Source organism: Aphelocoma coerulescens (genome assembly GCF_041296385.1).
Source record: "Aphelocoma coerulescens isolate FSJ_1873_10779 chromosome Z unlocalized genomic scaffold, UR_Acoe_1.0 ChrZ, whole genome shotgun sequence".
In the NCBI taxonomy this organism is placed as follows: domain Eukaryota; kingdom Metazoa; phylum Chordata; class Aves; order Passeriformes; family Corvidae; genus Aphelocoma; species Aphelocoma coerulescens.
The window spans coordinates 8,807,033-9,348,569 of NW_027184085.1; the positions used below are offsets into that span (position 1 = coordinate 8,807,033).

Genomic DNA, 541,537 nt, shown 5'->3' on the forward strand with positions numbered 1-541,537 from the left:
GGAGCCAGGCCAGCACTGGGAGGCTGCCAGGTCTGAGCACTTTGAGGCTGGCAGAGTGCCCTGAGCACATGTAATCCAACCTGCTCCCCCAAACCACGCCTGTCCTGGATCACCATCTCTTTGGGGCAGCAATAACTGTCCCTTTTTTACTCCCTCCCCTGGCCAGGTCTTGCCTTGGAACACTTTTATCCACTCCAGCTGTTTTTCTCAACTAAGTCTCACTCATCCCAAGAATGCACTTCAAAAACTAACCAGGCAGTTGATTTGGGTGGTTTGGGATCTGTTGTGATCGATCCAAAACGTGGTGACCTCTGGCATTTTTAATGGCTCCCTGGGTGGCTTATCATCTCTGTATATTTAGATCCCGATGTCATGGTGACATGGGTAAATACACCCAGCCATGTATTGCTGGGCACAGCTCACATGAGCAAGCTGGCTCCTTTTCCCCCTCTCCATATAGGCTGCTCCTGCACATTTTCCTGTCAGATCCCACAGACCTCTAAAGGGGCCAGGGGACCCACAAGCTTGGTTGCACAGAATACACTGCCTTGAGCCACCAGCCTCAGTTACTGCTGCCTGTGTTTTTGTTGGCAGTAGATGCTCAGCTGTGCTGCATTAGCTGGCTTGGTGATGCTTGATGCAGCTGGAACATGTCACCTTCTGTGCATTTCTCAGCAAAACAAGGTTTTGATGTAGTCCTGGTCTTGCAACAACTTCAATTTAATACACCTATCCTCATACTCTGTACCAAAACATCTTCCACCCTCACTGCAGTCTAGCATATTGGCTGGCATAAGCCCAGGACATACAGAGTTGTAATAAATTAGGAGAACTGAATGATAATAAGAAAACAGAGACAGAGATGTAGTGGAAGATTCTCTTTTTCCCCTGCCAGGGCCAGAGGGGCTTTCCTGCGGTGATGGCTTTGGAATAGGTAGCAGGGCAGGCAGTTGAAAGGAAAAGAGAAACACATCCCCACACCCCCACATCCCCATGCAGCTCAGGAAAGGAGCAAAGTGCAGTGAGATAAAACATCTCTCACCATCTGCATCCCTGGGTGGGTGATGGGGAGCAGCAGGTGGAGCCTGGAGACTTCAGCGCAGCATTTCTCTGCCTGTGTTTAATACAAAGAGGTTGTGGGCAGGAGAGGAAATCCAGAAGGACTCAATTAATGTAAACACAGATCAGCCTGTGATGTCCAGCTTGTGTGCTCAGGTACCAGCCCCCTCCCCGGGCCCCATTTTCCTCCAGGCTCTGGTCTAACTTTCATCCCTTCATCCTTGCTCTGTGGGATGGAGTGAGGCAGCAGCCAAGTGAGAGTCGTAGGAATCCTGGCACAGACATGCTCCAAAAAAGCTCAACCCAGCTGCCAGTAAGCAGGCTGCCACTGCAGAGCAAAGTGCGCCAGAGCCACAGGGCAGGGAGGCTGAGCTGCAGACGGAGCAGAGGAGCTGCAGCCCTCAGCAAGATTTAATTGGGTTTTCTTGGTGTTTATAACTCTCTGTTTTATGAAATAATATTGCAGGTGTGAGCAGCCAAGCTTTGGAAAGGACACTGTGAAAGAAACAGCTTCATACAGCATCTTGGATTTTCTGTTCACTGGCTGGAGTAAAATAATTCAGCAACAAAATTTCTAAGCAGGTGTTGAGGCTGCAAAGGAATAATGGACAGTCAAATTACCCACCGATCGGGAAAACATGGAAACGTTCCAAAGGGGGATGCCAAAGGAAGGCACTTGCCTGAAAATGTCACACCAGTGAAGCAGAAGCCCTCCAAGGAGCTGAGGCCCATGTTGGGCGCCATCTTGCTGGGCCTCATCCTGTTCATTGCTGCGGTGGTGGCCTGGTGCTACTACACGGTGTCCCTGTGGAAGGCGGAGCGGCTCAAGACGGAGCTGATGGACCTGCGGGCGGACGGCTTCATCATCCGCAACCAGCACGGGGAGGTGGTGTTCCGGCTGGCCTTCCGCTCGGGCAGCCTGGACCTGGAGTCGTGCTCCAAGGAGGGCGAGATCCTGAGCTGCTCGCGCTCGAGCCGGGGGCCGCTCAACTTCTTCATCCAGACAGTGAAGCCCAAGGACACGGTGATGTGCTACCGCGTGCGCTGGGAGGAGCTGGAGGCCGGCCCGGCCGTGGAGCACACCATGTTCTGGGAGGACGCCCACTGGTACGGGGGCTCGGAGATGAGCACCCAGCACTGGCCCATCCGCCTGGCCGGCTACCAGGAGCCCGTGCCCTACGTGACCAGCGATGTCTACTCCTTCCGCGACAGCTTTGGCGGCATCCTGGAGCGCTACTGGCTCTCCTCCAAGGCGGCGGCCATCAAGATCAACGACTCCGTGCCCTTCCACTTGGGCTTCAACGCCACCGAGCGCACTCTCTTCTTCCAGGCCCGCTACAAGGACTCGCCCTACAAGCCCCCACCAGGCCAGCAGCCCTTCCCTGAGCTCAGCTACCGCGTCTGCGTGGGCTCTGACGTCACCTCCATCCACAAGTACATGGTGCGCAGGTACTTCAACAAGCCCTCCAAGATCCCTGCTGAGAACGCCTTCCGATACCCCATATGGTCCACCTGGGCCCTCTACAAGAAAGATATTGACCAGGATAAAGTTCTGAATTTTGTAAGAGACATTAAGAAGTACCATTTTAACTGCAGCCACATTGAGATCGATGACATGTACACCCAAGCCTATGGGGACTTTGACTTTGACCCTGTCAAGTTCCCCAACGTAACAGAGATGTTTGCAAAGCTGAGGGAAGATGGGTTTAAGGTCACTCTGTGGACTCATCCTTTCACACACATAGATTCTTCCAATTTTGGTGTGGGGATTGAGCGTCAGCTGTTCATCAAGGAGCCGTCAGGGCAGCTGCCAGCCATGGTGGAGTGGTGGAACGGCATTGGGGCCATCCTGGACTTCACCAACCCAGCAGCCCGGGACTGGTTCCAGAGCCACCTGCGTCAACTCCGGCACAAGTACGGCATCTCCTCCTTCAAGTTTGACGCGGGTGAGACCAGCTACCTGCCCAAGCAGTTCAGCACCTTCCGCCCGCTATCGGACCCCAGCATCTGGTCCCGGCGCTACACAGAGATGGCCATCCCCTTCTACGAGCTGGCTGAGGTGCGGGTGGGCTACCAGTCACAGAACATCTCCTGCTTCTTCCGCATCATTGACCGTGACTCTGTCTGGGGCTACGAGTTGGGCCTCAAGTCCCTCATCCCCACTGTGCTCACCATCAGCATGCTGGGGTACCCATTTGTGCTGCCGGATATGATTGGAGGAAACTTTCTCCCCAACAAAACGGAGAGGGCAGTGGAGATCCCTGACCGGGAGCTGTACGTGCGCTGGCTGGAGCTGTCTGCCTTCATGCCCTCCATGCAGTTCTCCATCCCACCCTGGCTCTACGACAAGGAGGTGGTGGAGATTGCGCAGAAGTTCACGGAGCTCCACGAGTCGCTGGTGGCCCCGTTGCTGCTGGAGCTGGCGGGGGAGGTCACCGACACGGGCGACCCCATCATCCGTCCCATCTGGTGGATCTCCCCCCGTGACGAGGCCACTCACCGGATTGACTCCCAGTTCCTCATTGGGGACACCCTCATGGTGGCCCCGGTGCTGGAGATGGGCAAGCAGGAGCGGGATGTCTACCTGCCAGCGGGCAAGTGGCGCAGCTACAAGGGGGAGCTGTTTGAGAAGACCCCGGTGCTACTCACCGACTATCCCGTTGACCTGGACGAAGTTGCCTATTTCCTCTGGGTTTCCTAACAAGCTGTGCAATGGACTCAGTGATTAATTTACCAATGGCTTTAATGACCTGTGAATTTTAGTAGTTTTTAGAATAGCAATACTTCAGAATGAAATTTGAGGGAAACACTGAGACGTCTGTTCTGTGTGGCAAGTGTTCTACAATAACCATAAAATGTATTGGATAGGTGTCTTTGTTACTGCAGTGTGACAATGTGCAGTAATGTACAGAAACACAGTCTCTGCTCATAGTCTTTTCCCACCAAGAAATGCCATGCACGCTTCTTGTGTCTTAAAGGCAATTACATGTAATCCTTTGTTACCCAGTTTCACAGATGATCCTCTGGGACACTGAAAATTTCATGTACTTAGTGAAGGAGGCAGCTGCAGCAAGGTACTTTTTTTTGTACAAAGCAGCCTGTGATTATCCTGAAGAGAAAGGCACCCAGTTTGCAGCCTGCACATCAGATGGGAGCTGAAGCAAGAGTTAGGAGTTTGCATTTCCCATGGCCTGAGCTATCTGAGCAGGAAGAAAGCTACATCACTTGCTAGTGATGTGGCAACTGTTTCCCCCTTTTATGAATTACTGAGAACCATGTCCATGGTGTGCATTCAGGTAAGCCTGTAAAATGTGGCGAAATCGGAGGAGACACTCGTTCCAGAGTGTTTCCTCCTGAAGTTTTGTCTTCAAAACCAAGACATGCCCAACTTAAGGGGCATGTGAAGTGGAAGAAAACCCCAACATTTTGGGTTGAAGCATTTTGTCTTGAGGTACAGCAGTAAGACTGTGCTGTTTGATTTAATAATTTTTCTGTGGAACTTAGCCATAAGTACATGTCCACAGCTATGGGCAGTCAGATCCCTGGCTTACACTTTTTATAAGTCAGGAATAAGAATCAGGACTGCCATTTTGATATGCCTGATGTTAGTGATTTCTCAAAGTTTGGCTGACGTAATGAAACCATTGAGAATGTGTATGTCATGTTGTTTTTCCATTCTAGCCTTGGTAGTTTCCTTTTGAAATGTATTAGCAATTACACCCAGTTTGTTAGGGGTAAAGCAGGGGATGATAATTCCCAGCCCTTCATCTCCCTCTTCCCCTTCAGGTCTGGCATGTCACCTTTTGAAAGTGTCCAGTTTCCCCATGATATCAAAGATACCATTTTCTTATTATGTTGTCTAGCAGGGTTTCTCTATGTGGTCTCCAGCTTGTCTAAAATAAGGGCTGAGATTTCCAGAGGGGTTGCCCAGACACCTGCCCCAGTTGTGGAAAATCCTAAGTGGTGTGGGGTATGGGAGGACATAGGCCAGACCCTGAAGCAGTTTTCTGACCCAGTAGCCTGGAACTTCCCCCCTGAACAAATTCAGAATGCAGCTGAGGTGGGGAAGTATCTGAAGGAAAACTGCAATAACAACATGGATGAAAAGAAAAAGCTCATTGCCATGTGCTGGGTCCTGGCTAACGCTTACTGCACGCTGCTAGATACTACAGGGCAGAAGATACAGCCAGAGGAGCAGGAGAATAAGCCAGCAGACACCCCAGTCACTCCAGCTGCAGCTAAAGCAGATGGGGAGCTTAAACCAGTAACAATTGCCCCTGTCCAGAGAAAGAAACAGAAAGCTAAATCCATTAGCCCAGTGGATGATGATGGGCAGCCAGGACCTCCACAGCCAGCAGAGGAAGTGGAACCTGAAATCATTATTGAGTTCCTGTCCATAGAGAGCCTTCACACCCTGAGGAAGGATTACACCTGACGGCCTGATGAAACTATATTAAGTTGGATGATCCGAATCTGGGATGCTGCAGGCGATGGTACAATTCTGGATGGCACTGAAGGGAGGCATTTGGGATCCCTGTCATGTGATTTAAGTATTGACCAAGGGATGACAAGGGGTCCTGAAGCTCTCAGTCTCTGGACACAGCTCTTAAGAAGTGTGAAGGAAAGATACCTGTGCCGAGAAGATCTCCACCTGCAGCTAAACCCCTGGAAAACCATGGAACAAGGGATTCAACGCCTGAGAGAACTGGCAGTGATAGAGATCATATTCTCAGGTGACCAAGCAATTAGGAGCCCTGACATGGTAAAATGTGCACTGGTGATGTGGCTGAGACTTGCACAACACAAACCACCAGAATACACCCCTGCTTTGGCAATGATGACAGAACGACGGGGATGAGACGGTGAGTTCTATGGTGAGGAGGCTCCGGGCGTATGCAGACACTGTGCACGGCCCAACACAAGCAAGAATTGCAGCTGTGGAAAGGAGTCTGTCAGAGACCATACAGAAGATGGAAGATAGGATGGACAAGACTCATGAGAAACTCAGGAAGGAGCTGAAAGAGTGCCTTCTCCAAATCGCATCAGTGCAGACCAGAGGCCCTGTTACCAGAAGCAGACGTCCCATGGCTAGGGAGAGAGGGTACACCCCAAGAGCTGAACTGTGGTTCTTCCTGTGTGACAGTGGGGAAGACATGGAATGAGGGATGGAAAACCAACTTCTGTCCTGGCAGCACAGGTGCACAAATTGAAGGATGGTAATGCTGAGAGAGGGAGTTCCACCAGAAGGGAAGTAGCTAGAGTTTTAAATGATAACCAGGACTAGAGGGGCCCTGCCTCTAGCCAGGTAGAGGCCAGGGAAAATCACATCTTTTGGACAGTGTGGGCCCGATGGCCTGGCACAGCAGAACCACAGGAATATGAAGCCTTGGTTGACATGGGCACACAGTGCACCTTGATTCCATTGACACACGTTGGAGCAGAACTGATCTCTATTTCTGGACTAACAGGTGGATCACAGCAGTTGACACTGCTTGAAGCTGATGTGAGCCTAACTGGAAAACACTGGAAGAAACATCCTTTTGTGACTGGCCCAGGGGCCCCGTGTATTCTGAGCATAGACTTTCTCCAGAGTGGGTATTTCAAAGACCCAGAATGACTCAGGTAGGCCTTTGGAATAGCTGCTGTGGAGGCAGAGGGTATTTGGCAATTGAACACCTTGCCTGGGCTGACAGAGAATCCTTCTGCAGCTGGGCTCCTGAAGGTAGAAGAGCAGCGAGTGCCAACTGCCCCTTCGACAGTGCACCGCTGGCAGTATTGGACAAATCGAGATTCTGTGAACAAGGAACAGGTAGATTAGGCTGTGAAGATAGAGGTGTCAAAGACAGATGTAGATTGGAAACACAAGGGAGAGTTGTTCCTTGCTCGATGGGCCCATGACACCTCAGGCCATCAGGGCAGAGATGCACCTATAAGTGGGCACGAGACCAAGGGGTGGATCTAACCATGGACAGTATCTCCCAGGTCATCCATGACTGTGAGACATGCGCTGCGATCAAGCAGGCCAAGCGGGTGAAGCCCCTGTGGTACAGTGGGCGATGGTCCAAATACAAGTGTGGGGAGGCCTGGCAGATTGATTACATCACACTGCCTCAAACCCGCCAAGGCAAGCGCCGTGTGCTCACAATGGTAGAAGCCACCACAGGATGGCTGGAGACCTACCCTGTGCCTCACGCTACTGCCCGGAACACCATCCTGGGCCTCGAAAAGCAAGTCCTTTGGAGGCACGGTACCCCTGAGAGAATTGAATCTGACAATGGGACTCATTTCAAGAACGGCCTTATAAACACCTGGGCTAGAGAACATGGCATTGAGTGGGTGTACCACATCCCTTACCATGCACCAGCAGCTGGGAAGGTTGAGCGGTGTAATGGACTGCTTAAAACTACCTTGAAGGTACTGGGTGGGGGAACTTTTAAAAACTGGGAGATGCATTTAGCTAAGGCCACATGGTTGGTGAACACCCAAGGCTCCACTAACTGAGCAGGGCCTGCTCAATCTGAACCCCTGCATATAGTAGATGGAGACAAAGTCCCAGCAGTGCATAGCCGGGGACTCTTGGGAAAATCTGTTTGGATTACTTCTGCATTGAGTAAAGGCAAACCCATCCGTGGGGTTGTCTTTGCTCAGGGGCCAGGTTGCACATGGTGGATAATGCAGAAGGATGGAGAGACACATTGTGTACCTCAGGGAGATTTGATGTTGGGCGAGAACTGCTTGTAATGTTGGAATGTCTGTATGTGTTTGTCGAAAGTTGCCGCCACTGTTTGTATATAGCTATGTATATATGTATAAATGTGTGTTTAAAGTTGAAATGTATTAATTTGGGCATTGAGCAGACGGTATGGAACAAGGGGTGGAATGTCCTGGGGTGATGTTATGAAGCTGCTTTATTCCTTAACCGTCCATTTAATGCCCAAGGACGCAGTGCCTTTAGGATGGAGCCGGGGGGCAGGGCCACGGGACCTGAGTGCTGGGCGGTTGAACGGTTCAGCCCAACAGCTCGGGGCTCTGGGGGGTCTTGGCGGGGCTCGGGAGGGAGTGTGCCAGGAGTGCTGTGCTGCTTTTTGGGTTTCTTTTGTGTTCTGAGCTAGCGGGGAAAAAGGTTCTGTTGGTTTTTCTTGTTCTTTTTCCCTTCCCTCCCCTTGCCTCACTGCCTCCCTTCCCTCCTCGCTGATCCAGGGAGCCTGCGGGGGGTGGCCCCAGCAGGCCCGTGGGGTGGCCCCAGCTGGTCTGAGCCCACGTGTCTGTTCCCTCTCTGGGAATTTGTTGTGTTTTGAGGTTTTTTTTTCCCCTGTTCTACCCTGCTTTGTTTGGTGTTAATAAACAGTTTGTTTATTCCACTTTCGCTTGCTGTGACCCACTTGTCTTATTGGTGGAGGAAAAGGAGAGGCCCTTTTCCCTGCAGAGGAGACGCTCATTCCAGAGTGTTTCCTCCTGAAATTTTGTCTCCAAAACCGTGACAGCTATCTGAGCAGGAAGAAAGCTACAGCACTTGCTAGTGATGTGGCAACTGTTTCCCCCTTTTATAAGTTACTGAGAACCATGCCCGTGGTGTGCATTCAGGTAAGCCTGTAAAATGTGTCGAAATCTCATGGCAATCAAGATTAAATCCTAGTACCAAGTCATGCAGTTCATACTTAGTAAGACCCATGTGTGTTTTGGGACCATGTTTAGGCCAAAGGGTGCAATCCGTCAGGTGCCAGGAGAGAACTTGGGCTCCTTAGAGAGTGCAGATAATTAACAAACTGCCTCAATTTCCCCAGTGAGAATGTTTTCCCATCTTATGTTAATGGAGATCCCTGTCCATGACAAGTGGATCCTTCTGTATCCTTCTACCCATAGAGGTTACCTCTGCAGAATAAAGGTGTCTCAGCAGCTCCTGGAGGCTTGGGGTAACCAGGCTGGCTGTGAAATGCTCTCCACTCTTAGTCCAACATTCCCTGCTGGTTTTAAGCAAAAAAGAAATTTAAAGTGGACATAACTGAACAGTTTAAGGGAATCCAGGGGTCCCTGGGCTGGAATGTGCCTTCCCAAAGTGAGAGACAGATCACTTTGCTGACCCCAGCATATCAGTAGGCACCTGAGAGGTAAAGCTGTGTGTAGCCCCAGGGCAAGAGAAAGCTCCTTTGTTTAGGGATTTACCCTAGAGCTGCTCCATGCAAAAAAGTAAATAAAATGAGTCTAAAGAACATTGCACTCAGTTGAGAGCTCGTTTGGTGCCCAGGGGAAGCAGACCCAAAACTGGCTGAAACCTGTTATCCATCAGTGGGTCCATTGTGCCATGAGGACCCTTCATGGACACAACAGCAGTGCCAAGTGGGATGAGCCAGAACATCTTTTAGATGCCCCTGAAAGCAGCTGGAGTTGCAGTAATGCTATCACTGGTGTGGCAGCGGAGAGAGAAAACCTGCCTTAATCCAGGGATGTGAAAGGGAAAACAATGCTCAGTCTGGCAGTTGTGCTCAGGGTTAACAGGGCACCACTGAATCCTTACAATGGGCTTTCTCCCATGCCAGGATAGTAGTTTCCAAAGATGCATCTCCCTCAATGCTGAGAAAGTGTTTCTGAATGCTTTCTCAGTTGCTGCTTCAAAGCCCCAAGAGGTCCCTGACATCTGGTCTTGGGGGAACCAGAGGGTCCCAGGGTGGCCCAGAAAAATTGCTCTGGCTGTTGTTGATGCACTAAAAAAAATTTTCTGCAAAGTTCATGCCCACAGTGCTGAGGAGAGGTGGGAGAGCCAGACTCCATCACCGTCACACAGTACCTCTGCCCCTGTGATCAGTGTGTTCTGCATGCTCACACAGCTCTGCCATCCACCTGCACCACAGGCTGATGGGGAAAAAAACAGGCAACACTGAGACTTCCTGCAAACTCTGGGGATGACATGGGGTGCCTGGTGCCATGGCTGCAAAAATGCCTCTCCCATTCCTTTCCAATCTGTCCCTCAGTGCCTTTCCCTGCTGCCCAGCTGAGCCACAGGAAGCCACAGGAAGCCACAGGGCACAGGTGCTGGAGGTATCCTGAGAGCAGGTGGCACCACAGCCACCTCTCTACACCCTCCTGCCACACAGGGACTGTGTGCTGCTGGAGGGACATCTTGTTTGCCTTGCTAAGCTTCAGTCCTGGTTGATTTTTTGCACTCCCAGTGCTGCACACGAGCTGCTTCCTGGAGGTGCTGGTGACATGGGACTCTCCCCCAGAATTTGGCTTACCACAGCATGCCTGTTTTTTGGCATGGGGAGTTTACTGCGCTTAATCTTTGATGACTGCTGAGCTAGAAAACACCCAGCCCTACAGGGAAAATAAAAAACCCAAACAAATAAAAATCTGTTTTTCTTTACTTGGCCTCTGGGATTTTGTGTCAGCACAAACCATCTTTATGGCTCTCCCAGCACAAGGGATCTGCAGGCTGGCAGCTCCCGCCCAGATTGAGGAGGTTGTTTTTTTCCTAAGGCTACCATCCAGCCGTGTGCCCAAAGGGACTCTGCTGCTGTCAGTCTGTCCTTTCATCGGAGTCCCCCCCAGCCTTGGGCTCTGCCTGCCTGTTGGCTTCTTCCTTACTTTTAATCAAAGCTGTGATTTCAGGCAGGCATGGACACACTCACAGCGTGGGTCTCCTGGGCCAGCAGCCACTGCTCTGCTGTCACCCATAGGCACCTCCTTGAAATCCAATTTGCAACAAATTGGGCTTTTGCTGCAGCCCCTCTGGGGTTTGGATTTTGCCACTAACACTTCTCCCTGTGCAATACACAGCTGTGGATGTGTTTTTGAGCACTGCCATGTAGCTGGGACCCAGCACAGAGCTGACCCCATTCACTGTCCCCATGTCACGGTGAGCCTCAGACACCATCTCCACACACTGCAACAGGCTTTGGGAGGATGTAAACCAACTCAAACCCAAAACACTGATTTTCAGGAGGACCTCTGCATCACTGAGGACCTCCTGCAAGGCTGTGAGTGCTCTTAAGTTGCCAACCTGCCCACAGGTCTTCAGCAGTGCCAAGCTTCATCCCCCATATGATCATCAGCCAAGTGTATGGATGCCACTTGCACCCAAGGAAGAAGTCAAAGAAAAAGCACTGGGAAAATGTCTTTTATTGCAAAAGGAGTGAAATGAAGTCCCTCTCAACCCTCAAGCCACACTGCATGTGTTGGCCACTATTATTGATGCCAATGGCACAAGGTAGCTATGGTTTGTGCAGTAACAATGAGAAGGGAAGGAAAAACATTATTTGGGGCAAAGGGGGTGATGTGGGGCAAGGCAGGCTCCTAAATGAGTCTCACATGCTCCATTTCTGGCACTCCCATAGCTACAAACATCTACTCCACCCGTGTCCTTGCTGTCAGTACCATCTGGAAAGGGGGACCGTGGGGACAGTCAGAAGGACTTTCTGGAGTACCCAAGAGAAGCTGAGAACAGGCTCCTCTTGCTTATCCCCTACAGTCTTGAAGTATGTGTCCTCTGAGAGCAGCATGGACTAGCAAATCCCCCCAGAATCAGTGTTGATGAGCCTTTTTTGGGGCGAATGTCAGTAGAAATAGGGGCATGACCCTATTGGTGTGTATGGTCCCCACCCCCGGCAGCTGACTAAATATGGAGCTCACCTGGACATGGCCTTTTCCAGGCCAGCCCTAAGGCACAGCTAGTCTCTTTGCTGTCAGGACCCAAGGGAGTACAATCCTCAGTCCAATGGGATTGTCTGCCACCACTGCAAACACAAGAGTGGGGTTACTGCCAGCTTCTCCTTTTAAAATATACATCAAAGCTGCAGGCTGCAAGCTTTAAATAAAACAACAATCTCAACCCTGATTTCAGTGAAGACTAGGGTAAGAAAAGCCCCAAATCTCCCTGAACCACCAGCCCCACCAACTAGGTACAGATGGACATAGTTAAACTTCTTTTTGTTTTCCAAAATTTTATCTCAATCAAGGCGATTCATGTTACAGTTCATACCAATTAGAAATTAGAAAAGTGGTTAAAAACAGACCCACCAGCATTACAGTCGGACATAGGACAGCATGTACAAACACAAGCATCCGGAAAACCTGATACACAACAGTGCAAGCTTCAAAATTCAATCACATAAGCATCATGTGTGAAAAGGCTGAATCTACATCTCAAACCTGGTTTTGGGCTTTTTCTTGGCTAAGAGAAGCTAAACCCAGCTTTGGCCAGTGACCCATGGTGTAAATCAGAGAAATATCCCTAGCAGCAGTTCCCAAGGTATCTGTGCAGAATTTCTGGTCTGCAAGGTCTGAGAGATCCTCAAGTCCTGCAGTACTACAGCATAGTGTTAGAAATAGTGGTTTTGGTAAAAAGTTGGATGGAAAGGGCACCTAGAAGCCTGTGAGACAGCTTAAGGCAGCACTGCTGAGCCTATCCCCAACATCAGCTCTTAGTCCTCTCAGCAGCTTTACCTTTCTCCTTGCTGGACCACTGAACAGCTATGGACACTTATGCCCTAATTACAGCATTTAGAAAAATAAGAGTACTCTATAATCTTACCCATTCATTGGTATAGTTAAATAAAAGAAAATTATAACTTTGTTAATAAAATCCTTTCTTTTGAGGGAAGGGGAAAGAAGACAGTGTGTCTAATGGAGAATTTCCTCCATGACCTTCCTGACAGTGCCTGAAACCACTGCAAGGAGATTGAAGGCACTCATCTGGCTGCTCCCATCATTTTAATAGTAGAAGGATACTAACAGGGATGCTGTGTTTCTCTTCACGCAGCCTCATTCCTCATTAGTGATGCATACACTGAGTGGCACGGAACCAGGCGAAGAGAAGGCAACATCTCATGGTCATGCTGGGATCCTTCCCGTGAAGTCCTGTGCCAAGGATCCCAATTCTGCATTGGCAGCTGAGCTGTGCAGCAACGTCTCCTCCACCTAGTGCTCCCAAGCCAAAGGATGACAAGTATTTCATGAGCAAAGGTTGAAAGGGAAGAGCTGGAGCCTCTCAAAGCATGGCCTTCCTGCACTTCTGGGGCTGCAAAAGCCCCCTCCACACCCGGCCCTTCTTGAAGGCTTTGGCCAGCCTCATCTCCTCACCTTCACTGCCACCCTGCAAGCAAGGACCAAGTCCTGGCAGTGCCCTGATGAGTGACACTGAGGTTCCAGGATGAACTCCTTGCCAGAGGGTGTCTGTAACTTGTAACATAACTGTTATTTGCACTGGTGGCCGGGAAGAAACTCAAGTCCTTCAGAATTAAACGCCTGAGAAACAAACAGGCTTCAGGAAATGCTTGTGCTCTAGCTGGACTTATAAGGCTCCCCTACATCTCATTTGGAGATGAAATTATACAGGGCAGATACAGGTCTTAAAGTCATGCTCCAAAGAATCAATGAAACCAGACTTCCTCACTTCCTTCCTAACTACAAAGCTCTTCAGATTTTGCCCCTAACAACTGAATTTCTCCTCCTGCACCCCATCACAACCCTTAGATGCTTAGTGCATCTCCTTTTCTGCCTCCTGAAAAGCCCTGTGGTAGGAGATGGGCTTTAAGAAAGATCCTCACTGTACCCAACCCTACCCAAAACATGCACTATCACCCTGGGTGGCTGACTTGTGCCAGACCCATGCCCAGCCCACACATAATCCCAGGAGAAGCCCCAGAGATGCTGAGCTGTCCTTGGCTGGCTGTAGCCTGGGCAGGGTGCCCCAACCCTTCCCGGCCATTGCAGTTCAATTCTGCAGAAGCTCATTAAAAATTCAGGGGCTGACACATGTTCCCAACCGGAGCACAGCCAGGAATTCTTGCCTTAGGGAAGAAGTCTGCCAGACTTCAATCCTGTTTGCCCTGCCTTGGGTCTCTGTAAATTCATTTTCCCATACAAAACCAAATAGGAAATCTGCCAAAGAGGCAGCTGCTGGGGACTTGGGTGCAGGATCCCATCACCCCATGTGCCCTGTAGAAGCCTCTGACAGCAATCGCACCTCCAGCAACACCAACGCTGCCTGAGGAAGGTCCCTGGGACTCTCCCAGGGAGAGAGGAGGGCTGACTCAGGAAAACCCTCAACAAAATCATCATCTCTTAATGGCGACCTGAGATGGGTATTAGCTTAACTTCATGTTAGATGAGAACATTTCCGTGGGTGCAGTGAGAACACCCGCTGGCACAGACCCATCAGTTCGTAGAGCCGGTGTTTTCCACCCACAGGCAAGCCGGCTATCAGCAAACATCACTGTCAATCCAAGACATGTGCGGCTCATGGGAACCAGCTGTTCCCAGGGAAGCGCCGCACCGAGTGTCTGAGGACAGCTTTGCTCCAGGCAGACTTTCTGCCAGCAACAAACCTCATCTGTCCTTAAAACCCAAAAAGGATGTCATCAGCAGGATAATCATGCAACTAAGTGGGGTCATAAATGCTTAAAAAATGGGATGTGCTGGCACAGGCAGTGTTGCTCTAGGAAAGGCAATGTTGATGCCCTGGGCAAAACACAGAGAGGCAAGAGCCTTGCAGAGGGAGTCAAATGAGTGAGCAGGTGGGATGCAGCTGTCCCAGCAGGAAATAAGCAACCCATTCAGTTAAAACACATGGATATCACTTGAGTGACCTGACCTGCCTAGTACCCAGGAAAGCAGGAGCATGGGGCAACTGTTAGTTCAGTGCTGTGCCAGGCAAAAGGGGGAAAAAAAAGTGTGTATATATATATATATATATGTAATGCTGTTTTGCTTTATGGTCTTAAAAATATCCTTTTGAATATATTTGCCATATTATAAAACTTACGGCAGGCTGTGCTGTGGCAACCCTCCCACAGCACACGCCTCCATACCCAGTGCCAGGTGCTCCCACGAGACTAGAAACGCTCCCCACTGGCCCTAACCAACTTCCAACTCTTGAAATCCTTGAGAACTGAAAAGATATTGGGTTTACTACATGTCTGCAGACAGACCAACAACTCCTTTCTGACCTAAACAGATAAATTGTTGCCTACTGTAATCCAATCAGAGCCTACCACCAGACCCAAATTAAAAAAATCAAGACCAATCCCCAAATAAAAAAAAAATTATCCCCAAGAACAGTGAAGTCTATTTAGTTCCCTTCCTCCACCCCAGTCTCAAATGAAATGTGCAATTAGAGTTATTATTTGTTAGAAAGTCCTAGGTAAGGCATGGTTATTCCAAAGCTGATGAAGAAGCCTGTTAGGAAACCCAGAGGAAATAGGCAACTTCGTCCAGGTCAACGGGATAGTCGGTGAGTAGCACCGGGGTCTTCTCAAACAGCTCCCCCTTGTAGCTGCGCCACTTGCCCGCTGGCAGGTAGACATCCCGCTCCTGCTTGCCCATCTCCAGCACCGGGGCCACCATGAGGGTGTCCCCAATGAGGAACTGGGAGTCAATCCGGTGAGTGGCCTCGTCACGGGGGGAGATCCACCAGATGGGACGGATGATGGGGTCGCCCGTGTCGGTGACCTCCCCCGCCAGCTCCAGCAGCAACGGGGCCACCAGCGACTCATGGAGCTCCGTGAACTTCTGCGCAATCTCCACCACCTCCTTGTCGTAGAGCCAGGGTGGGATGGAGAACTGCATGGAGGGCATGAAGGCAGACAGCTCCAGCCAGCGCACGTACAGCTCCCGGTCAGGGATCTCCACTGCCCCATTGGTCTTATTGGGGAAAAAATTTCCCCCTATCATGTCCGCAGATATGAAGGGGTACCCCAGCATGCTGATGGTGAGCACAGTGGGGATGAGGGACTTGAGGCCCAACTCGTAGCCCCAGACAGAGTCACGGTCGATGATGCGGAAGAAGCAGGAGATGTTCTGTGACTGGTAGCCCACCCGCACCTCAGCCAGCTCGTAGAAGGGGATGGCCATCTCTGTGTAGCGCCGGGACCAGATGCTGGGGTCCGATAGTGGGCGGAAGGTGCTGAACTGCTTGGGCAGGTAGCTGGTCTCACCCGCGTCAAACTTGAAGGAGGAGATGCCGTACTTGTGCCGGAGTTGGCGCAGGTGGCTCTGGAACCAGTCCCGGGCTGCTGGGTTGGTGAAGTCCAGGATGGCCCCAATGCCGTTCCACCACTCCACCATGGCTGGCAGCCGCCCTGACGGCTCCTTGATGAACAGCTGACGCTCAATCCCCACACCAAAATTGGAGGAATTGTAGTTTATGAAAGGATGAGTCCACAGAGTGACCTTAAACCCATCTTCCCTCAGCTTTGCAAACATCTCTGTTACGTTGGGGAACTTGACAGGGTCAAAGTCAAAGTCCCCATAGGCTTGGGTGTACATGTCATCGATCTCAATGTGGCTGCAGTTAAAATGGTACTTCTTGATCTTTTCAGCAAATCGCAAGAGTTTATCCTGGTCAATATCATTCTTGTAGAGGGCCCAGGTGGACCATATGGGGTATCGGAAGGCGTTCTCAGCAGGGATCTTGGAGGGCTTGTTGAAGTACCTGCGCACCATGTACTTGTGGATGGAGGTGACGTCAGAGCCCACGCAGACGCGGTAGCTGAGCTCAGGGAAGGGCTGCTGGCCTGGCGGGGGCTTGTAGGGCGAGTCCTTGTAGCGGGCCTGGAAGAAGAGAGTGCGCTCGGTGGCGTTGAAGCCCAAGTGGAAGGGCACAGAGTCGTTGATCTTGATGGCTGCCGCCTTGGAGGAGAGCCAGTAGCGCTCCAGGATGCCGCCAAAGCTGTCGCGGAAGGAGTAGACATCGCTGGTCACGTAGGGCACGGGCTCCTGGTAGCCGGCCAGGCGGATGGGCCAGTGCTGGGTGCTCATCTCCGAGCCCCCGTACCAGTGGGCGTCCTCCCAGAACATGGTGTGCTCCACGGCCGGGCCGGCCTCCAGCTCCTCCCAGCGCACGCGGTAGCACATCACCGTGTCCTTGGGCTTCACCGTCTGGATGAAGAAGTTGAGCGGCCCCCGGCTCGAGCGCGAGCAGCTCAGGATCTCGCCCTCCTTGGAGCACGACTCCAGGTCCAGGCTGCCCGAGCGGAAGGCCAGCCGGAACACCACCTCCCCGTGCTGGTTGCGGATGATGAAGCCGTCCGCCCGCAGGTCCATCAGCTCCGTCTTGAGCCGCTCCGCCTTCCGCAGGGACACCGTGTAGTAGCACCAGGCCACCACCGCAGCAATGAACAGGATGAGGCCCAGCAAGATGGCGCCCAACATGGGCCTCAGCTCCTTGGAGGGCTTCTGCTTCACTGGTGTGAAACTCTCTGGCAGGAAAGTGTACATGGTGCTGGGTTTTCTCTAGAGCTTTCTGCAGAGGAGTAGGAAAGAAGCACGCCTGGGGTTCTCAGGAGAAGACAACGGATTGTTAGGAGAGCTCCCACCTCCACCAAATCCCAGAACATCCGTCTCTGAAAAAGGAGAGGATATAAATAGTCTGAGAAAACCTCTGCATCAAGGGACAGCGTGTCATCCATTTGCTCCCCCCGGCTCCCTCTGCCTGTCTGTGACATGCCAGGTGTTGTGTTCCAAGTACCAGACACCATCTCCAATTACTCCAGGCAAGACAACACATGCAGAGAACAGCCTGAGCCCTACACAGGGAACAGCCACGGGGCAACAAGGACCAAATAATTGCCATAATTAGTGGTTTTTTGTTTTGGGGAGACTTTAAGTGAGGCAGGAATGGAGACTGGGTGGCAGTAGAAGGAGGCTGAACAGGAACCAGATCAGCTCACTGACAGTGTCTTTAAGAGACAGAGATAACTAAGAGCTATAAAAGACACCACGTAATGAATTCCACACAGCCACTCCTAATTTTAATCATATTGCCTCCCTGGCAGATTTAATTCATCTGCAGCAACATCTCCTCCTTGTCCCAAGCATGTTCCAGCTGCTCCACCTGGGTGATGCTTTGCAGTCAAAGTGGGTAAATCCCTGCTTCTCCACAGCTCACGGTGAGCCAAATGGGGCTGGGGTACCAGTGGCTCATGTCTGGTTTTGGGGGGCGTGTAGGGGGTGCAGTGAGTGGCACAGAATGGCTGGCTCCTGCCATGTGCTCAGACCTTTACAGCATTTCTGGGTAGAAAAGAACTTCCAGCTTTTCTGAAAGAAAAGCTAACCTTGTAGTGAGCAGTGCAGGACCTCCAAAGGGCCCTTCCTCCATCCAGCAAGGCTCCAGGCTGTGTTTCAGCTCCAGCCCACTCCCCCCTGAGTGGCCCCGGGGAAGCGGGCTGTGCCAAGAGCCTAATGGCTTTTCCTTGGCCACAGCCTGGCTGGGCTCCGCCAAGCATAACGCCTGGGATCCAGGGGAGAAAAGTAAAGTAAGGACATGGGAGAGTGAGAAACAAACGCAGCTGCCGGAGGAATAGGGGAGGGAGAGGAGCTGCAAAGCTGCAGACCAGCTGCCTGATCTCTGCCTGGTGCCAGCAAACACAGCCGGCTCCTCCCCAAGCTCTGGGGCTGTAAACCTGCTGGCTGTGGGCAAACCAGAGGGAAAAAACCCTCTTTTTCCGCACAAATGAAACCAGTTGCAGAGATTCCCTCTGAAGAGATTGGTTTTTTTCTTAAGAAAAAGGAAGAAAAAGATCCAAAATGAGTTACAGAACCCCCTCCCTGCCATAGACACGTATTTCTCTGTGCCTCAAACAGATCCAAGAAAGGAAAAGTAAAGCAGAAGGGGGTCCTGAACACCACCTAAGCCTTGTTGCTCCACTGTAGGGATGGCCATGTGCAAACCCACTGCAGCATCTGCGCACAGGCTCAACAAAATATTCTGTGTTTATATTCTTCATCTTGAAGCAGGTATTGGAGCAGACCTTGCAGCAGGCGGGTCATTCTAACCTTCCCCTGGGAGTCAGTAACTTTCTAGACAGCCAGTTGCTTTAAATGGGATTACAGAGGCATTAGGCAGCGATTAGCCTGAACAGGCGATAGGTTTAGTTAAACAACTTGTCCCATGGCCAACTCCTGCAGAGCCCTCACTTGGCAGCGAGGAGCTCGGGAACGGGTTGGAGACAGCTCCAACCACTCCAACTGTGTCACCCAGTGCTGGATCCTACCCCCCAGGTGGGCAACAGGGCTCTCACCACCCAGCGCTTGTGATGCAAGGCCAGCTGAGCCAAGGCAAATTGGGCAATAAAGACAGGGAGGAGGTGGTGGTGGGATGAGGCTGTGTTTGGGATACACCTTTCATCCCTCTCTCAACTCTTCCTTGGCTTTAGGGTGAACCAGAAGCAGCACAGGGCCATCCCAGGGATGGTGGGAAGGAAGGTTTGCAGAAGGACTTTGGCCAAAACCAGCACAGCTGAGTGAAGCTGCAAGTGGCAGGATGCTTCTGGAAATACAGATGGGTACACTGAGCCTAAACAAATCCTCACCCTCTCAACACTGGGAGGTTTTGGGATGCCAGAGAGAGAGGGACATGCAAATACCTGTCACTCCAGAGCCATGCCTCTGTCTCACTTGTGCTTTATCTGGGTAGTGCAAAGGTCAAGGGGGAAAAAAATAAAATGCACCCTTCACCAAGCAGGACTTGCAAATAATTTGGGAAAAGTTTTCACATTTTATTTACAAAAAAAGGGGAAAAATGGTGTTTTCTTTGCCAATTCTCATTTAGGGTTTTAAGCCCAAGAAATATCTGATACTGCTACTGAGGCTCCATCTAAAATTGACAGCAGCTCCCACAGCTTCAGGGAATTTCTGGATTTTTATCTCCCTTTCATGAAGCTGGCTTATTATTTATGAACTACTTCGAAGCTGCTCTATTTTTAGGCTGTTTCCTTCTTTTCCCCCCCATGGACTGGAGCTCATGGCACACATGAGGGAGCCATCACTGCCACTGTCAGTAGAGAAATAATGTGGTTTTTAAGAAAGGTTTTGCAGCCTCTTGAGTCCTTTGGACACCAATCTGCCTCAGAGGGATGTGCAAGCTGGGTGATTGAGCTGGTGGATCTAATCCTGCTCTGACTGCTGTGGCTGGGTCAGAATCAAACCCTGTGGCTGCTGATGAACATTGCCTACTCAGACATCACTTTGACAAAGATGCTGAGAAGGGTGTTTGCAGACATCACCCAGCACAGTGATGGGCCAAGGAGGTCTCCAAAAACAATCTTGGTCTGTGCCCTCTATTTTTTTGCCTTGTTAACAGAATGTACATTCTCCAGTGGGAGATCTGGCACCGTCCCAGGTGAGAGCTAAGTCTCCCAGGCTCCCCAGAGATGCCTTCTGCCTCTCACTCGCAAGCTACAGCCCGCAGAGGTGCCTGCTCATGCACTGCCTGTTTCAACAATTTTTTTTTTGTGTAATGCTAGCTTGTTATTTTGCTCCAAGATGACATTGTGGCGACCTTTAACTCCTCAGGAAAAAAAAAAAAAAGAAAACTAGAAGGGAGAGTGTCAAAGTCAAACAGCATGTTTGCAGCTTGCTGCGCCGGAGCTTCCCAGCTGACCCAAAACAAAGCTTTTTCTCTGTGTTCTGTGGAAGCAGCAAGTCGCCTTGCCTCAACTCAAGATGAAAGCAAAACATCTGAGCAGGACACACTTTATAGGGTAAAAATAAAAATCCATTTTTTGACCGCTTCTATTTTTACCAACACCACTGCTAACCACGGGCTGCGAGACCCACAGCACCACTAACCCCAGCCACTCTGCAATTAGGACATTCATTTAAAGAGGGTCAATAACATACAACTGGTCTCTATTGGCCTGGCAGGGTCAGGTCTGAACTGCGCTAGGGGCCAAGCTCCTGCCGGAGACACACACCCACTTCCCCCACCGGGATGCCAGGAAACCCTCCCTCTTCCACTGCAAGGTGCTGCCGCCTCCTCCCCAAACATCTTGGCAGGAGTTGAGCTCAGGAAATAGTACAGAAACACTGCAGATTTTACCAGGAGGCATCTCCAACCCCACACAAGAGCAGGGAATTAGGACAGCAAATTAAGGGGAAAATTTCTTCTCTGCAAAAAAGCTGGGAGGCAATAAAACCTCCATGTGTCCAGCCTGAAAACCCCTGTAGGGAACCTGCCCTGACAAAGGGACTTTGCACACCTGAGACAGGGGACAAACAAACCCTTCCTGGGGGTTTAATTTCCCTTGGAGGGGTCTGCAGCAGAGCACTGGAGTTCCGTGGAGGGCTTTTTGGAGTCAAATAAGGTGAAATCACTGCTCCTCCCGCTTGACGCTGATGGGAGCAGGTGAGATGGGTGGAGGCACCTGGTGACAACGCAGGCACAGAGCGCAGGGCTGCTCCCCACACACCCTGATTCCACATGGATCAGAAGCACTCATTCCCTCCCTAATCCTGGGGATTTCCCCAAATACTACAATGGATCACCCTGAGGCTCTGGGTTTATCTCTGCAACACTCAAGCCACCTCCGGGGGCATGTGTGAGGCACAGACACCCGGCCCCTGAGCCCTGGGGGATCCTCCACCTTCACCGTCCTTGCCGTGGTCAGAACAGGGATCGACCCACTGACTGGCCTGCGGGGTTTCTGGAGATGCTGCGGTGGGGGGGCTCTCTGCCCCTCCTGCAAAGTGACAGACCCTTCTTGTCAGGGCTGCTGCAAATTCTCCACCGCACTCGGCTGCTGGACACAGAGGCCCATGCAGGAGGCAGCTCATCCCTGCGGGGCACGGTGCCCCAGTACTTACCTGGCCATGGCTTCCTGGGGATCCCTGCCTGCCGCCTGGCTCCACCACAGACGTCTTTTTAAGCACATAAAAAAGGAGCACCGCTCCATCTCCACGTCCCCGGCAGCTCCATCCTCTCCATCACGTGGGGCGTTCCGGGGCTCCGAGCTGGCCGCTCCGTGAGCAGCGGGTGTCCGCGGGCAGGAGGAGGGGACCAGCACGTCACCGCTGTCTTCTCAGGCACCGTGACGGATGTGTGAGCAGCCAACCCTCCGGCCGGGGTGTGCCAAGGCGAGCGGAGCCCAGCCAGGAGGGGCGGCCGCACACGGGAGCGCGCTTCCACCCTCCTCCGCTCCGGGACACCCGGGATCCGGGCTGGCATCTCACCTCCCTGCCAGGTGGGCGGGAAGGGCCGGCGAAGGCGCATCCCCTCCCTGCACTCACAGGAGCGCCAGAATCAGAAAGCACAAGGGAAAAAAGACTAAAATCCAACCCAAGGTTTGGGGTGATTTTTCTTTTCTTTCCCAAATCTTGTGATTTTAAGCAGAGTCATGACCCAGAAGAGTAATGAGGCTGCCTCGTGTGAAAAGAAACAAGCTGCCCCACTGGTGCTGGTAGGTTTGTAAGATAGGATTAAACAGCACTGGGCACCTGGAGGATAAACCCCAAATCCAAGGTGGCTGTGTGAATACAGAGCTCATCTGCAAAGCGCAGACAGGCTGCCAGCACCTCGCTCTGTCTGCGAGAGGAGGCAGGAGATTTGAAGCTGTGGCATTAGCTCTGCCCAGCCTTAAATGCTTTCACCTTTATTATAGGAGTCATGACTTTGCAGTCCAGTTTTGTCTTTTAAAGTTTCCAGTGTCAAGTGATGCTCCAAACCCATTTAGACACTTCATCCAGTGTTTGACCATGAATACAAAGCAGCCACAGGGAACCAATTCTGGCAGCAGATGACTTAATATTTAACATCCCTGACAATTCCCCTTTTACACTATCATCTTTCTTTGTTCTTCACCCCGTGCTAATTACCAAGATGAAGTTTAATAAACTGGGTTTTCACTGTAACCCTGCACACAGCTCGTGGTGCTTTCATCTCACGACTAAACCATGACCAGAGGATTTTTCTTTCCCCTGCCTCAAGGCACATCAGGGAGCCTGAATTTATCTGAGCTGCAAAGATCTGTGGAGACTTTAAAACAAAGAGAGTCCTCCTGGTCCACTTGTATCAAAGTACACCAGACATGTGTACACTGGACAAGCTCCAGGGCTCTCCCCTTAAGGACATGCCTCTGTCCTTAGAGGCAGAGAAGTCCTACAGGCTCTGTGGGAGCTGGAGAGAGCCGAGCTCCGAAGCTGTGGTCCACTGGGTAACCCTGAGCCCAGCAGTCAGCTCCTCTGCACCCACAGGGCCGTCAGATCTTGTGCCAAACAGTGGCAAAAGCAGAACACCAAACAGTGGTGCTATTAGCTTATTTCATGTGCCACTTTTGCCATGTAAGATACACGGCCACAAAGATTTTGGTGTCTTTGCCACTGTCTCTTGGTCCCCAGCCCAACTCCAGCTGGTACAAGACGTGTGTCATCTACCACCCCATCACTCCAACAGCCTCTCCCCAAAGTGGGTGTCAATCTCACTCGCTGCTCATCTCTGTCCTCCAAGACAACCCACCCTGTAAGTGGGACCCAGTGCCCCATTTTGTCCACGCAGATTCTTTCTTCGAAGAGCTGACTCAGCGCTTCGGGAGCTCTCAGCATTTCGGATGCTGATGCAGGCTGAAACCTGAGCCCACCCCAACATCCAAGTGCTACAACATGATATGGGGGAGAAATGGAAACCTAAGCACGCCCCTCTGGCACAGCCCTGCCAATTTTCCAGTCATCGAGTCACCATGAAACTCCAGGCACTGGCAGCTCCAGAGAGCTGTGGATGGCTCAAGATGCTGGGCTGTTGACACAAGTCCCAGAATTTGTATCCAACAGTCAGTGATTCTGGATAACCTTGGCCCAAACGCAGTCACCAATCCCTTTAAGTGCTCCTGAGCAGCTTTTCCATGTGCAGATCCAGCCACACAGCCTCACAAACGTCATTCTCCACTGGGCTGTGGGTGTCTGCTGTGCCAGGCACTTGCCTTTGGACATCATGGGTATCCCAAAGTGGTAAGGGGGGAAAAGGGGAAGAAGCATTTGTGCTTTCTAACACAGCTTTGGCCACTCCTTGCCATGGCCAGCGACGTCAGAGCTGTCCCAAAACGCACTCCAAACCCAACCGAGTACACAGCACAATGAGCTGCGTATACCCATCTGCAAAGTTTTCACTACCACGCATCTTATCAAGCGGCAAAAGTTGAAGCTGCTCTTTGCGAGTCGTGCCGGGGACGCGTCTCCCGGCTCCGTTCATCTCCGGGCAGGCAGACTCCCACCTACCGGAGAACTCGCGCGGCCCCTGCCCGGCGGGGTGCGGAGGGCTCGCACCCCAAGGTCCGGGCAAAGCTCCGTACCTTCACCCCGCTCCCCGCGGGCCTTCCCGAGCCCTCGCCGATGCCGCAGCCTGGGGTCTGCGGGAGGGGGAGCCCCTCGCCCGCCTCTTCCCGCACCCCCGAGCCGGGGCTGCGCCCCCGCCCCCGCCCCGAGCGCAGCCCCGGGAGCCGCTCACTCACCGGCACCGCGGGGCCATAGCCGGGTCTGCCGGCCCGGGGGGCTCCGGGCGCGGGGCTCAGCGCGGTTCCGGGGTTGGGCGCTGCCCGCCCCGCCCCGGCTCCCGCCCCGGACCGGCCCCCGGACCGGCGCTCCCCGATGGGAGATGTAGTTCGGCCCGGGCAGGGCAGCTCCGGGGGGCGCCGGGGGCTGGAGCCGCTGGGGATGTCCGGGGGTGCGTGGGGATGGGGTACCCCCGGGGCTGGGCTAGGGGGATCGGGGTTTGGCTCCGGCGGGGCTGTGCCGGGGTGCTTTTGGGTCGGGATGCGGTTTTCATGAGATGCTTTGGAGCTGGGACAAGTTTGTCAAGGGATGCCGTGGGGCAGGGACAGGGTTTCAGTGGATGCCTTTGGGCTGTGCTGGGCTCTTCATGTGATGCTTTGGGACTGGGATGGGCTTTACATGGAATGCTTTGGGGCCGGGCCAGGTTTTTCAATGGGGTGCTTTTGGGCTAGGACATGCTGTTCATGGGATGGTTTTAGTCCGGGATGGGGTTTAATGGGATTTTCCCGGCTCTCAGGAGGACTGCGGTACTGCTTGGTGTGGGCACAGCACGGCACGCTGCTGCCCCACTGGCATGTGGGTCCCCAGATGGCTCTGTGCTGGAGCATCACCCCGCTGTGAGGACCACAGTGCCGTGGATTTATGATCAGCAGCACACATGGAGGGGCCTGGGTGGTATTGCCCCCTGGCACTGTGCTCTCAGATCGTAGTCAGACAAGGGCATTTCATGCCTTCATTAATTATGTGCTGCTTTCAAAGTACCCCTCCTTATGTAGCATGTGTCAGTGCTCAGTACCCCAGATGGATGGCAGCTCTTCCTGGACAACTTGCCAAAAGTAAGCACGTCCTCAGCAGCCCAGCATGAAGCCGACAAACACGGGTGTCAATGACTGCTTCTATTTTTGGCTGTGTTACTATGCTCCCAGAGCTTTCCCTTGCATGCTTTCTTGGTCTCCAGCTTATGCATGGTGGGGGGGCACCAGCCTGCAAGGACTGTTAAAGTGCCCACCAAACCAGCAGTCAATGACGTTTCTCCCCCTTTCCCAGGAACTTCCCCAGACTGTGAGAAAGGGTCTGAGGGGAACAGTTGCCCAAGCCAGCTTTAATGAAAGACCACCTTTGCCCTTCACCAGTGCCATGGGGCAAAGTAAGCCTCTGAGATAAACTAATGTACCCTGGCATTGCCATCTCAGTGAACCATTTCCAGTGGCTCCCTGCCTGTGAACACCATTGTCTCTTGCACTCTCTCTCATTTTCCTAAAATTCTTGTTGCCAGATCCATGCCAGTTGAGGAAAATATTCCTGTTTCTTGGTGGAGAAGTCCTTGAGAAACTTCTTTCTGAAGCTCAGGCATAGGGACATATATGGGGAATCCAGTGCTCCCTGTTTATTCTTGTTGCTGCTTGGTTTTAGTTTCTGATCTCAGGAATTTAAAGCCAATCACATGTTTTCTGCTAAGTCTCACACCTAATTTTGGCCCACGGGGATTTGATGCAGCAGCAGAGCGATGACTGTGCTGGTTGAACAGTGTCTTTTCTGCCCTCTGCCCAGGGCTGAAAAAAGCTGCTTCAGCAACAGAGACATCCTAAAGGTAAACATGTGGGGATTAAAAGGTACTGCCAGACCTGCAGTGGGTGAAGGACAGGGCTGATTACGGCATAACAGTGTGGCCAGGGAACTTGTTCTTGGTAAGTAGAGCACACAATGACAATTGAAAATACAAGAGCAGCACAAGAAACACTGACATGGCCCCAGAATCTGGGAGATGCTAAGCTACATGCAGGTGGGCTCAGGGATGCCAGCAGGATTTCAGGTGTTGTACAGTCCCAAGCATGGCTGGATGAGACCATGCATACAAACACCTGTCCTGGGAGTAAATCTGGCTTTGTTAAGGATCTGTCATAGAGGTTACACACATCAGTTGCAGCTCATAGGCCACTTGTCCCTGCTCATGCAGCCTTGGTCCCTGGGGACTATGGGGCACCAGGAGAGTATTTCCCAAGCAGCACTTACCACCAGGAGGTATTTATGGGCCACTGGAAGTCAGAACCCTCAGGAGGTGCAGACATCCCTGCGACAGGGACAGTCTCAGTCCTGGGAAGGAGATGGGTGGCCGTGGCAAAGCCGCAAGCACATATACTGAGGGAGCATCTCCTTGGCACTGGAAGGAGGACACAAGATAGAAAGAGGGGATGAACAGAGCCACTGCCAGCACCATCAGCCCCCAGACCCCATGGAGATATGCCCTCTGTGACACAGAAGAACAGCTGGTACCTTGGCAGAACCTTTGGACCTGGACAAACAGTTCTTCTCAGGCTGATAGGCAGAGGGGTTGATGGTTGATGGTGTTCCTGTAGTGCTCCTGCACTGCCACCTCAGTCAGCTGCTTGGGCTGACCTTGGCTCAATGGATTTTTTAATGGGGGCATTGTTGATCCCTACAGACAGCAGGGAGTGGGAAGAGACACCCGTGCCATGTGGCAGCATCTGCCTTCACAGCCGCCAGGGCACACAGTGAAGCCCATTACTAGGCAGGATCTAATACTGGAAATGCAGCTGGAGATCTGAGCACCAAGCCTCCCTTGGGGGTTGTAGCGGCACTGTGATCCCCTCCCCAAGATCCCCACTCACCCAAAACCAGAGGACTGAGGATGGCATCACTGGCTCCTCTGCCCCTGCATCCAGGGTGTCCACAGACATTCGAGCACTTTGCCTAGTGGGAGATGGGGAGAGTGCACTGGGACTGCCAGGAATGGGGCAAGCAGAGGTTGGGAAGGGACTTATAGGACTGTACCAATGTCCTACAGCTGGCAAGGCCTGTGAGGGCTGGTTTTCATGGGACAGAGGGGTACTCTGGTCGGTAGCATGCACTACTTCTGTCCTGCACAGTGGTGACGTCCCTCTCCATGCCCTCTGCTCACTCCCTCATTATAATGCACATGATAATGAGGCTGCAGGAGATGAGCTGGTTTGCAGCAAGCTTTGCCTCAGTGCCGGTGACCTTCTTAGCCTGTGAGGGGAAAGCTGTGTCCCACAGACACCCTTTGAGTGGGGCCTCGGCTCAGGGATCCCTCCTCCTGCAGGGCCAGTGCGGGGCGGGATATTTTGGTGCTTAGAACTCTCCCCAGCCCTTCACATGATCTCCCTGGCTTGGAAGGCCCAGCAGCTGGAACTCTTCTGAGCCTGGGGACTGTGTTGCAGCAGCTCTTAGAGCCACCCCATCATCACCATGTCACACAGCAGCCCTGGCATGAGCTCTGTCACTGCCTCAGTTTTCCTTCTCAGCAGATCTTGTGCCTGGTGCATTCTGAGACCATGGACAGGGCCAACATGTCAGGGTCCCTCCCCTCCTGCCATGTAGCCCTGGGAGAGGGGCCCTGGGGGGGAGACACGGGGTTTCCCTGCCCCTGGTCAGCCTCGTTCCCCATGGGTTGTTTTGTGTTCCCCTGCACGGGCAAGGACCCTTGGGTCCCGTGATTGAGGAGTTCCTGAGCAGAGCCCCGGCCATGCGGCTGGAGAAATAAACATCTGTCTGAAACATCTATCAAGAATTGGTCCATATATATTTCTTTTCCATGGGCCTCATTGATTGATACACCTGTTACAGTATCCCCACTGTAACAAATGGTAGAGAATTGCTGGCAAGACACTGATCCCTAAGGACAGAAAATTCGTGAGTAAAAACCACTCTAGATCTCTCTTCTCACCTTGGTTTGGATATTCTCTCTGGACTATGGAAGAATCGTGGGAAATGTGGCTCTCTGAGCCACAGAAAGAAATGTATCTAGAAGTTAAAGGAATCCTTGAACAACAAAACAGGAAAGTATTTCTTTTATATTTCTCGAGACTTACTTTTTGATATTGATCCTCCTGGGACTATTCATGGGTGCTTTTGGTCTGAGCTCTTGTGTGAGATAAAGGATCAAACAGAACAGGCACTAGTGACAGAACCTCTTCATGCATCCCTTGTAATCAGTGAAGCTCTTGAGGAGCATTTGTATGGTCCCATTACCCCTAGAACAGAGGATGGCCCTAATCCCGTGGCCGAGACTACGCGATGGCCATCCCAGGAGCGCGTGACTGCAGCCGTGCCAGCAGAGGTGCCTGCGCTGGATGCGCCCGGCCCCCTCGGGAGCGCGCGCCTTATCACAGACCCCATCCCTGTCTCAGGGTCCCCGGCCACCTGGCCGCGAGTGAGGGAGCGATGCCGCAGGCGCCGCGGGTGTCATGGGTCACGAGCAACCAGGAACTGGGGGTTGGCGTGGAAGCCCGCTCTGTGCATACGGCTCAGAGAGCCCTGTGGAGGGAGAAGCGGCGGTTTCCACAGCGACACGAGAAGCCGCGCAGCACAGCACCAAGCTGGAACGGGGCCGCTCTCAAAGCAGCGTGGAGTTTGCGGAGCGGAACCACTCACAGGCCACGGAGCCAGCGGCGATGGCAGCGCGGGGCCGCGCAGAGCCCAGACACGCGCCAGAGCAGCGCCACTCGGAGAGCGCAGAGCAGCCACAACGCGGGGGCCTGACCGAGACGTCGGAGTCGGCGAGGCGGCGGCCACGCGGGACCGGCACCCACGACGAACACGCAAGCACGTGATGGGAGAAGTTCTAGCAAAGAAAATCACAGGAACTGTGAAATGGTACAATGCAAAAAACAACTATGGATTTATAACACGAGATGATACAGGGGAAGATTTATTCATCCATAGAACTGCCATTAAAAGGAATAAGCCTAAAAATTACCTGCAAAGTGTAGGAGATGGGGAAGTTGTTCAATTTGATATAGTGCAAGGAAAGAAGGGTTTACAAGCAGCGAATGTTACTGGGCCTGGGGGTATTCCAGTCAAAGGCAGCCATTATGCACAAAATTATAAACAATATCCATCCCAGCAATTTCCTTACCCACAGCCTATTTTCCCCTTTTACCCTATACCCAATATGAACCCTTTCCTAAGTTTACCCTATCCCCAGTTTATTCCTAACCCGGTTTTCACCCCATGGCTTCCCTATACAATTCCCTTTCCCTACAACTCCTCTCCGATGCCGAGGAGGGGGATGAAAAGGGGGAGGGAAGAAATTAAACCCTCTCCTGCCTCAGTTTCCCCACAAAGCATGCCTGGAGAGTCCTGTCTCCTTTCTGTCAGCCTTAAGATGTTCCAGGGAATCTGTTTGGACATTTAAAGACTCAGGAGGGTGGCTTGTTCTGTTTTGAAGCTGTTCTTGTTATGTTTATCCAGTTGTTTTCAATGTTAAGTTTTAAATCTCTTTTGTTAAAAATAAACAGGTGAAATGTCGGGGTCCCTCCCCTCCTGCCATGGGGTCCTGGGAGAGGGGCCCTGAGGACACAGACACACGGGGTTTCCCTGCCCCTGGTCAGCCTCGTTCCCCATTGGTTGGTTTGTGTTCCCCTGCGCGGGCAGGGACCCTCGGGTCCCGTGATTGTGAGAGTTCCTCAGCAGATCCTCAGCCATGCGGCTGGAGAAATAAACATCTCTGAAACATCTAACAGGAATTGGTCCATATATATTTCTTTTCCACTGGCCTCATTGTTTGATACGCGTGTTGCAGTTTCCCCACTGTAACACTGACATGTGAGAGTTTCTGCTGGTGATTGTCAGCTCTGAGAGCCCAAAGCCACTGCAGGATGCAGCTCCAGGGGACAAATCAGTGAGCACATACCATGGGCTGTCTAACACTTTCCTGATCAGGGAGCATGACAGCCCCTCACTACAGAGATACAGCAAGGCATCCTCTGAGTCCTTGTGCCACCCTCCTGCATCTGCAACTGGGTAGGTGTAGAAACCCCAAAGTTTCCTCCTCCTGCAGCATTTATCTGTTTCAAACTTGTTCTCTTTCCAGAGCTCCTGTGGAGCCTGCTCTTGGATGGACTGTTTGACAGAGCACCATGAGCAGTCAGAGTTGGTGCAAGTGCTGATGAGGGTTCTGTGTTTTTTAGAGAAGAGGAACATGCAGCCTGCTGGAACAGGTGTGAGTGTGGGCACTTGCATCCCAGGGTGATGCTTATGTGATCAGTGATGCCATAGAATGGCAGCAGTGAAATTTGGTGGCTTGCTGTCAATCCCATAACCATGCTTGACAGAATGCAATTCCTGCCTACATCTCTCCTGGGCTGTACCCTCCTGGCTTTGTCTTGGCTCCCAACTCCCTCCCCTCCTGCGGGCAGCTACCTTAACAATGGTAGGAAATAGTTTCAGCTGGTCCTAGTCAGGATGATTTTATTTTGGTAGGTGCAGGAGCAGTGATTGTGGCTTTTCTAACCCCTTTCTCCTGTATTTCCTTGGAAATCCTACAGCAATCCAGCTGCAGGCACAGAGCCCCACACCAGTGCAGCCAATGCCTGTTGCACAGCACCAGCACAGCTGCTCCAGCCTGATGAGGTATCCAGGGAAATTATTGCCTGCTCTGCCTCCCCATTTTAATTAAAAGCTGGATTTGGGTGATCCTGTGTGGCATGTTTGCTGTTCCATCCCGAGTTATGGGCTCTGCAGTCAGAGTGAGCAGTCGTCCATCTCAGTGCAGAGGCAGCTGGGTCGTGCCAGAGTGGGAGTTGCATGAACTGGGTTTGCTTTCTCCACAGCTGGGGAGTTGAGCAGAGATGCCCTTGCAGGGATGGGGACAAGCCCTGCCCTGCTCTGGTCTGGCCTGTAACACGGTGCCAACTCAGAGCCCTGCTGTGCTCCTGCTTCCAGCCCCACTGCTGCCTCATTTTGGCAGATCCATGGGTGCAGCCCCACACCCATCTTGACAGGGCAGGTGACAATCTGTGCCCCTGAAGGGCTGCAGAGCGCTGCTTGGTTTGCTGCTGTTCAGCCTGGGACGTGCGAGTCGCTCTCGGCAAAAGTGATTATTGTGCCCTTAGAAAAGAAGAAAACAAGCTGCCCTTGATTTTCACAACCCACTGGTCTCTTTTCAGCCAGGTTTAGGCTCTCCATCAGCCCCATTCCCTCCAGGGAGTCACTGGAAGGCTGGAAGGGGAGGGTGGATACTGCAGTTCCTACCCCTGCCCCAGCTCCCTGGCTTTGGAGAATCCCAGGGCACAGCTCTGGGGAGCACCACTCTACGGAGAGGTGGAGTCCAAGCCTCTCTTGTGAGGGTACTAATCCTGCACCAGATTTATTGCCAGCATGAGCCACTGGCCTCCATGGCTGTCCTCTGTCCCTGGTGGTCCACAGGTTTTCCAGCTGCTGGCATTGGACTTTAAAATCAGGGCTTGGCTCCTGTGCCAACAGTTTTGAGGGGCAGAACAGCTGCAAGGCAGAAGAAAAGGTTATTTCACCCATTGGTGTTGTACAGTTGGAGCAGCTCTTTCTGCTTCTCGCAGGCCAGATGCAGGGGCTGGGTCCAGCCTTGTGTGCCTTCCTGCTGCCTTGGGGACTCGTGTTTCCCAAACACTGGGGGCCAGTCTTGGAATATTTACCTCTGCCATTCACACAGCTCATAGCAGCCGCTGTTTCTGGCAGCCAGCAGGCCATGGTGTGAAGGCTGCACCCCTGGTTTCAGTACCTGTGACTGCTGGGGGCTCAGAGGAGCTGGTGAAGTCCACACCCCCTTGCCCTGGTTTGCTCCAGTGAAAAAAAAGGCGGTCAGGCTGGTTTTCATATGTATGCTTTTTAATATCATTAATTCCGTTACACTACACACAACCAGTAACAATGATAAATACTGCAATGGAAATGTTAAAAAAAAATATTATACACTTATTTCATGTTTTTGAAAAAAACCCCCACATTTTAAAATAAATTAATGCATAAAACTGATGGTAGAAAAGAGAAAACCCAAAACAAACCATAACACAACTGATCTGTTTAAGGCAATACTCTACACAGACGGGAACAAAAGTACAATAGTGTGCTACATGATCTGAATGGGAAAAAAAGAAAAGAAAAGAAAACCCATACAAGATGCAGACTGATGCTTTGGGAATGAAAAAGCTCCCAAAACCAGATAAAAAAAACAATGGCCAAGTTAAGTGCAGCATTAATACACTCTGCATGTCAAATGATTAGCAGGTTCCTAACAAGGACTAAGGTCAAGCTACAACAAATTTATCTTCCTAATTAAAGGTTATTCAGGTCAAACCCTACATTTAACTCTATTTGCGTTTGGCTGTTTCAGCTATATTTCACTATATGCAAGGACAGCCAGAAATTCATCTCCTGCTCTTGAGATTAACACAAAGGTTGGGAGGTCTCCCATCCTGAAATGTATTTCCATTAAATAAATCCAAAAAGGATCTTGCTTTTGGTGACCCTGAAATGCCTCTCACCACCCCTTCCCCTGGGGCACCAGGCACCACACAGGGAATGGAGATCTGGAAGGCATTTGCTTAGGTTGATTTTTTTCCATGCTGAGGACACAAAATGGAAGTGCAGATTTGATCCGGACCTGGAGGAGTGCTGTTTCTCTGTCTGCCAGAAGTGTCCATCTGGAGCCTGCTGAAAGTACTTTGCCAGCATGGAAGAAACCCATCCTGTACCCAGGTTCTGAGTACAGGCAGGACATTTGCTATTAAGGTTGGTGAGAAGCTCCACACCTGCCTGGGCAGCCAATGAACCCCAATTATTAATGCAGCCCAGAACTTGGCCACTGGAAGATGGACAATAATTGTAATGCCAAAAAATCCCCCTCTCCCTCAAAAAAGAAAAGAAAAGGGACAGTAGCAACTTTCTGCCAACTTCCTCGGGTGGATCCCCATCAGCTGCCACCCATTCAAGATCGGCAGTGCCAGATCTCACCATCATTGACCCAGTACATTCCCAGTAAGGTGCATGTCTGCAAGGTGCTGCTGGGGGCAAAGAAACTTCTTGGGACATGATTAGAGCCTCCTGTACTGCCCTGCTAGAGTGCGTGGGAAGGAAGCCATGGTACACAAGGAAAGAAACCCAACTGGAATTACTAGATTTGTGATGGCCAATAACTGTCTGGGTTGCCTTGGGTTTGGGTGGGAAAGGGGGATGCGGAACTGGGCTGAGAATCACTTTGGTGCAACTGCCTCTGATGCTCATCACTAGTGCATGGGGGCAGAGCGAGGAAAGGCGACGGCTGCTTTGAGAAAAGGGGAGTGGAAGGAGGACGTGTGTGCAATATAACAAGGCTTGCGATTCTAGGACTAACCACTGGACACGGATACCGAAGATTACCTGTGAAAACTAGCTATCCTTCTACTGCTGCTGCTCCTTCCCCAACTTCCTGGTCTGATTCTCCTTCAGTTTGGGAAGCCATGGCTGTTTGGCATGACGGCCAGCGCCGACCCTCCCACCCCAGTCCTCGCTCAGCTCATGGGGTGACTCTGCTACAGGTTGGACAATGAGGTCTGGAAATCACGTCAGGCATAGACTGGCTCTGCGTGCCAGCCAGCACCTGCTTTCAGACCCTTCAGAAACCTATTTAAATGGCAGCTCATCTCCCTTATTAAACTGAAGGTTCAACAACCTCTGTGGAAGGAGTAAAAATGGTTTAAAAAGTGCAAAAAGGGGAGGGGAAAAACCCAACTTTCTGAATTGTCTCCCCTGCAAAGACTTCATCCTACACCAGAGTCTTTTGGCAGAACTACAGTCCCACCAGTGTCTCAGTGCCCTGCCCCAGTGCAGCAAGAGCAGAACCAACAGGCTCCCCACCAGGGCCTCTGCTGCAGGACTCCAACCCACACCAGGAGCGTGTGGGCTGGCAGGTCTGGGACCCAGTCTGCAGACCTGGACCCACAGCACTGAGGCCAGGAGGGTGAAGGCATCCGGCTTGGTGGGCTGGATCTCACCAGGTTTTGCACGAACCTGGTGAATCCTCAGCCCCACAGCCTTCATGTGGGTGAAGAGAAATCCCAGCCTCCTATCTGACTCTCATCACATCACATTCACTGACCTACAGCTGGCCTGACTTTTGCTTGGGGTTTGTCTTAGGACAGAAGCAGCCACACACTGAACACAGCTGCTACTGCAGCTTCTCCATGCAAAGAAACTGAACAAACAAATCTGTGAACTGGGGATGGATACGAAGGTCTGTCATGAAGAGTGCTTGCCCAAGTTTTTCAGCTCTTTCTGTGTGTCTGTATTATATCGCTCAACAAACTGTGTCTCCCAAATCATGGAAGCTTGAGGAAGGTGGGTAACAAATGGAGTTGCAGCTTACTTGGGTTGCAGAAGCAAGAAGGCAGTGTATGTGAACAGGAGTGCTTCCCAGAGAGCCCACCTGGGACAGCTGCATGGGCAGCTAGAGGAGAAGTGCTGCTCTGGGAGGGTAAATATCTCAGCAGCTATGGGACTTAGCATGGACTTTTAGTGGCCTTTTCTTTTCCTGATGCCTGCTGCTCTGCTTTCCAGTGACAGTGTGAGTCACATTTTAATGAGGTTTATTTTGTACCTTCCACTCCCTGATCCAGTCCCACCACCTGTATCACCATTTGTTATTATGGAAATGCCTCCACAGGCCAAGCACCATCAGTGAGGTGGGCACTTTCCAGGAGCAAATCCTTCTTTTGCTGGAGCAGCTTTTTAGAGAAAGTAAAAGGCTCAAAGTCACCCCCAGTGGCAAATGGGTCTGTAAAGCAATGGGAGAAGCTGCTCTCCAGAAGCACCAGGGAAAGCTGCTACCTGTCCTGCTAGTGTCTGTGCTGCTCTGTGACATGGTTTGCTGTATGATTCTGTGGGCCATGGGGCTGTGCTCTGTGTCATCTCAGTCAGTCCCAGATTTTGACTCCCTAGCAAGCTGTCAAAGTAGTGCTCAGCCAGGCAGCACTCAGCTGCTGTCATCCTGGGTCTGCCAGCAATGTCAAGTGGGACAAAAGAAGGGATGGAGCTGTAATTTTTGGGAAGCAATGCGGCAGCTCAGCTGCATAATACAGGAAGTTAAAATATGGACCACAACCCCTGTGAGAAACCTCCATTGACTTTCTGTAGATAATCCCAGGCCACAACATCTCCCTCTATGCTAAATTCCTGGCCCCTCTGCTTCAGGTCGTGTGGTTCTGTAACAAAGGTGGGTTTGTCTGATGAGATGTGGTTTGGAGCAATCTCTCTCACAGCTGAGCCTTGAAAGGAAGTGACAAGTATGCCTAGAGGTGAAAAGCGGCTTAAAATGAAGACCTTCCCATGCCTTCCCAGTTAGCCCTGTGGCACTGCTCCTCTATGCAGATGTTGCTTTTGAACAGGCAGCCCAAGCTTGCTGAGCCAAGCAGCAGCCAGGTGCCAAAGCCTATGGCATTCTAGGTAAGTGGCAATACCCCAGGTGGGTTTGAAGTGAGAATGGAAAAGGAAAGGAGGAGCCCAGGCAGAACCACCAGTTTAAAGGCTAAGAGGATCATATGGTTGCTAAAAGCAAGAGCATGAAACTGCCATGGGAATATCCCAAAAAATGAGCCTTGCAATCCTCTGTTCCCCTTCATCACTACTCGCCATCCCAAGTTGCACTTCCAAATTCCTTAATTCTGCTATCAGTGAATGGTGCTGTTGGGCCACCAAATCTTTGTACATGCTCCCTGTAGGAGCAGGCAAACTCAGAAGCCAGTTGTGCAAGAGTCAGCTGCCAAGTAACTGAGTAACATATCCTTGACAAACATCTTTCTCCAAAGATGTTTAACCTCTGTACTAACCTCCACCCCGCTGCCTTCTGGAATGTGTGAGCAACATCAGAAGAGGGTAAACAGAGGGAAAGAAGAGTAGTACTTTGAAAATAGGAATTAAATTTCTAGAGCATGGTATTTACATCCTGCTTGTAGATCTGTCCTATCAATGGCGTCTCTCACATTTGGCAATATCCGTGCAGGGTGATGGTAGCACTTTAGGAAGGCAGGTTTCTCCCACGTGCTGCAGAAGGGAATGGACATCAAGAAGGGATGTGACTTGCCTGAGGTTAGAGCAAATACCAACAGCAGCAAGGACCCCTGATCTCATTTCTGTGCCCTAACAGTCCAGCAGACCCACCAGGGTTGTATCTGGCTGCAGCACCAGCTCAGGGACAGGGTGTTTCTGGTGTGTACATCTGAAAGCAAGATTTGCTCTCTGCTGGCATCAGCACTGCACTGAGACAGATCAACTCAGACAACTGGGATCTGCCCTAGGCCATGACAGCACTTGGCAATCTTTCTAGTTACTGCTTGTTTTCCTTTTCCTGTTTTCCATCTGTTGCCCAGCTGGTTCCTTCCTTTCTTCAAAAGCATCTTCATGTTTCTGTTGAGTCACACACAGAGCACTGCATTTTTCAAGCCTCCTGCACTCTCCTGCACAGCCTGCAGGCCAGCCCAGGGTCAGACTGTGCATGGAAAGGAAAGGATTCTGCTCAGGATTTCAGACCTGTGTGTCAGCCAGCAAACTGCTGAACACAGTGGGTGCCTCCTTTTGGGACAAGCACTGGTGAGACAAACCAGAAGGAGCTGAGTCCATCCTGTCCGTGGGGAAGCTGTCTTGAAGCCCCTTTCAAAGTCCACACAGTGATGGTCACCTGCTTTTGCAGTTGCAATCTGCAGGCAGGACAGCCAGAAGAGCATAGCAAACCCAATGGCCAACCACACGTGTTAGGGACAGACATGCAGCAATGTCAGATATCATCCAGTGGCTCTTCCAAGGATTGACTTCAAGATGTGTCTGATAAATGAGCCTTCAGGATGGGCATCAGCCTCCTTTCAGCCGAAGTTGATTTACAAACACCAGAAAAGGAGACATGACTATGCTATCTACAGACCCTCCTCAAGACTAGGACGATGTTCCTCCTCACAAAGACATCTGGAAATGTGGAGTTTGGAGACTGGAGAGATGGAACAGAGTGCTGAGACCCTGGAGTTCAAATCCAGCTCACATTAAAGTATACTATCTGATATTTTATCAGATTAACATCTGATAAAAGAAAAGGATTTGCTTACACTTAGGTAATTTGGTGACTGACATTACATAAAATCCTAACAAAAACCCAGTCTGGCTTTATGAGGCATCAAATGCAAATTCCTTTGTGGAGGCACCAGCATCAATATCCTTACATCCTGTTTGCACGGTAATTTAGATAGTGATGAAGCATTACATACTCCATGGTGTTCCTCTCCTTGGTTTTCTGTACAACTTTGGATTGAAAATGTGGCCTGAGAGGGCCATCTCGTTTGGTGCCAAGACTGGAGGAAGGAACAATTTTCTTTCTTGCATGCCACCTGCATTTAGGAGAGCACTCAGCAGCTCTGTAGATTTTGTAAAAATGCTGTGACAGAGAGTCAGAGTCTGTGCTCTTTCCTTCTGCCTTCTCCTGGCCATGGTGGCAGAGACTGGTCTAAGGAGAGCAGTGCCAGAATAGCCATCTATCTTCACACCTTCCCAGGAAATCACCACAGCATAACCTCCAACAAGGGCTGCTTGAGCAGAGAGGCTGGATCAGATGATCCCACTGTGGCCCCTTCCAGCCTTACCCATACTGTGATGCTGAGGGCATAAGGAAAACCTGCTGGCTTAAGCAAAGGTCTGAACATGAGACCAGACAGGGGTAACCAGCCTCATCTGTAGTTGATACATACCAATGGGCAGTCCTCAAAATTCCATAATGAGCCAACAAACATGCTTCATGGTAATAATCTGCTGAAGGGGCTGCAGTTCAGAATGGTTAGTGTTCAGTTTTCTATGACAGCCTCATGTGCATTGCCTTAAGCCACTCAGCCTTTCTGGTAACGACCCTACACAGGTAACTACTTTTCCCCACCCTTTCTACATTATTCCCCTAATAAAATATACGAACACAAAGCATAGAGAGGAGAAGCCAAAAAATTGCCATTTTATGGTCCTGTACTGTCATGCCAAACCAACTATTTGTGCAACCAACTCCTTCTATGCACGGGCAAAAACACTTGGGTTGTGCTTCAGTTTGTATTTGGAGAAAGCACCGGCTGTAACATTTGAATTCATCTCCCTCCTTCCCTAAAAGGTTGTGCTAGAAGCAGATGCATATCACAAAATGAAGAGGGAAGAAGGCAGCTGGAGGCTTGGGGAATGCCTCAGGGCACATGGCAGGCAGAAACCAGCAACAGGGGCAGTAAAAGGACTTGGTCATGGTGCCATGGGACAGTGGGTGTCATAGAATCACTCAGATTGGAAAAAGACCTTGAAGATCATAGAATCCAACTGTTAACCCAGCATTGCCAAGTCCACTAAGTGGAATTCTGTCCCTCAGAGAGGTGTTAACCCTGGAGGATAACAGTGCCAGCAAGCACATTCTTAGACTGAACAGGATGGTGCTTGGTTATGGCTGGACCAAGTGACCTTAAGGGTGTTTTCCAGCCTAGACGATGGCATGATTCTACGATAGCAGCATGATGGAGACCTTTGGGATGAGCAGTCCTCAGTGGCTGGCCCAGGTGAAGAGATGGCTTCTTGTTCTAGCAGGCACTCCAAAATGCTCCGATCTCCTGAGCAAGGGCTGTGGGAAAGGCTGAGCGTGTGCAGCCCGGCTGGAAGGCACAGAGACTGACCCAGGAGGATAAATGTGATGAAGACATTCCATGGTACCAGTGCTGAACTGCAAAGTCCCTCTCCAGAAGAGTGAAGATTTAGAGAGCCTTGGTCATGTCCTATAGGATTTGGTTTGACCATGGTATTTCTATGGTTATAACTACATTACTCATTTTAAAAAAAAGACTCCTCAAGGAATGTTTTTCCCCTTTATCTTTCTCTCTACTCTCTACTTCCCTCACCTCCAGACAACTTGATAACCTCAACCTGAGTTGTATTTTGGAAATATTCCCCCTCAGCACTACCAGGTGGTGAGAAAATGAGAATTCACTTGAGGAACACTATACCTACAGGAGCTGGCAAATTAACCATCACTTCTGCATGAAGAGGCAAAGATGCTCAGTAAACAACACATTCAAGTCCTCTTTCTGTGGCCTGGAACCAGGGTGGCAGCATGCTGTTCTAGGGAAAGGGGAGAAGCACAGCTTTAAAAGTTGTCAGTACTATCCAGTGAATAGTAAAGCCCAGGAATTTTGTGTGCCTGCTCTTTCACTCCCACTGTGGCTGGTATCAAGCTTTGCATTGCACAGAGTGAATCCCCAGGATGTTAAATAAATCTCCTGCTAATTATGAATAGGACTGCTTAAAGACTCAGCTCACTTCATGCAGATCTCAGATGGGGGATTTGTCTGTTGTGGTGCAGCTCAGGCTCTGCTTTGTGACTCCAGAATTCTGTTGGGAATTTCAGAACTGCCCTCATTTTTTTCCTTTCCCAGGCTACAAAGCAGGTGATGACCCAAGGCAGGTGGTCCTTCCTCCTGAAAGGCCAGGAAAACACAAGAATTGTGCCTGTGGCAAAAGATTTCAACACCGAGAAAAATGCCAGCCCATCCCTTGCATATGCTGAAGCCAGCAGTGTAAGACCCACCCCTGAGAGGACATGTTTCCTAATTCCAGAAGTGATTCTGCATTAAAAACAATCTGCTGGTGAACTGGCAGCTCCGCCCAGCAACCTAATGTAACAGGTTTCCTAACTTTTCCATCACCAAATAAAACACAACTACTCCTGACAAGGGACAGCTGTAACATAGACCACGTCTGGCTCACAAGTGGGCAGATAGGGGGTGAACAGTAGTTTCCTCTCATGGGCATCTTTCAGCTGAAGCTGTTCATAAGTCTGCTGTTGCTGAAAATTTCTCTCAAGTCTGACCCCACTGCACTGATGACTTCAGCATTAATGAGTCTCTTCCACAGGCAGCCAGAGACACAGTGCCAAGAGAATATCAAGAGTCAAGCATTGTTAAAATGTGCTTTCTCCAACTAGCTTTTCCAGCACTGTCATTCAGGCTGTACATCTCTAGTCCTGACTTACGCAGGATTCACTTCTCAGTTGGACAAAGTTTAAGTTTTTTGGAAAGAGATGGGTTGCACAGGGTTTAAATACAGGCTGAAGTCAGAATACGTGACTGAACTGAACTCACGAGTATGGTTGGTATTCCTGGGCAAGGAGCAAATCCCTGAAGTGCATGGATGGATTGCAGATTGAATCTGATGTGTTTGGTGGTAATTTAATGTGGCGCTAAGAGTAGATTGCATTGGCTATGTGACACAACAGCTCTAGCTAGTACTGACTCACAGTGAAATGTCACCTGTTTGTCCCTTTTGCAAGTGAATGAATTGTGTCATGCTAGTCCTGGCTAGCCTTGCCATAAGAAAGGATGCCCTGGTCCGTCCCCATTCCTGTGCCCCAGTTATAGTATCATTTTGGTTATGCAAATGAAACAGGTTTAGTGAATGAATTAAGAACTGACTTCCTCTCATTGGTAAAACACTTTGATACCTCCAACTTGCCCTTATCTTGCAGATGGATTGGTTTCAGTGGGCAGGATTACCTGAAGTCCCAACTGACCTTTCCCATTCTGAAAAAAAGACACTTTACAAAATATCCCCAGTGCCTAAACAAACCAAGGAGGTATCTCTGGACCCCTCTGCATTCGCTTTCCAGATCAGTCAGTTCTGCCAGGCACTGCCTGGCACTTTGAGCAACTTGTCTTTTGTTTTACCATAGCTTAAAATAAGTTATCAACCAATCATAAAATGAATTTTTTGGTTTCTCCTGGCTCCATGAACACAAAGAGGTGCACGTCCTACCATAGGAGGAAGCAATGGCTGTTAAGTTTTACAGTTATAGTGGAAAGCACTGATCACAGCCTGCCAGCCTCACTACTGGATGTGACAGGCGGTGGAGGAGGTGGCTTGGCAACACATGCAGGTGGGGTTGACCGATTTAGGGGGGATTAAGTCGAGGTCCTCGTCGTCTGGGATCTCATCTAACCGGTACCCATCCTTTAGCAGCTGGATGTTCAAGTCTTGGTTGATCTGCTACAGACAAAGAGACAAACAGTCAAACACTTGGGACTTCTTACTTCTGGTGGTCAGAAGACGAAGAAGGTCCCCTATTCTGGAATGTATTTCCCCATCATTAACAGCTGCCCCACTAATGAAACAGTCCTAGTTTTTGACCTCAGGTGAGGGGAAGGTACTAGCTTCTTCCAGAATAGGAATATCTAGAGTGAGGTACATTATTTTTGGTACATTATTTTTTTCTGGAATTATTTTTTCCTGATGACAAGCCCTCAGTTAAAGTAATGTAATAATAGTATTTACTGGCAGATGGGCAGTCTCCCCTCTCAGTCTGGGACACACTATAGCAGTTAAAAGATGGTAAAGTTTGGCTGTGTAATCTCAGATTCAAGTGCTGCCTAACCGGGTCTGTGTAAACAACCCTTCATCAGGGCACAGAAACAGCTCAGATCATCTGATACAGTCACTGCTCCTCGCTGTTTCCCAGGGTTTCAGAGGTATTTTATCCAAGGAAGAGATAAAAGTTCTGAGCAGTTTGTGGGCAGAATGGCTGCTCAGCACCCTGGATGCAAAACCCTGCAGAAGCAGTAGCCAGAGGCTGAGCAACAAATTCATGAGAGTTCGGGAATATACTCAGAAACAATGCAGAAGGACTAACAAGACTGAGCTTCCTGCCTTTTCTCTTTGAAAGGGCAAGAGTTCATATCTGCAAGTCCTCCCTGGAATTTCTGCTTGCTCCAAGTAAACACACACTGGGTGACCCTGACCACTCCAATAACTGGAAATCACAGCACACCCTCAGATCCTTTATTTGTGTCCTTGGCATGCATACAGTTGCTGAGCTGCCATGGCAGACAAGATGATGCTTTTGCACCTCATGGATCACTGCAAGACTAAGCAAAATGAGGGAAAGTTTGAGTGAAACCAAAGGTAGCTGTGAAAACTGCTGATGGGCAGATCTCTGTGCCATGGCAGTGAGAATATGGAGTCAACTGGATCACCAGGGAGGAAAGCAACATGAAACAGTTTCTGCCATGGCCCCTTTCAGACTCACAGAGTCTATACCACTACTAATTTTGTTGTGTAGCCATTTCTGCCTGAGCAAGACTACTCGGAGCCATTTCTGGCTGCTCTGTTATTTGCATTCATGGCAAGGATGGCAGGAGAGAGTATAACTCACCTCAGCGGATGAGTATCCCGAGGAGGAATATCTGGACATATCAAAGTCATCATCACTGCAGGGAAGTACAAGATACAGCAAAGAAGGAATTGGTTAGATGAGACCTGTATTCCCCACTTAGTCCTATCTTTCTTGTGCCATGAAACTGTTCTTGAGGCACAGAGAAGTTACATCAAGGCAGCCTGTAGAGAAGCTTTCATCTGTGACCCTCGGATCTTTCCATCACAGTGCCCTCTACTCACAGCTCCTCTCACTTGTTCTCAAACAGAGACCCATTACAGCACAGGTCAGAGGGAACAGTGGAGGGAAGAGTGTGAGTGCTGCCCTCTGGCATGAAAACTTGCTTAGGCTGTCATGTATATCATCTTTTTAACCTTTTGCATACCTGTCTGTATCCAGGGCTACCAGGGGCTTTTCATCGGGACTCTGGTCTAGCGACGAGTAGCCCTTATTGGGAACGACGAGCCTGAAATAATTAAATGTTGTCCATTAACCACACAGTAAAGCTCAGCACCACACACTGCCTAGGGTAAAGCTATATGACAGCTGGCTTTCCCCATTTCACTTCTTTGCATGCCCTCACTTATTGGTGAAGATGTTTAAATGGGTGCAATTCAGAGGGAGCGAGCTGTGCCTCTGGGTAGCCTACAGTAGTTTCACAGGGATAAACACTGGGCAGGCTTTGGGAACATACTCCCTCCTGGAAGAAAAAAAAAATTGGGACACTCTGCACTTCATTCTGGTGAACCTGTTTGGCTAGGACTGCTTGTCACATCAGATTGCTCGTTTTTGTGTTGCCTTTTTTTTCCTGGCAAGGGTACCTGACACTAGCAGTAAGTACACAGGAGAAGGAGTACATAGGGGAAGGCAGAGGCTCAGGGATCCCACAGTTCTGCTACTGGAGATCAGGGATATGATGTGGTCTCTCTTTCTGAGTACCCAGGACCCTGGCAACACAACACTTCTGAGATCTCAGTCCTAAATTTAGTTATACTAGAAATATGAGCTGGTGTGCCCAGTATAAGAGACCAGTCAGAAGAGCACGTTTTAAATTCCATTTTTTTTGTGATGACTTTCAGTTAATCAGAAATGTTACAAAGGCTGAGGATGACTCTGCACCTTTAATTGCCTGGGAGAGTTTGTGAAATGGAATGTAGGCTTCAGAACTTCTAGGATAAGGAAAATGTGTTAATACAATGGTTTCTTGTTCACATCAGAGTTCTTTCATCCAAAAAAACTGCAAAACTACTTTGGTTCACATTTAAATTAAGATTAACTAAACCAAGCAAATGGAGTAAGATTCTTTGTTCAGCAGGTAGGAACCATAAGAGTGACAAAAATCTTCTCATTTGATGAGATAACTCAGGTTTTCTTCCAAGTGGTCTTTAACAACACACCATGATGCACAATGATGCTTCACTAAGAGTGTAAGAAATGAAAATCCAAAGATGATAATCCATGTCATCCGTGCTCCCGACTCTCTAACTGCCTCAAATGTTTTTCTGCTTCTGTGCAGAAAATTGCAGCAAGCCATTAATAATTTTAGAAATAAGAACTCCTGGCAAGCACTGTCAGTGGGCAGGCTCAGGGAGAGTAAGATATATCAAATCCTGTAACAAAGCAGATATATAGGTTCACAATTAGTTATATTTTCTTACTGTGTTAATTGAAACATAAATAAATTAATTTAAAACCTAATGCAGAATTTCCAAAGTGCTGCACCAGGGGACTGGAGAAAATGGGATCTACCTGCAAAATTCAGCAGCCCTTCTCACAGAAAGGGGACAGTCCTTCTGCTCCTGAGGTATGTAGGCAGGAACTCAAGAAGCAAAGATGTCTGGAACTGAACCTGAGATGTGGCAGCACAAATTTGCCCATACAGATATCAGAAATACTGACTCCCATTTTCACTCTCCAGTTTCCAGTCCCTGCTCCATATATATTCACTGACAGTTGTGATTAAATCATCAGTGAACAAAGCACTCTCAGAGGATTTAGGAGAAGAATGCTGTGGTGATATTTACTTGATGAAAAAATCCCACTACACCTTCTTTTTGAGAAATGTCTTTTTTCTAAATAATAAAAAACTTTGATTTAACTGCAACAGGCAAAAATTGTTATAGTGTCTCTGCCCCTGATTTAAATCTTTCCCTCACATCCTGATTGTCCTTACTTTCACTTCCCACTGTTCTTGGAATAAAGTTGGGTAGCAGTGGTAGCTGCTTTCATCTGCAGCTGTCCCAGTATGAGCTTCTTGTCTTTGTGTTTTTGCTCACTTGAAGCAACACAAGTTGGAACACAAATTCCAAGTTTAGGTCATCCTGAGTGGACTGTAGCATCCAGCTATGTCCAAGTGGTGTGGATGGTGTGGCCTCCGTGCTCATAGGAAGAGTGCAGATTCAGCCCTACCTTGTTCACATTCAATTTGCTTTTAGGGAGACTGAGAGTGTTATGGATCCAATTACTCTCACCTGTAAGGCTGACTGCACCCTTGTCCCAGAAGAGGACTGAATGGTGAAGGCAACCTTGTACTAGAGACTGGATGTCAGAAATCCACAGGGATAATACAGAATAACGGAAGCCTTGGGGAAGAAGGATGAGGTGGAGTAGAGACTAGGAGAGGCAAAGCACAAAGGAAAATGTATTTGATGAGAAGAGCAGAACTGTCAAAAAGGGGAAAATGGCTTTAGCTTATTCTCCTGCAGAGACCTGAGGAAGCCAACAGTTCAGACTTAAATCATAACCTGCAAGTGTATCCTTCAATCATACCTTGCAGTGTATCCTCCTGGACTATATCCCATTATACTGCAACCATTACCCTGTGAAAAGCTGCTTGAAGGAGCTTGTGGCATTTCTGCCTTGCTGGTGTTGCCCCGCCTGTGGCAAGACAGACTGAACCATTCAGAGGTGCTCAGATGTCCTTAAGTGAAATGAAACTGAGCTGGCTGTTTGAAATCTTTTGTCAATAGGTGTCACTGCTCTGCTCTTTCCATCGGCAGCTTGGAAACAACAACCTCTCCATGGAAAATGCACTCATGTTATAGGTAGATACCCCTATTTATCCCATCTTCTCTCCTTTATTATCTTCCTCCACTAATTTCTGTGTTTCTAAACCTCTCAAGCAGCAAATCTGCTACCATTCCTCTCAGGATGCTAGCTTGCAGCCTACTGCCAAAAGAAAACAAGTTTTTCCAGCATGTACTTGGAAGATAAGGAGGAACAGTGGGCCTGGAAAACCAGCTGAGCACAGTTCCTGAGTTTCTTGCTGCCATGAAGGGTCTGGCTCTTTTATATGGCCTCAACACCCAAACACAGAGAGGAAGCAATGCAGCATATTCCAGCCACATTTCAGGGGCTTACAACTAAAAGTTGACAAGGTCCTGCCAGGATTTATTACTAATATTTTGGGTCTGGAGAATTAGTGTGAACACGAAATCTCATCTCTCAGATGCATTGCATAAAAAGAGAGGCACTGACCTGCAGCTCCTATTCAGTTTAATATATGGTAATCAAGGCAACTTTCCCATTCATCAGTAAATATCCAGGATTCTGCAGATTCTTCTGTCATTTTAAGTGAGGTCCTCCACTAAAAACTGCCACCTTTCTAGTGGCATGCAAAGCATGCAATTCTGTGGGTTCATGAGGTTTCCTCCCTTCTGAACATAGGTAACTAATACATTGGTGTACTGAAGTTTGCATGGAAAAAAATAAAAATACTCTAAAATAAAATATTCAGCTCGGAATGTCTTTGTTTACAGCAGGTTGTAGCACTGCCTGATACTGTCTTACAGAGCTCTTCCAAAGCATCTCCAGCAAAGTGTGACCATGCTGTTCCAAGGGTGGAGGAGGTGTATAGCAAGGCACACAGAGATGGATTATTTACAAGCCTCCACTAAATCCATCAGGAGGGGAAGGGGTCACCATCAAAAAGGAGCAGTGGAACTTACTGTGACAAAAGCAACCAAGGCTGAGCTAAGCTCTAAACCAATGTGTGTTTCATGAAGCAACACTGCTCCTCTCCCACTGGCAGGATTAGGTGTTACATGAGACTACCCAGAACCTGTAGGGTGGCCCTATCAGCCCCTTGATTTCAACCAGTCTGGGCTACCTCTGCGTTCTACAGGCTGCACTGCCACTGGTCCTGGGCTCAGCTGCCCCGCATCTTCCCAGGGGCTGGGATGCAACACAGCACAGAGCATTTGGGCCCGCCAGCTCTAGGAAGGGCCATCATTGCTCTTGCAGTGTGTCTGGCAGTAGGCAAAAGCAATGAACACTGTCCTTGACCACCCCAGGGCCATTAGGGATTGCAGCTCAGAGCACAGCTACCAGTACTTTTCCAGTCCTTTACCTTGTTCGTGCCATCACGTTGTTCTTCTTGGGCTGCTGATTAACTGGGCTTCCCATGTTGCCATTCTTCAGGGAGCCCTTCCGAGCCAGCTCCCTCTGCTTTTCTGCACAGAAGATAGGAAAGGGAAAAGCAAAATTAGAGCAACAGCCTGGATGGCCACCATAAAGCTGAAGAAACCCAGATCTGATAGTGGCAAAAGGCACAGCAGAATTAACAGCAAAGGACATGACCTCGCCGTCTCTTACAGAGGGACGCTGCAAAGGCCAGATGAGTTGTGTCCCACTTTCTCTAAGGTCACCAGACCTATCCACCTTCACTCATAGCAGCTTGTTGGCAGCAACACACTAAAATCTTGGTCTCCAAGACCCTAAGGTCTTGGGGCTTCTGGATGAAACCCAGCTGAGGCAGACAAAGGGCAGGGACCTTGTCCCTGTCCACAGCTGGTTGCTGCATGGACCCCAGTACTGTGCTGTACTAATATGGCTCTGCCTCCAGCAGGGATGGGAACCCAGGGATGGATAAAAATTGATATTAAATTTTCTGATTTGAAATTCTTCCTTGTTTCCTCTGGAAGATCACTTGTGTTGAGTTACCTGCTAGTCACAAAAGTTGAGCTAGCCACCCCAATCTCATCCTGCAATGGCAGGCAAGGCTTGTATGGAAATGCTGGGCATGGGGCCAGTAAGGCAGGAATGAAACCAGTTAAAAAAAAATTCTCCAGAGTGTGAGAAAATGCTGGAAACTACTTTTGTGGCATGCCTGAATAACAGGTATACCAGGCTGCTTGCTGAGGAACCTGAATAGTGAATTTGTTTTGCTTCTGCTTTCCCTAAAATGTGTGAATTCTGGTGGTTGGTATTTTTGTTGTTGTTGTTGTTTTGTTATTTTCTTTTGCAAATTTTATTTCCCCTTGGAGAGAAAAGCAGCTTTTCCCACTTATTGTAGAAAAGCAGCATGCTTCTGTGGTGTGCAAGTTCAAGGTGGCCCAACACTTTCCCTTCCTCACAAGTCAGAGCAGGGGGACACACGTCCAAGACTCCCCTTCTTGAGGGAGAAATAAGCAGCAGAGATGCCTAGAGATTGTGATGCTGAGGAACATGGAGAGAAGAGTATATACACCTACAAACCATATCCAGCCTGCTCCTGCTGACAGCAGAGGTGAATAAATGCTCATGGAACTTGGCAGGAAAAGGACTGGATTAATAACTCACTCTGGCATGAGCAACCATGAGACTGATTCAGTATTGAAATCAAAACCTTAAATCAGAGAAATTTCTCAGTATGGAACTTGCAAATGCATTGGTTACCTCTGACTCCAGAATAAAAGGCTGATATTTTGCAGGCTACATGAATTTTGCTGTTCAGAGAGAGATACAGTGAGACTATGGAGGCAAATACTTACAACACTAAATACAACCCACTTTCCACTCATCTCCATCAGAAGCTCCAGCACTGACCACAAATACACAGCACTGAGACAAGCTGCCAGTGCTTTAGGATGCTGATGAAATGGTTATAGGTGACTGAACACACTGTGAGTACAGGTGTGATGGCTTGCAGGTAATCATCAGCAACACCAGCAGGGCTGAAACAGCCAGGGGAGCCTTAACCATATCCAGGTTCCTTCTGGCTTTTCACTAAAGCTTCCTTCAAAAAGCAGGATAGAGCAGAGAAGGTTGGGAGGGTATGAAGTAGCCTGTGTGTGCCTTTGACATTACAAAACAACTGGGGGTCTGAAAATCCTGTCTGATCATTAGCAGGATCACTGTGTTGGGTGATGGATTTGGTTTGTGTGCGAATTTTTGGTAGTGGAGGGTTACACAGGTGGGTTCTGTGAGAAGCTTCTAGAAGTTTCCCTGTGTCTAACAGAGTCAAGGCCAGCTGGATCCAAGGAGGACCTGCCGCTGATCATGGCTGGGCCCATTAGCAGCGGTGGTAGAGACTCTGGGATAATGCAGTTAGGGAAGGGGAGAAAATCCTGCACAACTGCAGCCAGAGGAGTGAGGGTATGTCAGAAACACCCCTGCAGACACCCAAGTCAATACAGAAGGAGGAAGAGGAGCTGCTCCAGGTGCCAGAACAGATTCCCCCGCAGCCCATGGTGAGGTCCCCCTGCAGCCCATGGATCTCTCCATAGGGGAGCAGAGATCCATCTGCAGTGCAAGGAGGACCCCACAACAGAGCAAAGGGGCGCCTGAAAGAGGCTGTGACCCTGTGGGAAGCTCATGGTTGTTGTTTTCACTCCTCTGTCCAGCTGAGTGACAGAGAGGCTTTGACTGGCTCCTGCTGTCCAGCCAGGGTCATCCCACCACAGACAATCTACCTGTCTCCATGCTTGAGTTGAAGCAAAGCAGCAGTTTTCTGTTTCAGGGGAGAACTTGGAGAACACAGACAGCTGTGCTGTCAGTCTGACTCAGGGGGGAATTAGGCTGCACTGGTTCCACTTCAGCTAATCCTGGATGTTGTGTCAGAAGAAGAACACATGGAGCAGCACGTGACTGTGTGTGTGTATGTGAGGAGGGGTCCAGGATCCTTTTGATACCACTATCCTGCTCTGAACAGCATGGGGAACAGCCTTTCGTCTGGATCTGCCAACCACATCACATCTTCTCCCTCCATTATGCCCTCCTCAAGTGCTCACCTTGTCACTTCATCTTTGAGACACTCGGTCCCTTACGACCTTAAAATCATTTAAGGGAAGATGCATCTGCTCAAAGAATAAATCACTGCTTTCCTGCTAGCCCCACACAGGCCTGTGCTGCTCACTGACTCCATCTGAGCCATTCAGCATCTGCTCCAAGTGCTGCTTCAAGGTAAGCTCTGCTGGTGACAAGACAACAGCCAAGCAGACCATGGAGCATTCAGAAAGGCAGGGATAACACCTAAGTAGCAAAGGAAATGCATGCTGCAGGCACAATCAGCACTGTAAGTGGCCCAGCCTTGTGTCCTGCCTGGCAATGGTCTCCTATTACAGAAGCAAAGGTCCTTAATAAGAAGGTGCCCCAGCATGCCAAACACTCAGCAAACTGTCCCTGTCCCAGGATCCGTTCACCTGCCTGATCCAGGATGTGTTAGAGGATGGATGGACAGATAACTGCATGCTGACAAGTGATGCACACCCCCACAGGGAGCCTCCTTTAGAAAGAGTCATGTCTAAAATGAGAGGGGCTGAATTCTCCCCTGATCATGAGAACACCTACAGCCCTAATGAATTATTTCAACCTTGAGATGATTTAGTGCAATGTAAAATGGTTACCTGTTCAGCTGGCAGGATCTGTCTATCTGCTTTATGATGACAGAAAATAGTAATGGAACATGGGAAACAGAATGGACTTAACATGAATGTGTCTGAACTAAAAATCAGACTTGAATGAATCCTTAACATTACTTCCCTGGTTTCAGCATTTAAACAAAATCATAACCAGTTTTAATAACATTTCACATTATTTTAATAAGTGAAATGCTGAACAGTTTTTTGGTGCATGTTGCGGTGGCCTTGGTTTTGCCCACTATCTTCCCCAAACCAGAAATGCCAAAAGTACGCATATGCTTGAGTCTCCTGCAGAACTGCTCCTTTTGTGAAATGAGGCAAAGCAGACAACCCAGGAATCTGGTGAACATCACACTGTGCTATGCTGAAGAGCTATTTGGAAGATCAGACACCCAAAATCCACATTTTCCGTTTGTCCCAAGATAGCGGGTGAGTCTGGCTATGATCAGACAGTGGTGGGTGGAGAGTGGTTTAGGATGCCATTGTCACACTGTCACTGTGCTTGACTACCTGCAGCCCCCTCAGCTGAGGCAGCCTGACTGGCACAAACACCATTTTATGGCAGATGAGGCTGATTTGCTTCCTTTGCACTGTGGGATGGAACAAGCAGATGCTGACTGCTCCTGTCTCTTTGCTGAAAGCTGCTGGCTGGACCTCAGTAACTCAACTGCTTGTGAACCTGCCTGACCAGGAGAAGATGGAGCTTCCTGCTATGGGGACAGGGGAGTGTGGGCCCATGGGATTTACTGCAGTGGCAAGACAAAGAGAAATTAATCCAGTGTGCCAGAGTTGTATTTTTTCATTTTCAAAGTTGATGAGATTTTGGGATGTATTTCTCTCTCTGTCCCTCACAGTCAAATTGTTTCTGAGGCTGAGGACTGCAATTCCCAGATGAATTCTAATTTCTCAAGTAAGCTGAGAATTTAAATTACACACTAAATGAAATTAATATGTCTGCTTAAATTCTGCTGAGTGATGAACACATTCATGAGCAAATGAAAAGAGAAAGAATGAAGTGCTGTCTACAGCTTCTTCAAGCCCAAGTCCTGATTCCAGTTCACTTGCATCGCTTAGCTGGGGACATTAGCATGAATGCAGCTAACACTGAAACCTCTACCTTTCACCTCTGACAGAGAGTATTTGTCAGTAAGGACTGTGTCATTGCTTGGAGAGGATTTTAGGGTAGGTACATCAATATGTGCTTTGCCTGCAGGCTGCATGGAAAGGAAGGTATAAGAAAGCTGTGTGATAGAGCCATGCTGATCCCAGCGCTCCCTGGAGTGTAGGTGTGACCATGTGGGTGGCATTAGTGCAGCTGATGGCTGTGCCTACCTGCAAGGAAAAAAAAAGGCAAAAGAAAAGTGATTTTTACTAAACAAGTGTAGCAGAAACAAAAAGGACCTATCTGTGGCCGGTCCCCTGCTGTGAATACAGGGAATACGGTTTCAAGCTGATACACCCACCAGCACTGATTATTCAGGACAGGCTATCTGAATAAGGATTGTTTCACTCGGTTTCAGAAAAGACTGTTCAGATAGCAAGGGTCAGACAACTATGTCACCCAACCACCAACCTGGGTGAGATGCAGCATTCTTAGCTGAAGCCTATTATTTTTCTGATCCAGCAAAACTCGGGAAAAATAGTGAACTGTTTTCTAGTTTCTAACTCCAGTTGTGTGAACTGGCTAGCAAGAAAAGGTGTATGAATCTGTCTTCCAAGGTCCCTCCTGGACTAGGTTTTAAACATCCAAATAACAGCATTTCCATACATTTCTATCTGGCTGCTGCTCTGTGCCTTTAGCATGGCTGAGAGCTGGCACAAACACCAGTGGGCTGGGAGTGGTTTTAAGCTCCCTTCAGCTACAAAGAAGGCCTGATCAAGAACTGGTAAATGACCTAGGGACTACAAAGTTAATGTTTGTGTCTATTGTTCAAGGATGCAGGCCTTAACTTCTTGGCTGGGAGCTACTAACAGCAGCAGGCAGTGCATTGCACGCACAGCAGCACAGGGCTCATTCTGAGGTAATCCTCAGCTAGAACACTGCCTGTGCAAGTTATTGAAAGGTTTCTGAGGGCCTGGATGACATTATTTTGCACTTCTCTTCAGAAAACACACACCAAAACATCACACTATTCCTTAGCACAGAGGAGAATGTGTAAAGAACTGCTCCAGTCCCAACCAAAGTTACCACCTATTTACACCATGCATTTCCAGAAGTGCCTTTATGTTCCCAGCAGCACATCATCCTTCCCTAGCCACTCTATCCCAGCCCCAAAGCTCATTTTTCCGACCCTCATGTGATTACAGGAAGGAATGGCTTCTCTGCTCCTACCCACTATTGGGCTTTGTCCCAGAGGAGAGCAGGTCATTTCCTGCAGTGAAAACCTCATGGCTATACACTTCTGGGAAAAAAAAAACCCACTATTTTCAACACACAGAGCATTTTATCTCTTCATGGTGTGATACAATGGTGAATCATCTTTGTAAAACAGTAAGTTGTGTTTTACTGCTGGTATAAACTATTTAACTGGTTTATCTTAGAGCCATGTAGAGCATCTGTGGCAGCAGGGGAGCACAGAACCAGGATTCCTGCTCCCATTTCTCCTCTCTAGCTGTCTCTGCAGCCATTTTATTCAGACAGGTTGGGAATGCGTAGCAGCAGCCAGCAATTAATCTCTCTTCATCTTTGAACACCTTTCTGTACTGATTTCAAAGGCATCTACTGCTGCAGCTCCCACCCCACAAGGGCATTTATTTTGTTCTCATTCAGAATGTGCTTTTTCACTTAATTCTAAAGGATTGAGATTTTTATTCCTAATGGCTGCAAAATACTGCATATAAGGATTTCATTTATCACTGTCAAAACTGGAATATATGAACAGCACTGGTGATATTTAAATCTAATTTTTTTTTCATTTTTCACATTTACCTTGAGAAAGGGACTTACTTGGTATTTTCATTTACTTTTCAAAGAACATTTTTCCTGCCAGCCAGAAGAACAAAGTTAGCTATCTGGGGAAGCATTTGCATTCTGACAAGCCCAGCTAAAAAGTTTCTGTTTACAAAATCCCTAAAAAATCTAATCCATAAAACTGAGCTACTGTCTCCTTTAATGTATTTTAAAGGGACAAAGAGAATTAATTTACTTCACCTGGGGAGAACTTCTGCAAATGCCCCCTCATTATTTTTACTCAACTGAACACAGCTTTAAGTCAAAGCCATTTGCTTGACCCTGCTAAATGTGACAGACAAAAAACCCCCAAAAAACCCCCAAAACCAAAATAAAACAACAACAACAAAAAAACCAAACCAAAAAAAGGGAGTCTTTTAAGTGCAATTTAACTCTCTTCATTTAAATAGCTCAATTCATTCAAAACATCACTTATGCTAAAGGCACAATCTACCAGATACACAGAGGTAATATCAGTGTCTATTTCACATTTACTATGAGTTCTGATGTTCTGTGAAGAAGCATTAAGGTCACTGGTGTATGTACTAAATGTGATGTGTATTTAGGAGAGTAACAGTACAAACTTGCTTAGCTGAATGCTCACAGCCTTTGGTTATACAGGATGTCATCATATAATGTGCATTTGTATAAAAAACCACTTGAATGGAGTCTGACATAAGTAGGCTTGAAGTGCATCGACACTTAGTCAAATGCTTTCATGCTAAAGATTGGTCTATGGGAGAGAGCATGTGTTGTATCACCTACATAAACTACAAATTTAAAACAATAATAAATCACAACTAAAATATTTTTAATATGTTGTCACCGGGAAAGCCTTCACTGACTAGCAGATACCCCAGCTTGGAATGACTTGTTGAGTTCCCATCAGGAGGCAAACAAATAAAGTCCTAAGTGATAATGCCACAGGCAGCACATGAGCTTAGAACGGATTCATGGCCTGCTGACTCCAGCACTGTGCTTGGAAAGGACTCTTGGCCTTTTCTCTTGCCAGGACTGGACTGCATCTGACAGTCCAAACCATGTTTCTGGCTTTATTTAGCAGCAAAATACTGTATATTTGATCCATTCTGCTTTATCTGCTGTATTTGGTTTCTATGAACCTATGCATTTCAAACAAAGTTCTGTATTTTCTGTCTAGTAAGATGAAAGCAGATGGAGACAGGCAACTAGGCTGGTTAACAGTACTGTTTTCTTCCCTGGAAAAGGTAAAGAAAGAGTGTTACTAGTGAGCAGAGTACTTGGAGGGCAGGTCACCCTCCAAGTACTCTGCTCCCCAGAAGAGGACTTTCAGGCATTGTTTCACTAGATTAATTGCTTGTTTACTATGAAACTTTGCAGGAGAACAGGATATGTACAGCTCAGGGTGCCTCTTCCTGCTATTCAATTCATGAGCCCCAGTGCTGGGTACTTGGCTCAGCTGGAGCACCCAGAAAACCTGCTCCCCTAACAGGATTACTGACCTGATCCCTCCCTCAGCAGGGCTACCACAGTCTGGAAATTTGACACATGGCCTCAGAGCTCAATTAGTTATTTAATAAGTTTATGACCAAACAATCTGCTGATTAAGCTTTCATTAATTAGATTGGCAGGAATTCTGTTTCAGAGGGATAGTGGCCTCTAGTGTCTCCGAGCAGGGTTGGAGAGTCCTTGTGTTTGGCCTGACACTTCCCTTTCCTGCTCCAGAAGTACCCGTGAAAGCTGTTTGGGTGGCACCTGAGGATGCTGCCAGATCACTGGGGCATGGTGGCCCTTTGGGACAGCCCAGTACTGTGGTCTGGTTGTTACACCTGGGGCAACTCAAAGGCTCCTGCTGCTCTCTTCTCTCCTCTGAAGTTTTGCCAGATGGTGACGAACAAGACAGGCAGGGTTTATTTAGGGCAGCTGGAGATCTCACAAGTACAGTTCCAAAGGGCCTGGCCTGTCATTTTGGTATTTTGATTGGGGAGGGTGGCTCACAGGGAGGAGTGGGAACCCCTTTCCTCTTCCTCTTTTAGAGAGAATTTAGAGAAAGTTCATGGCTTCAACCACTGGCTTTGTTCTGTGGTTTATGCTCTGATGGATGGGTCTCAGTGGGTGCTGCAATCTGTTCCCTGCAGGGTGCCTTGGCTGAGAGGGCAGGGTGCTGCCACCTTCCTACTCCAGGTTGGCCCCTGCTTTGGTAGAGAAATCAGGACTGGGCTAAGGGATTAGTCCCAAACTATCATAAACGATTACATCTTTTCCCATTTGCAAGGGATCCTCTGTCTCCTTTCTCAGGCAGGGCTGGTATCTGTTGGTGTTAGACACTGGAGGATGGCACAGGGGATGGTAACCAACTGTTTCATGTTCCTTAATGTTACATGTCCTCATGTTACAGGTGCAGGGCTGAGGGTTTGGCAGCTGCCTTCTCCTTACACCTCTCAAAAGGGTTGGTGACAAAACACAGCCATGCTTCTAAGTGGCAGAGGGAAACAGGACTGGCCAGAGAAAGCTCATGTCCCTGCTAAAATGCCTGAGAAAGAGGCTTGAAAGACAAGATGAAAGACAAAGTTCTGGCTGTAGCTGCTTTACGAGCTGCAGGAGAGGAAACAGGGCTGGGGGATGACAGATGCCATCCCTACTGCAGAGCCTGCAGCTGGAAATCAGACACATGCACTGCTGAGCTGAAGCCTCAGTCAAAGGAGCGGCAGGTCCAGTGGCAGCAAGAGCTCAAAGGGGCTCTGGGAAAGCCTGACTCATGCTGAAGAGAGCAGTAATGTGCTGGGAAAGATGATGACATTCTTAACCTAGAACTCTGACGTCATGAGTTTGTGTCATGGTTTAGTATTTTAATGCTGATGTACTTCATGCTTTTGTTACCATTTGTTGGTGGAGCAGTGATGCTCAGAAGAGGTTTGTTACCACAAGCTGCTAGGTGCTGGCATGTCCCTTCAGGGCTGAGGTTATGGCACTGCCACCCCAGCCTCGCTTGCTGCCGGACCACAGGCAGCCTCCAAGGAGAAAGGATGAGTGCTAATGCACTTCTGGCCTGAGCAAGGTTTACCACTGCTTTTCGGGGGCAGTAAATGGGAGTTCAGGCAATGGGGAGGCAGGTGTTACCAAGACTGAATGTGAGAACCCTTTTTTCATGCCACACACTACTGATTTTGCAAAGACTCATGCCTTTTGATTGGCAAATGGGCCCACCTCCTTCAAACAGCTGGCAGGGGAGGTTCCTGATTCTGCCTCCCAGCTGCCTGTTCTTAACACTGTAGCACTAAAATGAGACTGCTGGCAATGCTGCAGCTGCCACGTCCCTGCTATCTGACTCTGTCTCCTAAATGAACCACTGAAGCAGAAATTCTGGCAGACCAACATTTTTACCTCCCTCCTGAATGGTCAGCTGTATGCACTGAAGGAAGGAGAAAATTCCAGCTTGGATTTGCTTATCAAAAGACCATTAGCTAAGGATTTTCTAAGGTGCTTCTGAAAGAAAAGGAAGGAGACATGCAAAAGCAATACAAGAATTATCATAATTTTTGTGCCCCTTGCATGCCTGGGTCAAGTATGTGTTGGGCCACAGCAAGTACACGTTCAGCTTCACTTGGCACATTTAAGAGCTAAAATTGCCAACTGCACACCAGCATAAGGTTTACTGTTGTACAGCTACCTGCTTGGCTGCCTGACTGGAGCTGTGGTAAGATGAAAGGAACAGGAGAGTAGAACAAAAGAGGAGAGAAACAGCCTGAGGGTCTCAGCAAGCAAGGCTTTATTGCAGTAGAGCTAAGGGACTAAGGAGCGTGCATAGAAGACACAGTTGGTTGCCTGAGGAAATTAAGACAAAAGAGAGACTATACATAAGGACTACAAGCGGCTAGAATGGTGGGTGTTTCAGTGATGCACAGCTCCTTTTAATTACAATTTCAGTTTGAATTATCTTTCAATAATTAAGATATACAACAGGCTTTAACTTTTGTACACAGAGACTTAAGCACAGTGAAAGTCATTTTAATTTAATGATGGAAAAGGGGAGTGAGAAGAGTCAAGATACAGATTTTTTAAGGGTCAGGGACCCTGTTAGGGATTTTATAAGAAATTACCTGCCTGCTCTTCAGTCAGGTTGTGCTGCTGGGTGGACAGACAGAGGTGAAGGGAAGAGCAGATGACAGCGGGAAGATCCTGTCTGGCTGCTGATGGAGCAGGCAGAATGTGCAAGGAACAAAATCCTGCAGACTCCAATGTAAAGCAAAAGATGTGACAGCAGGGGGGTATAAGCTCAAGGCATGCTGAGATTTCAAAGAGTCTTTGCAAAGATACAAGCTTGCTTTGTGTTTCTTTTTGCTATGCATTCTTGTAAAAGAATCTAATTTTCCGTTCATAATCTGATTTGAATCAAGAACAGGTTTCCATTGCCAATCAACTGCATGCAGGCTAACAGTATCCACTGTTGTCTTTTTTTACCTTTTTATTTCTCTCCACACAAGCCCCAGGAACTTTTAGGTCATACTGTATCTCAAATTACATCTGGGGACAGAAAACAAAGGTGACAGGTTGATCTGTCCTTAACACAACTTCACAGTGAAGTGACATCAGAAACTCACTCTGAATTGGGATGTCTGCAGGAGACAGTGGGAATGAGGCACTGGGTCCCCTGAGGAAAGAAATTCAAGCAAGCGCAAGGAGGATGGAGGAGCTGGGGTGTGTACACACAGACACGCACATTCAGTGACTCAAGCCTGGAATCTCTTTCTCTCACACACTGTGCTGGAAGGAGCCTGGTTTTTGCCAAGACCTAGACACAAACAGCATTAACACTCAGCTTTCCGGACAGCTTCTCCACCCCATTGATGCTGGCAGAGTCAGCACTGAAAAAGGGAGAGCTGCGAACAGAGCGAAAGCAGGGCAAAAATATTCTCTGCTTTCAACAGGTCTTTGAGGCTTCTAACAGCTGCATTTGTGAGGTGAATGCAAGGGCAATGCTAGGCTTCGGGGAATAAGAAACCTTTAACTTTTCTTCAGCAGAGATATGCAGGAAGCCCAGGGACTGACAGCCTTGTCCTTTCCAGAAATGGCACTTAAGTAAAAATTTGGGGACACTGGGATGAAGAGCTGTCTTTAACAGAGCTTCTCCTTGGACAGTGTGTGCACTGGGAGAATGAGAGTAAGGATCATCATTTTCTGATCATCCAATAAACAATCCAGCAAAGGCATCTGACTGAGGAGACATGTCCTGACTTGGAGCTCATAGGGATGAAAAATGAGGACAAACAGAGAAAGAACTCAAGCCAGCAATTTTTTATCTCCTGCATCTGTTCCCTGGGTGCCTGAAGTCATATCGACTCAGTCCGATGACAGAAACAAGGTTTCTTCCTACCAGGTCTCCAGGGTCCACTAAAATATAAAGGAAAGCAAGTTGCATCTCCTCCCCTGACCACACTACGACAAAGCTGTCAGAACAGCTCTGACAGTATCACGCCTGCAGCAATGTCTGGTGGAAAAGCCACAGAGAGCCATTGCTCTTCCACATCCCTTTGGAGAGAACTGTACTGGAAATCAGTGCCAGAAAGTATTTTCTCCTGTGAATTTCATTGATTTCATGCTTAAAAGCAGCGAATTGGAACAAAGAAGACCTCCAACAAAGTGTCCCTGCTGTGTCTGTTCTGGAGAAGGTGCTTTTCAATGGCAAATTACAGTAGCATGGAGACATAAATTTGGGGGTTAAGCCTACCACACTTTGTTCACTGGAAAGGCCTCAGTGGCTGGGAAAGTGACTGTGATTTTTGTACCTTACTTACAGTGTTAAATGTGCTCTGCTTACTTTGGCTGACCTTGTGAAAAACTGTACTTAGGATTTACTGCTGGCTCCATAACCTGATCATATGGAACAGACCTCATGAAGGTCAACCAACCTCTAACAAAAGTGCAAGGAAACGTGAAGGAAAAGAGCACAAGTCAGTGCTTGGGTAGATGGTGCCCAGGGGGCACTTTCTGGAAATCTCTGGGGACCACTTGAAAACAATTGGGTGACTTTTACACCGCTGGACCAGAAGAGGGATCTGTATGTAACAGATCCCAGAGGCTTTGAAGGACTCTCCTGAATAGTAGTTTTTTCAGTAATGTCTATTTACAAGTCATGTACTCCTGAGTTTTCAGTTTTAGGGCCTCAAATATTCTCTGCTTAATTTTTCACAGTTCTGTAATCCTGCCTCTGGATTGTAGAGATGGTCTGTGAGGTTTGACAAGTTGCCTTTTTGTTGCATCCCACCTTTGAAAAAGTGTTAGTATTGTTCTGTAACCTTGTTAGATGTTTTGTTTGGAACAATCAGCTTTGTTCTAAACTCTTGGACCATGAAAGAGAATTTGTTTTTTCTGGACATCAGTTTGCTGCAGACCAATATCCACTTTTTCCCAAGGCAATCTCCACACCGTTAGCAGTCTTGGACACCCCCCCACTGCCTCCACTCCTGTCCTAAAATCTTCATAAGAACATCAAAACAGTGTTTTTCACATTAAAATAGTCAATCTCACCCTTCAGGATGGATTTTAATCTTCTTTGATTCAAATCCATTCCCTCATTCTACAGGAAAAAAAGCAGGACATTCATAAAGGAAGAAACGTGGGATGGGGTGATTCATTTGCTTTTGTTTTCTTCTGTTTTCTTACACTACTTGTGGCATGCAGCAGGTAGGGATCTGTGTGTGACAACCAGCCTCTGGGTCACGATCTCTTTCTGCAAATCCCCTTAAAAATTCAAATCACAGATGAAAAAAATCCCTTTGCCAATCTAAGATAAAAGTGCCTTTTCCAAAGGCTACTTGAGACATGACCAACACCAAGAAGAGCTCAAATTGGTCTAAGAAATGGAGGTGTTGCACAGCCCCCATAGTAGCTGCTTGATTGTCACCTCTCACACACAAACACTTTAATTTGGTTCTTGTACACTCTGTTAATGACCTGTGCTAATGCCCTAATGTTTTGCTAGGACACAGTAGGTACAAAAATCCAGCTGCTTGTTCATGTTACAAAATCATTCAGCATTAAGGAATGCAAGTTAGGAACCAATTTCCCTGTCTGTGCACTGGAGTCAGTAAGAGATACAAGAGAGGAGAAAATTAGTTTTAATATGTTTTTGAATTCAATCAAGAAGGTTTGGTGAATTAAAGAGAAAGAAGAAAAAGCTGTAATTTAAACTTTAAAAGAAGAACATTTATAATGGAGTGAAAATCAAGTAGCAATTGGTTCTTTCTTGTTTACCAGGGGTCATACCAGAGGACTGCTTTATACCAGTGCATGCAACTCACTGAAGTCTATCCCTGCAAATCTGGCTGTGGTTATGAATCTGTGTTATCTGAACCCAAAAGTGTAACTAGACAGAACTTTTTTTTTTGGGGGGGGGGGGGTAATGAGCAGAAACTATATGACATCTTAAAAAAACAACCTGGAGTCCTAACCAGAAACAGGATCACTGGTTTACTTCAGCTGGAAGGGACCTCACGAGCTTTCTAGCCTTGCTCAAAGTAGCATCAGCTATGGGATCAGACTGGGCTGCTCAGAGATTCATTCAGTCAGATTTTCAAAACCTTCAGGGTTGGAGATGACATGACCTCCCCAGGAGAAGTTTTCCCATGCTTGACTGTCTTCATGGTGAAAAAGGATTTCCATAAGGTGAGAAAAGTAACAGGCTGGGAATGAAGTACCCACTAGATGCTCCAGGCAATTTACTGCCAACTCAGGCATGATGCTGTCATTCCTCAATAGCACAGAGGAAGTTCCACACGAAGCTTTTCCTTAGAACTCTCCAGATTATCCTGGTCATCTCCCATCTGATGGTCATAACTAGGTAAATGCAGACAACTGGACAACTGGCACTGTGTTTTGCTTCCTTTAGTCCTGCCCTTTTTCCGTTCTCTATCTGCCCTGCTTTGATGCAGAGGAGATTACAGCCTAGTTCTAGGTCAGATGAATGTGCTGTAGAGGGTTCCATTCACCTTATCAACAAGACCCAAAGCAGCCACAGCCTTCTCTAAAGTGGTCATGACTGATTTCCAGCGAGATGGAAACTCCCAGGTACCCAGGAATGTTTAATTGCAGATAGAAAGAAGAACATTGCGAACAATGGAGCTAAGATCACGTCCTTGCATTGATCATTCCCTTCCAGTGAAGGACAGGAAACCCAAAGGACCCAAATTCAAACTCAAGGACGGTTGTGTATTGTAGCTGTTCTGCACACAGGCAGATGTGAATCAGCTACGTGAGGTCTGAGGAACTAAAAACATGATATCTGCCTGCACAGAAATAACTATGCCAAGGTTTTGCTTTCACATTTTGCTTAAACCCCTGCCCCATGGATCAGAGGCTGCATAAAGCCACACTTCAACCTGACAGCTGAAGCATTCAGGCAGAAAAAGAAACTGAACTTGAGTCTTTCATGTTCTGGCTGAAAGTGAGTAGCTAAAAAAGGCATAGCTGCTTTGTGACTTGAGTGTCCCAAAGTTTTTACGGCCAAAACCACCTTGCGAATTAGACATGAATTTGTGAAGGATTTTTGAACCATCAGTTATATGTTCTTGCAGTGAACTTAAAAAAAAAAAAAAAAAAAGTAGTGCTAGAATTTACTAGGGAGTCTACACCTAGGATACCTGATTTTCTTTAAAAAAATGTAAGCAAAACCTGAAAATCCAGATTTAAAAGGCAGCTTCCATTACGGATTTAAACTACGCATGCTTGACAGAATCACTTTAAATATTAAGTATGCTAGCCCTGTTCAAGACACACTTTTTAGCAGTGTCATTTATTATGTCAAACACAGTTTCTCAGATGAACTTATACAAAGTAAATTGTCTCCCTTGTACTCTTCATGTGTTCTCTCAATTTTCTAGTCCTAGAACCAGTACTTAAAGTAATTAATAAAAAATCCTTCCTTTTTTTGAAAATGACCTCTTACTTTCAGGCTGGGTAGTGATGGGGGACAGAGAGGGGATGTTTTCTGGCATTGGTGTAACTTGGTAGCTGAGTTGCAGCAAAGGGACTGCCAGCAGCCCACATGCTCTGAAACACCTGGTGTGATTAAACCTTCTTCTCATAGCGAGCTCACAGTTTACTCATGGCAGAAGGCAGTTTAAAACTCATGAGCTTCAGACTAGTGAGCTAGACAGAACTCCACCATTCCTCCAGAACACATTAACACCTGCTGACTTGATTGTACCAATTTCACAGCAGTGATCAAAAAAAGAAGCTATGTGGGTTGTTTGGAAAAAGTGGGGATTGCCTTCCATTTAGAGGAGAAGGCAGAAAAAAAATCAAAGTTATAGCAAAAAAGGAGATGGTTTAGGGTTTACAGTAGAATTACCTTAAAGCCCCATAGAGGATTTATTTTACTGTGCTATAAACAGTGTTACTTTATGACACAAAGGGTTGGAACATTCACAAAGGCTTAGGCTGAATCAATTCAAGCTCTTAAGGTAAGCAGCAAGTGGGACAAAAAAGGCAGAGAATTAAGCAAAAAAAATATTTGGGCAGAGTTCAGGTGAAAGGGACATGAGCAAGAAGGAAGGCAGGAGTCACTGAGAGCAATGGCTCAGCTGTGCAGTCTCTAGAAGTGAGGATGGGTGATTTCACTGATACAGAAAGTGGGAGGAAGCCTGGGAGAGGAACAGTTTGCAAAGCAGCATGGAGAGAACAGGAGTCTACTACTAGTAGGAGGCAGACACAAACAGATCACAATGATTACAGAGGCTGGAGATGATTCTTTGATAAAGGCTTGGATCTTTCTCCCAAGAATGTACGTGTTACCCCTCCTTTCCCCTTGTAACTGGACGAGGGGAAAGGACATAAATATTGTCTATGGGGCATGTTTTCCTGTATGTCAGGTTAGAAAGGGTTTGGACAATGCTCAAACATTTTAAAATTTGATCAAGAGTTCCTCCTTTTCCTTCTGGAAGATGTTTCAAAAGGGACACCACAGCTATTTTGCACAGTACCAGGCTGCAAAGTCTCATTTCCATGAGTGATGCAGAAAAACATACCCTCAGCACAAGCTATTCAGCCATGATGCAGGCAGCACTTAATGCTTTTTGAATGTCCAGTTGTGTTTAACAACTGGACAAATGGGATCGGACTGTCCAATTACTGCTATGACTTTTTTCTTAAATAAAATTTTATCTTGGTAAATATATGGTATCTGTAAAAACAGCTTTACTTTCCTTCAGTGTGCCCAGCTTTACAGAGAATGACTGCCAAGAGGAACAAGGAAAGAACTGTGCCAGAAGTTTGAGGTTTGAAAGAAACAGAGAGGTGCCAGAAGACTTTCTACACATGGCAGAGCAGGGAGGCTGTGGTCTTTCCTGGAGAGGTCACTGCCTTGTTCCTGCCAGGAGTGAAGTGTCAGGGTACAGGCAAAACTCCCTCTTAGTCCCAGTCAGGACTCTGAAGGTTCAGAGGCCTTTTTGCACAACTAGTCCCACTATCCTCACTGCAGCTTAATTCCCATTCCTAAAGCGTCTCCATAAAGCAGTGGTGTTGGTTGGTGTAAGAGGCTGAGATGCTGACAACAGCTGAAACTGTTGAGTTGCTTCTACCAGTATGCTAACCTAGAAAACATGTGCCCAGCACAGGCCCATACTGCCTCATGTCCTGCTTCAACCACCCCTCCCTCCATGGAGAGAGTGGTTTCTCCTGTGCTGCCTCCTGCTTTTGGGAATTGATTCTCCCAAGGCCTCTGGACCGAAACTGATGGACATGATGAAATGTGACTGTTGCTGACTGGGCAAAAACTGTACTTAGTTTGTTGCTGCCACAATGAACATTCCTTGGGGCACATGTCCCTACCTGCCACATTAGAGCTAGGCCTTGCAGGAGGTGCTTTGGCTGCACCACTGGCTGGGTCTGGGGGTTCTGGTGTGCACAGCTGGATGGAACACTGACTGCTCTGCCTGGAACAAAGCCTTGGGTCACAGAAGAAGGGTTCCTTGAGTGTACCTCTGTTCATGCTCAGGTGAGGTCTGCATCCAGGACCATCATGGTACCCTCCCCTAAAAAGAAGTCTACTGGGTGACAGGACACAAAATATGGATGACATCCTTGTCTATTCTGCTCTCCTGCTGTGGAGGAAAATAAGAAAACAGGAAAGGGAAACAGAAACCAAGGTTTCTGTGTTTTTCTGAGTTCTGAGTCTCCAAAGGATTCTTTAGTATCTCATAGAAGCAACATGAAGTTTTCAGGTTGCTCTGTGCCTAAGGATAGCAGCTAAAAACCAAGAATTGCAGTGACTTTACTATACCAGGACATGCTCCTTCCCTTTGAGAAGTGTATGTTATTTCTATTTAATAGAGCTTGATCTGCTGATGGAGCATTTTAGTCCCCACATTCAATAAGCAGACAGTAATCTTTCCCTGTTAAGAGCTGAGTGTGCAGCACAGAGAAGACAAAGTGGCAGCCCACATCACTTGAAAATCAGAACAAATTCAATTAACCATCAAGTACAGTTTAAGGTTCATCATTAATAAATCAAACACATTAAATAAATGCATCACCCAACACTGTCTGTAGATGCTGTGGTCTGTTCTGGAGACAATTTATATTAATTATACTGGACTATACTTGCTTCCTTCAAATGCTAGGCAGAAACTCATCTACCTTTGGAGACATCAGAAGGCACTACAGAAATAGCAACACCTGGGTAATTCAGAACTGGGGAAATGTTACACTGGTGGAACCTACATTTAAGGACACAGGGCTTTGAGAAGCCAGAAAACAGTATTACTGCCCTTTTCTGTGCTGATTTTTTTAAAGATACCAACATCTGAGCAGGCAGCCTTATCATCTCAGTTGCTGTTAATCTTTTTAATGTCAGGAACAAGCTGAAAATCACCTTTGGGGACCTCTTTCTTTTAAACCAATTTTCTACATACTTCACAGAAAACAGTGATGAGAGTAACACATACTTGTGTAACAAGGCCTCTGGACAGACCACTGTGTGGTGCTGCCTGCTGGGGTTAGGCTTTGCTAGACCAGGTACTTTTTACTGTCATCACTACTTCAGTTACTGAATTTTTTCTTTTTTCTGTCAGAGAATCTCAACAATTTGCTCAATCTGTTTTTCCTCACAACCTTCTGAGCTGCTTTGCATATTTGAGGTGACTGACTATGGTGGGTAAGACAAAGAAGAGAACCTGTAATTTGCAGCTCTGGGCTTCTCCTTCAGGCATGAAACCCCCATTCAGACTCCAGGTGCTGTGGCCCATTCTCAATACAAAATAAAATAATTTGTGCAGAGTAGATCTTCAGGATTACCTCTCCTTCCTAGACTATTACATTGTAGATACCATAAAAATATGGAGTAGCTAAAGGATGGCCAGGTAATACCCCAAAATTATCCAGTTACCTTACAGTTTCCCTCTTCATGACTTTTTACCTGAAGGAGTATTAGCCAAGAGTGGTGTTTGCAGCACAAGATGTGAGTGGGTGTGAGTCTGTTGGCCTGTGAGGTTTGTTGGTACCCAGGAACGTGTCATGGGAAAGGGGCACATACCACCGTGGAGGGCTGGGACAGGCTAGTGAAGCCCTGGTGCAGTGGCATAACAAATCAAGCAAAATTGCAGTGACACAACCTCATGCCACATCATTCCCATATTCTTGTGCTCGTGCTCTGCTTCTTGGATTTTGGAACCTCCCTTCCCTCTGTCGCACTCCCTCACACATTCCTTCCTGCCTGGAGCTCTCTGCTGAACTTCAGTGATTGCTTTGTTCCAGTTTGTCTGAATGGCTTTACTCTTCACCCAAGCCTGTCTCAGGCACCTCTTTCTTTCTGCCCCTCTACTTCTTGTCTAACTAATCTGCAATAATATGCCTGTCAGCACTGGTTTTCTGCCCTCATCTTTGCAGCTCTGTCTGCAGACAGCCCTACTAGCCTTAATGTGATGCAGCTGTTCACTCTCTCATCCTCTCCAAAAAGAGCCTGGAAATATCCTACAGGAAGGATGCTACCATAAATCTGTGTACACCATTTCTCTTATGAATGGAAAGAGTAATAAGAGATTAAAAAAACGTTTAAATAAATGCCTCCCAAGCTCCATGAGACTTCCGAGTGGTGGGGTGCGCTTCTGTCTTCATGAAGAAAATCAATAGCAGTGCTGTATTGTTCCTGCTCTCTGGCTTCCATCCCGCCCTCCCCCCCCCCCCCCAGCCCCAATGCACAGACTGTGTTCAAGGAAATGGGTGCTCCCAGGGGAGCAAAATGGCTTTCTGCACTTAAGGTAATGATGTCACTTGAGGTCGCCATGCAAACAGTTATGGATATGAAAATCTGTAGTTTTGTCAACAGAGCTGGAACCTGGGGACCTAGCTTAAGAGTTAGAGCCTTTTTATAAAATGTTTCCCTAATTTACCTACAGAGCATCTTCCCAGAAACAACAGCTGCTGTACCTAATTAGCATTAATCACCTTGTTACAGAAGAGCAACTGGGAATAGTACAGTACTTGAAATACTGACAAAATGATACACTAATGGCATTGATCTGTCCGGTCTACTTCAACTTCCCCTTTATTATTCTGTTTTCTGTATGAACATCTTCAGAAGTCACAAGTTTTGGAGCAGACTGGGAAGCGATGATGCAGAAAAGGAGCCACAGATGGGGGCAGATACAGAGCCTTTCAGCCTACGCAAGATGCTTGCTGCCTGCTCTGTTCACTACTACACTTCCCGGTTCTGCATCTTGACCTGCGGCAAGAGCAGTCCTGGAAGGGGATCTCTGAGCATGGCATCCTTTTGAGCAGCACTGGGATAGGCTGCTCTGCTGTGTGCTTCGTGGCTTTTCAATGGAGAGCTTTAAGACAAGCTCCGAACACACACCTACCCCAGGAGAAGGGGTTAAATACCTACGCCAACTGAAAGATCAATCTCAGAAGCCACATGGGGCAGTCTGTCGTTTACGGGGATCAGAGACCTTCTGTAAAGTTTCAGCCAGAAATGCACCAATTTTGTTAAGCTGAACCCTGAGGGCTTTGTAGTTCTGACTGATACTCCTGGTACTGTTCCTCCCAGATCACACAGCAATTCAATATCTGCCATGAATACACAGCAGCAGGCTGAAGGGCTGGAGCTAACAACACAGACATGTCATCAGCCTCTGCCCCCAGATGGATTATCTCCTGTGTTCATTTCAATCCACCAAGATGGGGCTCAGTCACAAATTAGTTTTGTCCAAGTCAGACACACCAGGGAACACCATTCTCTATGTCCTTGTGACGGTGTTTTTGCTGCTGTTTAACCCTACCAATTCTGCTTGGTCTAAGTGAACAGCATTCCAGTAACTTCCTTGAGGTCGGACTCAGTTTCTCTAGCTTAGACACTCAGTTTTTACATACTTTTATGACCCCTTCGAGGAACCTTCCAAAAACAGTGGTTATTCCCTATCTAGTCCAAGGAGAGGACGTGCTTACATCTAAGGCCACAGGCACCTTAGAGGGCTGAAGGCTGCTGTGAGTGTCTCTGCCTCTCCCCCACATGCTCATCTGCAGACAGGCATGCAGGACATTTACTGCCAGGCTCTCAGTGTGGTGGATGTGCTGATGAAGATGCCTCTACCACAATCCCTCATCCCACCTGTTGCTTGTTTCGCAGCACTCCAACCAGCTTCCACATTGCCCATTCTGTTTTAACACAAACTAATCTCATCGACTGCTAGGTAAGAAAGATGCAGGCTGTGGGTAGGGATTTCAGAGCAGAGAAGGGAAATTAAAAATGCAAACTAGAAAAGCAGATGGCATAAGCTTCATTAAAATAATATCTCGTGTCTTGGGAATGCTAGGAGGATCTGTTGCCTTCCAGTGGATGTGGTGCCCTGAGATTTACACTTGGGGATTATTCTGTTCCTCTCTCTCTCCTTATCATAACTCTCCTCTGTTTTCAAAAGGCTTGTGGTATGTGCTCCATCTGGATATGGCTCCTAATAAGGATGTGCTGGAGACATCTCCTAAGCACTAATGTACACCCAGCCCCCAACCTGTGCTGTCAGGAGTCTCCTTATCAACGATCTGAAAGAAAGAAAGAAGCATGGCTGAGCCTTGCAGCTCCTGATAGAAAGACAAAGTGGAAGTGTTAGAAAAGGAACAAATTCAGAATTAATATGGATACAATACTAATAAGGCGTTAAAATTATGAACTGTGTGAACTGGGAGATCTTATTTCCCCTTGGTGTGAGGTTCTTTTTTTTTGACGTGGCCCTAGCATCAAGCACTGTTCCATTTATAAACCACGTGTAACCTTCACGAAGTCGCTAGAAATATAAGACAGCTGTGAAGTTTTTCCTGTATCTAACTGACCCCCCTCAAGCAAACATGTAGCCAAATGTATTTATTTAGGGGTGAAGAAACAGCCAACGAAAAGACCACTCAAGCAGCAGGATAAATCACGCTCTTTCTGCCACACTTCAATCACTGCAGCGTCTGGAAGCAAAAGTTGTATTCATGCTGGGTTGGTATTTAATTGAGCTCACTTTAACCAAACTTCCAGCAAGCACATATGACAGATTTATACATGAATCTTTGCAAACTGAAAAATGACATTTATCAACCTTCCATCAGAACATCTGACATTTGAACAATTGATTCTGATTTGACAGTGAAAAATGCCACCATCCATATGGAAAACCTGCAATAGGATTGAACCCCTAGATGCTACCATCCTCAACAATGGCTTGGCCGGTTAAGATACTAAACATTTGCGTACCACTTTAACTTTTTCTAGCCTTAAAGAGATTAAGAGAAAATCTGACAAGTTTAATGAAGAAGGGACAAAAATATCTAGTCAGGGGAATGGGGGCCAGAGCTGGGAGATACAATGATTAAGCTGCTAGAAAATTCTAGAGGCTGGGCAGATTTTAAGAATAAGAGCAGCAGGAGCTGGTGTGGATTAAAGGCATGTTACACTGGCGACAGGCAATACTGTTAGTCTCATTTTGCCTCAGGTAACCTAGAGCTCATCTGGATATGGCTAAGAGTAGAGAGCTGATGCAAGTGCCACTAGGTATGTGTTCACCTCATTAGAGGGACATTGTTTCCACAGAGAGGTGTTGGAGCAGACTTCTCTCTGGAGACAAGGCAGGAAGATGCCTGTCAGTCTTGCAGGACAATTCCCCTTCAGCAGGTAGGCTTCACCCACTATTATCTTCATAAGCATACTGTGGTCAGCACTGATTTCACTTGGCAGAAGCACCAGCTGGAAAGGAGGTCCTGGCAACAGTGTGCCTCTACCTACTACAAAAACTGTTCAAACACTTCAATGCCTCCCTTTGACTCTTTATGCCACTCAGCACTGGCTAAATGAAATAGAATTTTTCCTGTGTGGAAAAGCAGGAGTTCTGGCAGAAAAACTAATCATTCTCTTCTATCTGATCCCCAGAAAAAAGCTTGTAAATTCTGCAGAAGTGTGACTGTGGGCTATTTTCCTGTATTAGTCCATTTATATAATTACTAACCTTCCAACTAATGTAGTCATCTCCAGTTGACAAATTACAGCTTACAGAAGATTGAGTTTCTCTTGTCTTATTTTTCTCATTTCTATTATTCCAGTTTTCATTGTTTTATCCTCTATGCCATTTCTGAGTCTTTATGGGACTTGTTCCTCCCAAATATGCTCTACTGAATCTTCTTTGCTGACTCCTGCTTTTTACGTAAAAGTCATTAATGAACATATACATAAAATGACTATTGGAGAACTCCATTAGCAATGTCCTTTCTCCTGATACTTTCTCCTTTCAACACTACCTGATGTGTTTTGACTTCCCAAGTTTCTTGTTCTACTGGCTTTATTTATAATACTGAGGTTTGTTAAGGATCTTCCTCAAATTACTTCTCCATTTAATTTGTATGAACTGAACTTGTTTACCCTGAATCCAAACCCATTTTCAATGATTTGATCTCCTAGAATGCTCTCACGACTTACTAAAGCCAAGTCTAAAAAAGCACCATTTCCTGTCACTTTAGTGAATCTCAGGAGGATATTTTTATTGCCTAGAAAGGCAATAATATCACAGATTTACCAATAATAGCATCAATTGCTCTCTAACCTGTTTCCTAGTGTTAAATTATCCAAAACAACTACTAAGTAATTATCTGTCTAGTAACATTAAAGAACTCTCTTGGCAGTGAAAAAGGATCTTGGTGGCATATGGCATGCTGGCAGTAATTATTTTTTACCAAACTATGAATTGTGCTGTCATTAACACACACTGCTGCTCCCTGCCTTTTCCTGAAAAGCAGCCACTGGTTTTAGAGTATTCATGACTTGCATAACCACCTTCAATCAGCTTCAGCAGCATCCTTTCAATGTCACTTGTTCTGATGTGAAGGACAGCCAGGGGACTCCTTCCTGCTCCTACACTTTTTTTCTACACTTAGATTCCCATTTTTTATCAAAAAGCACACTGTTCCTTTGGCTTGTCTGTCATCAGGTTCTTGAAGCTGCGTGGCTAAATAGTTGCTCAGGTTCTGAAGGCAGGACAGGCATGTGTGGACTGCTCTTTTAAGCATTAGCCTTGAAAGGAAGCAGTGTCTTGTGCTAACAGGATGATTCTGCTTCCAGAACTTAATAAATATTGCTCAGAAATAGCAGGACTATTTGTATGAGAACCTTTACAGACCTAAAAGTCCTCCATTTCACATTAATGCAGCTCTGTCTTTTCCTGGTAATGTCTCAGCTCTCTGATCCTTTCCCTTTTGTTTGCAACTATTCTGTCTTCTCTTCTTTTTACAGTCCCTCCATATTATCTTCATTCTTTATCTGGCCAAGCCTTGATCTGAGCTTAATAAAAAACCTGTAGGTTTAAAAGAACTATGCCTTGCTTTTAAGGCATAGCTTCCTTTCTTTACCACATCCACGGATACAGGGGCTTTACATGTTTGTAGGTCAGTTCCCTGAGTTACAGCAGCAGAATTACAATGATAAAACTGCTCTGCGAGCAGCCTGGGCCTTGCTGGCATGCTCAGCCACAGGCACGGAGGTGTGCACATGATCTGGTATTTCACGCCTTGGATTCAGCCTTTTCACTCTCCATCAGCAAAGACTCACCTAATTTCACTTGAAGTGGGGATGGCTTATAGTTCATGGCTACAGTCTCTCCCTCTCTTGTATCACAATCTCTGTCCGAAATAGCTGCAGCTGTTGGATCCTGTTAAGAAAGAACAGAAATAAAACAGAATGGTTTAGCTGAAAGTCCTACACCCTCTTCTCTGAGTGGCTATTAGGCGACTCCACTCCCTTCACATTCAGAGGGAGCAGAGAACATGCTGGTGTTTTGAATGCTGAAACCCAGGGGCAAAACACAGAACTTTGGAAGCACATTTACTATCTTAAAAGTACCTCTGGAAATGCCAAATTTCAACATCAGGCTTATATGATGGATGATACTGGGAATATAATGTGGATGGTGGGTCACCAGTTCAAATTCAGCCTGGGCTGGCAGTAGTCCCAAATAATTTTCATGTGATGACTCCTTGGGGTGTTGTATGAAACACATTTACAGTTTCAGATGAATTCCAAGTGGACCACTCGACCTCAAACTTAAAACTAAAAAGTTTGAGACCAGGTCTATGTGAAAGTCCAGCTTGGAAGGAATGAGGGCTACACAGGTAGGAGAATTCAATTTCCGGTCCCTCTTGGGACCTATTTCATGGCTGACAGGAAAGATCTGTCAGCAGAGTACCTTTCACTGTCACTAAAATTCCCCGAAAAACAAATCTCCCCAAACACATTTTGTTCCTGCCTCCTGGCAGACATGTACTGAACTCTGTGGTACAACACATCAAAGAACTTAAGAGAGAAACTAACTACCAACTCAGACAGTTCTACCACTGATAAAAATATCTGTAGTCCTTCCACAGCAAACTGCAAACCTCTCCACTTAGCACCATAGTGAAAATTAAAACTGGTTTTCAAACACGTTCTTATTCCCACCTAGAAGCCAGAAGTTAAATTGAACATGCACATACACATATGTGTATGTAAATTTGGGTATATCATAGGTAGAGCTGCACAGGCAAAGCAAACATTCAACTTTAGGTCCAATATATGAATAAACCATCACTTGTAAGAAACGGAACCAGGCATCATAAACTAAATACTAGAATACTATTCCAAACTGGTGAATTGATATTGTCTCTCTCTCCATTTCTGGAGTTTTTATTTTGTACACAATGTCTTGTAAAATGCAACTCATCATGGCACTGACACCTGTATGCAAAGCAGAGTCACTGAGTTTCAAAGCAAGATAACATCACTCTTCCCTCTCAGTTAAAAAAAAAACAACAAAAAAACCACTTGTTGAGGCACTCTTCTGCCTGCCTTCTCCCTGCAGTGCACTTTAGCTCTTTTTAATACATTGTGCTTAAGAGAGAAAATGTAATTTTTGAATTAGGCTCTACCTTGGTGGAAATGGGTTAAATAACATATGTAGAGTTATAAGATTTTATCAAAATCCTGCTCCTTTGCACTACCCAGTAGACTTAGACAGTACTTAAAATGGATGGTGCTTACAAGACCTCGCATTCAAGGACAAGGGCAATTTCTTCTGCTTTCACTCCTGCACTTCTCCTCTAATGTAGCAGTTTAGTGACTATTTGAAAAGGTAAGAGCAATTTGTAAACCAAAAAAAAAAGTCTCCAGGAGAACATTTAGGCATAAATCATAGATCAGCTCATGTGGTATCCTTGGAACATGGATCTGGTCTCAAACATGCCCAGATGAAAGGAATAGATCAGAATCCAAGCTGCAGGAAAGAATCATCATGGTGTGGCCTCTCACCCTTCAGGGGAAGAGAGCACCCAAGATTTGTAGATGCTTGTGGACAAAAGGAATGTTTGACGTTAGAAGGTCCACAAAATCTTACGAAGTTCTGTTAGTAAATTACACGCTTGGCATGGAAATTGGTACGTTAGTTCTTGGCCTCCTATTAAGCACCCAGCAGTGGATTTAGGATAAAGGAGGGAGGTCACAGGAAAGAGAAAAAGAGACACATCCCAGAGAGAGATGAATTAAAGAGGGGTAGAAAAAAAGAATATAAGAAAGAGAGAAAGAGAGAGAGAGAGAGAGAGAGAGAGAGAGAGATCACCAATCCTGGCTCCATTGCTGATGCAGCTGATGGGGTGTGCAGGGTCTGGGGTGCACACACACCTGGGCTTTGTGGGGGTACCTTTTTATGGATGAGTTTCTGTGCACTGGAGGTAAATTTATCTCTTTCTATGTCATTTAGTTACTGTGCACAGTCTGCTCTCCCAGACTCTTCCAGAAATGGGCTGGAGGCTTCAGGGTATTTGGTGGTCTCCACATCCCCCTACAGTCCATGCCTGCTTCTTGAACTCATTCCTACACTTGGGCTGTGTTGCATTGTGCTTATCTCCAGGAGCCAGGACAAGGATGTTTGTCCCAGAACTGTGCTGTTCTACCTCCACGTGGGCCCTTCTCCAGCCACATTCTCTATTCTTTCCAGTGTGTTATTATTAACAATCCTTGGCTGCTATTACCAACAATACTTGGTTGGCACCACAGCCATCCAGCTATCAGTGTTTGAGACATACACATGAGCTCCCTTACCTTGGGGCTTCTACACATGGGAATAGCTAGATCACACAAAGGACATGTCTGTCTGTCAGACATGCTAGAATCCCTCCAAGAGGTATGTTTAAGATGCTAAGTGGCACCACTTAAGTCCAGGCTTCCTGGATGAGAACCTTTTCTCTGCCAGTCTGGGAAAAGGCAGGATATAGCCATTTCTAAGGAACATGACTCCAAGAGCTGGATGCGTCCTACCTGTTACTGAACACAATAAACAAGTCCTTGGAGCCCCAATATGCTGGCTGCAGGAAGGCATGGGAGTAGACATATTATGGGAAACGACATAGTGTGATGGCCACATACTGTCTTCTATGCTGGTGCAGTCCAATAGAGAGTCCACTGAGCTCAAAGTCAGAAGCCCACAGGGCAGAGAGAGGGTCTGGCCATGCCTGGACTAGTCCAGGTTCACATTGTTAAAATCATGCTAAAACTCTAAATCCAAACCAGCTCTTACTTTTCGTGGCAAACTGATGTGCTGACAGTAGCTCTTCCTTTGTAGGTAACCTGACCGTGACGTTAGACATCCATTTGCATCAACAGAGGGAGGGGAGAAATGTTCTGAGGTGCCTTTGAAGATCTGAACTCTGAGCCTGGACCAGTGGACTCAGCTGGAGAAATCTCCAAAATGGGCTCTAGACCACACACACAGAAAAGGCTTCCTTGGCCTCCAGAGAAAACTACGATGATTTTCAAGAAGTGATTACTTCCATTCTGTCTAAGACACTCATCTTAAAAGGAGATGAATCTGTCCTTGGAGATGCGTTTCTCTCTCCCCACTGTCTAGAGAGGAGGCCTGGTGGAGCTTCTGACACTGGAGGTGGGAATGATGCAGGACACGGTAGTGGAGTCAGCCCTAGGAATTCTTCCCCAAGGTTCGGCACAATGTTTTTCAGCCCCAGCAGCACATGTTACAGCTGTGTAGGAGATCCACAACTTGCACAGAGGGATCACAAGCACCATCAGTCTGGGTGACCACCACTGCATGCATGGGCCAGGCCCACTCCTTCCAGAGAATAAAATGGATTTGAGAGGAAACCGAGCCAGGGACGGTGTTCCCAGTGCCAGTGGGTCTCTATCCCTGGCCCAGGAGTGGCAAGACACTGTCATATTTCCCGTCCATCATTTCGCAGACATTCTGCAGCAATTCAGAGGCCTCCATAGTAACAATGCCCACTGTGAAAACAGCAGCATTCCCACGCCAGCTCGGCTGGAGCTGTCTCTGCACAAACATGCCCTGCTTCTGTGCATACTGAATGGATGCAGTTCTCTCTCCACAGCTCAACTGCCCAGAGAAACGTTTACTTGACTGATTAGCCTTTTGCTTGTGAATGCCTAAGAGCACACTGAGATTCAACACAGGCTTTTGCTATTGGAATTCACTTGGCAATTTTTTTTTTTTCACAAGCCCACCTAGACCAATACACTCAGCTCTGCCCCCAATATCAAAATCTCAGCTACATGGTATGACTCATCCCAGGACAGATGATGTGATTTCTTATTGCTCCCTGGGGACAACACAACACTCCCAAACAAAAGGCAAGTGCTGAGAAGTGCCTGCAGGGGCTTTAGACAGATAAAGGTATTTAATACATTTAAGGGATGTTTTTTTGTTCCTGAGGCCTCTGCATGTCTTCATTCCTAAGGAAAAAATACATTCAATCAGAGCACTGCATGAACATTTGGCTGGGGCCAGAGTTTAATCAAAATTTTCTCCCCACATGCCCACAGCTTAATTGAGCATGCACAGTCACAGCAATTCGAATGGTGGGAAGTTTTCTTACTAGATTGTTTGTTTCTATAGGCTTGACACAAAGGATCTTGAAAACTGCCGTCCTGCTAGGAGCAGCCATATCCCACAGTGTGTATACCATGTGCCCTTTCTGAACATCAGAAATTAGTTCCAGCAAACCTTTGAGGAGCAGGAGTGCTGTGCATCATCAGCATGCAGGAGCACAGAGAGAAGGTGAAAACACTTTAAACTGAAATCTGGGGTTTAAGGGAGATGGCATGCTTAGCAGGCTGTTTATATTTTCTCTTTTAAATCACTTTCCATTTTGCAGTACTTAATAAGAAAGCATCAGCTCAAGAGCCTTTTAGTCGTATTATCTACCTCTCCCAATAACCCACACTGACTATGGGAGGGAAATCGCCCCAAATGATGGAACTGGGTGCTTGGTACAAACTCTGCCTTCCTTCACAGCCAACACTTCTGACCCCATGTAAGCTTAACAAGGCCCCACTTTCCACTCTGCAAACCCTTGGTGACCCCAGAGCACGTGGAAGGGAATGGGCACACACAATTTCTGTGGTCTTCAGCTACACTTCAAAAACATACGTGTAACTTCAGAAGTCTCTATGTGCCCCTCAAAATCAGTCATATTTACAGCTCTTATGAAAATGTTCTCCACTTTTCTGTCTGTAGGAAATTCGATGATCACCAAAGCAGCTCTGCTGCTTTTTTTGAATAAAAGCAGAGGGGCGTGATTGCCCTCATCCTCCTCAAGGAAAGACCCAATATACAGGGCTTGACCATAATTTCTCTCCATAGTTCTGAGGCTTCTGTCTGACCACCATCAGTTGAATCAGGATGAGCCAACTCATCAGGAATATCATCCAGCTAACTTGTCTCTCTCCAGTACCCACCAATGATGTGCTTGCTGTCTTCTGTCCTACTTAAAAGATGCTGGAAGTCTCAGTACCAACACGTGTGTGACAGCTTACAGTGAGTGCTTGCAGCTCAGGAGACATCTGCTTTCTGGAGCTGCCCATGTGGATTGCATACTGCACACAAATGCTAACAGGAAAGGACAAGTCCAAGTGTTTTGTTTCTTTCCTACATCAAACACTGAGTTTGGAAAAAACAGATAGATGTTCTATGCATGAGGGACTGACTTAGTGAGCAGAAAAACAAGTGAGAAACCACACACACCCTGAATACAGAGGGTACATGTGGGTCAACGAGAAATTTCTATGATTCCAATGTTGTCATTCAGACTCTTGGGCTAGAATATTGTGCTGCTAATTAATATTTATACCTTCAGTCTCTGCCCTGGCAACAGAAAATCCTGTGCTGTTGGCAGATTCCCTCTGCCTCAAGCTGTACCATGCCAGGTGTTCCTGAGAAATCTGGCTGTCGGCAGAAAGCTTCTGGGGAGGGGACTCTGATGGGCACAGGCAGGTACTTAAAATCTCACAGTGTTTTGGACAGCAGACCTCTGCAGCCTCTACATATCACTACAATACAGACATAAAGTATCTGTGAACATGAAGTGCCCAAAAAATGCACCAGGAACAAAATTATTGGGAACCAAGATGTGCATAGTTTGATGTCTATGTAAGAAACAGCATAAAGGAAAGGCTCAGATTTATAGGGAATCAGACTTACAGGGGATCAATCCAAACCCAGAGTATAGATGAACAATGGTCAGTAATAATGGCATGTTTGGCAAGAGAAAGGAAAGTGTCACAGGATGATGTATAGCAGGAATGGAACCAGAAAGCCTCACAAAAGACTCTCTCATACTCTCAGGCTTCAGCTTAAGGAGTTTTGGAACCCATTCCTTCAAGGGAGATGTAATCCCCTCATCTGTCCTATGGATACAAGTTAGGAGCTACAACCACACCAGAGCACTAGAAGAATGGGGTTGCTCAGAGAAGAAAGGGGAAGACTAAGGAAGGATATAATAGATGCGTTCAGATACATAAAGGGCTGGCAGAGAGAAAAAGAGGAGTATTTTTTTTCATGTTCCTGATCACCAGAGTAAAAAATTATTATCTTAACTTGCACGAGGGTTATAAGGAGTTACACAAAACTGTAGAGGTAAGGCTAAGGAGCTGTACACTTGCCTGATGAAGTTGTGGCATTCTTGTAGCAAAACCAGATTAGAAACTGATGTCACACACAAAGTCAACAGAGCTGATCTGGTTTTCAGGCAGACTGATCCCGATTTGGTGCAAACTGTGAAGATCCCTGGTCTTTTTAGGTCTCTTTCCCCCATCTGTCTTAACAGGAGAAGAATTTGCTTCTAGGCCAGACTTATTTAGTCAGAACACCAGTCTATCCTGCAAGAGAGGTTCTCCAAATTCCCCTATGCACTGCCAAGGACCATGGCTGACCTCCACCTTCTCTCTGGGAGAGCTGAAAAAAACAATCTTTTTCCTAGATCTCACATGTTGAAGGAGCTCTAGAATCACACAGGATCCAGAGCAGAAGGCTCCTGGGAAGACATGATTGTCACTTTTCATCAACATGTGCACTCTGTCAGATCCAGAGCAGTAACTGTTCCTCCCAGCATCCCCACCTTCCCTTTACCAAAGTAAAAATAAATGGCATTTTGGCGACACAGTGACTGATGTACTGAAAAACATTCTGATAGCTACTGACTTGGTTTCAACAAAGCAATAAACAACAACTGTTTATTGACTTTCTACTAGCTCTGCCAATGCACCACTTACAACATTGCTGTTTTTTTTTTCCTGAGCAACTACTGAACAGATCTTGTTTAACAAATTAGGCCTGCAATATCCACTACAAGATCCAGATTTTGAACCTGATTAGTTTATAATTGTACGATAAATTGGTGCTTGAAACCATTTTATTTCAGCAATTGAGAAGCCAGCAATGTTAATACTGCTACATGACTAAAACCTCTAGTGTTATTAATTAAACTGAACCAGCATGTCACTAAAGTGAGTTTTTGCCATGTACACCTGCAGTTGGGGTAGTTCAACTTACTGACAGGTAACCAGGAGTTCAGACCATTGCTTTGCTTCAAATGGAGGCAGAAGAAAAGTGCCAGTCTCCCTGCAGATGCTGCAGTGCCTGTGCTGAAATGCTCCCTTGGAACCCTGGTCACAAAGGGCCTGCCCAACTGCCATATCCGGGCTGAACAAAATGCAGCAAACAGAAAGGCATAAGCTGTGGAAAGGGAACAAGATGTTTCAGTGGTCTGTTTTCCTAATCAAAAATGACATTTGCAGCACAGGGAAGAAAATATTTTTTTAAGCTGATGATGTATGACTAATCTTGGGAGTCTACAGTAGCAGAGGAAGCACCAATTCAGTAGCTAGACCAAATACTTTGGGAAAGCATTTGAGGGACAAAGAAGAAAAACGGGATTAATTACATGATTTCTGTTAGATTTCCCTCTGAGAAACCAGCAGCACAAGCAGCCCCATGTCCTTTCCTTTCAATCAAGATAGAGTGCATTTAACACCGTATATCCCTCCAGGCTTTTCTCACACACATAAGCCATCTCTATTATCACATGCATTTATAAGTTTAGTATCTTGTGCTAGCTTTACATGACTTAAATTGGATCATTAACATTGCAAATTAGAGAAATGCCACACTGCACTCCCCACTGCCTGCACTTGCCAAGTGGCTGGCATGTAATAGCTATTTAAAACCAGCTATTAACTGAGATACGTTTTCAGGATGATTAAATATCAAAATAATTCCTTCCTTGTAAAGGATATATACATGAAGATATTATACCTTTCCTCTTGTACCTCTGACTATACAGCTACAGCTCCAAGGTGCAACATGAGTATTCAAGGTGCTAAAGCATCGCAGATTCCTTAGTAGCTATTGTAAGAGTCAGTTTAGCAACTGGCATCTGGCCAATCCAGGATTGCAAAAAACCCCATACAACTTTACAACTGCTCTTTAAACCTCAACTCTTGAGGGGAGGATACCCCTAAAATGATTAAAAAATTGAGCAACATGTCAGAGCCACGGTCACAGTGTGTTTGGCGATCAGAGGCACAAACAGGAGCCCAGACCCTTCGCTGCACATTCCAGCTGAATCCTATGGAAAACTGCATGGCCCTAGTGCTGTCTGCAAGGGACCATGGCAGGTTCTTGTAGAGACTGAATTCATGCCCATTGGTTATTGTCGAGAGCTTATTTCAGGTCTGATCCCATCTTTACTTCTTCAAGGCTTTAACAGAGCCTCGTTGAGAGGAACAGTCTGTTTTGAAACAGCCGTTTTCCACCCCAAATGAAGACTTCCACAGACTCTCCTGCATGGTGGAGGGGAACTGTGCTTCCTTCCCGTGGACAGCTCTGGGGAACTATGCTTCTTTTCCATGGACAACCCTAACACCTAGCAACACTGGCTGAAGAAGTGCAAGTGGAGCCATCATTACTGACATGCTGTGGTTGTCAGCATATATAGAGTGGTTTATGGATCCTCTCCACATGCAGCTAGGCTGTTCCAGCTGTACATGGAAGACAAAATCAAAGTTTGCCTGAAGGAAACACTAGAAATTTTGGTTGGTTCTAACAGATACTGCAGAAGTGATGTATTCTGACAAAAAAAATACCTGGTGCAATACAAATGACAGTAGGAGAGCCCTGTTGCAGTGATGTTAGTTCCCACCAATGTCCTGGAGACTGGATAATTGCTTCCACGGGCCATTGATTGAATCCAGCATGGAAAATATGATGTTATTAAGCTTTCAGAGTCTCTGGCTGTAACAATAGTCGGAAAAGCTGGGATGGCTCCACATCCACACCTTTCAATAGACCAAGGGCCCTAATCAGTGGTTCAATGTCGAAGCTATTACTAGCATAAATCTGGGTTCTTTTCCAGATCGTTTGGGTTTTGTTTTTGTAAGGCAGCTGATTTTTACATGTTCAACTTCCATACAAGTGTGATGAATGAGGTCTTGTTTTTTGCTTCTGGAGTATCACTGGCATCTTTAATCCAATACCTCAGATCCTTTTCTGAGCTGTTGGATTGCTTCTTCTGTTCACTCCTTCTCCAATAATAATTTCTCATCTGGTCTCTCTCCTGCACCTAGTAAATCTCCCTTCTTCCAAAGAGCAAGTGCGTCTGGCTCTGCAAGCTCTCTGACTGTGGTCTCAAGCCAGGAAAAGAGACAGGCTGTAAGCAGGATACAAATGAAGCTCCAAAGAAGCACTGTGGGGCTTCACCACTCTGGAATGGAGGCTCTCCAGAGAAGCAATCAGCACCAAGCCTGTGAGATTTAAAGACGCATTTGGACAATTCTCCCCGGCACATGGTGCAACTTCTGGGGTTGTCTTGAGCAGATCCAGGAGTTGGACTCTATGAACCTTGTGGGTCCCTACCAACCCAGAATGTTCTGTGATTCAAGAGATTTATCAGGAACCATAATGGATGCGCAGTGGCATTCAAAGCTTTTCAACAAACATAAAAACCACGGACTTTTCCAACACATCCCCAAAGATGTGCAGCTGCCCAAGGCTCATGCACCAAGCACATCTACCACACCACAGATAGGTGGGGATCTCAGTGGTGGACACCGGCTTAGCCTGGACAGAGTAGGGACTGACACAACCCAGGCTGTTGCTGGGCTCAGAGCTTTCCCGGGAGGAAGGCCTGAGAGTTCACTAGTCCATCCAGCAAAGGTGGATCCCAGTGATAAAAAATTGCCAGTTTCTCTGCACTAGTACAGAAAACAAAGCCACCAAGCTCGGAGTTCAGCAGCCCTTTTCTCTTTAGCACCACGCTTTCAACTTGTCCCGAGAGACAGAGAGCTCAACCATCAGATTTCCATATTTATAAGGAGAGAGTTTCTGTTTAGCCAAGCTTGCGACAGAAATAACCCCGCAATCAGCAGCAGGAGCAGCAGCACGGCAAACGCATCTGAGGGGCAGGGATGTGAAAGCCAGGGGAGATCTCTCTACCTTGGCTTTCCAGCTCCACCTGAGAAATTCTGAGGGCACAAACCATTTCAGCTTCTAAAATAAGAGCTTGCCTTGCCCCCGCCCCACATACCTGTATCTCCGTGACTAATTGGCATCTGGAGGGATACAGATTCTCTTCTGATAAAGCAATGTTTGGCTCCCTTCTCCCCTGACACATTTGTATTAGAAATATCCTCATTATGTGACTAATCAGGAAAGCTGAGACAAAGGCACAGAAGCTGACTTAAAGGGAAATCACTGATTTTTATAAAAGTGGCTTATAAATTATTCTGTCTCCAAAGGGAAGGGATATTTCCTCCCCTCCCAGTGCTGAAAAAAACCCGCAAAATTTAGGTTCCTGAAGAAAAACCCATTTTTATTACAGAAGTGGTGGCTTTTATAATTTCCACTATTTACCGAGCTTGCTCCCAATTCCCTTGGTTACTGCAGGGTTGCAGTTTGTGCACTGCAAAGATCCTGGAGAGCCTGCCAGCCCCATGCTGCCCACAGGGGCTGGGCTCAGCAAGGTGCCCGACAGCTGCAGCGCTGCCCAATGCTGTGGATGGGAAGTGACAAGGCTGGTTAGCAGTTTACCACATTGAGTTTAAAAGTCAGCAGCACATCAGCCACATCCCTGGCTGTCCCTTGAGAGGGTCTGAAGATATTTTAGCTACAGCTTTCATGCAGCACAGTAGGCTGAGTGAAGACTAGAGTGTATTGAGGTAATCTGTGCTTGGCAGAAGGTCTCTGAAATAAAGGCAAGCAGACACCATTTAGCAGAAGAGCTTTTTAAAGGAATTTGTTTCCCTTCCATGCTCCCTGGAATGGAGCTGGTGTCCATCCAGCTCCAGCTTGTCTCCTTCACCTCCCGTTGACAGCACTAGAAAGAGATATCAGGCCAGACAGCTTCCGCTTCGTTTCTTTCAAGGCAGCCCCTTTATCAGCTGAAATCAAGCCATCTGTCCCCGGCACCCTTTGAGGAGCCACAGCAGATTGTGGAGCATGGGAGGATGCACTGCATGATGTGAAAACAGGAGGTTGAGGGAGCTCATTGCACGCACAAAAATCCAAACCAGATGCCTGTTTGAGCTGGGAATGGAGATGAAAAGGTGAGCGCATCATCAGTGCTCCCTGGGACAGGCTGAGGCACATGCACAGGCTCTTGGTCTTTGTTCAGCTCCCTCCAGGCTGCTGCTCCTTCTGATGCAGATACACGGACCAGCCCCAAGGCTTTGTGCTGGCCCTCCCAAAGGCTTTGCTGGAAGGTAGACTGCTGTGAGGCATGGCGGAGGGGTTGCCTGCTTTGCTTTCTAAGTGTGACTGCCCAAATCTTTGCATTTTGAGAGTTTTTTTCAGTTGCCAAATGTCTACTCTTTGGGGTGAAATTTGGACATATTTCTTAGCCTACTTTGAAATATGTTCCATATTCATATATAATTTGAAAAACCCCCTTTAATCTCTTTCTTTTGTTGAGGTGGGGTGCTGAGAACACGTTTGGTCACCCTGAGCCCTCCCCTCTAAGTGATATCCCTCTCTGCAAGTACAGCCCCAGGCTTAGGCTGATGAGGGCAGGGGGACTGGCAGGCGGCAAGCAAGGAGGAAAAGCAGGATCTGGCAGTAGGACTAGAGCTGGCTGGAGAAAGTGATGGAAGAAAGAGACTGGATGGATAACCAGATAACCAGGAAGAAAAAGAAAAACAGTTGAACGATGTTCCTAGAAGAACAAGTCCAAGAAGAGAAGGAAAAGACAGAACAGGGACAGGGAAAGGCACCCATGGTTAAAAGCACTGGAGGACACAGCTGTCAGATGTCAGTGATGTACCCTCCCAGGCAGTGCTCTGCCAGGGCTCAGAGAGGTGAAGGACAACATCTGACCACTGCTGTTACTTCTCTAAGTGATCTCAGACTACCTTTGAGCGAAGCTCCAGAAGCCTTCTGTCAATGAACAGATTTAGGAATCTGGCTGTCTCTGTGACCTGAACACAGCTATGGCTGGTGGCATGCAGCAATGTGCTCAGACAGAGCCCAGAGCCATGCTGGTGATACTGTGACAGGCCACGTTGGGGTTTTTTTGCAGTCCATTTTTCTCTTTTAAAACTGCAGGGAACTGACATTAGAAGAAAATAGCAGGGCTAGTTTCCCAAGCTTTCAAATACAGCTACTGCAGCCTAATTTGAGCCCCTGCAGCATATGTGCTACAACACAGTCTGTAATAACATAGTCATGTAAACCCTTTCCCTTGGTAGTTCAGCATGGACCTGTGCTGGAGATGAATCAGGGTTACACAACAAAAGAACAGAAGCCCAGGTTTGTGGTTTCTTGCAGAAGCTGCAAGTGATGTAGCGAAAAGGGGAGCACACTGCAGAGACAGAAAGATGACTGCAGAGACAGAAAGATGATTTTGTGATTATGCAATGTGGAACTGTCCTAGAGAACTGGGACCTTATGCTCTTACAAGAAATGTGCCAAGTCTCTAAAACCAGATGTCCCACAAAGGGTCACTCATAAGGTCTCCCTACTTCGCTGGAACAGTGGTTCAGAGCCCTGCAGTGTGATATGCTGAGTGCTTACAAATGCTACCAAAATTGAGTGGGAGTTGCACTTTGAGCAGGTGAAAAGATGTGAATCAGAAGAGGGGGAAAAGACTCACACAATAGGTACCTTACACTACATACCCCAAATGTGTTTCTGGCCTTAGCAGGTCTGTCTCAAGCTCTTATCGCTGGAGTAACAAGATCACGAGAGAGGGAAGGTATTTTGAAAAGACTAGGGGCATCTGGTAATTTCTGGCATTTCTAATCTATCCTTTCACCTAGCAGCAGGGCTGCAGAGATGAACAGGGACTTTGTGAAGTGCTCAGATGCTATCTGTCATGCCAAATGCCATAGAGCAGTCCATAAAGCATCTTTCTAGGCCATCAGGAGAGTTTTGTTCTTATGCCTTTCTTCATCTTGTGTGTGCATGGCTCTGACATGTCTTTTCATACCTGCTTTTCCAGAATTAGCTTGTGAATGTCTTCATGCTCTTTGTTCAGTTAATTTTCTCACGAACTTACTGCTTTCTCATTGTCATCCAAACTACTGCAATTCAGCGAGAGAGCCAATCTTTCAATTATGTCACATGTCCCTCATCAATGTAAAGAGTCACCTCTCTACCAATCTGTCCTTCCCTCTGTCTTGAAAGCCTATTTGCAAGCTTCCCTGCCAGCATCACCCTGCTGCCTGTGCAGCCATTCTCCTCCAAAAACTGGGAGAGTGGAAGGCCTCAGTGAAGTAAGAGCTACTGAAGTAAGGGACTACTATAATAAATGAGAGCAGCCCTAACTCTTACCTTGATATTTACCAAAGACTTGTGCTCACCCCAACCAGGAGTGCATGCCCTGGAATGACCTGGCACTTGGAGAAGTTCCCTTTCCAGACCTACTACTCAGAGGCCTGCCAGAGGTGCTGAAAAAAGAATGTCTATCCCTTCTGACACTGTTTATTTCTACTTTGGTATAGATCCCTGCATCCATTAACGTGAGTCCTGTACCCACAAGCTATAGCAATGGATTTACAACTCAGCCTCTTCCCCCTCACCACACTGACTCAGCTTTGGGATCAGTGTCATTCAGTCTCACTAAGTCCTTAAGAGTATTCCTTGTGTTTTGTAGCAGGAGTTCAAGTATCTACTAACCCTTTATCTCATTTTTCCCACCTCTTTGATTGCTTTCCTCCTCACAGCATGCCTCTGATGTGCTGCTTCAAGAAGAAACAATCTCAGTATTTTCATAATTTTCTTCTTTCTTATTACAGATGCTCAAGGTCTTCCTGATTCCAAAATACTGGTTTTAGGATGGCTGAGCAGAAACACACACCATGTTCGAGGCAACATACTACTGACGGCTTCACAGTTTTTTGCCTGCATTTTAATCTCCCTGAACTTTTGTTTGCCTTTATGTCACTATCACCACACTGCACAGCTGGCTTCATTCCTGTTCCCTGTAGTGATGCTAAGTTTTTTTTCCCTGTGTCTCAGCTTTTCTACCTTCCTTTTAATCTTCCATATTGATTTGCAGGAGAGGTCTGAATCATTTTCCCCTGTTTTGTATTTGGGGAAATTGAGATCCAGAGAGCTGAAGCTGCTAAACACAAGAGCAGGAGAATTAGGTCCTTCTCCAGCGTTCTGTCCCCTGCAACAAGAGCATCTTCGTACAGGCAGTTCTACAGAATACATTAGAGAGCATGCACCAGAAAGCAATGAGGACCAATATTACACCCCACACTACACTGCAAGGGAAAAAAAGTGGTCAGGAGCTGCAGCTCCAGCACTATATTACAGTCCTGAAATATGGCCCCTTCCTGCAAGCATTTTAAATGAAGAAGAGAATGACATAAATCACCAGTCTCACATGCCAGACCATTCATCAAACGTTTTAAATGTTGGTGTCAGTATATAGGCTTGCATCTTCATCCTATTATCCTTCTTTTCCAGCAAATTGTTTTTCCAGAATTAGCTTGTGAACGTCTTCGTGCTCTTTGCTCAGTTAATTTTGTCAGCAACTTACCTTCTCCTGTTATCATCCAAACCACTGTAATTCACAGACAGCCAAAGTTTAAATTACGTCACACATCCCTGATCAATGTGAACAGTCACCTCTCTACCAATCTGTCACTTCTGACAATTTCTTTTCCTGATGAGTCTCACTCATATAAGGAGCTTGGAACTAAAAAGGGGAACAGCAACAAGCGATCTTAAAAAGCAAATTTAAAATGTGCATCTTTTCTCTTAAGGTACCCTCTCAGTTTGAAGTTTGGAGCTGCGCACAGTGTGTACAGAAAAACGGAGACTAGAGAAAGAAACAACAAAATGTTAGAATGGGAACTTCCGGGGTTTCAATTTAGTTTCTAAGCTTTTCTGAGAACCATTTTCTAAGAATTAATACAAGGGGAAGCATAAAGAATACCTTTCACTATCACTGAAGCCTTTTAGCTTAATAAGGACGGCTTAGACAACATATTCAGATACAGGAGAGATGGTTCACATAAAATTTCTATAAGAAAGGTCCCCTGAGCCTGGTTCTATCTGTGTGTCTTCACAGCTTTCAATTAACACTGTGGGTAGGCACAGAAACACTTTAAGCTCATTATTCTCTTTTCAAATACTGGTGGACATAAGACATTTAGCTGAAACAGCCCTTTGTAGATCTTTTAAATTCCATTATCATTAAGAAGACAGGCATCCAAAAGAGATATTGTTTTCCATACCTAATAGTTTCATCTTCTGTGGGATAGAGGCAGCTTTGTGCATTAATTTAAGGTTTGCAACATCTGTGCTGCTGGAAAAATCTATCTGAAATGTAAATCTTCTGAGCAATGATGGATTGAAGCTGAACTCAGGCACTTGACTTAGAGAGGCATAAATAGGAACATTACTGGATCAAATATTCATCAGCCTCCCAATGAAATAAAAAATGGTAAATAAATCGAAGTATCTCTGGATGATCATTCTCATTATCTGGCTATACAACATAACCAGAGAATCACTGAAGAAAGCTTGTCATTAGCTGCTAATTGAAGGCACTTTCAGAAAGCGCTGCTTAAGCCTTGAAAGATTGACTGTCTTTCCAACCACTACCTAATGTGTATGTTAGAGCTGTATTAAAGCAGTCTCATTAGGTGCCTGCCTCCAGCACCACAGCTCCGAGAGAGCTTCTGATGCTTTAGACAAAATTCACGTTTGAAATAGCTCATCTACATACAGCCTAACCCCTGGGCACATCTTCAGCATACTTTACCGCATACAGATCTAAGCTGACACTCATGTTGTAGAAACACAAGATAACTAAGTGCATTGTAATGGCATTCAAAAGAGGCAGCAGAGTCCTGGCTCATGGTGATGTGCAATCACAGGATGTGCCAAGGACACACATCATAATGATGAGCCTGTAAGCTGAGAGCAGCTACCTCAGGACAGGATTTTAGGTTTGCTTGCTCTTTATTGCTCTTTCACATACCTTCTTTTGTTCTTACCATCTTCCTCTCCTTATTTCCAGACCTTTTATTTTCACTCACTAATGGGAGCCTGTTAGTGTTGAAGAGGGTTTCCTGTTGAGATAATAATTCCTAGATGAGACACCATACTTCCCATGAAGCAGCCAGCCTCTATCTACCTGTAACATGCTCTAACTTGACAAAACGTGAAGCCTTTCAATTTACTTTAAAGTGGATACACTTCCATTTAAACTTTTCTCTGCCTCTACAATTGTTGAAGTAAAAATCCATCTTGTAACTACTTTACCTTCAAAGCAATGTTTTCAATCTAAGTTATAGGGCCATCTATGATAACTCGAAATTGGGCATCACCACAAGGGCTGGTGCAAACTGCCTGCAGAACTGCTGCTTTTAATTGAGGGGTGTGATGTGGGTTGATCCTGAGAGAGCACACAGGGAGCCTGAGCCCAACAGAACAGGCTCACAGAAAATGAAACAGGGTCACGGCCAGAAAACACCCAAAACAACTCAAGTGGCTCACCCATACCAGAGAGATGAACAATTTAATTGTAATCTGTGCTCCATATAGAAAAGGCGTTAAGCTATCAGAGAGCATCCAAAGTAGGGCCACGAGGCTGGTGAAAGTCTGGAGGGGAAAGCATTATGAGGAGTGGCTGAGGTCACTTGGTCTGCTCAGCCTGGAGAAGAAGAGACTGAATGGGGAGGGCTCATCACAGTCTACAACTCCCTCATGAGGGGAAGCAGAAGGGAGGCACTGATCTCTTCTCTGTTGTGCTCAGTGACAGGACCTGAGGGAATGGCCTGAAGTTGTGTCATGGGAGGTTTACATTGAATATCAGGAAAAAAACTTTCACCCAGAGGGTGGCTGAGCACAGGAAAAGGCTCCCCAGGGAAGTCATCATGGGCCCAAGCCTGAGTTCAAGAAGTGTTGGGACAGTGCTCTCAGGCAGATGGTGTGACTCTTGGGATGTCCTGTGAATGGGCAGGAGCTGGATTTGATGATGCCTCTGGTTCTCTTCCAACTCAGCTTATTCTATGTTTCAGTTTGCACAGCCACTAGAATAAATATCAGATGTGAAGAATGGCACTAAGATTGTGTTATGTTTTGTCACAGGATAGCAGTGTGCATCTACCCTGTCTCTGTTTTTTATGCTTCCACTTCTGCAGTAGTTGCAAACATTTGAAGCAGAACAACAGGCCACACTGAGCGTACACCTGTGCTTACAGAGAGACATGTAATTCACTCAAATTTCCCACCTCAGTAATTTAAGAGTTGTTCTGCTCTTACACTATGTAAAATCCCAGCAGAATTGCTTTGATCAGAAATTAATATTAAATAGCACAAACAGTATAGTTTAGGGCCATTTACCTCAACTACTCCAAGGGTTTTTCAGATAGAACTACTCCTTCAACATTATTTAATGGGGCAGGGTTCAGGGAATTTGTGACTGACTGCTTTTGAACCTTCCAAAACCACTTGTATGGCTGAACTCCAGCTTGAGCTTCTAGTTCTCAGGTCCAGATTTTACAAAAGGCAAATTACAAAGGCAGCTGCCTCCTGCCATCATGCCCATGATAACCCTGAGCTGCTGATGGTAACCCCCGAACAAAGAAACAATGTGTGGCATCTTAATTACACATTAATAAATCCCAAATATCTTCATTTACAACCATGCCCAGCACCTCCTATTCTGACACATAAACATTTTGGTAATTGTTCTGTATTTCCATCACACAGGTTGGTATCCAATTGCATTAGCATACCATGTTTTAACTCCAGACACAGAAAGTACATCAAGTAGAACAGGCGCTTGTATTGTGGTTTGTGCAGAACCAAGATGTATCTCACAAATGTGTGGCTGTGTGGAGAGCACAGATGCTGAAGTAGCATTCTCCCCTCATTTCAGTTTAACTCCTCACTGTCTCTACTCCTGACATATCCAGCAACTGCTGCACTGAACAGCTTTTCCCGAGGCTGTACATTTCTTCTGAAATGAATATAATTTCCCAAAGGCTTCCAGAACTAGCCTAGCTCTTACACCAGCAATACAGTTTTCAGGAGGCAATTATCACAGTGAAGGTGTCTTAAGGGAGAAGAATGTGGCCCACTAACAACCAGCAAACAGGGCTTCTTACTGAGCCCTTGTCAGCAGGAACTCCTGCTCCTTCTCTCAGTGTGACCTCTTGAGACTTCTATCCGCGTATGATGGACAAAAAGAAGAGTTTGGAAAATCACTTTTCAGTCACATCCCCACAGAGAGCATGAACTAATAGAGGCAGGTGAACACAGTCTACGACAGTGGCTAGAGCCAAGACTTCAGCTATTCAGATGAGACTATTACTGCTAACACAAAGCATTTCCCCTTCTACCACAACCAACTGCCAGGCTGACAAGTCATTCACCCACAAATTGTGACATTTGCTCGCATAATTTTTTTGCATTTCCTCCACCAATGGCACAGCTCAGCTGGCAGCCAAGGCTGGCGTGCTGCTTTTTCCTTGAAAGAGGAAGGATATGGCTTTTCTGGCAGCATAGGCTGCCTTATCATCTGATTACCTCCTCAAAGCCGTGGTGCTCACCTGCCCAGAGAGCCTGAGTAGCAGCTGCCCTCCCTGGAGGGAAAGAATAAAGTTGGGATCACACCATTCCTTGCACACACAAGCATCCCAGTGCATACTGCTGGGACCACAACTGCATTGCCTGGCCCTCAAAACCAGGACCCAGCTCTGTGAAGCCACCACAGCTGGGCTGTGCTGATTCACAGAGCTGCTGGCACAGCAAAGAGAGGGGGGCTGGTGCACCTCATGTCATATTCAAGATGACTGTCACAAAAACACCATAGGTGAAAAAAATAGACTCTATAAGCATGAGACTCCTACATCTGTTTAAGTCTGTGAGGTAAGAGTCCACGTGGCTCTGCCATGTGCAGACTCATCCCTGCTTCAGAAGCAGGAGGTTAAATGTTACCTAAGCAAGCTTTGTATTTTATATGCAAACAATTACATGGTCCAAACATCTGCTCCTCTTTCTGATAAACCTTCCTCAGTTGGAGAAATGGAGGGAAAAGAATTTCAAGGTGTAGACCAAGTGGCTTTGACACAAATGCACTCAGTAGCTGCCTTGTACAGTCATTTCTAGTTGGAGGAACTTCCTATTTCCATTCAGATCTTTCTAGCTGAGTGTGTTGCACCAGCACTGAAAATTAGGAAATGGAAGTCATTACTATTGCTCCTTTTGTTTTCAAAAGAAAAAATTTAAAGGGGGGAGGGGCAACACCTCATTGCAGAATTACTGGAGTGACGTTATACTTACATTGTAATGAAAACTGCAAAGTATTACTTGAGCCCTGTCAAGATACCAGGATCTAAGAACAAAAAAGCCCCACCAGGATGGAGGAAGCTGCTTTCATCCCAGCCAGTGTGAGAACCATCTGTTGAGAGATTTACTTAAGTTGTTGGAGTAACAATGCCACAGCTGTTCTCCATGAATTAAAAAGAAAGCCAAATCTAAAAGAATTGTGTGCGTTTCAGAAGACGGTTAAAGAGACTCTCTTCCTTTTCATGGCATTTCAAAAAGATACAAGAAGGGAGATGCCACTGGCAAACTCCTGTTTTTCCTCTGAAGAAAACAGGAAAGCACATCACTTTAACCCAAAAGTCACCACTGGTCTTCTGAATTTCATAATCCAAGGAATTTCAGTTAATACATATTCTATTCAGTAACACATAATTTGAGAACTGTATTAGGGTATTGATCCTTGTGTGCTAAGTATACCTCCCAAACAAACTACGGATCCATTCAGAACTGAACACCCTGCAAACAGAGGTGGAAATAAGCAAAACAAAGCATAAGGTTCTTCAACCTCTTCCCAGCAAAAGAAGTGATGACCTAGAGGTCTTCTTGTAGCCAACTGAAATTTCCTCTATTGTTTCTATTTATTTTAATGACTAGGACAAGCCTCATGCAAACATGGCATCCATTAAAATCTTGTATGAGGACAAGATGTCAGTTTTAATGTCCTGTACCCAAGCCAACTAAATGCAATTCCTGAACATCCCACTCAAACCATCTCCAGTGGCATCTGAAATGCCCCTGGCTCCCAGTGCAGCGAGCAGATGAAGAGTCTGTATTCAGACCGCTGGCTCCAGATGTCAATCTCAGCCAGTGTGATGACTTCTTTAAAGCAGCCAGGACCTGACAGATTTAGACAGTGAGTATTGTGAATCATTCTCTGTTCTCTTGAACCTGGATGCATGTGGTCCTGACCCCTACCCGTTCCTTTTCTCCTGTGTCAGCTGTGACTTTGCCACTTCTGTTTCTGCATGAACACTGTGATGAACCAGTGATGGTTGAAGATGTGCCCCACAGCCTTCAATTAGTATAGTCAGCAAAGCATTTTCATAAAGCAACAAATCAGGACCATCAGGATGCAACTCTGCATAATGAAAGGGCTTAAAATCCAAGGACAATCATGGAATACTCAAATTCTAAATTACCATTACTATTTTTCTTCCTTGTACAGAGATTTAATGTAATTTTTTTTTGCCTTGCAGATACCAAAAGCATGGCCAAGACTAATTAAATGCAGCCCTTTCAGGAACCTTGCCTAACAGATATTGGTAAGGCACAGATGAATTACTTTCCCTTGAAACCAGTCTAATGTGGAAAAGTCTGGAAGTGTTAAAAAATAATAAACATGAAAGCATGTAATAATTCATTTTTTTAAAAAACCGAAGCTGTTCTGCTTCTAAGAAACTGTCCTCTCAACTTCATGGACTCACAGAACATTACTGGATGTACAGGCTGTGCAGCACCATAAACTGTAAAGATCAGGGCTACTGCTTTGGGCTAATAGTCTAATTTTCCACGGGGTGGTTTTCATTTACAATTCACTTATTGTACCTGGAAGTCTAATTGTAGCCAAGTATATTTGTTGGTTGTCCAAGGTATAATAAAGAACCAAATAGCTTAGAAAGGCAGCTTTAACTTTATAATTAGAAACATTTGCTATTTCAGGTGGCTTCTCCCTAGCATGTTTATAAGTTTCCCATTATACCTTCCAGCATGTTGTAAAAATAAATTATGACAACCACAGAGTGACTCATAGATACAATAAGAAAAAGGGAAGAGGAGTCTGGATAAATATGAGACAGCAGAGCATCTGTATGTTCATAAGCCAAGTGTCTTCTAGCAGAAATACAGACAGACAAGGAATATCTGCACTTGATTCCCGTAAGGCCAAATAAACAAAGGCAACAATGGCAATTGGTTGCCATTTCCTATGTATGAGAACAATTTATCTGTCGATGTCAAAGAAATGCTGTGCACTGGCAGCCACCACTCCAGTGTAACCTGGTAGCTACTACCCACTGGAACAGCTAGACATGCTTCTCCAACCACTCCATGGCCCCAGTTAATACTGACACTCTAGAACCTCCTGGGCTGCTGGCAGCAACCCAACCTCTTCTAGGACAAGTCACTGGGAGCAGTCTGCAGTGATGGGGACAAGGCAGGACATCCTGACAAGCCATGCAGACCCTTCAAGTTACACTAACAGGTGAAACAAGAAGTTTGCCATGCTGGGGGACAGCCAACACTGTTTCTTTGCAGCTAGTTTGGCGAGATCAAGAGCAAAATTAGTAGAAGGCATGTTCATAAACATTTTTTTTTATATGGGCTCTGGTAGAATTCAGCCTTTATGAAAATCTGTGGTTTTCTGTCCAAAGAGTATTCTAACGACTCTTGATTATTATCTTTGCTGAACTGGAAACAAATGTGAAAGGTTTTCTACTGTCTCATCAGTTTTCCAACTCCCTAATTTGTCCCTTTGTAGGAGGACCATGAAAATGATGTTAGAGAAAACACAGCAAACAGCAGCTTAAATTTAAAAGGCCCAGAGTCAGTCATTCCAAGGTTAGTGGAAGGGTCATAAATAAGTGGTTGAATGAAAAGATGAGTTTTTTCTAACTTCCAGGAATTTAAGAGTTAACCCTTTCCTACTGCTGTTCCTAAAGTGGATATTAAGGAGCAGTGCTGAGCAGCAAATATTTCTGATTGCTTTATTTTCTGCCCTGCATCATTGCAAGCTATTTTTCCAATGAAGTGTACAAGGTTATAAGTGCCATTTCAGAATATACAAGTAAGTGCCAAATATCAAGTCTTCTAAAGACTGTCTCCCTCTTTCCCTGCTATCATGTCTGGATGTTGCTTCAATCATCCTAATGACATGGATGATACAGATAAACTCTCCTTAAGGCCATTTGTCAGAAATACCCTGTGAACAGTCACAAAAACGAGGTCAGGAATCTACTTAAAAAAAGAAAGCAGAGCTGGACACAAGCACAAGATCAGGCACCACATCTTCTAAGTAGCTCTGTGTGTGGCTGCCAAATCCTCCTGCTGCACTGCTGCAACCCCTGACCTGTCCCCTGCAAACGCACTTCTGCATGCCAGCACTGCATGGGACACCCTGGTCAGGCTGCATACAGGCTCAGTCAGCATGAGGACATGGCTTGGGGGCGGTTTCCTTCCCTTTTGATGCTACTTTTTAGCCTTCTGTATAAGTAGATACATTGCTGATGGCTGTTTTTTCTGTTTTGTGATTTTATCAGTACAGATTTCCACACTTAAGACACGACACAAGACTGCAAACCATTCTCCACTTGCAGTACACCAAAGAAACCCGAAGAAAAACCTTTTCTTTCAATACTAGTGCTCCAACTATACATTTAATGTACTTCTGCAGCCCACACAGCCTTATTGAGGGCTCTCACCACTGTCAAAGCAATGAGTAAGAAAATGTAATACCTAAGGTTAAGTTCTTCTCTTTCCATATATAACAATATGAACATCTCTATACAACCAACACTTAAAAGACTTGCATTTAACATCTTTTGGGTTATTCCCATTAGGATGCCTGTTTAAACCAACAGAATATTGCAGACATCACAGAAACCAGCTATCTCGACCTTTACATGAAAAAAGTGAGGAATTCTGAATCCTAAAACTGTACTACAAACATTTACTAAAAAGAAGAAAGGAAAATTCTGACTTTGCAACCTGAGAAAATATTGGCTGTAGCCTAATAAAGCAAGCTATGAGTTAGACAATTTGATAAATTCTGTCACTGTTAATTAGGAATGTAACAAGAGATTAAAATTAAAATTCTTACAAGTTTCAACATAGGCAATTAGAGAAGCTATCAAACATATTAGTGCCAGCCCCACTAAACAGGCTATGGCAGATGGAGAGGCTGGAGAAAAATCAAAGATGGCCAGAGATTCTGCGTGGAGCAGTGCTGTCAGCTCTCCCTCCTGTGGTGCCCATGGCATCAGTGCTCCCTGGACGCAGGGCATTCCAGAACACACTCACCAGGGCTTTAAGAAATGAGTCTTTTATCTGAAATAAAATACTCTCTTGGTATAACATGAGCTAGCTGTGTGATGAAATGATGCCTTGCTGTGCTCATACATGTTCTAGCTCAGCTCTGCTGACAGCAGGTACCAGCAGTAAGTGCAGAGCAGTGAGATCCACCTGCAGAAGAGAGGAGCCTAAAGATCAGCTTAGGGTTTGACACATGATAGTCATACATATAACAGCAACTAAGTGACTATCCATCCATCATCTGTGGCATGTAAATGACTAATTAGCATGTTCCCCAGTAATATTCTACAGAAAAGACTTGGTTTATTACAACCAGACAGCACAATCGGCTCAGTAAACTCACTTGAACCTGACAAGTTTCTTCTGTGTAATTTGCTATGACATTTCTAAGGATCACCATCTCTGCCACACAAATTACCTCTGCAGGCAAAGGATCAGCCACATGTCCCAGGCTAGGTACTTCTGCTTGAAGTAGTTTATTTTATACAGCTGTTAGCATTAAACCTTTCTGGAAGATTCCCTAAAGCTGGAGCATATTCTCTCCAGAATTAGTTTCTTCAGTAGTTAGTGTTGCCTTGCACATCACGAAAACACTGGGCTGTTTTATGCCTGCAGTGCTGTTGTCCTCCTTTTCATCCAAGGCTCCAGCAATTTTCCCACCTCCAGACTGGCCATGGTGCTGCATCATAACACCACTGGCTTCCGGCTCATCAGCAAAAACAAAGTGAGGGTTTTATGAGGCCATTATTCAGGTTCTTGCTGAACTACCTCTTAGCCTGACTTTTTAAAAGTCAGTGTGAAATAGTTGCAGATAACGTGGTTGCTAGCAGACTCCAACAGGTAATTTTGAACAGCTAAAATCATGTAACTGAGCCTATGGAAAGTTTTAGGGACATAATAATACCCTCGCCATAATGATAGGCAACAGACACCTAGTTATCTCCACTGCAGCAGTTAACAGAAGTTTACAGAGACCAAAAAAAGAAAAAAAAAAATTTTTCTTTCAAGCTTATAGCATCTTTAATTGGATTCCCAGGCTTAAGGTAGAGAACAAGAAATGCAGGGAAAAGAAATGGAAATGCTAGAGATTAACTAATTTTAGAATCAACCACATGCTGTTTGCTTGCAGCTGGTGAGTGACCTTTGCATTATTCTCAGCTAGCAGGAAATTCCAATCTACATTAATAAGCAGAATATCGTTCACTCTTCCAACAGTGTTGCTTTAAAGGCTTTCTTGCACACACAGACTTCAGTCATTTTCTACGCACTTCTTCACACTGCCTGCTCATCTGAATCAGTGAGGTGGTTTGCAACAGTGGTAACCACCATGCGGCTGCTCTCTCAAATGAAACACCCTACTTAGAATGTTTTAAATGGGAATGGAGGAGGAATTCTTCACCCTTCACAGCTAGTCTGCAACAGGTATTTCCAGATGGTCACTGCTACAAGACAGTTACTTTCAATCAGGAATTCACCCCAAATTTTCTAAGATTATTTTAGCAATGAAGGATTTAATGTATGATTAGATGAAGACAAATGGGGTGCCATTTGTTGCAGACACAGAGTTCTCATTAAACTCAATAATGGCTGTACACAGACGTGACTGGATTTCCAGATTTTGACTGCAACTTGCTGAAATGTTTTCAGCTACAACAAGGCATTTAGAAAGGAAGCTGCAGCACAGTGACAAATCTCTATCTTCAAAATATAACTGGACGGAGGTCCTAAAGTAGTTTATAGAAATATTCTTCTGTTGTTTTCTGTACTGCAGAAAGCCTGTCTGTGTGAGGTACCAAAGTGTTCTCCACTTGAGTAGGAAAGTCCAATCCCATCTAACCGGAAGTGATGGCAATGATTCTGCCCATGCAGCGCCTTCTCCCTGTTTTGCGCCCACACCCACAGCATGCTGCTATCTCCAAGAGTGGCTGCATTCCTGCAGCAGGGAAACCAGGTGTCTCTGTAAGAAGTGCTGAATGAGTTCTATGGGTACTTAACTACAAAGAAACACATGGAATTTAGCACAGCATCCAGTAATTCAATGGCTTGCTAGCAGATAGCAAGGGAACATTGTTTGGATGCTGGAAAGCCAATCCAAGACACATGAAGGCATTTCTGTTTGACAGTGGACCCAGGCCCATGTTTTAGTTACAAGCACAAACTCTTCATCTCATTTGGGAACATGAAGTTTCATCTTCCATACTTTGGCCACCCCTCCTCCAAGAGTAGGCTGGTGGTTGCTGGTGGCCCCTGTTCTTCTCTGTCTTGCTGCACCTCTGCCAGCTGCTGACTCACAGCAAGGCAGCATCCCTTCCCTCCTTTTGCTGGCTAACAAGGATAACAGGCTGGCTCAGGTTTGCAGGGCCCTCTTGAGGTCACCTGATCCAATTTCCCCTGCACAAAAAAGGCCACCTGGAGCTGGATGCCCAGGACCATGACAAGATGGCTTTTGAATATCCTCAGGGATGGAGACTCCACCTGTGTGTGGAATCTGTGACCATGCTTCATCAGAGAAGAGCATGTTTCTGTTGCTACCCCACTATCTGTATTCATCTTCCAGGGCAAATTGAGGCAGGCAAGCAAGTGCTTGCTCTGCTGCCCTAATGTGGAGACCTTCCTTGAAGAGGTCACCAGTGAAAATTCCTGCAGCAGCATTGAGCATAGGAACCCTGGCTTACACTAGGTCTGAGGCATTCAAGTCCCACAAGTACACACATTCTTCCTTCTTTCTAGTAAGAAGACATTGAACCAGCAGGGAAAACAGCCAATTAAACATTTCCCTGCAGGTCATAACCATAGCTAGAAATTCTTAATTAACAAGTTAACACTCATTTACAAAAAGCTTATTAACATTTTTAGGACCAGTATACTCAGCCTACCAACCAGAAAATAGCCTGAAACACTATATGGGAGTCACCAGTTTTTCCTCTTGTATTTGTCTCAGCTCATATACAGCAAGTTTCAGAAGGAAGCATCTAACCTGCTGAAGGTGCATTTATCTGAGGGGTTTTTTTTCTAAATGATTAAAAGAGCTTTTAAAGCTGTAGTTTATAATTGGTTTTGGAAACTATGACAAGGTGTTTACTTTCCAAGACAGTGATTCGAAGATTTTGACTCATTTAAGGGTCAGTGGCTCCATCTGATGATCAAAATTAAAGAGCAATTAGATTTAAAAAATGGACTTGTCAATTTGTCAATTCATTTCATGAGATTAACAGGTGCCTTAACATTGTAAGGCACTGATGAAGTACAGTGCAGCTTTTCACCTTGGTGTCTTCTGCTTTAAATTGTAGATTTTATGAACTGTTGCTTATGTAAGCCAACACAAAAAGAAACAGCAGCCCAGAACTCAGTCCCTAACAGAGACATGACCACACCTGCTGGAAAAGCAAATTTTCCATGTGAAAGCAGTGAAGCCCTGGCCCATTTGCTTCTACATGTGAGGTAATGCAGTGATGTCCTCTATCTGCAGACAGACAGGACTTCCGTGGCATCTTGAGCCCTGCCTACCAGCAGCACAGTGAGAACAGATGTTCTGGGTATTTCTGTTAGAGTGGAGAAAAGAATTGCAGGCAGCAAAAATTAACAACACCAGCTCTGCCTTACTCTGCTGCTTTTGGAACAGTCTGAATAGCAGCTATCAGCTATTGAAAAAGTTTAAGAAAAGGTTTGGGAAAAAGACAATGGAAATTCTCTCTTGTTCACAACCCAAACAACATGGCTTCAAAGATATAATGCTCCTTCTGTCCAGGAATAAAACCAACCGGAAGATCCAACTCAGATGCCTTATTTTCTGTAGGCACTGACTAAAGGGAGCTCCAACATACTAAAGAACTAAAGATCACATCAGCAAGACATATTTCAATACCAGCACAACCCATGGCAGACAATGAAATGTCTCTCCCCTACTCTTTAACTCCAGCTCTGAGTTATCAGATGCATGTTTCATGAGCTTTATATGAACTCCAAAACTCATTTGCTACTCCACCTATCCATACCTCTTCCACATGGAAAGCCTGTGTTCAAGGCTCCTTGTGCCTTTTCTCTAAAGTCAGACAGGTATGCAGTATTGGAGAAAGGGATAGCCTTCAGAGAGAATGAACATGCCCTGTTGGCCTCAAGCACTGCATCCCCTCTCCTCTCCATTTCCCACCATCCTCATCCAGCTCAGAAAATGCTGCTTCATTCTGGCTATGCACAGTCAGTAAGAAGGACCCCAGGAGGATGAGGGTTTACAGATTACAATGATTTACATTTCATAGCTCTATCTGACTAGAATGAGATGAGCTTCCCCTGCACTGCAGCGTTACAGAGAGTAGCTCTGAAATTAAAGATAATGGGAGAAAAGCCACATCTACCAAGACCCTTCCTTCCCTGTTTGAATGAAACAAGCAATTAGTGGTTAGCAAAACCACCCCTAGAGCTGCAGGCTGGTGACAGAAATAGGAGAGGTGCCCCAGGCTGTGCAGAGAGAACAGCTTGTCTCCACAGGGATAAGCACAGCACAGTGAACTGCCTTCCCTGAGGTGGCTGAGCCAACGAAGCTCAGTGTGCCAGGGCTCAACCTGTAAGTGCGTGTGGTGGAGTGACCCTTTTTAGTCCACAGCATCACCCTCTCTGCTGACTGCCGGCATCTGTCCCACCCCTGATTTGGCTACTGCTTTCAGAGCCTCTCCACAGGCTGGAAATGTTTAGGACTCCCTTGTCATCCACCATACGAGAACATGTTTGCACCAAGTTCCCAGGGCGTGAAACACGCTGAGATCATTACCCAGCCCTGCTGTGAGAGGCAGATGGTTTGCACTGAATCTGGCTGGTAGGCTGCTAGTCACACCCATCCCTGCCCACACCAGGTGACGGGCCTGAGGAGGGACTGCTTGCAGAGTCAGGCTGCCACAGCACCACTCTCCCATGGAATGCACACACACAAGCAAAGAGAGGTGACAGATCCATGTGCACGGGCACTGTCATTGGCCTTTGTCATAGAACATCAGAGCTGCATAGAGAAATGAATTTTTATTTTGATTTAGATTTTGAAATGAATTCATACAAGGAAAAGAAGGAACTCTGCTAATGACAGTGGAACACAGCAGGACCTGAGTGGCTGTATTCTGTTATGATATGGTGATAGCCTCATTTAAAGGGTCTGAAACACTAGTGCAGATTTCTCCAGTACTATTCTTGTCCCAAACGCACCTTCCATTCCACTCAAGTCTGTGTGAGAGAGGGAAGAGCCAGCATTATTGTAACTGATTTAATCTCCTGCTTTAATTTTTTTTTTTTTAATTCACCTTTTACCTGAAAGAAATCACAACCTATAATTAAAAAAACAAACCAAACCAGCCCCCAAAAAGACACACTAGAAGAACCTTGACAACCATTATACAGAGGAACATTGGGCTACTGGGGACAATAGGAGATGCATTAGAGAGCTGGGAACAAAGAAACTGAAGCACAGGGTGGAAGGGATAAGCTTACAGCCTAAAGAACAAGATGAAAGTTAACAACACCTGATGCTCACAGGGGCCTTTCTGAACCATTTCATACCATTCTGACTCCAAGTGCTGTGCTACCCTACGTTCAAAGGTCACCCTTTGTTAACATGCTTTGTGTCTTGCAGGTTGTTATCTCGTGGCCGTTTGACAACACCAATCCATAGCCAGACTTTTCCTCTAAAGATAACTTCTTCTGCTTTCCTTCTAAAATGTAACAGGCTGTTGCATGACTCGGAAAACTAAAGAAACTTGGTTACACAAAGATTTGCTTATTTGTCCTTCAACCACCCTCCCCCCAGCTTGCAGCAATACCCCTCCTAGAACACCACTGTCAGGAAGGAGAAAGCATTGCTCAGACCTGTAGTGCATGGTCCAGTTTGCAGGCAGTTGCCATGCAGATCCCAGCCTGCCTGAATTCTGCTCATCCTTCCCATAGTGGGACACTCTTTTGGGTATTTTCTACTCTAATGCTGTGTTTTTTAGTGAACCCTGAAATACGGCATCCTAATTACCTTTCAAAAAGAGCTCTAAAATTGGCTTATATCAGCCAACAGAAATGTATGTCAAGGGGAAATGTATAGACCCACTGTCACATAAGCCTTCTGTCCCTCTGCAACCAAACTGTGTAATGGAGGGAGGATCTGCACTTCAATCATTATCTCATGACACAACTCCATGTTTCCACATGCTGCTGAAAATACGCTGTCATTTTCCTGAGTGCCACAGAGGTGCTTCAAAGCAGCACGCACCCCACAGCTAAGCAGGGCAAGTCAATGGCATTCTGGGCATTCACCTCCATTTCAGTCAAGACAAGGGAAGTGTGTAATAGCATTTACCTCTTGAAATCTGAACAATACTGAACGACTGAAACATTGTGAGCTTTTGTGCACATGCCTCAAAAACTGGAAGATATTGGTGAGAAGTTTCCCAAGGCCACCTTTCCTCTCTCCTTCCCCACCATGCATACATCAAGACACAGCCTCTGTATTAAAGTCCTTTTCTACTCACCCAAAGCTATTAAAAAGCAGGTTTTTCATTTCTAATTAGACTCATTAGACACAGATGTGCTTCTTTCAAAACCAATCAAGCATTTGTAAGGGTCAGCTGACATGGTATTCCAGTCCTCCACAGAAATTAAAGCATGGCTCTACATTTGGAAATCAGTTCTAAAAATATTATTGCAGAATCCACAAATCTTAATGGTTTAGATCAAACACACTCCACTTAAGTCCTCTAGGAACATCTTCCTGGTGAGCAGCATGCAATGTAACCCTGTGGCAGAATCCTTTCCCACACCCAGAACTGAACTGTTGAGTGCTTTTAAAGACTTGGAGTCATATTGTGGCAAACAGAATTGGCAGTGTCAGAGACTGCATGATTTGACCTGCACCACTTCAACTACAAATGATGCTACATGAAGCAGGATGATGACCATCCAGGCCTGGACTGAGCTGCTCTTATAAAAAGGGCATCTTCCTACTTAGGCAGGTGAGAGCTAAGCCAGTCAGAAAACTGGAAAAACACCACCACTGTGAGTCAGAACCATTCTTTGGTTGAAGTTTTGGGAAGCTAAACTCATCCTTTCTAGTTTGGAATTCCAGCTCTTTATGCCCAATTCTCTTCTTTATTTGCTCGGTACTACCCACTTCAAAGTTTTTAGTTCTTACAGAGAACACCCAGGAAGGCTTCACTTCCTCAGGTCAACCAGCCTTTGAATAACAGATGTGTTAGTGGTAACAATCTGCTGACTCCACAATGGGCAGAGAGGCTCCTTGGAAAAACATGCCTGCCCTATGCACAATTGTGACCCTTTCCCCCCAGTTTCACACAGGGCACTATACTCTGTCCATGATGATGCTAAGAGAGGGATTTTCAGGCCTCATATTCCCCCAAAAAGCCAGCCTATCCTCCCAGCACTGCAGTAAGCCAGAACTGAATAACTTTATGCCTCAAGATTAGGATCAAAGCTATTGAATGAATACACTACAATACAATGTAGACAATACTACAATAATACATTGATTGTTGATCCATGGGCAGCTAATTATAGAAGGAAACTTTATTCCCCTTTTTGTAGTGATTCCATGAACAGACATTATTGTATGGTGAGAGAAAACACAGCCATGTTGGACCAGCTGAGTCTGTAGCAGAGAGCTTTGTGAAACAGTAAGTAGTGCAAATAAACATTTATTAATGAGAACAACAGAAACTCAACCAAGAGAACATGTTGAAATAGAAGGCTCCATAAAGTTTGACAGAACAATAGACTGGAGACCAAGCTGTGCTGTACTGATCAGAAGAGCATGAAGGCACAAGGCTTCACCAGGGTAGAATGACCTGTTACACAGAACTGGAAAGGGAAAATACATCTCTGCTCCCTCCAGTATATTCTTTGCCACACAGGTTTTCATTGCCTTGAATTGCAAGGTAAAGATAGAAGGATGAGTTTAAGTGATTTATACCCCTATTAACATCAGCGACTTAAAAATAAAATCAGCAAGCATGAAACATAAATTTAAAGTCATTAACTTTCCATTTATGCATTAGTTTTTACTCTGATGACAGGTCTTTCTTCATTTTTCAGACAAGGTTAACTTTCACTTTGCCACTAAATCTAGACTTATAGTTACTATTTGTGCTACTGGTATCAGTCTGCAAAGAAAAATAATCATTGATTGTTGTGTTAATCCAGACTCTGGTGTCACAATAAAATGAATCTGATACCCTCCCCCAAAATTCCTACTCTGCTACTGAAACTATGGAATAGAAATTGGAGGTATAGTGCACAAATACAGCTTTTAAAAGGCAATGAGAAGCCTTAAAAGCACTGCACATATAAGATTATAAATGCATTTTGAAGTAATGTGTTGCAAAATTGATCATATTTCTGACCACAAATCAACAAGATTTCAGAACAAACAGATCTCTGCCTCAGTTCTCTTTCACAGGTTGATTATAAAAAAAAGCTTTCTTCCCTTTTTCTCTCAGTAATTTCCCAATTGTGAAATTATTATTAATAAACTGAAAATCTTTCTCATGCCCCTGAAGAGACAATTACCAAAAAAAGCTGGGGCTTTGCACATCAAACCTAGGCATCAGGTATTCAGATAGTGACTTGTCCAGTTTGCTAGTTGGACCATAAAGTATGTATATCCACGTTTCTCTGAATGTTTTCTTTATAAAGTAGAAAGTTTCTTTCACACAGGTTGAAATTACTTGTCTTGAATCTTTAAAATAGCTGATCACACATTTAAAATTTAATTCAATTATGTTAGCCAGTGAATTGCCTGGCATGTTCCATGTGATTATCTGTTACCTGACAGACATCACTGCGTAGAGACTGCAGCAAAGAGCAACAGTACCATAATCCAAATTTGAAATTCAAGCATCTCCCTCTATCTCTTTCTTCTTAAAAAACATGTGTAGTAAACACTAAATTCCCTAATTCTGCAGTAGTATTCCCAGAAATCTTCTCTGCACTTTGATATCAAAGTGTTTCTCTGCTCAACCGTCTTTCTCCTGTACTCCTGAAGTGGGTGCTTGAAAGTAGAAGAAAAGTTGGAAACTGTCAAGAGAACAGGCTAACAACTAATCAGATGCCTCTGAAGCCTCTCTCCTTGTTTCCAGGGAGCAGAAGTGTGTATTGTTCAGACTTGCACAGGACACTTAAACATACCTAACCAGATGCTGCTCTTCTCCAGAAGCAGAAGTAATACAGCTTATTCGAAGAAGAGGTAGAAAACAATGTGCAGCCTTGAGTGTTTGTACAAAAAGCAACACTTTCTGCTTTTGAATTCTGTTCTGCTGACAACCAGGTGTTTAAAAATGCACTGCAGAACAAGCAAATGTCAGAAAACCAGGGTCTTTAATGCTTTAAGTGATTAAATGAGTGACTTACCTCCCCATGGATGTATTGACAAGAATTGCTCAAAGTGTCATTTAAAACAAGGTGGCCAAAAAATCTGGAATTTGCTCAAACTTGAATGCTTTTTTTTATGGTGCAATTGCTTTTGGATTCTAATATACTGATTTCTATACCTGTACTGTGAAGGGGCCAGCCTGGGCTGTGCAACCCAACTTACAGGGACAGGAAAATCAGAGGGGTCTAGCAGAAGGTAGAGGTCTCTTCCTCAGAAACTTCTGAAAAGGAAGGTGTATATACATGTTGAATTGTTTGGAAAAATAAGCTTGTGGTGAGAGGACCACCCAAAGTGTTGTATTTAATATTCCCTAAAATGCTCACTCCATTCCACCAGATTTTGGTGTCTACCAAGGTTTCAGAAACTCTGACCTTGGAAAATATTTGACTTTTATGGGCTGTGGCTTTCTATCAGAACCCTTGTTAGAGGTCAGTGGCCTCTGGCACTTCTTTATCACTGCTACTGCTGCCTAATTACAGCCTAATTGCTGTTTCGCATCCCACTGAACACCCAACAAGCCTGTGGCTTCCTCTTCTCTCTGTGTCTGTGTTGTTGATTTGAAGTTCTCCAGGGTCTCTTTCCCTCTGCTCTGTTCCAACTTGTCACAGATATGACAGCCTGTGTCACATCTCAGGTAGTCCCATGACCTGTGTGCTGGTACCTGCTGTCACCAGGTACACCCTGTCACACAAAAACACCCTTACAAGCCTCTGCTGAGAAGCTGCAATCTTTCCTTACCTGGTTCACCTCCAGTCTCTTGCAGACACACACAAAGCCTGGTGGCTGTCACATCAAGGACAGAAACCTGCAGTTGCACACAAGCACATCTGGCTTTATCCTGGTATTTAAAGTAAGATCTGACCCCATGGCAACCTGAAGCAATGTGGGGGAACAGCAGCAGAAGGGCTGGCAGCAAGAAGACAGCTTAAGACAGGCATCTTTAGTGATACCTTTGAAAGTAAACTAGCTGATCTGCAGAACCATCATGCAAAATACTGACATCTTAATCAAGAAAAAGTCTTGACCAAACCCACTCCCAGGGCAGGAAAGGCAGGAAACCCCCAAATCTCTGGTGAGCATGGTTGTGTGCACATCCAGGAATAAAAAGGCTGCGTCACAGAGTAGAGCTTTACAGACTGGCCAGGAAATTACAAAGTGTGTCATTTCAGTCCTTTGGGGCTACTCGTCCTGAGAAACAAAACCCTGCATTGCAGCTCTAAGCCAGCTCCACGGTACACCCATACTACTGTGAGTTGGCATGAACTTTTCAGATACTTTTTTCCATACAGCATGCTGACCCAGCAATGGTCTAGCAGAGACTTGTATTGTATCTCACACATTTACTACGTTACTGTCCTGAAAACAAACACTTATTAGAAATAAAGTCCCATGTAGTTTCCCCTGTGAACCCAGTCCTCCACAATCATTGGGCAAAATCTTAAATCTCTGTTTGCCCACCTATTAACTTACCTATTTTATAGGCAGAGCCAAGGCATACAGGTAATTTAAAACTCTTAACTGACGTCTTTCATGGGGGCATTGCTGAGCCCTTCCATTGTTTTCAGTTTTCTCCAGAGCCCAACACACCATGGCTGCATGGGAGCCACAGAAAACACCAAAACCATCTGAAAAGTATTTACTGAGTAAAATTATTTCAAGAAAAAACAAAACAAATACCAGAGGGCAATCCACACAACTTGCTCATTTTTCCTACAGCTACAGGATGCAAAAAATCGTCCTCCCAAAACACCTTCCAGATAGTTTTTTTAAGAGGAAACATGGCAGCATAGCTGGGAACTTGCAAATCTGCAAAAGCTCTACAGACTGCTCCCTGTAATCACTGCCTTGAACAAATAAGAAAGATGCACAGCTCTATACAGTATTCAGTAGCACTTAGAATTTGCTTGGAAATTTAATTACAGTTTACTTCAGAAAGTAACTGTTACAAGAAATCACATTTTCTTCCCTATTTCTTAAGCAAAGCCCCTTGTACCCAAGTTTCCACACTGCAACCCCTGTAGTTACCTACAAAACACATCCTTTAGGACACATAAAACTGAAGTCAGATAAGTGAACATCATATAATCTTCCTCCTGACTTTCTCTCCACAAGTAGCCTGTCCGGAAGCAGCTGGAATTTGATAGTAAATGAAGACACAAGACCAAGAGCCAGTACAACCTCTGCATGACTAGCACACACTCTTGCATAGCTTAGAGGCAAATCTCTTTCCAGTAGTTGAAACATTTTCAGAGCTCTGAGGGGCTTGGTACTATCTGAGTTAGTGCAGTGCAACTGAAAGACAACTCCACTTAGCTTTAAACAAGTTACCTGAGGTATATTTTCATCAAAAAAGCACAAAGCTCACTGAAGGCTAAATTACCCAACTTTTGGGGTGGGCATTGCAGTCCTGGAAGGCTTCATGCTGGCCTATCTGGACAGAGATGCTCAGCTTAACATTAATTCAGGCATCTCTACATTATGCTGGAGTCTTGCTGAGTTCACAGGATGGATGCACCCTGAGATATTCCTGGAAGTGGAGAACAGCACCATATCCTCATTAATTTCCTCCTGTGGTTGTAATAGCCACCACCAGAAACCAACACATCACATAATATTCCATATGGGACATGAGGTTCCTTCCATGAAAGAGACTTAAGAAACCCACTAAAGTAAAATGGTACATAGCTCATAATGAAAGAAATAGTTCCATGCCAGTTAGCTAAAGGACATGGCCAAATCATTCAGTTTTAAGAGAAAAATTGTTAGAGAAATAACTTTTGTTTCTGGATAAGGCATATTCATATACTTCTTGCCTATACAAAAGTTAAAGAATTTCAGAACTGTAGGTCCTGTATCAAGTCACCTTATACCAACATCCTGTCTGCAGGAACAAGAGGACTGGTATTCAGGGAGAACAGAGGATGTGAACCTCACACTTGCAAAAGGCTCTTTCTAGTCCGCGTTAGCTGCTGACCACCACGACTTCTGCAAAAACAACCAGAGGTTAGAAAGACAAAAATTAATGCTGCAAGATTACATTAGAGATCATCTCTGGAACACAAGCATCTAGCTCTTGGGAAGTGTAAGGCTCCCTACACTGTTTCATTGTCAGGATAGAAATAATTTTTCTTTGAGTTGTTTTCATTGGAGATTCCCACTGCTTCTAGGAGAGTCATGAGCTGCCAAGCTCCAGTCAAAGGTTCAAATGAACAGTTTATTAGTCTTGTTTTGCCCTCATCTGCATCAGTTTCTTAGGAGACAGCCAATACCTCCACAGGGAGACCTACCAGAACCTCAGAGACACTGCTGAACTGTGAACCCCAGATCTATGTTTCACCCTTAAATACAGAAGGTGGGCATTTTGTGGCTCCAATGTGTTTGTCCCTGACCACCCCAGGACGCAAAGGAAAGACAGACTTAAACAAAAAACCTCTTCCACAATGGAAAAACATTTCAAAAATAATCAATTGAGAACAGACATCTAAATCCCCAATCTTGTTAGCATTGCTTCAGTGTCCTCAAAGGGCTGTCAGAACTCTCTTCATCTATGGGAAGAAACCTTGTTTGTATCAGAAAGACAATGGAAACATTAAATATAAATCTAATATTCACTGAGTTTACAACATGTTGGTTGCCCATAGCAACAAAAGGGCAGTATTGCCAGACTCTGCTTAAATGAGACTGCAATTTTAATCAATATGAACTGAGTGCACATCCAACCAGATGTTTATTCTTGACACAGAGCTGACATTTATGTACAACTATCAGGTTCAAGAGCTGTTTTTCTAACATCCAGACCTGAGAATATTTAAAGATACAGTGTTACAGCACCAAAAAATTATCCTGTTCTTAATCAACACCGCATATAGAAAGTTTAAACCTTACAAACAACAATCTAGAGGACCATGAGCCTCTTTCCTGGAAGACTGCACAAAAAGTCTCTTGTGCTGACCAGAAAATTTTACTGATTTTGGCTCATAAGGATGTTTCTGTGACTCTTACCCACGTTCTACACATTTTGGGACAGAACTAAAGCCCTTCAGCATCAGTTGTCCAGGTTCATCCCTTTTTCAATAGCTCTTTAGTAGAGACAGGTTCACCGACAGAACAGACTCAAACAATTTGGAGAAGAAAGATTTTTGCATTGTTTTTATAACTCATCCCTTCAGCAGACCATAGTGGAAGGAGCTTTGGCACAATTTTTAGCTTAAACAGGGAATCATAGAATACTCTAAATTGGAAGGGACCTACAGGGATCATCAAGTGCAACTCCTAACTGCTACGTGTGTACCTGCTACACCAAAGCAGCAGAACAACAGCTTGCAGAAAGGCTTTGCCTTGCATGCCCTGAAGTACCTGAAGTACTCCAGCGTACCCAAACTTGTCAGAGGCCTGCAGGTAGCCAGGGAATGACCACACAGGCCTCCCACCATCCACTGGATAATTAGCCAGATGGCAAGGCTGCAACAAAGCCACCATGAGGCAGTCCATGTTCCTGTTCACTGAACCTGGTAATGCAGCTTAATTTCTCCAATCTAAATACCAAGCCCTGAAAGCTGCTGTATCTCTTGCCCATTTTCTAGATAACATTAGGTATCCAGAAGGGAGCTGTTTGCATTAAAAATAGGATGTGTCACATTAAGCCACTGGCACATTCTATAAAAGCTGGGGAAAATATTTTTTAGAAAGCACTCTAAACAATATTGGCTGTTGTTCTTGCTACTCCCTGGCCTCTGTAATCCAAGGCACATTCAGCACAGTAAAGGCTGCCCTGTGGACGAGTTCTAGTGAGAAAAGTCCAAGCTCAGCACCACAAACATTGCTAAATCTACAGAAATCCTAATCCAGGTTATGAGATGGAGATAAGGACTTCCTCTGGCAAATAGAAGGAATACTTGTCAGTTGCTTCACCAGCAACTTTTAACCCAGCTTTTACCCATGGGTCTGTTTTCAAAAGCTTTAGCACAAGGGTCCCTCAATGTGCCATTGTTGGGGTTTTAGTTTTGTCCTAGTTTTTTTTTCTGTTAGAGGAATTTTCTCCCATATGCATGTTGCTAGGGGACAAATGACTATACTTAAGAAAGACAAAAGCAGCAGAGCAGCCCGTTTTGGGGGTGGGGTGGGCCTGGCTACTCTTTGTTTCACCTGGGCGTGTTGGGAGTTCGCTCTCAGCGTCTGGAGAGAGAAGCCGCGGAGAGAAGAGCTGCTGGTTCCCGTTTTCGGCGTCTTTCCTTTCTGCTGGAAACAACACCGGGATCCCAAGGCTGCTTTCCCTGCCCTGCTGGAGGCTGGGGCTGTGGCCGCCCTGCACCGCTGCTGTTTCGAGCCTTCGCTACGCTGTAGCCGTGCTTGCCCTACCTGCCTGGAGCCCCGGGGGGTTCCCCTTTTGGATACATCTCGTCTGCCACCCGGGATTTGTGTTTGTGCCTGCTGCTCCGGCCTGCCATTCCAGCCTGCTGTTCCGGGAGTCCAGGACCGGCTGCCCAGCGGTTTGTGAAGCCTTTGTCCCATCCCTCCCCGGGATTCCAGGGCACCAGAGCAGCCGCGTGCTCCCCGAGCTCGCTCCGGAGCGCCCCCTGCAGCCGCGGGGGAACCATCGCACCTGCCCTGCTCACCGGGAGCCGCCAGCGATCCCTGCCGGCTGCGAGCGGAACTGCACCTGAGGGGAAAGGGCCCGGCAGCCGAGAAGGCCGGGACTGGGTTTGTGTTTGCTGTTACTGTCATAGTTGTTGTTGTTTTGTTTGACTGGTTATCTATCTATCTATCTATCTATCTATCTATCTATCTATCTATCTATCTATCTATCATAGTAAAGAACTGTTATTCCTATTTCCCACATCTTTGCCTAAAGACCCTTGATTTCAAAATCATAATAACTCAGAGGGAAAGAGGTTATATCTGCCACTTCAAGGGGGGCTTCTGCCTTCCTTAGCAGACACCTGTCTTTCAAACCGAGACAGCCATATAATTCAGCTGACACTGGGGCTGGTTGGTGCTCTGTCCTGTGATGTTTCCTGGCACGTATGACCACAGACTCATTTCTGGCTATAACATTCAAGACTGTGACCATACAACTTGTTGAGGAACAAGTGACAGAATCACGCAGCAATGCTGCATCAGCGGCCAGGCAGCTAAGTTTACATATTTGTGTAAACTGAGCTTAAACGCATGCTGAGGATGTTAAAAACCAGCCATTGCAGTGTACATGTACAAACTGGTTTTCCTTAAACTGAAATGTCTGCGCACTATTACTGCCAGCCAATGCACTGTGAAACCCTTTCTGTTTCACCAGAGCAATGTCACACAATATTACTTTTAGATACTTTCACTGACACTTAGAGCTCTAATATTTCACCCACTACAAATACTGCTCGAAGGGAAACATCTAGTAGCCAACAAAAGCTTGTTGCAGTACCAAAGCCAGCACCTGAGGAAAAATCGGAGTGATGCCCAGCATCTCAAGTAGGACTAGGTACATCCTTCTTATCAGAAGAAGTTATTGCCAATAACTCAAAGCAACATAAAAGAATAATTTTATTTGCACTGGCAGCTGTAAGAATCTCAATCATTCCACCACACCAACCTGATAATAATAAGGCAGATTTCAAGAAAAGATGTTGCTCTTCTCATAAACCTACCAGCTGAGGTTTGGAACAAAACAAAATGGTAAAGGTTTGTAATTTATTTTTTATTTCTTGACTTCAGAGGCATGATGGAAAGAAAACCAGAGAGAAAAGCTGAAAGAAAAACATCTGTTCAACATCAAGTCATCCTAGCTAGTGGTAGAATTCTATGAACATCTCAGAGGAGAGACCTCTATAAAAATAGTGGTAAAGGCAGGAGTTATTCAGAGTAACAAAAAACAATATCAAGGCTAGGAGAGTTGGTTACTCATGTTTTTTATCTCTTCACAGAGCACAACTTAGTGATGCAAGACAGGACAGAGACCAATCTCAACAACAAGTAAAAATGCCTCCCACCTCTTTATTCAAAGGTATGTAGCCCTTTGAAATGACTTGGGTTTTTGGTTGTTTGGTTTGGGCTTTTTAAGGTATATAGAGACTGATACAGATCTTCTGTGTACTGGGGGACATGCAGGTTTATCAGGAGTCCACTAGCTTTGTGAAACAGAAAATCACGCTGTATTTCAGCCAGGTGTGAAGACAGCCCTGCACCCGTGGCAGAATAAAGCAATACCAAAACGTCCACTGACCTGGAGGTAACAGCTCGTTAAGAGTTCTTAAGATGTTTTTCTCTCTCTTCCCCTCCATTACTGATGCTGAGATTTCAGGCACTATTCCTTCCATCCCAGAAGAGACTTCTCAATTTAGAGCTTTTTAATGTACATTCATTGCTCAGCACACCTCTCTCGAAATAAAGCTTTTGCTCTTTTCTGATACAAATCCAGTTGAGTTTCAGAGCAGGAACTCTAATTAGGAAACATTAGTTAGGCTGAAAGATACACTGGACATAGCTGGTGGTTTTCCAGGTGATCTGCCAAACTGAAGCAGGGCCAGGTTTACAGAGCCACTTATTTCACTCTAGCAAGCAATAAAAGAATTTTAAAATAAACCTCAGTGGTTTATAAGCCCTTTCTCCATCCTAAATTAGAGGAATTACCAAGATATGGGTAAATATTAACAGGTAGAAATTGGACATACTCGAGAACTGCTAATCATAGAATCCTCATAGATTCATAGAATGGCCTGGGTTGGAAGGGACCTTAAAGATTATCCTGTTCCAAGTCCCCTGCCATGGGCAGGGACACTTTCCACTAGACCAGGTTGCTCAGAGCCCTATCCAACCTGGCTTTGAACACTTCCAGGGATGGGATATCCACAATTTCTCTGGACAACCTGTTCTAGTACCTCACCACCCCCACAGTAAAGAATTTCTTCCTAACATCCAATCTAAACCCGCCCTCTTTCAGTTTGAAGCCATTTGTCCTTGTCCTGTCATCACATGCCCTTGTAAAAAGTTCCTCTCCATCACCCTTGTGGGCTCCCTTCAGGTACTGAAAGGCTGCAGTTAGGTCACCTCAAAGCCTTTTCTTCTCCAGGATGAACAATCCCAATTCTCTTAGCCTGTCCTTGTATGAGAGGTGCAAAAACTCCTCTTTCTAAGCTTTTAAACTTCCAGGGTTGTTTCTTTTCTAAAAAAGTTTCTGCAAGATGAAAGCAAGTAGTTTTAAAATAACTTCAGAAGACATCCATCTGGTCCTTCCAGCCATTAAGAAGTGACTAACTTGAACTGTTGACACCATTTAGGAGAGGCTTAACCTGAATCCTAACCATACATAGTTCCTACCCCATCAAGGGCACTTAGGTCTGTTAGGTGCCTCTTGCCCTCTGAAGGGGACTGTACATTCCACCACCATTCAAGTGACCACAGCACAGTCTCCTCCTTCAGACAGGAACCTTCCTGAGAACTAACCAGGCCGCTCTGGTTTAGTGCTGTGTGCGCTCATCACCCAAGCACTGCCTGCACCATCTGATGCACAGTGAGACTTGAGTACAGGCAGTGCTTGCTTACAATAGATTTTGGTTGTGCGCAGACACTCAAGCCATTAATTGCAGGTCATGCTGACAAATACAGTAAAACTTACCTGGAAACTCAGGGAAGGATGACAACAGCTTTTGAAAAATCTGACCCAGCAACACAAAATGGCAACTGACACAACTAATGGTGGATGGATTGAATAAAGGATAATATTTCCACATGTGTAGGGGAGGATTCTGGTGACAGTGACAGATCCATAAGGACATTCACTATGCACTGCAATACAGGATGGGCAGCACTACAAGCAGGGAAGCAGCCCTGTTTTTGAAGAATAGGCACAGATCCATCTAAAAGCTAATTTAGACACATTGTGTTTGTTAATCCAAAAGGAAAGGTTGAATGAGGACTACTGAAATTACCAAAATACTCATTTTTAAGTGACCAGCATTAAATTTCATATGACTTACTAGTTAAGCTGAACCTTTTTTTTTATCATCACTGGCAATCAGCAGAATTAAATCCCATGCCCTAGTAATGCTCCAGGAAGAGCGCTTCTATTTTTGCCTCATAAAAAGGATGAACTGACTTCAGCTTTGAAAAATTAAAGGATTTGTCATGTTTATCAATTAAGACCACAGCCTGAAGTACAGCTTCAGACTATTTAAAGAGAAAGTTCTTCAACCCCACTAAACCAAAAGAACAAGTTTGCAATATCAAGGGGATAAAAACTCAGCAAGGGTCTAATATACTTCAGAATATCAAGCTTGGAGTGGTATTTAGCAGACCTGCTTCATCCATGCCTCCTGGCTTTCTGTGTGTCAGCATGAACACGTTATCACTGTTGAAACTGACTGCTGGCAATTCCCTGTGATGTTAATGAGTTCTGAATTAATGCAAAGTCTCCCAGTTGGTGCTTCCGCAATGTCTACTGACTGAGATACCAAGGCAGGATACCCATGGTAAAAGCATCTAGCTTTCTCCCAGTTATTGATTAATGTAGCAAGCCAAACTTCAGTGGCCATTTGAAAATCTTTCAAAACACAAAATCGACTGGCCTAGAAAAAAACAGTTAACAAAAACACATCACGACCCTGTTTTGAGCTCCTACGTATCTATTGAAAAAACTTCATGACATATTCCTATAATCTGATGAATCTTTCACAAAATACAAATCAGAAACCAGAAATAAAATGTTTAATCCTCAAAGGAATTAGAATTTGCAAAAAGCTGTCAGGATCTTGTGCCATCAAGTAAATCTGCAACGACAGAATAATGTCACAGCTTTTTTACAGAATTATCCATGGTCATTCAGAATCATAGCCACTGTCAAATATCCATGACTTAATAAGAAGAAGGAAATTAAGTGAGCCAGCATCAAACACACACCTCTTATGCCAGTAAAAGCACCTTGTGCCTCTCCAGCCAGGTCCTAGGACATTAGCCACCAAGCTTCCCGAAAACCAGCACTGCTACACACGTAGTACTAAATATTGATTTGAGGGTTAATCATTTGGATAAGCGAGGGGAAACTTTGGGACCACTGGAGTCAGTGCCGTGGAATACTGGTTTTCAGATCATAGTTGAAGAGAGAGATGGTGTCTTGGCAATACATGCACATACTTTCTCCATCTCATATACAGACCCAACAGCCGGGGTCCCAGTCACTGAAAAGAGTTGAAGTGTGCACCTAATTCACCCATTTGTTAAATTGAGTACAACTTATGGTCACAAACCAAGCAGAAAGCACTGCTCCTCTAAAAGTCAGTACAGAAGCGCCTCTAGATCTTTTAAGTGCTACCAGTTAACCTCATGGGACCAACTTTTCTTGCTGGGTTGGACTTTATTTTCTCCCAAAGAAGAGGTTTTCTACCAAAATTCAGGGATTAATCTTTGAGAATTCACTGTTGCAAATATAGAACCTTAGAGTTAATAAAAGCTCGTATCTGACATTTCCCACTGCAGCACAGGGGAACTTTTCTGCAGAAAGCATGAATTATAAATTCTTTGTAGGTACATAATACAAATAAAACATTCTCTAATAACCAGATAATCTCTTTATAATAATTCTTATATGCACAGCATGGATCATCTCAGCTATTTTCACAATCACTTTGCCCTAATTTTTGCAAGAAGTACAAGAAATTCTTTTCACAGAAATGTTTTTGTGATATGCTTTCTAAGTGACATCCACCTTAGAAGGATTTGGTTCTGCTAGAAATGATGAGAACAAGGGGCAGTATGACATTTTATTCCATCACAGCAGAAGAAGAATAGCTAATGTTTTGCAGAATTCTAGACTATATCTTCAGGTTTTGCATTAGCATCCTGAAGTCGCAATTCCTGCCACTTAAATCTCAGTACAGATGTGTCACAACATATTTTCAAGAAGAGCTGGACTTGCTCTAACTCCTTTAACAATGCCCATTTCCCCCTAATCTCAGTGATCAGAACTGGAAGCTGATCTGACTTTTGACACACACATTAACAGAAATGGAATCAGAAGCCAGCAGTTTCTCCTTGTCTTATCAACTGCCAAGAACCCACCGTGAAGTGCAGCTTTTACACGCTCCAGTGGGCTAGGTGACCTCCATCCTCAGAGCCTGTGAACATGCTGTTCCTGTTACTATTCTCGGAACTGCAATTCCTTTTTTTTCCCCTTATATAAAGGGAAATTAAGATTAGAGATATAGACAGACCCACAGGCCGAAAAAAGATTGGTAGGGGCAGAGAGGAATGGTTAAGGCTTTCCCTGGACTACAACACAATTTTGCTGCAAGATACTTTGAAGTTTAAGAATTCTAAGCTTTGAAAAAAAAGCTTTTTCTGCTGTTTCCATATCACATGGATCCTGTGAAAGCCCTGTTACACACCTCCATTCTCATCCTATTCACATATCCCCCCAGCTTTTCTCAAGTGATATCACACTTTGCTTTTTCTTGCTCCACATGCATTCCAGAGAGAGATGCTGTGAGAAACAAGGATCAGGTATGGTGCATTGCCTTGTGCTTCCAAACATTTGCTACCATTAGGACTCAAAGCCACAACTAAAAAGACACCAGATCATTTTGATGATGCAGGTTGTACTTATGCTAATATATTTTGCCTCTGGAACAAAGATGTCCCACAGAAGCATTAGTGGAAGTGTTGCTGCAGAGGGGAGGCTGTGCAGAGTTGGTCCCTGTACTGACATGGGAGCACTGCACACTTCTCTGCACACCTCAGACCCCTGCTCCAAGCTAGTGAAGTCTGGACAGTTGAACCTTCACTAGTTTTGTTCCATCAGTGTGACTGCCTCTTTGCATGCATTGACTGACAAAGCAGTGACTGCACAATCCGTATGTGGTGTTCGGCTGGAGAGTCTGCTCTGGCCATCATAGACAGTGTATTTTTCATTTGCATCACATGCATGTTGTTGAGAAAAAAGTCATGCTTTCATACAAAGAAATATATTGTTTTTAGAAGCATCAGTCACAAGATCCTGCCAGACAAAAGCTCTGCAATGCCATCTCTGGTTAGAACATTCCTATTTGTTTTTTCGTTTCAATTAACAACGTGTACCTCATGCAATGCACACCTCTTTCCCTTCCTCTCCCATTTCTCAGATCAGTCTGCTCAAACTGCTCCTTGATGTTTGGGTTCTGCAAACTTCAGAAATTTATAAATTTTTCTCTTATTACACATCAAGATACTTGCAACAATTGCTGAAAACACAAGTCTGAGATTAGAAATTAAGCCCTGCGATCAAGACACTATCAATGAGGATAAGCCCCATGAGTATTAAAATAGTAAGTACTTTCTTCTACTGTGTTAAACACTACAGGTAAAAAGCCTTTTTAATCAGAGACTTCTAACCAAGCATCCCCAGGTGCTTTCCTGTAGGTCAACCCTTAATCTGTGCATATTCCTCACTATGTGCAGGGCTCTGTACTTACCTTTGTTGAACTTCATTATTTGGTTTGAATCCCCTTACCTTCTCTTCTCTAACAGATAGTAACCTTCATGCTTCAACAACCTCCAAGAAATTGCTTTCCTAGAACTATCTGGCTCAAAACATGGGAAGTCCCATCTGCTTCCCTTGTCCTATCATTAGTCTGCTGTAAGGCTGGTACATCAGCCAAAGAGTGAAATGGGAACAGTTTATTTTCTGGGGACATGACTTAACCAATACTAACAATAGAGCTTAGGAAAGTGTAAATGCATCTATTCTGAATTTACAAATGTGTGTCTAACCAACAGGTCCTTTCCAATACAGCAATACACTGCCAATGTGCTCTTCTGCAGGGACTGCAGTACTTTCTCACTTTAAGGGAAAAAGCAACAGTTTCTTAAGTCTGAGAACACCACCACAGAGGTGAGCACAGAAACTCAAAAAATATCAAATTACCTTAGTTAACTACAGAAAAAAGGGAAATGATGAACTGATGAAGACACAAATGTAACTGTAGTTAAGGCAGCTAAAGATGCCTGGTCCACCAGGTGAAAAAGACCTTCTACTGGCCAACTGTAGGAGATCTGCTTGAAAGAAAGCAACATCTTTGAAAGAAAGAGAGGTCACCACCAAAGCAGGCTATCTCATCCCAGCTCAAAAGCTCTTCCAATGCCTGTGGAAAACTTGCTGAAAAACCAGAAACCACCATGCCCCAAATTCACCGGGGGATAGGGAAGGAAACAATAATTAAATCAGCATAAGCAACTCTGACATTGATGCAAGAACCAAAATTGGTTTTCACCTGGGGCCACAAATAAAAACAGAAACATGAAACAAGAAATAACCTAAGTAAACATTTTGCTTGGATATGGGTGTACTAAATCACTAACCTACATTCCCATGCAATCAGTAAAACACGCAAGAGAGAAATGATCATTAGAATATTGCTGCTCTACTTGGCTTAGGAAAAGAGACTGTCTACAGGATTTATTAGACTGAAGGCTGAGAGCCCAAAAGATAGCTGCTCATATGAATAGGAGTTGGCTCAGCAAGGAAACTGAAAAGAAACTAAGAAAAAGGAGTATCAGACAAGCATGAGGCAAGACACCATACCATGTCCAAAGAGGTGCAATCTATGTCTGATGGTACTGGATGCTGAAAGAAACAGCAGCTTCTCAGAAAAGCTCTAACACAGACTATTCTGGCAGCATGCTGAGGAAAGAGCTGAGGCAGATTTGTGCTACCTGCTTCAGCACCGCACATAGAGTCTAAACAATGTGCTCTGGTAGGCAGACGGTGCTGGGTTACAGGAGTCCCTTGGTGACCAGTTATTTGATAGCCAACGACTTTGTTCTATGCAGTAGAAATTAGCAGGCTCATGAAGAAATTCAGTATGTTCTAGCAACATAACTTGTTCACAACAGAGGCTGCATCTCCACTAGACAGGTTGCCAGTAGAGCTGGAATACCTTTTAAGATGAAACAAACAGTACTCTCCCTTTTCCCTTCTATATAGGAAATAAGGTCTTACCCATCATTAGAGAGCCAGTGCTCTTCTCAACAAAAGCCAATGTGTGCTACCTCCAACTTTACTAAAAATAAACTTTTCTCAGTCCACAACTAAGATGACTGTAGCTCACCTAATAAAAGTAGCTTGGATGCAGCCAGTATACTCTGCACGTATTTACGAGAGCATTTCTTCATAAAGAACTTTCCTGAAGTGATAAACCTTGCTGTCCTGTGAATTGGTGATGGATGTGTCCAAATGTTGATCTGATTTGCTACCAAGTACTCTTCAAATTAAGCAAATTTCCACCTACAATTTCATTCACTCCAACGCAGTAATCCTCACAGACAAACCAATGAAGTAAATGCTTGCTTCCTATTGCTTACTACAAAATGGACACTTTAGGGACCGAGTCTGAAGAGCTGGCCAGAGTAACGACACATGCACCGATACAATTTGAGCATCGTTCTCTCTTTATTGTTTAACTATGCAAGCTTTTATCTACTTTTTGCAAAGATTCACGCCCAGTCGCTCTAGACAGCCTCTAATCTGCAGGGGAGATGACCTGTGTATAACTTTGCCAAGGACTTTCAGGGCTGCCTGCAGCCAGGTGTTTTCCTAGCTTGACTGCAGCCAGGGGCCAGTTCAGGGGTTTTTCCTCAGCAACCCTGGGTTGTCCAATCCTTCCAGGGGTATCATATGCCCCTGTTCCACAAGGAATGCCTCTACACATCCCCCGTTTTCTTTTTGGGCAACCCAGGCCTGGTCAATAACCTTTCACAGCCCTGCTTTAATGCAAGAAAAAATGCACCCAAATACTATTAAGCCTAATATAACTACAAATAGCAATCGGCAGCCTTCTACTACGAAGGTACGGAGCCATACAGTGATACCCAGACCCTTAAGCCAATCTCCAATAGGGTCGTCTGTCTCCCGAAGGTTACGCAGGCTTCTCTTCACCACACCGGAAACAGACTACTCCGCCCATCCGGGGACCAGGAGGTGGGCCAGTGGCTGTCGCCCCCTTTTTACTTTGTGCCCCTCCCGTCAGTGCTGCAGCGATGACTTGTCCCTGCTTTGGCAGGACATTCTGCAGCGTTGCGGTAAATGCAGCTGTTTGAGACGACTGCTCTGCACGGCTAGCATGCACAAGCATCTCGTCTACTCCTGCTCCCTGGGGCAGCGTGGCAAGAATCATCTTAGTTTGCCTATTAGCATTTTCAAAGGCAAGGGTCCGGAACGTTTGCTCTTGGAGCTCTTCGGAGAGCTCAGTTGCATCCTTCAAGGCTGCTGACAGACGGTCAATGAACTGACCATATGGCTCTGACAGCCCCTGTCGGACTGCTGCATACGGAGAAGACTTCTTCTTTTCAGGTACTGACAACAAGGCTTTATGGGCAAGAGTCTGTGACAATTGATGAATGATTGTGGGCATGGTCAGCTGCGTCACCATCGCTCCAAAAGCCCCGCTCCCAGTTAGCATGTCGGCTTGGATCGCATGCAGTGGGTCTTGTGTATCACCTTGGTGTTTGCTAGCTTCTTCTTGTGCTAGCCGCTTCCACATTCACTCCCAAAGCAGGAACTGTGAAGGGGTTAAAAAACAATTGTGCAATGTTGATGCAATCATTAGGACACAGGACATCTGCTGTAAAGATAAACTGCAGGATGCTCCGTGTAGCTTCGGACCGGAGGCTGTGTGTGGTGACCATTTGCTTCGCTTGCTGCAAGATTTTCCAGTCATGGGGCTCCCACCTTGCAGTGTCCCCCTGTATCAGTGCAGGGCAGGCTAGGGCATCTACGGCTTGCCAATCCCCTTCAATGATTGTGTTACAGACAACTCCATTACATCTCCTTCACAATGGATCAGTCCTCACCATCGGGGCTGATGGAAGCGATGGCTGCACCTCCTCTTGCAGGAAGGGAGGGGCCGTAGGTCCTGTGCCCGGTTCTCCCAATAGGAACACAGAAGTTCTGGTGGCCGTCCTTACCAGTGGGTCCACGGGGCGCCACGGTGCTGATGGTGTGGTTTCACAAGCCTTAGACTCCAGTGCGTCCTGACGCATAGACAATTCAGCAAGCTTCTTCATTACTTCATGCATCATCTCTTGGCGCTTCTCCTCCTCTTGGGGCTGACCCCTGGTAGCCCTGGCAACAAAGTCGCAGAGGCTGCTTCACAGTCAGACGATGATCCGCTGTCTGGCAGAGGGGGGTGGCATGCTGCCATTTTCGGCCGGCAGCTAGGACTGCTTGCTTCTCCTCTGCTAGTCTGTGCCCCACCCCGAGTCGGGAGCCTGAACTTCCGCCTTTGCTACCATTTCTCCCTCAGGCGTCTGTGGGGTAACTTCCTTCCCTGTTGTGTCCAGCGCCTCCCACAGCGAATGTACAGGTGCTGATGTTCCCTTCATTGGTCGACCCACGGTCAGCCCGAAGAACTGCGCAACCCTGGACTCTGCCCTGGCTTCCCGTCACCGCTCCATGAGACCTCCCCCCCCCTTTCTTCTCTGGGGCTGCCACCCCCCAGCGCCTCCATGGCTGCCATGGCCACCTTCCTCTCTGCTTTCATTTCTGCAAGGGTATTAGTCACAGCTTTCCATGATAATCCCAGAGCTTTTGCTTCTTTACCTTCCTTTCCACGCTCAGTTGTGAACAGCCACAGTCTGTTTCCATTTTCCCACTACTCTTCAGTCTAAAACAAAAGCGAAGTGCATTTCAAAAACCCTTGTTCCCAGGCCCACGTAATTAGGGTGTAGAGATCTCGATCTTTTACAGTGTCACCTCTCTTAGAGAGGATACTGGCTAGGAGACGAGTGGCAGCCTCGTATTCCATAGCTTCTTACCTGCGGGGTCTGCTTGGCTGCGCGAGCTCCGGTCTCTGGCTCCACTCAACTTTTTTGCTAGGACACTCCCGCTCCAGCTCTCCAGGCTCTTCACCGTCGGTGTGATGATTTGGAGTCTTGCCACATTTAAGTGAAACACATTTAAGAGAAAACAAACTGCATCTAGGCGAAAATCACTCGAGTCCCTGTTCGGGCGCCAGGGAAGAGCTGGCCAGAGTAATGACACGAACACCGATACGATTTGAGCATCATTCTCTCTTTATTGTTTAACTATACAAGCTTATATCTACTTTTTGCAAAGATTCATGCCCAGTCCCTCTAGACAGCCTCTAATAAGCAGGGGAGACGACCAGTGTTTAACTTTGCCAAGGACTTTCAGGGCTGCCTGCAGCCAGGGGCCAGTTCAGGGGTTTTTCCTCAGCAACCCTGGGTTGTCCAATCTTTCCAGGGGTATCACATGCCCCTGCTCCACAAGGAATCCGTCTACAGGACACCAATAAGATGACACTTTAAAATTCAAAGAATAATGGTCAGAGAGACTACAAAGGCTTTGAGCTGAACTGATGTATTTACTAGTGGCAAGCAGCTGCATCACTACAATGTCAATTTTATAGTGACAGATACAGAATAACCTTGGAGGAACCTTATACTCAAAATGGCACAAGACTTCACTGAAGATGTATGGCATGTGCAAGGGTGAGGGGAAAGTGTAGATACATTTCTACAGACTGTCTGTGGAAAGTGACAAATAATTGATCTACACAGAAGCTGAAAGGCAACTACTAAAGCCACGGTCTTAAAATGTCTAAAAAAAACAGGCCCACCATTGTCACTGAATGACCAGCAGTCCTGCCATTAGCCAGGTTTTACTCTCCTACCCCACAGATCAAACTGGTGATGGGGTCTCCTCCTCTATCCTTATCAAGTTCAGGCTTCAATTTCACCAAAAGCAAAATGTACCCCCAGACAGGTCACAGCCCCCTTGGTAAGCTGAGGGCTTTCCTGGAATAAAGGCTTGCAGAATTGAAGGCATGCCTTGTTCTCCTCTCTCACCCTGGCATTTTGCTCATCTTGTGTCTTTACAGACCTGCCACTACCTACTGGCAGAGAGAGGCTACATCAGTAGCAGAAATTGCTGAGTAGGTATTAACATCACGCTACAGATAACAAGCTCTTGGGAATGATGGTAGAATCCCAAGAGCAGACTACGCAGATTTAATTGTTCACGGAGTTCACTGCCCCCTTTTAAATACCTTTCTTCACTCAGGAGGAGATTTCCAAATACGATTTCCAAAGAACGACTGTAGTCAGAGCTTGTACAAAGAAGTGTATGTTCCTGCAGAGACAGTGCCAGCCAGAACATGCTCCCATATCCTGATAGGTCATCTTCCAGCTACAGCAGCACATCCCTCACCACCTCCATTTGGGAGCCTGTTCTGAATCACTGCTAGAGTTTCAGCCTGGCCTGGGATGGTAATAAAAATGTTCCTGTACCTCTGCATCACAGGCCTGACATGGGACAGGGAGGTGACAGGACAGAATCCCAATTAACTGAAGTATTAAGGGAGGCAATCTTTAGGCTACTGCTATAGATGACATGATAGCAGATCAGAAAAAGCTGTTTAAATAAAAGCAGCACTATCTGAAATAAGTAAATTTCAGGACTCATAGTACTGCAACATTACAAATCTCACATACTGTAAGCACTTAACGAAACATGTAGCTGGATAACCCCTGAGCTACATTACAATGACTATATATAAGCATGACATTTTCATTTTATAAGCTTTTTCTTTCTAGAAAGATGAGGTTTTTGTGTACTTGCACTACAAACCTAATATTATATTAATATACTATTTATAAGCCCTACAGGTATAGGCTTTCTTTTTGCTTTAGTTACTTTTCGTTTTCTGTTCTTAAATTTTTCCTCATTTTAGGGAGGTATCTTAGCAGGCAACACAACTTTCTTAAGATGAGATAGACAGTATTTTGCAAAAAAAAAGAAGATTTTATACTCACACTGAGCACTCATACTCTCTGCTGACTAAAATTACAGTTTGTTTTTTAAAAACTAAGTATCCACTAGATAATCTAATTTTTCAAAATTCTCCTCTAATGTTAAAAAAAGTATAGAAATGCATCTACTGTACCTTCAAAGTTTCTGAAAATTTTACAGTTCCAGGACTGGTGCAGATTTGGCATCTCAGCTAAAGAGCCAGCAGTATCACTGCAGGATTTGGCTGAACAAAATCCTTAGCTTGGCTGTCATCATCATAAGTAGAGCTACCAGCCTGAGGCCCCTGCTGGCAAGGAACCAGGCCAGGCACAATGCTTCAGGTTGAGATATAGGCACCACCAGCCCAGCTCCTCTGGAAAGAGCTCCCGCTTTTCATGTGGGCTGAAAACTGGGCAACTGAAATACTGTGTTCCTGCTGTTTTCAGAAAGTAAGCCAAAATCTCAGAAGTTTGTGTCAAAGCTCTACTGAAGCTGCTGCACTTTGACAGATGCATTTTCTTAGGAAAAGTTGTACTGGTGCCATGTAAGCAAAAGCACTTTTACTCTACTTTCATTTTTGTGCTGAGAACAAAAACCCCCTGCTTCGGTCTAGGAGAGCAATGTGTGATCCAACTCTGTCACCTGTCAGTTTGCCACCACATGCCAGCCAGGGCTTGGTGTATGCTAGAGACACGGGCTTGGAAGGGAACCATGTTCCAGCAGACTCAAGATACAACCCTACTGCACTGTGCTCAGTACACTTCATTTTAACAAAAATACTACAGGTTTGGCAAGAGTTTAGGTAATAATCCAAAACACAGATTTAAAAATCACAGGGAGAATGTGTGGTGAGACTCCAGTGCTGAAGAAAAGACGGGTCTACATACAACTACAGGGTCAGCCATTCTTATTTCAAAGGGAATTTTACTTCTTTTTCCTCTGCAGTTATCCTTACAGTGCAAGTTTCCCTTCATCTCTCCCTCCCTTCAATATCTACCACTGTAATGAGAATTTTCTGTTAGGAAACCTTCCCAGAAAAAAACTTGGGAGAAAACAAATCATCACAACAAATGCACCACCACCAACAGACCAGGAAAAATTGACTAGTTGGAAGTTAAGACATCAAATACCAACTCCATCAGCCAAGATTGCTACCTACCAAGTGTAAGCATCCCAGAAATAATGAATTTCAGGCCTCAACACATCCCTACAAACCCTGAAGTGACTTTATCTGAAAATAACTCACTATCCAGCAGCTAAGGAAGAGAGCCCTTTCTATGAGTGCAGAAGGATCACGACAGGTCGAGTTGGAGATGAACAGAATCTGAGCAGAACAGAGTTTCTGCAGTTGAGCTTGCATCATGTTGATAAGGATGATGTGACATTAAGCATTAGGAGTAAACAAAACACTAGGTAAATTAATTTATATTAATTTGAAAAGTCAGACATTTTTAGGACAGAAGCCAAATGTGACCAATATACAAGAATAGAAATGTGGATCAGAACAAATAGTCCCATTTTAATGAAAAGACATGAAATTAATGTGACCAAGTGCCACTTACCAGCCTGCCTTCTCTTCCATGATGTATATGTACAGAATTGTACCACAATATCAAAATACGTAGTGTAATGTGTCTCTCAAAAATGTGAAACACTGGGCCTCATCCCACCTGACAACTGGATGATGTTTAACCAGGTCAAACCAGGTTACCAGGTTCTGTATGCCATCCTGTCCATCTGCCCATAGCAACTCCGTCTCATTAAGTCTTGTGCTGAACCTTTCCTTTGGGTCTGCATCAGTTACCCAGCAGTTCTCAAAACACATTTGTTCACACAGAGTTCACACAGAGTCAAGCCAGCTTGCCTGACTTCACAATGCTTATCCAAACAGGCTATAAAGAGGAGGAAAATGACTGCCCACCTTATTAATTTCACATCACTGCATCCAATGTGAAGCATTGGAGGGCACATATGACAGACCTGGCCAACATGCAACCTGCAGGCCAAATGCTTCTCACCTCTGCAACATAATCACTCTCTGACTTGTTATCAGCAGAGAGAAACTTGCAGCAACCAGAGATGCTGGTAGGCTTTGTCCAGCCTGTACTAGTTGGGTGCTGCCCTTTGCCTTGCAATGGGAAGCCAATGCAGACCTTGGTGGGACAAGGCTGTCAAAGAGACAATGTTCCCCAACAAGACACATTTGGACTTCAAAGAAATTAGTTTGGCAAAAAGCCATGTCAGGTTCTCTGTCCCTGCTCTGTAATAAAGCACTGGTTATTGTCAGGATGTACAGTCAGTAGACACCAGATATTAATGCACTATCATCCCTGACAGACAGCTGATCAATAAACAGTGCAAGTGTCAGTGGCAGGTCTGGAGGCACAGGGGTTCAGAAAGGTTTCAGACTGCTTTCTAAGAAAGGTAGAGCTGCCACATGCCGAAGAGAAGCCAATCTTTTAATTCTGAAGATGGGCAGACCAGCAGGCCTGTCAGATGGTTTCCAGGCAGATCAGCAGCAGTTGTCCTGGAGTTCAGTATAAAGACATCAAAAGCTAAGATGACACTTTATTTGTGCAGACAAACAGACATTCAAAAAACTTGCATGCTGGTCAACAACACAAAGTTAAGAATTTTGAGCAAAGCTTAGCTTCACAAACCTCATTTCAGGACCTGTCACACACTGGCCAGCACTCAGAGGGAACAATGATTTCCTGGGACACCTTGTTCCCATTGGAACAGGATGAAAAAATATTTCATCTAGTGTTTACTCTATAAATCAAGCAAGGGACCTTCTTTGTTTGCTTTCAGCAGGGCATAATGTTTAGATACATTTTTTATATAGCTTTGGTAGCAAGTCACAATGACTTTTAGGTCCCACCTGAAAAACAAACTTTTACTTCAGCTTTTTGGATGTGGAAAAGAGTGACAGTTGCATCTCTCCCTGAGACCATTGGAACTGAAAGCTTTTAAACTGTAAGGAAGACAGTATGTCCTGAGATGATAAGGTTATTCTGTACTTTTGTGCTGATTTTGACAAGGGATAAAGTTCATTTTCTTCACAGTAGCTACTAGGGGCTGTGTTTTGGATTTGTGCTGAAAACAGTGTTTATAACACAGGGATGTTTTGGTTATTGGTGAGCAGCGCTTGCAGAATCAAGGCCTTTTCTGCTTCTCACCCCATCCCACCAGTCAGTAGCCTGGGGGTGCACAAGAGGTTGGGAGGGCACACAGACGGGACAGCTGACCCCAACTGACCACAGGGATATTGCATACCATAGGCTCAGCATATAAAGCTGGGGGAGAAGGACAAAGGGGGATGTTGGGAGGGATGGCATTTGTCTTCCCAAGTAGCGATCAGGGGTGATAGAACCCTCCCTGTTTTCCTGGGCATGGCTGAACACCTGCCTGCCCAAGAGATATGGTGGATGAATTCCTTGTTTTGCTTGGCTTGTGTGCATGGTTTTAGCTTTACTTATTAAACTGTCTTCATCTCAACCCACAAGTTTTCTCACTTTTACTTGTCTGATTCTCTCCCCCATCATGATGTGGGAGGGAAGTGAGCAAGTGGCTGTGAGAGATTTATTTGTTAACTGGGTTTAAACCACAACCTTTAAGTACATTATGGGAGGGAGAGTGACAGACAAATGGTAATTGTAATGGCACAAAGCAGTCGTATTGGCCAGAACTGTATTACCAAGCAAATTAATACGATAAACCCCAGAATTGCAAAGACTCTTGCAAGTATACAGTTTCTATCTGCAAAGTGCAGACCAGGAGCTACAAAGCAGAGGAAATCACCAGAAATACTGTACCAGACTGGTTACATCCCACTTCTGAGACCACTGTCAGCATTTCCATGCCTGTGGAAAAATCCTACACACCCAGTCACAGCAATAGACCCCCAAAGCCACAAGGTTTCACTATGAGCTCCAGTAGTTAGAAAAGAACTGACACCCTGAAGCACAGATTCTGAGTATTCTTTTAATGCAAGTGTTAAAGCCCTTTGTGAAAAATTTTTAATTCTTCCATGTCGAAGGAAACGTGTCTCCTAAGCTTACTATCTCTGCTGCACTATCCACTGCCCTATCCTGAGACAACAGGGTTGGACCAGAGAAGTTCTTTGGATTCTGCCTGGTTCATGTCCATGCAAACATGCATGTATTGCAAATTCCACTCTTCCACTATTATTATGGAGTTTCTAGAAAACACTTAGGAGTATTGTTTTGTCTGGCAACAGCTTTTTCAAACTTGCTACCTTCACTACTATTTCTGCAGTATCATGAATAAAGATGGCCATTCTTGTCACATTTGTTGTGTCTTCTTGATAAAAACACCAACAATAAGTAGGGCATGCAACAAGCTCACATCAGCTTGTATGGACAGTTTTTTAAGCCACTACAAAGGGTCAAAGCCAAAGAAACAACCAACGAATCAAAAAAAAACCCCAAAACCCTGCACCCAACCCAAACTAAGCATATTTTCAGAATTTGTGAACACTCCCACAATAAGAGAAATGTTTTTCTTGCCACTGAGGGATAATTTGAATCTGTAGACCTTGTAGAGCTTTCCTGTTCACAAGACATTTATTGTGTTCTCAACGTCTTACAAACACTAGCTGCAACAAGGAACCGAGGTAATGATTATATCAATGCTAAATAACGTATGGTTTGATATATTAGAAATCTCAGAAGCACTTCAGTGCTAGCATAAACCTGCCAATAACCTATCCTCACCTGCTGCCAAAAGGAACTGTGCAAATATTTCATTAAAGTTCTTTCCACCTCCCCAACATTTCATATGCCTGTCTCACACAATGAGATGCTGAGATGGGACTTGCTTACTCCAGGTGCCAAAGGGAATCAACACCTTGAGTGAGTGAGCCCGTTATCCAGCTTTCACTTTAATGCCAAGATAAACAGTATTTCAACAGGTCCCAGGTTACAAATAACATGCCTTCAGGCAGAGACTGAGGAACACAGGAGTAAGGAGAGGGGAACACCCAAGAGAACCTCTTTCAGGTAGAAAACAGAAACGGGCAAACACATTCAAGAGTTCTGTGGCAGGCAGATGGGGCACAACATGTACACAAACAAGCCTGCGGCATTGGAGCAATGCAGCTACTCGCTCATAAGAAGCCTTGCACTATTTGATGATGGTCTAGCATCTCCTCTGGCTGCCAGCCAGCTGGCCTTCCTTCATAACTCATTTCAGAAGCTATCAAAAGCCCAGAACCGCTCTACCTGCCCACTTACACATCTGCAAAGTTCTGTGAGCCTGCAGACTTCCTTCTCTGCAAAGATTCCCCAGGGTCCCATGTAGTAGGGTAACCATTATGTCAGGCTCTTCAGAGCTCATTAATTGAGAATAATTGTGTCTATGACATGAAAAAGCATCCTGATATGAAAAACACATGCCGTGGAACAGCATCAAACCCTCACAGATTGCTTTCTTTACGCAAAGAATTTTCTGCGAGCAAAGCTAATTTGACAAGAAATGGTTCTTTTCAGAACATCTGGTCTTCACACAGGATGAGCATCTCCTCACTGCAGCCTAGTGTCCAGAGCAGTGGCTACAAAACCATCCTCGGAGAAGGTCCTGCGGCTTCACACCGCGGGGAACTTCACACCTAGCCCGTGCAGCTCTGCTGTCCCCAGGGAGCGTCGCTCCCCGCAGCTCCCAGCCCGGGCTGGGCACGAACACCGCCCGATTCCTGCTTAGACCTCACCTATCTTGTAGAAGTCAATTAAAAGCCCACCCGTCCTCAGCGCCTCCCGTTGCTCCGACCGGGCTCCCCAGTTCCTCCGCCCTTCTCACCCGTCCCCGGGACATTCCCGCGGCCGGCGGTGGGAGAACACCCCGGGATGCTCCGGGAGGAGCGGCGTTCCCACCGCGGCAGGAGCGGAGCCGCTCGCCCACCCCCGCCCGCTTCTGCTACCGACGGCGCTCGGGGACACAACGGGGGAGGAGGAGGAGAACGAGGAGAAGAGGACGGGGCGGCAGGATAAGAGGATGGCCCGGGATGACACAGCAGCAGCCCCGGGCCCGCCGGGGATGGCGGCGGCGGCAGCGCCCAGGACGCCCCGTTATATAACGGCGACACCGCCGCGCCCGCAGCGCCGACACCCGGGGGCGTGTCCGCGACCCCCTCGGCACCGGGGTCATTTCAACCCGGGCACAGCGCGGCCCCGCCCGCCCGCCCCTCACCAGCGGCTGCATCTCGGCGCGCACGGCGGGCACCTGGAACCGGTCTATCTCCTCCATCATGGTGGCGGCGGCGCCGGGCGCGGCGGGCGGAGCGCGGAGAGCAGGGCGGGCGGGCGCGGGCGGCTCCTCAGGCGCCGAGCGGGGACAGCGACAGCGACAATGACAACGACACCGCCCGCGGCTGCGGCTGCCTCATCGCCGCCGCCGCCGTGACTCAGCCGCGCCGCTTCCGGGTCCGGCCGCAGCCCCGCCCCTATCTGAATATTCATGAGAAGGGCGGAGCCCACTGTCACTCGTTCAGGGCCCGGATGCTGGGTTCCGCTGCCCCGCCCCTTTTGAATATTCATGAAGGGCCGGGGCGCTGTCTTATCGTTCGGTGCTCGAACGCTGTTCTCCCTGCGGCCACGCCCTTTTTGAATATTCATCAAGAGGGCGTGACCGATAACACTGTTTTTGGCCTGGTCGCTCCGTTCTCCGAGGGCCGCCCCTCATTAAATATTCATGAAGCGGGCGCGGCCTGTATCACCGGTTCGCGGTTCAGCCACCCCGTTCCCCGTGACCCCGCCCCTCATTTGAATATTCATCAACGGGCGGGGCCCGCTGTCACTCGTTCTGGGCCGCGGCGCTCGGTTTCCAGCGGCTGCTGGGATGTACCATTCCCTGCCTCGAGGGTAGAGCGGGGGGGTTGGGAGAATGGCCGGGTCCGCCCACCGCTTCCGGCGCGTTGCCATGGCTGCCGCCATCAACTTCCGGCGTGCCGGGTTGGCGCGGGGTTGCGGCGAGGGGCGGCGAGGGGCGGCGAGGGGTGGCCGCTGCACTGAGGGACGGCCATGCCCCCCAAGGCGGCCGACAAGCGCCGGCAGGTAAGGGCTTGCCGCACTCCCGTGGTGGCAGCGCCGGGGTGACGTCACTGCAGGCACAGTGACGTCACACCCGAATGGCGTCGCTGGGGCGCCTCGTGCAGCGGGAGGCGGCGGCCCACAAGAGGGAACGTCGCTGTGCAGCCCCGCTCTGGCTCTGTTGCCTTCGGCTCCTGCTCTGAGCTCTATCCATGGTGTGACACCAGCAGTGACGTCGCCATTCCCCAAACCGCCACCCATGACGTCATAGTGTGCAGCGCAGACCTTTTCCTCCGGGTTCACAGAATCACAGAATTGTCGGGGTTGGAAGGGACCCCTGGAGATCACCCAGTCCAACCCCCTGCCAAGGCAGGGTCACCTGGAGCAGTGACACAGGAACATGTCCAGGTGGTGGTTGGATGTCTCCAGAGAGGGAGACTCCAGGACCTCCCTGGGCAGCTGTTCCAGCGCTCTGCCACCCTCAACATAAAGAAGTCCTTCCTCATGTTGAGATGCAGCTTCTTCTGTTTTAGTTTATGGACACGGCTCCTTGTCCTGTCACTGGGCACTATGGAAAAGGGTCCAGCACCATCCCCTTGGCACCCACCTTTAAGATATTTATATACATTAATGAGATCCCCTCTCAGTCTTCTGTTCTCCAGACCGAACAGGCCCAGCAGTGCATGAGGACATGCAGTGTTTCCTCATAAAAGAGATGCTCCAGGCCCCAAATCATCTTTGTGGCCTCCGTTGGACCTTCTCCAGTAGCTCCTTGTTTTTCTCGTGCTGAGGAGCCCAGAACGAGACACAGCACTCTGGATGTGCCCTCAGCTAGGGTGAAGTGGAGGCAGGGGATCACCTCCCTTGACCTGCTGGCCATACCATTCCCTGTGCACCCCAGGATACCGTTGGCCCTCCTGGCACACTGTGCGCTGAATAGTCACCTTCTCACACCCAGGTCCTGCTAAGCAGAGCTGAGGGGTTCAACTGAGAACTCAGGTTGCCCCACAGAGCTGTAACCCACAGGGCTGGGTGTGGCAGTGGAGTCAGCACAGCCCCTCTTGACCCTGCTGACTGCCTATCTGCATCATGCACGTGTCACTCTGTCCCTTCACTTGCCTGTGACACCCTGAGAGTTCTGTAGCATTTCACAGCTGTTCAAACCAGCATGTCCCAAAGCTGCAGCGCCCCTCACTCTGTTACCATTCTGTTCAATCCTTTGAGACCACAGAATTCTCAGATACCATTGCCGGGCCGTTTCATCACGCTTCCAGTGTACAACACCCCTTCCAAGGCAGGTTCTAGTGCACTCAAGGTGTCTCCAGGATCTCCCTGGACACTGTGCAGGCAGGATTAAATCATTTTTCTTACAAAGCTTTAAAAAATTATTTTAGTTATAGCCAGCTGTAAGTTTTGTCTCTTTCCTTTTGCTTTGCTATTTGGTCTTTGCTCAACTCAAGCAATGAAGAGGAGTAATTTGCTACCCTTCCTGGCCCTAACCCTACTGTGCTGTAGCATCTGTGTCTGTGAAACCTCACTGTATTCCTTTGGGCTCTGTGTAGACATGTCTGCATGCATCCACTATTAGGATGGAAAACTTAGATTAATTCCTGGATCTTGTCTACTACTGGACTATCAACATGTTTGATTTAAAAGCAGATGGTGGCCTAGCTGATAAAACACTTTCGTTAACATGTTTAGATCAATCCCAATGTACTTGATGTGGCAAGAGGGTTACCAGGCATGTGAGCAAGAGTGAGAGGATCACTTTGACATTTCTAATCCTCTACTAAGTACTAATAAGTAGCAAGATACAAAGGGCTTTATTAAGTCTTCAAAGGGCACAAACTCAGAACCAAAACCCACATCCAGTCCTTGACAATGAAGATGTTTATGCTAAAATGGTAAAAAAACCATTAACAAGGATGCAAACTAAATGATGCAAACTAAGGGATGAAGTGCTTGCTCTGAATTTCAATTTCTTTTATTTTCAGAATTTCCACAAAAATATTTTCAATAATTTTCAGCAGCCATTATTTCAAATACTCCAAAATGGAGAGGCTTTGCTTGACATATTATTTGAAAAACTTAATTAATGTGCTATAAAGGCATTCCTTTTATTTTAAAGCTCTTGAAACATCATAAGCTGTTTAGACTCTGAGGATATTTGGCTTTTCACATAGCTTTCATCACAATAACTTAAAAGACAATAATTTTAACTTGTCCTGTATTACATTTCCTATATTTGCCTTGAGCTTGTTAAACCTGATTGCTGTTTCACATCCCTTTATCTGCTAGAATATTCTTGCAGTGGGGGAATTGTGTGGCTGACTGGCTGGCTCTGAGTCCAGAGGCTTTGCCTCATTTTCCCTGACTCAGAATACAGATGGATCTCAGTGGCTGTGGGTGTCTGGGGGGGTGAATACCTTTGCACTACTCGCTGCCCAGCCAGGGCCTTATGTTTGATATCTACTGGGCCATAGTGCCCACTGTGAAACTAACTGATTAATCAAGGTTTAGATTCTAGTTCCTGACAAGAATTCTTATATAGTATTATGCTCTATTCACCTGTCTCTCTGCTTTTTATTTCTCTGTTTCTTATACATTGCTTTATTCTGCTCTGCCTCTTAGGTTTTTTACTGCTGACTGCTTTCACTTTGAAAATTTTCTTCCTGAGACTGTTCTCAAAGCTGAGATACTTAACTGTGCACCTATCCCCTTTTACTGTGTCCCACTTCCAGTTCCTCCTCTCCTTTCACAACTCCATGTTCTTCAAGTGCATTGTGATAAATTCTTATTTTTTTCTTCTTCTCCCTTATGTGGGGGTTGTCTGCTCTTATTCTGTGCTTATCTTGTATCTGCCTTCTCCTCTAACGTCAGTTTCTTGCTTTATTTCACTCTTTTTTTTTCTTTATCCTGGTGACTTCTGCCTCCAGCTCAGTCTCCAGCCACCTGATGGGTGAAAATATGTCAGAGTTGGGTTGACCATAACAACTAAAGTCTGTGGCCCTTCAGATGAATCGATTGACTATAGCCTTATTTATTAATGTCTTTGGGCTTTTGTATGTTTGCATACATTTATAAGAAATTTCAATGTTTCAATGTTCAAAGTCGTAAAATAGTGTTGTATTTGTGATCTTTGTGCTCCCAATGCAGCCTTGGAAATAGCGCCTATGTATGTTCTGTACTTCAATAGCACCAGTCCTTTCAGATCTGAAATATGTTATGCACAATTGAGCTCAACACCTTCTTGTGGGGATGTGAAATTATGGAAAGGCATAAGCCAACTTTCCTGCATCAGGCTGAAGGGAATGAGTGCATCAAATTCTCAGCTTCCCTGAAAAATGAGGTCTTGAGCATGGCAAACAAGACACTCAGAAGTGGGGTATTTGTTAAAAGCACTGAGGTGTGTGGCATGTGCATGGACACGCAGAACGTGGCAGGGCAGGGATCAGCATCCTGTTGGTCTTGTGTCAGTCCCATGTGTGGTCCTGGGTAATGAGAGAAAGTGGCCAGTGATTTTGAGATTGTTATTTTGAACATGTGTGTCAGATTGGAAGTGTTTGTTCCAGATTTCGGTGCCTTTGCTATGTAGCTCAAGGAAAAGCCCTGAGTGACCAGTGTAGAGCACGCTGTGCTAATGTGTACCTCTGTGGCTGCACCCACCTCAAAGAGAAGCAAGATCTTGTTATGGCTCTTTAGCAGACATTGCACACATTTAGCATTTAAAATACAAAACCAGACTGTTCAATCTTATCAGTTAGGGCTAACCCCACTGTCAGGAACAGATCACTTAAGCAGTGTTAAGAAGGAGTCTGAATTAGGACAGTGAGACATTTCTTGTTACCCTTGTGGTCTTAAACCTACTGACATGGAAACAGCTTCTTTGCTGTGCAGCAAGTCATAAAAGAAGCAAATAGACCCCTTCCCCAAATACAGAAACAATCAGACACAGTTTACTTTTTTTGTATTTTCTTTTTTTTTTTTTTTCTTCCCTTGAAAAGGCTTTTAAGGTGCTTACTTGTTCTTTAACATGCATTAAACCATCCACAGAATATAAAATAAACATTCCATTTAGTGTAGCTCAGAAAACATTGTAGAATGTATTGGCAAATAGTGCTTAAATTGGCATCCCTAGTGTGTGCAAATAAATACCTGCTGCAGGGCAGGCTAGAAGTGACTTTTTTCCATGCTGTGATTTCTTGTGCCTTGTCCCAGCTGGTGGTTTACTATGGAGTTTACTAATATTCAAAACAGGAATAAAAAGCTAGCAGGAAACTTATTAAATAGTTTTACAGGAATGCCAGGCTTAGCTCTCATACTGTCTCTACCTCTTTCTTTTAGAATCCAGCAGGCACATTACTACATTACAACTACGTTATATGTTTCCCACCATTCTGGTTAATCTCTGTACTGTGCTGCAGAGGAAGTGGGCTGCAGGAACGTCTCTTTAATGATAATAAAAAAATATAGTTTGGGTTTGTCATTTGCCCTGGTGAGTGTTTCATTAATATGTAATCAATTTTCAGCTCTTGGAAAATTTGCTTAATATGAGCTGACACTTCAGCTTGGCAGGGTGACCAACCTGCATCCTCCCTGCCACTGAGTTCTCTGGATCTGCAAATCCAGGATTATTTGTCCAAATTTATGCTTTAAGCATAGGGAGAAATTTCTCATTCCTTAAGGAGTCCCTGAATAGTGGTGTCTGGCTCCTCACCGTACAGTGACCCATTGCAAGACCTAGTCTGAAAAGGACAGTTTAATCTGGCAGTATGGGAGAAGGATGTACCAGCCAGCAAAGGCCGTAGTGACAACCCTTATCCTGGATGGCAGCACAGCACAAGAGGTAACAATGACTGCATCTCCTACTTGGATGGTCAGGGCAGGCCCAGGATCTGAACCAGAGGAATAGGCACATTTTTCCTGAAGGCTTTCTGCGGTCACTAATTCAGGATTCAAACCGATTCTTAAATGAACACTGGCTCTTGAGAGTAAATCTCTGCTTCCTAGGTCACCAGAATGATTTATTTACCACCGGAATTGCCACTGACAAGTCAGAGGTTTTGTGCAGCAGATGATGAAATGGCTGAAAAGTAGGGCTCTAGAAAAAAACAGCTCAAAAGGAAACAGACTTGGAAAAAACTTCAGAGCTTTTGCTATTCAGTGAAGAATACCAAATAGCAATAGGCACTGATAGTCCTGTCTGGTTTGTATAAATTCATTTAATGAGTCTCAGATCAGCAGTTAGTGACTGTCATGTCACCAACAAAAGGGAGAGTAATGTGAAAAAACATGCAGATAGAGTGAGCTAGAAGAACAAGACTGAATGCATGGTTGAGTGTGATTTTTTATTTTCTTCATTGCAGGGTAATCTGGTGACATGTTACTAGGGTGTTGAGGGCAAAACTTCTAAACACTGCACATCTTTGATGGTTGCCCTCCCCTTCTTTTTCTTTTTGGATGCAGAAATATGATCACTCTTATGAAATGCCAGCCTGGTAGTGCTTTCTTTTAAAACTTTTTTTCATATATTCAGTGGTCTTTAGAAAGTAGCCAATAGTTTCTTCTTATTTTTGTTTTCCTATTTTATGATTACAAAAGATTTAAGTATATATTACCCAGACATCCTACCCAAAATACAGTTGGAAATGCTTGTTGGATTGCTCATCAGCAGGACAACTCTCTGCTGAAGTACTTGATTTTGCAGCTATTTGTACCTCTCAGTGGCTTGTTTGCAATAAAGGGAGCTGTGAGGAGGGAAAGGAATATTAAATGGCATTTAAAACATCACTTTTCGTCTGTTCCATCTGTTTCATCTGTTTCATCACTTTTCATTTTTATCATCCTGTTGGATTATGGTATCTTTTCTGTAGTCAATAGTTAAGTTGTCTTGTAGCATAGCAGATGTCTGGCCCAGGGAAGAATTCCTAGGTGCGTCTATCATTCGCACCCTGGAAGAAGGATCCAGAAAGAAACAATCACTTGGGTCTTCTGTAGCCTTAAAACATGATTGGCCTCTATGAATTCTGACTCTGGCATTTTTCTCTGGCGTGCCTGAGCACCTCCCGGAGTTGTCAGAGTTATGATGGTGAGCTGGAGGTGAGAAAGTCCTTAATGCCTCCTGCCAGTTCCTTAGCAAAAATGTCTCGTTTTTCCTAATATAAATTCCTCTTCCTGTTAATTAATACTACTATTAAAGCCAGGGATAGCAGCACATTTATTAGGAAGATCTATGAGGACTGTTGATTTTTTTTTTTTTGGTAGCAGAACCGTCTTTATCTAGAATTTGCTAAAATGTAACTATTTGGATTGAATAGTCCTTTGTCAGATGTCTGACTTATGCTATGGATTACAAAAAGCCCCTACCACTGAACAATATAAACCAATAAACTATAAACCTGGGAGGACTGAAGGGAGGCAGGAAACCTACAAAAACAAAGTATGTGATTATGGAATTAAGCTGTGTATCATAATGCCTGTGTCCAATGGGATGAATTGAATGTTTCCCCGGCAACCTTAATTCTCACATTTTCTAAGTTCTGAATGCTTCTCTTTGAGATGTTAATAATAGTCTGTTAACTTTTTTTCCCCCTTTAGCTAATGCACTACACAAAAATGTTCTTGAATTTTAAACATGCATATGAAGGCAAGTTATTGTTAACATCTTACAAGTGAATATACAATCATTATGTTGATTCACAGTTATAGTTTATTTTTTATTTGTATTGCAGATGTGTTCGTGACCTCTTCCCTATTGTACAAACACTGTGTGATGTATTTTAAGTAGCTGTCAGAACAAAAGGATTACATTTTTTTCATAGTTTATGGGTAGTGCATTGTTACAGTAAAAAGAAGAATCAGGAAGCAGTAACAATAATTCTGAGCCATGGTGGCAGGACACAAACTACCTAGGTGGTATTGAGGACTCTTTACAGCTAATGTGGCAGAGAGAAGTTTTAAAGTAATGTATGAAAAAGGACAATGTGCTGGCTTTGGAAAGATTTACAGGGAGCAGGAGCTTGCAAAAAAAACCCAGGTAAAGAACAAAGTGCAGATACACCAATAAAAAGGGATGTCAGGACTGCCCTTTTCATCAAGTGGCACAGCAGTACTGTCTGTGCTATTATCTGAATTAGGAGTCAAAGATTTCATATTCTTGACTTAATGTTTGCTCCCCAACTTGCTTCTTGTAATAGTTTTAAACAGACCTACTAGTTTTGATGACCTTCACCGACTGCTAATATTGTCAAAATACTAGGATCTCATCTTCCTTCATTTTATTTTTTTCATGTTTGTGCCACCTTTCAGCTGGGTTCCAAAAGTTGGAGATATTTCGGGATGAACTTTCTGCAGTATAGACAGCAGTAGCAGGAATGATGCTTGCAGAGCAAAGTATGTCTTCTGCTTTTTATGCTGACTTCTTTAGAGTACTGAGTCAAGTGGAGTTACAGTCTCTACCTTCACCTGCAAGAGTCCAGAATATCCAACAAATAAGACATTCAACTTTTGTTGTTGTTGAAGTAGGTCTCTGTGTTTGAGGGATGTTTCATCTGGGCAGGAGACAAGAGTTTTGCTGAATGACCCCAGAATAAGCTAAGGACCAGCTCCTTCCTAGACTGCTTCAGGTATGGCTGTCCTATCTTTGTGGAGCACACATGGAAGAACGCCCCAGGCCCACACTGATCTCTGTGTGCTGGGTCCCATCCTCCCACTTCAGGCTTAGCACGACTTTGGAGTGGGCTGTGTCCATACTGTGCAGCATTTGGCCAAGCATCTGTGTGGTAACAAAGTAGTTCTAAAGCATAACTGTTCAGGTTGGAGAGAGTGGTTGGAGCTTCTTTAGTTCAAAATACCAGAAATAATTAGTATAATTTTTTAACTTTCCTGTCAGTCATGTGCTTGCTCCCTGCTGTAGGGAACTACTTTGCTTAGTTCCAAGGAGCCCCAAAGCAAGCTGTCGCAGTCAGCAAGTAGAGGCTGGTAGGAAAGCAGGCATGAGACGTGGAGAAGGCTGGTAAATCTCACTGACAGATGCAATGAAACCTCTTCCTTGAACACCCTCTCTCAGTCATACACAACAGCCATCCTTTGATAAAGGTTAAAAACATGCATAGGGTCAAAGTTAAGACTTTCAGAGCCTGGTTTTGTATTTTGCAATAGTCTGTCAACTTTGTTGCACTCAAAATCTTGTATATGGGCAAAGAGAAGGCACAACTTATAAAACTAAAAATTTCATGTCAGTGTGACTGAAATTTTAGTCTAAATATTATCATCAGTCCGGATGTCTTCATTATAGAAAATAAGAAATATTTCTGTGCAAAAAAAAATTCATTAATAGTGATAATGCGGTTAAAGTTGTTGCATGCAAGCTTCCCAGTTTCTACCTCTTTTCTGGTATTGTGCTCACATTTCTTCTGTTCTTCTGGTTCCTAAAGTTGATGGTTTAATTTTACTGTTGGTGGTGGTGTTGGTGGGGATGTTACGACAAGTTGTCACCTGGACACCTTCATTGGGGATGATAAGATGTCCATTTTGATGGTTTCTTCTTCACGTGGAGTTTCTTTTATATGTTAGCTAATCTATTTTCGCAGGTTTCCCTTTCTCCATTGGTCTGGCGTTCCACACTACACTCAGTGTTAGTGCATATGATGCTTTTTCAGTGTGATAGATATTTTTTCTTTGTTTTCTTTGCTGCCCCTAAACCAGGTTTTGTTCAGTTTCCTTGTCTGCCAATTTGCAGTTCTCTAACTGCAGTGGTGAGATGCTTTCAGCGGAGTCTCCGATGTCAAGATTGTGCCCCATGTCTTATCATCCCCTGCCTGTACTCCTCCATGTCATGTCCTGGGTCTCCTCAGGGTCGCTCTATCATACCAGGCCTGTACTGTATCATTAAATTACTATCATAAAACCAGCATAGTACTGTACAAAGACGAAAGAAATAGAGCCAGCTAGCCACAGGTCCCTGGTTGATTAGAAAAATTGTTCATGTTCCATTCTACATACCCTTTATGGTATGGGAAGCAGGTCAGGGTTTGTGCTGCTTCCTTCCAGTGCACTCATAGCTCTAGCTTTTCTTTAGTCTCACTTTTGGATTTTAACACTGTTGCAGATATTTATTCACAGGTGTCTCTTCGGATTATGTTAATTCAAATCTGTGCAACTGCTAAAGCCAATTATCCTCAGATTGCCTTGTCAATGCCTTTGCTAATGGATAAATGCTTTTGTAGACCCACTTACAAAGGGTAATCGTAAGTAGACTTTGTTTCATGTTTAAAATTAAGAATTTGGTTTCAATTTGGATCTGAATAAAATTCTGCTCTGAAAATCTGTTTCAGTCACATCTAATTCACACATAGCAGGATCCTTGTCAGAGAGAATCCCCTGTTGCCCATTGCCAAGCAATCACATAGGGGAGACAGGCCAGCTGGGTGATCCAGTGTTCTCAGTAGTGGTTGTGACACAGGAGCTCTTGGCCTCTCTGCTCTGCAATCAGCCCACTATAGTGGGACTATAAAGAAAATATTGTAACTTTTATTTTCTCTACCTGCATCATAAAAATTTGTATTTCAAAGTGAGGCACATTTTCTAAGCATAGAAATGTATTGTTCTGCTCATTTTTCATCGTTTTTAATATGTATCTTCTGCAATAAAGATAATCCCAAATGCCTTGTTAGTAACAGCAGTTTTATATGTTTTAGCTTGTACAAAGAGAAATAACACAGAGACACCATCTCACATCTTTGCTGCACTTTGTTCTCCTCTGAAAATATTTCTTTTCTGAATTCTTATTGTCAAGACTTAACAAGTAGTGGGGCTTGACAAACAATGCTTGGGTTTCTGGGTCAAAGTCTTTATGGCTGCTTAATTGTTTAATACATAGGAAGTAGGTGGTGGAAATGAATATTAAATTTTCATAATTAAGGGGAATCATGAGAGGAGTGTAGGAATCTCTGTAGAGGCTTGTGCTCCTGAAAGTGTTCATAAGACATATGGAAAAGAAGAGGAAGAATAGATATTGTAATAAAGCTGGCCTTTCTAGAAGAACTAGGAAAACCAGATGAGAGAAACAATTAGCTGACTTAAAAAGCAAGCACCGATTCTGTGCATTACCATGTAGTTGTACCACAGGAGTCCTTGCTGTGGAAGTTGTGTGTGTTAAAAATGTGCATGGATTCCAAAATGACAGAATAAATTTGTGGAGAAAAAGGTTCAGTGATATGAAATAAAAAGGATAGCATTCCTGGTTCAAGTCCCTGTGGCAAGCTGAGAGGGCATCCTGGAGAGAATAAAATAGATACCTTCTTTTAAATAGTGTTGGTGAGAGATACTTGGCTAGGTGGACCTTTGATCTGAGCTGAAAGGCACTCTCTAATGTTCTTCTGAAGAAAATCAATCAGACCATGGGAGCTTGCTCTCCCACCCCTTCTTTTTCCTTGCCTCTTGTCTAGTACCCCTTCTTTTCTCTCCCAAAGTGCAACACTTTTTTCCAAGTAACTCTGCTTTTTTCATCCATACCATCAAACGTTATTTGTGATCCATCCTGAAACTGTTCTTGCCAAGGTTTCTAATGTTGTTTCCTTTGCTTGATTTATCAGCTCTCTCTCTTCCTTCAGGGTTCATGGTCCTGTCTATCCCTCAGCGTCTCCTCAAAAAGATCCTCTTCATTTCCTTTCCCACTTTCTGTTAAATTTTCACAAAGCTTTGCCACTGGTGCCCTTCTGTTTTAACTCTGGGTAGGATAGTCTCCCATTATAAGACACCCTATAAACAACTATTTGTTTTCCTTAAAGCTTGTCATAACAAATTTTCTGTGCTTTCATGTGTGCAGGGCGGTTGATAGTGGTTAATTTCCCAGCTGATCATCAGTGTTTTCTATGTTTTTTCAGTGCTGATGTCTTTGCGGGTGTGGATCTACTGTCTTTGGGCTCCCTGTGCCATGCAATCATTTGGGACAGGAGCAGCTTCTTAGTGTGTTTGACCAAGGCACTAAAATGTGTGTATGACATTTGGGTGTGTATCACAGACAGGCAGTAACTAGGACAGAGCCTGGCATTTCTTCATGCTGATAAACTGCTGTCTTGTGTTGTGAAAGTGACTGTCTTTCCTTCAGATAATTTATAGACAGAATGCTGGCATACTCAGCTTTTAAAACATACCATTGGAGCAAACATCAAACTTTTATTCTGCTTTGGCTAAATTAGGAAAAAAAATGCTTTGACTGTTTACATTGGATGTGTTCTCACTTCAGGGTCAAGGTGGACCTTCAGGAGGAAAGGCAGGAAAAGCTGGTAAAGCTGGACGTAAAAGACGGGTAAGATTCTCAAGTCTTAAAAAATGCTTTTTACTTTTTTTAGCTATGAGATGCAAAAAGGATTTAGTCTGAACAATGAGGGTTTTTTAACAAAATTGGTAGAATATCAACTGATTTAGCAGTAAAAGGTTGCTGTAGTTTCCACTGAGAAGGAAAATAAACCAGCAAGTTAGGATGAAAAATACCACCTAGAACAAAGGCACAATTTAGGTAAAATGCAATATGAAAAGATTAAAATAAAATGTTTGGGGTGTGAATTCCAAAATACAAGCTGACTCAGAAAGTGAGAAAACAGCCTGCTTACTTTAGAAAATTTGAAGTATAGCCCACATTCACTTAACAAAGAAGTACAAGCATTAGAGAAAATAGCATTTACTTTTTTGACTCATGAGAATGTTTTTACTTTTGGGCAAAGAAATGATTAGAATACCCTGATTTAATCTACCTTCCTCTTATTTAGCTCCATTGACATGGATGGAAGAACAGTCTACATGCATTTAAACAGGAATGTTGATAAACAGCTTTTCACTTCTTGGGAGAAATCACAGTCTCGTTAAATGTTCCTCTTTTCACCATTTAAAAATGGAAAGTTATTTACTTTTAAATGGAAATCATATATAAAAATGTTAAAACCACAATACTTCGTATCTGATTCACTAGGGAAAACAGCCACTGAACTAACTGGCATCGAATTGTGTATGATAAATGTCCTACAATCAGGTGTTCATGTGGGGAGCATTAAATCACAAACAACTGTTCTGCCATCATCATCTCTGGTGCACCAGAACGCCTGACCTTCCTTACAGTTTGCATCATTTAGGCTCCCTTGGGGAAAAAAATAAGGCTGCAGCCTGTGACTTTCCCTTGGCGCTTATGCAAAATTCTCTGTTGCTTTCAGCCACTGCACATTTTGACACAGTGTTGTGCTTTTTAGCTTCGTGGTGCTCTGCCCATAGCAAAGCATTGCTGGGTCCAGCCTCTATAACTGCAGCCAAAAGCTGTACTTATGCCTTGGACTCATCCTCAGCTTTGTATGGCTATAAAGTTAGCAGGCCTGAGAGAACTGTATTTACAAGAATGATTGATTTATTTTAAATCAACTCATTACACATTTTGAACTTAAGGGAGAAATTTTGCCTGAAGCAGTGAAGCACTTTAATCAGCAGCTCTGTGTTCTGACAGTTGTTTCTGTAAGGACAATTAATTGAAATGCATTCCTGCAGTGATTAATTTTCTTTTTAATGACCTTTTATCATGACATCAACCCAATGCTAGCACAGGGAGAACAGCAGTCTGTTTTTGGGAGAATGGAGACATGCTGGCCTTTGCAAGAAATTGGTTAACATTCCTTCAGGAGCCACATCCCTGCAGCTTTGTATTTTGAACTAAATTCTAAGAGCAGCTTATAGAATAACACATCAGGAGTAATTGCAGGTTCTTGGCTTGTGCCCTTGAGCAGTCCTTAAGTCCTATAATACCCTTGGGTATTATGTAGCAAGGGAAACAGAATTGCCAAGTTTTAAACTGAGATTGAAGGGGAATTGCTTGAGTTTTGTTATTGGAGTTAATCCAGTTTTGTGACAGGGCAGAAATTATCTTCAGACTGCAGCTCCTCCAACCCCCTGAACTCTTGCTGGCAAGTTTAGCCATATGAAAATCTTCAGATTTTGGCCTGCCATTTGTGTTCTTCTGCTCTGCTCAAGGCAAAAATGGGTGGGGGAATGTTGTTTTTATCTCTTTGCTCTGTGCCTCAAAAAGTGCTTTGGCAAGGAGCAAAACAGTCACAGTCTTGTTGTATTGCTGAGCTTGTCATTCTTGTTCTAGGATGAAGATGACTCCCCTGAAATTGGAGACGACTGGTTGACAGCAAGGGCTGGAGTCAGATCCCCAGATCAGCTGGAGCTGACTGAAGTTGTGAGTAAAGCAGTGCCTGTGCTGTCATGAGATATGTACAAAACTCTACAAGCAGAAGCCTACCCCTTGGTTTTGGAGGAAATTCTGCAAGAGTAAAACTCCAGTACTTGCTGAAGTACAGTGTCTGCAGTACCAACTGAAATGCCTTCCAAAGGAGAACATGGAGAGTGTGCTTTGAAATCCATTTCTGGTCTTGAAACACTAACTGCCTGGAGGTGATCCAAAAGGGAAAATGCGGCTGGGGCTTTACTCAGTTAAGGAGGACCCAGAGCCAACCCTGAGCTTTACAGGTGCCTGTGTGCGATACACAGGACAGGGAAGTGTCCTACAATTTTATTGCGATTTCTTCCAGATAGATTCAGTAGCATTGCAGTTGGTCACCCTTCCAACTGCAGTTGTTTCTCTCTGTTCACTCCCTTATAAAACTCTAGCATTGTTCCCTGCCCTTCAACTATCTGTGAAAGGGAGGCTTTATGTACTTCCCCCAACTCAGGGAGTAAAATTAGTTAACAGCAGTACTTTTCTTTGTTCACAGTGGTCAATCCTGAAAGCACTGCTACTGAGCTTATTGTTTATTTTTGGACATTGTAAATTTTGAAGACACAAGTTGTCTATCTCACCCTATAGAATGCAGCTAGCATTTTTCAAGTGCTAGCATGTCTTAGATAAGATATAACATCGAGAAAGCCCACTGAAATACTGTGGTAGGAAGCAGGATGACTGTTCTGGATTCCACTCTGAGCCAGGTTGGCCCCAAGCACTGTTCTTGTGGTGGCATCAGCTGCATATGAGGTATCTGCAACAAACTGAACATCACAGAACTGAGCATGAACACCGTGTTGCTGTACATTGTATTAGTAGTGAAGTTTTATTTACAATACTATTTTGTTTCCATTCCAAAGGAATTAAAAAAGGAAATTACACGTACCTTGACAGCTAAAAATCCCCATATTCCCCGGGATATCGTCAGATACAACTTTAAAGTAAGTGTGACATGACCCATAAAACCAGAATTTTTTGCAATTAATTGGTTTTGTGTTTTCCTTTGATTTATAACCAGGTAAATTTTCTTTCAATGTGGCTACATCTTGTTACATATGTACTGACAATGGTTCTTAAAGGGTTTTTGTAAAGGGTAAAAGTCTAAAAGCATGGATGTATTTATTTAGAAGTAGGATATCACAATTCCAGAACAAGATCTGTCAGTGAATGTAGTTAATGCAGTTAATCTCAGGTAGTAACTTTTCCCATCCTGTGGTGGTTAAAGCACATAAGGCAAGGCTTTTCTCAGTCAGTAAGAGCTATGCCTCAGTATCCACACATGAAGGTTGAATTATAGGAGAGCTCAGAAATGTGTTTTGTGAAATCACTGACCAGCTTTATTCATGATGAATAGGAGTGAGCAACAGACAACCACAAGACATCCAAGAGTCACACCTTCAAATTTGTGTGTGCAGGGGACACACTTCATTACCCTGGAGCAGCCTTCTTCCCCTACCAACACAGGCAGTCACACGGGAAGGGTGAAGTGGTGCCTTTGCCTCCCACTCCTCCCAGGGAAGGATTACATACCCTGAAAGAAAGGGCATGGGGACAGCTCCTCCCACTCTGGCATTGAATTAGCCCCAACTTCAGGCAGGTGTTGTGGTTTAATCCCGGCTGGCCACTAAGCCCCACACAGCCACTCACTGACTCTCCCATGGTGGGACAGGGGAGAGAATCAGAAGAGTAGAAGTGAGAAAACTCATGGGTTGAGATGAAGACAGTTAATAGGGAAAACAAAAGCTGTGCAAAGCAAAACAAGGAATTTGTTCCCCACTTCCGTGGGCAGGAAGTGTTCAGCAATCCCTAGGAAAGCAGGGCCCCATGTTGCTTAATGTTTACTTGGTAAGATACACCCCATCCTTACAAACATCCCTCCAATTCTTCTTCTTCTTCCCCCCAACATTCTTCTTCCCCCAGCTTTATATGCTAAGCATAGCACCATTTGGTATGGAATATCCTTGTGGTTATATGGGTAAGGTAGTGGTGAAGTGGGATGGGGAGCAGAACTCTGTGCAAATGCTGCTCAACAATAACCAGAACATCCCTGTGTTATCAGCACAGTTTTCAGCACAAATCCAAAACACAGCCCCACAGTAGCTACTGTGAAGAAAATGTTCTCTGTCAAAACCAACACCTAAGGGAAGAGAAAACCAGCCAAAATATTCCCAAGTCTGTCTCACCTCTGTTCTGCTGTACTTGTTTGACCAACCATTACAAGATTCCATAGAAAGGAAATCAGTTTTGTGGAGTCAAATAAGGTCCTTCTCTTCTACTTGGAGCTGAAGTTTTCCATATTTATGGTATATAGACAGGTGATCAGTAATCCATATCTTCAAATTCTCCACACTGACTGAAGTGGCCTCAGTGCTATGCTGTGATTGGTACAGTAAGCAATCATATATTTAAGAAGAAACTACTGAAGCATCTGTGTTCTGTAGTGGCTTCTGATTGCTTTTAGGTGCAGCTCAAAACTAAATTATACAGATTGAGTTGTTCTTTACTGTAAAGATGGTGAGGCACTGGAACAAGTTGATTCCCCAACCCTGGCAGTGTTCAAAACCAAACTGGATGGGGCTTTGAGCAACCTGGTCTAGGAGAAGGTGTCCCTGCCTGGGGCAGGGAGGTTGAAGCAAGATGTTCTTTAAGATCCCTTCCAGCCTAAACCATTCCATGATTCTGCGATTCTGTGATTCTGTGATTTTGTTGGGTTTTCCCTTTTTGTAGGAGCGAGCATACAAGATAGTGGACGATATGGATCAAACAGCCATTCACTTCACTTTGAATGGAAACTTGGTACCCAAAGATTCTGATGAAGGCAGACGCCAGAGTATCAAGTCAAGCTCTGAAGCAGGTAGGTTTATTGTCTGAAATCACAATAATTTTCGGATAGGCGCTGCTTCTGCTTATTCAACATGATGGAATGATCATGCTGCATTACCATGGAGTTAAACAGCTCCTACTTTGGCTTGCATCCTTGCTGGCAATCAAAATTAGAAAAAATAATCAGCCAGATGTTTGCTGCAGTCTAGAAAATGGTGTGTGTTTTTTGAGTCATTTGAATGCTGAAATTTTCAAAGTTATTTAGTGTCTTTTAAACATCTTTCACTACCATTAGTTGGACATACATATCTGAATATTAGCCTGCTTTGAAAGTTTCAGACACGGTTTAAAGTATTAAAGCAGAAATGTTTGGAATCTAGGTGATTGTTCAGGACGCTGTCACATGCTTGACTAGTTCTTAAATTCTGACCAAGACCTCTACTTTCAGACAATGTGAGATACAAAATCCTGAGCTACTTGGACCTTTGATCTGAGTTACTATCACCACTCTTAGTTGTTGAGACAAAAAGATACACTAATGAGAAACTGAAAGCTCTGTTGTTAGCAAAGAGTTCTAGGTTTGAATTTTCAGCAGGGAAGGATGTACTGGCTAGTGATTTTATTGTATTTCTGCGATTTGTGAAGGGAGAATTTCTGTCACAATGAGTGTTCTTTCAAGGTGGTAACTGCCAGGCACAACCACAACACTAGATAAGCTCCTGAGAATAGTTCTTACTTTCAGCTTCTAAGGGTCAATGTCTCCTTTATTTTACACTTAAGAAACTGTGCATGATGATTTGAAGTAGGGAAAAGTGCTTAACAGGATCTTCAATGCCATGAAATCATGGATTTTTGGCAGTGTTTTTCATACATTCCAAAGCAATTAGTTTCAAGTGGCTCGATGCTATCATGGTTACAGTCAAGGCTGTGATTGGTATGTAGACATCCATCATTCTCTAACAAGACTAGTATATTAATTTTTATCCATATAAACAAGAGCAACCCTGTTATAACTTCTGTGTGCCTTGAAAACATTCTTAGTAGTTGTACATAACTGCAGACAATTTTGGAGGATAGAAAGGTCTAGAGCTGAAGGGATACCCAGAAACAAAGTCACACAGATCAGAAATGGGTTACAGAAGTTTGCTCTGAGTCAAAATATTTACTTTTAATTTCAGTTCATCCAGAAATACTGCAGATGCATTCTAGAAATAACATTGTCACCTTTTGTGGCTTTGAGCAAACAATTGTTCTCCAAAGTGGGGATTTGTTACTGTCTTGTCTAATGAGACAGCATTAGGAAATGATACATATGTATATCAATGCTCCAGAAGACAGAAGATCTGCAGAATATTGGATAGGATGTCCTGTTATTCCAGACTCATTCCTTTATCCTTTCTGTCATCAGAAAAGACTCCTGTTGAGGAGGAAAATGCTCCTGTGGAGGCTTCTGCTGAGACAGCTGAAAAGGCAGAGGTTAAAGATGAAGAACCCACAGGAGATGCTGAAGTAATTCTCTGTCCATTTTATTTTTAGTATTAGCTTTTAAATTGCATTACTATAAAATGGGTTTGCTTCTGTGATTGATTCTTTTGTGTCTGAGATGTCAGTGCTGTAGGTGAGAACCTGCAGGTTCTGCTGGACAGCTGGGGTCCTGCTGCCATTTTTCAGATGCAGAAGCTGTGTAGAGGGATCATACCAGATCTATCTTTATCCAGATATTCTATCAAAATAGAGTGTAATTTGCTGGATTCTGGAATCTTCCTGAACAGTATGTCCATTGGTGAAAAACAAAATGTGGAGGAGTGAAAGCAGCAGGCATAACTGAATGAAATAAATAGTGGCCCATTTTAAAGGCAGCTGATAGGAAAGGAGTAGCCTGTGAGAAGTTTGTTCTTATCCACACAGCATCATAACCCACACAGTGTCAGAGTTTCAGGTGAAACTTGTCTGGCAAGGAAATGAAAATGCAGGGTAATGGGTCTCTAACAGAGTCTTCTGGTCCCTGAGTCCATTTTACCAAAGGCAGCTGTGCTATATTTTCTCTCTCATGACAGGTTTTGTTTTAAAGCAATTTCAGTTCCTGGGTTTCTATATTCCTGTTTAGATATCATTTCAGAATCTCCTTGATTAGAGTGCTGAAAGTGTCCAAATTTGGATCTTAAGTATTTGAATTTTCAATTACAATCTCCTTCGCTAGGCAGCAGTCTGAGAAGAAAAGAAAGAGACAACTGGTTCTCTCAGGGTGTAGTCACTGCTGTATTTTCTTGCAGGCTGCAGAAGAGGGAGAAGGAGAGGCAGAGGCAGAGGGGGCAGAAACAGCTGAAGAAGCTGAGGCAGCAGAGGCAGAAGAGCCTCCTACTCCAAAAGCGCCAGAGAAGAAGCTTGCAAACCAGTTTAACTTCATTGAGAGAGGTACAACTACGTACCACAATCCTCTGCGGGTATGTTGCTGTTTGCTTCAGTGACTTGGAGGATCTTTCCTTTGGGAGGGCGTGTAGATCATCTGTGTTTTTGTCATATCCTGTGATCTGTCCATACTATTAGGAAAAAAAGTATAGTGGTTGTACTATTGTAAAACATTTAGTGTGGTGAAAAGGGTGATAGAAAATTTCTTGTCTCATGAACTCTTGGACAGCCTACAAAAAGTTTTGATCCTTCTGTAAGTCCTTAAGCCTCTACTTGGATACAATATTTTTTCATGTCTATTTTGTCATCTGCAAAAGTACAGAGCAATGATTAGGGTAGTAGCTGAGGACTTGGAATGTGTGAAAGCAATTTCTGTTTGTCACTGGGTCCTTTTATGGTCTTGTAGTTCAATTCTTATTAATGGATCAGAGATATAAGTGCCCATATATTAAAAGGACAAATGTGTTTGGGCTTTTATTAAGCATGGGTACTAGAGTAACAAACGTATGTAAGTATGACAAATCTGTACTTCTTGTACATGGTACATCTCCCTCCCACTCTGTGTGCACTTTCCAATCAGTACAGACCCAAAACCTTTTGTTCCTTCCCTAATTTTTTTGCTGAACCTACAGCCATTCCCTGTGAGCATGTTTTCATGGGGCCTTCTGACTGAGCAATCCTGGTGATATTGGCTCCTGACTGAGTGCTCAAAAAGGAATTTTCTACATCAGGGATACAAGTTTCAGAGAGAAAATTCTCTTGTTCTCCTTGCTGCATTGGCATATAGATATCTTCCCCAAAGAGCCTGTCTGTTTTCTTACAGCCATTACACCTAAAGTTAGATGCCTTTACATATGATGCACTTGGAGAGAGATATGAGTTACTGTGCTGCTGGAGACAGAAGATCTCAGGAGAGTTTGTCCAGCAGTGGGGTGCTTGCTATGAAGTTTGAGCTAAGATTCTGTATCATTCAAAAATCTCAGTGGTGGCCATGGAATTTCTTATTTCTTTGTTCCCAGATCTGCATAATCTCTTCTTCTCAATGTTTTTATTGGGAGAAGCCTGTGTGTCTCTGTATGATTCTGCCTTTGAAAGTAGAATATAGACCTTAAATAGCTGCATAGTACTGCTATGTGCTGTACAGGATGTGCAGTTTCCACCTCTGAGATATCTTCGTTTCAGAGGTTAGTGAAATGCTATAGGCAGCTTCTTAAAAATGTTCTGACACAGCAGTTTTTTGAAAAAACATGATGTTCTTTTAAAGGAACGTTTCACATAAATATATTAATATATTCCAGAATGTTGATGTAAGGATGGTAAAAATATTATTTCAGTAGCATCAGATGAATTGTTTATAAGTTTTGTTCTGTTCAACTCTTTTGTTCTGACTGATGTTTCCAACTGTTTTTTTAATATATAGGACAAAACTTTTCAAATTTGGTAGGATGCCATAACTGATACTGTAATTGGTACCAGAACATTTCAAATCGTAGAGCGGAAAAAAAAACATTTGAACTTCTTCAAAATTAACTACTGAAATATTTAAAGTATGTGGGAAAAAATCAGAAGGTCTTGTGAATGTTCTTTTGTTCCACAAAATATCTTTCTGTAGTTCCATGATCATCGTGTTGTGCAGTGCTCTAGGAGTCTTTTGGATATCAAGTTATTCATTTATGCAGACTGTTTCCACAACTGGACTATGTCACTGCAGAGGGCTTCAATGCTGCTTCTTCATGCTTTTTCTTTTTTCAGGAAAAAGGATATCAAACTGACCCTGCACCTTATGAAACTTTCTCAGCCAATGTTAACCAGGTATCTATATCTATATCTTTATCTATATCTATATCTCTCTCCATTTTATCTTTAAAGTTGTTTTAGAATATATTTTGGAAATTGAGGTGTGAGAAAGTTAAAACTGGATTATTGTGTTTGCATTCCTTGCAGTGGAAAGAATTCCTTTATTGTGACTTTGATCTCTCTTTTGAATCTGACAACAAACTAGTATGACCCTCTCTTCTGCCTTAATGGGTGAACTTGCTCATGGTTTATATTTCTAAGCTTCAGTGTCTTGGTTTAGATTCTTTTCACTGGTTTATTTTTTGCCAGCCACCCTGGCTTGTCTGCTTTAGAGGGTCTTAAGTTAATGAAAATGGGGGAACCACAGGGTGAGAATAGATTTGGATTCAGCAAGAGGTGGGCTGCAACTTGCAGGTACTGGTTCCTCTAGGGACATAGGTCTTTTTTGGAGTATTGTTAAGAATTTGGCATAAGCAGCACCTGAGTTTTTACTTCGTCTGAGTTTAGCTGTATGCAAAAGCAGGTTTCTAAAGCCCAAAGCTGAACCAAATGAGAGCTACAGCATAAGGAACATAGAAGACCTGTTGCAGGAGACTTAGCTCTCTTTTATGTTGTGGAAATGTGCCTATCTGTTCATGATGAAAAACTGTATAGCATTTGCTGCAGCTCTTAAAAATGTGAAGAAATCTATTTTGGATAAAATTTCACACATCGAATATATTGCAGCTTTCAGTGGAAAGGGAACCCAGCCAGTTCTGTTGTTTAATTCTCAGATATTTGCAAAAATGTAATTGTGTTTGTCACAGATACAAACATTGTTTCAAAGTAGTGTATCAAACTGGTATTGAAACATTGGTTTGTTACCAGTGAGAGGAGGAACACCCAAGAGACGCTGTAAGGTAAGGCCCGCAACTTAAAAAATGCTGTTGTAGGAAAGTGATAGGAAGGGGAGTGAAGGTATCTCTGTCAGGTTAAAAACTGTAATCCATTCTATTCCTAAACCTGAAATTACAGTGTAATTGGCCTGAGATCTTCCCTCCCTCCAGCTGGAGTTTTCTTCCATTTTTCTTCTGACAGTGAGATGTCCTGAGACTTAGAACAGGGGTCTTTCAGATAATTAGGCTGTGACTCAGATTTTGCATTAAATGTTTGAAAGCCAAGAGGAAAAGTTCTCCATTGGTTTCTTTTTATATTGTTGACATTTCAGTGGGTCTAAAATAGTGTTTTTATATAAAGTCTTTTTTTCCTCAACTCTTTTTTCCTTCATGTTCTTTCTTATGCTCACAATTTCCTATTCCAAGCTTTTCTGTTCTACTCCTTCTCATACTTGTCTCATTTTCTTTGTCCTTTCCCTGATGTTTGGAACACCTTTCCATCTCATTTCTGCCTGCAAATTTACAACACAATACAGTTTTTGTTTTTTTCTAAAGAGTACTGCTACCTTTATTCCAATGTTCTAGTCCATATTCTGTGTTTGAATCATGCTCCCTATCCAAGATGATGTGTCAGATTACCTTTTGTTTGTTCTGAAAGTAATATACCTGCTTCAAATGCAATACTAGGATTTCAATACTAATGAGTAATTCTTAAGAGAAACTACTTTTGGATCTACTCAAGTAAGACATGTGTGGCATGTGGCATAGCAGAAGATGTAAAACTGCTCTCAGTTTCCATTTGATCATATGCTGCAGAGTTGGAGTCCAAGTTTAAATTGTGTTAAGCAACTACAATTTAATTTTCCAACACCACATGAGAAATGTCATAAAGCAAATGTTTAATGCGTGTTTCCTATTAAACACTGGCAAATTAGACAAACACAAAGTCCTGCAAAAATAAAGGTGGGGAGTCAAAGCAGCAAGTAAAGTGTTGGAGGAAAGAAATCATTAGTAATGCAGTAATTTGTTCTGAAAGTAAGACCTGCTCCATCATGCTTTAAAAATCCTGGACCTCAACTAATTTCTTTTTGTGCAAGAAGGCAGATGTTCAGCTAATTCCAGCAGCATTGGTACTGTTGTGATGACCATCATATTTTTGTGATGGTGTAGATGGCTGTTCTAAGGAATATGATCAGGTCCTGATAAATCCTGCCTCTGTCTGTCTCTCAGTGGTATATCTATGATGCCTATATGGAGGAACTTGAGAGAATGGAAAAGGCAAAAGAGAAAGAAAAAGCAAAACCTCAGGTGGTAAAGAAAGAAGATAAGAAAACAGGAAGAAAATTATCCTATGTGGAGCCACAGGTATGTTTCATAATGTGGGGGAAAAGGCTGTTCAAAGTGGTGGTGGGTGTATCTGTAGAGCAAGTCAGGTGAAAGCAAATCATGCTGGCTGGGTAGCTTGTTGTCTTAGTGGGCAAGTAACAACTTTAGGAAATGCAAAAAATAGTTTTTGCTAGAAATGGTATTTCCAAAACAGGATTTCTGTTGTGCTGTATAAAACAGGATTTTGATTTTGCATAATGTTATTTTCAAACCTGATTTCCAAGTGAGATATATAGTTTTGTTCATTGTGTTTGTGTTGCATTTTTGATTATTATGTGAGGGATAAAAGAACTAAATACATAGAAACACCTGTGATTTTTCAAAGAATTTTAAGTGATGATGCTTTTACATACAATGTTTCAATCTGAAAGGCAATGAAATATAGGATTATTTCAAAATATAGCACTGTATGTGGGAGTGTGTTTGTTTTCGTTCAGTCCGGGTCTCCCCTTTAAGTTCTGTATGTTTGGTATACCCCAGTTGGCACTCTCCCTGTTTTATTGAAATCACCCCATGTATCAGTTTTGTCTCCTCCCAGGACCCTGTCCGTCACTCTGGCTCCCCTCCCAGGCATCTGGAAAGTTCTAGCCAGGGGGCCAGGTGATTGGCCCTGGGAAAGGAGTTCCTCCCTTCCCCCGTTACAGTTGGTTCCCTTATGTGTCCCTCGTTCTGTTTGCCGCACCCTTCCCTTCCCTGGTTGGTTGTTCTGTAATCCCTCCCTTGTCTCCTCCCTGCCAATAAAATCCATTGCACGAGGCTTCCAGGTGCTCAGAGTTGGGCACCTCTGGTGGTTGTGGTTCTCAGTTCGGAGGACCAATAAACTTTCTGGATTTAACCCAACTCTGAGCCTGCCCCCTTTCCTCCGCCGTCTGCCTTCATCGCCGCGGTCCCTTGGAAGGACCCACGAGCCAGACCTCTGATCCCTCCGATATCAGAGGCTGGCCCCCGCAGCCTGCTGTGTCCCGAGCTGACCGGGCTGAGTGGGAACTGTTCCTAGGGTACACAGAGGCAACTGTAGTAAAACACTTTTCACTATTTTTTAATTTTAATTTTTAATGATTTTATAGAATTACAATTTATACATTTTCTAATTATAGATATGTAAGTGGCATGCTTCTCAGAGTATTAGGTGTCCTAACACCTGCCACGCCTGGAGCTGATGCCGTGACCTTGCTGTGAGGGTGATACTGACTCCCAATCCAGACTTCTCTGTCAGGAATAGCCTAGGAGTGCCTTGTGGGAATTACATGGTTCATTCCACCAAAGGGAAAGTATCCCCATCTTAAAAATATCATCCCACTTCAAGCACGGAGTGTAAAATATAGAGGACGATATGGCAACTCTGAAAGATTTTCTTCTTGTTCCAAAATGTTTTGAATGGGTTCAGGAAGTTTCTATTATGGTTTAAGTGGCTGGTTCTTTCTTCCCTAGTCTAAGGTAAACCATTTGGAAGGCAAACTGAAGTAATTTCTGTAATGGCTGGAGCACAATATACTGAGAACTATAATACAGAATCATGGAAATCAGTTCATAATTTTCTCCGAATAGGTGTAGACTTATCTACGAAAGTAATATATATATATAGAGAGAGAGAGAGAGATGTATATATGTGTGTGTGTGTAATACGACTCCTGAAACTGGCTTTAGCTCTTTCATGCCATATGGCCAATACAACAGTGGAGGATTTGGCTGGTTTAGCCATGAAGCAGCACTCTGCCAGCATAAACCTTACAGTATAAACAGACCAGGAGCATGTTCTGACAGGCTTCTTCCTGTGAATTGTGCCATGGAAATTCACAGTCCTTTTGAAAACCAGTAAACCTTTCACCTGAGTATGTTTCAGAGAATTAAGCCTGAAGTCAACATCACAATTACAGGCTTAAAGGGTGGACTGCTAAAAACTGATAATGAAAACAAGTAAATATTCTACCAATGAAACCATATTGTAAAACATCTGCTGCCCACTCTACTGACAACAGTGGGAAGTTGAAATCCAATCGCTCATAACTGTCCCTTTGGTGTTTTTCTTTTCACACTTAACACTTTCTAGGGGGCTTGAAGGGAAGCCAAAAAGTCGATGCAGTGGATAAGTGAAAGGAAAAGCTTCTTTATGCAGAGCTAGTGTCCCAAATTGAGGTGCTCTGTGAGGCTGGTCAACCAACCTGAAATATATGAAAAACCTGATGAATTCTTCACACATTGACTGGAAAAATGCCACCTGAAGTACTCCAAGGCTCAGATCAGACTTAAAACAGTCATCATGTCTGTTCAGATGTAGGTTTATGGAAATTAAAGGTTGATGGCATCAGAATCTATATTTCTGGCCTCAAGTCAGCAAATGGAGAAGTGCATTTTGTGGGGCTTTTAACTCACAGGTTACATGTGTTACACCATGCCAGTTGAAACAGAGCTTTTCCAGCTGAACACTTTTTAAGGACAAACTGTGCTTGGTCACTGCTGAAGAGAACTGTGAACATCAAGCAGGAGACATGGCTGATCTGGATAAAGGTGCAATGTCTAGAAGCCACAATTAATTTCCACCCTTGTTCTGGTCAGGCTAGGTATTAGCAAGAAAAACTGTGATAGCTACTCAGCTAGCACCAGATTCAACCCAAAGGAAAGGAGAAAATGAGGGGCTATTACCACAAGTGGATCTCTGAAGGAATCTGTTGCTATGGTCATTAAAGAGAAGATCCAAGAACTAGAGCCACAGCTGAGGATGATGGTAGGAGATAGATGAGGATTTGAAAATGTAAAGAATGAAAAGAAAGAGAAAAAAACAGTGCTGCTACTGAATAAGAGGTCAAAAGAACACATAGCTTGGAGAGAAGGGATGTGATACATGAAAAAACACAGTCAAAAGCAGAGAAGAAAAGAGAGGAGGAGAGGGGAGGGAAGCCTTGACAGCTAAGCAGAAACTTCTCACTAGGTGAAAAGAAGTAAAATGAAGCTATGCATTGCACTGAAGAATTTGATGAAGCAAGGAAGATGTGGTTTAGCAAAGCGGAAGATAGAGGCAGCCAACAGGAAAGGAAGGGAGATAACCAAGGGTTTCAGCAGAAGGAAGGGTGAGAATTTTATAAAGAAGACGCATGAGTGAATAAAAGTTGGAATAATAGGAAGTATTTGACTGGATACTGTGATGAGGAACTCCTAGAAATCTCTCCATGTGCCTCTCACTCAAATGGATCTAGAGAGGAAAGGGTGTGCTACATCCAGTAGCAGTGATACAATATTTGGAACTTTTCCTCAGTTCTTAGTCAAGGCAGTACACAGACCATGGATAACACAGAATACCAAAGTGGAATGATATGATATTTTCTGAGCTGAAAATATCTGGAAGTAGAGATAACTAGGCAGAAGTGTTGTATCTGCCTGTCCTGCTCTTTCTGTTCATGTACCATCTGTTTATGGCTCTGATTATAGGGAGGATACTCAATGATCTTAAAGGTCTTTTTCAACTCAAATGACTCTATGATTCCATAGTGCTGACCCGGAGACATGCTTGGTCTGAACTATAACTCTGCTTATGTTTTTGAATGAACTTAGAAATGACAGTATCTGAGGAGGAAGCAAAATGCAAAGAGCTTAATGTATTTGATGCAGGCTTGCTTCTCTCACCCTGAGATGGCAAGGCAGGAAACCACAAGCCTGACATTAATGACTTTTAATGAATCTATGCAAAGAGGGGTGGAGCAATGTGACTGGACCATAACAAGGACCTGTTGTGTGCAAGAGAGGTAAAAATGGTACCATTAGTCTGACCTTTAACAGTACATGAGGCAACAGAATTAATATGGAGGAAAAAAATACAGAACAGGGATTAAATATGAAATGGAATAAAATAGCAGATATTTACCAAAGGTAGGCCGTGTCCAAATAATCTCATGTCTGTCTTTAATGAAAGGCAAGTCATGTTTTTCTAGAACAAGGAAAGTAGAGGAAGGCAATTTAGCTAGAATTCTGTAAACTATTGCTGTAGTGCAATTACTAGATATACCAATACAATTAGGCAATTATTAGATATACCAGAAAAGTTGTTGTTATTACAGCCTGCGAGGGACTGGTGGAGTGGAAGACTTCATTTTGGAGTATCAAAACAATCTTTGGTAAGGAGCAGGCTGTAATGACAGGGGGAAACATGAGCATATTTCTCTGACTTCGTGTTGGTTGGTTAATTGTGATGTGGCTATGAGAGACAAGCACATTGCTGGAATATCCCTGTGATGAATAGCAGAGAAGATATTTATGCTGATACCTTTTCAGGACTAGAACAGGGATATGTGATTTTGATCACCACTTTTCAAAGATGATTGATTGCAAACCTGCATAGAGATGGAAAATATAGTAAGAAATTGAAAGCTTGAATATACAACACTAGAAAATCTTAGCATGTTTATCTGCTAATGCAAAGGTAGGTAGGGACTCTGAGTTAGACAATAGAGAGAGAGAGCGAGAGAATTACTAAGGCAGAGGATAGTGTCAACAGAAATACAGATAAATGTCAACCAATTAGGAATATAAAAATTAAAATATAAATTAAATTAATTAAAAAATAAAATTGAAGTTGGAACTTACTGCAGTGGAACAGTCTCTAATCTCCTCTGAAACACAGGTGGTTGATCGTTGTCCTAAGAAATCCAAACAAAATTTATATTTAACAGAGAAATGTGCATTCCTGAATCATGTGAGGTCCTGTCTCACATGTACCATTACCCCTGTCTGAGATGTGCCTGGTGAGACAATGCACAGGGTCACAAATACCTCTTGGAAGCTCTTGGAAGGATACTATTATTTTTTATAGAACAGGTGAATTTAGAATGCACAGGTGAATTTCACATTATTGTTCATTTGTTCCTGGGTCATCCCTAGGAGTGGATCCATCCCAACTCCCCTGTCTTCAATTTTCTGTTTGCAGTCTGTCAGAATTAAAAGCAAGGAGTGAAGATGAACAGATGAGTACAGTTATGGAATTTAATAACTGCTTGACATGGTTCAAGCTGAGGGACTTTATTTGGGATTTACAGTTGGTGTTTGCATTCAGGTGTTGGCTGGGCAACAGATGACGACAACCCTGTACTGTGCTTCTTTCTTTGCAAACCAGGGGCTCTTCTAGTCACAGTATATGTATTGCCAGAGGTATGGGCAATTACTGCCATGATGTTAGGGTGGTATTTGTCTTCTGGATTTGCAGTTACACACCAGTGGAAGCTTTTTGTCATGCTTCAGTTTGCTGAGAGGCAAGTATGAGACAATTAGTGATAAGGAATTACAGAGCCAGACCAAGACATTTGTTTTCAAAGTATTAGCCCATTATCCATCTTACATATGATTCAATTAACATTATTGCTGTTCTAAAAATAAGTTATGCACAGAAATAAACAAAACAAATGTGTTATCCTATGAGCTCTCATTGCGTTTGGCTAGCTAGCTCAGAATTGGCCTAATGTGGAAAAGTGTGTTTCAAACAGGAATTGTTTAAAAAAAAAAAAAAAGAAAAATTAGGCTTAGAACTTCCTCTGAAGATTTATTTCAGTAGCATACAGAATAAATAAAATCTGAAACAGGACAGGATATGCAGGGAAAATAACTTATTCTCATCCACTTATAATGTCAAAAATGTAGTTAGTCGTGGATGTGTTGTTAACAGCACAGCTACCTGACAGAAAAGCTGACTTAAAGCTTTTTTGATTCATCTGGAGAGTTTCCTGCATTGTAGAAAAAAAATCAATTGAATAATATATTGTTTCCGCATTTACAAGGTTGTTTTGTTTTTTTGTTTTGTTTCTTTTTTATTTATAGCCTCTTTTCCACTGAACCCCCCAAAAATAAAATGTATGGAATCATAGTATCATAAATTCATAGATGGTTGGGTTGGAAGGGACCTTGAAGATGATCTAGTTCCAACCCTCCTGATGTGGCAGGGATGCCTTCCACTGGACCAGGTTGCTCAAAGCCCCATCCAGCCTGGCCTTGAACACTTCCAGGGATGGGGCATCCACAGCTTCTCTGGGCAACCTGTGCCAGTGTCTCACCACCCTCACAGTAAAGAATTTCTTCCTAATATTTAATCTAAATCTTACCCTATTTTATTTTAAAACAGGTGTTCCTCATCCTATCGCTAAACTTCCTGATAAATAGTCCCTCCCTGTATTTCCTGTAGGTCCTCTTTAGGCACTTTAAGGTTCTTTAAGGTCTCCCCAGAGCCTTCTCTTCTCCAGGCTGAACAACCCCAATTCTCTCAACCTGTCTCCATAGGAGAGGGGCTCCAGCTTTTGATCATATTCATGACCTCCTCTGGGCTCACTGCAACAGGTCCCTGTCCTTCCTTGTGCTGGGACCCCAGAGCTGGATGCCGTGCTCCGGGTGGGTCTGAACAGAGCAGAGGGGCAGAATCCCTTCCCTTCACCTGCTCGCTTTCTCTGAAGTTGGTTTCAAGTTCTACTTAATATTTTCTAGGATGGGAAAAGAGGACTGCACACATTACTGGAGGTGTAAGCAAACTATGGATTTATAAAAAATGTAACAGTTTATAGAATTCTTTTTCTCTTTTGTCCTCTCATCTCTGTGTAGCCCTATTAGTTTCATGCTCTTTGAAGTGAGACCCAATCTCCCTTGAGTGTCTGCGGAGCTCAGGAAAGAAGCAGAAGGCTGCACACACATAATCTGAAGTAATGTTCCTAGTTCTGACTGTGACTGTGTGGTATAGTTTGGTCAGCTCATTTCACTTTGTCTTTTCATGTTCAGGGCACCCTCAGAGCTGTGTCAAGGATGACATGTTTCTTTTCAGTGTTGTCACTGTAAAGGAAATCTTACTGTGCTGGCAGCCATCAGTCCCTAGCAGGGGTTTGAAGATGAAAGGCTTTGAAACACTGGTGGGGCTTTGGGACAGCAGTAGTGGATGGGGATTCAGGTACTTGAAGCAGCATGCTCTCAGAGCACCTTATACATGCCTTGGCATTCTTACATCAGTGCACAGAGCTGTGATGACATCATCCTTATATGGTCCAGCACAGTCTGTGGACTTTCAAGCTTTGTCCTTCCCACTACTGGCATGCAGGCTTCTTGTTGTTCTTTCTAATTAATCCAGTTTGGATTTCACTAGTGGTCGCACATACACACACAGAGTATAGAGAGCACACTCACACAAAAATAGTTGAGAATGGAGTTTATTAAGATGAGGTGATCAGCCAGAGAGCTCTCTCAGATAAGCATACCAACCAGCCACCTGATGACAGACAAACAGCCCCTGCTAGACTCTTTTCTCCACTTTTCCAAGGACTTGTGAATGCATCAAGTTGTAATTTACCACTAAAGGACTCCTAGATCCTGTGATGTTTACTTAATGCCTGAGAGAATAAACCTCTCTGGGTAGAGATGAGGGAGTGCTCATGCATGATCAAACCTCTCTGATTTCATCACCGAATCTGTTGTTACGCAGCGAGGTGGGGTGGGAGTCCTTTGTGTCTTTTTAGCTCATCCTGTCAGGAGTTAGCTTGAAAGACAAGACTCTTATCTACCTTTATAGGTAAGTACCTGTATTGAGTTAAATCAGGAACAAACACTGAAGGTACTTCAGCTCAGCTGTGGATGGCATCTTGCTAAATTTATAATAAAGCAGTTACATTTTTTCAAGTGCCCATATCATTAGGTGCTGGTGTGACACATTTCAAATTAATCTGTATTCAAGATCAAAGGACTCAAGTTTTTCAGTCACATGAGATCTGAGGTACCTGTAAACAGACAGGAACTACATTTTCTCTTCCTTTCTTTTCTCTTCAGCACGGTGATTCTCTAAGCAAGGTTGCAAAGGCTGCTAAAATAGCAGAACGGATGGTGAACCTGAACACATTTGATGACATTGCACAAGGTATGGCCCACTGAGAGGTGCTTCTAACTCAAGTCTGAAGTCCTGCAGATAAGTACCTACACCCACAGCAAGGACAGGACAGAACAGAAGAGACTAGAGAAACACAAGTAAAATGAGCAGCTCTGGGAACCTGTTGACTGACACAAGGCAAATACTACATCAGACCATGGGCATGCAAAGAACATGCCACATTAGCCCTGCTCTGAGCTGGCTGGAGACAGCAGGTCTGGTGAGCACTGCCCTCCCTGCAGCACTTCCTTCCCTCAGCAGGTACTTCACACCTGGATGCAGGTGCTGGTGACAGCAGCCAGAGCTGAGCAGCTCCCTGCGCACGTACAGATCCCAGCCACAGCAACGTACTCAGTCTTGATTTCCTTTTGCAAGACTCGTTTTGCTGTCTCTATTCAGCTTCCTCCTGAAGGGCCATGTCTAGCTCTGGGAATGGCCCTTGCTCTGGGCTTCTATTTTCTTGTTAATCCTTGTCTGCTGATCATCAGTTTGATTTTGATTTTCTTGTGTGTGTGAGGAGTTGGTGCTTGATAAAATGCAGGGCTGAGGTGCTGAGGCTTGGAGTTAGGAGTTAAGAACTGAGACAGATTTTACACTAACAGTTGGGTTGTGCAGAGGCTGTGAGGATACCAGGTTGTCTTTTAAAGCTTCCCTGACACTGAACTGTGCTGATTTATTTCTGATTTATACACTGGGACCTTTTCCTTGATTTTTTTTGGTTTAGATTTTAAATATTTTGAGGATGCCTCAGATGAATTCAGAGGCCAGGAAGGAACCCTCCTCCCACTCTGGAAGTTCCGGTATGAAAAAACCAAGAAACTTGCCGTTACTGCCATCTCCTGGTAAGTCTCTGCATTCCAAACTTATCTCGACTGTTGCGCAGGGGAGTGGAATGGAATGTACCAGGCAGGTCTGGTTTCTCTGGGAGCACGGTTACCGATTTATTACAGTCAGCTGTTTGCGCAGCACCTAAACGTGCCCGGTGCTTCTGGTTGCAAAGAAGATTGTGTAAGGTTGAATGTGCCAGGTTTGTGCCCTTCAGCAGAAACTGAAGGCAGAGCAGGCTTTGTGCAGCACTTGGGAAAAGTGAGTGTGGTCAGCAGGGCAAAGAAGAGTCCCTTTTTGGGAAAGCTGGGATAGATTGTGTCATATGCTTGGACTATATGCTGTAGGAGTGAGCCCTACACAGGACAGCTCCAAAAATCCTGCTATGGGCCTGAGAGTTGACCAAACATTTCTTAAACTTTGTCAGGCTTGGTGCTTTGACCACTTCCCTGGGGAGCCTGTTCTAGAGCCCAACCACCCTCTGGGTGAAGAACCTTTTCTTAAGATCCAACCTAACCCTTTCCTGACACAGCTTGATGCCATTCCCTTGGCTTCTGTCACTACTCACCACAGAGCAGAGGTCAGTGTCTGCCCCTCCTCTTCTCCTCACAATGAAGTTGTAACTGTGATGAGGTCTCCCCTCAGTTTCCTCTTCTCCAGGCTGAACATACCAAGTGACCTCAGCCACTCCTCAATACTGCTTCTCCTCCAGACAATAGAGGTATTTGTGTATTGGGATCTTGCACAGTTCAGTGAAGTAGGCATTTGCCCTGCAGTCCATTTTTGCATATTCAGTCAGTCCAAAAATGATCACTGATACTTGGAAATCGACTCTCTTTTGTTCTGAGATATTATTGCTATGGTATTTACTGTGAAAAAACTCACTTATTACCAACCTGAATGAGTCCTTTCACTTTTTAATATGCTTGATCCTCTAAGAATTGGCTTGGTTCATGCACTGAGCATGAGACAAACCTAATCAGACCCTGCCCTGTGCTCTCCTGCAGTTAGGCCTCCTCTCACTTGTTTGTGTGAGCACATTTGTGCCTTGACAAGGAGGATCTATGGAGAGACAGAGTAGGATTGCAGTCTTCTGCCTTTCAAGCCACTGTGGTATTATATAAGGGAGTATCAAGCATGTAGTTGTGTGAGAATGACAGATAACAGTACAAATGGGAAGCAAAATTGGGAGAAAAGGCATCTTTAGCAGGTAATTTGTACTGCTGTTATACTCGTCTCCAGGAACTGATAACAGAAAGATGGCTCTGAAATTGGAAGAATAACTCCAAATTGCTTTCTGGAATAAGCCTTTCTAATTCAATTTTTATTCTCTCATTTTTAGCAGTGATGGTGCATTTAGTGAAATGAACAAGAGCATTAGGATGCCTAGGTATTAGCCCAAATGAAAAAGGAGAAATTAAATGAGAAGTGGAGTTATTTTATCAATTCACAGTAGTAAGTCAGAGAAAATACTCATTAGATAATTTCCACATACATTCATTTCACAGAATTGTTACCCACTGGTTGTGCTGTGTGAGCTCAGGGATAACAACAGTACTGATCTTTGTCCCATGGAAACCCTACTTACAGTGACTTACCACACACAGTAGAGGTTGTAGAGACGTTTTTCAAGTAAAGAGACTTTAGAAGACATAGTAGATGGCTAGTTGCTCACCATCAGTATTTGCCTCAGGAAATACTCTGTTCACCAGCTGGGTCAGAAGGAAATGTTCCTTCCTGGTCTGTGGGAATGATCATGAATTCATGGACTGATAGCTGTCTCTTGAAGCATCTCTTGTAATTTAATAACAGGTATGGAAGGTGAGCTTATTGATTTAGAAACTTCTTAATCTTGCTGCTGAAAGATGGGAACCAACATGTTCATGCCTTTTTGCTTTCCTCAAAGACCTCTTTTTTAAAAGTAAACTTTCTGCAATTATGAAATGGATAAGCCAAGAAGTGCTGGAGATTGACATAATGTCTGTCTTTTTATCCTTTTCATGTACTGTTTTGATCTTCTGATGTTCTGCTTTTCTGCAGGTGTTCTGCATCTTGAGTTTGGATGAGTTTCTCACAAACTTTACTAAGGTCAAATGGTCAAAGGGCAGAGCCCTCATACTGTGCAGTCCTGTGAGAACAGACTCTGATTTAACATGTGAAACACTGTTCATTGCTGTGGAACGACATGGTTAATAATAAATGCAATCTTATATATATTTTCTCATTACAGGAATCCAAAGTACAAGGACCTATTTGCAGTGGGGTATGGCTCTTGTAAGTATTAAATGCAAAAGAATCATTGAGAGATTTAAAATATTTAACAACTGCTCTGAGATCAATTCAGACAATCCTCTGAGGCATGGATTGCATCTCTTAACAAGGACTCACCTAATTTCAAAGCAATAAATTGAGATTTAACTCAATACAGGGATTAGACGTTTCCATTCCATGACATGAACATTCAGAAGTACTAGGTATAGACAGAAATTATTGTAGGACTAAAACAAATTTAAAACAGGATAGTGTGACACATAATGGAATCGCTGAACTATTCTTCCTTCCTTTGTGATCTGGAGAACAGAGATACATATGATTTCAAAAGAGTTTAGATAGATTCATGGAGGACCAGTTTGCTGTTGGAGGGATAAACCACCTGATTTAGTAAGTTGATAGCTTTGAGTTGCTGGGAGCTTGTTACATACAGGCAACAGACCTGTATTTGTTGAGATTCTCAATGTAAGCAATTGCTACTTGTTGGTGTAAGATACTTGGCTAGAGTGGCTACAGGGACCTTTAGTATCATCCCAAATATATATTCATTCTTATGTCTTTCTCTATGCTCTGACAATGGAACCAGATGGGTTGTCTTCATTTATACTGGTAAGGACTGCACTCTGCTTGCAAAATTTCATTTTCCTTTTAAAATTATGTTTTTCTTTTGACTTTCACTCCATCTGAGCTCTGGAAATGTTCCTGTTAGTTTGCCAAGAAGCCTAAATTGGCCTGACACTCTCTTTAATTCAGCAGGCAGCAGCTATTCTAAAGAGCAGATTAGAATCAGCTTTTGGAAAAGAAAGCATGGTGTGAAGTGCTCAGGATGTCCTTGTCTTGTACAGCACAGCATAATCTTACTGTTCTCACATCCCTGTGCTTAGAGAGTGCAGGAATTTAACAGTGCCTTCCCACTGCCCTGTCAGCCAGGTGGCAGAGGAGAGATACAAGCTCAAGGAAGGTAATCTCTGTGCTTAACCTATTCAAGCAATTGTTCTAATTTCATATGCTTCGTACACTAAGCAAGACCAGTGTGCTTTCTGGGTTGTGCAAAAGTATTTGTTAGTTCTGCCAGGGTCCGTTGTGCCAAAGACGATACAGAGATGCAAAGGGAGGCAAACTCAGTAGCTTGCTATGTAAGTGGACGAGAGATCCAGAAATCTTCTTATCCTGTTTATATAGAGGACAGAGGACATAGCTCCTCTCAGCCAGCTGTAGCCAACCAAGGGCTAAGAGCTGAGTCTCTGCTCTAGACTCTCAGTTTAGTCAGCAGGGAGAGATCAGCACATCCAGAGGCCATCCATCCTGATGTTCAAGGGAGCAGCTAAGTGGCTCTCTGGGAGGGGTGATCCCTCCTCGCAAGTGAACCGAGGCAGAGCACCTAGCCTGGGTGCCTGTCTCTTAGATGAATAAAGTGAGGTGAGATAAATCCAGCCCAGAGGAAATGATCCTAGAGTCACACAAGGGCTGGAATATCTTTGGATCTTCTGTGGCCATAATTACATCACCAGTCTTCTGCGCAGCAGGCATTTGGGAGCACTGCCAAGATACAAGTAACACATTTGTCCTACTGCCCAAAGTATACTTTTTGAAACAAAAGATCCCTTGTTTACTGTGGGTGGACACCACTCCAGGGTGGTGGGTGCTTTCTTTACAGAGAGGGCTCTAGCCTCTCCTTTGCTTTTGTACCCTATTTTTGCAGTCTTCACCAGTGATTTATTTGGGTGGGATTTCTGATGCTAACAGGGTTTCTTTGGCATGAGACAGGCTCTTCTGAACAAGAAAATATTGTCATCATAATTTGCAATTCAGGTTTTCAGTCTGTCTGGAACTAATTTTTATTCCCATGAGGAGGAGCTATCTTTCTGTTTTTGTTTTTTGCATAAATGAGATTGCTGGGTTTCTGTCTACACTGACAACCTGCAGTGCAGGGTTCAAAGAGCCTCTAGTGGGTGTTGGGCTTGTGTTCTGCCTTGCTGATGGGAACACTACAAATACGAGCTCAGGTCTTTGCCATCACCTCAGTTCATGTTACAAAAGCAATTGTGCCTTTGACAGCCTTCAGAGATGGCATTTTATGTGCAGCTCTAACTGTCAGCACGTGAGCTGAGTAGGGAAAAACATTGTCTCTATGGCCAATGTATTTTAGCCTACAGTTTCTTTGGATTTAATGGATGTAACTTGCCACTCACAGGGATATGTGAAGAGTACGGACTCACACACAAAGCACTGGCAATCTGAGGTATTTGGCAAAGATATCTACTCAGTTCTTCACAGTCTGAAATAGGGCTTCTTGTGGGCAGAAGTAAAGCACATAAAGATACATATACTGTTCCAGGTTTCTTGTGTAGAATCAGCATAAGCAATGCTGGCACAAGGTCCTTACACTGGTGTGACTGCATCCAAAGTAAGAGTTGCTGCAACTTTGTGATCAAACTAAATCGGTGTCAAATCTAGACCAGAGCTTTCATGGAGATGAGCTGGTGCTTAATAGATGTCCTGAGGCTCCCCGAAGCTGAAGAGTAGTGGTGGAACAAAGAACATGAAACAGCTCTGGTTGCACTCTCCTACAACATAGAGACAGGTAAACACAGGGTGGCTGGGCATACTTACTGGACAGTCTTGAATTTTCCCGCTTCTCCAATGAACTGCCCAATGACCATGGATAATCTTTTATTTACTGCCCTGCACTGAGTGAGGTGGATGGATGGTTGGTCACTGCAATAAGGATATCCCCAAGTAGGACATGCTCAGGGTGCTTCAGAGGGAACAAGGAAAGGTAAAAATGAACCAAGTGGCTTTTACAGCAAGCTACTGCCTCTTCCTGTTTCCCTCTCTTCTACTTCATAAGCATTTTCAGAATCAACACTTTAGTTAGAGATTAGAATGAAGAAAATGACTGGTAGCAAAACTAGCTCACTCACAGAGGGAAAAAGTAATTCTGCAGGGACTGAGAGGATATGCATGGAGATATGCTACTTGCCTCCTCCTCTTTTCCTACAAGATGCCTCATTTCCTTCTATCTATAAAACAAATAGTGGAAAAATAATTAGTAGTGAATTCCCAATCCACATTTAATAAAAACTAAGATCAGCTTCATATTACGCCACTCAGGTTTGTATACAGCCTGTTTCAGGCCCCAGAGACTTGTTCTAGGCCAAATACTTTGTTTTCCAGTGAAGTGTTTTTCTGCCAAATATGAATTTGAGAGACACAAGCAAAGAGTCACAGAATCATAGTGTGGTTTGGATTGAAAGGAATCTTAAAGATTGTTCAATTCAAACCCCTCTGCCACTGGCAGGAATGCTACCTACTAGATCATGTTGCTCAGATATCAAACCAGTCCTTGAACACTTCCAGGGATGGGACATCCACAGCTTCTCTAGGCAATTCCAGTGTCTCACCATCTTCACAGTAAAGAATTTATTCCTAATATCCAATCTAAATTCTCAGTTTAAGATTATCCCTTGTCCTTTCATTATCTGCCTATGTAAAAAGTAATTCTACATCTCTTTTATAAGCCCGTTTTAAGTACTGGAAGGCCACAATGACGTCTTCCCAGAGCCTTCTCTTCTCCAGATTGAACAACCCCAACCCTCTCAGCCTGTGTTCATAGTGGGGGTGCTCCAGCCCTCTGATCATGCTTGTGAGAGCTCCTTTGGACTCACTCCAACAGGTCCATATCTTCTTTGTCCTCCAGAGATGATCATCAGTCAGTGTAAAGTGGGATGGAAAGTGCTAAATATTGAGGAGACAGGGGCTGAAGAGATTATTGTGATGATGTCTAAGTCTTGGCTCCCCTACCCAACTTCTTGAGTATCAGGATTGAGAGCTCTTGTACCCTAAAAAAAATACCTCTAAATGTCTCCCAGCTCTCATTCACTCATTTACCTCTGAGAGCATTTTCCTGAGGGATCACGCACCTTAATGGTCTAAAGAGACAGAAGTTTAGCCTCTGGCAGTGAAATGTTTTCTAATCCAGCTAGTGTGTGCGCTGCTGATTCAATGCCATGTAAGTTTTAAAATCAAATCTTATTATATAGTTAACTGGATGCTGAATGAGCACATTCATACTTATGTTAGCACAGTTATTTTATCAGTCATCCTAACAAGAGGGATGTCAATTTTGACAAGGCATTTACCTGCTCCTTAGGTCTAGGGGTCCAGATAATAGGTGAGATAACTCAGCTGGACTGGAGTCCTCACACTGAAAGAAGCCCACTGCATACAGATAAGGTCTGTGATCATTAATTGATGTTAACTACTTGTTAGCTGCTCCTGAAATGTAGATAAATCAGTCAAGTTTTCTATGAGATCTCAGTCAAATTACAGAAATAACGATTGAGAACCATAGAATCACAGAATGTCCTGAAATGGGGGGGACCCACAAGGATCATGGAAGCCCAACTCCTGGCTCTACACGGGATCATCCCCAAGAACCCCGCCATGTGATTGAGAGCATTTTCCAAACTCTTCTTGAGCTCTGTCAGGCTTGGTGCTGTGACCCCTTCCTTGGGGAGCCTGTTCCAGTGCCCAAACACCCCCTAGGTGAAGAATCTTTTGCTGATATCCAACCTAAACTACCCTTGACACAACTTCAGGCCATTCCCTCAGGTCCTGTCACTGATTGCAGAGCAGAGATCAGTGCCTCTGCCCCTCATGAGGAAGTTGTAATTGTGATGAGGTCTCCTCTCAGTTTCCTGTTCTCCAGGCTGAACAGACCAAGTGACCTCAGCCACTCCTCACACGGCTTCCCCTCAAGGCCCTTCACCATCCTTGTTGCCCTCCTTTGGACACTCTCTAGCAGCTTTATCTCCTTCCTGTATTGTGGCACCCAAAACTGCCCCCAGCACTCAAGGAGAGGCTGCCCCAGCTCAGAGCAGAGCGGGACAATCCCCTCTCTTGGCCAGCTGGCAATGCTGGGCCTGATGCCCCCCAGGACAGGGTTGGCCCTCCTGGCTGCCAGGGCACTGCTGACTCACGTTCAACTTCTCATCAACCTGGACCCCGGGGTCTCTTTCTGTGGCACTGCTTTCCACATCTCATTCCCCAGTCTATCCATACGTACAAGGTTGTCCCATCCCAGTGCAGAATCCAGCACTTGTCTTTGTTAAACTTCATATAGTTGGTGATTGAACATCTCTCTAATTTGTCAGGGTCTCTCTGCAGGGCCTCTCTGCCTTTGAGGGAGACATCAGCTCCTTCCAGTTTAGTATCGTGGACAAACTTGCTTAATATTCCTTCCAGTCCTGTGTCCAAGTTGTTTATGAAGACACTGGAGAGCACTGGGCCCAAGATGGAGCCCTGCAGAACCCCACCAGTGACCAGCTGACAGCCTGATGTGGCCCCATTTACTATAACCCTTTATGTCCTACCCATCAGCTGGTGTTCACTCACTGCATGATGTAATTGTCTATCTGCACGCTGGAAAGCTTGTCCAGAGGGATATTTAGGGAGCCCAGCTCTTTGATACATTAGAAAGTCATAAAAAATAGAACCAAAAATAATTTCAGAAAGTTATTAGTCCATCTTCCTGCAAGATAATAATTTATTTAAAACATGGCTTGAGGTCTAAACTTAGTCCACCTAATGATGATTGCATGCACTATAATTCCTGTCAGCGTTGACAGCATAGCCCTGTAGATGACAGGGAAGCCTTGTGACAAGGACAGAAATGGATGTTTGAAAAGTAGAACCTTAAAAAGCCTAAAAACTTTGATTTAAGAGTGTAGGCTGTGGGCTTAATAAGGCTCAGTGTTACAAAATATGCCAGGTGTTCACTTGTGTTTTCTTCTGTGCAGTGGTAGATTTAAAGGTTGTGATGCAGGATGTGGAACATAGTTTGGAATGGATTTACATAATGAGCTGCTGTTAAATCTGGTATTTTCTGATGAATGACCAAAAAACTTTAAGTAAAAGCACCAAGTGGATTGAATACTACCTAAAAAATTCAGATCTTTGAAGCAGCTCTCAGAAAGTCTCTTCCAATATGTTTATATATTTAAATTATGTTCCCAGAACAGACAGAGAAGACTCCTGGGAGCAGAAATCCCTACTAATCTTTCTCTAAGCTACAAGAGTTTATTTTTATATTGGGAATAGAGAATTAAGACCTTGTCAGACAGAGAAAAAAACATTTTATACTGCTTGGATGAAATTCTTTATCTAGTATAGGACTGTGTGCACATGCAATTCGTGTTGAGGGGACTGCTCTGGAGAGGAGGGGCTGGCAGGTCCCCAGTGTCATAATGGCCTATATGCTGGACCAGGTACAGCAGTGAATGTCAGACTTTTTAGAACCCACAGTGAAGCTATTGAAGTTTTCTGAGTCAAATACTAGAAAAGGCTGAGAGAGATGCATGTGGCCCACACACCTCACTCAAAGAGAAGTTCATGTTGCAGTCTGGATTCAGTTTGCTGTTTGGCATACATTTGTATGCTATAACAGATTCCAGCTTTGGAAAAATGTCTTCATGTTCATTCAGTTATGTGCCCAGCATGCAAATTGATAAAATTAAATACATCTTCAGTGGCAAAAGACCTTTGAGGCTCATTCTCTGTTTTTGGTGACAGGATTGAGAACTGCATTGTACCACCATAGTGTATGAGTGTTTCCTTTTAGTTGTGAATGTGGTTTTTATTGGTATTTTGGATATTTGTACTGTAAATTGAAAGACTGTCCCCTTTTGCAAATGCTGTTGATGGCAGTTATTAATTGTAGTTGGTACAATTGTAGTGATATCTAAATATCAATAATGAAATTATGTTCAGAAAAAAAAGAAGACAATCACAGAAATAAAACATGATTGCATAGTTGCCAGTGGTTTTAACTGATTATATTTTAAGTTGCTACTGTAAAGGAATATTACAATACATAAAACAAGCATCAGTAGAATAAGCAGAGAGAAGAATTAAAAGGGAATTTGTAAGTCTTATTTGTGAATTCCTGTAGAACATTTGTATGGGCAGTGAGTATCCCCACAATCAAAAAAGGAACACCCTGGAGGGCTTGGGCTTGCTATGTACTAATTTATTAGTGCTGCTTGTGCTATGTGACTTTTTAAAGCTGAAAGGAATTTTCCATTAATACATTGTCTTAATTAAAAGAGGCTGCTGGGGAATGAAATAGGAAATAAAATGTAGCAATCAGATGCCTCTTAGGCAAACATATCAAAAACCATTAGTAACTAGGTCTGATGTTAATCTATTATTTTATGCATGAAATCACTGCTATCAAAAAGTTTTGATGAGACAAATATCTGGGAGGTGTCAAGAAATGGAACAATCGTTCAAAGAGCAATTTAGATCCCTTTGTAGCAGAATACAAGGTATCAGTCTGTGTTACAATGTTCAAAAAAATTCAAGCTGTGTAGCCATACCGAGGGAAGCCCTATTTTTGGGTGCAGAGATTTAAAAAAAAGTTTTGTGAAGAAACACCAATGCTGAACTTAATCAGAATTCCTTGGATCTATAGAGGAGAAGGGTTGCAAAGGAACTCAGGGGTTAAAAGAACTTTTAAAAGCAGTTTTTAATTTAATGCTGAAATGACTACCCTGGAAAGGCATGCTCATCATTGGTGACATGCTAAAGAGAAGGGTGACAAATTGGGAAGGGTTCAAAAAAGAAAGAACGAATGATCTAAGAGCAAGGCGACTGACCTGGGAAACAAATTTAAGGAATTTGGTTTGTTCAGCTTGTCAAAGGAAAGCTTATTAGGTCACTAGATTGTGGTCTGTTAACTCCCTGTATTGGGAAAGCAGATCATGTAACAAAGGGATCTTTAATCTGCCAGACAAATGATGTAACAAGATCAAAGAAAAGCTGGAGCTACATGAATCAGGCCAGACAATGTGTGGCTCTTAATAGCAGATGAGCAATTGAGAACAATAAATTTTGGCATCTGGTAAATTACCATCCTCTGGAATATGTAAAATGTGGAAATTTTAAAGATAGATATTTGTTGTCTGAACTTTTGCTCTGTTGCATGATTTCTTCACTTAAAGCAAGATTTAAAGTAGTCAAATCTTGTGTCCTTGATATCTTATACTCTTCAGGAGTCTGATTTATTCACTCTTCTCACCTTTTTAGGGGCTTCTTTCTGCACTGTCTCCTGTCTGAGGCCTCAAAGTTTATTTGCAAAACATCTATATCCTCCTCCATGGTCTGACAGTCTTTGAAAAACCTCCCTAGTGGAATCAGTGTTAGAAATTTAAGCCATTGTACATCCGGTTTATTGAGATAACCAATTGTGGTCAATTAAACATAATTACACAGAAAATTACACTTTATTTGGTTTTCCAAATACCGAATATCTCTTACCACATATGCAGAGAGAAATGACCTATTATACTATCTATTAGTAAATATAACCTAATAACCATAAAACATTAAGTGAACCATATGAAAAAATAATTTCATTTGGAAACTTAATTACTGATTTGTAATATAAATTCTGTGAGCTTTGCCTGATTCTTCCAAGCTTAACCTTTAAGTACATGTAATTTTCAATCAACTCACAATATCAACTTTTGCTGTAGCTTTTTGTTATGCATGAAATAGTAAAGAGCTCTGTTGGCATGTTTGGGAAAAAAGATGTATTAACAGATTTTCTAGTGCCTGGGGATCAAAGGAGCTGCTCAGCCATCCTGTTGAGTCTCTGGTGCATTGCAGGCCATTAAATTCCACCCACTTACCTCTCTGTGTAGCCCAGTTAGTTTGATTAGTGCATTTTTATCCACAGGAGACTAAACATTTGTGTACCATAGAGTCTTACCTGTTCAATAAAACTTGTCTGACACCTTTCCTTTCTTAGCTTTGTCTCTGGAAATCACTCCATTTAAGTTACTGTGGGAATTCTTTTTTTGGCATTTGCACAGCAGAATCCAAGGATAGACAGGTTAACTCTCTTTGTCATCGATGTCAAGGGGAGGGTCTTGTGATGAAAATCTGCTAAAAGACTTTCTAACCATCCATACTGAGACACCCCTTGGCTCAGTAAGAAAAGATAGTCAGCAGATATTGAGGACAGGCAAAACAGGTCTAAACACTCTCTCTTAAAAGGATCAATTTTTGCTTTATTTTAAAGATTCATTTTCCCACACACAGATGTTCTTATGCCTGTGGTCTGTCATGTAAACACTATTTGCTTTTTTATTTTGCATTCCCTCCAAATACTAAGGTTACATTTTTATTATAGCTTGACTTTTCAGTAGCAAAAGTCCTGGAATCAACTCTACTTCTCATGTGCTAAGTAGGAAAAAATTTGTCAGGCCCTGAGGCTTTAGTGGTCCTGACCATCTTCACTAGCATCTCTTCTCAAGAGCAGTGGGATTAGCCCTGGCTGCCCACTGAGCCACTGTACTGCTGGCTATGTTATTGCGCTTGGGTATCAGCTCCATATCTCTTAGGGAGTAGGAAGTGATTCCTGCAACCAACCCTGGCAAATGACCTGTTTCCCTGATAATCCAATGCTTAGGTCACTAAATAGCAAAGTAAAATCTGGATAAAACACAAGCCAGCATTACTTAACTTTAATGTATTTACTCGTGCCAGATACTTAACTATTTTTCCATTTCACTTTGTATTTTAAAGGGCTTGGTTTCCTTCTGTTTGCTTTATATTTCAGTGTTAAAACCTTGATATGGGGTACAAAGCAGATTTCTTAATCTGAATGCTTTGACTTGTATCTCAGAGATAACAGTAGTAAGACCAAAGATCCAGCCTTCATTTAATTCTTTGCATTAGAACTTAGAGGATGAGGTTCAGTAACTTAGGTAGATTCACAAAAAATAAATATTTTTAAAATTCCTTTTACCTTACAATAGTTCAGATTTGTATGCCTCTTTCTTCAGAGGAATTTCAGAGAGTTCATGTAAGGGAAGACTAAATGAATTGATTTGTTTGGCCTCCATAGTGCTCCGTAAGTGTGTCAGGACTGATGAATGCCAGGAGGCACAAGATCTGTTTAGGGCTCATGCAGGCACGTGTATTAATTTAAGGGAGAGTTTGGTATGCTATGGGTTTGTTCTGGTTGCCTCTCAAGATAAGGCTCTGGAACCAGTGACCTTGAGAGGTTTTTCCATTTGCTCTGTTTGTCAGATGCAACCATAGTTGTGAAATCTACCACACAGATAAGAAACGCTGGTGACTGTGTAAGGTTTATTTATCAGTGAATGCATACTTTCCTGTGGTTAATAGCTATTAAAGCTCAAAAGTTTTTAAATCCTTGTTAAGAAGATAGAACTATTGTTAATCTGTCATGACTATGGGAGTGCAGCCTCTGTAGTAAAGTTGTGTTGAAAAACTCGATCATATAAATAATTTGTACAGAATTCTGTTATGACTTTTTAAAAGGTTACTGTTGCAGGCTTAGATACAACTGGGTAACCTGCATTGTTCAGTTGCATTCAGAGTCTTTCAAGCCAAGGATGTACTTCAATGGTGAATACCTGTGTGGAGGCTGCAATTTGCCAAGTGGTTCCCTGGGAGTAAGAGGGGGATTTCAGGGGTCTTCTTGGAAGAATTACATGGAAACATGTCCTGCAGGGAAGATGAGTCTGAGAGAGTTCTTTGATACTCAAGGATCACTTCTTCCAGGCTTAAGAACAATGCAACCCAATGAGCAAGAAATCAGGCAAAGCAGATGAGACACCTGTGTGGATCAATAAAGAACTCCTGTCATTACTCAGGCCTGAGCAGGAAAGATGATGGAGATGGAAGCAGGGACAGGCCACTTGGCTGAATATAGAGATGTTAACAGATTAGGTAGAAATGAGACAAGGAGGGCCAAGGCCAATCTGGAATTAATTCTAGTCAAGGATGTCAAGAACAACAGAAAAGTCTTCTTCAAATACATAAATAACAAAAGGAAAACAAAGGATAATGTGGGCCTGTTACTTGATGGAGGGGGGACGCTGGTAAGAGAGGATTCAGGCAAAGCAGAGTTGCTGAACACCTTCTTGCATTGGTCTTCATTGACTAGAACAGCCCTCAGGGGTCTCTGACCCAAAAGATCAGGGTAAAGGAATGTTGGAAGCAAGACTTTCCTTTGATCGTGGAGGATGGGGTTAGAGAACACCTAGGCAGTCTTGACATCTGCAAGTCCCTGGGTCCTGATGGAATGCATCAACAAGCACTGAGGGAACTGATGGACACCATAGCAAGACTGCTCATGATTGTCTTTGACAGGTTGTGGCAATCAGAAGAGGTGCCTGGGGAAAGCAAATGTCACCCCAGTTTTCAGAAAGGGCAAGAAGGAGGACCGGGGGGACTACCAGCCAGTCAGCGTCACCTCAGTCCCTGGAGAGGTGGTGAAGTGCCTTGTTCTGGAGGTCATCTCTGACCACATGGATGACAAGAAGGTCATCAGGAGAGGTCAGCATAGATTAAATAAGGGTAAATAATGCTTGATCAACCTTACTGCCTTCTATGATGAAACAGCTACCTGGATAGATGAGGGAAGAACAGTGGATATTGTCTACCTTGACTTCAGCAAGACTTTTGTCAGTAACACCCCAGAGTCATGTTATAGTGCAAAAAATTATCAATAAGAACACATATCATAAAGTGTACAAAACTTCCTCTGTGCATCTTCTCTGTATGCATTGATCTGCCCCTTGCTAAACTGTACACAATAGCCACCCTTAAAAGCAAGGCTGTGCATGTAAATAATTTTCGTTACAAACCTCTTTAGGCAAAATCTCTCTGTATTTTTATCCATCTCTATTTAGTATGCATATTAACTAATAGTTGTTTCTTTTCATAGATGCCCTTAAAGCAGTCTGTGGGACAGAAATTAATGACACAGGGAGTGGTGGAATACTTATCTTCTTGTCTATGATAAAAATAATATATTCAAAATTGTTTTGCAAGCGACATAAGTATTTATGATGTCTTCAGCAGAGTTATTTGATGTATGAAAGTTAGAAAACAGGAAGAACTGAAAGTGGAAAAGGTAATACTTAAAAGCATTGGGAACTCATCTCTCAGGGAGTAGGTAAATTTTATTTGGGCTAGGAAATTTTTCCCTAACTGTGGCATGGTGTTGCCAAGTCTGATCATTCAGAGATGACAAGGCATTATGAAATTGTTAAAAATTGAAAGACCTTACTTGTTTTTATTTGCCCTCTATAATTTCAGGGTGAAATCTCTTTGGTGTTTTAAAACCTTCCTTTACTGCCATGATGGCTAGCAGTGTTTTGGTCTGAAACAAAGCAGAAGCAGAACTTTGTTTAAATAATAAAGCTCAGGCTTGAAAAGAAAACTTCCTGCTATTGCAGCACTCCGGATTTCAGGAAATTGGCAGCCCTGTTGCAGCTGCTGTCTCTCTCCTTGCATGACCCTCTAAGCAATATCACCTCATGGAGGTAGAGGCAATGATTCCCACATAAATGGACTTCTGTGACCTAGACCAAAATCCCAGTGGGCTTGTACCTTTGCAAATCTGATGAGCTGCAACTTTTGCATTTCATGTATCTTGAGAGACCAGCTCACAGCTCCACTTTGATCCCTGGAATACAATAGGAAATCCCCAGTAAGTCATGGGTCTGGTCCACCTTTGCTAGTTTGTTGCCCCTTGCTGTTCATTTGCTTCCTTTAAAGCACCTTAATTTGTGTGTAATGAGATTAAATTGCTCTTGTGGCTGATTTATGGTTTTTAATGTAATTTTCCAAATTTGTATTCCCACTGAGAAAAATTAATTAAGTTTTGCAAAGGCAAGTTTGAAATACATTTTCAGATTTGCAGAAGAGTTTGCAGGATTTCCACCCAAACCCCAAGCCGCAGTAGGACCTTTCATATTTTAAAGGCGTCAGAGTTCAGCTTCTTCCTATACGTCTCTTGTACTGCAGGATCTGTGACAGCCTCTAATCCTTCAAGACTTCACAGCTGGCTCTGAAAATTGCAATTTCCTTTTCTTCTTTGAAACAAATTCTTATCATTTCTTGCATATGGCATTACAGCTGACAACATGAAGTCCCAGCCTGAATATTAAGACTGTAATTCTATTTCCTGAGTTGTGCTACAGTGTATAAATTCATTCAACTGGACTTTCAAGGTGGATGCCACCAAAAGGAAATCTCAATTAATTTACAAATGACAGTCAGTTGGGACCATGTTCTATGTTGAGCAGCAGCTGATTCACATTTTAACAAGCTATTGTTTTCCCAATTTGAATTCTATGATTTCTTGAATCATCAGCTTTTCTCCAAGACCCACTGGGTGGTATTTGCACTATTAATCGTGCATTTTATCTTTTACTTAGCACATGTATTTACGTAACTGCAGGATTAGTTAAGAGAAAGGGCAGAATGTGGCTTCCAGATGAAGTGGAAAAAAGTTCAGCAGTGGAAAGAAGTGGAAAGAAGTTGCAGCAAACAACTGCAGGTCAGGAATTCTGAAAACCACATGTAATGTCCGAGATAACTGGGCAATGAAAGCTTTCTGCCCGTGGGATGATGAGGGTAATACCACTTCTTACTGGTATTTTCTGTGTTGAGTAGGAGAGAGGTCATTTGGGCAATGTCTATAAAATACTGCCAGACTGTATTCCAATTTCATGCCTAGGTTTACTGGAGTGTCTGGCTATGAAATTATATCTAATTTCTGTTCATTGGGAAGGTATTTGATGGTGTCTGCCTTCCACATTACAAGATAAAATCTTTCCTTGTTTGTTGAAAAGAAATTTTAATTAGCATGTTGGTTTGATTTTAGCCTTTGGCTATTGCAGTGTTGGTTTCATACAACAAATGTGAATTTAAAGAATGATATAAAATCAGGCTGGAGTGGGCCTCTAATTAGATCAGGAAAGGCTTAATTCTGCCTGATGGCTTCTGATGAATGTGTGACACTTTAAAAACCAATTTCTTAAAGCTCAAGAGGATAGGGCATCTTATCTCCTCTTAAGCAGCTTGTCTCAGCATTGTCAGACTCACTTGCTGGAGCAAAAACCTGCACAAGTGCACCTGGCACACCTTGCCAGAGGGCTTGTTATAGCTCCAAAGCTGAACTTTGGAAGTACAGGACAGACCTTGGACTGGGAGGTAGATGACTTCAGCTAGGTAGGCAAGTAAGGATGCATCCTTCCTGGAGAAGTCTCCTTTCTGGTGACTGTGCTGCAGGGTTATTTTAGTTCCTTGTGTAGATGTGCATGCAGAGCAGCTTGAAGCTCATCACAGCCCTACTGATGTCCCTCTGTTAGGAGAGAGACTCCTGGAAGGGAACACCTCTTCAAAATAGGGTTCTGTTGCATTAAAACATCCACAGAGGAGCATGCATAGGCTAATGACCAGTCGAGTATTTTGCCACTCCCTGGGAAATTTTCAAAGGATGCTGGGTATCAAGAAGAGAGGGTTCTTTCCTACCCTGAGCACCATCCCCTCTTTTGACTGGCAAAATGGGGGCTGAGGGTTTACATAAAGACCCTGAAGATGCTTCAGCACTCTCCCTATTGTGTGCTGTGCAGAGATGGAGTAGAAGAAAATACCCAGTGTATCCTCTGAAAACTGTAGTAGCTCCTGTCAATCAGCTCTCTACAGATTGGATCTGTTTGAATCCTCATTTTGTATGGGCAGAGTCACTCATGAGGTGTTTGGTGTAGTACCACATGTGTTACTGGTGGCTGGCATCACCTCTGTACTAAAAATATCCCCATTGGATAGTGGCACAGTGTTAATTCTTGCATGTGTTCATACCATTTGTACTTGCTTTTTCTAATCAAATATTTACCAACAATCCCATTGTACTCTCTGGCATCATGAGGCAGCTCCCTGAAGGAAACCATTAATTTTCTGCTGTACACACTGGTTGATTAGATGCTTTGTGGAGGAGGAACTGATATGAAAGCATAGAAATGAAAACAGCAATACTCCTGCCAAGCACTGTAGCCTGTTGCTTTCATTCATCAGCTGTTTTTATTCATTCGTCTGAGGCAATGCTAGTGAATGACTCTTATTGGAGAACTACACAGACTGCGAGGCAGCGCTCAGGAGCAGAGCAGCCTCCCTTCCTTGCTGTCTTCCATCAGTATCCCTGTTCCCAACACCAGGGGTCAGCTTTCTACTGTTCGTTTGAAGCCCTTTCTGCTCTAGCTATGGCATCTAGCTGTTAAAAGATACAAGGAGACCAACGGGAAGTTCCAGTCCTCCTCCAGGCCAAACATATCTTGCAGGAAAGGTTAAGGTAGAAATACTTACGTGCTGGGTAACCTGTATTGCGCTTCTTTCAGCAGAGCTAATTTCTGATTGCCTTTCTCTTCCATGCAGGAGCTGCAGTTTTCTATTTGTTGTTTAGACTGACTTCAGAGCCAATGGATGTGACAGCTCCTTCACGGTGACCTGGGATTGCAGAGCGGGCAGGATCTCTGCCTGCCTGTTTTAGTTTCTTACATGGTCTTAATTGCTGTCATGTCTAAGGTTCCTTTCTGCCTTGAGGGTCTGTGTCTTCCCAGATGAGGTCACGGCAATGCTGCCTTTACTGATGAAAAAACTAAGCCAAGAGGCTCACGGAGAACAGCAAATACCCAGATCAGAATTCATCTCACATGCTGTAGAGCAGTCATAGAAATAGCAGGCTCTATTCCCGCAATTCCCATAGAAGCAAAGTGACTCTAGAGGCATTTTTTTCAAATAGGTTATTCAACCTGGATTGCTGCTTCTCCAGACTTGTGCCATCACATCATGATTCTGTTCTGAAGGGCCCCTAACTTTTCCCAACCATTCCATGTGAAGAGCAGGAAGCTTCCTAACTCAGCTGTCTTTGCTGGCTAGCATTCAATCAGACAGCTGGGTCACCAGGCAGCTTTAAAGACCTAGTCCTCCTTAGATTTATTTTAGGAATTGCTAATCATATAGATTGAGTGTTACATAAATGTAATATCACCATCAATACCCGAAGATGGCAGTGTCATTTAAAATGATTGTTTTTTCAAGCAGGTCAACAAGCACAGGGTCACTGGGGTGAGAACACAGAGGAGGGAATCAAAAATGGCAGACGGAAAGATAAATCAGCATTTTTAGCAGCCGCCCATGATTAGATTGGTTTGTGTCAGTCATGAAACTGGACTTGAAAATATTTCTCTATCTTGGTGTACACTCTGAGAAAGAAAACTTCCACCTAAATCTGGAGGAGCAGAAAGGTGTCTAAGGGGGTCTGGCATGGGATGCCTTATGCATTCACTTACTTGAGAGTAGCAGGGAGAAGAGGGGCTACTTCTATGTATGATGGAGGTGAGATCTTCACTGGAATGTTGTATCCAGCTATTAATAGTTCAGTCTTCAAAATGGATGTTAAAATTGAAAAAAGGTTCAGAGATGAACCGCAATATGACTTATGTTTGAAAACTCTGCCTTACAGTTAAATTCTCAAACAATTCAATTTGGCTTATTAAGGAGAAGATTAAGTAGTGATTTGATTACTGTCCATTAATTACTTGAAGGGAAAGGAAGGAGTTATCTTATAGAAAAGAACTCTTTCATCTTACTTTTTCATCTAGGACATAATCTAGCAACTGGAAGTAGAATTCAGAGATCTCAGAAAACTGGAAATGAATTTTTAATGGTGGAAGTAATTAAGCATAGGAACAAATAAAGGATTTATTCATCACAACTATCTCAATTAGCCTTAGAATTTACCAATCTGCATTGAACACATTCCATCATTAATTCTAGCAATATGTAAGTTACTTTGTAAGCTTCTGAAGTTAGATGGCTTGTCATTATTCCTAGGGCAGAATGGTACAAAGAAAATGTAAAAGGCCCCATTAAAGACTTTTTCTTCAAAGACTTTTCTGTCTTTTGTTCTGGAGATGAGTGTGGATCATTTTTCAACAGAATGCATTAGTAAAAACCTGAAGGAAATCTATCTAATTTAATGTTTTCATTAGTTGAAACTTGTGAGATGTTCAGACTTCTTAGCTTAGCTTTCTTGCTGCTGTAAAGCAAAACCACTTGTTCTACAATGTAAAATCCTCCTCTGTTGGTCCCTACTTAGGGAACTCAGTCATACTTTTCAATTCTTCTCTTCATGCTTGGTAATATTTACTAGGCTGCCAAACTGTATAACCAGAAATACCTGGATGCTAACCTCCACTGTTTCATATGATAGACCACTTCAGGTTAAGATTCTATCAGGAATACTTTGAAAATTCTGGCCATTGAAAAATAAGTGCAGATCAAATTTGCATTTTTTTGGAAACTTTTAACATCAAAACAGTATGAAAAACTACACATTTTATGTGATTTTTTTTTAATTACTTTGCATGGTGTGTTTTCATGGATATCACTTTGCTTTAGCATATGTGAGAAAGGATAAAAGTATTTTTTAGGGTATTGTAGAATGAAGTCAACTACAGAAGGTAGGAATAAAAAGTATTCAGGGGTGCTTAACTGTCAGTGAGGGATCAAAGGGGTGAATCCTGTAAGTAGCTTTGTGTTGTTTGATCCTTTACACTTCTGTTTTTCTGGCTATTAGACAAGCTGAATACAACTTTGCTGTGTGAAGAACTTGTGGCTCAGTCTGTTTGTATGACTGGACAATATATGTATCCTTAATTTTTCAACATTATCATGCTAGACTAAATCATTGATGAAATTTAGTAAGTGGCTGCTGTTGCGAAAAGGCTCACCTGCAATAAAAGAAAGGCAGCAGATATTGCTCCAAGAGCTATTGCAAGGTCCTGAGTTATTCTTATCAGATTCCTCCAGGTATGAGAGAGCTGGCTGGGATTCACTGACGTTTTCCAGCTTCTCCCATCAAATGGTGCATGATGAAGTGGTTTCCACTACTGCTTAAGAGATCTTCATAGAGGGACAGTTGTATCAGCTCTTGTATTGTTTGGTGAGTTCTTAAAAGAGAAGCCAGCACAGTAGATTCTCAGGATGCTGATTCTGATCCCCATCCTGGCTCCCACTAGACAAGAGAGGAATTGTATGGTGCAGAACATGCTTTCTAGATGTTATGTAGTCCCAGGCTTCTTCTGCTGGAGAGATGCTGGAGAGAAGATTGATTGCCCAACAGCAGCCTGGCTGGTGGAGATGGGAGATAATGGGGACATAAATTCCCCTGTTAGTTCCCACAACAGATCCATGTGTTGGCCAGAGTCAGATCTGGTTTAGGTATTGGTTGGCTTCTCAGAGCTGCAAGTCTACAAAGTTGGCTGTCACTAGAGGAAGATGAATAGGGAAGATTTATCCATCAGGAAGATGGATAAATACCTGATGGGGGGAATGACAAAACCAGAGATGAACTGCTCTCAGTGGTATCAAGTGAAAGGCAAGTCAGTGGCTGTGAGCTGAGACAGATAAAAGTCCCTTTAAACATAAGCTAGAACTTCTTTACTGTGAGGGTGGCTCAGCAGAAGAACAGTATTTCCACTCTAGAGAGGCTGTGGAGATAACCCCTTGCAGTTTTTAAAAACCTGACAACACAGTCCTGGACACCATGCTCTGACTGACACTGCTTTAGGCAGGCAGAATTGGACTAGATGTTCTCCAGAAGTACCTTCAAGCCTCAGGTATCTTGTGATTCTGTGATTTTTTTCTTTCTTTTTCATCTTTTATCCATCATATCCAAGTGTAAGCCAAAATTTGGCCCATATTTTGCATAGATACTTGATGCTTTGTGTGAGTCTTTTGGACCACTTCCATTCCCTAGTAGCGGCCTGTTGCTCTTTGGAAATGTCACTCTGAAGTACCATCTGTCTTTTTGCCATAGCTATCTTTTTCTCCCTGACCTTCTTACTTGGTCAAAGGATTGAAAGCTATTGCTTTGTTGCAGTATACAGAGCAAACTGATGTTACCCAGGCAATTTGGGGTTGAGGAACGCCAAGGTAAAGCTGGAACTGAACCTGGCAAGGGACACAAAAAGACCAGGAAAAGCTTCTATAGATATATTAACCAGAAGAGGAAGGTCAAAGGAGGTGCTTCCCGCCCACCCCCCAAGATAGAAATGATGGAAAACTGGTAACAACAAATGAGGAAAAGGTTGAGATACTCAGCAACATTTTTGCCTCTGTCTTCAATGGCAACCTCTCTTACCACACCTCTCACGTGGATGAACAGCAGGATGGGGACTGGGGAAGCAAAGTCCCTCCCACTGTAAGAGAAGATCAGGTTCCTGACCACCTGAGGAACCTGAATGCACGTAAGTCTTTGGGACCTTGATGATGTGGTTGCCAAGCCACTCTCCATGATATTTGAAAAGTCATGACAGATAAAGTCCCAGGTGACTGGAAAAGGGAAGCCATTGTACTTATCTTGAGAAATGATAGAAAGGAGGACTCCAGGAACTACTGGTCTGTCAGCCTCCCCTCTGTGCCTGGGAAGATCATGGAACAGATCCTCCTAGAAACTCTGGTAAGGCACATGGAGGACAGGGAGATGAATGGAGGTAACCAGCATGGCTTCACTAAGGGTAAGTCCTACCTGACAAACCAGAGGCCTTCTGTGATGCAGTGGCCGCAGGAGTGGACAAAGAAGGGGGTTAGAGATGTCATTTATCTGGACTTCTGTGAAGCCTTTGACACAGTCCCCCACAATATCCTTTTCTTAAATTGGAGGGAGATGGATTTGAGGGATGGATTGTTGGGTGGTGAGGCATCGGTTGGATAATCACATTGGGAGAGTAGTGGTCTATATCTCAGAGTCCCAATGGACATCAGTGACAAGAAGAATCTTTCACAGATCCATTCTGGGACCATGTTCTTTAATATCTTCATTAATGGCATAGACAGAGGGATCAAGTGCACCTGCAGCAAGTTTGATGACAACACCTGAAGGATGGGATGCCATCCAGAGGGACCCAGACAAGCTCGAGGAGTGGGTCCGTGGGAACATCATAAAGTTCAAGGTCATGTGCAAGGTGCTGCACCTGGGTCAGGGCAACCCCTGGTATCAGCACAGGCTGGGCATGAACATACCCAGAGCAGCCCTGCCCAGAAGGACTTGGGGGTGCTGTGGGTGAGAGGCTGGACATGCCCCGGCCATGGCACTCACAGCCCAGAGAGCCAAACGTGTCCTGGGCTGCATCCAGAGCCCCGTGGGCAGCAGGGGAGGGAGGGGATTCTGCCCCCTGCTCTGCTCTGCTGAGACCCACCTGGAGCACAGCATCCAGCTCTGGGGTCCCAGCATGGGAAGAACAGGGACCTGCTGGAGCCAGTCCAGAGGGGAGACTACCAAGATGATCAGAGGGATGGAACATCTCTCCTGTGAGGAAAGGCTGAGAGAATTGGGGTTGTTCAGCATGGAAAGGAGACGGCTTCAGAGTTTTCTGTGGCCTTCCAGTATCTGAAAGGAGCCTACAAGGACTATTTACAAGAATGTGTAATGACAGAACAAGGATGAATGGCTTCAAACTGAAAGAGAGTAGGTGTAGATTAAATATTGGGAAGAAATTCTTTACTGTGAGGGTGGTGAGACACTGGAACAGATTGCCCAGAGAAGCTGTGGATGCCCCATCCCTGGAAGTGTTCTAGACCAGGTTGGATGGGGCTTGGAACAACCTGGTCTAGTGGAAGGCATCCCTGCCCATGTCAGGGGAGTTGGAACAAGATGATCTTTAAGGTTCCTTCCAACTCAGGCCGTTCTATGATTCTGTGATTCTGTTTGAGACTAACAAATATTTAGGTATTTCTGTTTTCTTTCTTTTTTCTTTTATTTTTTTTTTTTTTTGCATAAGTTTTTTTTTCTGAAATTTACTTTTAGTAGCTCTTAAAAGCTACTTATGCTAACCCCCAATTATACACTTAACATACTTGCTGAAGATACATAATATTTCATGTACTAAAAATAAAAGCTAGCAAAAACCCCCCCAATTTCTGTCAAAGAAGTGAATATCTGGTTTATACCCCAGCCTTATACAAAGAGGAATGCTGAAAAATATTGTCCAAATTTAGTGTTCAGTACCTGGTTGCACAGAAAAATAGGAAGAGGTCCCTTAGGGACCTGGGAGATGCTTAGCTACAAATTAGTGGGGGCCTAGGCAGTCCTCTAGTCGAAATATCCCTGATTTTATGCCCTGTTTTTATACATTTCTCTAAACATTTGATGTTAACCACTGCTGCAAACAGGTTAGGGGTAGGTGTTGGATCTGTAATGGCTACTCTTAATTTTCATGGTTCATGCTAGTGCAAAATTGACTGCATGCCCATACATATGATTCTGCTTCTTCCTTGCTCCTCTATCAAATCTGCGTCTTTTGCCAAATGTCTTCAGAAATGTTCTCAGAGCTTCTGTGTCATTTCTCATTGTCTCCTCCATGGTCTGAGCTGTATATGTCCATCTCATCAGGTATCATCTGTCTGCTTCCAAGAGACCACAGCACTGCCATAGAACACTAACTTTCCTGTCTCTTAATTATGGAATACATAAGCGTCTCCTGCAGTGTGTGCATCCCCCTCAGAGCTGTTATGGTCAGGAATATTAAAATGCGTGCAGCCTGGCTTGTTTGCAAGCTGGTGTGATTATCCAGAGGCAGCACATTTGTAGATGTCCATTTGTGGCATGATCCTGGGAATTTCTAAACGATGCATGCCACCTGGAAGCTCCTTATTTGGCCACTTGATGGCACTCTTAAATGTTTAGTTGGTTGCAAACGCTCTCAAACGTGCTAGTTTCGTAGAACAGCGATAGAGGAAACAGAGCCTCAGGTATTAAACAGTGAAATACCATCAGAATTGGAGCTTATGTCAACGAATACAAGAAAAACACGAGAAAAAGTTCAGCTGATTGTGCTAAATGCTGCCCGGTGTGTAACAGGAGGATTAACACCTGTCTGGCTTTCCAGCTCCAAAGTGTTCTGCAGAGACAAGTGCTTCTCTAAGCCTTTCCTTATGGGAGAGGTGTGCTCCATCTTTTTGATCATCTTGGTGGCCTCCTCTGGACTCACTCCAGCAAGATGAGGTCTGTTATGCTGAAGACCCCAGAGCTGGCTGCAGCACTCCAGGTGGGGTCTCACGACAGCAGAACAGAGGGACAGAATCCCTTCCCTCATCTTGATGTTAGCTTTCATAACACACAGCCAACTGTAAAGTTGTGCCCTTATGAGCATCTTATTTAAAGAAGAAAATTTAAGGAAGAATTATAGTGTGTACTAGACCCATGATGCAAAAGCCTGTCTGGTCAGAATGAGAAAACTGCTTTTATGTAGAGCATTGCAAGCTCAGCCAAGTCACATACTCCTCCTTTTTTTGCACTGCTCACCTGCTCACCTCACTCTCAGGGGAGAGCTGAATTGAAAGCCAGATCTTCCTGCTCTTTTTAGGAAAGTGCTATGTCTTTTCATCCCCATCTCCCCTGGTTTTGTTTGCTTTTGAGCCTCTGCTTTCACATGCACTGACAAACAGTGCATGGTTCCAGGTGGTTCCTAAATACTCATTTTTGTTGGCCCAGTTGACTGTGGTTTCTCTTGTATTACTCTGCCAGACTTTATTTTAGAGTCAGAAAGGCTATGTATGTCTATCCATCTGTGCTTCTGAGGCGTGTCTTGCCTCTGACATATGCAGGGCCCACAGCACATATTAGGACTGCAACAAGGCCTCAGGACATGTATAAATTACAGCTTGCCTCATCATCTATCAATTTTGTCTTCTCTAAAATATCCAGAAGACTTTGAAATTCTGGTTTTGTACCTCTCTTATCTGAACTGCAAGTTCTGTGCTTCCTAAGAGCCCCAGCTAAAAATGTTAACTGGATCAGGAGTAACAGGGATTAGTCAAGCAGCTGGTGAAAGGTGTCAAGCAGAATGTTAAATTTGACATTCAAGCATCTGAATCAGCATAAGCCAAAATGATCTATCATTTGCCTCCTCTGCACTGGTGGACTTGCTCAGCATTTGCAGATCTTTGCAGTACCAATACTGCTAACTGGAGGGTACAGATTTCCTTGTGACAGGAAATGCCTGTGCTCACAGAGTTCAAGCTAGTGTAGGTGGTCTCAACAGGGGCGTTCAACTTTCACTGACAAATGTCAGAAAATAAATGGAATTTATTGGTGGAATTATCATCTGAGGCAGTGTCTCAGAGGGGGTGCTGTAGTAGCCCTGGAGCTAGGCATTGTTTTCATTGGTCCTCTGGATGGGAATATAAACTCACAGCAGGTGAAACGTGTGACTGATGAAAAGGCAGGTGAAGTTGTAAATCATGCTGGGAACAGAGCTGTCATACAGAGTGATTAATGTTGTGGTAAACTGGAATTATTCAAAGCAAATGCATTTTAATTCAGTCAAATATAATATTATCCCTCTCTAGACAAAAAGGAGCGTTGTATTTTGGAAGGCAGCATTTCTTAAAAAAAAAAAAAGGAAAAAAAACCACTTTTGTGGACAAGTAAGAAATTTGAGTCTCCAGTGAAGTATCTTGGCAAGGAGGCTGAACATGATTCTGGTGTGCAAACAGGGAATCCTGAATAGCAGTAGATAATATTATTTAAACATTAGTGAGACTAATACTGGAATATTATGTTTGATTTGGGAGCCAACATTTTTCAAAGCATGCAGAAAAATGGTAGTTCAGAAAGAATCCCAAGGTGATTCAAGAGTTGGAGAGCGTGCCCCAAAGGGGGAGAGAGAAAAACATCCAGTTGAAATTTGGACTCAAAATTAATTATGTCTGGCCCTTGCACAAATCCTAGCCATGTGATATCCTCCACTCATCTCTGGAAAGTTTCTTAATATTCTAGTCTTCTCCATGTCTGCTGTGAAGTGGCTTTCTGTTTGCAGCTCTGGAGACAGTGCCTTTCACTGCTGTGGCAAAGTTAATATTGGTTCCTGGCTTTTTGCTAAGCAGCCTCCTCTATGCAGTAGTGGTGAAAATAAATCGGATTTTTGAGTTCAGGCTGTGATGGTTATCAAAAGTATGCTGAAATGTGACTAGTGTTCAGTTTTTAAAGTGTCTTGATGAAGAGAAGAAGGAGATATGAAAGAAGTCCTTTATCCAGTCAAGGTAGGCATAGTAAGAATTAGCAGTGGCAAGCCAGGTAAGTCAAATAAGGAATTAGGTGCAGCTTTTTAAGCACTCAAAGTGATTAAATGTCAAAACAAGCTGAAAAATGAAACAGTGGCTTCTCTGTCTTTTGAGATCTTCATATGAAGTATGCATATACTTGCCAAAACCAAGTTATCAGGCTCAAAACAGGATATGCCAATAACATTTTTGGATCTGCGAAAAAGAGGAGGCCAGGCTTTCTGGCCTTGAGTTACAAAGTAATGAGTTCTCAAAACATTTTCTTTTCTGGGAAAGGACTGTTTTGAAAGTCCAGTATTCATATTTTTGTTGCCCACAATGTGGTTCACAGCCTGATCCATAGTGGTGTGGGATATATCAACACAGCATTGTGTACACAAGTATGGTATAGTTGAGTACTTCTGGGCATTTAAGGGAATAGGAACAGAATGAACACCAATGATCCTAATATAAATTTCTCAGGGATCCTGGGATGTGGTCTGCTTGAGCACAGTCCTCTGAAGTCCCAGCTCTGTTCCCTGTTATAGCTTGCTGTAGTGTCTTTGGCAGTCCCCTCCACTGCCCTTTCTCATTCTGTAAAAAGGAGTGCTGCATATACAGCCTTAAAGCACTCTCAAATGCTATAAAACTTTGAGATATTATTGTTACTCCCAAAGAGCTTTGAAAACACATTCAGCACTTGCACAAACTCTCTGAGCTCTTGGAAAGATTTGTTCTTTCCTGATTTTTCAGAACTATTGGCATACAGTTAAGCTCGAAGTGCCAGCTGTTTCCTTTGTTACAGCACACCAATTCTGCAACTGCAGCAAAGTGTGGAATTGGCACAGCTTTTAAAAATAAGCGAGGAGAGAATCTCACTAGAGCAGTGCAAGGTCATTCAACTTGTTTCACAGTGGGTTAGATTAGCTTATGCTCAGTGCCCTGCTGCACAGGGTTTACTCACTGATAAAAAAATTCATATTGAAAATTCACTAATTTGTGACTTGCTCAGTCATCTGTCTATGCTATGCAGAAGGAAGCACAGGAATATTCTTGGACTGTGCTCAGGGTTTTGAAGATTTTCAATTTGCTAGGGAAAATTTGCTGGTCTTTGTTTTTTGTCCTCTATACTTTAAATATTGTAAAGACAAATAAATAGCTGAGATGTGTCTTTGGCTACCAAAATTTTTGTCTTTGAAACTGATCTCTCCTCCACAGAGGAGACTGCCTCACCAAATGTAAAGCACAACCAGGCCCTTCCCTTGGCTTCTTAGAAAACCAGTCCTAAAGGATAGAGCCCCAGCCAGCCAGCTCATCAAAGCATGAGTGTATCTGGGAGAGTTGAAGTGCTTGTGTAGCTGTGATGCTCAGAAACAATCAGCTGTTCACAAATGTACTTCATCTTGCTTTTTTTTCCAGATGGGCTCTTGGAGGACACCGGACAGATTTTAGGCACCAGCAGTTCTTTTTAGCATGGTGATATCTTGGTCCAAGCTGTATCAGCGAGACAGCTGGCAGACTTGAATTTTAGAAAGCCATCACAGGATCACAGTATCACAGGATCTAAGATATAAGGCTGGAGTGTTTTTGGGTTTTAAATCCTCCGAAGGGAAAGTAATTTGCCAGTTTATCACACAAGAAACCATAGCATTGGCTTCTTGTGTAGTAAAAACTCCTACTTTAGCTCATGACCATGGGTGGTACCCACATTGAGATTTATTATGTTGCTGCAGGATTTAAACTAAGCATTGTGCTTTTTAACTTGAGGACGCTGCTGCCTTGAGCATAGTGGTTCAGCCAGTAAGCATTTTGGAGGAAATGGAAGAAAACCATGTAATGTACATCTTGTGGCTTTGTTCCTGAACAAGGAGGGAAAGATACAAATAAAATTTTTAAAAAAAGTTCTCCAGCAAACAAAAGACTTTGTTCTGATATTGGAGATTTGCTGATTCTTTTAAATTTAGCTAAGGAGTAATATAAATGAAAAATCCATTAAAACAGGCACTTAAGCATCAGGCAAAAGATTCAGATGCTTTTCAGATTATTACTTTGCATAAACTATTTGGTGATATCCAAATGATATTCTGGGATATTTTTCTACCACTACAGTACTTTCCTGAAAAGGGTTTGGGGTGAATCTCTCCAGCTTTAAAAGCAAATGCAGAGGAGTATTTTAGACAGTGGTCATAGTTGGTTTGAAACCTGTTTCTGTTTGCATGTGGTGCTTACAGGCTCAGTTCTCCCTGTTGAGATCAGTAATCATGCTATCTGCATCTTTCCTTAGCAAAACTTGTCTTCCCTATGTACACTTGTTACATGTCAGGGTCTAAAATTTAACCTCTTCTCAGGTGAACACTGAGGGATCCCCATGGCGGTGAGAGTCTGTCCACTCTCTTCTTCTTGCTGTGCTGTCTTGTGTCTTCCTGTAAAGGACAAGTCCTGCTGGCACTGATTATCAGAAAAACTGTCCAATATCTCTAATATCTCCAGTCCTTGTATCTCAGGAAAAAAAAAGCCAGTTTGCACTTTGTGGATCTGCATGGGGTGAATATTCTCTACTCTTCCAGTTCATACTGGTGCATCCATGAGGTGCAGAGCAGCTGTCTCAGGTCTGAAGCTGCTGCTTTCACTTCCAACAGTGAAGTTGCTTTCACTTCACCACTGTCAGCTTGGTGCCTTAGGTTTTAACTTTCATATTTTTCAAATTCTGTATTGCTTAGTGTGTAACTCTGAAGTTTCTTGTAGCCTGTTAATTTCTGCTCTCTCATGCTACGTAGACATAACAAAGCCTCTCCGGGCCTGCTCTCCAAGGTCACTCAGACCGTTCTAAAAGTATAAACCAAAAACAGGCCCAAAAAGTATAAACCAAAGAGCCTCTAAAGGGGGGCAAGTTACATCATTAAACTGAAGCTTAATTGGAGAATTAACTCTGATATGCAAATGAACCAAACCTATAAAAGTGTGAAGAACTTGTGACCTGGGGTCCATCTCGGGGCCCATCTTGGCAATAGCCTCTGGCTCCCCAGCCAGGGGGTACCTTTGAAGGCCTTTCAAATAAATACCTACCTTACTCCCTTACTCGTGTCTAGTCTCTGTTTCTAGGAGGCCTCTTAAGGCATCAAGCTCTTGGGTCTGCACTTTTTTGCTTGGCTGTGCTCTCTGATCTTCCAACATTGATTCACCCTGCATCCTGAGAGTCTGTCTACGCAATGTTTTGGGGCAAAGTGCAGTACTCTGATTGTTTTTACTGAGAACCAAAAACTTTTCTCTCGAAAGTGCTACTCTTCAAAGCTATACCACAGATGTGCTGCTGTGGATATGTACTGTGCTTGCCATTCTGGAACGCTGAATATCACTAATGAAATAAGCCCCTTTTAAAATTATTTATTAAAGAATATGTTGGTATGTCACAGGTTAGTACTCTGGATGAGAATTCACCCTTCATTAAAGTGGATTTATATGCCTATGCTCAGCAGGTCAGTCTGTGTGATGCTGTCATGCTTCAGTGTTAATTGTGTGTTATTCTCATCACATTGCCTTTCATCAGGAATAACTTTTACATACTTTAGTGATCATATTATTCAGCCTTATGTGCGGTATTCACACATCTGTGATTTAACCCACATTCCTGATATTTGATAACATCAAGGAGACAATGAGTAGGATTCAGCTCTTAGATTAAGGTGGCCAATATCAATAGTGGCCACTGCAGTCAGTGGAGCCTAGACAGTAAATCAGCACCCATAGAAAACTCTCCTTTAAGATGCTACTGGTACTGATGGCAGCAGAAGCTTGGACTCTGAGTGCACAGACAGCCATACACAGACCTGCATTTGGGTGTCATAATCTGCAAACTGGACCCTGCATTTCACTCTGCCAGAGCCTCTTCCCAAGGCTTTGTTTTTCCCCTGCCAGACTAACCCCCAGGTGGACTTGCTGAAGCTGCTGAGCTATTTCACCTGATGAAGACCTGCTCTATCACCTTTAACTGAGGAATGTGGGTGGACTCTGTTCCTGTCTGATCACTGGGGAGAGAACCACCTCCAAAACACAACTTAGATCTTTGGTGGCTGAATCACCCCCTGTAGAGGTGTCTCCTCTGCTGTCTCTGCAAGGAACATGGGGGCAGCTCTTGAACCTCCTCAGCACAGTGCTAACAGATAGAAAATTACTGTATGCTACAGGCCTTTTGGGAATATGCCTGGCTGATCAGCTCACTCCAAGAGAAATAAGAGCATGGAATAAGTTGAATTCAAAGGCTATCCAACAAATTTGACTTCTTTCTGCTCTGAGCCACTCCTGATGGTCATTTCCACAGCCTTCTGAAGTGTTTTTGCTTCTGAGGTGAGCACAGATTCATCCTTATCATTCATGGACCTCAACTAAATATCAGTTCAATGACATTACTTGGCTAAGAACAAAGACAATTCTGTGAATTAAAAGAACTGGGAAATCTCTGATGGAGAAAGTATCTTCCTTTTCAGTTAGAATTCTAAGAATAAGCTTCCCCTTTATTAAAAAAAAAAAAAATTAGAAATGTTATTTGGGGTCAGATATGTTTAAAGTAATGACAGTTTTGAAATCTCACCTTTCTGCAAAATAAAGAAACCATTTTCCTCATCTGTGCCCAGTACAGAGAGACCTGTGAGAAGATTCTATTTCAACAATCTAGTATGAAGCAGCAGTAACAGTTTTGTTAATGTGTGTTTCTTTACTGGTTCTTTGAATGCTTTTACGTGGCCCTGTTACACATGAAGAACACAATATCTGTGCCTGCATGCTGGCTTGGAATCAGTTTACTTCTAAGGAGAGTTCTCTAAAGTTGGTGTAATCACTGGAGTACACATTTACCTGATCCTGCAGGTTGGCCAAAATGTTAAGAAAGGTAGGAAGCACTTTTAAAAGGAGAGGGCTGTTCTGGAAACAGAATGTGTAGTAAGTGCTTGAAGCACAGAAAGCAGTAAATTTCTTTCCCATATACTGTGTGCCTGAGGGCATTGGCAGTAATAAAAAGCACTAGATGGCTAGGATGCTCTCAGAGGCAGCATTGTTTTCATAGATTAGCAAAGTTCCTTCTTTGTTTCTGGAGAGCTTATCTGCGTCAACAGCTTTTCTTTCCCTTTCAGAGAACTTGGAAATTGTCTTTTTACATGATCGAAATACCCTAAGAATTGGAGAGACAGTCAGGGCATGATAAAAAAGCACACAAAAGAAAGATGGTCCTACTGAGAAAGGGGAGAGCTAATTTCAGGCAGCACAAAGAAAAGGTGAAAGTAAATAGAAAAAAGATTGGAAAGTCTTGGCAAAAAAAAGAGCTTCTGTGCCAAGCAGGGAGATGTTGGACATAAACAGAAAATAAAGCTATGGTCACTTTTACATTGTCCAGTTATGAGCAATGGCAATTGATATAATGCTTTACAGATACATTAATGAAATGTTTTTCTTTGAAAAAGTAGTGGAGACTGAAATATCGAATATTGCCAATACAGAAACTGAAATGGTGGTATCCTTGATTCTGCATGTATGTCTGCAGTGTAGTGAAATCCTAGCCCACAGAAAGAAGTGTAATCCTAGCCCAAAGAAAGAAGTGCCCACAAAATTCTTTCTTTCCTCCACGCTTCTCCTCCAAGGCGTCACAGCTCTCTCTCCTTGAAAAAAGCACACCAAACCAGTAGTTCTTCTGCATAACTACATGGTGCCTATGTCCTGGGGGTGGCATATCAGTGGTGAAAAGGATGTTCAGATGTAGGCACACCAGTATTTGGTCCTGTGATTGGTACCTTTGCCTTCAGGTAGGTTTTAGGTGTGGGTGGGAGCTGTCTGTTTCTACGTTTCAGTAGCTGAGGATCCTGGAAACTGATCTGACATCTCCTTGTTTAGATGACTTCATGAAGCAGGGCCACGGCATGCTCCTCCTCTACACCCTGAAGAACCCCTCCTTCCCAGAGTACTCCTTCAGCAGTGAGAGTGGCGTCATGTGCCTGGACTTCCACAGTGACCACCCCTACCTCCTGGCAGTGGGCTTCTACGATGGCAATGTGGCCATCTTCAATCTGAAGAAGCCAGCCTCCCAGCCCAGCTACAAGAGTAGTGCCAAGTCAGGGAAGCACACAGAGCCAGTATGGCAGGTAAGGGTGCTTTTCCTCTCCTGTGGCTGGGCTTTGAATTGGACGGAGTTTGAACACAGCTGGAAAAGTCCTGCATGCGGAAAGGTGCTGTTTTAGTACATGTGATTGATTAAGTTGTATTTCAAGCTAATTTTGAAGTGTGCATAAAGGCAAAGCAACTGCATGAATCCTTGGTCCTCAGTAGAAACTAAACGTATGAGCAGAAGTCTTCTATAAATAATTATTTCTCCTTAGTTTTCATTATTATAATTGACTTCTTTTTTGAGAAGAACTGGTATCCTCTATATGTACCAGCATGCAATACTGTTTGTATTCCAAAGAGAAAATCACAGGACAGCAACTGATAAGCAGTGCATAAAAACAGGGAAAACACATATATCAGCCTAAAAGAGAGCTCTATTGGGCACAGTAAGTCCAGGGGCAGCTGCCTGTGAACTGGCTGCTAGCAGAATTCAAGATATACTACCTTGTAGTTGACCTTTTAGTTGACCTTGAATTACTCTAGTGAATTCAGAACTGTGATGTGTAGGTGATGTTCTTAAACTAATGCCACTCTGTCATCTGTCAGAAAGAGCCACCAGATGGGTGGTACTGTGAAGGGTCAGGGTGAATATGTTGCTACATCCAGCTAATTAGCTATGTCTGCAATGTAATCTGAGCTCAGATTGAAGCACTGGAAGGTATATGTGCTTTTGATTTTGTTTATAGCAGTAGAAGCATGGCAGCACATATTTCAACATGGTCTGTATCAGCCTGTTGAGTTGCAGGAGTGTGTCTTTTGTTTACTATCCTGGACTAAAAGTGTTGCTGCAGTGACTATTGTTGTCACCTGAGTTAGGCTGGCTGATACAGTCACATGTCAGTGTTCCTTGAACTTTGACACATGCCTTACATGGATTGTCCCCTAGCCATGGCTTCTGGTTTTTGCATCTTCCAGTAAAAGTCCAAGAAATCAAGGGTACCTGATGGGAGTACAGATGAATGTGGAATATGCCAAGAGCAAGACCTGTGCTTGCTATAAACAGAGAGTTTGTGCAAATGTAACATTTCAGAGAAGACATGAATTTTATATTTCCTGCCTGTCTGTCCAAAGCTTTTCCTATAGCAGATACTTATAGCTCTTCTAACAGGTGTACTAGTTTGAAAAACAAACCAGTGAGAGGCACCAAGTCAGAATAACAATTTAATGGAAATTAAAGAAAAGGAACAGAAAGTAAAAGAAAACACTGACAGAGTCAAGATACAGCCTGAGTCCCTGTTAGTCAGGGTAGTGGTAGCAGGCTGGTAGAATGGTGGCTGCAGTCCTCTGAAGTGGTGATCCTGTAGTAGAAGGGGTCTGCTCTTCCTCAGAAAGTCCAGCGGTGGCTGTGTAGCTCCTGTCCTCTGGAAATCCAGTGGAGTCCCCTCTTTGGTGCTCAGAGTCCCAGTTATATCCACGATGGGATGCTTGGTTCCTCCCTCTGGGTGGAGCATCTCACAATGGAGTAATGAGTCATGAGGCCAAGTGTTGATTAGGCTCGTTAACAGAAGATGGTCTGGAGGGAGTTATCTCTGAGTCATGCAGCAGGACAATGATGGGCCATTAACAGCAAGATAGTCTGGGGGGAGGAGGCAAGGAAACACTGCCCCACCTGATTTCAACAGCTCATGAGGATGGTAATAGAATACACCTCAACCCAGGACAACAGGTTAACGTAGTAGTTCGGACTTGGGTTGTTATCATAATACAATCTGTCAGGTATGCACACACACACACATACACACACACACACACACACACACACACACACACACAAAGAAAACTTCCGAGCTTTTCCCACTGCCACTTAGGCTTCCAGTAAAAAAGCCAGACCAAATAGTAAGTGCTACATGAAGTTTTTCATGGTCTTGCTGCAGCATGCTATGGGAGGTCACAGCTGTTACTGCACATTAGAGACACAAAAATCCCAGATCATTTGTGCCCCAGATGATATTGGAAAGGACAGTGTATGCTGAGGGGGTTTTATTAGCAGCCTCTTCCCTACAGATGAGGAGCAGGTACATTCAGCACTGGAGGTAGTCTGCATGGGGTTTTTAGGGGTAGGTTTATGTGTACCGCTTGGCAGCAGTGGGGCACAGAAGTGGAATAAAATAATTAGGCACTCTAGGAAGATATCTCTGAAAAGGAGAGAAGCTACTCCATGGGTATGGATAGGTGTGGCTATGAGTAGACTGTGGTTCCTGCTTCTTTATTTCCACAGGTTGAGTGCTGAGAATCATTACTATTCGTTTTCTTCGAAAATAAGAAAATTTCTCTGAGCAACCTGGTCTAGTGGAAGGTGTCCCTGTCCATGGCAAGGGGGTTGGAACAAGATGGTCTTTAAAGTCCCTTCCAACCCAAACCATTCTGTGATTCTATGATTAAAGTACCAATATTTTTACTAAACTTTACAATTTTTAACTTGCTACAAAACTAGCGAGCAAAGTTAGTAGTTAGATGATTGTACAGCAATCCGAAGAACTTGTACCTCTGTTGGAAAGATGTGAAGTGTAAGCATTTGTCAATATAAGCCAAAAGGTTTAGAAAAGGTTTTTGCTCCATTCAATGTGATGAAAAGCAGCATGGACTATCTGTTAGGTTGAGACATTTGATTGTTATTCCTCATTCAGCATCAGGTGATTCTAGAAAGTGATGCCTTTTTTCTCATATTTAGCTCAAAGATCTCATATTCTCGCCCACCAAGACACCACTAGTCTCAAGCCCAGTCTTTGTCTAGATGCTAGACCTCAAAAAAATCCCCCTTTTTTGTAGAGAAAGTGAACAAAGTAGAAAAGTAACAATGTTATTCTGAGCAATTAGGAGCCTTTGTTCTCTGTACTGCCTGGCTTTTTTCTTTTGAAACAATGCAGCCGTTTCACGGTGGAAACAAAATGGGAAGTGGGTAAAGCAGACTGACAGCTCTTTTCTTGTGCTATTTCATCTTCAGTGACTTAGTAATATCTCAGTTCGTTTGCATAAAACAAAGCTGATGTAATGTTCCCATTGTTAAGAGCAAAATAAAATAACACAAATTTTCTAATTCTGTTACCTAAGAAAGAGTTTGTCTGCCTAATACCACTCCCTATTTTTTTAAAGAGCATAGCAATGGTTTCTTATAGATTTGGCAATTGTCTCCCATGTATTAAGTGCTACTGCATTTTAAATAATGGAAAATTCTAGCCTGTTTTTAATTACACATTTCTAATTGCTTATTACTAATTGGTGAGGATCCAAATCCTCAGAGAGGAAAAAACAAAGAGGAATAAACATGTACATAGACATGTGAATGTATATGCATGCAGTGCAATGTGGCTAATACCACCAAAACTCAGGTATCACAGGAGCACAGAACTAGAAATGGTCTTCCAGGTCAGAGAATTCAGGCCTTTGGATCTAAAAACCAGTTTAAAAGGAGTCACTTCCTGGAAAACTGTGTCAAACCTGTCATGTTCTGCTGGGAAAAAGCCTATGTGGCATTAATCTAAACCCCACTTTAATCAAAATAATGCTCAAGTAGTAAGAAAAATCCTCACACTCCCATCATCTCTGAGTAGGCCTACAAAGCAAGTCCCTGAACAGTGAATTTTTTTGAGCCAGGGGTTGGCTCCGGAGATTAATGAGGTTGGCCAGTGTGGAGCTACTGGAGTAAACTTTGGCAGCCAGAGGCCACAGAAGCTGTGTTCTCTGGGAAGAAGCAACACCTTGCTGGGAAAGGGCTCTCAGTGCAGAGCATCTCCTTTTTCTAGCTTTAAAATTTTTTCTTTCTCCTTTCTTTTTAAAAGAATAATGATTAGGTTTTATTTACAGCTGAGAAGAGTGCTTTTTCTCTTACCTTTCTACACTGGGGTATACTAAATACTTCAGGATTGAAGTATTTGGAAGCTGGAACAGTTCAGAATCAGGAAATGATAACTGAAACTGTGTGTCAGGGTTTATTTCTGTTGTTCAATCTCCTTCCTAAAACACATCTTACTTGACAGATTTGTTTTCACTGTGTACTTCTATTTTACTTTCACATCAAGCCAAAAGGATGCTATTGCTGCTGAGACTAGTACAGAGCCAATAATGCTTCAGAGGGTTGGAAATAATTTTTTATTTTACTTGCTCACCATCAGAATTACTGACGAAATTCCTATTGCAAAGTGTTGACCCTAGGATCTGCAAATAGAACATTTCTTTCGGTTGTGCTTCAAGCAAATCTCAGCTGCCGCAGGCATGCCTGTGTGAACAGCACGGTTTGGAATTGCTATGGAGACATCACTGATTAGAAACACAACTTTGTTCATTGTTGATTTACTGAAGCTGATCTGGTCTCCCTGAGGAGCTGATACCATGGAGCTTCAGATGGCATCCTGAGAGAATTATTTTCTGCGCGATATTCATGCGTGGGAAGAGAAAGGGCTGGCCACTGCAGGCTAATTCTTCACCAAATGCCAGTCAGGTTAGATGTGATGCTCATGGATGAAGAAGTCAAAGCAAGATGGTAATAGCCTGCAAACTGCCAAAGAAAACTGAAAGGAGTATCAGCTTGCAGAATAGTTTTTCAGCAGAACTTGTGGAAATCCCATCTCAAGTGTCAACCTGACAAAACACACCTGAAACTGCTCAATGGAGTTTGTCTCATAATTGTGTGATCCCTTCTACTTGTCTATTTCCTGTGTTCCAATCTAAGTTCTTGAATAAATCTACACTGAACTTTCACAGTGTGTGAAGCCATCCCAGACTCACTGAAGTCTTGTTTCACTGATAGAAGTAAATGAAAATTCCTTTAAAGTTATCACAGCCTGCTATTCTTTTACCCCATTCTGTGTTTCTGCACAGCTCCACGAAAAAGGTCTTTATGGGAAGCTGATCGAATTTGCTGCACTTAGGAGAAAAAAAAAAACATTTTGTTCATAATCCACTGTCACACCAGCACATTGTTTCTTTTCTGATGATGGGCATTCTCCTAAATCTGTCATCTGCAGTCAGACAGATTTTGCAGCTTGCATTGCCTCTGAGATGTTACTGCTTCACATAATATTTGGTTTCTTTGGCTTCAGGCAAACAAATTGTTTGATGCAAAGGGAATAAAAGAAAAGTATAAGACAGAAGGTTGCTACCAAGGTCAGAGTAAAGATCAGCTGTCTCAGAACAGCCTCAACACCCCTTCTGTTGCCTTCATTAAGAAGCACAAAACAGGTGTTTGCTGAGGGTAGTTCAGTGAAAAAAAATCTCTTTCAACTGTGTGATGATACTGCTAACAGATAACTCTAGAGGAGAAATAGAAATCTGGAGAAGAAAGGAAAGCAACAGAGACCTGAAGCAAAGGAATCTAAACCCAAGATAACGGAGGAGAATGTAGCCTGAAGGCAAAATGAGCAGAAACCTGATTGTGAGGATCATTTAGTACCAAACCTCTACAGTAATGCAAGGCAACTGTGTTTCTTATATTGGGTCAGTTCAATATTTGCACAGAGGACCTTTATCTTCATCTCCAGCTTTCTACTACGTTTTTCATGCCACCAGCCCTGCCTTGCATACCTAGCCCAATGCAAACAGGGCAAAAAGTCTAATTAATTTTTGACATCCCAGGAGTAAAAGACACCACTGGATCTTCACCAGAGGGATCACTTCACTCATTCTGCACTTGCACAGAAGTAGAAAGCAATGAGAAGAGCATCCATGGACCAGTCAGCAGGCATTTGGAGTCCAGAGATCTCAATCTGTCAGAGGCTTCCTTGTTGGAGCAGTCCTGAGCTGCAGTCCTGCTCCCTACACTGAATTCTGTGTCCAGCAACAGGCTGTTGCAGCAGCAGTTGTCCTGTCTGGTGAGTACCTTAACACTGGGGTCCTCACTGCAGCACCATGAGGCATTTAGTGACTGACAAGCATCAGTTGTGTCCCTGTTCTCTCCTGGAGGGAGCTGGGGAGGAAAGACTGAGCTTGGGAAGAGTTGCCATGTGCTTGTTGTAAGGTCAAGACCAGCAGCTTTCTGGTTGTCCTCAGTCACTGTGAGAGCTCACTACAGGCACAGCCCTACTGGAGGAAATCCGGTCTCCCACAGAGTTAATGTCCATAATTTTTTGGAAAGGTTCTGCTGAACCACAGAAAGTCATTCAGAAGCCTTGGGATCATTTATGCACAGTAGAGATGGTGGAAATTGCAAGACACTCCTGTGGCAGAAATGTTGGGTAAAATCTTTTGCAGCATGCTTATACCTTGTCCAAAACTGTTGAACACTTTTTAAGCCACTATAGGTTAGGAAATGTAAACATCTGAATGCTTATTCCTAAATCTCTTTGACAATAATGAACAAAATCCCTGATAGTTTAACTTTGACATTGTACTTTTTGAGATGGTATCTAACTGTGTCTTCTGGAGATTCAGAAATTATTCATGGTTATTTTTAAATTGTGCCTGGGGTATGGATTGTTTTGGGTTAGAAATTGTCCAGCAAAGTGTCCATTGCAGATCATGTAATGTTTGTCTAAAAAATGAGCACATTTTGCTTTGATGCTGTATTTCCCTCTATACTTCATTCAGATGCTGAACTGCTTTTCTACCCTCTGCTCTCACGATTCCTTGCTAAATAGATTCTTCTCTCATGCTACTCTTACACCTCTTCCTTTTACTTGAGATCCAAACCATCTTACTGTGGGTTTTCAGGTTGACTATTTATTTTCTGGTGTCTCTAAGCAAAATGTAAGAAACTTTATTTGCCTGTTAGTTGCACTGGGGCTAATTTGTGGAGAAAATTTCACTTTTAAAATTTAAAAGTCCCTTCAAGCCTTATAATGTTGGAAGATGCTAGCCTGAGGTTTAAAATATCAGAGAAGTTGTAATGAATTTGTTTGGTTGCCTGGATTTTGAATTCTATTCTGCTGCTTTATAGTGTATATATAAACACACTGATGGGTCTTAATGGCTGTTATACAGCCTGTGGAACAACAGAATGCTGCTCTGATGAAATAAAAGCAAGAGAATGATAATGGCGGAGCCAGACGCAAGTTGAGCAGGGATGGTGCAGGCAAGGTCACATTGATACATAGTGAGGTACCGGGAGCTGGGGCTGGCCATGGCTCTCATTCTTCTCCCACCCCGGGAGCCATGGTGAGCTGCCACAGATTGATGTGGTGTCCAGGGCTCTCAGCATCCAACAGGTCCCAGGAGAATCTCTCCCCATCCCTGCTGCAAGTCCACTTGATCCTGTGGTGGTGGGAACCTTCTCAGGCATATTGCAGACACTGTCTCTGATGTAGCAACATCAGGCAGCTGGGGGGTTTGGATGTGAGCCTGCCTGCCCTGTGTGTCTGCTTTTCCTTCACACAGAGTGGGAAACATATTTTGTCTATTGTAAATTGGGAATCTTGCACCATGAGCACAGTCAGAATTGAAACCGAGAGCTGTGAATTGCAACTGGTTAAATACCCCTGAGCTTTGTTGGCCCCTGGCACACATTGCTCAGCTGCATGCTGTGTCTGACATGGGAACATAGCCACTGACAGGACAAACAGGTGTCACTCTAATGTCTGGTTCCTCCCTTCTCATCTCTTGACATGCCAGCCTAATAAATGCACTGGGCAGTGCTGTGAAGGGAATAAGCACGCAGATTCCTAGTGAAACACTGTACAAAGCAGAGCATTTGAATCCCAGCAGGAAGAAAACAAACTGAAAGTAAGGCCAGCCTTATCCAATGCTATTTATAACTGAGCTCTGCTTCCTTCAGATAAATCTGAGTCTCTGAAGCATGAGCAATGCACAAGCCTCAGGCTGGGCCTTTGACCTGCTTCAGTGGCACTCCTATGTCCGTGCTCTCTGCTTACTGCTGAGTGCCTCCCACTATCACCAAAAGTGCCTTTTAGTAGGAAAGGTTTTGCTGCCCTTTTTCTGCACCCCAAATTTGTGTGACCTGATGCAGTGGACCTAATTCCTTGCTCCTCTCGGCTGACCTTGCACTCCTGAGTTCACTGGTGCTCAAGAGATAGAGCCTGGTCCTCCGAGTCCCAGGAAGATCCCATCAAGGTGGAGGGCACTTGATCTAGGTGTAGAAGAGCAGTGTTTTTCGGAAGATGAGTGTTTCTGGGACTAAATAAGATATGGGAGTTTATCTTAGAGTGTTTCCTCATTGCTGTTGAGCTAATCTAGTTGTTTTCCCTCAGCTATCAGGAAGTTTTCAAAGACTTTGGAGGCCAAAACCCTGAGAATGCTTGTAGTAAAACTTGTAAGTAGCAATATGCTGCTAGAAGGAGGGAAATAATTTGCAAAATTATTAGATGGGAAGTTCCTGCTATTTCCTGTAACCAGAACAACCATATTCCACCAGATAGGCCCAGTATTTTGTGGTACCCATAAATAAAGTCATCATCCAGCCTCATGCCCATGATGCAGGTGCCTGACAGCCTGGAGCTGCTCCTGGAGCATCCAGGCAGTGCTGGGCTTTGTCTTCTATTCCAAGGGGTTTTGAGATGCTTTTCCTTATCACAGGAATTCTGAAAGAATTCTTCCTCCTGCATCTTTTCTTGGTGAGATATGATCCTGCCAAGCTGGCTGCCTTGGCTGCTGCCTGATTTCTTTGTAGATGAAGTACCTGCCTTTGTTTCAGTACCTGTTTACTGTTACCAAGCCTGTCAGTCACCCTGACTCTCCTAACTACCATGTTCATTATCACAAACATACAGTAGGTAAAGTAAGGAGACGTCTGAGTAAATCCCTGCCTCTGCTGCAGATAGGATGGAAGGGGGTCCTTTAGGTCAGAGTTGCTCATTAAAGATGTAAGAGAAATGCAGGAAGCCCAAACTGACTGAGAGACATTGGAATCTTTGAGCACTTTGATATTCATCAGATGTCTCAACCATTTCCTCTCTAAGGCAAACACTACAGCCAAATATTTAAATATTACTGACTCACCTTAGAAGGAGTTACTCCTTGTAGACCTTACCTCTTCAATGGCTTCTGTCATGGAGGCAAGTTTACTTCCTAAGAAATTGAACTGATACATTCTGTCTTGTTGCAAGATTTAATGGTAAAATGTCAACAAATTTTTCTACAGAAGACTGAACAGCATTGAGAACCATTCTTTGCTTAGCAGCTCCCTTTTCTACAGATTCTTGTCATAGCTGAAACATTTGCATTTAAAAGAAAACCCAGATTTTAAGATAGGAACATTTTTCAATGAATTTATTTTTAAGTAACAAGTAATTTTCCTTCATCTCTCCCCATCAGCTTTTACTCACACTCAAAAGACTTGTTTTCTATACAAAGCAGTCTCATCTATTGCAGTGAACAAAGCAGTCACAGTGTGATTGAACATGACACACAATAAACATGTGAGAGGTGAGACTGAATTTAAAATAAAACCAAACCTTCTTTTCTGAAACTGGGGAACTGTTTGTGAGCCACAGAAATGAGAAGTGGCAGAGGCCTTTAGAGTGTCCTCTTCCTCCCCTCATGCTCACAGATGTTGTGTTATGATTCCTGACATGTTTTCTTCAAAATGAGACTGGGCAGTCTAGCTGTCTTCACCAGTACTAACAGACTGGAGTCATGGCCTTCTGTGTCTTACATGGTACGTACTTCCTAATACATGTGAAAATATTTCTATGCCACTCCAGTAGTATCACTTTGCTAATTCCCTCACCAGCCATTGATACTTTCCTGCACTACTGTCACTTAGCTGGAAATCCCCTAATTTCTACATGTTTAAGGCTTTCTTCTTCCTGTTTGTGTCCCTCTGCCCTTGTCTTTATCACATTTCACCTTATTATTTTCAGATTATGTCTCCAGTTTTTCAAGATAATTTTGAGTCCTTATCCTAGTGGAATTCAATGTCTTTTAACTGCATCATCTGCCAACATTCTGTGTATTTTGCAATTCAGTATGAAACTTACTAATGAAAATATTGTATAGAACTGAACCCAGAATAGTCCCTTGTGGGAATCATCTAGAGATGTTTTCCCAACTGGTCAAGAAATCACTGTCTAGACTCTTGGGAAATCATTTTCAAGCACTCATCCACGTCACAGTAATTCCTTATCTTTCTTCTGAAGACATTACAGGGAGTATGCCAAAAGCCTTACAAAATTAAAGATAACAAATCTACTCTTTCTTTTAGACCTGTTACTCTGAAAAGGAAGGAAATAAATTCTCTTTGACAAGGTCTTTTCTTGAGGAGACCACATTCACTGATTCTCATTTTCTTGTCCTGTTCATATGGATGGATGACTTAATACTTTGTTCCAGCTCTCAAAGTTCAGCATTAGGCTGACTCATCCACTGTCCTTTAACCTATCCTTCAAGACAGGTTTATTTTGTGTTTCCTGTGGGCATTTTTGCTATGTTCCTGTCCCCCAGGACCTCTACTCTCTTCTAGTTTTCATAGCTAATTGCTATGAAATTCAGAGATTGCTTCAGCTGCTCCTTTAGGCACCCTAGGCTGAATTTCACCAGGCCTTACAGAGTTAAGTGTATCTGTCTGTGCTCCTTAAAGTTGATTTTGTTAAACATCTAGTTACAGTTTATCTTTTTATATGGCACTGAAAGAAGGACAGCCTTAATAGTTATGTTTTACTTCTAGTTCAATGTGGGACTTGCCTTCTCTAAACAATAGCTGGTGTCGAGGAGGAAGAGGCTTAGATGAGCCTTTCTGGAATATCTGACTTTACCTCCGTGCAGGCATCAGCCTCCTGGCCTGAAAAGTCATGTTCCTCTCAAAAGAGGAACAACATCCTCTCCATGGAGGTATCTTAGGCAGTGGCAGAAGGGTGTCCCCCAAATCATGAGGAGGGACACTCTTCACCGTGAAGGTCCTGGATGTGCAAAGACTCTCCAGTGTGACAGTGGCAGCCCAGCTCTCACCATATGGCAGGCCTGATTCTTCATCTCTTGAGTGGCTTCTCCTCTTTAGTTGTGTCTTGATTCACTGTGCTTATACCAGCACATTTCTAGAGCCCAGAGCTGTAGATGTGGACAGGGACTATGCTTTCACAGCAGGGTTTCTGTGAAAAAAAAAAAAAAATAAAAAAATCAAGGACTAATATCTTCTAAGACAATGTTGACCAAAACATGCTTTTTAAAAAAAATTTGAGATCTTTAAGTCTTACTAGACATTCCACAGCAGAAATGCTGTCTGTTTCCCAGGTAATAGACAGAAATGGAAAAAAGTGCAGATGCAGACCAGCAATCTCTTTTGCTCAGTGTGCGTCACAGGGCAGGAGCCCTTTATGCTGTACCCTGCCCTGCTGGCTCCAACATGGGCATGCTAAGGACTCCATGGTTCTGGTCCCCCTCACTGAAGGACCAGCTGCGCATACAAAGGTTCCTCCCTGCGTGCCTGCCTTCCCATGTTTACCTTTGGCAGAAAGTCCACACCTACAGGTAACCAGAGCACAGCTAAATCTTCTCCACAGAGGTATCATGTGCTCCGAGTGCACATGGACCCAGGCAATCTTTCTTCACCAAGTATAGACTTAGCCAAGGAGTCTGACTGTGCTTCTTTGACCTTTGACCAGGCTGCACTCAGTTATCACAGCCCTTTAAAATCTTCATTATTGCCTTGAGTCAAAATGAGTCATCTGGACTAAGCTCAATTTTTGCTTTTATCCCAAATAACCATGGTGAGGAATGAAACTTTCTGTCTTCCTTCCTCCCTCCTCTAAATAGGATAACTTGTACTGCTGTCCAAGTTGGCACTGAGGAGGGGCTCCAGACACTGCCCTGTTCCTCACCTCTAAACATTGCTTTTCCTGTCTCTTGAAGTATAAAAACTGATGCTGGAGTTACTTTGCTTGTGAGTGAAGTACTCTGTACTTCTAGGTGGCCGAGTGAATAATTTTGGGGTCTCTCTTGTGACTGATTGCAGGAGAGCAGCCTTGCATATTGCTTATACTCCTCATGGTGCCTGGCCTTGGCTTTGCTTGTGGTAGCTGGCAGAGGATCCTTTGTGAGGTGTCAAGGTCCACTTATTGTGTCAGGCATGATAAGCAACAAATGCAGAATAGCTGGCAATGTCCTTGATGGAGGACATTTGGGAACTTCGTTGTAGATGCACTGCTTTGTCTCAGCAGCAAGGAGAGACAAACTATTTGCTCCAGCAAAACAAAAAGTCAGTGGACTCTGGATAAGCTGAGTGTTGAGGCAGACTTTCACAGCAGCAGATCCCTTTGCAAACAGCATAGATAAGTGACCCAAGGAGGAGAATAAACAAAAAAATAGCAATTTGTCATCAACAGAAAAAGAACGTGAAAGATTTCTTCTCTGCTGGTAATGACTTGATTTCTCTGGATGCTGTTTTGCTGAAAGTTGCTGTCAGGAACGAGCAAGAAACACATTTGAGGGTGACAGAGTGAAGAAATAGAACTGCTTCTTATTTCAAATCAGAGACTGCTGTGAGGGAGTCCAGGAGAATATTTGCACCAGAGCACAGGGGAAATCAGACTGGCTTCAGAAGATGTGACCTGTGGAGCAATTTACTGTAGATCATCTCTTCAGCATGATCCCTCAGCATGAGGCTGAGGCAGACTAAGAGGCAGGCTAGCTGTTACATGGAGAAGGTGTCCGCTACACAGATCAAAGGTGCCCACAGTTGGACTAACGTGTCCAGGTTTAGATGGTTATTCCCAGTTGGAGTTTGGTCTTATTCTCTCTCTGCAAGAATCCATATGGTGTTCATCTGCCAGCCAGTGACCTGGGCCATTGTGGGATGGATGCAATCAAGCTGCATCCGTGAGGCTTTGTGCTCTTGCTAAATCACAGCACATGTTCAGCTCATCTACCTTGAGAGAGCCCCAGAACTCTTCTGGCACTTTGCTTTGGCCCAGGCTTGTGCATACTGACACAGGAAATGCGGTTTGGACAGTGCGTTTGTGTCTGTGCTTGGCTGCCAGGTCAGGCACAGCACGAGAGAATTGAGGGCTGATTCCCTTCCTCAAGGAGCAGATGTTTGCCAGTGGGAAGCCCTGAAAAAAAGTCTTTAGCCAGTGTGAATGTAAGGAGAAGCGTCCAAATCCCACTGCTTGTGTGACCGAGGTATGGGCAAAAGAGGGTGGCTGGGAGAGCACAGTGGGGCTGGGAAGCACTTGTGCTCCTGCGGGTGCACATCTGTTCTTCTACAAGAGTCTGTAGCTCTGTTCAGCTAAGGAGGCAGATGAGTGAAATCCCTGAGTTGCTGGGATGGACAGAATGTCAGAGTCTCTGAGAGGGGCCTGTACAGTTACATTTACAGCTCAACGGTGGCTTACAAAGAAGTGCTTGAGGCACAGAAACAAAGACATGTCTAAAGCTGAGTATTAGGGAAAAGAACAACCATGAATTAATAAAAAGAAGTGAATGTGCAAAGTAAGCTGTGGTTATCCTAGGTCATAAAAGGGAAAGGGAAAATATTTGGGAAGGGTATAAGTAGTTAAAAGAATGAAGAATATAGACTTATTAGCAAAGCAAGCTTTCAGCTACTACTGAGTGGTATGAATAAGGATGAAATATTTGATGCTGTATTGTTTAATCTTACAGTGAGTCTGTTCTCATACTATCTGCTTAGTGTGCTTAATGTAACGAGAGGATAAAAGCACAGGTCAGAATAAAGAAAGAACATATTGAAGAATATTTAGATAAGTTCTTGCTCATCAGCAAGATCAGATTAAACATACCCTGGAGTACTTGAAGAAATAGCCAGACCAATTTCGGGCCATTACATGCATTTCAGAGAGCTTTTGGGCAACATCTGTCCTGAGTTTCAGGCAGAGGCTGGGGTTTATGTGCCAGCCCATTTACAACATCTGAGCTGAGTGAGTACCTTGACTCAGAGGCTCAGGGTGTGCTCTGGGGCATGGATGAGGGAAAGCACCACTCTGCTGTCAGCTACAGACTCACACCCATCGTGTACCTGTGACATTGGCAGACTGAAATATGATAGTCTACTGTCATCAATCCCCAAACACTTCAGGGAGACTGTAGAACCAATGTCTGGCAGAAAGGTACCTGCAGGTGCTTTCTTCAAAGGGCCTGTCCTTAAATGCAGGAGGGACAGTGGCATGGACAGAGTACCAAAGCTCCGAAAACAGTGTCTGGATAGTTCACCCAGCTAGAGGCATCCAAAGCCAGCCATAGGGGGTCAAAAAGTGTGGGTAACAGCACAGCAGTGCATCAGGCTGCACTCTGGCCTGTAGGACAAGCACAGCCAGCGAAGGGCGGAGAGATCTTCAAGGGTGAGAAGATGTGGAAAAATGTCTGGAGGAAAGTGATGGGATTGGACCCAGGGAATTACTGACCAGTCAGACCAATTTCAAAGACTGGAGAAGCACTTGAATAAATGGCAAAACTGTTGGTAGATGTCTAGATAATAAGATGATTCAGAGAAGCTGACATGGATTTGTCCAGAATAGATTATCAAGCCAGTATAATTTCTTTCCCTTTCTTTCCAGAGAAATGGGCCTCATGAATAAGGGAGAGGAAATCAAGGTTATCATCTCTATCCATCTTGACTTGACTAAGGCTTTTGATCTAGGCTCACACAGTGACATACTTATAACCAAAGTAGAGAAATACGAATTAGGTAAAATCGCCATAAAGAGGCTGCTCAGGTGGCCCAGGCAATGTGCTCAAAGAGCTGTTATACAGAGCTCACTGTCAGACTCTGAAGGTGCTTCAAGTGAGACTCTCCAGCTGTCATTTCTGGTGGTTTTTTTTTGATCAATACTTTCATTAACAACTCAAATTACAGAATAGGGAAGCCGCCCTGGGAGGACAAGGCACTTTGCAGGACATGATTATGTTCAAAATTATCTTGATAAATTGGAAGAAAGGCCCAAAATCAATGTGATGAAATTCAATAAAGACAAGAGCAAATACTGTGTTTTGAGAGGGGAAATTAAATACACAGATACGAAATAAGAGATGGCTGGTGGCTGGTTAGGCAGCAGGGTGCCCAGGGGGAAGCATAGCAGATCACCACCAGTGATCAACAATGCAATACTGTTACACAAAGATATGTGTCATTCTAATTAATTAGCAAGAATATAAGAGAGAGGAGGTTGTAACTCCCACCTCAGGTTAATCCTGTACCATGTGTTTGCAGCTGCAGAGCCAGGCTGAAGGGGAAGAACAGGAATGGTGAAGGCTTGGGTCCTGAAGGCAGACCTGGAAGCAACAGTTGAGGCAACTGATTTGAGTTGGAGAGGGGGAAAAAGAGAGAGGAACAGTGGCACAACCTTTTCTTGTTGTTTTGAAAACTGTTATAAAAAGGGGAATAAACTGTTGTTCTTTGCATCCACTGGGGAGATGGTAAGGAGTAATTGGCTTGGCTCTTGGTAAAGGGAATCTTCTGCATAAAGTCAGTTAAGCACAGATGTATCTGCAGGGAGGTTGTTGAGTACCTGTTGTTGGAGACTTGTGAGAGCAACCTATGTGAATTGTCACCAGTGGCAGGGGAGTGTCTGATTTTGCCTCAGAATAGAATAGATATGCTTTTTGGGTCCTTCCAAACCCTGCATTGCCATGATGGCTTTGCCTAGGAGTGTACTGATAGCCAGGTTGGCACTGGAAGGAATTTGTCCCCAGGTCATATTGACATGGACTTTCCTCAGCAGCCCAAGGAGATGTTTGCATGCCAAAGTCATCTGAGTGTCTTACTTGGCCAGTTCATGTAAGGGTGACCTGGGGGGGATTTGATAATGCCCTTATATTTCCTCTTCTCTACCTGGGGCAGATTTTATTAGGTTTTTTCAGGCGCTGAAAAAAATTCTGCCTTATTTCACTTAGGGGAGGTATCAGCAGGGCTGTGGTACTGCAATGCTGACAAAGGACTCCTTGAAGGATAATTAATAGAAAGAGTAGGAATGGCTCATCAGGCAATATGTGTGTGTTGTGTGTGGCACCCCACGCCTGAGTTTTGGCAAGCCAGGGGCAAGCCAGATCTATGTTTGCAGTAGCTGATGCCGGCACCACACTCCAGTCAGCCTCCTGGCCAGGGTGATTTTGACCAATTGTATTGTCTCAGTGCAAGTGACTAACAGCCTGTGTCCCGTGAAATGGGATCAAGCATTATTTCTTTCATAGGAATGACATCAGAAACATGGGCGTTTTCAAATCAGATTGGATAAATGGTCTAATCTCCTGCTGGACAGGAGCCATTACCAGCTGCCACAGATAAAAATGATAGTATTCTCTTGCTAGAAATGAATGGATTATCACTCTGCAAGCCTGCTGTACATAGTAATGACATGAGGTCTTAGTATTTATTTTTCTGTATATAGATAGGCTTTGAATAGTTTCAACTTCTTTATAAATAAATGAGCTTTAAGAAATCAAAAGAAAAAGTGGTAGGCTGTTTTTACAGCAATGAGTTTCACACACTAATTTTGCACTACCAAAAATAGTCAGGTTAAAGATCACTGAAAAAATGGCTTGCTTTTAAAAATTACATGATCAGGGAGCAAAAATGCTTGCTGCTTTGTATTTGCTCATCTCTGCTGTTTGCACACACTTTCCTTTCTCATGTGCTTCTTTACCCTTACTGTATCATAATTGAACTTTTGCTCTAAATTGTTTCACACAGCCAAAATCCTTGGCTGATTATCACATGCTTCAGGGGAAAAATTCACTTCTTGGTACTGTGCAAACAGTTGCCTGGTTCTCTCCTCAAATGCTCCACCCCACACAGCATGGATACTGCTAATGACAGGAGGTTGTGCCATGTTGACAAGCCTCTGGGAGCAGAGAAAAGGCCAGTTCTGAGCAGATGCCCGATTTGATTGCAGTATCATGAGGGCTAATTACTCTAATAAGCATTTATGGGATTCAGAGATCAGGAGGAAAGAGATCACAAACACGATTAAGGTGTCAGAGGTGTTGAAGGAAAATTGAAAGTATTAAGTGCCAATTTCTGTTTTCTGAAATTCAAGCTAACAGCACTGAGAGCTGCTAATAGTCATCTGAGGGCAGAGCCTGGTGTCCCTGAGAGGCTGTTTCTCAAGCTGTCTACAAAAAGTACCTAACTTAAGTACTGTTGACTGCTTTGAATAAAGGAGCAAGAGTATCCCAAGCAAATCAGCCTACTTGCTTTTTGGGGCTACTGACTCCACCTGTCCATGTAATGGATGAAGAGTTGTGACACCTAACTAGCAGTAGAAAACTTGAATAGATCCCCATCAGAGAGAGGGTGTTTGGGTGGGCAAACCCTGGGGTAAAGCTCTTTGCTTTGGTTGAAAGGAATTAGCTCGGGAAAATCCCCTATGAGCTCATGATGGCTCTTACGCTGTTTGGTCACCTCCAGATGAGGTTTCTGCAACACTCTGTGTTAGTGTAAACATCAGGACTCAGAAGTGTCTGCACAGGATGATGAGGATGGACTACAGCTGCTGAAATTTCATCCATGTATTTCCCACTAGTGTGATGGGCTGGGAAGTTTTTCTCAAATTATTTGGGAAAGCAAATAATTTGAAAAGAAAGAACATGAGTTAGAGGGGAACTGTGTAGGACACACACGTGAAAACATCTTACTGTCAGACAACTTTAGAGTGACATTTTAAAAACCTTTTGATTCAAAATATGACCCTTTTTCTGTGCCCAGCATGAAGCATATTGGATGTGTTTTTGTAACCAGTTCCCCTGAGCTCTGCATTTCTCACCTTGAATTAAAACTCCTCACTACACCAACTCCTTCATCTGAAGCAGCTGCTGGTGACTGTCACTGTCAGCAGTAGCTCATGATCCCAGAGAGATGTTCCTGGAATAGATATACCCAGCACATTTTGTGCACAATGGGTCAGCCTCAGCAATCACTGTCCTGTTGAACCTGCCTTCTAATCATTAACCTTTTTATTCTGGGTCATATTGAAGTATGCCATTCCTTTAACGCCAGATAGCAGAAGTAGTTTCACATGGAGACTTACAATTTCACCTGTGCAAGGATCTTCAAAGGTATATGCCACTCAAAGCTCTTCAGTTGTGTCTTGTAGGCATGAAACTGGCATTTTGAGGTATTCTCAGATGGATTCCTTTTACATTCTATTTTTCCTTCCTCAGAACAGGAAGGAAACATGTTTGGTAGAGGGTTAACTACTCTTTGCCGAGTCTCTTGCTTCATTTTCATGCTTCACAGAACTTCATGGTATAAACAATTTTATGAAAGAGAATTAGCAGTTTTTCCCAAGGACCTGTCATAGGAATACCCAATCTGTGTAATTAAAGTATTGAGAATGCTGTTTGTTTTCTGAAATAGGTATGAGTTGCATAAGTGGTCATGGATAGAGTATTTGGTAAGCTGTGGGATAATCGTACCCATTTATCATGTTTATGGGATGATGTTTAGGGAACTTTATCTGCTCCACTGCATGTACAGGAAGAGATATACCTTTGGAAAGCTTCTCAGAACCTTCTAAAGTGCTTGTCCCCATCCTGAACTGACAGATGCCAACAGGAGTGTGTGCTGACAGACCCAGTGACAAGTCATTCTTTTCCCTTCAGTCTGATTGAATTCCCAGATCTGAAAATCGAGCGTTCTTAATGCTTTTGGTCTAACTGAAATGTCTCTTCTAAACTGTAAGCCATTTATCTGAATTCTAATCTCTCCTGCTGAGCTGTCACAGTCAAAAGGCAAATCTCCTTACCAGGCAGACAGATGCTCTGAAGGTGCAGGGAGGATTTCAATTTTAATGGAGAAGTTTTCATCTCCCTGAAACAGAAGTGCCCCAAGGACCCATGTCACATGTTGCTTGCAAGGTCTTTCCTTCACCCCCATAGGGACAGAAAGCTAATTTGAGGTTGTCTGGCTGAAAGGTAGCCATATGGCACTGCACTTGGAGTAATTAGTCAAATGTGAAGGGCAAGGCTAATGCTTGGGGACCTTTGTGTGGCACCACTGGTGGTGTTTGGAGACGTTTTAGGGATCTCTGGGATGGTGTTGTGCCACAGTGTAGAGCTCTAGTGCACAGCTCAGACACCTCACAAGGCCCATCCCTGATGGCAGTGCTCTAGTAGCCATGGGTAGGTGCAGAGTCTCCAGGTGAGGGGCTTTACCCTCTTGCTGGAGCATCCTGTAGGAAAGTGACTGACAGGAGTGCTGGAGACAAAGCTGCTGGTGGAGATAAGCTTGCAGCAGCAAGCCTCCAGGGTGCAAACCAGCTGCTCTTTAGGAAGGATTTCAGAAGACCTTGCTGAGGTCATGGGACTATGTCCTGCTAATGCTGAATGCCCTGTGCTGACTGGGACTGTCTTGTTTCTTCTTGTTTCTAGGTCAAGTGGCAGAAGGATGACATGGACAACAATTCCAACTTCTTCTCTGTCTCCTCAGATGGGCGGATTGTTTCGTGGACTTTAGTAAAGGTAAACAGTAGGTGGCAATTTCTTTTTCCAGTCAAATTATAAACAATTGCCTCAAAAGTTCACTGATTCATTAGTGTTATTTTTATTTCTAATGAGCCAGGTTTGAAAAGAAGTGTTAGCAGTAGCAGCTGGTGCAGTCACAGCTGGATCTGGAGCTCCACATTAAATTCTGAAACGAAGCAGGGTCAGCCTACTCCTTGTCAGGACCTAACCTTCATCCTGCCTGCACCTGTAGCACCCTATGGGCCTGAAAATGAAAGATCATTTTCTTGCTTGGTAGCAGCAGGAGTTCAAAACTGGTCCTTGTTCTCAAACTTTCTTTGTCCCAGAAGGGTCAGCTAGACACAGAACAGATTAATCTGCTTTATTCCATGGCTTCCAGATTCTCATCCCCAAAATGCTCCCCTACAGATTGCAATTTGGTCTGAGAGAAGGTCGATTTAAATTTCTCCCACATGGACAGAGTGAATAGTACAGAGTAAGCTTGCATTTGCAGTGGGATGGCAGCATGTTATCAGACAGGCAGAGGGTTTCTCCCTGCCATGACATTGCCAACTCACACCCAATACAACTTTTTAAAACTAGTTTGCATGCCCTGCCTTTGTTCGCTTTTCCTTTTGGAATATGTTGAAATATGTTGATAGAAACCTAGAATTAATGTCCCCAAATGACCCTTAGATTTATGTCTCTGAATCGCAGTATGTGGGTTTCTCTGCTGGCTATTTCATTTTGCATTTGAAGATTTCAAATCTCTTGCTAAAAAAATAATTGCATTGCCCTGAATATGAGTTTGAAGCAGCTGTCCCATTATTTCCCAACAAAAGAAGAGATTTCTTTGCATCCTAGGGTGCTCATTTTTCAATCTGTTATACCAAGGCTTGCCTGTTCTGAAGTTTTTAGGCTTTGCTGCCATGGCAGGGATTAATTTCTAGCATTATATGTAAATTTAGCCTCGTGTTCAGTAACAGGAGTGTCTCCTAATGAACAGTGTAAGCACAGGCAGATGGCATAGATTTTGAAGTTATTTTTTTGTAGACCTTTCCAGGTTCATACATGCAGCTTCAGAATCAAAAATCCCTTCTGCAAGTGTATCCCAAGTCCTTCTCCCAAAAGAGCTCCCTAGACAGGGACAGACTAAGAGTCTGTCCCAGCACTCAGCTCCTGTGTTATCCCCTGAATAGGAACGCCCAAAAGATTTGTGTTGAAGTGGGCAGTGCATGCCTGCAGCCAGGCACATCCAGCTGAGGTGATTTGGCAGCATACCTTTACCACCTGAGCCCCAGTAACTGAGTGTGCTCAGCATGCTCCCTTTAGGAGGCAGGAAACACTGGGTGAAGTCTCTTAGTTCACAGAAATGCCACAACTGGGACAACCTAAGAGTCTGCAGATGGACTCTGATACAGCTCACCCAGCAGAGGGTCTTTTGCACCAGTGCTTAACTGTGTTTCCACATCATAATCTGTGTTTTTTCTGTCCCTTGAGCACACAGATATTTCTTTCTAAGCATGCTTGGTGTGACTTCTACGATCTGCATCCACTTAGCACATTGTCATTTCTACTTATTCCTTGCATTACTCTAATGAACTTGGCCATACCCATGTGAAAAGTCTATTTTAAGATTTTTTAGGTGAAATTACCTCTGAAATTGCCAGAACTAGTATGTACCTGGTGTGTACCACCCTTAGTAGGTAGGGGTGGAAAACAGCAAAATTTTAGGTGCTTTGGATATTTTTTGGGAGGGACAGAGATTCAGCAGAGAGAACAAGAAACAGGATGAAAAGAATGTTTTGTTATAATCTGTGGGGTTTTTATCCAGGAAGGAGAAATAGACAATCTGCTTGAATTCCAGTTTTACAAGAGCTTTTTCTGGGTTTCATTTAGAGTAAAACTGAAGACACTCCAGAGGTTTTCTATTCTACAAAACCACAGTGCAAATAGGGTATAAATGAAAAAGTGCTTTGTTAATCTTTTTGACCAGACTATCCAGCAGTAAAGCTGCTTCAAACACTGGTAGCTGTTTGACACTTCCAAAGCCAAGAGCACAAAGTGAATAATTTCATTCTTTCTTCCAGCTAAATATTTGGCAAACCACACTCAAGATTTGGATAGAAGAGTTGTCAAATGTTAGCCAGGGACAATTGATCTGCCTTAACCATAGTGATCGTCTCTGTTAGAAATGGGCACAGTCACTTTGGGCAAATTTCATGAAAAAGCACTTGAGTTCTGTGTACTTAGACTGTCTTGACTTGACCTTGGGTCCTCATAAAGATGTAAAACATCAAGAAAGGATGCAGGACTTCTGCTGCTGGATGACTCTACTCCCCCACGTTGGATGCACACATTGCCTATCAAAAAGTAGAAATGTCACAGACACTTCAAAGAACTCTTTGGGATGAAGCATGGCACTGCTTCTCTGGCTGATGCTCAGCAATCTCAGGTTTGATTAGTAGTTGTAGTTCACCCCCTCCTGTGTGACCTACAGCTAAATTACTGAACAGCTCTGGGCCTGCTTCATCACTTAAGGCTGATAAGAACTAAGGGGAAAACAGCAGCTGTAAGGCCTGATTCACTAATGCTTACAAAGTGCTCTACAATTATTCGGCAGAAGCAACATATTATTGCTCAGTATTCCTGGAAGGCCAAATTGTCAGCAGGCTGTTTACCCAGAGGGATATGTGAACAGCTCTGGTGACAAAGAGCCCCAGGAAGAGAAGTGTTTTTCATGCTGCAAAGCTGGGTACAAGATAAAACCAGCACAGCAGGGGAGTCTGCACAAACAGGGTCCTTTGTGAAGGAGAGGGCCTGCAGAAACTGTCCATAGGGGCCTCTGCCAGGTGAAGGTGTTGGGGTAGATCTTCAGAGGAAGGCTGCAGAAAAGTGTGTGCTTAGAATGAAGGTTTCTTGAGGTTTGCCTTGCTACCAGAACACAGAGATAGTGTGCTAGCACATCTCTCGGCCTACCCAGATCACAGGCCTGACACACTGGGTATTTCAACATGACCAACTGCAGGCAGCTCCAAAGCTGCACTTCAGACCAGCCTCATGTCTTGGACAGGGCACATGCTCTCTGGAGAGCAGGCAGAACTGGGAGCCTGAGCAGGGGCAAGTGCCTGCTCAGCTTGTTCTGACTGCACTCCCAACAGCCCAGCAGCACTCCTGTTTGGATGTGCAGCAGAAAATGCTCTGCTCCTGATTGCTCTGGACACTGCTCTTTTCAATTCTTGCATATGTACATCAGCATGTGTGGCCTCTTTCTTAGCATCACTCCTGCCTTTACCCACTGAATCAGGCTTGTAACTAATGTGCTGTAAGAAGAGTCACTAGGGCGGAGCTCTGCAGGAGTTTGTGCTGCTTCTTGCTGCTCTCTCAGTGAACAATTTATTGCCATCAATAGGCCAGGGCATGTGGGTGTCCAGCAGTGAGAATTGGTGAGAAGGAAGTACATTACTTTATGGGTTTTGACCTATGTTGAATCTTCTGTGAATTTGTACCCCCGGAATATGATAAAAATGCCTTATAGAACATTGTCCCCTCTCAGCTGCAGTGCTAAACAGATGCTCACAAAGTCTTCTCCCACATTCCCCAGCATGGGAATTCCTGGGGTTGACTTTGCCGGTGTCTTGGGGTGACTTTATGGTGTGTATCCCATTTTGCTGCCCTATGCCTATTAATTTTGTGCCTTTCTATGCCTTTAAACTGAGCCTGAGAGGGGGGAGAGAAAAAACTGAGCAAAACTTTCAAGGCGGTTTGCAGTTTATTTTCATGTTTCAAGGACACAGATACACAGCCTCCTCTGCGTTCTGCTTTCTGCGGTACAGAGCGGAGGAAGCACTGCTTGCTTTCCAGCCAGCTTTCAGCTTTTTTTTTCTCCAGAGGGAGATGGAGAGGTGAACTTTTGTTTTCCTGGGACTTCGGGTTTTTTCCCTTCTTCTTTTTTGGACTGTTTCCACATCAGAACACATCAGGACTTTTTCCACCGAGTTGGAGGCCCTGGAGGAGGGCCCACCCTGTCCCAGCTCCAAGGAGGAGAGAGGCTACCTACAGAAGGACTCTGAGATTTTCCCAGATTTCTCCCCACAGCAAGAAGTTTTATTATTTAGCATTATTATCCTTTTTCTGTGTGTTTGTTAAATAAATAGTTTTTACCTCTTTCACTTTCCTTCGAGGAAAATTAATTTTTTCCTGAACCTGCTGGGGGAGGAGTGGTTGTAACCTGCCTTCTCTCAGAGGATATATTTCCAAATTTTCCCGCACTGGCACAGCCAGGAAAAATCTCTTTTTCCACCTGAGTCCTGCTCTGGGCTAAGAGAAGCTTCAACTACAGCTTAATTCACTGAGCTAAGAAGTTATGTTTTGTTCCCACAGTGCTTCAGTAGGATATTTGCAGATTCATTATACTATCCAGTCCACAGCTTATACTGCTCACTAGTCATTGGTTGTTTATTCTGTTTACCACATAGTCAGAGAACCACAGAATGGTTGGGGTTTGAAGAGACCTCTGGAGCCCCAGGGTGTTCTTATAGTCACAGCCAACTCCATCCTGCAGTGGTATTTTGACTCCCAAAGCTAGTCTGAGAATGTATCTCTCCCTCTGGTGGTTTCTTTGTATTTACCCACATTGTGTCTATTTTCATCTCTCTTCTGTCTCCCACCTCAGCCATAAACTCTTTGGGACACAACCTTTTGGCCCTCTGTTCATGCACCTCCTTGCACAGCCATGTCATTAGAGCTCTTTAGAGCTCTGCTGAGAACAAAAACATGGGGCACTTTTCCCTTGGGGTGAACTGCTTGCTAGATATTACTTGAATATCAGAGCCTGTGAAGTTGTGAGTATTTTGAGCTGAGGCTGCTCTGGGGATAACAAGAAGATATTAAGAAGTAAGGACTGGCAAGATGATAAGTTACTATTCATTAGCATGGGGCTTTAGTTAGCTCCATGAGAATATGAAATATCCATCTTAAACCACACAGGGTGATTTAACTAAACACAATGATTTAAGCTGACTATGTCAACCTCCACTAAAAAACATTGACCTGAAACTCGAAATTTTCCAGGTCAAGTGCACATGTCGAGGTAATGTACCCGTGGCTCTCAGTTCCAGTGCACCAAAGCATCAGTTTTCTGAAGGTTTTATGGAATGCAGCATGTTAGCAAGCTGCCAAATGTGAAACATTAAGCAACTTTTGGACAGCTTTTTAAAATTCCTCCATAAAATTTGCCATTTCAAAGTACTGAATGTCTCTGTATTGTTGCTGCAAAGCATGCTATTCATGTGGAATCTCCTCTGCCTGCAGAATGAGCTGGTTCACATGGATGTCATCAAGCTGTCAGGAGACGGAACAGCAGTGCAAGGGCCAGAGGGGCTGCAGCTGCAAACGCTTGGTAAGAGCCCAAGTCCTTGCCATACTGATTAATTACTGACACAAAGCCTCTAATCAGTCATTCTGGGAAATTAAATTGGGAGTGGGGTGTTGAGATGGATAGGAGCTAAAGGAGGGTTACGCCTCCTTGCTTTCATCATGTAGTATGGCAAAGTCTGTCTGGAGCAATGGCCACTAACTGAGTCAAGTTTTGCTGGTTACATATTGCCTTTACTTGCATAAAAGATGAATTGAACATTAATTGAAAAAGTGTCCCTTTTTCTTGGCTATCTCTGTGTGGACAAAGCACATACCTGTATATATCAAAACTCAGTTTTGTTCTTACTGTCAGGCATTGATCTGGGCTGGCAAAATCAAGGTAAAAAGCAACCTCTGCCCTTTCCTGGGTGCACAGTTCACCCAGCCAGCATTGGGATGACCTTTATTGAGTTTGGGCTCTGTAAAAACATGGCATCTATTCTGAGCTACTATGTGAGGCTCCCTCTGCATATAGTGGAGTCAGTGCAGTCCTTCTAGGCTGAATCCTCTCATCCTGATCATCCTGTGCTTGAGATAGGATGGGATGAGTCAGCTCTGGAGGTCCTGAATAACACAAGGAAGTCCTTGAGGAATCCTCTTATCATCCTTCTACACCTGCTTTTGGCTGAGAAGACGGGACCTGTGTTTCAAGCAGGGCCTTGCTCTGCATTTAAGAATTGCTGTGTTTCTAGGCTAGTAACTGCTGAGAAGTCTGTGGGAAGCTTTTCAGTGCCACATAGGTTGCAAGAAAGCAGCTAAAGCAGCACACTGCAGAACTCTCCGGGGCTTTGGGATTATTTGTTAATGTTACCGGGAAATGGATTTTCAAAGACTTGTCTTGAATATTTAACAACCTATTTGAATGCTAAAAATGCAGATGGTATTAGAGAGTTGGAATTACCATAACAATTCCTTTGAGAACTACATTTTGTTAATGTTAAAGACATAATGCTTAAGACGACTGCCTCTGCAGAAAGTTTCTGTGACTGTGTGCTTCTGAGCCTTGTCTGCTTGTTCCTGTTTCTCATCTGATGGTTTCTGTGGGTGTCCCTGCTGGTAGGGACAACCTCAAGTACCTCTGGCACTCGACAGACATCCCATCTCCTGCTCAAGAACCCTGCTGAAATTTTCTTTCACCAACATGTGAACTGGCTTTCTTGTATGATGATGCATCTGCCTCAGGAGCAGAAGCCACAAAATCTCAATGAGTCACATCCTGTTTGTGGTTGACACCTGTTTTAAACATAGTTCACAATGTTGCACAATTCAGGGCTTTTGACATCAACAGGATCCTTCTGTCCCTAGCACAGGATTTCTTCCCAAATCACATTCTTTGCTATTGGTTTTACTGAAGTGAGCCTGCTATATGGATTCTGAATTAAGGGTAAAAAGAGCACAGGAAGGTATGATGGGGTGTTTTCTCACTGGGCTCTTTTATGCATAGGAAACTACTTACAGTACTAAACAAACAGAAAAGATCTGTTCTTCCCCAATAGGAGGTGGGCCAGATCCTCACGATGTTTACATTTGCACCAGGCATTTTCAACTCTTACCAAAATGAATTCTACACTAAAGTGGCTTTCTAGTTCCCTTCTGGTTCTTTCAGTGCCCTTTTACATGTCTCTGTGGTGGCTGTTCAAATTGCAGGTCTTGGGGACAGGCACAGCTTGGAAAGTTTAGCAGAAGGGATGGCTTTGATTTCTTTTGGGAGCTTCTGGCTAATAAATCACTTCTGAAAACGCAGGCAGTGTGTGTTTACCATAGGCAGGAAGCATGTTCTGGCCAGCTGAACCAATTCTCTGTGTGACAGACCTTTCTTTTGTTAGCAGGCAGCGGGACATCATTTGATTTTCACAAAAAGATAGACTACTTGTTTCTTGTTGGTACTGAAGAGGGAAAGATCTACAAGGTAAAAATGATTTCTTTATCCTTTGTTTTACATCCCCTGACCCATGTGTGTCTTTCAGGCTCATCATGTGAACTGTTTGTTCAGGTGGTAACAAAGTACAGCTTCAAAGCCTGGTCCTGCCCTGGGATGCCTGTGGTGAGCCTGAGACCAGACCAGCACTGCAGAGGGTCACAGGGAGCTCTCTGCACAGACCCAATTAAGACCCTATTTTGCAGAAACGTTTTTCATGCAAACTGCATCCCAGAAAATGCTTTGCAGATTGCAGCTGTGCAAGCAAAGGGCTACGTAGGATCAGAGCAGAAGTTAAAAGGCATTGATCCTCAATCCTCATGACTAGGGGGAAATGGCAGGAAAAATATCAGCTCTTTTCCTTTTTAGACCTGTTATCCTGTGAGCAGTGAGGCTAATAAAGCCATATTTCCTATGGATTAGTGTCCTGCAGCCCTTCCCTTCCAAAATCAAATAGAATCATAGAATCATTTAGGTTAGAAAAGACATCTAAGACCTTTCTAGATCCTTTTCCCAGTCCCGCTTTCTCCTTGCTCTCCTATCTCCAGTCCATTGCTATATCCTCAAACCTTCCTCCTCCTGGTCACCCCACGCTGTTCCCAGATCAGTGATGCCACCTCCACACTATAATCCTGCAGACGGTGCTGGCTACCTCCCCTCCAGTGCCCTCTGGCAGCCTGGTGCCTTGGTTCCCAGTGCCAGGCAGGAGCTGTCAGCCAGCGAGCTCCAGACACATGGTGAGGGCAGCAGCCAAGCTGTGCTTGCCCTTCCCATACTGGGGGCACTGCCCAGATGTTTTGTACTCTGTGGCCTTTGCTTTTCACAGAGTGTGTAAGACCTTAATGTTACCACGTCCCACATCCAGCCAGCTTTGGCTGAAAATGACAGTGAGGGCAAAAGTTGTTTGTGAAGAGAGATGAGTACACAGAAGGACACAGGCCTCATGTTTTCTTGAGAAAGCGAGTTAAAAATAGGAAGTTTTGAGTTCTGCTGTATTTAGCCTTGAAAATAAAGCCAGTAGCTCCTTCTTAATACAACTGTTATTTGCACACCATTCTTCTGAGCTGGCTCTGGGGCTCTGTTAAATCTGTAGCCACAGCCCATCATCTTGGGGGTTGGACAATCAGCAGGAGGCTGACATGCAGATCAGATACATCCAGCCATCCCTAGAGGATGATGTAAACTCCTTCCCCCATATCCCACCTGCAAAATTAACCTGAAACAGAATAAGGACCCAAAGGAAATCATATTTTGAAATCAGTATCAATCATTTAGGGAAGATGTACTTAACAAATATGTATTCCTTGCAGGGGGATGATGCTGATTGAAATTTCTCCCTCTGCCAGGCAGTGTCTAGGGAGGAATTCTGAGTAGTGCTCACTTGCTTTGGACAAGACAGGTGCAGAAGGGAGGTGGGAGGAGTGGGCAGCTGAGCTGTTGGGCAGTGGGCAGGTGTACTGTTTTTTTGTTGACGCTTTCAGGACACATCCTGAAAACATCCGTACACTCATGGGCAGATGTTCTGAGTTGTCTGATCACCCACAGGAGTTGGTACCCTGGGTATTGCACTCTAAATTTAGGGGCCCTGTTGTGTCTAATCCTGAGCAAAAGGCAGTAAGGAACCACAGGTTTTAACTTCCTCTGTGGCTGGGTGAGTGATGGATGTAGGTGAGTGTGGCAGTGGATGTCAGTGTGAGGTGGGGGCCATCAGGAGAAATATTCAGGATGGTGTCCTGACTGAGTTACTCAGGAAAGGAAACTCTTCGTGGAGGATCACTGGACAGGAGAGAATTCGACATTGAAAAAGCTGTAGGTATTTCTGCCTTGAATAATCTTCAGTGAAACTAGATTTAGGATAGGGTTTTAACATAAGAAGTGATCCAAGCCATGAAGCCGCACAGATATTTTAGCAGTTCTTAAGTGGACAAATGTAGAAAGATACTGTTACATAGCATCTCCCCTTTCTTTTTCAGGGTTACTGGTAAGCAGCATTCTTGCATTGGTGAGCCTCAGTGAAAGTGACCATTCTCAGATCATGCAACACATGATAAATGTGTAAACATGATAAACACATAAAATCCTGTTGTTCCCATGGCCAGGAAGAGGCTATCATCAATCAGACTGTAGGGGTTAACACAGGGAAGGGAAGTCGTGTATCTAGCATGAGCAGGCTTCCACTGTATGTACAAAAAACATGGGGAAGAGTGCTTGCACCTTTAGCATTCCGCAAGAGTTTGCTACAAGCAGTTTCAGAAGTTTTGGGGTTGGCTGCTGCTCCAAACATTTCTCAAGGACTACCATGCACCTTCATCATATTCTTTATTGAAACACTGCACATCTGAACCCATTACTGGAGCTGCCCGTGGACTGCCTCCCACAGTCTTACTCGGATACTGGGAGCAGGGACAGTCCCCCAGTAGCCTGAGCAGCTCCAGTGCATGTTGAGTGAGAGGGACAGATTCCTCACATGCTGTCTGAGTCAGGGATCAAACATGGGCTGCTCTCCTCATGGGCCGAATTTTAGATTATTTATTAAATAAATTGGAAAGTGAATTCCAGGGAAACTTTTTTTTATTTCTCCAGAGACCAGGCATGCCCACAAATAGCACGATAATATGTTAATTCTTTAGCTGCAGAACAATTATGCTGAAGTTCTGAAAATGGCTTAGTTAATAGTGTTTCGGAAGCCAAGAAATCATTATCTAAATTACACACAGACCTATCTATTGCCCTTTTTTGTAGAGGAGAAACTGTTTCTGCATTAATATGATTCTGTAATGCAATTCTGAATTCTTTTTTTCATATCTTACTTGCTGTTTAGGAATTGTTCAGCTTGGTATCAAAAAGTATGGTCTCTGAGACTTATGTTGAAACATTGTGACTTCAAGTCTTTGGTCAGAATTATTTCCAATAAACAGGTCTTCAACAGAAAAATTGTGAGGACATTTGAATACATTCACGTAAGAAAGGTTTTGGGTTTTTTCAGTGTTAGGTAATTTTCTTGAGAGCGTAACAAATGAGGGCAAGATTGACTAGAAAGAAGTTATTCTCATTTTAAACAAAACTATTTTTTCACTCATACTCATTCTCTAACACTGCGTACTAGAACATTTGTATCTTTCTGTTTGGGACAGGATGACTATTATTATTACAGATGACAAAGGATGCTGGCTGTTGAATCCTTGTCACATATCTTGAGTTTTCCCTAAAAGAGAATGACAAAATGGTTTCTGGACAGGCTCTGACATCCAGTGACCCTTTAGTAATAGAGAGATCTTTTGCCTCAGTGTTTTGTCTTGCTTTGTCTTAGGCAAAGTTGTTTTCCTTGTCTGGATATTTAATGGTTTGAGTTCTGTTCCTCATCTTTTCACCACCTTATCTTTGGGGCTTCTGTCTGTGTTCTGTCTGGTTGTCTAGTCCCTGGACTGACTGTTTTTCATCAATTGCCACAGGTTCTTTCTTTTACTATTTCCTGTTGTTCCTCCTGATGTATTCACGTGCCTCAGTTTCTACTTGTAAGCCCTTCTGCAAATCCCAGCATTTCTGGTACAGATCTTTATAAGCAGTCACTAAGCTAAAACCAGGAGAGCCTCTGGTGTTGCTGGTGACAGCCTGTCCACCACAACATGGAACACATTTGTGTCAGTGGTTTCTGAAGAGGATCTGGATGTCCTGAGGTGCCTGAAAGTGCCAGTGTTGGGCATCGCTGTCTTTCTGTTGCCAGATGCAAATCTTCTCTGAAAAAAATTGCTTTTGGATTTCTGTATTGCGTAGCTTCTCAAGTGTTCCTGTTAGTGAACTGAGGAAACCCTCTACCTTATAAGGACACAAATAACCATCCATTTACCATGTATGTGGGAGAGTTTTGTGTCAGACTAACGTCTAGCGTAAGCTGAAGTGCTGTTAACAAAGATTATTCGTAAGTTCTGTGTCCTCAGAGTTCTCCTTTTTTCCCAGTATTCCTCCCCCATGTTTTGTAGCCTTGTCAAGAGTCATCTTTGACTGATTTCCGGTATTGCCATAGATGTACTTTTGCATTTCTGTCTCATCATAAAAATACTGTTTACCATTCAAACACGTCTACCATCATTTAAGTAGGAGAAAAACACTCTCAGCAAATTGAAGCAGTGCTCTAGGGGATCAGATAGGCTGCACAAATTCCTTCTCTCTGAATCTAGTCATCCTCTTCAAAGCTATCCTGTCAGGACTTAGGTGTCACATAATCCTGAGGTTTTGTTTTCATCCTGACGTATCTAATAACTGTAGGGTTCTTGAACTGAATAATAGGGAAAGACTTTACCAGCAGTTCTAGTTAGCTCAGAAACTCCAAGTTTGTGGTGTTTCTTCAAAATGCATCGTTGGGACAAAGCAGCCCTGTCTTGCACTCAGAGACAACGATAAAGATTGTGGTGAATGTGGAGTGGAGCTGGCAGGAACTGCCAGAGCACAGCGGATGCCTTTGGGCTAAAACATGCATGCAAGGTTCATTTCTCACAAGGGACACAGGTGGGGATATGTCCTACAGAAATCTTTTTGCTGCTGATTTCACAGAAAAAAATGCTGATCCCTTTCGTGTCATGGAGACTGCAAAGCCAGTGCTGTGGGTCAGCACATCCCAGAGTGTGATGGATCTCCTGTACCGATGCCCAGAGAGCTGCACTGATCAAGGGCTCAGCCCCCACAAGCCTTTGAAAACAGGGTGCTGAGCATTACAGTTCTGTTGGAGGCAGGCAAATCTGGTTAACATCTCGCTCTTCAAAGTTCTCAGGTATTAGGGACCTTCAATCCACACACTTGAAAGGACAGATGGATAAAGCAGCTTCTCTCTTGTGTTAATTACTTGTGACCTGTTCTGTCTGTTTCCAGCAAAGTGACTTTCAAAACAAGCCACTGATTTTCCTGATGGCTGAACATTAAGAATTATGAAGTAACGTTATGAAACGTGACATTAAAGGAGATTTCTGTCCCACAATTAAATGCAGGGACAGCAAAACAGAAAATACAACAAACTATTAGCAAGCTATAGACACTGTCAGTAAATCTCAGTGGGACGTGAGCCACTTTCTTGTTTGCATTTCCTACCACAACAAGCCTCTCAGGGATGTAGGAGCTGCTACTGTGGGAATGGTTAGCACCCTTATTCCAGTACCTGCACCAGTGAACAGTACCCAGACAATAAGTGTCACTTGTAATAAACAGTTAAGCCTTATGATTAGTTAGATCTTTGGTTTGCAAGGATTAAAGTAACACTTCAGCAATCCTGCTGCTTGGGCAGATGATGTGGTGCTGCATTCAGTAGGGAGTAATGAAAGGTTCTGAAAAGTCATTGTCTTGACAGTACTGAGGCAAACCAACAGAACATCCTGAAACCAACTCCAAGCTGCTGTATAGATGCAGCTTGTGTGTGAGAACACAAGCAAAAGGACATTTCATGTGAGTTGGGGTCCTTGTTGCTAGTGAAGAAGCTTCGAATGTGCTTGGAGGGAAGGAGATTTGGGGGTGATAACCTAAAATTTCTGTGTACACAGAGCTGACCGGATTTGGATCAAGTGCCCTGTCAGCCAGTTAGATGTAATTTCTCCCTGCTTCATAAGCTCACACACAACTGGACTTTTCCAGGGGTCCCAAATGTTTTCCAGCTCTTGCAGACATCCTTTATTTTGCAATTCAGCAGCACCCATGGCTGTGATGCTGCTGGTCTGACCTTTGCATGTGTGTGTAGGCGTTGTCCAGTTCACAGGCTGCTGTTGGCTGCCATTCAGTGGGGCCCTCTGGCCTGTCAGGGACATGCCTGAGTCCTGGACAACCTCTGTGGTTCTCACACCCCTCTGGGAAGTCTCAAGTGGCACAACAGAAAGAGCTGCAGAGTTGTGCAATGGGGCAGGCTCTCTAAGCAGGCTGTCTGGGCTGGTGACAGGAAAGGACTTAGAGCATGTTCCCAAACTCCTTAGAGTCAAAGGAACTGGTAGGACATTCTTGTGCTGACAGCGCTGTTACTGGAGGTTTTAACTGTGACACTTCAAATGCACACAGTACTGTGAGCACACAGTGCTCCTGAGCAGCACAGGGATGTTCTCCCCTGCCTTGCTTGTGAACCTTTTACACAGGAGAAGCACAGCAGGAGCGTGGGCTGGCAGGAAGGCGATGTAGCTCCCACAGTGGAGAATGGTCTCTGAGGCCTGCTGTTTAAATCCAACCAGACAACTTCAATTCCTATCTCTGTGTGTTGCAGAGGGGAGCAGGATGTTGTCTGCAAGTGGGGTGAAACAGCATGTGCTAAATTACTGATTTTCTGTAGCACCTGTGGGTACCAGCCACCTCTTCCCAGCCAGCCTGAAAGATCCTGAGAGGCTGTACGAGTATTCAGAGGCGTCTTTCTGCAGGAATTTAAGCTTCAGGAGGTCTAACTCTGATTACTGAGTAGTTCTTTCCATTGCAGTGTTCAAAAAACTATTCAAGCCAGTTTCTGGATGTGTTTGATGCCCATCACATGGCTGTGGACTCGATCAGCTGGAATCCCTTCCACTTGAAAGTCTTCATTTCCTGCAGCTCTGACTGGACAATCAAGATCTGGGATCACACCATCAAGTAGGTCCTGCTTGGTCCTGGTGTGGGCTAGGAGGTCCAGCTGACATGCCAGCAGCACATGTTGACTCTGCTCAAACCTCAGTCTAGTTTCCCTCCCAGGTGTTGATAATGCTTATTGCTTTTTTGTTTTTTTACTCAAATTTATACTCCCCAGGTATGAGATATAAGATTTAGCAGTGCCTGCCCCAGGAACATGCCAAACAGTGTAGCTCAGCACAGGGCCTGCCTTCCTTCAGGCAGGACCTACTGTGGCAGAGAAATACTACAGAGAAATGTCAGGGGCCAGCTTTTAGCTTCAGGAGCCAGAAACCTGCTAAGAGCTAGAGAAGCCAAAAAAAAAAAAAATTGGAACACTTTAAAATATGGAATGAAGTTCAGGGTTAGTGGTTAAAGAATGTCTGGTTTCAATCAGGAAATTGATTTTGTTGTGAATCAGTCAGAGTCACATATCTCCTGTTGCCAATACTGCTGTAATATTCAATGTTGTTGTCAGAAGTCCAGAAAAGTAAGATAACTTCTTCCCATATGATTATTAATATTGACCAGAGAGACTCCATCTTGCTATGTGTGTTGGGAAGAAGCTTTCAAAGTGCTTTCAGAAAGAAAGAAAGAAACATGCCACCTCTCTTCTCATTGCAGTGGGTCAAATCCTGACCCATTTTTATTGCTGCTCAGCTTTGCTTTGCATTTGGCTCAGACCCTGCCTGTTATCTGGCATAGAGAAACACCCCATCTCACACTTGTGCAACACCCAAGTGTTCATGGCTCAGTGTTACACTTGCGGACTGTGATGTGTTTCCATGAATTCTTTTCTCTGTGTCTTTTTTTATAGGACTCCGATGTTTGTTTTTGACCTGGGTACTGCTGTAGGGGATGTTGCATGGTCTACTTACTCCTCCACGGTGTTTGCTGCAGTCACCATTGATGGCCAGGTGAGAGGCTGGGAGCAATACTGCTCTGATTCAAGCTGAGAGAAAGTCAAAGGAGATTAGGGCTGAGCGTGGGAATGGGCCAGCCCAATCCCGTCTGAGCGTATCAGGGAGCCGTCAGCAGGAGCCCGTCCTCTCCTGTGCTTTCCTGCCTTTGGCATACATATCCCTGGGCATTAATCTCTCAGTCCTTCTCAAAGTAGGTGTTCCAAATGCATACAAGTCCCTCCCTGCTCTCCTGTTAACCATATGAGTGCAGGTGTGCAGCTTGCACATGGTATGATTAAAACACTGAACTTCCTCGATATGAAATCCCCCGTACATCCCTGGGGATGCAGAGATGATCAGAACTGCCCTATATGAGCTGATATCAGGGCATTAGTTCCGAATTTTCAAGGTGTAGAGAAACAGCAGAATAAAGTGGTTATATACGTACACTGATATTAAAAAATCAATTTTAGTAATATGCCCAGGGTCAGCCAATAGAACTTTGTTCCAATTAAGTAAGATCAACATTTTTCCACCATGTGGGGCTGTCTCTAAGAGTAATAGTTTGGTAGTGAACTGCGTAGACCAATCCTAATATTGACATGATGGCAGTTATATTTTTGCATCTAGTCATCCATTGCAGTAGTTCAGATGGTTAATATGGGCTTGGCAAGTACCCAGGACATGTAGCTATCCATCAATACTGGTTTGGTAATGTATGAACACATTGCTCTGTTACCATGGGCTTTATGTTTAGCTGGTATAAACTGGAAAGTCTGTGAAGTTTGGCCAAAATTACTCTAGCAAAAGGATGGCCTTTATGTATCCCTATCATTGAATTGATGCCTTGGCTACTTTATTGGAGTTTAACCTTTATGTTATAGCAAGAAAATAATTTCACTGATACGCTGGCTCAGGCTGTGAATTTGTCTCTCCTAAGCAATAGAAATCTCTTCATTGGGTCATCTGGTCTCCCTGGAAAGCCCAGGATGCCACAGCCTATTGAAATTTGATGCTCTTCCCTCACAGTCAGGGTCAGGATGGGGTCCTTCTTTTGTGGATCTGTCTGTCCCCAGTCTCCCATACACCTAATGAAGGGCCTGCATGAAGGCAGCGAGTGCATCAGTCACACCCTCTGACTTGTTTTCCACAAGTGACATCAGGTGTGCAATGGTTCTGCTGGCTGTCACAGCTTTGCTTGAGTGCTGGGGTGAGCAGGGCAGAGAGTTGTGGGTACCCCAGCTGTGCCTAACTGTGGGGAAGAGGATGGAGATGTCTGCAGGCAGGGATTCATCCTGGGCAGCATGAGCAGATGGAGGGTAAACACCCTGTGTACTTGGATTTCTTATTTATGTGGTCAAGTTTTGGCACTGATAGTTCATCTCTAGAGATGCTTCACGCCACTTGGGTTCATTCTCAGAGCTTTACCTACTGCAGAGAAACTGCTGTGGACTTGGCAAGAGTTTGTGCCATGGGGTCTTCCCATCCGACTGACAGCTTGTCCTAGCCACATTAGCCACAGCATCCATGGACCTGAATGGAGTCCATATAAGGCTACTGATAAGGCAAAAGCCTGTTTGAGTTGGCAGCACTGCACCTAGGGCATCTCACCTTGGCTATCATTGGATCTAATTCAGTAATCCTAAATAAAACCTAAGTTATTAGGACATAATTCTGCTTTATCCCTTCTATCCCAAACTCTGAGAAGAGTGGCCATCAACCAGGAGCAGCCCAAAACTGGGCTGCCTAGCAGGACAGGTCAAGCCAAGAGCTGCCTTCCCATTGCGGTAGGCTGGCCAGGACTGATGCTGATAGAGATACTGACCCACCATGTTAGCTACTAACCATGCTGGCTGCAGCAGGGTGTGTCTGAGATACAGCTTAGTTGCTCTTGTTGAACAGAATCTTCTAGATCTGCAGGGGAAGTGGAATAAATAGTTGTTTACAGCCATTTCTATTCTGGACATATTCCACTTTGTAGCAGAGTGCACTTCTTGTGAATAACTCAGTGCCTCACAAAGGGCAGGCTCCATTAATGCTGGGAAAAAAATCTGCATTAGCAGGAAGTTCTATGATTCTCCAGAACAGAAAAATACAGGACATGAAGCCAGAAAATAAAACATTAAAGGCCTCGTGTTTGCAAACGGCCTCTGTGTTGGCATCGGTACATGATCATGCCTGCAAAATTTGAAGGTTGCTTGGAGGTGGTTTTAAAATCAGGCCCTAATGCAGCCTTCAAGAGATGCCTGGCATATTCTGTTAAAAACTTATCCTTATTCAAGCTGATGTTAATGTCCAAAACATCCAAATGTGTATGAGCCCCTTAAGACTGACTTGGAAATCGGGGCATTTTAGAATACAAAAATCTCTCAATCCCCATGAATCCAGGAGGCAGGGATTTAATAAAAGCTGTAAATATCAGGGTCATTATGATAAAATGTGTTTTTTGGCAGCTGGACATGTGCTTTGGACAGCACTACCTCTTCATAAATAACCCAAGTGTGCACATTCTGCCACTGGTGCAGTGGATAGTAACTGCTACTATTGCTCTCCATCATGTTCTGGTTAATTTCCTTAGTCTCCTGCTCTGCTTGCTGATCATTTTATTCCAGAAAGATCATAAACAGAGATTCATAAAAGAGAACACCTTGTGCTGTAAATGGTAAAAGCCTGACAAGAAGGAAAAAGCTAACTGGGATGAGAGACCTGCTTTGGAAATTAAAAAAAAATGGAGGTGGATTTGAATACCTGGACACTTACATTTAGGGTATGGGAAATGTGGGGATATTCGTCAGCTTATTGTAAGAACAGAGGGCAGCATTTGCTTTTGGGAGTTTGCTTTAAGTCCATCTTAAACTTATGTTTAAAGCAGAAAAAAAAATTGAAACACGTAAAACTGGGAGTCATACCTGAAATTTCTTCTTGGTCCTCAGAGCTGACCCTTCTTTAGGCAGAAGGTTAGACACTTCTGTGAGTCTCTTTCAACCTGAATTGCCTTCTAATCCTATGACCCTGTGAAATGTCCTGTGTGAAAAGGAGAATCCCAGGGGTTGTATCACAGGGTTTTACACAGTACAAGTTCATTTGCTCTCATGTTTTTGTGAGCTGTGTTCTTCATTACAAGCGCAGCAAGAGGAAGGTCATGTTATAACCATCTTTAGTAAAAATTGATGGCCACAAGATAGATGCCATCCAAGTGTTCACTCTGCAGAGAAAACTCATCAGACGTATGCTCCAGGGCTTTTCCCCATTAGTTGTTGACCTTTCAAGATGTGAAATACTTGAAACAACCCAAACCTTCAGGAAGTTAGTTAATGGTTTGTGCTGCTGCTCAGGAAGCAAGTGTGCTCTTTCCTGCTTATATAAACCTATTTTACTGTTTGTACAACTGTTTTGAATGAGAAGTCTTGAAGACCAGCTTTCTGTTGTATCTCGCTCACAGGATAATGTGCCAAGGTTATTCTGCCAGCTGGTCTTGCTGCCCATCCTTTCTGAGCTAAGAGAGAAGCATTTCCTTAGTGCTGGCACGTGTGTGAGTGTACACAGAGCAATTTGCAGAAACTTGCTGCCCATTTAGGATTGACTAGAATCAAAAGCCAACCTCCATTTTTAAAACATGAATGATTTTTCAGACAAGAGGCTTATTAAACCTTTCAGGTTTGTAAATATTTCCCTGGGTATTTTTGACTTAGTCCTGCCTCTCCTTGTAGGGCATGAATGAGGGGTGCCAGCAGGCCTCTCATCTGTTGATGCTTTTGCCTGGCGGTGTCCGGACAGTGAGCATGACTACAGATGTCCCTGCTGCATCTGAGTCTTTCCTCCTACCCTTCTGCAGTAGCCCAGGGGGATTATCCATGCCTTATGGGGACCCTACTAGCTCTGCAGGGCTGGGACAAGGTCTTTCCTGTCTTTCTTCATTGTGGCCAGGGCAATTGAAGGGGTGTAAAGACACCAAATTAGCATAAGTCTCTTTGCCATCACCCAGAAGGACCTTTGAGCAGGGTGAAGTGGGTAGGAGCTTTCTTAAAGTGGCTTTGAAATTGTATTTGCAGTGTAAGTGGCTGTTTGTTGTAAAACTGTTCATTTTCTTCTGCTGCAAAACCTAAATGCTCATTTTTATTCCCTGCTGAATCTTTGAGATCGATGTGGACAGCTGGAGAGTCAGCTTTAGAACAAGGACTGGTGGCGTGTCAGTGCTCAAAGAGATAGATGGTCAGAGTCCCAAAATTAATGCTGCCTTCACTTTGTGCCAATTAGACTGTTCCCCATTCTCCACCCCCTGCCACCAGACTCTTTGTGTATCGGCATTTCTCTCTACTGGCAGGTGTTTTTAGGGAATAAAGCTGGCCTGGAAGGCTTTGGTTTGCTATTGCAGGCTCCAAGCCCTCACTTCTATACTGATGCAGCCCCCATCCCATCATAGCATGCTCTAGTGGGCTCCAAGCCTCAAAATATGCATCAGGCACCTCAGGACACTACTGGTCACTCACATCCATTAGCTACTAATTGCAGGTGAGGTGACTTTATCAGTATGGTAGTTGGTTTCAGTGCAAAGTCAAATTTAAACCGCTTTTGTTGATGGCTTTGCCAGAATTGTTTTTTTACACAGAGGCTCACAGGCCAGTTTTTCATTACTAAACGTATTGCTCTTTCAGATTATGAAATACAGCATTTTGACAAAACTGATCTGCTGAGATTAACTAGTTCATTCAGCCACATAGGAACCAGGTTTGCCTTTTTCTGCTTCACGGATGTGTGAATGAAAAAAATTACTTTGACAGCATCTCAAAAGATTTTGTGTGTTGATTCATCTGTTAGACTTTGCATAAAAACCTACTGGGGGCACAGAGTCCAACAGGAGAATCTGCAAGAGTCTCTGCTCTTAATTAATTAATTAATTCACTGCTAGGAATGGCTCCTCACTTAGGTTTGAATTTGCAAGTTTAGACTTTTGTTGTTTGGTCCACTGAGAGCCTCCAGCTGTCTGTCAAATCCTTCTGTACAGAGAAAGCAGCTCCTGAACCTTGATCTTTCTTCCTTGGCATTTTATAATGACCTGCAATCTGTGCAGGTTAATTTTAAATGCCAATCTCCAAACCATGACAGATCAGTACCTGCCTTGTGAGCAGCTGTGCTGGCCTGCCATGGGGTGTAGGTGGCAGAGAGCAGGGACTGTCTCTCCCATCAGATGTGCTGCTGCCCCTTCTTGTGCAACTGCCTGCCCTTGCCCATGCCCCAGCCTCCAGTGCTGGCTCTCCCTGGCAGGGCATAGCCAGGACCCTGCCAACTTGTGAGAGGTGGAACCTGGTCACGGTGTGCGAGGACAGTTTCAGCCTGACATCAGGGACTGGGCTGTGGGTCACAGCAGAGAGAGCACAGGGGGACTGGCACAGCTGGGGTGTATTCAGGTAGCTCAGCCTTGGGAAATTTGCCCTGGGGCACTTAAAGGACTGGATGAAACTGTCTTCCTGTTGTTTATCAGGTGTTTGTGGCAGATGGCAGAGTAGGGAAGTGTCAGAAGACTGGAAGAAAGACTCTTTGCCCAGTATTCAGGACTGTAACAGTGCAGAAGAGATTAGCCAGACTAAATAAGCTATCTAGAAAGATCCTGGCACAAATCATTGGTTATTCTGTTTGTGAGCACTGGTAGGTCAAGGAGCAGACAGTCTAGTAAGGCTTTACTAAGGCCATATAGCATAAAACCAATCTAATGTTGTTCTTAAGAGTAACTGGCCTTGTAGATCAGAGGAAGGGGATGTAGCACATGTTTATGGGTTGACTTCAGGAGCATTGTTTCATCCTAACCACTGAGGCATTCAGGGGAGAGCCAGGCTGGCAGAAGTGGTGACTGACAAGGAATTTAGCTTGGATAAACAAGCACTTTCTTGTAAAACAATGTGTTGGGGTTTCCAGAAGAGGCCAAATGGTCCTCAGCTTGTCTGAATGAACAGCAGCTCTTCTACATGCTGAGGCTTCGATTTCTTACTGGCTTGTGGGAGCTGAGTCAAATCACCTAAGGCTGATGCTGTTTTCCTACCATGTCAAATTGGGAATGACCCAGTTCTTAGTGAAAGAGGAAAAGATGAGAGATGCAGCCCTACAGCTAAGTCAGGTGACAAGCGTTCTTTTCCCTGCTGTGTCATGCGCCCTGAACCAGAGGGCTGGGGTGCTGCAGGACAGAGGGATGTGCTTAGCTCTCTCCCATACCTCAGAACATGCAGCTGGCTCCTGGCTGGCTCAGCCCAAGAAGTAGCTTTCACACATGCCTGCTCCTCCTCCAAAGCTACCTCTGAACATACCTGTAACGGAGCTGGGGCCTGTTCTTTCACCGGTAGCATGGAAGTGCAGTGAAAGCCCATGAGTTTTATGATCAGGACCACTGTGGACCAGGATTCCTGTGTTGTCATTGCAGAAGAATGGAGGCAATGAGTGTTTTCTGAGTCAGGTCTCCTTTTCTCCTGCCAGGACCCTGACTGCTCTGCGTGTCAGAGGGGCAGGGTCTTACAACATTCTTTTGTAATTGAAAAATGTCCTGCTAGAGAAAATTAACTGTGTTGGAAGCTGTTCTCACTACAGTGGCAGTACAGAAATCAAGCAAGCTAAGGTCTCCAGTGCAGGGCAAGCTGGGCTGCTCTGCCTGCCCAAAGCCTTTGGCATGCTCCAGTAGCTGTCATGGTGCTAGACAGAGTCTGGGGGTGGCCTGCCCACTTGTTAAGTGTATTACCTGAGAGTTTGAAACAAATCATCTGTGGAGTTTGCGAATGGATGAGGGATCATGATTCAGTCAAGAAAATGAGGTAGATCGATCAAAAGGACAGTGAAAGCCAAGCACTGAAAGAGATGTCAACTGGTAAAGGGCAGCATGGTATTAAATTATCCCTCACCTTTTGCTCTTACACTGATTTTATTCTTTGTTGCCAAGTTACCAGGCATATCTGCCTTGATCTTACACACATATATATTTCCCCATCTTGGTTCTGGTTGACATCAGGTTGGTTTTGAACATGCTAGCATTGTCCAGCCCACTGCTGGGGAATGAAGGCTTGTAAGGCTGGAATAAAAGGACAGGAAAGGCTCCAGCCATGGCAGATTCAGCAGGAGTTTGAGGACTAAATAAAGGCAGCATTGGTCAAAGTAGCTCTTCGGCTCCCTTCTTCATGGGCCACAAAAATAAAGGAGTTTGTTCTTCTGGCAGAGAAGTTCTACCAAGTGTTCTGCTTCCCCCCACATACCCTTGCATTTCCCTCTCTGTTGCCTCAGGTCAGGGAGTGAAAGGGCATAAGGACAGAGGGGTCCAAGTCACCCCAGAGGTGCTGAGCAGATGAGAGCCTGGTCTGGCTTTCCAGATGTAAGTTCAGTTTGTAGAGCAGGTGGGGAGAAATAAGTTCAAAACTCTGAATGGGGTTTGATGTGGTTCTTGCCTTGGACATGCACTGTGCTGTGCTTGCAGAGGAGCTATGTGGAGCCTCAGTGGGGAACAGCTGGATTTTGGGAGGTGGAACCCATTAGCGTGGTTTATAGACAGAGGAGCTGTTGATCTGGATGAAACTCAACTGGATTCCTTCTCTGGCTGTTTGAAAGTCAAGCATCAAAGCAGCTCATTTATGTCAAACATTTTCTGCAACTGTGACACAATAGACTTGGATCCATTATTGCCTGTACATCAAGCATGAAGAGAAACTCTGTTGTTACTGTAATGGCAGTTTAAAATTGTTCTAATTGGATAAAGAGCATCAGAAACTGCAGAATTCCCTTGGTCCCACCTCAGAGAAAAATGGGCATCTGCCTAAATTCAGTGCTTGTTTTCAGGGACTTAGCAGAATTGCTGTCCTTCCATCAGGAAATTTGCTCTGAACATCTGCCTGGCATATCTACTACCAGCCTGTCCAGCACTTCAGTACCGTGGTCTAGATTTCTTTTGATTGTGGTTGATGTTAGCTCATAAATCCCCGTGCTGCAAGGAACTGCTTAACTCAGCAGCTTGGGCTTCATTTGGAAGGTGCTGCATCTTTTCCTGTGCTTTCTTGGTGCAGGCATGGAGGTTTACAAGGATCATAAATAAAATTGCTGTTGGAATAATTGGTTACTACCCAGAGCTTCATTCTTCTGCAGTTATGGGTGAAACAGAAGAAAATTCTTGTACTTTCCTATTTCAGACATTTTCAGATTGCTTTTACCTCTCTCTTTGTGTCTTTTTCCAGGTTTCTTGTTGTTGGAGTCTGATTTATGTTCCTTTAAGTAAGTGACCACATATTGTTCCTAAATACTCTGTAAAAAAGAACTGAAATGCCCTTACCCACTGTATTTTTAGCTTATTAGCAAAAAAAACCCGAAGGTGTCTGCTGTGGTCTACAACCAGCAGGGCTCCAGGCCCTCCAGCTTCCTCACTTGCTTCTATGGAATCTGCAGAAGGTATAGAAACGAGTTTGTCAGGAGGCTTCTGCTTCCTTCTCTGCTGATGTACACCAAAACGGAAATGTTTTTGAGGTCTAAAAACCAGAGGTTTGAAACCTTCACTCTGTAGTTTCTAAATCGCTCCTGGATGAGTGTGGGTGAGCAAATATGATGGCCCCAGGTCTCAGCAGCTACAGTGAGGGACCAGTCTCGACAGCGTGAGAAGAGGCATGCAGAGCTGTCAGGAAAGAAGGGCCCTTCCTAGGAGGACTCTCACTGGTTTGTAAGCTCTGAAAGGATACTGATACAAGTAACAGCTTTTATAAAAATGCCACTTTGTACCAGCTGCCTGACAGTGTCTGAGTATCAGTTTTTGTCTGGGCGCTGCTGGATGTGTGCCTGCCCTGGAACCTGTGCTCTGTGAAGGAGGGTTTGGATGTGGCTCTGGTTCTGGTCATCCTGGCTCCCCATGAATCTGATACTCGAGTCACACGTGGGGTTGGATAGCACCTGTGTGGGTCATGGTTGCTCTTCTCTGGGTCATACACTCTGAGAGGGCTCATCTTGCAAGACCTGAGAGGCCATCTCTGTGTGCAAGCAGTGATCTTGAGGCAGGGGCCACCATGGCAGTGGGATGGAGAGAAAACTGTGTGTTGGTGGTGAGTCTCTGTGGTGGGAGATCCAGCTGGATCCCACTCCATAATCCTTAATTCCAAGACCTGAGCCAGCAGAGCAGGGCTCTAGGGACCCTGGGACTAGGAGTCCCAAGGAGAGCTGGAGGTTTTCAGTCTCCCATTCTTTGGGCAGAAAGCCCTAGGCAGCTCTACAGATGGTGCTGACCTCGTGTAGCTCTGCTGCTTTGCAGCACTGTTAACCTGCCTCAAGTGTTGTGGAAAGCCTTGTGCCCCTTTTAGGCTACTAGCAAAACACCAAAACCAGTGCTGCTCTGACCCTTGTCTCCCTTTCTCCTAAGAGTAACTGTTAAGTCTCTAAATCAAAGCCTCTGAAGTCCTTCTTAGTGCCTGTGGCCCACCCCTCCACCCCTGGTGTGTCTGACAGCTGATATGAGGCTGATGTTTCCAGCTGAAGAACTGAAATAGTTTGTTCTTTTCCACGATTCCCTTGGCAAAGGAAAACAAGCTCATTTGTTTAGAAGCTCATAAAAGAGGAGCTTTATAGTAAGAACATTCATAAACTTGTTTGCTTTTGACCTTCTCCACACTGCTGATGGTTTCAAGTTCTTGTCCCAGGCATTGTGCTTGTCCGGGCTGTTCATGACATTTTTGAAAAACAGCCTCAGTCAGAGTAATTTAAATTGCTCAGGACTCCAGCACTGAGCCTTTGGCTATGCCATCTTTCTCCAGAGTAGGGCAGGGCAGGATGTGGGGGGGGGGGGGGGGTTCATTGACAGCCCTATAGAGAGCAGTGCAGACCTGGCTGCCAAGAAGAAACCTGGCCACTAATTCCCTGTTGCTTTTCTTTTTTTTTTTTTTTGCTAGATTAAATGGTGCTACTCAATCAGTGTGCATTTCCCAGGCTCCTAGATTACTAAATTAATAAAAGTGTATTCTATGAAGGCAAGAAATCAGATCTTTAATGAGTGTGGCTCATGAGAGACTGATATGTTTGAAAGAGTGCTTGTTCCTTTTCTGAGATAGTAAGTAAGACAGCAGGTGTAAAGTACAAGCCAGAAGAGCCACCTTGATTTATGTCTAGAGGCAGGAAATTGAAGCTGCCTTTGCTGGACTGTGAGACCTCAAGTGTCAGGTCAAGATTCACAATGTAATGCTGGCACCTGGTATTTTGAACAGATAAAAAGCTGCTGTGCTTTCACCTATGCTTCAGCTGACCGGGAAAGGTCTCTCCAAACTGCAAATCCTTGTGTGTGGCTGTTGCTTTGTATTCCCTTCTTGAATTGTACTGTCATGGATTTCTTCAAAATATGTCTTGACAACCCTGTCCACTTTTTAAGAATTTTCCCATCTTATTTTACTTCAGTCTGGAGGCAGTGTTCCTTTTCTTGTTTTTTGCATCTGTAAGACCTTTGTTCTCCCACTCAGACCAAATCACAAATTCCTAGATTTTTAGTCCTATGAAGACACAGCAGCTCACAAGACTGCCTGGGACACGTGCTTGCACATGGCCCAGCTCTGTGCTATAAATGGATTCAGATAAAATTCCCTGACTCATTGGTGTGTAATAGGAAAGTACATGTACAGATTTGATACCTTCCACACTCTTTGCAATAAGCTTTTATAGAGTAGCATTGTTTGATTTCAGATAATTCCTAGATTCAAATTGTCAGCATGACATAGTGTTGAAATTACGTGTTTCCTTTGTCTCTTAAGTGCTGGTAAACAAGACACAGCTGGAAGGAGGTTTACAAGTAGTTCAGTCCTAATTTCCTCTATATTCCCACTGTACTTGTTAGCATAAAGCATTCCCTTCCTTAGTTTTTCTGAATACAGAAAAGGGAAGAGAAACATAAGGCTCAGATTCTTCATGGTGGATACCAGGTGGAAATCCAGGATGCTGGAAATGGCTCACCTCAGCCGTGGAGAAGAGAGTGACATCATGTTTTATTAGCCTTTGCAGTCTGTGTCAGTAACTGGAGCAAATTGCAATTATTGGGAGATAATGTTAGCTTAATTCATTCTCTCAAGTAACTGCCACTCTTTCCTCTGCACCATGAAATGTGCATTATTGTGCAGCTGGTGATGTGGCAGGTCTGTGTCACTGTGCCAGAGGTCTGAAGTCCATGCCAGTGGGACTCCTGCCTGAGTGGGTCCTCGGGCCTCTGTCCCTCCATCCTCACCTCTCCTGTTTGGCTAATCTTTACCTGGCACTTTTCCTGATGCTGTGGGAGAAGGACACGTGTGCAGGTGTAGTGTCTGGGCTGGAGTGAGCTGCCAGTACCGAGCTGTCCTGTGCTTCTCTGGCATTACCCCAGGGTACACTCTAATCATACTATGGCTGTTTCCATCACTTCCCTATTACTTATTGGATTGTGTCTTTATTGTTGTTATTATTAAGCTGAAAATGTTAGAGAGCTCTGTAATAAGCAGTAATCAGAATTTCTGACAGCATTCCCCATTTTGGGCATCAATCTGTGTTAGACTCTGCTTTAACAGCTGTTTGTCTCATTACTTGCACTGAGAAGGGAGATTAAGGTCTGTGGGGTTAGTAGTGCTGGCTCTGAGCCTTCTCCAGCCCAGATCAGCTGGAGCCTTGCCAAGGCTTGCACCCACAGCAGGGAAGTGGTCCTCTGTCCTTGAGCCCCTGCAGGAGGGGCACAGTCACTCACAAGCAGCAGATGACTTCTGCACACTGGTTACTTAAAAGAAGACCACAGCTCTGAGCACAGATGGTAATTGTGCGCTGTGGCTGGAATGTTTTTTTCAGCAGAACCTTTTCTTTCTGATTTGTCCAGCCATCGTTCTGTCACTGAGGGATGTTCTTGCCTAATTAATTCCTTTTGTGTTCTTTCCTTTTTTTTACCCCAGGCCCATGTGTTTGATCTGAACGTTAATAAGCTTGAACCTCTCTGTACCCAGCTAGTGGTGACCAGGAAGAAAAATAAAGCAACGCACATCCAGTTTAATCCTGTCTACCCTATTATCATTGTTGGAGATGAACTAGGCCTCATCACCTGCTTGAAGCTCTCTCCCAATCTGCGCAAGATGCCCAAGGTAAGAATAAGCTGCATTCCCCCAACCACAGCAGATCTCTTCAGGCCTTGTCACTGCCCCCTCTCCTTCCATGCAATGGTGTTGGCAAAGCTCCTCTCTAGCAAAGTAGTTACAATTACCTCAAGCCTTTTGGGTAGGATATCTGGGATGTTAAATCCTTGTGTCTGTTCCTGTTTGAGCAAGAGGACTCAGTTTGCTCCTGGTAAGGAGTGTAGGCTGGTGGGAAAGGGGTTTGCTGTCCCTGGCTGTCACCATGGTCCCAGACAAGCTCTGGTCCGGAGGCTCTGCAGATGTTAATTTGTTTCCCAAAACTCACATATTTTCTGGGTTTTGGGTTTTATTTGCAAAACTCCTTGAAATCAAGTAAAGGAGACCTCAGCTCTTTCCTGAGTCCTCCCACAGAAACCTTGCTGCCTGTCTTCTTGTACTCCTGCATCAGAGCCTATGCCCTGACCACTGTGTCAACTGTCCTGTGAATGAGCCAGCAGTATCTTAAATATGTAAGGAGACTTGGGGTCCTTGTCTCAAGTGACAGCAAGGAGATACATGTGCCTCTGTGGGTTGGTGAAGTTTTTTTTTTCCACCCATCCATGAGGGCCAGTTGTGAAGGATGATAACCTCTCTTACATTAATCTGTTACTGGATTTTCTTTCTGGTCTTCATCCAGCTATGAGTTGAATGCCTCTAATGCAGTGCCCTTTTACACCCCTGTAATTCTTATATCCAGTTGTCTTGTATTAAGTGGAGTCTTTCAGTTTCAGGCTTTTTAGAACTGATCCAAGAAAGCAATCTCTCAAGATGATCATCTTTTATTTATGTACTCCCAAACGTTTTATATACTCTACTAATCTGCTGTATTAGGCAGGGTCTTTGGCCAGGAACTAATCATACTAGTGTCACTCCAGAGTCTTCAGAATGATTTTTAAAAGGTTCCTTCAGCTGGATGCCACTGGAAATGTGAATCTTCACTGTGCTGAGAGGGCATAGAAAACAGTAGCATGGCAATTTGTTTGGGGCTGAGTTGTGGAAACTGTGGAAAAGAATCTCTCATATGCTTCACACTTTTCAGTTTCCAGCAAAATTTCAGTCCAAGACCACCCAAGCTCTCTGAGCTGTCATTAGGTTGACTCAGGATAAGTTCCCTTGTTGCTTTATGAGTCCTTCCTGGGCATGGGTGAGCACAGTGTCAGCCATGGACCCTGCCTGCGCAAGGGCTTAAGCAGTGGAGAGGGGTCACACACACATAAATGTGGCTGCTCTCCCCTTCACCCCAGCTTTGGGCTGACCAGCAATACTCTGCTGTGGGTCAGAATCACTGAATGGTTTGGGTTGGAAGAGACCTTAAAGATCATCTAGTTCCAAATCCCTGCCCTGGGCAGGGACACCAGGTTGCTCAGAGCCCCATCCAGCCTGGCCTTGAACACTCCCAAGTGATGTGGTGTCCACAGGTTCTCTGGACAACCTGTGCCAGTGCCTCACCATGTTCACAGTAAAGAATTTTTTCCTAATATATATTCTAAACCTACTCTCTGTCAGTTTGAAGCCATTCACCCTTGTTCTGTCACTAAATGTCTTGTAAAAAGCCCCCCTCCATCTTTCTTGTAGGCTCCTTTCAGGTACTGGAAGGCCACAATTAGGCCACAGCTTTCTTTTTTCCAGGCTGAACAATCCCAACTCTTTCAGCCTTTCCTTATAGGAGGGATTCTCCATCCCTCTGATCATCTTGGTAGTCTCCCCTCTGGACTGGCTCCAGCAGGTCCCTGTTCTTCCCATGCTGGGACCCCAGAGCTGGATGCTGTGCTCCAGGTGGGTCTCAGCAGAGCAGAGCAGAGGGGCAGAATCCCCTCCCTCCCCTGCTGCCCACGGGGCTCTGGATGCAGCCCAGGACACGTTTGGCTCTCTGGGCTGTGAGTGCCATGGCCGGGGCATGTCCAGCCTCTCACCCACAGCACCCCCAAGTCCTGCTGGCCAGGGCTGCTCTGGGTCTGTTCATGCCCAGCCTGTGCTGATACCGGGGCTTGCCCTGACCCAGGTGCAGCACCTTGCACATGACCTTGAACTTTATGATGTTCCCATGGACCCACTCCTTGAGCTTGTCTGGGTCCCTCTGGATGGCATCCCATCCTTCAGGTGTGAATTCTAATGTCTCCTTCCTCTCTTGGTGGCCAGCAGCAGCCTTCCATGCAGTTATGAATGTTGTCATTTCTCTTTGCTGACCTTCTTTAAAGGCAAACTGCATGTTGTTGACAAAGCAATTTAAACTTGAGTTTAGGAGTAACTACATTGCTTACTGCTGACCGCAAACCAAAAGATACTCCATCCCATGCAACATATAAATGGGATGGAAATGGACTCTGCTGCTCTGATGTTATTAAACTATCTGTCTTCTGCTGGCCTGGTTAGGTTTGAACAGACACTAAACACAGAACTAAATGCTTCTTGCACATGTGGAGAGGAAGGAGGGATGTTCAGGCATGACTGGTTATGTGTGTGGGTTCCTTGACTGCAGCCAGCTCATCCCTGAAAGACAGGAGGATTTAAAATTGATGACATGCAGTGTGGTGGCAAAGTGATGGACCTGGCCTAGCCTGCCCAGTGCTGCAAGTGAACAAGTGGTGAGGAGATTTAGCTGATGGAAGAGAATGTTTTAGCAGAGGGAAGTCAAGCCCTGTCAGAACAGGCTATGCCATCCTGTGTGTGCTCCTGTCTATCTCCTTTCTTTGAAAGCACCAGCCTTGGTGTCCTTAGCAGCAAGCCTCCAGCCATGTTTGCAAGAATATAATCTCACAGTGGGAAGTCAGATGTACTTCCAGAGTATTGATCCAAGCTCCTCTAAAGATCAGCTCAGTGCACTCTTTACACCCTTACCCTGTGCAACCAGCTTTCCTCTGTAAAATGACTCAACTTTTCCCTCTTTTCTGGGATTCCCCAGGATGGAGTTGACAGTCACAGAACTTCCAGAGATTTCTGTAAGTGAAGAGGGTTCAAAACTGTGCAGAGGAGTCCTGACATCCCAGCTGCCTCCTTGCAGATAGAAAAACCTGTCCATGCCTGGCTCAGTACCCAGGTATCCCAGGCTGTTCTCTTTGCCACTTGGTACCCTCAGAGCCCAGTGGGGAAAGCTGCCTGACAACCAAGTGGTCAAGCCACAGTCAGTGCTTCTGAAGGCTGGGATCTTCATACCAATCCCAGCATCTGTGAGCTCAGCTGCCTGATCTTGCTCTGTCAGCTCCTTTGGATACAGGAAGGCGCCTTTTGCTGAGTTCTGGCAGAACCCAGGATGCCAAAGGGACAGGGCAGTCAGGGGCTCATCCAGGCCCTCCTACCCGTCTGTTTCATACTGATGTCACAGGGGGTTGCCTTCCCACACAGCTGGGACAACTGCTTTTGATGGGTAAAACTTGCAGACTAATCAATTTTTTGAGAGAACTCTTAATAGCCACATCATTCCAAACTCCATGCTTCCCCTGAAAACAGACACAGTGCTGTCTGCTCCATGTTCTGTAGATTCCTTGGCTATTGCTGGGCTTGCGTGGTAGAGCTTACAAAAAGTGACTGAGCTAACATTGTCCTGGTGAGATTTCAGCCATTCTGAGTTTATTGGGTTTTGGCTGTTAGTTAAAGCTGGTGTGGTGGATAAGTGGAAATGGGGAAGATAAGGATGCTTGGGTTTTCATCAGACCTTGGTCCCTTCCTGTCTTCATGTCCTTGAGCAAGGAGGGAAGGTTGAAGATGTCTTTAAGTAATTTGCAGGATTGGCCTGCAGCTTAATTAATTCATGTTTGTAAAACACTTGGGGATCTTTAAGAAGTGTTATTTACTACTCTGAGTTTTGCTGTCAGCTACATTAGCGCAGTCTCATTTATGAACACTTGGCAGAACAAATATGCCAGGGGGGGAACTTCTCGAAAGCACTCAGGTAGTGTTTTCAGAAGTGACTTACACCTAGACACACAGTAAAATCTTTTAAAAATGCCTAAAACTCCTTGTGAGTTTTGGCATCCTGAACTCATAGTGCATCACGGAAAAAGGTGAATTTGTTGTTGAGAGGAAGCAGGGGACAGGGTCTCTGCCACCCATCAGGCACGTGTGTCAAGGGCACACAGAAGGCACGGAGGTCCTGTGTTCATGTGTCTGTGCCGTGGTGATTTGAGTCCTGGATCTCTCCCTACCAGCACAGACTGAAGTCTCTGGGTTAGGACAGAGAGATCCCCTTGCCCCAAGCTGTATTTATTTCCATGAGGTGAAACTAGTTTGAGCCCTTCTGTTCGGAAGTGGGGGACAGAAATGCCTGCAGTATTTTAAGATGCAGCAGTAGGAACAAGTGTCTCTCTGCTGTCATCCAAGCCACTTTTAGACTCCAAGTGCTCTTTAAATATTGCAGTGGATGTCAGGCAGGAATTGTTTAACTAATAAAGTATAATTTCTAATTTGTAACGACCTTGGTGGTTGAGTTCACCCGAGGGAAGCATTGCTGTAAGAAGAATCAGTTTGGGGCAGAGCTGTTTAATTAGTGAGCCTTCCAGGTTTCATTCGAGGGTTGGAAGAAATTAAAGCATTTTGTCATCACAGTCAGAAGAATGTAGCTGCTCATAGGCTTTGGTTTGTTTTTTAAAAACTGCTAAAGTAGCCTGGCTTAACCTCTGCCAATGCCAAAAGTAAGCAGGAGATAGTAAAAAAAAAGTGTGCAGTGTTTTTTAGAAATTTTGGGAGAGCAGAGCAGAGTAGGAATAGAAGAGAAAGCGGATGAAAGAAAGGTTGCAATACAGAATTTGCTGAGGCTAAGGCAAATTTCTTGGCCGGTACCCAGGCTGAGTGCCAGGGAGGCAGACATCTTCTTGGCCTGATGCTTGTCTTGGATATTTATCTTGGATTATTTATGATGGTAATCTCTGTTCCTGCTACTGGTTTCTTCACATGCAAAACATCTCTTTTTCTGTTTCTTGGTAACAACTGAATTTCTTCCCAGGCAGTAAATCCTGATTGACTGGGTCTAGCTGGGCATGAGTGGAGTAGGAAGGGGAACACAGCTGCTTGCCCACCCCAGGACACAGTGCCAGGACTGCTCATGTTCAGGAGCTGCAGGCGCACACCTCTGGGTCCAATGCTGTGTACCTGTGAGCAGCTTAAAATGTGAGGACAAGCGAGGGGCATGGGCTGGGTCTGAGCCTTCACGTCCATGTGCACATGCTGCTATGCTCTCTCCATGCCTTATCACACCACCAGTGTAATCTCTGGGCTTTGTGACACCCTGCATCTTTGCAGCTTTGATGATTTTGCCCTTGGCCAGATCCAGCCCAAGACTGTTCAGCCAAGGAAGGAGCATTGAGTTTTGCTTCCTGAAGCACTGTGGCTTTTTTGGCCATAGCTGATGGCGGGGTCTGGGAGGGATTTGGGAACTGTGATGGACCATGAGAGGATGTTGGGGTTTTAAGGAGATGAAAGAGGAAAAGGGATTTGGGAAAGGTTCATGGAAGCGTCAAAAGTTTGAGACAATAGGAGAGTGGCTGACATCTTCTCTTCAATCTATCCCCCTCCCCAGCATTGTATCCCAGCACAGAGATCTTGTGGGGCTTGAGGTTTCTTTGTCCTTCACACTCCCCAGCAGCACCCGCTGCACACAAGTGCTCTCAGGAAGGAGCCCTGGTTTCATGCCTGTCCCCAGTTTCAGTGAGATGCAGCTCACATCCAGAGCAGGTACTAGGCTGGAACACTCTGAACAGAGACTGGGATGCTTGATCATGAACTGCTTTGTAGCCTTGTGTTGTTATCACCTGGGATGACAGGGAGAAACTTGAAGGAGTTAAGGATCAGGAGATTGTTTCTGTTCTCGGTGTTTTCTTTACCTGCGGGAAGTGTAAGGGATTGAAAGGAATGAGATAGATTTGTCTTTACAAACAAACTGTGGTCCTGCTGATAAGTAAAGATAGATACTGAGACAGGAAAGAAGCAAAGGGGGCAGCCATAAATATCATAGGAAAAGAAAAAGGGTGGTATACATTAGAAGGGGTCTGTATGAAGTGATTCGGGAAGTCTACCTCTCAAGTACCTCAGCCAATGAGGAAAGAGAGAGGGAAATGTGGCCAGGAAATTAGGATAAAAAGGAGGCTGCGTCCTCTAACAATTTGAGAGACCCCAGGGGAACACCCCATGGCCTCTCCCTTTATTTGAATAAAGTAACAGGACTCCTCTGTCTCCCTTTTGGACATAAACCTCTGGTGTTTATGAATTAATTTTCCTGACAGGATCAACCAACCAGCATGTAAATACAGAAATATAAACTTGAACTCCCTCTTTCTGTCCCAACATGTACAGTCCATCTGCACATGTGACTGTATTTAAGGAAGGAAGCTATGGATTTAGATACATTCTTCAAGGTCATGTCAGTCCTAGGCTGGTGAGCAGTTTAGTACTGAGGGAAGTATATTTTGTCTCTAAATTTTCTGTCTCAACAGCTTTCATTCTGTCTGAGAGAAAAGCACTTGTGTCTCCTCTCCAAACAGGTCAAGTTTTGTTCTTTTGGCGGTGTAATTCCTAGTCTCTCTGCTTTCATGCAAATGCTTCTCTCTCAATGCCTTCTGTGCTGCTCCAGCAGTGGCCGATTTTCTCCGTGTCTCTTCAGAACTGGCTAATTGCTCAGTGACCCAGAAGCACAAAGCACAAGCAGTGCTGGAGGAATTTGGTGTGCTGCTGTGCCCTGCCTTCCTGAGGATTGCCTCCTCCAGAGCCAGCTTGGCCTCCGGATAAGGAGGCACACACAAATGAGCTTGGGTCTCATAAAAACTGACCTGCAGCTTGATGGCCTACTCCAAAATTTGCAAATGCTTTCTGATTTCTTTTCCGCCCCTTCCCTGTTATTTAGTCTAGTTGCAAGTAGCTGTTCTGTACTGTTAGGAGGAGAGCTGAGGAACATGGGATACATCCAGGGACTTGTGAAACCCTGTCCCTGACTGTTCACAGCTTTCTGTGCCACTTTTGTAGGCCATGTAAGGATATATGCACTGGTGTTTACTCTTTGGTACAAGAAGGAAACCCAGTGCTGGAGGCCTTCAAGAAGAGTAGGTTGGAGACACGTGTACAGACATGTCTGCCTTGGAGCAGGAGGGGCTGGAGATGGTTGCTCTGACAGTCTCCAGGTTCGGGGTGTGTAAGTCCCAGCAAGAGGCCGTGCCACTGGTGTGGAGCTTGTTGGGGTGTGAGCAGCACTGCTTATAGCCTGTGGCTGTTTTGCTACACAGACCTGTGACTCATAATTATAAATCAACAACCACCAAAGGGAATACTGGCAAAAGCAACTCCCATGCCCCTTCTGCCTTCTCATTCCTCTCCATGATTTCCTGCCCTCCCACTGTGCTAGGAAAGCCATTAGCAGGAAGACCTTTGTGGCCCAGTAGGATCTCTTCCTCCTCCACTGTTCCACATCAGGTTACTCCCAGTCTAGCATAGCCTGAAATAAAATGAAGGTACTGTTTAAGCCTGGAAAGCTGTTACTTGGGAATGAGATGGTCCACGTGCCATCAGGTTACAGTTCCTGGGCAAAACGGAAGCCTTTCGGTATTTACCTGGTCACCCTGGGCATAGCCACTGTGCACAAATCCAGGTATCCAAGGGTGTTGCACCACAATTACAAAGGATTCTGGATCTTGAACAGAGTGTAGCAGCCTTAACTATTCCCCCTATTTGGGGAGCTAACCCAAACAAGCAGGGGTAGATTGACAGGACTTGAATACTCTTTGATTTTGGTGAAATAACTTTTGGGTTGCATCAAAGTATGTGAAGGGAGAAGACAGCTCCATGTAGCAGAAGCATTGTTGAACCCCAAGGTCAAGAGCTGGAGTTTTTCTTCCTTTTACTGTTCCTGGCCACATCTTCAACGGTTTTTTGTTATGTAATGTCCCTTTCTGTGGCTGCTGTGTTTGGCATTTGTTGGAGAGACAACATCAGCATATTTACACGTTATTTTAAGCTGGAGTCAATTCCCAGAGGTCAGGGTGAAATGTGTTTAGCACGTTAAATGGAAACACTGGTGGCTGAAGCAAGAAAAGGTCCCATTTTACAAAAAATCCATAGTACTTATGAATAATTTCTGAAGTGCAAGTCTCAGTCTGTGAGGTGCTGTGTGCCGTCAAGGGGATACTGACTAAGCCAAGAGAGCTGGCTTTGACTTTCTAGTTTTGTCTTTGAAGGTCTGTGTAATAAAAAGGTTGCCAGTGTTTGAAAGTGAAGTGAGACTGCTCTGTTTTGCAATACTAGCGGTTTGGAGAAAAATGCTAGGAGGATTTGGTTTTGTGATCAATAATAGTCAAGACTTCCTAGGCATAAATCTGGTGTGTGTCCTTGGATTTGCTGTCCTCAGTAAATTTGGCCAAGCAAAATTGGATTCTAGTTGTGCCTTATTTACGCCTTCCCTTGTATTTCTCCACATTGGTACTGTTATGTTGCTACAAATACTGTTTCATCTGCAGGCTTTGCATCCTCTTCCTTTGTGCACTGTGTGTCTGTTCTTTGGTGTCTGCCATGCTAGAGCTCCCCAAGTCCCAGCAGTCTGGACTTTGCTCCTCTGCAGCCTGCAGCCCATCGATGTCCTGGGAAATGCCTAGTGCATGAGAAGGAGCCTTGCCTGATGTTTTCAAAGGACTTTCATTTTGGTTAGATCTGTGATTGCCTGAATATGCCTGTTCAGCTTGCACAATTCCTCTTTGAACCAGAGCCTCAGCTTTCTTTGGTGCCTGGGCAGAAAGCACAGCGCAGTCTTACAGCAAGGGAGGCACTGCTCAGCCTTACAGGATCTGCTTGGCTCACCTATCCTTCCTGTGTATTTATCTGTCCTCTGTGTGTTTGTTTCTATGCAGATGACTTAAATCCCATCCAGGAAATTGGGGAATCCTGAGAAATCACCAGTTCTTTGCCTGAGTAACATCCCCAGTACAAAGGCAGAGGGACCCCTAGGGGAACAATCTGTTTTCTAAGCATGCCTTTGGCAAAGACAGCAATGGAGGCTTTTTGGGAGGCTCTCATTCTTCCAGCAATGGCTGGGTGTGAGTGCAGGACGACCAGCCTGCAGCCTGCCCTGCAGAGACAATTCAGTGCTCAGCCCCTCTGCCAGACCTGATTAGAGTGGCCTGATGAAGGAGGTAATGTGTATGTTTATCCTCCAGATCATCTGAGGGTAAGCTGATTTTACGCCATACAGCCCCAAGCAGCTCTCAGGAGTGCAGCTATTCCTGAGCACTGGCTCTGCACAGGGGAATGAAGGAGGAAAGCTTGTTAGCTCAGCCCCTGAGCCACGGGGTGTGTTTGAAGGACAAGGTGATGGCTTGTCATGAGGATAAGGGGCAAAGCAGTGCATGGTGCCTGGGAGACCTAGCCATGGTCCTGGCCTCTGCATCTCCTTGGATGAGATGCAGCTCCCCTTCGTGTTGAGTAGGATGAGGACTCCCATCTCCCTTGGAACCACAGTGGCCAAGTGACAGTTGTCCATAGACGCCCTGGATCTACTCTCCTACAACCTCTTCTCTGTGCTTCCCTCCTGCTGAGTGCTTTTGGGATACATCCAATACAGTCATACCTTAGGAGTGGAGCTGCAGCTGGGGTGCAGTGATGGACAGCCTTGTCCCACCAGGGCCCAGATCCTGGAAGGCTCTCCTGCATCCTGCCTGACATTTGGTTATCACAGACTATCAAGCCCAAGATTTCAAGCTGAGCCAGCCAGGTCACTGAAAAACTGAAGAAAATTAGGAAGTGGAGCAGGGGCAGAGGGAGGAGGTGGCAGTGGTATGAGTGAATGGGTGAGAGCAGCAGGCATCCCATAGGTGACCTGGCCAGAAAAGCACACAAAACTCTAGAATGTAGGTCAGCAGCTCCTTGTTGGCTCTGTACCTCCACAGCTGTAGGTTTGGCCTCTCTATTTGTAATGGCATCCACTGGTCATGCAGTTAAGTTGGAGAAATGTAGCTAATTCCCCCAAGATCATGGTCATGCAGTGTTCTGAGCACCTGAGAATTCACTCAGCGGGGATGGAGAACAGGACACTGGTCTTCATTTGCAAGACCCATTCCCATCAGGCTTTGCCTCGCCTCACAGAACCTAGTAATGCCCCACAGCTGGGAGAAGATGGGTTTTTACTCTTCTTCAAGCTCTGCAAGGAATAATGGATACAAACTGAGAGGGGAAATTTTGATTAGATATTAGGAAGAAATTTTTTACTGTGAAGTTGGTTACACCCCAGGACAAGTTGCCCAGGGAGACTGTGGATGCCACAACCCTGGCAATGTTCAAAGCCAGGCTGGATAAGGCCTTGAGCAACCTGGTCTAGCGGGATGTGTCCCTGCCCATGGCGGGCGGAGGGTTGGGACTGGACGATCTTTAAGGTCCATTCCAACCCCTTAAGGTTCTATGATTCTGTGATACCTTGTCCCTGGGCATCAATTGAGCACTCTGGGGCAATGTCCCTGATTGCAGAGCCTGGTGGTATTTGCTGCAGTGACAAATGCAGGAAATTTGTCATGACATGGAACAGGAAGAAATGCAGCTATGAGGGCCAAAGGAACAGCTTGATTTTTGGCACATTCCTGTAACTCCTCCTGAGCCTCTGCCAGAATCTGACACAATCTTCCCCAACAGCCAGCCTGTGCTGGAAAGGGCTGAGGCTGCCTGTGGAGACACAGAGGGCAGCTCCTTGCCTGGGAAATTGTGTCTGTGCTGTTGTAAAACACATCCCAAATGCATTGCTGTAAAAAGCCCCTTCACTTGCAGATTTCACCTGTGGGTTTTGTGACTCTGGGTGACTCTGGGCGCATCCCTCTGAAGACCTTCGTGCCCCTGCACACTCTGATCGAAACCATCGAGCCTCTCCCCAGCTCATGTTTGTGCCACCTACCAGCCTCCTCCAAAAGAAAACAAAGGAAGACACCTGCACCTGCAAGCAGGGCAAATAAATGTCCCTTGCACAAATTAACTTGATGAGCTCAATGCAGAATTGCTTAAATGAGAGAAGGGAAGGGATCGCCGATGAATAAAATGGCTCACTGCTCACCGTAATGGAACTGATGCAAGGGGATTATTTTTATCCCGTGGAGAAAAGGAAGAGCCCTGTGAAACAGAGGAGAAGAGGGTCTGACTTACAGTCCCGCTGGCTGTGCGAGATGCAGTGACGGCTGCAATCAAAGCAGCTCCGAGGTTCTCCTGGAGGGAAACTGTTACGCCCCAATTCACTGACTGATTTTCTGAGATGGGATGCCAGGCACCAACTGTGTGAGGCCGTCTTAGGACAAACATCCCCTGGTCTCCTCTGCTTCTATATCTCACCAGGGAGCTGCCGGTGATCCCACTGCTCTCAATCTAGGGTGTACCTGGGCTCCTCACCCCTCATGGGGCCTGGTCAGTGCAGAGACCTGTTCTGTCAGGGCAATGTTGTGGTTTTGCACCTCCCACCTGTTGGGCTGAAATCTTCTTGTTATCCCCCAGACCAACTTCCATGAACTGTGCCCTTGCTGTACCATGTCCTGTGGGTGCTGCCCATAAAGAGATCCTTTCACATGCCTGCCCATGATGCTCCCATTCCTCAGCAGTGGCAGAGCTGACTGTTTCACTGCTTCACAGGAGTGCCAGGTCCCCTCCAGGTGATTATCTCTCTAACTCCAACCCTGATGGCAGAACACTCCCTCCCCACAATCCTGTGTTTGTGCTGGGGACTGTCCCTGCTCACTCGCAATATCATGCATTATCTCGCATTTGTCCTTGTTAGTTCACATGCAGGTTTTCCGGGACACATCTCTGATCCAGTAAAGTAATTCCAAATTCCAGTCCTGTCTTCCTGGACACCTGCAGTCTGCCTGTCTGTCCCAATGTCCAAACACTAGCAGAAAATCTGACCAGATCCCCTCCAGACCACGGAGCTGTGAGAGTTACACACAACTCAGTGCTGACAGCTCTGGGTACAACTAGTCAGCTGGGTCTTACCAGTTTCTATTCACTTTATGTAGATCTGTTGTCTCACTTCAGGATCAGAATATCAAGGGAGACAATGGCAAAGTCTTCTCAAAGTCATGGTTAATGACTTCTGTGCCTTTCCCGTCCACAAGGTGTACTGTACTGTTGCAAAAAGAAATCAGATTGGTGCAGCATGACTTCTTTGGTGCAAATTCACGTTAGTTATGATGCATTTCAGGTGCTTACAGGTTGTTGATTTATTCCATTCATCTTCTGAAAAGTGAGATTAAACTGAATGTCTTCTGGGTGGTTGCTGCATTTACCTTTTCCAGCTTCCTGATCCCTGTCATCCCCTGAAATTCCCCCAGGAAATGTATCAGATTAAAGCTGTTAAGTTGATCAGGTTTGGTAACTGCTGCCTTTCCCAGGGGGCTCGGAGTGTTGTGGTCAGGATGGTCTCAAATACAGTAATCAAGTCAAAGTCTGTGGGCACAGATAGCACCTTTTATTAAGCAAATACTTATGCTGCAGAAGAAAAGAGAAGTGCATATGCCCTACAGCTGGTATTTTATTCTCCAGCTATGTATTACTTGGGTTAATAAAAGTCACTGCCTTTCCCTGTAAACCTGTGCTGTCTGGATGCACACTAACCCTGCTCAGCTAGACCAGAAATCTCCCCACTTGGATGCTGGCGTTGGCTCTGACATCCTGAGGATTTGGGATTGTAGGAAAGAGGAAAGGATCCTTCCCAGAAGCACAGGAGGAAGCATGAGTATCAGCACTGTTTGGTTACTGCTTTCTCATTTTTTTGCCTCGTCTGACTTTTTGATGATTATATAGACTTGCTGTCAGAAGTCAGACACCAAAACAGTCAGACACCAAAATGACCAGAAACTACTTTGCAAGTGCAGTTGTGAGACTGGAGGATGCTCATCCCTCTCCAGGATTAGGCCTCCTGCTTTGATCTGCACTGAGGGAACCTGCTAAGCGGGAGAAATGAGCTCCAAGGCTCTCATTTTTATCTGGCCTGGCCAACCGATGGACATCCAGTGGGAGTTCAGGAAATTGATAATTTTGTGCATTTCATGTCAATGAAAAAAAAAAAAAAAAAGCATGCCAGGCTTTGCCTCTCAGTTTGAGTTTGTAATAGAGCTGAGCAAAAGGCTGATGGATTTGGTTTCAATTAGAACTGCTTGTTCAAGAAGAAGAGCTGTGCTTTAAAAGCTGTGCAGTAAAAGCCCTGCAGCCCAAATGGCTCCTGCAAACTGGGGACTGAAAAAGTTAGGCTGCACAAGTGAAAGGGAAACCCACCCTGAGAAACCTCTTCTCCTCTGCTGCCACGAGGCCAAAAGCAGGGCTGTGGAGGTCCTGTCTTGCTCAGTTGAACCTCATGGGGTTTTCCAGCCTAAAGAACCAGCAAAAGAGAGGAATGTGGGTCCTGCTTCCGTAACAGGGAGAGCCTGGGGTAGCTTGAACCTGAAGTGCAGTGACCAAGTATGGAAATCCTAACCAGCTGTAGGGTATGAAGACTTGCAGAAGGATCTGCGATCCCTTGTGCAGTGACAGGAAAAACTCCAAGTTGCTTGCACCTTGCTGTGTGGGGAAATTTCATTCTTCAGAGTGTTTTTACCCTGCTCATAGCCAGGGATGTGCTGCCAGCCATGATTTTTCAGACGCTGGTGTGGTAGGCAAAGTCTCTGCAATTGGTCAGACCTGCATTTCAAGTCAAGGTTAGTCTGAGCTCTGACTTACAGAAGCAGCAAGAAAATGGGGCACCACCATTGCCTGCCTGCAAAGGAAGAAAGAGAGATGGCTTGGCAGAGACAGCTCCAGCCCTCGGTTCCCGTCTCTCCGAAATACTCAGTTGTGGTGCCAGGCTGAGCAGGGGTTACCCCAAGACATGGCAATTGGTACCTCCCCTCCTCTCTATCCCTGTCCCTTACCTAGCTTGAAGTCACGGGCAGGGGTTCACTGGAGAGGTACAGCCTTTGTGGCTGTACTTCACAGCCTGTGCTTTTGGGTTTCTGCAGGCTTTAGTGACCCCCCTGAGTGCTCCTTGTCCCTGCCTCTCCCTGTGAGTGAGTAACCCCAGGTTTTTGAAAGGCTTGTCTGGATTGGCCTGGGAGGTGCTGCAGAAATGCCACACACTATGTGGTGTGGTTGAAGGACCTAGAGGAAACTTAAACATTGCGATTGACCTGTTTCCCCTGCTTCAGACAGAATTGCGTGTCTATCAACATGAGATCTTTTCATCACCATCACAGCCCCTTATACACTTGGTACTCCATGGGCTTGCAGCCATGACTTGGCAATTGCTGTTTGACTCAGACCTGTGGTAAGCCTTTGTCAAGATACTATTTATGTCTGAAAGAATGGTTGAACATGGACTTTCTCTGGAAAATAAACACCCTGCTTAAAAGAGGCAGCACTACAAAACACCTGCATGGATTCACTTAAAGAGAACTGAGACCAGCAGAACTTTAAATGTAACTAGGAAGGGGTCTCTGCACACATCCAGGGTTGACTCTGCAGTGGAGGTGATTGATTGATTGATTGATTGATTGACTGATTGACAAAAAAATGGAAAGTAAGTCTTGAAAGACCGAGATGGTTGACCTAAGGCCTGGGAAACATGACTTCAAGAAGGTTTTGAGGACCTTGAAAGTAAATTATGCTTTATAACTTATAATTTAAAATTTGTAATCTAAGATTATATATGTAATACAGTTATATTCTATATTGTATGCATTGATCGTAGATCATAGACCATAGATCATATAATATATAGTATATAATATATAATACAATTCTATATAATAATTAAATATATTTTAACAAAATATAACTTGATCTCATCCTAAAGGCACCTGCATGGGGAGGGATTTGCAATGGAGGAAAGCTCCTTAAAATTAGCAGACAGAGATATAATGGGATTTGGCAGCTGACCAAATTAAACAAGGATTTGAGCATACGTATTTAGCATGGCACTAGCTTGTCTTTATCCCTCAAACACCTTCAGGTCAAAACACTTTGTCTTTTAGTGAAAGCTCTGTTTTAGCTCCAGGAGGAGTCATTGTTGGGTTCAGGACTGACTGAAGCTGTGTGAATCATTAAGGTTATTTCTGGGTTTAAAAATATATTAAATCTACTTCCACTTTTTGATCTTATTGAAATGATAGGGGAATTGTCAGGCAGCATTACAGAGAGAGATTCACAGCTTTTACAAAGAGGTAATAACAGCTCAGAACAGGCCACATACCTGCCTGTGAAGAGATTTACAGGCTCCTGAACTCCTCAGTCATGTTGACTATGGTTTGGTTTTTAGCCTGTGTGTTAAACGATCAAACTGCAAGCACTCAGCAACAAAAACAGTGGGAATTTATTGACACTAAGCCCATGTTATCCCTTTCCTGCCATTGATACAAGCATAGTGGGAAAACATATACTTGTCCTACATGTCTGGGATTATGTATGTTCCCCTCTTATGTCAGCTTTTCCACTTGTGGGTAGGCATGGGGGAACAATCCCCACTTTCTCATCCCCAGTTCTCACAGGCTCTTAGTCCAGCTTCCTCCTTGGTCCTATCCCTATCTGCCTCAGGCTTCTGTTCTCCATGGGTTTTCTCCAGTGCTTCCCGGTTGTCATTTTTCACTGAGGGACCTTCTTCCTCTCTTTACCCCTTTGACACCAACATTCAAATTGGTCTGTGTAGCTTCCACAGCATCTAGATACCCTGGGAGGAGGGTGCTGGAGAACTGGTCCCCTCTGTGCCTGTGTTCTCCAGGGGCTGGGAATTGCCCAGTTGATGGCTGTATTGCTCTTCACTGCTCCTAACATTATGAGCAATATAAGGTTTAAGAGCACATTTGCTTAGAAATGCTGTCTGCAATAAGAGTGTAGCAGCAGAGTAGGGTAGAGCTGCAAGACTCATCCACCAGTGTACACTTGGTGATGAAGAACATTCTGGGACTGTAGAGCCACAGGCACATTCAGGCTGGAGGTGATGTTGGGATATCTCTAGTTCAGCCTCCAGCTCAGAGCGAGTACAGCCCTGAGAACAGACAAGGTTGCTCAGGCCTTAGGCTTCTCTTGAAAAACTCCAAGGCTGGAGATCTCACAGCCACTCTGGAGTCTTGTTCCAATGACTAACTATCACAGTGGAGAAAAACTTTCTTATGTCATGTTGAATCCTTCCCTGTTTCAGTTTATGGCTGTTATGACTCATTCTCCTGCTGTGCACTCCTACAGAGAGTCCATTTCTGGCTTCTTAATATCCTCCACTTGGGTGCAGGTAGGTGCCTGTTAGGTCACCCAGAACTATGTCTTCTATAGGCTGAACAAGTCCAGCACTCTTAGTATCTGTTCAGTGCAAATCCTCCCGGCATCAACAGTCTTGCTAGTCTCTGGCCTCAGTCTGGTTTATCAACACCTCAGTTTCACCCCTAAACTACCTTCTGCCTCTCTTTCTGTAGGTGAAACCATTAGCTGAAAATGAAGACCTTTTGTAGCCTGTTTTTCATCACCAGGGCAGAGAACAGACACACTGATCCAGCAGAGCTGTCATCTACTTTTCTTATTTCTTTCCTCCCTAGAAAGCTCTTTCCCTTTTTTCCAGTGACGAAGAACATGGCACACAGGACCAGGGACAGGAGGTGAGAAGGGTTCATCCTCTTTGCTTTCTCTTACCTCTCAAAATTTCTTTCATTAACACTCACCTAGTGTTTCTTAATTAGCGCCTTCTGGCTTGGAACTGCCTGCCTGTGTTGCAACCTTCTGCAGAAAATCTGCTGAAGCTCTTATCTATTGTATGACAGGAAATAGCAAACACTTGGGCTGCTTACTAGACTGACAGGTGCTCTTACACCATAGATTACACAGGGGCTGAGTGGTGTTCTCACCCTCAGCCTCTGTAGCCATCCTTGGCTTCACCTGTCCCTCCTGAGGGAACCTTCTGTGATTCTCTTCTTGTCTTCTGGTGCCAAGCCAAATGGCAAGTGCACATCTGAGGTAAACCAGGAGAGTGCAGAAGTTATGCCAGAAGTAGGAAGAGTAACCAGCTGAAAAATCACCCCAAAAGAGCAGTTAGCAGTGAAATAACTGGGATGAAATCTCAGAGCAGTCTGCAGATTTATTTGGGAGGGTGGGTTGGTGTCCTCAGTGGCATTTCAAATTTGTTACTCATTCCTCAGCTGATCTAGCAGAGTCCACTTACAAAGTCTTGAGAGGACCTGGTGCCATGGAGGTCACAAAGACTTTGAAAGGCTTTGTACCAGATCTCCACATGGGGAAATGGACTGAAATCAAGGAAGTGATCAAGAAAGTACCAACAATGTCTGCCAGGGCTGGTCTCCACTGTGCTTGATTCTGCTTGGGTGCAGAACCCAAATTAAGTTTCTGTGCTCCAAGGACTCAAAATTATGCTAATGAGCCCAACTTAGTCAGTGATGCCATGCCTCCAACAGGATGTGATTTCATCAGGGAGTGAGGTGAGAATTTGTCTCATGTTATGTACATCACAATAGCATCCAAACCCCAGATTGTCATATAGAAAACGATGCCTTTCTTTATGGTTAAATCATGGATTGCTGGAATAAATCAGTTCTGTTATGGGTTCTCTGCTGCTCTTGCTGGATTGCTGACTCATTTACAGGTGGTTGCTGGGGAAGTTAGATTACAAACAACCATTCATGATGATCCAGACTTTTTAAGGATTTTACAAGCTAGGGAGAGGCTGGCACTCTTTCTCCAGTTACCTTCTTCTCACCTTCAGGACAGTTGCATCTCTCACCTAAGGATGTTATGCATCTTTATGGCAAATAGGGTGTTAGTGAAAGTATAATTACTGTAATTTGGATTTAATTTTCTGAGCACAAGGGCCTCATTTCTGTCTTCCTTTTGTTTCCTGCTTGGTTGCCAGCTGTGAAAACATCTCTTTCCAGGATTGTTCTTGATGCCAGGCATGCAGCACCGTAATGGGCTCATCCCCTGCTGGGCTGTGTCTCACCCAGCTCTCAAATGATGGTGACTATTCCCTCACAGAGAGGGGAAGAGCTGGATCAGCAAAGGGCCTGGAGAAACCACCATGCCTCGGCATTTGTGATGTCTGCATCTCCCAGCACTTTATATGCAGGATCCACAGGGTTAACTGTTGCATGGGAAAGCAGTGGGATATAGGGGGTTGAGGCAACATTATTTCTACAAAGCAATTGCTTCCACCACTCCTCTAGGCAAGTTTAGGCATCTCCTTTGTGCTGGTAGAGAGGAATAACTCTGGCTGTCATGTTCAGGACTCTCAAAACATCACCAGGTTCTTGTTCAGTCCTTGCTAGTTTCCCCCAGACCTGCAGCCTGATGACACATCTGAGTTTCAGGGATTTCCTCATACCAGGGCAATACCAGAAATCATTGCCTGGGCTCAGGTCAGAATGGAAACAGAAGAGCCAGAAATGACAGAAATGGAAATAGAAGGGAAGAAGTGACCCCTCCTGAGATGATAATCTGACTATGCCATTGGAATCTGCAGACAGAAGTGGTATCCAGATGTGACAAGATCTCTGCCATCTGCATCAAGGAGATACCTCCTCCAAGGGCCCCCAGGAGGAATGGTGGCTGTTTGCCTGGCAGCATTGCCTCAACCATTGCCTGTCCCAGCTCCAGCAACACAAAGAGTAAGGCAAGGATCAGGCCATGTTTGCTGGTGTTTTGAGGCTTTCAATGACACTATTTGTGTGTCATTGAAAGCCTCACTGTGAAAGTAACTGGCTTTGTGTCATTGTTCCAGCTGTTAACCCAGCACTGCCAAGCCCACCGCTAAACCATGTCCCTGAGTGCCATGTCTACACATCTTTTAAATACCTCCAGCGTTGGTGATACCACAGCTTCCCTGGGCAGCTTCTTCCAGTGCTAGACACCCCTTTAGGTGAAGAATTTTCTGTAGTGGACACATCCACTTTGGGTTAAGGATATGCATCAATGTGAGTTAACCTCTGTCAACAGGTCCCCTCTAGACCTTACATCTGCAATTATCTGTCAGGTAATTTATTTTGCCATCTTGGCCACTGTTTTGCTGAATCTGCCAGCTGCTGGGTAACCTTTTTCTATCTTTGATACCCGTGGGACTTGCTCAGCAGTGGAGAGATTACTTTGGGAGGTGCTTGCCTTAAGGACCTTGATGACTTCTACATAATTTGCTTTCCAGCGTGCCTCTGTTTTGCACTACTTTGTTGCAAAGAGTACCCATTAGTTTCAGCAGCCAGCTGAGCAGATGGGTTTAACTGGTCTATGGCTCTGAAGTAATTACATTTTGGTACAACAGAGACACAGCAGCAAACGTACAAAATTAATTCAGGTGCAGCATCCCAGTCAGTGTCTCGAAGCAAAGAGCACTTTAGGGAGGCCACCCCTGGCTGCACTGAGACTGTGCTGTTGGCCAAGTGGACAATCAGTAGGAATATCTCCCTCTGGTTTCCACAGGTGATGTTAGATTGGCTTTTCCTATGGCCAGTTCCTTCTTCAAAAATATATTAGTACCAGAGAGATTGATTACTGCTCCCATCTCTCTCTCCTGCTTCTGTTCTAATTAAAACAGCAATATATGCATGAAGCAATTAGATTTTAATAATGCTTTTCTAAACAGGATGTCAAGGAGCTTAGTACAAAGACTTGGGCTGGAGCCAGATCAGCATCTTAAGACTGGATTGTTGTTAAAATTGGCTGCCTCCTGCTTGAACAGCTTACATGAACACAGGATCTAGACTTGCTTCTTATTCAGAGTGTACCTCATCTTTGCCTCCAGACAGGACCCAGAACACCCTCTGTTCCTGGGTGGCAGGGTCAGAGTGAGGCATGGGTAGGGACACGTGGTAATGCACGTGATAATCTGGGTCTGCTGGTGGGACAGGAGCATCCCCTACTCCAGCCCTGTTGCCATCCCCATCACTGCATGCCAGGGAGCCCATATTCAGGTCCATTCTGGGTTCCTTCCTACAGAGCAGCTGTTGATCAGGTCAGGGCACATCAGCACACTGCTGGCAGTGCTTCCCAGAAGGAAATGAGTGGTTCTGTGGGTGCCTGTGCCCCAGAAGAGCACTCCCTGAGCTGCCTCCCTGTGTGTTGCTGGAATTCTCCTGCACTGTTTTATCCTGTCTGCTTCTGGCTTATATGCAGTGCTTGAGCCCTGTGTTTGCAGTCAGACCAGTATGAATCATATTCTCTGTGCTGCTCTTTCTCAGACCCTTATGGACAGTCCAATGCAGCTGGGTCACTGAACGTGGATGGGGAGTGTGAAACACAAACTCCGCATCACTGCAGGATGTGTGGGCTCACAGTGGAGATGCCTCAACAGGCAGCAACAACCAGCACTGTGCCAAACCCATTCCAGGAGAGGACTGACACCAGCCATCTGCAGGAGCTCCCAGGGCAAAGCAGTGCTGTGGTGGGATACAGCTGGGCCCTGTCTGTCTGTGGGGCAGGAAGGGATTTCTCAGCTGCTGTAACTGTGTGAAATCCCAGGGAAGAGCAACAGCTCTAGCTGCAGTATTTCCTGTGCTTGTCCTGCGTCCAGCTTCTCGCTGACCTCTTTTAAGCCCTGATTTGCATGCTGCAGCGTAACTCAGTCGTGGCTGATGCGATTTAGTGTGACGTCCCACGCCGTCCAGGCTAACAGTGTATCTGGTTCCCAGGCCTGGGAGTGTTTGTGTGGCATTTATCATTTGCCTGGCTGTTTCCTGTGCAGCAGGTGGAGAGAAGCTGTGCAACTCATTTAATCTGAGGCAAACGGGGAGACTCAGTCTGAAGTAAACAGGATGCGCTTCGGTGAGGATGGAGGCAAATAGAAGGAGAGGGAAAGGAGGTTGGAATAACTGACTGAGGAGGTGAACAGAAAAAGATCTCTCTTGAGCAGAGATGTACTGAACAGCACAGGCAGGAAAGGAGTGAGCAGGAAACATGAGCTGATCCTGTTGCACTGCTTTGCTGTGCAAAGACCTCTGCTCCAGTTTTGAGTACCAGCATTAAAGGACATGAGGAGCAGGAAAGCAGCAAGGACAGTGCAGCCAGCTGGGAGGCTGGAAGCAGGGAGATGAGAGAGATGAGCACTCCCAAAGAGATCCTGGGTTGGCAGGGTAAGGAAGGCAGTGCTCTGAGGTAATACAGCAGGAAAAGACTTAGGGAGAAGGTTTCAGTGGGTGTAAGAGGGACATGCTGACAGATGTCACCAGGAGATGAGTTGGCAGCACCATTCCTGGGGCTTTCAAAAGAAGTGGCTGTGCAGGTGTTGGGAGCAGAGTGGGACAATCCACTGCTTAGGACCTCTTGTGCTGGGTACCCCAAGGGCTGGACAAGCATCTGTCAGAAGCAATTTAAGAGCAGCTGCTCCCACTAAGGACAAGGGTGCACTAATGGACTAATTCCTCCTAGGTCTACCCCAGGTGACTCTGTGATTTACATGAAAAATACACAGGAGTATACATTGTTGAGATGACACAATTTTTCACATGGTTAAAATATCTAGTGCAATTTCTGCAGCATCCCTAAGTTCAGTCATGGAGAGCAGGAAAGAGAAAGAGAGCCATGTGCCTTGACATTAAATTGCAGACTGAGTTCTTTCATAAGCATAAGAGTATAAGTCATAATACATCTTTCATGCCACTGGCATTTAATGTTATTACATATGAGCCTTCTGTGAGCGAGGACATTTATTTTTATTTCTAATAATAGCAAAATCCGGTTTCCAGTGTACTTGTATTTATCCAAAATGAAGTATATTCACATGCTCCCATATAAGCAGCAACCAAGGATATATTTCCTATGCAAATACTTTATGAACTGTATTGAAAAAAATCAAAGAAGGAACTGTTAAAAACAAAACAAAACAAAACCAGCAACTGGACTTCCTTAAGGCAGTTAAAGGGTGATGAAGGTGGACATGTGTAGGTTAACAATGGTGGCCAGAGAAAAAGGTATTGAAAAAACTGCAACTTTTTAAAATATACTGTTCACACAACTGCAAATGTTCTCTCATGAGATGCTGTGCTCTGTGACGTAACAGCAGTACCCAAGAGTTGCAGGAGCTGCATGTTCACATCCGTGTTTGATTGCTTTTATTAAACTCTAATCCGTAACAGCCTACTGAGCTGGCATGGCAAAATGCTAAAGTAAAGCTGAAGTAATTAAAAAAAAAAAAAGAGAAAGAGATGCTGAATGATAAGGAAACATTGCTGGGTGGCTGAGAGTGCTGCCTGCCAGGAATCAAGGGCTGCAGCTTAAGAATGCTGGGGTCACTGCACTCTGCAGGACATATCCTTGATTTTATCCCTCTGGACAGGTTTGATTATGGGTTCTGTGTGCGCCCAAGCCTTTCACTTCTGGTTTGCCAGCCCAAGTGAAGAGGTGCTGCAGATGTGGCCCCTCATGGTAGGTGCAAGAGTTAGGGAAGCCTGTGCAGCTTTTGGATTGTCTAGGTTACACTGAGGTTTGGTGTCTGGGTGTCACTGGAATTGCAGCAGTATTTGAAGTCGAGCTAGAGCACAAGGTATGGCCTGTCTAGTGGGTTTTATGGACAATCTCAGTTAAAATCCCCTTCTTGTTTCCTTCCTCCCCTCTGCTTGGGTTTGAGAGATCCCACAGCTAAAACACCGGGAACTAATGTCCCCGCCAGCCTTTGCATCCCATGCTATTGTAACACATGGCATGTAGACAGGCTTTGAGTACTGGGGCTTCCCAACAAGTTAAGAGCTAATTAAAGTAATTGATCCCATCCCGATGAGCTAAATGGCACTGCAGAAAATCTGAATCCAGTAGGGCTGGATCCAGGGTTTTGAGTGGGTGATGCGCTGCCTGTCCCCATAGTGAGGTGAAGGAAAGGGCATCCCATCCCTCTGTCCTTATCCCAATGATGGTTTGCACCACCAGGATTCCCTGGACTTGACGAGAGAGCTTTTAGGGGTTTTATTCCACTCTGACTTCTTCAGGAGGTCTCAGTGTGCCAGGACAGAGTAATTGCCAAGCACAATGAGCACACAGTGGTTTTTCTCAGTGCTTAGTACAAGTCAGTTAAAGGATTTGACTGGAAATCTTTCCCATGTACCTTGTGAAGAGTTTGTTTCCTCACCAGGCTGTTCTGTTTGAATAGAGCCTATAGATGTTGGCTCATCTCAGTGACTATGGGTGCTGACACCCAAAAGAAAGCTGTTTTTCATCTCACACACCCAGAGCTCACAGTTAGAGTGTAGCCAAATTGTCCCCAGGGCTGACAAAACAGTGTGACCTCTTGGGACCCTGTTGCTGATGCTTCCTAATCAGAGCATCTGTGCAGGGCAGAGTTAAGGGTATTGGCTCATTTCAGACCCATAATGTCTTAGGATGATGTTGGGATGACTTTAAAATTTATCCTTCTCTTTAAAGCTATTTATTTGGTGATTCATGAACTGAGGGTCATGACCACATCCCTGTTTTGAACTTGTGTCAGACAATCAAAAGGCAGAAGACCAATAGTTTTAAATGGTTTTGGTGGGTTTCTGCAGCTGGTACAGGGATAAATTCAGAAGGAGGTAACAAATCATTGTAATGCCACAGAGGAGCTGTGGGGACAGCCATGAGACAAATCTGCACTCAGCTTGGCCTTGTTCACTGAAGTTTTCATGCTAAATGTGGTCTTTTTATGGCTATATTTAGGTGCCTAAATTAGTGGTCTGTAAGAGACATTGCTCGAGGCTCTGGAGTTAGCAAGAACAGGGAACGTTCTTCAGGGATCGGCTCCTGCTGTGTGCACAACTTCTGCTTGGCCAGAGGACACTGCAGTGGGGGTGAGCAAGGATGTGGAGTCCAGCCAGCCCCTGGCAGAGCAGACACAGAGCTGTGATGATGGCTGTGCTCTCTGGTGGCTATGATTTGACCAGGCTGTTAGCTCTCTGCTGCTGCAGAGCCCATCCATTCCATCAGGCATTCCCTCCCCTCTCCCACGGATGTTTGTGAACCACCACCCCTATGGTGTACTGTGGGCAGCTACCCACCATTTAGGGACAGGTGACCTCTGCCCACATGCCCTGCCCAATTCCTTCTGGTTTATTTCCAGTGACAATCCCATCTGCTTCCAGGTCTGATCCAATTTTGTTTGTACTTCCTGCCTGTTGGGTATCCTGACCTTCACTCCCACGCCTTTCCTGGCAGATGTGCTGCTGAGCCTCAGGCTGGTCCCAGCACTGTGACTTACCCAATTTAAATGGTGACTTCCAACAAGCAAAGGCAGGTCAGCTGAGGCCCTGAGACCTGTGTGCCCTGCTGTGCTTTGGCATGGACCAGTGCCTATGCCAGGCAGATGTGAGCTTGTGCAAGGTGGGGGTTCCTGCCCTGAAGTGCACAGGTTGTGCCTGAAGCTGGAGGTAAGAGCATCCTTTGAGGCCAATGATCCTGTGTGGCTGCTGTCACCTGAATGACCCAGCCATCCCCTGGGCTTTTCTGCTGGTTTCATTCCCTGCAAAAACATTTACTGCATCATTTATTTCCAAACAGTAGCAGAACAAGCCTAAATCCTTATCTCTGGTCTGTCAGCTAATCCTTCCATGGGCCAGGAGCAATGCTGTCAGATCAGGCTGTGAGTGTTCCTCAAGGCTCTCTATGATTGAAAAGCATGTTGCTGCTGTATGTAAATGGATTTCTTGAGAGCCCAGAAGTGGTCCTGGCACAGACATCATCCCCAGCTCAGCATAACTCTAGCTTCATATGACAGCACTGGGTTGCAATAGGATCACGATGGGGTAGACCTGGGAGGCTTCAGGACTGCAGCTCCTATCATATTCCTGTCGATCCTCTTAATGTTTGGTTAGTGGCCCAGGGAGATGATGAGGAAAATTTTTGTATTCATGAAGGAGTTTGGGTTTCCTTGGTCTTCCTGATGGAAATGCTCCAGGGAAGCTTCATCTTTGCTTTCATTCATTGAGTTCACCAGACCAGTCACTAGTGTGTTTTGGTAATGGAGGGGCCCTTACGCTGGAGCTATCACCTTAACCTACGCCTGAGCAGAGTAGAAAGAACAATAAATGATCTTCTCCCAAAGAAATACACCTCTGAACACCTGGCAGGCTGTGTGCCCTTTCCCACTGAGGATAATGAGAACAAGCAGTTTTGGGTGTCTTCTTGAAGCTTCTCACCCCCTTCAAAACAACTCTGTAAAAGCTTAAACCCTTTTTGCATGGGAAGCCAGTTTTTAGGTCACTGGGCTGCTTTATAAAATGTCTAGATCCTGTTCCAGCATGACTGTGTCCAGAAGTCCCATCCCGTAAGGAACGACATCAGTGTCATGATAAGAGCAGGACAGAGATAGGCCTGTGCCCCTTGGCCAAAGCTCAGCAGGGTAAAGGGTCACCTCTGCTCCCGAGGAAGCTGTGGGGACCTTCCTGCCTATGTTCAAGTCTGTGAGGTTGACTTCCTTGCTGCTTTTAAACATAAATATGTTTGGCCTTGTTTAATCGAAACTTCAGAGCAGATGTTTTATGATTATTCCACCAATGGGAAAAAGACATGGATGCTGAAAAGTGCCAGCATCATGGTTTTTATGGGAGAGTTTTATTAACTCAGTGGTATACTGTTCAACTAGGGAATGAAAGCATCAGCCAAGACTCTGGTTTAAATGAGTCCCATAACCTGAATGCAGAGTTCAGCATGTGCCAGCATGGGGAAGAGTGTGGCTGAGGCTCCCAAGGAAGTGGATCTGGGATCTTCAAGCAGCCTGTCTTTGTCCTCATCTTTGTCCTAGTCCTCACTCCACCCTTCCCTCTGAGGCTTCACCTCAGTCATCTCCCACCTCCTGTTTCACTTGCAGTGCCAGTACTCACCCTGGGGCTGAGAGGACCATCAAGGGTCCTCCACACTGCCTGTAAGGCTAGGAGCCCCCTTGCCTCAGTTTCTCTGCTTGACGAGTCAGGGAAATCCCAGACATGAGGTAAAGGGAGCATAAGGGCCATGAGGAACCTGGCAACAAATGCAGCAGCATGGACACAAATAGGAGGTCTCTTCCCTGTCTCCCCCCCCCCCCCGAGGTCATGTTCTGTCAGCAGGGCAGAGTCCATCCCCACACAGCACCTTTTCTGGCCCTGCCGTGAGCTTTTCTGCCATGTCCCTCATCACCATTTCGATAGGAACTCTCCTATTGGAAGCAGTTAACAATAAAGTCGATGCAAACGCTGCTCTGAGCAGCTTCAGTGCCCATTCCATGAACTCCTCAGGGACAGACCTCCCATGTAATCTGAGCTCTGCCTCTAACAGTTTAATGGGGAGGATGTTCTGCCCTGACTCACTGCCAGCTCCTAATGAGCCCCGTGGATGTGGTATAAGCAGGGATGTAGGTGGAGAACAGGCTCAGCTGCGCACATGGTGGCAGAGCCCCACGAGTGCCCTCTCCACACCTGGCTGTGGCATCTGTTGGGAGGCAGAGCCCTTCGGCAGCCGCGTGTGGAGGTGACTCTTCCCCGCCTCCTGCATGCTCGCTCTGGGACATCCCGATAGCTCTCCTCCAAGAAGGACTGCTCCTCAGAGACCTGATGCAGCCAGAGCTCCCAGATTTGTAGGAAGCGGCCACGTGCATCCAAGCAGATCCCACAGTGCTGTGCTGGTGCCATCAGTGGCCTAGCCAGCTCACAAGTACCCTGGGAGAAGCAGATGGCAGAATAAAGGGAAACTTTCCATTCCAGTGCCCCCAAAAGGACATTGTAATTTCCATTCCCTGTGTCATCTTGCTTGCTTGGTTATGTGGCGTTAAATTAGGGCTCTGGTTCGGTTACGGCTCATTACAGGCTTGCGTGTGGCTTTGTTGCAGCGTGCTCAGAAGCACCACAGGAGCTCAGCCAGTGTGAAAGTCAAAGTTTTAGGGACAGTTTGGTGACCAGGAGCTGAGCCTTGCCTGAGGCTGGTGAATTCAGCAAGGCTTAGACACAGTTCCCGTGAGCCTGGAGGATGTCAGTCAGGGACCCTACCTGATGGTGGGGAGATTAAAGGGCTTGGGATAGAGATGGATTGATGGAGGTGTCTTCAGCATCTTCTCTTCCCATTTGAGCAAAGCAGTTGCCTCTTTTGCCTGTCCCAAGCACCTCTGTGTGGTGCTGTGTGTGACACAGGGTGCCAAAGGGAGGGGTTTGAACGCTGTCAGACAATAAGGCAGCTTTTCTGCAGAAATAGCTAAGTCCTGAAATACGTCGAGCAGCTGTGTTTATCCCAAGGCTCTCACTCACAGAGATGCTCTGCTGTGGTGTGGGCTGTTACTACAAACATCGCTCACAATGCCCAGACCAGAGCCATGAAGGGCACTGCTCACCGGTTGGCATTAGTGCAAACCAGCCCTGTCCCACCATGCAGTCAATGGACTCAGTAAATAAAACAACCCGGGCTCATCCCAGTGCTTAGAAGAGCAGTGGGGCTGTCTTCTTGGGAGTAGAGGGGTTTCCAAATATCCCTGTCCCCATCCTCCCCTCAGGACTGCTTTCATCTCAGCAGTGTCCTCTGGCAGCTTAGGAAACCTCTGTTCCATCGAGGTTGTGCTGTGCTGGGATGAGGAAGGACACGGGGATTCCCCATGGACTGCTTTGCGCATTGTCATCACTCAGCAATGCCCATGTTTGTTAGAGAAATGTGGTGAGATCCATGTGGGCTCGCAGCTTTCTCCGTGCCGTGTGCTGGCATTTCTTCAGCGCTGAAGGGAAGGTGTGTGTTTGTAATTGCTGCACCCACGGCCATTAGCGGGGCTGATTCAGCGGGAGGAGAATTGATCTGTTCTAAGTGGGGAAAGAGCAAAGCTGGCAGCCTCCTTCCTCTGATGCTGAGTGCTGCTCCCCTGGCCTTCTGAGAGCCCGGAGAGCAGAGGCTGTGCCTTGGGGATGCCAAGAAGAGCCAGTACAGCAGCTTTCTGCAGGCTGCCACCAAGCCTGGTCAGGGATGTTCCTTTCACTTTGCTCTGCTGCAGTGTTGGAGGCCCACTGCCACATCTCCTGAGCCCACCTGCCAGACTGTGCCAGTCCTCCTGCTCACCTGTGCTTGGCAGCTGCTTTCTGGGTTGCCCAAAGCCATGCTGTGCACAGAGGAGTTCCCCGGCCCCAAAGCAGGGGTATCCCACCAAATCCAGAGGCAAGGTGAGATCCAGCAGGCTGGCAAAGGGGAAGGCTGTGACTGAAAGGCAGCACTTTGTGATCGAAGTGGTGACTGTGGGGATGCTGTTTTCAAGAAATCCCATGGTGTAGATGCTCAGCTGCAGTAGGGCTTGGTGGGCTCAGTGTAGCTTGGAAAATTCCTCCGCTGCAGCTGTGTCTGACATGATGTGAACCTGGAGAGCCTAAGCCCAGTTAATCACTTTCCCAAAGTGCCAGAACTCTGTTGAGAGCAATGCTGCAGCCCACAGCACAGCAGAAACTTTGTTCTGCCCAAAGCACTGAATGGCATTTGTGCCTTCAGCAGGGACATCGTCCTGTGCCAGGCCTGGAAAGCTCCTGCTGCTCCCAAACAAGAGAGGACTGAACTGGCCAGGTTCTTTCCCTTGTGCCACGTGACTTCTCTCAAGATGCTGGTGGTTTGCTTTAGCACTGAGGCACGGAGCCCCTGGGATGCTTGGACCAAGTGCTAGGGAACTGTGGGAAGTGCTTGTCCTCTTTGCCCATGCTGGGGTGCGCATCAGGGTTGGCATAGAAGTGTGCAGTGAGGCACAGGGCTGTCCCATGGGATGTTATAGTGTGTCCAGGTGCAGGAGAGCCTCAGTGAGGAGTTAACAACACAGCTGGGAGCCCTGACTCACTTCTCCGCACCAGGTTAGGGGCTCTCAACACCCAGCTGCCCGCCTGGGAAAAGCCATTTGGGTGCAAAAGGGATGATCCCTTCTCCTGTGGCTGCCTCTGCCCAGGAGCACCTGCATGGGATGGGCATGGTGGGGCTGTTTTGGGGAGCTTTGGACATCTGCACTGCTGTCACTGCCCTAGCAGTCTTGCATGCCTGGCACCTACCCACAGCTTGGGGGAATAGCTTAGAGGGTGGGTCCAGTCCCATGGATCTAAGAAGGTCTAGGAAGAGAGAGGCAGAAGAGGCTTTGAGTCACTGTGAATCAACAGATCGCCTCCCATTCCCATCCAGACACTTCATTAGTGTCCTTTCCCAGCTCATAGGAGCTTTCACATGTCGTGGCATCTTGGGCTTGAAATATGAAGACGGGCAGGTGCATCCCCCTGTGGATCAGCCTCCACTGAGGGGTGAGAGCTCAGACACAGCACTCCAGCAGCCCTGCTGTGTTGGACCCCTCCTCATCCCTGCTGTCCTCCCTGCTCACAGTTCTATCCTGCTTGGTCTCTTTGTAGGAGAAGAAAGGCCAGGAGGTGAAGAAGAAAGGTCCTGAGGTGGAAATGGAAAAGCTGGAGAAGCTGCTTAGCCTGGTGAGAGAGCCAGAGAGCAAGGAAGGGAAGTGAGAGGGGGGAATGATGACTCTGTGGGCAGCCTCTGGCCAAACAAGCTCGGCTTTGATCGGTGGCTGCTTGGCATGCAAGCCACGGGCCCCTGCTGCCCACTTTTTGCAGAGCAGGAACACTTCGCCTCTGTGCCCTGACAAATAAATGGAGGTGCTGGGAGAGCTGTGGTGTGCAGTCATGTCTGGTGTTAGGCAAATCTCACCATGCTTGGCCCTCCAGAGCCACATGGCCCTTGGCTTTCCCCAGCCTTGACTGGGCTTGCACCAGATGAGAGCCCGGGGGGGGGAGGGGGGGGGGCTGGAGTTGGGGCTGGTCCCACCAGCCCTCAGGAAGCCTTCATGGCTGCATGGAGTGGTGGCCAGAGAGACTCAGCTCTGAGCTGTAGCCCCGCCAGGCATTTGTGCAAGTCAAATGGAACTCCACACCTGGATTTTGAGGTGGCAAAAAGCTTGGAAATTCTCCAGTGCCTCTGGCACAGAGATTGGGGAATGCTCCCTGCTGACTCCCATATGCCCCCAGGCCAGGCAGGCAGGCAGGAAACACCCAGTCAGGTTTCACCCAGCATTTAAAAGCCACAGATGAACGTGAGCCCTTCCTTATCACCATCCCTGAGCAGTCCTCCAGAGACATCAGCCCCAGCCCTGGGGCAGCCGCTCCTCAGCCCTGTGGGATTGCAGGTCGTGCCACCTCCCCCCGAATTTTCCAGGCACTGGGTAGAGCTCAGAGACACAACGTGGGGCCTACAATCTGTTTATTAGTCTAGTAAAAACAAGGCTGCAAAGGGATGTGTATGCTACACCTGACATGGGGAGGAGCTGCAGGCTCTGCCAGGCCTGGCCAAGCCTGTGCAGGGACCCTGGCTGGCGTCCCTCCCACCCCACCCTCCTGTCCCCTTATTGCAGTGGCTATGCCAGTGGTGACCGTGGCTATTGCTCGGCTCTAGGAAAGGCAAGGCAGAGCCCTCCAAAACCCACAGCACCCGCTGGCAGGGTGGGGGATGCAGCTGCCAGGCTTGCAGACAAGCCAGATGAGAGCATCCCTTCCCACAGAACCACTGTGATCCCCAGGGAACAGGCAGGGTCAAAGAACCTTCAGAGCTGTTTGTCCAGGCACCCTCATCCCCCCATGTCTCCCATCTCCCCAAGAAAAAGCCACACCAGGCTGCTCTCAGTGGGATCGGGGATGCCAGCAAGGGCATGCTGCTCACAGGCAGGTCAAATCCCACTGGCTGGCCTCAGCTGGGAGCAGGCAGGAGGGAGGGCAGGGACAGGCACCCATTGAGGAGGAGGGTCGTTTGCCTAGCAGCGTTAGTGCTCATGACTGACAGACAGGCCAGGGATGATCAAGCAGACCGTGCAGGCCCTCTTGTGCCTCGTTAAACCCGCTGCTTGGGCAGACATATGCCAAATGCCCACCTGAGGCTGAGGGCATATGGCACCCAGGGCCACCACCAAACATCTGGACTGGTAATACCCTGCTCTGCCCGCAGGGCCGGGGCTGCTCGGTTCCCCCTGGGCACACCCTGCCACGGAGCAGCCAGCCTGCTCGGGAAGAAGCACTTGTGCCAGCCCTGCTGCCTCCCCTCTCCAGGCCCCCAGCTGGCCACTGTCCCAGGCAATGAGCACCAGAGAGGAGCCCACAAGCTCTTCCCAAACACGGTGTGCACTTGAAGGCAGGGCTCCTACTGTGCTCACTGGCTGCTGGGACAGGCATGACTGTCCCTGTAGCATATCCCCATCACTTGTCTCTCTATCCCCATCATCACTGTGGGCATTCACAGGAACTTCACACACCAAAACCACAAAGGACTGTGGCCCCTGTCACAGTCCCTGCAAGCAGTTTGGTGTCCCCTCAGCTTTCATTGTGCCTGGTCCAGCACTCCAGTCCCAGCACAGGCATCCAGTCTGGCATAACTCCTTCGGCACACTCCCCGACACCCAAGTTCCCAGGCAGATCAGGGCTGCAGCAAGTACTTCTCTTCATTCCTTGACTCATCCACATCAGAAGCTGGGGTCTTCTTGGGACATGAGGGGGTCCTGCAGGCTTTGCAGAGGATGAGGAAGAGGATGAGGATGAGCAACGCGATGACACAGTTAAAAGAAATTGCCACGATCGCTCCGGTGGAGAGAGCAGCCCCCATGGCCACTGTCCCGCAGGAATCGGCGGGGCCCACAGCTCGGTCTCGCGCTTGGGATGCCAGGGCAGTGATGGAGCGTGCAGCCTCCACCTGCTAGCATTGGCAGGGGACAAAGGCGACGGCCGTGGTGCTGGCGGTGGGATGGGGATGGGGCCAGGCCGGCAGCAGGACGGTGTCACCCTGTCAGCTTGGCTGCTCACAGCTGTGTCCCGGGCTGCACCACACCACAGGGAGGCTTTCTCTCGGCTTCCCCTCCTCTGGCAGGGCAGTGAGGACACAGGATCACTCTTCTCCCTCCAGCACCTGGAAGAAAGCCACCGTCACCATGGGCGTAAAGGGACAGGCTGTGCGAGCCGCTCAGGGTGGGCTGTCGGGGTGCCAGGGGACGGCCACCCCCGGGCCCACGGGGCTCTGCTGGAGTTTTAAGGCTGCAGCAGCTCCCTGGTCTGACGCTGTTTGGGGGACTTTTCCAGCCCCCCCTTGCCAGCCTTGGCTGTGCCCCTCATCCCCTGCGTGGGCCACCAAGCTGGAGGTGTCCCCAGTGGGGGGGCCCATCGCCTCATCCCGGCCCAGACGCTCTCCGCCGGGCACCGCCGGCTGACTCCGGACAGCCCTGGCCCCGCTCCGATGCCCTGTCCACCCTCCAACTCCTTTTGCTGCCGGCGGCACCGCGCTGCGAGGTCCCACACCCCGAACGGAGCCGGGGGCTGGGTGGAAGCAAGTGGGGGGGTCAGCGCAGCCCCCGTTGAGCTTTTTACCGGGGTCGGGCAGAGCCCCGGCTGCGGGATTCCCCGGGGCCTCCGACCCCCGCAGAGAGGGACACCCACGGAGCGCCCGGCACCGGACAGCAACAGGTCCCACCAACTCCGCCCTCCCGCCGCGGGGCCCCGGCGTCACCCACCTGCCTCCGCTTCTCCCCGGGTACCGCCGGGACCCCGGTGCCGGCGGGAGGGCGGGCGGCGCTGCCGGGGCCGGGGCCCGCCTCGGAGCGGGTTGGCGGCGCGGGGTCCCGGCGCGGAGCGGCCCCGGCGCGGCCCCGCGGAGCGCTCGGAGCCGGCGCGGTCCCGCCGCGGCCGCCCGTGGGTGCCGCAGCCCCGCGCGCCGCCCGCGCCCTCCCGCCGGTACCGGGGGGCGGGGCCTGCCGGCGCCCCGCCCCCGCCCCGCCATTGGTCAGCCCCCGCCCGCCGCCTGCCATTGGCCGAACGCCCGGCTCGGGACGCGCCCCCTCGCCCGGCTCCCACGTGAGCGGCGGGGAGGCAGCGCCGGGCAGCGCGCGCTCTGCCGGCCCGGAGCGGGACCCGGCCCGGTGGTGCCTCCGGTACTGAGCCCGGTGCTGAGCCCGGTGCTGCCCCCGGCACTGAGCCCGGTGCTGCCCCCGGCACTGCCCCCGCTACTGAGCCCGGTGCTGAGCCCGGTACTGCCCCCGGTACTGAGCCCGGAACTGAGCCCGGTACTGCCCCCGGCACTGCCCCCGGTACTGAGCCCGGTGCTGCCCCCGGCACTGCCCCCGGTACTGAGCCCGGTGCTGAGCCCGGTACTGCCCCCGGCACTGCCCCCGGTACTGAGCCCGGAACTGAGCCCGGTACTGCCCCCGGCACTGAGCCCGGTGCTGAGTCCGGTACTGAGTCCGGTACTGAGCCCGGTGCTGCCCCCGGCACTGCCCCCGGTACTGAGCCCGGTGCTGAGCCCGGTGCTGCCCCCGGCACTGAGCCCGGTACTGAGCCCGGTGCTGAGCCCGGTACTGCCCCCGGTACTGAGCCCGGTACTGAGCCCGGCACTGCCCCCGGTACTGAGCCCGGTGCTGCCCCCGGCACTGCCCCCGGTACTGAGCCCGGTGCTGCCCCCGGCACTGCCCCCGGCACTGAGCCCGGTGCTGCCCCCGGTAATGAGCCCGGCACTGCCCCCGGTACTGAGCCCGGTGCTGCCCCCGGCACTGCCCCCGGTAATGACCCCGGTAATGACCCCGGTACTGAGCCTGGTGCTGCCCCCGGTGCTGCCCCGGTACTTTCACCGGTACTGCCCCCCCGCTGCTGCTGGTGCAGCCCTGCCTGCGTCCTGCTGTCCCTGCCCTCCGGTGCTGCCTGCCCTGCCGTGCCACCGCCCGGCTCTCACCGCTGCTGCCTGTCCCGCCCTGCCCCTGCACACACACACACGAACACACACACGAACACACACACGAACACGCGTGCACCTGATCCCACACACACCGGGGCTTGAGGATGCTGAGGACGGACTTGCCAGGGTTCGACTGGGGTCCTTCCCAGGTCACAAGAGCTACAGGCAGGCGGCAGGGTAGGCAGAGACCCCCATCATAACCCAGGGAGGGGAGGGAACAGGACATCTAGGGACAATCAGTACCTGAGAACATGGGCAGCATCAGCCTCGCCAGCCCTCGCCAGCACAGCTGGCTTCTCCGTTCTGTCAGTGGGGAAACTGAGGTACAGGGCAGCCTGACCCCATGCACAGCTGCCAGCTTCCATATGGGCATTGCAGCCAGAGACACCCTGGTATGGGGCATCACCCCAAAGCGGGGATACTCTGGTGAATGACACAGATGTGACACCCAAAGGATGGCTGGGAGACAGCAGGAGGGGGCCTAGGGGTGGTTCCTGGAGACCCGCAGGAATTTGCAGTTGCTCTGAAAAGCCACATCCGGGCCCCAAGTACACCTGGTGACACAGATGCACGGCAGTGACACAGGGGTCTGTGGCAGCCAGGCATCCCCACATGGTGCGTCCCCACAGCAGAAGAGGCAGCTGGATGAAGGATGGGCGAAGGGCAGAGCAGTAAGGGAGCTGGAACGTCTCCTGGCTGACCCAAACCCATGGGTGTGATGATCAGGTAAAGCTCAGTCCTAAAGGGAGAATCACCACGTTAGCTGAGGATAACTTTCAGTGAAACAAAAGTAACAATCACTTAGCAGCTTTGATGAGAAGGCTTTAAACGTGCTCGGCCATGAGGGAAGGCTATACAGGCTGCCTGAGGACCTGGCTCCTGGCTCTCTAGTAAGAGGGTGTTTTGAGTAAACACAGACACATTGCCAGTTGAAATGTCAGAAGCCATCTGATCAGACACTCAAGTATCTTCCTTGGCATTTATGGCTAATCTGCTAATTAGTCAAGAAAAGCAGTCTCCCCCTTAGATGTAAGGGAGCAGCAGCTGGAAACAGCACAAAGATAAAAGATTAACTCTGCCCCATCCCCAGAACTCCCATGTGCTGGCACAGTGGACAGGTCCAAGTGTTTCCCTGACTACCTCCAGATAGTGGGGCAGGAAGCAGTGAAATCTCCAGAAGAGGAGGAGCAGGCATGTAAGCCTGGCACAGTCCCTGCTCTTTTGGATGCAAGGCAGGTGTCTGTGCGCCGCACAGGCAGGCGGAGTCTAGTCTGAAGGCATTGGGCTGCACGGGTAACACACTGCGCCTCTCCTGCTCCTCCTCACTTAGGTAAAATCTCTTCTTTAAACACTTCTATTGTTACCCCTTAACTGACAGTGCAGAGTGCTGGGTCCAGCTGGAGCTCACTACACAGGCAGGGACGCGGGAAGAGTGTGCAGGACAGGGAGTGCCCAGGACACAGTGTGAGCAGGGGCTGTTCAGGCAAGAGCTCACAGCCTGTCACAGCCCTTCTCCCCTGCCCAGAATTACTTACCAGAACTGCTCCAGGAGGGAAACTACTGCACAAGAAAAGATGATCTGTCCTTTGCCTCACTCAGCAGAGTCCAGGATGAGTCTTTTTGAGGCTACAGCTCCAGCCAGTTTCAAAGAGGAAAAAAAATTAGCAAAAAGCTGCACAGATAAAACCCATAACCTTGATCTATTTTGGATGTGAAAGGAGGTCAATATTTGGATATTAACGTCCTCTTGGATCAGGGTCCATTTACAGTCACGAGAGGAAAAAACGCAGAACAGCAGGAGAGCTGGAAGAGCAGAGCTTCAGCCAGCAGCCACAGCCCCACCACCAGTGCTTACAGGGTGACCTCCAGTGGGATGAGGAAGACATGACAAATTTCCAAGTTACATGAAGTTACACCTTTATTTTAAACCCATCTTTTTGCATTATCAAGGAGAAGAAAGAGGCAAGAACAGTATCCTTTAGAGCTTCCCATTACCACCACCCCAGAACAGCCACAGAGCCATAGGATTTCAGGCTGGTTACAACATGAGTTGACTGTTGCCCGTTTGGAGAGAGAACTGCGACCGCCAGCTCCGCTCACCCGAAGGGAGCTACGTGCAAGTGATGCCAGACGGAGCTATATCCTGGCAGTCCTACATTCAACCCCCTCTGACAGGCTCAGCAGAAGGACTCTTCAGGCACAGAAATGGCTGGCCCAACCCTGTGCCCTGCTGTCTGTACACTCATGAGCCCTGGCGATGCTGGCAGCTGCAGGGGAATTCCACACCACGTCCTGTCTCCGCTTTGTACCGGTCAGAACAACCTGCACCCAGCACACAGGCAGGTGTCTGTCCCACTGCCCAGGCTGCTGCACCCCCGGGCACCGGAAACCTGACTGGGGGGAGCAGCCCCCTCAATGGGGGTCATTGACAGCACACCAACAGTTCTTGCTCAAGCAGAGGCAATTCCCATCTTCCAAGAACCCCTAAGGAGTACAGCCTGGCAGCCTCTGGCAAGGGAACTTGTGAAAACACATTTTCAGATAGCTACGATCACACCCAGTTTTAACAGTCCACTCCTCCTGCCCTCCCCTCACACCTCTGAGTCCCCGTGTTCAGCAGCAGCTGTGCAGCCACAGCCCCGGGCTGGTTTCCACAGCTCCCCCGAGCCGCGTGTGGTGCCGCTGCCTCAGGGCCCCCCCAGTATTCCCCCGGTGGAGCGAGGGTGCTTCCCTGTGCTGCCGGCTCCCCGGCCTCCACCCTGCTTCCTCTTCATCTGTCCCTGCGATTCTGCTGTCAGTGTCTCAGTCCAGAAGGCATCAGAAGATCCTGGAGCCTGGTACCCTGGCTCCTGAGTATCCAGGGCATCTTTGCTGAGTAGGACACATATGGCAGGAATGTTTCTCTTCACTGTCAAGGCATCGAGGCCTGCCTCAGGCACAATGGGTTCCCAGATTTCTTCGATCTGTCTGAAGAGCACTTTGGTGATCTGGTGCAGCTCCTTGAGCCTTCGTTTCATGATTTCCACACAGGTGATGGTCTTGCTGACAGCCTTGCCTGAGCCAGTGAAAAGAATCTGCCTCACCGAGTCCTGCTCCATCTTGCTCATGGCATAGCCCATCAGATTCCTAATTTTGCTCCCGTCCTTCACCTTCATTTCAATAATATCAGCAGGCAGGTCAGTGAAAGGAAGAGGACAAGGTTTCTCCACGATTTTGGTCTTCTTATAGTTCTCCATTCTGCAGTGCTGGAAAGGAAAATGGACCCATGAACACCCAGCCCACTGTAATTGCTGCACAAAGAAATTCTCACCACAGTTAGCTACAACCTTTCCTCTGAAAGGCATTTTGAGCTATCAAGAGCTAGGAATCCTGAGATGGCATAACCAAAAGATTAGCCCAGTCCTCATAAGGACACACCTACACGTTACCACAGGGCAACATGAGCCTTGACAGGCAGGCTGTGAAAAAAATAGCATTGGTGTTGTGGGCCTAAACAAGATGACATAAAAAACACTGCTATATCTCAGGAGAAGACAAACCAAACAAGTGAGCTGGGGTTATTGAGAACAGAACTCAGGGTATGCTGGCCACAGCTGCACAAGAACATGCACAGGATGAATTCAAGCAGAGTTTATGTGCAGCACCTTGTGTTACAGAAACAGGCTCATGGGAGCCTGGCCAGCCCAACTGAGGATGAAACACTGTATATCACAGGGGAGATGGCAAGCCACGGGTTGCAGGAACAAAAAGTTTCCTCGAGGGAAAGACAGAAAGATCAGGTCCCACAGCTGCCGTCTCTGCCAAGGCAGGTGCCATCCTGACCTAAGTCTGCTTGACCTGTGCAGGGCACTCCACGTCTCCACCGCACAGCCCAAGGTGCTAAGGTCGCAGTACTTTGTTACCCGCCGGCTCCTGAGTCCCGGGCACCCAGACCCAGCATCCCGCACCCCAGCCTCCGCAGGGACACGGCAGCGCGGAGCCCCCGCTCCGAACCCTGGGAGCTCACGAGGCCCTCTTCCCCACACGGCCGCCGCCGCCATCAGTGCCTGGGGGCCCGGGAGGCGGGGCCGCGGCCCGAGGGTCCGTGGGGAGCTGAGACGCCGCGGTGAGATGCGGGAATGCCGCGGTGGGACTCAGGGATGCCCCGGTGGGGTGTGCAGCGTGCGGGACCCTCGCTCACCTGCGGCCGCCTCAGCCCGCCCTTCGACACAAGATGGCGGCCGGTGCCGGGCGCGCGCAAGCGCAAGGCGGGAGAGCGGGGCTCGGCAGCGGGGCCACGCCCATCGATCACGTGATTGGAGGGCGGGGCCATGGGCGGGGCGTGCCGCGGGCTCCGCCCACTCCCGTCACGGGCGATGGGGCGGGCCCGGGCCAGCCCCGGCTCCCAGCGGCACATCCCGCTCTCCCTGCACCGGGAACAGCCGCTGTGTCCCTGCGCGTGAGCCCCACCCTTACCTGAGCTCCCCAGGCATCCGGAGGGAGCCGGGGGTTTTGACACTGTGGTTTGACAACCAGTGAGGTTACTGATCAGGGAGAGTACAGGGACCGGCAAGCTCTTCTGGACTTCCTGTGGGGATTCTGCCCCATTCCTGCAGGACTCCCACGTCACACTCAGCTGAGATGTCTCACCAATCTGAAGGGTTTGAGACCCTTGCAAAAGCATGGCCTTGGAAACTCTCGGCTACAGCCAGACCAGACAAGGCACGGCTTGTGCCCCTGTAGGGAAAGAGCGAGCACAGGCTTTGGCTTGCAGCAGCCTCAGGAAAGCAGAAGCAGGATAAAGGCAAAAGCTGCTGCCTCCTCTCATCACAGAGATAGGAGAATGGCAAGGCAGAAAAGCTCTGTGAGACCAGATTCCCCTGGGCAGAGGCAACTCACACCAACAGGAAAAGTGAGGAAGACTGTGGGACTGGAAGGGATTTAGCTACCCTTGGTCCAAGGCTGAAAGGAACCACTGGCCATCTTCTGGAGGCTTCCAAGAGATCACTGTGTGGAGAGAAACCCCCCAGTCTCTGCCAGGAGCAGTCCTCACACCCAGGGAGAGACAGACAACCCAGTTAGCATTCCAGGATTTTACTGTGGCCCACAGTAGGAACAAAAAGGGGTTTTAAAAGATGTTAAAACCGATGCATTATAGGGAAGTGCAACTTTTGCAAACAGTGGCAGATTAAGGAGCAGGGTGGCTTCAACCGGGGGCTGGCACAGCTCTGTGCAGAGCCGGGTGCCCCAGGATCCTGCTGTGTCACTTCAGCATGCTCGCGCCAAGTGGGAAGGAGGCGGGACCAGCATGATGCAAGCTGTGCCACAGGGACCCTGGGCTTGCCATGCTCCCAGCTCTGCCGTCACTCTGCCACAGGTTTCGCTTGCTTGGCCGCTTCCAGACGTGTCAGGATTTCATTCCACTGCACAAACTGCTTGGAGAGAAGCAGGGTCTGGACATGACACTTAAGGAAAGTAACGTGGAAACTGCGAGGAAGAAACCAAGGTCAGAGCATCCCAACAGAGCTATTACAATCCTGATTTCTTGGGAGAGGCCCAGGGCACCAGGCTGTTGAAAGCCTACATGAATTCAATCTGTCCAGTGGCTGAGCCACTGCACAGCACCAAACACCCACAGGAGTCCAGGAGGCACTTCTGAACACCGCATACCACTGCAGTGCGAGGGCTTTCTACACAGCTTCCCTACCCACTGTGGTTTCAGGATGTGCCTTGGCACTGGGATCCTATGCAGAAAGGACAGGGACACAGGTGTCACCACATCAGAAAGGCTCTTAAACCCGGGGCTGGAGATCCAACAGGATCCAACAGGATCAGCCCAGGGGGAAGGGGTCAGTTCAGCTGTACCAGGCCCAAGGCTCAAAGGATACCATTTTGTTGTAGTCCTCAAGGAGTGTCTTGACACTGTCAGTGAGATCGTGACGCTTCTCCTGCAAAGAGGGGAGACGCAGTGCATGAGCAACACATAAGCTGGAGGACATCTACCCTTCCCAATCCCTGACAGTACGGCAGGAAGCTCATCCAAGGCCAGCACTGAGATCAGCGCCCAGGCCCTGGCTGTGGCTGCTCACTGCAGCTGGGCAGGTTTCCACAATCAAGAGGAAGGTCACAAACACTGGTGCTAAGAAGCACCAAAGCTCCTAGGATTGCACTGCTGCCTGCCTCTCCTCAGTATCCAGGCTTTGCTTGTCCCAGAGCAGAAACTCACGGCAAAATGCTGGAAGAGATCATTAGGAACTGCCCAGGCTACTCACTGCCAGCTCCAGGAGCACTCAAACAGGGAGGGAAAGGGTGAAGTGACAGGGTGACAGTGTCAACAATGTTCCAGAAACTAGGACACTGGAGGGGTGCAGTGCTTCACCTCAGTGTCTCAGTGAAAGGGGGAATTCATGATGGTTATACCCGCCACCGCTTACTAAGTGTCACTGAAAGCTCTGTTTTGATCAAGGTTATGGTAGGCAGATTTCCAACTTGGACTCAATTGACAGAAATCCTGGCTCCTTTTCCCCCTTGGAGTACTTAAACTTCTTTAAGACTGTAGTATGCATATTCTTGACTGCAAAAAAACTGCCATAAATGAGCAATTCCAGCAGCTGCAAATACAAGGGGTGTCAGTACAGCCACTTGCAAAAGGTTCCTATGCCCTTCTAGTCAATACTGATAGAATATTCACGGTACCTGCTGCTGTATGTGGATCTGTGAGAGCCGCTGCAGTTTGGCTGCATGGTCAGGAACCGCTGGAAGCACAGAGAAATCAGTTTGGGTTGTTTTACAGCACATGGGAATAGTTTCCAAAATAAGGCCCATTCCTCCTCCGTGAGCACAGCATGGCAAAACTCCACTTGCTGAGTGCAAGTGCTCCACACTACAGATAAACCTCATACGGGATTAAAAAACTACTTAACTACCCTGCACACAGCAGGAGCTCAGGGATGCCCACAGCGAGGGCTACTCAAGAACTACATCAGAGGAAACCACTTGGGTAGCAGTTGAAAAGGCATCTGTCTGTGTCAGGAACAGGGATGTTCTGGATGTAGAAGAGCTCACAGAAAGGAATGACCTGCCAGTCTCCACCCTCTCTGCCACACTGCTGTCTCCAGCCTGCTTCACAAGCTACTCTATCACCTCCTTGACCTTGCAAGGGAGGCTAGGGCAGCATGAGGCAGGAGCAGACCAAGTTTATACCCAGTTTACTCTCACATCACTAAGCTGTCCTCTTCTCTAGTCTCAGGCTCAAGAGAAAAGAAAGAAAACAGGACAGGCTGCAGCTTAGCAGGTGGCATTTGCAGCTCCAGCTTGCAGAAAAATGTGCATACCTTGGATACTGGTGCTATCCAAGATGGGCTGGAGATTCTTCACCTGCTCCAGAAGGGCTGCACGGGCAGGAATAGCCTGTTCCTCTGTTGTGGGGTGACAAGAAGCAACATCAGTAAACACAAAACAGTGCTTTGGCTTTTCACAAACAGTGGTAATTTTCTAGCTGATCTGTCTCTACAGAAAGGGGCTTGTTCATGATTTTATTTACACTTTGTGCTGCACATCCCTGGGTCTTGATTCAGAGCAATTTCACGCAGGAGAATCCCCACTGAGTTGTGGGGATAGGACAAGGAGTACTGGGTACAAATTGAAAGAGGGGACATTTAGGCTTGATATTAGGAAGAAATTCTTTACTGTGAGCGTGGTGATACACTGGCATAGGTTGCCCAGGAGCTTGTGGACGCTCCATACCTGGCAGTGTTCAAGGCCAGGTTGGATGGCCTGGTCAGGTTGGGGAGGTGCCCCTGTCCACGGCAGGGTGGGTCGGGACTGGATGGTCCTTAAAGTCCCTTCCACCCCTTAACATTCCATGACTCTATGAAATTCCATTCACAGACTATACCATCACAGTTGATCAAACTCCTTGGGTCAAAAGAGAACAAGGCTAGGGGGTGCTGAAATACACCCAAATGTTTTTTACTTTTGTCACAGCCTAGATAATTCAGGAAGTGGGGTGAGGAAACCATTCTAGCTCCAGCTTTTCTGACCAGCCTTCGATTAATTCAGGGCTAAAGTGAATGCTCAATATGGGAGAGATCAGAGCTGATAAAACTGCAGTGTGGCTGTGCACAAGGGAGCACTGAGGGTGACAGACACCTTTGTACAAACCACCTCTCTGATACCTCCATGGAGCGTACCGTGCCCTGTCTTTACAACTGAAAAAATCCATCTCAATCCATCTTAAGTAAAGGACGCCTTTTTGCAGTGCTACAAAAGCCTCCTGTTTCCCCTTGTTTCATGCCATACCTGCCAAGATGAATTGCAGCTTCATAGCGTCTGGAACAGCCATCCTATCAATGTACTGAGGGTCAAGGTATTTTATTACATCTTCAACTGGAGGGATAAACAGGTTTGGAGACAAAAAGTAGGGGAGATGTCATGGCATTCACAAGTGCAACTTCCCCCGCATGCCATGTATCAGATTACTTTGCAAACGCTCCTCACTTAGCTGCCGCATTTCCTCCCCGCCCAGATTCAGTAATTTCCATGTGATTTTGGAGCACTGTGGCCAAGAACTGACAAATGGCTCAAGCCAGGAAGCCACTGCGTTAGGGACAACTGCTAATACTGCTTTTTGTCTGGGTAACAATACCAAAGGTGAGTGAAATCTGCTTCCTCCCACGCTCAGGACAAAACCAGCCAACAGCCCCCCATCCTGGTCCTTAAAATCATCCATAAATACATGGCTTATGCTTTCATACTGAGCAGCCACTGCACACTTGGACCACAACGACCCTTCCTGTGACAACACACAGCAAAACCTGGCCAAGAGGCAGCTCTGCAGGACAAAGTTCCCCCCAGTTAGGAGGCAACTCCCCACATCTGTCCACTGAGTGTGAACCTTATTGGTGCCACCACACACAGACGGCAGAGGTACTTCAGCATGCCCAAGAAGTCCAAGTGTGCAGGAATTCATTTCAGGCGCTCATGTTCCGAGAACCTTCAGGGGCTGCACTTCAGGCAGAGCAAATCCTGGCACTGACACGGGCAGATGGACATTTAGTAACTAACAGGCTGCAGCGGTCCGTTTCCCACCTCCGACCGCTGAGCTGAAGGATTGCGAGCACAAAACCCTCTTTCAGTTACTTACTTCTGTGCCAAACACGCAAAATAAGGGCTCAAAATCAGGAGGTGTGGGGAAAGGGAAGGTGCTTTTGTTTAGAGCAGCGAAACGCCACGGTTTGGAGCTCCCCTCTCCTGCCCTCCGCGATTCTTTCCCTTCCACGAGACCCGCTCACTTTTCTTAAACAGGATTTTGATCCTCTCCCTCTTGCCAGCGATATTGTTCAGCGCCACCTGCACCTTCACCAGCTCGTCCGCCACCTGCAGAAGCACAGAGGGAGGGGACGGGGCTGTCAGGCCCTGCCGGGCCGCGGCATCCCAGGCCCCTCCGGGCCGCGCCAAGCGGCCCCCGGCCTCTCCCCGCAGCTCCCCCCGGGCACCTTTCGCGGCCCGCATCCCCCGCCGCCGAGGCCGACGCGCTGCTCCAGCTCCTCCAGCCGCCACTGCAGCCGCCGCAGCTCCGCAGCGCCCGCCGCCATCTTCGTGCCGGGCGGAAGCGGCCGCGCCTCACTTCCGGCGCTCCCCGGCCGTTGCCATGGCGGCGCGTTGCTAAGGGCCGCGGTTGCCATGGAGACGGGAGGGGAGGCCTCGGATGGCGGAGCGGAGCCCCTCTCAGAGGATGCGGGACGGTCGATGGCGATTTGCACAGAGGGAGGCGTCCAGCCTTCCCGCTGCTCGGGAGGGCGGTCGATGGCGGCTTCATTCCGGCGTGGTCCACCAGGAAAGAGGCGCTCGGATGTATTAAAAGGAATTGATATAGCGATCGGTGTGCATGCAGGCCCTTTGAAATACGGGAGGCTGCCGCGGGCTTTCCCCCAGGCTTCTATTTGCCCTCGTTCACCTTTCTGTTATCGACTGCCACAGGTGACACTTGCAAAGAAGAGAAGCACTAATGAATGGTGCAGCCAACCCCAGTGTCACCGCTGCCTTCAGCTGGCATTCACAATTACACGGATCTCTGACAGGGATGAAATTAATTCATAGTAGGAGCATCTGCCACAGAATAAAGTCCAGAGGGCTTCCCAACTGCAGGGCAAGAAGTATCCTGGGGTGCATCGGGAAGAGTGTGGCCAGCAGGTGAAAGGGAGGTGATCCTGCCCCTCTACTCAGCTCTGGTGAGGCCACATCCAGAGGGCTGTGTCAGTTCTGGGCTCCTCAGGACAAAAAAGACAAGGAGCTACTGGAGAGGGTCCACAGAGACCACAAAGATGATCTGGGGTCTGGAGCATCTCTTTGCTGAGGAGGAAATGCGGGAACTGAGCCTGTTGAGTTGGGATAAAATACTGAGAGGTGATCTCATTAATGCATTTTAATATCTCAAAAACAGGTGTCAGAGACGATGGGGCCAGACTCTTTTTTGTGGTTCCCTGTTACAGGATGAGAAACAATGGCCATAAGATAAAACAGAAGGAAGAATTTCCTTATTTTGAGGGTGGCAGAATCCTGGAACAGCTGCCCAGGGAGGTCTTGGAGTCTCCCTCTCTGGAGACATCCAAACACCATCTGGATATGTTCCTTTGTCACTGCTCCAGGTCACCCTGCAGGGGGATTGGACTGGTTGATCCCCAGGGGTCCCTTTCAGCCCTGATAATTCTGTGATTCTGCGAATTTTAAAAACACCTTTTGATGTCATTCTCTGTTTCCCAGGGCTCAGCCTGCAACTGCTCCATCATGTCCACATGACTTCAGCAGTGCCAGGATGAGCATGGGGCTGGGTGTTACACTGCCATACCCCAGGCACCAGGGGACAACAAGCCAAGGTTCTAAGCCACTCTTTTAGATAAAAACCATCTGCTAATAGCAGGTACTTTGCTAGCACGGCCGGTAATGTGGGACGGATGGCTTTGGAGAACCCTCCCATTGTCCTTTGCTGAAACCTAAACCCACCGTGCCCTGAAAAATCTTTGTCCTTATAGAAGTGTTCCTACTGGGAGTTACGCAGGCCTACCGGGATGCAGGAGGGAGCTGTGGGGTGGCCCAGTGCCTCAGTGGCCCCTACGCCCCCCCAAAGCACCTGCAGAAGCTGTGCAGAGCACTTGGGCAGCAGGGGAAAGCTGAAGCTTCGTGTGTGCTGCCTTTTCTTCCTAAGGATCGATTACTGGGACCTTCAGAGGGGAAGAGCTGAGCTTTGTTCCACAAAGGCGACAAATAGAAATGGCTTCATTAGCAGAAGCGCCCGGGGGCTGCAGAAGGGGCCGGGGGCTGCAGGGGGGGCAGGGGCTGTGCACACAGCAATGGTCTGTGCTTAGAGAGTACCAGCTCTACCGTAGTCTGCACCCAGCATGATGGGCAATGCCCCAAATACACAAACGCCTGTACTAGAGGGTCCCACACCACTCAGTACCCTGAGATGAGAAACTCAGGCAGTCCTGGGACTCAAGCAGCTGGGGGCTTTGGGACTGTCCCATCTACCCTTTAGAGTCCTATCCAGTTTGCAAGCCCTGGAAAGGAGCTCCAGCTACAGCGCTGACTGCCCACAGCCCAGCACAGGGAGTCAGTTCTCTGCTCCTTGGGAATGAGAAGAGGCCTTTGACCACATCCCCATCCCTGGAGCCTGCAGGGGAACACGGATGCAACCACTTGCCCCCGGCCCAGTGCTGAAGCTGGATCCAGGGCTCCTGCGGCTGGGCTGGATTGTCCCCTCATCCTCCGCCTTCTCTCTCCTGCTCAATTACAGTCCCTGCAGGACATGGGGAAGCAGGCATCAATCACGGCTAGTTACTCAGGTGACAGCAGCTGTGTCCCCAAGCTCCCCAGGGAGCATGGAAACACACATCACCCTCTGAGCCTGGTAATGAGTGGGGACGCTGTCCCTCATGTGCCCTGCCGGCTCCCTGGGGCTGCGGTGCTCGATGAGCTGTGGCCAGCACTTCACAGCAGTGACAAGGGACACAAGACCCCAATTAAGGCTGCATCAATCCCACTCCAGCTCTTCTTGGTACACTCGCAAACACCTCCTCCCCCCCTCCTCCCCCCCGGTGGTTTATGGTAAAATATACACACACCTCCCTTGCTCATGAACCTTCCCCCAACCCCGGTGGCCAGACCACAGGGGTGGACCCACCAGACCACCGGTCCTCTGCAGGGGTTTCGTGTCACCCCATGTCCTCAACATGTCCCCAGCGTGCCACTCCCACCCCCCGTGCCACCCCCGTGTCCCGAGGCTGGGTCCGGGGTGAGCAGCGCTGCTGCAGCACCCTGGACAGCGACAGCGCTGTCAGGGTGGGCTCGGGGGTCCGGGCGGCGGCTGCCTCCGGAGGGCTTGGCGTGTCCGCCTGCCCTGGGAATCCGCGCTGGGATGCCGGCGGAAGTCTGGATTGTGGCTGTCCCCGAGGGACTGGGGCTGTTCCCGAAGGACTGAGGATGTCCTCGACGGGCTGGGTTGGGCCTGCCCCCGAGGAACTGTGTCGCCGGGAGGCTTCAGGAGTGACTTTCAAACGGGAGTTTCTGTCCCCTTGGATGCCAAGGACCCGGCTTAATTGATGCCGGGGTGGACCTGTCTTCGTGGCTACCTCTGGCTGGAGTGACTGTCCCCACGGGAGTCCCCTGTGCCTCTTCAAATGTACAGGTGGCTGCACACGTGTGGAAGCCCATGTGTGAGCAGTGTGAGTGTGACAGTGTGAGTGTGCACACCACTGAGTCTGCACAAGGGAGCACAAGTGACCACCCATGTATACGTCTGTGCCTCCCGGCTCCACCACGGTCACCTGTGTCCTCTGTGGGCACTGCTCGGGTATCAGGCTGGCCCAGCACTGCTGGCATCTGGCCAGGTGCAACCTCACAGCCCTATGGCCACGGTCTCAGCAGCTCCAGGGCGATGTTCCTTTCCCGGCACAGGCAGCCTAGCAGGACCCCCACCCATGGGTGAGCTGCCACTGGGGGCTTCGTGGGGGCAAGCAGCCCCACAGCCTGGCTGGCACAGCCGGAGTTGGTGCCCTGTCTGATCCAGCCCATGTCTGAGGGCTCTGGTGGGTGTAGGGCATCTGTTTGCAAGTCAGAGCTCCCAGAAACCGAGCTGGAGGCAAGCATGAGGTGGGCTGTGAAACCTCAAGCACTACAGCTGTTACCCCAGGGTATCACAAGCTGCCGGGGCGTCCTGCACCTCCAAACTGGGCCCTGGAGCTTGGTGGGTGGCACCATGCCCTGCACAGCACTCCCAGCACTGGTCTGGTTCAGAAGTCCGTTTCCTTTAATAGATACACGGAGTCGCGCGGCTGCGGTGGGAGTGCGGGGAACAGGCCGAGCCCCCCGCGCTGAGGTAGAGGTGAGCGTTGCTCCACGCTCACCTGCTTTGGCACCCTGGGGCACAAGTGGGTGGAGGAGGCGCCCACCCAGCCCCAACGAGGTAGTTCGGAGTGCCCCCTGTCTCCCTGTCACTGGTCTGGAGACCCTGGCACTCAGGCAGTCTTTGGTAGTGGGGGGCTCTGCTGGGCCTCCCTCCCCTCCCCCCACCAACAACCCCCACCCCACGTTAACCCCCAACCCCAGCCCCACCCCAATAAGCTCCACCCCCACCATTCCCACCAATATCCCCATTATTTGCCCCCCCAGGGTGATCCTCCTGAGCTGAGGACCTGGGAGACTGAGATGCCACCACCCTGGGGGTGTCTCAGGGCAGAGGCAGCAAGCCCAGGCAGCACAGGAGGGCTGGGCAGGGGCGTCTGCAGTGGGTAGGGAGTGCAGTATATATATAGGGGCTGCAGTGTAGAGGGGCTACGGTTTATAGGGGCTGCAGAATATCGTGCCTGCAGTGTTTCCACAGAGGGTGTGTATGGAAAGATGGGCACCAAGGGTGTGTATAGGGGATGCAGTGTACGCGTTGAGGTGTATACAGGGGCAGCAGCGCGTGCATTGAGGTGGGTTAGGGGCTGCAGGATGTAGGGGATGCAGCATGCAGGTCCTGGAGGTCCCCCAGGCAGCAGGGCAGCAGGAGATGTACAGGGGTCACCTGGGGGTGGTGCCTTGGGAAGGAACTTTTGTGTGTGTGTGTGTGTGTCTGTGTCAGAGGGCACACAAGGGGAAAAGGGACAAAAGGGCCCACATGGGTGTTCACAGCCTTGCATGGACACAGCTCAGTATTGCAGCAAGAGGCACCTTTGGGTCCCCCATCCCACCCTGGTGGCCCAGCTGGGTCCCACAGCTCAGTCCCCCCGACCCTGGGCACCCCCAGCTGCTTTCAGGGTGGGGCCACCTCTGCCTTATGGCGAGGTGCTAGTGGGAGTGTGGCTTTGAGAGGAGGCTGGGAGCAGGGGGTTTGGGGCAGGCATGGGGTTGTGACGGGTCTGGGTGCTCCCTCCACCAGATGCCAGGGTGGCTGAAGGCTGGCGGGCGAACAGGACACCTGGGGGACAAGAACAAGCAGGTTAGGGCAAGCCCAGGGTTGGGGGATTTGCTCATCTGGCCCCCAGCACCCAGGATGGGGAGTGTGGGACCAAGACTCATGGGGGCTTCAGCCCCCTCTCACCTGTGGCGTCTCCCCCAACCCAGCCATCCTCACCTGTGTGGGGCAGCCTGTGGGGTGGCGCAGCGCCCATTTGGCTGGCAGCCCCAAATGCTGCTTAGCCCTGACCTTTCCAGCTCATTAAATATTTAAGTTCTGAAGGCAAAGCCATCGATTTTAATTGTGGGATGTCTCAGCAGGACAGGCATGGATCTGGGGGTCATGGGATGGGCTGCTTAGCCAAGCTAGTGCACATTGGCATCCCAAAAGGTTCTCTGCTCCAGCACTGCACCCCAACATCTTTCCATGCATCATGCTCTGCAATCAGTCAAGTGCCACACCCAGCCAGAGACCCTCTGGGCACACAAGCATTGGGATGACCCCAAATCCAAGCCCTGCCTTTAGGATCCTGGGATGTGGAATGACCCTAGGTGCAGGGTCACTTCTCAGCCAGAGTCCGTCGTCCGTCCATCCATCCATCCATCCATCCATCCATCCATTCATCCCCCACTTTAGCCCTTCATTGCTAGCACCTGCTTCGGGCCAATTTCCATCCTTGTCAACCCCCTCCTTCTCCTTCCCCCTCTCCCCAAGCCCTGCCACTTCATTACGATGGATTTTATAGTAAAGACATCAGATTGAAGGAAGGACTTGCTGGCCAGGCAGTGGCTATAAGTTATTGGATTTCCCGGCCGCAATTACACAGGCCAAGCGGCCCTTCTATTTACCTGTGTAGACAACTCCATTTATTTCTATTGACATGTTGATACTGCTAATGCCGTTGGTGGACAGGTTCAATGCAGTCTCCTGTCTGTCATCTGGGGAAAGGAAATACCAATATGAGTGTTAAGCAAAACAGAAACAAGAACCTGTCCAAGACAGATAAGCTGGGACCCAGTCCCTCTGGGCATCCATACTCGTCTCCAGTTGCTGCTGCTGCTTCCACCTCGGGTGCCAGGGAAAGCAATGACTCAGGCTGAGGTGTTGCATATTGTTACCTCGGTTGGAGATCTTGACATTCATGGGGAACTGGGAGGCCACGGCCAGGAGGTTGTGCTGAAGCGCGTGTTGCACCAGCCGCTGCTGCTCCTCCGCTGTCAGGGCCACCTTCTTCTCCGGGGGCTCCCCTGTCTCCAGCTTCTCACGCAGCTGCTCCAGCATCACTGCCTGTGAGGCAGCTGCTGCTTGGGCAGCTGTGAGATGGTGGCCGGCCAGTCCCACTGGGATAGCGATGCGCCCTGGCACTGATGCTGCCAGCATTCCGTCCTCTGCAATGACCAAGACAGCTCAGCAGGTCCCTCATTGCCACCCTGCCTCACTGTCCCCAGCTGGTGCCAACTCCACCCCACCAGCAATGGGGCAGGGCAGGCCACCACTCCCAACATCTGGGCTTGGTCCTCCTCCAAAGCCAGGGGAAATACACTTGTTTCACTCCCTGAAAGGGACTAAAAGTACAACATTCTTCCTATATTCACCAAGCAGAAAGGGCAAAGGCAGATAGGGAACAGCCCCGCAGCTGGAGCAGTATCCATCCCTGGGAAGTGATGGTCACCACAAGGCAGATGGCATCCTCACCCACCTTTCTTAACACTGTGCACTTGGCTGAGCTGGCCACAGCTGTGTGTGGAGATGCTAAGAGCCGGCAGAGGCATTTTGGGGGTGCCCAGCAGGGTTGGAGTGCTGGCTGGCGAGTAGTTGAAGAGTGCTGTGCCGAAAGTCTGCCTCCGCCCCTCCCGACGGTTGCTGTCGATGGCAGCTTGGAGCTCTCCGGGAGAGCTGAGCGCCCGCTTCTCACATTCATAGGGATACAGGTACTTCATGTATCTGCACATGGAGAGAGACAGGGGGAGATCTAGCATACTGCATCTCCCAGACAGCCCCATGCTGAGCAAAGAGCCCTTGGGAAGGGGCAGAGCCCTCCAACCACTTTTGTGGTATGCCATGTCAGACCCCACCCAGGGCTCTGGGACATCTGGGCCTGGGGTGCCCCAAGGCAGGTGTCCCCCACCTGCTGCCACTGCCAGGCACTCACTGTGTGCGGAGGGTGAAGGCAGCGCTGGTGATGGAGGTAGGTAGGTTGAGGCCCTTGGTGATCTCCCGCCAGATCTTCTTGTTGATGACTTCGACCAGGCCACCCTTGTCCGTCACCAGCTGGTACAGTGTGTACAGGTCCAGCACTTGCTTGGCCATGATGGGGATACGGTTCACTGGTGTCCCTTCCGGAGGCACACAGGGGACAGAAGAGGGTGTGGGGGGCTGCCCACAGGGGCCCTTATTACCTGGGATCACAGCCCCACCTTCCCCCCACTGCCACTGCAGGTACCCACAATGGGAGGCGCATCTCTCCATGCCCAGGTGAGCACCCACAGGCACCTGGGGTGCAGGCAGGACCTCAGGGTGCCTGGGAGAGTGGCACTGTGCCCAAAATCAGGGGAGACCCCAGCATACTGGCACAGGGTCACCTTTGATGGAGCTGTCAGTGGGGCCAGGTATGTTCTCATCTGGGATGTGGAGCCACAGCGGGATAGGCAAAGTGCCTCCTTCACACACCCTTAGATAAGGTTGTCTCTCTACAATATCTAGAGCTGCCTGTACAGCACCAATCTACAAAATCTCTCAGAGCATCCTAGAATGACGCTGTAACGCTCTTTCAGAGCTCCACAAAGAGAGACTCCATCTACACTTTAAAAAAAGACCCATCCTCTAACCTTTCTGAAGAGGGATGACCCCCACAATCCTCCTGGGAGGACTCACCCTACCATCTCTCTGTGGAGAGGTTTTCTCTTCCAGCTCCAAACCTCTTAACCTCACAGATGGCCCCAGAAGTCTCCTCTGCTAAAAGGGCTTTGGTGCGGTGCTTCAGGAGACCTGACACCAAATCCTCTTCAACTGCCCTCAGTAGGTCCGCCAGCATGACCCTCCTCAATGAGGCTTTGGGGCAAGGGGACATGGGTTCACCAGGGTTCTGTGAACCCAATACAGACCAGCATGGTCTCCACAGCCACCAGGTCTCATTAAAACCCCCTTCCCACTTTCTCAGCATCCCCAAATAGCCCCACAGCCTTGCTGTGCTCCATGGCTCCTTGGGACAATGGTCTGGGCATTGGCTGGAAGCTGGGTAGAGGAGGGACAAGCATCACATCCCATCCCTGTCCTGTCCTGTGCCATTCCACCCCATATTTATTCCTCCTGCAAGGTGGCGGGGCACGGGCAGTATTGAAAAGCCATCCATTTGGCTGAGGGAGGCTGTCACGACTGCGCTTCGCCCCTCAAACGAAGCCGTCATTCACCACCATCCTCCAGCATCTCTAATTTATAGCCCTGATATTGGCTTGGCTTCTTCACATAAGCCTGAAAAATGAGCTCTTTTTATTCTTTTACTGAGTTCATTTAACTTTTTTTTTTGTGTGTGTCTGTGTTGTTCACCAGGTCGGGAAGGGGGAGAGGAGTTTATCCTCCTGGGAGAAAGGCAGAGATATTGACTTGATATCTGCTGTCGGTAGCTCACCAGCCCTGCTCAGGGCTGCTGGCACAAGACCCATCACCTCGGGGGGGCCCAGTTTGAGGGCTCTCCCTCACACCCAATGCCAATGAGTTTGCAGAGACTCAGCCCCCAGCCAATGGCCCATGGATTTTTCTTCTTCTCTCTCCTCTCCAGCCTTGGTGACTAACGAAAGTGGCTCACCATTAATCTCAGGGCTGTGTGGAGTGCATGGCTGATGCCTGTCCCACTGACAAAGGCACCTGTCTTCGTCCTGGGGCCAGGGCGAAGGGCATGAAAGCCCAGGGAGGTGATGCAGTCATTGTGGTGCTGCAATTAGCACCCTGATTGATTAATGGCCCTGTCTTATCAGCAGGGCCCTCAGCTTGGTGGAGAAATGGGGGGCCCCTGCAGACCCCAGTAAGCAAATGCAGAAATAGCCCCCTTCTATCTCTGATTACTACTTTTGGGGTGCCACAGAAGTTGGGGTGTGTCCATGAGCTGCCCCACTGCCTGTACCCCGTATCTGATGGTGGTGGTGGCGTCACCACGAGCCACCAGGGCCAGCTGTGCCCTTGTGCCATGGGGTGGCCTCAGAGGGTCTGCCCCAACCCATTTTTCAGCCTTACTAATTTTCCACTCTGCTGACAAATGTCAGTGCTGACACTGTCCTGACAGACAGTAGGGAGGATGCACTCCCTTTCCGCAGGACTCACCCTGTGGACATCAATCCCTCCTGGCCACCTTGGGGACACAGCCTGAGTGTTGTAGCCCCCTGCCCATGCACCTCTGTGTGCCCCAGCTGCACTTGCAGTGGTTCTCAGGTGCTGCTTCTTACCCAGCTCTTCATGGCCTCCGGCAAGCTGTCCTTGCCCCTCAGCCCTTCTGTCCCCTCTGTCTTAGGTACCCGACTCCAAAATCCCTGTCTCCTCCAACAGGTTCCTGTACACCCATCCCTGCACACCTGAACCTGTACACCCACACCCTGCCTGCCCTCCCCAGGGGGATGGCATCCACTTGGAGGAGAGACAGGACAAGAAGGGACAGAGGGCACAGGAGCGGAACAGCCAGACAAGGACGGATGCGGAGCAGCACCATCAGGGAAGCATCAGGCTCGCTCCCGCCCTCCTCCCCACACCAGCAGGCACTTACTTAATTAGCCCCGGCCCCAATAGCGAGGGAGTTAATTAGCTCTGGAGAGAGAGATAATGAAGCTGCAGAACAGCCCATGAATCTTGTGGCTGATGGATGCTGGGGGGCCAAAGCAGTGCTGGCGTTCCCACTTGCTCCCCACAGGCCTGCACCAGAGCCAGGGGGCACCCATGGGGCAGTACCCAGCCCATCCACCGCCTACAGCCTGGCCCCATGGCATGAGCCCCATGGCCGTGCCAGCCACCCACCACACACCCGTGAGTGAAACAAGATTGTGGTGTCCCAGCCCAACCCAAGAGTCAGTCTCTGCAGCCCCACAGACAGCCGGGGACCCTCACCACCCTTCCAATGGGCAGGGCATGTGGGCGACTGCCCCTGTCTCTGCCCTCCCTCACCCCTCGAACAGCCAGCCCCGCAGCTCCCGTACCCCCCTCAGCCTTTCCCCGTTAATTAGCTCGGCATTAACCTCTGCCTGGGGTTTACTGGCTATCGAGCGGCTTGTTCATTAATCCACACACTAGCAAAAGGCTCTAATTAATACGGCCGGCCACACGCCCGCGCTCGGCAACTTTTAATTGTCGCAGGCCCGACCGGGGGGGCGGGGCGAAGGTTAAAGCATTTATCGAGTCCCCGGGAGCCGGCTCGGCCCCCCATGCCGATACCAAAGATTTCCGATGAGGATGGGTTGGCTGGCGAGCCCTTAACCCCTGGGTGCCCGGCGCTGCCCGGACTGCTGGCCCCACTCCCGCACATCGTAGGCACCGCTTAGAGGTGCCGATGGTGGGCATCCTCACCAGGCGCTGGCAATGGGGAGCTCTAATGGGCGCTGCCAAGGGCGTTCCCACCAGGCATCACTAAAACGTCCCGAAAACTGCTAATGGCCATCATTAACGGGTGTTGCTAACGCTTGTCACCACGGGGTATGTTAATGGACATCCCCAACGGGGCGTTTCCAGTGGGCATCCCTGCTGGGCATCGCTAATGGCCATGGGATACCAGCATCGACAGCTGCCCCAGCGTGCGGTTAGGGGGGAGGGCCAGGGGAAGCACCGCAGGACCTGCCTGACGGTTTTGCAGAGACCTAGAGCAGCTCAGAGCCTGAGAACACCACACCGAGAGGCCCCCACCAGCAGCCGAGGCAGGAGTGGCAGTGGCATCCACCCCAGCCACACCTTTACCTCTCTTCTGCATGAAGCCAAAGAGGTCATCCAGGAACTCCTTGCGTTTCGGGTCCTCGTCCAGTTCGTAGAGCTAGAGGCAGGAGAGAGAGAGGGGTCAGTGCTTCCAGCACGTGCAGGTGAGAATGGACAGCGAGCAGTGCTTGGGGCTGGACACTGCCTGTGCCAGATCCTGGCATCATCTCTGGCCTCACCTGCCTGCTCTGCCAGCACCAAGAGGCTCTCTGTGCACCGCTGACAGAACTCCCTGGCACACCCTCTGTGCTGGCAGCGCTGGGCTCTCCCCGTGCCTCGGTCTGGCGTGGGCTCCCCACAAACCACTGACTATTTTGAACCTTTGCTGCAGGGACGCCTGCAGAGACGCCTCAGTGTCTCCTGCCCTTCGCCCTCTTAGGTGCAAGAACCACAGCTCAGGGGCATCAGCAAACCCCAAGCCCCAGGCAGAATCCCGGGATTGCAATGCTCGGCTCTGCTCTGGCACCACCGAGTGCTGGTGTTCCCCAAGTCCCAGCATGGGATCAGCAACCTCATCAGCCCTCATCCCTCACAAGGACACAGCCCCACCCAAACTGTGAGGGCTGATGCCATCCTGGGGAAAGAGAAGTTGGCTCGACCATGGCACTGAGTACCATCCAGGGAGCTGCAAGTGCCGGGGCTGCCGTGGGCACGTGATTGCACAGACACAAACATATGGCTGTGAGGATACTTGTGTGTGCTGGATGGTCTGGACACACGGACACAGCCTGAGCTGAGGGACAGCACTGGGGAGGCGAGTGCAGACCCTACACTAGGGACACGAACTGCCAGCTCCGTGCGGAAGTCCGGGTTCGCCTGATTCCAGCACAGTGCCTGAATGACCATGACAAATTGGAGCCTGCTAGATCGATGGCCCAGCAGTAAAAGTCAGAGCACATGAAGGAAAAATTAGCACCAATCGAAGACGCTATAGACACCAATTCCTCCCAGCAAGCCCGGCAAGAATTTAAAGCCATTGAAAAGAAACAAAACTCAGCAGTCCAGAATGGATTTCCAAAACATATACAAAGAAATGCAAGCTGGAAAACAAAGTCAGGCACAAAATAGAGTCGTTTAAAAAACAATTGTGCTGGGAAAGGCCGTTAAAAACCAATAGAAAGGGAGCACACCCCCGCTCCACACAGAACATCATTCACCAGACAGATAAAGGGAGCTGTGCTTAAGGGTCGTCAGGCTGCAGGGACACGGGGATGTGGGGATGGGGGGGATGGGGGGATGAAGTGGGGACACACGAATGTAGGGATGTGGGGTTGCAGGGACTCGGGGGGACATGGGGATGGGGTGATGCAGGGATGCAATGGGGACACATGAATGCAGGGACAAGTAAATGTAGGGATGTGGGGATGAAAGGACTTCGGGGACATGGAGATGTGGGGATGAGGGAATGTGGGAACACACAGGGATGTGAGGATGCTTCTACAGACCCCATGGTTCCCATCACTGAGCAGACCCTCATGTCCCTCATGTAACTCACAGGTGCCAGCTGCCTGTCCCTTGTCAGGGACAGGTCAGTGCTAACTGCCTGTCCCTAACCTCATCTAGGGGTACAACTGCCAGACTCACAGCACACCCATAGGTGCTGACTGCCTGGCTCCATGGTGCTCCTTCTTTGCCGCTTCCCTGCTTTCTGGATCCCACTTACCTATCCCCTCCTTGCAGCTGCAGCTGCAGCTGAGGGCAGCAGGGTGCTCTCCAAGTGCCCTGACCCCTGGGTGCCAGCACTCTGTCCCTCTCCACTGCGGTGCTCCCTGCCTCACTCTGTGCTCCCTCTTTATCGCCTGCTCCTTTCCAGGAGCTCCTGGAGCCACTGGTTACGGTAACTAGGTCACACTCCGAGCAGAGCTCCAGGAGTCTGCTTTGATTTCTGCCCCAGGAAGGCTGTGTCAGCCAGGCTTTGCATGCATTTCCCTGCCTGTCCCTGCCTCTGGAAGGCCTCCACACCCAGCACTTTGACATCCCCTGACATCTGGCTTGTCAAGACAGGACCAAACCCCCAAAACTGGCAACTACCACTCATCCCACTGCAAGGTGAAGCCATGGCCTTCCCGAGGGTCACCCAGTGGATGGGCTTCAGCACCTACTCCTCTGCCCTGGGTGCCACTCGTGTTTCTCCTCCCATCAATGCCAGCAGGATCCCACCCAGAGCGGGCTGCTACTGGCTCCAGCCCCCAAAATAGGTGTGACCTCCAAGGGCCGGGTCCTATTTTCCCCCTGTTCATTAACCTCTAACCTTTTATCTGTGGGGCACTGAGATGCAAAAACACATTACATCAAACAGGGAGCAAAGGTCAGCTTTTAAGTGGAGACAAGAGCGGAGCTGAGTAACCGGGGACCAGCCAGCAGGGCCCTTAGATACACTTGGGATGCATGGGGTGTTCCAGGAGATTTGGGGATGCTCAGGCTGGAGAAGAGGTCTCCTGGGTCACACACAGTTGCTGTGCAGGGATGCATGCCTCACTTGGATGTACATAACCCCACACAGGCTGACACAACCCCACATGGGGGTGTGCAAGCCCACGTGAGCATATACAACCCTTCACAGGCACGCACAGCTACGTTTGAACTTGCAGCACCCCACAAGTGTGCACGGCCTTGTGTGGGTCCACTCAACCCCTTGTGGACATTGCACAGCTCCACACAAGCATAGGCACAACCCTCTACAGGGACACAGATCCCCCCTAGTGCTGCACAGAAGGTGGAACAGAAGTGTACAACCCTGCACAAGCATGCACAACCTTGCATCGGTGTGCACAGCCTCGCAGGGGCATGCAGAACACCACAGGAGCGTGCACCACATGTGATGCACATGCACACACAACCCACATGGGCACAGATCCCTGCACAGGCACACACAAACCCCAGTCGGGCACGCACAGCCCCAAATGGACATGCACAACCCCATATATGCACACACAAACCCCATATGTGCATCCACAGATGGGCACACAGAGCCCTGAACAGGAACACACAACTCCAGAAAGGGACGTACAGTCCCTCACATGCATGCACAACCCCAGACAGGCACTCCACACGGATGGGCACCCCTGACCCCGCGGAGCATACGCTGCCCCAGAGCATCCCCCCGCCATGCGCCTCGGAGCAGTGGTCTGAGCCTTGCCCAGGGGCAGTTGTGCAACACAGCCAGCGGCTCCTGCTTGCGGTGACCTATGAGCAAGGACCCTTTTAATCGTGTTTGTATTGATATAATTAGTAACTCATTTAATGCCATCGATGTAACTATATTCCTCTATAAACAGAAGTATTAAACTGTCAAGCCCTGGGATCGATATCCACCGGTGCGCAGCACAGCCCTGCTCTGCTGGCCTCAGGGACCCGTCTGTGGTGCTTGGCCACCCCACTGGCCTTGGAACCCCAGCAGCACCCCACCTCCACCTGGCACTGCTGGCCTGGGTGCTGGTGCAGGGCTAGTTCAGTGTGTCTTCATCCCACACCCCACGCTGGGTGCAGCTCTGGGATCTGCTCCCTCCTGTCATCCCATTGTCATGGTGATGTCTATATTCCTTAAGGGATGGGGATAACGGGGTTTGCCAGAGAGGTTAAAGGTCAGCAGGTCGAACATGGTTTATTAACAGGATGTGAATAGACTTCGTGCTTCCTCCTCCTCCTCCTCCTCTTCCTCCTCCTCCTCCTCCCCCTCCCCACTATTAAGTAACATTGTTAGCACCACTACTCACCCAGGAGATGCCTCTCCTGGAGCCAGGAGGGCTTCTGGAGATGAAGCTTGGGTCCCTGAGACCCCTTAGCCTAGCTGACACCTCAGACAGAGGAAGGATGTGATGAGGTGCTAAGCCACCCCCCAGGCACTTCCAGCTTGCCCTGTCCTGGTGAGTCCCCACACAGTTCCCCCTGGGCCCTGCTGCCAAGGGACGTGATCTCAGTGGGATCCCCACAGTCCCCGCTCAGCTGCCACCTCCTGCTGGTAGTGAGAGCTCAGATTGGCAGCCAGGATTTAATCCACTTAATATGAGCTGTATCGATCCTGGACCCTGCTCAGCTCCCCCCCACCTTGCAAACCCCCCTACCCTGAGCTGCTTAATATACACCACATTGATTAGCCGCACTGCTAATTTTTCCATCTGGCCACTGTTCACGCAGGGCGCCCAGGTAATGCTCACCTCCCTGCACCCCCCAGCCACACACCACGGGTGGCTGACTGCTGGTACAGTTTTGGAGTCACTGCACCTCTCCGGAGCTCGGCTGCTGCCTCTGAGATCCTTCCCCAGGAAGACGGTTGGGGCACAACAAAGCACCCAGACACTGGGCTGTCCTCCCCTGTGCCCCGCTGGCACAGAATACCCAGGATCCAGCTATTCCCAGCTGAGGCACAGCCCTGAGCACCCTGGGGTGCAGAGATCCCAACAGTATCCACAGTTAGACTCTCCCAGCCATGGGGCACACACAAAGAACTAAGGGTTTGCGGGTCCCTCCCCCATCCCCACTGCCAGAGCTGGGGGGGGGGGGGGGCAGATCACTCCCCGCCAGGCACAAACCACCCCCTGACCTTGCAAGCCACCACTCGCCTCTTCCACCAGTTGTTAATAAGTTAATGGTTACGGGATGGCTTTGCTGGGACGGCCGGCTGCGTTCGAAGGCAGTGCTAGCTCTTGGGGGGACGCTGCTCCCCGGACCTCACAGCCCTGCGGGGTGCGGAGTGCTTGCTCATCCCAACACCACTAACCTCAGCAGTCACCCCACTAGTGCGGCCGGACATCTCTGTTTGGAGACCTCTCCCAGCGCTGTGGTTCCCCCTCAAAGCCTTTCATCATGCTTAATATTTAACGGCGCTTTATAGAGCAGGCAGGTTTAATCAGCGCTGATAATGCAGCAGATCCGGCAGGTCATTAAAACCCCCTCCCCGCCGCAGCCGCTCCCGGGAGGGCTGCCTGCTGCAAACATTAACCCGGCTCCGCGCAAGGGTTGCTGGCAGCGCTGGCCTTGGGACAGCAGCCCCCCACCCACAGCCTGGCCCCAGCATGACGGGGTGGGGGGGCTCACACGGTCCCCAGCCTTTGCTCAACACATTTCACAGGAGGGGAAACTGAGGCAGGGGGTGCTGGCATGGCTCCCCCACAGAGAAAATACGGTGCTCACGGCTGTGTGGTGCCACCATGGGCACCATCCATGGCCCCTGTCCCGTCTGGGGGCTGCGGCACGGGGAAGGTGGTCCCGGCTCCCAGTGAACGCGTCCCCCGTGATCAGCCCCTTGTTACTCGTTCATGGCTGAGCAGGCAGGGAGTCAATGAGTGGATTTGTTCGGGTTAACCTCCCTGACCCACCGGCGCTTGCTACGCCACTGCCTCCCTCTCCATCCTTGCTTTCCTCTCCACGTCTGCCTCCGCCTATGTTCTCATCCCCCCCTGCCCCTGATCTCTCCATGGGTAACTGAAGTTGTGGGACACCCTTCTCCTTCAATTCCTTACTACGTGACCGGAGTCATGGGACCGTGCTCCATCACCAGCACCACGCCAGATGGCAAAGCTGATTCTCCCCACCCTCCATGCCTCCTGGGGTGATCAGAGCCAGGGGACCCTGTCCACGACACCCCAGCACCATCCCAGGTGTCCCTGTGAGACATGCACACAGAACCCCATGGTGCATGGGTGAGCACATGGGGCATGTGCTGGCACACACTGGGGTCTGTGCAGGCACACACCTGCTGTGGGGCTGTGTGAGTACTGGGGGGCTGTGTGCATGCCTGGGATGTGCACTGGCTGCTCAATCCCCCCTCCCCACCATGCACCTCTGGTCCTCTCCCCTTCCTGCAACTTCTTTGAAGGGATGATGTGGAAGGAAGGGCTGGTGGCCCCCCCAACCCCGCCCTGTGAAAGCAACCCCAGCCCCTGCCTTGGCCTCCAGAAGAGCTGTGTGCCTGAGCAGGAAGAGCATCTGGGGCTGGTGCTCACTCATGCCCTGCTACAGCCATGGGATGTGAGCTCTGGATCCATGATGGAGCAACCCCAAGCTGCAGTCTGCAGGGGAGAACACAGCCCCACCAACACAGGCATCTCCAGTGGGTGCCCTGTGCCCCAAGGAACAGGCTTCCACAGCCCCCATGTAGAGTCTGCCCACCCTCTGCACACTCATGCACACTGCAGCCTGCTCTGTAGATTCACACCTTGTGCACGCTCTCCTTGTGCACAATCACCCTGGACAAACAGCCCCACCGAGCACACTCACACAGCCCCTGTACGTGCTCCCCCTCTGCACAGACCCCGTGCACACTTACGCACCCCTACACACTCTTCACGTATACACACAATCCTAGTGCACATCCATCCATCCATGCCCTTGGGACCAGAGTCCACCACTCCTGATCTGACCTCTCCGCTGCAGCCCTGCCCAGCCGGCTGGCAGCACCGGAGATTTACCTCCATTATTAACCCAATTAGTGGATTATCAGAGGCCCAAGCTGATGAGGGGGTGCATCCTCCCCAAAGACTCAGCTGGCATCCAGCTTCAGGAAGGCAGCTGGGGAGGGAGCTGGAAGCAGCCTCAGAATGAGCTCCTGGTGGTGCTCCTCTCCCCTCCACAGTGCCTTTATTCTCACACCCTCAACTAGTTTTTACATCTCTTTGGAGCCCCAATCCCAAACCCTTGGGACCACCAGTTGGAAGATAGTGTTGTGACAGCTTCTGGGGCTCTAAGCATCCCACAGGCTCCAGTGGGGCTGGGAAGTGCCCTGGGGGGCAGCAGTGGGAGCAGCAGTGGGGGCAGCACACTGGCACCCACCAGGGCTGCTCAGTGCTGTGGGCTGGGCAAGAGGCAGCCTTGGAGGGGGCTTAGCCCTCAAACTCTGCCTCAAGCACGCACGGGTCCATGCAGTTCCACACATGGAGACTGGTATGGGCATGACACACCCAAATACACTGGGATGCCACACGTGTGCCTGGACATACACGCAGGTGTGCTCAGACTCGTGTGGGCACACACACACACGGTGCCATACACACAGCCCTATGGGTCCACGCACACCTGCGCACTCATATGGACCCATAAACACATTCCAGCACTTCCATGGGCTCACACACGCTTTGCACGCTCCTATGGATCCATACAGACACACAGGGTCTCCCAAGGATCCCTACACACAGGGGTACTCATGTGGGCTCAGGCACACACACGTACCCCCCGCTTACGTTTGTGTTTATACAGATGCACACACTCATGTTGGTCTGTGGGCACACAGACCCCCAGAACACCTCTGTGCGCATTGCCAGACATACCCCAGCAGCTCCCTGACCCTGTCCTGTGCCCTCCACTGGTGCTGGGTTGCCAGAGCTGTTGGAGCCCCAAGGATCAGCACACTGACCCTCGCTGCTGACACCACCTCCCTGCTGCAGGTGGTCCCAGATTAGAGGCAGAGCTCTGCTCACAGGTTTGCTGGAGAAAAGCCTCCAGGCAGACACGGACAGGAGCAAACACAGTGTCCAATCCCCCCTCCCTGCCTCTGCAGTGTAACCAGAGACCCTCCAATTTAGCCCTGGGAGCCCTTGGTCCTGCACCTAGGTTGAAGATGCACTGGCAGTGAGGAGGGGGCTGTGGCATGGAGACCACTACCCTCTCCTCAGGGTCCCCCTCTTCAGCCACCTTCATTCCCTGAACATTCCTGCCTCTATTTTCCCCATCCCCAGGGACAACACCACAGGAGAAAGCAACAGGGATAGAGGCAGGAGGGTGCACACCACGGACCCTTCCACCCATTTTGGGATGACCCTCTGTGGCACAAGGAGGTCTTTGGCTATAGGGGCACACACCTCCAGGCTTTGAGATGCAAGTGCACACATTCACACCTCCCTAAATGCATGTGAAGGACAGGTGGGTGGGTGCAAGAGGCAACTGCTGGCATCGGGAGGAGGCAGGGAAGGAGGAACAGCCACACCACGGTTAGGCTGAGGATAATAGCAAACAGCTGCTGGCAAAACCAGCCACCCCCAAATTAACTGCTGAGGCCACCAGACACCCCAGAGTTCCTGAAGGGCTGGCTAGGGCTCACCCCCTGCAGCTGCTCCTGGGCAGGGAGGAAGGAGCTTCAGAGGATCCTGATCCCCCCAACCACAGATGGGTGTGAACATGCTGGAGGGGCCCTGGCAGGGAGGGCATCCTCTCAGCTGACAGAGAGCTGGATGCAAAGCCCAGATGTTCCAGTCCCTCCCACCCTGGGGGATGGAGAAGAAAGCCCCGGGTTCTGGTGCTGTTCTTCTATCACTTGGAGGAAACCAGGGCACTCATGCCCTGTCTGTATGCATGGTTTTCCTAGGGGAAAAGCTGAATTAATGGAGCTGAGCTTGGCCCCAGAAATGCCAGGCTCTAACCCATGCCCTCCAAGTCAAACATAAAGCAGCACCACAGAATTAAAACTTAGAGGCATCCCAGTCCTCAGGGAAGCTGGGGTTCATGGCTAGTGCACAATCAGACCCCACGTGGTGCCCCTCACCTCAGGGCTGGGTCTGCCTGACAGCCCTGGGTGTGGAGACCTCCCAGACCTTTGCCCAGGACCCATGTGTCCTTATCAATGTACATAAACCGGCGCCGGGAGCTGATGCAAGAGGCAGGGGTGAGGGGGTCTCTCAGCCTCGTAACATCAGAGTGGCCCTCCCAGTCAGAGCAAAGGTCTCACCAGCTCCCCCTCCCCAAACCAGCGCCTCAGGAAGCATATAAAACCATGGCATAGATGTGTAGTATTTCCCCAAAAAGCTCCTCTTTGCAAAGGAGCATTTGCCCATTAACCCTCAATGGGTTTGGCCACAACAACCTCGTCCTCTGCTCTCTTTTTTAGCACCACTGTGCTGAGTGGAAACCCTTCACTGGCTGGTCCCACACCAACCTCCCACCCCATCCCCATCAAGACACCCTCCCCACTGCAGAAAGATGGGGAAGTGACTCTCTGCACATTTTCTCCCAAATTACCTGGATTTGGTAGTCTCTGTTCACTTAGCTGTGCCCCCAGTCCAGGAGCATGAGAGCAGGGACAAGCCCTGAACCCCACCCTGCGTGATGCCATGATGGCTTGGGGCAGTTTCAAGCAGGGAGTCCTGGTGGGAAATGCAGCTCTGGCCACTACAGGGTCTCTCTCCAGCTCCAGGACCCTCATAACCACACTGCCACTGCCCCAGCAGCTTTCCAGCAGACACATGCTGCTCCCCCCCACTTCCCCCACAGCATCACAGCCCAGCCCCTGGGAAACCTCCAAAAGCTGAAGCACAGCCACCCTCCCCATTTAGTCCCTGCACAGAGTGGAGAACCTGTTCCCCAGGCTGGGTGAGCCACAGCCCTGCAGCCTGGGGAGGACCCAGCAGGGACATGTCCCCTCCTGCATGATCTCTGGGGAGGGACAGGAGTGACAGCCACCCTGCAGACCCCAAAGGAAGCTGGCACCGCAGCCTGTTCCACGCTGCAGAAAGAGATCCCATTGTTCCCTGGCTGGGACATGCCACCAGGTGGGAAACCCAGGTGTGGGTCTCTGGATGAGGGGTCCATCGCTTTTCCAATCAGGGTTGGAAAAAAACGAAGAGAGCAAACAAGGAACAAGCCAGCTCTCACCCTGAGAAGCTGTGGCAGGATTTATCCTGCACTCCAGCCTTTCCTGTCATCCCTCTCCCAGTATTCACAACATTCCTGCCCTGAACAAGGGGCGCGGGCAGCCCCAGACAGGGGCAGGGCAGGAGGCTGAAGGACGAGAAATGCCGCGGATGCTTTCTCTAGCCTCCCTGGGAGGGAGGAGCTGTTTCCCACCTCCCGGCTGACCCCGGGAACCGGACAGTCAGCCTTTTTCTGTGCAGCGGGGTGTAATGTAACACTTCCCGGACGAGCTGTTTGGCCTGTGCAGCTCACCCTCCCCGGCCGTCCCCGCGCTGCTTCACGGCAGTGTCAGGCGCTGGCAGCATCCCGGGCACGGCCGGGGGCATGTGCTGCCCGTGCCCTGTCTGCACCTCTATCTTCTGCCTTGTGGGCAGGGGATGAGCCCCGGCCCCTCCAAATAACAACTGAGCAATTCGAAACAGAGAAGGCAGCAGCATGCCCCCACAGCAGCCAAAAGTTGGGTCCCTGCTCCTGTTCCCTTCCCCTCCTGCCAGAACCGGATGAGACGGAAGTCCCCTCGTCCTCCTGTCCCTGATCAGCGCCATCCTAAAAAGCCACACAACAGCTGTATGGGGACATCTCTGTCTGTTCTATCCCCTCACCACACCTTCCCTGTCACCCACTGTGCCTCTCCGTCCCCCACAACGAAGCTGAGCGCACGGGGAGCACAAACCTGCCCTGGTGCTGTGGGCTCCATGCCTCCACACTTGCATGGATAGACACCCGCTGTCTGCAAAGCAGAGCTTGCACAACACAGCTCGGATGAGATCCACACACATTAAATACAGAGAGACCCTTCTTCCATCCTTTATAGGAGCCCCTGAAGCCCTTTCCCTGTGCCAGATCTCACTTACAAAAGGGCGTCCCCTATGCTCACCAGGAATGAGGCGACAGGGTGTATGTGCTGCTCCCTCCAGTACAGGAAATCAGTGAGCTGCACTGACCGACCACAATATGCCCTGGCTCTTGCTGGGACACTAGGGAACTCAGCTCCATGGCTCGCCAGCTCCTTGGGGTGACCACACACCAGAGCCCTTGCCCTGCAAAACCTCCGTGGACCGGGGTCAGCCTGTTTCACCCATTATGGAAAGCACCAGGGATGGCGTTGGCATAGATCAGGGCAGGCACAGGAGACGCCTGGACACTAGGCACCCTGCCATGACTCAGGGCCTGTGGACAGGCACAGGGGACACAGAGGAGGTGGGGTCATGAAGCAGGGCTGAGATGGGGTTTGGTAGCAGGGACATGGGGAGCACATGAGGATGCCTATGGGGCTTAGGGACAGGGGCAGTGAGGAGCATTCAGGGGGTACCCATTTAGGGGAGGATGAGGTTTGGGGACACTGGACGAGTACTGGGGGGTTTCATTTAGGGTGGCGTTTCAATAATGTCTGGGGTTAATGGCGATATGGGGGATGTCTGCTTGGGGTGGGTCTGGGCTGGGGCGTGGTGTTGCCCATTTAGGGTGGGACGGAGACAGGGCTTGGGAGCAGTGGGGGGGCATAAGAGATGTCCCTTCAGAGAAAGCTGAACCCGAGTTTGGGGACCATGGTGGGACACCGGGGATGCGTGCCCGGAGCAGCCGGTGCCGGGGCACCGATGCCTCCTTACCTGCTTGAACTGCTCCTCGTAGGTCCATTCGTGGTGCGGGGGCGGCGGTGGGTCGCGGGGCTCCCCTTCTTCCTCCTCCTCTTCTTCCTCCTCCTCCTCCTCTTCCTCCTCCCCCGCAGCGGCGGGCGGCGGGCGCGGGCCGGAGGCCGGGCGGCGGCGGGGAGCGGCGGGCGGCGGCCCGGGGCCGGGGCCGGGCTCGACCGGGGGCCGTCGGGGAGCGCCGTCGGGGCCGCGGGCTAGGCGGGCCGCCTGCTGCCGCTGCAGGCTCTCCATCACCGCCGCCAAGCGCAGCCCACCCGCCGGCCCCGGTCCCCGCGGCGGGGCGGCCGGCTGCGGGCACAGGGCACGGCCTCAGCGCCGCCGCCGGAGCCGGAGGAGGAGGAGGGAGGGGAGGAAGCACCCCCCACCCCACCCGCTCTCCCCGCCGCTCCCGGGGGCCTTGCCCAAAAGTTGCCAGCGGAATCTTCACCGCCGGGCGCGGCTCCCGCCGCCGGAGGGGCTGCGTCCCCCGCCGGGACCACCGGCACCCTGCCCCGGGGGGGGACCCGGCCCTCCGGCACCACATCCCCGCTCCTACCGGGGACGGCTCCGACCCGCGAACCCCGTCGCTGTCTCGCGGGGAGCCTCCTTCCTCGATCGCGCTGGGGACCCACGTCTTGCTGGCACCCCCGCCCCAGTTCCACTGGGAACCGCGTCCTACCGAGGACCGCTTCCCTCCCCGGTCCCAACGGAGACATCCGCCCCGACGGTCCCACGGGGAACCATCTCCTAGCGAGTCCCCCACCGCCCCGTCCCCGCCGGTGACCCCGTCCCGATCCCGCGGAAGGTCTCACCGGGCGCCCTGTGCTCTCGGGACCCCTCCCGCTCCCACCGGGGATCCCGGGTGTCCCTACCCCGCTCCCGCCATGCACCCCCGCGTCGCCGGGGCCCCTCCGGCCGCTCCGTCCCTCACCAGGGCGGGTTTGGCCGCCAGGCTGGGGTTTTCCACCATGCCGCCGGCTCCGAGCGCCGCCCGGGGCTCGCCCCGCCGTCCCGGGGGGCACGGCCGGCTGCTCCGCCCGGTCCCGGCCCCGGCCCGCCGCTCACATGGCGCCGCGCCCGCCGATATTTCTTTTATTCCGCAGCAGATGAGGGTGGGTGGGATTTTTCCCTCTTTTCTTTCTTTCTCCCTTTCTTCCTTTTTTTTCCCCCTTTTTTTTTTTTTTTTTTTTTTTTTTTTTTTTTTTTTTTTTTGCAACAAGTGGCCGTCAGACAGCAACACCCCTCCCCGCTCCCATTTGCCAGCGCACGTCTAGGGAGTCACCCGGGGAGGGCTGGGCTTGCGGCAGCCCCGCGGGATCGCCCCGGACCAGCCCGCCGAGAGCCGGCCGCGGGCCGCCCTGCGCGGGGCCACCGCAGGAGCCGGAGCGGGGGCGTAGCGGGCTGGGCGACCCCCAGCCTGTGTCTGTGTGTGGGTGCTGGACGAGGGGAGTGCATGGGGGTGTGTGCAGGCTGTCCGGGGGTGCACACATAGATGTGTGAGGCGAGGGAAATGTGAAGGTGGGGTGTGCGAGGGGTCTGTACATCTTGTAAGAGGATGCTGCACTCATCGCACACTTTTTAGAGGGTCCGTCTGTGTGTGTAGATACCTGTGTGTGCTGGGGGAAAGGGTGTGTGTGTGTTCATTGCCTGTGTGCGTGCCTGTGTGCCTACCTGTGTGCACAGTGGGATGGATGAGCTTCCCCCCACACGTGTGTGTGTGTGCAGGGGGTCTGAGCACCCCCGTGCCTGCGCACACTGGGGTCTAACACACGTGTGTGTGTGTGCAGGGGGTCTGAGCATCCCCATGCCTGTGCACACCGGGAGAGGTGAATGCATTACACATGTCTGTATGGGAGCCCCTCCACACCAAGGTGAGTGCCCGGTGTTTAAGGTGTGTGTACGCCCTGGGGGTGCGTGTGGAGGGTGTGTGTCCATCACATGGAGCAATAACCATGCACACGCGTGTGTGCAGCCATGTGCACTGTCAGAGGGGCTGAGCGCCTGCAGTGTATGCACACACGTGTGTTTGCTCTTGGGGACAATAATAAATGCTGTATATATGTCCGTGGGGAGCTGGATGTGTGTGTTTTGTGAGTTCACTTGTTGGTGTGTGCAATCTCTGTTGGGAGGGTAGGAGGGGCAGGCGTGTGCACGTGTGCTTTCTTGGGGGAGGTGGGTGTGTGCACTCATGCTATCAATCCATGTGCAGGTGCAAAGGGGTGTTTGGGGCAAGCTCCAAATGCTGAACCCTGAGCTCCATCCTTGAGAGCTGGGGTGTCACAGCAGCATGACCTGTGACCCTGAGGCTGGGACTTCTGAGGGATCTTTGTGAGAGGTGCTGTGGGTGCCTAGCCCCTGGCTGAAGGGGTCAGACTGCAATGTGGCCTGGATGCCCAAAGAGGCTTCCTGGCGTGGGTAGAACACAGCTGTATCTCTGTCACTGGAGTGGCTCAGTGCTCGTGGCTTGCCCTGTGTCCCTGCTCACAGTGGAGCAAACTCTGGCACCAGGGTATCATCAAGTGTGTCTCCAGATGTCAGACAAGGATGTAAGCTGAGGTGAGAGCACAGCACCTCACTGTGCTGGGTGCTGCCCGCTGGCAGCATCCCCAGACTTTTCCCTTCCTCTCCCTCCACCTGCCTGTCTGCCAGTTTTTCCTGAGCCCTTTTTCTGTGGAGGAAACTTTGCCAGGAGGCAAAGGAGGTGCCTGCTCTTCCTTGGGCTTTTTTTGGCCAGGGCAGCTGCAGGGTTTGCAGCTGGAGAGCAGCATTACCCCACAACACTGGGACACAAGGGACCATGGCTTTAGTCCCATCCCACAGCCAGAGCAGTTTGTCACTGAGACTTCATACTGCTGCACTGGGTTTTGGTGGCATGGGATGACAGGAGGTTGGGTGCCAAGGGCTGGTAGCTCTGTCCCCTCCATGGCAGGCTCCATGGACCAGCTCTGTCCACTTCACCACTTCCCTCTGCAGGGAAAAACTGCTGCTTCTGGGCTCACCACTTTCCCCATGAGCATCTCTTGAGAAACTACCCCATGTCCTGCCATGGCATTGGTCACTGCCGGGGCTCCTTAAGCTCCTGGCACCTCAGCAGCATTTGACATAGTGCACCATGCTCACCAGGGAGGCTCTCCTGGAAAAATCAGACCCTTCCCTGGGATCCCGAGCAGGGCAGCTCCCGACCCCGCAGGGCCCCCAGGCGCTGTTTATCTTTGCGCAGGAGATAAATTAGCTGTCGGCTGTCCTATTTCAGGGCTGGACAGCTGTAGCTTGCACTGGCCCATCCCATCCCTCTGCGGCAGTGGTAGGGACCTCCCGGCGCTTGCCAGCCCCTCTCAATGTTAGTTTGTCAGTGTGGCATTCCTGTTGAATTTCCACTGGGAAGATGAGACCTGGCCCTGTTTCAGAGGGATCCACAGGGCCAGATGACCCTCAGGACTCATTGCACAGGAATCCATGCCATATGGCTCCAGCCTCCCTTGGAAGAGCCTTGCACCCTAGGGTGCTGCACTCTCTGCTCTGGGTTGTGACTCATCCCCTGCAACCTGAAAGCTGGGCTGAGTGGAATGAGACAGCCCTGGTGACTTCTCCGCGGCCCAACTGGAACCCAAGTGTTTGGGGAAGCTCCGGTTCTGCAAGGCAGAGGGGTTGGGGTGCTTGGGTCAGTTTAGCACTCAGGGTTGGGGGATGAGGCTAGGCCAGCTAGCGACAACACCAAGGTCGCCAGGGGGTGCAGTGTGTCCCGTCGCCTTGGGCCTGGCCACCAAGGGACCTGTCCTGCTCAGTTCCTCTCTAGAACCTCCACAGTGATAACAGCAGCTCTGGGGTTCTGCACAAGTGTCATGAAGTATGTCTGTGCTCAGGCTCTCCTTGGGGCAAGCAAACAGGACCGTGTCCCCTTCGCCCCCCTGCTCAGCGTTTTGCACCGCTGGGGTCTGGTGATGCTCCCAGCTGGAGAGAAATTCCCCAAATGGCTATCGATGGCTGCAGCTGAGGCAGCACAGACAGATAGTGGAGGTATAGACGGGCACAGCAGACAGCGGAGCAGAGTGAGAGATACTTGGAGCAGAGAGATACTGCAGGAGGAATCGAGAGATAGATCCTGTGGGCTGATCAATACCCACTGCATGTGGAGGGACAGCAAGATAAAGCAAGTTGCAGGGGGAAGGTGCTAGGAGGGCAGCGATGTGCATTTGTCCTGGTGACAGCTCGGGGAGATGCCACTCATGGTCACTTCAGCTGGGATTGGGGTAGAGCCAGACGTGGGGTGCAGATGCCCATGGCTGACTCTCCTTGCCCACCTCCAGCCACTCCATAAAGGTTTGGTGTCCTTTGATGTGCTCTGGGGTCCCTTCTGGCCTCTGGACACCAAAGGGTGCGTATTTCCTGTGTGTCCTGGTCACATCCTCTGGCTCTCCAAGGATGTCCCTGCTGCCTGTGGTCATTTTGAAGGATGCTGTGTGCCTGGGCAGCCAAGGGGGAAAGGGGCAAGCCGTGGCCCTGGCACAGGGGCTGTGCTGCAGCTGGGTGATTGCAGATGAGCTTCCAACCCATGCCTCAGTTTCTCTATGAGAATGGCAATGATGGCAAATGATGGCAAGCTGCAGGCAGCTGGATCAGGCCAGCATGGACTCAGGCATGGATGAGGCAGGGGAAGAAGGGACAGAGGCACCAATAGCCTGAACTTGCTGTGTCCAGAACTCATCTCTTCTCTGCTGGTCATTGGAGACACCTTATTAAGAGGCTGCAAACACCAAAGGGATGTTTTTGTGACCCTTTAATGAATGCCTGGCAATCAGTGCTCCATGCTGGGATGAGGAGAACCCCTCCTGCTGCAGCAGAGCAGCCAGGGTTCCTGGGTGCAAGCCCAGCTCCACCCTGCTGGCATCTGCTTGAGCCACCCTGTGTTGTGTAGTTTCTCTGCTTGGCACATCCCAGCTGAGCTGGGAATGTTGAAGAAGGCACCCCCAGAGCAGCCTTTTGCATGGACAGGGCTGCTGGCCCTGTGGCCAGCCTGGGGGGGATCCCCCACCCGTGATGGAGTTATTGACACGGGCGCTACAGAAAACACTGCTGAGATTGTTCACACTAATGTTATTTAGCAGCAATATTTCCGTAATAAAAGAAATCAATGGGCAAGAGAAAAGACCTGTCCAGAGCTTTGATTTTCTTATTTTAATGGCATACTTATTTACTCCCACCAGCGTGCCCATTGGATTTTCATTACGCAGCCTTCGCTGTAAGTGGAGCGGTATTGATACGAGCTGCTGAGTTAGCGCCTTGCTGCGCGGGCCAGCTCGGCTGGGATTGCTCGTGTTCCCTGCTAAAGCCCAGGGAACGAGCCTGGTGTGGGGCCAGGGTGGCCTGGCAGCCCACAGGAACACACATGTGCACACACAGAGCCTGCCCATGCGCGCACACACACACAGAGACACACACAGAGCCCGCCTGTCCATGAGCACACGGGGTGCACGTCTGCTGCCACGAGCATTGCGGCTGTGCACACGCACAGGTGTGACACGCTTGTGCCACCTGCATGGGCACACACACGCACAGGAACAAACCTCTTCTGACTACGCCCAGTGCACACGTCCTACCCACACTCACACGCCTGCAGTTGCTCTGACTGTATGGACAGGCTTGTTCTACCTATTTACAAACGTGTGTCAGCCCCACCTGTTGTGCCCACACCCACCTGAAAACTATTCTACCTGTATGCACACACGACCTGTGAACACACGTGCGCACACACACACACACACACACACACACGTGTCTGACAGCATGTGCGCACCTGTGTGTCTGTGCAAACCTCTCAAAACCACCACCTGCTATGTGTGGGTCCAACCACCCTCATGGGACCACAGACTCAGCACTGGCACTATCCCTCAGAAGGATGGAGCCCCCTGAGCTCCGGGATTGCCCATGGAAGTGGGGACCTGGCACCAGCCCAGGCTTTTGGTCACCAGTGACCGCAGTGGTGAGAGGAGTAACAGCACCATCTTCTGCCAATCCCCGGGAGCTGAGACAGGGCTGATCCTGCCCAGTGCTGTACCCACAGCTCCCAGGACCCTGAGTGGGATGATGTCAGCTTCTCCAGGGACACCCAGCTGTCAGTAGGACTCCTGTCCCAGAGCTGGCCTTCACCATAGCAGGGCTCAGCACACTCCAGACACTCTTCCAGAGACTGGAGTACATGGGATGAACAACTTTATTACTGGCATCTCTTTTCAGGTAGCAAATTAAGAACTAGCCCGTGTGCAGGGCTGCCGGTCAGCAGAACAGGGACAGTACAGGGAGCAGGAGGATCAACATGCTACAGGCCTGGGTGGCCAGGAACACACTCGTGTGTTTGGCAGCAGTGTGAGGTGAAAGCCCTCCACCAAGCAGTGAGCTCACACGGGTCTGACCACAGGGGTGCAAGCAGGGTCCACAGCTGGGTTTGGTTGGGGGATCACAGCACTCTCCTGGCAGCCGGGATCCCATGCCGGGAGCCGAGCAGAGTGGCTGTCCCCAGGGGGTCTCACAGCTGGGGGAAGCGTTTTGAGGGGCGAGATCCCATCCTGAGCTAGTACAGACTTTTGGGCACTCGAGGACACTAGGTATGTGCATAGCCAAGAGGCCACGCAGAACGGGGTCTCCATTAAGGCGACAGACGGTGGGTTTCCCCCTTGGGGGGCACTGCCTGGAGGCAACTGTGGGGAAGCGACCCTCTTCCAGCCCCAGGCATCCCCGAGGGCAGATGACACACAGGGGAGCAGGGGGCCCTCCAGCACAGAAGCCAAGCATCCCCCCACTGCCAGGGGGTCTCAGCGCTGATCCTGCCCCGTGCCAGGGTGACGCTGTGTGCTGCCAACCCACATCCGCAGGGATGGAGCCACGGGAGATGCTGCCAGCTGGACACAGCGCTTTGCGCTGCCCGCAGTCCCGGCAGGCTGCCAGAGATATGGGGGACTTAGCGGCCGACCTTTGCAGTGAGTGCTCTGGTCTGGTCCACCCTGTGCCCTGAGGGCAGCATCATCCCCCCTGATGTCTCAGGAGCTGACGAAATCTTTTGGGGCCTGGGGACAGCCAGTTCCAGCTTCTCTCCTGCTGCATGCTGAGGGCACACAGGGGTGTTTGTACACTGCAAGGCCACTCCAGCCCCGAGGGATGGAAAAGCAGGACGTGACTCCGATAGAAAGGAGGGACAGACAGGTAGTAAAGAGAACTGGCGGTCTGTGTTGCTGTGACTGCCGAGGTCCCTCTGTCCTGGCACCCTGTTGGCCTGTGGGGAAAGGACAGAACAATTTGGGGAAGGCACAGGGGATCTCCTGCTGCCTCTGCTAGAACCTGGGCTCGGGGAGGAAGAGAAAAAGGCTGGAAGGAAAGGAGCCAACTGGGCTTGGCAGGGCACCCTGGTGAGATGGGCTCAGCACCCAAAGGTGCTAAAGAAGGCATTGGCTTCCAGGAGCAGGCCCTTGGCGTAGACACGCAGGGTGTAGAAGAGGGTGACGAAGTCCTGAGTGCTGAAGAGAGTGTCAGCCAGGGCGAAGGCGAGTGTGGAGGGGATGAAGCCCCGGCCGTACTCCACCATCCAGGTGCCTGCGCTCCACTGCACTGACGTGGCCTCTCCCGCCTGGTGCATGATGGTGTCCCCTGCCAAAACACACAACCAGCATGGCTCCCAGTGGCTGCTCCACATCACACCCAAATGGGAAACATGGGATTGGGACCTGCAGGGTTGAGCCTTCCAACCCCACCCCAGCTTTGCTCACTTTTCTCTTACTGCCACCCACTGAGATCCTGGGATGTGCCACTGGGGACCCAAACTGCCCTATCCTGAGCTCTTGGCTTCTGTCAGCTCAAAGGAAGGGCTTCTATGACAGCAACTGACTGTGCCCCAAAGGCATGGGTGCAACCTGCAGGGCACCATACTGCTGCACTTACCTGGATAGTAGATCTCACTTCTGGTGGTCCCCTCCTTCCATTGCCGGAATGTCCCAGAGATGATGGTGTCAGAAATATCTGCCCAGTAGCGACCTATGGGAGGACAGACAACACTAGCTCAGCGTCTCCCTGCCAGGGACAGCACAGGAGCCCAGGTCTGAATTATGGAGCAGGCCTCTGGGGGTCAGGACAGCAGCCCCAGTGCCTCAATATACCAAGAAGCGCTGATGGCTCTGGACCCCCACTGTCCACACACCACCAGCCAGGGCTGGTTGGTGTCCTTAAGCCCCATTATTGCCAACTTCTTTGGCATTTGCTCCCTCCTGAAGCACTGGGAGATGAGATGTCTGCCATCGCCTGCCAGCTGGATGCGGAGAGTCCTGGCCACACGGCGTATCACAAACAGGGACCTGCAGATGCTGCAGGACACCATGGGGGCTGGTCCCCACGCAGAGAGTGTTTGCCAGCATCATTCACTCCATACAAGTAGTGAAGCAGTGGGCTCCCTGTGCTGGGCACACAATGGCCAGCTGCACCTGAAAGAGCGGAGTAGGAAGAGCTCAGAGAACTCCCCTGCCCACCAGCCCTGTCCCCCTGCTTACCAGAGTGTCCCCCAGTGTCGACAGCTGTCCCGAAGAGCAGCACGTACTCGGTGAGTGAGGCATGGAGCAGGCACATGGAGCCCATCCACCCGCCTGCATTCACGAACACCCACTGCAGGTCCTCGTCTGGCAGGATGTGGCCCGGGTGCTTCTTTCGCAGCTCCACAATGATCTTGGAGAAAGCCAGCTCATGGTCCAGCCCTGCAGCACCCAGGGTCACTGTAAGTCCCTGGCACAGAAAAAGCTCTTCCGACCACCCCCTCCCCGAATCCCCTGTACAGCTACAGCATCCCAGCACACCCTTGGAGAGGTCTGCCTAGGGACCTCAGTTCCCGTTGACCATCGCCTCCCTGGATGGTGACGGAAGACAAGCAGCACCGAATGCTCCAGTCCTCTGGCCCATTCCAGGTGCTGGGCAATATGGGAGACCCAAGCAAGGTGACAGTGCCCCTGTCCCGGTGACACGCAGCCCCGACCAAACCCCCTGTGCCCTATGGGGACAGCCGTCTTCTGAAGCCCCACGCCTGACCCACCCGGGGCTTCAGCCCCAAACAGGTTGAGTGATGCCGCTGTCCTGGTCCCCATCCCTCCTTTGCTCCAGTCCTATCTTCCACCCCGCTACCCCCGCGTTCCCTGTTGCTGTTCCCCGGTACCGATCCCCTCCCTGTCCCAGTCTTGCTGCGCAGACCCAGCTCCCCGCCCTTCCCTGACCCCAGCCCCATTCCCGCCATGATCCCGGCCCCCCTGTACCGGACTCTCCTCGGACCTTCGTCCCCGCTACGGCTCCCTCCTCCAGCCCAGGCCGGAGCTCCCCGCCACGTCCCCGGCTCCTTTCTCCATCCCCAACCCCATCCCCACCGCCATCCCTCCTCGGCCCCGCTCCCCGCCGCCCCTCCGCGTCCCCCCGGGCGGCGCGTACCCGCGTGGTGCCGGGCGAGCTGTGCGATCTCGGCGGGGGTGAACTCGTACCGCTTGGCCGCCAGCCACCCCCGCAGCCCCTGCAGCACCAGCGCCAGCGCGCCCAGCGCCAGCCCGGCCCGCAGCGCCCGCCGCCCCCACGCCGCGCCCATCCCGCGCTCCGCCGCCCCCGGCACCGGGAGCGGGACCCGGGCCGGGACCGCCCCCGCCGCGGCCACGCCACGCACGGCCCGGGCGGCTGCGCCGGCGCGGCGGGGCGGGGCGGGAGGCTGGAAGGGGCCGGTCCCGCCGGGTTTCCGGGAGTGCGGCGGCATGGAGCCATCGCCGGCGGGGGCGGAGGAGGGGGGTGGCCGCTTCCGCGCTAGCGGTACGGATGGGGCTGCCTTCCCCCATCCCTCCCTCCAGACTCCCGGCGGAGCCCAGCACGACCCTGGGAAGCGGGAGCTGCGGGGATCCTCCCCGTCCAGAGCAGCAGGGCTCCCGGGCTGGGACAGGGACGGAGGGGTGAAGCTGAGGGAGGGCATAAAGCGGAGTGTGGACCGTCTTGCTTGCCGCTTGAGGGGGCGCGGTGGGTGGGGAGCGTGCGCCTCCTTTGCCGGGGGGGTCTGCGCCTGACGGCCCGCTGCTCTCGCTCCCCGCAGAGCACCAGCACGCTCGATACAACCCGCTGCGGGACGACTGGGTGCTGGTGTCGGCCCACCGGGTGAAGCGGCCTTGGCAGGGTCAGCTGGAGAAGCCGCCCCCCGAGGATGTGCCCCGCTGGGACCCCAACAACCCCCTCTGCCCCGGGGCCACCCGGGCCAACGGCGAGGTACCACCAGGGACACAGGGGCCCGGGCTCTCCCTGCCACCCCTTCCTACACTCATCCCGTCTCTCACTCCGGCAGGTGAACCCCCAGTATGAGGGTACTTTCGTCTTCCCAAATGACTTCCCTGCACTGCAGCCTGATGCTCCAGAGCCTGGTAACTTTGGGGAACAGAGCAAGGTGCTTGGGACCCCCAGACTTGGGTCCTGGGGCTGCTGCAGGGTGGCCTGGAGAGGCTTGGGTGCTGGCCCAGCACCTTCTCCCTGCCCACCCTCTGTCCTTCCCCAGATGACAGTGATCACCCCTTGTTTCAAGCTGCCCCAGCCCGGGGTGTGTGGTAAGTACTTCCATGGCTCCAGCGGGTTTGGGACACAATTTGTTGAAAACCTGTGCTGGACTGGGACTGGTCCCCTCATGTGGTACCTATTCTGTACACACCTGCTCAGGTGGGGTCATTCTGGGGGTCTTGTCCCTGTCCCTTGTCCCACTGCACCCAGCAAGGCCTTGCGGGTCTGTGGAGACACCCGTAGTCACGGCTATGCGTGTTTCCTCCACAGCAAGGTGATGTGCTTCCACCCCTGGTCGGACCTGACGCTGCCCCTCATGTCCCTGCCAGAGATCCGGGCTGTCGTCGATGCGTGGGCAGAGCTGGCAACCGAGCTGGGTGCTTCCTACCCCTGGGTGCAGGTGTGGGGCTGGTGGGGGCTGCTCTTTCGTGGGTGGAGATGGGAGGCCAGTGCTGGGTACTCTGACAGCACCTGGCATTAGGACCATCTTAGCTGTGTGTGGGTCTCCTGTCCCTACTTTGTGCCCTGCTGAGCGTTTCCATGTGGCTGTGAGGCTCTGTTCTCCTGTGAGTTGCTTCCCTCTGCTGTGCTGGAGACACCAAGACGACCTGTAGTGGGGGCCCTGTGGTTTGGACCTGCTGGCTGCACCTCTTCCTTCTCTCACAGATCTTCGAGAACAAGGGAGCGATGATGGGCTGCTCCAACCCGCACCCCCACTGTCAGGTGAGGCTGTCCCACCTGTGACCTGGCTAAACTACAAGTCCCTGTGGTGACCCTACTATAAACCCCGAGGGCAGATGTGAACGGCAACCCCCCTGCCCTGGTCCAGAAGCTTTTTGCAATGAGTAATACCCCTGTGTGTGTCCTGTCCCCTCCCCTCCTGGGGACTGGACTGTCCCTTGTGGCTGCCGCATGCAAGACTCTCCACCTGGTGGCAGCAGGGACCTGCAGATGGGCAGCGTGACTAGGGGTGCCCCTGCAAGTGAGGGGTACCTTAGTCCTGTGTCCCAATGTCCCTCCCAGGTGTGGGCCAGCAGCTTCCTCCCGAACGAGGCGCGCCTGGAGGACCGGACCCAGCGCCAGCACCTGAGCCAGCATGGCGTGCCCATGCTGCTGGAGTACGCTGAGCAGGAGGCTCGCCGAAAGGTGAAGGCGTGGATTTTGTCCGTATCCCCTCCCTGGGAGCTGGGTGTGTGCCAGGGTGGGCTCCCCAGCCCCCAGGAGCTGGGTCCTGGGAGTGCCCAGCAGTGCCCTGGGGCATTGGGACTGTGTATGTCCCCATCAAGTGCTGTGTGTAACAACCCCCTGCAGTGCTACAGCCTGGGGACAGAGTGGCTGGACAGCGGCCGGGCAGAAAGGGGCTTGGGGGTGTTGGTCCACGGCCGACTGGACATGAACCAGCAGTGTGCCCAGGGGGCCAAGAAGGCCAATGGCATCCTGGCCTGTATTAGGAATAGTGGAATAGTGTAGCCAGCAGGAGCAGGGAAGTAATTCTTCCCTTGTACTTGGCACTGGTGAAGCCGCACCTTAAATACTGTGTCCAGTATTGGGCCCCCAGTTTAGGAAGGATGTTGAAGTGCTCGAATGCATTTGGAGAAGGGCAGCAAGGCTGGTGAAGGATTTGGGACTCAAGCCCTATGAAGAGCAGCTGAGGGTGTTTAACCTGGAAAAAAGGAGGCTCAGGGGAGACCTTGTCACTCTCCACAACTCCCTGAAAGGAGGTTGTAGTCAGGTGGGGGTTGGTCTCTCCTAGGCAGCCAGGGACAGGACAAGAGGACACAGTCATAAGCTGCACCAGGGGAAGTTTAGGCTGGACGTTAGGAAAAAAATCTTCACTGAAAGAGTGATTGGGCATTGGAGTGGACTGCCCAGGAGGTGGTGGAGTCAAAAAGACTGGATGTGGCACTCAGTGCCATGGTTTAGTTGATAAGGCGATGTTAGGTCATAGATTGGACTTGATGATCTCAAAGGTCTTTTCCAGCCTAGTTGATTCCATGGCTTTGTGCCCTGCAGGAACGGCTGGTGGTGGAGAATGCAGACTGGCTGGTTGTGGTGCCATACTGGGCTACCTGGCCCTACCAGACCCTGCTGCTACCCCGCCGCCACGTCTGCCGCCTCCAGGACCTCAGTGACAGCGAGAGGGACAGTAAGTGGCTCTGAGCCTTGTTGTAACCCATCCCATGTCCTTTGGGCTTGACCTTTGTTAGGGGGCAGCTGTGATGGTGGTGGAAGGCTTATGTCCTTGGGGTGGGGGCTGCCAGGCTTAGCCGAGGAGGGGAATGGCATCCCTGTTTTGTTAGGATGAGAGCTAGTTGTTTGGGCACAACCAGCACTGCTGGTGTCCTTTGGTGATGAAGCACAGGCTGTTCCCTGCTTTTGTGGGGGGCTTCTCCTGCTGCATTGCTTGGGCTCCCTGCATGAGTGGGGAGGGGCAGGAATTACCAAGTGCATCCCTCCTGCCTGTCACTGGTGTCCACCCAGGGAGAGGTGCTGCGGGTGACCCCACTGCACACCTGGCAAGCTGCTGGCCAGCTCGGGGTGTGAATCACTTCACTTTTCTGCAGACCTGGCCTCCATCATGCAGAGGCTGCTCATCAAGTACGACAACCTCTTCGAAGTCTCCTTCCCCTACTCCATGGGCTGGCATGGTGAGTGGTGTGGCTCCACAATCCTCTCATCGCATCCCTGTCCCCTCCCTGCGGCTCACGAGGTGCCTCTATGCCTGGCAGGAGCCCCCACAGGCCCCTACCTGGAGGAGGACTGCAGGCACTGGCAGCTCCATGCCCACTACTACCCGCCGCTGCTGCGCTCTGCCACCGTCCGCAAGTTCATGGTGGGATACGAGATGCTGGCACAGGCGCAGAGGGACCTCACCCCAGAGCAGGTGAGTGCAGCCCAGGGGGATTGGGGGGAACCAGGGGGTTGTGTGCCAGGGTGTGACAGCCCATGGCTGTCCCTTGTGCTGTGCCCTGCAGGCAGCCGAGCGCCTGAGGAGCCTCCCCGAGGTGCACTACAAGAAGAGGGCCAAGGAGGTGTGATGGGAAGCAGCAGAGCATCCAGCCCTTGGATGTGAGTGTGAGGGGGGGATCTTACTGCTCTCCACCACTACCTGAAAGGAGGTCATAGCCAGGTGGGGGTTGGTCTTTTCTCCCAGATAACTAATGATAGGACAAGAGGGAACAGCCTCAAGTTGTGCTAGGTGAGGTTTAGATTGGATATTGGGGAATATTTCTTTGCTGAAAGGGTGCCCAAGGAAGTGGTGGAATCACTTGGAAGTGGTGGAATACTTGGAAGTATTCAAAAAATGTGTAGATGTGGTGCTTAGGGACATGGTTTAGTGGTGGGTTTGATAGTGCTAGTAACAGTAGACATTTAAGTTTGTATCGTTTGGTGTGCTCAGTAAGGCCAGGAGTCAGCTGGGAGTGGTGAGAGCTGAGCTCTGGGAATTCATGTCAGTTGCGAACCCTCTGAGCTCCCAGATTCTCCTGAACCTTGTCACGGCTTGGCTGGTTTTTGGGACTGGTTTGGCCTGTTTGGGGATTCAGGGCCTAATCCCATGGTATCCTCATGTAGGTGATGTTTTTCCTTGTCTCTTTCATCATCCCAGGCTCTGTCTTCTGCCCCCATGGCACGCTCCTATCACCACAAAAGGGCTTGCCCTCATTACCAGTCTGGTCTCACTGGTGGGACTGGAAGTTTTTCTGCCCCATGGAGGGGCACAACCCCCCTGGACAATAAAACCTGGAAGCAAAGTGCCTCTACCTGTGCTCTCGTGGCTCTCAGCCCTAGCTGGGAGGTTTGGGGTCTCTGGTGAAGACCCCCAGCTGCTGGTGGGAGGTAACACTGGGGGCTCATGGGATGATGTGCTGGCAGCCCAGTGCCTCTTGCTCCTGTCCCTGCGCTGCCTCCTCTTCCTCCCTGGGGGGAGCTCTGAGTCTGTCTCTGAGTGCTGCAGGCTTGTGGAGGAGTAGGAAACGGGGAGGAGACATGGACGCAGCCCAAGGCTCAGCCAGCTCCTGGGAGAGGGCTGAGTCCTGGCAAACTTGCTGCGTGGAGGCTGCTGGCTGAGATGCTCAGCCCTGGAGCTGTTCCCCTTCATCCTCTCTGGCTGGGGCTGCTGGGCTGCTGCCCTCGTGCTGCCTGCTACTGAGATGCAGCCAGGGACTGGTTCATCACTTACCTGGGTGCTGCCAGTGAGTCCAGCTCTCCTCCTGATGCTGCTGCCCCCTTCCCTGTGCCCACCCATGGTATGGGATAGTGGCAGCCGGTCCCTGGGCAGAGCTGAGGGATGTTCTATTCGCCTCTGTCTGTACTCTCCTTCAGGAAAGCCCCTGTACAGGGGCTGAAAGGGACTGTACAGGGGTAGGTGATGGGTGGTGATGCCACCACAGCTGGTGTGGGAGGATGCCAAGTACTGTCTACCTTCAGGTCTTCATGAATAGTTTTCATTTGTCACTAATGAGCCATTCTCATTCTCTAATGAGACCCCTCTCCCTGTCAAGTCTGAGAGTGAGCTCCTGGGGGCTACAAATAGCTTGCAAGGAGAGAAACGCTCTCCTCCTATGTCCAAGACAACAGTTCCTGCGGAGGGCTGTGTTCCCTGTGCCCCATCCATGCGTTGCTCCCCCATCCATATCCATGGGGCTGGGACTGACAGGACGAGCCTCCTGGCCTGTGTGAGCTCAGAGCCACTGGCTGTGATGATGAATGTCCTCCTACATGCTGGTCCTACCCTTCTGCCTGATTGCCTCATCCCAGAGCCCACAAACTGACCCTTACCTGACCTCCAGGGCTCCAGGGAGGAGCAGGTGGCTTGAGCATGGAGCCATCACTGTACACAGCATCCCCCACCAGGGCTGCCCAGCTGGGCATCTGGCCTCTTGCAAACTGATTTCTCTCCTCCTGGGACAAGCAGAGCCCGTTTGGTCTCCGCCACCACCCCGATCTCAGCCCTGTCCATCGCAACAAGTGCATCCGCGCCGACTTCCCAACTTCCCCGCTTATTCTCCAGGGTCCTGGGAAAGCGGCAACAAATTGACTTAAGTGTGGCAATGCAGCTCGGGGTAATTAGCCGCCGAAGAGGTTGTAACGAAGCTAGTCATCTCCCTGCACACGCAGTTAGCTCTGATTTAATGGCCCGGCGGCTCCCAGCCCGGGCTGCCGCGCCTCGGCCCGCGGCCGTAAATGAAACTCGCAGTTAAGTCAAGCGGTATTAAACTTTACAGTCGCCGTCTTTAAAAACGGGGCTCTCTCCAATAAATCAGGGCAAGTGGGATTGTAAATATCGAGGCAGGATCCATATTGCTTAATTAAACAGCGCCTAATGAACAGCCTGTTTGTTGTGTTGTGATTTAGGATAGAGGCTGGGGAGGCAGTGCATGCTGAGGAGGGCTGGTGCCCGTGCCAGGGTGCCCTCTGCTGCAGGTACCAGCTGTTCCAGTTTACCTGCTGCTAAAAAAATCTCAGAGATGGCCTGAGATTTTTTGATTTTTTTTTTTTTAATTAAAACAAAATCCCCTCCTGAAATCTGAAACAGGGTGAAAGCAGCAGTTAGAGGAAGAGGACCGGGTACAGCCAGGTTGTCCTGGTTGACCCTGGTTGTACTGAGCTCCCCACTTCCTCACAACAGATCCAGTCTCCCCTTGCCCTCACATTTTTACCTTGTGCAAGGGAGTGTGAAAGGCTGGAAGGGAGCAATGAGCCTTCCCCATGGCACAGGGAGGGATCAGGCTGGTGCAGATGGAGCTTCTGGGGCTGGAAAGGCATTGCAGTTCACAGGAACTGTCACTGGTGTGCTGTAAAGCCCCAAAGCCTTTTATATTTTGGTGGTTGCTGTTGTAATTAAAAAGTGATTTATTTCAGAGAGATTAAAAAAGTCTAGCTGGTGAGGGGTGATGGAGTGGAGGGCCTGTGGGGTACCCAGCTGTTGTTCTTGACCTGGGAGCATCAAAGGGAAACTGAGGCCCGTGGGGATTCCCCATAAGGATGTTTCTCGATACTGTTTCATTTCTGCCGGGAGCTGTCAGAAATCCTGGGAAAAGTATCTCTGTGACTGGGTCATCCTTGTCCTGAGTCTCCATCTCCCAGCATGAGGGCAGATACATCCTCTGCAATCCCTGCTCTGGAAGAGTGAACAGGACAGGCGGTGGGGAGAGTGAGAAGAACTCAAGCATGGAATTAATGAATTAAAATCCATCAGGGTCCCGTGGAGGTGTTTGCACCCTCTGTGGTGCATGAATGGGTCTGTGAGGGATTAGGAAAGGGACAGAGTGCTGCTGGCGCCAGGCTGGCACATCCTGTGCTCTGCAAGGAGCAAGGGATACACCCAGTGGGAGATGTAGAGATGCTTGAGGGGGTATGGCCAGGAATTTATTTTCACTTCCATCCCATTTTCTAATGCCACTGAAAGAAATGGATCAATCTACCAAGGGATGTGGCTTCCCCAAAGCTCCTGGGACTTTGTATCTACTGAAACAAGCCAGTGTTCTTGCCTGGGTTGTAGCAGTGGCTGTGTCCATCATCGTGCCTGTGCTGCATGTTTGGGAAGCCCAGAGCACCCCCAGCTCTGACACTGACTCCTTCTGTGGCTACGAGTGAGCCCTGGGATTCCAGGCTGGGACGCTGCCCTGGTGGACAGAGACCTTTGGGATGAGCACTTCATGGCAGGGGGCAACTACTGGAGGCATGTTCATCACCTTGGACTGAGTGTCCATGTCCTTGGCACCTGCCAAAGGCTGCAGAGCTGCAGCCAAGCTGCGGATCCCGAGGCCCCAATCCTGCCCACCCCTCTTCCTCTTCCCCCTCCCTTCCAGTGCAGGTGACACAGTAAAATATTGAGCAAAGGAAGTTAATCTGTGACCAGTGTGCTTTAATCAGAAAGAAAAGTTATGAGTCGAGGCCTGCTGGCTGCTGCCATGCTGCAGTTTTACTGTCCTTTCTGGTACCAGGTTAATGGCTGTCATTCCATTCCAGTTTTACTATTGGATTTGCCCTTATTGTGGAGTTTCTCCTTGTCTGCTGCTGCCTGTGACTGAGTAGGGGTTTGGGCAATGGAATAAGGAAGAAATTAGTAAATTTTTAGGGAGTAGGAGGGGAAGGACAAAAGGAAGAAATGGAGGAAAGGAGAGAGAAAGGAAGGAAAGGAGGGTGGGAAACTGGAAGGGGGAGAAGGCTAATTCCTTCCCATTTCTATTGAAAAGACATCATCAGGCACTTACAATGAAAACAATTAATAATTTTAAGCAGATGCTAAACCCTTTGGTGCCCTGAAGCAGGCGGGCTCCATGCAGTGGGGAGATTTTGTGTGCCAGGAGAATGGAAGTCAGAACCCAGATCCCTTTTAGATCTTGTCTTAGCTGGCCATGCAGGAGCAGCTGGGGCAGCAAACAGCACCCAGTTTGTCCTGGGCCATATGGTGCATCTTCCCTGGGTTTGGCAGCTTCCTTGACAGGGACTTTCCAAAGGGTTCAGGCCAGCAGGAAACAATTTTGGAGGTGGCTTGCTCATGTTTCAGACAGCTTGTGTTTTTTCCTCTCCTGATGGTCACTGACTCCTTCCAACAAGGCATTGTCAGAGCCCTTGAGGACCATGAGTTGTGGGATGGCTGCTGGTCCCAGCTGGACACAATGGGATGTCTGGATGCTGCCTAGCAAGCTTTGCATGGACTTTAGGATGGTAGCCCCAAGGGTGGAATATAGTTGTTTAATCATCTGATAATGGAGGTAATTAAACACTGTCACGTTGCAACATCCATGTGGTCACTAAGCACTGGCTCCCCAAATTTCCTGTGTGCCTGGTGTTGGGGAGGTACCTTGGGGCTTCAGCTCTTGGCAGTGGGGACCTGTCATTGCATGTGGTTTGAGCCTTTCCCATCCTGGGACCCCATCCCAGAGTCAGTGGCCTCTGTTTAGAGCAAGAGAAACAACAGGAGGATCCAGATTCCAGCTGGATTAAACCCAAACAGAACTGTCTGGGGAGGGAGGGGAGCAGGTGTGGGTGGGAGAGCAGGGGACTGGTCTGGGATAGGGGCAGCCGAAAGGAAGGTAATCTTTGACTGCAAAAGGGAATTACCCACCAGCAGTGGAGATGCTGGGAGAAGGCCGGAGCCCTTGCAGCGCCCAGGATCTGGCATGGCTGAGACTGGGCACCCTGGCTGTGTCTGGCACACCCCTGCTGCTGGAGCCAGCTGTGAGAGCTCACAAACATCTGTGCCTGCCCTGTGGGGAGGGATCTCCCTTTGTCCTGATGTTTCAGAGAAGAAATCTCTACATATTTGCCAATTATCATGAGTGATGCTGAGAAGTCTGCTACAAAGCCCCAGGAACAGCAAGACATTGCAATGCCAGCATGGATCCGGGGTGGAAAATCATCCCCTGGGGTGTGCAGGGGCGTGAGGTGACTCCTGGCAGAAGCAGAGCCCTTGGGAGAGAGGAGGAAGTAGAGAGATACTAATTAGATGCTAATAAGCAAGTAATTAGTAGGTCTCCAGCCCTCCTGGTGCCCCTGGGGCTCCCTTGCCCAGCTCCGAGCCAAACCACCTGCTTCAATGTACCTATGGTGGTTTGAGCCCCACAGGATATGGCTGGAGCAGGGATGAACCAGCTGCTGCTCCCCACGCACACTGACAGGCTCAACCACAACAAAATGTCCTCATAAATCGCCCTCATGAAACAGAACTCGACAAATAAAAGCTAAAAGTCCATTTGCAGCCTGTTTGCTTTTAGTGTTTAATCCCTCACTTATTTTGCCTGCATTTGTCTCTGTCTCAGCTGCTCCACTCCCTCATGGCTTCATGCTTGGGCAGGGAGACAGGGCTCCTGGGCTGCCTGTGCTGCCCCTGCGGAAAAGGTGCTGCCCCTGCCTCGTGCCTCAGTTTCCCCATGGCTCAAACAGGATCAGTTGCACAGAGGCCAGACCCCATCAGCTGAGCAGGTTAGTGGGAGCCCCCATGACAGCCCTGCAGATGCCTCTGGGCTTTTATAGGATCCTTGGGACACCCTCAGTGGGACACCCTTGCAGTTCCTCTGGCTGGGATGGCTCTGTCCCATCTGTCCCAGGTCTTGCAGATCTATGGAAGAAGGTTTTCCAGCCCTGGGACTGACTGCTGCCCCAAAACAGTGCTGTGCAATGAGCCCCTGGGTTAGTGCACCCAAACTGCTGGCTTCATATTTAATTCACACAATTAAAAAAATATTTATCTTTGATATAATTTTTAAAATTAAATATTTAATTCTCACACAGGCAAGAAACAGAGTGAGAGTGAAGCCAGGATGGGTCCCCAGGATGCCAGCTTGCTTTTTAACCCTTCCCATCCTGCTTTCAAATCCCTCTTGGTATCAGAGATGCTCAAAAAGCATCTGTCTGGTTCCAGCTGCTTCCAATGCGCTTCAGTAACAGCAGGACCCTGTTCCATCACAGCCCGTTAGGTCACCTCAGAAGTAGCAGGTCCATTGACACAGGAGAAAAGGAATGACCCCCAGCCTCTGCTGGGGTGTAAAATTCCCTCCGCCCTGGAAAGGACTAGCCGACACATCAGGAACTTGGAATGATTATGATAAAACCTGTGGGACACCAAGGGCATCACTATGATTTGTGCTGTCTAAATGTTAATCAGAATAATAAAGCCTATTGAGACAGCTGTTTTAAAAGGCTGTGATGTTGGAGTAAAAATTCCAATAAAACTCTATTAGCCCTTCCTCGTTACACTAATGGTGCCTGCTGCTAAAAGCCCCCTGCTATAGACACCCGTATTAATGGGCTTATTACAGGAAATAAAATCTGAGGCTGAACATTACAGTGAAGCCTGATTAATTCAGCAAGGTAATCTTTTTTTTCTTCCCCCTCCTCTCTGCCTGTTCTTTTTCTTCCCCTCTTTATTTAATGAATGTACTTCTTGAACTGCCAACTTTTGAGCTTTTCATGGAGTTTGGGGATGATTTTAAACTGATCTCGTTCACAAAGAGATGAATCTTTGCACCAGCTCCTGGTGCAAATGGGGGGGAAGGCTTCTCAGATATCTCTATCAAACCAGAGAAGAGGAAAAGCAGCCAGGCTAGGAGTGAAGAGGTTAGATAGGGGGAAACAATGGGTATCCCAGGGATATCCACCTGAAGTGTTGGCTTGTGGGCTGGAACAGCTCATTGCTTGTCACCAGGCAGGTGCACATGACATTGGCCAAGATGAAGCTGCTGGGGGCAAGCAGCATCTGCCCTTAGCCTTTCCGTCCCTTCTTGTCCTGATTTATCCTCTTTTGCTGTCACCTCTGTCCCTGCAGGAGGGTCTGTCTGGGTCTCGGGTTTGCAGGTGCCATCCCAAACCCGGTGTGGTATCACCTGGCGAGGCTGGCACCCTGGGCTCATGCTGAGAGGCAGAAACACTCTGACAGACACACCACTATTCATTCAGGCTATAAATAACTCCCATAAAAATCCTCTTCTTAGCCTTTTGTGTTCAGCCAAACCCTGCCAATGGGAAAGGAGACGGCATCTATTTTATGGGCGGCTGGAAGCCGGCTTTGCATTTTTCTGGCTCACGTAATCCCACAGGTACCCTCGTTTCTTTTCTTTTTTAACAGACTTTTGATTCACATTCCTCCCAGCCAAGTTTAATTATGGCTTCGGCTTCCGCTGCCCAGGGAGGGGAAGGCAAGAAGGCAGCTCTGCTGGCCTGTGCAAAGACAGGGAACATGGGGCAAGAAGGAGGGAGTGAAAGGGGAGAGCAGGAGGGAAGGAGGAAAGAGAGGAGGGAAAGCGGGAAGGAGCAGACCAAGTGTAAAGAAGGAGGAAAGAGGAAAATGCGAAGGAAAAAAAGGAAGGAAAGTGGAGCTCTGGTCTGCGCCCATCCTGGGGCATCCAGGTCCCAGACTGCGTAACAACTGCATTTACTGAATTTTTAATTAACCACAGAAGAAGCTGTGGACACTGTGAGCCCTTTTGGAGTAGTCTGGACATACTGGGTGATGAGCTTTCAAAGTCTGGAATTCCGTGATCTTAACTTCACATGGGTATGTTGCAGTCATACATGGGGTCAGCATGCTACAGGCTGGTAATGATTTAGCTATAATGTAGGGAAGTTGAATTGCACTGGAAAGAAGAAGATGGTGGGATGGCACAGACCCTGCCAAGCAATCCTCAGGGGTCTGCAGATGGGGCTGGAGTTGAAGTTTCCCTCTGTGGCCTCCTTACCCTGGGAAATATGGTGTTCTTGGACTGGGGGTGGCTGGAGATTTTTTCCCTACCCTGCCTGTGCCGTCCATCCCTGTCAAGGCAAACACCCCATTAACAGCAGGGATCTCCCCTCCCCCACACAATAACACAGCCAATGCTCACTTACTTAGGTGTCCACCCTAAAAAAAGAGTGCCTTCAATGTCATTAGTCCCTCAGACCTGGGTGAATAGGTTCTTGCTCCAATCTCCTCACCAGCACACCCTTATCAGTTCCATCTGGCAGTGAAGGTGAGGATCAGCATGGGAAACCCTGTGATGAGGGAGAACACTCTGGGGAGTGGGAAGAGGGGACAAAAGCATACAGAAGGAAGGGAAAAAAGAAGATGAAAAAATCAATTTAGTTACAATAAAGCCTCTTACAGTATTAACTGCTAATCCACAAATACACAAACACACAGAGGGAGTCCTTGGAATAAAGGCATTTAATTAAGCTATTTGCTTGAAGCTGGCTCTGAAAGGTCTGGCATGATGGAGGAACAGGCACAGCAGGACCCTTGTGGGAGATGCTTGCCAGGACCACTGGTGACCTTCCCCCTTGGTTCAAGGCCATGGAGCAGTGCTGTCCCCTCCATGGGGACACGGCCCACCCTCCAACCACATCTGGATCTCTCTGGGCTTCTCTTCGCTGGTTGAGGAGAATATCTCCTCGCCCCCCATGGATGCTGAGAAGCTGACTTTTCATGATGTTTCCCATCCAGCTGGGGTGTGAACTGTTGGCATCACAGGGCCATTTGCTCTTTCCTCCTCTCTTTTTCCTCGAAGGGAGGGGGCTGCTGTCGGGGGGGGTTTATAACTCTTCTTTCCTTTCATTTGATCTGCCAGCGGGCTCAGCAGGGGGAAGACCCTGCCTCGGCAGGCTGCCCACAAGATAAAAGGCAGAGAGGGCCAAGCCAAGACATTTCTTCCACTGTTCCCCCCACCCCTTCGCCCCTTCCTCTATCCCCCCGGTTTTCTTGGCAAAGGACGAAACAGGGAAATGAGCGTACTCCTTTCAAAGCCCTTCTTCTTTCAATATTGAACCGGGCCTGGATTCCCTTCTGGATGCCTGATTGCTGGCATTCCTGCTCCCCACGCAGCCTAAACTGTAACAGCTGAGGGCTGGGGATGCAGTCGGAGGAGTGCGAGCATGTGTGGGGAAGCTGTAAGGGAAACACCAGCCCTATTTCCCATCCCAGTATCGGGACTATGCTGCATCCCATAGACACCGGGCCCCTTGGGGGTCCCTCGGCTCCATTGCCACCTTCGGCCTCTGAAGCTCTGCTGCTCTGATGTGTCACGAGTTGTGGGGTCTCTGCTCCTGGCAAGCTCATGGGTTGTAAGATGTTTGGCAGTGTCACTGTGTCCTGCAAAGCCTGTGCTAGGATGGGTCATGGGAACCAGCTCCACTGTCCTGGGATTCTTGTTAAACTTGGGAATCCTCTCCTGCCCTGAACTGGGATGAAAGCCACCCCAGGGAACCTGGCAGAATGCAGCCCAACTCCCACTTGCTGCGTTGGACTCAGTGGAGTGTTTCATTTTAACTTTTTCCAGACATTTTCTTTTGATTTCACCCTTTTCTATTTGACTTTTTTTTTTTTTTTTTTTTTTTTAAGGAAGATAACAATCTTGCATTTCCAAATGAAATCATTTGGCACCTGGGTGGGGTGAGGGAGGAAAGATTTACTTTTCAGTTAAAGCTGTTGAAACAGAATAGCTAAAATGTTGCCTTTTTTTTTTTTTTTTTTTCTTTCTTCCCCAGAAGGTTTTTGGAAAGAGAAATTTGTTTGAAGTGACCTTTTCTTAGGAACTGTTTTGATGAACTGGTATTTTCTGGATGAAAAAGTGTTTCTGCCTAAAGTGCTTGGCACTTCCCAAAGGAAAAGGCAGGAGCAGAAGGGCCATGTCAGCTGCAGAGGGAGAGGACTTGGTTTTGGGATTTCTCTGGAGGTCTGGGGAGGATGCCTGGGGTGGTGTGGCAAATTTGGTGCCAGAAGCTGGGGCATAATGACCAAGGTGGCGGGGGCAGCTCTGTTGTGGTGGCTCTCTGGGGCTGCTGATGAGGGGAGTCCAGTGCTGCAAGGCAGCAAGGAAGGGGAGGTAAGATGGGACAGCCTGGATCTCCACCACAGCACTCCCCAGTTTCTCCTTATCAACCGTTTAGCACCTCTCATGCCTTTATCACACTCTGTGTAGCTTCCCAAGAAAGGAGGGCAGCCCACTGTAAACCTTTAATTAGCAACCACTTCTAGTTATGCTTGAGGGCCTTTGAGGCAGGAGGATTTGGATTTGTGAAGGCACAGCAGGGATGGAGAGCTGCTGGGTGTGATCCACAGTGCTCTTCCTGGGAGAGTCTCACACTGGCACGTTCCCCAGACCCAAATTCTGGCAGTGCACATTCACTGGGGCTGGAGAAAAGCAGTGTGCCTCTGCTGTGGCATGATCCTGCCTTACATCTGGGGTTGCAAAAAGATTTTCAGCTCCAACAGCCCAAGGAGTGAGCTGGACATCCCATGGGGCAGCACCCAGGTACTCTGCAGAGCTGCTGCCCCCATCCAGGGGCCAACGTGGTCAGTGCAGCCCACATACTCTCCACTCCCAGGAGGGTTACATCCCTCCTGCATCCCATGTGCATATGTGATGGGTGGGATGCCCCAGGAGAGAGTCTATCGGCAGTTGTTCCCCTTCTTTAATCCCATTTGGATGTCCTCGTTTGCTGCTTTCCTGCACATCTCGTGTGGCATGTCGATTTGCTATTGCTCTGGTTTATTAATCAGAGTGTCAGGCAGGGGCAGATCAAATGGCTTACAAGAGCCTAAGTACGTTACAGCAACGCTATTATCTCTCTCCACTAAAATTCGTAATCTCCATGAAAAATTAGAGCAAGCTGCTCTGACAAGCCCCATTCTCCTTATGCCCCACGAGCAGGACCCTAATTATTTTACCTTTCTTTAACTCTTTATTAATCCCATCCTCCACCAGCTGCCTGTTATTTTGCCTGGGATTCATGCATTAACAAAAGAGATTGGCTTCACACATGCTTTTAAACCCCTGGTGCTCGCAGACTGCCAGTGTGAGACTGCTCTACTTGCATTGAGATACCTGCCAGAGAGGTAGGCAGCTGCTTTTGTGGGGTCTCTTATGCTTTTTGGGGTGGTCTTGCCTGGCAGGGTGGCAGCGTCTGAGGCTCCTTCCCGAGGCACCCAGCAGGTGGTGGTGATGTATAGGTAGTTCCTCACAGCCTTTTCTTATCGGAGGATTTAAATGTTTTATTCAGCTGCAGGTTGATATTATCTATCTCTCGGGCTTCCAGCGGGGGCTCACCGCATCATAAGACTTTCTTTTCATATTTGCCAGGCTGGACACAGGCAGGGTTTGGTTCTTGTTCCCCGTTTTGTTCTCTCCAGACTGTGCCAGGTGCAGACTTTCATACGGATGGAAAACAAGCAAAACCTCTTATCACTCCTGCAAGTCTAGTTGACACAGTCTTTCCACTCTTTGACTGCATTTAATACCTTTTATTTCACATCTTTCAGCACTTTATAATAGGACCAAACCAATATAATATCTGTAAAAACTCCTGTTTTGAAGGGGTGGTGTCTGGAGGGAGAGAAGTGATCGGCCTGGGACAGGGATGATGCTGTGGGTGTACCTGGGCACAGAGAAACATGGATGGACTGGGAAGCTGGGGTGCTCTTGTCCACTCTCAGGGGGTGAGAAGCAGTGCCATGGTTGTCACCCAGTCCTTTCTAGATGGCTATTGGGCCAGCTATTGGCCTGTGAGGAAGGCACTGGGACAGATCCTGGGAAAACTCACTGGTTCTCCTGAGAGCTGCAGCTGAGCTGAACCAGAGGAACACACTGGGGCTGGAAGTGGAGAAATCAGGAATGTGCCTGCCCAAAATCTTTGGCCAGGATGTCCAGAGGAGGGGCAGAGGGGAGCAGAGGGCATACAGACTGGAGCCTGTCTGGGTGTTGGTGAAAGGCTGGGACTGCAAGGGCTGGGTCCAGCTTGGCACTGCTGGGTTTGCAGCCCCATTTCATCCCAGGGATGCTCAGTCTCCCAGCTGCACCCCCTGGGCATCAGTACAGAACAACTGAGGGGCACAGTGCTCCATCTCACTGCCCTTCAGCATGGAAATACCCACAGGTACCAAGGGAATTTTTAATTCTAGGAGCCACCTACTTCCCTAGAGAGGCCACAGATGTTCTCAAATTCTCTGTCCTGAATGACTGAGCCCAATGCCACTGCTTTGGATGGGAAGTAACTGGTTCCTCTTTGCTTTTTCCTTTCTGCCACACTTATGTCCAGGTGTTTAACTCTGATCTTGGATCGATTTAAACTTATCCATTTTTTCTATGACAAGGGCCTCTGAGATGATGAAAAATTGACATGGTGTAATAGCAGAGAAATGTCTCTGGATCTGCAGCCAATCTCTCCTGCAGCGTAGAAATGAAGCCCTCCAAACACTACAGAACATCTGAGAAAATTCAATAGTTTCTCATTTTTATATAGGTATATATATGTATGTGTATGTACATGTGCATAGCTCCGTAATACTCATATTAATATTCTCCACCCATTTCATTGCAGCACCTGGCCATCAGAAATGCGGCTCCTAATGCCATGGGCTAATGGGATATGTTTTTATTTGTCCTTGTTATAAAATAGGTACCTCCGTATTAACTTTGCAGGGCATTATATTGATGTAGGGCAGTAAACTTTATGGCAGATTTCACAACCCTGTTAAGTGCATCATCTTAGGCTGTAATGTCTATCTGGGAAGACAAGTGAAACCCTTGCCAGCAATACATGCCTGGGAAGGTGGTGTGAAGCTGGGGGAGGAGAGGAGAAGTGATGCTGATACCTGCAGGATCCCGGAGTGTGCATGAGGCTCTCCAGATCCCAGGAAAAGGGGTTTGCTCGCTGTTCTTTGGCTGCTCACAAAGTCTCTGTGAGCAGTGCCTGTGCCAGCAGTGATTGCATCCCTTGGGGTTCTGGCTGGCTGCTCCAGAGGCTGTTTGCTCTCCTGTGCCTCCGCCTTCCACATCCCCAGTAAATCTGACGCTATGCGCACTGTGGCCGCTGGTCACAGATAACTGCTTAGCTTAAATCCTGCTTGAATTCCCTTGGCTTATCTGCTAAATGGGATCTCGGTTATAAATAGAGTCCTGCAGACATGAAGGTCTATTTGGGCAGGGGCTTGTTTGGCAAGGAGTTTTACACAAGTTTGAGCAAATTGCTGGGGAGAAGCTGAGAGATAATAACAAGGAAAATGATATTAAACTGGCTTCTCTGCTTCCTCCTTATCCCTTAGCTGTTAGCAACTCACCAGGAGAGCACAGCTCTCAAGCAGACAAGGCAACACGGATCTCCACAACCCCAGTCCAGCAACTGCAGCTGTGAAATGCTGTCTCAAAGCCAGGAAAAGGAGAGAAAGTTGTGTCCCCATGAAAGTTGTGTGATATGTGTCCCCATGGCTGCCCTTGGAGTGGGATGCATCTGTGCAGGGTGAAGATGAGCTCCATGCCCGTTGAGGCACAGAAGCTGCAGGGGTGCTGGCCCTCCTCCCCCAGCTCTTAGTGGCTGGCTGCCATCACTGTCAGCTAATTGGAATGCTGATAATTATTAGTGTTTCATGATTTAATTTTCTCCTCATTACAGTCTCTGCCTCAGCCTTACTGGCACTGAGAGCATCTCTACAGAAGACCATAGGAGATGGAGGGGGTGATCCACACCCTTGCAGGACGTTGGTGAAACCAGATCAGATGCAAAATGTGCCTGGGGGGACCAGGTCAAAACCCCATAGCTTTGGGACACAGTGAAGACCAGACTGGGCAGTGGGTTAGCAAGGCTGGGCCTGCAACAAGTCAGAAGAATCCTAATTCTTCTGGAAGGCTCTGGGTGATGAAAAGTCAACCATCTGGGGAGGGGTGTGTGCAGGAGAAAAGCTTTGTTGGTGTGTGCATCAAGCATTGCACAGCAACTCAGAGTGTTACAGGTGAAAAACAGCCAACTAATTAATTTACTTGGGTTAGCATAGGATAAATGTTGTGTGGGGAGATCAGTCTGCTGAACAGGATGGTTGGTCAGTGTCTGGTGGTAATGGGAGTCTCCATCACAACAGTTCTTGCTGTTGTGTCTTCAGCTGGGCCAGGAAACTCTGCCAAACTTTATCTTGCTCAGTTTTTACAGCCTAGCTGGCCATGATCCTACCTGAGCCCCCAGAGCATGCATAATTCAGTACCACTGACACCTCAAGTACATCAAGAACATCTCTTAAATCCCTTAACTGCATACAGAGGACAATCCTACATGACCATTCCTACGGATGACCTACAAACCTCGTCTCAACACAGGGAGGTCACTGCTGCAGCAAGGATGCTTTAAGACTTTCCTCCCAGGGTGGAGATCATCCCTTTCAGGTACACAGATAGAGCAGGACCATCTGAAATTCCCACCTGGAAAGCTTCTGTAAGAATTAGTCAGATACTTAATTGTGAGGTTGCTATGAGGTTTTTGCATCAAGTATGAATTTTTGGGACTTCTATCCTTTTGCTTGCAAAGCTTTTTAATTTCTTTCCCTTGTCTGGTGGGCAAACCCTGTTACAGTGTGGATAAAAACCCCATCAAGGAAAATTCAGGTTTTCCTGACTCTTAGAGCCTTGGGGTGCTGCAGGGAAAGGACATTTGAGCACACATTGCTGGTTGGAATTCGGCACCAAGACCCTTCCCTGTGCACAGTCCAGGACTGGGTTGCCAAATAAGCTTTGGTTTGGGCCAGATTTTCCCCAAGGGCAGAGAGAGGGGTAGGTAGGGTGGCAGAGAACCTTGGAGTAACCTCTGTCTGGGTCACTGCAAGCCCAGATTGATGCCAGCGCCACCTGGCACCGGGCTTGAACCAGGAGCATGGTGTGGTACAAATGGGAAACGAGAGACGCGGCCTGACAGAGGGCAATTTGGGTAAAACAACATCAGGAGTGTCAAAATAGATTTGTTTCCAATATAGAAAACACCTCCCCAGGGAGCATGAGGGAGACTTAGGAGTTGTTAGTTTTGGACGAGACAGGCAGTGAATTTGATCTGCGAACAAAGGGGAGCTGGCAAAGCTGACAGCTTTTGCTCTGATTGCTTTGCTTCCTCTGTGCCGGACTATGTCTCTTTTTTTTTTTTCTTTTATCCTTTAATACTTTTTTTCCCTTTTAATTTATTGAAATGCTCTGGATCTCAATTCCCTTTCTTTGCTCTTTACTTCTTATTGCTTTGGCTGAAACTTTAAATCCCCAGTATGACTGGGATCAGGGCAAGAATAAAAATATCCCATGGAAAAACAAACCAGCCCAAGGACATGAAAACAAGCTGCAGTGCTTCTGATGTTCAGTTTTGGTAGCAGAGGGTGGGTGTCTCTTGGGAGCAGGACAGGGACATGGGGATGGAGGGCTGTGGCGAATCCCTGCACAGCAGAGTGGTCAAAGTGAATTGGTGGGCTGCACTCTGACTCCTAAGGATCAGAGTCTGCTAAAATCATCTGCCTGACTTGAAGGGTAGGATAAAAAAGAAATCTCCCTGCCAAGGGGTGAGGCTGGAGGCTTTTCCTGAAGCTAAGAAAGTGCCAAGAAGGAAGCCTTGCCTTGTGAAATGTCCTCTGAGAACTGAAGGCACATTGAGAAATAGCTGCCAGGCCACCTCCTTGCCTGATCCTGTTTTTTCAGAAACAAAAATCCTTTTTCACAGGGGTAAACTGAGGCCCAGGGCAATGATGTGGTATCAGTAAGTGGGAAAGGCTTGGAGCAGCACCCCACATTCCTGGGCATCAGCTGTTTTCCCTCTGCGCAGACAGCTTGTGTAGTCAATGTGTCACGTTACTCTCCTTTCATCAGCCTGAAATTACCATTTGTAAAAAGGGGAAAGAAATCCAAATCTTCAAGAAGCCACTCAGGCTGCTATCTGAGGCTTGTTTCTTTTTTCGTTGGTTTGGGGGGTTTTTTTGGTTGGCTTTTTTTTTTTTTAATAAATCAAAAGAACAGATGTTTCTTTTTGATATTAAATGCTCTGCAGGGTTGGATCCTGCTCTTGCTTCCAGCACTGTGTATCTGGAGTGAAGCAGCAGTTCCTCCAGTGGGGAGAGGTGCTTCTCTGCAGTGCCTGACCCCTGGAACTTTTGGGAAAGGGGCTTTCCCCTCCTTGTGTCACCTTGCTATCGATGACATTAGTAACAGATGCATTTACAGCCTACCTACTGTGGAATGGCTCCTGGTTGCTGTTGTGTCCTACCTCAAAACAGGGCAGGTTTAGTTTTTCTGCAGCCTCCTCATTGCTCAGCTTCTCTTTCAGTGGTGCTTTTCTAGCACCCTCCATGGCTGCCACTCAAAGACACCCAGGGTGGACCACTGCAGCTCATCTCATGGATTTCCTGGGGAAAACCATTTCCCAATGGGATCCCACAGTCCTGCTTAATCTTAACCTTTCTGTCAGTGTTGGCAGGTGCATACCAACCTCCTGCAGCACCTTGAGTGCAGGGATTGGTCTGGAAGATGTTTTCCTGCAGCAGTTGGGCTGTTGTTGCTTGTCCTGACCCTTCTTGCATTTCTACTCCAAAAGAAATGGTGAGTAACTATTTGCCCTGCCAGTGACCTTGAAGCACAGAGCCAGGGGCTTGTGTTCAGATGAAACCTCCTGCACACCCTGCATGGACGTGGTCTGCTGTCAGGGTCTGATTCTGCCAGCTGCGGTCTCTGGTCTGTGTCACAGTTGGATTTAGCTCCTGGTAAACAGGCTGAGAAAGCTGGAGCTCAAATGATGTGGAAGGTGGGATCCTCAGGGCTAAAGTTTGTCATTGCTTTCTCCAAAACAGGTGACTCTTGACAGATCCTCGTGGAATCTGCTCTCAACGTATTCGAGCTGAGACTCAGGAAGGAGCTCAGCAATGCACAGTGCTGAACTTCACCATCATCATCCTCATCCTCAGGTTGGCAATGGGGCTCAGCAAGGCCAGGAGCTGCAGCACATGGACAGATGCCTGGTGGAGGGAACAGTCTCCCCAGGGTTCCCTGCATTGAATAGAGGGTAGATCCACCCCAGAAATGCCTCATCCTGGGGCCAAGAGAGTGAACTTCATGATCCCCCTGCTTCTTTTGAGAAGCAGCATCTCAGGGGTGTCTGTTTCGTTTTTACCAATTTAAACACCTAATCTGAAAGAGAAGAACCCTAATTTGAGAGGGATGTACTGGCCTGGAAAGTGCATGAGCACTGTTCCTGACCACGCTGCAGCAATGATCTCCACGCCTCCAGCACCACAGATGTCCTGACAAAGCCCAAGCTGCTCTGTGAGGATGGTGGCCACTTTTCAGAAAAGGTTATGGACTCCCTGATCAATAGCTGAAGACTCTCACTGCTGTCACTGCTTAGGGCTGAGGAATGGGGGCTGTGGCTGGTTAGGTACAGAAAAGAGCTCTGGACTTCATCAGAAGCATTTAAAATGTCAGATTGTCTTTAATCATGAAAATACAAAAGCAAGAATCTAGTCTGACCGCTTGGCTGTGCTGAAATAATAGCTCATTTAGAAGGTGGAATTTAAGCCTAAAAGCTAACATTTTTGGTGCGTATTTATAACAGGCAGGCACAGGGAACCTATCTACACTGTGTTTAATTTCTTTCACAAGCTTCTTTGATCCAGGCGTTACTATCCAGGCAAAACTGGCACAAGTTCCTTCGGAGGCATGACCAACCATGCTGCTGTGAGCTGCCCAGCACTGCAACTGAGAGTGGATTCATTTTAATTGAGTGTTTGGGCTAGCTGCACCAGCCAGAAATCTTGCTTCAGCTTGTCACCATGAGCTCATTACCTCCAAAATCCAAAGCCTTGCCTACCTCATGGGGATGGAAAAATGGGGCACTTGCCAGGTGCCTGCAGCAGGTCTCAGCTACAGCGTGTTGGGTGATGTACAGGATGATGCTGGGATGGGGTGGGGGGGCACCCAGTTTGACTGGGATGGAGCCAGGGAGGTATTTTTGCAGCCTCTTGAATGCCCATGGTATCCCTGAAGACAAGGGGATGGATTATGGGTTTCCAGCATTTTATCACTCTGTCTGCCCCAGGGCAAGCAGGAGGACCATGAGCCCTGGGAAAATCAGGCATCGCTTTCCTTTGAAGGTGGGGAAGATGACTGCTGGTCCTGCTCCAAGCTCCTCCTGCACTGGCCTTCAGGATACAGTTATTTTTGCAGAGAAGGGTGGCCCATTTTGAACACATCAGAGCCAAGCTGGACCACAGATCCATCTGGCAGGGAAGATAAACACACTGCCTGGGCTTCTCCACTAGCTCATGCCTAGCACATGCCCAGTAAAGCCTTCTCCCTCTCCCAAATGATATTTCAGCCCACCACAAGCTCTGGGATTGCTGGAGCATGGCAAGTTCAGCTGCTGACCACTCCTTGTACTAAGAGGCAGTGAAGAATGTATTTATTCCCTCTGAACCTTCTCCATGCGTTTAAGGACTATTATCCTCCCTGGCTGTACACAATCTCTTTTCCAGGCAACAATGTCTCCCACCTGACCAATTTTTCCTGGTGCAGAAGATTTCCCAGACCTTGGATTGTCTCCATTTGGGGATCTGTGAGAGCAGGAGCATACACACTGTCCATGTGTACAGATTTACATTGTTACATGGTGATGTTGGTGTTTTGCTATTATTTCCTGACAACTGGTACCACTCTCTGGAGCAGCAGGACCTAGCTCATGAGCTTGGCAGTGCCCCAAACAGTTTATTTCCTTTGTGTAAATCAACCTCGTATCTCATTTGTCATCTCGTTGATAAGCAGTTTTGGCAGGTCTTTTGGCAGCTTTAGAAATCAGGCTACCCTAAACACGTGGTGCTGGCAGAAGATGTCACCTCAGTGTCTACACCCTTCCCTAATTCATTCATGCACAGACTGAGCAGCGCTGGTCCCTGTGCTCCCTGCCTGAAGGGCTCTGCCCCTCTGCTGAGGAACTGGCCATGCATCCCGGCCTGTTTATCCATTTCTAACTGGGAGAAAACATCCCTGCTCTTCTGCCACCACCTCAGCCCCTTCAGGGGTCATTTTGCTGCTTGTCTTCAGGTTTGTTTTGAGACCAAGCATAGAAAAACTTGCAGGATGGGAGCCCTTCCAAACCTGCTTGCAGTGGGTTTTAATAGTAATGGTCCTCTGCTTTGTTCTGCCGTGGGCTTGTCCTCAGCTGATCATCTCCTGCATCAGGGGAGGAATAACCCCATGTACCAGCACAGAATGGGGGCCGACCAGCTGGAAAGCAGAAGGACAAGGACCTGGGGCTCCTGCTGGACAACAAGCTGTCCATGAGCCAGCAGTGCCTTTGTGGGCAGGAGGGCCAATGGTGTCCTGGGGTGCATTAGGAAGAGCGTTGCAGCAGGTCAGGGACATGAATCTACCCCTCTACTCAGCCCTAGTGAGGTGCATCTGGAATGCAGTGTCCAGATCTGAGCTTCTTAGTACAGGAGAGACATGGAGCTCCTGGAGGGGATCCAGCAGAGGGCTGTGAAGGTGACTGAGGGACTGGAGCATCTTTCTTATGAGGAAAGGCTGAGAGAGCTGGGTCTGTTCAGCCTGGGCAATAGATGACAGAGAGGGGACCTCATCAATATGTACAAGTATCTGAAGGGTGTGAGAGGATGGACCAGGCTCTGCTAGGTGGTTTTGTGCCATAGGGCACGAGGCAATGGGCAGAAACAGAGGCACAGGAAGTTCCATCTGAATATGAGGAGCACTGTGCAGGTGTCATGGGTTAGCAAGCATAGTCCCAGAAGGGATGTCCTTGCTAAGGGGTGCTTACAGCTTCCTCTGTGACTGGACAGAACCTATCAGCTGGCCAGATTGAATGTGGACAATTCTTTAAGCCACTTAAAGTTGTGACTGCCTCTGTGATACACACTTAAGAATAGAAAACCCCTCCCCACAGCTCTGTCTCGTTTCTGGTGCTGGGACAGGTGGCTGCAGGCCCTGTGCAGGGGTCAGCGGGCCCGGCCCAGGCCCTGCTCGGGCCAGGCCGGGCCAGGCCACGGCCATCCTGGAGCCGATGGACCCTGTTCCACCCATGGAACCCCCCCACCCTGCTGTGGGCAGCCAGAGCAGCCTGGCTCCCCCCCTCCTCCAGTTCGGCCAAGATTCAGCTGAAGCTGCCCCGCTGTCCAGCAGAGATCATGTGAGCAACAGCGATAAGCCACATTCCAGCTGCAAGGCCTGGGTGAGATCAACCCTTTTAGTGCTGTGAAGAGCTGAAAACCTGAGGGAAGAGAAAGAGGAGATGCTTAAAGCTGAAATTCTGTTGTAAAGCTATGATGTATCAGAGTACCCGTTGTAATTTCATGAAGGCATGGGGGGTGGAGCGTTCAACTTGTACTTGTGAGCAAAAGCACCTGTGCTGAGATAGGCAGATGCTGAAGCAGCTGTAATTTCATGAGAAGCTGGAACAGCGAGAGATGGAAGCAATGAGGACTTTTGCTCCAAATGGAAAAGGAGAAAACCTCAGTTCCTAGAGACGCTCCCAGAGATAGTCCTAATGATGAAGATGAGGAGGACCCTTTGCTCCCAGGGAAGGAGAAGGGCCTCTGTTCTTAGAGATGAAATGTTCCCAGAGATGGATGAAGAGAACTTTTGTTTCTGAATGGCTCAACCTTAAAATTGTACCCCAAAAAACTTCAAGAGTGGATCCCGAAAGCAGTTGTGGGAAAAGCTGCAAGTCGGGGAAGGGACTCACATGCGAGCAGAGAACCAACCCGGGTGGCTGGCTCATTGTGATAATGTTTTCATAGCATGGGCAAGAGAGACTCCTCTTCCTAAATGGACTGAACAAGTTATTATGGAAGTGGTAAACAGACTGAACATCTCAAGGGTTGTCTTTTTACATTGTCAGTGGGAGAAGGGAGGAAGTTGGGGGGAGGAGGAGAGTTCTAAAGGTGTGGTATAATTTTTTTTTCTTCTTTTAGGTCTGTTAATAAACTTCTTTATATTCTTTCAAGTTTGGTGCCTGCTTTGCATTTCTCCTAATTTTTATCTCACAGAAGATAAACAGTAATGAGTATTTTAGACCAAACCACTACAGCAGGTGACCATGCACTGGGAACAGATTTCCTGGAGAGGCTGTAGAGTCCCCTTCCCTGGAGATATTGGTGAGCTGTCTGGATGCAGTCCTGTGCCATGTGCTCTAGGATGCGCAGTGTGGTGGGACCAGCTGGCCCTCTGTGGTCCCTTCCAACCTGACACATTCTGGAATTCTGTGATTCTGTGAGCTCATGGTCCTGCAGGCTCTGCTGCTCCTGAAACAGGGACCCTGAGGGACCCTGAAGGAGGGATCATTCATTTTTATGGTAACAGCAAATTGATCTTCATACTCTTTTCTATCTGTCTTATTGTGTATTTACATTTAACCTGTCAGAGGCTGTGCTCTTTTAAAATTCCTTGGTTGAACAAGCCTTCAATATGCGAAATCTGCCCCCTTTCCTCCTTTACTCTGCAGTTTTACCCAGCTGGCCTTTCAAAGCTCTTTTTCTGTGAGAAGGAATGTGTCCATGCTGAGCCTTCAAAAGGCCATTTTTATCCAGTCCCCATGCTTCCTGCACAGGATTAATCTCTTTGGCTCTTTATCTCGTTTTGATTCTTTTTAATGAGTGTCCTCATGGCAATGTCATTCCCTTTCCTCAAGGAAACACTGATGAGGGAGATTTTGCCATACATGAATGCATGTGATGGGCACCTTATATGTGGGTCATGGGCACTGTTGGCTCAGAGGACAGAGCAAGGTCTCATGGCTTGTTTTGTGAGCTCGGGGGCCAAGTGCTTTGTGCAGAATCCTCTCTAGCGACAAAAATATCATGTCAGCGTCACACAGGGAAATGGTCTGGAAACTCTAATTTGGTTTCTTCACGGAAAGGGTTGTCAAACATTGGAATGGGATGGCCAGGGAACTGGTGGAGTCACCATCCCTGGTGGTGTTCAAGAAACCACTGGACATGGCCCTTAGTGCTGTGGTCTAGTTGGCAAGGTGGTGATTGGTCAAAGGCTGCACTCATTGATCTTGGAGGTCTTTCCTGACCTAAAAGATTCTGTGATTCTTCACTGCCCCCCATCCCTCCTCCCTCAGCAGAGGTCTGTTTTTCTCTCTGGACCCACAGTGGTGAGGGCTGGCTGGTCCTGCACTGCAGCAGGGCACAGCAGACGCCCCATCAGCCTTGCAATGGCTGCTCTGTCAGAAGAGGAGTATTGTATCCAGCTGGATCCATGAGGTCTCTGTGGTCTTTTGGAAGGAAGTGGCGCTCCAGATGGCAAAAATTGCTGGGTACCTGTGGAGGAAATGTGCACTGGGCCTTCTTTTAATTTTCTTGTTATCAATCTTTGCTTGTACAGCAGCCAAGTTGTCTTCTTTAGTATCTTTGCGGCTTGCAGTATTTGAGCTTGTTTTCCTGCCCTGGGCAGTCCCCCATCACCAGCCATGCTGTGCCAGGAGTTTTCCCCCAACACTGCTCGTGCTCTTGTATGCTTGCAGCAGACCCAGAACAGAGAGGTAAGATGTTTTCATAGCGAGCTGCATCATGGCTGACAGGATTTACCAGATTTCTCTGCAAGACAGCTTTGGTTTGCCCTGCAGGGATGTTTCCTACATGCTGTTGGTCCTCATGCCTATTGGAAACCAGAGTGAGTGTAGTGAGCAGGTGGAGTTTCCCAGGGACTGGATTTGGCTCTGCTGTGGCTCCCTTGGGGTCTGCATGGTGAGGTTTGTATCCTGCTGTTCCCCAGCTGGATACCCAGGTCAGGCAAGAGGAGAAAGGCCAGCAGGAAGAGCTCCAAGCCCAGCAGCTCAGTGGCTGCCTTCATCCCATCACAAAGGTGAGCTGAGACTGAGCGGGGGAGCCTTCTGCACTGGGATCAGCCAGATGAACAGAGGTCTTACAGTATTAATTAGACATCTGGAGAATCTGGCAGGAAGCCCACTTAATTATCCTTGGTGCTCAAGGATGCTCTCAGGAGTCCTTCCATTTCTGCCTCATCTCAGAGCTTCTTCCTTCCAGCGTGTCACCATTTGCACACCCTGGAGAGACCCTCACTCTTGGCCCAGGTGGGGAAACTACTCTTCCAAACTTTGAGGGCCCAGGAGTGTCCATCAGTCATCAGGCAGAGTCTGGGCACCACAAGCTGGTGGGGAGGGCAAGATGGAGCAGAAAAATCAGCCTGAGGGGCATTATCCTTCTTGTGGGCCTGTGCTGCATTGCCTGGAGCTGCTTTTTGGAGTGTCCTGGAGGCAAGTTGCACATCTCTGGCTAAAAGCAGTGCTTGCAGTGCTTTGTCTCTGGTGTTGGGCACAGCATGTGAAATATCTCTGGAGTTTCCCTTCCAGCACCTCCCAGAACCAGAAAACAGCGAGGTGCATTTCCAGCCCTGTGCCCCAGGCTTCTGTGAGGATGGTGAGGCATGGGCATAGGTTGCCCACAGAAACTGAGGATGCCCCTTCCCTGTGAGTGTTCAAGGCCAGGTTGGATGGGGTTTTGAGCAACCTGGTCTAGTGGAAGGCGTCCCTGCCCATGACAAGGTGGTTGGAATAAGATGATCTTTAAGGTCCTTCCAGTTCAGGCCATTCTGTGATTTTGTGATTAGCAGCTGTGCACAGGGCAGGGTGTTCAGATGCCTTGTCCTTCCCCGTAAACACAGTAACCTGCAATCCACTGGGCAAAGAGGTCTTTGCTGCCTGCACCGACTGCTTGTAGCCTGGAGGCCTTAGCTCTGCCCCCAGCCCCCGGAGCCTGGTGTCCCCCAGTCTTGCATCAGACTCCTCTATCCTCCAAAGGGGTGCTGGCACCATCCCCTACTCCTCTGAGGGAGCTCAGAGGGCTAAACAGCAGCAATCTCCTCTCTGAATATCTAGTGCTGTTAACAAAAGTGGGGAAGGCCAGCTCCTCCATACTGCAGCTGAAACTCCAAGGGTGGGCACAGAAGCGTGAAAAGCACCTGAGAAACACATCTGCTGCCTTGATCCTTCCTAAAGCTTAAATGGTGCTGGTGGGCTGCAGTAAACAGTTAGTTTGCAATTAGTACATGGGAGGCACAATGAGATAATTAGCCACCAGTTAACAGGATGAATGTGACGACCATTCCCTGCTTACTGATGTTTGGCTAATTTGACATCAGCAGCTTTGTTAAGTGATTATGAATTGCACAGGAGGTGCAACGAGCTGGATCTTGATAACAAGGGCGCAATGACGTGTGACTTGCACCAGGGACATTAACAGCTCCCAGATCGACTGCCCCTGTCCCACATGGTTGTAATGTCTCCTGGGTTCTCCTGCTCCCCAGCTGCTGTGAGGGCCCTGCCAGGGCTGTCTGCTGGCCTTGACCCTGTGGGGAAGGAAGACATGGAGCCCAGCTTGGAAGTGGCCCCTGAACCTTGGTATCTTCTTGGATTATCATGCTGAACTTGACAAGACCCCTCTGCCATCCTCTGGTCTGTTTGACCAGCAGTAGGGTTGGATGTTAGGGAATATGGATCTCAGCATGGAAGGGATGAGGAGGCCTGGCAGGATTTTCATGGGACATACCAGGTACAAGGAGGTGGCTTTTGCAGACAAAAAAATCAGCATAATGAGGAGTAAGAAAGGACTCCAGTGGATGATGTTAAGGAGAGGGGGCAGATAGCACCAAGATGGGAACAAAGGAGGAAAGGGGGGGAAGGAAAACTTTTGTGATGGCCCACAGAAAGCCTGTGGGTGGGAAGTTTGAGCTCCCGTGTGGTCCTGAGGGACTGGCATACCACTTCTGTCTTAGGCAGAGGGAATGGCATGGAGACATCAAGAACACTCGTGAAAACCTGGGTTGTTTTGGGGCTGTGCCTGGGGTTATGGCCTCTACACCAGGAACCATGAAGTCTTGGTCTGGACAGGTGCCCATATCCACAGTGATCATCTTGCTACCCCCACATCTGGGCACAGCAAGGAACTGAAGGGGGGAGGGAAGCAGGAATGCCCAGCTGGTGTCTGCCCAGGCCTGTGCCTTTGAGACCGGCAGGCACAGATGTGCCCGTGGAGGCAGACCTGTGGCTGGGTCAGCACTGTGTGCTGGACTGAGCCCCTAGTCCTGCTGGGAGATGGGGATAATTAGCTTGAGCCCAGCGTGGTGCTGATGGTACTTTTGAAAAATGCTGCCTTAGGTATTTCAAGGGCATGCAGCTAAGCAACCTGTTAAATGCTCTTACAAATGTAACAAGCTAACCAGCCCCCTGAGAAGCTGAACAAACACTTGCATTTCCACTCAGAGGAGGTGAGCAACCTTTGCAAACGTCAAGCCATTCTCTAGGAGGCTTGGGGACAGTGCAGGAAGGATCCCCAGGGGCCGCAAAATGGGAATAGAAACCCTTGTAAAGTGGCTTGTCTTCAGCGATTTGTCTCTTTGCTCCCTAACTTGAATGAGAAGCTGCAGAGACAGCATGAAAATGAAATATAACCAGGAGGAATACTCCATTTCAGCTCTCCTGCATCTCTTACTGCTCCCTCCGGTCCCTGCCGCTCATCAGCTGAAGTCCAAGGCAAAGTGTTATTGAGCTGCTGGATCTGATTGAATTTTTTTTCACATCCCTGAAGGGCCCGCTGTGACTGGAGTGCTGCTTTGAACAGGAGAGGACATGGTTAGCCAGTTGGCAGGCCCAGTCCTCGTGAGACCCAAGCAATGTGGCCTGGACTGCTGAATGAACGGGTAGCAAGGCCAGCTCTGTTGCCATGTGGAAACTGCGGCAGATATTTGAAGCAAGGATGGAGGCACAGAGTAAACCTGCCTTGGTAAAAAACTCAGATAATAGTCATATCCTGACATGTATCTGTGGAGAGGAGTTCTCTGCTGCCCCATTGCTGTGATTCCTCCTAATGGGGCTCGGTGGGCTCCAGGTATCACCCTTGGGGTTAAACTGTGTTGGGAAACAGACCTTTCTCTCCCTGGATTGAATGTCTATCTTGGGACGCCCTGGAATTTGACTTGGCTCTGAGCTCCTCACCTGCTGGTAAGCCCTGGAGAGCTGCCAACATTTTGGAGAGGAAGAGAGAAGCAACTCATGGCTTCAAAGAGGGCTCTGAGCCCCTCAATTCCCAAAGCAAATCAGAGAGTGAGTTGGACTCAGAGACATCTGAATCATCCTTCCTCTGCAGGCTGCAGTGTGGGGATGTGGTGGACAGCCCTTGCCATCACATGGTGGTGAAACGAGGAAGGCAAAATCCCAGAGCCTTTGGAGACACTCTCTCCCAAAAGCCCTTGGCTGTAGGTGGCCACCATGGTGGCTGGGGGGGCTCATAGGGAAATGCAGGGCTGTGCTGGGGTCACGAAGGTGAGCATGAAGATGCTATTGCTGTCCACTGTCCCTTGTTATAGAAGGATTGACGGGGGATCATCCTACTTTTCAGGATGTGCTCTGCCACGTCTTCAAGCTGTTTGGTCTGACCCAGGGGGCTCTGTGTGGTGCAGCTCAGGAAATGAGAATGCAACCTGTTCCCTGGCTGAGCTTCAGGCAGGAAACACAAGGGCTCCTGAACCTTTGGGATGGGGGAAGAAATGTTGAGAGCTCTTGCAGCTATTTGCACAGAACAAGTCCGTTCATGGTTTTTGGGCTCTCTGTCATGTTCAAAAGACAAACTGAGCTGTGGTCTTCAGTCTCCTCCCTCTCTGGGGAGAGGTTTCTTTAGCTTTGGGGTGGAGGGTGCTGCCCGTCTGTGCACAGCTGGGACACCCAACTGGGGTGTGCGTCTGCTCCCAGGCCAACGCTGCTCAAGCTTGGAGAGGAGATGGCTCCTGCTGGCTTCAGTGACATCAGGCTGAGCTGCAAGTGGAGCTGGCTGGGGACAACATGTGTTTGTTGTCCAGCTGGCCCCACCAAAGGCAGAAGCAGAGACCTGGCTGTGGTACCTGTTTCCACCTCCCTGGTGCAGGGGGAAAGCAAGCCCAGCCCAAGGCACTTGTCCCATCCAAGGACAGTGGATGAATTGAGATGAGGTGAGATGGTCAAGGAGGCTGGTGGTGGGGCTGGGCTGAGCACACAAGAGCTGGACCATGACAAAACCCTTTAAAGGACAGCGGAGTCTCATAGATCATCCTCCCTCTTTGGGAGTGGAGAGAGTGGAGACCTCGGCTCCACATTTCTGTGGTTTCTTTGCTCGTTATAGGAAAAACGAAGGGCGAAGACAGGTCCATGAATCATTACTGTTTGGTTTGGCTGCATCACCGCTCTGTGTTTAGAAATGGCTGATCCTTTTTCTTCTTGTGAGTTGTTCTCTCTTCCCCCACTCCTTCGGGTTTTGGGGTTGTTTTCTGGTCTTTTTCCCTTTGATTATCCTGAATTATTGCAAGATGGTGAAACAGAAGATCTCTTCCTTTCCTTGCATTGGCTTCTCTTGCAGCAGATGTCAAATAAAAGAGTCCAGGTTTTGGATAACTCATCCCAAAAGGGGATCTTTCACCCATCTGATGACAAGACATTGCAGGAAGCCACTGGCGTGGCCTTCAGGCTCATGAGAGCACTTTCCAGGGAAAAAAACCCAAAGTAAAAAGGAACAGGATTCCTCTATCCATTTCTTAATTGGTTTTTTTTGGTTTTTTTTTTGGTTCCTGATGGAACATCTGTTCTGCATTTGTGCACAATGTTAGTATCTCTAGGTTTGTTCATTCCTTTGCTGCTGGGATGCTGGGGTTGCACAGTGAGAGGTGCGCACACCAGCACACCCTGGTACCTCAGCAGGGTGGGCATGACAGAGGACACAGCAGCAGAATGGTTGCTTCCATCTCATGCTCCACAGGAGATTTGGGACTGCTTCCTTCCCCTCCCACTGCTACTCTTCAGGGATGGCCATGCCATGTGCTTTTGGCGCGCACAAGCTCAGTGTCCAGTTTCTGTTTTGTGGCAGGTACATGTGCCTTGGTGCTGTGCTGGTGAAGGTGTTTGCAAACCCATCTCCCTTCTGCTGTTCCAGGCTGAGGCTGGGAGGGGAGGCAGCGCTTCTGTGTTTGCAGTGATGAGGGTCCTGGAAAGACAGGGTGCAATTTTCTCATTTGAATCTGTGCTGGGTTATAATTTTTCCTAATTTGTCACCTGTCATGACACAGGAGCGAGGGATGAGAGCTCCCTCTTACATATCACTGCTTGATTACATGGTGTCAGAAGAGGCTTTCAGAAATTATTCCACATAGGTGGAACAGTCTGGAAGGGGACTTGGTAGAGAGCCACACACAGGGGCTGCAGTCTTTGCAGCTCACCTGGCAGACAGTTATGTTGAGGAGGCCAAGGGTGGACATCCTTTCCCGTATGTGGACACCCTCAGGAGTCAAAAATCAATTTTAGGTTGAAGTGGAAAGAAAAAGCAAATCTCCCCAGCAAGTCTGAGTGTGGCTGTCATCCTGATGGCATTGTCCCTTGGCAGGGCCTGCTTCTGCCCTGTCCTCCCAGCCTGGGGAGGGATGGTTATGGAGCACACTGGCATCCTAATGGGGGTGAGGCTGGGGAGCTGTTAATGCCCCACAGCTCTGCAATGGGATTGTCCTGGGGGTTGCAGCAGGAGGGCTAATCAGGGAGGAAACTGCCAGTGATATAATCAAATCAGGGAGAGGCTGCTGTGAGAATTGGAGGTGACATTGCGAAGTGTGCGTGGGGGGCTGTTTGCAAAACAAGGCATGTGATCCCTGAAGGAAGGCAAACAGGTGGCCAAACAGTGAGTCTGGCTAACAGAGCCCAGCTCAAACATGTGTTGTGGACAGGGATTGAGACATTTCTGCCAATTTTTTCTACCTTAGTTTTCATGGGCTCTTTAGGGAAAGCAGGTTTGCATTCCTTAGAGTGTCCTACAGAGACAGTGATGGGGCACAGATTTGTTGAAAGACCATGTGGGTACTGGCTGTAGGAAGCAGTGGGACAGCGTCATGAACTGAGAAAGGACTGCCCTCCTGCCAAACACAATCCTACCCCATTGCATACCCCATCACTAGTCCTCTTGTGACTGCATGGACAGCTAAGAAATGGCACTGATCTAAAAAAAATATTTTGGGTTGTGTGGGGCATGCTAGGTTCATTTCAGATGGATCAGCTGCATGAATGGGGTCACTGTGCCGTGCTATGACCAGTGAAGTTCAAGCAGGGAGGAATGAAGGGTGCAGGACAGGACAGGGAGTGGGAATAGCTTCAGAACTTTGGTGGGCAGCAAGGCCAAAGATGAAACCTTCTGCTGCCCTTAATCAGGCCAGGAGCTCCCTCAGAGTCTCAGCTCTCCAAGAATGAGCTGTTACCAGCAGCAGCACAAGTATTAGAGAGCCTGAACTGCTCAGCCCTTGCTATTACACTGTCCCCAGTGGCTCAAGCATCCATGCTCATGTGGGCTTGAATTCTCCCCTCCACCTCTTGTGCTTGGGCTTTCTTGACTGAGCTTGAAGCAGAGGCTGGCTGTGGGTCTGTGGTGTGGGCTGCTTGTGAGGGTCTGCAGTGAGCTGGGGTATGCTCAGCAAAGGTCTCTGGCCCATGTATGTACTGGTCTTGTCCACCCCACGCTATGCCCAGGGCAGCTGCAGGACAGATCCTGACATGGGGAGTCCCAGGAGAAAGAGGTGGTCCAGATCGTGGTGAGTGACAGCCTCCAGTGTCTCTCCAGTGGCTTATACTGAGGTGGTGACTTCAGCCTGGTTTTGAGGAACAGGTGCTCAACCCTAACCCCAAAGGGTGTGTGGTTCTTTTTTTGTATGTTGCTGTAGCCATTTGCCTTCACTGACTCTTGCCTATAAACATGGGGTTGCCTAATGTGCAGCTGAGCTGGGCTCATAAAATCATAGAATGGTTTTGGTTGGAGGGGGACCTTGAAGCCCATTTTGTTCCAACCCCCCTGCTGTGGGCAGGGACACCTTCCACCAGACCAGGTTTCTCAAAGTCCCATCCAACCTGGCCTTGACCACTGCCAGGGATGGGGCATCCACAACTTCCCTGGGCAACCTGTGCCAGCGTCTGACCGACCTCATGGTAAGGATTTTTTTCCTAATATCTCTTCTAAACCTATCTAGTCCCATTATCTCCTTGCACCATAACAGCTCTGGCTGAAGTGCTGCTGAAGTGCTGCTGGCCATCTCAGGTGTCTCAGCAGCACATGCCATACCTTGTCAGAGGAATTGCAGGGCTGTGCTTGAGCTGCCTGAAGATGCCAAGGAGATCTAAATGGTCTTCAAGCTGGCAGAAAGGGATATTTAATGATCCCTGGTCCTTGCTGGCCACAGAGGCCACCTTCCACATTCTCAAGAACCAGGGAGAATCAGAAGATGGATGTCATAGGAGAGCATGCACAGATAGCACAACTGATGAGGAATAAATCAGCAATGGGCAGCGCCTTACTCAGCTCCCTCCAGTCCAACTCTCCTGCAGCACAAATGTTTTCCCTGTTTGCATCCCTGGATCCACTGTTTAATCTAGTTTCAAATGTCCCAGGCTTTCCTTGGGAAAAACTTCTCCACAGCCTCATAAATCTTCCTGTCAGAAAGATACAGACCTGAGAATTTCCCTTTCTTAATTTCATGCTGCTTATCCTCCCTTTCCCATTCTGAGCCCTCCCCCAGACAGGCGCTGAAGCAGAACAGGAGCAGCATTCTCAGCAGCATCTTTCTCTCATTCTTCTCTTTTAGGGGTTATTTCTCACTTAGGACTTGCTCCTTTCCTCCTGCCTGGTCGTACCTGCTCCTGGGTTATGCAGTGAGGGCCTGGGGCTGTGCTGGTGGTGCTGGGAGAAGGATTGGATAATGCCTCATGGGGAGGCAGATGAGTTGGAGAGACTCTCTGGAGCTTCTGGTCCCATGATCAGCTCTCCTTAGCTTGACCTGCCTCTTCCTGAAATCCCCCTCACTTCTCACCTCTGACAGTCAGGAATGACCAGTTGCTCCCTTTTTACTGCTGTCCAGCCTAAACTTTCTTTGCTGCAGTTTCAGTCCCTCCCCATACTGCTTTGCCCAGCACAGCAGTGGAGCAGAGCTCATTGTTGTGACTTTTGTTGCAGCTTTTCCTCCACTGGAAGCCTGCTCGTTTCCTACTTACACCACTGCTTGAGGTGACAAGAAACACTGGTTCTGAAAGTCCTTTGGACTCTCCTGGGAAAGAGTTTCAGGTTGCTGCCTTTGCTTCCCACGTGCTGAAAACAGATGAGCCCAGAGAAGCACCTTGCAGGTTAATCTTGAGACTCTAAATGTGGTCAGGTTGGGTTGCAGATGTTGATGCCAGAGTGTATTTATTCATTTCACAGTTTTGCTTATTTATCAGATCCTGTGATCATTAAATTGTGCATTACCATTTGGCATGTGGCAGGTTTTAATTCCTATGGCTGGTTTATGCCCTCTGCAGGTATTAGCCTAAATGCATTTCCTGACAAGTGATGGATGCTCCGAAAAGCTGTGGCAACATATTTATTGATCAGAGCTCTCCATAACCCCAGCTCACTAATGCAAGCTCTTGCAGCGCCAGGAACTATTGTCTCCTCAGACGGTTTCATTAACTCAGATGTGAGGGTTTGGTCTTTCCTTTCACGCAGGATGGAGTAAATCTTGCGTGGTGTCAACTCTGACAACAGCTCCGGCTCGCTAAGTAGGGCAGACCTGGCCTGTGCTCAGCAAGGGGACCCCTGAGGGATATTTAGGGATAGAGAAGCCCTTCAATGACTTTCCAGAGAGTGTAGAGGCAAACATAAACCTCCCAGGTGTATTTGGGGTTGGAGGGTGCCTCTGTAATTGCCTTTCTTGCAGTTAAGTCTGACCTATCTCTGTGGTGGGTTGAGCAGCAGAGGCGGGAGCACAGCAGCTGGGTGCTGCTGCAGGCTCTCCTTAGAACAGATGGAGTTGGTTAGGGAAGTGCCACCTCGAGGCTCCCTGCAGGGTCTGCAGTGCAGAGCTGCCTTGGTGCTTCAGGGAGCGGGATGTGTGTGCTGCTGGCAGCACTCTGCTTGGAAAAATGTAGTAGGAAAAGTTCTGCTTAGAAATGTCTGTTTTGTGTAGGGAAAGGCTTCTGCTAATCCTTGAAGAAGTGGAGGACCAGGGAGGCATCCTGAGTTACCCTCTGTTTCGTGGAGGTGTGTGTGGACTCTGACACACTCCGGAAGCTAAGGGACTACCACAGGTGAGGAGTAGTTAATGGTGTGGCCAAGCTGGTCAAAAATTGGTCAGGAAACAAATTCAGCCCAGAGGTGCGTTTTGGAGGCTTGAAGGGGTGACAGGCTACTAGGTGGTGGTAACAGGGTTGCCATGTGATCCTTGCTTGCCCATGCACATGGCATGAAATCCTTTCCCTCTCTGCAGCTGCAAAGCATTGCTCCTGCCTGCTTTTCCCAAACCCACCCTGAATGAGTGTAACTTCTTCAGAAACAAAAACCAGAAGCCTTGAAAATTTCTCCACTCTTCTGGAAGAGAGTAGGATAGACAAATGCTGCCTTATCCAGTGTCCCAGTAGAGCTGGGGCTTCATGAGTTGGAATGACCTTGCAAGATCATGCCCAGAACTCTGCACGGTCATCCCCCCTCCTTTGAGAGCAGCAAGGTGGGATGGCATCGCCTGGGGGCTTATTGGAGCCCCGTGACTTGCAGGGTGAAGGGGGGAGTTCGCACTGTGACAGTGGCTTTGCAGAGCCACACCTGGACACAGGCACAGGGGAATGGAGAAGATGGAATGAAGCTGCCAAACCATGGCTGGCAGGGGAAGAGGTGAGTGGTCACAAAGAGCTGGTGGGAGGGTGATGAGGGATCCTGTTGGTTCCTCAGTTATGGGAAACTCCAGCTGATCCAAACCTGCTGGCGGGTTGTCTGCTGGAGAAGCTGCTCTCCACTCACTCTGGAGGGGAATGACATCCCACATGTTGCAAATATTTGTGGAAACCTGCTCCCCACCCCTTCTCCTGTGGTTTGCATGGCCCGAACACCTGTGGTAAGAGTAGATGAGGCTGTGACGAGAGAGAACTCTGCTCTCAATGTGACACTGGAGCACTCCACATGGCTGTGATCCCTATGGCCAGCACTGGCCTCAGCTCTGCCAGTCCTCACCACCTGGGCATGGGTTATTTGTGTGCCCCAGGACCAGACAATGGCTTGTCTCCTCTGACCTCTCTTGCACAGAGCCCCTGGTCTGGGGCTGGAAACTGGAAATGGAACTCTGAGGTCCTGAGGGGCCAGAAAGACCTGTGTCTTTGCCAAAAGACAAGCTGTGTGCCCACACCTCTCTCATGCCAATGCTCACAGCTGCCTGGCATGAGCACCTTTGGGTCTGAATTGACCACCAAGGGGGCAAATCCATCGCCCAACAAACTCAGTGCTGAAACCGGAAGAGTTTCCGCACAGTCCTATGCAATCCTCCCAAAATGCTGAAGGTGTCAGGGGATGCTCATCCAGGTTCCCACCAGTTGGAGGGAAAAACCCTCTGGTTTGCCTGCATAAGCACCCCTGTCTCTCCTCAGCCAAAGGTCCTTGGGCCTCTTAGTAGATGACCATTAGGTTTGAAAGCCCTCACTTGTCCTCACAACTTGATCACAAATGATAATGAATGGTGTCTTCAGGGGGCTGCAGCAGGGTACAAGCTGGAGCCAGGGACCCCTTGTTGAGGGTATCTGGTACAGGTGGGTGCAAGAGACCTTTGGGAAAAGCAGGGCTGACCCTCCTGTCATTGCATGGGCACCCAAATGCCTGGGGGAAAAGAGCAGGACAAGGACGTTTTCACCTGGGGCAACACAGACAAAAGGACTCTTTCCTCCTTCAACTTCCCATGCTGGAGACTGGGGAAGAGGAATAGTTGTTTTATAGAAAGAAACTGGGTCTTACATTAATAGAGAGAGATTACAGCTTTATGTGAGAAGAAGAAAGAAGCTAAACGAGGTACTGATGGAGTGAGGATCTTTATTGTTAAGCACTCTTAATAATGCATAGAGTTGTACTCATCTTTCAGTAACTTTATTCCACTATTGTAAATCTCATTTTAGTGATCCCATCATTTCAGCCTTAATTCTAGATGGCATTGTGGAGCCATCTGCCAGCCAGGGAAATTCTTACCTTCCCCTCCTTGTACCAAACACTGGTAAATGCTCTGCTCCCACAAATACAGCTCCCACATGCTTGGGGGACAGCACAGGGGCCATCTGGAGCAGACAAACCTCCTAGACACCGCAATGAGAAGTCTCTGGCATCCAGTGGGAAAGCAGAATTTGGGCAAGGAGAAGTCCTGGTAGGAATGGAAATACAGCTAAAGAGTAAAACTTGACAACGCTAAGTCAGAGTGTGAAGTTAGAGGCACCGTCCCTTTCACAGAGGCTCTCCAAACAGCTGTGAAAGCTCTCTTATCAGAGGAAAATCCCCAACCAAATAAATTCTATATATTTTGATTTGGAAATCACTAGAATGGGACAGAAGCCAGCAGGTTTCCTCCTGCATCCCACTAACACCCATGTCCCTTTGCTGGTCCTGAGAGGCTGGAGACGAACTTTGGGAACTGCTCTCTGGGAGACCGGGTGGCAGCGCCCGAGCTGAGCTTTAATTAACAGAAAGTGGCCGCCGTTCTGCTCAGCACAGCAATCTCAGACTTCAATTGCTGATTGAAGCAAGAGCCATTTCTCACCAGGTAGAGGAAATAAGGCTTGCATCGGAACATAAAAGATTGTTTTAATTAAACCTGGTGTTTCTAAGCCTGTTGCTGGCTGCAGCTGAATGGGGGAGGCAGCTGGAGTTGGTCAGAAAATTCCCAGAAAAAAAGACACCTTTTTTTTTCCACTTTGTAGGCTAGAAATGGAGCATGATAGAAAAATAAAAGGCTTTTGTTTTATTCAGAGTTGTATTTGCCTCTTGGTCATGCAGGCTGGAGGCATCACAGAATTACCTGTGCAGTGTCACAAAGGAGGAAAGGACCTCTCCTGCATCCAGCTCCGGGGGCTGAATTTCTCCCAGGACTGACTGCAGCCCAGGACAGCCTGGTGAGATCAAACCCCAGCCCCAGCCATCACTGTCTCTTTCTCTACACTGTGGTCCTCCCCTCCTTTCCCCAGCTCACTTTTAGCTCCACAATGGCCTTTGCAGGAATGGCCAGTGTCCAGATAAATTTCTGCCTCCGTGCTACAAAAATCTTGGGGTGCTCTACACTCAAGTCTGAGGCTTTTTTTTTCCCCAAGCAGTTGTGTGTTGAGCCTGTGTCTTTCCCCACCAGCAGCCAGGTTGAGTTTTGGGAGGTTTAGTCCTGCAACACAAGAGAAAAACCAATCGGACCACAAGCTCCAAGCTCACCAAACACCCTGAGGAGGCTGTAGAGAAGATCCCAGCCACAGCTCAGCTCTCTGCTGCATTTTCTAAATCTGTCAGGATTTCGAAATCCTCAGATGGAGCAGCAAATCCCTTCAGCTGTTCCCACTGTGCTCACCCAGCACAGGAGCAGCTTACACTGGTCACTGAGCATCTTCCTCAGAGCTGCACCAACCTGCTCCCTGGGCAGAGCCAGCCAGCCAGGCAAAAGCACATTTTTAAGTGCATGTCACCTTTGAGGTTTTCCTGCTGAAGAAGGTAAAATTCAGAGCTCCTGAAAAGCATGACTGCCCTGGAAATCAAATTGGATTTAGGCTTGGCCTTCACAGGCAAGGGACCATCAGAGTCAGCGTGACAGCACAACCAACCCAGATGGGATCCATGAGGTGGACCATGCTTTTCTGTAGCCACAGGCCACCTCCCACGCATACACTCATGCAGGGTGAAAAACGTCTCCAGGTGGTTTTATAATCATGAAATATGCTGACTTGGAAGGGACCTAAAAGGAATCATGGAAATACAACTCCTGGTCCTGCACAGGATAGCCCAAAGAATCTCACCATGTACCTGGGAGTGTTATCCAGACACTTCTTGAACTCTGTCAGACTTGGTGCTGTGACCCCTTTCCTGGGGATCCTGTTCCAATGCCCAGCCACCCTCTGGGTCTGCTCAGATGCTGCTCTGCATCATGTACAGGTCTTTTTCTGCATTAGTTTTGCTTTTTTTTTTTTTGACCAACCAAGTAGCTTGTTCTCCAGCAGTCCCAAGCTGGTTGTGATAACACATGGTCTGGGTGAAGTTACCAGGACACTGGCCTGCATCTGGAAAAAGGGGCTTCTTCTGAGCCCTTAGGAGGTGCTCAGGGCCTCCTTCTGAGCCCTAAGGAGGTGCTCAGGGCCTCCAGCATCTCCAAGGCCACCACTGCAAGCCAGGGGAAAGGCTAAGCCACAGTGGTGGGAGCGTGGGATGTTAGCAGCACCATCAGACCATAGCATCCAAAATGGAAACTTTCCAGCTTGCTCTGTGCAACTAGTTGATATTAAATCCTCAATTTCTTGCCTAAAATAAACACAATTGAGCAAACACATAAAAATATGTCTGTATTCACAGACAGAAATACACTTACACGCCACATATCTGGAGTTTCAAATGTTTCATTTGCCCAGAATGCTGCTTCAGCAAAACCAAAACTATTTGCAGAACAAAGTCAGTCACAAAAACCCAACTTTCCCAGCTCAGAAATTTCTGAGGGCAAAAGCAACAATGGCTCTTAAAGTGAAACTGCCTGCCAATGTATTTCCAAACCAGAGAGCTGCAGATGAATCCAAACAGTCCCATTTCAACACTGCAATAAATTTAGACAAACAAACAAGTAAATTGAGACTAGCATGAAACTACTGGAAGTTATCAAACCAATCTACATCTCTACCCTTCCTTCTTCCTTGGAATTACCAGCTTCTCACTACCAGTATGAAGGTAAAAGAGCTCAAATTTTTGTCTCAGTACAAGACAGGAAACAGTCCTGAAATCTCGAATATTTCCATGGATTAGATTTTTTAAAGTTTTATTACTTGTTTACGGTGTTTTGTGGTGCTTCTGAAATACATCCTGCCAATGGCTGAACTAAAATAACTTCACCTGATTGAGCAGAGGAACCAAGATGTTTTGGTGCTGCATCAGGGATGTTTGTCAGCTGTCTGGGTCCCATTGGGGGGGAAGGGGGGAGGCTGCAGCCAGCTGAATTAAACTGCGTATGCAAATCTTAATTAATTAGCAATTAGGTATGGCAGCTTGTCAAATTGCAAAGCCTGGCACGGAAAGATGGAGACTGTGACCACGTCCTTTCGGAGTGTCAGCGCTTAAGCAGGGCAGCATTAAAGCTTTTGTGACAGGGATGTGTCACTGTGCTGTGGGCTCTGGAAACATCTAGCTCAGTTTCAAGGAGCAGAAAATGGATGGAAATGTATTAGAGATGATCTACCCCAAATTGCTCTGTGTAGGCATAGAAGGGGGGTGTGGGGTTGTGGGCTCTTTTCTCTCCTCACAGCTCAGGTGTGCTTGTGAATCTCCAGCCAGATATCCCCTGGCTGGGGACACCAGGTGGACATCCCAGCTTGCAGAGGCAGAGGTCTTATTAGCCAGCATCAGAGCCCACCTCTCATCTGTGTCGCTGCTAGGACTAGCTCAATCCATGCCAATAGAGGAATTTCCTTGAAACCAAATTTAATTTTGGATCATCCTGGCTGGAGTCCGTGGGTGTTCAGGTGTATGTGTGCACCAGGACAGGCTGTTGGGCAGCTGGGCCAGGGCTGTGGTGGTGCAGCACACTGGGACCACAGAGCATGTTTCCCATCACAGCCTCTGCCCCATGGGAGGAAACGCTCCCCTGAGTGGCTGCAGGCACTGCCCACATCCAGCTGTTCTGCAGCTTCCATGGATCCACCCTTTCCAGCATCCCAGTATGTGTAGGAGGTGCTGGGCAGAGGAGATGGGACAGCAGGACAGCCAGGGCCTCGGAACCCTTGGAACACCACGTCTGCTGGAAGCGCCCTCCAAGGGTTTTCCTCCCTAAGCTTGTGGCTCACGTCCTGCTGCTGCTGTTAGCCAGCCTGGCCAGAATCAAATCATTTATTTCCCACACAACCTGAAAAAACTACATTTTGAACCAATTTATTTTGGGGACCTTTACAAATTTTCTACTATTTTCCAGCAAACTTCTGGTGCATTAAAGCCCACTGACCATTGTCATGGTTCCTCCTCAAGCAGCCCCTCAAGCTGCCCCTATGTTTCTCAACAGGACAACGTGATGGAAGAATACTGACCTACATTTCCCCATGGAAAGTTTGAAGTGCCGCGCAGGAGTGGCACCACAGCTTTGAGCCAAATGATGTGAATGGCTGCCCACATTCACCTGCACTTAAAGTCATCACCAACACACTGAGTCTAGGAGCAATGGTGGGAGCCAGACAGGGTACATTAGAGACCCCCGTGGGGATGTTATTGTGCTGCTGTGATTTTAATATCATTAGAGAGGAGATGACCTATCTCCACAGATAAAAACAGGAACCCAGCATGAAAAATGCAGCCATTATCCAATAACACACAGTTTCTCTGGGAAGCTCTGAGTGGAGGTAAATTTATCCAGGATTGAAATTTCAGTTTGCTCCAGCTTCCTCCTAGGGCCAGATCTATGCAGCGAGAAAGAAAAAGATTTGTTTCTTTCAGAAGAGGTGTAAAGCTCTTTACATATCACGAGGTGCCTCGGGCAGCACGCTGGCCAGGTCTACTCATTCTGTCTCATTTTGTTAGAGCTTTAATCATGTTAACGACAGTCCTAGCATTTCAAAATGGCTCTGGACCAGCCGCTGAACGCTGACCATTTCACTGCGAAGAAGAGGATGCCAGAAATTAGACTCCACCCTGAGGTGTCCTGGCACCCTCTCTGCTCTGCACCAGCATCCTGGGGACATCTCCTGAAGAGATGGAGAGGTGGTCGTGGCTGGAAATCATCTTCGCAGCCCCCTCCTGCACATTTTCTGTTGCAGCGCTGTGCATCAAGCAGGACCTTGCAGGAGTTTTATTTGGGGGGTCCATGACTTAAGCAATACTTGCAAAAATAAAAACAGCTTAATCCAGAGCAGGAGGAGGCAGAGGGGAGGGAAGAAAGGTGTCCAGCTACATAGAAAGGAGCTGCAAAGGGGACTGGAATAAGCAGAGATCAGCTCCACTCAGCGCAGGCAAAACCAGCTGCAGGGTCTCAGCAGGGAAGGTGTAGGAAAGACATTAGCGGACATTTCCCGATGATATGGGCATCATAGCACAGGAATCAGGGGCCAGGAGAAGGCAGGAGGTCTCATCAGCCCCATGCCCGGCCGGGCAGTGCTGGGCTCAGCTCAGGGCAGGAGCCTGGTGTTGCTGGCTGCCCGTGATCACTCGCAGCACAAAAAATGACCTCCACAAAACACCGAGGAGACAGCACTGTCAGCCCTGCCTTGGTACCCGCGCCTCAGAGCAGGCAGGGAACAACTGATGTTGTGTCTGCAGTGGCATCCTACAGGTCCTGTTAATCACACTGAAATAATCAAGCCCGGAGGAGGAAAGTCAAATGCATTAACTGCTAATTACAGGAGCTGCTAACCCCGCAGGCACTCCGTGCCCCCATCACCAGGCTCGGCACAAAGACAGGGAGCCTGGCACTGTGAAGGGATGTGACAGCCCTGAGCATGACCTGCTGGCCTCGCCACCCCATTGCTAACTCCGCTCTTCTTCCTCATTCCAGGGAACTCGAAGCCTCCTGGGCACATGCACAATGCACTAATTAAAGGATGTGTTAATGCTCTTGAAATAGTCTCCCTGCTGGGTCCTTCTGTGACCTTGGGCAACATTTTTTTCCCCCCTTGCAGGGAGGACAGCGCTCGGCCAGAGCCTGGCATGGGGCAGAGCGGAGGCTGAGAGCCAGAGCTGCAGTGCTCTGATCCAACACAGCATTGCGTGTCCATGTGGTGAAAATGCATGAAAAGCTTGAATCTTGCTGGCATTTCTCTTCTGCCTGCCCATTTCAGCTCTGCTTGTCTCCTCTCAGCACTCAGCAATGCAGCAGATGTGGACAATCTTGAAATAACAGGACAGTCTTTAGCTCAACTGGAAGCTCTAACAAGATGAGATGAAATGCTGGAAATCAGACGTCTGAGCTGCAGCAAACACCTCCTGAAATGCAGGGAGCCCTCCCTAAGAAGCAGCAAATCGTTATCATTTTTTCTCCATGGTCTCAATCCCGCATCAGCACCAGAGCAGCCTCCCATTTCAAACCTAACCTTTCCCTCAGCAGAAGCAGGGCTAACCTGGCACTCAAAACTGAGGGCACAAAACCAGGAATAGCAAACTGTGCTTCAAAGCAGCGGCTGTGCCCGGGTGTCTCATTGCTGCAGCCAGACGCCCACCTCCTGGGCAGCCTCTGATCCACAATCACCACGCAGACCTCGTTTCAACCAGCACGCCTCAAACTACCTATTTAATTGCCCGATATTCATCTCTTTATGAATCGCTAATTACTATGATCTTATTTGTGTTTGCACTGAATAGATGCCCAGGCAGCATCAGGCTCATTCTGCCACATTACTTGCCAGGTCTTTTACTGAGCTGTGGATGCAGATCTCCTTTTCCAAGTGAATTTTATTCGTTGCATTAAGTTGGCTTTACAGACAAGGCTTTAAACATGGAACAAATTAACTCATTAGCCTCAAATAATCCAGTGACCAAAATAGGCCATGTTTCATGGACTGTTTTCCACCCCATACTGTCCTGGCAGTAACTGCAATGGAGAGGGTGGGGTATTTTCTCAGTGGCTGCCCTGGGGATCTCCCCACACGTGCACCAACTTTAGCCCTTACGAAAAGCACCGGCAAGTTTAGAGTGAAAGTTGGACACACAATTCTGCAGCCAAATCTTGCTGACTGGAAAAGTAAACATTTTCACCAGAAACAGAGGAACTGGAAGAAAAACACTGCAGTTCAGGCCAGGCAAAATAGGGCTGCTTGCAGTGTGGTGATGAGTTATGAGAAAGAATTTCTGAGCCTCACCTGCCGTGGTTTGTATGTGTAATGTGGGGTCAATCCTGTCACCTGGGGAATGTATTTTGTCCTCTCCTACAGGTCTCATATCCTAATGCTCTAAGGAAGCCTGGTACCTGAGGCCATTTCCCAAGACCCTTCTAAGTTTATTTTCAATGAAACACCATGGATATCCACATAATTTCTCCTCTTTTACATTCAGCTCCGAAGCAAGCTGGCTGGTAAGCGCAGGAACTCAGCCCGTGGACAGCCAGCTCCCAGCCTGACCCCCAGCCAGGGCTCCATACCAATTGCTCTGCACAGGCTTTTATGGCTCTTTCAGCTGCACTCAGCTTTGATTGTGCCTGATCAAAATGCACATGGCCAGCGTTGATAATCACTGATGATCAGGAGCTTTTAGGAAGCAAATGACGGGGCCAGTGCTCACTTGATGGATCGGGTCATTAGGAGCAGCTGTTTCCCTCCTTGACTGGCTTTTTGAAGGGAATTTGTGTTGTCGTTTTTTCTCTTGCCCCTCTGGGAAGCTGTGTGAAGGTATTTTGGGTGTCTCTGGCTGTTGCACCTTCTTAAAAACATAAAGGTTTTGGTGGGTGTAAGGGGGGAGGTCAGCATAGTCCTGCTGTGTCCTGGCTAGCATGCACAGCAGTGGGTTTGAACAGTAATTTCTGCATAAATCAGTTGCTGATCCTGCTGGTGCTCAAACCGTTCTCCCGGCTGCAAGCGGAGCATCTTTATCCTCAGAGACCCCCCGGGTGAGCACAGAGGTATAGGTGTGGTGCAGAGGGCTTAGAGGCAGTTTCCAGTGCAGTATTTGTGTTCCTGAGCCCTGCCTGCTTAGCTGGGTGGGCTGAAGATGTGGTGGCCCAGCAGTGAGATTTGGGGGTGAGGGGCTGCCTTGGAGGCAGTGAAGCAGCCCCCATCCTGCTTGGTGCAACCTTGGTGGGCACTGTGCCAGATCAGCCTCCTTCCTCAGTGAACAGCTGTGATTTTCCAGATGAGATTTCAGCACCCCCCAGGACAGAGAAGTGACTGTAATTACCACCCACCATTGCAAAAGAGTATAAGTGTGGTGGCCACAAATACCCTCACGCCCTGGAGGAAATGAGAAATTAGGGAGCTTGTTACAAACTCCAGCATGTGTTTTCAGCCCACCTGATGCTTCCTTTCCCTGTCCTTCCTGGGACCTCAAACCAACTATCAGTGGCCTCTCCAGAGCATGTTCCACAGAGATGGAGACAGACCTGCTGCAGTAGCTGAACTTCAGAAAGGGTAGTGTGAACTGGCCTCTAGACCCTGCTGGGCTGCAAGCCCCGGGGAGAAGCCAGGCAAGGAAGAGTGAACCTGTATTTAGAGAAACCCATCAAAGATGGTATGACTGTAGAGATTTGGCAGCCCTGGACTGGAGCCAAGCTTTATGCAGCCGCAGTAGGTATTCCTGCCATGGTAGGGTTGAATGCATCCTCAGAGAGGTTTGTCCTTAGATGTCTTGCTGGTCTCTGGGGATGGGAGTGCACACAAGGTTAATTGTAGGTGCTGAGTATCTGCCTCCCTGAGGACACCTAGTTCAGCCCTCCTTGCTCTGCTGAGACACCGTCTGGTTAGGAATTAATTACAAACGTGAGTTGCAAAAAAAAATTATGATTTTGTTTAATAATTAAAAAAAAAAAAAAGACAGGGAGGAAGAGAAAATTTGCCAGAGCCATATATTAAAAACAAATTATGTTCAGCAGGCAGGTGAGTCAAGGCCCGCCAGGCAATTGGGAAGGCAGCGTGCAGGCGGTAATTGAAAAAAGTGAGACGCAAATGAACAGCCAAAGCGCTGTTAATAATAACTCCCAGCACACACACAATCACAAAGTTAGCAACAGGCACTGGTTGGGGTGGGAACTGCCCTAAGCTGTGTTCTGGGGACCCCTGACACCCCCGGCACTGAGCTGGTGTCTGTGTGTCTGGGAGCAGGGCAGGGATCTCAGCGGTGATTCCTCACTGTGTTTCCTCACAGTGTTCCTCTCTTGGGCCTGATGAACCTCAGATCACCCCCGGGTGTTTATTGAATCTGAGTTAGTGCCAGGGCTCCCTTTACAGCTCAAATTATAGGTTATTGCAGAGTGTGAGCACTAAATACCTGCTGCAGGAGGGATGCTGTTGTCCCTTGTCAATCGTCTGCTTCTCTTTCTAACTTCCTCCCTGGGGAAAGCCTTGGCATCCCATCCTTCTCCACTTCTCCTGACATCCCTGCTGGGTCCAGCCTTTGTTCCCAGGAAGCCATCGATCTCTCCCTGGACTCTTGGGAGCAGCTCTGGCCAAGGCTCTCCCTGAGGCTGCCAGCCCTGGCGAGCAGCTGAGCTGGATGTGTGCAGGCAGGCAGCCCTTTTCCTGGGCGGTGTGTCTGGGGGCACTCCTGCTCTGGGGTCAGGCACTTCCTCACTTTGTGAACTCAGGAAGTGTGATGAGGACATTCCTCATGCCCCAGGGTCCCTCTCTTCAAGGGGAGAAGACCGCCTTGCCTGCTGCAGGGAGGGCCCCTCTTGCTGTGACACTCAGCCCGTGCTGGCTGCCATGCCCGGCTGTTCCTGGGGGAGAACTGGGAACACAGGGCAGCCTTCTGGTCGCCTCCTCTTCACCTCCTAATTGCAAGGCAGTCTGGAGAAACAAGGAAGTGGTGGCAATGGAATGGGGACTGGAAGTGCTTTCCATCCTACTGCTCTGCTTGGGTGCTGTCTACAGACTGACTATAGGCACACAGTCTGGCCCTGAGTTTGCACCGGTGAGAATCTGCAGAGCATCTGCACCTCAGGGACTGCGGCACCTCTACTTCATGGCTACCCTGGCCCAATTTCCCATCCTAGCCCCTCTCACCAGAACTCTTGCCCTCAGGAGATGTTATATATAACATCTGCTGCTGCTGGTAATCCCTTCTCTAACCCCATTCCCTCCTCCTCCCATTTCTCCCTCCCTCACAGTTCCTTTGTAATCATGTCATGGTTTGGGCTCTGTTGCTTTGATTGCTTCACATCCAATGGGTCGACCAAGATCAGGACTCATTTATGAGAGATGCTGTATATGCAGAGATCTTACGGGTAGCTCAACAAGCCTCAGTTTATCCCGGAATGGCAGGGAATAGAGACACAGATGGAGGAGGTAGCTTGCCCCATGCTGCACAGAAGACTCTACATGAGGAGCAGTCCCAGCCCAGGTGCAACCACAGCCCCACATAAGGCATGTGGAGTGCTAAAAACAAGACAAACTAAGCGCAGCTGGCATAAAATCCATGCAGTACATTGAACTGTAATGATTCTGACAATAAAGCAACCCAATAAATATTATGAAATGAAAACAGCCCTCCGGGAGCTTTTGCAATCGATTGCTGAGAGCTGGCATTTGTGCAGCAGATTACGTGTGAGACAGGTTCGCTCTGCCTTTTCTTCTTTTCCTTTTAAATGCAGAATGAAAAGAGCTCTCTGGAGTGCATGTTGGGGGGAGACATACTCCTGTGCTTGGGTGCTGTCAGAAAGGGGGAAAAAGGTGAGTGAGATAGGAGAGGCTGTGAAGCCAGTGGGGTGGGAGTTTGGGGTTGCAATTCCTGTCCTTGCAAGCAGTGACAATTCTGTTGGTGACCCCCTCATGCCAGCCTGCAGAATTAGGGTTCCCTTTCCTACCCTGAGACATTCACATTCCAGTAGCTGATGCACGGCATGGGTCTCCCTCCCCAGCATTGGGTGAGGGGAATTGGGTGGTGTGTGGGGCTGAGCAATGGGATCTGGAGTGGGTTTGTCTGTGCTGGGACTTGTTGTGGTGGGAGGAGGTTGTTTGCCATCGGTGCCTTGCAAAGCCACAGCTCTGCCCTTCCTGTCTCCCTATCCCTTACCTGAGCATGGGTGACTATAAATGCTCCTTGGCTGGCCTGACACACAGACCAGTGCTCAGCTGGGCCCCACGGAGTTGGTACTGAAGATGGGAGTGCTGGTATCTTCAGGATCACTGCTTGGAATCTCACCCAGTTTCTCTGGTCTTTGCCTGTCGTGGGCTTCTCATGGTGTGACTTTACCATCACTGCCTGGATTTTCCTTTCCCACATCCCTTGTCCTCTTGGTGCCCCATGAGATGCTCAGCTGAGCCAGTCCTCATCCAGCTTCAGTCTGTCTCCTGGATGGATTATCTGATGCTGCATGCCCACAATGGAGCACAGGGTGGTCCCTACTCCTGCTTCCTGGCTGGTGTTTACCATGCACCTGGGCATCCTGGGCAGCTAAGCCAGGCTCTGACCTCCCTCACCCCCAGCCTGGGAATGCACTCCCCTTGATTTTCCTGGCTCCTGCCTGCTCCCTCTTGAATCCTCTCCACTGGGCTAATTAATCCTGTTCCAAGTGATGGCCTTTTTACTGCTGCTAATTACAGGAACACCAGCTGAGGTTTGCAAAGAGGTTGGTCAAACTCACAGGGTGTGAGAGGGGGTAAGGGAATTCCTCATAAATTCAAGACATGAACCAGGTAGGCAAGGTGTCTCTTCTGGTGTGAGGAGTAGGGGCCACTGGATGAAGTGAGGTGGAGCCAAGTTCCAGAGTAAATAAGAAATACTTCCAGCACTAAGTAGTGGATGTTCAGCAACCCGGTCATGGATTTTAAATGCTTATCTGGATGGCAGGAAAAGCTGGGCAATTTTATAGAAAAGATAAGTTTGTAGTTACATGGGTATTCTATCTTGCTCAGGAAGTCCCTGAGCTTTGGGGCTGCTGCATCTTTAGCAAACACCCAAACACTGGCAAAAGAGGGCCCATGTCAGCAAACCTCGGTGCTGAGCTGGGCTCCTCCACCACACAAACCCTCCTCGGCCAGTACCTCTTCCTCTCTGCTTTCCACTACTGTTATTTCATCAAAATTCTGTCTTCTGCACACTCGAGGCAGGGCACCGAACACTGAGAAACATTGCTTAGGCACTGCTGGCATGTTTGCCATGAATAGCTTTGTATCAAGAGAAATACATTTTAAAGCTGCTGCAACATAGCAAGAGCTGTCTTAGAGAGTGTGTTATCTCATCAAGCGTGCCCAGAGTGAGCTCAGCTCTTTCACCAACCTCATTTTTCTGAGCAGCATCTGATTGTGATTTACCAAGTGACACCTCCAGAGCTATGGGTTACTTTTTTTTTTTTAATATGTTGTTTGATTTGTTGGTGGGGGGGGGGGTTTGTTATTGCTGTTTTTTATTTTAGAGAGCTCTTCAGTGAACAGCTGAGACAGGAAGAAGAAAAAGGAAAAAAAAGAAAGAACAATTATCCCTCACTGGGGAGTGAAGATAAATAGCTCCACCTATTGCAGGCATTTCACAGACTGATGGTATGACCAACTGCTGGGTCCACAACAAGAATGGGCCCAACTCTGCTCTCAAATACTTAGCTGAGTAAATCTGAAGTATATGTGCTAGAGTCAGTAGTCACTACACTGGATTTTTATCAGTGTGAGTGATAGCAATTGAAGGTTTTTTCAAGGCACTTATAAATAAAAACGTTCCTGCTGGCTAAATAGATACACTTCTTTGCTAACTGGGAGTAATCATATGCATTTTGATATCAGCATCTGCTAAATAAGTCCAGGGCTGTGTATTAATGAGGGTGCTGCAAGAACTTCGGAGTACAGGCTCAGAATTCAAAACAACAGGGATGGATGGGAGAGAGTGCCTGGAATCAGCCAGATGAAATTTGGTACAGAGAGCACAGGGTACCACATTTGGGAGGGATAAATGAATGCATGAATGCATAGACAGGAGAGCCTGGAGAGGCAGCAGGATGGCAGGCGAGGATCAGGGGGTTCAGATGGATGACTAACTTAGCATGAGTCAATAGTGTGATGGTTTAGCAAAAAGGGCAGCTCACCTCCTGGGATGCATTAATGCTGGATGTTGGATGTAAGCCATTGAAATCTGCAATTCTGCTTTGTCTGAGCTCTGTCCAGGTCTGGACACTGCAGCTGTGGGCATCTGCCGATGAACTGGAGAAGAACAGCAGTGTTTCTGAATGGAGAGATGCTAAAGTGGGACAGAAATCAATGTTTCCTTCCTGTGAAAACATCTGTTTTTCAGGGGAAGAAAAGGAAGGGCACTGCTTTAGCCTCTGAGTTTGACCCCATGGGATAACAGTGCTCACTTTTTTGCTATTTCTGTCCCCCAGACCCTTCTCCCAGGAAATTTGGCCCTGCCCCACGGGGATCCCATCCTTTGACACACCAGCTTTCTTTTGGTGTGCATTATGGTCCAGGGCAAACCATTCTCACTTCCTGTTTTGCAGGTTGTCTCCATTCCCACTCCCATTCCTTGAGTTTGATGAGAAATGGGCTCCTTGACTGACTTCTGCATGGGGAGTCTGGATTCAACGTTCATGCTCCAGGATTTCCCTTTGTGTTATTCCCTTGAAAGTTAAAAAGGGGCTTCTCGGCCAAAATCATGCCTCATCATTGTGACATGCACTGTAAGTCTGGGCAATGTTTGGGAAAATGGTAACCCAGAGAGCCAGCACCCCCTCTCACCTACTGCTCGTGATACCTGTGCTCAGGATCCCAAGGAGAAAAGCAGTAAACCGGAAAACAGCTATTTATTGATGGAAGTGGAACTGCTTTGGGGCCGGCCCTTTCTGACTGGAAAATAACTGGCTCCTTGGCTCCAAGACAGCCTGTGAAGTCGCTGGGAGGCTGCAGAAACAGTTCATTATCCACTGCTCGATGAAAGCAGGAGGCAGAGTTTTCCACGCCGGCTCCTTCCTCTTTGCAATGCGCTGTGCATAGCGGCTTCTGGGTGACATTAGCGTTCAGGCGGGCATGTGTACACCGGAGGAATGCAGGAATGCCGAGCGTATTCCAGAGCGGCAACGCAGCCTGTGGATTAAGCTCTTCTTCCAGCGATTCTAGGGCAAACCTGCAGGAGGTCTCTTGAAATCAGAGGGATGGATTATCTTGATAATAAAAGCAATCAGAATCCGTCCTGCCCAGGATATTTAAATGACACCGCTGACTGCAGGAGTGTCAGGGATATGCCTGGGAATGGTGTGGGCAGTGTTTTTCACGGGGTTTGTGGTAGTGCCTGTGGATCTGGCACGGCGGAGGGAAGGAGCATGGGAAGGATGCCCTGTGCCTTCCACCACCCTGACCCCACAGTACCACTGTGTGGGATGGGCAGGGGAATGGGGCAGCAGAGCAGTGTGAGACTGAATGTCTATACTGAGAAAAGAACAGACTAGAGAGTGATTTGTCTCTACCAGCAGTGGCTGAAATTAATTGGATCAACCATCTCCCCAGAGGACTTAATTCCTCCTTCCCTAATCTTGCCTATCTTCCCACTCCTGCCTGGAGGGCACCCATGCATACTGCTCTTCTCCAGGCCCCCAGCACCCCAGGTAAAGACCCATGCTCCATCCTGGCCTTGGCAAGGAGGGATCCTTCTTATGCCTCCTCCCCCACCTTGCCCATGTCTGTGCGTGGCTAACACAGCCCTCCTGGGCATGCCTCTGGCTGGCAGAAAAACCTACCCTCCTCCAGATGCATGTGTTACCTGTGGCAGCTGCAAGGTCCCTTTCAGACAATTTGAGGGGCTGTCAGGGCACACCATCAGGTAAGTCCATGCCCTGGGAGCCCTCTCCTAACACTGCCTGTCAGCTGGGGTATTGTCCAGCTACATGGGGTCAGCCTGTGTGACACCATCCAGCTTGCTGTTGGATGCTGAGTGATTAACTGGGCTCTCCACCAGCTCAGTGACATCCCCTTGGTCTCCAGCTGTGCAGGATGCCAGGCTGTGGTTGTGTTATTTATCTGCCTCTCCCAAAGTGTTTCGGGCTTAGCTGGATTCTACCAGGATAAGTCACCTGGCTGGGCTGGGGAGAGGAGCCTGAGGTGACGGTGAAGAGCCCTGACTTGTCAATAGTCCCCTGATACATCCCCACCAGACCCAGATGGGTGGGCTCTCAGGGCCAGGGGCTCGCTCTCAGGAATGGTAGGAGCTGATACAAATCGTCTCTGGCACAAGCCGGAGCACTCAGATGTCCGCTGCTTAACAGGGCTCGTGAGCTGCGTCTGAAGTACTGTGCTCAGATGAGACGTGTCCTCTTCAGAGGGCTGCACTTCCCCGTCGGCTTCGCCTTTTGATTCCTCCTGGCCTTTTTTCTGTCTGTCTTTTTTTTTTTAATAGGGTTTTAGAAATGAGGCCAGCGCTTGAATATAAAATGCCACTTATTTTCAAGGAATAGCAGACAGGTCACCCCGTTCAGTATTGGAACAGTGATGCCTCTGGTTCACTCCATCCTGTCTGACAAGGGAGGGCTATGGGGGGGTAAAGTCTGCCCCATGTGTTGCTGTAGGGGTGCAAAGGCATAACTGCTACACACACATACATACATACACACTGAAGCATGAACAGACACCTGACAAAATCCTTTCACACCACGTCCCACACCAGCTGTGCATGCAAAGCTGTCACCCACACTCCCTGTCATACAGCCTTACTGCCTAAATGCATTGCCAGAGCATCTCTTTGCACCCAAACACACATCTCCAGCCTACAGAGCCTGTTGCTTGGATGTTTTGCTCCACTTATCACACACAGACACACATCACCTCTCTCGCGCATTCCTACAAACGTGCAGAGGAGCACACAGAGCCACAGTCTCCCACACGCCGTCACCTCAGCAGAGTGATCCTCCCCAGTGCTGCTCTGCACCCATCACAACCTCCCAGCTGTGCACAGCCCGTGCACTGTCATCCCACCGCACATCTCCCACCTACACACCTCCTGACCCATGGACTTATTTGCTCTCCGGCATCCCTGCCGACTGCACGTGGCTGCTGTGAGAGATCACTGCTCGATCCCTTATTAGCAAGAAAAACAAAACTAATCAGGAGCAGCAGTGGCCAGAGGTCCCTCCTGGGCAAACAGAAGGGCTGAGCAAGCCCTGGGTGCTGTGTGCAGACCGCTCTTGTGGCCCCAGAGGTGTAATTTCCACAGCTGAAATAAGAATTGCCACAGATCCATGTAACATTTTGAGTCACAGGCTGTGTGCACAAGGGTGTCAAAGGCCTGGCTGAGAGCAAAGTGCAAGGCAGAGATAAGCCCCTATTTATTACCAGTGGAGAGATGTCAGACCTTGCTTTTCTCCTCTGAAAAACAGACCTGGTGATTGCATACAGCTCAGGCTGCTGGGAGAGGGCAGGCTCCAAGGGGCAGGCTCTGATCCTGAAGATCCATGGCTAGCTTGGCGTCTCTGGGACAGAATTTCCTCCAAAAGACACCCGAAGCACATTTCCCCATCCTCTCTGGAGGTACAACGGGTCGATTCTGCCAGTTGCCAGCCCTGGTAGCCCCTGGAGGTTGCTGATGTCTCTGTCTCCTTCACCTTTCAGCACCTCTTGTCTCCCTGCGGCTGCCCATCCCTTGTGCTCCCAGCCACAGGCGCTGAAGTGGGGACAGCCGAGTGTGTGCTGCAGGGAAGGGAGCCCTGCAACCAGGTGAGGCATAAGCGAGGCTTTTGAGTGATCTGATTATTGCTGTTTCCTCTTGTCCCATTTTTCTGACAGCAAAGGGACCCCTGACCTCGGCACTGTGCTATGTATCAGCCGCCGCCTTTGATTTCCTGTACCAGGGATGCAGCCGGCTCCACACCCAGGTTTGCTGGCAGATGAATTTCTGGGAGCGTGTGCGCCTGAGGTTTGATCTCCTTTGCTTTGTGGCTCTGCAGAAAGAAAAAGTGAGCTGTGCTGTGAGAAATTCCTCAAAGGGGAGGAGGGGAAGCATTACCTGGCATGGCAAGTCACACGGCTCAGGAACTGGCTGCCTCCTGTCACTGCACCATGCCCAGGGGCCTTGAGCAAAGATAGGGACCACTTGTCTTTCCCACAGATGGGTCTAAAGGGATGGAAATTAGCAGGAGACTGAGGTTAGGACGAGGCACCGAAACTGGAGCTCCTGCCCAAAGCTGGGGATGCTCCTCTTGCCCCTGAGGTGACTGGGCAGGATGTGCATGGTGTAACCTGCCCACTAACAGCAGAGGCACAGGCATGATGTGAGGCCAAAATCATCTCCTTGGGGTGGAGAGGATCTGCTGTGGATGCCATGTACAAGCCCTTAGTTTCAGGACATGGTGTCAACAGCTCGCAGCTGGGATTGGGATGGGAAAATGCATCAAGTTGAGGCGGGAGGAGTAAGCAATGCAGCACTGAGTCCCCCAGCCTGTCAGTGACAGACAATGCCCTTCCGTCCCGTCTGTCCTGGGGGGAACTTGGCACTGTACTTCAGCTACTCAGCCCCCAGCTCTTTTTTATCTCAGATGTTGGGTGCAGCTGCAGACAGTTCCCTGAGCACATCCTGGCATCACTGTGTGCTGCGTGCTGCTTGCTTGCAGGCACAAAATGCCATTTTCCATGGTTTCATGTGCCTACAAGACAGGTGTTCTCCAGCCACAGGGAGAGATTTACAACTGGTTATCTCCGCTTCTAGATGGGTGAGACAGCTCTGATGCAGTCTGGGCATTGTTTCTCCCACCATCATCCGGGAAATTTGAGTCAGGATGCCTGTGCTCCCAGCTGGGATATGGCAGCACTGATGAGAGAGGGGGCTGGGCCTGGAGAACTGGAAAAAGATGTCTCCAAAGTCCATCAGCACCAGGAGGGAAGCTGCTGAGACCTGACCTGAGTGGCCTTCAGCCTGAATACATGCAGTTGCAGTTTAGCTGGCCTGATCCTTGATTCCAGGGTCCATCTCCTGCCAGGAAGGACAAAGCTCCTTGGCACAACATCTTACATGGGTGCAGCCACTGCTGGGGTGATGCAGAGCAGTTGGAGGGTGGCAGATGCAATAGCCTTGGAGGGTTTAGGCAGGTAGAGACAAGCAGGAGGGAGGGAGAGGGTAGGGGAGGAGAGGAAGGAGAGCTGGCACACCGGAGAGGGGAGAGAATGTCAGGGGAGAACCAATATATGGAAAAACAATTAAGACACAAAAAAGAAGGAAGCGAGACCTGAAAGGTAACTGACTAGAAAATTAAAATTATTCAGCTACAGAAAACAGATCTAATGGGCTTCAACGCGATGCAGACTCCAGCAGATCACACAAACAACACGTGAGGGGGAGTTTCCTTAAAGGGGCCAGGGACCAAGAGGAGGGTCAAGTCCTCTGAGGTCTCTAGAAACCTCTTTCCTTCCTGCTCACAGGAGCAAGCCCCTCCCAGGCTCCTTTCAGGCTCCTGTCTATGCCTTGGTTTCCTGCTGCAGACTCAGGTCCCTGGTTGCCAAACTAGCCCCCCCCGGGTGGATCAGGCACATTTGTCCCCATGTCATAGCTGGTGGCTGCAGCACAGGATGGCAAGGTTGTGCAGGTGCAGGAGGCCACATGGGTCCCTTGCCTGTGGCTTGGAGGATTACTTACCCTACCCTTCAACCTGGATTTTTTTTGGATGGTTCCTCCAGCTTGCTGGAATTGTTTTAAATTCCAAAATCCTGTCCTCCCTGGTCCCTGAAATCCCTCACAGCTTGCTGATACCTGTGGATGGAAAATGTACCCTCTGTTTTTCATCACCTGAGCCATCACTTACAGCATCAGCTGATGTGGGACAGCCCATGCCCGCCCCATTCACCAGGCTCAGCAGGAGCCTGATAGAAAAGATCACTGGGTGTTCCTGCTAAAAGTGAGAGGTGATGGGGACTGAGGCTGTGGGTACCAGGAGGGCAGGGATTGTAGCCCTGGCACAGTGCTGGTGCTGCTGAGAGTTGGGTCCCAGCTTTGCTGGGGCTGAGCCAGGCTGTGCAGGTTGCTGGAAGGGTAAAGTTCGTGCAGAGGGGGCATACGAAGGTGCACATGTGACCTGGAAGAGCTGGGTCAGGAGGAGCTAGCCTCTTGATCAGGACACCCACCCGGGAGAGGACCCAGGAGGATCCTCCATGGAGGGCCCAGCCCAGCTGCAAGGTAAGAGATGCCTAAACCACATCCAGTGAATAGTAAAGGGATTAGAGACAGTCCCAGAGGGACAGCAAATGGCCTGACCATCCCAGCTCCATCCCTCCTGACATCTCTGCTAAAATGGGGAGGTGGGAAGATGGTTCACATTCACCACCAGGCACCACCAGCACCAAATTCCCCAGTGGCTTTGACAACAGCCACTGTAAAGGTGGATATGGGAACAGCTTCTTCTCCTGTTAGGGTGAACACCACAGGGTGCTATGTGGTGGCTACAAAGGGACACCTTACTTCCCCCATCTCCCCAGCATTTCTTGCCTAACACCTTGTTCTTTCTCTCTTTTCATCCAGTCTGGGCTCCCAGCTGCTTGTATCCTGAAGACACGCTGAGAAAACATTGCATATTATACAATGAGGAATGGTAAACACACTGTTCTTGCTAGTTTTCCACTTGTTTTTATTCTGTGAGCATCAGCTAAAGCCACAGGGATAGGGTATTTAATTAGAGTATTGTCTTTCACCTGCCTTTAGTCTCTGCAGGGTCCTTTCAAGGGGTTCCCATTCCAGTGTGGTTCAGAAATTACTTTACTGGGGAAGTGACAGGGGCATATCCCTACAGTGCCTTGACTTTGCCTAGCACAGCTTGTGCCTTGGAGCTCTCATTCATCTGAGTGTGGGATGCCAGGTGGAGGACAGGGAAGTCCCAAACACATTCCAGGCCTGTTTCTGGCCAGGAATTGGATCCTGGGATAGATCCTGACATCAGATCATAGTGAATTCTCTCTGAGACAGTACTGCCACAGAACTCTATTCCTCTTTAATATCATGTCCCTGTAAAAAAGTGCCTGTGATTTGCACTCAGTGCATTGCAGCATGTTCCCCTGGAGGGTTCTCAGGCTCTTTATGCACTCTGATTAACAATGATCTCCTTTACTATCACAGTAATTTATTTATTCAGCACCAAGAGGCAGGCACGCTGCCTCGCGGACAAAAATACCCCATGTCCTTTCAGTGGGACTGGTGGAAGTACAATGGAAGATGGAAGCCTTGCTTTGAGACCAAACTCATGGCCCAAAGTTTGAGCAAAGAGAACAGCTGGTGCTGAGGCTGCAGCCAAGGGGATGGTGCTGGACCCTTTTCCATAATGCCCAGTGACAGGACAAGGAGCCGTGTCCATAAACTAAAACAGAAGAAGCTGCATCTCAACATGAGGAAGGACTTCTTTATGTTGAGGGTGGCAGAGCGCTGGAACAGCTGCCCAGGGAGGTCCTGGAGTCTCCCTCTCTGGAGACATCCAACCACCACCTGGACATGTTCCTGTGTCACTGCTCCAGGGCAGTGGAGGTTGGACTGGGTGATCTCCAGGGGTCCCTTCCAACCCCGACAATTCTGTGATTCTGTGAATTATGACAAGGATAATCCCACCAGGGATATTCTCAGGCTCTTTCCTGAAGCCTGCAAGATGATGGGACCAGGGCTGTGAGACCCAGCTTCTCTCCCAGGTGTGCAGCCAGTCATGCTCAGGCACATTCTGACATTTTGGATGGGTGAGTTGTGGCCTAAAAATTATTTTAAGTTAATCCTATCACGCTTCTGCAAGGCATCATTTATGAACTCACATCCTGCAACATTCTTTCCCTTGCCATGTACAGAAACAAGCAGCTGTGCCTGGGAGGAGTGGTGGGCACACATATACCCTGAGGATCCAAGTGTCCTGATGTGGGGGCAAGTCCTGCCAAAAAGCAAGCTTTTGTGGCAAACCAGTTCTTGAAACTTTTACCCCCGTGTGACCCTTCTTCGGGAGAAGAAGAAACATCCTGCAAGAGCAACCACCAGGCTGCAGAGCAGGTGGTGTCCTCAGCCTTTTAACCTCACCACGCCCACAGCAGGGGTGATGCTGGCCAGCTCCAGGTTAAGCATGGCTGCAGAGAAGTGGCTCAAGTCCTCCAGGCTATTTGGAAGCAGAGAGGTGAGAGGAGGGTGCCCGATAAGCTGAGAGGTACAGGATGCCTGGTAAGATATATTGTGTTGTGTTTTCAATTTGCACATTGACACAAGACAAACAGATGAGATTTCAGTACAGCAAGCTCAATTAATCACAGCTTTGACAGCTGTGAAGCTGGACATTATTAATCCCTTTCACAGACAGGCCAAAGGGGTAATAACTACACTTTTCCCAAAAATAATAAGAAAGGATGTTCCTCATGCTGCCCCCCTGCCCTTTCCCTGAAAGAAAATTTCCTGATCACAGTACTTAATACTACACTAATTGCAAAAATACTTCAGCTGTCCCATTGCCTGCAAAATAGGGAACAAAATGTGTAAGTGGAAGATCCTGAGAATATCCTTCTTAGGGCTCTAAGGTTCATAGGAATGGGGGTGCTCAGGGCCAGGGCTCTGTGAGGTGAGAGCTGGCACATTTCCCTGTGCATGTGGAGCCACAAGTGTGTGCTGCAGTATGGGACACCCTGGATCCATTCCCAGCCGGGAGGCTGCAGGTTTGTGAAGCACAGCAAGGAGCTGTGGGAAGGATCCAGCACTCTCTGTGAGCACAGGGGGTTGGAAATGTTGGCTGCCTGCTTGACCACAGCACCTGTAGGGCCTGGGGATGCTGGAGGCCAAACTTTCAGCCCAGTCCTAAGGGGATGCTCCAGCCCGTGCTGGGGCAGGATGGCTCCAACCATCAGAGCATGACTTACCTTTCCCTTTCATTATTCCCCCTGCAGGGAAGGCAGGTGCAGCCAAGGCAACTGCAACCACCAGGAATGAGGAGGAGGAACTCCTCCAAGGGCAGGGCAAGGGGCATACCCTAGCTTCTAGCCTGAACCCAGCTTTTTACGGCTGTGCTGCAAAAGTCATCTTGCCTGAACCCAGCTTTCCGTGGCTGTGCTGCAAAAAGCCGTCCTGCCTGACCCTGCCTTCACCACTGGAGAAGTCAGACAGGCAGAGCAGCCCATTGCTCTCGTGCACTGCACCTTGCAGACACCACCCCAATCCATCCGCCTCCAGACAATGTCATCTTCGAAGCGGGAGACATTTAAACAGTGAAATGCCAAAGGAGCAGCATGGTATTTAAAGGCAAAGAAGCAATTACAAAAGTTCTCGGGAGAGCAAGCACACAAATGAGGGAGGATCAGAGAGAGGTTGTTTATCCCACTCCTAAATATGCAGCAGTGGCATGTGTTCACTGGGAAGGGGATGTGCAAGCACAAGGCTGAGTGGAGCATCTCCGGAGGGGACGGGTTTGTTTGACAGTTCTCCATTACAGCATCTGAAAATCCTGGAGTTGCCTGCGGCCACGGGGAAGGTGACAAGCTGCAGTTCCCGCAATCTTGTGCCTGACTGAAGCCTCATTACAGGCATTAGTGGCAGAGGGAGGGAGCATCAAGGGCTTGGTTTGTTTCTGTACTCAGCAGGCGGGAGATGCAGCCAGGAAGGGAAATAGCCAGGCATAGTTAGTAGTGGTAGGGCAGATTCTGGGATGGGCCTCAGACCTTGCCCTAAGTCCTCTGCCTGCTGCTCCCTGCTTTCCCCAGTTCTCTTCCCAACATGTTTTGCATCCTCACCCTTCTCTTCATGACCCATAGAAGTCAATATCCCGGGGAGTACTGGGGGGTGGGAGTCTGTTTTGGCATAGAGATGGTGGCAACTACGTGGTGATGCTGATGTTTGAGCTGCTGGGTGGTGCAGCAACGGATGAGGAAATAGACGCGGCAATAACATTGTCAGTACAAGCCCTGCTTCACCCACAGCTCCTGACACCCCAGGAACTGCTCATTTGCTTTTCTGATGAGGCTGCTCAATCCCCCACTGGGGAATTGCCAGCATGGATGGACTGCAGGTGTGGACAGCCTGCCTGTGGCTGTGCAGCTCCCTAGGGAAGGAGAGCCCAGCTTCTTCCCCCATTTCTGTGTTGGGCACACTAGAAAGCTTTCTCCCAACATCCAGCCCAAATCTTTGCTCTTCTGCATCTGTCAAGTGCCTTTGGTGCTAGGTAATGCTAAATAATGCTAATTTTATTCCAGCTGCCTTGCCTGTGCTTAAAAACACTGTTGGAGAGATAGAAAAATCAACATCAGCTGGAAGTGCCATCTTTGAGAGAGAAATGCTAGAGAAACAGTGGGAGGTGGGATTGAAAATCTGTGGGGGGTTAGAGGCTGAGAAGGAGACGATGAAGCTGTCTGGGGGCTCAAACCCTCTGCAGCACCAGGCGTCAGCATCCCCCACTGAAGCAGAAAATCTCCTTTTTCTCCATCCTGGTAAATTTCCCTGCAATTGAAGGTTGTAGTTTATCAGCCGACAAAATCCAGCCTTAGGGCACCTCGAGCAGCCACATGGTGTGGACAGGTGCCCGAGTATAAGCTGCACCTCTTTGTTCTGAGATGTGAGGTACTTCCATGGGTTCCCTTTGCACCTCCGGCTCCTTGAGAAGGGCAGAACATCAACCCTGGCCACTCTCTGGCTTCAGAGCTGGTTAAATACACCACTATTTCCATCAAAATAAATATCCAAGGATCTCTTGTTGTCTGTGGAGGAAGGCTTTTGCTACGTTGCTGTGGTGGTGAGAGCAGCTTTGGAGGGCTGACTGGGCAACACACTCTGACTTTACAGGGAGGAAAGCAGAAAGAGTCCCCAAGCAGCTGAGGGGACATGGTGGCAGCTTCTCCTGCTGCAGTGAGGTGGGAGAGAGCAGCCGTTCACGGGGTTGTCTGGGACAAGATGTGGAAAAATGGTGAGCCTGGGCTCCCCTCCCCTCTCCAAGGCTTTGCCTTCAGCCCCTGATCCCAAACAGCAAGGCAGGGTTTTCCTCCCTTTCCTAGACACCTCTGGATGCTCACAGGGAATTTCCACATCGGCTTTAGGTCAGCCCAAGGCGTTATTTTATTTGACCCTAATTTTTTTTTAAGAGCTACACTAAATGGAGGGAAAGGTAAAAGCATTTCCCCTCTGCCCTGCCCTCCCTGCTGGAAGGTTAACACATTGGCCATTTCCTGCCTGCGCAGATGGGGTATGCCTGGAGTTTGTCAACTCAAATTCAAATTAACTCTCAATTCAGTGGCTTCGTGTGAGGCCCCGGGGGCAGGTGGGGTGAGCAGCAGCTACAGATGTGGGCAGGCAGGGGACAAGAAAGGGGCAGAGGGGAGTTGCCAGCTGGCCCTGGGGAATTTGTACGTAAACGTTGGGGTTTTCAGGAAAAGGAAGGGTAAAGAAGGGAAAGATAGCAAAAAAAAAAAAAAAAAAAAAAAAAAAAAAAAAAAAAAAAAAAGGAGGGAGAGTGGGAGAAGGAGAGGGATAACCTGGGCTTCTTAGGCTAGAAGGAACTCTTCTAAGGAGCTAATTTGACCTCGCACGTGTTCTAAATCATTGAAATAGAAATGAGCAAATACGGGTGAAAAAAAGTCCCCTTAATATTTGCTTGCCTAGGGGAATAAATTTGCTGGGTCTGGGCTGTGCCCTCTCCCATGTTTGCTTTCTGCAAATATCCAGTCATTGAGTTTTACCTGAGCAGACGTTCGGGGGAAGCCAGTCACAATCTTGTGCACACAAATTAGTGCAGAGATGAATTGGCTATTTCCAAATGCCAGGCAGGGAGCAGGACCCATCAAACCTCCCTGAGCAGCCACCCTGTCAGCCCAAACTGCCAGGGACCAGCCTCTTAGCGATGGTTTTTAGACAAATCACAGATTTTCACAGCATGTTAAATAACTATGGCTTGCTATCTACATCTGAGGAGTCTGCAATCCACTTCCAGACATGTCCTAGGCAGAAAAACAGGATAGGATTTCTTTTTGTGGAGTTTTGACTCTGCTTCTCTACACAGGAATGTGAAAAGTGGCTGCTGTAGAGGTCCGTGCTTGTGCAAAGTTGTGCTTGGAGTGGGACTTGTAGAGCTCTGGGTGTCTGCACAGCTCATAAATGTGAGCTGTGGCCTGGCATATGGTTTTATAAGGTCAGCAGGATCCTTTGTAGCCCTCCAGGCTGCTCTAAAGGAAACCTCTTCCCAGTTGTGGCCAGATGTAGAGGCCACGTGATGTCTGCTTCTGCTCTGCCCTTCTTCTCTGCTTCTGAAGTGTCCTTGCTGATTCTGTTTGCACACCCCACACATCCCAAGTCTCCAAAACTCCTGCCCAGCTGGCCTGGTCAGTCTCCCATCTCCTCCAAGTCCAGTGGCTTGGTGTGGGTGTCTCACTGCTGTGTTGGGCAAAACAGGAGCTGTTGTTCAGCCTTGTATGGCCATCACTGTCCTGCTGGGACACGGGACATGGCACATCCTCCTGGTGATCCCAAATATCGGTGGGGGCAGAGGAGGGTCTCTCCCTCCCAGCCGTACTTCTTCCAGTTCCCCGTAGATGGGAGCAGAGGTCTCCTTTTCCTCTAGTCCCAGTTTGGTGGGACAGAGCAGACACTCTCCAAGCAGGGGATTTCTGTCTGGAGGAAGGGACACAGCAACTTTTAGTCCCCTTTTCACTCCCAGGTTTTGAGGCCTGTGAAGAAACCAAAAATATCTGTTCTGGATGGCCAGCCCTGCCGTGGAGGGAGATGCTGTGCGTGGGTGGAGCCATGCTGGGTGGTGCTGCCTTGGGGCAGCCCCACACTGTGATGGAGAGAGGATACTGAGAAATTTGTTCTCTCCCCAGAGCAAAGGGAGCCCAGAGGGAACAGGGACTGTCCTGTCTGGGCATGGGACACTGAGCACGGTGTGTCCAGTGAGTCCAAGGTGCCCCTCTAGGGTGGGTTGATGAGTTCTCATTTTCCTTGGTGGTCCAAAAACCTTGGGCCCTCCCTTGTCCCTGTCAATACCAGCAGTGGTGGTGTGGGGTCAGGATGAGCTATTCCCATGCTCCCCATCCCCATCAAAGCCGCAGGGTGATTTATTTCTTCCACTCGCCACCCCCTCATATTTTCTGCGATTTTTCTATGTAAATCATGACACTGATTAATAACACTTAGCGCTTTCCAGCTCCAAAGCACATTGCAAGTATTTCCTAATTAATCCATGCAACACTCTCGTCAGGGAAGGCAGAGTGCCACCGTCCTGACTTCCCAGGCTCGAAGCCTTCTGGCGGACAGAGATGGAAGTGTTCATCTGCACATCGTTAGCCCCACGCTGCTGACGCTTAATGAGTTTCCTTGCAGCAGAAGGGAGCGTTGCACGGCGCGGCTCGGAGCAGATGGGGCTGGCTTGCATGCCACGCCGAGGGGATGGAGAACCATGCAGTTTCCCAGCTTGCTGTCTCTTTGTGGGGCTTGTGACCAGGGGCAGGTGGACAGTGACTGTGGGGTGCTCTCCCACTTTCTGAGCAGGGGTTCTGCCAGCTGCAAATTCAGGGGACCTAAAGAACCAATTCTGACTCCAACTCGACTTCTGCTGCAAGAAGTAGAAACCACTCAGGCAGAAAGAGCCAGTAAGGAGAGGGTTAACAACCTTCTCATGGACACACCTGAATTGTCAGCTCCTGCTAGATCTTGCACTGGCCCATGCCATGGGCGCTGGTGTCTCATGGAAGATGGAGCCTGGGAAGGGGTTAAAATGAAGAGTTTCCTAGCTGCAAGCTAGGAGCAAGAAACAGATCATTTTTACCCAAAGCAATTTCCCTGGCAGATCATTTTCCCACCTCCCCTCCACGATTACAGCAGGTAATTGTGTCTGAATGACAAGCTCATCGCTTCTTTCTCTCCTGCTCTGTCTTGCAGCCAAGTCATGAAACTGGTCGCTGTAGGTGTCAGGCCCCAAGATGCAGCCCTCAGCCTGCTTGCAGGTAGCAGCAGCACAAGGCACAGAGGATGGCCCTTTGGGATGCCGGCTGGGGTGCCCTCGATGGCTTATCATACCTCCTGCAGCAAGCCCAAGAGCTTCACACCTGCTTCCCACAGCCTCAGCCCTGGCCAAGGGCAATTCAGCTCCGTTTTTTTTCATAGAATCACAGGATGGTTTGGATTGGAAGGGGCCTTAAAGTTTAGTTTCCACACGCCTGCCATAGGCAGGGACACCTTCCATTAGACATTTTTCAGGAGGAGCAGGGCTGTATGGTGGCTGTTTCAGTGGTACCCGGCAGCTGGGAGGGATGGAGAACCCGGCTGCCCTGCTCTCCTGCTGCGCTGCACGGCTCCATGCGTTGAGCCCCTTGCTGTGCACTTTCACCTCGGCAGCCCTGGCTCTGCATTCCCTCCAGTGCTTCCCGGAGAGGTAGGACAGCTCCCCCCGCCCCTGCTCCTCGGGCTCATTAAAGAGGCTCATGCGGTGCCCTCTTGACACTTGTAACACAGGAGCACATGTCTTCAAAAAGCCAGGCGCTGGCGATATCCCCTGGGCCTGCCGCTGGCTTTCCTTCCCCTGCTCTCACAGCCCTCCCCAGGAGGGCTGTAAATTTGGCAGGAGCTGCATTATTTCCAGACCAACCCTGTCTCACGTTTCCCCTGCCACTAGCTTAAGTGTCACCCCTTCCTGCTGGCCCCACCGCCTCCCCCCACCACACCTGCCCCTATGGCTGCCTGCTGTCCCCCCTGCTGGTTTTCTGGACAGATCCAGGACCCTCAGCTGGCATGGGCATGCCTGGAAATGGGTTTTTGGGTACCCCTGCATGCCCACACATGCACAGTCACGTGTGAATGCAGAGGTGTGTGTGCACGGGTGTGTCCCCTCATGCAGTCTGGGGGCTCTTACAGCACAGCATCCTGGCTTCACATGGCCACACATGGGGTTGGGATCCTCGGAGGCCTCTGTGGGTGTCTCGTCTCTCCCACTGCCATCATGGGGACTTGAGGGCTGCTCTGTGTCCAAGGTCTTGTCGCAGGGCTTGTAGCACCCGTTGTCTCCTCTCAAAAATGGCCAGGAAAATCACTGCTTGGGGTGTGACTCAAAATCACAGAATGACCCTTTCCAGAAGGGCCAGCAGCATCCTTCCCCGAGTCACCCAGATTCCCTTGATCCATGGCTGAATAGAGATCCAAAGGCTGAACATCTTCTCTTACACATCACTGCATGGGCATCAGGTTTGGGAGCCTTTTGTTCTGGGGAACCTGGTGCAAGCAAGGTCCCCTTTATCTTGCCCCCTTTTTGGAAGCTTTCTGGCAGAAAGCAGAAGAGTGGCTTCCTCCTTGCACCCACCAGGTCCTCAGTGTCTCAGAAATGCTAGCCTTGTTTGGAGGATCTCAAAGGCTTGTTATTCATTAACCCCACCAGAGAGTTTCCTGGCAATTAATTTTTAATGGGTTGAAAAATTCTCTGCCTAACCCTGCTTTCTTCAGAACGAGCCTCCAAAGCCGTTGCTCACCCTCTTGATGTTTCTAATCATTATCTCCAACATTCCTTTAGCTGTTTCAGAAACCAAAGCTGGGGAAGAAATTGGAAAGTGTTATTATTTCATTTGGGTTAAACTGTATCGCTTCAAGTTTCTCTCCCCCTGGGCACAATCATCAGCATATCTGATCAGCAAACATCTGCCTAAGCCACCCGCTCACGCCTCCCGGGAAATTTGGGGAATAAAAAAAACTGAGACGAAGCCACTGACGTCACCTCCCGGCTTTTGCTCTTTCCCCCTGAGTTTTATTTCTAAGGGACATTTGCATAGAAAGAGGATCTTTGTTTCTGAAGGTTTTGCCAACTCCCGCTGCCGACTCCCCCCATCTGGAAGCTTAATCCTTTCCCCGTGGTGGCTGCGGAAATCGGAGCTGCGCGCCGAAGTGGTCCCTGCCTCCTCCAACCCCCTCCCACCACCCAAGGGTGCATCAACCTCACGGGTGCCTCGTATCACCCTCAAAATCTGGCAGCAAAGAGGCTTGGGGCACCGCTTTGGGATGCCTGTGCTGGCGGCGGTCTTGGCACCCCGCCTCACCCATCCCGCGCCTCAGTTTCCCTGGGCAGAGCTGCTCTGGTACGTGTCATCTCCAGAGAGCGCTAATGCGGATTAATTGCCACCCATAAAGTCCTTGCAACACGTGAAGAGTGACACTGACGCATAAACAACCGGAGTAGTTTGTGCAGCGCTCAAAGGGAATGAAGTGCTAAATTAGTCATACAACAGGCATGGCCATCGCAGCACATCAGGCGTCGCTGGCGCTGGGACCAGCTCGGCTGAAGCCTGGAAAGCCTCCTGGACACCCATCCACCCTTCCCACTGCCTCTGCTGCCTGCCCCCGCAACAGACCCGCTGACTTTATTGGCTAAACCGAGATTTTTATAACTCAGCTGCTTAAAACATGTCTGGGTTTTCTTGTGGGCATTTCCCCCTTCTCCCAAAATCATGTATGAATTTATTCTGCTTCTTTTTTTTTTTCTCAAGATGAAAAAGCAGGAGATGGGGCACAGACTTTCAAAAAAACCTCTTCGGTAAAAATACCTATTTGTTTCACTAAAAAAAAAAAAATTAAGCTTTTTTATATTTAGCTCCCCTCTGATGGAAATTTTTAAACAAAACAGAATTTTCCCAGGGAAATAATCTTTGTTTTTTTCCTCACATGTCAAAAAGGCATATTTTATCCCTTCTCCTCCTAAAAATAATATTGAGATGAAAAACATCTTGAGGAGCTGCAAGAGCTCTCAACCTCTGTGGTCAGTACTACGTGGAGGGAGGAAAGCAACGAGAGCATCTTCCCCAAAGGAAGAGAATGCTGCTGCAAGGCAGGTAGCTGCAAGGATAAATCCTAAGGGATGGGCTTTTCTCTTTTTTCCTTTTTCTTTTTTTTTTTCTTTTAAATCTAGAGCCTGCAATGTCACCTCATTTAAATCAGCACAGGTGGCAGACGCTTAGCTGGGGTTTGTGTGTTGTGGTGTATTTTGTCACATGGGTTCAAAGCAAAACCTGCCCTGCCATTCAAAATGGAAACTCTGGGCAGCTCCTTGGGTATGGGTGTGGATCCATACCCATCCCACCACCTCCTAAACTCATGCTCTGGACGTCAGGAAGAATGCTTTGGCTCCTGGCATTTGCAGCATTACCTGGGAAAGAAAAACACCTCTGGCCTTGACCTGTGGGCAAGCCTCCAGAACAGGAGGCTTGGAAGAGCAGTGTAATTCCTTTACAGAGCTTTATAATTGATCTGAAGTCACAGGGAAGCAATTAATATGGAGCCCCATACAACTGCTTCAAAGCATGGCTGGATTTTTCACCCCATAACAGCTAAAATCTAGGAAAGGGATCCAGTGGAAATTGTGTTTTGAATGAATGAAGCTCCTCCTGCAGCATTTGCAAGTGCAGCTGGTTTTTCAGACAGATTTTTTTTGTTCTTTCTGTTGAAAATGCCAAACTGTTGAAAGCAAAACAGCTTGTGAAAATGCGTCGATTGTGAGGAAACTTCATTCTCACAGAAAGAAAAAGGGAGGAAGTGGTCAAAACATCAAAATGCTTGTGCATAATGCACTGTAATGTATATAAAATAATTTAATAATAATGGGTAATTAAAATCAGGACAAAACATTTTGATTTTATCCAACTGTGCAGAGTTGAGTGACTCAAAACCATTAAATTCCAGTTCACAGGGAAAGCTCTGCCTTTGTTTTGCTCCATTTTGGAATGAGGACTGTGTTGAAACACGGGATTCTCCTGAGGAACAATATCTGAATTTCCTCTCAGCAGCAGCTGCTGAGGGAGATGGGCAGGTCTGCTGGAAGAGGGGAACAGGGGTTTCTACCAGGGAGCTGGGTAGGAGCTGGAGTGAATTCCTGTGGGAAAGCCAGGCTTGGGACTGACCTGCAGCACAGCAGGAATCCATCCTGGGCAAAGAGTGAGGAGCCAAGGCGGATTGGACTCTGGGGATGACTTCAGTGGTGTGCACTGAATGTCCAACTTCCTTGGACCTGTGTGAGCCAGCTGGGCCAGTGACATCTCCATGAGCGCTGGTTCCCAGTGGGAAACCAGCTGGCTGAAAGCACATGTGCAGTTTGGGGAGAGTAACACGCGCCAGGGTGTTCTGGCAGGGCAAAACCAGTCCGAGCATCACCTCCCCGAGTGGGTGCTCTGCTCCCCACCATGCACAGCCTGCCCTGGCCCACAGGCTCATCATGAACCCCACACAACATCCTTGTTTTTCAGGGGCTGTTTTATGAAAGCAAAGACAAACCTGTGATGCTGATGACACAAGTGGTGATAAGGAATTAAAACCATTTCCAGCCTCTTTTCTTGTGCACTGCTGGAAAGTCAGGAGTAAATCGGAGATAATGAGCAACTGTCTTTGAGCACAGCCAAAGGAAGATAGTCCTGTTTTTATGATTAATTGCAGATTAATTCATTTTATATTAGAAGATGTACTACTTTCTGTTTCCTCATTGTGGGCTTTTCTTCTGTTTGTTGTTTGAGAAAGGCAATAAATACCATTAGGCAAATGGGTTTCAAAGTGTCATGTGAAATGGAAACCTAGGCTTTCAAATGTGACTTTCATTTGGGTTGTGTGAGGGGTTTTTCTGGTTTTTGTTCTTGATTTGTTTTTGCTTTTGCCTCAGCCCCATTAAACATGCATGTCTCTCATAAAGAGAGATGCAGACATGGAAACCTGGATGCTCAAACAGTGCTTCAAAATGGGGTGTAGGATGCTGCACTTGTGGCTTCACACCACACTCACTGGGGCAATTTTGTTATCACACAATGGATGACATGGTGGGGGGAGGTGAGGAGGGGCTGTTACTTTTTTCACGTGTCTTAAGAGCAATTTTGAGATTTTTGCATCCTAAAAGGACCCTTCAGCTATTGAAAAGAGGGTAGTCTCCTTTCAACCAGCCAGCTGGAAAAGCCTGCAAACTTTCAAAATCACAATTGTATTTACAGTAGCTAAACAATCATTTAAGGGGTGAAAGTTCCTTCTTTCAGAGGAAAGAGGTGTTTTGGTTGCGCTGTAATTTAATTGCAACTAAAGTACTTGTCTGAGGCTCACTCACTCCCTGCTCTTCCCTCTGGTGGGATGGGGAGTAGATTCAGAAAAAGGTAAAACAAGCAGGCTGAGGTAAGAAAAGGTTAATAATGGAAATAAAGTAATATATAATAAAACAACAATAATAATAATTATGAAAAGGAGAGAGGTAGAGAGGAATAAAACCCCAGACAGACTGGTGCACAACACAATTGCTCACACTCACTGGTCAATGCCCAGCCCATTCCCCTGCAGCAATTGGTGTCTCTCAGTCAGCTGTCCCCGGTTTATGCCCTGGGCATGATGTTCTGTGGTATGGAATACCCCTTTGGCCAGTTTGGGTCAGCTCTCCCAGCCATAATCCCTCTTGTGCACCTGCTTCTTGTACACCTGCTCTCTGGCCTGAAAAGTCTTTAATTTAGGGTAAGCCATACTGAGGAACAGCTAAACCATCAGTGTGCTATCAACATTATTCTCATACTAAATCCAAATCACAGCACTGTACCAGGTACTTAAAAAGAAATTAGTTCTATCCCAGCAAACCCAGGATAGGCTGGTACTCCCTCTGCCAAGCCTTTTATGACGAAAATGGCATCTGAAAGTCTTCCTCCATCAGTGTTTGCAATTACAAGGCCGGTTTGGGTCAGTTTTCCTCTAGTGGTTAGAGTATGGGATTGGCATGTCCAAATTCGAAAGTCTCCAGCCCAGCTGGTGATTATTGACTTTCCTTATTGTTGCTGAGATAACACTGTGATGCTGATGTTTTTTCCCAGGGCAGGGCTTCTCTCCTGCTCCATCTCTAAAAACGCAGGGTCCAGGAGGAGACGTGATCTCCCCAGGTCTTGGTAGCATGGCAGGACTGACATGGAGAAAGTGGGGACCTGAAGTGAGCTGGTGACACCCCCTGATGATGCTGCTCCCATCTCTGTCCCCTCCCTTGCTGCCACCCTCCCAAACCCCAGCCACACCTTGTGCTTTCCCCGCTCTGTGGCCGGCAGTGCTGGCCCTTGGTGCCCCTTTGTTTGGTTCTCCTGTTACTTTTTATTGCTCTTCACATCCACTGCAGTTTATTTGGGTCTGAATGTGATAAACTCCATATTTGCGCTTTTTAAAAAGCCAAATATTTGTGGAAAGTAGTACTTAGCCAGGCTCATATTCCATCCTTAGCACAAATCTAATCCAGATACAAGCCAAACAGCAGGACCACAACTGCTCTTAATATGCACTGTGTTTTTAGCATAAGAGTTTTCATTAAGGGGAGAAGATACCAGCTTTTTAATTGTGTCAGGGTTATTCCCCATAGCTGTGCCAGGCCCACCCTGGGCTCCCTAGCTGCCTTCACCCTTGCAGGGGTAACTCTGACCCTTAAAACCCCAAACTTCCTTCTTGCTGCTCCAGCCTGGTCTTTCTTCACCCACTTTGCTGAAGAAGCTGAAGCATCTGTCTTTGTGGGAGTGTGAAAAGATGATCAGTGATTGAGGAGACCACATTTTCAAAGAGGATTTGATTTAGTCTATTAATTGGATTTAGTCCATTAATTAATTTTGATTTGGTCTATTAATTTTCAGGCTTGGTTCTGATAATCTCTTTGTTATCCCCCTTGTTCTCTCTAAAGGTTTCCTTTTCTGTCTACCAAGCCCCAGAGATCCTCCTGAGCTAAGTGGTGAAAATGCAATTTATGATTCTGAATGCTTCCTTGTGGAGCTCATAAACCCATGCTAATCCACGGATATGATTAACAAAGCAGCTCTGCTTTACCAAGGGAGCTAGCTGGGCATTGATGGGGAGGTCTTGTCTTCAGGTCTGAACCATTCCCAAATCTCCCTAGTCCAGCTCAAACCTCTGAGGGAGAGCAGGGTTGGAGCAGATGGTTAATCCAGCATCCCTGACACGTAGGGGTGATACAAGGTCTTCTGTTTCACAGCAAAGGAGAAGGAAGGGGTTACAGAGGTGTTGCAATGCCAAGATACTTCCCTGGCTTCCCCACTACCCTCCTCAACAACCTTTTCTATCTCCAAGGAGACTCACCATATCAATAAGCCTTGTTTTCACCTGAAAGACTATCTGGAAGCTTTCTCAACTTCTTTCCCTTCTGACCACGCTGTGGTCTTACCCTGAGCTGTAGCTGAGCTCTGCTCCAAGGTCAGTACTACTCACTATGAAAACCTGTTGTTTGTTCATCTCTTTGATGTCACACACAGCACTGATCCCTCACCTCAGAGGAATGCTGCAGCACAGCAAAACGCTCATGAAGGATGATGAGCAGTGTGGAACAGTCCCCGTTCTGACAAGTGCATGAGTGACTTTGCTCATGCCGGTCCAGGACAGAGGTAGCCAAAGATATGTGGTAAAAGTCCCAGTAAGGGGGCAAAAGGCAGTGTGAGAAGCAGAGGGCAGGACAGGTTGCTAAAAGCAGGTATTTAGCAGGTGTTAAAAGCAAGGCAAAGGAACATGTGATCGACCTGTGGAACTGGTCGCTGTATGATGGTGTGAAACCTAAACGTTTGTGAGGGTTTAAGGAGAGACTAAAGAGAATGTTCTCCTGGGATACTGAGGAAAGGGGTGCCTGGTCCTAGCCAGCATGGCCCCCATCCCTTTCAAGGCTGTGTCCCCTCTACTGAGGCAGCCAGATGGAACCACAATGGTGTTGAAACCTAGTAGGGTTGAGGCTGAGCCAACAACCACCAAGCACAGATTCTCTCTTCAGGCACTGCTGCTTGTGAAAGTCACACTTAGGGAGCCCAGGTGGGAGTATCTACTCATCCTGGGCTCCAGCACTGTGATCCCTCCCATGTCTGATCCCTTCAGGTTGTGTGAACAGGATCCAGGCTACACAAGACTCTTCAGGAACTTCTCTCATGGAGGGTCTGAAGGGTCCCAGCAGGGGCAGAGTGTGTTGTGCATGGACAGACCCTACTGTGCGCTCCTCACAGGTGTAAGCTCAGGGCTGCAACAGGATCTGTTCCCACCAGAGTCTGTCTTGTTTGGATCTGCTCTGGTGTGCCTGTCTCTGGTCTGCAGACTGGCACTCAGCTCTGTTTGCAAGCTTCATTTTGTTTAGGTAGAAGGGAAGGAAAGGCAATCTCAACTGCCTGTTTTCTGCATGACTTTCCTAGCCTGAGGCTTCACCAGCTTCAGTCTATTCAATGGATCACAGCCTCTCCTGAGCTCACATGCTCCCACACTTTCTCCCTGAAAATTCTTTCCTCTCACTCCTGTGCCTTCCAGGGAGCACCTTGCAATCCTTCCTGCCTCCCTATCCTACATCTTCCTTTGTTACCAACCTCTTGAGTGATCCAATTCAGCCACCGCCAAACCCTAAAACATTGGTGTGCTCTGTGATTTACAAAGCACATTGCCTCCAGTGGATTCCTTGCCTGATGTTTTCAGAGCCCTTTTGGGTAGCAAAGAAGCTATACATCACAGAGCAGTTGTGTTTTTCTCTTTTTTTTTTATGTTTCAGGGGATTGAGGGATTTCTGAGCATTCCTTGAAGTAGTTACAAGCGTTCGGAGCTGAGAAGATGAGCTGGACTCCGACACCTGAACATGAGGTCTCTGAGTATTCACAGAAGTTAAATCCTGGCTCCAAGGGCCTTTCTCATCTTTCTTGGGACTGTCATCAGTGAGCTAACACAGAAAGACAGCAGGGTTTAATGTCCTGAGCAGGACTAAAACAGGCTGTCCTCTATGTGTGCCCAGAAACCCACAAGGGAGTCTGCAGACATCACTCTGGGAGTCTCTGAAAGGACAGATGAGATCTTTCTCAGCTCATTAGGATCCAGCTGCAGTTGTGTAGCACCTTCTCTCCCTCCTTGTGACATGTGTGACCTGGAGCTGGGTGTACATGTGCAGCTGCCCACCCCAGAGCAGCTCCTTGGCTGAGACCTGTCACACTCATTCCACCAGGGGAGAACGGGCAGCAGAGAAGCTGCAGCCTGGAAAGCATCTCAGCATCAAGGTTTGGCTACCCAAGCTCAGAGGAGGTCAAGGACAGCATTTTTCTGTTTTCTTTGGGTCTGGATAGGAAAAGTTCAGAGCACAGCTCCTCTGTGCTGTGTGTTGGGCTATGGAGGAGGAGGAGGGGACTTTTATCCAGGTGGGTTCCTCTCTTTTCCTTGCAGTGGAAGGGAAGGACAGAGGTTTTGTTCTGCACTACAGCTCCATTCTCCCTCCCAGTCTCTCCCTGGAGCTGGCTGTGGGGGAAATGCATGTGCAGGGATGACAGCCAGGGTAGCTGTTGCAAGGGGATGGTGGGACCAGGCAGACCCTTCCAGTGGCTGAAATCTTGGTGTACACCCCAAGCTTTGAGAAGAAAAACTCTACAGGCTCCTCACATTTTAGGCATCCAGGCCTTGCACATCAGGAAGCTTAATGCACTTCTCTGGAGCTGTCAGCTGGAATTTTGGCAGCTGTGGTTCCCAGGGCGGTGCTGTGTTCCCATCCTCCCATGGTCAGACTTGGAAGCCTCAGTGCCCAGCTCCACCCCTCCCACATGGATGCCCTTGGAGGAGCCATCCTCCCCTTGGGGTTCCCCTGCTGCTCGGCCCAAGCATGTCTGACACACTGTGCTGCCCTGAGCTGTCAATATGTGCGGGAGAGGCCCTGAGGAGAAGCAAAAGTGCTGGAAGGACATGCTCATCATACTCATTTCCACAGCCTTGCTCAGCTAGGTGCAAGCCTAGGGGCCACAAAACATCATACTTGGGAGTCTAAGCAATCTGGGTGGCTGGAGAGGTCCAGAAGCCAGAGGCTGGAGGCATCCTGGGATTAATGCTGCAGGAGTGAGGGGGAGTATGCCACACTGAAAGGGGCTGGTGACAATTAGTTCCAAACACAGCAAACTGTAATCACCGAATTATTCAAGAATAATTATGCCTTGATAACAACATTACACTTTCTATTTCCCTTATTGCTGTTCTTGTTAAATATAATTACCATGCAAATTGCACAGCATAAGCAAGCCCAGGTGATTAAAAGGGCCATGGAGGCCTTGGGAGCAGAAACTGAGGTGGCTACAAGAACATATCTCTCTGCTTGCTTAGCTGTTTGTCCAGATTTTCACGTGGGAGATCACAGAATGATGGAATTGTTTAGGTTGGAAAACACCTCTAGGACTATCAAGTCCATGTTCCCAAGTGCCACATCTACAAGTCTTTTAAATACCTCCAGGGATGGTGACACCACCACTGCCCTGGACAGCCTGTTCCAGTGCTTGGGAACCCTTTCAGCGAAGGAATTTTTTCTAATATCCAGTCTAAACCTTCCCTGGTGGAACTTGAGGCTGTTTCCTCCTGTCTTAGCTCTCATTATGTGGGATTGACCCCCACCTGTCTATGCCCTCCTGTCAGGGAGTTGCAGAGAGTGATAGGGTCGTCCCTGAGCCGGCAGGCTGAGCTCCCCCAGCTCCTCATCAGACTTGAGCTCCAGCTCCTTCCCCAGCTCTGTTTTCGTCCTCTGGACACACTACAGCACCCCAGTCCCTTTCTTTTTGTCAGGATCCCAGAACTGAACCCAAGATTTGAGGTGTGGCCTCACCAGTGCCCCCAGCACAGGGGGATGGGCACTGCCCTGGTCCTGCTGGCCACACTACTGCTGACACAAGCCTGGTGCCATTGGCCTTCTTGCCCACCTGGCCACACTCCAGATCATGTTCAGCCCCTGAAAACCAGCACCTCCAGGTCCTTTCCCACTCAGCAGCTTTCCAGCCATTCTATCCCAGCCTGGAGCTGCAGGAGGTTGTTGTGACCCAAGGGCTGGTACTTGGCCTTGTTGAACCTCACATGCTTGGCCTTGGCCCACGGATCCGGCCTGTCCTGATCCCTCTGCAGAGCCTTCCTGCCCTCCGGCAGATCAACACTCACACCCGACTTGGTGTTCTTCTCAAACTGACTGAGGGTGCTCTCAGTTCCCTCATCCAGATCATCAGTAAGGACATCAAACAGGGCTGGCCCCAGTACAGAGCCCTGGGGAATGCCACTGTGACCAGCCAAGATGGATTAAGTCCATTCACCATTACTCTCTGGGGATGGCTAGATTTTTACCCACCAAAGAGTGCACCTGTCTAAGCTGTGGCTGCCAGTTTCTCCAGGAGAATCATGTGGGAGACAGTGTCCTCACAAAATTATAAAGTGAGTTCAGGTCAGAGAAGTGAGGAAGGACTGAGAGATGTGGCTCCAAGTTGACCAGACATCTGCCAGCAGGCCCAGGATGGGCTCCTGCTGTAAAGACCTCCAGCTGCAGTGTGTGCAAACCGGGCTCTGACTTCTATTCGCTGACCTTCAGGAACTGCCCTGCACAAAAGTACCCCAGAGCAAGATGTCTTCCCACCTCCCAGTATTCCTGGCCAGTTCAGCACCCATCCTGCACCATTCTTCAAGGTGACTGGGCACCTGCTAAGTTTTCCATCCTCCTGTGGCTTTGTGGTACATCAGCATTGCTCTTCCAGCTCTCACTGTGCAGCTGCATGCATGGGTAGGAACTAGTAGATGCTTTTTTTGTTCCTTCCTTCCACTCTCATCAGAGCATAGGCATCTGAAGGACGTGAACAGGAAGGCAGGGGAGGATCTGTTAAGCATAATGAAGTGGAGGAGTGTGACAGAAACTGCTGAACAGAGTTCCCTGGGGAGGGCTGGGAGCATTATCACCTGAGTCAGTGAAAAAGCTGCTGAACAAACCCACAGCATGAAAGGACAATATCACAGATGCCCTGTGGGACAAGGACAGCTCCTTGCAGCATGGGCTGGGAGCTGGGGTGCTCAGCCTTGGTGACCTGTGTGGGGTTAGCTCCCCACACAGTCTTGGGCCACTGCCTCTTCTGCCCTCTTTTGAAGTTAATGGACACGGTGCTTCCCATACACCTCTCATTTCTGACTGACCCCAGGGCCTCTACCCCTCGTACCTCACCTGTGTCTCATGGCTGCAAAACAGCCTCTCCAGTCTGGCCATCATGTCTCTGCTGGGCTGGCACCTGGCAGACACTTGCTGCCACAAGTCCTCTTGATTCCACTGCAAACAAGGGCTGAAAAACAGACCCCTTGCCCAGCAGCCATCCCAGAGCTGCAGCTGGGACAAGGGTAGAGTGGGAGGAAAACCTTGCTCTTCCCCTTCTCCTCTGGACCAGCCCTTTTCTCTGCCTTCACCAAGCTGAGAACTGCAGGTCAAGGGTACTTACCTGCTGTGCTTCCTGGTGCAACCATGAGATCATGCTAATTATAGGGCTCTCAGCTCCTCAGATGAAATTCTCCTTCTATATATACATGCATACATACATACATACATACATACACGTGTGCACAGAGTTTATTATTATTTCCATGCCAGACAATCCTTCTTCATTAGGGCTTGGAATTTGCTTTCGATGCTCTCAGTCAGATCTTTAACATTATTTAAACACAATGGGTTTGAGGGAGTTTTTGTTATTTTTAATGCAGACCAGATTTTGCTGGGATCAGAGAATTAAATTGTTCTTCATCTAGGCCTACGAGCTGCCTCCCTGTCTGCAGGAGCCAGGAGGGTCCTCATCGACAAATTCAGCCTGCAGTGCTTTTCAAATCACAGCCAGGTGTCCAAGGAGGGGGACAAGAGGATGAATACCTCTTCCCACCTGTGCCACAACTCCACAGTCAGCACAGACTGTGGTGACACACCAAAGGCTCTCCTGAGCGTGGGGTGAGCACCAAGCAGGCGCCTGCAGCTCCCTCGCCTTCCCCGTGCGTCACAACTCTCAAGGACGTCAGGAGCACATCTGGCATGCCCTGCGTGTGACAGGGAGGGAGTCCCCGTGCTTGGCACAGCTGGGGCTGTGTGTCTGCTCACAGGCAGAACGCCTGGCCCTGCTGTGTGGCACCTCCCCAGCTGGAGCGCCGTGCTGGGACCACTGTCCCCCCAGGAGCCCACATGTCAGAAGCAACACATCTCATCTCTCATCACCCATCTGGGTCTGGTGTGTGGGTCCTGGAGAAGGGAGAGGCCAAAGCCTTTTGGGAATGTGGGAGATCCAGGCAAAGGAGGAAGGGAGTTGTCTGAGATTCACATGTCGCAGGGATGGGGCTGTGTTCAAGTGGTCCCGGCTGTGCAACTGTGGGAATAACAGACACAGACTGCTTCTGTGAGCAGTTCCAGTGCACCTAAAATGTGCTTAGTGGGGAAAAAAAAAAATTCAGAGAAGATGATGGTGTGGATGATGTTCCTTTTAAAAGTCCTTTTTGCGAGGATTGAAAGAAAGGAGCTGTATTGAACCATATGCCAATGGTAACCAAACATGTCCTGGGCTGCATCCAGAGCCCTGTGGGCAGCAGGGGAGGGAGGGGATTCTGCCCCTCTGCTCCACTCTGCTGAGACCCACCTGGAGCTCTGCATCCAGCTCTGGGGTCCCAGCACAGCAGGGACAGGGACCTGCTGGAGCAAGCCCAGAGGAGGCCACCAAGATGATCAGAGGGATGGAGGATCTCTACTATGGAGACAGGCTGAGACAGTGGGGGTTGTTCAGCCTGGAGAAGGGAAGGGGAGATCTTATAGCACCTTCCAGTACCTAAAAGGGCTACAAGAGAGCTTGAGAAGGAGAGCTTTCTTCAATAGGAACTGCTGAACATTTCAACAGGACAAGGAGGAATGGCTTCAAACTGAAACAGAGCAGGTTTAGATTAGATGTTACGAAGAAATTCTTAACTGTGAGGGTGGTGAGACACTGGCACAGGTTGCCCAGAGAAGCTGGTTTTGCCCCATCCCTGGCAGTGTTCAAGGCCAGGCTGGATCGGGCTCTGAGCGGCCTGGTTGAGTGGAAGGTGTCCCTGCCCATGGCAGGGGGGTTGGAATGAGATGATCTTTATGGTCCCTTCCAACCTAAACCAATCTATGATTCTGTGATTCTATAGGGAAAGAGAGAGATAAAGAAAGAGAAAGAGATAAATAGTCTTCAAATTTTATTCAGCAACTGAAAAAGAGGCACGAGTTGGGTGTCAGAATCGCATTTCTTCTGAAAAGTGGAAAAAGAAATCCTTTGTGAGATTTCTCTGGTGTAGAAGCATTTGGTGCAAGAGATGGGAGCAAACCACCCTGTCGCAGAGATGGCCAGGTGGGAAGGGGAGCGACTCAAGCTGAGATAAAATATTGACACTGGAACAGACATGCGTGAATGGGCCACGAATAAATAGAATCTGGAGATGGGAAAAAACTACCCAACCAACAAAGAGTCCTGGAACTGCCTCCTGTAATGGAGTGATGGGGATAGAGAGATTACAGGAAGCACAGAGTGGGCCCTGAGACTAAACAACCACTTTGCCTCATTTTTTGATAAGACCAGGGCTGCTGCCCATGGGATCAAAGTCATAAAGCATAATTAGAAGTGGGGGTATAGAAATTATCACAGCCGGTCTGGAAGCAAAACTTGGCAAGCTCAGTGCTCTGAGCTTGGTGGGACTGGGTAGCCTCCATCCCAGCAAACTGGCAGGTTGGCCAGAGGGAATTTAAGCATCTCCCAGGGCATGGTGTGGTGTGATGGGACTACTCTGGCTATGACTGAGCTGAGACTGGAAACTCAAAGCTACTGCCTGCCCATGAGTGCAGAAGGCTTCAAGGAGCTGCTGTGGGCCAGGCAGGAGATGCTGATAGGGCTGAAGGTGCAGTCCTGGGAAGCTGGAGGGACTCCCAGCAGGCCTTTTTTTTGCAGGATAAACAGATCCAATGTTACACCCTGGAATCTGCAGAGTGAGGTGTCCTCAGCAGTCCCCCGCAGCAGGGTGGAGGGGGAGCTGCTTCTCCACCTTCACTTTCCAAATCACTGCCTCCCTTGGCATCATCAGTCGAGAGAGCTGCCATCCACTTGAGGCTCTCTCCTTCTTCTTGTCCTGATTATTATGATCATTACTGTCTCATTTCAAGCTGTAAATCAGAAATATTGTGCCTCGTATTTTTCCTCCCTGGGGAACGCATAACTAGGGGTGAGATTGGCTCTGAAGTTCAGTGCTGTTCTGTTGAAAAACTGCCTCGACAAATCGAAACTGTCTCACTTTTTAGAAGAAGTTTTGATTGGAATCAATCTTTCTTTTTTTTATGAGCATAAAAAGGGAGTAGTTAAAAGTAAGATTTATTCCAAATTCATCTTATCAGCTCTGAGACATTCAATTTTGTAATCAATTCCCACAGGGGCTCCACCAAGAAGCCCATATTCAGAATCAATCCTGTATTTCATTAGGTTATTTCTGGTGTTAAAAAATAAGATTGATTCTTACTTTATGTTATAGCGCTACAGCAATTTATTTTTTAATGATATGAGGTAAGAATCAATCTCTGGCTTCTTTTTCCTTTTTTTTTTTTCTTTTTTCTTTTTTAATCCTGCTTTTCCTGCATCGGTTTTGTTAGAGCCAAGAGAAGTTAGCAAGCTCTGAAGGATTTCCAAATTACTCTTGTGCAAATTTAGACCCTGTTGGTGCCAGTCTGCTGCTCACAGGATCTGCAGAGCACCATGAGGCCTGATGAAAGGCACAGCCTGCCCTGTCCTGGGATTTTGGGAACACACTGACACAAAACAGCACTGATCTCCAGACCTTGGCAGCAGCATCCTGACCTCTATGGGCTCCCACACCACTCCAGCATGCCCAGGAGCAGGTCTCCTGTCTCAATGATGCTGGTTGCTAGCTATTCCCATAATCACTATGACAATAAATATACATGACTGAATTAATCCCTAATAATTCATGAGCTGTGTGTGACTCATCACGAGTGGTTCAGAAGTTACTCAAGTGACCACAGGTACGTTTCATGGATAGCTGGGAAATTACCTTGCTTGCAGCACTGGGATTTGTTTACTGTGTTGGTATTTGCCTGGCTATTCTTCAGGTATTTTGATTTAAGTAGTGGCACTTTGTCTTTCCTCGTTTCTTTTCCCCCTTGAGCCTAGAAACACAGCACAGGTTTTCAGCAGTGAGGGAAGTAAACCAGAGTGACTGACACAGGATGGATCCATGAATCGAAGCTCCCTAAAGCTCAGGAAAACTGACCCATGGCATCCTTCTGTCCCTGGTGGATTGTGGCACCCAGGGCAGTCAGCCTTTACCTTCCTGTGCTGCAGAGGATGTTCCTTTGTGGTGCTGATGTGATGCACTGAGAACAACAGTTGGTCTCTCTGCCATGATTTGGGAGTTACTGGGACATGGTCCCTAAACTTTGGTCATGATGGTGGGATCCTGGCTGCTCTTTAATATACCACTGGCCAGCTGGGCTTGGAAGAGTGGCATTTACCAGGTCTCAGCCCTCTGCTGCTAGTGGTTTGGTCACTCCAGACACTACAGGGTTTGGAGGCAAAGCTGAAAAGTAACAGACAGAATAGCAGACCTTTTGCTGCTCAAATACCACTGGAGCCCTCTGAAATCCCTGCCAGAGCTCTCATTTATGAGATGTGACCCAAATCTCAACATCCAGCAGAAGTTAAAGGTTGTCTCCAGGTTTATCTTCGCCCAGCAGTAGAACAGCTCCCATTCTCCAGCCTCAGGTCCACATCCCCAGCTGGGCAGGGGAGGTTGGCTGTGTTCCATTTCCCAGGCTCACTCTTGACCTCAGTGGAGGGCTGAATCCTTTTTCCTTCAAACAGGTGGCTAGGAAGCAGCTGAGTTTACTGGGAATTTTCCCCTTCCTCTCTCCCAGAATGGCTGATTCCCAGGTCAGATCATGCAGTGGGCACATCCTCCCAACATGCTGGGCTCCATAGCTTGGCTGCACTGGGAAGGATGGAGTTGTGAGCCTGAAGACTGGAAAAGGTCCTTTCCCATGGAGAAAATGGTGCTAGGTTTCATCACACACCTTTGGGACTTCTGAAGCAGCATGGCAGGACTGGGAGACATCAGGGGAAACTGGGAGCAGGAGCCTCCTGTGAGTTGTACACCCCAGAACCGTGGCTTCAATGGTCTTTGTGGAGCTGAGATCCCTCCAGGATCACTCACATGTTGTGTCCTTGTGCACGTTGTGGGTGCAAATCTCCAATTTTGTCTCTCTCTATCAGCCTTCTACTCTTGCTGTCTCCTCATGCGTGCCTCTTGCTTGTCTCTATCTTTGTCACTGTGTACATATCTGTCTGTCTGTGGCTCTGTTAGTCTTCAAAGGCCCTGAGTTCATTTGATTTCATTATCATTTCCCATCTCTTGAGCTCTATCTCTTTGTTTTTTCCCCTTTTCTCATTATAATTTACATGCAGCTTGGGTGCATGCTGGAAATGAAATGCGAATTTGATAAAGCAGCCACAGCTCTTGCTTCCAACCGTGGCCTGAAAGCCCTGAACCCCTTGGAGAAAAGCAGGCTCTCTTTTTTTTTTCCCCATAAAGGGGGAAAAAGCAGGATTTTTTTTTTTTTCCATTGCACTGGCATAGAATGAAATTCCTCCAGCAATTACCAGGAGATAATGGCCTGAAATTAAACAGTCCTATCTCGTTCTCTAACTATAGGACGTTTTATTTTTTCAAACTATTGAATACCAGGCGAACAATAATCAGGCAGGCATTAGGCATTCACACGCAGGCTACCTGGGATATGAAAGTCCATACACACGGCAGAGCTCCTTTTATTTTTTGTTATGAGCAAGGCATGCAGAGTTTTATGCAGATGGAGAGAGGCATTAGCCTGGTGCCCAGCAATGCACTGCTAATTCAGGTGCAGGTACCAGTGCTGCCTTGCTTGTGCTGACTGATGATGGAGATCCAGGGGTATGGGGGAACTTCCCTGTGGGCACAGCTCTTCCCTTGCCTGTCTGTGCCATCTGTATTTGCCACAGTGCCATTGCTGGCAGCTCTGTCCTCATTTTGTAACACAGCAGATACAGAGAAGGAGTTTAAAGGTGTGTGGGGGGGGGTCAGGTCAGGTCCTGGTGCACTGCAGGGAAGTTCTCTGGACTTTGCAGCCCCACACACTCCCGCAGGTAATCACACCCTGGTTTTTCCTGCTCTCCTGGTCTCTCAGGGGGGCACCTGCAGGGCTCTGCCATGGCCTTGGAGTTGGCACACAGTGTTGAAGCTGCCTGGCACAGACAGAGCCAGCACACCGTTTCCTGCTGAGCCAATCTCACTCAAATTACCCAGGAGATTTCAGCAAAAGTGTAATTGAGCTGCTCTGGCTTATACGCAGCTTGATGTTCAAGAGGAAGGGAAAAATTCCAGGAGGACGGGGATGGACTCCTAAAGCTGTCAAGAGGTAAAAAGAGGTGAGGAGATGGCTGAGACTGAACAGTGTGCTCCCCAGGGAATTAAATACGCCATCAATGACCTCCACAGAAGGTTTGAAAAGACGGAGTGATGTGGGGTGGGGAGAAATGGCTGCTTGCAGTGACAGGGATACACATCTGAGGGGAGCCTCGGACTTGCAGAAGGTGCCCTTTGAATCCAGGTACTGAGTTCCAGAAAGGGCAGAGGGCTGGACACATGTTGGAGAGAGGGGTTATTCCCCACTGTGTCTCATCCTGGAGGTTACCTGGACAAGGTGGTAAGGCTGGGGATGTTCTCCTCCCAGCTGTGTGACAATGACCTGCCACCATCCTACCACCCACAAAAGGGGGTACAGCTGAAAAGCCTTCTCATCCACTTGGATTCAACTCATCTGGATTCCTTCTGCCTCAAAATTATTTATGAATAGACCTTTTAAAAATTGTTAAAACAGCTTCCTTCAATACCTGCATAGCACAGTGTCTTTTCCTTGCTTGGAAAGATCTTCATTGTCTAATACTTGTCCATGTATAGTCATGACTTAAAGTCAAAATTAAAACAGAAATCATATCAAGTATTCCCAAATCCACCAAACAGCACGACATATTTTTAAGTGAGGGGGACTGATGGGTGGCTTTTCAGTTCCCCAGAGTAGCTCTTTCTCCTGAATTGAAACTGGAAAATGTTTCAGCATCATAAATGCCACGTCCTCTTGAAGCAGGCAGGAGACATGAGAGGGCCCTGGAGGCTTTCTGCAGAGCTGGCCATGATCCCCTGTAGGCAGGCAGGGGATCTGCTCCCTCACCCCAGCTGGGAATGCTCCAGAAGGGTTAACAAGATAACAGGGAATGGCAGAGTCGTGCCTATAATTTATTAAGGCTTTCAAAAGGCTTTTGATAAAGTCCCTCATAGGAGGCTATTAAGGAAACCTGGTAACCACAGGATGAGAGGAAAAGCCAAGGCATGGATTAAAATCGAGATAAGACAGGGTGGGAAGGGAAGGAACAAATGGCCAATTCTCAGCAGGCAGAAAGGTTAATAGTGGAGAGCCTGAGGTCACCCAGGCCCTGAGTGGTTGAATATATTTATTAACCCAAGCACAGAGGGGAAGGGAGCAGTGTGGCTGTGGAGCTCGCTGGGGGCTGCTGCAGCAAGGCAGATGAAGGTGAGATGCAGAAGAGCCCTGTGGTGGGATGGGATGGGACGGGATGGGATGGGACAGGATGGACAGACAGTGAGTGATTCTGCACCCAGAGCTGTGACTGGGGCCGGTATGGGAGCTGGGACACCCCAGAGTGTTGTAGCTGCTGGGGCACAGCTGCTGGTGCACAGGGGGATTGTGAAAGACACTGCCCTGGGCTCTGCCAGAGGAGCCAGGGCAGAGTGAGCCAGCTCACATCTAGCTCAGAGGCAGAATGGTGAGGCTGAGTTGGGAACAAACCCAAAACAGAACAAACGGCATTCCCTTTACATCAATGGGACCGATTTACACCTGCTGAAGAACTGCCCCAAAGGCCGTATTTCTAAGACCCAATGATATTCGCCAGAGCAGACAGAATTTGTCACTTTTCACATCAGAAACAAGGATAACTTCTCCTTCTCCCCAGTGAGGCAGGACTGCAGCCCTCTGGACTCAAGTGGCATGCAAAAGCCAGGTTAGTGAATTTAAATTAATCTGAGTGATGAGCAGGGTCCAAAGGATCGGTCTGGAAAAACTACCTGATGAGCATGAAAAGAAATACTGGGTATTGACTTGGGGAATATTATCCATCCTGTGCAAACAGCCCAGTGGAGCTAACAGCCTGGTGGAACAAACAGCCTGTGGACACCTGATTAAACAGTGTTTATGATAACTAGGGGAGAATGTCTTTTTAATTACTTTTGTGTGTGGGAATGCAGATTTGTGTGAAAAGTCTCTTCTGTTTTGTTTTTATGGACACAACCAGCTTGAAAAACTAGCTTGAAAAATGGCTCAGATGAAAAGTTTGGAAGAGGGCAGAAAACTTTTGGTCTTTTCTAAGAGAGGGAAAAAAGTACGGGTTTCAAAATGTGTCCTCATACTAAAAAATGACCTGATTGGAGGTTAAAAAGCAACCACAAAGGAAAAGCCTGAACTGCCACAGACCAGTTTGAAGCTGTTAAAATATAACACATTCAAAATTATTAACATGAGGTATTTCCTAAGAACTCCATCAATTCAAACTATTTTAATTAATTTTTCATTTCCAATTTTGATTTTTTTTCATTAGAAGAGTAAAATTTAGAAAGCTGGTGAAACTTCTGGTGACAAAGCATTGCAGAGAAAATTTCTCATCTGAAATCCATGTAGGGATGAGATGTGTAAGGAGGAATTACATCTCAGCAGTAATCTCAGTCATGGGGTTTCGTAATTGTGTGCTCCATGTTTTGAACATCCGCACCCTTTTAATGGATTTTCCTAGGTTAATTATACCATTATTTCACCCTGCATGTATAAAACTGGCTGTTCAAAGTCAACTGTAAATGAAAATTGCAGCTGTTAAATCGCTGGGGTGGCTAACTTGCTGGCTGCAAAACAAACACGGCACCCACTAATTGGCCTGTAAACAAGGGTGGTGGGGAAGGGCTGGGGCGAGTCTCTGGCATCCATCGGGCACCATCCAACAGAAAACTGAGCATCAGGAAAGCCAAAGTCACTGGAAAGACCCTCTGGATGCCAAGGTCAGCAGATGGCCCGGGGAAACAATCCGAGAGGCTGAGCTGCGTGCACACTTTCTCTGCTCTCCCAGGTCACTTGCTGCCTGCAATGTTAATTATCCATTAGGAAAAACAAGCAAGCAAACCCATCTCCCTGCCCAAGGTGACTCCAGAGGGTATGAAATGCTGGAAGAGCACTTCTCACCTGCTCTGTTGGCAGAGGGAAGAAGACCCACGTGCCTGACCCACGTCCACACCACCGCTGACAGCAATTGGACAATAGAATCAAATAAACAAGGAAAAATCATCCCAAGGGATGAACTTTTTGGGGTTTCTGTTAGACAGCTTAAGATGATACAATCTGAGGCTTTTCAGGCTTTCTGGATCCTTCTATTCCTCTTTTTGCTCTCTTCTTCTTCATCCTCATCCTCATGGGAAACTGACAGGAAAATAGGATGCTGAGGAAACATTCTTCAGCTGAATTTGCCACCTTGTGGATGTCGCAGAGTTTTGCAGAGATCCCTCCATCGTGGCAGAGAGCAGCAGGAGGCAAGCTGTGTCTGCTGGGACCTCCACGCTTTTGCCACTTGTGCCCCCCAGCTGCCCCCCACCTCCCACTGGACAGGCATCACCAAGGGTGTGCAGCCTGGGCAGAGAATGTCACCTCAGGCCCTTGGAGCTGCCTGGGACTCAGCAGACCACCAAATGAGTTTCCCCAGGATGCACCTCCTCCCTTGGAGCATCCTCAAATAGGTTGTTTTCCCCTTCTGAAAGACCAAAGTGTTAAAGTCTGCCACTGAGCTTACCATCCTCCACCAGGCAAGCATTATGTGAAGCAGCAACCACTGTTTCAGCTAGTTTTAGCTCTACCTCTGGAACTTATGATGGCAGTCCCCAAGAAACTTGAGTTCTGTGTCAGACCAGAAGGCATTTTTCCTTGGGGTCCAGAGAGCAGTCCCTCCAGTCTGCCTCCAATGGGAAAGGCAAAAACAAGGCTGTGCAGCTGTGATAAAAGCAGGTAACACTGACTGCAGCTTTCTGGGCTGGTCCTGGAAAGACTGTTCTATGGGCATCAATTAACCAGGGAGTTGGAAAGCTCCATAAGGTTCTTTTTAGGCTGTTCCCTGTCTTGAGGCAGAAGCAGCTCTACTGAAACCAAGCACATGCTTCTCTTGTCATCCTTATAGACCTTAGGCAACAGAGCCTTAACTCTGCACAGAGGTTTTTTTTGGTCTCTCCATAATCTCCCTTGCTGGTGTAGGAAGTGTTAGGGAAAATTTTCAAAGTAAGCTAAAAAACTAAGTTTACCAAAATGCTTGTCTGCTCGGAGCTCCTATTTGCTGTAGCACCTCTTTGGTGCTGAACATGCACCGGGGGCAAGGAAAGATTGGAATTAGTGACAGTAAAGTTTGGGATATGAGTTGCTCAAGAACAGCACTAGGCACTGGTGGTATTCTGAGGTCCTGTGGGTGGAGTGTCACAGTTTGTGGAAGGGAAATATGTTCTGTAAGTGAGACACAGATCCTGTGCCATGCTGAGGTGTCTCCTTGTCCCTCCTTCAGGTGGCATCTCCTCACCAGGCTCATGAGAGCTGGGATGAAAGGGTGCACATGCAACAGGCTAAGGGGAAATGAATTCCAGTTCATCTGAAGGTTTGGAAGGAGCTTGCTCTGAAGGAGTGTCACTGTCGCCAGCATGGGATGAAAACTGTATAGCAAACTATGTGCCTCATCAAGTTTTTGCATTGCTCGGCAAGGTAGCAGTCTTGTTCAACATATTTATTAATGATCTGGAAGTAGAGGTAAACAGCTTGTTAATTACTTTCTCCTGCCTCAGTTGGGAGGCATTGTGAATGCCAGTGCAGATTGGGTAATAATAGAGACATCAGGGACATTAGGAAGACATGAAGGAAAGAAAACGAACTCCCTCTTGGCTCAGGGAAGTCGCAAAATAATCCACGACCGGGATTTTTAGCAGGAGCAGTGACCTATGTTGAGAAAAGATCAGTGACCAGAAAGGAATAGAGGGATTTTAGAGCAGGAAAACGTGTTTAAGGTGCTCTTAGGTGGGGTGGCATGGGAGACAGCTAAATGTGAGTGTGGGAAAACATCCTCCCCCTCCTCGCCTCTCAGGCTGCCACGCTCCTTGCTGTATTTTCAGAGCAGCAATGACAAACGGATGCTGTCTCAAGGAAGAGTTACAAATATGATCAGAGGCCCTGGGAAGGGCAAAATTGCTTCATGAGGAAAGATTAAAAGTGCTTGCATACGTCAAGCTCAGTTAAATGATGTTCAGGGAAGGTGGGATAACAGCTGACAAATATTTGAGTGGCATAAATCTGAGCAGTGACAGTGGGCTATAAATACAGGATAGGAGCTCTTGTGGGGTGCAGGTGTCATTTTGAATATACCTAACATCTGTCATGTTGCAGTTCGGGGAAGCAGCAGTGCCTGTGTGGCTGCTCCTCAGCACTGAGATTTGAGATACGGAAGGGAAGGGTGGAAGGTGAAATATCTGTGTTTATCATCATGACTTACCACTCTCAGGCAACAGCACAGCCAGCTGCTGCAAGAACTGTGAGCAGGGCTGCTTCTTATCAAGACTGGATCATCTGCTTGCACAGTGATGGGGAGGGGAAAAAGTTTCTAAGTCCCTTTTAGCAGCTGGGAGATAGGAAGGGAGCTCGGAAAATGGGAGGTGGCCTGGACAGTTTTGGCACACTGGGACCTCCTGACACATGTAAGCTTTAATGTGCCTCTGATGTCCCAAGGAAATGAGATTGTGAAGGTCAGTGCACGACTGCAGCGGCTGAACCAACAACGCTTCTACACAGACCTGTCCGGAGCCTTTCTCTCTGTCAAATGCAGATTCTAAAACTGGGTTTTAAAATGTAGTCCGGACATGAAGAGAAGATCTGACATGGGGACTGATGTGGGAAGAGATATCTGTGCAAAACTGCAAAGACTGTTTTGTCAAAGAGAGTTTCAAGCAGTGAGGATACAAGGACATGCCTGTCACTCGGAAAGGGGAATATATGTTATCAATACCTGTCCACAGCCTCAGCTGGCCTTAGGCCTCTCTGCTTCGACAAAGGTGTCTCAGAAAGCTCCTCAGGGCTGTCAGTGGGAATGCTGCAGATCTATTTATGGATTCACCAGGAAAAAATGCTCTTTTCTGTAGTTTGTCAGCCAGCATCGCTAGAGGAGGGCTCTGGAGCTGGGAGTACAGCAGTTGTAAAGAGAGGCTTCATCTTGGCTCTCTCTGGGAGTCAGTGTCTTAGTGAAACAATGGTATTGAGAATTAAGTGTCTAGAACCCAAATCCTGTCTCTGAGCCCTGGAATTATCTCACACATAAACTTGTCTCACGGTGGTCAGGAGCGATGTGTCTACTAGAGGATCTCCAATATTGCTTTCCTTACCCTCCCTGCATCTGGATTTTCCCTCCATTACAGCAGTTTCCTAAAAAATACAAGGGAGCTCATTTGTCCAACAGGCTTTTATAGAAAGTTTAGCTAAAGTAGGTGCCTTGCAGAGAACACTCCTCTGTCGGCTCCAGAGAAATGAGCCAGCAAATCTGATGGCTTTTTCTCATCCTAGAAGTGCTAAGTAGCTTCTTTCTTGGATGCATGACACAGGACCCTTCCTTGCACCCTGCAGGGTTCTTATGCCCTCCTTATACTGGCTTTTGAACAACTCATCTGCCACTTCAGACTGCATCCGGCTGTGGGATATTCTCAAAAACACAAGGTCTCTGTGCACTGATAACTGAGAAGTATCTTTTCAGACTTAAGTTCCTCTTCTGCAGCTCCCACTAAAGACAGCACTTAGAGCTTTTATGGTGTTTTTCATTTTCAAAGTGCTTTACAAATATTAATAATACAAAACACATGAACTCCACTGCTGCAGTAATACTCTAATCCTTTCTCTTATCTCCTCTTAGGGCTCAGAACTTCCAGCCCAGCAAAAGCCCACAAGCTCTGTAGTCCTCTGACAAATAAACACCATTAAAAATAATCTCTGGATGTTTTCTACTTCCTCTTTTAAAAGCATCTTTCTACATCCCTTCATGCCAATAATCCATTAATCCAGTCAGTTGCAGGGTTACGAACCGTGTATGGTAATTGGCTTGAAGAGTACAGCCTTTCTGGGCTACAGCCTCTCTGGACCACATTTGCAGCAGCTTTATAGAAGGACTGCATACAGGGACCACATCCTTGTGATCCTGAGACTTGGTGTAGGCACTGGATTTTCCACCCTTGGAGCTAAAGCCAGGTCTAGTGGGAGGCTGCAGCCTAAGACCCAGCCAGCCCTTCTTTGGCAACCCTGAGTGATGAGACTTGACCTAGTGCACCTGATACAAAACTGTGACGATGTGTTCTCTGATCCTGCTGCCTGCTCTGTGTGTGCCCTGCAGAGCAGGCAGTGGCTCAGTGAGCAGGGGTGATCCAATACAAATTGATCACATCGTATATAATGGAAAAATAAAATTGGAGGTGACTTGCCCAATTGTGCCAGGCTGCAAACTGAAGCAGTTCAGTGGCTGGGCCATGAGCACCCTGGAGATTCCAGCAGCATGGCTGGAAACATCCAGGGACTGAGCATGACAGGGGACAATTATTTCATTCATCCCAAGGTACACTCCCTGAGTCAGAGCCAAATGTGGAGCTGTGTATCGTGGTGGGTTTTCAGTCTTGTTCCTTTAAGACAGGGGTTGGGTTTGTCTTCTCTCCCCTACAACATCCCTACCTGATGCTCTTGATGCTGTATGGATACACATTGAACAATTCTGGCGTAAATCCACAAACCAGACAGCAGAAGAAGTGTCAGCCACAGCTTTCAGGTAAGGCTGACAAGGTAAATGAGTCAGCCTTGGTGTGGCTTTCCTCAGATCCTGGCCCTTGTAACTCTTCCAGTGACAAACCAGGTCATTGCTAAGTGCTTTGAAGCAGTTGTGGGTCAAGTAGGATGTCTGTGGCAAGAATGTGGCTTGATGCCCACTCAGCACTGATCTGGTGCCCTCACCAAAAAGCTCTGCTTTCCTGGGTCATGCCTTGCTTTCAGCTTGCTGCAGTTAGCAACCATCTTTACAGACACCTCAACAGCATCTGTCTCTAATGCTTGTCGGCACATTTTTTTTCTCTTTGCCCCTGCTCTGATTTTACCAGCCTTAAAACACAATTTCCATTTCTAGCCTTGATTTTGTATTCAGATTTAGCAACCTGCATCTCAAATTTATGCTTAATAATTCTCCTTATCAAGCCATCAAGTAATTTTCCTCCCTCAAATTACTGCCTCCTCCACTCTCTCTGCAACTCCTCCTCCTCTTTCTTCATCTCTCTTTTGTATCTGGCAATATTTCAGACTCCTTCCGTAATTTGCTTGACTGTGTAATTGATCAGAATAACTCAGTTTTATTACAATTTGCTTGAAATCCCTTTGTTAGCAATTAGAACACTTTGTTTAAAGACAAATAAGATTTAATGCGACTCTCTCTTCCTTGGCAGCCTCCCAGTCTGGTCTTTCCATGCCTCCTTGCGGCTGTCTGCTCTCTGCTACCCTACTCAACAACTGGCAACAAATCCTCTGCCTCTTGCCTTTGGGATTCTGCCCTCTGCCTCTCCCTCTGCTGCCTCTGGTGATGTCTGGTTCACCTTCCTCACCAATTTGTCAAGGTTTATTGTGTTGGCATGGAGAATGTGGTGTGCCTTCCCTCCCTTCTCTGTACTCTCTCTTTGAAGAGGCTCAGGCTCCCAGTGCAGCAGCAAATGGGTCTGATCCAGTCATCAGGATATTGAAGTGTTTTCGGACCACATGAGGGACAGCCTCATGCCCGGAGGGCAAAGAAGCTGCCTGTTATAACAGAGCACAAAAGATTGTGAAAAGGACACAGGACTGAGTAGGTAATGTGTGTATTTTTAGATTTAAGGTCTCATCCATAGTTACACACAATAACAGCACCTTGTATGTTTCTTGGGCATCTTCCCCAGAATGCCTTCAGCATACTGGAAATGATGCCCATCTGATAAATCCCAGAGATTAGCTGTCATCTCCACTGGGAAATGGCTGTCCAGCTGTCTGGACCACTGCAGCCCTGATGCTGTCAAAATCCAAAACCTCTCTAGTGATCCCCTGGCTCACACAGCCACATCCCATGTCTGTGGCTGACTCTAAAGGTGACAGTCAGCTGCAACCTGTCTGGAGGTCTATTCCTTCACCCTACCCAGTGTGGGGAGCAGGATAACAACTGCTGCTGAGGGACCTGGGTCTGAGACCCTTGCTGTGGCCTTAGCTTCACTTGGCACTGGTCTTACTACAGGGTAGAAGTAGGTGGGCATGGAGCTGCACATGCAAGTGGTACCAGTTGGTGGGCAGCAAAAGCTGTGCCGGGTAGATGGAAGGAGGACAAGGAGACAGGACCTGGCACCTGGGCCCAGACAATCATCCGAATCTCTCCTGATCTGTGCTCAATGCTCATCCTTCCCTGCAAGCCCGCCTGCAGCACCCTCCTTCCCTTAACCAGAGCCCTGTCCTCCTGATTCACATGCTGAGGCCCCATATCTTGGCAGGTGACAAAGCATGGCAGGCCCCAGCACAGCAGCTGCATCTGGGATGCAGGCTTCCCTCCAGGGAGGTCTCCCCCTTCACATGGATGCTTTCTCCAGACGTGTCTATCCAGCCGAGAGGAAGTCAGGCTACCTGCTGCATCCCACATGTGGGGACCCAGCACTGGAGAGTCCTGATCAGGCCAAGAGTGTCACCTGTCACCTGAGGCCTCCTCAGCTGGCCGTGCATTCTCAATCTGCAGCAACACCAGCACCTTGAGCCAGGTAGTGGCAAGCAAGGTGATGGCAAAACCAATACAAAACTGTCTCCCCCACTCTGGAAAAGCCTCATCAGAAGCATCATATTCAGTGTCTGCCTTGCTTTGGGAAACTGCAAATGCATCTGTCTGGGAGGATGCAGCCATGCAGGCTCCAGAACAGTGGTTATTTCTCCCAGGGGATTTTGGATCTAGCAACGTAATTTCAATAGCCTGATGCTTTGTGTGCTGGCGGGGGGGAGCCAGAGGGAAGGGCTCATTCAGACACTTTCCTTTCTGCCTGAGTGGGTAGCGGTGTCCATCAAAGCAGTGGAGGAAATCCATGCGGTTAACACAGTGTGTCACGGAATATCAAAATATGCCACAGGATTTCCGGCCAAAATGTCAAGTAGGCTCTCGTGAAAATATCTGACACCGGAATTACCCTATGCCAAAGCTCAGTGGGATTGCACTGTGGCTGGACAGTAAGAGCGTGTTATTTGCAATCGACTCAGAACTGCTCTGTTATCACTGGGATTTACGCTGCTGAGCTCCTTCCAAGTACGTTTCATAGCTGGGTTTAGCTTCTTGCTCTGCGAGCATTTTCTGCAGGCCAGTCTGGTTTCTCCAGCCAGCTCCCTGCCCTTTGGCACTTTGCTATTTGAACAAAGAAATGCTTTAAGTATTTCAAAATATCCTTACAAGGCGCTGCATATAACAAATGTAGGCGACTGGGGGACTTGGCACCTTCAGCTTCATGGAAGTTCTGACTAGCTGGTTTTAAAAACCTTAACTAATTAAAAAATCTTTAACTGATTTAAAAACCCTTAGCTGATTTTAAAACCCCAGTCTAAATCTATGCGAGTTTTGGATTTAAATGCTTGAGAAGAGGAAAGTGATATTGAACGATAGCAAGGCACACAGAACTGCTGGCTGCAAGCTGACCACTTGTATTGGAAACAACTTCTTTTATACCAGCATTTGCCTTCTGACATTTCTGGTCTGAGCTGTCACCTGGGCTCACCCAGGACTTGGAAACAGAAAGAAGGGAAAGAGAGCACAGGGCACAGTGACAGCCTGACAGAGCAGGCAACAGACACACACCCAGTGCCACAGCTACTGCTGCACTTGGCCAGAGGATCTGCTGGTACCCAGGAGGGGCAGGAGCTGGAGGAGGGACCTGGTGCTGGATGGCTCCGGGGCTGTTGCTGCTGCTGGAGGCATCTGTGTTTCACAAAAGGAGCAGCAAATAAACCACCATGCTATTTGCATTATGTCTGAGTTTAATTCCTAATTCCTGCTAGCTGAGCTGGGTTTTGAAAGGAACCTGTTGCTTTTGTTTACCTATTCTGGTTCTTTCGAAAAAAAAAATCAATGCATTAAAGAGATACAAGCAGTGATGCAGTGGTGAGGAAAAATCTAGGTTGCTTGTTTCAAGGAATTTCTCAGAACTGTTTTTTTTCCCTCATGTTGCTTCTGCTATCCATCACGACCACCAGCCACAAGCAATATTATTTTCCACATAAAGGTTTCTGGGGTTTTTTAAGAAAAAACGCTTACTGTCAGGGTATGAAATCTGGGCACTGAAGGATTGCTTTACTCCTCGAACTGTATGAGAGCTGAGACAGCCAGAAGACAGTCAGCAGCTTTGCCTGTCAGTTCTCTGCAATAGCAGGAGCCCAGGTGTCTCGCAGCAGATGGGGAGGACACAGTGCCACTTAGTGCTGCGTGGGGGTTATGGAGGTATCTTGGTGCTGCTGGCTGAGATCCTGGCACAATCAGCCTGCACCGATCATCCTCTCAGAGGCCAGCAGTGCTGCCTGCTGGGTGGAATTACTTTCTATGAGCAACTCCAGTTCTCAGTTGTAAAATGCATCCTCAGAAAGCAGGGAAGTTGTAGATGCTGGTGGAGACTAACTGAGGGCAGGTGTAAGGCAAGTATTCCTGTGTCATCTCAATCCCTGTGAAATTTCTGGGGTGGATTTCTCTGGGAGTCCAGAAGCAGAGGTAAGGAGATTCAGCTCTTTCCCATACTGAAGCTGGTTCATTTGACACTCATATATCTTTGTACCAGTTGAGGTCTAAGCCATGTGGCACTTTGTCCTCTCAATCTGATGAAGCAAAACCTATAGCAGTCACAGTCCATTTCTGAGTATGGAAATCCCAAGCCCAGTTGGTAGTGAGCTAAGCCAACTATGTCCCTATGTCTTGATACAAATTTTGCTGGTCTTCAGTCTCAGTGCAGGATGTCTTGTCTGGTGTGAATAGAAATGTCTAAGCTTATATTAGGCTTCTACAGTCAGGCCCTGGCATCTCTTCAGGCTCCTCTCACAGTGTGGAAAACTGCCTTTTCTCTGTCTTCCTCTCTCTCCAGCTTGGCAGGCTGCAAGGTGACAGGGAGAGGCAAAAAGATGCTTCCATTCATAGTATGCTTCCCTACAGATTCTTGAGAACCTACAGCGTGAATCTAGCCCCATGTGTTATAACTCCTTTGCAGGGCTCCTGGCTGATCAGTACAGCCCTGATGCAAACTTGGCCAGAGGAGCCAAGACAGCAAGAGTCAAAGCAGCAGAGCAAGCAGTTTATGCTGTAAATCCCAATCCTTGCAAAACATGCAGATGAGATTCAAATTTACCCCCCTTTGTAATATGAGTAGTCATCACTCACATGCTTCTTCCTTCCCTCTGTTCCTTAACGGGGTCCAGAGGCCAGTTATAAAATGTTCCTGTCCCTGATCCCATCCCTATGGCTCCCGATGCAACACCACATTCCTTCTGTCCATGGCCCGAGCTCCTCTGGCTCGGGGGACGGGAATCCGGAAGGCTGATGCGTGCCTGTGTTTATTTTTTACACACTCTTGCTGTTTTATGGTGTTTTTTGTGGTCGAGGGGTCAGCTGGGAGCAGAAATAATTTGCCTGCCTTGGGAAAAGAAATGTATCCATTAGTTTTCTTGGCTGCTGTTGGAAAGGCTCTGTTCCTCCCTCTTCCCTGCTGGAGAGGAAGAGCATCTCCAAATAGCCCCAGGGACAGTGGAGTGCTCATTGCATCCAAGTTGTGTCTGGCAGGATCAGGCACCACCTCTGGGTTATGCTGTCTGAGCAGTTCTTGGTGGGTCACCAGCAGCCACAAGCCCAGGAAAATTTCTGAGCTTGGAAATTGGTAGGAAAGATGGTGCTACCTTAATAGAGAAGTGCTGTGGCCTGTATTTCAGGAATTGAGTTGAGAGGGGTTCTCCTATCCTTTGGAGATGAAACCAGCGAAGTACATGCTCCATCTCTGAAGGCTTCACTTGTCTCACCTCTCTGCTGTGCTCAAGTTTGCTGGCTATGCCTCAGAGTGTGCACTGATCACCACAGGACAGCCTGGAGCTCTTCCCTGGTTTTTGGTGAATGGGAACCTTGCCGGCTATTTCCTTTCTTAGCAGACCTTCCAAACCATTTCAGCCACTCCATCTGTCTTGCCAGCATGACTGGTACCAATTCCCTTTGCTGTGCATGGGGATCACACAGCCACCACAGCCCAGAGGTGCATTCAGCACCCAAAAAGGTCACTATGAAGGAGGCTTTTATCCCATCAAGGTCCACACAGATCCTGAGTCAGCTTTTACAAGCTGCAGAGCACCCCAGGACCTTGTACTTTCAAAAGGCTCCTTCTGGCCCTCTAGAGTCCTGTACCAGGGCTTGGCTTTGGTACTTCACAGACCCCGAGGATCAGTGCTTATATTTGTTTGGTAGCCAGAGGGAAAAGTAAAGGAAGAGCCAAGGTCCCTCTGCAACTTCAGGATGGGGCAGAGGAGATCCACTTCCAAGAAGAGTTCTGAAGGGAAACCACTTCAAGCCAGCTGTGTCTTTCTGATCCTAGAGTGTCTTTCTGATCTCTACTTGACTGTTTTATCACCTCTTTTGCCCTTGCCTCTACCTTAAAGGCTCCTTGGATGATCACCAGGCAGAGGAGCCACTAAGATGGAAAATGGTAGAGGATGGAGAGATAAGCTCTGTGAAGAAGTCAGAGCAGAGATAAAAGGTGAATTGTCTCCATGACATGACATAGCTCTTTCTCTGTGGCTTCAAGCAATGGGCTGACAGCTGCTTTACCATCATCACCCTCCTTTCCCCTATCAAAGTGAATTGTATGTCACTGGATGGTCTCAGTTTGATGGTCATGGAGAGTAAAATCCTTTATCATGGCCTGTAGAGGATGGGGATGGACAACAGCTGCCCATGTGGAGATTCTTCAGCCATGCCAAAGAAGGGGCCAATGGACATGTAAGTGTTGTGAATCCAAATCCAGGCTGTGTTCAATGGTGGGAAGATGTGGAAAGGTGGTAATGTCACAGGAACATGTTACCCAGAGAAGTTGTGGATGCTCCATCCCTGAAAGTGTTCAAAGCAAGGCTGGATGGGGCTCTGAGCAATATGGACTAGTAGAAGATGTCCCTGCACACGTCAAGAGATTTGGAATAAGAGGATCTTTAAGAATCCTTCAACCCAAACTGTTCTGTGATTCTGTGATTCTATGTATAGGGCCCACTGGAAGCTGAGGTGTTTTTGCAAAGCAATCTTTTCTTCTGTGGGAGCAATCCTAATACTAACTGAGCTCTTCCATAGGTCTGAGGACAGTTTCCAGTTGTGCATGACAGCTGAGGTGTCAGGGGGTGTAAATGCTATAAAGAGGCAAGGATGGAACTAGGAAGCACAGGGACAAAATGGGACATTTTTCCAAAACTGAGATGTTTTACTGCTGCTGGATTGCTCACACACCCTGCCCAGCAAAGCAGAGGTTTGATAACGGGACTCTCAGCACTGTAAGGAGATTGTCTGAGCAGCCACATCTGCCTCTGTCAACAGTGATGCTCATGGAGATGATGGATGTGACACTGAACACCTTGAGTGTACTTCTGATTCAAGAAGTTTGGGGGTTTACATGTATCATAGAGAGGAAATGATCCTTCAGTAATTAATCAAGTTAGTGATTAATGCATTCTTGCCTTAGCAGAGATTTTACAACATTATTTCTCAGACACAGCTGGAGGGAAGGAAAATAATAAATCCTGAGTGTCAGGGGGAGTGAGCACTGGGAGAAGTTGTTCATTGTCCTTTCCAACACAAGTACAGGGTGCAATGAGTGAAATTAGCAGGTGACAGATTCAAAACAAGCACCTAATACAGTTGGGAAGTCCTTGTTATAGGTGATAAAACCTTTAATGAGTTCAAAAAGGCTGCTGGAGGCAACAATGGAAGCCACATTTACAGCAGAAAATCTCAAGATGCAATACACAGGGCAGGGATAAGTATTGATTAGATATGCTGGTTCCTGCTCCTGCTCTGCTCTTGTCACCTGCTGTTGGCTACTCTAAGAAGCTGAGCTAAGGGGACCTCTGGGATAATCAGACAAAGCTGCTTTCATGCAGCAGCTGATTACAAGCTTGGTTAAATTCTAGGCGTCCTCTTACCTCATCCCCAACCTGAGATGTTTGGGCAGCTCACACAATTCCAGCTCGGATGCTGCTGCTGAGCAGCTCCCAGCTTTCTGCATCTCCTGGGATGATCTCTGTGTGATCATCTGCTGTAGCGCAGGCTGCAGCAAAGACAATCTTGTTTGTAAAATTAAATGAGTCCAAGAAGATTTGTCATTTACATCACTGAGGATAAACAATACCCTTTATTTAAGAAAATTATAAAATTAAATTAAATCATTTCTAACACTATTTCTTCAAACTTGTAGTGATAAACATGCAGGCAGAGCTTTGCTCAATAATCTTGCAGCCTCCCTTCTGCAGCAGGCGATAAAGCAGGAATAACAAACTACCTGGAACTGGCTACACACCAGCCACCACTCTGTCAGCACAGATAGGAGTTAATTATTTCCTATCGGCTGGCTAGGTCTGGGAAATAAGGGGCAATGATTTCAAGGCTCTTCTTGTTAAGCAATGGCGACAAAAAAAAAGGAGGATATTAGGATTATTGTCTGCTTCTTTCATGAAGAGTAACAAGGATGGTTAGAGCAGAGCAATTAAGGAAGAAGGGATTTCATCTCTAGCAACTGCATTAATGAAATAAGAGATAGGTCTAAGAGAGGGATCCTTGAAAATATGAAGGATAATGTAGTTCATCATGGGGAAGATATTTGAATAACAAAGATTTCGGTTTCTTATTGTATTGCAATGCGGGAGATGCACAGCAGTGAGAGAAACACAGGCTCAGACCTTGAGCTGAGCATACCCTGCAGGGAATTGTCCCACTGTGGGGCTGCCACCACCTTTTCCCTTCATGTCTTTCCCATCACACGTTGTCCCATCCCTTCAATGTCAGCGGTCTTTTTGAGGAGTCCTGGAAGATTCCTCTTCTGCATCAGGGTTTTGCCACCAGACAGTGTCCAGACTTTGCAGGATTTTCTGTGCAGAGATGGGGTGGGAAATTGGGGCTCATATTTGGGCAGGTGTGCCTGAGACAAACACAGGGGACCTGGTCCTAAGCTCACATTGACACCCCAGCACACAGAGTGAATTAGTCCATTTTTCTTTGCTGCCACGTGACCCAGTCCTGAGGTGGAATAACATTTTTCACTGTGGTGACCAAAACAGCCCAGTATACTCCAGTATGATATTGCTGCAGGACTGTAGACAGGATCCTAAAGATCTTTTTCTACACAGGTATCTCCTACAACAGGAGTTTCTCTCTCCTAGCTGAGGTTCCTTTCCTTATTTCAACCATGTCTCTATTAGCAGTGCGATTTTTACCAGTTAAAGCTATGCCACTAAAAGCCTTGATTTACAGTTTTGGAATTATTCCTCTTCACACATGGAAACGGTTATACAGGCATAAGGCACCTTTATCCTGAGATAACCAAATCCATGCGAAGGCAGGTTGTAATGCTTTTAACAATACCACCACTGTTAGAGAGCCAGCTATCACTTGCTAAAGGCAGACAAGCCCTGTGTTAAAAACTCCTTTTAAGACTGCTGTTTTTTATAAAAATGGTGCTCCATTCCTCCCTAAAACTAATGAAATATGATACAGGAAATCAACATGGCATCGGATATTTATTAGAACTGTAACCCAAACCTGAGAAACATCTCAATGCAATAAAAATACAGATTTGCAAAGACAACAGAACATGACCAAATGCATCATGAGAAATAAATCAGAGACTACCTTCAGTTTATATTTGGAAAGATGACTGTTCTTTATTCACTTTAATCATAAATTCCTCAAAATAAGACCTTATTTATACCAGGAACAAGCTGCCAAGGGTTATATTGCATTAACCTTCTAGGGATTTCTCCAGATATGATGGGCTAGGTTTCTTAGCACAAACTGCCAGACTCATTACAGGATGTCTGGACAGGTTGCAGTGAGGGGTCATGCTGCCTGAACCATCACCTGCCCTTTCTGGACACGCAATCCACAGCACCACAGAAGCAGGAGACCTCAACTTTTGTCCTAGCGACAGTGGTAGTGCAAAAAGAAATACAGACATGTCCGTCTAATTATTTATAATCCAGTTCACAAAGGTCCTCGTGTCAGATGTGGATTTATGGGAAGTCACACATATACATACTCTCAGGCGTGTTACATCTGCCCTGGGACTGTGCCAATCCCACATTTCCTATTAAGCAGCCACCGATGGTGTTTATCATCTAGGACGGCAAAGCTTTATCATCCCCCAATGCTATCATTGCTCTGCAGCTTCATCTGTGTGATACTGTGCAACCTGCACTCTATGTGGAGGCCTCCAAACACCTTTTTTGTGGACGGGGTTGTTCCTGTCCAGGGGGTTTTACATGCATTTCACAGATTGGGATCTTCCACAGGGTTTTCTTCACTCTCACTGGGCAACTAGGATAACCCAATTCAATCCATGGGTACTATCTGTCCTTTCCTGAAAAATGGCTGTGTTTGTTGCTTGTCTCTGCTCTGTGCAAAGGCAAGCAGCATTTGTGGTCAGTTTGGGTAGGCACAGCAGAGCAGGAGAGGCACATACAAAGGATGGTCATAGGAGCTACTGCAAACCCAGGGACCAGTGTCCATAGTAAGGGCCATAGGAAACTTCAGTGGCTGATGTCCAGTTGGACTCCTTGGCTTTCCACAGGGTTTTGTGACTGTTAGATCAATACCACTTTGAAGATCCTGGTTGTGGATCTACATACAATGACAGACAACCCTTGCCAGGCAAGGGGAAACCTCTGTGACTGTTTCAGTCTATCAGCCTTAGGTAAAGAAAGCATCCCTGGGGCTTAACCAACACCCCAAGATGCTGAAACACCTCTTCAATCACAGAATCAGTAAAGCTGGAAAAGATCTCTGAGATCATCAAGTCCAGCCATTAACCCAGCTCTGCCAAATCCAGTCTGTCCTCACTGACAGTCTCCTAGCCATACACAGACCTCTGCCACTGATCCAGCATGGTCCCCAGAGAGGATAAATGCCACCACAGAAGACCCAGCTCAGTTTGGAAACCCTTGCTGACCTGATGGTCTGTGCTCTTCATGACCAAAAAGGTGTGAGGCAGCTCCTGCTTTGGGGAAACTGGACGCTGAGCTTAGAGGGACGAATCCTATGATGAGTTTCACTTTGAAAATAACAACCTGGCAGACTTTGACCGTGACAGGAAGGAGCAGAACTAGCATCTAAACCATGTCCTGAGGTGGACACAGTTGGGAAATGCAGCATTCTCCTCTCTCCCACATGCAGCTTTCAACGCTCCCTAAAGAAAGTTGTGCCCACACCAAGGCCAGACAACCATGCAAGAAGGTTTAGGACATTAGCTCCCATCAGCTCCAGTACCAAAACCTCACAGGGGAGTTTTTCTCCCATTTCATCTTTGGGATCTGTGACATCCACGGAAATTGTTAATTTAGCTTCCCATCAGACAGTGGCTGCTATCAATGGCTCTCCTGGGCTGTTTGCTGTGTCAGTGTAAATGCCTTCAGTACAGCAGGCTTTGGTGTTGTCCCCAATATTGTGCTTTCTCTTCTAAGCACATCGGTTTCCCATCCTGGGTACCAATGTCTGTAAAAACCAAGGTGAAGTTGCTTATTATCCAACAGGTTAAGGGTCTCCTGAGCACTTTGTCCACTGTATAATCTCTGCTCCACAGCATCTGCTCTTTATCTGTCTCAGTTACTTGTGCTTGGCATGTGGATTGATCGGTGCAGCTGGGAATGCTCAGATATGTACCTGTGAGCTTAGCTGGCTATTACGGGGTTTTATGGTTTTATATGGATTTTTTTTTTTTTTGGTTTGGGTTTTTTTTTGTTTTGCTTTGTTTTGTTTGTTTGGTTTATTGTTTTTGTTTGTTTGTTTGTTTTGGGGGTTGATTCCATTCTTTTTGGTGAATAATATCTATCTATCTATCTATCTATCTATCTATCTATCTATCTATCTATCTATCTATCTACTTATTTATTTTAGAAACCCCTGGAAGGCTCAAAAGTACCCAGCCACAATACAAACCTGTGTTCTGGCTTCTGTTTGTACATACAATGCTTGATAGTTCTTATTTCACCTGACTCTCTGGCTACAGAGATGAGACAGACAAACAGTAGTGGAAGAAAAGAGCAGAGAGAGAAAGAGCCACCCAGAAGGGACCTGCCAAGACAGTGAAGTCCCCTACATTCCTCTTAGTTGTGAGATAACACTGAGTTCATGCTTGTTTCTAACCCATCTCCCTGGTGTTTTGTGCCCTGGGGTGCCTCTCTGGGCAGAGAAATAGAGGTAATACTTGGGCAAGAGCATGCAGCTCACAGACGAAAACCACCGAGCTTTGTCCTGCAGACACCTCCAGGATCAATCCCAAGCAACCTAAGCTCCAGCAGTGGCTTCCAATGTGCTCCAGTTGAGGAAAAGGGGACAGAAGTTCTTGTCACCCTCATCAGAGCTGCACCTGCTCATCGTCTGTGATGTGGCAAGATCTGGCCAAGGATATTTGGCCTTGGGTCTAACTCCCTGTGTTCCTGCCATGTCTTGCACGGACATGCTTAGCTTTGATCAAACTGGACACAGTTAAATGGCCTCTTCGCTTCTTAGCTCTTGCGCTATTTAATGGAAGTAGACAAGTGCATCGCACCTCTGTTGCCATTCACAGCCACACAAATTCATCTCCTGACTGCTCCTTCCTTCCCAGGGAGCTCAGCCTATCTTCCTGCAAAGTTTCTCAGAAAGTTGGAAGCAGCTTCCTCCTCCAAATAAGCTTGATTTTTCTCTCCAGAAGATTTATTTAGGCTTGTTCCTTCATGTCACCAACCCGTTATTTGTATGTCAGAGTGTGATGTGTCTGTATTGAACCATGATGTCTGCTTTGTACCTGTACTGAAAGATTGGCACTCTAGCAGCATTTTGTTTGAACTTGCCTGCAGACAGCCTGTTGTGCTGGAAGATGGCAAACCTTCAGTCTGGGGCTGTTGGCTTTGATTTGGGTCTGAACTGCCGGCTTGTCACAAATACCTCAATGGTCGTCCAGCAAAGGTACCAAAGCATGGAGAGGCGGGAGGGAACAGGGGCTCTGTTTACTAGTGGGGCTCTGATCCTTGCAGGGACTGAATGTCTGCAAAATAAGAGCTCGCAGGCAGGCCAGCTTTAGGCAGTGCTGACCCCATCAGCTCGGAGCAGAATAAAGATCATTTTGTTACAAAGCCAGCTCCACATGCAGAGCGCAGCATTTCTCCTCAGATTACATACATGTAGCAGGAATTTCCCACAGGCTAGTGCTGGCTGGAGGTCACCCCCACCACAACCACATCAACACATCCACAGTGCCAGAAGTTTGCAGCCCATACTCAGCACTTGCTTTTAAGGACTCAACTGGAAGTTCAACCCGTAGAAGGTCGTTCAAGGTCTCTGATGCCTCTCCAAAAGAAGGATGCACTGTGTGTCACGGGTTCGGTTTTTTAACCGGGCAGAAACACCCAACTTAGTGTAGTGGTTTGGTCCAAAATACTCATTACTGTTTATCTTCTGTGAGCTAAGAATTAGGAGAAATGCAAAGCAGGCACCAAACTTGAAAGAATATAAAGAAGTTTATTAACAGACCTAAAAGAAGGAAAAAAACTTATACCACCTTCAGAACTCCCCTCCTCCCCCCACCTTCTTCCCTTCTCCCACTGACAATGTAAAAAGACAACCCTTAAGATGTTTGGTCTTAATAACCTTGTTCAGTCCATTTAGGAAGAGGAGTCTCTCTCTGCTTGCATGCGAGTCCCTTCCCCCAACTTGCAGCTTTTCCTGCAACTGCTTTCGAGGGTCCACTCTTGAAGTTTTTTGGGGTACAATTTTAAGGTTGAGCTGTTCAGAAACAAAAAAACAGAGGCCCTTCTCCTTCCCTGGGAGCAAAGGGTCTTCCTCGTCTTCATCATTAGGACTATCTCTGGGAGCATCTCTAGGAACTGAGGTTTTCTCCTTTCCCATTTGGAGCAGAAGTCCTCATCTGGTCCATCTCTCCCTGTCCAACTTCTCATGAAATTACAGCTGCGTCAGCATCTGCCTAGCTCAGCGCAGGTGCTTTTGCTTACGAGTTGAACACTCCACCCCCCATATCTTCATGAAATTACAACGGGATACTCTGATATATCATAGCTTCACAACAGAATTTCAGCTTTAAGCATCTCCTCTTTCTCTTCCCTCAGGTTTTCAGCTCTTCCGAGCCGCTCTGGCTGCCCACAGCCCTGCTGGGGGGGTCATCCTGGAGCCGTGGCCCGGCCCGGCCTGGCCCAAGCAGGGCCTGGACTGGGCCCACTGGGCCCCACTTGGGCCCCACAGCCACCTGTCCCTGCACTGGAAACGAGAGAGAGCTTGGGGGGGAGTTTGTCTATTCTTAAGTGTGTATCACAGAGGCGGTCACAACTTTAAGTGGCTTAAAGAATTGTCCATATTCAAACTGGCCAGCTGATAGGTTCTATCAGGTCCCAGAGGAAGCTGTAAGCACCCCTTAGCAAGGACATCCCTTCCGGGACTATGCTTGCTAACCTATGACACTGTGTCACCTGCACTGTGAGACATAAGTCTTTGCACAGAGCTGCTGCAAAAGAGCTGCTGCATGGTGGGGGACAGTAGGATGTCCCAGAATTATAGGTAAACTGTAGTGCTAAACACTAGGAAAAATTTCTTCACTGAAAAATTGGTTTAGCTTTGAAACAGGCTGCCCAGGGAAGCCGTGGAGTCACCATCCCTGGAAGTGTTCAGAAAATGAGTAGACGTGGCAGTTCATGATATGGTTTAGTGGGTACGGTGGTATTTGGTCAACGGTTGGACTTGATCTCGAAGACCCTTTTCAACCTTAATGATTCTATGATTCTGTGAACTATGGCTTAGGGCAGGTGCTGTGCTTGGATTACTGCCACAACAAGAAACCTTCTAGCTTGTCGGGGTCTCCTCCCCCCGCCATGTAGCCCTGGCAGAGGGGCCCCTGAGGGCACAGACACACGGGGTTTCCCTGCCCCTGGGCAGCCTCGTTCCCATGGGTTGGTTTGTGTTTTCCCTGGGTGGGCAAGGACTCTCAGCCCAGACTGTGGGAGCTCCTCAGCAGAGCCCTGGCCATGCGGCTGGAGAAATAAACATCTCTGAAACATCTATCAAGAATCTGTCCATATATATACATATATTTCTTTTCCACGGGACTCCTGGTTTGATATATGCGTGTTACAGTATCCCCACTGTAACACTAGCTCAGAGAGCTGATCTTGGCCCCTTGTCACTGATGTTCATTGGGATTCTGAGCCATTGACCTCTACCCTTGGTTTGCAGTGACCTCTACCCTCACAACTGCAGTGTCCTCCATCCCTGTGTGATTGGCTCAGGAAAGCTCCTGCAGCCTGCTTGAGCCCTTAGAGGATTATCATGTGCTGGCATGTTCATCCCAATCCAGACAGAGCAGGGAACTTTATTCTTGCTTCAGTATCCTTCCACTGAAGAAATGTCCCAGATCTCCATTCCCCAGGACAGTAACTAATGGCACAGCTAATCATCCTCTGTATCTGAATGTCAGACCTAACTGGCATCCCAGGTAGGGGATATTGTGTAAAGGAGATGCTTTTTGCCAAACACACACCCATCACAAAATAATTCCTTGGTTATTTTTCATAAAGCTTCCTGTATCTTATGACACCAAGTTACAAGGTGGGAATTAATGCAGTGCCGTTCAGGTTTTCTCCCTTTCAACAAACATTGATTGTTTTTTTCTCCTGTCTTGACAGGTTTCTTTCTCCTATATGTTTGAGATTGACTTTAGCGCCAGCGAAAGAAGCCACCCCAAGGAGCCAACGTCTCTTGCTCTGCAGAAGTCACAGCAGCAAAGGCAAATCCACCTGGACTGGGTGCTCCTTATTGAAACAGAAGTTCCAGTTCCTGGGGCTTCTATAGAGCTGTAATGAGCAAAATTTAAAAAAAAACCATCCCAACAACCAAAATGAATACCAGGTCACAGCATAAAGCAAACTTCTATGAGAGGAGGGGAGCAGGTTGGCTTACACCAGCTTTGCATCCTGTCCCCAGCCTGGCTGCATTAGTGACTAATCCTTGAAAAGCCCCAGGTAGGGGTCGATAAGCAAATGTTATTCCTCAGGAGTGCAGCAGGGAAATTGAGCCTTTGTGACTCATTTAGCCCTCGGCCTCACTGCTGAGACTGCAGGTTGCAGAAATTTCTGTGAAGGAAGTGCTTCAGCAGAACATTGCAAGCAGGGATTTCTGAAGTGAAGCACTTAAACACAGGCTTTGTCTCCCAGGTAAATGGTCTGATTGGAAACCAAGGGGAGCTGCAGTGGCAAATTACTATTTGGTTTTGGCTCTTGCAGGCTGGATGTTGTGCAGCTAATGAAGCAGGACTTGCATGAACAAGGATAAAACCCAACTTTGCACCAAACAACCCCTCACAGTACACCCATGAGACAGCCTGACCCCATCCATTGGACTGTCCCCTGCCATCACTGCCAGGAGAGGCTGTGACACTGGTACTCAGTGGGAGCGTGGGGCTGTGTGTGCAGTCCCTCTCCTGACGCAGCTGGATCCACAGGGCTATTGGAGACAACATTGTGCAGCCAAAATAAATGGTGCTCATGTCAATACAGAAAACTTTCCAGCTGAGCTGGGGAGCCCCAGGAGGGAATCGAATTGCTCAGCAATGCTAGAGCTTTGGCTATCTCCATCCTGTTCACCCTCTTACACTGGACTCATACACAGGCAGAGTTCAATCTGGCCCCTGTAGCATTCACCTGGGAATTTCCTGACTCTCAGCTGCAACTTTTATCTGAATGACACATTAGGATTTTTTTGAAGCTATTAATGCTGCAGGAAACATATAACCCTACCAGGCTACCAGCCACAGGCTCTCACACCCATGTGGGACTTTTTCTGGGATGTCATTTGGACAAATGGGGCATGCTGCTGGGGCTCCCTGTGCCTGGCACTGCAGAGATTTGTCTGTGTTGATAGTATGTGAGGGTCTTTCAGAGACAGCCAGCAAGTCCAGGGCAGTGGAAAAAGACTTTGGGTACATGGTGACAGTCTGCAAATGAGTAATATGCATGTGTATATGTGTGCAGCTAAATTCTGCCTGCAAATGCAACTGTGACTTGTGTGTGTTCTTGGCCAGCTCAGAGGCATTGTCTCTGTGTATACAAACGTAATGACTGTTTCTCTATGCTTGGGGTGAGTGTGTGTGTGTTTTTGTATGTATTCCTGGGGTGTACAGGCATCCTGCCGTGTGTGCCCACTGACCCAGTAAATTAGTGTTTGTGTATGGAATGCTCTGTGCACTCGAGCAAACCAGCCTCCCTGTCCCCGCGCTGTGTATGATTCCCTGTGGGCTGCTCATGCATGCTCCCGCCTCCCTCTCCTTTCCAGCCAGTGCTGCTCTGTCCCTGAACGGGGAACACTGAATAAATGGTGTCAGTGGCCAGCATTTGCTGGGGTATCAGTCACTGAAAGGGCCCGGCGTGGCTTTTGAGTGCCTGCTGTACAGGATGTGGCCTGGGGTGGTTGGGGCTCGGCTGCAGGCTCCAGCACCAGGCCAAACAGCATCACCCAGCACAGCCCTTGGCCTCATCTCCAGGCTTGAGTTGTGAAGATTTCTGTCCCTACTGTGTTCAGTGGGGGAAGACAGCTCAGGCAGGCTTGTGTCTGTAACGTCACAGCTTTGGGTTGATCAATAGTCCTCCATAATGAAGTGCAGGCCTGATTCTGCTCACACTCGTCATTGCCTTCTGCAAGAATGGAGCCAAGTGACTGCAAGCATCCAGGATCTGGAAGCTTCCAAGGGTCACTGCCAGTGAGCTAAGCTGTGGTATGATCTCTGCCCTCAGGCCAGGTCAGATCAGGCAATTCCTGATGGAAGAAGGGGTTCCTGCGCATGAAAGTAGTTGCTGTCATCAGACAATCATCTGAGGGAAAGGACTGCCAGTATTAACACCACTCCCTAGCCAAAAGCATTTATTTTAGGAAGGCACACTTTCTCTGTCTTCTGCAGAAGTCAAGTGCCAAGAAAGGTCAGAGTTAGGAGAGACCAAGTGTTCATTCCTGCCACAAGGCAGGATTCTCCCCATCCTAGGCAGGTGTGTGTTTAACCTCTTTGTAGATTCCTTAAGAAATTAAGATTTTGCCTCTTCCCCACACAGCTTATCCTAATATTTAATTATTCCTAGTCTTAGAGGTCTCCTAACACCTAATCTGAACCTCCTTTCTACACCAGAACTTGTCCCATTCCCAGTGTTGGTAGAGAATTCCTTTCTTATTTGAAGCAGCTTTTTCAACATTTAAGAGCTATGCTCATATCTTGGGCTTCTCTTTTCAAGACTAAAAGGTCCTTGTGTCTTTGATCTTTTCTTACATTGTTTTCACTGCTCTCCTCTGGAGAGCTGCCAGAAAGTCCAACTGTCTCCTGAAATACTGCACACACCTCAGACATGGTGTTCCTCCTACAAGGAAATCCCAGTTTCTGGACAGTTGCATCTGTTTTGAATTCAGGTCACATTCACAGCAGCTGAGATTTGCAGAAACAACTGATAGAGGTGAGCAGGGCAATATCCCGTTAGAAATCTTGAGTCTGTGGCATCTGGGTGCTCTTTTCCTTGCAGTACAAATGGAAACTACTCAAGAGGTGCACTGCTGGTTCCCAAGCTCATGAAGCTGCTCTGAGTGCTGTTGAATTTCATTCCCATGTTTCACCTACACAGTCAGGGCAGGCTTGGCATCCTGTCTGGCATGTCCCCAGCCTCTCTAGCAGACAGAGGGGCACTGCTCTTCCCCATCCCCAGGTACCTGCATGGTGGAGTCACCCAGATGCCACAGACTCAAGATTGGCTTTGGGACTGTGTGCTGAGCTGGCAGTCAGTCAGCAAACTCAGGTGAGGGTGAAACATTATTATTCAGTGGATATTCTGAAATATTTGACTTCCTGCTCCAGGGAAGAGATCTCCAAAGCCACAATGAGAAGTTAGGAATGTGATTTTCAATGAATGTGCACTCAGTATATCTTGTGACACCTGTACTAATAATACATCCTCAGCAGGAGAATCCAGAAGCCACATAATTCCTATTAAATACAAAAAAATTGCAGTCTGTACTGCTTCCTTTTGAAGTGTGAAACATGAGGAAAAGTCCTGATTCACAAACTCCAGCCAGGCCAGAAGAGCTACAATAATGGCACAGCCCAGCACCTTCCTGGTGCATCACTTATCCACGGTGTGCCTCTCCTCCATGGGAAATGAGGTGACCTTGCTACAGCAACTCTGGGAGCTCTTGCCCACACACCTGCAGGTGCTTCAATGAGATGTTTCTTTCAATGGGAGCAAACAAACTCCACTGAGAACTGAAAAGCCAACAAAACCTTTTATCAATAATGTGTTAATCTATTTTTTTCCCATTCTTTTTCTTTTTTTTTTTTTTCTTTTAATTCTGGTTCCCTCATTCATGGATATTAAAAAAAAAAAGAGAGAAAAGGAAATTGAATGAATAAAATACATTAAATCTAACCAGTAGCTTAAATGTTTATACCATTTCTAAATGCCTGATCCTGTCATTACTTTCCCCTGCATCCTGCTGTACCTGCAATTCAAGAAAATTGCCTCCCAAATTGCCATCTTTAGTTTATGATCCACGTACAACTTGAGTGTAAGCAGCAGATGGAAATGGACTAAAAATTTAATCCAGCCAGGATTTTCGTGCATTTTTCAACAGTCCTTGCTGTCAAACCATAACTCCTGCTTATTAAAGGTCATGTATATTAGAGAATGAAGCAGGGAGAATTACAGAAAATGACATCTTTAGCGATGCATATAAATTAAAAAAAAAAAAAAGATCTTGCGTCTACATGTTTGCTTCTGTACATAGACAGAGAGACCAATTAACAGTTGTGTTTGTTACAGTGACATGTACACACAGAAACCTTTGGCAGAAATCTTCAACATTCAAGCTGCACTGAGATTTGCCCTTAGAATTGGCTAAAGTCCCTCTGTTTCACACTTTCATGATCAGGTTTCTTATCCTAATTTGACCTAACAGTCTACAGAGATTAATGAAAATTTCCATGTAATTTTTGGTTTTTTTTGGTGTTTTCCAAGTGAAGTACTCTTCCATCCCCACTTTCCCTAAGGAGGCTTTTTAAAAATGCTTTTTTTGGAAATATGGTCCTAATTATTCCTCCTTTGTTAGGGACTTTCTAGCTAAACCACCACTGTCCCAGTTTCCAGTAAACTCACAACTTCACATGCAGATGCACACTCTAATCACAGTCTCAGCTGTTAAACTGGTTCTCAGATCACCTGCACGGAGTTCTCTGGTTCCCAAAGGGCAACCTCTTGCCTCTAACTCTCTTTCTCCCCTTCTCCTAGCCTCCTGTCAGCCTCCTGAATTCACTTATTTTTAGACCATTAATTGGAAGGTTCCTAAACTCAGAGGCATAAAAAATATATGTAAAAAATAAATAACAGTGCTCGTTGTTTTGCAAAGTGGTGGTGAGCTTGGGGAAAGATGAAGAATGGGGATGAAACAGAAGGAAGGAACAAATTTGTGGAAGAATGGTTCTTTGGAGAATCATTCACCACCAATATATCATCACTGGCTCAGGATGCCCCTGGTTCTCAAACTGCTGATGATTGGAACAGTAAGATTGCCTTATTTTTCCAATCTAGTCCAGTTACCTGCTTTTGGACACTTTTGAGAGTGGGACACGGGGTCTTTGGTGCGACCTAGATGTGATGAGAGCTGGGCCCAGGGTGCTGAGCCCTGTGGCATGCTTGTGCCTGCAGTCATGTATCCACCTGTAGGCTCCTTGCTGAGGTGACCACACTGGGGCCATTCTTCATCTCTGCATGACCCTGGGGAGATGCCTCCAGATCCACAATCCCCTGGGATCTGGATCATGTGCTGGAGCTGACTGCCTCTCTGAGGGCAGTGAGCACAGAGGGTTTCCTAGCAGCAAGCAGTGTCATCATCTTGGGCATGCTCTGCAGAGCTGGTGGAGAGCCTGTGTGCCAGCCCTCATGCACTGACACCAACACACGCCTATGGACAAGGGCAAGCATTGCTGAGAGATCCTGCCCACCGCCTTGTCCCACTTCTGCTCCCTATCTCATCAAGTCCCAACTGGAAGGATGGACACAATAAATATTCATAGTGCACTTACAGGTCTATTAAAAGCTACATTTTTTTTTCCCTCCAAGGTAGGTTCATCTATTCTGATTATGCTAAGGGCCTACCAAATCACTCTTTCTAAATATGCCATAGCCCTAGTGATAAATGCAGCTGCTGGAGTGGGTCCTTTCTGGTGTTAATAGAATGCTTTAATGAAGTCAGCATGCTGTTCATATGCATTAAAATGCTCAGTCCCAGCCTGAAGAGGTGTGGTACCTCTCTGGCTCCTGTGCCTCTGCACCAAGGTAAATAAAGTACTTGAGATCTCTGTCCAGAAGAGATGAATATCTATTTGTTGCTGCTCTTCCTTCAGGCACTCCTCCCTCTCTGCACCCCCCTCCCCCCCCCCCAGCCGCCCCTTTTTCTTTTAAGGTATGAATGGTATTTAGTGCCTCCCCTTCCAGGATTACACAGGAAAGTGTCACGGATGTGGTCTGACAGCTGTTTGCTCTCTCTTATTCCTCTTGTGTGCAACAAACCTGTGCACTGGCCCCAGCTTGCCTAGTGACCATTGTCTTCCCACTGTCCAGAGCATGGGAGCCATGAGAGAGCTGAGCAAGCAGGGAGGCAGTGACCCAGTGAGCAGCTGGCACCTCCACACCCAGGAGTCCTGCATCCCCAGGGGTAGTGGTGGTCTTGCAGGGTTGCAGGCACGAAAGAGGCTTTCCCTGGAGAATCCTAATGTGAGTGGGGTGATGCTTGCCTTCCCAAGGCCTTTAAGATCACTGGTGTGGCCACTGGTGTGGCCAGTGTCTTGCACGTGTGAATGAAGAAAGCAGCAACAACAGAGGGGAAGGATATGGAGCACACGTCCTTCGAGTGTGCTCAGCCTGCAGAAAAGGAGGCTCTGGGGGAAGCTTATTGCTCTCTACAACTACCTGGAAGGAGACTGTAGCCAGGAGAGGGTCAGTTCCTTCTCCCAGGTGACAAGTGATAGAACAAGAGGGAATGACCTCAAGTTCTGCCAGGTTGGATATTAGGAAATGTGTTTCCATTGAAAGGTGTGTCAAGCACTGGAACAGGCTGCCCAGGGCAGTGGTATAGCTACCATCCCCGTAGGTTTTTAAAAGATGACTAAATGTGGTGCTTGTGGGCATGGTTTAGTGGTGGAGCTGGCAGCACTGGATTAACGGTTGCAGCTGATGGTCTTAGAGGTCTTTTCCAGCCTAAATGATTCTGTGATTCTATGAATGATGGATAGCCCAGTAAGTGTGCTATTCAGGGAGGCTATAAACCATGGGTAACACAAGGGATAAGTAAAACTCCAGCTTGAGACACTCAAGTCTCTGATGTACTCAGGAACTGGGCATCCGGGCTCCTGTGGGAATCCAGAGAGTTATTTCTCTGACCCTGACTTAGACACTGACCTTTGGTCAGCTGAATCACTCTCTGCTTGGTTGTTTAGACATTTTTGTCTGCTGTGGGTGTCTGTGTATGAGCTGGGTGCAAGGACATCCCTGGTGGGACTGAAATCCTACTGCACTCCCAGTTACATTGACACTATTGTCAAGTTTAGACCTTCTTGGGACCTGTAGGATCCCTTTGGGCTTCCTTCTGACCCAGAAAGAAGCCCTGCACTGTGTTTGTAAGCCCACTTGTAGGAGACCAGGATACTCTGAGATATCCCAGATGACAGTCTATGGGTAGGCAACTGAATGGAGTGGTAATTCTCAGAGAAATTAAATTGCCATGGTATGGCTGCATGCAGGCAACTGGATTCAGGTTACTGACACCTACACAAGGCATTTTTTATCCCTGACCGTGGATCTCCATGGGAAGAGCTGGAAGGACATCTCAAGGATTTTCAACTTTGTACATTCAACCTTGCTATTATCAACAAAAACTGCATTTTGCGCACTCTGAGTGTAGAACTTTGTGGGTGGTATGCAGACAAATAACTCCCCAGGACCCAAACAAGACCCACCAATGAATTTCACATAGGCTACAAAACAACAGCTGCAAACATCACTACCAAGCAAAGCTCAAAACAAATGCTCAAGGGAAGCAGTGGGAATGTAAGCACTTCCCATGCCCCTGGGCATCCTGAATTTACTTATTTGGCATCCACTTGGAAAATGAAGATACAGTCCTCACTTGGGGAGCTGAACCACATGGTAAATTGCGTCTTGTGCCACACCACAAGTGAATATGACCCAGCTGAACACAGTTTAAAGGACACTGACTATTCTGCTCTTTCTCATATCTGATCTATTTTTCAAAAAGCTTACAATCAATCCTTTGATCCATTTTTTCTCTCTTCCTTCTGGTCCTTCCTCTTCTCTTCCTTCTTTTTTCCTTTTTCCTTGTTCCCCTGCATAGATGGAAACCTCATTCACTATTGCTGAAACATGCAGACTGCTGAGGAATTGACACCGAAAAAGGACTGGAAGGCTGAGTTGATTCTCATCATTGGAGTCCAGGAATCCTCTCCTGAACAAAAATAATAAGAAATGCACAGTGTTTAAGGAGATCTCTACCAAGAACCATTAAATTATATATTCATTCTGAGTTAATGTCAATAACTTATGGTTAAAATACCTTTTCTGAGGCAGTATCCTGTGACTGAGGACATCACAAGACAGAAGGATATACATTTCTATTCCGTGTTTTCTCAATCACCCCTAGAATTAAAAACTGGGATGTATTTCCAAGCTTGAATTTGACTTGAGGTTCTTGAGACAGTCCCTGTCATGTCTTTCTTACTGTGTTGAACAGCTCCTGAAAATCTTTACCAAAAGCCCTGTTAACCCTGCTAAGGGGTGTACGTGCTGCTGCAACATGCCTCTTGATCTTGCTATCACTAATCTAAGGAGGTTGAGGGCAAGACTCAGGCCATCCGCTTCAGTAGGTAATAAGAAAGTAAACAGAATTCATGTCCTCCTACTGGAGACAGAAATTCAGAAAACTTGCACTCCTGCTTGGAGAGAAAGCCTTGTGCCAAAGGAGTCACTTATTGCATTCTTCTGTGCCTGGCCCTAAGCTCACAAGAAAGGGACATTTCATCTCTTCCACCCTGGGGTAATTTTTGTGTGCAGCATTCCAGGTGCATTTTCACTGATCATTCTCGAAGTTAAAACACCTTCCTTACTCCTGTTCTTTCTTCTACTCATTATAGCTTGTATCTTGTTTGTCTATCCAATTATCACACAATAAAGCTGCCATCAAAAGAGGAAATTGCTTGACCTTTGCAAACTCCTAATATTTTTTCCAATTCTCTGCTTTCTAGAGACAGCACCAAGACCACAACTTCCCTTCTTCCTCTGAGAGGATGCTCCCTTCAGCTCTTAATATGTGTCTTGTCCTTGTAAGCACTGACCATCTTTGTGTCAGCCAATAGTGTCATTACCAGCAATTTCGCTTTTCCTCCCAGATTATGGATGACAAGACACAGTCATGCCAGGCTTCCTACCAACTCCTACAGACCTCGCCTCCTCAGAAACACCCCCACCTGCCCTTGATGCCTCATAAACAACTACTTTTTAGCAGATCACTTAGCAGCTCCTAATCCATTTAGGGAACACTTCATGGACATTGCATCAGACCAATTTTTTAATCAAACTGTCATGAGCTGCGAAGTCGAAGCTTTGTAAAAGACTAAATATATTATATTCGTGTAGTCACCTTTATCATCCCAACTTTTTATCTCATCAAAGAGTGTTTGACAAGTCCTATTTTCTATTAGTCTGTGTTAACTGGCCCTAATTATGTTCCCATGCATTAATTCTGTTTTGATTGACTCCTGTATTAGTTTTTCCATTATTGTGATGAGATTATGTCAGACTTGCCACTCTAGAGCTGCTGGGGTCAGACCACTTTCTCTTTTCTAATACTGGGACATAATGAGAGCTCTCCGACTCCTCTGGAATTTCCCTAGTGCTACAGGAGTTATCCAAGACTGATGTCAAGGGGTCAGAAATTTCCTCAGCCAGTTCTAGGAAAATTCTTGGCTGCAAGTTTGCAGATCCTGTTCGTATAAAATGTGTTTATCCCTAGAAGAAGTTGCTTAACTTCCTTCTTGGTTGCTAGTAGAGTGGAAAATATTTCGACATCCTTGTGTGATATAAACACATCCTCTTCTTTCTTTCCAAACTCAGAGCAAACATATTTATTGAACACTTCTACTGTCTCTAAATCATTATTCACATTTTTTTCTCTCTCCACATGGTTGGCCCATGACATTGCTGACATTTCTGTTTTTCCTAATTAGTCCAGAAAACTCTTTTCTGTTCAATAATTTGGATCTTTCCTTACCACCTTCATCTTCTCCTTTCCATTTTTTGTACTTCCTATCTTAAAATTTATACTGATTTGCCTTTCTGCTTCATGTCCTTGCTTTACTTTGCTATTCTAGGGCTAATTGCTACCTTCATGTCAATGCTGAACTAAAAATGTCTTTTTGGCCAAAATTGTTCTGATCTTTTCCTTATGAAAAGGTTTAGGCCTTTGTAAACCCCCTTTAAAGCTCTCCTTATACATATACATACATATATTCACACTATGAATATGTGAGTGTGTATGTAAGTACATATGAGTGTATACACATTTTTCCTGTGCTCAGTTAAGTTCATGCTTTCCCTCAGCTTTGGGAAATTGTTTTCTGAAGGCACAGCATACATCTTTTAGAGGGAGGTTGTTTTTATTAGGTGTCATGAACAAGATTCCAAGGAAAAGAACCACTTGGATGCACTCGGGCAGGACCTTTGATGTACCCTCCAAGAGCTTTTGTACTTTGCAGAGATGGATGTAGCTTGGATGAGGCTGATCAGGAGCAGGAAATTTGTCCATCCAAGGCAATCAAACCTACAAATCCTCATGGGTTTTTCTTACCTCACCTTTCTCAAAATCATCTCCATGTTTGCAGTAAGGCTCAAATCTAAAGCGCTCTATCAGGGTCACAGATATTTTATAACAAGTATCAGGACTGATGATATGTAAGATTTGATGTTGACTGAACACAGCCATTTCATAAGAGTCATTTGGAACCCAGATTTGTGTGACCAGAAACTCCACTAGCTGAAATATCATTACAAGGAGAGGAGACACTAGGCAGCTGGAGGGGAAAAAGCTGTTTTACATTAGCAACATGTGGAAGACAAGATAGATTTTTTTAGTCTGAGTAACAAAGGTTGTACCTGCTTGAAGGTTGCCTGACTCAATTTGTTGAATGATTCAGAATGACCTTAGGTGTTGATAATTCTGGCTCCTATGAGATTTCCTAGGAATCAAGCTCTTTACAGCTAATATAACTTTACCCAAGATGTGTGTATGTCTGAGGACTATTCAATAATGACAGTCAGTTTGGTTTGTTTGCAATCTCACTGTGTCTGTTCAGCATATAAGGATGTCAGAGAATGCTTTATCAGGGTTCAAGCTGAAGGAGTTTGAGAAATCTCTGGCAAAGTGAGATGAAATTGTAGGTGAAATAACTATCATAAAGCAAGTTGTGGCTGACAGACACAGTTTTAGAATCATTACAGACAAAGTTCAGCACATCGAAGGAATAAAACCCAGTCAGCTCAGCCCTAGTCACTGAGTCTGAAATGGATGGTTTGAATCATGGTTAATTTATTCAAACTGGCTTTCCATCTTGATGTGATAGACAGGTATGATATGCCTATCCCCATTCGACATTTAAATAGTTCTCACAATAATGCGTCAAATTGAGTTCCATCACTGGTTATAATGCTGAACACTGACCTGTGACATTTGAAATTAAATGACGGGAGCACAAATGCACTCATTCCCGAGTGATCAAGCTTTTCACACAGGTGGAACATTTTTGTTCCAGCAGCCATTTTGTTCCAGCCATAGCACCCGACTTGTGTCAATCACAATTCAAAGCAAAGGGAGCAATTCCTCTCATAACATAGAATTATGCTGCTGATCTCTCAGGATGCTGTGGACAGTAAGAGATTACGTGTGTTTAAAAGATGACTGGACTAATTCATGAAGGAGTGAGCTACTGCTGGCTATTAAGAAAAGCATGCTCACCTACTTCAGGATGTCTGCATGATAGAAATTGCTGGAGCCTGGCAGAGTACTCAGGGGAAATATCACTATATCCTTGCCATGTTCTCTTACTTTCCATGTAGGAATCTACTGCTGGCCACTGCCACAAATAGGACACTTTTAAAATGGATTTTTTGTCTGTCTGAATGCAGCCATTCTTATATTTTTAATCAAACCCAGTGAAAATGCCTGAGTGTGATTAAAATGGGCATGGGAATGGGCTGAGGGTACCTAAAAGTTTGGCATGGCAGCTCTTCAACAGAGTGTGTCATAGGAGCTGATGTATAGCTGGGTGCAGTACCGCATCAACAACAAAACAAGCCTCCTCCTTGGGCTGGTATTTCATAGCTGAGCTTGCACTCTCCTTGCAGACACGATCTTAATGGTGAATGAACTTCAGGGTAGACTGCATTTGATGCAAGATAGCAGTCATTATTCAAGCTGACATTGACAAAATGACAGAGTGGTAAAGTAATGGCACATTCTTTGATACTGCTCTCAGGGTCAGGGTGCTCACTGTTGTAGGATGGCTTATTGATCCGGCTTGCCATTTTTAGAGACCAGACAAGATGTCAGAAGGAAGTTGCGACTGGTGAATAACAAGAATCAAAGGATTTTGCATTGATTCGTGGCCTTCACGAAGTGTGGACATGCAGGTTTCTTATGGTCTCTGAACAAATGGTCTGAAACTTGTGTACCTCCCACATGATGATTCCATGGATAGGAGGTGCTTTGACAGCCAGCAACTTTCTTATTTCTGATCTCATAATTTTATTCCTGTGAGCTTCCAAGAATGTTACATACAGGGATGGATTTCATTTTGGGGCTGTAGTGACACAAAAGGGCAGCTCTGATTTCATAGCTACATGCATTCCTTTGGAGAATGAAGGTTTATGCAAAGTCTTGGTGCACAAGGAGGATGCCAAGCCAAATGTATTTTTAGCTGTTCAGCCAGCTGGGTTTCTTGCATCTATGAATTCACTGCTTTTCCCCACAACGATGAACAGAAACACCAGTCTTGTAAAAGTTCTCAGCAAAATATCTCTAAAGATTGGTGAACCCAAAGGTGCTGTGAAGCTCCTAAACTTTCTTTGGAGCCCATCCAGCAATGGCAGAAATGCTTTAGTTTTATGATTATTCCCTCTGAGAAGATGATGTATCCAAGGAATTGTACTTTTGGGAACTTTTAATGTTTTATGCACAGTCTATTTTCCCAAGCCTCAGCTAGAGAGGACCAGCACTGTCCATGCAGCCAGCCAGGAATGAGCTTGAGGCATCCATGCAAACATTACTGATGCAAGGCCCAACGGGAAGAGGCTGAGCAGCTTTGCTAAATACTCAAAGTAAATGTGTGCTACAGAGTCTAAAACCTTCTAGTCAACACCTTCATAAATACACACCAAGCCGCAAGCTCTATTTAAGCCCAACTCCATAAACATCCTGGCACTCTGTGTCCTTTTCAACAGTTCTTTGATTAAAGACAGATGACATTTGGTTTTGATCATCATTTATTTTTCACAGTTTGATGTAGTCAACAACAAGGCATAAAGACCCATCCTTTTTTAACAAACATAACAGAGGCATAGAGGGAAATATATGACTGAATGAAATTCTTTGTTAGGCTTTTTTTTTAAGGTGTTCCTGTGGGGCTTGAAATCTAGTCTGGAGAAGCGGTAAATTATTTCAACCAAAGTGCTGGCTTCAAGATTCAGATTGTTTGGATATCAAAAGTCTGAGGCTGAATTACAACACCAGAGAGATTTCATCCAGGTATTTTTCAGAGGTCTGGGGGAGAGATTCACCTGGTCTTGATAGATACAGAAGGGGTCATTGTGACACATTACTTTCAGGACATCAACAGCCTCTACATAAAAATTACCACTTTGTACAAAATGTGTCCCTACTGATGGGATTTTTGCAAAATGCAGAGGTGATGCACTGCAAGCCCTAGCAGGGAAATGTGTCAGGCTGATTAAGTCAAATTGTGTGTTCACAAAGTGAGCTGGGCTCAGGACTCAGGCAGCTCACTCTGACACAACTACCAACAAGGTCAGGAAGGGCCCCAGCTTTGCTGGACCAGAAAATGAAGCTTCAGGGTAGCCATGAGATTCCCAGATGTGACAAAGTCACTCAAAAGAAACCGTGAGGCAGAGCAAGCGGAGCTGACTCTCCATGTGCATGGGAAAAGCTGACTTACAGCAGAGATATCAACTTTCAGGTCTCACCAAGGCTGGGTGTTCTGCACATTTCCTTGGCTGGGCAACCTTTAAGAAAATGGATTCTTTGAGTGTGATATAAACAACGCCCAGAGAAAACTGTCCTGGGTAGTCCATCTGGTGCCTTTCTTGGTACCTTCCCATCCTGTCAGCCAGCACTGGTATAAATAAAAGTTCTGTGTGGGGAAAGTAAATACGATCTGAGCAGGAAGAAAACTATTTGCCCTTGATTTTGCAGACTTTGCAGGCCTGTCTGCAGAGTCCAAGCAGGGGTTTGTACAGGTCTGGAGTGCTGACCCCAGCCAAATGAATCCTTTGCCTTATTCTATCAGCTTTGGCAGAAACACACCGAGGCATGTCAGCCCACTCACTCCTGGTCAAACGTCGTGCGCAGCAGATCAAAGCAGGACAGACGCTGCCTGTTGCTTGCCAAGAGGGCCAGGTGGCAGAAAGCTTCTCACGTGTCAGCAGACACTGGGAAAGGTTCAGGAAATGTTAATAGACAGCTGACGTCCTAGTGGAGATCTCAGGCTGCAACTTTCAGAAGGTCACTGCACCTTCAAGCACAGCTGCTGAGGAGTCAGGGGTGCGTGCAGCTGGTGGGATACAGACATGCAGGGCTGAGCAGAGGTGTACCCATTTTCCTTGTGTGGGTCAACAGACATATGGTCAAGGGATGGTTAGGAGCAGAGGCAGATGGCAAAGACAGAAATATGAGTCCTTGTACCCATAATAATCAGCTTTGTGTTTCTTCAAATCATAAACAAGTGTTAAAAGAGGAGCTCATCCTCTTCCCTGGTTTGCTTTGGTGGTCTGGAATACACTCCAGGAATTGCTTCCAGTCAGCCGTCTGTTTCTACACTCAGCTTGCAGACTAGTCAATGCCCAGATCTTAGTGGAATTTAAATGGAAAAAGGGCAAAAAGGCTAATCCAGGGAGGGAGCCAGGAAGACATTTAGAAGCAGGAACATGGTAATGCAAAATCACTGTTCCCAACAACACTTTCAGTCTCCTCCCTAGGACCAAGTATTAAATGGGACAGAGAGCTGCTGTGATTTGGCTTCTGCTCTTCATATGTTGAATTTTATTTTCCTATTTCATTTTTTATTGTCTTTTTTTCTTTTTCTTTTGGGAAGTGACCCAAGAAACTGTGTTTCCCACATAGCCATTTCAAAGGAAATTTGATGCTGCAACAAGGACCCTGGGGGAAACACTTTGGGAAAACAGCACCAGCTCTGTCCTGCATTTCTTTTTTTTTTTCTTAGGAAGAAAAGGAAAAAAAAAAAGGAAGGGGAAAGGGAGAGGAGCCCTCAGTGTGGAGAGACATGAAGCTGGGGGAGATTGGGTTTCAGAAAAGCAGGCGACGTGGCTGCTTCATCCTGCTTCTTGAGCCAAGGACTCTCAGCCTTTGCTCAGCCACAGAAATATCTCACTCTTCAAAGCTGATACTTTTGTGATCCCTTTTTTTGTCCCTTTCCCTTCTTGTCACTTCAGGAAGGCTCCATAAAACCTCTCCTGATTTGTCTCCACCTGCCACAGAGGTTTCCAAACATTTGAAGATGGAGATGTGATTCCTTCTTGCCTTCCCTAGGAGACAGGAACTTTGCTGGGGAAAAACTCTTGCTCCACACTGTGGTCAGGCATTCCTTGGCAGCCTCCTGGAGATCCAGAGACAGAGTTACTTATGTCAGGATCTGGTACTTTCAGGTTAAGTATCCTCACACCCCAAGCCTCCAAGTCTGCCCCCAGAGCAAAGATCTCAGTGTTTTCCAGGATCACAGACTGATTGCTCAACACAGCAGTAATGGGGACTGTGAGGACACTCCTTTCAGTATCCTGGAAAATAGGATCACCCTCTCAAAACAGCCTCAGGGTGCAAAATGATCCCTCTCTGTCGTGTTGAAGTTGGCTGAGATTGAAGAAAGGAGAAAAAAGCCTTTCCCCAGCAGGTGCATGTCCAGCTCTTTACCCTGACTTTGATAACTAAACAAGGGCTTTGATCAAAGCTCCTTGGCATGAACATCTGCCCCAGCCTCTGAAATGCAGCTTTGCCTTACCAGCTTGGAGAGGCACAAAGCTGGAGGCCGGAATGAGCCAGTGCAGTTGGTGAGGGATATCCTGCTTCTCATGCTGGTCAGGTGGGCAGAGAGACAGGCACCACAGGTTTGCACCTGAGCTGCTCCAGCCATGCAGCTGCTGGGTGGGCTGGAGCAGCTCAGGTAACCCTTAAGCCACCAGCTCCAGCAGTGCCAGGAGGGTCAGTGGAACTGATCTCTGAAGCTGCAGGAACAGACTTGTCTTACACCCTGCAAGGGACTCTCACCCAGGGGGTCAAGCAGGACCGGAGAAATGGTGGTATTTCACCAGCCAGCTCACTGTCGTTCCGCTTTGTGGGATGGGAACAGTAGTCATGCTGCCCCAGCTTGTTCACAAATGCCCTGAAGAATCCAACAGTTGACAAAATATTCATATTTGTAGTCTTCTCCCCCTATCCTTCACACTCATGGTAACCCAAAGATCACTGCTGACTGATGCTGCCAGACTGGTGGGATTTAGTCTCTTCAGGCAATGAAAGCAAAAGCTCATTTGTCCACCCTTATGACCCTGGATGCATTTACTGTCTCCCCTTCAGAGTGCTCCTTCCCCAGGGCTGGGAGCTGTCTAGCAGAACATCAGGGATCATCTCCCAGCTCAGTGCAGGTCAAATCCTCACCCTCTTGCACAGAGTGAACTGTGAAATGCTACAACAAGAACATTTGTGTCCCACAAGCCACTTGGAGCAGCATCCTCGAGTCCCAGGGGGTCACTGAGTGGGAAGGTGACCATGTGCCTGGTCCCCAGCTGTCCCTCACTGTGCCATCATGATGATGGCACCATGTCCAGATCACACAAGGGTGTCCAGATCCACCATTTGCACAGCCTTGCATGTCACAGGGATGTCACAACATCTGGGCAGCTGAGTCTTGATCCTGTGGAAAGGATGTGCTGATGAAGGCCCAAATGAGATGTGCAAATTAGTTCTTCCCCTTTAGCATTCTCAGCCTCACTTCACACAGCTCTAAAGAGCCACTGTAACCCCTCACAAGCTCCTCAAGGTCTATTCAGACTCTGAAATTCCCCCAGGCTGGCAGTCTGCCCCTATTCACCACAAAGTATTGAAAGGCCAAACCTGCTCTGCTGTAGCTGAGCAGTCTGCCCATTTAATAGAAACATAGAATACTTCAGGTTGGAAGGGACCTTTAAAGGTCATTTTTTCCAAGCCCCCTGCAGGGACATCTCCAACTGGAGCAGGTTTCTCAGAGCCCTATCCAACCTGGCCATGAATTTTTCCAAGGATAAGACATCTATGACCCCTCTGGGCAACCCGTGCCACTGTTTCCCCACCCTCATTTTAAAGAATTTCTTTACTGTATCTAGACTGAATATCCCTTCTTTTTGTTTAAAACAATTCCCCCTGCCCTACTGCTACAGGAATTCCCACAGCATGGCACATTTCCCCAGGCAATGAGACTGCAGGAAATGTCTGCTGGGTAAAGAGGCCATCACGAAGCCCCAGCCCTCTCTTCCATGACCCATGCTGGTGCCCAGAAGATGTGACTGTTTATTTCCACATTTTCACTGATCCCCTTGAGTTGAGCATCACACAGCATGTGCAGGTAGCTGGAGGTGGCAGGAAACTGCAGGGACCACGCCTGTGGCCACAGAGACATGAGATGTTTCTGTGTGAGGTTTTCCTGGGTGTGCACATGGTTTTCCAGCGTTAAATCCATTGTTTATGCTGGGATTCAGCTCAGCCACTCCAAGCAGTGCAGCCTGACAAACTTCATTTATTTCTCTTCCCACCATCCAGACAGTGGACGCTGGCTCTGCTTCAGAGCAAGGGATATGTTCAAGATTGTCCGTGTCCACTACACTCTCTTGCCCTCAGCAAAGGAAAAGATCAGCAATTTTAATTTTTTTTTTTTTTTGCCATTTATAGGTTCACTCATCGAGGTTGGACAGAGATCCATGAGATTCATTTCATGGATGACTCCAAACAGCTGTGGCTCAGAAGTAACTTTTGTGTGCTCTCAACCTGGTTGCATCTGAATGAGTGTCCTGGAGGCCTGATTTGCCTTCTAATCCATCTACCTTGATATTTCAAACATATTGCCCCCTCAGCTTCTCTATCTCAGTTTATCTCCATATCTTATTGCATATTCCCAAATGATGTTGAATAACACGTCGGTGGTATTACTTTTTAAGTAACCTTAAGTGTCTGATTTTGATTTGTGTTTAAATTGCACTTTCCCCTGCAACCTGAGAGGCATCAGAATTATACACACAGGGTTTCATTGGAAAGTTTTTTTGTCTGCTCGTTTGGTGAGCCCTCCTGTTGGAGGGCACATGCACGAAGGGGCAAGGCTAAAGCTTCTGGGGAAAGATCAATTTCTGAGTTTTCTGAGGTTTATGAGATTAAAACCTCACATTTAACATTGCATTAAAAGAGAGCTGTCAGATTCTATTTCATGTAAGATGTTGTTTTTGTGAAAAGTGCTTTTTACAAAACATATGGCCAAGGTAATTGTTTGGGGCTTCGGGGGTGAGAGTGGGGAGAGGGAGTTATTCCAGGGAAAGCGTATCTTTTCAGTAGCTCTGACCTGAAGAATCAGAGCCCTCAGTCAATGCATGAAAATGAATCTGAGTTCACAGTGCAGCGACGTTCGCTTTCCTGTTTCCTTTGCCAGGAGGGAAAGAAGCAAAGGGAAGCAGGCTGCTGGGAGGAGAGAGCCATGCAGTGCCTCAGCACAAGTCTCAGACACCTTCCATGGCCCCAGATCCACCTCAAGCAGGGCTGAAAGACTGCAACCCAACTGGCGAAGGCCTGCTTGCACATGGGTGCATTTAATGAGCAACACACTTTGTTCATTATATGCCTTCACTTTAAATCATAAAAGATTTCATGAAGGCTTTTCCTTTCCAAACATATGTAGATTAGTCGCTCCCCTTTAAGGTGGCTTTTGTGTGTACAGCAGAGAGAAATGTTCAGCCAGGCTGAAGCTCAGGGCTGACATCAGTGGGAGCTTTCGTTAATTGAATTACTGTTTTGTGGCAGAATGTTTTAAAAATAAGCGGAAATGTCCCACATACTTTTTTGGCTGAGAGATCAAATGTATCCAAAGGAATTCAATAATATTCCTACATCTGTGAGTCCTGTCTGTCCCTGGAGGAAAAAAAAAAGTCAAATTCAGCCTCCACCATTGTTTGTGTTCATTATATTCCCTTATCGTCTTTTTGGCTTGTGGGCAGCAGGGGGGAACTAGCAGAGTTCCTCGGGCCTCAAATGGAAACATATAGAGTCATATGCATATCACAAGAGCAGGAAGGACAGTATCAGAAGAAAAGACTCTCCACTATTCATCTGAATAAGAGCTGTGATTTGCTTTGAAGGCATTCACCTCCCCCATTGCTTGCTTTTCTTGTGAATACTTATTGTGGCAGAATCCAGGCTGAAAAGGTGCAGGTAGAAAAAGGAAAGCACAAGGTGAGATTCTTTGAACCAGCATTCTCATGCAGAGCCACATGTGGATATGAATTTTCAGGCAAGTGTATCTCTAGATACATATTGGCAGGCAAATCCCAAAGCAAGTACTTGTACTTATATGAACTGATGAGGATTTATCTAGGAATTTGCTGGCAAAAGAACACTCATGTGAGCACTTATTCAGAGATACACTAGCAGGGAAATACTTGTTCACAGGCTTGTCCACAAACGCCTTAGCTGGAAATTCATATGTAAATACAGGTGCTACCATCTCCCCACGTGTGCCCAGGGAGGAAAGGTGAGTTCATGTACAAGTGAGCAAGGCAAGCAACAAGCACATGAAAATGCAAGTATGAAGGGAGAGAAAAATGGCATTTGGCACTCGTGCAAACGGCGTTGTGTCCTCGTGCAAGGTCTGTGTGAGTGCATAACCTGGGATACCGGTGAGATCACACAACAACTTTGGACAGGGCTTTTCTGTGACAGAGGCCCACGCATGTTGGCAATGTGGTCAAATACAAGCACATATCCATTTTCCTGGCCAGTGCTCAGGCAACTGGGTATTAACTGGTGATTTTATGGTGGCATAGGAAAGCAAGAACTTGACAGTCAGCCCTTGGCTGGCTGCTTGGGAATCTTTCAGTTCTCCTTGAGAGGAGGAGGAACACATCTCACACCCAAAGAGAAACACCCTTAGCTCAGACCCACACTAAACTCACAGAGAAACAACCCAGGTGGAACTGCCTTGCCAATTTCTGATCTTGGGATGTCAAAGCAAAAAGCAGGAATGGCATCAAATCCCTCAGGATATATTTGCCCTTCTTTAGCAGAAAAATTGTACTGGACATTCCAGATTATTTTTTAAACATTCTGCCACTAAACAGCTCAATCTCCATTTTACATCAGCTCTTAGCTTCAGCATCAGGCCAGGATTTATTTAAACTGCCTTAAATGGACATTGCCAGGCTGGAAAGAAAAATAATTCTGTGAAACAACTGATACTTTAAAAGCAGAGAGCTGCTCACCCCATGCCCCCAAAACAGACTCTGCTGCACTGCTATCTTGTAGCATGGGATTTACAAGGAAATAGGGAGTTGAATCCCCTCTACCAGAAGGCTCCATTGCAGACAGACCACATCAGCTAGTGCCAGGCTTTCCACTGAACATAAAGGGCTTCAAGCAGCTGCACGTAGTTGAGCACTGGTCATAGCTTGTTGCTGATTTAAAGCCATCGGGTCCTATCTACCTGCAAAGGAAAGCGAATTGTACAGCTGCAGAGCCAGCACGGCCCTGTCTGCCAGCACTGCCACCTCTTCATGAGCACCCAGTCCTGCTGGAGTCCTGTGCTGCATGGGAAAGCTGCTTGTGGTGGGATTGGATGAAAGAGGGAGAGGGTAGTGGGGGCAGAAATGGGGGCTTCATTTGGGATAACCCTCCTCCTCACATGGGGTCTCCATCTATCTCCCTCTTTCCACCTCTTTCCATCCCATCATAAGCAGCCGCTGCACCCAGCTCACCTTTCTCCACATGCCTGCAGGACTGCAGGCTGCAAACACCCCTTTCCTATCATCAGACATGCTCCCCCTCAAACACCCCATGTGGAAACTGCCAGCCAGGCTCCCTGAATGCGAGCTCGGGGAGTTATAAAAAGATGTGTTTTTCAGGAACACGAGCAGCACAGCTGAGCAGAACTTCAAGGGGGCCACTTCTTGCTCCTTTTCGTTTCCACTCCGAAGAGCGCCTGAATGAGGTCCAGTGGGAATGAGCTCACCAAGAAAAATGCAGCCGAGCTGCTGTCATAAGGGCTGTGTTCTTCACGCCATAAAACCGGAGTGGAGGAGCCGTGTGAGAAGCTAAGACCCTCACGCACAGGCCATAATGTTCTTTTCTGCTTTGAAGTGGATTTAGGGCTGGCTCAGCCTCCCTGGAGGCTGGAGGCTGCTGCTTATCCGTGCAGCCTAGCAGCAGCAGTAAGTGGCTGAACATCCTCAAGCCTCTTCTTTACAGAGAGCAGAGAATGCTCCGCATGCCTCTTCCTCCAAAGCAGTCTCTGCAATCAAGGAATCACAGGATGGATTGTCAGAGAAAACCACTCTCCTCTCTCTGACAAGTTTTGGACCTGAACACTCCCCCCACTCCGAGGTCTGTTCCCATCTCCTCATTCTGGCCCCACTGTCATGGCAAGGAATGCCTTGCAGGGCACCCTTGATGGGAGCCGGGTACTCTGTGTCCTCCCTGCAACTTGTCTCCAGACAGAGGTCTTCTGGACAGCATTCTACAGGTTTTTGAACAGATGTGTATGCTGTCTGGATCCCTTGCAATTTGCTAGCTTTACTCAGCATAAACCTTCCTTCCATTTTTCCTGTATATAGGGCAATTCTGAGGTTTTTCCTAAGACACATGGATGTTCAGCTGTTGATGGACATGGGTCAATCATTTTCTCCAGCATCCTAATCAGCAAGGTTATCACTAGTTGCCAGATGATTGGATTTGTCCAGCTGCCCTGGGGATTCACAGCAGAGGGTAAGACTCTGGTCAGGGAAGGTGCTGCTTTATAGAAGTTGATCACAGGGCAAGAAATCCCAGTATTGGGACGCTGGGGCAGAGCTCGGCACATTTCTTTCTGACTCCTTTATGTGTCCCAATCTGTGGCTAAGTGGGGTATGCCTGGATTAGGGTAGATGTATAAACCCCTGGTTATCTGAAAACTCACCTATGGGAAAACGGGATTTTGGAGGAAATGCAGCTCTGGATGTTTGGGTTACTTGCTTGCTGCTTCACAGCTGCCTTGCCTAAAGTGGTCACCGCAGCACACACTGATAGAAAATGACCATCCAGGGCTCAGAATTAAATCCTGCTTTGGCCATGAAAGCTAGCCACATATGCCTACAGCCTACCTGGGGGGCTGCAAGAACAAGTAACTACGAATGTGTGACTTTTCTCCACCAGATGCAGCTACCTGAAAGCTTGGCATCTAATTTGCACTTGTCTTTGGGGATATCTCTTGTTTGTTGAACACCTTTTGATGCAGATTCACCCTGTCTGTTGAACACCCTTGTATGAAGAAGAAGTTATTTTCCTCATTTCCTGGAGGCCTCTTTACTGACTGTGAAAGGAGCAGACAGCAGCTACAGTGTAGATCAGAACCACAGCATTAACACAGCCCAAAACAGGTGGGATGAGTCCTACCCTGTGTGTCAGATGGGAGGCCACCCCTATATCAAGCTGCCTGCCCTTTCTCACTGTCTATAAAAAGAACATTTTGATGGCTCTGGTACACTCAGATCTCAGCTGTTACACTAGGTTCCTGGGAGTGACAGAGGAAGAGGAGACAAAAGTGAGATTTTCAATAACCTTTCTAGGAGAGAAGGTTATGAAAAAAAATTGCGGCCAATCTGAGTTCCCCACATCTGCCCTCATGACCTCTCCTGCCACAGGGATGGTTGGATATGACTTGTACCCACTCCTCAACCACTGTGGTTTGCAAGATACTATTGCATTAATGTCTGCCTAGGTTCATTTCATGGTAGTGACATAAAAAATCTGCTTTAACCATTAAAGTTAAATGTGCTGCCAGTCCAGAGGAGCCACCATGCATGTTCTGTGTCCTTTGCAGTGGAAATCCTGGTGCTCAGTGCTGCACAGCGAGTGCAGGCTGCCTGCAGAACAGGCATCTGCAGCACAAGTGCCAGTGCTCATGCTCATGACCTTCTCCCCAACCAGGTCTGCTGGAGACCTCTTTGTTTTATTAATGAGGACAGAGATTTTTGAGAACAATTAAAAGAGCTGCTGTAGGCACAAACAGTATACCTGTAGTGGTCCTTCAGGTCCTGTACAGAAACTAGGCAAAACTGATCAACTCAGAGCCCAAGGAACACTTTTTCACTCAATTAAAGTAGTTTAAAATGAAATTGTGGTTCCTCAAATATACCTACCATAGTTCATCTCTCAAATGCATGTATTAGATACATTCAGATGGGCTGTCTAGGTTGATAACAGACTTGGGGAATGACCTCAGGTTGAACTGCAGGGAAAAGAAATTGTTTCCTCATTAATATCTCTGCAAAATAAATGTCAAGTGGAAAAACAGTTTCTGTGTAATCAATCTTGGTTCATAGACATTGTGCTCTGACAATTCCTCTCAAGGAAAGGAATATATTTCCCATAGATCTGTAGTGTTTCATACATTATAGCTTTCATAATATCAAAAGCCAGTGCTTGGGTTACATTGAGCTTTTCTTTCTAACCCTTTGGTTTCACATGACCATAATTCTCTGTAAAATTTCTCTGTTCAGACTAAAACTTTCACACTTTGTATAGGGCAAGAAATGATGATTTTTCTTTCACTGAAGAAAATCCTTTTAGCTATCTTTGATTTATTGGAATGTGTGTAGAGGAGAATTACACTTTTATGGCTTTTTAAAATGTATTTTTCTTCTTGGCAACTAGCAAAGCTAGGAAAGGCCTTTTCCTAACCTATTTGGCATTTTCCTGCCCAAGAAGCTAAGGTTTTGTAGGGAGTGGACTGGGGAAATCATGCACAAGAAAAACAGCCATTGCAGGATCACCTCTAAACATGTTTAGCTGAGGTATACTGGGATTTTGGGGGGAAGGGAAAAAAAGACCAGTTTAGACTTGTTTCTTGCAAGAAAACATTGTGTACAGAATGTGCTGCTGAGCCTGGGGCTGGTTTAGGCTGGTCACTGGGTTAAGGACAGGAATGTAAGTTTGAGTGACAAGCAAATCTCCCTCAAATGCAGAAATATGGTGCATCTCTATTTGCAGTCTTACCACGCTGTGTGATTTGGATTCTGAAGACATTCACTTTTTCTGTTTTTTCTCCTAAAAAAGTTCCACCTCTGAAAGTCAAATGGTAAGGCAGAATCTCATGTATAATTGCAAAGGAAGCCTTTTCTCAGCTTCACCTTTATGCAGAAAAGTGTGAAAGCATGGCTTGGCAAGACACCAAGGTTTCTCTAGACTCAGATTCTGAGACTGGTTCCCACCATCTTCTCTGTCCAGCTGCTCATGGTAGAGGCAAGTGGTTACTAAATCATTGATCAAGTAACCCCTGAGGAAGGGTCCTTCTGTGATCCAATCTCGTGCTGTGGCTGCCCTGGATTTACATACCCTGGGCATAGAATCATAGATTGGCTTGGGTTGGAAAGGATCTTAGAGATCATCTCGTTCCAACCCTCCTGCCTTGGGCAGGGACACCTTCCACTCGACCAGGTTGTTCTGAGTCCCATCCAGCCTGGCCTTGGACACTTCCAGGGATGGGGCATCCACAGCCTCTCTGGGCAACCTGTGCCAGTGCCTCACCACCCTCACAGGAAAGAATTTCTTCCTCATATCCAATCTAAATCTCCCACCTTTCTCGCCCCTAGTCCTATTGCTCTCTTCCCTTGTCAAAAGCTCCTCCTCAGCTCCTTTGTAGCCCTTCAGGCACTGGAAGATGCTGTAAGATCTCCCTGGAGCCTTCTCTTCTCCAGCCTGAACAAGCCCCACTCTCTTAGCCTGTCTCCACAGGAGAGGTCCTCCAACCTCTGATCACCTGGCCTCCTCTGGACCCACTCCAATGAGTTCACATCCTTATGAGGAGATGTGAACATCCCAGAGCTGGATGCAGTATTCCATGGGTGGCATCCTGCTCTTGTCCCTGACCCATCATGATGGATATGTGGAGTCAGGTACACTGGGAAGAAAACATCTGCAAGACCTGCAAAATATTGAGGTGAATGAAAGAACCTCAATATTTAAAATACGGAATTATTTTAACCAGTGTCATGTTGCCCCCACAAACTGGCCAATGTGTTTGAGCACCAGGCATTGCCACCCCCATGAACCGGCTGGTTTCCAGGGGGTAGCAGAATACAAGAGAAATCCAAACAGCTGCACAGTGCTTTCTTCTACTCTGATTTTCTCTTACTAAGAGAGGGTAAGAAAACACCATGCAAAATTCCTGTGTTAATGCGACAATAGAATTATATATCCTTTCAGTAAAGGATGGCAGGAAGTGGAGAGGTCAATCCCATCTCAGCCACATTAATTTGTAGCCCCTATTTGTTGTGCTGTCTGCCTCTAGTCCTGGAGACTGTGACAGTTAATTCCAGAAGAATTTCATCAGAACTCAAGGAATCTTAGCTGAAAAGCAAATTTCTCACCACCACTGGAATTTTTAAAGCACGTGGGAATTTGGGCTCAGCTTCTTGCTTTCTGACCTATGCAATAGTGTTTGTTCTGTTGATCTCATCTTCTTAATCCATTTCTTATATTTATCCTACATATCCCTTGCAACCATTCAGAGACTGGATTCATCCTACTACCTCAGAGCATTTTCCTCTGAGATCTCTGCTTTCTATGCAAGAAAATTCTAGCTGGCATTTGCAACTCATCGTAACTAGATCCAGGCATTGCCCTATTCAGTGCAGTTGGCTACCCCACAGAGATTTCCTTCACGTCACGATATTTGTCTTTGGAAACCTTAGTTGTAGACCTGTTGTCACTGCCTACTGCTATTTGAATTTAAACTAAAGCTGACAGGGATTGTTAGATCTCAGACTGTTTTCTGCAATGTTTTCGTACAAAATCCTTTGCTACTTAGCAAAAATAAAATTTCAAACAGCATGACAACACTAATATCTCAAAGTATTTGGGAAAAAAAAAAATCTGCCATCTGCCTGTTCTCAACAATTTTGTCTGCCTTCAATAATTGAGCTGGAAAAAATCTATTAAAAGGATTAAGTGACACGTTGTTCAGGGGCTGTTGGTTGGATCCCTCCAGACCTGAGACCCTGTATCACGCTGATCCAGACTGGAGGGCAGTCAGGCATTATATGGCCATTAGTAGACAATTTGGAGGAAGATATAAGACTACAGGTAAGCCATACCATATTTTCCCATTGATGCCTAAAGCACAAAGTGCAAAGACCTTCCTAAAATGTGCTGTTCCTAAGACTGAGAACTGTTGATATTTTACGACCTGTAGAAATAACCCTGAACAAGACCAAGGGCCCATCATCCAGGCTTTGGGCCTTACCGAGATGATACTTTCTGTATCTTCTTTTGGCAGGAATCTGCACGTCTTAATGCCCTTGTCCTCCAGCCCATGCAGCATCTGATCTTAAATCTGTGGGGTAATTCACAGGGTTAATGGTGAACTGACCTGGGGCCATACATTGTACATTTATGATACAGACAAAGAGACCAGCTGTCAGAAAATGTAGGTGCTACAGTCAGGTAGGAACATATTTTAAGTCACTGTGCATTAAAAGTATATTTACAACATCATAAGCCAGGCTGTACATTTCAAAGATCAATGGGAAGGGGCCAGTTTTGGTGATGTTTGAAGTCTATCTCCTGGGCTGTCACATATATTCAAAGAATGCCTGCTATACATTTAGATCAACCCCCATCCCAAATGGAGGGGAACACAGCTCTCTCCCCATATGGGGCTAATCTCCGGGAAGGCAGCGCAAGCACATGGTACCAATTCCTGTACACTTTGGTCCCTTAACTCAGTCCTGAAGGCAGGGAGCTGAGATGGGGGCAGGGGTGAAAGCCTGGTGTCACCCATTTATCACACAGGAGAGGGGTGCCTGCTGCTCACAGGTGATGAGTTCTGCTTCCATGAGAGGACTGATCCCAGGGAGTGACATCTCAGGACAGGAATGGCTCCTGATGGAATTGCAGAAATTGCAGCTTCCTTCCACTTTGTGGAACAACAACAAACAGAGAAAACTAACCCAGAATGAGCTCCACCTCTCTGTACAGCTTTTTTTGCAGCTGAGTCCTGCAAACCCAACCTGGTGGATATATGTATTTACACATATATGTTGCACACAAGCAACACTGTAGAGAGAGAAGTCTGACCTGAGCGCAGCAGGTCTGCCTGAGCCACCAGAGCTGCCCTTGCAGCCCAGAGGGGCTGGAGGAGCCAGACACAGCAGTGCCCTGCACACTCAGGCTGCAGGTGTGAGAAGCAGCTGCTAAATGCTGGTGCTGGAGGATGGATAAAGACACTCCAGGCACGGTGGAAAATGATGGGTAAAGAAACGTCCCTTCTGTGGCAGGAGGGATCCTGCAGTGGGTATTGCACTGGGAGACTAGGATGAGGACAGAAACATTTCAGGGCGACTTAAAATCCAAGCTTTTAAAAAGCATGTTACTTCCTGGAAGTTTCCTAAAGCTGTTACTATATTTCTTTTCTTTGCTACATTAATAAAGTAATTCCTGGTTCAGCCAGTCTTGACATTTTTTTGTTTTTTTCATCTCATTTTCTTTTATGTGGAATAAAAAATGTTAAAAGAGGGAAAGAGTAATAATACAAGAGGGATAGATCAAGAAGTAATGTTAATGCACCCAAGCTTGAAAAACCAATATTTTCAAGGGAACATTAAAACTAGGGGAATGAGTGGGATCTCTTGCTTAAAATTTTGAAACAATAAATAGTGATATCTTTTTTTCACAACTTTGTCGATTTTTTAACTGTTCTAGTTCCATTAGAGAAAAACAGTTTCTAGGAAAGGACATGGTGAGACAAGAGTCAGAGCTGTGAAATGTGGCAGAATTGCTTACCCTCCTTGAGACAGCTACGTGAGATACCGTCTAAGCCAATTGCATGAATATCCTGCTTTGGTTGTGTTCATCTGGCTCTGCACAGGCCAAATCATGCCCTCTGATGCTCCATGCAGACATGTCTGTGCCTCCAGGCAAGAGACTGGGATCTGTTGAGAAAATCATCCAAGTTCCTCTTCTGCTACAACAGGGGCTTTTGCCTGATGAACACACATTTTTGGTGCAGAAATTTCTATTTTCTGAGAAATCTCAGAAGGAAATGAGTTATTCCCTAACAGGGCTAGATAGTCTCACTGCCTGTTAGATATTAAAAGGGAACTGTACTTCTCAGAGCTTGTGTGTCTCACACAAGCAAGAGCGAAGAGATTAACTAACTGAGTAGACATCCCACCAGCCTTGCCAGATTTGGCTCTGCACTTGGGGGGAACATCACATCCTGAATCTGAGTGACAGCTGACATTCACACCAGTAATTTTCAGATGCGTGGCAGGAGAGAAGACTCCTGTCCTGTGTTAATGGCAGCTGTACAGTATCGAGGATGTGGCCTAAGTTCTGGGTACCACTGTGAGTATGAATGAGGGATACTCAGCTCCACAGCCTTGTCTCTGCACAGCTCTGAAGGATCAGAGGGACTTTGGGGTGGTCCTCTTTCCCAGGGCTTTCCATCCTTCCCAGAACTCCCCTGCTTCCTGGAACCATGCAGCCTTGAACACAGCCTGCCTTCATCCCACTCCCTGTCCATGTCCCAGTGATTGCTGTCAGGCCTCAAACTCTTCAAGCAGCTTTGTCAAACTTTAATTACGTGACTACAATCTGTCCAAGAATTTTATGACATTAATAAGAATGTTCCTAATTAGCATTTATTGTTTTTATTATTGAAATCCCAAATTACACAACCAATTGATTTTTCCCTGTTGCCCTCATTAAGTCGCAGTGAAATGCATTTTAAAATAGATTGGCATTTAATTCCTTTAGAAAGTGCTGATTAGATCAAGGGCCTGTTTCACTGCATTTGGTTGCATGAAGTTGCTCTAGGTTTTAATTTCTCCTTGTTAGTATGAAGCTGAGTCACTCACTGAGTTCCTCTTCCCCCCTGCCACACAGGCATCTACTGGAAAAATCCCCCTCCATGGCTTAGATCAGGACTTTGGAATAAATGAAAGCAAAACAAATGTCTCCAGACAGCAGATTCGATGTGAGATGAAATGCAAAGCTCAGCCGGGTGTTGAAACTGTTCAACTCGCTTCATGAGCTGACAGGATGGGGAAATAAACCTGAAATTATTAAGGGGTGTTTGGCTAAACATACAGACTCTGATATTTTCCTGTCTTCTTAAGACAGCCTGCCCGTGCTTGCTGCCTGTTCCCTGTCTCTCCTCCCTACCTGCTAGGCAAAGCCATGGAAACTCAAGGCAGGGATGGAGATGAGATCCAGAACACATTTCCAGCTGAGGCACAGGTTTCTTGCACAGGTTTCTTGCACAGCTTCAAATTGCTTGGTTCTCATTAAGGTTCCTTTCTATACAAAGGTGTAACGAAGAGTGTGTCCCTATCCCATGTGTTCAATAGGGCTGGGAATACATGGCTACATGAGAACCTCCATTGTTTCAAAAATGCTACAGCCAGCTTTCCCTGAAGCTTGTTAAATCCTATGAGGATAACTTATATGATATTGGGGTATATCTTCATCTTCTTGACCTCCTTGCTGCCCCTGATATGTGGTAAGAGCAATGCTCTTTTTCATTGTATTTCCTGGGTGACTGTCAGGTACCTCTGCAGGCATGGCAGGGTCCAGCAGAGTGAACTCTGCCAGAACAGGGCATGAAGAGATGCTGCAGTCTCCTGTCCTGGCTAGGAACTGGCCAGCAAGTCCTCCAGGGTCCTATGTATAGAATATGCAAAGAGTTTTCTTCCAGTTCAGGAGTCTAATATCAATGTGAGGGCACACGCTTCAGAAAATTCCCTCCTCTTTCATCTTCCAGCATGTCTTCCCATGTCAAATAAACCACACAAAGAGAAGAGAAACAAATCAGAATTTATCCAGACAAGAAGGCTGAAGGGGACAACTCCCTCCTGCCCAGCTGAAGCTTCTGTGCCAACTGTGTGTGACAACTCACGCAGTCCCGTGCTGGGCTGTGGAATCTGCGGGCACAAGCTGTCGGCAGGGCTCTGCAGGGACAGGATCCCTCCCTCAGGAGTGGCTCTTCCCAGGGATGCTTTCAGAGTTGTTATCTTCCCTTGCTCAGGGGTGATTCCCTTTTTTCTCCTTATAAAACCCAAGCTGAAACTTGCTGAAATGCCTTTTGGGGAATGCCACTTGCTGGACCTACACTGTGTCTGCAGCTGTGCATGCTGGGGACATGTGTGGGGCTGTGTGTGTGGGGCAGGTGACCCAGGGTGCTGCTCCCAGGCTGATGCCACCATCTGCTCCAGTAAAAGTGGTGCTGAGAACAAAACTGGCAGTAGAAATGCCTGGTCCTGGGGCTCCTCTCCTGCTGGTTTTACATGGGAAGCAAGACAGAACACAATGTTTACTTTTAGGCAAGAAATTACTGGTTTTGCTAGGAAAAAAAAAAGTTTCTTTCCTATTTTGTATGGTGTTTCTTTCCCCAAATATGCGTGGGTAAGACATATTTAGCATGGGTAACTGTCTCCTTAAAATTCTGCCGAAAGCAAAAAAGTTTGGCTCTCCACCGTATTAGCTTGTGTGGGAAGAAAACACGATTCCTCATCCCTCCATCAGTGTCACCTAGACACCAGTGGAATCTGTGAACGAAAGCAGAGTTTATCCTGCACCCTCACTGTTTTCTTCTTCCACTTTGGCAACTCCCACAAAGCCAAAATCTTTTTTGCCACCTAGTTAGCCGAAATCTGTGGTAAAACTCTCCTTGAAAATAGTTCATGCAGTGTCAGCTCACCTCTGTGAGTAGCTAACCCTGCATCTCCATCCCTGCCCCAAGCTGCATCCAGGGAGTCCTGGGGTTTACATGTTCTGCTGGCCAAGACAGCTCTAAGTCCTTGAGCACAGGTATTTTATGGCACAAATTGCCCACAGAGCCTGGGCTCAGCCTTGGACTGGGGCTAGGGCGTTCTGTGCCACAGGGAACATGTTGCAGTAGTTGGTAGGATGGGGAATGCAGGGGTGCTGATGGTACCAGGAACAGATTTTAGCTCTCTGCCAAACCATGGGAAAGGGCAGGCTTAGGATCTCACTTGGTAGAGGGGGAAACTGAGTCACAGAGCAATGGAGCATTTGTTCTGGAGTTGTGCCAGAGCCGGGAAGGAGTCCAAATATCCTGAATGTCGAGCCTTTGACCCAGACACCACCCCATGCTGCCTCTTTATTAAGCATCCTCTAAGATGTCTTTAAAAAATCTCACAGAAAGGCTCCCTTGTTCTCCGGGGAGCTCTATATTAGCATCTGAAACACCCGTGCTAAATTTGAGGAGGGAGGGGGAGGCGAAAACGCATGAGTAGCTACTTTGATTAGGTAATAAAGTATCAATTTATTTTTTATAAATACAGAGAAAATTCAAACCAGCTGGAACTTGCGGTACCTCTTTGCACGCCACATTTCTAGCAAAATTTCCTGTGATTCCCTGGAATCTACCCTGCCCATTATCATGCCTGAGGGTGCACGGACAGCTTCTTTGCTGTCTCTCTGCTGGTCAGCCAGCCACATACTAAGGCAAGGAGCAGAGGGACTTCTACAACTGTTTACACCGAATTTTTCTCCTCTTGAATGCTAAAGGGGATTTTTCACCAGGGCTGCAGAGCCCACAGTTACCTAAGGCTTTTGGGAGAGTTGGTTATTTCTCTGACAGCTCAGGGACCTGTGCTGCTGCCGGTGCTGTGAGCAAAGGATGCTTAGGGAGAAAAAGGCTGGATGCAAGGTGTGCACGCTTGGAAGCACTCATGTGTGGGTGTGCAAGCCCATGTGCACAGATCTCCTGGGTCTCTGCTTCTCTCATCATGTTTGTGTCTGAATGTCTACCTGTGCCATTCCAAACTGACCTGTACAGAGAAACAGAAAGCCTGGGCTTGTGAGGAAGGAAAGGCTGGGGAATAGTCATGAGGCAGCAGAGAGGGTGGGAATGATCCACAGCCATTGGACAGGAAAGAAGAAACAGGTTTAAACTGCAGGAAGGGGATTTCAAGCAAGATACAAGTAAATCACAGTGACAAGAATGAAGTGTTTGCTGACTGTCTGGAGAGAAGGGGGCTTGCTATTTTGGGGAATCTTTGAGAATAACATGTCTGCCAGGAAGGACTGGAGAAAGACTAGTTTTGGGGAAGGAGATGACTGATGGCTCTCTGCGTCCTTTACAGCCCTCTCAGCTGTGACTTTATATCCCTTAAGCTACAGCAGGAACTGAGCTGTTGTAGTACTGGTGGGAAGAAAAACTTCTGAGAGCAGCCTGAATGCAATCCCCACTGTATTCTTTCCTCAGCACCCCGGGGCCTGTGCTGGATTAGGCAAAAACCTGTTCCACGGAGAGACCTTTCAAACAGCCCACATTCCAGCCCAAAGAAATGGCATCTTCTGATAAAGCTTGTTTTGATCGTGACAGGCAGGAGTGAGTCCAGGTGAAGGAATATATAGTCTCCTGCCTTTGTGTTGATAAAAGCAAAGGTGCAATAGCACAGTGGAGAGATCCTGTTGGTAGAGAGGGTTGCCAGTGGAGTCTCTGAGCACTTAGGACTGATCCTACAGTGAGGGGGCAGATGTGGGGCCCTGGAGAAATGCTGCATTTCTCCAACCCACACCGCACAGCACATCGTGTTTGTAAGATCCTGTTTGGATCCTTCCCTTTACGCATTTTTTTTTCTGACAGGGGAGCTATATTTCTCAACATGTTGAACTCCACAAACAAACTAAGATTCTATTTTAAACTCCAAATTGATGTATCCAACTGGCAAGGAAATTAGCATGAATTAATTAGGGTGAAGATGAAAGGCTTCAGTAAGCAGAGTTATGAGCAACAGCCTTTATTAAAGCTCCACAATACCTTCTCCACTTAGCGAAGAATATAGCATTTAATGAATACTACATCTGAGCAAACCACTGACTGGGGCTGACAGAATGGTACCGGTGCTTAACTATCACCTCCCGTGGTTAGGAAACTCTGGGCTTTGGCTGCCAGAGGCGGGTTTGTATCCCAACAGCCTCCTCCAGCCAACCTCTCCTGCGCCTCCATCCAGCTCTGCAGCCTCCCACGCTGCTTTAGCATCACACAAACAAGCCCCTGTTCAGCTCAGCTGATAAAGGAGCTAGCAAACAATCTGATATGTAATAGCGTCGGTGGCAAACAATTAATCACAACAACAAAAGCGTTTAAGGGGGACAAAAGGGAGGTAATCAGCGAGCCGAAACTCCAGAGGTTAACCGCTGCGAGCTGTTAGTGAGGCAACAAGGGGAATTCGCGAGGGTCTGTGCCTCTCCTCTCCATCTTCTACATCGGACTCTCTGTTTCCCAGAGTTTCGGCTCTGAGTGGCAACCTGTGTCACTCCAGCGCTCCGACTCACGGCTGCTTTTCAGCACCCCGGAAGGGCACAGGGACACATCAGCTGAGTTAACGAAGTTTGGGACAGTTAATTGGAGAAGACCTCAATGCCCTGTAACTCTGCCCTCAGCTCATGGTGTGATTGCAGATGATGGACAAAGTGTGTGTTACACTCAGGTCCTCCAGGACAGCAGCTGATTTTAATGAGAATCGTATACTTTTACCCCTCTGGATTTAAAGGAATCACTGGGCTACGCAGCAATGCCCTCCTTTGCCTCCTCTTCCTCCTCCTTCTCTTTAATTGCTTCTTTCTACCCCCCACTGCTCCTTCAGACCAATCAACTCCCTTCGGTCCTCTGATACACGTTATATATTTCTCGTTATTTGGGTTTATGCTGTTAACTATTTGCTGTTTGAATTCCCTCTTGGCCCTCAAGTTTCCACCATAAATGTGATAAGTTACAACATCTGTTCTGCCAGGACTGGACTTTCACTCTCAAAAGATTGTTATTTTACTTTAAAAAGCCCCAAAGCGCAGCAACTCACAGTTCTCGGTGCTTCATGAGAGCACTGCAACCCCCTGCATGACACCTCTGCGGCCATGGGAATGCCAGGAAATGACACCCTTTGGGTGAAATTTTCTGCACTTTGGTGTGAGGAGTGCGCTTTGAAACTTTGTATCAACTGAGCAGTTAATTTGGGTGAGAAAAAGACTGCTTCAGTCAGAAATAAGCCCTTCTACAAGCGCTTAAATTGCACTTTTTTACATTTTCACATGAAAACTGTATTTTTTTAATTTGCGGAGGTCACATTAAGAAATATTGGGAAGCTCTGAAGGGAAAACAAGAGGCTTTCTTTGAGCCAGAGTAATGCTTTTCACCTTTCAAATTCACCCAAAGTTTTACTTCTGGTGCAAAAATATTTTTCAACTCTCTTATTTAAGCCAGCTTAAAAAAACCGAGAAAAATGTTGTTTGTCCAAGTCCAGTTCTGAGCCTAGCTTCTCTCAAGTAATTATTTATTTGCTGCAAGGATTTTGAGTGTTAACCACAGTGTGGCCTTGCTGTGAGAGGTGCAAGAGGGCTTCTGTATGCTGGGAATCACCTCAAGGAACGAGGCAGGATGGAGTGAAAAACATTGCCTTGAAGGGCTCTCAAATGCTGTAGGAAAGATGAGGAGAGCAAACAAACATCTTCCTTGAGTTCACAAAGCTGGGTGGCAGAGGAGAGCAAACAAATATCCTCCTTCAGTTCTCAGAGCTGACTGGCAGGAAAGAGCCTGCCTGCCTGCCACCAGCACAGAGGCCACCTGGCTGACTTGAGGCTGGAAAAGAGCCTTTCCATCATTCCACAGGCTCCTGGTGGAGGAACAACCCTGGAGATTATGTCCGGGATGATGGAGAGCTAGTCCCAGTGGGTGCCAGTGTCCTGGTGGGGTGGACACATGAGGCGTGTGCTCCCTGCTTGGTACAGGCGCTGCTCCTGAGCATGCAGAGCTGTGTGGCTACTGTTGTCCACCACGTCTCCAGTGCCAGCACTCAGAGCTCATCTCCAGGGACATTCACTGGAGTGAAAGGCATTTGCATTGAAGTCATGGAGCCTGGCATTTTCCCTTTCTGCCTTGAAAAGGATGGGCAAGTTTTGTACCAGCTGCCTCTTTTAGTAGAGCTCAGTTTGAGCTGGGAGGATTATCTGGGGCAGCTGGAGAGTGGCCTGGGCTCAGTATCTTGGCTTCCCACCACAGAGGTCATCCCAAAGAGCAGGGAAGCGATTGTGCGAGAACCTGGGGGAAGTTCAGTGGTTTTAAGAGGTTTTCCGTTCCAGGATGGAACAAAAGCCAGGGAGATTTAACCGTCTTCTTGAAGGAAAACAGCAGGGGAAAAAGATGTGGGGATGGCTCAAACAGTTCTGCTTCAGTTTCCTTTTTTTTTTTCCATTTTTCATTTGGTTTTACAACGTATTTCCCTTTTTGAAACAGGGGAAGAAGTCATCTTGAAACACTGCACTCAAGAAAGACCCAAATGAAACACTTCAACCTTATCAAAGTACTCATCCTCTTTTTTCCCCCCCTTTCTTTTTTCTCTCTTTTTTTTTTTTTTTTCACCTTAAAATGAGTTTTGTCCCAAAGGCAATACTTCCAAGTGAAATGTTTTGCTTTGGATAAATTGATCTTTCCCACTGGAATATTGTTTCAGCAGAAGGAGGTGGCACAGTCTGGGAGGAGGTCTGGCGTGCTGTCAGTGCCCGCACTGCTGGAACAGGGCTTAGATACCCGCACAGCTCCTTCCTGCTGGATGGCAATCACCTGAGACAGTTCCGTGAGACACAAAAATTCCTCTAAATAAGTCTGTCCCAGCACCTCAGCATCCTCGAGGGTGTGTTTCAAACCGAGGGTGTGTTTCAAACCAGCAGCAATGCAACACGATTCTATGATTTTTTTTTCCTGAGTACCATCTCCAAGCTTGCAACAAAGCACCACTCTAAGATTAAGCATTTTTTGATGAATTATCCCCCTGTGAAATAATCCTGGTGTTCTTTGTACCACATTTTTTAAATAATGCTTTTACCACCCACAATGTCCTGTGGTGAGAAGTTACACAGGTTAACCTCCACATATGAGAGAAAAATCCCTTTGCTTCTTTTGAACCTGCTTTCTTCTAGTTTGAGGTACTGCTGTCTCAGAAAAGCATCTATCCCCAGTCATCTTTTCTGTGCTATTTTAGACTGGCTGAACTCCTAATCTACCCATCCTTAATCATCACCCAGGCCTTACACAGACTAAAGAGTCCTAATCTGCTTGTTCATGCAGCCCTGCTTCCTTTTGTCTGGGGCTAGCTGCTTCTTGTCCCCAGTTACTCTTTGACTTGAAGGAGTCCCAATTAATCCTAGTCCCCATATATTTAATAAAAAAGAAAGAAAAGAAAAAAAAAGAAAAAGAAAGAAAAGAAAAGAAAAGAAAAAGAAAGAAAAGGAAAAAAAAGAAAAACAAAGGGGAAAAAAAAGAGAAAAAAAGAAAAAAGAAAGCTGTAAGCTGCTCTATATTTCTGTACTTCTGATCCTGCTAGTAGTTTTCACATCCTTCCTTATTTAGGGGAATGCAATTCTCCTGGAATCTCTTACACAATGCTGAAATTGTCTCCATTCTGAGTGGCAGTAGGGACATTTTTTCTCACTGAATTAAACTTTTCCTCTTTTATGTCTAAAAATATACCTTGTGCTGATGGGGGTAGTTCTGATACTTTTGTCAATTTTGTCAAATGCCTTCAGTCTGAAAAGACAGTGAAAAATATTTCTGAAGAGTGTTGGAACATCTCAGTTTTCCATTTTCCATGTGAAACTTCTACGTTTTTCTTCAAAATGGTATTTTGCTGGAGTTTAGAAGGGGGAGCAAATGATTCCCCATTTTCTTAGGAAAAATATGCATCTCCTTGCTGCAGAGAAATACCACTGTGAGAGACCTGGTATTCTACAGCGCTGGAGGGCAATTGTCAGACGGGAGGAAAGGATCTGTGGTCTGGGAATGAAGAAATAGCCAATGTGATATAATTTGGCAGATGGTTTCAAACTGGCCAAACTGTCTGCACTGAAATTCTGTCTCTTCAAAGTGGAAAAGCCCTCAGCCACTGATCTGAGCCTGACAGGCTAAAACCACCCAGATCCTGCACGATGCTGGTGACATCCCATACACTGCAGTTTACTGACAGGATCCCTGTTGGAAATTAGGACTCTTAGGAGTGATCGGGATGTGATCAGAGGTTCTTTGATGAGTGCTCAACAAGCTGGCAGCTCTCCCGAAAAAATCAGACAGTGGGGTGGCGGCTGTCCTGTTGAGGGCTGGTCCTTCTTTGGAGGATGCAATCCTCGGGCTCCGGCTTGCTGCCGACTGCGGCGCAGGCAGCACAGTGAGGAAGTGAGGAGAGTGGGAAGAGGGGAGTGATTCTTGTTCCCAGCACTCCTGAGCCACTGCTTAAAATCATTTAACGCCGAATAAATTATGGTGTAATTTAGTTGCACAGCATTTCATGCTCAATTAGTGCCACTTTAGAGGGAGGCAGTTCTCTATGGAGGATGAAGCTCGGGAATTCTACTTTGCACTGGGGTGGGGTGGGGGGAAATGTATCTTTTAAAGATAAACGGGTAACCATGGCAACAACACAACTCCGGGAGAAGCCGGGATGAGAGGAGCGCCTGGAAAGGAGGGAAAGGTAGATAAGGGACAGGCTGGCAATAAGTCTTACTTAGGAAACAGATGTATCTGCTGGAGAAGTGCTGCTGGCTGCTGCGTCCAGAGCTTCTGTAGGAGCCCAGCAGTTTGGTAAGGGTGGTCTGCCCGGGAGACGTGGTCACCCCTGGCCAAAGCGGGCCCAAGAGGCTGGGTCAGGGAGCAAGGGAAGGTGAAAGAAAGTCAGGAAGTCCCTACAGCCGACATCCCACAGGATAAAACTCTTGGGGAAACCCAAGTGGACTAGCAGTCATGCCAGGGCTTGGAGAGCATTGCTGGAGGGGGGGTCCCAGCCATGGAGGTAAAGCAGCTGGCTGTGACTTCCAATCCATTGCAGTGCAGGGGCACTGGTGTGGACATCAGTCTAGGATGTCCAGGACCCTTGGGGAGCCCGTCTCCTCCTGCCCATCTCCTCACCACTGGCACCTGAGCAGGTGAGATGAGAGTCATCCAAGGATCCACACATGGGAGAAGGATGCAGGAGCTTGGGGCTGGATACCACGAGGAGGATTCACATCCCTCCTCCCAGCCTGTGAAACCAGACATCCTGAGGTCTCAGGACTACAGAGGGCACCCAGCAGCACCCTCTGAATGATATCAACACAGTGGGGGAGTAACGGCAGTGCTGGGACTGTCCCAGCTTGGCACAGGTCTGAGACAATGACTCCTCAACAGGACACTTCCCTTCAAGCTCCGAGGGTCGATGAGTATGTCTTGAGCAACCATGTCCTCATCCTGTGCCTAAGGATGCAATTCCCCAAGCTAATACATCTATGTGACAGAAAGCATTTCCTGATGCTCAGATGCAATCTTTCTCGCCTGATTTAATTCCCTTCCTCCCATTGAAACCACCAGGGGACCCCTAATACCCTCCCTCCTCCTCCCAGGTTTTTGCAAGCAAGGAAGTCCCCCTTTTACTCCTGCTCTGGGCCTTTCCCCACAGACTTTTCATCACTTCTGCTTGTTTCTGAAGTGCCTTCGCCTTTCCGGCAACTTTATGGTGTCCAGGAAGTCACACAAGCACTGTTCCCAGTGCTTGTGTGACTTCCCAGGAGAGAGGTCTGATCCAGATGGGTCCTGTCTCCAGATGTCTCCTTGCACAAGACCTGTGTGTGAGCAGCAGCACGTTCAGCCGGCTCCCTTGCAGAGTGCAAGGGGAGAGTTAAGCCTACCCTCACACCTGGCCTTACCTTTGCTGGTAACTTAAACAATAGCAGCAAAACCAACCTTCAGCCTCTCTCCTCCACCTTGGCTTCCTCCCCAGGTCCCAGTCCCCAGAGCCCACTGCTTCTCCCTCTGGCAGTGTCTGAGCTCCTCCTGCAGCATTAATTCAAGGTGCATTTAGCATTAGGTAGAGCCAGCAAAAACCCCTCAGGAGGTGAATTCGGGGTACCTGATACCAGATTGTCTCAACTTAGGAAGAGGTTGTGCTGTTGAAAAGGATGCGAGCTTCACAAGTGGGGGAAAAAAATTTACTAGCACAGGGAAGAACAAAGCTTTCCTTAAAGAGAGCACAGCATAAGTTTCCTTCTTTAATAGGCTCCTGCAGTTCTAGGAATAAAACAGGAACTGTCCTATTGAGATCTTAACCACAGGTGTGGAAAACGCATGGGCAGCCACGGGCTGTGCTTTGAAATGACACACAGCCATGTGGGATAAATGAAGGCATTGGTATAGCAAACATGACAAAAACAAGTGCTCCACAATATCTAGAGTGGACAAAAGATGATGAATGTAGATCTGTAATTAAGGATGTAAAGAAGATATGCCAGCAGTTGTGGAATGGAAAGGAATGAGACACAGCATAAGGTATTTAAACATCCTCTTCCAGCCAAGTAATTCTGGAAGAAAACCACAGGTCATCTGTCATGACCCCCTTTGCAGCACAGCCCTCTTGTGTGAAGCAGGGAGTTGCATCTGGTTTCCGCTGAAAGGCGTCCAGTATTTGACTGGAGCATCTTACAGAAAATCATCCCTTGCTTTAAGATGTGAAGAAATTACCACGTCCCAAAAGTTACCACATCCCTGGGATTTTGACTGAATGTCTGGTCACATTTTCTGCTGCAAATCTGGGCCTTACATCTTACTGGAATTTGTCTGACCTTAATTTCCAGCTGTTGGCTCTTTTGTTCCTTTCCCCATGTGATTGAAGAGCCTTTCACACCTTGTATTTTCTTCCCGGGGAAGGTACTTACGCACTGCAATCAGTTAAATCTCAATCTTCTTTTTGATGAGCTAAACAGATCAAGAATTTTCAGTCCCTCATTGCAAGGCTGATTTTCTTCCAGCTCCACGGGTTTTTTTGTGGCTCTTTCCTGCACTGTTTCCCACTTGCTCAACTTTGATCATCTCACTTTCCTGCCCTCATCTTCCTCCCCAAGAGTTTTGCTCATAATTCCCTTGAAACGTGGAAAATTAGTCTTTCTGAAGTATTGAGCGTGTGTGTGTGTGTGTTTCCCTAGCCAGAACCATGCTCCAAAAGATGACATAAATGAAATAAAATGACAATTGCTGGTATTAAGCAATCACCAGTTTCCAAAAGCAGGGATCTCACTGATCACTTCATGCTTGCTATCCATCCTGACACGTCTATTACTGACACAGCGTTCTTTTGCACCAGGGCAACACCTCTGGTGTTGAGATAGACAACATCTCTAGTTTTAAGCACTTCCCTGAAGCTTCCTTGGAGGGTCACAATATCTTAAAGGGAGCATCTAGATATGGAGACATAGCTGCCAATTTTAATGGCCCATTGTCTGTAGTGCCCTTTTTGGTTCAAAAAGGAGGATCTTAGGGGGTTAGAGAATTAAATTTGACCCAAACTTGCTTTCCCTCAGTTATCTCACAGTGTTCATCTCATGCTTCCTGCCTGGGCTCCTTTTCTAGATTCCTTCCATCCCAACGGCTCCTTTCCCACCTTCAGTGCCCAATATATCCCTTGACCTTGATAACAAAAAGCAAGAAGCTATGCAGGGTCAGCCCTTGCTCTGCAAATTCCTTCTCTTGTCTCTGCCTAGGGAACTGTGCTGTTCAGTATCATCCCGGGATGTTATTAATGTGTTGTTTACTTCTCCCTCCCTGTCATTAATAAAGATGTTAAACTAGACCAGCTCTCACATCGATCCCTGTGGCACCTCCTGGACACCTTCCTCCCCATGCAGACCCCTGTAGTTTATCATGGCTCTGTGTTTACACACCTCTTAGCCAATTTTCCGTCAGGTGTCTCAGCTTGTATCCACTCCAATTCGAATTCATTTGCCAGGTACGGTTTTGCACGGCACTCCATCAAATACTTTATTAAAGGTGGCCCCTAGATACTTGCATTTTTCTTCCCTTAATACAAATGGCTCCATCTGAAGAGATAACAGGCAGACTGGTATACACATTTAGAATAAGATAGGACCACGTTTCATAGATAGGCAGTGGTTATCAGCATGAGTGTTTAAGTTTAGGGGTGTTGGGGAATGCTAATTGAAATTGTCCATGCTTTTTGAAGCCAGGTGTTTTGATTCTGGTCACCTTTACTTGGTGTGAATGTGTTTGTTTTGTTTTGTCCGGAACACAACTGCTAATTTTTAACAAGGTTCCACGTAACAGATCTGTGAGAGGTTTCCGAAGTGCTCCATGACACTCCGTCAGGTGTATTTCCTGGAAAACCCCAATTTGCCAAAAAACCTCTACTTTGAGGGACTAGCACTCCTGGCAAATTTGGACTAAATCTAGCAGAGAAGGGCATGGGAGGGAATGTCTGTCCAGGACAGTGTTACAACCTGAATATTTTCAATGTGAATTCCAGCTGTTTGGCTTCAACATTGGAGCACCTATATGGGCAGTGGGAGAAAGCCATGGACCTGCCATATGGGTGGGCTTGAGACATTGCTCCATGCCCTTTGTCTGGAAAGAGGGAGCCCTGGTCCCTGCCTGTGGGGACAGTCCTGGCTGCAAGGGCTGGCTCCTGGCTCACTCTAACCCTGTTGATGCTGCTGGAGATCACAGTCAGCTCTTGCAGTCTGCTTACTTGGTAGAGATTCTCCAAACCTGGGTGACTTTCCTCCCAACCCCGCAGAGAGCTGCCTTTTACAGGGCTATGGATTGCGGAGGGAATAGTGCCAGGACAAACCTTGCAGGGTCTGCAGTCGATAAGCATCACAGCAGGTCAGAGAGGGATCACATTCCCATTGCCCTACTTCATCTTTTCCTTCTCCTTCCAGCCAAGCTCTCCATTACAAAATGTACAAGTCAGGCAGAACGGCCCTTCTCCCCTCATTCGTGTGTGTGCCTGTGTGTGTGCAATCATTTTTCTCCTCTGTCAGAAGACAAAGCTAGCTTGTGAAGAAGCCATTAATCTGAGCCCATGCCTCGTGCTCCTTTTCTGCTGTGCAGGACTCTAGAGGAAGTGCTGAACGAGACATTCTGCTGTGCTAATGCCTCCTAATCTTCCCCTCTACCCTGATAGTCTCCAGCAAACCCTCACTGAGCTCTGGGGCTATACGTCTTCACGGCTGCTCACCAGGGGCATCATTAGGAAAGGGCTCTTAAATGGCTTGACATTCATGGCTTCCCAGAGGAATGGAGCTGCTGACAGATCTCTCCATTTGGAATATGAAATCTATTTGTTCAGATGCATAATGACCGATTTGTCTTCTCAGAGGAGCTGCTGCTGAGTCCTGGGACTCACTCAGTTGTGGTGCTGCAGGCCAGCAGCTGTGTGCTGAGACCGCAGCAGAGCCAGCCCTAAGTGATACTGATAAGAGGAGGGGGAAAAAACAGCCCTGAGGGGGCAGAGGTTGGTGGGGAATTACAGTCCAGCGATGGAGAAGGTCTGGAGAAAGAGAGTCCCTCACGGATCCAAGCCAAACAGTGTGCTGGAGCTCACTGAAGCTGGAGGCAAAAAAAGGCAGCAGAGCTCTGGGAGGAGATGCTGAGTCGTGGTGCCATTTCCTGTAAGGAGCCTTGACCATGGCCTCATTCTCTTGTTTGCAAGGAGCACCTGGGCACTCATCTTACACTGCACCAATCCTGACACCAAGTGGGAATGGACACTGCTGGTTCTTGTGTTGCTGGTCAGAGCACTGTGGAGAGCAAGGTGGAACAGCAGAGCAGCATCACAACGCACTACTCAGGGCACAGTGCTCCCACATCTCAGGCTTTGTCAGGAAGGGTCACACCTTCCCCTACCTGTCTCATCCCCCCAAAGCCTTGAGCAGCTTCAGGGCAATGAAGGAAGATCTGGGGCAAGGAAAGAGCAGAAAATCCTGATGGGAAATCAGAGAAGAGATATCAGAACCCAGAAGGGATTGAGGAGGCAGAGAAGGTCACAGAATCACAAAATCAGGGAATGCTGAGGCTGGAAGGGACCTCTGGAAATCACCTAGTCTACCCTCCCTTCTAGAGCAGGTCATCGCACTTGGGGTGATGCAGCCAAGAGTAAAAGAAGGACACAGAAAGGGCAGATGTTAGAAAAGCTTCACCTGGAACAGGGGAGAATCAGATCCCTGGAGAAGCAACCTGGAAACAAGACTTGTTCTGCAAGTGACCTGCATGGATCCAGCATTCCAAGTGCCTTGAAGTGGGAGTTTCTGGCAGGTTCCAGGCTGTTTCCTAAGGGATAAGGGCAGAAGATGCCCAGGGCACTGAAAGCTTCACCCCAGCCTTCACTGAAGGGTGCAGCTGTGTTGTAGGACCTCCCTCCCTGACACCCTCCTACTGCAGCTGAGTCAAGGCACTGACCTCTACCACCGAGACATGGGATTTTTGTTCCAAGGGGAATCCCAACATTTCAGTGTCTGCTTGTTTTTCCCAAAAGGGATGGAACAGTTGCCATTTCGAAATGTTCCACAGAGTGATAATTAAACAAACAAACAAACAAAATCAGGGACAACAGTAAATCTGGGCAGCAGAAAAATGTTTTGATGCCGTGAGAAGGTTTGACAGAGCTGGACTTATGTGGTGTAGGAATATGCAGACTGAGGGGATACGGAAAGCTGATGAAAAATTATTCTCAGGTCTGAGCTCCCCTCTAACCCCCTGGCTTGGCATCAACAAGTCAGAAGAGAAAAAGGCATTTCAGGACAATGCAGTACCTGCTACTTCAATGCCAAAACGTCTGTACTTGGTCTGCCTCCCAGCTTCCACCACGGATGAATTCTTTTTCAAAGCAGAAAGCAGCTGAAGATGCCTGGACTTGTCCTGTGCCAATGGGATGGCTTCCCAGGCACACAGAGACTGCTGCAAATGCTCCCAACCCAGCTGCCTGCTAAATCAGAAGCACATTAATTGAATCAGAGGAAAAGGAGGGAAAAGCCACACCTCTGCTCTTCTGTGCTCCATCAACAGACCAGCTGGCTATCTGGACCTTGGGGCTTTTCCGGGGGGCTCTTGGCAGCACTGCTCCCAGGACTGTTTGCCTCTGTAATTACAAGTAACACCAAGGAGATGCCCGATGTGCTCAGGGTCACCTTTCATACTGGGATTTCTCTGTTTGCATTGGGTTATCAGTGTACCATGAATTTCTGGGCGTGTGAGTCAGGACAGGTGCCAGCTGGGGACCAGACAAGAGGAGAGCTGCAGAGAATGCCGGGCTCCTGGAGGTCCCCAGAAGATCCAGCACTTGCCCTGGTCATTGTAGTTAGATGAAGGGTCAGTGAGGTGGCTTTCCTATAGCTTCCTGAGGCATCACTGGGTGTGCAGCCAGGTTGGGTGTGGAGCACTCAACCACATGAACATGCCTCTGTGGTTGGGGTAGGGGTGGTGTGGTCTGGTTCAAAATCAAACCAGCCTGGAATGTATCATCTCCATCACTATCTCCCATGCACGCACAGGCTAATCTACCACCTGGACCTCTGTTTTCCTCCTTATCCTGCTGTCAGATTAAGAGGAGAATGCTGGTGCTACTTCACATGAAACCCTTGTTCTGCTGTGTAACTGTGCAAATAGCCCTGGACCAGACAGGCTACAAGAGGCTGTGTGGCAAGGGCAGCTCCAGCAGGGAGCAGGAAGAGAAGGGAGCAGGCAGCACAGAGCAGCCAAGCACCCAAAATGCCTGTTCTGGTTGCAAGCAGCTCTCTGATGGGAGTGCTATCAGGATGTAAATAATGCAGGCAGCACACAGACTGAATGCTTGCTTTTGGCCACAGAGAAGGGAGTAGGAGCTCTGGTCCAGAGCCAAACCCATTCCAAGGTGAGCCATGGTGACTGTCATACAGCCTAGCTTGGTCTGTGTGGGCAGAGGTGTGCGTGGGATGCCGTGGTGATGTGTTCATCCAGGGCTGGAAGCACGTGTGCCAACATCTGTGGGAAGCTGGCACCCTGCAATCAGACTCCTGCAAGTCTGAGCCCCCAGAAAGAGCTTGGGGCAGGATTTAGATGATGCCCAGATGACTGTGAAAGGACGAGAGTGGCTTTCTCAAACTGTATGGAGAAGCATTACTCCCAATACCACAGCAGGAACATCAAGGTCCTTGGGACTGAAGCAGTCCCTACCCACATGGATGGATGAGGATGCAGCCTTGTGGTTATCTTGGGCTGATGGAGCAGCTCTGTGAGTGACAAACACAGTTCTCAGGCACTGTTCTCCAGGGACTGCTAGCTTAGCCCCTGTGTGTGTAAAACCATGGGTGTCCCAACAGTCCCTGTGTGTGTAAAAGCTCTGCTGGAGAGATGCTGCCTCCTTCACCAGTGACTCACAGCAAAAGAAGAGTGGCCCAGAACCCAAAACAACCTAGTGACCAAAACCCTTCCTTAGCAGGCTTGTCCCTGTTGCAAGAGGGTGAGAAAACAAACAGCATGTCAGACAGATGTTAGTTAATGAACTGGAAGATGCCCAGGGTGCAGCATCCAGCTGGAGTCACACCAGAAGATCTGTGCAAGTACGATAAACCCCGGCTGTAGGCATTTAGTGGGCAGACTGTGCAACGCAACTTCGAGGCATTTCAAAAACAGGAGATCCTGCTATGCCTTACATGACTTAATGTAAGGGGAATTTATTTCCTCCTAGTTGTCCCTTGCAAGGTGCTAAGACATTACAATCTTAACTGGTTGGTGTCAAAGTTTATTCTGGGGCAGTTTACTGGTGGAGGGAGGGTTGGAGATTGTGCCGGTTTGGGTTTTTTTCCCCCTCTCCCTGCAGCTCTGCTCCCCAGCCCTGTGGGACCACTGTATCTTTTTGGCAAACTGTAACCCAGGTCCTGGTACCGGCTGTGAGCACAGCTGTCCATGGAGCTTGTCTTCCTTGAAGGCATTCCTGAAGGACGTGGTCTGGCTTCCCTGCAAGGGGTCTGCTGCCCTTTTACCTTTGTCCTGACCTGTTGGATGGTTTCAGACCTGGCTGGTATTCCCACAGCGAGCTGTATTGCCTCTCTCAAAGTGAAGTGTTTTGAGACAGATAGTGGGTTTTTGTACTTGGAGCTTGAAAAATTTGCACTGGGCCCCTCATGTAACAACGGGAAGAGAAATGAGAATAAACAGATGCCTGTGGTCAGAGTCCTGATACCTGGCTCAGGCCAGCCTGGGGTCCGTGACTGGCTCTGCCTGGCCATGTCCCTGCTGGAGGCATGTCACTCCTGAGAAAACACAGAGTACTGATGGTCCCCAGCTCCTCCAAAGACCTTCTGTGTGACTGTCATCAGAAGACAAGGACGGATCCCACCAGTCTGGTTTCGCTGTTCACTCTGAGGTCTCCCTGGGTGGGAGAGTGTCTTCATCCTCACCAAGGAGCAGCTGCAAAGGGTTATGACGTGCCAGGGGCAGAACAAAGCAAAAAGCCTGATGGAATCAGCTATGTCCCTGTGTTCTGGAGGTCTGCATTTCCCCCAGCTCTGCTCCACGGGGACTGTTCCCAGCTGGAGGACAGGGTGGCTGCGGGGACTGAAGGGGGATGCTCGGTGGATGTGAAGACCTCCTGGTCATGCTCCAGCTTCTCCACAAACAAATGGGGCAGCGGTAGACCTCAGTGATCCACTGATCCTCAGCTATAAAGTCATCACAGCCCTGTTTTGTCCTCTCTGCTCCATGAAAAGCAGCTAGCACGGTGGTACAGACACCTCATTATCACTGCAGGCCTGCACGGATGTATTTATTCATTTTGTCTCTCTCTCCCTGTTGTCATCCATCAGGGCACTTCCAGGTACTTTGGAGCATCAGCACCCCAGGACCACCTTGCAGTGCTCAGCCCTGCTCTTGCAGAGGCACAGTGTGTTTGCAGACCAGGCTCCACAGCGTGCATTAGACCCAGCAGCATTTATTGTTCAAGGAGCAGAGCCAAGCTGCAAAATAAATGTCTGGCTCCTTTACTGCTGGTTTCTAGCAATGAAAGAGTGTCATAAACTTTATGCAAACTCCCAGGTGATAGCTGCAGAGTGGAGGGACATATTTGCTATATTTTTAATTTCCCCTCTTTGGTATGGCATGTTGTTTCCCCTTTAACTGTGGTACAAGGGACATCTGTATGGAGGACGGCTCTTTTCTCCTGTTGCTGACCTTTGGCAGCTTCTATTGCCTTTCTCCACCTGAGCTCCCTGTGCAGGGTGATTTATCACCAGGAAGACAGTCACCATACCACAGGGAAGAGCCTGATGGAGGACCTGTGTGGCTGAAGTGAACTGGCATCTAAAGGCTGCCAGGCACTGTGCCCAGCCCTGTTCCCTCACAGACATAGGGGAGGTTGTGTAAAACACCCCATTCTGCAGATTGTAAAAGCATAAGTGCTTTTACATTCGTGCTACAGGGCAGAGGCAAAACCCTTGTCTCTGTAGTCACTGGAGAGGACTGGATTCATGGCTCTGGTTTGCAGCCTGGCAGTGCCAGGAGCCAGAAGGAGGGAGCAGTGTGGTGCTGTCTGCAATAGGGTTATCCCTGCAGCTGCTTTGCTCCCCAAACCTGAGCTTTGTGTGCATGTCCTGCAACAGGCAGCACCAACCCGTGCTCCCACACACCAGGAATGGTGGTTAAAGGCTCAATACTATTTTCCCCACGCCTTCTCCCCAGCTCATCCCTCCTCAGAGATGTACTGTGTCCATCAGGACTTCTGCTTTTCTTGTGTCTTCCCAGCCACACAGGGGCCTTTTGTCTTTGCTTGTTTCGTTGTTCAACACAGTGGGGTTTACAGGGAGATCGCAACTAACCTTCCTCAACCAGGCACTTCTCAAGCACCCTCAGCTGCTGCAGGGCTGTTGATGGGTGCATGCAATGCCTGGACCTGCAAGGGTCCTGCCAGCTGAAATCACTTGTATTTTTAGGGAGTAGGAGAGTTTGAGTGCCCTCCTGGAGTAGGAGAGTTTGAGTGCCCACAGTCACCAGGACCCAGTAGGAGCCTCCAGCATGAAGTCTGTGTGCAGTCCAAGTGCTTTTATCTCCATGCAGAGTCATCTCCGTGGGGACAGTTAAGAGGAAGGGGCCGCTCTTCACCTCAGGAGTGAAACACCAGAGGACAGCTTGCCCTTCTGCTTCCCTTGTGGGCACCACGAGATCACTCAGCCCAAGCCAGTGCATGCTAAGGGAGCTCTTGTGGGGGTTTTGTGTGGTTTTTGGTGCTTTCCCCACAGTACTCTAGGATAGCTCTCACCTGCTTTTGCTCTCTAGGATCCTCGTGCTGCTGGGGCTCCTTTTGTTTGCTGAGTTCTTGTTCTCCTCCTCCCTCTCTGGACTTACCATGCCAAATGGATTTTGATTGCCTTTAGCCAGAGATCAAGCACTGTTCTCTCTCATTAGAAGCAGTATTTGTTGTACCAGGACTTGAATGACCCCAGTGCAGAGAACTACAGAACAATCCATTTTACTGCTATGCAGAAGACAAATATTTGCTGGTACAAAACACTTTGGATTATGTTATAGGGAAGATTTCTGCACACCTCAAGCATGCAAAAAAACCGACATACCTTTTCACCAAGTCACATGTACCCTGACACCTGCTCTATCAGAAGAGTTGGAAAACGATTGTTTTATTTTACAGGGAAAATACATTTGTTAAAAGTCTGCCTTTTCTTTTTCTTTGCTTATTTTTTTATCTTCCTTTTTTTTTTTTTTTTCTTCTCTTGAACTGGAATGAAACCAAGTTTCTTAATTTTATTTTAAATGTATTTATAGGTTGTGGGAAAAGAAATGAAAAGAGCAGTGCTCAAGACTGGCCAACAGCCAACGACCACTTCTTGGTGCAGGAGAGATGAAATGAGTCTCAGCCAGGCTGATTCTCCCTTGCCTACCCTGAGTGCTCTGACTTCTGTGCTGTTGGCTACTTTGCATCACTGATTTTCATCAAAAGTCTAATCAAGGACCTGTTGAATTTTTCCATCAAGAATTTAATCAAAATCGGTTCATTACCATTACATATTTTGTTTTAAATATTTTTTCTTTTTTTTTTTTCCCCCTGAAGTGAAGGACAATGTCCTTTGCAAGTAAAAAGAAAATTAATGACCATTTCAAGTTGAGAAGCTGAAGTGGAAGAGGTATTTTAAGTGTGTTTTCCCTTCTGAATCTTGGTAGGAAACAGCAAGTGGTGAAATCAAGTTAAAATATTTTTCCAACTGCAGAGAGCAAGCTGGGCTCTTAGCTTGGAGTGAAGGATCAAGGTCCTTTCCTAAAGTGTCATATCTTCCAAACCAGCACTTTGGTGTGTAGCTACTCAGAGAGGGAGAACCTGAGCGTGGATACTTTACAGGCTCCAGTTAGCAACCCAACAGGAGAACAGATATTTCAAAGGGATGGCAACAAGTTGTGCATCTATCCAGAGCTGAGCCATTCTTTTTAACCCCAGGAAACCTTCCCTGGCCTGTGGATGTTGAAGCAGGACAGGTGAAACTGGGAGCAAGTGGGATGGGGAGGTTCTTCCTTGTTGGCTTCTTCCTGTTCTCCTTTTTGGGTTGCTCATTTTTAAATGCTAATGAAGCATGCTGATTTCACAGCTGGGAATTTCTTCTGCAAGAATAATTATCATCCTTTACCCTCCCCTAGCTGCTTCTAGTCCGAGGCCCCTATGCCTCCATCCAGTAACAGATCTTGTCTTGCCAGCCCTTCAGGGTTCATGATCTCCATTTGACAGACAGAGGAAAACAAACAAACCCAGGTGAAAACAATGGGCATTTCTTCCCTTCACTGCATTCTTCCCTTCCCATGACAGATTGGGGTCCCTCGGGGATAGGTGCTGCTCCCTCCCTCTGACTCATGGTGAGGTGAGGCTTAGGTGGGGAGGTAAGAGTTAGGTGATGCTTGACAGGCTGATTTTCCCCCTGCAACGCTGCTCTCAGGGTTTCATAGCACATTTTCAACCATCAGGCTGAGCCTTTCCACAGGGAAATAGACCTCTTCCCCTCAGGACTAGCTAAGCTCCACCCGAGGACCAGGGGTGCCCTTGCTGCTGCTTGCCAGAGCAGTAAAATGATGCTCTGCCACGCAGACCCAGGCTGGGTGGCAAAAGCAAGCACAGTCTGGCAAAGGGAAGGGCAGAAATGCCCCACTCCAGGCCCGGAGAAAACCACAGAAACAAATAAATAGTCAAGACATGATGTCTGAGTGCACTGGGCACCAGAAGAGATTGAGTGCAGCACGTTGGGGCACAGCGAGCTGGGAGCATATCAGACCTGTGTTTGGAAGCGAGCTGTGCCAGGAAGACCAAAGAGAGCCCAGCCCTCCTTGTCCATGACAGGGCAGAACAGCTGCCCCTCGGGACTCCCTCCTCTCCCTCCAGCCAGGCAGGTGGGGAGGGTTTTGCCACGTTCTTTCCCAGCACAGTCCCTCCCCTCGATGTCTCATACAGACATGCAGGTGGGGACATCATTCCAAGGCTCACAGGGGATCAGACTGTGACACGTGGTCACCTGTGCACTCTCCATGCAGTGCCAAGGATGTGGACACCCCACTGATGGGCAGGTATTTGCCTTTCCAGCTACAAACAACCTCCCAAAAGCAGTATTCGTGATCTCATTCCTGGCATCTTCCCACTCCCGGTGCTTGCTGGGCAAAGGGTTTAAGCAGGGTTCAAAACTTTCTGGCTGGCATTCCTGGGTTGCTCGGTTGGCTCTAGTAATGTACTTCAGCCAAAATATGAATTCTGTAATACAATAAAGCCCTAAATAAAAAAACAGATGACCCTCAAATACAGATAGATACTTCAGTTTCTATCTTAGACTCAAATGTGCTTAATTTGCTGAGCATAAGGAGGGTTTGGAAGGTCTTTGAAGGACCCTGCAGTTACCAGCGTTACCAGATTAGGTCTCCCAAGGCTCCAAACACTGCTCCATACATCACATGGTGTCTAACCCAAAAGCACTGAGAGCCAGAGAGAAGGAAATTTGGCTTGGTTTCTCATCTATCAACTCTCTGATGCTTCTCTTAAAGCTACAATCTGCCCTTTCTCACTAAACAGACAAAACTGTGGCCATAATGGGTAGTTTCTTTCCCCATCCAGCTGCCTGGGAGCTCATAATGACGCTGCAAAGCATCTCTCATTCTCCAAATTCTCCTTTTAAGACACTTTAGGGTCATTCTTTTTTATGGGAAGAAACAGAGAAGGGAAGAAGGAACGATCCTGAGGGAAAGAGATAAATAATCTTCAAAGAGAACAATTAGCAATCAATTGCAGCACTGCTGTAGAGCAGAGATAGACAGCATATTTCTGGCTTTTAATTCTGATTAATGGGAGAAAGGCCTGGCATCCCCTTTCTCCATCCTTGAGAAACTGGTCTCCTGATTATGTCACAACTGATCTGCAATTGTTCTCTCTGAAGATTGTTTATCTCTTTTCTTCATGATTGCTTTCTCTGGGACCTTAATAAATTGGATCCAGCCAGCAGCAGTGCTTGCTAATTTCCCCCTGAAGAGGATTTGAGTTTTTGTCAAGCTCATAGGGCACCTGTTTTCTTGGTCTCTGTTGCTTCCTAAAAGATTGTGTTTCAAACATCACTTTCCAGCACTGCAGCATCAAGGTTGCTGGTAGTTATGTGTTTGCACCAGATGAAATCAGCAGCAGGGCTCAGCGTTGATCTCTAAATGCTCCACAGAGATGACCTTGCCAAAGACACTTTTTTAGGATCATATTTTTCCAAGCTATGGGGAACATCTTGTTCTTCTCCCCAGTTTTCAGAAAGGAGTGAGATGGAACAGGATTGCCAGAAGCTTGGAAAAGCCTTAGGCTGAGCCAGGTGGAGGCTGGACAAAGCTCACAGGATTAGTGTAAATCAGTGGGTATCCAGGTGGTAAAAGAGGGAAAACCTCAATGGATGCAGAAAAGATGCTCAAAGCCAAGCCCATGGCACAGCTGAATGCTCCTCTCCAGGAGGCTCTGGGTCCTGCTTCAGGGTTGGTTGAGCAGGGGGCACAGTGGCTCTGGTGTCCTGGGGCTCTGTCATCCCTGTGGGCTCTCCCAGGACATCAGGCAGGCTGAGGACCAGCTCTGCAGTAGATTTCTCTTGCCACCACCCTACGTGGAACTTTCCCTGCTGATGTCAAGCTGTTGTATGGATATGCAGTGAGGCAACCCTTCCCTGCCAGAGCCATTCTCTTTCAGGTGGAGCAGGGGGGAAATGGATGGTGTCTATTTTTGTGGGCAGCACAAAGGTGATCATGCACTTGCTTATTGCTCTGCAAGTGAAGATTAAAGATTTCTTGCCTTCCTCCCTTCCTGTTCTCAAGCTGATCTTCGGTGAGTGTATGTGTCTGCACGAGTGTCTCTGTTACTGCCTGCACAAACACAAGGGTCTATCTTGCCTTAATGCAGTCAGATAAGGAGGTCTCCTTGGGGAATCATTCCCCACTGTTTTTATTTCAATATGACAAACACTGCGTGCTTGAGTGGTAAATGAGATGGTGTTATTTCTCTGACTTCCTTTATGTTCTTGTCCTAATATTCCCTCCTATTTCAAGCTGTTGCTACAAACCCTCTCCCTCTGCTCCCTCTTCCCTGTGACTCTCACCCTTCAGATGTTTAGGCTAAGTCTCTCCGTGGGGTCTGATGGGATCAGCTTCATAAACCTTCCTGCTCTTAGGTTACCTAGGAGAAAGGCCATGGGAAGAAGTGTTACCAAAGGCCTTGCTTTCCCCAGGGGCGTATACTGTAACCTGCTTTGTGATATGACCATTTCCTCTTGGTTGGAGTGATGAAAGCTACACCCCTAAAAACCTGCATAAATATTTCAGCTGAAAAAGGAAAAAAAAAGAAGTCATGATGAGAATGGAGAGCCGGCTGCATTGCCAGCTCTGCTGGAAACTGCGAACTGGGATGCGGGTTCTCTAAAGGTCACCCTGAGCCAGAGAGAGCCTCAACTGAATTCAAAATACTTCCCCTCATTATTGGCAGCAGCACATGTGTTTTCAGACAGTCTCTAGGTTTCACTCTTATTAATGTTGCTTCCCTTTTGCATGCTCTGGAGTCAGTCTCCAGTTTGCAAAGGGATAGGAGCTCTCCCTGGTTTTGGGTTGCCTGAGCCTGGTGTGGCTGGATGGAAATAAAGTTGTATTTTCTCAGGATCCCAGCTGGCCTAACCTTCTGCAGCACTGACCATGCCATCAGTCAGGCTGGAAGCTCTTGTGGATGTCTCTTGCTGGGAATTCAGCATTCACAACAAGAAGTCCACCACTGCCCTGCGCAGGTATGGAGACATCCTCCCATCATCTCATGGAAAAATCCTGTGTGACACAGCCACACAGCCCTCTGGACACCTGTGTTTTCCCAGGTCTGTGAGGAATACGTGGCTGCTTCCCACTTGCCAGCATCAGGAGGATATTCTTGGGCACAGAATATCCCAGGGAAAAGCATCCAGCTCTGCCTTGAAATGTGTCACAGTAATTAGCAAGCAGCAGCCTGTGAATGACAAACCCCTTGATTTAGAATTAAGCTGACATTTTATTTCAACCTATACCATGTTGTTTTTAAGGAAAAGAGCTGCTCACGCAGTTCTGACCAGTGCCTGGAAAACTGGGAGTGGCAGAAGGCACTTCTCACTAGTCCCGAGCAGCAAGGTGAGTGTGAGAAGCCAGACTGATACCTGCAAGAGCCAGCTGAGCTCCTGAATGCACACACACACCTGCATCCTGCCTTGAAACACACGAGAAGCCAGGCAGTGGTGTCACAAGTGATAACCACAGCCTGAAATCACAGGTCAGGTTTGGACATTCCCATCCCCTTGGATGAGATGCATCCTTGGCTCTTGCCCAATTTGTCCTGCTGAGCATCTCCCTGACAGATCCAGCTGGCTGACGACCAGTTCAGGGTGGGAAGCATCCCCAGAGACCCATGGTAGCCTTGGTGGTGCAGTATTAGGGTTGAGACTAAAAACTTAATCTTGGGGCTTGGCGCCAGACCTGCCACTTGCAGTTTTCTCCTCCTGGCTGTAAAAGACCGCAAGACAACCTGTCCCAGACATAGGCCCACCAGGCTGGAGACTTATCCTGGTTTTGGCAATGATGCCCCCTGCTCTAAGCACCAACTCTGCAATTCCACTTTGTAAGTGTTGAATCTGTCATCAACAAGTTCACCTTCTCACCCGTGGAGAGAAATAAAGTTCTCGTGTGCCGTGATCAACCTCACCATACAGCAGGGGAGCTCAAAGAAGGCTTCCATGACTAGGAAAGGGAGGTGGAGGTAGTTGGCCCTGGATGAAGTGCCCCAGATTTTGCGTCCAGCTCTGGGGAGGTGGGATCTGCCCCCAGCATTGCTGACCCTTGGCACCTCCTGGCTACACGGCTGTCCCATGCTCTTGTAATGATGCACTGAAGCCTCTCATTACCTTCCCACCAAATGACAGTGGTAAGCAAGAGAGCATCAGACCCCTGTGAGGAAGAGTTCTCCCAAATCTACCCTAGGATTTCCATGAACAGCTGATCCATTCCAGTGCGCTTGCTCCGGGGAGGAACTCTGAGGACAAGCCTTGCTTAGGAGGTAGATGATGTCTTTACTGACTTCCTCCTGCTGCACGTCTCTGATGGATGGGGTGATCTCACCACAGAGAGCAGAGGGATGGAGAACAGTTCACTCCTCGGTGGGTGGCACTCATTACACAGAGCAAGTGCCTAAAAGCAGCGGGGCTGTGCAGCCTTTCTCACTAATGGGGAGGTCTAGCCTGAAGACTGCAAAATGTGTTATTTTTGCAACTTCCATCCCTGCAACTACATGGAGTGTAACAGGAAAGATTATCTTGACAGCTCTCTTACCTTATTCCCTCACTACAGCTCATCCAGCAAAGATGGAGGGGGGAAGAAGTTAAGCAATGTTAGGAGGCTGTGCATTTTTTATAGTTATGTCTTATGATGTGTTAATTTGCCAAATCAAATATATGCCTCAGCACTTCCACCTTTACCTCCTGCATGCCTGCAAAATAAATAGTCATATTAATCATACTTTGCCATTCTCCCCAGGGACTGAAAGCAGTTTGCAAAGATGGGTTGGGCCAGCCTTGCTGCCTCGTTGAGAGGGTGCTCTGAGTGAAGCTGAGGCATGAGGAAAGAGGAGCAGCTTGTGGGTGGTGGATGAGAAGTGGATGGGTTAGTTCAATCCCCACAGCTCCCTGTACTAAACTGGGAGGTCAAGTGGCCAAAGGCAGAGTGGAGAGGACCCACCAAGGTTTGAAAACTGGGTGTCATGAGCTCTCAGTGACTGGCAAAGCCCAGCATTGGGTGGTGAAGGATGGACGGATAAGAGGTACCAGAGATGTGAAAAGGAGCAATGAGGGAAAACCATCCCCAGAACATCCAAATGGGAGCAGAACATGATGTAATCATTCAGCTGTGAGCAGCTGAAAATGAAGCCAAGCAGCAGCTGCATATTGAGGGAAGGGGTTCTAATGCTTCAGCATGGAGTTTGTCCTGCTTCCCTCTTCCCTCCCCTCCCACCTGCCAACTATAAAAAAATTTTCCTTTCCTTGCAGCCTGCTTTTCCTCTTTCTTAATCTTTGATGACTTCATTTACACTGGTTCTCCGTCTGCTGACACCTGCCATCAGCTCTGAGCCTCTCTCTGCTGGAGGAGTCTGTGACCTATGGGCTCCAGCATGGTAGAATACGTTATTAATCAAAATAATGTCATCCAGCAGCATTGCAAGCCAGGAAAAAAATAATTTGCTGTAGAAGAGATATTCCTGGGGATCTGCAGTGAGAAGTGTCACTATGTCCATGATGATATGTGTTCCTGGGCAGACTTTCCAGGAAGAAATCAGTACATGGTACATTGAAGCCCACAGTTTTGGGAGCATGTGGACTGTGGGACTCACTGAGACGTGAGCACTACAACACTGAAGGCAATCTCCAAGTGTTTAAAAGTTGGAATAAGGGGCTCTCTGAGTGGTCTGCTTCACCACTAGGATATTGCACATGCCAGATGGAGCCCGGAAAACCCAAATGTACAAAAAAATCCCTGCAGTCCTGAAAGTAACAGGATGTTCTACATGCTAGGAGGAGGCTCAGAGAAGGTAGTGTTGTGTGCCTCATCACCTCTCCTATGAAGGGTTACAACCACTCATGACCGTGATCTCTCTGCAAACATCAGAGTGGATCCCTCCCTGAAGGCATCTCGCTGGATGCCTGGTGAGGAAAGACTGTGCCAGGGTGCAGGTGGGAGAGAAGAGTTTTTAAGGACCTTACCCCTTACTCCGGGACCATTTCAGGTAGAGCTGACTGTAAATCAGAAATCAGTCCTCTTGGCGGCTTGTAGTGAAATGACGAAGCTGAGGAGCCAGGGAGGGGATGCAGGAGATATTTGTCTGAGTAGGAGAGGAGGTTAGAAAGAAACAAGTGAACTTTGTGCTCTGCAAGGGAGAACTAAATCTTTTGGCTTGAGGTAAGAGAAATAAACAGTGCCAAGCATGGCCCTGAGCCCCTCAGTTTACGGCCAAAATGCCACCACACTGCCTTCTCATTCAGGCATCCCAAGTGCTCTCCAGACTCCTATCTCTGGCCACACCACCATACCATTGCAGCCTTTGGTGTTTGCAGATTTAGTCTGGGGAACATTGACCTGCTGCTCCCCTGACGTGGTGCTCTAGGTTTCCATAACAAAGACAGGTTGATGCAGCACCACCAGCAAAATTTGCCGACCCACCCCTGCCCCATTTCATACTGCAGAAGAGACCCAGCATGGCGAGCATGATGCTCCTCCTGGATGCTGATGGCTGAGCCAAGGACTTGGAGCCACACATCACGGGGGTGTTATCAGTCATGTGGGACACAACCCCTCCCAAGGATGTCATCTTTGAGGAAGACGGGTGTCCTGGGTTGAGGTGTATTCTATTACCATCCTCATGAGCTGTTGAAATCAGGTGGGGCAGTGTTTCCTTGCCTCCTCCCCCCAGACTATCTTTCTGTTAATGGCCCATCATTGTCCTGCTGCATGACTCAGAGATAACTCCCTCCGGACCATCTTCTGTTAATGAGCCTAATCAACACTTGGCCTCATGACTCATTACCCCATTGTGAGATGCTCCACCCAGAGGGAGGAACCAAGCATCCCATCGTGGATATAATCTGGGACTCTGAACACCAGAGACACTCTTTCCACTGGATTTCCAGAGGACAGGAGCTACACAGCCACCACTGGACTTTCTGAGGAAGAGCAGACCTCTTCTACTACAGGATCACCACTTCAGAGGACTGCAGCCACCATTCTACCAGGCTGCTACCACCACCCTGCCTAACAGGGACTCAGGTTGTATCTTGACTCTGTCAATGTTTTCTTTTACTTTCTTTTCCTTTTCTTTAATTTCCATTAAATTGTTATTCTGACTTGGTTCCTCCCACTGGTTTATTTTCAAACTAGCACAATGGGTCACATTTGTCCTGTGCTTCCCATCATGTCATCCACAGTGAATGACTCCTCCTCTTACCTTCTGGACAGAGTGTTGGCAGGCCACCCTGTTCCCAGCACCTCTCCAGTGTCCCTCCCGTGCACATGCTGGCAGCCGTGTCTCAGTATCCTGAGGCTGTTCCCTGTGTAAAGGACAAGATAGAACTGCAATAACCTGACAAGTCACTTATCCTTATGGCATGGCTCAGTTCCCAGCTTCTTTCCTATTATGTCCTTAGTCTCAAACAATTTGCATTAAGGTCATGGGATGAGACCGCATAGGATCAGAGGCTCCCACATCTTCCAGAGGTTTGGGGACAAAAGGGTGACAAAGGCAGACAAGGACTCTGTTGGGTGCTTCACACTCAGGGAAGGGGTGGAACCAGCCTCCTGCACCAAGAGGGGTAGGAAATGCTGGACATGCCTGCTTCCCTGCCTGCGCTTGGAACTGCAGGTATATGCCAGCCCTAGTGTGCAGCAGTTTTAGGAGGGAGGGTGGCACCCTGCAGCGCCCTGTCCCCCAGCTGCCCGGGGAGGAAAAGCAGGCTCTGTGCAAATGTGCTCCCTTGGAGGCTGCGATGGGCTGAGACCAGCTAAATGCTGATGCGGCTCATGCAGAGACTGTCATCCAGATGACTTGTGGGGAGCAGTGTGGCTGAGGATTGAAGGTGCCACAGGAATTAAAATGACTGTCTCCAGATTATTTGTGAGCCCTGGATGGAGGCATTCATCAGCAAGTCTCTCTGTAGAGTACAGCTCCCCAACTGCTCTGCATTTTCTGCTGTAATGTGTATACATGTCTTATTGCAGAGGAAGGCACAGCCCCTGGTGTCCTTGGGGACACCCCCAGGGACCCAAAACATCTGCACAGGGATGGTGGATACAATAGAGGACGGCCTCTTGCACTCTTGGAAGGCCAGGTGGGACCTTCTGGACATCTCCTCAGGGGCTGGAAACCTCCACCAGACACATGAACTGCTCCCTCAAGGTCACAGAGTAGAAAAGCAGCTGGAGTTGGTTCACATTTTCTTTTTTTAAACAAAATGAGCCTTTTCTTAGATACTGTTTTCAGGAATTTCACCAGGAAGGAAAAGATGTCTTTTATTTCAGGAACATTTTCTTAATGCTCCAAACTGACAGGCACACTGACAGCAAAAACATCCTGAACCCCCCTAGACTTTTATTTTTTGCACACAAGAAAATTTGCATATGTTAGCATATATATTTGATATATAATGTGTATATCCTCTGAAAAGTAATTAGTATTTTTTCAACCAGCTGCAATGATCACATGTTCCTAGGCTCCGTGCTGGCATAATTGGATGAAACTCTGTTGTACGTGTTATACTGCCGGTTTGAAGAACACATCCAAAAGTTCCCATCTGGCCCTAAGACTTCTGAATTTCTGTCAGTGTTTCAAAGCATCTCTACCATGGCCAAAAGGTCGGTACAGTGTGAGAAGCTGTGAGGGCTGAGTCTGGGTGTTAAAGGTCATGTCCAAAAAACCCATCAGAATTTGTGCAGACTCCTGAAATCAGGAGACTGGGGAGACAAAGCAGTTTTGAAAGCCCCAGTCCCTGACAGCACACTTGAAGAGTGGGGGCTATGGCTTAAATAATCTTGTTTCTGCTTGTTTTCAGTTATCACATCATGCAGCTAAACCTGGAAAGCCACTCCTGACAGGAATGTGTCATGGAAGAAACGTTTTTTTCTGAGGACACTGTGAAGGCTTTCTGAGGATAAAAAATAAAACTTGTGCAACTTGTTGTAGGAGCTGCAATACAGCAGGAAAACTATTGAAAGGAGAACTCTGTGAACTGAGGATATGAACTACCTGCCTAAAATGGATTGCCAACCTGCTCATGCTGTGGTCAGGTGAAAATGCTCCTCATCCTCCACTCTGGCAGGATTTTGTCATGGGGAAAATAGGCGAGAGGCAAAATGCGAGGGTTACTTACATGTTTTCCAATGCAGCAGAAGGAATAGTTTTTTATCAGCAGATTTAAAAGACTTTAAATCTTGTGAAGAGTTCAGGTGAAGAGGAGTTGAAGAAGTAAGAAAGGGTAAGGATTGCTTTCAAGTCTCCTCCAACAGGGGTTTTGTTGATACCTGTGAACAAAGCAGTTTTGGGATTGAGGTGGGCTGAATTCCCCATCATTAAAAGGAGTTCAGCTGCACTTGTCCACCTCTCAAGGGCATTGTAGGGATAAGTACTGCCAAATGCTGAGATGCTGCAGCAATCACACATACACTTGAATTAGAAGGTTTCCATGTTGCCCAGAGGCAGCCATTTGCCAGATGGAAACTCACTGCATTGAGAGGTTTTATTTCAAAGTAAGCTCAGCCACAACAGCAAATGACATCCTGGTGTGTCTGGCGGTGAAGGATGACGTGCTCTGAGGAGCTCTCTAACAGCATGCTTTAAAGCAATTGAAGGAGCAGGTCTTGATGGCCATGCCCGTGGATGGAGAACAGCATGGAAGGCCATGGTGAGGTTGTTGTTTGCTGCTTGTGGTGTGCTGGCTGGAAATCAGGCTCCAGGCTTGAGACAGCGCAGGCACCTCAGATCTTCAACCTAAATAGCAGCAGGGAACCTGTTGGCTGGTTCCTCTCAGCACATACTTGAGCTAATTGCAAAACGTGAAGGATGACGAATGGCAGCAGAAAGCACACCTGACAGAAGGTTCAGGAAAAGGCAGTGCATGTTCAACTGAGCTTGGACACTCGCAAGCAAATACTGTTTTTCTTCCAGTCTACAAAGTGCAGCTACTGTCACAGGTGGTGCAGAACCCAAAATGTGAAACAATAAGAAACTTAAGTTAGGAGGTCTGAGTAGAGGAAAGAAATTCAGGAATATTTTTATTTCATTGGCTCTACTTGTGGATAAAATGCCAGCGAAGCCCTGGATTTCATGCAGTTGCAAACTTCGAAGCTATTGCTCTGTGCCTTCCAGTCAGAGGAACCTGAGCTTTGTAGTGATTCTCTGGTCAACACAGGAACAATCCCCTTAGCAGAAGGGTCACCTGTTTGCTGGCAGGGCAGGCTGGCCCCCTGGCATGAGGACAGAACACACAGCAGCACGGCATGCAAAGTGCCAGCCCAGCAATGGTCCTTGCTGTAGCAAGCTGTAGCCAGGAACCACCAGGGCCAGGAGACAACAGCCTGCACACCCCCATTTAAAACCACCTGATGATAAATCCTGCGGTTCTCTAATTGTTTTCCGACTCGGCAGCCTTCTTCCTCGCCAGCCCTAAGACTCCTGTTTCAGACTCTGAGCGTTACCATGGTGTTCAGGCCACCAAGGTCACCTCAGCAGCTCTATCAAAGCCCCTTGAACAATAAACTGCTGAAATCACTGTGTGTCCCTGTGACTCTAGCAAAAAGAGTGTCACAGTACTCCTTTGTCCCCAGCGCAGATGCTCTGAGGTGTCTAAGGGTTTCATGAGTCCAGTCTCAGACCACTTTCCCAATGATTTGTGCAAGCTGGAGGCAGAACTGTGCTCACCCTGACACCCCTTGTTGAACTCTCGTGCCTGTGGTGACACGAGGGACACAACACCCATGTTTTTCTCACACTTGCTCATCTCACAACCTTATGAGGGATATAGAATGGCAGGAATATCTTTTACAGCTGGGTTTTTTTACACCTCCAGATGTTTCACTTCCTCTTTTCCCTCCCACTTCCGGTGACAATGATGAGAGATTCATTCCTGGAACTGGGTTAAGATCTTTGCCTACCAGCTTGGGAATTACATTTTGGGGAATTGCTTTTAACTTGTCATTTCTCAACTCTAGCAGCTGCTGGTTACTTCCTTTTGCTTGATACCATGTCGGTAAGCTTGTTCTCCCCTAAAAGTACTCTGCTAAACTCCAGCCCACCCCTGCAGGGCCCTTTTGACGCACAGACAGGCTTCCATGACTGCCCAGTTTTGCATTTATCTCAAAATCCTCCAGCTTATTCATCTCCCAGTTGGATAAAATCTTTTTAGGGCTTCTTACAATCCTTCATAGCTCTGTCCTTTCATCAATTTCTTTCCTTCTTCTATTAACAAATAAAACCCTACACAGTATGATACCACCTGGATAAATCTCACCTCTTGCTCTGTCCTCTTGCTTCTCCAAACCATTAATATTTTCAGTCACACCCCTCCCAAGGCTAGTCCCTTGAGTCTTTCCCATTTAACCTCCCCCTGCTCCAAGGATCATTTATTCACTCCTACCCTTTGTATCCCGTTGCTTGAGCAGTTTTTGACCCACAACAGGATGCTGCCCCTTACCCCACAGATATTTATTTTCCTTAAGAGTCTCCTGTGAGGAACTCCACCAAAAAGCCTTTAGAAAAATCCAAGTAAATTATGTCCAGAAGTGCCCTTTATCCCATTTGCTGTATTAACTCTTTCTCAGGTTTTGGCAGGCTCAGAAGTCATAGATTTCTGTGTCTGCTGCGTTCATGCTCCTCCCCACATGCTTTCTGTTCAAATACCTGACCAGATTTTTGCACGGCTGGGATGCTCTGAGGTACTCACCCAGCACTGGATTGCTCAGAATCCTACGAAACCAAAGATCCACAGGACCCCAGAGTATGGTGCCATCTTAACACAAGGAGGGGTTTTTAAATAAGGGCAAAAACTGTGGAGCCAAGATGAATATTCTCACTTTAATTAGCCCAATCTTCCCTCTGGAAAGTGTATTGGGGAGAGAAAAACTACTCTTTTTATATTTTCAGATTTTGATTAAATTTCTGTATCTTTCATTCACTGTTTTTGTTTACTTTTAAAGTTTCTGGATTTTTAGAAACAATTTAGTAAATGTTCATGCTTTCATCCTGAGATCTTTTAGGCAATCATAAGCCTTTTTCAAATTAAAAAAAAAAAATCCTCCTTTCAACGTGAGATCCTCGGTTTATTCCCTGGCATCTCCACAAGGATGCTGCTCCTTATACCTGAGTGATGTTCAAACCTTCAGAAGGACCTCGACAGGCTGGAGGGATAGGTAGAGAAGAACAGCCTGAAGTTCAGCAAAGTTTAACTGTCTGAGGTTTAGTGCAGGTCCTGCACGTGGAGAGCAATAAGCCCATGCAGTCTGGGGGTTGCCCTACTGAGAAGCAGAGCTGTGGAGAGGGAGATGGGGGTCCTGGTGGACAAGAACCTGCCGCTGTGCTCCTGAGCCAGCAGTGCTCCCTGTGGGCCAGGAAGGCCAATGGTGCCCTGGGTTGCATTAGGATAAGTGTTGCCAGCAGGTCAGGGAGGTGATCCTGACCCTCTGCTGAGCCCTGCTGAGGTGTCACGTGGAGCACTGTGTCCAGTTCTCAGCTCCTCAGGACAGGAGAGACGTGGAGCTCTTGGAGCAGGTTCACAATTCCGTGGTATATGAGACATGGCCAAGATCTTTGTTTGAACATTATCTGTAAGTTTGGTGTTCAGCTTTTGGAAAGATGTTGAAAAATGAACGGTTGAAAAAAAGAGCTGTGAAAATGATGGGAGGCCCAGGAAAAATGAAAACTTGGAAATGCATGTGAAGAAATTTATTCTATTTAGCCTACCAGAGAGAAGGGTAAAAAGTAATTTGACCTATGGGTATCTATACAGGAAGATGGTATTTGATATTACAGTCCTCTTTAATTGAGCAGACAAAGCAAAATGAGATCCAATGGCTGGAAGCTGAAGATGGAAAAATTAAAGGTGGATACAAGGTGCAGCTTTTTTTTTTTTTAATAGGCTGAGCAATTAACCACTGGAGCAATTTCCAAGAATGGAAAAATTATCCATCACTCAAGGTTCTGAAGTCAAGACTGGATGGCTTTCTGAAATGCACATCCCATGTCAGTGCCCAGTCACGAGTGCCATGTGGGACTGCTGTAATTCCATGGATCAGGTCCTTCAGGAGGTCAAACCCAATTACCATAATTGCACTGTCTGCTTTAAATTCCCTGAATATCCACGGCCCTTTCTCCACCATGTTTTTAAGACATGACTACTAAGAGCTGCACATCAGAAACCTCTGTTTAGGTTGAAAATGTCCCTAAAGGAAAAATTGCCATGATGTCCTTTCCTTTCCCCTCTCTAGATGGTCTTTGGGAACACAGAGGCAGCACTGAACACCGTAACACCTTTCCTCACCACTTTTGTCTCGATGGTGCACATATGGAAGGGCTGCCTGAGGCTGGGCCCTCCCTGTCGATCCCCTTCCAGAGCTGGGCAGTGGATTCCCACCTGCCATTGTCTCTCAATCCTGGCATCCCCCAGCCAAGCTGTTCCCAAACCAGCCACCTTGTGTGTTACCCCACGGGGGCTTGTGTTTGTGAATTCCCTGCACCATGTTTGTTTTGCTGTGATGTTTGCCCCAGTACAAGCAAGCCACATCTGGCTGTTCCCTGGGATCACTGCCTGAAACTGGTCTCATTGTTTTCATGCATTTACCCTAAATTTCTGCCACTTCCACAACAACTTTATTGTTTCACACCTTGCATTAGGAAAGTGAGGTTCTTATGCGAACCCAAACCAGGACAGCCTGAAGGTTCTCTTACTCTTGCTGCCCATCTCTGGCAGCACAAAGAGCTGATACTAAGAGTGAGAACAGGAACCATGCATGCTTTTGAGCTCCTGCTTCCAGGAAATTCTCCTTGTTGTGTGTTTATAGAGCACCTCGCAGAGCTGGCCTGTGATGCAAGTTCCCCAGGGGCATGCTAAGAGGAGCCATTACTATCAATTATTGCAATTATTGCAATTATAATAATTATTATTCTGTCACTTAAATTTCAGCAATTAATTTTTCCAGAGTCTAGTTCAAGCCATTTTCTCTCTGCCAGATGCTGATCACAGCAAGAGCGAGGTGCAGCATCTGCTGCTGATCAGAATCTGGTTTAACTCATGAAACACCGCGGAGGCAGGTGCCTGGTAAAGTGCAGGCCTGGGTCTCTTTGATGGGCTCAGGGAGAGCCCATCAAAGCAGCTGAGTGTGTAGTGTGATCTTTATGCTGCAAACCAGGCATGACGTTAGTCTGGGTAGTGCAGGCTGGAATAGGACCACACTAAACTGGGCTATAAGGATTCTGAGCCAGGATGTTGTCAGATTAAGGGGGGTGGGTTATTCAAATTTAGGCAGCTGAAGGCTGTGCCTCTGAGCTATGGCAACTGTCTAGTAACCCACCAAAAGAGCCTGGACACTCCAAGAAGCAGTTCATCCCATCCTCGTAGGAGCACCTCCGACCAGTGTGTCACCTCACCCTCTGGAGACACCTCTTTTTCCCCACTGGTTTTAGTGAAGCCCAAAGTGTTTGTTTAGACCACACACCTACCTAAAGTGGGAGGAGAATTCTACCCTTCACGTTCTTAATTGTAGGTTTGATAAGAAACCTTGACACATGAGACGAATCCATCAATCCAGAGGTTTAGGAACCACCAATTCTAGGTAAGTGTAGCAAGCACAAAGCCAGAGGCAGTTTCCTCCCATCAACTGGTATCAAGTGACACTAATAACACACTGTTTTGGCAGAAACGAATACAGAATATACAGGTCACCTTCCTGAGCTACAGATCTGAGACCTAAAATTGGCATCAATTGGACAGGTCCATTGAGAAGTATTTAACTATTTTTTTTGTATCAGCTCAGAGCTGGCTTACACCATATTTAGAGTGTAATATTAACCTCACACGAGGTGCTCCTTCCTTGGGCATCACTGCTGCTCCTTGTAATAAGCATTCTTCTGCTGCAAACCCTGAGAAATTCCACATGCAGGCCGGCAAACTTGAAATGAAGGCAGGGAGCTGTACCTCAGGAGGCGGTCATTCTTGGAATGTTCACAATAGATATTCAGCTCACTGCTGTACGAAAGAGACTGAATGATATCTTTGAATCTTTCAGAAGCAAGACAGTAGGCAGGAACCAGAAGATTGCTGCTGGCTTCTTATTGATATCGCGTCCAATTCTGTGTTTCCGCCTTCCAAAAAGACCTTTAGTTAATTAGAAGAGGATAAGAAAACTGCTGCCATAATGACTTGATGCTGGGGAAGGTTGTCTTCTAGTGAGGAATTCACTTATGTTATTTATCCAAGGGAAAATTAAGAGGCAATTGGATCATGGCCTATGGGTCTGGGCATTGAAAAACAGTCTAGAGAAATAAATGGGACTTTGATTTGCTGGGAAAAGACAGCTGAAAATCCAGTGGGGCAGCAGAAATGCAGTCACACTGGGAAAAAAGTGCAAAAAGTGAGTGGATAACAAGGCTTGGCAGGGTTTCCCTTACTCATCTTAAAGTCAAGGTTGGAGATGTGCCGTGGTGCACACAAGTATTGTGTGAACAGCACAGAAATTGGTGGGGTGGAACTCTGCTCTCCTTACTTCTGTTTGGTGTTTTGGATTCTTTAATTCCCAGGGCTACAAACAGCTGCCTTTTCTCACTGATAACAGATAAAACGTCTTTTTCACACACAGTAGTATGAGTTAGGGTTGTAGCAAATAGTCTGGCATTTCAGGCATCAGGGACAATGTCTGTTCTTTAAAAGACACTATTTAACTTCACTTACGTGTTTGTTTGGATGTTTCTTGGTGATCCATGCGAAGATATTCAGAGAAAAAGTAAAATAAAATGGACCAGAAACCAGACATGAAACATTTTGCTTTCAATCTGTTTTCTTCAAATTAAGAAAATTAGAAAATAAAAGGCCAGATTCTGCAGGATCCACCAGCAAAGCCCATTTTTAATGCTATGCAAACTAGGGGAAGGCTTCTATTATTTCAGTAGTTTTTTTAGTGAGCTCTGCTTTAGTGATGGTGTTTCATAGTTCTCTAGCTGAAAAAAAAAAGGAAAGTAAGGATGATTTTTCCTTAGTTGATGACAGAGCTGCAGGAGGCTGCAGGCTGAAACCCAGGGCTGTGAGTGGGGCTCCTGGGGTGGGTCCAAGGCAAAGCCAGACCCTGACTCTGCTTCCACGTTTTTAAAAGGCTTCAGAACAGCAAGACTGGAGGTTTGTTACATGAAGGCAATTTGCTCAAGGTAAAAAAGTAACGATCAAAAAAGTAACGGAGAGGTGGGACAAATAAATTGTGCAAACAACTTCATGAGTGTGCTGTGTTCGACTGGGATAGAGTTAATATTTTCCACAGTAGCTACTGTGGGGCTGTGCTATGGATTTGGGCTGAAAACAGAGTTAATAACACAGGAAGGTTTTATTTATTGCTGAGCAGATCTTGCACAGAGTCAAGGACTTCTCTGCTTCTCACGCCACCCCACCAGTGAGGGGGCTGGAGGCTGGGAGGGGACACGGATGGGGCAGCTGACCCAAAGTGACCGCAAGGACATTCTGTACCATACGGCAACATGCTCAGTATATAAATCTGGAGGAAGAATCCAGGGGAAGGGGGAACATTTGGAGGAAGTTTTATTCCCAAGTAACCACGAGGCGTGATGGAGCCCTGCTTTCCGGGGGAGGGCTGAACATCTGCGGGCCCATGGAAATGGTGGTTGAATCCCTTGCTTGGTTTACTTATGAGGCTGTTTTATCTCAACCCATGAGTTTTCTCACTTTAACTCCTCTGATTCTCCACACCATCCCTACACAAGGGGAGTCAGCGAGTGGCTGCGTGGGGTCTAGCTGCTGTCTGGGGTTAAATCATGACAATGAGGAATAAGTAGCATTTCTTTAATCCAGCAAAGGATGGTACCAGTCAGAACCAGCAGCTAGAATTCAATTGAGGCAGACGAAATTCAATTCAGAAGGAAAGCACAGGTTTTTCACTGTGAGACCGATTAACTGCTGAAACAAACAATGAAGGAAGCAGTGGTTTCCAGCCCTGCTCGTAGATCGGGCTGACATGCCATATGCAGTCACAGATGGATCCAAAATGGGGTGAAACTGGGCTATGTGAAGTGAGGGAACATCTCCTGATGGTGGTAGTCAGGTGAAGCTCTGCTTTCCAAGTTATCAAGTTATCACTGGCCAGACGGGATGACCATGTGGCCCATCTGCAGTTTCAGACACAGACTGGACTTGTTAACTAGGAACATGCAGAGACCTTTCAGCAGGCTCTGCTCAGCTACAGTTGCATAATGAAGTCCTTTAAGGAGGAACTGTTTCTGTTTAATTCTCTAATAGGGCTTCGTTAATGCCTTTATAGACCAAAAGACAAAGAGTAACCCAATCAAAGGTTCCGGGTGAAGAGAAAACAGCAAAAAATGAAAACCAGAATTTACTACACACCAGGAATGTGTGAGCCCATTCCCTGCAATGAACAGAGATATAGTTTCTTCCTTGACTTACACGGACATTTAGTGCTGATTTGCATTTGAAAACATGTGCATAGAGAAGCAGAAGCCCACAGAGGTGTCAGCACTCCCAAGGATCAGTCCTGGCTGGGGTGGAGTACATCCAGCCTGTTTTGCAGAGTACAGGGCTGTGGGTGTGAGGGTCTGGGTCACTGATGGTGCATCTGGAGGATGGAGTCTGAGAGGGCAAAAGAAACTGCAGTGTGATGCCACAACAAGGACAAGATGCAGCTCTGGCCATGCTCTGAGGACCCAATTTCTTATACTTTGCACTCCTGCAGGATGAGCCTGAGGTGGATGGCTCCACAGTTGCAGGTGATCCAGGAGGAAATGCACATACAACTACTGAGCCACCCCTCCTTCTACGAGCCTAAAACAAGAGGTGGAAGGACCATGTGAATGATCCCAAATTCCCCTGCACTTCTCTTGCTGGAAGGCAAAGGGTCACAGAGAGAGTCACGGGTACATAGAGCCCTACAACCTCCATCTCCAACACCCCAGGAGAGGAACCCCTCCACTGTGCTTGTTCTTGACTCTCTTTCTTTACTGGCTGTGTCTGCTAGTGAGGAAGGGTGTCTGGCAGAGCCTGCAAAGAGAACCTTGCAGACAGTTTTCTCTGAGCTTATCTTCTCCTGGCAATCAGAGATGTACAGTCCCAGCTCTCTCCAAGACACACCATGGTCCCTATGTCTTGCCAGCCAACAAGGTCTGTTTCCTGGGAAAACAGACCTTTCTCTCACAGACAAAACCAAAGCAAAAATAAAATGCCCCCAATGGGAAATGTCTCCCTTGCAGTGAGATGTGGGACAAAATTTGCCACTGGAAAGGACCTCCTAGGCTGCTGCAGTCACTCATCCACAAGAGCCAAAGCCTCTAATCCCATTAAGAAACTTATCCTTCCTGATGGACAGAAAAGCTTTCTTCCATCAAACACCTATTCTGATGGAAATCTTTATACCAGAACTCTTTCTGTCTCACAAAGGGCCAGGGTGCAATCTAAGCCTTTGATGTTGTGTTTGCAGTATAATGAAAGGCATTAATTTGAATAGAATTATTGAAATGACATGTCTGTTTCTGCTATTAATAGAAAAGTCTTAAAACAATGAGCAGCAGAGATGGAGTCTATTGCAGTGAGCAGGAACAAAGGCAGAGCATTTTGCTCTGGTTGTATTACAGGAGCGGCCCCAGGTCTCTAATGTTCTGGGCTCTGCACACAGCAGAAAAACAAACCTTGCACGAGGCTATAAGAGTAAAACCTTCGGACCTGGGCTCTGTCTGCACATCTCTTACAGCTCAAAAGCTGCAGTGCATCAAAGAAAGCTGTGCAGAACAGATCCAAAACAAATCAGAGGTGATGGGTCTACATTTACCTGGGCAGCTCCTTGCCAGAGGGTGCTATGGCTGCTAAAAGTTTATCTGGGTCCAAGGTGAGACTGAATGAATTCACAAAAGAGATATCCAATAAGAATCAAGCCTATAATTCCCTAATATCTGTAGCATGGGAAGGATGCAGGAGGGGATGATCATACCTGCATGCCATGATATTATGCCGTCCTTACACTTGCACTTTTATGAGGATGCTGAGATATCTGGGCTTTAATCTGACTTAATAAAATTGTTCTGATAGTCTCGAGTTCTTCTGATCCCTGTATGTAAAGAAGTATTTGTATTTTTATATCTGTGCAGCATTGCATAATAAGCTGACAATCATAGACCTAGGTGGATTCCTTGGTGAAAAAATGAAAACCCCAAACAACCCTTCTGTTGGGGTTTTAGTTTAGTCCTAGTTTTTTTTTTTTTTTCTGTTAAAGGAATTTTTTCCCATAGCATGTTGCTAGGAGATAAATGGCCATACTTGAGAGGAGATAGCCATACTTAAGAAAGGACAAAAGGGCCCGTCCAGGCTTTTGTTTTCACCTGGCGGGCAGTTCAGTTCGCTCTCAGCGTCTGGAGAGAGAAGCCGCGGAGAGAGGAGCTGCTGGTTCCCGTTTTCGGCGTCTTTCCTTTCTGCTGGGAACAACACCGGGGATCCCAGGGCTGCTTTCCCTGCCCTGCTGGAGGCTGGGCTGCGGCCGCCCGCCCCGCTGCTGCTTCGAGCCTTCGCTACGCTGTAGCCGTGCTTACCCTGCCTGCCTGGAGCCCCGGGGGGTTCCCCTTTTGGATACATCTCGTCTGCCACCCGGGATTTGTGTTTGTGCCTGCCGCTCCAGCCTACCAGTCCAGCCTGCTGTTTCCGGGAACCGGGACCAGCTGCCCACCGGTTTGTGGAGCTCCTTTGTTCCATCCTTCCCCGGGATCCCAGGGCATCAGAGCAGCCGCGTGTTCCCCGAGCTCGCTCCGGAGCGCCCCCTGCAGCCGCGGGGGAACCATCGCACCTGCCCTGCTCACCGGGAGCCGCCAGCGATCCCTGCCGGCTGCGAGCGGAACTGCACCCGAGGGGAAATAGCCTGACAGCCGAGAAGGCTGGGACTGGGTTTGTGTTTGCTGTTACTGTCACAGTTGTTGCTGTTTTGTTTGACTAGTTATATATATACATCTATATATATATAGTAAAGAACTGTTATTCCTATTTCCCACATCTTTGCCTAAAGACCCTTGATTTCAAAATTATAATAACTCAGAGGGAAAGGGGTTATCTCTGCCACTCCAAGGGAGGCTCCTGCCTTCCTTAGCAGACACCTGTCTTTCAAACCGAGACAGATCTTGGCGCCCAACGTGGGGCCTGAGGGCATTAAGAGAGAGAGGTGAAAAAGGAATAACAGTTCCTGGATAACTTAATTTGGTGTGTGTGATATAGGAACCTTGGTAGGCAGCACTATGTGGTCTACTTTGCCCTGGTTCGGGTGGCATGTGGCCGTGGCTATATTCTTCCCCTTTGCAGCTCCCTACTTGAATATGGGTCCTCTCACTAAGGCTACCATTGCTGTTATCCAGCTCGTGCTGTGGGTCGAGAAGGTGAGGAATTCATGGGTTTTTAACTTCCTCCGGAATGTGGGCACGTGGATAAATGGCTATCACACACTGAGCGCATGTTTTTGGGGTTATGTTAACAATGGTACCTTCTGTGAGGAAATGACACCAGGGGAAGTTTTCCCCCAACCCCTCAACCAGTTCTTTGGACCCACCCCATCAATTTTTGAAGGGTTTAGATTCCTTCTGAATACTAACCACCTGCTGCTGGTAGGCCTACTCTATTTAGCATTCAAGGATAAATTGAGACTGGCTTGGATAACTACCCAGACACCAGCCCCAGAGACTAGAGATCCTGCCCCAGAGCCTGACCCTGCCCCAGAACCTGACATGGCCCCAGAGAGTAGAGTTCCTACCCCAGAGCCTGATCCTGCCCCGGAACCTGACACGGCCCCAGACACTAGAGATCCTACCCCAGAGCCTGATTCAGCCCCAGAGCCTGACACAGCCCCAGACACTAGAGACCCTGCCCCACAGCCTGATACCGCCCAACAGCCCACCTCAGAAATGGACTACCCGAAATGGGTGGGGGTACTGGCGAAAGGGATGCAGGAGATGTGCCAGGAGATGGGCCAGGTGCGCAAGGAGATGTGCCAGGAGATGGGCCAGGTGCGCAAGGAGATGTGCCAGGAGATGGGCCAGGTGCGCCAGGAGATATGCCAATTGCTAAGGGAATACACCTCCTCAGCTAGTGAAAAAACCTCTCCCTGCCCCAAAGAGGGTGAGTCCGACGGTGCAGCAGCGGAACCCACGGATGTTACAACCGCCCAGGTTTCAGCTGAACCCCAAGGACAAGTACAGCCAGCAGCAGTCGCCCCTGTGCAAAGGAGGAAGTGTAAGACCAAATCAGTACGACCAGTTAATGATGATGGGGAACCAGGGCCCTCACAACCAGCAGGGGAGCCAGAGCCAGAAATCATCATTGAGTCCCTGTCGTACGACAGTCTCCGTGGTATGCGAGACGACATTGTGCGAAGGGGGCGTGAGCCTTATACCACCTGGCTGCTTCGGGTTTGGGACCTCATGGGCACAAGTGTGCAACTGGATAGTGGTGAGGCAAGGTATCTGGGATCGTTGACCCAGGACCCAGGTGTGAACCAGATATTTGTGAGGGAGCCAGGACCCCTTTCTCTCTGGGACCGGCTCTTAATGAGTGTGAGAGAAAGGTTCATTCACAAAGAGAGAATGCAGGAGTACCATCATAGAATGCAGTGGAAGACACTTGAGGAAGGGATCCAACAGCTAAGAGAGGTGGCAGTATTAGAGGTACTCTTTGGGAGGGATGGACAGCACGGTAATGACCCCGATAAGGTCAGGTGCACAGGACAGATGATGTGGAACCTGGCAAGACTAGGGCCATCGCAATACACCACCTTCATTGCAACCATTGATGCTGACAATAACCGAGAAACAGTGGGCTCTGTTGCCAACAAGCTCAGGAATTATGACAGCATGGTCAATGGTCCACTGAAAGCTCATGTCTCTGCTGTGGTCCAGGACCTCAAAGAGGAGATGAAGGAGATGAGGAAGGAAATGAGGGAGGAGATGGAGGAGATGAGGAAGGTCAGTGTGGCACCAGTGCGAGTCACAGGCCCCCAGGTCAGAGCCCGTCGTCCCCCTGCGAGAGAGAGAGGGTACACCCCACGAGCTGAGCTCTGGTTTTTCCTGTGTGAGCATGGGGAAGACATGAGAAGGTGGGATGGGAAACCCACTTCTGTCCTGGCAGCGCGGGTGCGTGAACTCAAGGAGGGAGGCACTAACCGAGGGGGTTCCGCTAAGGTGAAAGTAGCCTCAGCCTCCCGTGACCGAGCTGCCAGGTATTACAGACAGGAGGATGATATGTCAGATCCCCTCGAAGGTACCTCTAGTATGTATGCCCAGGGAAAGAATGATAACCAGGGCTAGAGGGGCCCTGCCTCTAGCCAGGAAGAGGCACGGGAGAACCGGGTTTTCTGGACAGTGTGGATCCGATGGCCTGGCACATCAGAGCCACAAAAATATGATGCATTGGTTGATACTGGGGCACAGTGTACTTTAATGCCATCGGGACATGTGGGGGCAGAACCTGTATCCATTGCTGGGGTGACCGGGGGATCACAGCAGTTGACCCTTTTGGAAGCTGAGGTGAGCCTGACTGGGAAGGAGTGGCAAAAGCATCCGATTGTGACCGGCCCAGAGGCCCCGTGTATTCTGGGCATAGACTTCCTGCGGAATGGCTATTACAAAGACCCAAAGGGACTCAGGTGGGCGTTTGGGATTGCTGCTGTGGAGGCAGAGGGCATTAGGCAGTTGAACACCCTGTCTGGACTGTCTGAGAATCCTTCTGCAGTTGGGCTCCTGAAAGTGGAAGAGCAACGAGTGCCAATTGCCACCTCGACAGTGCACCGCCGGCAGTATCGGACAAATCGAGATGCTGTGATTCCCATCCACAAGATGATTCGTGAGCTGGAGAGCCAAGGGGTGGTCAGCAAGACCCACTCACCCTTCAACAGCCCCATTTGGCCTGTGCGCAAGTCTGATGGGGAATGGAGATTGACTGTGGACTATCGTGGCTTGAATGAAGTGACTCCACCGCTGAGCGCTGCTGTGCCCGACATGTTGGAGCTCCAGTATGAGCTGGAGTCCAAAGCAGCAAAGTGGTATGCCACCATTGACATTGCCAATGCATTTTTCTCCATTCCTCTGGCAGCAGAGTGCAGGCCCCAGTTTGCTTTCACCTGGAGGGGTGTGCAGTACACCTGGAACCGACTGCCCCAGGGGTGGAAGCACAGTCCCACCATCTGCCACGGACTGATCCAGGCTGCACTGGAAAAGGGTGAGGCCCCAGAACATCTGCAGTACATTGATGACATCATTGTGTGGGGGAACACCGCAACAGAAGTGTTTGAGAAAGGAGAGAGAATAATCCAAATTCTCCTAAAAGCTGGTTTCGCCATCAAGAAGAGCAAAGTCAAGGGGCCTGCCCGAGAGATCCAGTTCCTGGGAGTGAAGTGGCAAGATGGACGGCGTCAGATTCCCACTGAGGTCATCAATAAGATCACTGCGATGTCTCCACCAACCAACAAGAAGGAAACACAAGCTTTCCTAGGCGCCATAGGTTTCTGGAGGATGCACATTCCTGAGTACAGCCAGATTGTGAGCCCTCTCTACCTGGTTACCCGCAAGAAGAACGATTTCCACTGGGGCCCTGAACAGCAGCAAGCCTTTGCCCAGATCAAGCAGGAAATCGCTCACGCCGTAGCCCTTGGCCCAGTCAGGACAGGACCAGAGGTGAAGAACGTGCTCTACTCTGCAGCCGGGAACAATGGTCTGTCCTGGAGCCTCTGGCAGAAGGTGCCTGGTGAGACTCGGGGCCGACCGCTGGGATTCTGGAGCCGAAGCTACAGAGGGTCTGAAGCCAACTACACTCCCACGGAGAAAGAAATCTTGGCAGCTTATGAAGGAGTCCAAGCTGCCTCAGAGGTAATTGGAACTGAGGCACAACTCCTCCTGGCACCCCGACTACCGGTGCTGGGGTGGATGTTCAAAGGAAAGGTTCCCTCCACGCATCACGCCACCGATGCTACTTGGAGCAAATGGATCGCCCTCATCACGCAGCGCGCCCGAATTGGAAACCCAAGTCGCCCTGGGATCTTGGAAATAATTACGAACTGGCCAGAAGGTGAGACTTTTGGGTTATCTTCTGAAGAAGAAGAGGAGCAGGTGACGCGTGCCGAAGAAGCCCCACCGTATAACGAGCTACCAGAGAGTGAAAAACAATATGCCCTCTTCACTGATGGTTCCTGCCGAATTGTAGGCGCTAGCCGGAAATGGAAAGCCGCTGTATGGAGCCCCACACGACAAGTTGCACAGGCTACGGAAGGAGAAGGTGGATCGAGCCAATTTGCTGAACTCAAAGCCGTTCAATTAGCTCTGGACATTGCTGAAAGAGAGAAGTGGCCAAAGCTCTACCTTTACACTGATTCATGGATGGTAGCCAATGCTCTGTGGGGTTGGCTGGAAAGGTGGAATAAGGCAAAATGGCAGCGCAGAGGAAAACCAATCTGGGCTGCTGAGGAGTGGAAAGACATTGCCGCTCGAGTAGAGAAGCTATCTGTGAAGGTCCGTCATGTAGATGCTCACATTCCCAAGAGCCGGGCTAATGAAGAACATCGTAATAACAAGCAGGTAGATCAGGCTGCGAAAATAGAGGTGTCCCAGATAGACCTGGATTGGCAACATAAAGGAGAGTTGTTCCTAGCTCGATGGGCCCATGATGCCTCAGGCCATCAGGGCAGAGATGCCACCTATAAGTGGGCACGAGACCGAGGGGTGGATCTGACCATGGACAGTATCTCCCAGGTCATCCATGACTGTGAGACATGCGCTGCGATCAAGCAGGCCAAGCGGGTGAAGCCCCTGTGGTATGGTGGGCGGTGGTCCAAATATAAGTATGGGGAGGCCTGGCAGGTTGATTACATCACACTGCCTCAAACCCGCCAAGGCAAGCGCCATGTGCTCACAATGGTAGAAGCCACCACAGGATGGCTGGAGACCTACCCTGTGCCTCACGCTACTGCCCGGAACACCATCCTGGGCCTTGAAAAGCAAGTCCTTTGGAGGCATGGTACCCCTGAGAGGATTGAATCTGACAATGGGACTCACTTCAAGAACAGCCTTATAAACACCTGGGCTAGAGAACATGGCATTGAGTGGGTGTACCACATCCCTTACCATGCACCAGCAGCTGGGAAGGTTGAGCGGTGTAATGGACTGCTTAAAATCACCTTGAAGGCACTGGGTGGGGGGAGTTTCAAAAACTGGGAGGTGCATTTAGCAAAAGCCACCTGGTTAGTTAACACCCGAGGCTCCACCAGCCGAGCCGGCCCTGCCCAATCCGAACCCCTACAAACAACAGATGGGGATAAGGTTCCAGTGGTGCACATGAGAGGTATGCTTGGAAAAACTGTTTGGGTAAAGTCTGCCTTGAGCAAAGACAAACCCATCCGTGGGGTTGTTTTTGCTCAGGGACCAGGTTGTACCTGGTGGGTGATGCAAAGGGATGGAGAGACCCGATGCATACCTCAAGGGGACCTTGTTTTAGGGTGAACTACCCATGGCTCTGTACTTGTATCAGTATCAGCATGTACATATGTATATAACTTAGGTGATGCTTGTATTTATATGGTTAAAAAGTTAAGTTTCATGTAACATGTTAGTATGGAAAAAATTCGGGGTGGATAATGTTGGGGTTTTAGTTTAGTCCTAGTTTTTTTTTTTTTTTTCTGTTAAAGGAATTTTTTCCCATAGCATGTTGCTAGGAGATAAATGGCCATACTTGAGAGGAGATAGCCATACTTAAGAAAGGACAAAAGGGCCCGTCCAGGCTTTTGTTTTCACCTGGCGGGCAGTTCAGTTCGCTCTCAGCGTCTGGAGAGAGAAGCCGCGGAGAGAGGAGCTGCTGGTTCCCGTTTTCGGCGTCTTTCCTTTCTGCTGGGAACAACACCGGGGATCCCAGGGCTGCTTTCCCTGCCCTGCTGGAGGCTGGGCTGCGGCCGCCCGCCCCGCTGCTGCTTCGAGCCTTCGCTACGCTGTAGCCGTGCTTACCCTGCCTGCCTGGAGCCCCGGGGGGTTCCCCTTTTGGATACATCTCGTCTGCCACCCGGGATTTGTGTTTGTGCCTGCCGCTCCAGCCTACCAGTCCAGCCTGCTGTTTCCGGGAACCGGGACCAGCTGCCCACCGGTTTGTGGAGCTCCTTTGTTCCATCCTTCCCCGGGATCCCAGGGCATCAGAGCAGCCGCGTGTTCCCCGAGCTCGCTCCGGAGCGCCCCCTGCAGCCGCGGGGGAACCATCGCACCTGCCCTGCTCACCGGGAGCCGCCAGCGATCCCTGCCGGCTGCGAGCGGAACTGCACCCGAGGGGAAATAGCCTGACAGCCGAGAAGGCTGGGACTGGGTTTGTGTTTGCTGTTACTGTCACAGTTGTTGCTGTTTTGTTTGACTAGTTATATATATACATCTATATATATATAGTAAAGAACTGTTATTCCTATTTCCCACATCTTTGCCTAAAGACCCTTGATTTCAAAATTATAATAACTCAGAGGGAAAGGGGTTATCTCTGCCACTCCAAGGGAGGCTCCTGCCTTCCTTAGCAGACACCTGTCTTTCAAACCGAGACACCTTCCAAGGGGCTTGAGCTTCTAATGAATTGTCTCTTTGTCTTTCCTGCTTGCTTTCCAGGAACAGGCTGGCGAAGTGACTCGGGGATCACTGCTCCTGTGCTGTATTCTGGGAGCAGAGCTGGCAGAGCGAGACAAGGCACCTCATGGGCACTGGTTCCACAAGGAGCTCACAGCGGGAAACATCTTAAGGAAAGCTATCTGTGTGGGGTGAATGAGATAGTTCCTCTGTGGTCCAGGAGACTGAGAGTCTCTGGGGAAAGATGGCAGAAACATGTTCTTGTCATAGTGTGACACAGAGCCCAGCAGTTCAAGAACCCTCTACAAGAAACTACTTAGTGCTGGATGCTAGAAATTCACCAGCATCCTCAGCAGCTGTTTCCATGAGGGAAAGAACACAGGGAAGGATGTGAGTTTATTCTTTGCCTTGACAGGGGCTTTCTGTATTTTCCTGGCTCAGATAACCTCTTCAGCTGTATCCACTAACTTTACCTCCAGAGCTGGTTTGATGGGCACAAGGTGATGCAAGTCCCAGACACAGCTTTGGAAGGGGCTAAGAGCACACCTGGGCAGCATGGACATCAGCTGCAGGAGGGCTCTGGAGAAAACCTGTGTGCTCTGGGATGCATTCCCAGCGTTTCCTTCTGGCCTTCACCATGCATGGAGCAAGAAGGCTTGCCTTGCACAGCTGCTCTGAAACCTTGGCACAGCTTTGCCTTCTTCCCAAGAAACCAACACCATGGCCAGTGACATCCTCCCTCCTTCAGGTTCTCTGTGGTCCACCATTGCACTGTTGGGATTTGGAAACCTGCAGGGCTTTGAGAGAAAGTGATCAAGGCTGGACAAGGCCCAGGGTACAAACAGAAAGAGAAACCAGCCGTGGGTTTGCAGAGCAGAGGAGCAAGGGACAGGAATGGGAGGCCAGTTAAAATTAAAGGTGTGAAATGGGGAAGACCAGAAGAAGCTGAGAACAGGAGGCAGCATCACAACTTCTGATCTTTGCTGCTCTGATTTTAATTACCTGGTAAAGCCTCCTGTACACATTCCCACCCCTTCCATTCAGGACGCTGGTGTTTCTTTCCTGTTAGTCACCACAGATTAAGCCAGCGCTACATTTTTCCTTCCCCAGACTGGGAGAACAAGGCTGAAGATTTGCATCTTCAAAAGGGCACGGGCAGCTTGGCAGACAGCGCCGTTGTGTGTTGCTCCCACTGTGTGTGTGCTGCATCGAGGAGCCTGCTCTGTGTCAGTGCCACCGAGCTTTCTGCAGGAGCCAGCCCCACCGGGCAGCCGTGCTCTGTGAGCTAACACAGGCCTCTGCTCCATCTGGAAGGATGCTGGATCTGTCTGTAGCCCAGGAGTCTGAAGACTGGAGGCTACTGTGCAGTACTTATGGCTTGTAATGCAGCTTGTAATGCTGCATTTCTTCTCTGCTGCAGTAACACAGACCAGGCCCACGACTTGAAAACCTTGAGCTGCTATCACAGCTGCATCCCTAATATGTTTGCATGCTGCTGCAGAGTGATGCTGGATAGATTATCCTGTAATGTGAGTAACTAAGGGCATGTCTGTATGTATTGAAGAGCATAAAACAGTCTTATGTGTGCAGGAGGGTCCACTGCGAAGCTGGAAGCAGGAGACCTATGTTGCATCTTCTTCAAGGATGCAGTCCCAGCCTTTGGAATGAGCCCTGCCACATGGTCCTTGGGACCTCCTGTGTGCAAGGCTTCATCCCCAAGGCACCCTGTAACAGAGCTGCCCCAGAATGCTTTTTTTTAAATGTTTTATTTAATTCATCCCCAAGCTGCTGCACTATACCCTGTCTCAAAAACTGCCTCTGAAGCACAGCGGTGCAGCACTTTTCTGGGGGATGTGTGGGCTGATGTAGAACAGATACAGAAGCTTACTGTATCTGAAGAACTTGCAAGCTGTAAACTTTTCCCTGCTTATTATCTGGGCTGATCAGCTGCTGGGTTTTCACACACACTTCCAGAAGCCTGGTCTCCCAGGAACACTGGCAGAGAGGACTGGAAACCAGTGGAAAATGGCAAAGCCAATGAAGCTTTCAGTGGTGTCAAACTGAGCATCTACAGCTAAATATGATACCAATGATGCATTCAGAAGGTTACCTCTTAGGATAAAAGGGAGTTGCAACAAACAGATTTCTCCTTTGTCCTTCTTTCCTGTTCTTATTTTTCGCTGAAACTTGTCATTGTTGAGGACATGGCAAGACCTGCAGCACAGGGAGGAGCAGCAAACACCACATAAAGCCTGGGACAGGACCAGCAGCAGACAAAGGGCCATACTGTAACCCAGGCAGAGATTCATTAGAGTCTGGCAATTCTGCAGGGTATTAATTGCTGCTGCACCAGTCTGGTGCACTGGCACCTCAGGGCTGGCACCACTGTGGCCTCACAGCAGCCCCTGCTCCACCTCTCCTTGGCATTGCTCACTGCCTTGCTCCTGTCTGTCCTTTGGCAAACCTGGCCTGCACATTTGGAAACGATGAGATAAAGCTCACAAAATGAAGAGGTTTTGAGCAGGTGCTGGATCTATTGATTCGTCTGCTGGCCTTTCAATTGCTGGGGGTCACTTCTCCAAGTTCAGCCACGAAATAACAAGGACTATAAATAAAACAAACAGGCTGAGATTTTTCACAAGCCTCTGGTCACTAGCAACTTCTAGAAGACAAAGTACCACGTAGTACAGAAGTCCTCAGGATGTACAACCAAAGCTGTCAGGCTGCAGTCCATGAACACTTCTCTTACCAGCCATAGGGGTGAACACCCCTCTCACCACCTCCTCTGCCCCCAGCAGCTCTTTCTCCCCTCTCTGCACCACTTCTGTAAGCAGATGATGAACTCTAGGTGATCTGGCTTAAACATAGGTGTGTGTACATATTTCCATGTTTAATATATGTATCTATACAGATGTCTTTCCTTCTGTCAGTTCACTGACTGGGGTTGTCGTGTCGCTTCAGAAAAAGGGGATGCTTTCCCATCATTACCACCATTTGCCATGAACAACCACTGTGAGCTGCCTAGCCTGCCCTTAAATAATTTTAGCAGCAAGTCCTCTGACATCTTCCTATGGAGGGAGTTTGATAGCCAAAATCAGCTCTTCCTGAGAGCGCTCCTCTCCAGTCGTCAGCATAAATTTCCTTTTCCCTCTGTTTTGTGTGAAAGAGCTGTGCTACAATGAGTGTTTTATTTTTTTCAGGATCATTGACTCATAGGATCGTTTAGGTTGGAAAAGACCTTCAAGATCATCAAGTTCAACTGTTAACCCACTACTGCTGTGTTCGCCCCTAAACCATGAGTGTAAGCACAGCAGATCTTCTAGATAAACCCTCCTGGAGTCCAATGCAGCAGCTGCTGTGCAAAATCCACTCATTGCAGGGGCAGAGGCTGAAGAGGGGGAATGCAGGGTGGGCTTCCCAGAGGGCAGCTGAGCTGAGGGAGAAGGCTCTGCATGGTGTGGGAGTGACCTGGCAACCCAAGGGTTTGTGTGAACAGAGTCAAGATGAATGGATGCACGGAGACACAGCTGTGGCAGGGCTGAGCAGTGATGATGATGGCAAGAGTTTCATGCCAGGAAGTGGGGGACTACCAAGGGGTGCTGAAGGTCATTTACGCTTCCTTCTCTATGGCCCAAAGTGTTACTAAGGGACAGGTGTGAGTGAACATTTTTTCTGAGGATCCTGGCGTGTCATGCTCTTGTTCCTGCTGCTCCCTGGTCCCTTGTACGCATTGATTCCATCAGGCTGAGCTCCCAGAGCAGACTGCTCTGGGTTGCCAAGGCACCTTGTGTCAGCTGAGCCAGGTAACTCCAGGTGCTGCAGACAGAGTTAAGGGTGCTGAATCAGAAGAAGCTGTCCAGCTGCAAGTGAGGGGGTTAAAAACCTCAGCCGAGAGCTGCTCTCTCCTGCCTGCTGGCACTGACAGACCACCCTGTCAAAGCCACCCCACGACAGAAGTGCCACTGCTGTAGGGGGAGAGCAAAGCTGGGTCAGTACACTGCGAGCTGTGCATGCCCCTGCTTGGCATTTTACTTTTACCTGAGGCTCCATCTCCCTTCTGCAAAATGGGAGTTTGCAGCTGAACTTCCTTCTCCCCAGCCTTTGGAAGCTCAGTGCTCTCTATGCGGTACATGGATAACCAGGGGTCCTGCTTTTAGCACGGCTGAGTCTCCTGCTACTCACATCGGGTGGAGGCAGCTGGGTGGATTCTCCCTTGCCTTGTAAGGTGTGAGCATCACCACCACACCACAGGACCTTTCTGCCAACAGGAATGTTAGAAGGATTTCCTCTCCTCCACCTGGTGCCCACTGCAATATCCCAAAAGCTTCTTGCTCTTCACATGCCCTCTCTCCTGCTGAGTGGGTTGAAGCTGGTCTGTCTGCTCCAAAATGCAGAGGGGAGGCACAGCAGCCCCCCTGCACATCTGCAGAGAGACAGTGCTGGAGCAGATGCCTGTCCCTGAGGACACTGGGCAAGGAGAGCTTGTTGTGCCTCATCCCCTGGGAGCCAGTGTCCTCTGTGGGGGTTAAACTTGGCAGGCAAGGTACAAGGACAATTCAGAAAGGCAGGTGGTAAAATGTAATTTCAGCTCCCATGCAGGCAAGAAAAGAGAAAAAATAGCAACTGAGAAGACTGAATTATTTGCTAGTTTGGAATGCTTAATTTTTCTTCTTCTCTAGAGCCTTTGCATAATCTTTTTTTTTTTTTTTTTTTTTTTTTTTTTTTTTTTTTTGGTGCATGCAGGATTTTTTGTTTTGTTTTCGTTTGGGTTTTTTTGCTTGCGATTTTTTTCTCTTTTTTTTATGAAACCCTTTTTTGTCTGTGCTACCTTGGCAGCCTCTGTTTGAGCACCAGCAAATTATTCTGTGTTTACTGCCATCAGAAGATGCCAGCTCTTGGGAGCCTCATAATGCAATTGCAGCCAAAGCCTTGGAAAAGGGGAGAAGCTGGGGACAGGGACGTCACTGAGCTGGCTGGTGCCACCATCCCCACAGAGCAAAATTTCTGCACCCAATCCATCAGCCTGTGTGTGCCCACAGCCTATCTCACCCCTGCAGGGCCACGGTGGGTCCCTCTGGCTTTTCAGCCCGTGGCTGTGGGTTCAGGCAGGGGATGGTGCCCAGTGTGGCGTGGGTGGAGGTGTTGCTGAGCAGAGCCAAACCTTGCTTTTCCTTGGCCTATTCAGCATTTCTCTTGATCAGAAAGTACTAAAGCTCAGAAACTCAGTGGAGGCTCTGCCAGGGTGTTTCAGCTGGTTATTGAGATCCCTTGCTAAGCCCCTTCGGCACATCGTCAGGCTGACAAACACAAGCATTGCTGAAAAAAAATGGAGACATTTCATTTAAAAATTGTGCTGAAACCCAGCTTTCAGCCTTCTCTGCAAGAAAATGTGATTAAACATCTCCTCTTTAGCTTGAAAACACTTGCCAAGTTTAATCTGAAAATTCATTACACCCTCTCTCCACATACGTTTTCCAACGAATGCACTATTTATCTCCACCCTATTAAAATATATATAAATAACCATCTCTTGCTGTAACACAAGACTGTGGGCTCATGTATGGGTTCAGAGCCAGACTTGCTATGAGCCCCTTCCTTCTCCTACGTATCCATAACTGTGCCGGAAATCTCTGGATGATGGGCTTCCAAGCATGTCTTGGGGAAGGGAGAGGCCATTTCCAAAGGGAAAACTGAGTTAAATAATTTTTAAAAACCCAGAAAACCCAAGAAACCCCAAACCGACACAAACAAACCAGGAAAACAAACCAAGCCAAAAAAACTCTCGGAACTAAAAATGAGCAACCTTCTAGCTCACCGGTTGCCTTGGAGCACCAGGGAAGTGATCCTTGATGGCTAGCACAGAGCTATCCAAGTGCTTCAAGTCCTGATCTCCCCAACCAACCCCCCTCCTAACGGGGAATATTTATTCTGTGTTGACAGAAGTGTGCTCCAGGGTGGGAGCTAATATTAATTATATGACAAACACATCCTTGGGCAGTGATTTGCATGCGGCCTTACATCAAACAACTCAAGGTCCTATAAAAGAGGAGTGGAGTCTGCTCCTGCTCCCTGCTGCATACTGAATGAATCCAGACACGATACTTGATTGCTGTGACCTTCAGGAAGGTCTGAACCTGTTTCCAGCCCTAGTGCGCCCACGCAGGTGACTGGCACAGACCTGGAGCCCATCCTGGTGGGGCTCATTTCAAATAGTTTGGAGAACCTCTTGTGAAATACAGGATGTGCAAAGGCACAGGGTGCCACGAGCTGGGGTCTGCCTCCTTAAACCAGCATTGTATTTACAGCTTTATCATCTGCAGAGAACAGCTGGTGCCTCATCCCGCTGCATACTCTGCAGTGTGACTCTCTAACTTGCAGTCTGATTTATGGAGCATGCCTTGCTTTACACAGTAAAATTTATAAATGGCACAAAAAAAAAAAAGAAAAAGAAGAAAAAAAAAAAAAGGAAAATAAAAAGAAAAAAAAAGGAAAATAAAAAAAGAAAGAAGAAAAGCCTCTTTACTTCATGCTCCACCATCTGAACTGACATGTAAAAGGGCAGATGGGAAAATACCTGCTGAGAATGAAGGAAGATCTACTAAGCAGAGATCTATCTCCACTCCCCATGAGGTTATCAATGCTGTGGTGATTTTAGTATGAAAATAACATATTGTCAGAGCCAGGTGCCAGCAGAGGAATAGCCCAGCTATACAGAGCCTCATAAGAAAACAAATCTGGGGTGTTTGGAGTGGCCCAGCCAAGCGATATCTGATTCCAGAACTGTCTCTTATTTTGCTTATCCATTTCATTAGCCGTGGTTGCCTTTCACTGCCAGCAGACACGGAAACAGCACCGTGAAATCCTCTGGCTCAAGGGGATAGGTTTGGAGATGTTTGGGAAATCTTATGATTTTTCCCTCCATCAAAAAAAAAAAAAAAATCTGATTTCTCAATACCAAAACTTGCCTTAGGGAATTGTTGGGATTGATGGATTTCCCAACTCTAAAAGTAATTGCTCCCAATACCTTTTGGAATTGTAATACTAAGGGTCTCTGACTTCTTTCAGTGCTTACTTAGAAATGCAACCCCAGGGTAACAGAAATGTTTGAGGCGAGTGCAGAGCAGTCAACAATGACAGTAGTGAAATATTTTGACCATGCCAAACCAGTCTTGAAGGCTTATTATTCCAGTTCTAGCCCAATCTGGAATAGATATTTTGTTAGTTTTCTTTCCCCCAACACTTATATTTTTTTTTTTTTTTTAATGTTCACAGCATGGGAAAACAGCTCTGGGCCAGGCTCCTGTTCTGCCAGCATCCTATCATCTGTGTGGGGACTGCATGGATGTGGTACCAGTAGGAAACTGTTGGGAACAAAGGACAGAGGTACATAGAGTGTTCTTGTCAGAGTGGAGCTTCCCATGCCCTAACTGCATGAAACTTGGGAAAATACTTACTGAAGCAGGGAAGAGGGAAAATTTATCTATGCATTGAATTGAGTGTTTCCTCTGAGTTGTCCAGCACTGGGCTGAACCTTAATGACTTGACAGTAGGAATAAACCACTTGTGTGGAGTTTCTGAGGGGAATTCCTTTCAAATACCCATCACCCGGAAAGGAGAGCTCAGTGACTTCTCATACTCCCATTTCCCCTAAACGCTTTGCTTACAAAATTAATACCTGCTGGTCTTTTGTTTTGCTTTGAATTTTCCCTGAGCGCCTCCTCCCATCAGTTGGGATCCACGACCTGCATCCTCATTCCAGTGGAACAGTTCTTTTTCTCTGGGAAAGTGAACAGCTCTTATTAGTGCTCTGCCCTGCCTCTCCACTAGGATATGGTCCTGACAATGCTGGGAACACTGCAGGGTGGGATTCAAGGTGAGCCTTAGCTGCAGCTGATGAGAGCCTCCCCAGGAAAGAAACTTGTCCAGGCATAAGGATCACACACCTCACCCAGTAAGAGCAGAAACAGCCTCAGAAACAGCCCTCAGGACATGGGGTCTTTATCTTTTCCTTGCTGATGTAAAAAAGCCCAAGTTATATTGGAATCTCATTTCCTGGTGATCCTGAGAGAGGGTGCACCAAGGATGGAAACAATTTTAGGCAGGCTGCAGATTAAAAAAGAGGGAAATGAGGGGAAGATGTTGCCTGATGGTATGAAGACTCTGGAAATCCCAGTATCAGGTTATGAAGTAGAAAAAGGAAGTTGAAATGCAGAGAACAGAAAGGGAAAAGTCTCAGAATGAAAGAGAACAGCAGCTGCCAATAGTGTGGCTTTGATGGAGAGGGGATACACACAGCTGCCAAGGGCTTTTTTTCAGCTTCATGTGTGAAAATTCATGTGAATTATTTAATGAGCAGATTTACATATTTTCAAATAAATTGCAGTTTGTCCTGACATTGCTTCTCATTCTGTTTCTGTTGACAGAAGCTGTGCTAATCATGGAGCTCTTTTTCTGTAAGGTTTTATATGAGGTGCCACTGAGACACTGTTGCTCCTTCCAGGAACACATCAGGAGGGGGAAAGGCCTGTGGACAGGATGAGATTTCTCTTAGGACACACACCAAAACCCCATTTCCCGGTGAGAACACAATCCTTATAGGATTCCATGCTATGCTTCACATAGGGTGGGAGGAAGCTGAAGGAGGATTTGCAATGGTGTGAGGACCAGAGGAGTTAAAAGCAAAGGGACAAGTCAAGAGCCTTTATCCTCTGCAGAAGAGCAGGTAAAACAAATAATTGTGCTGTATTAATAAAGCCTGGGGATGGCTTTCTATAAATATGCCTGGGGAGTAAGCACACAGGGGTAGGAGAGCTGTTTCAGCCAAAGGATAGTGCTGGCATGAGAACAAATGTATATAAACTGGCCATGAATAAACCAGGCTGGAAATTAGTTGAGGGCTTAGAACCATTAGAGCAATTGGGTTTGGGGCAGCCACCCAGTAGGAGCCATGGACACAGAAATCCAAATAGCTTTTAAGAGAGAGCACACTCCAGCTCTGAAAGGACGTTGTGATGTGTTGCTGCAACAGCAGGGGTTGGATTTGGCAAGTCTGGGAGTCCCTGCCAGCCCCACGTTCTTGTGTTTCAAGTGTTTGAGAGGTTTGACTTCTTTTTTTTTTGTAGATAAATATGTCTTTGTGAGCAAAAGCAAATAAACTGCTGGTGGAAAAAATTTATTTGAACATTTTTCAAGGTATTTTAAGGCAGAAGGAGTTGAAAACAAAAGTTGAAAAGCCAGCTCTCACCTCTCTACCAGAGCTATGACAGCCTGGGGTATCCTTTCCAGATAGTAAAGCTGAAAAATAAGGGTATGTGGAAATGTTACTGACCTGTGGGCTCAAAGAGGGCATGGGGATGGGGTATCCTGGAGACAGTGACCACTGAATTCCAGAGGGGTTCCCCAGTCTTAGGCAGGAAAATTGTCCCACCAGGCTTTGCTCAGTGATGGAAATGATTGACTTGAGTTTCTGAAACAAGTTTCTTCTCATCAGTGCCTTGAGAAGCCCCTGGCTCATGTCCCAAACCAGCAGTGTATTTTCTGTCCTGCTCAAGCCCATGTTTTCATTTGGTAGGTCCCACTAAGATGTGTCAATATCATGCAGTGTGTGGATGAACAGCCCCGTGCACCAGTGTATGTCAGGGACCACCCAGCTGGAAAGCAGCTCAGCAGCAAAGTCCCTGGAAGGCCTGGTGGGCATAAGTTGACCATGAGCCACCAATGTGCCCTTGCAACAAAAAAGACCAAGAGGATCCTGAGCTGCACCAGCCATGGCATTGCCAGCAGTCAAGGGAACTGATCCCTGCCCTCTGCTCAGCCCTGGTGAGGCCACAGATGCAGCATCGTGGCAGTTCTTGGCTCCTCACTGTGGGAGAGATGTGGATGTATTGGAGAGTGTCCAGTGAAGGATTGACAAAGAGGCTGGATCATGTCTCCTGTGAGGAAAGGCTGGGGGAGCTGGGACAGTTCAGCCTGGAGAGCACTGAGAGGGGATCTCATCGATGTACGGAAATACCGGAAGGGAGGGTGAAAGAGAACAGAGCCAGGCTCTTTCCAGCGGTACCCAGTGACGGGAACAGAGGCAAGGAGCACAAACTGGGACACAGAAGGCTCCTCCTGAACATCAAGGAACACTTTGTTACTGTGAGGGTGACCAAGTACTGCAACAGGTTGAGTCTCCACCCTCAGATATTCAAAAGACATCTGGACACAGGCAGCCTGCTCTATGTGGTCTTGCTTGGACAGAGGGCTTGGATAAAATGACCTCCAGAGGTCCCTGTCAGTCTTATCTAGCCTGTGATTCTGTGAGTTCCACAGGAAAATGATGTTCTGTTTCAAAAGATCTATTTTATCTACAATCTGCCATCTACAGTTTTCATTTGAAGCCTCCTAACTCCATTGTAAGGAACAGAAAACAACTGGCTTCTCTCCATCCCTTCCTTCCCTCTCACAATCTTGCAGACCTTTCTCATGCTTTGGTTATCAGTTTGTCAAATCTTAGCCTCAGCTTATTTGGTTCCTCCTCACACAGCTGCAGTTCTATTGCTTCGCTTGCTATTTTTGCCTTTTTCCAAACCTTTCCCAAAACAGCTCACTCTGGGGAGCATCGTGACACTGGAAAGTCCCAGGTCACAAACAGCAGGAGACACATACAACCAATTTATAGGCCTCACCCATATACAGAAGATGAAATTGAGGTCTCGGCAACCAGACAGAAACAGTATTGACTGGGAAGCTGATGGATCAACAGACAGCTTTGGGATGCTGTGTCTACTTGTTTGCACCAGCAGGATCACTCAATTGAAGGAGCTCCAGATGGACCTCCTAAACTAGTCCTAGAGCTGTGTCTGCTCACCTGTGCAATATGGCCAAACCCCATTAAACTCTGGGGCCAGAGTGGAACCTGTCCAAACTCACCCCTAAAGGACTCTGAGTATGATATAGTTGGGGTTCAAAAGTCATCCCTCTCCTTGAAGTGAGAGGGGTGGAATCTGTTACTAAGGGTTTCCATGGCTTGCCTACACATCTCCTACTCTCCTTCAATCAGTGAAGCTCTCTTTGTTTGGATCCATCATTTTCTGGCATATGAATGGAGAAACAGCAATTGCCAGAGGTGTTCATGCACTGCAATTTAGCTCTGGGTTGCTGGGCAGCAGTTTAAACTACTGTAATTTCAGGAGACCCATAGAGGGACCCTTCTCTAATTGAGCCTTTTTGCTTCAGTCAGTCAGAGATTCTGAATGAGGACAATGAGTCACTATAGAAAACATCAATACAAGAAGTCACTGGGAAGGAACAGGACTGAGTTCAAACTGCCCACAAACTTCCTGCAAATTTCAGCTCAACAGCAGCATTTCATAAAATCAACCTCCTCTAAAATATTTTTTGAGAGTCGCTGTTTTGTTTTGTTTTTTAAGAAAAAGAACAAATGTAAGGATCCGCACAAGAAAATGAGCAATAGCAATCCTGTTCTCTTACTTGCAAAGTATTTTCTGGTTGAGAATTGAGACATGGGACTGGAAGTCAAAGATGATCAAGTCATGGCTCCTCACCTGGACTTCTGGTCAGAGCAGCCCATGTGGGAGCCCGGAGGGGTGACTTTGGAGCAGGGCTTTGTCTCACCACCCACACCCTCCGCCCTAAGAATGCTTTTGCTTTGAGTCTGTGTGAGCAGAGGGGAGTAGGATGTGTGCCTGGGAGTAGGATGTGGTCTCATACCTCAGCCAGTACCACTTGTCTTTTCTCACTAAGGCAGCACTCCCCTCACAGCTCTAAACCTGGTTATTCCCTCCTGTCCCAGCTTCTGAAAACATTAATTAAAAGCTTCTGGGGCCAGTCCATCCTAGTTTGCAGGTGAATGTCTTTTCAGTATTCATCAAGCTTCATTCTCTGGTGCTTGGTGACAATTTTATCTTCCTCTGGGGAAACAAAAGAAGGAGAGATGATGTTGCTGTAAAGAGATGCTAATCGCACTATGGGGATCTCCTGAAGAATTCGCAGAGCTCTTTGTTGCGGGATGCGGGTCTCCTTGTCCTCGGCTCTTTGTTTCCTCTCTGATTTCTGTAACACTATGTGTGGGCAGGAAGAGAGGGTAGAATTTATAAAGATATTGAAGGGCAAGGGAAGGGCATTACTTAATACTGCATGGCAGAGATTGCTACAAGCTGTTTTGAATTGGGTCTGTCTTCTTATTGCACGTGTGCAGTGCCAGCTGATGGGGACAGGGATCTACCCTCACCCTGCATCAGTGGGGTGACTATGTTTTTCCCTGCTGTGATTTTTGGTCCCTTTCTGGCTTACCAAGGGCTGAAAATGGATCACCATCCATATGCATTTCTTCTTCTGGAGTTTGAGCAGAGCTCGAGGAGTCTCTGGAGGAACACATGGAACCAGGTGTGGAAGGAAGATGCTTCTGGATGGGATTGACAGTGACTGGTAGCTTCAGGTGACAAAGTTTTTTGCACCACTGCCAGCAACAACCCCCACCTCCCAATGGCAAAACCCAGGGGACATTTTCTCCTCCTCCAACGCAGCCCAAGGGCAGCTGTTTGCAGTCTGTAGATATGTCCAAGACCTGCCTCTGTGCTCTCAAACACAGCCTAAGAACAAGGTCACCTTTTGCTTGGGTCCTGGCTGCCAGGAACAACAACCAGCTGGGCTGTATGTTGCTGGATGAAATCAGCAGTGCCTTTGAGGGCTGCTTTGCTATGTCCATCAGCAGTGACTTCTTCGAATCCTCCATCACCCCTGCAGATGAAGCTACACAAACCCAAACTTGCCTTGCAAGTTGTCCCCAATGCCTGAGGAATACATCTGACCTCTTAACCAGCCTAGCATGTCCTGGCAGTGCCAGCTGCCTGCAAAGCCTTTTGGCTCTGCATGCCACATCCCAATGCATGTCCTGGGCTCTGTGGACTGGCAGCTTCAATGCCTTCAAAGAGTTAACTTCCCTCCAGATACTCTTCCCTGAGTGAAGTGACTTGAAACAGGGGCCAGCACACAGCAACACAGAACAAACTGGAGCAAACCATATGCTTCTGCACAAGAATAACAGCATCATTAAAATCCTGAACCAAGAACTCAAAGGAGCATTTGAAGAGTACATAGCAGCAGGTCCTGAATCCTAACTATCAGCTTCTCTTCCCCTTGAATCCTCTGTATGGGCTGAATGTGAAAGCAAAACATGTACTCAATCACAGCAACCTGCTTCCCCCTCAAGTGACTCTCCGGTCGTGTGCTCACCTCACGAGTGAGATGTAGCCTAAAAACAGCAGGGAAACAAACAGGTGAAACAATAGAGAGAAAATGAGTATGGGGGGAGAGAGAGCAAGACAGACCCCAGTCACTGCTTAAAGTTTGCTTATTTACAGCTCCAGCATATATATGAAGATCTATAGCACTTACACCCAAATAAATCCTCCCCTGGAGACAGGTGGCAGATATCCCCCTCCATTATTTACAGCCACTTCTCAGTGAAAACTGCAAGCTGTAAAATGCCCATACAGTGTTGGAGAGATTTATAGTCCTCCTGTATTTCACACACTGCCTTGCCCTGCTGTGCTGCCTTTGGGGGAGACATGGCAAATGGACTCCAAGGTGTTTGACAAAGATGAAGACTCATTTATTACTTGATGCTTTGGAGAGAAATATTTGTACGCAGCAGCCTACACGGGTGGCAAAGGTTAATCCTCTCCTCTCCTGTCAATTCAGCTTTTCATGGGCCAGGGGAAAGCCCATCGGTGTGTTGGCAAGGAAAGGAGTGAGGAAGGGGAGCTGCAGCAGTGACCTGTGTCACCCTGCGTCCTTTAGCAGGGCCAGGGGAGACTGGGGACTTCACTCTGTCACTGACCCTTCACCCAACCAAGTTTGAGCTCAACTTTTTCTTTCACAGGTCTTGGTCCTACAGGAAGGGGACTGATGTCTTCACTCCTCTGCAGCAGATGAGATTTTCTGAATCCTGCCATTAGAGGAGACTTTTGGCTTGCAGGTCAAAAGCATCCATGACACCCAGCAACGTGAAATCCAGTTGTGACACGCCTGACTCCACCTGGCACAGCGGGGCATAGGACCATAAGGGCTTTTGGCAAATTTGGCTTCGAAGTGGACTTCAGAGTGTCTTCTCTAAGGTTGGGACCCCACAAATGCATCCCCTTGTCCTTCTCTGCTGGCAGTGCCAACAGTACTGCTCTCTCATCTCTGAAGGTGATCCCTGAGAGTGGGATTGAGGCAAAGAGCCAGTGTGGTGCCAGGAGGCTGCTAGCACGCTGCCTGCCCTGGATATAGACAAAGAGCTTCAATCTCTGGTGCTGTCGATAGAACACTTTCCAGCAGCACTAAATTCTTGCAAAAAACTCGAACATGAAAACATAAAAATAAAAACACGGTGTAGAAAACACACAATAAAAATATAACACCAAATACATCACTTAACTAAAACTGCTTACCCAGTGGCTTTGATGTTAATGCATTGTCTATAACAACGTGACATTCCAGCTGAATACTAACCGGCTGCAGAGCCCAAGCCCAGCCTTGCTCCAGAGGTTTCTGGTTTTACTACCCTGATTTCTGCAGTCAGTCTTCCTCTCCTGGGGTTTATTAGGTCTCATCCCTTGCTGTGATCAACTAAGAGCTGTTTTCACTTTCTCTCCCCGGTGTTAATTAAAGCTGGGGTGGAGTAAGAAGACTGAGAAGACTCCTCAGAGGAGAAAGAGGAAAACTGAGCCCAGCACGACGGCAGGGTTTGATCAGTGGAGAGCTGTGTTAACAAGAGCCCTATGGATGTGAGTGGGATGAACAGTCGGTGGGGAAGGCTGGAACAGATGGTACCCAGCTATGTGTAGCATGGCTCCCAGGGTCTGCAGGATATGCAAAAGCTCCTGCTCACTGTGCAGGCTGCCTTGTGCCTAATGACAGCACCAGCCACAGCCTCTGGAGAGCCATCCTGACCTGTTCCTCTACATGCAGCATGGAGACACCCCAGAGGGGATCCCTCCTGCTCCAGCCCTTGCATGCTGCTAGCATGGACTCAGACAGAAATTACTCACCCCTCTTTAATGGCAAGTTTTAGGGGAGTTCCTGTGCAGACCTGATGCAAGAGTGCCAGCTCTGTGCAGATATTCAACACCCAGGTGCAGGTGAAAGGCTGAGTGAAAGCCTGGCAGGAAGCAATACAGAAGAGGAGTCTCCATCTGGGGACCGTTTTGAGCTGAGACACCTGGAGGCACAACTTCTGTTCCGTACTGGAAGAGGTACCAGTTGCTCCAAAAGATTCTGGTTGCTTTGTTGATGGAGCACCTGGATTTCAGTCTCACCTACTGTGGTCTCTTGCTGACTGCTGCCAGCCAAAGGGTGAGGGAAGGGTGTGAGGATTTCCCCTGTAGTCGAGTCTCTGCACTGTAGGTGAAGTCAAGGGGCAGGAACTGAGACAGGACACAAACTGGAGGGCTTAACCCTGGGGGCTTTCACTGCAGACAGTTTGTAGACACTGTTTCAGCTACAGTTAATAAAGTCAGTACCACAGGGTGATGGCCCTGGATGGCCCTGCATAATCTCACATTGCTTGCTGAGACTGCAATTGCCAAACAGACAGCTGGGGACAGCTTCCATCCAGAGCCTGTAAATCCACACCCTGAGCTGCTCCAGCCACATTCTGTCCTTGGATCTCAACAGGTGGAGTCATGTGGAGCAAAGTGATCCAAGTTTCCCATTCCTGCAAGGTCATGGTGACCATTCTCTCTTCAAAGGAAAGCATCCCATCTGTTCATGGCTGCTTCATGCTGCAGAAAGCAGGTGGTCCCTCTTCTGTCCCTGGCTTAGCTAACATTTACTTCCATGCCTAACCTTCTTCCAAAACACATTTTTGTTCTCTAAGATAAATCCTGAGACAAGCATCAAGCAAATCTGTTGCTATGCTCTGTGGCTGGACTACAGCTCCCTGGAGCTTGTCCCTGGGCCACTTCCCTGCTGCTGGATGGAGACATGTCCTTCGCTTCTCCAGCCTCCTACCCTTTTCCTGCCTTGGTACAGATGGTGGTGCTGGGCTGGGGCCAGGGTGAGCAGTCAGAGGTGTGCCTGCTGTCTTTAATCACATGGCAGAGGTTAAGTGCAAGGCTGTGGCTGTGACATGTGTTGGCAGCAGTGTGGCCTCTTCCTTGGTCTCTGGGTTTGGATGCCTGACATGGACAGACAGTGGGAAGAAGGTGGCGTTGGTTAGCTGAGGCAAAGAAATTCTGTTCTGAGTCAGTGGAGGAAGTGTCCAACTTGACCTAAAGGGAGAAAGGAAGGTAAGAAGCAGCTGAGGAGGCTAAATATTACCTACAATCTTGAGAATCTGCCCTTCTTTAATTTTTTTTGGCAACTTATTCATCGTTGCAAGATGGTACTAAGTCTTGCTTTAACCTAGTTCTTGGCTTTAAGTGACCCAACCTGCAGCAAGGTTCTCTCCCACATTACTACACCGCTTGCTCGAAAAGCTGTGCAAAATCGTTTTGTTCCTCCAGGCATCCTGAACTCTCTGGTGATTTTGCTGCCTGACAGCAAGGGATATGATGGGGAATCAGGAGGAGGAGAAGTGTCTCCCAGTGACGAGCGATGAATAGGGAAATTCCTCCTGTAAATGAGTCTACTCACCTTCTAGCTGGCACTAAGGACTAGGAGAGAGACACCTCAAGAGCCTCCCATCAAGGGTGTGATGTTGCCTGTTTGTCCCTCTCACCCAGCCCTGGATCCACCTCTGCTTCCTGCAGCATCTCCCAGGCTTGCAGCCCCACTCACCAGCCCCTGTGCCTCCCACACCCGTGGAACATCGAGACGAGCACCTCCCCTCTGCTCTCTCATGCTTCCTGCTCCCATCAGAAGTCCCAGAGAAGCAAGATGCTCTGTGGGGGGCTCCAGCTTGTCTTGTCATGCACTGTCTGCTGTGTCGTGGGTTGGAAGCACTCACTAGTTTAATTAAGGCTTTGAGGACCCAAGTCAGTCAGAAATAAGAGAAAATGCTAAGAACAGCTAATTTCTTAAGCTGCCCTCTGGCACCTTATGAAACTTACCTCATGTAGCAAATTAAAAATGCTAATATATGGCCAATAAAAAAAACCCCAAAACCCTTTATTCTCCGTAATTTCAGTGAGCTGAGTGGTTCTGTGCATCAATTAGTGGTGGGAAATGAGATTTTCTCCACTGGGGAAGGGCCAGGGTGAACGCACAAACTCGTAGGCTGGCTTCTGAAAGGGTTCACTCCCCTGGATGTCTTCAGCAAAGGCACATGGGGCCATGCTGAGCTGCCCCCCTCACTTTTGTAACTCTTACAGACTCATTACTCCTCATTACCTTTTGTCTCAAGGCAGACTGTAAGTCTGGACACTCAAATGGAGCAAGCACCGCCCCTTGTTTTTCAGAGGACTTGATCTCATCTGGGTACTGCTTTTACAGCAGTAATCAATACAAAATTACAACAGGCACTACCCTTGTTCTGCCTGAAGTTGTCTTTGCAGAGATGCTATCTATTACAACCCCAGCTGCTTGCCAGCAGCACTCACGGCTGCAGCAATCTCAGCTTGTGCTCAGCTGGGATCACAGCAGCTTTAAGGGTTTAGAGAGCAAATGGTCACTGAAGGCCTTGCAGATCCTGGGGACAAGACATGGGAAAACCTGCCTTCTCTGCCACTACAGAGGTTGCAAAGTGAAAATATATATACCTTTTTTTCTTCCAGTCAGAGGTTTGACGACCAGGCTCCTGCTAGCTAAACAAGCACTGTACTAGCCAAGACCAGAGAGTTTTGAAGGAAGGATGGATATTGATGAATACTGAATAGTTCATCCAAAGAGGGACAACCACCAGGTAGTGGACACCAGGTGAAAACCCTGTCTCGTGTGTATCTGCACGGGACACAAGTGAATCAGAGGACAGATTGAACTAGGCTTTCCCACTCTCAGTAGAGAGTCCAAACAGGAGGATGACTGGAAAACATATGAGAAAGTCTGCAGTGCTTTGGATCATCCATGCTAAGCATCCATACTCTGTGATTGCCCCTGGGGCAAAAAGGGGGACTTCAGCCTGGAGAAGAGAAGGCTCCAGGGAGACCTTACAGCACCTTCCAATAGCTAAATAGGCTACAAGAGAGCTGGAGAGGGACTTTTCGCAAGGGGGTATAGTGACAGGACAAGGGGGAATGGCTTTAAACTGACCAAGGACAGGTTTAAATTGTACATTGGGAAGAAATTCCTTACTGTGAGATAGGGAGACACTGGCACAAATTGCCCTCAGAAGTCGTGGATACCCCATCCCTGGAAATGTTAAAAGTCAAGCTGGATGGGGCTTTGAGCAATGTGAATTAGAGGAAGATGTCCCTGCCCAAGGCAGGGGCATGGAACAAGATGATCTTTAATGTCCCTGACAGTCCAAACCATTCAGTGATTCTGTGATTCTATCACCATGCTATTTCTACTGAACAGCATGAGCTTATTCCCTTCTTGCACCAATCTTTACACCCTTTCATTGTCATTTCCCATTTGTCTCATGCCAGAAATACCTACCTGTGATCTACACTTTTGAGGCCTTGGCCCAATACAAGCACTCAGTTAAATGTGCAGTCCCAGCGTATTGATTTTACAGGTCAGCTGGAACACCTGGGAGGTAAAAAGTCCAGGAAGCCTGAAGGAGGTCATGGACAGCATCACCGCCACACAGTTTGGCCTATATCCAGTGGCTCTGCACTTAAAAGCTTTCAGCCAACTAAAAGCAGTCTTGGAGCACCAGGAAGGTCTGAATAATAACTCTTGAGCATGGTTAATGAAACTTCTGGGCTTGACGTATTTCAGCCACATTGTGTTTCCCTTCTCCTTCTGCCCTCCCATCGCTGCAGTGGAGCAGACGGGAAGGAGTGAGAAAATTGCAAGTGGAAGCTTCTACTTTCCTTTTGAAATTGTCTTGACTTTTAAGTCCCTCGAGGGCCACACGAGTTTGTTGCACAGCAGGCCCAGCCAAATGAACATTGACACCTTCTTAATTTCCTTGCACTGAGCAAGGAAAGCTGGGTGAGAGCAGAGGGGGAAGAGGAAGGTAGATTCGAGGGCTCCGTGACCACATCCTTCCACTGTCACAGCAGAAGCACAGGGAGCAGGGAGATAAGGCAGCACTGGGGAAGGAGAGAGCAGTTTCCAAGCAGGGTTTTGAGCTCAGCTTTCACACACCAGGTGCTTCATGGGGTTCCAAGGCTACTGTGGTCAGGGAGCTTCTCTGCGTGGGTGGGAAGACAGGCTGTTCCTTCTGTGGGGCAGAGTCAACAGAAGGGCCCCAGTTGGACGCAGGCAGCTTCTCAGTCACCAGTCCCCAGGATACGGTGAAGGAAAGGATGAAGCTGCACAGTTTTGGGGTGTTGAATATTTCTTCTCCTCATGGCCAAAAGACAGGACTAACTTCTCTATACTTGAAAACCCCACACGTTCAGTGCAGCACAGCAAACACTACGCAGGGCAGGTCTCCATGAGAACAAGGCCAGCTTTCACTGCTGGGGTGATGCCACAGAGGATTCTCTCACCATTTCTTGCAGCTCTGTGGCAAACATGCTTCAGCATCACCTCTAGCTCCTTCACACTCACTGGCACACAGCAAAGAAAGACGGGCCGATCTATAGCTCCAGCTGTCCTCAGTAGAACGGAGAAAAAAATAGCACAAGTTTGCAGGACCTTGGTGATCTAAATGGCAGCAAATCAGGACTGGATGGTGATGGCATTCACCAGCACTGAGGAGCAGTTTCATGTGCAGTTTTTCAGTGGATGGTTGGAAATTTTCTCAAAGCAGTGTCATTATGGGTTTTTTAAAGATTCACTTTCACTTGTGTTGGGACAGCGTGCAGGCTTTGTGTCCAGGTTTTGGGTGTCTAGATACTTGCCATACTTCAGGTCACTTACAGATAGTAACTGTCTCAGGAGAGGTTGATTTTGATTTCTAGAGGTTCAGCTTTTCTTCTGTCACTAAGTCATACACAACAACAGAGGTGTTGCAGCCACAAGGACCATTTTGCCTAAGTAGGACAAGTTTCTATGGTGCTAATCATGCTTTTCCTTTCCTCTGCTGCAGGTCACTGTCTGAAACCAGTTGAGAACTCTAAGTGTCTCCATGATTCCCCAGTGGGAGGTGATTGCACTGTAAGCTAACTGCAGATGCAGCTGAGACTCCTAGGACCAGGGGCCATGAAGGAGAAGACCCTGCTGTCCTAAGCAGTGTCCACAGGGAGTTAGAGCAAAGATATCCAGGGCTATAAGCTCTTTATCTTACACAAACATTAAATTCAATTTAATACAAAGGGGGGAAAATGAGAGTTATATCTTCCAGATTCTGCTGGTCTGGGACACAAACTTAATTAGAAAGACTGAAATGTCATCATCTCCTGGAGGAGGGTGAGCATCTTTTTCCAAACCCTGAGCATCTTTGTTGGATGCACTTGCTGGCCAAATAAATGTGATCTGCTATTTCTTAAATGGCAATTTCTCATTGCAAAGAGTGGGGAAATGACCCTGTGGAAAAAGAACAAACCTCTGCTCATCCTCCAGTCCATTTAAGGAAAATTATTAACCTGGCCTATCCTTACCTAGACTGCGCATGCTGTAAAGGGGATCCTGGACCTGGCTGTGGTTTTGCAGCCATGGGAAGAGTTGTAGGCACAGCCTCTCCTGGCTGTGCAGCCCCTGGCTGTGCAGCAGCTGCAGGCAGGGCAGAAAGCATATGGAGGAACACAGGTCTGTGCCTCTTGGTGCCTGCTCAGCTGTGCAAAGCATGAGCTGAGCAGAGCTGCAGTGACAAGCGAGGAGCTTGTACTACTAGAGGCTGATATCTCCTAAAGGCCTGTGAATTTTGCAAGTGGCCATTTAATCTGGCAGGCAACGAGCCGTCTGACCTTGACAACTTCCTAGTGGAGTAAGTGGTACCCACACTTGCAGGACATTTGGCCTGTGGTTCCCAGATTGGGACCTGGTGTCCATGGCATGAAAAGGAAGTCACAGAAGATGACCTGTGGTTGTCCTTGGGAACTGTACTAGTCAGCGTTTCTTCCTCAGTGGTACAAAGAGCCTTAAAACATCTTCCCTCTGCCATGGGATTAAAGCCAAGGTCAGACTGTTCCCGTGGAACAGCCAGGTCATGGAGACATGTTTGTGCAGTGTTTTCTGTTTTCCATTCCAGCTCTTCCCTGTTCACTGCAGCATCTTTCACGGCTCAGGGAGGATGTGTGCAGGACGGAAAATCAGGAGGATGGGGAGTGTGAGATGGAAAGCAGAGATAGGGTGGAAAACAGTGTCCAGGATAGGTGGAGCATGGATTAGGAGACTGAGGGATGGAAACAGCCCTGGGACTGAAAGCTTGATTTAAGAATAAGAGTTTTGAAGGAGAGAGGGAGATGGAGATGGTGGAGAGGGAGAGGAAGAAGGAGAGAGAAGCTGGATGGGTCTGTAGGATAGACCCCAGATCTTTGTTGTAGTTTACTTTGCCTAAGGCCTGCTCCTGTGAGTCAAAATATTTGGGGACATGTGTATGGGGAACAATCAGGCAGTGGTGATGGGAAATAGAGAAGAAGACAGTTCTTCTCTAGTGATGTTTGATCCTGCCTCAAACGGAGGGAAAGACTGGATTGCTTTACTGTGGTGTGGCTGTAAGCTGCTGGCTTCCACCTGTGGTCCAGCTGCGCCAGAGCTTTGCAGGGCTGACCCTTGTGTGCTCTTGGGACAGACAGCTAGACCTGCAAGAGCAACGCTTGAGTGGGTTTAGACCCCCAAGTTATTCACACCCTACCTCCAGGACTGCTAAACAGCCACCCAGTGAATCCCAGGGCAGTGGCAGAAAGCTGGGCCAGGGATGGTTGTGCAGTATCTTCCACATGATATTTTCTGAAGGAATTGTGGGATAAATGGAGGCAAACTCAGACTAAACAACCTTGACCTGACTCCTCTTCAGGCCGCTCTTGGACACATCCTTAGACATGACAGATCCCAATCTGCCTTGATGAACATCCAACGCCCAAAGCCTGGTCTCCAGTCAGTTTGGAAAGAAGGCGATCACAGGTCTGTGCCAAAGCAAAAACACAGTCTAGGTACGGACATGGGACAAGAAGTCCTTTCTGGGGAGATATCAAGCTGAACAACACAGACAAGCTGCTTCCAAGGAAGGCTGAGGAGTACCTTGAGTGCTGTGACCTAACTAGGATGGGTCCTATGCCCAACAGCGGTGGTCGCTCTGCCCCAGTATGGCCCACAAAGAACACATTCCTTTCAGCTGAACCCCATTAAACCATCAATTTCTCAGTTTCCCCTCAATTACAGAGATCAATGACCCCTTAACTCTGCTTTCCTCCATACATTTCCTGCTTCTTCCAAATGTGGAGCAGTTAATTGCAGTTCGCTGCTCATCCTAATGTTTCCTCCCTTGCTCACTTTCCCTCTCTGCTGTAATTTACTGACATTTCCTAAGCACGTTTAGGCTGTGTTGGCAGCTGGATTCTGTGATAAGATTTTTTTGACATCTAGTGATTGTTGGTCGATAACATTTCTATCCCATAATGAACACAGGAGGGGAACAGCGAGGGGAAGTGCAGACAAGGAGTGATCTTCAACAGTTAGGAGATGAGATCATTATCTCTTGGAAATATGGGAAAGGCAGAAGTGAGAGCAGAGAGGTGATGCAGTCATCACAGCTGAGAACAACCTCATAATCACCTTTCACAGGGCAGGCACTGCTTGGTACAGACACAGGTGGCCCAGGGTGTTCTCTGCTTCCCCAGCTCCAGCCTTGGGATGTCTCAGAGAGGGAGTCCAATCACAGATTTCATTGCAGGGGATGTGGCCAGGGAGGGAGAAGCTTTCAGATTGTGCTTTCTCTCCATCTGGAGTTATTGCTGCTGGCTCTGCCCGTGTGCTCCTGAGGGCTAGTGGGCAGCCAGCATGCTGCTGGGGTCTCCAGAGCTGTGGGATCACATCTCCCTCTTTCTTTCCCTTTCAGCTGATCTAAGACCATGTTTGCACTCAGACCCATGCGTGCAAAGTCCAGCCTGACTGGTGAGCTCAGTGAAGGCTGAGGAAACAGGGTGCAAAGCTCCTGGTTTCCAGGAAACATCCAAAGAAATCAAGGCTGCTGAAAGTCAGGATTTGTGTCCTTGGGTTATCAAGACCCAGCTGTGTTTTATCTGAGATGGTAAGGCTTCAGAGTCCTCTGCTATCACAAAGCCACAGAATCACAGAATTGTAGAAGAGTTTTGGTTAGAAAGAACCTTTTAAAGGCCATCTAGCTCAACTGCCCAGCTGTGAGCAGGTTGCTCAGGGCCCTGTCCAGCCTGACCTTGAATGTTTCCAGGGATGGGCCATCCACCACCTCTCTGGGAAAGCTGGGACCCTGTTCTACCACCATCATTGTAAAAAACCTTCTTTCCTATACCTAATCTGAATCAACCTTTCTTCAGTTTAAAACCATTAAAACCATTATACCTTTTTCTTTCACACTGTGTGAGGTGGACTTGCTGCTTGGGGTTTGGCTTGGCTTGGGTCTCTGGTTAAAAACAGGTTAAATGCTCCTGGATACAAAATGCTGTCTCTGGTGAAGGGTCCCAGGAATTTCACGCAAATACTGTTGTGTGGGCTGGCACCATGCAGGAGGGGTTGTGTTCTGGCTGTCACACAGGCACTGTGCATGGATTTGGCATAATGACTGTCTTAGTCTTTCTTTTGTCTCCCAGACTGCAAAGGAATGATGCTTCCTAGTCAGGAAACTCCTCTGGGCAAGAGCTGCCTGTTCCCTGGCTGCCTGGCAGGACGGAGTTTTCCCCTGAGCTCTCAGGCTTTCACTTTCAGCAGATAGAAGTGATTTCATGACCTTGAGCTTGCGGTATGGGTCTTGTGCTGCTCTGTGAGCCTCACTGAGCACTGATCTTTGCTCTCAGCACCGTGGGGTGGAACTCCAGCAGTAACCTGGACTGGCTCACCTAGACCTTGACATGCTCACATGGAGTGACGAGAGATGAGACACCACGTTGCTGCTACCTCCATGCCCAGTCAGATCTTCAGCTGTCAGGGATCAGCCGAGACCACAGCATGCAGGGATTCACCAGGCAGCCAGGCATCTGCCTGTCTCTGACTAAAGGCGTTGCAGCCTTTTGCAGTCACAAAATTGGCGGTGCAGTTAGTGAACAGAGAACTGCTCACTGCTGGGGAAGTCCCAGAGCAGCAGATTGCTGCCAGAAGGGATGATTTGCTGGGGAAGCACTACTACAGGCTTGTCCTGCTGTTTTTGTTTGAGGTGGATGCTCCTGGCTGCTGTCAGGGACTTCTGGTGAGCCTCACTATGGTCACCTTTATCACCAGCCCTGTGACTGTCTGTAGAGAGGCCTGAAAGCATTGGCACATCTTGTTAAGGAGCCACGCTGAAATGTAGATGGGGTAAGGCCAGAGATGAGTTTCTTTTACTGCCTGCCATTCTTCTCATCCCTGGAATCTAAAGGGTGCTTAGCTCTGCTTCTGCCCGTGCTGGCCCACCCCAAATTTATACCAAAGGTCATGAGGACAGGCAGCAAGGGGCAGAACCACGCTCCTCCTCCCAAATCTGCCCTCTGCCACTTCCCACTAGTGAAAATTTTGGAGAGAAACACAAGAGACAAGGCGCATATGGCCATAGCCTCCCCACTCCCACACCTCTCAAGATGGTATCTTTGCCCTTAATAGCTCTTGATGGGATTTTTTTTCTTCTACTCATGTCGCTTTTGGAAACAGATGAAACTCTTGTCATCTACAAGATCTGCCAGCAACAAGCTCCACAATTCAAACACAAACTGGGGGGTGGGGTGGTTGGTGTGAGGATGGGTGGCAGGAAAGCACCTTTTTGTGTTCATTTTAAGCCCTTGCCTGGTGAATCCCCTGGATGCTTCTTCACCCTTGTGTTGCAAGCAACAACAAAAAGGAACGCTTCATTTGCCACCTTCTTTTAACCTGTCAGGTTACTCCCAACATCTGCATTCAGCTTTTTCTCTGAGATGCAGAATCCTAAGTGATTTAGTCACTTTGTGTCCAGAGCTGTTGTGTGTCTCTGATCAGACCTGTCACCTTTCCTTTCCTCTGCTGTTTCCAGCTCTGTTTCTTTTCTAAGACAGAGGTCAAGGCCACATCCAAGATGCAGCTCCACTGTGGTCTGTGTGGTCATGCAGGTGCCTTCTCCATTCCTCCCCCAATAAGGCACAACTTTGTGCTTGCTTCTTTGTCTGCTAATGAACAGGAGGCTGAGACTTCTGTAAAGCTGTCCACACCAAACCCCCTTTCAGGAGGATAATAGCTTGTTGTCTGTCGGATACAGCTGTGTGAGATTCTTTGTGGTTTTTTTCCCCAGGTGCATCACTTTGCATTTGCAGGAGCCACACGGAGCCAGCAGAGCTACAGGCTATTCACTGCAACCACCATAACTGATTCGAGTCACGGTGTAAGCAATAAACTAATTCAGCACAGGGTTCCTGCACCCCAAATTAGGCAGGGCAAGGTGGGGCAGGACTTGCTTTAGGCTGTTAAAATATTAATGTGTCTGCTGGTTCCTGACCTGGTTTTTAAGGATGTCTGAAGACACTCTTCTCAACCCTGCTGCTGTCTCTCCCAGAAGATACAAAGCCTCTGCTTCCTCAGCACACCCTTTCTTCTTCTTCTTCCACCCACTGCTCTTAGTTTGGTCCCTCCTTTATTGAATCAAGGAAAGAGGAACATCCCCTATGTTCTTACCAATCTATCCAGATAAAACTAATGGGATTTCAGGCTGACAGGACTCAGAAAAGACTATTTTATCTGACTGAGAAACATAACCACATGCCTCAGACTAATGGAGAATTACCTGTTGAGAGCCAGAAATAGAGAGTAGCTGCCAGATGCTCTGTTTGGTTGTTAATATCATCCAACTTTTAAAACTCCTTAGTTATCAGATTTTCCAGATCAGCTTAAAAAAGAATTGCAAGATCTAAAAAACAGGAAGCATTTGCTCTTTGCTATATTAGGAATGCATTGCCCAGCTTTTCTCCGCAACTATGACAGCAAAGACTATGCTCCAGAAACTGAAAAAATCCAAGCTGAAGTTCCCTGGAAACAGCCCATTTCCGCCACAGGGAAGGGCATAAAAAAAATGAATACCACCAAATAAAATCATTAAATGTGAACTGTGGATTGTCTTTTCATCTCTACAGTTATCAGGATAACAAGGAGAGAGGGAAGTAACACCTGAGGAAGGATTTTCTTGGAGATGCTTGTGGTGAGGGTGCCCCAGGAATGGGACATCTGACTTTTGCGTCCTCCTGAGATGGGAAAAGGAGCTGAAAGACACTTCTTCGCAGTCCTCCCAGCAGAGGGAACTATCGGTCCTTGCTGGAGGCAGGTCACTTGGAAGCTGGGAGGTTTAGCAGAGCTTCAGAACAGGAGTGCAGGGGTAGCCGCAGTCTGCACCGGGGGCCACAGGCTGCAGCTGCTTCATGTGCTGAGGCGGCAGGAGATGCTCGCAAGCTCACAGGGCTGCCCCATCCTCTGAAACACAGTCCGTCCTGGTCTTGGGCAGGGTTATGGTAGCTCCTGCTGCCTCTCTCAGTCCTCTCCTGCACCAAGATGGTTCACATTCCTGTAGAAAAGTAAAGGAAAATGGATGCTCTATCTCTCCCCTGCCACAGCCCCTGTCTGTACAAACCCTGCCTGGATTTGCCCAATTCCCGTGTTAACTCTGTTTACCTCCCAGCACCGAAGGGGCAACCTAAGCTGCCGGACTGCTGCGCCTATAATATAGCCTTATTTTTATTTAAGAGGCATTATAAAAATGTTGAAAGCAAAAATCAACCAAGTAAACCGCAAAATTTATAAGGGAAAAGCTGTATCTAAGGCAGTAAAGTAAAAAACTACCATTTTTGCTGTTGCCAGAGTACTTAATTTCTGCCTCTTCCCACCTGTGCTGTCTGTACTGACACTCAAACTCACCATTTTTCATAGGTCCCCCACATCTCATTTAATCTAGGACGTAGGTGCACAAAGGGGATAAATTAAAGTTAACCCAGATAACCACGGATTTCCTTTTCCCCAGCTTTACCTCAGGAATGCAACTTCCAGAGCAGTGTTTACGTGACGCTGCTGTGGCCGTACGAGCAGCTGGGCACAGACACACACACACACAGAGGCTGTGGCCACACTTCTGATGCAGGCTGAGGGTCTGCAGGGAAGCGAGGGACTCCCAAGGAGCAGATTACACCTCCCTTCACAGGCACGTGAGAACGCTCAGTGCACTTCAAGCACAAGCAAATGGCTAACGAGTGGAGGAAACTGGTGTTTTATTGTGCAGTATAATAGGATAGCACAGCAAAACACAATAAAAGGCAGACAGCCATATCCCCGCGACATAAAGCGGGCTGGGCTTTGGAGCACTCGGGGTCTATTACACGAAACTCCGTGGTCTGGGGAAGGCAGAGGATTTCTGCTCCATTTACTGACATTAAGCAGGGCTACTGCTAGCGTAGGTTCACCCCATTACAGCCACCTGGCAGGCTCTTCTGCAAGTTGTCTCTCCCTGAGATATCCCTGGAGTTATCTCAGGATACCCACACAGGACAGCTGGAAGCTCCTGTAGATGCCACGAGAGTTAAACCCAGTCCTTCGCAGTCTGGCTGCCTGTTAAGGTTTTTTTTACCATGGTTTTCCTCTTGCCCCTTTTTTCCTTTTTTAAGTCCCCTATTATAGTCCAGCCCCAGCAGCTCGAGGCTCCCCAGGTGGCTGATACAGCCCCAGCCCTTGTGTTCATCTGGGGCCGTGGCTTATGGCTGTGCTTGCTTTGACTTCTCACCAGCCTCTTCAGAAGGTGAATGAGCCTTGTTAATCAGCAAGTGGCTTTAGGAGAGGACTCGGGGCTAACATACTTAACATGCCCAGAACTAAGAAACTGGGTTGTCTTCTGTCCTCTGCTTTGATGTCTTGTAATGCATGTCACACCTTAGAGAGGAAGATTCAGAACTCTGCAATTAGGGCTGATTTCTTAGCATTCATTAGGCATGTATTGTTCCTGAGCTGCAGAAGCCCTGGGCTCTTTCAGACTGTGCTATTCAGCATCCCCATGAGCAAAACCTTTTCCTTGTTTCTATTCCCAGCCTCATGTTAGCCTTTCCCTGATTCTGACCATTCCCTCTCTGATACTGGTTTCTGGGCTGTACTTGGTTGCTGATGGTCCTTGACATCTCCATCAGAGCTGCAGGAGAAGGCGAGTGCCCAGGTGCAAATGAGCTGCCACAGCAGAGATGACCTGTGCTGGGGAATTTGGGTTTGTTCCACCGCAGAGACCTCCCCACGGCTCCACAAGCAGGGCAGATGGGGTGCTCTGTCGGGGTAAACTTCACACCCCCAGGTAATCTATCCCATGCTGCTTCATCCCTCCTCCAGTCACCCTTTGTGCTGCAGAAGGGCCCCAGCCTGGGTGACTGCTCCCAACCTGGAAACCATCCTCCGGTTCATCTTTGCCAGAACCCTCTAGACCTTTTCCAGCTTCATCTCAATGGAATACAAAGAACAGAGCAACACCCTGTGCCCCAGGCAAAGGTGTAGTGGCTCTGTTCCACACCATAAGGTGTGCCAGGCACGGCAGATCCTTCCTTATAATTCCTGGCTCTTGCTTTGCAATTTCCATCACCACAGTTCACCAAGATGACATTTCACACACAGGTGTCTGCTCCCCCATGATTTTTTACTGTGCAGCAATGCTTTGTTCAGAGCGAAGGAGAGCCTAAGGAAGCCTTTTAACACAGGCTTTCTCCCATAGGCTGATGGAGCAGCGTGAATGGCTCCTGACAAACACCTGCTGTATAATATACATAAGTACATGCTGCAGAGCCTGCCCTCTCTTCCTGCCATGCCTGCATTCCCCACAGCTGTGTTTCACCCATCACTGCTCCAGACTGCCTGCACGAACCTTCCCAGCAGGACAAAGCTGGAAATCAGTTGAGGTTGCTCCTGTGCTTTTTCCCTCCCTGGGAAGCAGCGAGTCCTCTGCACGGGTCAGCGCACACGTGTGGGTGTGCCAGGAGGCAGTGACACAGGGATTGTGATGCTCCCTGTAGGAAGGTGGCTCTCCACCAGGGCTTCTTGGAGCAAGAGACATGCTGAGAGATCACCACTGCTCTGCAAGGCACACACAGGACACCAGGGAAGAACGAGAGGGTAATTTCTCCTCCCCAGTGCTGTCCCCAGCCACCCTTGTGGTACCATCTCACCCACTGCTACCCAGAGCCCATCTTTGCACCCTTGACATGCCCTGAAATGTTGTCTTAGAGAAGCACAACTCCACATGCAACACCTGAAGGCAAATGGACTGATTTAAAATTATGAATCCTCAAAAAAACCCCCCCAATTGCCTGGATGGAAGTGCATGGGAGGGTGGAGGCAGGGCTTTGGGAAGAGCCATATGGTGGGGTGAGGTCAGGCATTTGATTGCTGAAGTGTTGGGGAAGATGGTTGTCCAGAAGACCTGCAGTGAAAGGAAACAGGATGCCTCAGGGATGAGGATGAGGGCAGCCCATTTGTGCCCACAGAGGCAATGGCAACTAATAGGTTAATAAGGCAGAGACAAAGTCCTGCCTAAATATAACCACCGTGCTGCAGGGTGGTTAGGCCATGTCCCCAGCAGGTCATTCTGGTCCTGACCTGATCCAGTCGCAGTGACACGAATAGCCATCTGTGAGTTTTGGTGTGGAAAATATTACTAATTAAAATTAAAAAAAGGAAAGCAAAACATCTGTACTCGGCAGCATCTGTCATTCTTGCTTCTTCAGGGCATCGTGCTTGGAAACTTTAAAACAAGAGGGTATTTTTAGTTTGAAAAAAAAATTAAAAGCATAATTTTAAAATTATATAAAAAAACATAAAACCAGCCCAACTTTCTTTTTTTTTCCCCATTGCTGCCTGTGCAGCCTGGAGAAGCTCTGTGAGCTCCTGCCAAGGAGCTGAGCATGGGGAGGGAGAGGGGGTGCAGGAGGGTAGGGGTGCAGTCCTACCTCTCCACATCGAGACCTGGCTTCTTTCTCCAAAAGGGAGGGACAGCTGAGCAGGAGTAAGGTCTGACTCCAGTGCTGCCCCTGCCCCTCAACCCACTGAGGGTGTCACATGCATTAACAGCAATGTTTTGTTAATTAGGATGGGGCTGGCTGGATACCAGACCAGGGCAAGAAAATTGGGCAACTTTAAGAAGTCTTCCCTGCTGGCATATTGGAAGAAAATAAATAAAAAGTTGTCTGTGGAAAGCCAGTGGGAGACAATGTTAATTTAATTTGGTGAAAAAGAACCAGGGAAGGCAGAGAAGAAAGCAGCCAACACCAAAAAAGGGGCAGGCATGCAGGTGGTGCATGCCCTACCTGGGTGGTCACTGCCCCCATGACACCAGTTGAGCCCCAGTTCAGGGTGGTGCTCCCCTCTGGTTTGTCCCTCCATCTCCCCATCCCATGGACATCCCAGAGCCCGGTCCTCAGCCACCATCCAGCAGCACCCCTGTCTCAGAGGTACCATGTACAGCCTCCAGAGCTCTGGAAAACAGGAAACAGAAGCCAAACACTTGCCTAAGTATCATTAATCTCCCCCACATATGGACATGTCCTTGCCCTCCTGTCCCCTGCCCTGCAGCCCTTGCTGCCTGCTTGCAGAAGCCCCACACTTTGGGGGTGGAGGGTGACCTGCTCCAGAGACAACCCCAGGCAGCCCTGTTCTGTGGGTCACTTTGATTCCTGCAGCATCTGGGTTGAGCTAGCTGGGAAATGGCAAGGCTTTTCTAAAGGGCAACAGAATTGTTTGCAGTTTTTCTCATGAATATTTTCTAGATTTTTGGGGTTTTTTGGTTTTTTTTTTAGCTGGTGGCAAAATTACCCAAGGGCTTGTGTGGTTGCCTGCCTTAATCCTGAGAATTTTTCAGTTATTAATGTGAATGAAGCTGAAATCCTTGTCTGTCGGTCTGTGTCTGCAGTAAATATGGAAAGCCCAAGGGATCAGGGCCACCAGGGAGGTCTGGGATGCCCTGCAAGAGCGCTGAGTGCTGCAGGATGCTGGCCAAGGTCTCCGTATTGTCCAGGCTGTCCTTTACCCATGTTGGTGACACCAGCCTTTGAGAGCAGGCTCATCACTTCTTGGCTGCTGCCAACATTAAGGGCAGTCACCCATCCTCTCCACCCAAGGCAAACTGAAAGCTAGGGAGATCCAGATGGGAAGTGCCAGGATCTGTTCAACAGCCAGGCATAGTTTTGTCTTCCTTTCTATACCAGGTAGGCTCAAACAAAATAATTTCTAGGAGTAACGTGCGAGGTACAACTGGTTTTCATATGTATTTAGGCATCTCTATGTGCACAGTCATCTGAGTGGCACTTTGGAAACCTCAGGAGATGTTCTCTTCCTGGGAGGAGACACCTTCATCTACTAAGCATGACGGAAAACACGGGGACCTGTTCAGGTATCTCCTATCCTCTTTTCCTCCCAGCAGCAACACATCTCTGCCCTATGTCCTGCCCACCACCTGTGCCACAGTCATCTTGGCAACTAACAGGCAGGGAGGGTGGTGCTCTGCAAGAAAAGTGTCTCTCTTGGGAGGGGGTATCTCAACCATTATCCCCCACAAAAGTCAGAAGAGAGATCTGCACTACCCTGATGCAAAATGGAGTTTGCCTCTCTAAAAGAGGTGGGGAAATTAGGATAATAATTCCAGGCACGAGTTGTGGAGGGGCAGGGAGAAACTCAGGGCAATCTGTGACTCCAGGAGCCTTTGCACTTCCCAAACAGATGGCACCTGGCAGAGGCTGCTGTCGTGCTGTTCATGTTTGAAGCCTGGCTTGCTTTTCTGGGGGAAGACAACCCACAGAGGGGAAGCTGTAAATACTCCCAGTCCCAAAATCTCCCTGTTATCAACCCACAGCTCTGCCTAGAGCTTGGGGATGCAGGAAACATACAGCATTCTGGGCAGCAAGAGACGGTTTGCTGTTGCAGGGGCACTCGGGAGCGCACTGAGCAAGGCGACGTAGGCAGGGACACATGGCAAGTGCTGGAGGGGAAAGAGCACAAGTTGTTTAGTCCCTGTTTGTCAACAGCTCACGTGGATGGCAGCTGCTGTGGAGGGTTTGGGGGTTTTGATTATTTTCCGAAGGGTTTCTCTGCCCAAGGATCTGGGATGTGCCAGGCGTGCAGGGCACATGCATGTGCAGGGGCCTGTGCAATGTGTGCACAAAGCTGTCACAGGGACGGGACAGGAGCATAACCCCACGTTGCCTCAGCTGCAGCCCATTAGCTGACCATGCTCTCTGCTCCTAAATCATTTCCTGAAGGGTTTTTTGAAACCAAAAAGAAAAAAATTCCCCCTCAAGATGGTGGTGGAGGGGAGGGGGGGGGAGAAAATGGTGAAAAGTTCAAACACAGCCTGATATCCCGGAGCTGCTTTCATGCCTGGCTCCATCTACCAGGAGCTTCATCTGGGTGTGCAAAAGGTAACGCTAAGCACAGGCAAACCCTCCCCTCCACGGGGGTGGGAGCCCAGGGACCCAGACTGAAGCTTTTGTCTTTTTTTTTTTTTTTTCCTGCTTGTGACTTTTTAGCAGTCCTTAGGGGACATTCCAAGTATGTGGCCAGGCATGGAGATAGTTTAAAACACATTAAGTTCACGGACAAGGTGTCATTAGGGCTTCTTTGGAGGGGGAGAGAGGGAGGAATTATTTGAAGTTCATTCGCCCAGAGGGAGTGCTCTCTGAAGAGGAATGGTTTCGGGGCACGGCGGGTCTGGTTCAGGGTTTTTTGCTCTTCCTGCGACTTCGAGGAGCTGTTTCGTTTGAAGACGTCGGTTGTTACGGTGCAGGACGGGACAGAGAACAGAAAGCATCAGAGGTATTTCGCCTGCCCTGCCTTTAAAGTTGCTCTCCCCAGACCGTTTAGGAGAGCAGGTCGGAGCCCCAGAGTTCTGTTTCATGGGAAATATCGACCTCTTTGTTGTTGTTGTTCCAAACAGGAATGAAAAATGTAAATTTCTGGTCAAGCAAACATTCCTCAGGGCTGTTCTGGAAAATTGAAGCGACACTTTCTCAGCATTTTTGTTATATTAAAATTCAGCATGCAAATTGGGTGTGTGATATATATTACATAACATACTGTGAGCAAATTGCAATAGAATATAAAGTATAAATCTAAACCATTAATTTGAATGGTTTCCCCTAAATATGTTACCAAAATGATACCTTTCTGGCAAAAGGTTTGGATTTCATTGAAACAGCTTCTTCTTTTGTTTTGGAAAATTTGCCTGTTGCAAACAAATCTGAGCCGTCTGCAGGCATTGTCCCAAGCCAAGCCTGCCCTTCCTCGGGGCCATCTTTCCATCAGGACCATCTCCTCTGTGAGCAATGGGCTCCTTCCACTGCTCCCTGCTCAGATTTTGCAAGAGCTTCCTTGTGGCAGGGGCTGGAATTTTACCAGTTTTGCCGGGCTCCTTGATACCAGTCACCTACTTTCTGAAAAAGGCAGGAGAAAATTGGCCAGACCTAGAAGAGCTTCCCCCCCCTTTTTTTTTTTTTTTTTTTTTTTTTTTTCTTTTCCGTGTAGTAAGCCTGCAATTAAAGCTGGGGTTTGTTTGTTGGTTATTTTTTTTAAATTTTCTTTTGGTGCTGTTGTTGATTTGAGCAATGATGCAAGCAAACTTTTCCAAGCCCTCACAAGCAGAAATGCTGTTTCAATACATGTACTAAAGTGTGTCCTGGGTGCTGAGAAAGATGAGGAAGGCAGGCAAGCCTGGGCTGGAAGTCACTGCTCAGCCTTACTGCAGCAATGGGCTGCCCCATAGTGATGTCCAGGGGTCTGGAAATATCCCTGTACATGTGAAACCTCAACAGGAGACAGGGAAGGGCTGTTTTGCTCTGAAAAAATTCACAAGCTAAAAAGAAAGCAGATATGGAGTGACTTCTGAAGTTTCCAGACCTGAGCACTACCCCCAGCACTCTAAGAAGGAAAAAAGCATCTTTTGAAGACACAACTGACTTTGGATTCACATTGCACATTAACTGCTGCAGACCTGCCTCAGGCTCAGGAGGTACCACAAACCTGAGCATCCCAGGCTGGTACTGCGTTTGTCCCTGCAGCTTGGTGAGTCTGGGGATCATGATTCCTTGGGGAAGGTCCTTGTTGTGCAGGCTGCAGCGTGGAGCCAAAGCCTGGCTGCTGTGGGGCAGCTGCAGACTTCAAGAGTCGCCTCAAGACAGCAATATACCCTTCAGCTTCCAAAAATCTCTTCCTCCTGTGCAACACCCCACGGGTGACACAGACGGTGTATGAGGGCTACAAGAGTTTGTAACATCTTTTATAATTCAATGAGGCACTGAGGAAAGCAGGGTTACCTGTGTCTGTAGTTGTGGGACGGTTTGGGGAGGCAGAGTTTTTAATGATAATCACTCCAGTGAAGGCTGCAGGAGACATTCTGTCCTTAGCCTGTTTTTCTCCCTAAAGAAAGTCACCAGATTGGCAGGTTAAATCTAGGACTGAGAGAAAATGTCCCTACAGAGCTGGAATAGGGTGGGACCTGAGTCCCAGCTCTGTGGGAAGGAAAGGTGTTAGCACCGCTTTAGGATGGCACTGACTGAAAAACAAAACATCACAATCTTTAAAAACGTCTCTGTAACAGTAAAGGAGGAGTGTGGGGCCTGAGAACAAACGGTCTGTGATCAAAGCCTCTCCTACAATCTGCTTGCTGCGAGATGATGCTTTGATGATGTGTTACCTGTTCAGCAGCTGGCAAGGCCCCCCTGGAGCAGGCGTCACCCCGAGCCCTGCAACAGCATCATTCTTGCTGGGGCAAACTGTGCTGGGCTGCTCAGCCCACAGGCTGGTGCTCACAGCGTGGAGACAGGGGCTGTGCCTCTCCATCAGCTCTCCCTCCCAATGTGCCTGGGCAGACCTGACAGCTAAGAATGTGCCCTGAAAGGCTGCAGGAGATCCCCAGTCTGCACTGCTGCAGCTGGAGAAGGTGGATGATGTTAATTAACTCCATCCGTTTCTAAAGCAGGAGTGGTGAAAATTGTTCTCCTGTCTCTGCACAGCTCAGCCCAGGGAGAGCATCTGCTCTGAAGGGCTTACAGTGAAACCATAGGGTGAGACAGTGGGTGGAGGCAGAGGAAATAACTGTGAATAGAACCACCGAGTGGTTTGGGATGGAAAGGGCCTTAAGGATCACCTAGTTCCAACCACCCTACCACGGGCAGAGACAGCTTTCAAATTCAGGCAACAAGAAAATTACCTGCACACTTAAGAATAGGGTGGTGTCACAATTCAAGCATCTAGGCAGGACCAGAATTCTAGGAAAATTTAACATCTTCTGTCAAACTAACTGACACAGTTGGAAAAAAAATACCCAACTTTTTTTGGGACACATCAAACCTTTCCCAGGTCTCAAATAGAAAGAGCAAACTTCAAAGGGAAATGCAAATGGGGAAGCGTGGTTCGAAGTTTAATTGGACTTGTTAATCAGCTAGACTGGGCGAGTGAAAAAGTAGCTGATACACGAGCAGAGGTGAGAGCCTGGCCTCTGTCCCACAGAGCCAATGGTGCAGAAGCACAGGTGGATCACCACATTGCCACAGTTTGATTTTTAAAAAGATAATAAAAGCAGGTAAATTACCCACTCACCTTCCCTTTTGAGGCAACAGGTGCCCTGGAGACTGGGTCTGCCTGGTTCTGCTGGTGCAGCTCTCATCCCCACTGGGTATCACGAGTCATGGCACAAGGGGCCCCAAGAAGCTGCAGAGCTGAGCTGGGCTGGGATGAGCACGCTTATGGATGGCCTGGCTGGGATTCACAGATGTGTCAGAGGGGACCAGAGGTGGGAGTTTTGCTTTCTACTGAAATCTCTGATATTTCTCCAGCAGAGACATCATGAGGGATCTCACTGAGCCTTTGCCTCAGCAGAAGTGTGCGTCAGGAAATCGGGAAACCACCCTATTTCTGCACGCTGAGAGCCCATTTGGGGATCACAGCCTCAGGGCTGCTTCTTGGGGATGAAGAGGGGTTTGTGCCTGGCATTGCAGACAGAAACAGGCATGTCTGCCCTCACAGTGGGAAAACAGGAACTGGCAGCTGCAAATATCAGCAATGCCTGCTCCCGAGGGGGAATCATATTCAAGAGCCCCAGTCCTGAAAAGCCTGACAGTCTCATTTTCATATTTTTGGTCACCACAGAAGAAAACTGAAAGTTTTCCCAGCCTGAAGCACTCTGCTTTAACTTCCTGAAATTGTTCCAAGTGATTGGAGCTGGTTTAGCATCTCCTTGGAGATGGACATTGCTTTTGAAGATGTTTCCCTTCAGGAGCCCAATGCCTGTTGTTCTCACTGGGTCCTTCTCCTGGCTTTGGAGCTGCATCTTCCAGTGTCTTCCTTGATAACTGGGAAGCTTGCCTGGAGCAGTCTGTGCTGCATGGTGAAGAACGAGACATTTTAGGGGGAAACTGCCACTGGAGGGAATGATTCACTGGCTCTAGGAAATGCAATTCTCTGTGGAACCATGCTGGTAGATTTACAATTCCTCATCCCTTTTGCATAGCAAGAAAACTTGCATGACAATAGCTTACCAACCTTGAGATGCAAATATCTGGCATTTCTGGAGATAGCAGAGGGCAGAGCTTTGTGCTGGGACTTGGTAGCAGCAGCGGTGTGTGACTGGCAGAAACTGATTTGAATAATTGGGTGTCACGTCTCTATTTTTCTTTCAGTTTAACTACATGTGCAATTAATTAAAATAATAACCTAAACGGTCTCCTGCTGGGATTGTGTTTGCTGCTTCACTTCAGTCTGCCATCAGTGCTGCTGAAAGAGTTTTATCGAGAGTTGCTTCTTGCTGAGAGGAGCTCGAGCAGAGAAAGGCTTTTCCTAGCAGAGAAACCTTTAATGCTAGTGGCATCTTCCCACCCATGCTGTCTGGGTGGTGGATAGACAATAAGCAGGGATTTAATGTATCACTTCCCACATCCTCTGCCTGACCTGTGCTTTGCCTGGCATGGAGAACTGCCTTATCCATGTCATGGGAAATGTGGTCCCTGTCCCGCATCCAAGGCAGCCTGGCAATGCTGCAGAAGGGCTTGTGGGGGTCGCTGTGAAATCAGGGCCTCCCCCAGGTGTAGACACAGAATAACCCTGACTATGTATGACAGAGACAAAGTACAGAACACAAGAGCTGTGCCGCTGAAAGGTCCTCCAGGAGCACTCCACAGAGCATCAACACGTCCAAGACTCCAGGCGCTGAAGTTTTCCTGGAAGTGCCAACTTCTTCTCCTCTAATTAACTGTAATTTCTAACAGTGCGGCTGCCTCCAGATCCCACCTGATCATTTTGCTGTCTGTTTACATCCACGCTCACTGCCTCACCTCTGCTCTGCAAGTCCAGGGCTGGCAGGTGCCCTCAGCAGCCTTTGCAAGAGGAAAAAGCTCTGGTCCATGAGGAAACCATTACAGGCCCTTCCTTCCTTCCTGCCTGCCTTCCTGCCTTCCTTCCTTCCTGCCTTCCCAATGCTTCCTAAATGAAGGGCAAGATTTTGGTGCACACAACATCCCTTGCAAGGTCATGGTGCAGCTTGTGCCCATTGCTTCCATGCTACAGTTCTCTGTGGAAAAAACAAAATTACTTGGGGAACTGTGCTCCAGCTTCTCACATTCCTCTTAAACACCCTTTATCTGTGAGTACATGCTGTTACAGTGGCAGCAGGAACATACTTTAAAAAATCAAGATGCTTACAAGTCTTTCCCTGTTACCGTATTCATTGCTGGTACAAGAAATATTGTTCCCCTGCAGCTGAGTGCATTCACATCTCATCTTGCTCCTTTTCCCAGTTCTTTTTTCTTGCCTGGATGATTCTTTGTCAGCAGCCAACACTAATCTATCCCTGGCAGTTCCTTCCCTCCCTGCTTTTAGTTTTAAGGATGTTCAAGATACAAGGTATTGACCATGGTTGTGAGCATGGTGCCAAACAGCCCCTCACCCCACAACTCCTGCCTGCTCCTGGCAACAGAAGACAATGGTAGAGATTAAAGCGCCTGGCTGGCAGAAGAAAGATTATGGACTTGTCCAGAAGAAATTGAATTGGAATTTAGCTGAATGGGAAAGCAATCAAAATTCAAAAGGTTTTGTTGTTTTTGGGCTTTTTTTTTTCTTCTTAAACCAGCTGACTGAAGTAGAGCTTCCAAGACTTTAAACTGCATTCATAAACTTTAAGGACAGTGAGGACCATTTTGATCATCTGGTCTGACTTCTTCCTTGGTATGATCCTGATCCCTCCTGCCAGCTTGAGCACTCCTGCATCAAGCACAGGACTTCTGTAACTCTTCTAGAAAAACAGTCTGTATTGATAGAGAGATCAAGAGAATGGCAAGCATCTCACACTCTTCAGTAGTCCATAAGTGCAGGTTAAGCTCATTTATCAATTCTTTGAATAAAAGGATGTCTCATGCCTACCCTAGAGATAGTGATGACCTGCTTCTGTGCCCGCTTCTGGGCACAGGGCTCCCAGAGCACAAAGGATATACCAGGAGAAAAAGCCAAAACGCTGAGCCAGAAGAGAAGGGGAAGGAATCTAAAAGCATCTGCACTGCTTGACAAAATGTTGTCACCACTTTCCTCTGAGCCTATTGTCTGAAAATAAGAGATGGTGTGCTTTTGTTTCCATCCCTACTTCAATTAGCATCGTGGGGACAGCCATTAGTACCCAGCACGCCTCGTCCAGAACCCTGACCTCCACAGAGAGGTCTCTAAGTACAGTTGTGATCTACAGCGGGGTCACTGCAGTTATTTGTCACTGGTTACAGCAGTGAGTGATGTGGTAGGAGCTGTTACACCCCGAGTACCAGCATTACAGCACTCTCCTAGCATGGGCTTGAAATGGCTGCTGGAGGGGGACATTTTCCTCTGGCCCCCACAATCCAAATGCTTGGGAGGTGCTGAGAGGTAGAGAACAAACTGGGATTTGCTGCCTGGCCCTCTCAGAGGAGCCTGTAGGAAGAATCCAGCCCGTGAGAGGCATATATGGGACACTGCTGACCTGGGCTCAGCCAGAGTGGAGCAGGATCACTGACAGGAGCAAGCTGGGATCCAGCACACTGAGATCTGATTTGATTTGTTTCTCTGTTCACTGATCTCTCCTCTTGCCTCTGCCTGCCTTATCTGGTGGGTTGCACATCCCTGGGGAACACTCACCTCACCAGCTGGTTGGGATGTCTGCTACCCCCTCTTCTGTCCTGCCCTCAATACAGCCCTGCTTCACCAGCCAGTGCAGATCTCAGGTGTGAGCCCCCATGCTCCTCAACCCAAGTACACCCTCCCAGAAGCAAAAATGCTGCTCAAAACTTCTCACAGAGCAAGAGCCACTCGAAGGTGTGGAAACTGGTCCTTCTCAACACTTCTTCTCCTCCATATCACTGCTGCTCTGCCAGGGCTGCCTGAGGAGCCCAGGACCCACTGCTTGATAATTTGAAGGCACAGGAGGATGAGTCCTTGCTTCCCCACACTGCTGTAGGAACAGGCAACAGAGGAAAGATGTGGGGACAGCACATGGACACTGTGAGAACTTCTCAGGGATATTTTCATTTTTACCATGCTGTAATGTCCAGCACCACTCTTCCCCTTCTGTCCAGACATCAGGTTTAGCAAAGGTCTCTGTCATCCTATTTGTCAGAGAACACCTATCTCGTTTAGACACCCCCCACACGAGGCATCACTAGTATTAAACCAGGAGAAAACGTGAGACCACGGTGTTATCTCTCTCCCCTGCAAGCTCAGCCCCTCGGCGCTCCCCGGCAGGCTGGGGGGCAGCACCCCAGGCTGAGCACTGCCCTCCCGAAACATGTGCCCACCCTTGAGAGCCCCCGCGGCCGCGCCGAGAGCGCCGAGCATCCTCCCGCGGTCCCCGAGCGGGCCCTGCCGGGAGATGGCACTGCAGGCACGGACAACCATCCCGCCGCGCTCCGCCGCTGCCAGCAGCCGCCCGAGCCAAGAAAGTCCTTTTATTTGTCTTTCCCCCTCCTTCCCCTGAGACGCCGCCGGAAAAATATTCCTCTTGTCCCCTGTGATCGCTGCATCCTCGCCGCTTTGCAGCATTTCTTTCGCGCCACGCAGAACTCGCTGCTAAGGAGGCAGCGGGCGCACAAGGGCTGGCTGGGAATAGCTGGCACATCCCTGTCAGCATCCAGGCAAAGAGGGATGGAGGCAGAAAAAGTCTGTGCCCTGGCCTTAAGCAATGGAGACGCTCCTTTCCAAGCATGGGGTTTGCAGTCTCAGACTCTGCCTGGAACCCTCCAGAGCATGAATATTTCAACTGCAGCCTCCTCTGGATCCATAATCACCCGAAACTTCCCTGGGAGCCTTTTTTTTGGTTCAAACAAAGAAGCTGTGCAAGCATAATTAATTTTCCCGTCTCTAGGTGGGAAGCCTTGCTAAAGTGGCTGTCAGGAAATCAAAATTTACAGCACCTGAAGTTTTGCTAACTCGCTGTTTCACATCATGGTATCAGGGGAGATGCAGATTTTCTTGTTTCTCATGAGAGCTTGAATCTCCACCTGGACGAAACTGAGAAATTTCGGCAGCCTTTTGCAATGCTGGCCCAATTTCCCAGGGAAATTTCATGGGCTTTTCCTCACCCTGCCAGATTTTTCAACACCTTTCAGGAAGTCACAGCTGAGCAGTTTTGGTCAGGATAGTTTTGCGTTTCAGGGAGAATATTTGGACCATTAGGTCTTCTTGGCAGATAGTTGTTGAATACTCCCAGGATGGGTGTTTGTGCTCCCCAGTAGTGCATTGTCCCAGGCAGCAAGGTGTTCCCAAAATGAGATATAATGCAAAAACCCAGTGAGAGGACACTCATAATTCTCTTGTGAAAACAGATCTCTTCGGGCGCAGATAAAAGGCTCCAAGCTGATGCTGTCTGAGGGTTGTTGTTTTTTCCGGATGGTTGGGTGGTTTTATGTTTTTTTCTGGTTTGTTGGTTTTGTTTGTCCTTCTTTTTTATGGGGGGTGGGGAGGAAGACGTGTAGGGGGTTAGGGGAGATACTTTTTCGTTGGAAAGTCTCAAATCTGAAGTTTTGAGAACAGGAACATGTAGGTGCCCTACCTTCTCTGAGGAGATGATAAAAAACAATTACGCAATTTGACTTAATGCTCTATTCTGGCATTTTTGCAGAGAAATGGTTTGCTCAATTTTAAGAAGGAGCCAAATAAATCTGAGAAAAGATCAGTGTTGAAGGGTCACAAGTGGAACATTTCAGCATGGGGTAAACAGGCAGGTGGGCTGAACACCCTGTGATTGTGCCAGGTGTGTGGCAGAAAAGCAAACATTTGTCCACTTTTGGGCTTGGCAGTGGTCAAGCTGAAGGAAGGGATGTGGCTAATGGAGAAAGAGAGAGAGAGGAAGATGGCAGAGGAAGCAGGAGCAGCAGGAAGAGGGGGTATTTCTCCACCTTTATAAAAGGGCTGGGTGGTACACAGCAGTGTCCATTCTGATTTTGTTGGCAGCCAATGGTATAGATGTATCCCACACAGGGGCACCAAGGAGCTATGGGGTGAAGATGGGGCTTACCCCAAGAGGGTTTCACTTGCTTGATTGAGCTTCTGGACTTACAGGAATTTATCCTCATGTTTAAGGAGGAGAAACCCAGCAAATCATTATAAAAAAATGCAGTTTTGAAAGGTTTGTACTCACTGAGAGCCAAAGAGTGGGGGGGCACAGGAATGGTGGTGGTGGTGGCATCTCTTCACAGGCATCATATTCGGGATGGTGATTTCCCACTGTAGCTCTCTTCTCTGAAGGCAGCTCATGGGATCTGCTGTTAGAGATGTTCTCATCCCCTGCTCCCCACAGCCGGCACTGATGTTTCCCAGGTGCTTCTGACTTGCAGGGTTTGAAACTGAGTCACCTCTGATTTCTCCTGACATTTCCCAGAATTTTTTAGCTGCAATACTGTATTATCCCAAATGTGGATTTCTGGGGAAATCGTGCTTTTCAGCTAAAAGCAATAAAGAGAGAAAGTGAAACAAAATTAATCTCTCCCCATCAAAAACCCCCAAAAAAACCAAAAAAGGAAAGCCAATCAAAAAAAAGCCCCACCAAAAACCCCAAACCCTTTGAAAGTCATGGGGGCAGGGGTTTTCAAATTCCTCTCCAAAAGACATTCAAAAAGCAGCTCTTTCACTTTTTTCTTTCAAACCCGATCTTTTCATGCTAAAAACTTCAAACCGCTCTAATCCCTGGCTTCTGCTTTCTTATGTGAGGAAGATGATTTGTGATAGAAGCCAGTCCCTCAACCAGAGCAAGGAGCCACGCCGCAGCAGATGCTGGCTTGCCTCGAGGTGTTAATCCACAGGCGGATCGTGGGGATGAACCAGCCCTGCTGGCATCGGCCACAGCTTGGGAAGGGCTCACACGTGGCTGCAGAATGGTGGGGTTCTGTGGCAGGGGCTCTCAATCCAGGCAAAAGCCACAACCATCAGGACATCCTTCCTTTCTCCAGGGCAATGAAAGCACTCCTGCCATGCAGACCCTGCGTGTTTGGCGGCAGTTCTGCTACAGAAGGGGCTGGAGGCTAAAGGCTGAGAGCAGCGCTAACCTGGGTGTGCCTCATGCCAGCCACATTCTGTCTGGACACCTCCATGGCCCCTAACGCTGGCAGTGGGGAGCCCCTGTAAGATGTCCTGATCCGTGGGGAAAAAACACCCGACCTGGCAAACACACAGGATTATGGTGCTGATTTCCCCATTCCAGGAGCATTGCAACACTAATCCTGTAATTCAGGGCACAGTGGTGAAAAACATGATCGCTTTAAGGTCTCAGTCCTTGCCTGAGATTTCATGGGGTTGTTCTTCTGGCACCACGGGAAAGAAAGTGCTGGAGGAAACCTTTTCCAGACCCCTATGTTGTTGTTCCTTGTTCAGGAAGACATATGCAAAAATGTATTTTAAATACGGGTTTCATTCCACGCTGAGCCTCTTCCGAGTGAGGAGTTGGCAGCCGTGGGTCATGTGGTGAGTGGGTGATGGGACAGACGTTATTTATAACAGGTGTCAGGTGATATTTTGTCATCGATATCTTACCCAGCAGCAGCAGCAGTGAGGGGTCTCTCCATATGCCAATCTCTCTTTTCCAGGAGTGGGTTTGGTAACAGCATGCACCAAACCTGACATCCTTGCTGCACATGGAAACTTCACTCACTTATTTCAGCTGACTGGCAAGACCTAGTTCTCTCCAAATTCACTCTGCATCCAAAATCATGCCAATCACTCATCTCCAAGCCACTTGATGCCCATGATCAGGGCTACATCCAAGGACAGGATTTTCTCCTGCACAAATCTGCGTGGACACGTGACTACATCACACTCTGTCCAGGCTCTGGAGGTCCCCACGGCCCCTCCCTGCCAACACCTTGTTGTATGCATGCAGATGCTCACTGCCATCACCAGGACTCTTCTGAGACAAATGGGTAATAAGCTGGAGAGCCAACAGCCAGGTTCTGTGCTTGTTATCTCCATCTTTGCCTTTTGCACACGCCTCCCACTATCTACACAGGAAGAAGTTTGGCAAATGTAATAAAGACAAGGTGAAGTTTTACGTAAAATATTCTCTCCTGCTATGAGTCCTGAGGAATTTTAATCAGTCCAGGAGTACCAGCAGAATTCCTTTGCCTGCAATCTTTTCAGGATCTTGCTTTCCCCTCTTGTTCCTCGTGGGGAGCATTTGCTGAGAAGATGATTAAATTGGGCTGGTAAAAAGCTCGTCGGCTCCATAGCTTCCATCTTTTCCTGCTTCTTTGCAAGAACATTTGTACTTTTTTCTGGCCTGCGGCATGCAAGGTCAGCTGCTTTCTTTGCAGTTTTCTTGTACGTTTCCTCACCATTGTTGTGGGGTTTTTCCCCCTCCAGAGAATCTCTTTTGTGCAAAGGCGAGAGACAAGGCTCCTAGCTCAGCCTGCTGTGTTGTTGTTCGCCTGAAGTCCAGCAGGAATTTAAGGAATGGTTCCCCATGTCTCCTATTCACCTTGCTTCTGCCAGTGGCAAGGGGTCGGGCAGGGGGCGGATATTTTGGGGAAGCCGTGAGCAAGGAGTGCAGACTCAGGGGCTGATGTGAGCTCAGGGATTTTGGAGGGCTGAAACTCATCTGCTGTTGCCTGCCAGTAGTTCAGTGTAGGAATTTGGGCATTTTGCTTTGAACAAATGATTCACCAGTAATCATTTAATCAGCTCTCCCGATGTTTGAAGAATCTGTGAGTAATTTAGTCAGATGTTTGCCACAGTGTATCAAATAAATGGTTTGGAAAGACACTGGCTCAGACTCTCACCTCGTACTTGCACAGCCGGCAAACCAGGCCAGTGCTGTCCCCTGAACTTTGGCCTCAGGTGTCCAAGAGATCTATGCTGCTTTACAACTGGCCAGGACCAGCCTCAAACTGGCCAGGTCAGGATCTGGCCACGGTTCAGCTGCTCCATATTTCTGCCATGCAGCTGTGGAGCATCTGCTCTCCTGCTTGGCTTACCACTGCTGCTGGAGGCTGGTGGGCAGCGTGTAATGCAGTAAAGTGACATTTTTGGTGACAAGTGTCCTGGTTGAGCATCAATGTACAAGCTTGTGATGAGCCCCTTGCTTCCTCTGAGTGGCTCCCACTGGGGTGCTGTGGATGGGGAAAGCAGCCCAGGCTGATGGACCGATGCTGGCTCATCAGCTAACGGAGAATCATTTCCCCAGGTCCAGCTCTCTTCCTGGACCTATTAATGCTCTGGTACCTTTCCATTCCTGTCCCCACAAAACCACCTGCTCTCCTGACACACTTCCCAGTGGCACCAGAGAGCTGCTGCTTCTTGCACAGCTTTTACTCCTTCTTTTTCAGCTCTGCTA

The 541,537-nt window shown here is 47.6% G+C and overlaps 10 protein-coding genes across 20 annotated transcripts; 3 read left to right on the top strand and 7 right to left on the bottom strand.

Annotated features, from left to right (window-relative positions):
• Positions 1-1,660: 1,660 nt before the first annotated feature.
• On the top strand, positions 1,661-3,760 carry LOC138103353 (myogenesis-regulating glycosidase-like). Its single transcript, XM_069001595.1, has one exon. The coding sequence runs from the start codon at positions 1,664-1,666 to the stop codon at positions 3,758-3,760; it is 2,097 nt and encodes a 698-aa protein (XP_068857696.1). The 5' UTR covers positions 1,661-1,663.
• An 8,216-nt stretch (positions 3,761-11,976) lies between these two features.
• Positions 11,977-24,343, bottom strand: LOC138103515 (myogenesis-regulating glycosidase-like). 3 transcript variants are annotated; one of them, XM_069001847.1, is made up of 2 exons: positions 24,273-24,343; positions 11,977-17,396 (listed from the first exon to the last, which is right to left on the bottom strand). In XM_069001847.1, the coding sequence occupies exon 2, from the start codon at positions 17,269-17,271 to the stop codon at positions 15,235-15,237; it is 2,037 nt and encodes a 678-aa protein (XP_068857948.1). In that variant the 5' UTR covers positions 17,272-17,396; positions 24,273-24,343; the 3' UTR covers positions 11,977-15,234. The 3 variants fall into 3 exon arrangements, with proteins under 3 accessions (XP_068857948.1, XP_068857949.1, XP_068857947.1); XM_069001848.1 differs by lacking the exon at positions 24,273-24,343 and adding an exon at positions 24,114-24,252; XM_069001846.1 differs by lacking the exon at positions 24,273-24,343 and adding an exon at positions 21,637-21,781.
• Positions 24,344-31,937: 7,594 nt separating this feature from the next.
• On the bottom strand, positions 31,938-129,090 carry FAM219A (family with sequence similarity 219 member A). Of its 3 annotated transcripts, none has more exons than XM_069002509.1 (6): positions 128,913-129,090; positions 70,902-71,001; positions 46,635-46,737; positions 42,672-42,752; positions 42,287-42,341; positions 31,938-41,124 (listed from the first exon to the last, which is right to left on the bottom strand). In XM_069002509.1, the coding sequence occupies exons 1-6, from the start codon at positions 128,937-128,939 to the stop codon at positions 40,966-40,968; spliced, it is 525 nt and encodes a 174-aa protein (XP_068858610.1). In that variant the 5' UTR covers positions 128,940-129,090; the 3' UTR covers positions 31,938-40,965. The 3 variants fall into 3 exon arrangements, with proteins under 3 accessions (XP_068858610.1, XP_068858609.1, XP_068858608.1); XM_069002508.1 differs by having other exon boundaries at positions 31,938-41,121; positions 128,880-129,090; XM_069002507.1 differs by having other exon boundaries at positions 128,880-129,090.
• Positions 129,091-129,664: 574 nt separating this feature from the next.
• On the top strand, positions 129,665-269,040 carry DNAI1 (dynein axonemal intermediate chain 1). Its single transcript, XM_069001410.1, has 20 exons — positions 129,665-129,742; positions 140,967-141,029; positions 142,854-142,943; positions 143,846-143,926; positions 145,713-145,839; positions 147,217-147,317; positions 148,082-148,252; positions 149,970-150,029; positions 152,120-152,254; positions 160,058-160,145; positions 160,879-160,996; positions 163,210-163,253; positions 193,065-193,312; positions 212,538-212,627; positions 217,923-218,010; positions 219,857-219,936; positions 226,385-226,533; positions 227,366-227,465; positions 239,348-239,533; positions 268,792-269,040. The coding sequence occupies exons 1-20, from the start codon at positions 129,710-129,712 to the stop codon at positions 268,897-268,899; spliced, it is 2,160 nt and encodes a 719-aa protein (XP_068857511.1). The 5' UTR covers positions 129,665-129,709; the 3' UTR covers positions 268,900-269,040.
• Positions 269,041-269,633: 593 nt separating this feature from the next.
• On the bottom strand, positions 269,634-272,061 carry ENHO (energy homeostasis associated). The gene is made up of 2 exons (XM_069002170.1): positions 271,938-272,061; positions 269,634-271,339 (listed from the first exon to the last, which is right to left on the bottom strand). Exon 2 carries the CDS (start codon positions 271,037-271,039, stop codon positions 270,854-270,856), a length of 186 nt encoding a protein of 61 aa, XP_068858271.1. The 5' UTR covers positions 271,040-271,339; positions 271,938-272,061; the 3' UTR covers positions 269,634-270,853.
• Positions 272,062-275,043: 2,982 nt separating this feature from the next.
• On the bottom strand, positions 275,044-278,127 carry RPP25L (ribonuclease P/MRP subunit p25 like). 5 transcript variants are annotated; one of them, XM_069002511.1, is made up of 2 exons: positions 277,607-278,127; positions 275,044-276,396 (listed from the first exon to the last, which is right to left on the bottom strand). In XM_069002511.1, the coding sequence occupies exon 2, from the start codon at positions 276,385-276,387 to the stop codon at positions 275,839-275,841; it is 549 nt and encodes a 182-aa protein (XP_068858612.1). In that variant the 5' UTR covers positions 276,388-276,396; positions 277,607-278,127; the 3' UTR covers positions 275,044-275,838. The 5 variants fall into 5 exon arrangements, with proteins under 5 accessions (XP_068858612.1, XP_068858611.1, XP_068858613.1 ...); XM_069002510.1 differs by lacking the exon at positions 277,607-278,127 and adding an exon at positions 277,332-277,404; XM_069002512.1 differs by lacking the exon at positions 277,607-278,127 and adding an exon at positions 276,989-277,305.
• An 81-nt stretch (positions 278,128-278,208) lies between these two features.
• On the bottom strand, positions 278,209-282,745 carry DCTN3 (dynactin subunit 3). Its single transcript, XM_069002506.1, has 7 exons — positions 282,628-282,745; positions 282,424-282,508; positions 281,432-281,518; positions 280,465-280,548; positions 279,827-279,885; positions 279,019-279,078; positions 278,209-278,583 (listed from the first exon to the last, which is right to left on the bottom strand). Exons 1-7 carry the CDS (start codon positions 282,724-282,726, stop codon positions 278,494-278,496), a joined length of 564 nt encoding a protein of 187 aa, XP_068858607.1. The 5' UTR covers positions 282,727-282,745; the 3' UTR covers positions 278,209-278,493.
• A 4,019-nt stretch (positions 282,746-286,764) lies between these two features.
• On the bottom strand, positions 286,765-306,011 carry ARID3C (AT-rich interaction domain 3C). Of its 3 annotated transcripts, none has more exons than XM_069002039.1 (8): positions 305,697-306,011; positions 304,745-305,074; positions 293,493-293,571; positions 289,720-289,903; positions 289,267-289,511; positions 288,686-288,955; positions 288,416-288,505; positions 286,765-287,588 (listed from the first exon to the last, which is right to left on the bottom strand). In XM_069002039.1, the coding sequence occupies exons 1-8, from the start codon at positions 305,733-305,735 to the stop codon at positions 287,446-287,448; spliced, it is 1,380 nt and encodes a 459-aa protein (XP_068858140.1). In that variant the 5' UTR covers positions 305,736-306,011; the 3' UTR covers positions 286,765-287,445. The 3 variants fall into 3 exon arrangements, with proteins under 3 accessions (XP_068858140.1, XP_068858141.1, XP_068858142.1); XM_069002040.1 differs by having other exon boundaries at positions 293,499-293,571; positions 305,697-306,009; XM_069002041.1 differs by having other exon boundaries at positions 293,499-293,571; positions 305,638-306,008.
• A 6,073-nt stretch (positions 306,012-312,084) lies between these two features.
• On the bottom strand, positions 312,085-314,528 carry SIGMAR1 (sigma non-opioid intracellular receptor 1). Its single transcript, XM_069001396.1, has 4 exons — positions 314,216-314,528; positions 313,297-313,497; positions 312,695-312,787; positions 312,085-312,403 (listed from the first exon to the last, which is right to left on the bottom strand). Exons 1-4 carry the CDS (start codon positions 314,526-314,528, stop codon positions 312,177-312,179), a joined length of 834 nt encoding a protein of 277 aa, XP_068857497.1. The 3' UTR covers positions 312,085-312,176.
• On the top strand, positions 314,500-319,059 carry GALT (galactose-1-phosphate uridylyltransferase). Its single transcript, XM_069001395.1, has 12 exons — positions 314,500-314,581; positions 314,856-315,025; positions 315,102-315,177; positions 315,309-315,357; positions 315,578-315,707; positions 315,974-316,030; positions 316,331-316,453; positions 317,321-317,453; positions 317,872-317,955; positions 318,037-318,191; positions 318,283-318,376; positions 318,915-319,059. Exons 1-11 carry the CDS (start codon positions 314,527-314,529, stop codon positions 318,343-318,345), a joined length of 1,095 nt encoding a protein of 364 aa, XP_068857496.1. The 5' UTR covers positions 314,500-314,526; the 3' UTR covers positions 318,346-318,376; positions 318,915-319,059.
• The last annotated feature ends 222,478 nt before the right edge of the window (positions 319,060-541,537 follow it).

What these genes read in the sequence shown, in the direction of transcription:
- LOC138103353 (XM_069001595.1), top strand. Translation starts at nt 1,664, where the DNA reads ATGGACAGTCAAATTACCCACCGATCGGGAAAACATGGAAACGTTCCA.
- LOC138103515 (XM_069001847.1), bottom strand. Translation starts at nt 17,271, where the DNA reads ATGTACACTTTCCTGCCAGAGAGTTTCACACCAGTGAAGCAGAAGCCC.
- FAM219A (XM_069002507.1), bottom strand. Translation starts at nt 128,939, where the DNA reads ATGATGGAGGAGATAGACCGGTTCCAGGTGCCCGCCGTGCGCGCCGAG. An exon ending in AACGTGATGGCACGAACAAG is followed by an intron (nt 42,753 to 46,634) that starts GTAAAGGACTGG and finishes TAATTATTTCAG; the next exon opens with GCTCGTCGTTCCCAATAAGG. An exon ending in GTAGCCCTGGATACAGACAG is followed by an intron (nt 42,342 to 42,671) that starts GTATGCAAAAGG and finishes ACTTCCCTGCAG; the next exon opens with TGATGATGACTTTGATATGT.
- DNAI1 (XM_069001410.1), top strand. Translation starts at nt 129,710, where the DNA reads ATGCCCCCCAAGGCGGCCGACAAGCGCCGGCAG. An exon ending in TCGTCAGATACAACTTTAAA is followed by an intron (nt 143,927 to 145,712) that starts GTAAGTGTGACA and finishes CCCTTTTTGTAG; the next exon opens with GAGCGAGCATACAAGATAGT. An exon ending in ATCTGGGATCACACCATCAA is followed by an intron (nt 226,534 to 227,365) that starts GTAGGTCCTGCT and finishes CTTTTTTTATAG; the next exon opens with GACTCCGATGTTTGTTTTTG.
- ENHO (XM_069002170.1), bottom strand. Translation starts at nt 271,039, where the DNA reads ATGGGGGCTGCTCTCTCCACCGGAGCGATCGTGGCAATTTCTTTTAAC.
- RPP25L (XM_069002511.1), bottom strand. Translation starts at nt 276,387, where the DNA reads ATGGAGAACTATAAGAAGACCAAAATCGTGGAGAAACCTTGTCCTCTT.
- DCTN3 (XM_069002506.1), bottom strand. Translation starts at nt 282,726, where the DNA reads ATGGCGGCGGGCGCTGCGGAGCTGCGGCGGCTGCAGTGGCGGCTGGAG. An exon ending in GCTGCAATTCATCTTGGCAG is followed by an intron (nt 280,549 to 281,431) that starts GTATGGCATGAA and finishes ACCCCACAACAG; the next exon opens with AGGAACAGGCTATTCCTGCC. An exon ending in GGATAGCACCAGTATCCAAG is followed by an intron (nt 279,886 to 280,464) that starts GTATGCACATTT and finishes CTGTGCTTCCAG; the next exon opens with CGGTTCCTGACCATGCAGCC.
- ARID3C (XM_069002039.1), bottom strand. Translation starts at nt 305,735, where the DNA reads ATGGTGGAAAACCCCAGCCTGGCGGCCAAACCCGCCCTG. An exon ending in CATGCAGAAGAGAGGTAAAG is followed by an intron (nt 289,904 to 293,492) that starts GTGTGGCTGGGG and finishes TGCCTCCGGAAG; the next exon opens with GGACACCAGTGAACCGTATC. An exon ending in AGTGCACAGTGTTAAGAAAG is followed by an intron (nt 288,956 to 289,266) that starts GTGGGTGAGGAT and finishes TGGTCATTGCAG; the next exon opens with AGGACGGAATGCTGGCAGCA.
- GALT (XM_069001395.1), top strand. Translation starts at nt 314,527, where the DNA reads ATGGAGCCATCGCCGGCGGGGGCGGAGGAGGGGGGTGGCCGCTTCCGC. An exon ending in CTTCCTACCCCTGGGTGCAG is followed by an intron (nt 315,708 to 315,973) that starts GTGTGGGGCTGG and finishes CTTCTCTCACAG; the next exon opens with ATCTTCGAGAACAAGGGAGC. An exon ending in AGCAGGAGGCTCGCCGAAAG is followed by an intron (nt 316,454 to 317,320) that starts GTGAAGGCGTGG and finishes TGTGCCCTGCAG; the next exon opens with GAACGGCTGGTGGTGGAGAA.
- SIGMAR1 (XM_069001396.1), bottom strand. Translation starts at nt 314,528, where the DNA reads ATGCCGCCGCACTCCCGGAAACCCGGCGGGACCGGCCCCTTCCAGCCT. An exon ending in GCTCGCCCGGCACCACGCGG is followed by an intron (nt 313,498 to 314,215) that starts GTACGCGCCGCC and finishes TGGGTGCTGCAG; the next exon opens with GGCTGGACCATGAGCTGGCT. An exon ending in AAGTGAGATCTACTATCCAG is followed by an intron (nt 312,404 to 312,694) that starts GTAAGTGCAGCA and finishes GTGTTTTGGCAG; the next exon opens with GGGACACCATCATGCACCAG.